This window comes from Helicoverpa zea, chromosome 31 (genome assembly GCF_022581195.2).
Source record: "Helicoverpa zea isolate HzStark_Cry1AcR chromosome 31, ilHelZeax1.1, whole genome shotgun sequence".
NCBI lineage: Eukaryota > Metazoa > Arthropoda > Insecta > Lepidoptera > Noctuidae > Helicoverpa > Helicoverpa zea.
The window spans coordinates 8,058,726-8,634,664 of NC_061482.1; the positions used below are offsets into that span (position 1 = coordinate 8,058,726).

The 575,939-nt window shown below is 36.7% G+C and overlaps 22 protein-coding genes and 2 long non-coding RNA genes across 49 annotated transcripts; 13 read left to right on the top strand and 11 right to left on the bottom strand.

The window, feature by feature from the left end:
* Window positions 1-4,056: 4,056 nt before the first annotated feature.
* Window positions 4,057-62,744, bottom strand: LOC124645050 (dendritic arbor reduction protein 1-like). Its single transcript, XM_047184784.1, is given in 8 exon segments — window positions 4,057-5,148; window positions 5,810-6,048; window positions 6,985-7,044; window positions 7,719-7,934; window positions 8,018-8,153; window positions 8,423-8,863; window positions 59,125-59,196; window positions 62,582-62,744. Coding segments are annotated over 7 exon segments (1,167 nt in total). The 5' UTR covers window positions 62,633-62,744; the 3' UTR covers window positions 4,057-5,148; window positions 5,810-5,857.
* A 15,542-nt stretch (window positions 62,745-78,286) lies between these two features.
* On the top strand, window positions 78,287-97,712 carry LOC124644916 (multidrug resistance protein homolog 49-like). Of its 2 annotated transcripts, none has more exons than XM_047184591.1 (26): window positions 78,287-78,483; window positions 81,646-81,685; window positions 82,929-83,125; window positions 83,524-83,668; window positions 89,212-89,312; window positions 89,872-90,043; window positions 90,214-90,338; window positions 90,764-90,959; window positions 91,138-91,362; window positions 91,681-91,867; window positions 92,168-92,310; window positions 92,452-92,660; window positions 92,807-92,901; window positions 93,023-93,196; window positions 93,365-93,480; window positions 93,605-93,745; window positions 93,834-94,016; window positions 94,097-94,300; window positions 94,467-94,596; window positions 94,739-94,934; window positions 95,013-95,175; window positions 95,270-95,464; window positions 96,082-96,291; window positions 96,427-96,573; window positions 96,654-96,762; window positions 96,843-97,712. In XM_047184591.1, exons 3-26 carry the CDS (start codon window positions 83,076-83,078, stop codon window positions 96,929-96,931), a joined length of 3,705 nt encoding a protein of 1,234 aa, XP_047040547.1. In that variant the 5' UTR covers window positions 78,287-78,483; window positions 81,646-81,685; window positions 82,929-83,075; the 3' UTR covers window positions 96,932-97,712. The 2 variants fall into 2 exon arrangements, with proteins under 2 accessions (XP_047040547.1, XP_047040546.1); XM_047184590.1 differs by having other exon boundaries at window positions 78,287-78,479.
* A 6,429-nt stretch (window positions 97,713-104,141) lies between these two features.
* LOC124645440 (multidrug resistance protein homolog 49-like) lies at window positions 104,142-114,967 on the top strand. The gene is made up of 26 exons (XM_047185241.1): window positions 104,142-104,370; window positions 106,886-106,928; window positions 107,014-107,210; window positions 107,300-107,444; window positions 107,715-107,815; window positions 107,971-108,142; window positions 108,591-108,715; window positions 109,046-109,241; window positions 109,356-109,580; window positions 109,863-110,049; window positions 110,240-110,382; window positions 110,470-110,678; window positions 110,855-110,949; window positions 111,030-111,209; window positions 111,405-111,520; window positions 111,600-111,740; window positions 111,835-112,017; window positions 112,132-112,335; window positions 112,414-112,543; window positions 112,670-112,865; window positions 113,064-113,226; window positions 113,314-113,508; window positions 113,596-113,805; window positions 113,887-114,033; window positions 114,114-114,222; window positions 114,303-114,967. The coding sequence occupies exons 1-26, from the start codon at window positions 104,345-104,347 to the stop codon at window positions 114,389-114,391; spliced, it is 3,927 nt and encodes a 1,308-aa protein (XP_047041197.1). The 5' UTR covers window positions 104,142-104,344; the 3' UTR covers window positions 114,392-114,967.
* A 3,818-nt stretch (window positions 114,968-118,785) lies between these two features.
* LOC124645439 (multidrug resistance protein homolog 49-like) lies at window positions 118,786-133,581 on the top strand. 2 transcript variants are annotated; one of them, XM_047185239.1, is made up of 26 exons: window positions 118,788-118,953; window positions 120,085-120,133; window positions 120,398-120,594; window positions 120,955-121,099; window positions 122,070-122,170; window positions 122,615-122,786; window positions 123,427-123,551; window positions 123,780-123,975; window positions 124,096-124,320; window positions 124,468-124,654; window positions 125,025-125,167; window positions 125,255-125,463; window positions 125,946-126,040; window positions 126,114-126,293; window positions 126,400-126,512; window positions 126,604-126,744; window positions 126,827-127,009; window positions 127,234-127,437; window positions 127,516-127,645; window positions 128,104-128,299; window positions 128,375-128,537; window positions 128,629-128,823; window positions 132,054-132,263; window positions 132,345-132,491; window positions 132,572-132,680; window positions 132,862-133,581. In XM_047185239.1, exons 1-26 carry the CDS (start codon window positions 118,925-118,927, stop codon window positions 132,948-132,950), a joined length of 3,933 nt encoding a protein of 1,310 aa, XP_047041195.1. In that variant the 5' UTR covers window positions 118,788-118,924; the 3' UTR covers window positions 132,951-133,581. The 2 variants fall into 2 exon arrangements, with proteins under 2 accessions (XP_047041196.1, XP_047041195.1); XM_047185240.1 differs by lacking the exons at window positions 132,054-132,263; window positions 132,345-132,491; window positions 132,572-132,680; window positions 132,862-133,581 and adding an exon at window positions 130,963-131,145 and having other exon boundaries at window positions 118,786-118,953.
* On the bottom strand, window positions 133,571-155,219 carry LOC124645441 (circadian locomoter output cycles protein kaput). 6 transcript variants are annotated; one of them, XM_047185246.1, is made up of 14 exons: window positions 155,057-155,219; window positions 154,673-154,835; window positions 154,200-154,348; window positions 153,884-154,065; window positions 153,674-153,791; window positions 151,660-151,755; window positions 151,478-151,541; window positions 150,917-151,155; window positions 149,336-149,483; window positions 141,961-142,147; window positions 139,945-140,121; window positions 139,333-139,521; window positions 138,835-138,957; window positions 133,571-137,896 (listed from the first exon to the last, which is right to left on the bottom strand). In XM_047185246.1, the coding sequence occupies exons 2-14, from the start codon at window positions 154,708-154,710 to the stop codon at window positions 137,741-137,743; spliced, it is 1,866 nt and encodes a 621-aa protein (XP_047041202.1). In that variant the 5' UTR covers window positions 154,711-154,835; window positions 155,057-155,219; the 3' UTR covers window positions 133,571-137,740. The 6 variants fall into 6 exon arrangements, with proteins under 6 accessions (XP_047041202.1, XP_047041198.1, XP_047041203.1 ...); XM_047185242.1 differs by having other exon boundaries at window positions 141,955-142,147; XM_047185247.1 differs by having other exon boundaries at window positions 138,835-138,951; window positions 155,057-155,218.
* A 1,636-nt stretch (window positions 155,220-156,855) lies between these two features.
* On the top strand, window positions 156,856-186,679 carry LOC124644955. Of its 3 annotated transcripts, none has more exons than XM_047184648.1 (13): window positions 156,856-157,042; window positions 163,244-163,339; window positions 163,741-163,797; window positions 165,013-165,368; window positions 165,459-165,682; window positions 175,320-175,393; window positions 175,689-175,814; window positions 177,371-177,628; window positions 178,628-178,743; window positions 179,320-179,452; window positions 182,245-182,351; window positions 182,497-182,764; window positions 182,969-186,679. In XM_047184648.1, exons 1-13 carry the CDS (start codon window positions 156,992-156,994, stop codon window positions 183,152-183,154), a joined length of 2,052 nt encoding a protein of 683 aa, XP_047040604.1. In that variant the 5' UTR covers window positions 156,856-156,991; the 3' UTR covers window positions 183,155-186,679. The 3 variants fall into 3 exon arrangements, with proteins under 3 accessions (XP_047040604.1, XP_047040605.1, XP_047040606.1); XM_047184649.1 differs by having other exon boundaries at window positions 165,016-165,368; XM_047184650.1 differs by lacking the exon at window positions 156,856-157,042 and adding an exon at window positions 158,779-158,897.
* A 2,734-nt stretch (window positions 186,680-189,413) lies between these two features.
* Window positions 189,414-190,520, top strand: LOC124645316. Its single transcript, XR_006986206.1, has 2 exons — window positions 189,414-189,607; window positions 190,296-190,520. It is a non-coding gene; the product is annotated as an uncharacterized LOC124645316 (long non-coding RNA).
* A 2,137-nt stretch (window positions 190,521-192,657) lies between these two features.
* LOC124644924 lies at window positions 192,658-264,824 on the bottom strand. Of its 7 annotated transcripts, none has more exons than XM_047184608.1 (23): window positions 263,360-264,824; window positions 260,441-260,627; window positions 254,419-254,527; window positions 249,650-249,893; window positions 230,994-231,150; window positions 217,511-217,605; window positions 213,546-213,709; window positions 213,074-213,247; window positions 212,865-212,985; window positions 210,121-210,228; window positions 209,665-209,808; window positions 208,922-209,010; window positions 208,667-208,838; window positions 208,340-208,498; window positions 208,074-208,206; window positions 207,791-207,890; window positions 207,321-207,421; window positions 205,662-205,984; window positions 203,649-203,851; window positions 202,401-202,556; window positions 196,871-196,991; window positions 195,778-195,848; window positions 192,658-194,716 (listed from the first exon to the last, which is right to left on the bottom strand). In XM_047184608.1, exons 1-23 carry the CDS (start codon window positions 264,236-264,238, stop codon window positions 194,662-194,664), a joined length of 4,065 nt encoding a protein of 1,354 aa, XP_047040564.1. In that variant the 5' UTR covers window positions 264,239-264,824; the 3' UTR covers window positions 192,658-194,661. The 7 variants fall into 7 exon arrangements, with proteins under 7 accessions (XP_047040564.1, XP_047040562.1, XP_047040563.1 ...); XM_047184606.1 differs by having other exon boundaries at window positions 212,865-213,000; XM_047184607.1 differs by having other exon boundaries at window positions 217,511-217,620.
* A 1,352-nt stretch (window positions 264,825-266,176) lies between these two features.
* Window positions 266,177-301,925, bottom strand: LOC124645421. The gene is made up of 11 exons (XM_047185227.1): window positions 301,826-301,925; window positions 301,043-301,242; window positions 299,274-299,378; window positions 298,803-298,973; window positions 297,965-298,213; window positions 295,607-295,752; window positions 295,122-295,268; window positions 274,546-274,697; window positions 271,871-271,969; window positions 270,703-270,870; window positions 266,177-266,408 (listed from the first exon to the last, which is right to left on the bottom strand). Exons 1-11 carry the CDS (start codon window positions 301,923-301,925, stop codon window positions 266,284-266,286), a joined length of 1,662 nt encoding a protein of 553 aa, XP_047041183.1. The 3' UTR covers window positions 266,177-266,283.
* Window positions 296,115-297,886, bottom strand: LOC124645422. Its single transcript, XR_006986220.1, has 2 exons — window positions 297,735-297,886; window positions 296,115-297,205 (listed from the first exon to the last, which is right to left on the bottom strand). It is a non-coding gene; the product is annotated as an uncharacterized LOC124645422 (long non-coding RNA).
* A 1,114-nt stretch (window positions 301,926-303,039) lies between the features above and the next one.
* LOC124645355 lies at window positions 303,040-304,086 on the bottom strand. Its single transcript, XM_047185161.1, has one exon. The coding sequence runs from the start codon at window positions 304,084-304,086 to the stop codon at window positions 303,040-303,042; it is 1,047 nt and encodes a 348-aa protein (XP_047041117.1).
* A 2,531-nt stretch (window positions 304,087-306,617) lies between these two features.
* On the top strand, window positions 306,618-315,471 carry LOC124645479 (TBC1 domain family member 13). The gene is made up of 9 exons (XM_047185294.1): window positions 306,618-306,731; window positions 307,708-307,781; window positions 308,594-308,719; window positions 310,116-310,294; window positions 310,485-310,583; window positions 311,554-311,764; window positions 312,165-312,366; window positions 312,778-312,900; window positions 313,808-315,471. The coding sequence occupies exons 1-9, from the start codon at window positions 306,712-306,714 to the stop codon at window positions 313,929-313,931; spliced, it is 1,158 nt and encodes a 385-aa protein (XP_047041250.1). The 5' UTR covers window positions 306,618-306,711; the 3' UTR covers window positions 313,932-315,471.
* A 1,099-nt stretch (window positions 315,472-316,570) lies between these two features.
* On the bottom strand, window positions 316,571-350,711 carry LOC124645481. Its single transcript, XM_047185299.1, has 7 exons — window positions 350,264-350,711; window positions 340,584-340,656; window positions 335,312-335,755; window positions 327,004-327,138; window positions 321,987-322,157; window positions 320,868-321,048; window positions 316,571-320,196 (listed from the first exon to the last, which is right to left on the bottom strand). Exons 3-7 carry the CDS (start codon window positions 335,575-335,577, stop codon window positions 319,984-319,986), a joined length of 966 nt encoding a protein of 321 aa, XP_047041255.1. The 5' UTR covers window positions 335,578-335,755; window positions 340,584-340,656; window positions 350,264-350,711; the 3' UTR covers window positions 316,571-319,983.
* On the top strand, window positions 331,082-334,511 carry LOC124645482. Its single transcript, XM_047185300.1, has 3 exons — window positions 331,082-331,222; window positions 333,591-333,734; window positions 334,139-334,511. Exons 1-3 carry the CDS (start codon window positions 331,092-331,094, stop codon window positions 334,239-334,241), a joined length of 378 nt encoding a protein of 125 aa, XP_047041256.1. The 5' UTR covers window positions 331,082-331,091; the 3' UTR covers window positions 334,242-334,511.
* A 1,123-nt stretch (window positions 350,712-351,834) lies between the features above and the next one.
* On the bottom strand, window positions 351,835-359,675 carry LOC124645480. Of its 4 annotated transcripts, none has more exons than XM_047185297.1 (8): window positions 359,267-359,675; window positions 357,953-358,132; window positions 357,730-357,815; window positions 357,289-357,459; window positions 356,035-356,178; window positions 355,512-355,652; window positions 353,223-353,345; window positions 351,835-352,892 (listed from the first exon to the last, which is right to left on the bottom strand). In XM_047185297.1, the coding sequence occupies exons 1-8, from the start codon at window positions 359,288-359,290 to the stop codon at window positions 352,790-352,792; spliced, it is 972 nt and encodes a 323-aa protein (XP_047041253.1). In that variant the 5' UTR covers window positions 359,291-359,675; the 3' UTR covers window positions 351,835-352,789. The 4 variants fall into 4 exon arrangements, 3 of the variants coding, with proteins under 3 accessions (XP_047041253.1, XP_047041252.1, XP_047041254.1); XM_047185296.1 differs by lacking the exon at window positions 359,267-359,675 and adding an exon at window positions 358,807-359,064; XR_006986238.1 differs by lacking the exons at window positions 351,835-352,892; window positions 359,267-359,675 and adding exons at window positions 354,138-354,326; window positions 358,807-359,078 and having other exon boundaries at window positions 353,277-353,345.
* A 964-nt stretch (window positions 359,676-360,639) lies between these two features.
* On the top strand, window positions 360,640-379,517 carry LOC124645413 (staphylococcal nuclease domain-containing protein 1). Its single transcript, XM_047185218.1, has 10 exons — window positions 360,640-360,825; window positions 361,146-361,267; window positions 364,118-364,418; window positions 364,511-364,681; window positions 364,807-365,032; window positions 365,413-365,629; window positions 365,704-365,907; window positions 365,994-366,972; window positions 367,062-367,301; window positions 378,335-379,517. The coding sequence occupies exons 1-10, from the start codon at window positions 360,775-360,777 to the stop codon at window positions 378,506-378,508; spliced, it is 2,685 nt and encodes an 894-aa protein (XP_047041174.1). The 5' UTR covers window positions 360,640-360,774; the 3' UTR covers window positions 378,509-379,517.
* Window positions 371,795-375,526, top strand: LOC124645414. The gene is made up of 3 exons (XM_047185219.1): window positions 371,795-372,711; window positions 372,910-373,128; window positions 373,539-375,526. Exons 1-3 carry the CDS (start codon window positions 372,556-372,558, stop codon window positions 375,507-375,509), a joined length of 2,346 nt encoding a protein of 781 aa, XP_047041175.1. The 5' UTR covers window positions 371,795-372,555; the 3' UTR covers window positions 375,510-375,526.
* A 343-nt stretch (window positions 379,518-379,860) lies between the features above and the next one.
* Window positions 379,861-384,674, bottom strand: LOC124645415 (protein ABHD13). Its single transcript, XM_047185220.1, has 5 exons — window positions 384,345-384,674; window positions 383,242-383,470; window positions 382,941-383,134; window positions 382,616-382,776; window positions 379,861-382,514 (listed from the first exon to the last, which is right to left on the bottom strand). The coding sequence occupies exons 1-5, from the start codon at window positions 384,475-384,477 to the stop codon at window positions 382,215-382,217; spliced, it is 1,017 nt and encodes a 338-aa protein (XP_047041176.1). The 5' UTR covers window positions 384,478-384,674; the 3' UTR covers window positions 379,861-382,214.
* A 4,189-nt stretch (window positions 384,675-388,863) lies between these two features.
* LOC124644918 (carnitine O-palmitoyltransferase 1, liver isoform) lies at window positions 388,864-402,986 on the bottom strand. 2 transcript variants are annotated; one of them, XM_047184593.1, is made up of 16 exons: window positions 402,711-402,986; window positions 400,344-400,498; window positions 399,599-399,735; window positions 398,640-398,748; window positions 398,396-398,563; window positions 396,670-396,791; window positions 396,303-396,504; window positions 395,734-395,933; window positions 394,542-394,720; window positions 393,276-393,409; window positions 392,851-392,876; window positions 392,530-392,774; window positions 391,961-392,166; window positions 391,346-391,544; window positions 390,790-390,950; window positions 388,864-390,337 (listed from the first exon to the last, which is right to left on the bottom strand). In XM_047184593.1, exons 2-16 carry the CDS (start codon window positions 400,482-400,484, stop codon window positions 390,233-390,235), a joined length of 2,334 nt encoding a protein of 777 aa, XP_047040549.1. In that variant the 5' UTR covers window positions 400,485-400,498; window positions 402,711-402,986; the 3' UTR covers window positions 388,864-390,232. The 2 variants fall into 2 exon arrangements, with proteins under 2 accessions (XP_047040549.1, XP_047040550.1); XM_047184594.1 differs by lacking the exon at window positions 402,711-402,986 and adding an exon at window positions 402,062-402,291.
* A 1,999-nt stretch (window positions 402,987-404,985) lies between these two features.
* LOC124645327 lies at window positions 404,986-409,152 on the top strand. The gene is made up of 3 exons (XM_047185127.1): window positions 404,986-405,325; window positions 405,716-405,849; window positions 406,913-409,152. The coding sequence occupies exons 1-3, from the start codon at window positions 405,145-405,147 to the stop codon at window positions 407,006-407,008; spliced, it is 411 nt and encodes a 136-aa protein (XP_047041083.1). The 5' UTR covers window positions 404,986-405,144; the 3' UTR covers window positions 407,009-409,152.
* A 31,954-nt stretch (window positions 409,153-441,106) lies between these two features.
* LOC124645416 (fork head domain-containing protein crocodile-like) lies at window positions 441,107-447,141 on the bottom strand. Of its 2 annotated transcripts, XR_006986219.1 has the most exons (3): window positions 446,033-447,141; window positions 445,694-445,864; window positions 441,107-441,893 (listed from the first exon to the last, which is right to left on the bottom strand). XR_006986219.1 is itself a non-coding variant. In XM_047185221.1 (2 exons), exon 1 carries the CDS (start codon window positions 447,055-447,057, stop codon window positions 446,047-446,049), a length of 1,011 nt encoding a protein of 336 aa, XP_047041177.1. In that variant the 5' UTR covers window positions 447,058-447,141; the 3' UTR covers window positions 441,107-441,893; window positions 446,033-446,046. The 2 variants fall into 2 exon arrangements, 1 of the variants encoding a protein (XP_047041177.1); XM_047185221.1 differs by lacking the exon at window positions 445,694-445,864.
* Window positions 447,142-455,965: 8,824 nt separating this feature from the next.
* Window positions 455,966-480,685, top strand: LOC124644770 (probable cytochrome P450 305a1). 5 transcript variants are annotated; one of them, XM_047184303.1, is made up of 10 exons: window positions 455,966-456,007; window positions 456,446-456,541; window positions 457,032-457,250; window positions 476,223-476,480; window positions 476,669-476,887; window positions 477,127-477,308; window positions 477,438-477,537; window positions 477,836-478,013; window positions 479,799-480,058; window positions 480,416-480,685. In XM_047184303.1, exons 4-10 carry the CDS (start codon window positions 476,270-476,272, stop codon window positions 480,592-480,594), a joined length of 1,329 nt encoding a protein of 442 aa, XP_047040259.1. In that variant the 5' UTR covers window positions 455,966-456,007; window positions 456,446-456,541; window positions 457,032-457,250; window positions 476,223-476,269; the 3' UTR covers window positions 480,595-480,685. The 5 variants fall into 5 exon arrangements, with proteins under 5 accessions (XP_047040259.1, XP_047040258.1, XP_047040260.1 ...); XM_047184302.1 differs by having other exon boundaries at window positions 457,032-457,072; XM_047184304.1 differs by having other exon boundaries at window positions 457,147-457,250.
* An 11,556-nt stretch (window positions 480,686-492,241) lies between these two features.
* LOC124645420 (sodium-dependent nutrient amino acid transporter 1-like) lies at window positions 492,242-508,209 on the top strand. 2 transcript variants are annotated; one of them, XM_047185225.1, is made up of 13 exons: window positions 492,242-492,823; window positions 493,068-493,197; window positions 497,783-497,900; window positions 498,359-498,531; window positions 498,655-498,830; window positions 500,098-500,212; window positions 500,398-500,529; window positions 504,851-505,177; window positions 505,517-505,636; window positions 506,400-506,600; window positions 507,126-507,269; window positions 507,745-507,873; window positions 507,964-508,209. In XM_047185225.1, the coding sequence occupies exons 2-13, from the start codon at window positions 493,123-493,125 to the stop codon at window positions 508,129-508,131; spliced, it is 1,878 nt and encodes a 625-aa protein (XP_047041181.1). In that variant the 5' UTR covers window positions 492,242-492,823; window positions 493,068-493,122; the 3' UTR covers window positions 508,132-508,209. The 2 variants fall into 2 exon arrangements, with proteins under 2 accessions (XP_047041181.1, XP_047041182.1); XM_047185226.1 differs by lacking the exons at window positions 504,851-505,177; window positions 505,517-505,636.
* Window positions 508,210-514,876: 6,667 nt separating this feature from the next.
* Window positions 514,877-548,977, top strand: LOC124645029 (gamma-aminobutyric acid receptor subunit beta-like). Its single transcript, XM_047184767.1, has 10 exons — window positions 514,877-514,965; window positions 531,108-531,208; window positions 533,363-533,430; window positions 537,267-537,493; window positions 537,752-537,834; window positions 538,217-538,354; window positions 544,956-545,240; window positions 545,518-545,699; window positions 545,798-545,950; window positions 546,149-548,977. Exons 1-10 carry the CDS (start codon window positions 514,877-514,879, stop codon window positions 546,311-546,313), a joined length of 1,491 nt encoding a protein of 496 aa, XP_047040723.1. The 3' UTR covers window positions 546,314-548,977.
* The last annotated feature ends 26,962 nt before the right edge of the window (window positions 548,978-575,939 follow it).

Here is a 575,939-nt window from a genome sequence, read left to right on the forward strand (position 1 = left end):
AAATTAAGTCATTAAATTTAAGGCCTCATTTAATTTTGTAACGTTTCAAAGGCGTGACGACTGTTGAAGTCATTCTCTAGTCTATTTACATAGTTCCTCGCGAAACATCTACACTTCAGACTAGAGGTAATCCTTAGGGTGCGTCCACATCTGGCGAATGCGCCGCGAATGCGCAGCACGCGAGCCGATCGCGAGCTGTCCGCGAGCTGCGCGCGTGCAGTCACTGCAATAGTTCGGTGCGCCTCTTTAGCGCAACTCACGCAAGGCTCGTATAGAGCGCGCGAGCGGCGCGCGATCTGCGCGCAATCAGTTCTCGCCCTTACAGTTCCGTATATTGGCTCAGTACTATCGAAGATGGCAGACGTCGCGCGCCGCCTTCGCGCTGCTCGCGTGCGGCGCTTAGGTCGCGCGCGAGCTGCGCGCGGGCGGCGCAGAAGCGGCGCACGAACAAAAATGCACGCGCGCAGCTCGCGGACAGCTCGCGATCGGCTCGCGTGCTGCGCATTCGCGGCGCATTCGCCAGATGTGGACGCACCCTCACACAACAATCAGGCTGCTTTGTGAGTTCACAACAAGATTGATGGTCAAAAAATAAATTATAGCACAAAATATACCTTTTGGTTCCATTTTCATCTACACAGAAATAGAGTTTGCGGCTTTGCGCAGGATAGGTACACATAAAACTAAATGCAAGAAACAGTGGCAAGATTACAGTGCGTCTACATTCCTTATGGCTGGGTCGCGTACACGCGCGGATTGCAAGCTCATCTGATGTAATAATTTTGTACATTTAGAATATCTTGGTCATACTGGGGAACTACTGAAAACTGCAAAATTGCTTCCCAGTTTTTTTCCATGAATATGAAAAAGAAAATTAATAATTTTACTGAATTTACGAAAGCATGCAGCTAATTTTTCTCGTAACATAGACCTTTTAGAACTCTAGCGTTCGTTTGCAGTTATCAGTATTCTTGCTAAATTTTGATGCTAAAGCTTACGAGGAAGGGATTAATGTAAACGGCGAATACATTGTATTGTAATAAAAGCATTTCATTCAAGTTAGGGTAGAAACGTTATGAATATTTACAGGCTGGGCTCATACAATACGAACTATAAGTACAGAGGCAAGAAGCGATATTAAAATGAAACTATAGGTATCTCTGCAAATGTTAGACGTTAATATTAATTAAATTCTACATTTGAAAATACGTAATTAGGTAAGTATAACTTACAGTAGCACAAAATACTAGTGACTATTTAAGATGGCAATTGCGTTTATAGTAAATATTTAAAGATATAGATATAAAAGTGTGAACGTGCGGCTCGCGCACTAACTGGACGGAGGCAATAAGGCTGGTTCCAGACATTCCTCACTAGATTGCCTAAAGCACTTCGTAACACATAAGTTAACATTATATTATTCGCTACGTCATTAATTTTCTATAATATTTAACTGTTATTATAATAAAAAAGTACAATAAATATATATTATCGCATGTCTGTACGATGAAACATGTTGGTTCTCTTTGCCGGACAATGTCTGGCAATCTGTTGGTGATATTATGACAATGTGAAAATAAAAACAAACTTTAATAAATCGAGACTAGAAAGTGTAAAATTTGAACGTTTCAATAATACGACCTTAGGTTGTGCGTGAGCCGTCTTCTGCCTTTAACAAATACCTTTTACGAGTATGAACGAGGTTGTTGAAAATACGCAGGTACGTTACCGATATTTAAAATTTTATAGTTGCTTTAAGCCTAATAAGGCAAGGTTTTATTCCTGAATATTATTGCCAGGCGTAACTGAAACTTAGCTCGTACTATTGAAACAAACGTCCGTACATTAATACTAACATACACCTACTTACTGATATTTACGCGACAATAATATTAAAAGATAATATCTTGGATATTCCTTGCTCTCTTATTGATTAACTTACGATAAATTAACTAATCATATCTAATGAATACTTAGAGCTCTTAATTCACGGTGTTTCTATGGACACCATTGCTGTTGTAGTGAGCAACTTTTGAGGAATTTATATTTTCCTTAACATTTGTAACGGATTTAAGATAAAATATTGCCTCAATGGACTATTACAGATAATTTTCAATGTACAGAAAAAATAATTACTGAGTGAAATAAAAATGAAGATAATATTTTTCGAAACACTTAAGGCAAAGGTCCGAACACTAATCAATGATTAAGTACTAAGTTGTAATCCATATAGCCCGGTCAAAATAGACATTTGAAATAACAAAAATTCCTGGAAAGCTGGTTTTTGGTGGAGAGCTAGATTTGATCATTACGAATAAAATACTAAAAGTCCCCATCGATCCCATGTGTGCGTCAAAAGTTATTCGACGTCAAATGTCAACATTTTAGGTTTTTTGTTTTTTTTTTTCGAAAACGGTAAGTTTTATCAAAAAAATACATCAGACTAAAATTGTAGATTATAAAATTTTCTACAAAAATGGCACTAACAGTTTTCTCCTAAATGTTACCATTCCTGAGATATCGCGCTTCAAAGTATATTCCATACATGACATGCACACATTTCCACGCCACCTGTGAGGTAGTGTACTCTGCGCGTGTTTTTTTATCGTGGTTTCCCCTGTAGGCCTACTCCACTAACTGTCATGACAATTTTAGGATAGTTTAAGGGAATAATTGCCGTCAAGTTCTAATATGATGTCATTATTGATATTAACTATTGGGTTAACTATTATTGTGATTGTTTTAGATTTATCAGATTCATACAAAAACTCGTGGTGGCCTAGTGGGTAAAGAACCAACCTCTCAACTACGAGTGGGTTCGATTCCAGGTCAGACAAGTACCAATGCAACTTTTCTAAGTTTGTATGTACTTTCTAAGCATATCTTGGACACCAATGACTGTGTTTCTGATGGCACGTTAAACTGTAGGTTCTGGCTGTCATTGAACATTCTTGGCAGTCGTTATGGGTAGCCAGAAGCCAGTAAGTCTGACACCAGTCTAACCAAGGGGTATTGGGTTGCCCGGGTAACTGGGTTAAGGGGGTCAGATAGGGCAGTCGCTCCTTGTAAAGGACTGGTACTTAGTTACATCCGGTTAAACTGGAAGCCGACCCCAACATAGTTGAGAAAAGGGCTCGGAGGATGATTTGATACTACAATCATTTTTGCAATTGCAAAAAATAATGTCAGGAGTTTTTCTGGAGCAGGTGGGAGTAAAGTTTTAATAGGGTCCAGATATTATGTATCAATTTCCAACCCCAGTCTTCTGGATAAAAATGGATATGTCGAAGGAAATTTAGCGAGCGATAATTTTCTACAACTTTAAAAGCGGATTGTCGCGATTTCAGCGGTTTAAAAAAATTTGTTCTGTGTTTAGTGATGCAGAACCATGCCTTAGGACTGCAGTACGCTGATATTTAGGATTTAAAAGTGGGCAATCTAGCCTTAGCGACAGGCCACGTGAAGGTAATTCAAAACCCGATATGACCCACTATAATATCGAGGCTATGCGGCAGTTAATTGTCGCAGACCAACATGTAACATACCGTGACATGGATCCGTGGGCATTACGATTGTTTTACATTCCCCAAAATTAAGTAAAGTCTTCGTGGTAAACGTTTCAGTTTCAGCACAGCTGTTGACTCATACAAATCGGCCAATTTGACTACCCCCACTTTAGAATGGAATAAATATTTCAAGAACTGGGTTTAATGCATGCAAAAGTGCATTAAATATCGCGGAGAATTCTTTGAAAAACAATAAATGGTATTAGATTGTCTATTAGATTGTCTATACTTATTTCAAACGACACAACTTAAAGGCAGCCGTCGTATATACGTGGCTTATATGTGCATATCATGTGTAGTGTGACTCTTTGGATCGCGATATCTCAGGAATGGTAAGATTTAGGAGAAAACTGTTAATGCCATTTTTGTAGAAAATTTAAAGATCTACAACTTTGGTCTGATGTCTTTTTTGATAAAAATTACCGTTTTCGAAAAAAAAACAAAAAACCTAAAATTTTGACATTTGACCTCGAATAACTTTTGACGCACAGATGGGATCGATGGGGACTTTTAGTATTTTATTTATTTCTTAAATCTAGCTCTCCACCAAAAATCAGCTTTGTGGGAATTTTTGTTATTTGACCACTACTTTTATGTCTATTTTGACCGGGCTAATAAGGAAACTAAAACAATAGCAACCAGATTATGTCAGACTCAAATCATCGATGACGTGCATGGCAGCCGATAGTTACAGCCTTTTCATACTCGCGGGTTTTCAGCACTAGGGATAAACCGAGTTACATCGTATAAACGAACCGAGCGAAAACTTTGTTAGTGGTGTTATAGAGTTTGCACACCTACGGATGTTCAACAAAAATTGTCAGTTACTGGTTTTAGATGAAGTTTAAAACCGTTTTTCGCTACAGTGATTATACACTTGTAACACATTCCGAGGTGCTCGGTTCTGCTACTCGCGACAAATATCCGCCAGTGTGAAAGTGCTACTAAATCCAAACGACTCGAGTTGATACAGTGACGACGCCTTTCCGAATTGATTTGAGAATTAAGTGCTATATCTCTTAACGTGTGACACTATTGGCTTCAGTGTAGAGGATTCATATTATGACTTATTTTTTACAATTCACTTCTGCACCTGAATATAATTAAACAGCACAGTGTAGCAATGGTGTCGCAAAACCTGCCCCATTAAAATATTTGTAATTTTTAATTTACATCATATAGTTATCTATAATATACGGGTGTTTTGGGATCTGTATCATGACTAATCGAGTCATTTACAATTAAAAGGTATATATTATGTAAAGCGATTTCCTTGGTAATGCTGTTGTGTTGTACGTATTGTGACTTTATGACGTGAGAATCGTATGGTTAATTGATGGTTTACGCGGTACTTAATTACTTGCTCAAATTAAGTACCATTTATTAAGTAAATATTTTTGAGAGATTTTTCTACATTCACTGGGAACTTGGTAGTCGTTGAATGTAACACTGGTGATGTTTGTGTTCGCTTTTACAAAATATACAGTAAGCGTGTCGGCGGCGGTCACAGCACGCCGTAGAACGTGTCCATCAGGGTGGCGTCCAGGTCACACTCCAGGAAGATGCTCTCACTGCACTCCTCCTGGAAAGTACAAAACATTATGTTACAAACAAACACTCACAAGTCAAAGAATAGAACAGTTTTTTTTAAGCAAACTCTACCAAAGGCGTATTAAGTTTAAAATGCACCAGTCGTTCTGTATGAATCAGTGTTGGTGTTGAAAAAGAGGGAGCAATAAGAGGGGTTTAGATGGATGTGTGGGGAAACAAGAGTGAACAAAATGAAGAATGACAGGGAGTTTGAAAATAGTAAAGTACTTAGCGTTAGTGACAGAAAAAATGAGAGGCCACCTTTTCTCGTGGTGAGGCCATGAGGCAGGATGAAACACATTTCACTAAAAGTGTATAAAATATGAATTTGCATGGATGGACAGGGAGAGGTAAACCAAAGAAACTATGGTGATTGCCTGATTGATGACATGAGTAAGAAGAGAGTATGGAGGACAATTAAGAGGAACAGACAAGTGTGAAGTATCAGCGATTACTTAATGCATACAGAGGAAAGATTTGATTGCTTAATTGAATCGAATAGGCTCCAGAACGACAGAAACGATTTCAATAATTCGTTCACTGATAGGAAGCTACACTTTCTGCACTGAATATGGGCTAATAAGTCATATGAAATGAATATGTTGTCCCTGGGACGCGGGTGGAACCGCCAGAGTAATATAAGCGAGATATACCTGTGAAGTGTGCGTGGCGGGCGGCTGGTCGCCGCCCCGCCTCGCGTGTCATTTGGACGTCTTGGGTAGGTGGCGCTTCATGTGCAGCGCGAGGTGGTCGGAGCGCGCGAACGAGCGCTCGCAAACGGCGCACTTGAAGGGCTTGGCACCCGTGTGCTTGCGGTAGTGGCGCGTCAGCTCGTCCGAGCGCGCGAACCGCCACTCGCACTCCGGCCACTGACACGTGTACGGCTTCTCACCTGCCGACATACAACGCCCACCTCTACAGTTGCTGCTGCCCACTACACATCGCCAGTTCACTATCAACGAGGTATTAAATACAATCAGACCACAACCTACGGTAATAGCGTGCAGCTTCGCGATGTTGCTGGCCAGGCTAATAAGTCGTCAGCTTCGGTCAGGAAGTTCCTCGACTACCTCACGAATCTTGAGCTCAGACAATACGAGGGTAGTAGGTACCTTATGAAGTTTAGACTGATATTTTTTGTGTGTCATATTGATAATCTATTTAGTTAATGTACTTCCAGCATTGAATACTATTTTTGTTTGTTGTTCAACATATTGATATTTAACATTTATAATGAGCGTTTCCGAAAATGGAGGACACTGTATAAAAGCGACCGTAGATCATGTAAGATTCATGCAGTGACATGCTCATGTTATCGATACAGTACCGCTACTGTAATCCTGTCATAACACCGACTCACGTCTCAAGCTATTTCCAGAAACCGGCCGAAGGTAATTTGCCTAATCGGCAAGCTTTGTTGACTTTCATAATTTCAGTTCAACGTCAATGAACTTTACCACGTGTCCGAGAATTGATTGTTTGACCAGCCTATGCTTAGGTCCAAGTTTAAGAAAGTTCGTTATTTAGGTAAGAAATACGTGCTAAATAAACTGGACAAGTGACAATATGGGCACTGTGGTGAAACTTATACGTTAGGCACGATGTAAGTTGTATCACAGTAGGTACTGAGGTACATTGTTGTCATTAGTTACATCTGTTACTTTCGCTTGGCTCGAGTAGTCCGCGTAAGTATCATGGAGACTGTCGGTTAAATTAAAATGTTTGACTTCATTAACACTTACATGTTGACGTACTGAGTAAATTCGCAATGCCACATTATTTGGGCAAGTATTCGCAGTGGCTACATAACTTAAAAGTAAATCAATACCTGTATGTATTCTCTGGTGTGCTTTTAGATGCGAACTCTTCGTGTAGACCTTGGTACATCCTGTAACAAATCGGGCATCGTTAAAAACATTCCGTTTTGGCGTAGCATAGTTTTGACTCTCTCGGGTAAGCAGAATATTAGTGCATGTGAATAATGTATTCTGAAATATGGGTGATAAGATAAATCGGTGCCTAAAGATGCGCAAAAAACAGAGATGGAGGATACTAATAACACAATAGAAGAAAGTAATATGAGGAAAAAATTAGTTCATAAAATATTTGTTATTGTTGTCATTATTTGCGTGAATGTCAATAGATGTAACAGGATGCAGTCAGGACCGCCTTGAGCACTGCAACTTTTCGTGTGATGGCGTGTTCGTACCATACTTCAGTTCAAGCAGACTAACAGCACTGGCCAGTACGAGAGAGGTTTCACGTCAAAACTGGATGTACATAGGTATGGAATGGATATATACTTTTCATACGACTGTGAGAATGAGGAACCATTTCGGAAAATAGGTGAAACAGCGGGAGCCGGTGCATCGTTATCACTTGATGCGTTTTAAGAAGCATAATTGAGTACTGAGGAGATTAACAGATTTGATGAGTTAAAACGTATCTGCTCAGTGGGTAGGTTATGCAACTCTAAGACTGTCACAGAGATTTAAGAGAAGTAGCTGGTTAACCAGTTGGTGGCTGGTGACCTGACCGTCAGGTATTCTGAATATAAGGTACCTATGAAGTCGCAGTGGTGGACCCTCCTCTTCTCGAGCTCGGGATTGTTCCGGCGGTTGTACTTGACGTGCGGCGGGTGCGCCAGGCGCGCGTGCGGCGGCGGCGCGTGCGGGCCCGCCGGCTGCGGCGCCGGCGCCGGCAGCTGCACGCCCTGCGACATCGCCTGCATCGGAACAAACTACTTTATTCATTTATGATTTGCTACCTGTCCGTAATCTTTCAGATTCCAAGGGTTATGTTGGAGCTTTGGTGTCACTTTCAATTTCTTCAAATTATTTATTTTAACAAATGAGCATCACACTCAGCATGATTTGATGTTGTGGTAGTCACCTGGGGATGGTGGTGCGGGTGCGGGCCGGGATGCGGCGGCACGTGCGGCGCCCGCAGCAGCGGCGGCGGGTGGTAGGGAGGCGGCGGCGTGCGTCGGCCTGCTCCCTGTGAATAACACAACACATGTTGCTGCACTCATACATACTAGCCAATGTCTCCAATCGGCACATATCAAATCAACATAATTAACATACACTGTGCGGGCCTTACCACCGTGCTGATTGCAACTGTTACAACAAATAACATCCGACTGCTCTTGTCATTCATAACTCTACTGCAATTGAATACAAGTCATAAACAGATATCGCTTAGCAATAGATGGTACCATCTGTCGCGTACGCAAGCAACGCTAGCTCACTCGAGTGGCGTGTTACCTGCATGGTGTTCCCGGGACTGCCCTGCTCCGAGCTGGGCGGCGTCAGCGGGGACATGTAGACGAGCCGCGAGGGGGGATACTTGGCGAAGGAGGTGTTCGGCTGGTGCTGCGGCTGATGCTGCGGCGGCTGCGGGTGCGCGTACGTGGGCGGCGCGCACAGCCTCTCCGTCTTGATCTCGAGGGGACTGAGTAGCGGGGTGGCGCACTCTTCCAGTAGTGCGTCGTCAGCTTCGAGCTTGACGTGCGTGGAGCCGAGGGGCGCGAGCATGTTCGCGTTCTCTGGGTCGATGTTCCTGATGGAGGACGCGATGTCCTCCCACAGTGCGGGCCGGAGGAATGCATCGTCGCGTGAAGAGGTTCCGCCGTCGAAAAGGTCCATGTGGGCGGGCGCGAGTGAGGCGCCCTCCTGCTTACACAGCAGCGACTCTAGCTCAGATGTCTGCAACAAAACAAACACACAATGTTTGGTGATTTGCAGATCTTTATCGAAGCAGTATTATGAAAATCCCATTCAAATGCTAATAATACATTAGAAAGTCCTCTTGATTTAATGTGTAAAGCTTTTGACTACAAAGAAGTCCCTGTAGCTTTAAGAGCGATAAACTTATGAATTTATAAACGTCTTTATACCTGTAACACATTATCACGTTGGAATGTCACAGTGCCTTGTTGCCAAATGGTATACTGTCGCGTTAATCAAACATTAAAATTATTGCAGGAGAGATTTCAGAGAAAATCAGTTTCTCTGTGAGTCATAACATCGTAAGGTTTAGTGCTTTTCCCACAACCTACCTAAAATATAACATTCAACACACATTCACCCATGCTTCAGTTTTTTTTTGTCTTTGTAATAATGACACTGAACTGGCTACATAATAATTGGACATTTTTACTTGTTTACTCGAGTGATCTACTGATAATTCTGCTAGTCAACAATGATTTTATCTATAAAAATGAAAAGTTAGTTTCATGTTTCCAGAGAGTGATTGGCTACATCAATCATACTTAAGAGGGTTAAAGTTCCGATTAACATTATGTATTTACACAATTTTGTACAATTTCTCCGTAGTCGATGGGCAAGCATTGGAGCGCTCGCACCGGGCGGCGCGCCGTGCGATATTAGCATACAATGGCGGTGGGCCCACGCTCACGCGCAGGTGACGAGCAAGAGCTTTCATATCGGATCATTTCATACATATACATTTTGGGATGAGAATTAGCTAGCGTTGAAATGAAATCAAATGGCACGGATAAAAACTGAACCATTATTCTTTCAGAAACCGAAACAGGGAAAGCCAAGGAAGTTATTTAATAAGACGCGATCTCACTTAGAAAGTTTTTAATCTCTCAACATCTTTTACTATAAGTACCTACCTTAAATTACGGTACCTACGTCGTTTACGAGAGACAATAAAATGAATGCAGTTACCGTAAAACTTGTATACCTAGTGATTGTTGAGTGTGGTGTGGAGTAAAATGCAAGTGCTATAGATAACGCTAGCTATGTGCGCGTACACCTGCGCTGTTGAGCCGAGCTGTTCCTCAACTTTGAGCAGTGACGGACCAGTTCCTTGAAAGTTCCTAGAAAGGTTTATTCCGGCGGTACTTGAATTACAATAATTGTTTCAGACTATTCGTGTAATAAGTTCTATAAAAGACGACCAATTCTTATGGAATAGTGGCATGTAATAGATCTCGTGGTAAAAGCAGTTTATTAACAATGCCTTGAGGAAAAGACACTTTCACAATCTTTACTTACAAGAGAAGGATTTGCTCGATTGATAAATAGTTTCATGGTGCTAATGCGTTGATGTAAGAATCTATAAAAGTTGAATACGTTTCTCATTTTCAAGAAAAAGCATCAGCCATACAGTGGCACGTGACAACTTCCTTCATTTTTCAAGGATTTTCGCAGTTTCTCTAAAATAACTCCGTTTGCATTTTTACCATTTTGTAAATACTTATTAAGAAAAGGTTCTTCTTTGTTTGAAATCATCTAATAATTTTAAATGTACGTAGATTTCGTAAGTAGATATCCTCTACTCATTACATACATAGATAATTTAGCTTACTAGGTAAATGGTGTGTAGTAAGTTCCTATTAGTTCACACCTTGATTGAATATGTAAATATTGATAAGTTTTACTGTATTATCTGTTTCCTTTTCTATTGTTTATGAATGTTTTAACTTACTATACTTATCTACTAAGTATACGTCGAGATAGGTAATGTTTGAAGCGTTGTTACTTTTTACTGTAAAATAGAACGGAATTCGTGCATGGTCGGTAATTCGATTCGTTTTTATTGGCGAATAGGTGAAATAGAGTTAAAGCAATCGGTGAGCCCGGTCGGCAGCGATCGGAACCTCTTTGGAACAGCGTGGTGTCGCAAGTGCGCCGGACCGCGCGAATTCCTTCCATGACCTTTGCGGATCGAACGATTGCGCAGTGGCTCCTCCACCGCGACTAGACGAGCTTGAGCAACAACACATAGACTATACTGCCACAGAACACCTCTAGCCATCTCACAGCTTTCATACACAAGCGTTACATATTAAGTTCTTTTCACTAGATACTTTTTAGCGGGTTGTGTTTTAAACAAGTCTCATGACTAGAATTAGATACAAACTTTTTATTGTATTTTTTATTAGTGACCTGATTATCTCAATCTTTCAAGTTGTTCCGTTCTAAGTAAATTAGAACATTTGTGAAAAAAATGCCTTCATTGAAAAACTTATATTTTTTACAGTTACAGAAAGAACCTTCTCATGAGTATTTTGCACAAAATAATGGAATTAAGTAATCATCAAAGAGTATTTTTTTCATTCTCAAAATTTTCATAGCGGACTGGATTTTAAAACATTTTGTAGCTTTTATTTGGAACGATCTGTAAAAGCTGCGACATATCTGTGTGCAAAGTAAGTTTTATTCTATGCGTTGGGCGGTTCGCCGGCACCGTATTCGCTTCGGTTTAGCTCATTTACGAAGCCAGCTAAATCAGTCGGCTTATACCGAACAGACAGCTATTGTGAAATGAAAGAACCTCCCGCGGATTTGCACCGGCCAGTGATGAAACACGCACTTGCACCAGATTATATCTCAAATCTAATAGATTGTTGTTGTTATTTATTTCGACCGCTGAATGTGGCAAGTGGCCCAGCGCCAGTCAACTCCTAAAGTTTACTGAGGTCGCTTATATTCATAGTTCATTTCATTGTTCATGTTAGGATTTACCTGCTTATAAAAGATAAGTTCAAAAGAAATGTTGGTTTGTTATGGACACCCAGGGATTTCGGGATCTCTCCAGTGGAAAATCCATCCCATGGTTTTCTATCACCAAGATAGTGAAATGGCGCATCGGAAATCGCCAACTTTTATCAAACCTTGTTAACTAATGTCCATTTTTGAGGTGCTTTCTAGTGGTTCGTCGCCCATGGGACTCATATATACATAAGTCGTCCAGTAAACTGGCAAGTGGCAAAATATAATTCGCAAAAATATGAGATAACATCGTTTGTGGCACTGTATGCCATCTACCTAGTACCTGTACTTACTTTTACTTGTCTCTATTCCGAAAAAAATATATAGATATTTTATCGCGCACCAATTAGGCAATAGGCAATTTGATTATAACCGAAGTGCGGGAGCGGACTAAATCTCTTCGTATCGGTCGTCGATACCTCTATCACTTAATATATACTTTTATAATATGAATAAATAATTTAGGTTTATATCAGCTGTTAGGCTGATACTATCTACTGCGTATGACTGGCTAAAAATGAAGGCAGGCACCTATTCGTATTATTAAATCCATAAAGGTACACACTATCATTGACTTATCACCAACATATTTTATGTACAACCACTTACATTAATATTTCCTATCAATTAAACATGTACATAAATAATGTTATCTGTTGTATATCTTTGACGAATGGTGAGAAAGTGCATGAGTATTTGTGCAATAGGTATAATGAAATGGAATGGCAATAGATAGGAAGTGTGTAAAAAATCTCGTGTTGTGATTGGTGCCTGTGGAGATAATAAGTTTGATCATGAATAGAATGGTTGAGCGTCGCGACGGTGTGCACGTGCTACGCGTTCGCCGACCAATGACGGACGCGCTGACGTCACGTAGGAAATTACACGCCATTATGTTGTTTTGTACGACGCGACGCACTGAGCGCTCTATGCGACTGTAGCGTACGGCCTCCTGCGTGCCTCATCTTCCTCTAAGCAACATTCTTCTTTCCCTGTAAGATGATATGTCCTTGACAGTTCATAATTTAAAAGTATTATGTCCTAGCTAAATTTTATGATATCGACTTAGTTGTTGAAGAAATTGAAATAGGAATTACCGGTTTTGAAACAGGCGAAAAAATTGAACTGTCAGGGAAAATCATATTATCACGAAAGCATTACCCACCTGTAAGCACTAAGTGCTGTTTCCTACAAATCCGCTCGTGCCCTGCGTACGAAGTCAATAATTCCTGGATTTCAATAAAGTGTCCTAATGTTTACCAGCAGATAGAAGGCAACCAGTATGTCCAAAATTAAGTATCTTTGGATTTTTGGCTAAGTTATAATTTAGTAGGTACACTTACCTAGCTAGTGTTTTTTTTATATGCAATATTTAATATATAAGTTTAACCTTTTCGTATAAGTTGTTTGGCGGATAGTATTGCAAGAAATTACCAGGTATTCAATTTTAGTGTTTGTGTAAATAATGTAATACGCTTTTCCTGCCTTTGGAACAGCTATTAGCGAAAGCAAATATATTTTCTCCTACATGGACGTCTACCTGAGTACTCCATAAAAGATAACTTCATAGCGTGTAAAATACATAAGTGTAAAACACCTTAAATTTTAAGTTTGATTAAAAATGCAGTAAAAACGAAAACTATCGACACCAGTTACCACGCCAATGTAATATCAAAAATGAAAGTAGAATAGATCCAAAAATAATAATTAGTAAGTATACCAAGTCAACCTGATATCTATAAAAGTGATAGCAAAACTAGTTTCTAACAAATGAACTTCGAATAAAATATTTAAAACATAAAACGCGTTGCAACATCAAAAAGCTTTTTATTGAAAATAAAATATACTATATTAACAAGCTCCGAGGGAGAGATCCGAGAGTACTCGTTGCAGATTTTGTTATAAGAGGTCAATTTTTTAAACCGTCCTGAATAAAAATTTTCGATCTAAATTAACAGGCAATGGCAGAGGTCAGAGGAGGGCAAAGCACTTTGTGTATATAGGTAGTACTCACGAACCTTCCTGCCGTCCCCCCGGGAGCGTGTGCTAATTAGGGAACGCATATTATGACAATCTACTATTTGATCCGTTTCACCGAACTTATTCATTGGCAGTTTTGATGATCTAATCGTTATTATAATAAACCTGTTTTCAATGGCCGTGCTTTTACTTTGGCAAGTATTTTAATTGAAAACATTTTTATTGGATTTAGAGGTACCTCCGTGTAATCAAGCTCGCATATTCGGTGCGGCGGGCTCACCTCAACTACCCCCGAATAGACAATATGACCTTTTCAATATGTATCCTCGTATGAAAAGAATTGAAATTGCCGTCTCATACCGTTATGGCATTGTTTGAACAGTGCGGCTCGTCGACTGTCATCGCTCTATTTCCATAATTCAACTTACGCCCACGACAGTTCATTCTTCCATACGCACACAATACTATGTAAAACAATTAAAATACACATCACAGACGCTTAATGCAAAGTCGTAAAGTCTATATTACAAACAAAAGTGGTTGGCTAACTGTATATTGGGCTCTGATGTAGGTAATGGGCATAATTCACCAAGTGACGATACTTATTGTTATTTTTGTAACCTCGCCACGATGAAGCTGGGGATCACAGAATGTGCACATCTGGTGGCTAGGTACTTCCGACTTTATAAAACAACGATTGATGGTGCCAACTTGCATGCAATCCATAGAAAAGACGAACTTTACATAACGTAAAACTGATACCTCGGGAATAAATATAAATAGATATACGTTACGTTGCCCCATAAGTTTTCCTGAAAACACTGTAAAAAAAAAGAAAAAGCTCCAAGTCGAAATAAGACGTAATTGTGACAACATTGCCCTGGTATCTTGATAACAACAACGTAGTGCCATTTTGTTGAGGACCGCTAAAAAACTATTATGTCATGTGTTTCAGGAAAATTAGAACTTAGTTTCAACTGTAGCGTTCAAAGTGTGGCTTTTTATCATTCACTAGGTACCCCTAAAACTTATGACGACAATAACTAATAGTAATAACATTTTATAGGCAGTGAGCTCACATTGCCTCGGAGTCGGGAGTCGTATTTATCGGTTGGGCGGACTGGGGCGGGCGGCGTTAGGCGGATCGATAAGAACCGCCCACCGGAGTGGGGACCACACTAGCTTAGAATACATTTTAATAAAATTCTACCATTCATTCGATCCAGTGCCAGTTTTAATGTCATTAAAGATTTTTTGGAAGCTTTTATAGTTCACATAAGCCAGAGGGAAACTAAGATTTAAATACATTATCTACATTATAGTATAGTAACAAATAATAAATAGGAAATCTTGATAATTAGGACAGGCAATCAAAATATTACAACACGAATACAAAGTTAATAAATACATGTACCATACAGTTAGTCATTTTTATTGGCATCAAAGTTAATTCAAAGCGAATTGTAGATATACTTACACGAACTTTCGTCTTGAATATAGTGAATTCATACTCCGCATTGCCGAAATAGGTATATGAATTTATGTTAGTAAGGGGGATCTGGATACTCAGTTTGTTTAAAAAGCAACACGTGCCTCCCAGCGGAGCATAGAAGAATAAAAAATGTGTAATTTGAGTAATGTTTGCAGTTCCCATCATTTTACCTGACTGTGGGGATCGGGGCCCTGCTAAGGGCTTCCGATACCAAATAAACCTTGTACATGCTGTTTTTATGAGCGATCTATATAAAACTTAAACCAGTAGTGTTACTTTACTTATGCCTAGAAAATATACCTTAGTAAAATAGATTTTGGGGCTTGGAACTGTATAAGAAATGTGTCATGAATCATTATTTTTTGTTAAATAACAAGCAATTGAAAAACAAAGTGTGTTTTTATAATCGGTATTCAATTTCTTTAATAGTAGGTATTTATTCAACCGCTACAGCGAAGCGTTGAACGTCCTTTTTTTTAAAAAGAAAGAAGTAGGTTCCTAAGTAACACTAACTTCTTAGAAGTAGCTACAAAAGTGAGAACATACATGTAAGCAACCATAAAAGGAATGTGAGTACTAACATACATTATGCGTGTAAAAACCGCCAGTGTTCGCGGAGCGCGTGTTACCCGACCGAGTGGGTACGCGCGCCGACAGCGCGTGCCATTTCATGTAAAAACCACATTACTATTATAAACTAGTATTAAATAATATATGTCGCTATATAAACCACATACCTACCTCGTTTGCACATAAAAATATCCATCTAAATAATGTTAGAGTCAAAGTATTTCCTGCATACTTTCATTTCCTTCCTTGAACATTTCTTAATGTTGCGAAAGCAGTGAAGCACGTCGCAATATTTGCAGCCAACAAGCAGGTAAAGTCATATTACATGTGACTGCTAACTTAATGAAAATTTGATTCCCACGACAGCATGTACTGAACACAATGTTTATAGGTGTGTTGCACAAGCTGGCTGCGTACCTGACGCGCGTTGTAGCCTATCTTTCATACAATCAGTTCCTAATCAGATTCTGCGGTGGAGCAAGCGGGAGCTCTGGCACAGATAACGCACAGCTCCACACATTAGGACGACACTAAAGTTGACATTACTCGGTACACGTTTTCCTGCATTACTCATGCCACTTAGCTTTCTTGTTATTACTAAGGGAATTCTTCGAGAAAGCTCTTGAATCATATGGCAACCTTTACAAACAAAAAGGTACTATTTTTATTTTCGCTTGGGATCTGTTCAAATGTTCTAGTGCATTTTTTGTTTACTGTGTAAGTAACGCACCATGACAATACGGTGATGTCGGACTATTAACAAATCACCGTATAAATATTCATGCTTGATCCCCTCGTCCGCCCGAGGGATGAGCAATACGTATAGTTTTTAATAATAAAAACATATTAGCCGCATCGCATGTCTGTCTTTCCGTGACCGGGCAGTTTTACACCTGGCCAAATGGGGAGACAGGGAGATGGTAGGAGGAATATGGGAGGGTAGACAGGGGTTTGTGGGGGTGATGGGGTAAAGAGGAGGGGGCGGCAGAGGCACCGTTTGTCAGCGGTCAGCTATTAATGAATGTGCCCATAATGTTTATTGTGCCCGCTGAGCAGTTTTTGGGCAATGCTTGTAACTCATCGTTTTATAAATAAACTATCATGACTATCGGCTATAGAGCAGTACGCAACGGGTTCTATTGTTGCAGTATTGTGACTTTTCGGCAGCACGTGTATAGGATCCTTTATTATAGTAAATCTTTCTCTATGCGTAGTAACGAAACCGTTTCATGAGATTGAATGTTAGACTTTAAATAAGGGATATTATAAATTGCATATCAAATAAATAATCGCCTATCAATTAATACTCATCATTTATATTCTTTTTTACATCAAATAACTTAGTTCACTACAAATAAACTAAATGTTTAACAACACTCAAACTGCAGATAATTCGAAATTATACATCAATATGACATTGCTTTTTTTATTATAATGCAATACACTTAAATTTATTCTTGTACAAAAATACTACATACATAGCATTAATACTGACTGCACAGCAAATTTTCCATATTTCATAGCAAAATAACTATCCCAGTCGCATATTAACCAGTAAGTACAACAAAACCTGTTCATCATATTTGTCTTAATTTTCAAGAAGCCATGCTCGACAAATTAAATGATTATTATAACAAAAAAATCCTGTCACATTGCATTATTTCTAAAAACAGAACAAATTAACTGAAAAAGGTTCGCGGCTTCGCGCGCTTTTTCGTCACTGGAGTGCAGAGTGGCGCGAGTGAGTAAGATAGAGTTCAATTAAAAAATATTGTATTAAAAATTGAAGCTAGTAACGAAAACAAATCGCTGCAAAACCGACTCCACGTAGTCTTGTCTGCCCTACCCCTAGAGTGCAATTCAAAACCGCGTAGGCGCGGAGGGGCGAGGCGGCCTGCGAGCTGAGGAGCAGGTAATTTTAACGCTCGCCAACGCGGTTGAGGCTGGCCGGCTCGGCCGGCCAGTAAGCCGAAGCTGCGGTGGTGAGCGTGAAAATCATCTGCGACGATAAGCTCGCATTTGACCGCCGGAGCCACGAAGCGCCGGAGCCGTGACAGAAGTGATGCTTGCTGCATGTTGCATGCTTACTTCCATGTTGCATGCCTGGTTACATGCTGCATGCCTGCTTTCATGCTTCAGGCTTGTTTGCATGCTTCTTACAGGAAAATAAAAATTCCAAAACTATGCCAAAAGATGATTCTGACTATAAACATTCTGAAATATGATATTATAGTAGTAGCCTTTTAATGACTACTTATATGAAATGTATGCCAAAAGGAAATACTGACAATGACTGACAATGCACCAGCCCTATTTTTTTAAAGAACTATAGTATGTATATGCAAGCATATCATCGGACTTGCGATCCGACTCAAGTACGTGGCGCCAGCTGCAGAAGCTAAAAATGTTGCCTATTATTATTAGGGCAAAAAAGGAAACGTGTACGCCCCGCGAAAGCAAGACGCGCTTTAATAATTCAATAAATTACAATTTTGTATTTAATTTTATATTTTTTTGCTGGTCTCATTATGCCGTAATTAATAAATAATAAGATGACTGAGACAAATAAAATGCTGTTTCATTCTGAAAAACTGCTGTAAATAATATAAAATAGAAGCTATATTTAAAAGAAAAAGAGTTAACATGTATAATGTGCATTAAGATTATTAGCTGTGCATTGATGAAAAAGCTTTTGCTTTAGGAAAAATCGCTGTACGCTGCGAAAATAAATTGTAGTGTGTTTAGTGATATTTTGAGTTGAATATTTTGCTGTGCAATCAGTAATTTTGATGGGAATTCGGAATCTTATTGCATAGAAAAAGGATATTTTTTGATTTGCGTTTAAATACTACCCTTTAAATAATTACCGATTAATTTCTCTATTTTTTATAGTTTAACATAATTTAACTTTGTTTGGTAAAATTCACAAATAATGACCTATAAACGTATTATTATACGAAATATTCACGGTTGAAAGCGCGAACTGTCACAGTAATCAGTAGTTAGAGGGTCACAATAATCACGTGCCCTCGTTTACACGTTTGACTCCGTTTTATTATTATAATGAAATTATTAGAGAGCGAGGGTAGTTCGCGTGCAGGCCACGTGCGGATAGCCATTACCTCATTAAAAGATAGTCTGACTGTGATGCTACGACTGCGGGGGTAGTTTAACTTTTTAATTTAATGTATTGTGCTTGCGGTTAAATACTTTCGTATTGTAAAAAGGTGTGATTTCATGAGGGGTCTGCTGATATTGATTATTCATTTATGGCGCAAGGGTGTTTTTAGTGTTGGACATTGTTACTTAGCTGATATACCTGCCTTTTTGGAATGCGCAATCTCGTTGAGAGAGATGACAAGTATCTAATTTGGTTTTTAGATCATTATTTCCAAATACTGTCAAAATATATTTGGCTGAAAAACATATAATTAGTGAATTATTACATGATGTACAGAAGTACAGAATATGTCATATGATACAGCTGAAAAGCTGATTGAATGCGTTTATCACTAGTCCGATTTCAAGAATACTTTAGTATTAAATAACCAATATAACATATTTTTTATGTGGGTTCAGGAAGTACTTTCCTATTCCCTCGGGATGATAGCGAAAGTGTGGGAAACAGATATTAGTTTTAATAGTCATAAACAGAGCTCTTGTAAACTGAAAAGCACGCTATGCTTGTTTTCAGAAATGTGGTAGTTAAGCTTTGAGCTCTAGGTACAATAATCGCGTGTATATTCCTAAATAATGATAATAATAATTACGTATAACTTCACAGTTCATACGTAATTTTCAATCCAAAACTCATCACGTATTGACTCCCTCTAAAAGACACTGGTTGCTAAAAGTCAATACCGATATGTTCAGGTCGCGAAACTGATATTTAAATTGAATGTTAAAAAGTCGGGTGTTCATTATGGAAGTCAATTAGCGACGAAGAAGGTAACAATCTGGCAAGAAGGGGGTTACTGGTGGGACCGAGCAACTAATTAGCTAATGGATGGACTCCCCTGCCCCGTGCCTACTGCGCTCGGCACGCCGTAATGGATTGCGGCACGCTCGCCACCTCGCTGTGGTCACATCTCGAATTTCGTCCTTCCCGTTATGGAAAAATATGGATTTTTAATAATTGTAAAAGCAACACGCGCACATTCAATACAGTTCAGGAGATTCTAACTTCAGTGTAAAAGCTCGGGATTAAGTGTATTCTCAACATTTGTCATCTCACCTCGATAAATGGAAACTTTCGCTGCTAAAACCAACTTTAATGAGCGATGAACATAAACCATATTTTATAGCTTCTTTATGTTCGAACGATAGTTGAAATTGTTGAGTTGTTGGTACTCTCTATATACCCGTTTGTATATAGATCGTGACTATTGTAATAACATTGTTTTACCTAGATTATCTAGGAAAAATAAGGTTCTAGGAGGTATCTATTTCTTTAGAGACATTAGTATTGCATATTTTGAAGATACATGAGGGGCAAGGGTTAAATGGTAGGTTCTTAGTACTTATTCAAACATACAGTCTAGAATTTCACCAAGACTTTCCAAATCTATCGTGAAAACAATTACGATGTTGTAAATTAAAGTTTATTGTCAACAAACAATCATTATCTTCTTCAATGAAATGATGTGGGATACAATATCCCAATACCTTTAATTACTGCTCAGGCTATAATATGCTTCCCCTTACTTCTGGTTATTTAAACACACATACAAATAATTTCAGATAACAATCTACAAAAAGTGATTATAGTAAAAAATGATGTTTATTAGTGCCCTTTTGCGGTAATTAGCGGCAGTATAAAATATGACACATAACGTCTGATTATTATTGCATCAACATAGGTATCTGTTCTATAGCGCAATTCCGTGTAAAGTGGCGACTACTTCACATCATCTTATTGTGCATCTCTTCACGATACATATTTATATAAAATAGCCGTTTCGAATACAATTAATTGAGATGTTGTTATGTTACTTAATTACTATTTTAACATTCACATTAAAGACTGATAGTCGTTAAAATGGTGTTAAAATTACTGCACCCGTTGACATTTTAACAAACTCACGGATATTGTATTGCTGAATTTCGGTGAGTATCTAGGCATGGCATTTAAAGGTATGTGAGTGCGCTTATTTTAAACACAGATTTTTTCCGCGTTTTTATTAAACTACTCTTAAAAGTCAGCAGTACATTCATACTCCATTTTCTAAGTAGAACATTAACTAAAAATAATTCTTCATAATAATCGAAACGACAGTTTTATATTGGCTGTAATAAAAAACGCATAACTCGTGTTCTGACGCAAATTGAATAGACTCAAGGAGGTGAGAGGTGGGAGCTTATTACCAAGATAAAATGTACCTAAAAGCTGTGGCATTTGGCTCAAATTCCATTGGCCTGTACGTAGCCACAAAACAGTATGGGGTAGTTGAAATTATTGTAGAGTATATAGTAGATGGAGGCGAATAGCAGTAATGCAGCGATATCAGATATGGACGTGACAGTAAACACTGGACGTGGAAGTAAGCCGGAGTAGTAGAGTTGTTAGTTTACTGCATCATCTTAAATAAGTTAAACTGTTTTAAATTAATTCAAGTGACTCCGACATCCATAAATATGCCAGTTGGTTTTCTTCCTCAGTAAATATGTAAATGTTACGGTCAATGTTCTAAATGCGCAGAGTGTTGCCACTGTTCAGTATTATAGGTATCTATAGATACAAAATAAGAAAAAGCTGGGTCGGATGGTTGACGGCATCATAGAAGTTTAAGTAGATAGGAGAAGATATATAGAGATTAATCGTCACGAACTCTACTAAACTATTATAACCATCTGCTAAGTAATATTCATATGCTATTGAGCGACGTTTAATCCAGGGAAAGGTTGAGGGAACCAGGTCACGAGGAAGATGGCCTGTGCAATAGAGTGGCTATATAAAAGCTACAATAAATGCCCATTATCACTGCAGGAATGCTCGAGGACAGCGGGGATTAGCGGCGGAGTGTTGTAAAGCTTGCGAACTGAAGTGATGGCCACGACGATTGTTAATTTAAAAAATATTTGAACATTAATTAACCTCGGCCTTTATGTGTCTTGTAGACTAAATTAAATGTACCTGTATCTGTATCTGTATATTATTTAATAAATAATAACTATCTGATAACTAAGTTTGTCACACAGAATTTAAAGTTGTACCAACGACCGTTACGTTTAGATGTTTTAATCTGCGCAACAGACAACAGATTTTCACCACTGGACCGATTCATAAGCGGAGGCTACTTAGCACAGCAGAGTACACCCGTGCAAGGCCAACATGGGTTAACTAATTCTTCAGTCATTATTAAATTAATTGTGTAGAACAAGTTTTTATACATTAAGTTATGATGTGACATCACCAGTGAGTCATTGTCAGTAGACGGTCTGTCTGATTAGTATAATTATTTGATAATAAAGGGCCATCTTTAAAATAGCATTTTGTGATTCGACATGAATCACTAAATGCTATTTTAAAGGTTGTGCGATCATATCAATAACGTAATACAGGTAACAAAGTTGTTTACATAATGAGTATGGATGATATTCTGCGCCAGATATGAGAGTACGGTTCAAACTGTATTATAGAGAAATTAAATACACCCGGACTGATAAGTCGTGTATTATTATATGGATACATAACCAAGTCCAAAAGAAAGCACATAGGTAGCAAAATGTTATTGCAGGAAGTTCTTATTCGTTGCTAGATCTCGACGTGATAGTATCAGTTAGGATAACTTAAAAGCGTTAGGAGAAAAGAGTACAACCTATGAACCGTATAATATAACAATAGTTTGAGTTTACTCTTAGATACCTAGATGCTGAATTGTAATTACAATAACAGAAAACAATACACTGAAATCTTTCTTCACGTTCACGATGTTCACAATGTGCATGACTTTCGGAACACTGTTCCCGTACTTCCCGACTGTAGTCCCGTAGCGCCGTCTGAAACATTATGCGAACTTACGAAGGGCCTATTTACGATTTAGCATATTCATGCGGAGCCCTGAAACACAGTGCCGTCAAGAATGTCATTTGCATGTAAATGACATTCCTGGCGGAGGTTGCGCGCGCAGTTATCGATGTGTCATTGCATACACCCCCGCCCTAGCTGGCCGCCCTACGCCGTGATTGGGCCGCCAGCCGGAAATCGTCTAGCGTACGCTTCCAAGTGAATAATTATGAATACATTATGTAAGCACATAATGTGCCGCTAGTTACACGCGAACACTGTAAGCTTAGGAGCGCACGCTCTTATATTTACGCAATGACCAGAAGGAATGATTTTAGCAACTATCACAAGTGAAATATAATGTACCCAGCTTGTTGAGCGCACAATACAATTCTAATACTGTTAATTGTAATTAATACTTAAAAAGGTACTTATAAGTATGTCTTTAAATTAAACACCAAAAAATTGCTGAGCTAAAGCATACTGTAAACAGTATTGATTATCTAAAACAAATCTTCGAAAAAATACCTATTTTTTACTTGATTTTAGAAACAATATAGGTAGGACAGGTAGGAATGCCACACGTCTAAAAAACATAAAATCAAAAGATTGATGATTATGGCTTTTGAAAGCCATTAGTAATGATATGAGTGAATTAATTCTAAGATTAGTCATACGTATGATGATGATATCTAAATAATCTAATAAATTGATTCTAATCCGTACTATTATTATTTTAATTTAAATAATGTTTATACGCATTTTGTTGATTTCAAAGAGTAAAGGTAAAAGTATTGAATTGCCAGTGAAAGTATTAGCGAGTTGCAAAGAACAATGAAGTGGACATGCATGTCGCTCCGACATTACATTGTCATCGAATTCACTAACGTACGACTCATTTAATACTCAAACGACTTTATTACGTGTTAATCAAATGTAAACGTATAATTTTCTATTCGTATGCGGATAAAACACAACAAAGTAAGACAAAAAGATATAGGTAGACAAATAAACGGCTCGAACTCTTTGAGTATGTATGAATGACTACGCGAAGGAATGCGGCGCACGCGACTCACACACACAAACCCGATCACGTCATTTACATACACAAACTAAGCATAAAACAAGATTTACCACACACAAACGTTTACTGTCAGAAAGTCTTCATATACTCACACAAGCACACAATGTATAATCGCTACCAAATTCTTTTTTAAGTAGGTGTATTTTTTTAATTACCTACCTACTTTAGTACCTAGTAGTTTACTACTTATTTATAAAGTTTCATTGTTTGAGTCAACAATTTTATTTAAAAGAAAATAATATGTTTTCTTTGTATGTTACAGATTGTTCTGATTTTTTTTTTTATTTTGATAGTTATATGAATGTTGATAATAAATGTGTTAAATGTTACATTACTTGACAATAACATTAAGTACCTACCCCATATGTTTGCAGTAAAGAAGACCCGCAAAAGATCACAAAATTACTTTGGTTTAAAATTATAAAAGCTTAATTTATGTATAAAGATTTTCGTCTCGATGATACCGTCTTCTCTTGAATGGCGTTGCCAAGACGCGAGATTACTATTAGCCCGTTACTTGTCTCAATGAATGGTGTCTCTCGTAATAGCGCCCAAAAAGACTTAAATATTCTTTACGTAATGCACGAAAGTATACCTAATCACAGACAACATAAAGTTTAGAATCGTAAAAAGTTTACATCTAAAAGCCTCATTCTATGTAGGTTTTAAGATAATGATCCCATGTTGAGAGGAAGTGAAGTGAGGTGCGTAAGAGTGTGCGAAGTTATTTTTTCGTCAAATTTTGGCTCGGGAACAAACCTGTGACGCCCACGCAACGCCGGAAATATCGTACAGATCCTATCGAGGTCTTAACTCAGTATGCTGCGCACGATTCCGTCATTAGTAGGAATTGTGCATTTTTGCCTTTCAAGAAAGGAAGTTGAGATTTGATAAGGTCAAAAAGTTTTGAACATGTCGTTGACCTCCGGATTAATTTAATTTAAGTTTAACTGTCGTCTTCAGTTTTCTTTTCATGTAGCAATTCTCATTCACATAACGTGCAAAGCGCGCGTACCTTTGAAAAACTTAGTACCTAGTAAATGCTCGTAAGTAATTAACATTATGCAAAACAGTATTTCTATAAAGTTGTCATGTCTTCCATCTGAACATTTGTAATCTCCTAGGGATCTGCTAATGATTGGTAAACAATTCCTTCTTAGGAATAATATACATAAATCTCAGATAGGTGCTATCTCGGAAAATATGTAAATGAACACGTACCATTACAATCAACCGTTTTAATATGAACTCAGTGGAGACAAAGTATTCAATTTACTGTATTAGACGTGTGAGATAAGGAATTGAAGGGTCTCTAACAATATTGTCAGCAGGTAGACAATGGGTCCGCGACGTGACAGGCGCGGGGCCGACCTGTCCGTCTGTCTGTCTGTCACGATACCTACTCTGCTGATCGCTTAATCACGAGAATGAATTTCATTTAGATATCGTTTAATTATTTGATAGTGGCTTTATTACACTAACAGTATCACCCAAAATCTGAAACCAGTGAACTGGAAGAAAACCTTCAGGTGTGAAGCCTACACTGCCAGAATAGCGCAACATAAATTGAGTAGCTACAAAAAGTAAGTTTAAGCGGTAAGTTAACATAAAGTATTTTTCGCTTGGAGCTGCATTAAAATTCATAAGTTTTGATTCGAGTCATAATGGATCGTAACTTGAAGTCGGCACAACCCACGTCGGATATTGTCAGGTGACTTTATCAATCACTACCAGAATACTGTTTGATTTAGGGCGCGCAGGTTTAAGGTTCCTATTCAGTGGGTCAATTTCGCAGTTTAATTGTCAAAATATGTTTAATTGGACAAGTTAACGAAGTCATCAAATATAACTGGTTATAACATACATAAAGTTTCTCGTTTTAGGCGTTGACACACGGGAGATGAAACTGTGGAGCACACACCTGTTTCATTGGTTACCTTCAGAGGAACAAATAACGGAATCCATGTTGTTTCTATTATTTTTAAAGTTGAAGTAAGGTATAGGTAGATACAGGTCTAATATGTGGATCTTCTATGATTTTCGTACAGGTAAGTCTTATGCATAACTGAATTACTTCATGTTAACTATATTATTTATGCTGTCGTATGATTTGAACTGAAAATTTCTAAGTTAGTTAGGCTTTAGGGCTTTAGGCACACTTATCACGTACTTAAAAGCTATAAATGGTAAAAGGAATAGTTTCATTATAAACCTAACAAACCATAGCGTAAAACCATAGGTTGTAAACGTCGCGGCTTACATTTTAGTTGGACAGTCAGCTAGAGAGATTGCGCGCCCGCGAAATTTTTATGAATGGACATAACGGTACCACCGCTATTGATACCTCATTAGCATGGGGTCATAAATTACAAGAAATTTAAATTCGGAGGCTTGTTGGGTACTTCAACGGATTAGAAGAATTGATGTGATTGGTCGAAAGAACTCTTCTATTGTGTCTACCTACAATAAATTGTTGTTTATACTTGCTGATTACTCCGTCATCTATGTTAGATGTTCTTAGAACGTTTTAAAGCTAGGTTTGTAAATAATACAATTATTCTCTTGACAATAAAATAACGATAGTTGAATTGCAAACTGCAAACTGAATTGGTAATCACAACAACGGATGTACGAAAAGCACAATACGAAGTGTGTGCACATTCCAACGTGAGCGGAAACGACAATAGTTACCCCACTTCCACGACTAGGGTTTATAGCTGTAGCGGGATGCGCCAATATCTTTAACTGCTTATTCTCCATACAATTCGTAGTTTTAATGACAATAACACGGCATGTATGTAGGTATTGTCGAGTTCAGTATTAACGTGGCTGAGCGATGATGTCACCGCTTGAGGTAACGGACAAACGCGACTGTCAGGACCAGGTACGCATGTCCATTTCGACTCACAGGACAGTTTTTCGACCAATAGGTTTTAGTTTTTATAACCAAAATTATTGAACATTATCAAGAATGTATGTATTGAAATGGGTAACAAGTATGTGACTATGTTAATTAATGTAGTTCACAGTACTTAAATCATTAAAAAAAATTCTCTGAATATAGTAATGTAGTGTTATTACGGAAAGGTCTATATGGAACGATTTTAACACACACTTTTTAGGTTATTATTTTTTTGCTCCGTTCAGATACCGGGCATACTGCGTTTGTAGTGGCCTGCTGTATACGGCTTTATGGAAAAACGCAGCTTACTAAGTGAACGCAAGATCCGCATAAGTCATTGAAATAATTTCTGTATAACTATCATGCCTCATAATTTGCATATATGAACCCACTTATTAAGATTAATTTAGTAAATATTGATTGTGCATTCTATTGGCTTAAGCACATAATTCACTTCGGAATATCGGATTGAGATACGATTACGTCTCAGATTTAGGTTTTGGGATATCTGAGTAACTATTCATAGTTGCAAACGTGATCATTAAGGCCAGAGTGCACAATGAGATAACAAGAACTATTGTCACTAGATATAGTGTGAAAACGCAGTCTATGGGCTCTGTGTAACTTACCATCGTATTTAAGCTTTTCGGTAAATAGGCTCAATTAAATCATTCCACTTTATAAATCAGGGTAACACCATCTATCTGAGAGACCGAGGATATGAAACTACTGGTTATACTTAGGTACGTAAGCAGATATTAATAGCTTGTTATAAGTAATGGATTGCTATAATAGTTGATGATTGTTTAACATGGGATCTTACTGAACTGGCACTACGTGAAAAGAACTTGAATTTTTGCCGATTTTCATATTTTAGGATCTCTCTTTTAGGATACGTATTTTCAGGCACTGTTGCTAAAAAAGCTGGCTATATTAGTAGTTATATTTATAAATATACTAAGGCATGGTAATAGTACCTAACCTGCGCGATTGTAAATGTAAAAGAGGAGTATGAAAATCAGATAATAGAAATAAAAAAATATAATTATTTAAAGCTTAACGTAGGTGGATCCAGAGAACCTATATTATTTTCCACAAACGGAAAAGAGCTAAGCTGACCTCGGGGCCAAGCCTCTTTACAATACTCTACTAGTGTAGTTAACTATTTGTATTAGCATGCATTAAACGCAGAACAGTGACAGTGACTTTTAGCCTATAGAAGTTAATAGATGCAATAATTTAATTTAAATTATCCTGTGGCCTGCAATCGACCCACTCGGAGCTAAAGGATTTCTCACGAACCGAACAATATTGCGTAGGACAAGTGGCCGGCACCACGAACTTCGAACTATTGCCTAATAAAACCTATGCTTAGGTGTTTTGTTCAAATTATTTAAATATTTTTGAAACTCAACATCAAATTATAAATATGCTATAGGTACATAGGTACTCACAGGATATCCTGATGAAGCACATTTTCTAATATTACGGGTTACCTAGGTACTTAAGAACACAATTGGTATTAAAAAGCTCAATATTTTCAAATAAGTATGGAATTTTCTAAATGAATATCGAAGCCCATTTAATAGCTATTCATGTTATTATAAGTCTTTCTTGGTAAATATTTGAGTTACAATTGAAGAACACTTAAGCCTCTTCGCTGTCAAGTGGAAATCCGAACTGATTCACATGGATCGCCATGTCACAGGGTTGCCACTCTGTAAATTTATCTAGTGTTAGTGGCTAACTATGTATCTGCAGAGGTTAGTCATTTAGAAAACATTATAAGAAGGTTTTGGTCAGCGTAGAGAAATTATTCAATTCAAATGTGCTCTTTGATACTTCGAAATATTTAAAAAAACTATGATAACCTTTGTGTCTATTTACTGCTCTAATATATTAGCCCGTAACGTAAACGAGACGAAGACGAAACTAGAAAAAGTGAAATTTTTATTCTAGTTTTTATATGTTCACTTCTAGCAACCCTAAGAAACCACATTCCCAATTTAGCATTAATTAATAGATGGTTTTTGTAACATTGCGCAAATGCGGCCTGTGAGGGAAGAAGCCGGGATCAGAATTGCTAATGTGCAACTGTTTAAATGGCTATATATGCTACGATTTCTATAATGCCGGCAGAAGTTTCCAGACCCAGACTAGATTGAACATAGGTTCGTTTTCCGCTAGACTAAATATTTTGAAAATATTTAAAAAAGCATAAATATTTTGAAAACTGGTCAGCTTTATCTTATTGATATTAACTGGTAATGTATAAGCAAAATATCACACACAGACGTTTCGTCATTTTTTTTATTAAATATTTATTTTAGTGATATCTGCGAGTAGCATGTAAGTAGCGTTCGATATGTAAGCCATCGGTCTGTATTATTGGTATAACTGTTTGGGTCGCGGGACATGGGAAAACGATGCTGCCCACGCGCCTCCAACCGGTGCCGCGGACAGTCGCGGCCAGCGTTGCGACACCCGTCAACTGTCTCAAGCGATGTGATCAATGCTCATCTGATCGATGCCTTTGTCGGAATACAAGAAGTCTCAGGTAAATTAAACTAAACTTACAAAAATATTTAAGGAAATCATTTTTGATTGTAATTAATACAATTAGTATAATAATTTAAGTTTTAATAAGTTTAACAGAGTTTTCAATTCACTTTAAAGATGCCTGGCTTAAGTTCAAATCACAGGTACGTAGTCTTGGAATAATAATGCAATTTGTTCAGCCATTTTTACCCGAAAACCTGTAAGGGTCATATTTTTCGCACTATACTCGTCAGATCCTTGGCTTACTTTTATATGAATGAGGAGAGAGCTTCATAACCAATAAGTAGTTAAATGGAAAGTGTCTAATGTTCACAACACCTGAGTGATTCAGTCATTCGGCTTTTGTGAGCGTCTATACATGACATCATCTGGGGTATAAGCGCAAATTAAAATGCTAGTTTCCTGTTTATGTCTTTTCATTTTGTATTTATTTTATGATTAGTCAAATGGTAAAATTGGTTGAATCAAATTACGCACTCAATTTAATCACGAAAAGGAATAATTTTAAATTATTATTAATTAACACAAGCTAATTTAGGCTTAGGTATTTAACTTTTGTTTTAAAAATCAAGCGCCGCACACTGGGGCAAGATTATTAAAATATGTCGTTAATTCAGAATGATGATTTGGAGACGATATTTCGATGGTGACATAATAAGGTTGGTGAAATAAAATTAGTCTTAAAATAAAAATTAATAAATAAATAAAAAATAAATAATTAAAATAAATAAAATTATTAATTTCATTATTTTTGAAGCTACACCTTGTCCTGAAGCTTTCAGTTTCATTTGCGTAGCATAAACCAGCTCTGATAAAGGTGTATCTTTTCTCAAATCTTGAGTCTTTTGTCGCTTCATCCTGTTTGTGCTTTCCTCAAAAGATATTGTTGGACGACCTGGAATATTTCGTTTTATTGTATTTTTAGGAAAAGAAATTGATGTATCTAATCAAGTATTATTTTGATTGGAAAATCTATCCTCCATGCGGTGCGCTGCTTCCCATCGTGATTTGTATTCAGTTTTAAAACGATTTATCGTTTTCACAATAACTTTCCGTTGTTCATCGTCACATTTTGTTTTTTTTTTCAATTTCCTTCTGAAGTGACTCTATCTGATCTTCAAGTTTATTCTGACCAGAGTTCCTCATAATCATAAGTAGCTCTCGCCTTGTTACAAACAAGGTATTGGAACTTGTACCTGGGTAAAAAAGTAACAAAGGAATTTAATAAAAAAAAGGAGTACACTACTAATATTATTTATTTAAAATCGGGCAATTATGTGCAGAAAATTAAGAAATAATCTTAAATTATAATAGTTACTGGTACTAAAAACATCTAAACGTAACCCCGTTCAGCTCCGGAACATAATTAATTATCTAATTGAATTATTACTTTTTAATTCTGACTTCTTCTATTTTTATGCAATCTTTGACTCACAATTTTACCCATAACAAAAATGATTAAAATATAAATATATTGTGAAATCATAAGATACATACCTGAACTTGACCCTTCCATAATAGCTTTTGGTGATTTTGTCAGAAGAATTAAAAAAATCGAATGTACACTTCGTTATTGCGCAAACGCACGAATTCACTTGTTTTCTCCACGAGTGTTCGCCTTGCTCTTGAGGGCGTGATAAGGAGCGGGGGTTAGGTGAATTGCGTCCGTTTAACTTCGCTGTTATTCCACAAGTACTTGACTATGTCACAGCATACACAGTAATATGGTAAAGCAAAAAAAAAATTTTCATTTAATGTATCAATTTGAGTAATTTTGCCCCAGTGTGCGCCGGTAAATAAATTGTTGTATGTAGGTGGTTAAATTAAAGGCTATATTATAAAATATAAAACAATAGTAAATATTATAATTTGAGACAAGATACTCGAAACAGTCGACTTTCGATACCGAACTGACAGTCGAGACCAAATATTCATGGAAATACACAGTGTTTATAACGTGTCTCAAAGTTTACTTTAAGAAAACAAAGTGTAGTAAGCACTACTACTTCTAAATGTTCATCTGTTATCTAATAGGAGAGTCTGACATAGTCGTTTTGAAGCATTTTAGGTTAGCATCGATTTTTTCTTATTACTTTTATATGTAGTTACAAATTTATGTAGTTACTAAATTATCAGTTTAATTAGTTATTTTGCACCTAAAAATTGGACGTTAAATATCAGAGACACTTGAGATAAACGAGATAAATCTGTAGTTTGATTGGAATGTAATAAAGTTGGAGCAAACATTTCAAATGATAGGCAATGCTAATAGAAAATTACGATATTGCCTGATAATAAAATTTGATTCGTTTCATTAAAAACCTATTACATAAAGAACCTACATTTATAATGTTGATAAACTACAAGTAAGGGCAATTGAGTAATACATAGATTTACAGTTTTCTCGTCTCTGTGATTAGTTCTGTAGATCTGGTGCACAAAACATACAGTTGCTATCCATCAAACTGGTTGGCCGTAGACTGACTGGTACGTCATTAAATGTGACCGAAAAGGATTTAGTCGGCTCTTAATAAGGAAGGCTTTAGTCGAGCGCGGTAAAAGTGGCCGACAGTAAGTATTCGTACTGTTATGTACAGTTTCGGTTATTGTTATCGTCGTCATAATGTGCATCTAGTTACCTGACTTACTCAACGTATGCCTATTAAAGCCAGATTATTCATATTTATTATCTACTAAGAATATTAGTTATACACATAGGAAATTACCAGACCGCCATCCCAGAGTTCAGTGTCCAACTAACATAATTTCAAGCTTTATTTCTTAAGTTTAAATCTACACATGGCAATATGTTATAATAAAAATCATCTATAAAAGTAACAGCCGTGCGGCGGGGCCTAAGAAACATCGATACATCATAATTACATCGGTTTGTAATCGTTTCTACAAGAAGATCGATTTCAAGCTCGCAGCTATATACCTACTCTGCGTGTAACAGTAAATTGGTAAAAAAACATACAATAATGAAGATTTACTAGTAAGCGAGCAGGTGGCGAGATTGATCGACAGATAACGCAGTTATTCCGATCAGCGGTCTCGTCTACTTTTTTCATTAAATATTGTGCCTAAATGAATCGGCTGATGACCCTAGAATTAATCATGTAAATTCGAGCATGTTGTTAAATAATTACTCCTAATTAATTTAATTTGTTTTAAATATCTGACTGTGTATCAGTAAACTAATTTGTAGGACGAGCTTATTATGCGCAATCATACATAGTGTTGCTAGTTTGTAAACAAAACCAGTTTTTCTTAGTATTACTTAGTTAAAATTAGTTAGGTATAGGTCACAGGAGTATATTTATAAAGACAGCTTGCACTTAGAGCTTTAGTTTTATTTGATAAAGGTTATTAGAAATCTTATCCATTAAGGCTTTGAATCTAGAGGTATACAAGTTGGTGCGAAGGGTCAAACCAACAACTTCAAAATAACCTAACATAAATAATAACAGAGATTACATAAATATTGAAGCCTGACAGGATAATTGGAGGCATGACTCGTAAGCTCTCGCCCGCACTCATTGATACCATTCAAGTCTGATACTGAATTGTTTCTAATGCTTATTTCTATTGCTATTAACTAATTAGTTTATGAGCATACAATTACGCTGAAACAAACACTTAATTCCTAATAATACTTGAACCAAAAACCTTATTAATTACACAAAAAATAATAATACTTCTGCCGATTTTTGCTTCACAATACCTATACCTATATATAAAAGAAGGTCGTGTTAGTTACACATTTTACATAACTCAAGAATGGCTGAACCGTTTAAGCTGAAAATTTAAGGGGGGACAGCTTAGGACATAGGATATTTTTTGTCAGCTAAGTACGGGAAGCAGTTACCTCGGGATGCGGGTGAAACCTCGCGCGGAAAGCTAGTACTACATATTATGTAAGTACCTTCTGCTACATTCCAGGGCAGGGAGAAAACTTCTTCCCGTACCCGCATAAAATATAGACGGGGATAATCTAGCTTCCCAACACTTAGAATTTTGCAAAGTAAAAATGAAACAATATGAGCTACGATCAGTGTTTTAAAGTATTTATTCGCGAGTTGAAGACCGCACACTCGCGTAAAAGTCTTGTGTGGCCTCTCACCTTCCGAAGCCTGGCATGCCTGTAAACGTTCGGCCCACGCGTACGTAATTACGGTGAAAACTCCGATGATTTCCTGTCTCAGTCACTTCTCAACTAATTTTATTTATGCTGCAATTACTATTGTTCAAGCCACTTCTGTGTGAAGGGTAGGTAGTTTTTCACGAATTATTTACGCATCTTAAGATTGATTTCAGACTTTGAAAGTTTGGATAAATTGCCGTAGGTAACATACTTAGTGAGGTATAGTTTTTTTTTGACTGCAAAACTGATAACAGTAATCATTAAATAATTGGGTATAACTATCGTTTACATAGTCAGTAGTATTTACTAAAATCATAATTATAAAGCGTGTCTGAAAAATACAACTTCACACCACGAAGTTTTGAAGATAATATTCAGCGGTCCGTTTGTGTGTGAAACGACGTAAAAATGAAATAAAAGTCGTTCGAAGTATCAAATTATGTTCTACGGCGTACTTTAAATACTTATCAAAGCATAAAATAATTTACTTCATTTGCCGATGGTATTCTAACTGATCGAAGGTGCTCTGTTTAGCAACACTTCGAAAAAAGATCAGTCTTATGTTTTAAGATTTACTACATAGAGTGTGAGTAAATATTTCTATGAAGAATACACCGTAGCGTAGGTAGCTTAACTTCAACCAAGCATTCGTCATGTATGACAAGTTATCTGTCAACTTAAGTTTCATTCTTTTGGAATTCGAATTGTAAGCGCACGAGCACAAATTTAAATTTTGAATTAGCATCACGCATGTTATTCTATCTGTCCGATCTAAATCGGCTTTACCCTCTACTTTAACAATCGACGTACCGATTCAAATCCTACTATTTACATCGTCGTGTATTCCATGCGACTTCTTTCACCTTTGTTCAGAAAAACGGTAATGTATAATGCGCTTATTTGAAGTAACGTATGAGTAGTGCCACAAGAGCGTTGTGTAGAATGATACGCAGAGTTTTGAGCTCATTTGTCATCGAAAAGATAATAGTCAAGGTTTGTTGAATCCACAATGGGTAATATTTTCTTTTTGTCATTTATATTGTGTGCACATTTTTTTGGGGTCTGGAGGATAGTGAGGCAGGTAGGCGCTTAAATGTCTTAAAGGTTAAGTGACTGCCTTCCTCAACGACGCTATAAAAAATAATTAATTGTATATTACCAAAAGCAGTATTTGCCGTGCCATCCAATTGATATAAAATAATTCTATCGCTATTGAATGCAAGGCCTGCGAACGACTTACACCGTTGGATTGACGATTTGCAATACTCGTATGTCATTGTTATGGGATATAAAAGCATCGTGACTACCAGTGTTTAGCGGGAGCTATAAAATCACTTTTAGTGGCCCATCCTGAATATCCAGCGTTTATCAGAAGCGAGTCGTAAAATTTTAAATTTTTTCAATTTCAATAACGTTGATTCGGGATGTTCTTTGCAAGCAACATAAGTTGTGAATGATTTATGAACAAAATTGATAAATCTATTCTTCTTGTTCATTTGACAAATATTGCGATGCGTCATAAAATACTAGCTTCCCATCGCGTTTTCGGCCGGGGAACTAGGTACTCCCATGGCTCGGATATAGGCTGGATTGCAATCTATATAGATTGCACTTACATGAGTGCCAAGCTCATTTCGTTCTGCCGTTAAAGCGTGATTGAGGTACAGACATTAAACCCATTAAAATTAGTATGATTTATAATATTAAGAGGGCAGGGACATATGAACGGAACTAAGAAGAGGTAGTCAGTTGATATTTAGTATCGAAAATTGTTCGGTCATATTTGAGGTGTTCTGTATATACATATCTGAAAAAAATCAGCTTATCATGATGAAGGTGCGCGAAAACCAACAAATATTATTCGGTAATGTTAGAGAAGAAGCAAACAAAGCTTACCTACTTGTGACATGTATTTTCCATGCAAAATATAAACAGATAGCAATTTTGAAGATTTAAGTCAGAAGCAGATACACGTAGGTACAACCAGTTGCAGTTTCGAGCTCGAAGTACATTTTGCTGGTAATGTATGTTTCACCTGATAGAGTGAAATGCTTTGAATTATCTAGGGTTGTCTATCTGTAGACTGTGATTATAATCTAATCACTGCTTGCTGGTGGCATTAACAACGCAAAACTTAGAATTTTGGGTACCTTATCACTCAATATCCACAAAGATAAATGAGAGAATTTCGTTGTGACACGGTCCAGCTCTATTTGTTAAACAAAATTATCGCTTTCAAAAAATGCGTGCTTTGTCGATGCTGCAAGAATTTAAAGCCTTTTAACATATTTTATATTTTGGTCCACTATCGGCCTAGTTATTGACCTGCAATTTACCATCTGTAATTGTAAAACTCTTTTTATGCAGAAAAAAGTGAGCAATAATATCTAACTTTGAAAATCATAGTTTCCCCGTGCAGTTTTCACTATGACTCAATCATCATTTACTTCTTCTTACAGGTTTTATGTGACTTTTACGTTACGTTGCGTGGTCGGGCTGTGGATGCCTAATGTTTTAAGGGAATTCTTGCGTACATCGGAAGGATTCTTGTTTTACTTGTTAATTTTTCGCGGTCAATAGTAAGTTGTCAGAAACCAAAAAAGTTTTACCTAATCTAATCAATCAGCGTCGGCAACTGGGCTGATCAATTAATATAGATAGTCAATCCATGACAACGGTTTAAAGCTGCGTCAAGCGACTCGGGTAACCGACCCGAACGAAATTATAATAATAGGGAAATTAATTGATTGAAAAGTCATGTAAGATTAGGTAATAATCGAAATCTGCACGTCTTTTTAGAATTTATATTGGGAAACTCACGTAGGTAACACGTAGGTAACTCACGTATTATTTAATTTACTTCATATTATTATCAAGCTTGCCTTTCCAGTACGTTTATGTGTTAATCCTGGGCTGGCGGTTTGTCCGGCGGGCGTTTTCACACCAAACTGTGATAGCGAATATCTAACCCAGCGTGGTTCCGTACTTTATAAATCTTACTTTCGAATAAGTAACGAGCTAGGAGCTACCCCAGAGAGCCTATTTACTACTGCTATTCAAATATTCAAAGTGTTTCCACTTTGAATGGAGATATCTTGATAACCGCATTAAAGTTCACTGTTCAGCTACGATTCTATACAAACACAGCCGCCATTAATTTAGTAGGTACTGAATACACCTGAAACTTATATTTTAAAAGTCATCAGTAAACGTTAGCGCTCTTAAGATTTTGTATTTTGCCTCCAGTCTATACTCAAAATTTTTATTCTGGGATTATAGTAAAAAATAAGATATATGTCTTTCGTAAAAGAGAAAAAATAGCATAGCAAACTTCATATCCTACTTATATTACAAATGTGAAAGTTTGTGAGAATGTATGGATGTATGTTTGTTATTCAATCACGCAAAAACGGCTGGACCGATTTGATTGAAATTTGGTATGTAGATGGGTGATACCCTGGAATAACACATAGGCTACTTTTTATCAACACACCACGCGGGCGAAGCCGCTGGCGGAAGCTAGTTGTTCAATAAAAGTCAAATTATTCCACAGAAACCATTATTTTAAAAAAATAAGGAAATAGTTTGGGTTCAGGTTCTATTCAAACATTACGCGGAAAATGAAACGAAATCGTTCCGTTCAATATAAATCGGTGAACTGAGATTAGCTAATCGGTCCAGCTACTTCGGATAATTAATCGATTTACCGTGGTGGCCACATTCACCACAACCGTCACATTAGGTCATAGGTCGGCGCTATGCTAAACAAGGACAGCTATCGATCCCTCAGTTGCACTGCGTTATTCGGCTTGAAATAGCAAATCACGCCTCCCACGTCAGAGCAGGATAGCATTATCGATAGTGAAATGTTAAAATGATAAACGTGCAATGCAAATGTAACTTTATACTCTTCAGTTAGGGCTCTTAGTAGTGCATTCGGTGTACAGTCACGATTCCAATATTCTGCTCAGAGGCATTCGGTATTTCACTACATTGTGTTTGTTATTATCATTTATACCTCTAAAACGTATTATATGATAATGAAATAGTTTCCTAGACTATTAGCACAGCTGTTGACTAACTATTGAGATTTAATGGCGAACGAGAATGACAAAATAAAAACGATTTCGTTACTTAATAATCAAGATCAGGTACCTAATTTGAATTTCAGGTCTAAACTTAAAAATCGTTATCCATTTTATTCATTTTATGAATTCTGATTGGGTTTTCTATTCAACAACTGGAAATAAGCGTACAAAATATGTATGTCATCAATTTAAACATTTGCATATATTTTTTTACTAAAAACATGAAACACTTATGTTATATTTAGCTTATGCTATTTTTTAAAAAACTACCCAACTTTCTTAAGAAATGTGAACCATTAAGTCAGAGAGTTAAGAGGTAACCCATTTCCTTCCAGTAAAAACTAACTTGAGCTCGTTCTTCGTATCTACGAAAGGTTTGTTTGCCAGCACTATAAGTTGGAGTTGCGATTGTATCACTCAAAATCAATAGCGGGCCGCGTCATCGACTTAGCGTACACTGTTTATTTAAGATACTCGCTATGATAACGCCATACGACTCTACTTATAAGAAGGATTTGTAAACGGTCATGAAATATATGTCCCCTTGTAAGAAATTGGCTCGTTTTCAAGAACTTTGCGACTTTGTGATGTTCAAAGTTCATACAAAGATGGACACAGGTAATGTATAGTACGGTAGCTCTTACAGGAGATATACGTATGTAATCCTGAATCCGAAAGGACCAGACTAGACGTATAGTTTCTGCCAGTTTCATGAAAAAGTAGACTGTGTGGTTATTCATAAGCAGTAATATACAAACACAACAAACTTTTTCCTTTATAATATTATAGCGTGATTACTGATTAGAGTGATATATAATATGATAATATATGGCAATAGCTAAATTATTGATATAGGAATAGGTATAAGACTCGACATTTCACTTTCAATATTATTGTAAATGGAACATATACACACATACGTAGGTCTAATAAAGGAATGTAAAACTGCTATTTATTTGGTATCGTAAACCAAAAGGTTTTAGATTAGAGATTTATCTTTCTAGCGTTTTTCCCGCACGAGTTAAACGATCTCCTATAAAGATAGGGTCGCGAGCGATTGATTTAAAAATTGCAATACTGCAGAAGCACGAAGATGACCTAGATTAGCTTAACAATGAACTGTTTTTACGAGACACCAATACTTGATAGATAGGTACCTAATTCGTGGGTGATAAGCAGTCAACAGTTAAACCGTTATTTTAATGCTACTATATTAGTTTGTGTGGGTGTTAAGGTCAGATAGCCGACGAATTCACCTGTGCCTTTTAGAATATTAAAAGGTTGTATGTACCTATGTTCCAAGAATAAATTATACCTAAAACCAAAAATAAACTTTTATTTATAAACTGTAACTGTAACTCGTAGAGTGGTTTGTTACCTAAAATAAAGCAGTAATTTGTGTCTATGAAACTTACTATTAAAATACATGAACATCATTTGTGCGTTTCAGGGGACATGGACAAACACATTTACGAGAAATTTGTGTATCATATACATATCGAGAGCACAGGAGTCGACAGATATCATTGAGCCTGAGCTCGCGACTGATAGTTGGAGCTTCAGTCAGGATATTGAGAATTCACTCTTCTGCAAGGGAACTGTAAGACCATGTAAATACTCAACTAGCTACTTACAATGTATTCAACTGGTATCGAAGAACCATAAAAGCTCAATCCTGACAAGAATTACAAAACGATAATTTTACTGATTTTCCATTTCAGTTTCAATGAATTCAGGTTCCGATGAAAGCATTAACATGATGATGTAAGTACATTTCATATAAATCATCTGACGATTTCTAGCCTAGAAAAGATGTACTTAGCTAGGAACACAGAATGGAGCTACCCAGTGAAGCTGTGTGATCCCCTGCGTGGTCGAGTATTAATTCTGCTAGAGAAACTAAAAATCTATCAATTTTACAATTGTGTACCACAGCAGTTTGTATCATATTGGTGCCAATTATAGTAGGGTAGTAAACATTTTGTGCAGAATTATAATATGCAAGGTCTGGTTCAGATGAAGTCGCGGAAAAATGCTAGTACGTATTGAAATATAGGATGAAAACCAAGAAATGTCGCGTGATAGCAATGAAATCTGGTTGATACTACGTAGGCATGGACCTAATCATATCAACAATCAGATATAGTACGATATGTACCTACCCAGTCATTGCTACTTTTACACAAATTGACAAAAAATTGCGCCTTGCTGAAATCCTAATCATTCATGTTTACGCGCAAGTATATTATATACGCTTACTGCGTTATCTACAAATATTTATCTTTAAATACGAACAGTATAGACACTTAGACAGTGAATATGAAATGCACTAATAAAATAAAACTACATTATATCAAAAGTATCAGGTGGTAATCTGACGGGCGGTCTGAAGCCGTGTCGTCACTCAGATAGCGCTTGATAATACTGCATTTACTGTAAAACACATAATATTTGTTATTTAACCAATATTACCTACTCGTTAATCACTTAGGTTTCCTACACTACTTTTAATAATTTCGAAGATTTGTGATTAAGGAGTCCTAAGCTGGCAAAGTCTGCATGTAAACATTTTTTATTCCAATCGTGTCGTTAGAGTTTTGAAACTCAATTAAAAAAAATAATAACTTCGTAAACTAAGGCTACACTGAACTAAGTGGTATGTTTGATTTATTGAAGAAATGCGGATCAAGCCAATTAATTTGAAAACTTGTAACCATAAAAGTAACCACTCTCAAACTTGAAACTGAAACTTCCCTAATCTAAAAGCTCAGGTTTCAGCATTGAAAATATTTCAATATAGCTAAAGAAAAATCATCATAAGTGCTCAGTTTATCACATTTTTAAACGAATGTAATAAAGAAGGGATTTCTCAATTTGTTGTGGCTATTTTCATATGTGAACACTACATCAAGAACGGAAATGTAGGTATAAATATACCTACCTAATGGTGGTTTATCTGTAATCTGTAGATACATCGAGTTTAACAACGTGGCTCCGTGTGTAAGTAACGTTAAAAATAATTAACTAAACCGAATGTGGGTCATCAAACAAAGGTGGGGTTCGCAAAATAGTTGATTTTAACCATTTTATCTACGTTCGGGACATTGCAGAAACATTGATAAGATACGTTGACAGATAAAATTGTTTGTGTAAATAAAAGATGCATATTTTTCACTGATATCGTCTTTAAGCCACTTGTTAGAACGGCTTTTGCATTTCCTAGCTGACAGAATATTATTACTGCTACTTTTTTATACTGCATTTGATATAGCAAATGTTACTTCTTACGGCGTCTATTCTAGGCGATGTGACATCCTGAACTATGTTAAATAACGGTGTGTTTTTATTAAAGAGTCCGATATTGCTACAGTTTTAAAATGCGTATAAAAAACGTGAAATACTATTACTTTATGAGTGTTTTGGTAAAGCTTTTGTTTTCAACTGTCTCAGAAACATCAAACACCTCTAAATATCCCCAGTTTGACTGTCCCTTTCACAAGCATTTGCAACAGGTACCCACAGAAGAAATCGAACTAATATATTGCAAATACTTATCTGACGCAATCAAAACACTATTTCTTATTTACATATTATATCGTAGTAAATAGAGTCATCTAAGCGTAAAATGTGTCGTTAAAGCATAAAATAGGATAGGCTGTGGTTATGATCGCACCAGTCTAGTGTGAAACAAGAAAGCCTTGTGGAAACATTAGCTACAAGTGGAACGAGTCCTAGTCTCGTATCGCAGCATAAGTGAAACTGCAGCAAGTTTATCAAATGCAATTTCATTATCTCGCAGACACCTGCCTGCCGAGCTATTCTCCACACTAGGAAGAACATTACTCTATGATAAAATAATATCACTTGTAATTTTCACTGATACTTTAGGTATGAAATTACATAAACACAATGTATCCCCGCAGTGTCGTAAGATTTGTCTTTATTTCGGTGTTTGTTGCTTGGTTAAAGAAATATTTTAGCAGCTTTCATTACCCATAGAATCCGTAACAATAAGGGGTAACTTTGAAATAGTAAAAGAGTCAGCAGTTTTATTAAAGCCACATTGCATAATGAAGAGTATTTAGGACAGATTAGTTTACGTTTATTACACACGATGAAAAGTTGAATTTAATATAATAAGAAAACTATTAACTTTTCTTAAACAATGTAGTTGATTTGGGCTGGTATTCTGAAAGAAATAAAAAATATTCTTCAATTTCCTTTTTCCTCCGAAAATAATTTGTAAAGTTATAAGTCTGTTGTTAATATAACTAGCTGTACAGTTAGTAGCTGGATGGACCTAAGTAACACATTCCAGAACTCAAATATATTTGAGTTCTATATAGCAATGATTGACAGTGTTCGACGACACTATTCCATTTTAGATAAAATATCTCGCAAATAAAAGATTTATTTTAACACTTACTAAATTGGAAAACCGAATACACATTTTAGGCTGGCTATAATAGGAAAAGTTTCAGTTCTTATAATTATCTTCAAAGTATAACAGTTTATCAAAATGCTTCACTGGTCAAAAAAGGATTCGGCTTGATGGCGGTACGCGGATAACTTCACACTATTTTGTTTGTATATTACGTACCACTGATACTATAATATAAAATAAACTGTATACCTATACAGTCATTTTTAAAAAGGACTATTAATAAAAAGCCCATAAGTATATTAATACCAGCTTCGTATTGATGCGAGTGATATAGAAGAATATATTGTTTTATTCAGATACTCGTACCTATGTCCTTTTAACATGCTTTTGCTATGGCGACCTGTGAACTATGTAATAGAAACTAATTTAATAATCTTCAAAGGATCGTACTGTCATGAAAATTGGCAGCTGCATAACAATAATATGCTGTGAAACTGAGCTGATGATGGAGCCGGAAGATATGACATGGAACTTCATTATGGAATATTGTATCATAGCTGTTTCTGGACTTTTTAGAAAACTCTTGCGATTTATTTTGACCACGATTAGGTTTTAAGGTCTCGTGATGTAGATGGTTTTTTTTCAATCGTGTTTTTCTCGTGATTTTGATCTAAAATTTATTTAGTATTCAAGCAGGCTATGACAATGACGTAATATAAATGAAAATTTGAACACAAACAAATTACAAAAATATATCGAAAATGTGGCCCCATGGTGATAAGAATGGAAGTATCTGGTGTTCAAGGACGATGTCAATAGTAGCCTTGCTCTCTCAAACTTTAGGAATTCATACGATGGTATTTTTGCCACATACAGCCGTGACCGCGGGAGCGGCAGGTCATGCTATAGTCTACTCTCTTATTTTCATGATGATTGGGATTCCACTCTTGTATATGGAAAGTGTAGTGAGCCAGTTTACTGGACGCGACTGCCTCGAAATATGGCAAGCTCGACCCTGCTTTTCACACGTCGGATATATGTATATTGTCTGGCAGGTAGTGTTTGGGACTTATCTTCACATTGTGAATTCATTTATAGTGCATTTTTTCCTGGTAAGCTTCGAAAATCCGATACCATTCCACATTTGCGGATCTTGGAGCAAGAATAATTGCAATATTATGAACTATAATTACACGGTCAATCAAGATTGCTTGAAGCAAATAAATGCGAAACCTTACTGTAATAACCTCTGTGAAACATTCCCAGAATACCAATATTGGAGATATTGTGTACTAGGACTGGATAAAGATTATTACTACTTGCCCTGGCGCATTGGTCTTGGTTCTGGCTTGATTGTTATAATATTGTTCCTTGGGTGCTTTAAGGGCGTTCACTCTTTGAAATGGCTGTTGTTGATAGTTACTATATTTCCTGTCGTCAGTCGCTTTCTTTTCATGATCGGATCAATGTTGCAAAAGGGTGTAGTGGTTAAATATGAAGCCGCAATTGACAGTGATTTTACTGATTTTAACCACCATTTCAGTTTGTCGAATTCAGTGGCTCAGGTATTATACTCTATTAATGTAGGCACTGGCCTCGCGATGAGTACCGCCTCTAGGACTTCATTCAGAGCTCCCTGTTACTCGAATACTGTTATAGTGGTTATTATCACGTGGTGTCTTGCAATTCTTGGGATTTGCAGTACTGCCATGATGATCTGCCCATATGCATTCAAATATGATATTGAGCCAGGAACCATAATGAGATACTCAATGGCAAATGTATTTGAAAAAATACCCCGACTATTACATTCTTACGAGCAGCCAATGTTTTGGTTGATACTTTTATTTGGTTGTCTATCTTTAACCACTCTGTGTTTAGGTGTATGTATCACCTCAGGATTAATACAAATGACAGCGAAGAGATACGCTAGAATTAGTAGGAATCCAGGTTTAGTTGCGCTTACTGTGAGTATTTTTATTTATGTTGGGACAGCTCCTTTTCTAAGTAATACGAGTTTATATTTTCTTGTTGATACTAAACGAACATTGAACGTCCTTACTCTATTCTTAGTTTTGCTTGAGAATATCGTTTTAATCCTTTGGTATGGTGTAGACAAGTTCTCTGAAGATGTACATTTTATGCAGGGCATTCAGCCGAGTATCTTTATGAAATCCTGTTGGATGATCTCCCCTGCCATACTCGCGTATGTGTTCGTTACCCAGTTTATAATGTTATTCTATGATAAACATCGTTCAATTGGGTCACTAGTAAGCTGGTATGTGATTCTTGCTATAATTCTAATTTCAATATTATGGACCCTTATTAAAATATTCATAGCTATATTTAATAATACATTGTACGAACAAGTGGGTTTAGACGCCTCCTGGGGGCCAAAAAGTGACTTATTGAAACGAAGTAGAGCCATGTTTTCTGCGCAGGCAATGACTAAGGAGTACATGTACCGGCAGTATCACTTGCAAGCGGGAATCCTGAAGCGTCAGAGAGCATCTAACGTACGATGCAGTTTTCTAGGTTTTTCTCTAAGGTCGGAAACCTTGAAACAAGAAGTTGAAAACATTGAAAAGTTTAATTAAATTTTGCAATTTTATTGTTCGTGTTATATTTCATGTTATTATAAATATATTTTATTATTGTATTAAAAACTTGATGACTGGCTTATTGTCCCTAGTTGACTCATTGTATGTTATAATCTAAGGCTAGTATTGTAGAACAAGTATTGGACATTGCGTAATACGTTAAGATCGTAGTGAGTCATCGCCAAAAATATTTAAATACATGTACCAAATAGTATAAAATAAATTATTACTTTTATAGGTACCTATACATAATTAATTTATTCCGGAGAGCATATTATTTAGTGACTCACTGATTTTCGATACATGCGTCTATATCTCATGAACAAGCTATATGAACGATATGCTCGCAACAATTTTGTTTAGTGTAACAATTATAATGAATAAATAAGTAGATATCTATAAATAAAAAAATATAAGTAGTGGCTGTGGTAGTGGGTTGTGATAATCATTTTAAATTTAGCTGAAAACTGTAATTTACTATTTTTTACACAAAGTTGATAATGTGTGGGATGACATAAATATGTGCTCGTACAAACTTAACAGTGTAATTCTAAACCTTTTACACCTCTAACAGTCATCCAATTTATTACATTCTCGGAGGCTATAAAAAAGAAAGTCAACGGTTTCCTCTTCAGCCCCCGCCTCTCATGTCCGACTTTTGTCAAGAAAAAAGGTATTACTTACTTAAAAAAAGTGGCGCGCCAAGCTGTCTGCTACCCGTAGTGTTGCAATCGTTAACGCGGCCACGGCTACTTCATAATGCTACATGTCCAAGCATTCTCTAGCACAGAACCACTCGCCAGTGATTAGTGTTCAGCTAGCAATCGACGTCAAACTATACCAATAATCTTACATTGACGACCGACGAGTGTCGGTCAATCTTGTTTAAAGTTATGAATGAAAATATGTCAGTTAATTACTAGGAATGTATAAATCACTAATCACGAAAATGCTAGAAGAGTTGGAAAAGAATTAGTTCTTTTTTTAGCTCGGTAGTTCTACGTTTCAAGATTTATGATTTAGATTCTATTGTTTTACCGAGATTTTAAATCAATTGATGTAATTTGAATGGAAAAGCTACATCGTTTTATAGCTTTAGAGAATTAGAATCAGCAAATTACTTAGAAGGGGAACTAGGGTAAAGCACGTCCTTATTTATATAGCAGTTAGTACGTATATAATGTACGAGTGTTGGTAAGACGAGTGCAAATCCAGTCCGAGGCACATTGCGTCATACAAATGGAACATTTAGAATGTTTGACCCGACGTCAAGACCGACCAGTGGCGGCGCGCACCGGCGACGAGTCTCGCGAATTCCGACCATTGTCACGACATTACACCTATCTACTCAGCTACCAAATACATTAAGCACAAAAGCTGCATAACCACTTGCTTGTCATTTTGTTTCAGTATTGCGAAACTCCATTTTGATTTTGTTTGTGACCCAAAATCTACATAAACTATTAATTTGCTTTTTTCTTGCCTTTTGCTTTACTAACTTTGTTAGCGTCAAGATTTTGCTTATAAGACTGACATTTGCAGATTTGTACTGAAGCTTTGACATTATCGAAACGTTTGTGCAATTACTAAAAATGTGAAGTCAAAGACTGTGCAATCAAAGAGCTTTTTAATTAACAACAAAGATAAGTATTTATTAGCTCTTTCAGTGTAAACTGATTGCTGAGGACGTTATTGATAGCAAAACCACTTAGACTTCTAATTTAAAATACAGGCATAACTCGTTCGCTTGTTTGTTTGAAGTGGATTTAGCAGTTTAAATTCTTCAGCAGTTGAAGTTTTCATAAATAAGTCGGTGATGTGTTTCGTAATCGCACGTATTTAAGTTTAGAAGTGGAATACCATCAGCTTACGTCTGCCGCTATCTGCCGACGACACCTACACTTTCCTTTACTTTGCGGCCACTTTAGAGTACCGTTCGCAATTGCACAACATTGTTTAGGAGCTTTTCGAAAAAGACAAAGTAGGTATCGGCGTTTAAGTTATTGGTTGCACGCTGTCTAAAAGGCTGTTAAGTCTTGAAAGGCGTCACGGTGGAGTTTCTGTTTATCAGGCACGTTAACCTGTCGTGTGCAGTCCTGCTGACCAACATAGGAGCCGCGGTGTTGGGGGCGGCACTTGCGCATCCACAGATACGTCACTGCTTCTTAGGAAGGAATAGAAGAGGGTGGGTGTCAAAAAATCATCACTGACCATCACGTCATCTGCAACATTTTTGTGCATTTTAGGCACTTTTTTTCTTCTAACGAGCTTCTCACTTTTCTTTTTATGAGAAAATGAGCTGTGAAAAATATCAGTCAAAAATACTGTTTTACAGTAGTGGTAGGAAAAAGTATATTTATTTTATATATATTATATTATAGAAATGTAAAAAAAAAATTCAATGTAGAAAATCTTGTTGATGTATGAATGGTGGAAATAATTTGAAAATTTTAGACACTAGAGAGTAATAGAGACGCACGAGTTTTGACTACCTACCTACTTAAATTATTTCACAAAAAATTCTCACTTGTTGCTTCGGTGTTAATTAGAGACCAAAATCTTTGAGTATCGAAGATTTCGGTAACTTCGAGTTAGATTAAGAAGTGCCTTTATGTAAAACAAATCCCCAACAATAACGAATGTTATGTCTTTTGTTCAGTATATCCTACTTAATAGATACAAGCGTAACAATTATTAAACATGATGTCTGTCATATCTGACAGGTGACTAGTCTATAAAAGTAGCTGCTTGATCGGTTTGGTGGAGGCGCGCGCGCATGTTGCGGCGGGCGGGCGCGCACGCGACGCGGCAGCCGCGGCGATGTCTCGCGTAACGGTGCGTATTGTCCAAGAAAAGTCAACACCACACCCGTATGCTGCTTACGATTCTAATGTACTTAATTAAAGTTTAAACAACGGAAGTAGCGAGTAAATTACGTTTATCGTTTTATGATACATTTTAGTACCTAGTTTTGTTTTAAGACCAATTCTTTTGGCGTTGAAAGGAACAGCACCTACTCTGAAACTCTAAATGAGAACTACAAAGTTTATAGACAAAACGCTTATTTGGATGTCATTAAAGAGTAGCGTTTAAATAATGACCTAATGCATTATGCAGGTTGGTCTCATAATTCAGCAAAATCTATGGAGAAATATTTTAATTTGAACATGTTGAAAATATAATCAATGACTGCGTGCAAAAGGAGACACGTCGTGGCTTGTGAAACGGCATTTTGGAGACCTGACTCGACCGATAAGTCGTTTGAATGTGTCAATAAGAGATAACCAAAGCAAATAATAGAGTAAAGGCGCAAAGTCGATGACACTGTCGTAACTGTGACGAAGAAGGAAACTTGTCCACTATCACTGGCACTAAAACAATGTTAATTTCAATAAAGACGTACTTACCAAAAGAAAAATTTTACCTCTAAAACAGTACAGCTTTTCAGGGCTATTTAGGGCGGAGTAAAGGGGAAGACCCTTGAATAAATATGTTACCAAAACTAGGCATATACATAGGTTTATTTCCGATGTTGTGCTTTTTTTCTGTTTTATCGGAATGTGTGCTACATTGCACAAGAATCAAAATTAAACATTTTGAATTACTCTCATGCAGAAAAACATGATGATGATGTTCATGTACATGAACAAACAAAGCAGAAACACTACTGTCTGATTTCAAGTTGACTTTGATGCTCACTTTATTAGAGACTGATCGTTTACAAAAATCGATAATATATTTATTACGATTAATTCCCCAAATAAAAATTAGGGCCGTTAATTGCTGCAGTAAAAAAATCTTAACTGTGTCCGGTGGAGTAGTATCACAAAACCACAAGTCCCATTCTGCTTCATTCCACAAGTTGTGATCGACAAAAAACTGACACGTGCTCCACATTACGATAACTTAAGCCCAGCCTCCATTAATATACAACAGAATAGATCATAATTCACTGCGCACATTATGTCTAAGTGTGCTGACTTGGGTATTTTTTTTGCCACCTTTTTGATATCAACAATTTATTTACCACGGGACACGTGCCTCATGAACATTAAGTATTAGCTGTTTAATTATTTTTTAATACCTATATCGTCGAATTAATAGTCTTCATAACTTTACTGTTTTGTTGACACTGTCATTAGATATGGTAGTTTAGTGCAAGAAGGTGCGATTTGTGTGCGGTGCATCGCTCGTATGACGGTGGTCGATGGTCGGCGGTGGTCATGCGCGTGTGAGGCTGCCGCGGGCGCGGAATGTGGCAAGTACTACCGCCGCCAGCGCCGCGGGGTAGAAAGCGGCCGACTCCCCGGCCCTTATCAACACTTCGACAACGCTAAATTGTTATGTTACACGCTTATTTAGGACGAGACGCGTCTACATGTGCTTTAACGGATTCTGCGCCTATTCAGACAGGCAGCAGATAGACGGCAGTTTTCTTTAAACAATTGTTTAGTATTAATTTTCACGTTGAATTTTTACGGATTTTTATATTGTCTGTGAAAATGGGCCGTAATCTCCCATTATTTTCAAATGTATATTATGAAACTGTAATTGCAGGCGAGATGAAATCTCGGAATACAGAGCGCGTTGTGATCTTTTGTTGCGCAGACACGAAAAAAATATTTTCGAATTGCAATCCTTTCATTAATAAAAGATTAGCTTTTCCAACGATCTATGTAGCAAATAAGTGCTGTTTCTAAGCATAATTTCAGTAATTGATGCATTTTTTGGTGTTAAAATAGTCTATTGCTTCAAAAAAATAATGCTCTCTAAATCGAGTTAATTCTATACAAACTTTAATCATAAAGAACATGGACCTGTTAGATGTACTCTTTTTACATATTGAGGCACTTCTAGAACAAGAAAATGCAGTCATTGATGCTACCTAATTCTCTAAGGTAACCTAAAATATTTTGGTTTTTATTAAGCGACCGTTTAATTTGGCCCAAATAATTTGCGTACGGGGCGCGTGCGGTCAGTACGGGGCCCGCTGGCAGTCTGTCAGTATTGTCGCTGGTTGTGAAAACAGTTTGTTTCGATTTCGCACGGGTACTCTACTGTGTTGTCTGCCTCCTGAATTACTCCAGGTTTTGCTAAAAAACTATCCCGTAGTATACTTGAAAAGATACCGGAGAAAGTTTGTATTGGACATGTAAATTGTTTGACCAGAAGCCGACCCCAACATAGTGGGAAAAAGGCTCGGAGGAGGATGATGATGTAATTTTTTTACAGTAGTTGGGTATTTACAATTTGTCAACTGAAAGACTCATCGATTCGTAAACGAAAATGCGTTATACTTTTGTTTTTCTCTCACGTGTGTCATATAAGTTAAACTTCCTACACTATTTAGCACGCAGTAGAAGAAACAATCCTTATGAATATTTTAAGTAATTAAGGTAGCATTATTATAATTTTAATAATTTATTAGGAAGCGGCGAATTTAACAGGTAGACTCCGATTAGTAGACAGGCGGCTTCCGCAGACCAATAATTGTTCAATAATTATTAATTACACTTGTTAATGTTTAATGTTAAAACAGCTTCTAGCAGAACATCAATATTTAGACTTTAGGACTTGCTTATCTACCTTAATACAATTAATATTTTGTTAATCGTATGCTATTTATGAACTGTGAAATTATAAATACTTAATGGACTTCGATATCAACAAGATGCTTGCTTGCTATTTACAAAAACGTGTCAACAAGAAAGTGCTCTTAAATTTTGAAAGACAATTGCAATTATTTAGCTACTGACGTATTTGATGCAATATGTGCAATCTTTTTTTAATCGATCGAATCATCAGGCAAGAAAATTATAAAATTCGAAAAAAAAAAACAACCGTTTGGTGAAGTATACGTAGAGCTTTCCATTGAATGGAAAAATGCACCGTGAAGCCGGTTTCTTCATACCTTCCGGATTCCCAACCTGCTACTCTAGGTCAGCATGCGGCGTCTCGCTCGCTCCCACGAGCCTCGCCTCAGATTGCAAGATCGATTTGGGGTCGCGTCGCGTCGCCCTAACCTAGATTGTCTGCACTCGGTAGACTTTGTAATAAAGCCTGCCTCGACTCCGCATCTGTTCCTTATTAGCTATGCGAACTTTTATTTTCATGGCTAAAAATCAGGACGCTGTCCACCTGTACTTAAATATATTTTTGTCCGAAGATTATTTTAGTTTATGCAAAAATGAACTTTTATTATTTAAGTTGCTTGTAGTAAAATGTTGCTTGTAATTTGTAAGTCGGCAAGTGTCCTAGTAGAGGTAAATACTTGTCACCTAATGTGTTATGTGTAAATGTAGACTATGTTATGGACGAGCGGCTAGACTGAGCAAGTAGATGTTTGTTGCTATTGGTCAGCTAGTGATGTTATGTAGAGATCTCTTTTACTGCTTTTTCTACGTGTGACGTCACAATCTAGACTGTATGACTGTCATTGCTAAGTATTTTAAATGAGGTTACTATAATAATATAAGTCACATTTGAATACAAGTTAATAATGTCCATAGATATTCATGAACTGTAAGTAGTTGTGAGATGGGGTCCTAATAAGGCTATGCACCTGTGCGGCCGGGCCCCAACGGGGACAAGCGGCGCGCTCGGGCTTTGTAATCATTCAAGTGTTCCGACAAAACCGACACCATCCCGTACTTTGGTAATAAATACTTACAAAACGGTATTTACAAAAAGATGCTACAAGAAATAATTCGCCTTTTTTGGGTAATTGACTTCAGAAATGGGCATATACCGCGAAGAATTCGATTATTGTAGTTAATCATTGTTGATAGATTAATCGCTTATATGTTTACATTTTATAATTTTATAGGTAGTTATAACTTTGTTTTAATGCAGTTATTTTTAAATTAGCACAGCTCTATATCTAATACTTTTCAGAATTTTCGTTTCTTGCTGATTATTATATCATTTGGATTCAATTATTTTAATTGAAAACTTATTTAATATAACTGTCTGGATTTGCTCAAAAATACATAATGGCTAAGTGTTAGTCGGACTTTGCAATTCGGTAAGTTATTAGGTTCGGTAAATTAACACATTTCAATAGTTTTTTTCAGAATAATTTTGCTCTTACAGTTTGTTTCACAATCTTCAATTCAGACAAAGTTAACTATAACTATCGCATGTGACAGAAGGACAAAAAAGTCACACTTCGTGGGTTTATTTAGCATTTGAACCCCTGGAGCCAAACGAACGTAGCGTTGAATAGTAATAAAGAATGAAGTCCAAACGTAGTGACTCAGGCATGATGTAAGTTAATGTCGTACATTCAGATGACATTTGAAGTTGCTGTCTCGTTAGTGAACAGTTATACAAAGATATTCTTTTTTTAATGAGCCACTGGACATATTTAGCAATTAAGTAATATATTACTTCTCAGTGAAAGCAGTCTGTACAACTTTTACTAAATAAATTCCAATTTGATAATATGCATTGTTTATTGTCCCATTCGTCTTGTTTTATAGTTTCTTCGTTAAATAATTAGACATATCTATGTTTATTTTATGTTTTGTTTAAAAGCGAAGTTGTTTAAACATACGTTGTTTTTGTTACTTCTCGTAAGTTTAGTAGTCACAAACGCAAGTGACGTACATTATACAGGAAAAACTACTTTATGACTGGAAAACTGTGTAGATACAAACATATCGTAGTTTTCTTTTGAAGTTAAGCAATAGCATTCTTTAAAGCATGAATCAATCTGTAAATACGGCACACTTATAGTTGTAACAACTACATGTATTTACTGCGATAAATATTCTAAGTAACCGAGGCTAACTTGAGTTTACTTTTTGATATAGCGATATCTACCATACCTTCATATCGCTTAATATGGTGTACGCTATGGCATGTTTTCGCGGATTTTATCTATTTATGAATTGGTTTATACTTGTAGGTTTAGTGTGTACCTTGGAGCATGGAGCAATAACAAATATGGAAAATGCACGTGAAAAATAAATCGTCATCTTGGCGCCAACTTTATAGGAAAATTAAATAAATCGTTTATTGCTTCACTTTGTACAATACTTTTGCTTAATTCTTAATAAGTGCTGATGCATGATTTGCCTGAATTAGTTAAAAACCTGTGTCTTAGGCGTAGAAAGTGCTTATTATAATATTTATAGCGAATTAAAAATAAATTGCTATAGTAACTAAAAACTAGGTCACTGTGACAAATAAAGTGTTATTATACATATTTATTATAATGCTTACATACTAATTTATTTCGATTATCACTAGGTAATTCTGATTTACTACGATCGGCAAATTCTTTGGTCTGTCAAAGATGGTAGTTTGTCGACAATCCCCCGCACTCATAGACATTTATGGCCTTACTACAAAAACTTTAACCACTGTTTTACACTTGTCTAAAAAAAATGTGGCTCCAAAATGAACCGTATGTCAACGTCATAATTTGACATTTTTTTAAACAAGTCTTAAACTGACGTTAAAAAGTTTTTGTGGTAAGACGGTTAATGATTACTTTAGTCACTCCTTAGTGATTCTTATAGAAATTCTGTACTAAGGAACGGCTTAAGTAATCATTAAACGTCTCTGAGTGTGTTCAAATGTTTTGTTCATAAATACATTTGAAAACTTCTTTCTCTGCCATGTCGGTAGGGACCCCAGTAATTACGATACGGGCCTTCCGCCTACGAGGCTCGTCAACAGTAAGTCCAGATGTAGAACGCTCGACAGTCTGCTTCTATTTTACCACCGTTTCTTATTTTTCGTAGTCCACGTACCTTCAATTTCATTTCTTCAGGACAAACATATTTTTGTACTAAATTTTTGGTCTCTTCACTGCTCTTGGTGTTATCTCTAGGATATATAGCGACTGAGCTAGTTGTATGAGGCCGTATAAAGGATTTTGTACCCTTCACCATGTCTGCAAAGGAAGTCCTTTCCTGTTTTTGTTTGATCAGGTTCTCTTCCAGCTTTTGCTTGCTTTCAGTCAAGCTACTAGCAAGGTCTTCATTTTCCTTAAACATTTGCAGGGTGGCGTAGTTTTGGAGGGCTATACGTTTCAATGACTGGTATTGCACAGCCATTTGAGAGACTCCGCGTCCGACTTTACTACATAGGCAACTCTTAGTTTTTGTTCGGAGTTCATCTTGCCTTCCGAAACCATGGTCGTCACGTCATTCAGGCAATGCTGCTCAATGCTAAATATCCAGGACTGAATTTCAGGAGTTGACGAAACCTCAATTTTTTCATCTTGTACGTGACTTCTGGGTGTTATTGCTGGTGATGTAGAGCAATGTGGCAGTCCGCCACGACGAGAGGGGCTGCTATTCATAATTGTTTACTTTTTGTCCATATTTGCAATTAAACTGTATATTTCAGAACAATAACACTATGTCTCTAAAACAAGGTCAAAATAAAAATTGATAATTTATGCTATTAAATTGCACGTCACAATGACTGTTCATAGAACTACCGGTGTAATTTTTTTAGTTGGACCTATCAATAATAACTCTAGAGTTTATGGTTAGTGATGAATGGGAATATCTTTTGATTGTTGATACAAGTGTTGCTGACAGTGTTTCATTCGTAATATACTGAATTCAGTATACATATACCTAATATACAAGAGAATAATACGCGTTGGTCGCTGTATGTGCACTCGTAGCTACACATAATGGCATAATCGATCACGTATTGAGCGCGATCATTGTGCTCGTCAGTTGGACCGTGAATCCTGTCACAACCCCCCTCCCCCCCTACAGGTCGCGTCCCGCTGGACCCCTCGTCCCTATCATATGAATCTCATTTACGTTTGCGCTTACGCAACTGAGTAAAACCGCTGAAGCGTTTAATGTTATTAATATGTAAGAGATATTCTAATACTATCGGAATGGGGGAAATAATGGAACCCAATAATTTTGTGCATTTGAAGAAAGATGATTGGATTTCGAAATGCCTCCGTTTATTCCCAAAACCTTTTAAAAGTCTCCCGCAATTAGTTCGCTTAAGTATCTTTCGCTCTGAATGCTACTGTCATGCGGTTTCACAATGTGAATTCAAGAAGAAGGGTATATGTAGAGTTGGGCATAATACGGCAAAATACGTGCGTGTGTAACGGGCTTGCTAGTTTGCAATTAAGTTGATAAATATTCTATAATTTATTATATGTATAGATTTATGAATCTCGCACTCAACTTTTGTAATAGGCCAAGATTTAAAACTTTGTCTTACAGTTATTAAACAATTTGATTAATATATGTAAGTATTTTTCTGCACTATTGCGTCCACAATAAATGTTACCCTGTCAAATATTAAGACTTGCTTATTTTCAATTTACTCATACATACCTATAATGACTAATGAGGTAAAATAATAGCATGTTCACCTTACAATCACAAAAGTACAAAGTTTTGAAATCCTCTTATAAAAAATAAAATGAAGCGTCTAATGAGCACAATTACGTTTTGAAATAGAAAAATCATAGAGTTGCGCCGCGGAACTGAACAATGGGCGATGTCACAGTATGCGCAGCTCTAATGGTGCGTTTAATATTATTTTATACGCGGTACCGACTACAAAAACGGAAAAAGGATTTTTTTTACAAATAAGTCGTTGTAGGTTAATAAAGGAGTATGTGTTTTGATGTAAGTATTTAAATGTAACTCGCAGGAAAATGTGTGAAGATAAGTAGCTTCGTTTGAAATTATTTAGAAATGGGAAATATTTAAATAATCGTCATTTAAGAAGTTATTAATTGTTTGCTTAATTTAATGCTAACGTTCAGATGATAAAATATAGGTAATTAATAAACTACTTACATTTTACAAAAAAGTAGGCTAGGAAGCAATTTAGTTTTAATTTTTTGTTTTTTTATGTGTACATGAAAGTTTTATTTAACGATTTATAAATAAAATATGTAACTTATGGTGTAACTGTGGTAACTTTTGATGAATTTACCTTCATAAAAGTAGATAAAAATGAACGCTAGCAATTGGACGTATACATATTTTTTTGTTTGTGCATGTGTATTTGTGTAATCTACTTGGCGTCTGCGCATGAGTGCTCTCGGACGAATAACGACAAACTTGCGACTTCCTCTACACACTCCACTGGACTTTAATATCCCATAGTACGGATTTTATAAAACAATCTTATTCACCCATCATGCATAATAACGTATTTTTGTAGGTACCTAACATACATCTATTTAAAGAAAAATACTACACATACATGTTTACATTGTGAAGAGGTACCTTTCTACAAAATGAAAGTTGTAATTGAATGGCTAATGGCTTTGTGGATCGATTTACAAATATCTGTAAGCAAGTTTTTTTCTGGTTTCGTGGATTACAGTTCCGGGGAAACGCGCGCAGGCGTAAACTAAAATTTTAATATTTTATGTTATTTGTGAGAAAACTAGCATTGCCTAGAATTATGGTACTTATTAATTAGTAAAATGATATTTTATTTATTAAAAACTAAACAAACTTAAGAAAGTAAAACACCCGAGGCGTTAAATGTTTCTTAACGAAAAAAGAAGCCTAAGAATTACCAATCAATTAAACATTGAGTTAATAACACTATAATAGCTATAATGTTCTATTGTTACTAATCAAATAACAAACATGCGTTGCGCTAAGCGTTGTAGGAAACACTAACTTTCCATTTTACGTTTACTTATAGTCAGGCGTTTAAAAAAACTGCGATTACTCAGTCTGTAATCAATACTATTAATAAAAATGCTACCGCACATTACAATGTAGTAACTATTCCCTTGTCATTAAACTAAATGGTAGGATTCAAAGTTGCAGTTTGAGGGTTTTTTTTTTCTGAAAATAATAACGATATTGATTTTAATTCCATAAAGGACTATCTTTGTAGTTAAGTATAGAAAAGTGATTTAGGTGAGGTACAATTATGAGAATTCAAGCATCTACATAGACATACCTCCGACTTCAGTCAGACTTGTATTCTTTGTAGGAAATGTATTCCTTATACTTTAACAGACCCTAAATTCGGAGGCACGAATATACTATATTTTGCATTTACTGCATAATAATATCGACTATAAAAAAGTGACCATTAAATTAATTAGAAGCTTATTTGCTCACAAAGTAAGCCGAGTTGATAGATTTGACCTTAAACATAAGGGGATGTATCAATGATGAGCTAACACACTCTTCGCACACAAAAGGGACGTTCGCCCCTCAAACACACGACTCATTTTTAAAGGTCGCATTTGTGTGACCGACGATAATTGGGGTTTACACCCTTTGTATAGACCGACTGGGAATACGACAATTTTCTATTTTTTGTGGCGTTTATTTACACTATGAGTATACAACGCTTGTTTGAATTCAAAATGTAGGGGCTATATTATAAGCTACCCGTAATAACTTTATTTAATTTAGTAAACATTAGTAATTATGACTTTTCCCAGCAAATTGGGGAATATCGTCGTCTTGTAGTGCAAATGAGCAAAATGATCAACGGTTCAGTTTTTTGGATTGGTAAATATAATACCAATATTGGATTAAAAATTCCTGACTAATATTCACTTACAGTTGCAGACTGAACTGTCGCCCGCTTGGTCCGATAGTTAGCCGACAGTTTATTTTGAAGTTAATAAAGTTTTATTCGGTTTCACATCTAGAATTCATCTCCATACTGATTCATGAGCCCAATCCAACTATCGGCCGTGTATATTTAATGTTTTTATAATTACATGCTGGATAAAATGATGTCTAAGTATAAAACTTGACATCATTCATTCAGCATGTAATTATGACATAAATAGGAATAGAACATGGAATCGGAGAGATTGTGTGAAGTTAAATGTGACAAAGACTTATCTACATAGTCATCAATCAATTATATATTTAATTTTAGGCTTAAAATCCGAAATTGCCATGCTCTATTAGCCGCTGCGTTACACAATACAGATTCCCATAGTTGCCACGGTGCCTGCTCCCTGACAATGGTCCCTCCACACGTTATGTCCCGTGTAAATTGGTGTAATCTACCATTAAACTGCTTTCGATTCTACAGGATTCATTCAACTCTTTATTCCAACTAAAACTATGTCTGTCTATTGATTAACCCAATTACGTTGTACCACAAGACTCGTTTTAACAAACTTATATGCGGAAATTAAGTCATGTCAAAGTAATTGATGGTTTTTTTGGTATAACATTTAATTTCTACAGAAAAATAATAAAGTTCAAACTAAAATGGCATTGTAATAAAAGTTGTTCGTACGTACACAGTTATTAATTAGCTCCCAAAGTTTATGGCGTCCCTAGACAATATATGACGTACATGAACATTAGTGGGTAACAAGCCAATACGCAGTACCGAGTAACCGCGAATTGAATTCAAAGATTTGATGAATAGCCGTTTATGGCCCTACAATTAGCTGTAAGTTAACTAAATTACATGTAAAGTCAATTTTATGCATATACGTACACATATTGTATTTACAATTATTATATTTGATAACGTATTTTAGCTAACCAAATAAAAGTAAACAGTGAAATTACAAAAAAAAAATAAAAAATAACAGGCGCCTGTTTCAAAAAGTACTCCTTAAACGAATATTACGTCTTCCCCTAGAAATTCTTCTGTTGCTCCTTTATACCTATCACGCTATCATTCAATTAATATCTTACATTAAAAGGCCAATCAATAAATTCTGCATAGATCAGATAAAGCAGTTGCATTTTACAAGCCTTACAAGCGATGACCGCAAACCTGGGAAGATATACTTCCTTTGAATTGTTTAGACGACACAGAAAATTCCGGGACATTATCAATATCAGCCGATCGGCGTAAGCTTAGAGTAAACTTATATTAGTTATCTACGTAGAGCGCAAAGCTCCTCAGCTGACAAAGGCCGTCGTTAGTTAAACCGCAGTGACGCATCCTTGTGATACAAACACATTTATTATTATTAGATCTACGTAAATAGATATACATACATGTAGTTTATACGTGACAATGTCAGTGCCGTGTGCCGCATTAAAATTAGTCCGCACTATTACCGATTACTGAAGCGACACTTAAAAAATAGCCTTAAATTTAACACTATAGGGTATAGAATCCTAATTTAGTTGTTTATATTATAAAGGTATAGCTGTGCTTATTTATTGCGTTTCCATTCCATTGGCGTATTTCTGTCGGTTCTTCTGTGATCGCCTGTTGAATTCTTGTATGGATTACTTTTTTAAATCAATAGATATGGTAAATGCAAATGGAACATGCCTTCGAGTAATTAGGAAATAAATCACTATAGCATTTGAATTCACACTTAATATTAATTTTATTTGCTTCCAATGGGGTTGGGAATCCCCTCTGCCTAAAAAATACTACATAAACTTAATTTACGTTAACATTAAGTAGATAAATAACTACCTACATAGTTAAGATAATTTTACTATTGAGTGTTTAATTAAATAAACTTTGTGTATTAAATTAACGTATTTAATTTAAACCTATAAAAATAACTATATTCTTTGCTAGACAACGGGACTCTCGGTTCTCCATATAAATAATTATTTCCTTTAATTAATTCATCATAAGGTACAAGAGCAAACTCAAATATATTTTTGGTATGTCTTCTGTAAATTGTTTGAGTGTAGATATTTTTACTAACCTGCATCTGAAACCAAGAGTCGAGAAGGCCGGCGGCGTGTGGAGCACCCCAACGACCGCCGCCTGGGACAATCTGTAAACATACATAGCTTTTATTACATTGATAATATATTTAACAGAAAACAAGTAACTGGCAGTCATTATGTATAGGTTAGGTTTTATACCACGTAACCAAATTACGGAATATTTGTAGCAGCTAAATGTAAAAGATTCTTATGCGTATCTGATACAGTGTACAGAAGTATAAATTATTGGAACAAAATTAAGAAAAAAAAAACATAAAACAGGAGATCAGTGGGAATACAGCCATCAAACTCGCGGCATCTCAGCAGTATAATTTCAGTTATTGCTCTAAACTTATTGGTTATAAAGTACGTGCAGTTAAATCTATAACGATTATTAATTTTTCAATCGTATAGAGGAGAAAACTAGAGGTCCTATATAAAAGCGGTTATAAGTCTTTGCAAGTTCGAAGTTGTTATTGGCTTGGGCTGGAGGGTCATCGTGATAGCGAGTTAGTCATATTATGAATGCGGGACAAATCCCTAAAGAACCACAAACAGCGATAAAATACTATTCTGTAAATGAACATGTATTCAGCTTTTTGTGTTGGAACTCTCGTAATTTATGAAAGTTATTCGAAACGATAATTAATATACAACCAGCAGAGAAATGCAAGGGTTAACTTGCTTTAACTTAAACTCCATTAAACGTTCAAATATAACGTTAATAAGATATCATAGACATAAACTTGGAATACATAGTTTATTAATTACTACAAGTTCTTATGTTCATTAACTCATTATTTGATGTACATGTTTAATAGGATGCACTAAGCGGACTATCTTGAGGGGTAATAAGTATTAATATACTGGGTTTAACATAATATTACTGCGGTAATCCTCCGAGATTAACGAGAGAGAGAGAGTTATAAGAAACATGTTATTCGGGATAAGGTTTCAATGCATATAGAGCAGTTTCTGCACCAGTTCAGTACGTATGTGGAAGGAATACGTATTTTTACGGCTATCGAGAAAGATTCCGTTTATACAATATAAAAGATCATTGTGAACAGATTAAGAGAAATATGGGATATGCTATGCATCTATAACATAGACTCCGTGTTAATCCACACTGACATTATAAATATGAAATTAACTGTCTGACTGTCGTTTTAATAGCTAGGAACAGTGTAATGTTGGGATGGCTGAGATCCATAAGGTAGTATGAATATACAACTAGTTAGATGTTTGCTTGAAAATAGGCCCTGGAATGACGTTGCAAATAAAAATATTATTGAAGAATGTTGTGTGCAGCTTAAAACAATTATGTTGTAGGCAGCAGTGCTCCTCTCTTAATTAATTCAAGCTTGCTTGTGTAGTGTCATATCCTTTTAACCTATATTCATTATTAGCAGTGCCGCGCAGTTCCAACCGAATGTCGAGGGAACTATTTCCCGCATCCGTATAAACAGCCTACCTTTTTACAGGTTCTGGACTATTCGTGTCCTAGATTTCAGGAGTTTCACCATGAAAGCGCGACCGGCGAAATAGACAAAGTTACTTAGTTTCGCATTTATAACTTTAGTAGAGATGATGGGGTAAGAAGACACTAAGTTTATCTTAAAGTGCAGGTTTGGGAGAACTTAAAATGTGGCTAAGCAAGGCGTTATGTTAATGAGAGACTTCGGAGCCCATTGACAGTCGCACACAAGTCACAACAGACGACGCTAACTGTATTTTTAATCTATAGAAAAATCGGATGTTCCGTTTGCTACAAGTACTTAAGTTCTGTTTGAAAAGTTGTGCGGCGAGTGTCTGCGCCGGCCGCGGCCTATCAATAAACTCTTTGTTCCGACATAAACATGGACATTTTGAATATTGCTTTTTGTAGCCAATTTATACTGACATATTATTTTGACAAATGACATGATTTTTATAAAACACCTTCACATTCTTTTGTTGATATCGAGAATGCTATAATATCTATACAGATTGTAGGCGATAAATCGTTGTATTGTTTAGCTTCATAACTTTAGAGCTCCGTTTTGACAAATGTAACACAATTTTAAGTACTACTAATAGTAGTGGTAGTTTACTGCGTGCCTGCAGAATTATGGCATTCAATATACAAGACATGACTCTGAGAGCGGTGCGCGAAAATTAATTCTAAATACCATATATAATTAAGATAAATAGTTACATTATAAATCAGGGTGTCGGTTTTATTTTATAAATCAATCATGCTAAAATATTATATTTTACCAAATTTTCCGGATTATGTTTTTTACAGTATGCATATATTATATATTGTTTATTATATTAAATAATTAATGTTAAAATTATAATTCTAGTGTTAGAATAATAAGTAAAAGTGATGTGACAGTTTAACGTTTTCCGTCGGTCGGCGTTGATGTCTTTTGTAAGCAGCCCGTTAAAACTATTGTGTGGTAGTTCAAAACGCATACAAACACATTTACACATAATTGTAATTTCCCTACATGTGTTAGTTAATATTCTTATTTAAAGTTAAATATAATTAAACTACACTAATTAAAAAAACTTTGCTCTTAATATTATTTTCCTATAGGCTTATTTAATTGCAAGGCGTTTAGGCATATTCATGTATTTTTTTACATAGTTGTTGACTGGGTGTAAAACTATATTCATTTATTAAGGTACATAATTTGTAGTATTATCTACATAGCTTGATGATCTTCTAGTTTAAAATCATATGAAATATTACAGGTTCCGTCCGCGAAGAGGTTGACAATTATTTACGACGCGAAGTGAAATAGCTTCTAATGTATTTACATACTATTAATGAATAAACAATATATTTTTTTGGTTCTGCGAGCTAAAATGAATAAGATTTAAGAATAATTCAAGATTAACAAAATTATTTGATTATTATATTCATTAGGATCCGTTATTCAAAAACGTTTTTGTTTTTTTATAAGAAGTAAGTATGATGATATATTACGTATTGGTTTAACACAACGATTGTGTACATATTGCATAGGTATATCACTCTCAAAGCTAATATAAATGATTAGTGTAGGTAATTCTATTCATTACATTAAAGTAAAGGTTTACATTGAGTACCGGCGCGCAGCAGCCTCGCTTCAAACTTTATTTAATCCATAAACTGAAATACAAGTTTAATGAATTCATTTATTATTTTGCACAATTGATTCAGTCCTCGCCTATTTTCTAAACTCTCACTAGTTGTTTGAGAATTGATAAATAAAATAGACGAAATGACAAATGGACTTCAGAAAATTTATTGTCACGTTTAATTAACTAGCGCTAATGAAAGTTATAGTTGTTTAAGATGAGTTTTTCTACAAACCAAGTCGGATCGCATAAGGAGCGGGCAACACGGCGGCACAGTAATCTGGTATCAGAGAAGCACTAGAACTAGGGTACACTGGAGCACTGTGGTCACGGGCGGCGTACCTGGTCGCCCACAAGGTCCTCGGCAGCTGTGATCGCGCAGCAGGCCTCCATTCCCGGCTGCTGCCGGGTCGCGCAGTCGCGGAGTCGCCTGGGCTCGGTCACGGCGCGGGGTCGTCTCGGAGCCGGCGCGAGCTGGTCATGGCGCACGCCTGCGCGCACCCACTGCGCGGGACGAACTGCGTGTGTGATAGCGCGCGGCCCGCGACCTCCTTCGCGGGGTTGCAATGAAAGTGATTAGGTTCTTGCGCTACTGATAACGAGGGCTAGTTGGCTAGTTCCCTTGCCAAATCATTTCAACTGCTATTAAACTACGTATATTATTCATGTGATCGAGATCTTGTAAATCGTACTACGTCGGGAATATACAAATTTTACGTTTAACACAGTCGCGGGGTCAACACAGGACTTTTAGAAGAATGGTAATGTACCTACATTTTATTTCGGTTTTCTTAATAATATTCTTTGCAGCATTGGGGCAATGCTTTTTTAAACAATTAACGGTAAATTTGATTCTGTAAGCATCACAAAATTAAGTGTAATGAAAGCAGTATTTATTCGTGACGCGTGCCAGACCACACACACAGACGGACACAATCCCACAACAGAGTTATTTATATCTTAGAGACAATATCTAAATCACTTTCGAGTTGGAAGTACGGCGGTTATCAGCGCACGTTCGACGAACAGGTCGATGCGCGCACGCAGGGCCCAGGTGCCTCGGCTCAGCTTTCACCGGCAATACGCGGTTTTTCTTCATATCACATATTAATAGGTTCACTTTGAATATGTTATCGGGTACCTAGTGCAATTTTCTCGCTGGTATGTGTAGCAATATCATTTTGTTACATACTTATATAAAACTTAACTTAGATTAGTAAATAGTATTTAAGTATATACATTAATCTTGTTTCTTAATGTCCACACTTGTTTGTCAAAAAAGATTCTATGAAATTGTTCTAGTTTTATAAATTTGGAATTACTTGATTAGCTGAGAATGTCGTTTTTATGTTGCCTAGGCTCACGGTACAACATGCTAGTAAGTAGGTTTCGGACGTCAACGTGCTAATGGACGCCGTGAGTTAGATAAGGCTTGAAACTCAATTTTAACTTAATCAAAGTGTTATGTACCTGACCTTCACTTAATGATATACTATAAGTCACGGATAGATCGCTAACTATGAAGTTGAAAGCAAATGGGACTTAAAGGTCGCAATCAAAGAAATCTATCTACTAAAACTTATTTTCTAAATTTACACAAGAAAATAATCGATCGACCTCGATGGCGCAATCGTCACCATGCCGGACTGCCGAACCTGAGGTCCCGGGTTCGATTCCTGGTTCGGTCGACATTTGTGTGATGAGCATGCTTGTGGTGGTCTGGGTGTTACAATATGTATTTATAAATATGTATATGTGTAGCTATATGTAGTTTATCAGTTGTGTTAGCACCCATAACACAAGTTAATTAATAACTTACCATGGAGCTAACCGACCGTGTGTGAAAAAGGTGTCCCGACATTATTTATTTATTTATTATTTAATCAACAAAGTAAGGAAATGACTTGTTTTTGCAACGAGGAAAATGTTTAATAATGTAGACAAAACGTCTGCTTACTGATACTAATCAACATTTTTCGATCAAATAAATATGAATAAGTAAATACACTTTTGATTAAACTGAAATACTCAATTGATTATATCTAAATTCATTGTTATAATTCAATATTTTTGTACTGTTTTATGCATGTTGATAAATGTAAGTATTTGTACCTACTTAAAAAAATAATTGTATGCATGTTGTGTCCTCCTGTTATTAAAGGAATACGACATGCTAGATTAAGCTATGTCTTAGTTTTAAGATTGCGCTGTGTATATATATTCTTTGTTGGAGGTCCAATATAAATAATATCAATATGTTTCACATCGCACAAAGAAACGGATAGTGATTTAAATACTGAGCTCTGAAAATGGAAAATTTGTATTTTTTTAATGTATATTTTGATTGTGTAAAAAAACATTTAGTAGATGATTGAGATTCCCAGTATTGTAGTGAGGAATTTTCTACACTACCTATTGAAAATATGAAATGGAACTTACAGGGCTTGCCATGACGATTGAGGCTTCGACAGCTTCACCGGTATACGTAAAGTGGAGCAGCCAATAGGAGTGGCTGGAGTGATGTGGCGAGCCGAAACAATGTGTCATACTGCATGCCGCTGTCTCTCAAGAGATCGCTATTGGAAACGCTCAATCCATCACAGCACTGTGGATTGGTAAGGCACTTTCAGTAAGTTAAAGCAAGTATCCTGAAAACAATCAAGGAAAAAATAATAATTCTATGCGAGTAGGTATAATTGGTACCAACGTATTAGGAGAATTTGGCTAGTAAACGTATGTAATGTGGTATTAATATAAGTAACTTATAATAACTAATGACGAATTATACGCATTAAAAGTATGTCACAGTTTTGTGTTATTATTTTTTGCTTGTAACAATAGTCATTAATGTAATTGTAATGCACGAATATTCGTATTTAATCTAGAAATTACCAATTAAATACTTTCCCTCAATACCAGACGAAAAACATCATTTCTTAATAGTACTTGCGTGGAAGCTACCTACAAAATGTCGTCAGCACAGCTACCTATCTGCTTTTCTTTACAGAAACTCAGCACATTGCAAACTTTTAGTTAGAATGGTATTACGCACATAACAAAGATCAGGTATTTAGCCGGTATCAGACCCGACCAAAAACATTGATTTGACTAAAGATTTTCTTAAAAAAAGTAACAACCATCGGGACAACTGTCGGCCAACTGTTTAGTCTGCATTGCGTTCTGAGAGAACTACTCTAATGAGTCCGATATGCAAAAGCAGTCAAGTCAATTTAGAAGAAAATAGTCACTTACAAACACTAGTGGGAATGCACTTAAGTTACGAACCTACTCGTAAGTTTTGTAAATTGACTTGGCTACCTGTTTATACATTTTACGACACAACTCTGCAATTTGTTCTGTTTATAACAGCTTCGGTGCATATACTCACGAAACTTATAACTTTTGTGTCAATTGTCGTCAGTTGTTCTAACACAAATATTTTCCACTTACTTGACCGTTACCCGAGAGAACTATTTTTTCCGAAATGTTTTCCAGTCACAATAAATGTTAAATTAGTCTGAAAAGTAATGACTTTTATTTAATTTGAAATAAACATTTTGCTATAAAAAAAAACAATTGACAAGCAAATTCCCGCCCTTTCTTTGTTTAATTTTAAAACGGCATTCGCGCCGGCCAGTATTCAAAAATGGAAGACTAATAATTCCGTGCAAATAATGTTTTTTTTTGAACCTTCATGGTCTTCATAGATTATTATTTGTATGTCTCTTTCTGACCTCGGGACTACAGAGTCCCGGATTTTTGGAAGGCGAACGTGGGGCCGAAGCCAACACGCTGAAGCCCTTTTGAGACAACTTTAATGAAATGGTAACACAAAACCGACGATTATCCCTGTATACACTATAGAAATGTACCCAAGGACAATCCCCGGTTCTGTGCTAAACTATTGCTAACTATGGATGAAAACTACTTAGGCTATTGTGATGGGATGCTAATGGACTAGGAATGGGGAAACTACGGGAACTATGGCACCTGCCGATGACAATGTATTAAATACATGTTAAAATGGCAGGTGGAGACTCGCCAACTCACTTACTGGGCCCCCGGGAATCAGTCACTGAAAAGCAACAAGAGGGCAACAGGGAAGATTATTATTATTTATGTTTTTTTTTATTATTATTCATAGTTTCGTGTCACACTGCTGTGCGTATAGTATACAGCATACAGCAGCGGTCCGATGACAAACCCCTAAATTGAAGACGCATCTGATCGCCGTGCGTTTGTATACGTTTGACCCATATTTAACATCAGCTGTGAGCTTTAGACTCTGCCAAAGAAACCCTACTATTGTTCTTATTGAAAAACATCAAACGAAAACTAAAATGACGATCTCGAAAAAGAGCATCAATGACGTTTAGGATATTTTTGGCGATTTCTATAATCCTTACTCTACATGGAAATAATCAATCAATCAAGCAATTATTTTAATTACAGTAAAATGCCTAGCGAATGTTGCTTCGGATTACTTTAATTAGTTAGAAGTAAAACTTTGCAGCAAGAAACGGTTTCTTTTTTAAATTAGAATGTAAATCGGAATAAGTATATGTATGAGACGATCAATAGTACGGACACTAAACGAGACGCAAGCGCGCCATCTGGTGGCGCTTTTAGTGAAACAACATTTTGGCGCGCTTGGCAGAGTCGTGGTGGTCAGCGTGGCGTCGACGGAGCTCAGTCTTCGTTGAGTCGTCGTGTTGCACACATCTCGAAACTGCCCTACGTCACGTCTAGTGTACCTAGTGTTATTGCCTAGTGTTGTAGTACCGTTCGACACATCCTACGTATAAGTCCGTATCGGGTAGATACGTAGTTATACGACTATATCATTTTCGTAATCTACGTATCCGAATCTATAACTTGGCAAAAATTTTTTTTTCAAAAGTTTATCTCCGACCGATCTATGCGAGGCGTATAACTCAATAACTGCAAAATAGGAAAAAGAAGTCCGACGTAAAAGTACCTATCCGTCACTTACGCACTATTACGCGGCAACGGAGAAATGTCTACCACGCGCATATGACAGTTGCTTAGTTGTACGCGGGAACTGGACAAAGGACAAATCAAATGCACAGCCGTATGTAGCTAGTTACGGAGTTTTACACCGAAAATCAAACTAGGAGTTCAACTTGTATCTGCCACTTTCGTAGTTATTTGAAGAAAAATATTTTGTCGTATCTATACTTTGTTACTAGTCACATTACAAAAACTATTTATAGACGTGGTTAAATTGAAAATAAGAGTACCTGAATAGAGTACCTATGTTATGGGTGTTAATATTGTTAGTCTTATAACATTTACTACCTTGTTTTGTTGCGTTGTGGGTGGCTATGTAATTATTATTGTAATATAGGATGTCTCAAAAACTTTACTAAAAAACCTTTCCGTTTTAAGAGTGCTTAGTGGGTAAAGGCAATGGCTAAGTTTTCATAGTAAAAAAAACAGAATCAACAGCAATGAAATACTTACCAATGGGTTAATTATGATAGTGTAGGAGCTTTATCATATTATCTCAAAAATAGGTTATGTTGAATTTATTTTGATTTTAAAGATTATGTACATCAAGGAACATAAAAAACCAAGGAACACTAACATTCTACAAGCCAATAGAAATATCCCCATAGTTACAGAGTTTGCATGGTGATTGAAAGGTCTTGAATTTGATCCCTACCCATTGCATTATTGACATGAACCCCTCCAGATATGATTAAGCACCGACCTTATCTACTAGTTCTAAACCTCCAATTTTGTATAGTGCTAGCAGACATATACCTAAGTGTCAAGTTTTTACGCTATGACGCCTACAACTTTCTTAAGTTGCCATCGATCAGGGTTTCCATCATCAGATTCTGAACTGATAACTATGGGACCACCTGGGAACCCTATCCAACAAAAAAATAATTTTGCAAATCGCAAACTTCTAATGAACAGATGAAATGAAACTGTAAAGGTAAACTTCTTCGTGACCTAAATTCTTCATCAAAAAACCGTTATAAAAAGAGAACCCCATGGTTTTTAGATGATATGAAATACTTTGTTTAATCCACACATTATACTGAATCCAATCATACATACGAAGTTTCTGTCGACTCTGGGTGTTATTTTAGCCATCTCACATGATGGGCACATTCCACTTTGAAAATTAAAAATTCCTTGCGAAAATCCCAGCTTTAGCATTTATGTTACTTATTAGAAAAAAATATTAGGAATATTAGTATACTGATACCGAATAGTTTACTGATTACCTGATTATTTCGTTAGGTAAGCCAAGCCAAACAATATTTTGATATTTACTGATAATAATATACAGAGTGTGGTGTCGTCAAGTCGTGGTGGCCTAGTGGGTAAAGAGCCAACCTCTCAAGTATGAACGCGTGGGTTCGATTCCAGGTCAGGCCACCAATGCCACTTTTCTATGTTTGTATGTACTTTCTAAGTATATATTAGACACCAATGACTGTGTTTCGGATGGCACGTTAAACTGTAGGTCCCAGCTGTCATTTAACGTCCTTGGCAGTCGTTACGGGTAGTCAGAAGCCGGTAAGTCGGACACCATTCTAACCATAACCAAGGGGTATTGGGTAACTTTGTTGAGGAGGTCAGATAGGCAGGCGCTTCTTGTAAAACACTGGTACTCAGCTGAATCCGGTTAGACTGGAAGCCAACCCCAACATAGTTGGGAAAAGGCTCGGCAGATGATGAGATGAATAGACAGAGTGTGGTGTAATGTAGACTGAAGAGCATTGGCTTTAAGCATCTTTTCTATCTTAAAGTTAGTCTAAGTCAGTTTTTTTTTTATGGAGTTTTGTTATTTTTTTAATGCTAACTATTGTAAATGAATAACCTTTTTATAATATTATAAATGAATAAGCTTTTTTGAAAGTTGACTTATAAATGAATAAGCTCCTGTCAGGGTTTTTGTACTGGTAGGTATGTTATTTCAGTTACACCCTGTATATTTCACAACTTTTTAATAGGTAATGGCTGAAGAAAAAATTAAGTGCCTTATTCTTAATGTTCCTTTCTAATTGTTTTGATATAACTATTAATAAATAACAATTCCTTTATGAAATGACAATGTTTTATTTGTAGTTACGTGCTAATACTCCCAAACAATTTTTATGTAAAACTACGTAATCGGTATATACTGATTTCGGCACTTAAACATTTAACCATGTAAAAAGACGAAACTGGTATATACGCTTAAATAAAGAACAGCAACTTCCTTTGTCAAACATCGTATCTGCCACTTACAAAAAATCACTTGACTAAAACATTTTGTATAAGTCCGTAACTACCAGTTACGTAAATGGTAAGTTATAAATTCCAAGCGTATCTGCAATAATTCTTTATTTAAGAAATATTAAAAAGAAATAAAAATTGAATTATAAAATTTGACTTACAATTATCATAATTTATCAGTTTCAAAACAATCGCTTCAGTAGTTTTAGAGTAATAACTTGACCAACTTAAGATAACTTTGTAATTGCTCTCCTGTAAAATTGACTTTTTTCACATACGGACTTATGCGTAGGACGTGTCGCGTTGTAGATCCATATTGTAAAGTGTGTAAAGTGTCTTTTGAAATTAAAGTGTAAAGGTTCTTCTAACCTAACAGACAGACATGAGTTGCTGGGGAGTTTGTTCCGCCACTTCTTCTCCCCAGCTAAAACAACATAGGAAGTGGCGAAAGGCGGGCGTTTTTGGGGCTGTCTTTTGTTCTGACTAATTTGAATAAACGTTTTTGAGTTTAGAGTGTTTTTAGATATCTCTTTGTGCGATTACCCTAGCTGGTGTCGGACAATAGTGCCATCCTGATGTTTCGCTTATTCCGACATATAGATAATATAAATAATATTTCAGTCTAGCCTGGATTCAGACTGCCCTGAGTTAGGACCTACATAATTATACTTAGGTAATGGCGTACCAGGGGTGCGCCATTAGTTTATTCTACGCACCAATACAAGACAGACCTCAAACTTGTGTAAGCCTCGTTGCAGGAATAAATTATACCTATTCCGCAGTTAGGGGACCTACTAGTCAGATAGGCATGATGTTTCTCCAACTGATTGTGAATGTTTTTTCTGTCTGTTACTTGACTTTTCAGACAGACGAATACTTCCTCACTTCCTTTTTTCTTTCTCACACTTTTTTTTTTCTTTACTTTATTTTGATATTTACTGATAATAATATACAGAGTGTGGTGTCGTCAAGTCGTGGTGGCCTAGTGGGTAAAGAGCCAACCTCTCAAGTATGAACGCGTGGGTTCGATTCCAGGTCAGGCCACCAATGCCACTTTTCTATGTTTGTATGTACTTTCTAAGTATATATTAGACACCAATGACTGTGTTTCGGATGGCACGTTAAACTGTAGGTCCCAGCTGTCATTTAACGTCCTTGGCAGTCGTTACGGGTAGTCAGAAGCCGGTAAGTCGGACACCATTCTAACCATAACCAAGGGGTATTGGGTAACTTTGTTGAGGAGGTCAGATAGGCAGGCGCTTCTTGTAAAACACTGGTACTCAGCTGAATCCGGTTAGACTGGAAGCCAACCCCAACATAGTTGGGAAAAGGCTCGGCAGATGATGAGATGAATAGACAGAGTGTGGTGTAATGTAGACTGAAGAGCATTGGCTTTAAGCATCTTTTCTATCTTAAAGTTAGTCTAAGTCAGTTTTTTTTTTATGGAGTTTTGTTATTTTTTTAATGCTAACTATTGTAAATGAATAACCTTTTTATAATATTATAAATGAATAAGCTTTTTTGAAAGTTGACTTATAAATGAATAAGCTCCTGTCAGGGTTTTTGTACTGGTAGGTATGTTATTTCAGTTACACCCTGTATATTTCACAACTTTTTAATAGGTAATGGCTGAAGAAAAAATTAAGTGCCTTATTCTTAATGTTCCTTTCTAATTGTTTTGATATAACTATAGTTCGGCCATTCAGAGAATGCGTTCCTGACACGTCGCGATTGAACTGACGACGTAACTTTGCAATGGCGTTGCAGTTACGATAAAAATATTTTTGCTGGTTGTTTACCGTTTTAACAATTGAGGAGCATTAAAACAACATTATTATATCAATAATCAATGAATGTTATTACGTCGTCAGTTCAATCGCGACGTGTCAGGAACGCATTCTCTGAATGGCCGAACTATATTAATAAATAACAATTCCTTTATGAAATGACAATGTTTTATTTGTAGTTACGTGCTAATACTCCCAAACAATTTTTATGTAAAACTACGTAATCGGTATATACTGATTTCGGCACTTAAACATTTAACCATGTAAAAAGACGAAACTGGTATATACGCTTAAATAAAGAACAGCAACTTCCTTTGTCAAACATCGTATCTGCCACTTACAAAAAATCACTTGACTAAAACATTTTGTATAAGTCCGTAACTACCAGTTACGTAAATGGTAAGTTATAAATTCCAAGCGTATCTGCAATAATTCTTTATTTAAGAAATATTAAAAAGAAATAAAAATTGAATTATAAAATTTGACTTACAATTATCATAATTTATCAGTTTCAAAACAATCGCTTCAGTAGTTTTAGAGTAATAACTTGACCAACTTAAGATAACTTTGTAATTGCTCTCCTGTAAAATTGACTTTTTTCACATACGGACTTATGCGTAGGACGTGTCGCGTTGTAGATCCATATTGTAAAGTGTGTAAAGTGTCTTTTGAAATTAAAGTGTAAAGGTTCTTCTAACCTAACAGACAGACATGAGTTGCTGGGGAGTTTGTTCCGCCACTTCTTCTCCCCAGCTAAAACAACATAGGAAGTGGCGAAAGGCGGGCGTTTTTGGGGCTGTCTTTTGTTCTGACTAATTTGAATAAACGTTTTTGAGTTTAGAGTGTTTTTAGATATCTCTTTGTGCGATTACCCTAGCTGGTGTCGGACAATAGTGCCATCCTGATGTTTCGCTTATTCCGACATATAGATAATATAAATAATATTTCAGTCTAGCCTGGATTCAGACTGCCCTGAGTTAGGACCTACATAATTATACTTAGGTAATGGCGTACCAGGGGTGCGCCATTAGTTTATTCTACGCACCAATACAAGACAGACCTCAAACTTGTGTAAGCCTCGTTGCAGGAATAAATTATACCTATTCCGCAGTTAGGGGACCTACTAGTCAGATAGGCATGATGTTTCTCCAACTGATTGTGAATGTTTTTTCTGTCTGTTACTTGACTTTTCAGACAGACGAATACTTAGTTTTTTAATGATTTTATATTTTAATTCGATGGCGTATACACTTGGGCCACAACTGTGGAGCTTCAGTAGTAACGTCAACGTTACTGTTACAGAACTAACCTTTGGTATTCATAACAATCAAAGCCTGCAGTATACTGATCAAAAATTATGAATGAGTCATCTTTCAATATATCTATATTGAAGTTAAAATACGTTGTTGACCCATTCATTTAAAGCAATAATAAAAACTTTGGGCACAAAATGACAATAGAAATAAATATTTTAAAATCTCTTGTGAGGAGAGTCATTGATATAAATAACACGTTATTTATTTAAATTAGAAATATGTAATTGCGTTATTATGTTAATATCGTTATAGGAAGATTAACATATCTCCTATTATTATTTTTTGCCCAATGGTGACTCATTTTCTATGTTTATATCTTGGTCGAATCTTTTACCTATTATTATTCTAAATTCATCGAACAGCACAATGTTTTTTTAAAATAATTGTATCAGTAGTAAATTCTTATTTATGCAGATTTAACCAAAAGTATGTAATATTTCATTTTAATTTAATGGGGAAAACACTAACATTATATAAAGATCATATTGTGCTAAAATTGTAAATATTATAATTACCTAATAGATACTCGTGACATAAAGTAAAGGATTGCCGTTCCGTGTGTAAGTTTCTAAAACCCACAAAGCGATTTTGAGCCAACCCGGTAATCGAACTTAGGGCCTTGTGCACAGCAGACCAACGAGGCGGTAAAAACTAATAAAATACTGAATACCTACTGTGTGGAGTAGTGCGAATAACAGGACCCAAAGCGCCTGAGATAAAATGTTGAGCAATCATTGTCTCTCTTGCCTCTTGCTGCATATTTCTCAGTAGAATCACACTATAACGTTAGCAAGCCATTACCATTAAAAACATCTTGGATTACTTCGACGCTTAATCAATGTTCTTTTATTTATGTTTATGTATGTTTTGAATATAGTATTTTATTTTAGTTTTGTATAAAGATAAGTAGTTAAGTTTGTATATACTAATAGTATGTACATTTTTACTCGTCATTAACAATAATATGTAGCTTAACTGATTTGAAAAGTTTTCAAGGATCTTAGTTTGTACGAAAATGAAGAATATCTTGCATTATATAGATGAGTGCATAGAGATGGTTGTAATTGCAACTGAAAACGCTGATTGAAGGCGGCTGTTTGCTTTTTATCAGTACTAGCTTCTGGGAAAAGACGAATAAGCTAGTTCATGTACCTATATGTTGTATAATGTTTTCCTTGCCTTGTTAGCCTGGTGACCTTGTTGTCTTAGTGTAAAGACTTTTTTATAAGCAACCAGAGTGAAGCGAAAATGCGAAGCTGATGCTTGTGTTAATCGACGCGCGTATCTGTGAGAGAACATAGTTCAAGTAGGCGTTACAAACATGTAAGAACGCTACTCGCCAGTAAATTGATGAATAAAAATTATAATAAGGAATCTATTAAAATATTTGAATAATATAAAACAACTAAAATATTTGAATAATAATATGGATCACGGAAAAGATTATATGCATCTTTTCTATGCTTGTATGTACTTTCTAAGTATATCTTGGACACATAACTGTGTTTCGGGGGGCACGTTAAACTGTGGGTCCCGGCAGTCGTTACGGGTAGTCAGAAGCCACGTAAGTCTAACACCAGTCTAACCAAGGGGTATTGCCCGGGTAACTGGGTTGAGGAGGTCAGATAGGCAGTCGCTCCTTGTAAAAACACTGGTGATCAGCCGTATCCAATTAGACTGGAAGCCAACTCCAATATAGTTGGGAAAAGGCTAGCTAGATGATGATGGTAAATATTTTATTCGAATTTATGAAGGACTAGCGACTCTGCGGTTTCACCTATGTCCTGGTAAAACCTCAACCTCTTAAAATACTACTTTTCAGGCTTTGTACATATATTTGTGTGCAAAGTTTCACTTAAATCTTATCAGCAATTTGATGTTGAAATATGCACGGAGATAGCTACACTTTCTATAGACGGACAGAGTTTCTTCCAAAAGCACAATATTATTAAATACAACAGGGGTTCTTCTCAAGAATCTCAAAAGAATTTAGTTAAATGAGTAAAAAAATAATCAACGTAATATTAAAAATCTGTTTGGTAATATTTAAATTTAAAATATATGTAATACAATAATACAAAATTACGTAGTTTTGTACCGTATCGTCAGATGAGTCGTAAGTAACTTCAATAAGCATGGTCAGTAACTACTCAATCTTTTGATTGAGCAAAGCGGAGATGACCGTCAAAGACCGTCATGTCCGATTGTATTTAAACAGCACGCAAATAAATATATTTTCAGTAGCCGTCATTTGTTAAAAGATAAAATTAATCACAATAATCGGGGTCCTGACTAAGTAACAGTACTTTTTGCCATTTAAAGCTTAAGTCTAACAAGTTTTTTTTTTAAATTAACTGTCTGTAGTTATAATTACCGTTACAGCAACGTTTAGATGTTCTTATGAATCTGCTATAAGTAGAAGATTACAAAAAAAACTGAAGAGAAAAGGTCCGTAAGATTTAGCTCATCTCCGGTTTAGTATGGCAATCACGAATCTAGTCACGTTAGTAGGTACCTACTCATGCATTTTTTGATTACGTCAAAACTTGAGATGTTATAAAACGATTTACATCAATGGTATTTATACAAACATAACAATCATTGGAGTCAGTGAGTACAATGTCAGTTCCTAAGTACTTGACGTTATATCAACAAGCCATTCGCTGTTCATATGGCGACAATATAGGGATGTCCGTCATACCGAGGTATTTTTTACAGACAGTCACTCGTCGGTGTGATTTTCAGTGTCTAGCTTATTGTTGCGTATGTAGCAAGTCATCTAAACCACCACGACTCAGCAGCGTGCATGGCCTTCTTAATAATTCCCAGCATTGAACTACAAAATTTAAAACTATAATTTCGTCCTATCAAAGCAGTTGCTAGAACAAATGGCCGACCCCGACGATGGTTCTGACGTCTTGCAATTTATTGTGCACACATACCATCATGGACAATTACTTATGGCTCTGTATTGAAAGCGCTTGTAATTGAAGCGGGCGTGAGGTTGTCGCCACACAATTGATTGTAAATTAACAGGCACACACACAGACTCGAGACATTACGTGCGACGCTGAAGTAACAGTGATTTTTAGGAACCAGGCAATATAATTGAAGCTGAACATTGTCATCACGGAAGACAATAGCAAATCAGTTTCATTACCATCTCAATTCGTACTTTAGATACTGAGATACTTCTTAATATGAAATGTTGTAAACAATAAGATGATCCCTACTCACGCTTTTGTTCCTACATGGATTATACCTAAGTCTAAGTACTTAACTTATATACAACATGTAACTTAATTAACGCACATCTTGAAATTAGTTTGTTCAGAATCATTTACTGAATCGATTTATATCATTTTTAATATAGGTAATTTTTTATCCCAAAAATAATTAAAACTACGGAAATTATTGTCATATTAACCCTGTACAGTCAAAACAAATTCAAATAGACCGTAACTCAAAGTAATAAGACTTCGTGTATTGTCGGCTTTTTCCGTAGTTTCGTTATGTTGTGTCGGGTCGAGGGGCGCGCGGCGCGATATTTGCGTGCGTAGTAGTATGACCAAAAAGTTCTCCAAGAATTGGTATAACTAATTTAGTAAATAACAATGCATATACATGTTAAATTAAAAATTCAGTGTATGTATTATGATTATAACATAATATTCTAATTGGGATGTTTGACGGTTTGCGTTAATTACGTTACATGTTGTATATTCAAGCAAAGTCCTACTATATGACGTTTATTATAAGATATCCTGTATGTCTTATAATATAAAGCCATACTGTAACTTTTAGAGAATATCTTATAATAAACGTCGTATCAACGCCGCGGTTACAAACGCATTGGGGATGTCCTTTTAAATGTGGGTAACTAAATGTAAATCTGTTTATGACTTTCAAATCTTTTCTTTATCTATACTATCTTCATGAGAATTCCCGCAGTTAAAGCGCTAATATCCGTATACTATTATGCTACGTTCACACGCGCGCCGCGCAGCCCGTCGCGGGCAGGCGGACATTCAAGCTGTTCACACGCGCGCCGTCGTGTCAGTCAGTGCAAGAATGGCGAGCAGCGAGGATTTCGGTGTTGTTGCTGTCATAGCCTTTGGCTTAACTTATTTTTATTGGAAAAAGTAACAAAATGATGAACGACGTTAACCATTCCGCCATGCTGTAATCTCCGATCGTAGCGACTTTCTTAGAACGTTTAATAGTCACGAAAGCGCAGGAGAGACTGACTGCCCGCGCGCGTGTAAACAGTCGCCGGGCGCCCGCACATTCATCCTTTGAAAAAAACCCACACTCGCCCGATTCGTGGCATTCACGGGCACGGGCGCGTTCACGGGCTCGGGCGTACCGTTTACACGCTCGTGAACGTGACTGTGCCCGTTGAATGTCGATTTGAACGCGCGCGTGTGAACGTACCATTACATTGAGTTTCTGTGCTTCTTCAGTCAAATAAAAAACGTGTCTCAGCTTGTTGTTTTACTGTTTACTTTGATATAAAATGAAGCAATATTTTGTTCCATTTCACAACTTGCTCAGATAATTAATCAGTGTTTAACAACTGATCCACTTCATAAAACATACCTACCACAATAAGCTGAGGTTTTACCAATGCTACGTCACTAAGACACAGCGTCTAAAGTATCATTGCGTCATATCATTTTTCTTTTGTTATGAAAAGCGTGCTATTTGTGTTACATGAACATACATAGATCTTTCCCATTTATTTGTAAGAGGACAGACGGAGTGTTTGGAAAAGATGGATGGATTGCCTGAAAGATGACATGAATAGGAAGGGACTGAGTGTCAGTATGTCGACCCCAAATAATAGGAAGAAGAAGAAATACGGAGTGTTTTATCAAACACTCCGCTTCCGCAGTCTGTGCGTTCAGCACCAACCTTCGTTCGATCTTCATCAGGTCGTTTGACAGCCTTGGCAGCCTCAGTGCTTTTGGCTTGCTATGTTGCTTGTCAGGCTATGTTCTCCATTCCAGAAAGTCAGAGCCCACACATAGATTTTTCGTGGTATATGGCTGTCCGGATAAATATACAAAACCCAAAATCAATTAAGTATTCTCGGCTATATATTTTTACATACATCCTACAAATAATTTGACTGTCTGCAATAAAACAAAAATAACTAAAAGCAATTTAGGGGCATGCCAGAACAGGACTAGAAAGATAAAAGGCTATTAATATTGTAGAAACTAAGCCATTGAATACATCTACATAAGTTGGGAGTTCGTAAGATAAGCGTCATTTAAATTATATAAAACTTTAAATTGAGTTTCAAGGTGACAGAATACAATAAAACGGGTACACATGTGTAACTACGCTATTCTATATTATATCTGAAAACCCCCATATTTTCTCAAAAAAGTAGTTTTAGATCTCAGAAGCGTAATAAAATCCGGAAAAATAAATAGCCATTAAAAGTGGCCAAGTCATCATTTAATGTCCATCTCTTTGTATAGTCTTGTATATCTTTCTGTTTGATGAAGATATCAAAGATACGTATGTATTACGTATATATTCAGTATTTACACTTGTTGTACCCAGTTTAATTTGTAGCTAAAGATGAAGTTTAAATCCTTTTACTAGCAGTGTAAATACTATCTCATTAAGGTATTAAACTGACACCATACATTGCAATACATACTCGTATTGGCGCGGAGTCATGATCATATTCGCCTAATAGACGTAAATAAGATGATTCCCGAGACAACGTAAGTACTGAAAGATTCAGGAGCACGCTTCATTCTATGCGGGCTTTCGTGCAAAGCGGACGCATCCCGGCTTATTCACGCTCGCAACCCTGTGTTAAAGAAACTTAAACAAAATGGGAACCAAGAAGAAAAAGGAACAGTAAGTCTTTTAAAAGTATTTTATATGGATACCCAGCTAACGCGACTATATTTTCCGTTATTTTTTATGTTTATAAATAGGCATTTCATATGTAATAAGCCTAGCGAATGTTAATTAGCAATTACTCTGAATTTGATAAAAATCGGTTGCGGTTTAAGAATTAGTTCCAATTCTATACTACAGTCTAATAAAAAGTGTTTGAAGTTTACTCGACTGTACTAACAATTAAACCTTTGCCCAAGTAGGTATAACTTACCTTTTATTGCTCAAGAAATATTATGAAGGTTCCGATTATTAAAATTAATATGTATGTATTACATAAAAATATAACGGACTTTAAAATACATATAAGTCATTCATTTTTTTCATGACAACGTTATTTCATTTGAAATTACAGTGTAATTGCATCCTTAGCCTAAAGTTTCTTATCAATGTTTCAGTCAAATAGGTAATGTATAATTTTAATCCTTGATCCTTAACGTACTTCCGTAGTTAAGTTTGGTGGAGCAACAACGTGTAACATTCGGTAGTAATCTATAACAATTGTGGCAGCATATTACTTATCAACATGTTTGAAAAAAGATTTTTACTGCTTTCGGAAGAGGCTTAGTAACTTAACGTTGATCTACGAAACTGCGAGTGTCTGCATCGTTATAATTAATATTAAAAAATCGGAGACATATGTACGTAACAGAAACTGATCATCATCCTCCGAGCCTTTTCCCCAACTATGTTGGGGTCGGGTTCCTGTCGGCTTCCATGTACGTAACAGAAACTACGTTATAAAAAAACGAATCCTCTAAATTCCTCCTTGGTCAAAGTAAATTCTATTTTCGCAAGGGCTGGTAGTAGGCTGGGTAACTTTCAGCCGTCACAAAAATAATTTAGTGAAAACGAGATAATTAAAATATAATCAGCGGTGTCGAGTAGGTCCAGGCCACTTCTCATACAGAGAAGGAGTTATTCCCAATTTGTCATTAGTACCGATTGGTCACCAACTATTTTTTCCATACACCAAATCCCGATTGGTCATTCGAGCAAAATAAATAATATAATATTTAAATTTTGAGTTCCGATTCGTCCCCCGCATAAAATTTCACGTATCAGAGTACCGTCAAAAATAAAAGTGTTAGAAGAAATTTTAAATGATAAACTTCAATGTAGGTAAAGGTTTTAATAGTTCTCATATACAACATATAATAAAGTTTACATTAAAACACAGGTGAAGACAACATGGGCATTTTATAAACCCGAAAATGTGACTCGATACTTTTTGTACCGGTAACAAAAGTACCAGGGGCCCATAACTAGCAAAGAGATTGTATACATAAAAATATTCATAAATATAAAATTTAATTAACAAAAATAATTTGAATGTAGTCAGCAGTTGTGTTGTACATACTGCAGTTTTTCTTTTAAATTGGTCCTTGTTCGGTTAAACAGAACGTTTCAGTTCAATTATCTTCTTAAACATCTTGCTCTTACTATCCATACACTTCTTCCTCCGAGCCTTTTTCCCAAAATGTGTTGGGGTCGGCTTCCAGTCTAACCGGATGTAGCTGAGTACCAGTGCTTTACTATCCATACACAATTGAGAAAATATGTTTATTTTATTTATGTATACCTATGTGCTTAAGTTTTGGTCACAAGTCACATACACTTCCAGGGCACTCAATAACCAACTAATAATGCATTTACACCACATGTTTTTTTGCTAATACCGATAATAGTAAATAGTTACTTACACAAAACAATAGAAACCGGACCATACTTTGCCCCTTCTATATATTGTCTCTTTCTAGAAAATAAAAGGCTTCTGTTTTATTACCTGATTTTATATATAAATAAGTTATACCGGGATTTTCAAAAAATTGGTTCACATACATAAAATACAATTCATCGACATGGTGTAAATTGGTATGTTTATCTACAATTAGGAAAAAAACGTAAAATCCTGACACTCTTGACTGCTATACTCCTGTAAGTTATGCGGTCCTAGTACATGGTGGGCAGTTCCATGGACACTCGTTGATTGGTATATTACTCATCTGATTTATGCGATCCTGGTATTTTGGTTTTGGCCGTGCGTTGTGTGACGCCGTTGAAATCGCGATTTTATTAATAGCGTCTTGCCATAATCGGAAAAAACATAACCAACATAAATAAAAAAAAAACGTAATACAATATTGTACAGCTTATCTTGTTGACAGTACTTTTTACAAAATAAAGTACGGATGACCAATTGGGACTAAGCAAAATAAAATATTTTATTGAATGACAAACTGGGACACGTTTTTTATGGATGCCAAATCACTAAAATGACGAATCGGGCATAACTCCAGAGAAGTATAGTGAACGTGAATCACAATCACAGTCACACAATGTAACAACTTCAGAATTTTAAGTCCTTGTTTTTTCACGAAGTTTAAGTTCTAAGAGTCACCCGAAAGCGCTTGACTTTAATCACTTCGACTTATTTTCTGTTTGAATTTGGCCACTAAATTCTGACCTCAAAAACAAAATTCATGTTCAGTATAAAATACAATCTCTAACAGTTTAATAGTAGTTTCAGTTCAATTACCGTTTGCTTTATAATGATCATAATAATAATAAATAACAATCTCAATGTTTGTCCTCTCAGTTGTAAATTTCACCCATCCATTAACAATCCTATCTGCTGCACACTAATAAACGACAGACACGATTAATATAATGCAAATGTTTAAACTTAACATTTACTTTCTGTTTTAATGTTGAGTCAAACTAACAAAGCATTAAAATTTATCGTGGAAAACATTAATGAAACGTACAAAACAAAGGATTGAGTCGATTTTTGGTACAACCTACAACATATTTTTATCATAAACCTTAGTAGAATAACTTTTGAACCAGACCGATATAAGCAATGTATTTTTTTTCATGTAGGTGACACCTACTACGAAGCCAATTAGAAAATTTTAAATCAAATGTTTAATTCGCTTTTTGATGTTTATATTTGGCTACCTGATATAAAAAATGTGAAAGCAAATGTAAATTTATGCGTCTGATAGTATTATGCTATAGATAGCAATGTAGGCGTAGCGAATTTTTATCCGGTGATTTGTGCAAGTTTAAATTTTTTTAACTGATTGAAGGCTATTTTACTAACTGATTTTGTAATTTTCAGAAAAAAGGAGCCGGAGAAGACTCTATCGTATTACCAAATAGTAAGTACTGTGTTATAGAATTACAAGTATATGTTGACTTTAATGAATTGACTCTAGTTTATGAGGCAAACGCGACATGATAAATCAATGAAAATATTGAAACTGCCTTTTTCAATGTGTAAAAAAAATGTATTTACGTGTTTACTTGACAGCAATTACCTATATAACTTATTTCACCGTGAATTTATGAATTCCTATCGTATTGTAAATATAAAAGTTCTTTATGTGTTTAAAAATAATAAGCACATCAAATTTTATTGTTGGGTTCAGTTTATGTACATATTTACATGACGTAAAAAAAAGCCTTATTTATACATATATACAACTAAAAAATGGCATCAAAAACCACCGGGAGTGTACCCAAGAGGCTGGCAGCATTGCCACGTTGGATGGCAATGCTTAATTTTTGACCAAAATAAAAACCAGCCTTTGGGTCACTTGAAGTGTCAGCAAGTCGCTTTGCCAGATCTTTAAAAAGCAGATGAGCACTTGGACCCCACGGCCCGAGGGTTTCAACCCCAAACGGCTCAAAGGTATAGTTACCAACCAGGGTGCTATATTTGCGCCGTTTGAGGTTCTCTGCAGCCGCAGCAGCGGAACCAGCACATCGCGCCGAGCTAGGAAGGTGAGATGGTGCAAGAGTATCGACACAAGTCGCGTCCCATACTAAAGACCTACCCATCTTCCACGGGAACAACGACATACCGTCTGGTCTCTTGCCATCGTCGCGTGCCAGTTCTGTTCCAGTAATTAATTAATAAGCACATCTCACAAAATCTTGTCATAACCATCCCAATAGTTTTTACCAGTGACTGAATGTTCTCAAAAGTACTTAATATCTACCAAGTATACTTTTATGACATTTGTATAAAATAATATTGGTTACCACACATCAATCAACGTATCAACCGGTATTACAAGTAAAATAATTATTATACTTAGTGTTTATCTGAAAAACTAGAGCCAATTTGACAAATCTGTCATTCTTGTAGTATTCAACACTCTAGACCAGTATATTATTAACTCTAATCTTCCCGGCCACAATTAATTACTGTTCCAGTGTTATTAATGATTAAAGTTTCATCATCATTTGCTGTGAATTGAGACTATGTGCCATGTGAACACTCAAAATTCTTTGATTTAGTAAAGTAATAAATAATATCTAGACGTTCCTCCTACGAGCTATGTAAAGAACACCCAAAATTATTTGGTTTATTAAGTTAATATCTTCATTGTTCCTCAGTTTCGGTACGCAACATGTACGGAGTTATGCGCAACTATCTTGGGCATCATCTTCGGGCTAGCCAGCGGCGGAGGCGTCTGCTACAACCTGGTGCAGATTGGGGAGCTCAGCACAGCCTTTGTGGAAAGGACCACTTATAGAGAGCGCATGACCAGCTACCTGCCGCTTACCGTCGCCTTTGGAGGAGGAAAGAGGCTGTGAGTATGAGTATTTAAATATGTTTTTTTAAGCGTAGATAGTGCCTTGATAACTTAGTCGCAACGCCACTTTAGACTTATCAAGTGTCCGCCAACTACCGTCTGGCCTTATGGATACTTAAATCATCAAATAACTCCCACTGTGGGTTAGCGGCGGGGAGGGAGTGTCAGCCTTTTATGTAAAAGGGGCGTGGTAACTCTTTCGAACAGTCTCGCATCCCTGGCAGGCCTTGGCCCTGCTGAGCCCCGCTGAGTGTGCTGACTCTTAAAGATAGTTATATTTTCACATGACGAAGCATACCTATATATATTATAAATACATAGGTACTAGATATTCCAATTACATCATGTTAATGTTTACTTCTAATGTGTATTTAAACGAGCCATTTTTTGTACAGAGCGAACGCGTCGTACGAAGAGAACATGTTAGCTCTGATAGATGACGCCAAAGCGATGGCGATCGGTCTGTTCCTGAGTATCGGCGTGTCACTCATTTTCTGCATGCTCTCCGTCGGCCTGATCGGGTGGAGCGCGTTACGCCAGGTATCTATTTTAGTTTCGTTGAAAAGAAACAGTACGATAGGTATGCGCGTTCCGTGTTGTTGTATGTTATTCATGGCGGATATTTGTTGCACTTTAGAAGAATCTTAAATGATTATATATTTTTTCTATCATATCAATATACTCACAAATGTAATATAATACGATGGTTTAAGGTGACGTGAGTTGGGTGAGGTCCTGTACTACCGAGCCCGAGTATCAATGGTTATGTCATATATTTCCGAGCTATTAAGTCATTTTGATTACGATACAAAGTGTTACGTAGATTCCTACTATCCGACCGTCGCGTCTTACTTAAGTAATTGTCAATCAATACTATTTATTTGAATTCAATACCTATGAATAAAACAAAACATTTTGTAACCGAAAGAAATAAAACGTGCAGGTGTTCTAGTTATTTGTTGTCTCGATTCGTTCAGTTGAGTTTTTATTCTGTTTATTAGACATCAGACAATTTGCTGCGTCATAATGTAGACTTCATTGCGAAACGTCAATAACATTGACCCATTTATGGGACATATTTATTTTATTAATTTATAATCACAGATTTTATTGCAAGTCAAGTACGTTTCAACTACAGTCAAAACAAATTAATACTGTGATTTGTATGAAGTATAAACAAGCAATGTTCGCGCCAACTAACTTTGCATTTCTTAAGTTAGCAGTTAGCTATTTGACTCCCTACGTACTTGCTCGTACAGACATTGTCGAGATTTGCTAATGCAAAGCGTGCTACCATTGACTTTACAACAGTCAAAAACTTCAGAAAAGACAACACTACGAGGAACTTATAACTGTTCATATTGCAAAGATTTAGCGAACATATCAGTAACGTCTGCTTACCGATGATGAACACGATTTATTCGACTGAGGAGCGTTAACTCAATCAGCAGTAATCAAGAGTTGGACTCCGAGCAATACGCTGTTCGCTTTAGTGCTGTTTACATTCCTACTTAAAGTGCCGTCATCTGCATCAAGTCCTGCTCAATCAAAATTATCTATTACAATGTGCTGTTACAAAGCTTTAATAATGTATGTCCTTCAATTTTTAAGCACCATATATTCTTGAGTAATACTTGCCAAAATTAATGTCATTTAAAATATAACAATTTATTTAATTGATTGTTTCCTCATTTAAATCATAAGCTAATTTATTTATATGGAACTAGCCGTTCTCCACCGTTCCACCGCGTCCTAAGGAACTCTTTCTAGCACCATAAAAAGTAGACTTTGTCCGTTTTCAGGGTCTAGACTTTCAAGACTGGCGTGAAAGCCTGATAAACAGGATTTACCTTCGCACTTATAGTATTTGCAAGGATTAAGAGACAGCTTTAAGCCACAGCTAGTCTCTGTATTTATTTATGAATATAAGCTATATTGCTGTCCCGTGTTCCCGAATGAAACACTACGAGATTGAAATTAAGTAGGTGCCTTATTCTTCTCACTCACCTTGAACTTGTTTATATTTTGTGTTCAAGTTGAGTCGTGTCACATGTGTTATCTTGTTTAACTGTAGAGGTAATCGCAATATTATAAACTTCCTCTAAAGTAGGTACCTACTTAGATAAAGTATTAATAAAGATTATACGAATATTTCAGTAAGTAAGTCAGTCTCGTACTAGCTGTGAATCGATGCAGTCGTGCTGCTGACGCGTATATTTGTTTATTACAAATTAGAATTTAGCGCGGCGCAAGCCGTTGCTAGTTGTTTTTTAATCGCTATGAGTGAACAACTCGTGGCGAATGAGCTGCTGGCGTTCCTGCAGCAGAAGCTGGACGTGATGGACGAGGTGTCCGCTGTCCAGATCTGCGCGACGAACTTCAGCGAGGATGACGTCGCTGCTGCAAAGCAGCTGCTGTACCGGTTGCTCAACAAGAGCGACCAGATGGTGTCCCGACGGCGTGACGGGACAAAGAAGAGCATTCAAGATGTCATCACGCTGCTAAAGGAGACCGATCCAGACGACGTGCCGACGTTTGTGGCCAAGGATCTGAATAAGCTTCCGCCCGTCACCTTCGACCACGTCGACGTTACGAGCCTGCTGAAAGACATCGTCTTTCTAAAGGCAAGTCTTGCAGATGTACAGAAGAAGTTAGATGCATCCCAAATTACAGTCGCCGATTTGCGCAGCGAACTTAACGAGTTGCGTAAATCGGTGACTGTAACTGGGTCACCTGTGGGTGCATCGAACGTAAACATGCGGCGCGGAGCGTGCCTCGATGTATCGGGTGCAAGTTTCGCGTCAGCAGTTTTGTCACCATCGCCGCTGTCACCGCCGAATGCTGAGTCGGCACAGTGCGCGCCTCGTGCGCCCCGCTACCCCGCTCCCGTCCCTGCGGCTCCTCCGCTCGCCGCCGCGACACCGCTCGATCAGCTGCTCGTTTCTGCAGCGTCGACGAAACATCAAAATGTACGTCGAGACTACGCTAGCGTCACCGGTAGCAAAATTGATGCTACGAAGAAACCCGTGCCCGTAAAGGGACAGAATCGGGCTGACGATGAGGAGTTCGTTACGGTGCAAAGGAGGAAGCGCCGTCAGCGAAACAACAAGAATCGTTGCGGCACGGCTCCTATTGAGCCAAACATCAAAATTCGTGCCGCCAAGCCGAACACCCCGGTGTACATCTCCCGCCTACACTACACCACTAAGGCGGAGGACATCGTGGAGTACGTGCGTCAGAAGCTGAAGTACGCCCCGAGAGTGCAGCTGCTGGAGTCGCGCCATAACGCCAACTTCAAGGCGTTCGTGGTGCGAGTGCCGACGTGTTTCCTGCACCTCGTCTTGGACGAAAACTTCTGGCCACAGGACGTGGTGTTCCGTCGCTTCCGCGGACAAGTGCCACAGGACCGCACAGTGACTTAGTGCATAAGTGAAGTGCTACTAACATAGTTTTAAGTTTTTATTTACTAACAATTTTGTATATCATATTATGTATGCTAGTTTTAAGGTATTTATCTATGGGCCTTTGATGCCTGAGAATAAAGATGATTTGATTTGATTTGATTTGATTTGATTAAATACCTATGTAGCTATGAATGTCTCGGTTCGCGCTTGTGGATTTATTGAAGACTGGATTATCGCTGACTTGACGGATATAAGTTCTGAAAAATCCCTAATTAGTATCTTACAATATTCTTCAAATTGCTCGTAATTATGTCATTAGAGGAAAGGTATACAAGTATTCATATACCTACATCTATGTAGAGTCCTATCCAAACACCGATAGTTTTATTGAAACCAAATCTAAACAATAGTGCTTGGTGCTGGGTACGCCATTTATTTTTCTGCTGATATAACATAGGTACCGAATACGTCTGTTATAGGCTACAGCTACAGCCCATAGCTGCGATTGTAGGTAGGTAGTTAGGTTCCTACTCGACTTTTATCATACTGGGTTTCATATTGCGCGTAAGCAATAATTTGATCCTTGGCTATGAAATAATAACTTCAAAACACGTGCTACAAATTAAAGTTAAGAAGGTTTTCCTGTGATTGAATGTTTATGTATGTTCCTATATTAGGTAACGGATTGCCTACAATGGTAACAGTCCTAAATTGTCCCAACGTGAGTTGCACAGGTGCAGTATTAGTATGAAATCTATAACAAACATGTCCTATATTTTTATGTGATATAACAATTAAATAACTAGAACAAATTTTACACTAGCGCAAACGAAATCAATTGCTTTAAATTGATGACCTTACTGCTGATTGACTCGCTGAGCTTCACATTGTGAATGAAAACGAAATAATGCTGCTTACTGATAAATGTGGTCTTGGCGAATCAATGATGAAGTTCGGAACATTTATAATTTAAAGAACGTCACAGATTTGTGGCTTATCAGCCGCATCTGTAACACATACGCCTCATTTAACATTACGACTGTTAAATTATGAAAATAATAATATGTTTGTGATCTAAACAGGCTTTCCGTATGCTGGCAGTAATTTTTTAATTGAACTTCAGCTGTACACATTCGCTGCCTCAACAAAAATTGATTATTTCTTCTCACAAAAGATACATATAACTTAGAAGCTATTAACATATAGTAACTTTGTAAGTATCCATTTACTTCATGATTTCACGACAAAATGGAATGGTCACTTATATATAGATATACATACGAGTATATCATGCTGTAATCTAATGTTCAAAATAGCGAGATAATTAGTAGACAGAATAACGTACTAAACACAGGCGTGTTTGGAATTCCTAGAAAACATCCCGTAGACCAGTTAAGGTTTGTCCTTGTTCATAAATGAAGCAAGGTTGTTATACGTGTGAAGGTCTTTGTAAGGCTTACAGGGAAATAGGGAAGCGCCTTGATACGTCAGCAAGCATAATATACCTACTTAGTTCTAAGAACCACGTTTTCATACGTAAGTGTGACAATTGGCATTTACCCAGATGTGGTTGCAGTCTGAAGATCCCGCGTAATCCATAGGAAATGGATTTTCCTTTCTGAGCCTAACTGAATCATTTCATTTTAATTTCGTTATTGTAAAGAAAGCGGCGAAAGCGCTAGGATTCATAATTAGAAACACAGCAGACTTCCGTACTCTTAAACCTGTTAAAATCTTATACTGTTCCTTTGTACGCAGCCACCTGGAGTATGCCTCACAGGTTTGGAACCCTCAATACGGGATCTACACGTCTCGTATTGAGGGTATCCAAAAGAAATTCTTACGATATCTGGACTTCAAGGCAAAACAATGGTCTGAAAATTACACACATCGCTGTAAAAGGTATCATTTTCTTCCGCTGGAAACTAGACGTTATATTAATGACATATGTATGTTATTGAATATCGCTAATAGTACAGTTGATTGTCCTGAACTTTTAGCGAACTTATCGTTAAAAACAAACATGGGTGGACTCCGTCAGCGGCCACTGTTACAGGCACCTTTTGCAACGACAAACTACAGACGTAATAATTTTCTACTAAGGGCAGCTCGGAGCTTTAACGCAATACCACTAGATTTGAATATAGATCTGTTTTGCACAAGTGCAGGCACAGCAAGGCGTTTGCTAGCCAAATCTTTTTTCGATGCGTAAAATATTATGTTATTATCTATTGTATGCGATTGTATGCCATTGAGTCTTCAGTGTACTTATTGTATGTTAGCTTACCTATATGTGGGGGCTTGTTATTAGCAATGTGTTAAACTATTGTTACCATCTTGTCGTGTTATTAGCCTGTAAGCCTTCCTAGAATAAATAAATAAATAAATAAATAAATAAATAAATAATAAGGACATTGTATTGTCACTAAAAGTTATGCAGATTTGGAGGATTAGATAGTTTATATTTTTAATCATGCGCAGCTACTGTATTTTTCACCAGTTAATTATGTTTTAATTCTTTAAATTCCTTCTCTGACCATTTGTCTTACGTAAGTTAAGGTATACCTTGTGCAAGTAAATGTTTCCTGACTCAGCGTCGATTGATCAATGCGTCAGTTCTTAGTGTTTTTGTAGATGGATAAATTATTAATAAGTATCTTATAAATCCCCATTTCACAGATAACGCGGATACGAATGAAATTCTTGAGGGCGGTGCTGCGACAGGACATGTCGTGGTTCGATACAGATTCCGAATTCAACTTAGCTTCAAAAATGTCTGAGTAAGTAACACTGTAACATCAACTTCATTAACTTTCATACAACAGCTGAAGTTTGTAGGCACTTGAATTACATTAGTCAACGATTACCTAGGTAATATTGCTAGGCCAAATGAGAATTTCGATTTCCAAAATACAATAAAAGAGTGAATACGTTTTTGTAAAACCCATCACGAATATTTTTTTATTATTGCATTCATATTTGAATTTCCGTTCAAAATCACATAGCCTTGTTGCCGTCTTGGACTTGACAGGTGATTAAACTTCCAACCCGTAAGATAAGAAAGAGCACACCATTGCACATTGATGTAATACTCAAAGGAACATTGTTCGATAAGGAATATTAACAATCGCGGCCAATGCACGCGTTGTATCAGTTTATAGGCTCATGTCTGCTAAGTCATCAATTACTCAAAGTACTTAAATTTAATCATTATCTCCTCAATTCGCAGTAGATATCTTTGCAGTTAGGATGATATAGATATAACATACTTTCGAAAACAGAGGACACTATATAGATGTACAGTTCATATTTTTAATCGATGCGTTTTCTCCTTTTCAGAAATCTGATGGCCTTGAAGGAAGGTATGGGTGACAAGGTGGCCGTGGTGTCCAATTTGGTGGGCACTGCCATCATCTGCCTCTGTACAGCTTTCCCTCTCGGCTGGGAGTTGACCCTGGCTTGTGTCTCCGTCATGCCTTTCTCCATAGCTGTGTCTATTCTTCTAACTAATGTAAGTATTTATAAAAAAAAACCTTGTTTACGCAAGATATTAGATATTTATCGTGCTAATAAATAATATTCACAGATAAAACTGCAACAATTAATTTGCTCTTACCTTCTATCTGTTCTTTCGTAAATGCTCGAAGTTATATTGACATACTTCAACTTTTTTATTTCAAGTATCAAACAAAATCGTCTATATTAGAAATGGAATCGTACAGTCAAGCTGGCAAACAAGCAGAAGAAGTACTGAAATCAGTTCGAACTATAGTAGCCTTCAACGGAGAGAGTAAGGAAGTTGACAGGTGAGGGAAATCTTACTTATTTTCATGATACACGGTACCAATGAAACCCAAATTTTTAGTATCTATACTTGATGGAATAAATATTTATATAATAAAATGTAACAACTAGGTAAAAACTTCACATTTTATAAGAAAGTCTTGTTATGTATTAATAGTAGTTGATCCGAAGATAATTGCTCTCGAGAGTTTGTTTATTTGCGGAGGCATTAGTCATAATCGTAAGGTATTGCACAATATTGTGCTGTTTCGGTGCAGAAAATCGGCGTGCTGTTTACTAAGTTCGTAGCTTCAATACTGCTATCTCGAATTCAATCTTATGATTATCAACAAATTTTAAACATTTCACCTGAAACACTTCATCCAATCGTTTATATTTTTCTACCATACCTGTAGTCTTAATTTTAAATGTCTACTCCTACTTTCAGGTACACGAAACTATTACAACCTGCAGAAAAACAAGGTCGAAAACGTGGTCTGTACACCGGCCTTGGTAACGGGTTCAACTGGGTTCTCACGTACTCCCTAAATGCTATCGGTTTCACGTACGGCACCAGACTCGTGTTCTTAGACTGGGACAAGCCCGATGACGACCGCAAATATTTAGTCGGAGTCGTTTATAGTGTGAGTGATAAATATTTACTTATCTACACAGGTAATAGATAAAAAAGTTACGAATGCTTGTGTCCGGAAGAACATTTTAATCTGTTTCAAATTGCTCAACAACACCGAATGTTGTGAAACACATTTGGTGCACACAACAACAGATTGAAAGTTCAAACTGGTATGATGTAATTTGCAGATACTTTTCGGCGTATACATGGCGACTCAGTCGATGACGTTCTGCGTGCCGCATGCGGAGGTGTTCGCGGCGGCGCGCGGGGCTGCCTCCACTATATTCCAGCTGATCGACCGCGAGCCGCTCATCGATAGCTTGCAGCAGGGAGGGCTGTCCCCCAGGAGAGTCATTGGCGATATTTCCCTAGAAGACGTTCACTTTAGCTATCCATCACGACCTGAAGTCAAGGTGATTTTCTCATCACATACCCTCATTAATAAAATCCCTATTTTTGCTCTCCGTCTAGATCATTATTTGAACAAGTGTCATTCACATTAGGCTAAGCCCGCTAGGTATTATTACATTGTCAAATAAAGGTTGATTATGATAATTATTGTCACAACATTTTCATGATAACTGTATATCAAGATCTCTATTTTTAAAGCTAATTTATCATTATTGTCAATGTTTACATAATGAATTACATACTGGAAGACTCGTAGCCGATTCATCACAACACACGCTACTTGGGCTATAGTGCATTTACAGAATCAAAATATTTCACAGGTCCTCAATGGGTTTTCCATTAAAATCAAAGCTGGTGAATGTGTGGCTTTAGTCGGCTCTTCTGGCTGCGGCAAGACAACTATATTACAATTACTTCAACGGCTTTACGATCCTCACTCGGGGTCAGTGAAGTTGGATGGCAAAGATGTCAAAAATCTCAATTTAGGCTGGCTTCGCTCCTGCTTAGGTAAATAATCTTAATCCTAGTTTAAAATATAGTATGACAACAGTTAGCTTTATACTAGAATACCACAAATATCTTAATGTTAGGAAATTTCAGAGGGAATTTGAGAGGCTTGCTGTCCCATTTGATTCGATCCGAACATCATTCGCCTATCAGAATATAGGTAGATTTATGCGACGAGTCTCACATAATCAGAACAATTCCCTACAACGCGACAGGCTGACGCAAACATTTTATATTTTACTTACATTATAGACTAAAAGATGATGTCACCTAATGCAATTTCGAATTTAATGTTTTCAGGAGTGGTCGGTCAAGAACCTGTGCTGTTCCGAGGCACAATTTTCGAGAACATCTCTATTGGTTTTCCTGAAGCCACTAGGGAAGAAGTTCAGACTGTGGCTGAAATGGCATACGCGCATGACTTTATCACCAATTTGCCTAATGTAAGTGTGGAAAACTGATCTGAACTTCTAATTCTTCCTTATATACTCTTCACATACTCAAACTCTTTCTCTCTCTCTCTCTCTCTCGATTATTTGTCTCGTTATGTTATGCTATAATGAAGCTATTGTGTCTGACTTTAGGGCTACGACACAGTGATAGGCGAGCGCGGCGCGTCGCTGTCGGGCGGACAGAAGCAGCGCATCGCGATCGCGCGCTCGCTGCTGCGCGAGCCGGCCGTGCTGCTGCTAGACGAGGCCACCTCCGCGCTCGACCCGCACTCCGAGCGCCAGGTGCAGGCCGCGCTCGACCGCGCCAGCCTCGGCAGGACTACCATCATGGTCTCACACAGGTACAAGCTTACCTATACATACTATACATCGCGATCGCGCGATCGCGCGCTCGCATGGGTACAGACATACCTAAACACATCGCGATTGTAAGCCTGCCTTATACTGTCTACTTATGGCACAAGTAAATATCCTTTGTTTTTGACAGGCTATCCACCATAACAAACGCCAACCGTATTATCTGTATGGACCAAGGAGCTATCGTTGAAGAAGGAACACATGAAGAGTTGATGAAAACGAAAGGTATCTCTTTATTTTTTATATTAATTAACATAAATGTGCTCACAACACTATAGGAAACACGCCAGTGAATAACGTCAAGACTTCTTGGGTCATCTAATAATACTTTATTGCATCATTGTAGGTTTCTACTACAAACTAGTAACCACAGGAAATGAAAATAAGGAGCCTGAAGAAATAGAGACAGTGGCAGAAGAAGGAGATGGTGAAGAAAACGGTGAACCCGTGCTAGCTCCTCGCGCTGATGTCAAGAGGAAATCTAATAGACGCGTGCACAGGCACCATTCAATTAAGAGAGGTTCGAAATATACAAAGAATACAATACTTTTATTCAAACTGTTTGCTTGAAAGAATTATAATTATTGAAAGCTTGAAAGAATTATAATTATTGAAAGCTCTTTTAGTAGATGATTTAATAAGTGGTTGACCTAATGCGTATCCCTACATTATCATTGTATTTTCACAGATTCACATGACTGGATGACTCCTCGTGGATCGATATGTTCAGTGGTCTCAACTGGTTTGCAGAACTTTGTATATAATGCGGACTATGAGTCTGATGAAGAAAAGGATGAGGAGGAGGTAAGTTTTCTTATATTTTCTTATATAATTTAGGAAATCACTGTTTTAAACTTCCTTTGTTGTAAAGGGGCAGAAAACCTCTGCAAAATATTAATTCCAAAACTTTTGGTGTGTATATTTTCAGGAAGTAAAACCAGTTAGCGACTGGCAAATCTTGAAACTAAACGCCCCAGAGTGGCCGCTCATCACAATAGGATCAGTAGCAGCATTTATTCAAGGAGCTTGTTTCCCCGTTTTTGCGTTGCTTTTTGGATTTTCAAGTGGAGTGAGTAATTTTATGAAGACAATAAGTAAGCTACTTCTTAACCAATGAATTTGAAATCAATTTTGCTTAATTTTCCCCCCATTTTCAGATTTTCATTCTAGACGATAGAAACGAGATCCTCTACCTAGCGGATCTGTATTCGGGTATGTTCATTGTGGTGGCTGCCGTGGCTGGCGTGTCCATGTGTCTCCAGAGTACTACCTTCACCACAGCAGGCTTAAAGATGACCACGAGGTTACGCCAACAGTACTTTACTTCTCTACTCAAACAGGTAACTTAACATTCCTTTAATTCTCATCTTTATTTTAAAATCAAGAGAACACAATAATAAAATATCTTGATTTATTTAAGGAAATCGGATACTTTGATAAAGAATGCAACACAGTTGGTGCGATGTGTGCTAGGCTGAGTGGAGACACGGCAGAAGTGCAAGGTGCCACCGGCCTGAGAATAGGCCTCATACTGCAAGGAATAAGCTCAGTGCTCGTTGGCTTCCTCATGGCAATCTGTTATAACTGGAAACTCACTCTAGTCGGAACAGTTTTCTTGCCTTTGGTCAGTATAATAATATTTACTCCCTGATCCTGAGTTTACTATTTGTTCGTTGCACTTGGCATACGAATTCTATGCAATACATATTTTCATACTTCTGGATTTTTCATGAATCTATTGAGTCCATTTTGCACTGTTCTCTTCTGACACTAATCTAATTTATCTGCAGATGGTTGGCAGCATATGGCTAGAAGGAATTGTCTCCCAGCAGTCTCAGGTCGACGAACGTACCGCAATGGAATCCGCCACAGCTATTGCAACCGAAGCAGTTGTCAGTATCAAGACAGTTCAGAGCTTAGGTAAGTAATGTACATATTAATGTATACATACCTTGCTTTTATGAATAAGAAAACTTTTAATTCAGATCTACTTTTATTGACATTCAAACAATAAAACTTCAAAAAGCAACCAAATAATCTTTTGACGACGACTTTTATTCAGGTGTCGAGCCAATTTTCCTGAAGAGGTTCGAAGAAGCCTTAGAAGTGGCTTGTGTAGCTGTTGCCAAGAAAACTCGCTGGAGAGGCCTGGTCCTTGGCTTAGGAGTCTACGTGCCATTCATGGCTTATTGCAGCGCAACCGTCTATGGTGCCGTCTTGGTGGCCTATGGAGAAATAGAATATAAAATTGTTTTGCTGTAAGTGCTATCAAATACTACTTTTTTCAAATAATATTATTTTACAAATAGCATCACCAAACCGATTATTTTCTTTAGGGTGAACGAAGCCATTATGTATGGGGCATACATGTTAGGCCAGTCTTTGGTGTACGTTCCGAGCTTCAACTCAGCCAAGACCTGTGGTGCGAGAATCCTTTCAGTCATCAGAAGAACTCCGAGAGTAAAAACAGAAGATGGAATACGAGACAAAAAAGACTGGGTAAGCATTATAAAAACAAACATTGTTTACCCCATTATGATCAGTACTTCAATGACTTTCCCTTATAATGTATCTTTATGTGTTTCATATGTAGGCAGCGACAGGAAACTTCAGTGTACGAGACGTAGAGTTTAGTTACCCGACTCGCCCGCACCAGAGAATTCTGAAAGGCATTGATCTAAAAGTGGAGGCCGGCAAGACCGTGGCCTTAGTGGGCTCCTCGGGCTGCGGCAAGTCCACCGTACTGCAGCTCATCCAAAGATTCTACGACCCGGATTCCGGTAACATTGTACGTATCATGTGTATTGAAATAAGCGCTTCAAGAACAATGTATTCTATCAAAGTAAAAACCTTCAAACTGATTATCAATGATTACCGTTTAGGGGTTTTGTTATTATTAACATTTTTAGAAATAAATTCAAAACCTCAGCAATATAGCACACACCTTGCTTGCTGCAGCTGTCATGGTATTATTCACTGTTATCTTAACGAGTCTGCGACGATAACTATAGATAACCGCAAGGTCATAATTAAATACTAGGTAATCTAATTAGTTTACAGCCGGATTTCAGAGTCGCATAGTTTTTTTTTGCAAATCATGGATCGAAAAATTTTGGATGTCATCAAGGAAGCTATACCAGTATCTTATCATAAAAACTGCATATTTGCTATGTCACTATATTTTTCAAAATTGACATGTAGAAAAACATTTCATGGTTTTTTCCATTTTCGAAATCGGAATTAGCTTAAATTAAACCAAATAAACAGCGTTAACAAGCTCCCAGTCTGAGCTGTATCTAATAAAATACCACGTCCAACATTTTTCACCACTAAAAGACAAACAGATTTCCTTGATTCTTTTCAACATTTCTATTGAAACAGTTGTAATTTTGTAATGTATTGCAGGAACTCGACAGTCGCGACATCAGGTCGTCGCTGACACTGCCGCGGCTGCGGCGCCAGCTGGGCGTGGTGCAACAGGAGCCCGTGCTGTTCGACCGCACGCTCGCAGAGAACATCGCCTACGGAGACAACCATAGAAAAGTCACCATGCATGAGATTGTGGCTGCCGCTAAGGCTGCCAATATACACAGTTTTATTGTCTCCTTGCCTAAAGTAAGTTGATTCGATTTGCTTGAAGTATCTGATATGCCAACAAGCTGTTATATAAATTTTTGTTACATATTTTGGAATAGATCTTGAAATGGTTGCATCGTCTCTATGGCTAAGCTATTCCATCCTTGAATTTAGGGCTACGAGACGAACCTGGGGTCTGGCGGCGCGCAGCTGTCGGGCGGGCAGAAGCAGCGCGTGTGCATCGCGCGCGCACTCATCAGGTCGCCGCGCCTGCTGCTGCTCGACGAGGCCACCTCCGCGCTCGACGCCAACAGCGAGCGGGTAACACATTGCTACCGACCCTCTACCAAATAACTCTCCTTCCATTCTGACCTCATTCAATCATATTGATTACCTTTCAGGCGGTCTCGGAAGCGCTAGAGAAGGCAGCCAAGGGCCGCACGTGTATCACAATCGCACATCGACTCTCCACCATCAAAGACGCGGACCTCATCTGTGTGCTGGACAAAGGTACAATCAAAGTTCTGATGGCTGTGACATTCGTTATCGTCATCTATGATATGGGGATCTCAAAAACTGTTTGTTTTCAGGTAAAATCGTGGAACGTGGTTCTCACTCGGAACTAATCAGCCAGCGAGGCTATTATTGGAAAATGTGCAAAGGACAAAACATGGTTTAATTATTGTAAGAACTTCAAAAATCTGTCTTCAACTACTCAATTTTTTTGCAACAGAAAATAGTTCTAACCCGATCAGTATTTCTTATAAGTACATCTCAGTGATGAAGATCTCCAATGACAATAAATTATAATATAGCCTTACTTGTACAAATCTACACAGATTATTATAACTTCAGTTGTTCCATGGCGTCAGTATTAAAACCAAGCCATATTGCATTTGTATCATAATTTAATTTAACCATCTCTCGAATATATTCTCATAAATAACTAACATACCTTTTGGGAGTCTAATAAGGTATTTAACTACTACAATAGCATATTAAATCATTTTAGATTGAATGTAATTTTGTTTCACGTGCTTTAGTTATCTTGGTAGCCCAATCGGTATAAATAATTTAGAATATGAATACCTTTACTGTTTACTTCGTTTTTTTTATGTTCTCTCATTTCAAACAAGCGTGTTTCTTGTTAATGAGAAGTAATGAAAATTTTATATTAAGTCAAGTTTATCACTGCGCTATTTTTGTAAGATTTTTAGTATTAGTGGGTAAGATGAGTTGTCAATAACGCTATAAAAGTTAGTCGTATTGTTACGATGTAACGATCTATAAGCATCTTTCTTCATGAATCTTTTCAGTATCTTGAGTCTCGAGTGTCCAGTGTATAAAAATTATCTACACGAGCATAAGGCTCATAAGGAGTGTCTAATTGTATACGGGATGTAACTTCAAATAGAATGTAAGTGTTCTTTTTACGTTAAATATAAAAATCTGTTATGAAATCTTATTTGTTTTTATGAACCGTACTATGTTTGATTTCACCTGATAGACCCGAAGAGTACCTAATAAAGTCTAATATTTTAGAAGAAGCGCAGATCCCAACTATTAACTTTAAAACCTACAGAACGATACGCTTACGTGATATCTAGCACTTTATAGTATTTTGGACTTTTAAAAGTTAGCTTTCCTTTTCTAGTTTTGTAGCGAGGATTTTTTGATCACTACACATCTTTGAACTTAAAAAAAAATACGATTCAGACGATTTAAATATTCCGAGACCGCTTTAAAAAATAAATTGTCTGTGTCAGGGATCAATTTTTTAGTCTTGTAATTTGGTCTACCAATCTAGGTTGGTGAGATTCAATTGAAAGCCATGGCGGTCAATCGTCAGGAAGGACATCTTCTGTTGATAAAGCGCTGTAGGCACCAGTGGGATCTAAGGATATCAAAAACTTTATTATTTATTTATTAAATTACAAGGCACACCAACAACTTATTTACAAATGCTACGCAGATATTAGTATAGAATTGTTAGTTCTGTGTAAATAAATCACTTACAGGCGTGCACAGCGCTCACAGATAATAGCGTGGTCGGCTGTAAATAACTTAAATCAATAAAATTAAATTAAAAGTAACTAAAACATAAACTATACAATTAAGAAATTAAAATAAAATAATACAAAATTTGATAAATTAGACAATTAAATTAAACAAAATTAAATCAAGTAATAAATCAATAAAATTAACGAGATCCAACCGTAAAAAAACTTAATTAAAAATATTCATTGATGGGAGATCAGTGAGAACTACGAATCAATCCTTCTTTTATAATTTTAGAGCGAAATTGAGAGAGAGCATCCGAAAAGATATCAATGTCAGCATCTTGATTACTGGCACTGATCTTATTGTAAGTGTCCATCATCCTATTAAGGGGAGCGGAGCGTCCCAGGTTTGTACGACAGCTTCTACTCACAAATGTACTACGTGCCCTAACCGATCTCACCCGACACCCGCGAGGAACGTCTAATTTGATCTGTTCAAGCAGTTCGGGAGTGCATGTTTGACCGTTCACTATCTTGAAAAGCAGAACCATATCCGCCAGAATTCTACGATCTTGCAGAGAAGACAGTCCAAAATGATTCATACGAAGCGTGTAGTCAGCTCTGTTGGGGCAGCTATTATCCCTGAACCGTAAGTAACGTGTAAAGCTTCGTTGAATCCGTTCGATTCTGTCCGAGTGAACGCTGTACATTGGATTCCAGACCGAGGAAGCATATTCCAACGTGCTACGAACAAGGCTATTAAACAGAGTTTTTAACGCTGCAGTGCCTTTAAACTCTTTGCACGCTCTTTTAATAAAACCTGCCATTTTAGCAGCTTTCACGGTAATGCTGTCAAAGTGAGAAGTAAAAGACAGGTTATAGCTAAGATGCACGCCTAAGTCCCGAATAGTCTCAACTCTCTCCAAAGGAGCACCTGCAAGTGAATAGGATGTTGGAATCGAGCGTTTTTTACGTGTAAACGTGATGTGATGACACTTGCTTACATTTAACATCATGCCGTTGGCGACGCACCAAGACTGCAACGAGTTGAGGTCCCTTTGAAGTAGTGCAGCGTCCTCTAGTGACCCAACAACCCGGTAGATTTTCAGGTCGTCAGCAAAAAGTGAACACCGACTATGACGAAAGCTATCTGGTAGGTCATTTATAAAAATTATGAATAATATTGGGCCAGCATGTGAACCCTGTGGCACACCGGATGTTGCAGTATATTCCGAAGAGTGGTACCCTTCCATTACTACTCTCTGTCGGCGCTTATCCAAATATGAACAAAACCATTCCAAGAGACTCCCATGAACACCAATGTTTTCAAGTTTTAATAATAACGTCCGATGGTCGACTTTGTCAAAAGCACTGCTAAAGTCAGTGTAAATGGCATCTATTTGTTGAAAACTTGTTCAAACCTGTAGATAACTGTCCTGACTGTACCAGACTTATCACAAATCTAGTAAGTACCTAATTATTCATGACTGCTATTCGTCGTGGGGTTACGCAACAGATTATAGATAGCATTGATTCCGTCAGCAGAACGTCACCACTGCAGCTAATATTATCTTGATACTTGGCAATGGCAGTGATCAGGGTTATGTTTACAGACTTACATGTGTTTCACAGTGAAATGAGGGATCTTCTTTTAAATCAGCACGGTGATAGTAAGTAGTCGTACTACGGCCAACAAATGCTTCATTTAAATCTTAGAAGATAAGAAGATACCCAAAACAAATATATTGTATCAGAATATATATATCAGGATAACCCAAAAGAATAGATCGAAACAAGGAAATCGGTTCTTTGCGCTTTCGCGGTAAAAGGGTTGACTTGCTTGTTAAGACATATGGTATTGAGACAAGTAGTACCTACCGACTACAGAAACAGTATAAAGCTTAAAATCTAGAATAAGTTTAAAGGGGTGTGGGCGTGACCTTGGTTGACAGGTAATATCTACAGAATAAATGAAATCAACCAAACAACAAAGGGTACAAGAAATATTAACCGTAAAGTAATCCATAAAGAACGTGGTGCACAGTCTCTTACGAATGCATTTTTGCCTATGGTCGGGCTATCCAGACATTAGATGTGACGGCCAACACTGCCCGTCTTATTCGCAATGCAACAGATGAAACGAGAACAAGCTGCTCCATTCACATCAATTGTATTATGATTACGGCCTTAGCTATTTAAAAGAATAAATTGTTACGTATAAATAGATGACAGTAAGGAATGCTTCATTTATATTGCTTCTGATATCGTGATACTATTTACTACATTTATGCATTATTAAAGGGATTCATCTAAAACCGGCTGTAATTAGATGATTACCGAGATTAGCCATTCATGACAACACGAAGTTTTCATGCCAGTCACTGTAGTCTTACCACAGATTACTTAACAGTAAAGGTCATGGCACACGTTCACGACACGGCATACAGTACGGCGCAGTTCCAGACACTAACTTATCATTTGGATTTGACCCTTAACGGCCAGTTTCTTCATCAAAAGTTAAAGTTAAAGTAATGTCTAAAGTAAAAGTTACGGTCAAATACGTTTTTTCAAGGCTAAAGTGACAGCAAAACTAATAGAAAAATTGAATTTGACCGTTACTTTTACTTTAAACATTACTTTGACTTTTACTTTGGCTTTAACTTTTGATGAAGAAACTGGCTGTAAATCGCGTCTCAGAAAATCGCAGGTAATCGATTGTTTTAACTTCAGATGTAAGTAGAAGTTTTTCTGGCGTGGGAGACGTTGGTCTATCTGTCGCAAGCGCGGCTGCTGAGCACGAGGTCTCTAGTTCGATTCCCGAGTCGGGCCGAAATCGCTTTGTGGGTTTTAAAAGACTTTCACAAAGCAGCACAGAGCCTGGAAGATGGTTATTGATACACCCGTGGTTCGGAGAGCACGTAAATGTCGGTCCTGTGCCTGATCTCTCTCCGGTCGTGTCGGATTGCCGTCCCATCGCGTTATGAGAGTGAAGGAATAGTGAGTGCACCTGTGTCTGCGCAAATGCTTGTGCACTATAATATGTCCTGCGTAGTTGGCTAATCTCCTTACATGAGAACACCCGCCGTAGCCGATAATCGACTAGGAGGTCATCATCGGTTTTTTTACTTCTCTCCTTATAAAATGTGTAAATAACAAATGTAAAAGGGTAAATGGTGATCTGTAACACAGGGATCACCTTATTCAGACACCATTCTCTAAAAATATAACATAAGGCTACAAATATTATTATGTATTACGTAACATATTGCACCTACTTAATTCAAGAGAAAATAAAGATTATTATTTTATATTGCATTCTTTTAAAACGTCAGTATAAAAAGCCGAAAGGCGAAAGGCGGGATGACAGCGATCTTGCAGCTACCTAACAACAGCTGCGCCGTGCCATCATGTGTGCCATGACCTTTATGGTTATACCAACAACATGTGTTCAGTGGATGTAGATAATTCGAGTTTTACAAGTAGACGTTATCGACTTTATTCGTCAGCTAAGATTAACACATGTTAATTTATAACCCATATCCTCGGTTTACGCGGCCGAAGACGCGGGCAAAAGTTTAAAATCAAAATGTTCCAGTAATGAACCTTAACTCGATATTGAGCCTATAGAGTAGGGTCAGTATCGAGACCAGTTTTTGGGTATAGGAATTAGTTGTCTCTTTATTAGTTTATAGTCTCTATTAGTTAATAGGTATAGGGATATAGGAATAGTAGCTCCCTAAGTGAATGTTTTCTTTCTGACTGGTACTGCCATTAGTTTTCACGAAGATCAATACAAGTTATGGAGTGTTTATATTGGAATATGACGTAGTTGTTTGTTACGTCCTAATCTGCTTATCTGTTAGTGTGTAATAAATTACAAAAAGCCGATATCTCAATCATTCTAACAGGTTTAAACTAGATATTCGTGTTATGACGATTTCATAGTCTAAACTTGCTAAGGCTTCCCTGTCTCATTGAGAAATGCTCACAATGCAATGCTAATTTTAAACCCTCTCCTAGATACCCTTGGAGTAAGCTCTATGCAACTGTATATATTTGTGGCGTATGGAGTTTTTACGTTTAGGTACAGTTTTATATTTACTCTTAACACTAGTATTAGAAGTCAATGTAGTCTAGTGGGTATAGAGCCAATCTCTCAAGTATGAGTGTGCGGGTTCGATTCCAAATCAAACGCAATTTCAGTTCTGTCAACAAAAATGTTCAAAAACACGCATTCATTCATGCGCCCGCGCCGCCACTAAACTGGCTCATGCCGATGCCGCCAGACGACGTTGCTTTCATAGTACATGCTCCTAATATGTAAATATTTTGGAAACACATGCCTATGTTTGTAAACTATTGTACCTAACGTAGGCAGCGCTCACTGCTACCAGTAACCTAGAAAGCTTCTACATGAGAGCTAATGTGACTGATTTCTGCTGTTGGCAGCGTCTTTGTAACGAATACATGACTGTTACCATGGAGGACAGACAAGTGTAACGTATGAAATAAGTGCGCTTAGAAATAATTGAGTTTTACTTAAATACAAAAATAAACATTCTTCCTGGTAAGGTTGCTTCAGTAGAAATTGGCGTGAGCCTTTGTGAAACTTGTCTTAAGTTTTGATTTGTATTGAATTATGAAGCTAAAGATTTTTGTTGCTAGAATTCGCTCAGGAACCACTCGCTGGACTGATTAGAACATTTCTTACAATGATTCTTCTTTGAAGAGCGTCACTAGAACTGATAAAACGGTTAGAAACTTATTGTTGATAACAAGTTCAGGTATTTCAGTAGATTATTATTATTAGTCAGTTTATTAATCATTCACAAAGTTTACATTCAAGTCTAAACATGAATTAATATCCTCGATATCATTTCACCATAATTATATTTGTTTCTTGCACAAAGTCCTGCATTTTTACAGGCTCTTGCATTTTATACTTTGGTTAGAAAGATTTTTTTATATTTTTCGGTCGTGTTACAATGTGAAAAAATACTATATATATATTTTTTTAATTTAGGAAATTATGCGCGCGAATTATGTTACATAGACATAAGTGTAGTAGATAAATATATAAAAAGAAGAATACAAAAACATCTCGTCTATCATATCACAAAAAATATTTTTCAAAAATGTTCCTCTGATGTCAAAATCTACAGTAAATTCACAGGACTCACAAACCTCAAGCACAACGGACAAATTTGTATGGGTCATTTCAAAAAATCTGACCCCAACAAGACCATAAACTAACATAGGTACCTGATTTAAAGAATCAAAAGGTGACCCGTACATCGATTGGAATAGTAACCAGAGGCAAGTGATTATATGAAAATGAATAACTCAGAATGAAACAATCATTTTGGGCACTCACTTGGAGCTTACGTTACATTTTCGACCAATTCCAAAACAGTATGAAATATTTTTTTATTGACAATAAAATATAGCTACACACTTATTTACAAGGTTATAAAAAAATATATAAAAGAAGTTGGCTGGCTTATTCTTCGGACAAAGAATTAGCATTGCCATTCAACGTGGCAATGCAGCCAGTCTTCTGGGCACCTTTCCGGAGGACAGTGATGCGGAGGAATACTTCGACGCCTGATCGATGCTCTTTTATATTTTATGTTTATATATATTTTGTATATAGTATTTTATTTTTAGTTTTGTTTAAAGATAAGTAGTTTAAGTTTGTATATATGTATAGTGTGTACATTGTAGAAATAGATTATAAAAATAAATCCATCTTACAAATATTAAAAAAAAAAATAAAAGAAGCGGACATTAAAACCAAAAAAATACTAGGTACTAGAAAGCATAAAAATCAAATACTAGAAAGTATAATCAATCATTTTGTGATAGTACTAGATTGAACCAAATCTGTATATCAAATTCAAGGTCATCGTGTGCCTGTAAAAATATGTGAAGTGCTTTCAGCGGTGCAATTGTCGAAGATAACGGCAGCGTTTGGTTTTCATGTATAAATACAATGCCGATGATACGTCGCGCGAATAGTTGTTGCGATCCACGCGCTAGTCAACACGCAAAACATACGCACGGTTCTTCAACTGACAAAAAACGAACACAATATGGGATTTAAAAAAGAGAAAATACAGTAAGTTTTGTTATTATTTATATCTTGCAAGGCTGAGCGAGCTTATATTTAGTATTTTAGTATTTATTAATTTCTAAGTTATTTATAGTTTTTATGTTATTTTTTATAAACACTGATAATTGTAATTGCATTTTAATACAATAAGTGATTAATAATTATGAAAACTAAAACACTACTGTGTTATTCCCCGAAGGCGTAATTCACACTATAAAAAGTAAAAAAATAAAGTAAGTAAGTAAAAAAAATAAAGTAAGTAAAAGTGAAATTTTTTTTTAAATGTGTTTTTTTTAAGTTTTAAATTTTTGTAAATGTGTTTTTTTTTTAAGTTTAACGATTTTTTAATCTTACTCAGATACTATATGTATAAAGCAAAAACTTAATTTTCATATTACGAAACTTTTTCTGATCATATTTATCTAATAAAATCTGTTGATCCAATGAGCATATCGCAAGCTAATGTTATAAAACTACTTGCTGACCCAGCGAGCATCACACTTGTATTTAGATAATTAAATTTTGAAGTATAATAATGAATGCTCCAAAATTATATTACGAGTGTGAGATATTAGAAAATATCCATAAATTCATATTAAGAATAAAATTATCATCATCACATGCCTAGCCTTTTCCCAACGATATCGGGGTCGACTTCCAGTCTAACCGGATAGCAGCGTTTTACAAGGAGTGACTGCCTATCTGACCTCCTCAACCGAGTTACCTGGGCAACCCAATTCTCCTAGGTAAGACTGGTTGTCAGACTTACTGGCTTTTGACAGCCCATAACAACTGTCAAAAATGTTCAAATGACAGCCAGGACCTTTAGTTTATCGTGCCTACCACAACTCGTAAGAACTCGTTATGATAGGATGCCTCCCGCTCCCCCCTCCAACATCCATCCACGGTCCGACCGCGCCAAGCGTTGCTTAAGCTTATGGTCGGTCAATCCTCGTGAATTTGACTTAACCACGAGCTCTCGAATACGAATATCATATTAATATTACTACGATTTTTATATTAGTTTGCTAAAAATCGCTAGGTAAAAAAAGTGGCAAATCGATATTTTTCGTGCATCATACACATAGGTTTGTGTGTGGAACAAGCGAACAAAACACACAAAAATTAACCTGCACAGTATTAGAGCGACGAGGATAGTTAGTTCAAGCATTTATTTATTGACAATGTTGCGATACCAATTCCATATTATCATGTCACGTTTGGGTTGGATGTCTATTCAAAATTAAAAGTCATTTTATCTTCAGACTAAATTGAATTAAGTTCCGTCTATCGTAATTATCTTGTTATCTCTGTTTGTAATGGTGTTACTATCATAATATAGCCCAGTTTTTTTTTAAATAAGATACTGGAACTATGACTCTGGATCGATTGCAAATAATTACACAATATAAATAAAGGACAATGGGCACTTTGTATGGGATTTGGTACCCGCTCCAACAGCAACGTATTATATATCATTAGAAAGGTATTTACGTGAAGAATAATAAAAACTATGGAGCTTGCCTCAATTAGCTGTCCGATCCAAGAACGATAAAAATTGAATCGACATAGAAACAAATATGTCATCCATATATGCAAATTCATTAAGAGGCATTTATGTCGTCAGTTTAATAATTTTAAACTCAGTTAACAGACATCTTACATTGATTGATACACTCTATTATAATCTAAAGGTTATAATAGTCTATGGAGTCATACTACGGAAACACAATCGTCATCTGATTTGACAAAAGTTCAAAACATTTCTATTCATCTTTTTTTAAGAAGAAATTCACCATTATCTCAGCACCTCTTGAGGAGCAAAGTCTTGAGTCGTAATATGGACTATATAAACATCGTCTCCTGACTTTTTAACCTCAATTGATTGTAAATACTGAAAGACTTTCATCAAATACATAAGCTGGTTCTGCGTGAACTGCAAAGGTTTGCACAGTCTTTTTTTAAATCAATCGGCAGGCAAACATTCTAAAAAGGCCAAATTCCTGTTTTTTTCTTACTTTACCAGTTTTTATTCAAAACAGTTGGATTTAAGAACTTCATCTACGTTGATGATTTATGAACATTACACATTCTATTAGTCGATGTCACGGGAAATGGACAAGGATTTCGGACTAGTCGTCATAGTAAACATTTTTTGCCTTGCCAAGACCTACGCAATGGTACTAGATTCAACACTGTTGGACTGGGTACCAAAACGCCCATCGTCCTTTGAAGCAATATAAAAATGATACAAAAAAATCTATACGTTTTCTACTCTTTCACGTTTAAACTACAGGATGGATTCACATGATACTTGGTGGTAATATTAGCAAGATTATATGACGTGTCAGAATAACATAGGATAGGTACCTTGTTTTATGCCAGGGTGACGTAGTTCACTTGGGACGCAGGTGGAATCGCGGGCGGAAGCTAGTTCATAATATAACATTCCGATATATACCTTCTTTCAGTAGTTTAATTTAAATGCTAGGAATTGTATCATGTAATTTTTTATTTTCAGTTTACAAGAACACACTGAACCAAAAATACATTTCGTTCAAATAGTAAGTACCTTTTCTTCTTTTGTAACATATGCATAAAGTTGTTGTATTTCTGTCATGATGAGTTCATTTTCTTTCTCTTCTTTAGTTTCGATATGGGACAGCCCTGGAGATCACAGCCACAGTTGTGGGCATCCTGGTGAGTATGGCCAGCGGGCTGGGTATGGCCTACAACCTCTTGCAAATTGGAGAACTGAGCACGGCCTATGTGGAACGGACTAGCTTCCAGGATCAGCTTAGTTCTAGATTACCACTCTTGTCTTTATTTGGAGGAGGGAGAATACTGTAAGTATTGAATACAAGAATACTAAGCTTTCTTGATTGTCTTGAAAAAAGCTTGATCGACATTGTAAGGTGCTATACTGCCCATACAGCAATAACGCGAGTCATGAGGAGAACATGAAGGCTCTGGTGGAGGACGCCACGGCGCTGGTGATCGGCGTGTTCATCACCGTGGGCTTCTCGATGGCGTGCTGCGCCGTCTCCGTCGCGCTCATCGGCTGGAGCGCGCTCAGGCAGGTATGACCCTATAACACACTAGTTGGTCGCGCGTCAAACGTGGAAACTATCCCCAAGAATATATGATTTCAAATCGGTTTAGTTTATAGTAAAGTTTACATTTAAGTCACAAGCATGATCATATAGCAAGTTATTCAAGGACGGACTAAGAAGTTGGTGGCGCTGGGGTTATTACCCAAAGATGAACTTTGAAGTCCTCAATTTTTTATAAGCCATTGCTTACATTTAATTTATGTATCTTATTCATGCCTTTCTTTACTATTTCCAAAGATCACAACGATACGAATGCGGTTTCTGAAGGCAGTGCTTCGTCAGGACATGTCCTGGTTCGATACTGATAACGAGTTCAACTTGGCGTCTAAGATGTCAGAGTGAGTATTCAGTTTTTACACGCTTCACTAGTTTATTTGCCCCCCCTAAATTATATTTTATAATTATGGCATTTGAAAATTCTTAAGGATATTTTCTTAGGCAGGTCCTGTTTGTGTTCATTGAATATGGGTGCAATATGAGAATTGTTCCGCAGGAACTTGATGAAGCTCAAGGAGGGAATGAGCGAGAAGTTGGCGGTGGTAGGTAACCTGTTGGGCACGTCCATCATTTGTATCGCGGTGGCGATCCCACTGGGCTGGGAGCTGGCGCTCGCCTGCATCACTGTCATGCCCTTCTCCGTCGCCGCCTCCGTCTATCTCTCCAATGTGAGTAGCTTGCACCTCGTGCGTGTTACCTATAAAGTAGCCATAACCAGATACTTATGCTCATACAAATTATTCAATGTAAATATATTCCTTACAATACTTAATTCAAAGAATTTCAATTCATTTGATATTTTCCAACTGTATACAGAGCGGATGTTGACTGCATTGATTTTTAAATACTATGCAAAGGATTTCGACCAAACAATTGTAGTCACGTGCGACTGATAGTACTTATGTAGATTAGATAAAACTGTTCAGGAAACCCATGAGAGCACTACCTGTCGTAATTAAAATACAATTTAATTACGACAGGTATTAATAAACTCTTCTTTAATTGCATTGGCAATTGTTTAGTTTATCTGCCACGAGACACTTTACGGATTATGTTGGATTATGTTAATATTTGATATGACATTGTAATTAATTACATGAGATCGTTTTGTTCTAGTACCAAACAAAATCATCAGCACGTGAGATGGAATCTTACAGTCAAGCTGGAAAACACGCTGAGGAGATTCTAAAGTCAGTGAAGACAGTAGCAGCGTTCGGCGGAGAGGAAAAAGAAGTTAAAAAGTAGGCAAAAACTCAAAGTTTACTAATTTACAAGATAAATCCGAAGTAACAAATTACCGTTGAACAGGAAACCAAACAATTCATTAATATTCAATCTTATTTCACTAAAATTTAAAATGTACCCAACCAAACCTATCAAAAATAATTACCTACTCCTGAAAAGCTAATAACCTCATTTTCTTCAGCTTATCATCCTCTAAATTGCCAACCAGGAACAGCTGGTTGTCAGCAGAGACAATTTTAGGTCTATATAAAATAAGGCCATTGGATCTCGCAATATATAGGGCAAAGACTGACGAATCTGTGTTAAAACCTGGACCGTTACAACAGGTACAGGTCTTTACTGGACCCAGCTGAGAAGTACGGACGCAAGCGAGGCTTGTACACAGGCATCGGCAATGGCTTCAACTGGGTCCTCACCTACTGCCTCAACTCCATCGGTCTCGTCTACGGGATCCGACTGGTGCTAGACGATCGCGAGAGGCCAGACGAAGAACGGAGATATGTAGTTGGTGTTGTCTTTAGCGTAAGTATTCTTTGAACGTCGTGTACCGTCAAAAAAATTGTACATTTTAAAAACTTGACATAGATAGCACCTTTTAATTTGTGAACATTATTAAAAGGAATAAATATACTTTAGATACTGTTCAACGTGTACATGGCGACTCAATCAATCACACTATGTGTGCCCCACGTGGAGGCATTCGCGGCAGCCAGAGGCGCAGCAGCCAGTATATTCCACCTGATAGAGCGAGAGCCCAAGATAGACAGCCTGAGCACGCAGGGAGTGTCCCCACGCAGAGTCGTGGGAAACATATCTTTCGAAAATGTTGACTTTAACTACCCATCAAGACCGGATGTTAAGGTATGTCGTAACATAACCGAAAACTGATTCTACAAAGTAGGGGGGAGTGGATGGGGTCCTGTGACTTCAGTTCATTCAAGGCTCCCCGCTTTAGAAGTACAATATTTTCTTAGAAGGGTGAAGGTATCGTTATTTCCTAGCTAGGAGGCTTTCACCGTGTAGGTTTATATTTAATTTTGGTTGGATTTCCAAAAGGCAGATCTATGTTTAAACCCAATTATTTTATATTATACAGTTTGTATAGGTATACTTTTGTTAAATAATACGATATATATTTGTCAGGTTCTGAAAGGTTTCTCGCTGCACATAAAAGCCGGTGAATGTGTTGCTCTGGTTGGATCTTCTGGCTGTGGAAAGTCCACCATTTTGCAACTGTTACAACGCATGTATGATCCCCACTTCGGCTCCGTGAAGCTAGATGGCAGAGAGATAAGAAATCTTAACATAGGATGGCTCCGGTCATCGTTAGGTTTGTACCTGATATTGCACATTAATATCACAAGTTAATTACAGCATTTTTGTCCCCATGGATGTACAATTTCTTGAAGATTATTTGATAAGTACAGAACATAAAGTTGCACTTAAAAAACACATTATCATCATACATTAATTCATTTATAAGACTTACACTTACCTAATATATATTTGGTATTTTTTAGGCGTTGTGGGCCAGGAGCCCGTGTTGTTCCATGGAACCATTTTCGAGAACATTGCCATCGCTTGTCCGGAGGCAACTTTGCCAGAAGTTCAGAGAGTTGCTACTATGGCTTACGCGCATGACTTCATTATGAAATTGCCTAAGGTTTGTAAAATTTTTTGAGCTTCTGGGACAAATGTCCTATCAAAGCAACATAACTGTATGATGTTATGAATGAACAATTTGCAACAGGGCTACGACACAGTGATAGGCGAGCGGGGCGCGTCGCTGTCGGGCGGACAGAAGCAGCGCATCGCGATCGCGCGCTCGCTGCTGCGCGAGCCGGCCGTGCTGCTGCTAGACGAGGCCACCTCCGCGCTCGACCCGCACTCCGAGCGCCAGGTGCAGGCCGCGCTCGACCGCGCCAGCCTCGGCAGGACTACCATCATGGTCTCACACAGGTACAAGCATACTTATACATACTATACATCGCGATCGCGCGCTCGCTGCTGCGCGAGCCGGCCGTGCTGCTGCTAGGTACAAGCATACTTATACATACTACATCGCGATCGCAAGCCTGCCTTATACTATAATTATCATCTATCTACTATTTTGTACATTTTCTATTAAATTACAGGTTGTCCACGATATTAAATGCGAATCGTATAATTTGCATGGATCAGGGAGTCATTGTAGAACAGGGGACACACGATGAACTTATGAAATCTAAAGGTAAGTCACATTTTCATCCCGAGAAATCGTAGTCTTATTAGGTTCGTCTTGTACTAACATGAATATTTTTACAAATATAGGTTTCTACTATAACCTGGTAACAACAAATAAAGAACAAAGTGAGCCGGAAGAACCAGAACCATTACCAGAATTACTAGAAAATGAGTTAGAAGCTGCAGTGAACATGGCAGTGGTACGGCCTGAAGTGAAGAAGCGGGATGTCCAAAAACGGCGACTTAGTAAACAGACCTCTGTCATAGGTAAATATGATACAATCGAATCTACCCAAACTTCTTCTTCTTCTTCTTTCGTGTCGATGACATGTCTTGTAGTGAGACTACACTTTGTCAGCCCAATATGCCGCCACAACGAGAGCACGGCCGTATGCGCTCATGAAGTACCCAAACTTCTTTATTACCTTTTATCGCTTAGTTTAACATTTTCAATTTCTGCAGAGTCTTACGAATGGATGCAAACACCGCGGGGATCTGTTACATCGGCTTTGTCACTTGGTTATCAAGGCTACATTTTTAATCCAGACAAAGAAAAAAAAGAGAATGATGAAGTTGAAGTAAGTTTTACATTTCCATAAATTTTCTTTATGTTTGGTAAATCTGAGAATTCGTTTTACAATACTGATGTTTTTTTAGGAAATCATACCGGTCACAGGATGGGATATATTGAAATTAAATTCACCGGAGTGGATTTACATTACTGTAGGCTCTATCGCAGCGTTTCTCCAGGGTGCATGCTTTCCAACCTTCGCTCTTCTGTTTGGATTTACGAGCGGTGTAAGTTAATTTTCAAATCTTAACATTTAAAATTTAAGAACTATACCTAGTTCTGAGTAAGTAACACACTGAGCAAACAATTTATGCTTCCCAGATATTCGTTCTAACTGATCGTGACGAGTTATTACACCTGGGCGATTTATACGCGGGTCTGTTCGTATTGGTAGCAGCGGTTGCGGGCACATCCATGTGCCTCCAGAGCAGCACCTTCACCTCGGCTGGTTTGAAAATGACTACCAGACTTCGAGAGGCGTATTTTAACGCTTTATTGAGACAGGTAAATGATTTGTAGCTGCACAAGCTTACATATAAAAGATCCACACGATATCTAACAGATATTAAAAACAAATATTAAACTGATATTAAAAACGATGTATTCGTATTTTTTCAGGAAATAGGATATTACGATAAAGAAAGCAACACAGTCGGAGCGATTTGTGCGAGATTGAGTGGAGACGCAGCAGAAGTTCAAGGCGCCACCGGCATTAGAATTGGTCTCATTCTTCAGGGAGTCAGTTCCGTTGCTATCGGAGTTATAATGGGATTAGCTTTTAACGTTAAACTCACACTTGTCGCCACTGCGTTTCTACCAATTGTGAGTCACGTTACTATATTGACTGGGTATTAATTAGGTCACATTTGTTACAACTAAAACTTTAAATATATTCTACAGATGATCGGCAGCATTTACCTGGAAGGTAAAATGTCACAAAAATCTCAATCTGATGAGCGAGACGCTATGGAGTCAGCTACTGGAGTCGCGACAGAAGCCATCGTAAGCATCAAAACTGTACAGAGCTTAGGTGAGTTCCCCGTAAACTTTGTAAGTGTTTTGGAAGCAAAACAAAATCATATGAGTATTTTTTCGATATGCATAAATACCTCCTGTAAACTAACCTAAGCGAAATTGGTTATTCATCCCTTTTCAGGTATAGAAACACTTTTTCTGGAGAAGTTTCGCGATTCATTGACGCTCGCCTGTGATGCTGTGGCGAAGAAGTCGCGGTGGCGTGGTGTGGTGCTGGGCTTGGGTTTATACGTACCTCTGATAGCCTTTTGCTGCGCCGCTGTATACGGAACTATTCTTATTTCAACGGGAGAGTTAGAATACAGAATTGTACTCTTGTAAGTTCTAGTGACAATAATACACATATTTTGTTACACATAAAAGCATAGTATATTATTATAACACACAAGCTTTTAAAATGGCACAGTTACCATGAACCACTAACATGACTTAGAGCAATTTGCCAACCTAGAACTTCTATTATGATTTCAATCAAAACAGAAGAACGTATTTTTAAATTAAAATTGTTTTCACAGGGTGACTCAATGTGTAATGTACGGAGCATATATGCTCGGTCATACGTTAGTATACGCGCCAAGTTTCAGCGCAGCGAAAACCTCTGCATCAAGAATATTGGGACTGATCTACAGAGAACCTTTGGTTAAAACACTTGACGGGGTTTATGATAATAATCATTGGGCAAGTATTTTTTGTTATAGAATACTGAATACTTGAGTACCTATGTTTCGTTTAAACGATTACTAATATATTATGCACACTTGGCAGGTTGCCAGCGGTAACTTCACTATAAAGAACCTCGAATTCAGCTATCCAACACGAAAACACCAGAAGGTACTGAAAGGAATAGACCTACACGTGGATGCCGGCAAGACTGTGGCTCTAGTGGGTCCGTCTGGCTGCGGCAAGTCCACCGTGCTGCAACTACTCCAGAGATTCTATGACCCTGACTCAGGAACAATTGTGCGTGAAAGAACAATTACTATCCGTCGTGATTTAAGTATAACATTTGATTAATTTGAATAATAACTTATCTCTTTACCTGAGCAGGAGTTAGACGGTCTGGACAACCGCAGCGGCATGACTCTGCCGCGGCTGCGGCGCCAGCTGGGCGTGGTGCAACAGGAGCCCGTGCTGTTCGATCGCACGCTCGCTGAGAACATCGCCTACGGAGACAACTCCCGAAGCGTCTCCATGCACGAGATCATTGAAGCTGCCAAAGCGGCAAACATACACACCTTTATCTCCTCCCTGCCTCAGGTAATTTATTGTGTTGTATGCTTTGTGATCCGCTTTGATCAAGTGAGGTTGAATAAACTTGCGAGTTGTGGCGCTGTGCAGGGCTACGAGACGAACCTGGGGTCTGGCGGCGCGCAACTGTCGGGCGGGCAGAAGCAGCGCGTGTGCATCGCGCGCGCACTCATCAGGTCGCCGCGCCTGCTGCTGCTCGACGAGGCCACCTCCGCGCTCGACGCCAACAGCGAGCGGGTAATACATTGCTACCGACCCTCTACCAAATAACTCTCCTTCCATTCTGACCTCATTCAATCATATTGATTACCTTTCAGGCGGTCTCGGAAGCGCTAGAAAAGGCAGCCAAGGGCCGCACGTGTATCACAATCGCACATCGACTCTCCACCATTAAAGACGCGGACCTCATCTGTGTGCTGGACAAAGGTACAATCAAAGTTCTGATGGCTGTGACATTCATTGTCGTCATCTATGATATGGGGATCTCAAAAACTGATTGTTTTCAGGTAAAATCGTGGAACGTGGTTCTCACTCGGAACTAATCAGCCAGCGAGGATATTATTGGAAAATGTGCAAAGGACAAAACATGGTTTAATTAGGTATTGTAAGAACTTCAAATCTCACACTAGTCTCATTCAAATAATTTTGTTTTTAAAACATACGTATTATTTATTTATAAGATAGTGATTTGAATTAAATTAGCATTACTGATGGTGGTATCAGTTATCTCCAATAACATTCTCACATGAATATTTGTTCTTTGTAAATGTCGTAAATTTTACCATTGTAAATAATGTTTTAGCCATTTGTGATATTTTCGTTGATTGTTTTTAAGGAAAAATAATATTTTTTATAAAAAATGGTATTTAATAGGAATTATTTAATACTTAATTTTATGTATAGGATAGGATAAATTTAGGTAAGAGTGCTCCAATCGACATTGTATTTGGCTTATTCCCAAGAAACTTTAGTCTTGGGACATAATACATCCACAGTAGGTAACGAAGAATCTATAACAAACGATTTGTACCAATTTTACATGCTATGCATGCTTATGCTTTCTAGAAATTAATGCATTGTTGTAGATAAAATCTTCGTTAAATTCAAAATCTCAACTGTATGGAGTTTAAGTATTTAATTAGTCAAGTTGCGAATTAAATTATGTTCTAGAGACTTGTTTTTTTATTTTTATGATCCCTTGTATCCTTTGTACCATTACCTGTACCCAAAACCGGCTCTGGCTATGTCAGCCAGTGGCCATTCGTTCGTTCGTTACAGCCTTTTTTATCGTCCCACTGCAGGGCACAGGCCTCCTCTCACACGGAGAAGGATTGAGCGTTAATCACCATGCTTGCTCATAGCAGATTGGAATTGGAGATTTCAGACTTTATAGTCCAGGTTTCCTCGAGATGTTTTCCTTCACCATTTTATGAGCCATTGGTGTCCAAGATATACTTAGAAAGTAAGTACATACAAACTTAGATAACTTGCGTTGGTACTTGCCTGACCTGGAATCGAACCCACACTCTCATACTTGAGGGGTTGGTTCTTTACCCGCTAGGCCACCACGACTTACTTACTTTCTGACTTACCTACTCACTAATTAATTTGTGACGTCGCATTTGTTTTTTCTGTGTGTACACCCACTGTTCTAATTTCCCTTACATACTTCGGCTAAACATTTAAGGTCAAAAAAAGTGGTAGGTACACTGTATTTTATAGGTCACTAGCTGTTCTCCCACGGTTTCACCCGCGTTCCGGTGGAACTTTCCATACCGGGATAAAATATAGCCTATGTTACTGTGGGAACAGTAATTTTACCAACAGTGTTAGAATTTTTTAAATCGGTTCAGTAATTCAAAAGCCATTCAAAATACCTAGGTCATATTTTTTTTTGTTTTTTTGTGCCTTATAAGTATGACCCATTTTGTATTATTGTATGTCTATGCATTAGCAAAACATGGAAACACACAATCTCCTATCATGGGAAAGTTTAAAATAAAAAATACTGCATATTTTACCGACGATTAAAAAATAAATAAGTCATAAATTATTTTCCTTCTAACAAGACATCATAAATAAAAAATCTTATAAGGACACCGGCACACTCTCAAGCCTTTTAATATGCACAATATATTTATTAAATCTGAAATTCATGAGTAGTGACACTTGTAGGTACAACTACTTATTTCCATACTAGCTGGTGCCCGCGACTTCGTCTGCGCAGGTTTAGTATTTCGAACAATATGTTTACAAATTGTAACCTATGTATTATTCTGATGTATAAGCTATATTATTGTAAAGTTTCATTAAAATCCATTCAGTAGTTTTTGCGTGAAAGAGTAACAAACATCCATACATCCATACATACAAACTTTCGCGTTTATAATATTAGTAGGATTCGAACATGGATACGAAATATTCATTTCTTATTTATTATTCTACCCTCAAATAGAAATAAAAGAAACTTCTAAACTCTCGTCGTCCTGACAATAATATAAACAGGAATGAAAAGTATTTTTATTATGATTAAAATTACAAAACATGGAACATCAATTAATAATGGTCGACATCGTGGCCGAAACGTAAACGCTCATCGAGACAGGCCACGTTTACATGAAAATACGAGTATAAATAGAAATCGTATAAACTACTTACAAAATTTAAGTTAATTTCATTAATAACATCATAAGTAATTCCTAAATGCCAGGTCAGGCAAGTACCAATGCAACTTTTCTAAGTTTGTATGTACTTGGCAGTCGTTACGGGTAGTCAGAAGCCAGTAAGTCTGACACTCGTCTAACCAAGGGGTATCGGGTTGCCCGGGTAACTGGGTTGAGGAGGTCAGATAGGCAGTCGCTTCTTGTAAAGCACTGGTACTCAGCTGAATCCGGTTAGACTGGAAGCCGACCCCAACATGATTGGGAAAAGGCTCGGAGGATGAGGATGATGAAGTAATTCCTAAATGATTTTAAAAATCATACCATGTTTATTTCACTATGTACATACTTTTGCCTTCTACTACAAACCGTGGCATGTTGGTAGCACTGTCGATATGCATGTAGGTATTTCCCGCTAACAGATTCCCGTTGGCATTTTTGGACAAAAAGTTATGGATCCCATTGCTTGTATCAGGCTATTTCTATAAGCAATATTTTAAACTGATATCGCTGGAAAAACGCCGTCGCCTTATTGACGTACTGCTTGTGGGTGAAGCAATGGCTAATAGAATTGATTGCCCTCAGATACTTTGGACTTTTAGATTTCGTGTACCTTCGAGGATTCCTTTTAGGCCTACAACCACTCTGTCCACCGCTCCCACGAACGGTCGGTGTTTTGAATATCAAACTTTATCTTACCTAAGTAATGTTGCAAACAATATTCAATAGGCTCGTAATTGACAACCCTTAATGTCAAATATACTAAACAAAAGTCTCAAGGCTGTGCGTTGATACATCAGTCAGTCAGGACAAAAGATTAAGCAGTTAATTAAGCATGTTTTGGTTACATTCGGGTAATCTCCTGTATCATAAACATAATAAAGATTAGGTATGTACCACAACATACATTTTATTATGTTTAACATCTGTGATTAATTAAATGATACACACACATGTGAATTTTAAGTTCATTAAGAATTTTTACTTATCAGCGTAGATCCCTACAAAAGGTATCTAGCTCCTACTATCTAATTGGGATTTCTGCTGGACGTAAGCACAACTAAAATTTAAAATGTAACTAACGAGGAAATCATTCAAATGGCAATTATCGATTTTTTACTACTATATTACTACCATCAACAAGGACTCAAATTACGAAAAAAAAACATTTATTAACAAAGCTTCTGAACTTTATTGAACTTCATTACATTTAGTTGGTTCATTATGGTAATGGTTTATGCTGCCGAATTCGGTCATGGCGGCTGTTCTCATGTAAGGAGACCAGCCAGCTGCGTAGGACATATTATAGTGCTCGAGCATTTGCGCAGACATAAATGCACTCACTATTCTGTTACTCTCATAGCCCTAGCGGACGGTAATCCGATACGACCGGAGAGAGATCAGGCGCAGGACCCACATTAACCTGCTTTCCGAGGCACGGGTGTATCAATCACCAACATCCAGACTACGGGCTGCTTTGTGAAAGTTTCTAATTTCGGCCCGACCAGGGATTTGAACCCGAGACCTCGTGCACAGCAGTCGCTAGACCAACGAGGCAGTAATTATGTTAAGTGTTTATTCAATGATTCAACACGTAATTTGTTGTCACTAGCAACTAGGCTCTAGAACTATGTCAATTTGAAGCCCAAACATGTCATAGCACTTTACTTTGGGACAGTCGTGCTCATGTTGCAAGATCTAGGCGTGATACACTAGCCCCTTCATCGTCGCCCTTGTTAAACGACCAATGAAGTAGAAAATTTACGCTGAATATGATAACTCCAGATCCGGAGTGGTCCTCACGAATATAGCATTTGTGCCTTATTTGGTTTTCATGCATATTGGAATGTAGGAACGATAACTGGAAGAGGAAGAGAGCAGATATCTTTCAACATCTGCTCTCTTCCTCTTCAGCAGAGAATAAACGTAAGGTTTTGGGCATGAAAGTAGATGGATAAAGTGGAAGAGGACGACCAAAGAAACGATGGACGGATTGTGTGAAACTCGATATGGTTAGAAATAATGTTACTTGTCGGATCGGATGGAGGCGACTTTAAATTACTTTATTACCAAAGATGATAAGAACTATACTACAAGCATCTTCTTGAAGCAAAGTGCAGACAGATTAGTACAGTTATCAGGGAAATCCACTACACCCGCCACGTCGGCGTCGGTCGCCAGGAAATTCCTAGTGGTGTGTTACCATAAAATGTTTAAGACTTAACAAACACTTAATATAATCATGTAAGTATACAAATACAATTGAAGTGCTTTCAGTATTGTAATTGTCGCAGATAACGGGATTGTAAAAGGTGTGTATAAATATAATGTGGGTGTTGTGCCGACACTAGTTATCGCGACGTGAGATGCGTGATTATTCGCCGCTGTTCACGCACCAAATATTAATTCGTAACTTTTTAATTTATAAAGTGAAGTTAAATTAAATAGCCTTACGGACTTCAACCAAAATGGGATTCAAGAAAAAACATCAATCACAGTGAGTTTTGATAGTATAAGTTGTAAGCTGAGCGTAATCTTGTTGTTATTCTGAGTTTTCTTATTGTACCTACATATGTTGAGCAATTTGTATTTAACTATTTTGGTTGAACCTCTTTTTTATTGAACGCTGACCTATCAAGAATAACAAAAAGTAAAATTTGTCTTTAAGTTGTTTCTATTTACAAGATTTTATTTTTACGCAACCACCAAATGACGGTAGTAATGTAATGTTTTTACTTGATCTTTTTGTTATTTTTGGTCATAGCGTACAACATACTTAATTAACGATATATATGGAGGTACCTATAAATGTGAATTTACACTTCAATATACCTACGATTTTACAAAATTCGCCTAAAATGAGCTATGTTATGCAAAAATATGTACATACTGTGCTAATTAATTAATTTTGAACACTAATATCTGCATCTTTCTTATCTTTAAACTACATGTAATGTATGTGTAGTTAAATCATATGTAGGTACTTTAATTTAACATAATCCAAACGTCGTGTACACAAGGATTGCGTAGGTGCTTCAAGCGGTTTCATTTATGCTATGCGTTGATCAATATAGTAGTCTACTAGCAGATACCTACACAGCTAACATTATAAATATATATTCTTAATTATTCGATTAGGGGAAGTTTACCTACTGGAAATGTTTTATTGTGTCTATTTTATACTTAATGTCGTGATAATCACATTGCATATCTTTACGTTTAGATTGCGAACTGCGCAACCTGAAGAAATTAATTACTGCACTCATCTATACTAATATTATAAAGCTGAAGAGTTTGTTTGTTTGCTTGAACGCGCTAATCTCAGGAAGTACTAGTCCGATTTTAAAAATTCTTTCAGTATAAGATAGCCCATTTATCGAGGAAGGCTATAATCTACTTTTTATCCGGGTTCGTGTAGAGGTTCCCACGGGATGCGGGTGAAACCGCTGGCAGAAGCTAGTATATAATATAGCATAATAATATGATACCTAAAAACTCTATTAGTAAAAGCATTTTTCAATCCAAAGATTACCCCTGCGTCGTGAACTCTCAAACTCACTAACTTTATTAAGAATTTTCTTAAATGTATGATTTGCAAGTTTTACAAAAAATCCATTTTTATTTTCAGGCCCGAAAATACCGAAGAAACAGAACCTAAAATATCTTTCATACAAATAGTGAGTATTATTTATGTAAGCAGGTACGGAGGTACCTATCCACTTAGTTACTTTTTTACTTTTTTCTTAATACGCAGGAATAGTTTGAGCAATGTTTGAAGAAAGTAGGTTTTTTTTGTTTAATGAATAAGTAAGAATGTATTGTTTTTTATTATGACAATAGTGCTCTAGTGCGCCACATGACTGTTAAGCTACGTATGATCAAAATACCTGCCTAGCGTTTTCCCAAAAGCTAAAAGATTTTTATAAAACTGTATTTTACAGTTTCGATATGGGACAGCCCTGGAGATCACAGCAACAGTTGTGGGCGTCCTGGTGAGCATGGCCAGCGGGCTGGGTATGGCCTACAACCTCTTGCAAATTGGAGAACTGAGCACGGCCTTTGTGGAACGGACTAGCTTCCAGGACCAGCTTAGTTCTGAAATGCCTCTATTATCTTTGTTCGGAGGAGGAAGAAGACTGTAAGTAACTAGTAAATAGATGAAGGTACACCTACAGAATAAAATTCAGTCTAATCGGAGGTGGCATGTGAATGTTGTTCGAGTTAAAGTACTATGTCCTAATATCATTAACGCTATCTTAGGTTATAAATGACTTAAAGCAAAACGTAAACGTAAATAATATTCTAGATCGGAAACCGGCACGGGTTAATTTTGGGGAACGAATGACAAAGGAGTGCTTTTGAGTATCGAGGTTTTTAATTAAATCGGATAGCAATACGAGTGCGTACCTACTCATAAGAGATACAAACATTAGAACTACCCGAGGAAATTCAGATGAAAATACAGACCAGCTTGTAGAACATTTAAATTCTTGTACAGCAATAACGCGAGTCATGAGGAGAACATGAAGGCTCTGGTGGAGGACGCCACGGCGCTGGTGATCGGCGTGTTCATCACCGTGGGCTTGTCGATGGCGTGCTGCGCCGTCTCCGTCGCGCTCATCGGCTGGAGCGCACTCAGGCAGGTATGAGGAACTCAGAAACCTTGTTCCCTTTCTGACGATTTTAATATTCATTCCGCTATTTGAGAAAAACCTAGAGGAATCCAACAAATCATGGAAATAGGCCCCGTTGTCCTCGCGTTCCCTGTGTGCAATTAAAACGATTTTTATTTAAGTATATACAACTAGCTTCCGCCCGCGGCTTCGCTCGCATGGTGCGTTGATAAATAAAAGTAGCCAAATTTCAACCAAGTCCAGCTGTTTTTGCGTGAAAGAATGACAAACATACATCCATACATTCTCACAAACTTTTACATTTATAATATTAGTGGGAAGTAGGATAGGAATGATAGGATATTCGTAGGATAGTAGGATTAGCATCTGAAAGCGGTTCCACCGGCTTCCTGAAAGAACTATTCCCGGCACCCGGACAAAACACAGTCTATTTATATTAATTGTTTAAGTTATTATTTAATTTTAGATAGTAGGTGTAAATATTTTTTAAATTAAATTGAAGTTATTATATATTTATTTAATAATAATAATGAATATGTTATTTACATCGTGTAATAACATGAGTACTTGGAAGAACAATTTTTCCTAGGTTTAGATAACCGGGCTAGACATGCATTAATTTGAAAGCTTCCACTTATAGATAGATAAAAACAATAGATACACGACGATGATACGTAGATATCTTTAGCGTAGATCCATTCAAGTGGAGAAAGGTAGAAGCTGAAATTTTTTATATTGTTAGTTATTGGCCTGAAGTTTTCATAGTTTACAGGTAATTTACTTACCTACTATTAACAAAATGTCGTCATTGTCAAGTTTAAGAGTGCACTTAATTTCACTTAAGATCACCCAAGGAATCGCCGTCGTAACGAGACATAAGAGAATCTCGCTAGAATAAGATAAGAAAATAGAATAAATATTCTCATTCTCATCGCGATTCTAAAAAATAAGTCTGTATGATGGATTTTTCTATTCACAGATCACAACAATACGAATGCGGTTTCTAAAGGCAGTGCTTCGTCAGGATATGTCCTGGTTCGATACTGATAACGAGTTCAACTTGGCGTCCAAGATGTCAGAGTGAGTTGCCTCACGCTCCACTGGTTTCATGATTAAGCTAAGCGTCCACTTGTCGGTATCGTACGCAACGGACGCAACGCACGCAACGGATCGTAGTATTATTTATATAGAAACTCAAACAAGATGTGCGATGCGTACGATGCGGACAGGTGGACGCACTTGTTTGAGTTTCTATGTAAATAAAACTACGATCCGTTGCGTGCGATACGTCCGTTGCGTACGATACCGACAAGTGGACGCTTAGCTTTATAATATATAATACTAATAAATTGTTTATTTCGAATAACTAAACGATCCATAAATTGATATTAAAACAGGTTTTCACTTAAACATTTTTGTAAGTAACTTAATTATCCTCACTTATGCCATTTAAGACTTTCTGAGGGATATTTTGAGGTCTAGTTCACGGTTACATAGAGGTTTAATAAGAGCGTCGTCCCACAGGAACCTAATGAAGATTAAAGAGGGAATGAGCGAGAAGCTGGCCGTAGTGGGCAACCTGCTGGGCACGTCGATCATCTCTATCGCGTCGGCCGTCCCACTGGGCTGGGAGCTGGCGCTCGCTTGCATCACCGTCATGCCCTTCTCCGTCGCCGCCTCCGTCTATCTCTCCAACGTGAGTCTTCCTACCATACGAAATATTTGCTTTTGGGCCAGGACTACCCTAAGCTAATAGAACCACATCTAATTCATAAGATATACATTCTATTTAAAATTATTTAGCATCGGGCTGTGCTGAGCTAAATAATTTTATCATACGTACGTATGTTACATTCTTCCTATTTCTAGCCACTTAACTTAAATTGCAAGGTTTCTTGCTCCACTCTTGTGCTGAAGTCATTCCCTTATTCTCAGCACCTTTCCTATCATAAATATTCGTTCTATAAACTACAAACCACTATGTCATTCCTTACAATGCAAATTGTGTCTTATCTCAGCTATGTCAACATTCATAAAGTTTCTGATGATAGAGGCAATTCAATTTCATGACGAGTATTAATAAACATTTCCTTAATAGGCAGGTGAGTGCCTGAGCAGATATAACATACATGTTTCCTGAAATGTTTTATCTTATCTAAGTAAAAGCATGTGACCAATATAATTGTCAGATCTATACCCTCTCTAGACTACGTTTACAAATCAATATACTTGAAGTGATCTGTAAAAACTCATATCTGTAAGAGGAAGACACTCCATATGGTAACAATAGGATTAAGCTATTTGCAATTTACTTAAGAGCGGCTATTTTGTTCTAGTACCAAACAAAATCGTCAGCACGTGAGATGGAGTCTTACAGTCAAGCTGGAAAACACGCTGAGGAGATACTAAAGTCAGTGAAGACTGTGACAGCCTTTGGCGGAGAGGAAAAAGAAGTTAAAATGTAAGTGACTTCAAAGAATTCATATATTTATTTATTTACATAGGATAACAACATCTTTTTGGTATGAACTTTATTGACCGAAAGTTAATTTTAACATTTTTCAAAGCACCTATGAAAAGCTTTTCCGAAACTGTCACTTACTGCTGTACGGCTGTACCTACTTGGTTACCATTTCTAAAAAATCGTTCCAAAATAAAAATAGCTAAAAAGCACTGAATGTCTTTACAGGTACAGGTCTTTACTGGACCCAGCTGAGAAGTACGGACGCAGGCGAGGCTTGTACACAGGCATCGGTAATGGCTTCAACTGGGTCCTCACCTACTGCCTCAACGCGATTGGTCTCGTGTACGGGATCCGACTGGTGCTGGACGATCGCGAGAAACCAGAAGAAGAACGGAGATACGTTGTCGGGGTTGTTTTCAGTGTAAGTAGAGAGAATTCGTGAGAATTATTCTTACAACCATACACTACTGCTTTGATTTTGCTCCAAAATGTAATTTCCAAAGACCAAAACATGTCGTTAAAAATGGTAAATGTACTACAGGTACTGTTCAGCATATACATGGCCACTCAATCGATCACGCTATGTGTGCCCCACGTGGAGGCGTTCGCGGCAGCCAGAGGCGCTGCAGCTAGCATTTTCTACCTGATGGAGCGAGAGCCCAAGATAGATAGCCTGAGCAAGCAAGGAATCAAACCGCGCAAAGTTGTGGGAAACATATCTCTGGAAAACGTAGACTTCAGCTACCCTTCGAGACCGAACGTACAGGTAGATACGTTTTTTAAGACAACGATGATTTTGAGAATAGTATGTAAATTCTCAAAAGCATTTTTTTATTATTTTTCTTTTCTAATTCGTAATACCTACTAGTGTTTCGAGTATCTAGCTGGTTTAATACGGTTTTGGTTTTATCAGGTACTGAAAGGGTTTTCTCTTAACATAAAAGCCGGGGAATGTGTGGCTTTGGTGGGATCATCCGGCTGCGGGAAGTCGACGATATTACAACTATTACAACGCCTATATGATCCTCACTCCGGCTCCGTGAAGCTGGACGGCAGAGAGATAAGAAATCTTAACCTAGGATGGCTGCGATCATCGTTAGGTTTGTAAAAATAGTTTTATCTACATAAGAAAAGGAATTCAACAAAGCTTCTTAAAATCGAGAGCAGAATGAGCGGAGAATATGAAAGAAAATACATGTACACGGTCGAATTGAGAAGCCTCTTCTGTTTTGACGTTGGTTTAAAATAGTGGGTACGTAGTAAAATTTGAAGTTAATCTTCCATAAAATATTATTTTAACAATTTGCTGACTCAGCAGTTATAATAATTTAAGCTGGTAGGTAGAGTTGTGCATGAGCTTCTCAATATCTCTGGCGTGTCATGCAACTTGATTCGAATGTCAAAACTTGCTCCAAATCGAGACTTTATTTATGACTTTCTCTTGCCTAACATATATCTGGTAACTTTCAGGTGTTGTAGGTCAGGAACCAGTGTTGTTTCGTGGAACAATTTTTGAAAACATTGCCATCGCTTGCCCGGAGGCAACATTGCCAGAAGTTCAGAGAGTTGCAACTATGGCTTACGCGCATGATTTCATCACGAAATTGCCTAAGGTTTGAAAATTTTTTAAAGCTTCTGGGACAAATGTACTATCAAAGCAACATAAATGTACGATGTTATGAATGAACAATTTGCAACAGGGCTACGACACAGTGATAGGCGAGCGCGGCGCGTCGCTGTCGGGCGGACAGAAGCAGCGCATCGCGATCGCGCGCTCGCTGCTGCGCGAGCCGGCCGTGCTGCTGCTAGACGAGGCCACCTCCGCGCTCGACCCGCACTCCGAGCGCCAGGTGCAGGCCGCGCTCGACCGCGCCAGCCTCGGCAGGACTACCATCATGGTCTCACACAGGTACAAGCATACTTATACATACTAAACATCGCGATCGCGCGCTCGCTGCTGCGCGAGCCGGCCGTGCTGATAATGGTCTCACACAGGTACTTAATAAAAAATAAATAGCCTTTATTCAGACCTTGATTACAGTATACAATCTTAATCTAACAATTCTGAGGAGTTGATGACACCAACAACCCGGTCTGTTTGCCCAATTTTGGCAAAGGCCTCCTCCATTTCCTTCCGCTCTGCTCTGTTTTGAGCTCTTCTAGTCCATATATTCCCTTTTATGCTTTTAATTTCGTTCTCCCATCTTCGGTACTGTCGTCCTCGATTTCTTTTCTTGTCCCTAGGGTACCAAGATATTGTTTTTATTCCACTTGTCAAGCCTCTGACTATGTACACCGATACATACCTAAATTCATCGCGATCATAAACCCGACTTGTGTACTGTAATTATCATTTATCTACTATTTTGTACCTTTTCTGTCATATTACAGAATGTCCACAATATTAAATGCAAATCGTATAATTTGCATGGATCAAGGTGCTATTGTAGAACAAGGAACTCACGAAGAACTAATGAAAGCTAAAGGTAGGGCGGTGTCTTGAAATAGTAAGTACCTAAGTAAGTAATTTTACCTACTAATATAGACATCTTAATGCAGGTTTTTACTATAAGCTGGTCACAACAAATAAACAAAAAGGTGAACCCGAATCACCTGAACATTTACCGGAATTACCAGAAAATGAGCCAGAAGGCGTTATAAACAACCCTGTGGCACGCTCCGATACTAAGAAGCGGGAAGCCCAAAGAAGACGACTAAGTAAACAAAACTCTGTTATAGGTAAATAATGCCTTCTTATTTAATGCAAGATAACCTAACAACTTTACCTACAAGTTATGGTGAAGAATTCCTGACCTCACTCAGAGTTTGCATCTTCATTTGACAGAATCTCACGAATGGATGCAAACGCCACGAGGGTCAATAACATCGGCCTTGTCAATAGGATACCAGGGCTTCTTGTTTAGTTCGGATAAAGATAAACAAGAAGATGATGTCGAGGTACGTACCTACTTTTTAAATCAGATTTCATCTTTCTTGCCGAATCTTACGGATTGTTATATTAATATATACCTAATTTGTTTTTATGCAGGAAGCCGTACCAATGAGTGGATGGAAAATATTGAAATTAAACTCACCGGAGTGGGTTTACATTACTATTGGTTCCATCGCAGCGTTTCTCCAAGGTGCTTGCTTTCCAGCTTTCGCACTACTCTTTGGATTCACCAGTGGCGTAAGAAAATTAACAATGTAGTATGGAATAAAGTATAGCCAACCACTATGAAATTGAATTGATTTATTATTATTTTAATTAGATATTCGCACTAACTAATCGTGAAGAATTAATACATCTGGGCGACTTATATGCGGGTCTGTTCGTATTGGTGGCTGCAATTGCGGGCGTGTCCATGTGTCTTCAGAGCAGCACCTTTACCACGGCTGGTTTGAAAATGACTACCAGGCTTCGAGAGGCGTATTTCAAAGCTTTGCTTAGACAGGTAATTATTGCTATATCGATACAATTGCATCTATTTCTTCCTATCTTGTTTTTTTAACACTTTTCAACATCATATTTCTTTTTGAGTGATATAGCTATATCTAGATAGAGCAACCTCTCTAAAACTCAACGTTTTTGATAAATTCAGACAGATACGGTGTCTGATCAAGACAGTAAACTTTTCAGTTACTTAATTGAGTTTCTACTGTTTTTATTTTTGTACAGGAAATAGGATATTACGATAAAGAAAGTAACACAGTCGGAGCTATTTGTGCGAGATTGAGTGGAGACGCAGCAGAAGTTCAAGGCGCGACCGGCATGAGAATTGGTCTCATTCTTCAGGGAGTCAGTTCCGTAGCTATCGGAGTTATAATGGGATTAGCTTTTAACGTTAAACTCACACTTGTCGCCACTGCGTTTCTACCAATTGTGAGTCACGTTACTATATTGACTGGGTATTAATTAGGTCACATTTGTTACAACTAAAACGTTAAATATATTCTACAGATGATCGGCAGCATTTACCTGGAAGGTAAAATGTCACAAAAATCTCAATCTGATGAGCGAGACGCTATGGAGTCAGCTACTGGAGTCGCGACAGAAGCCATCGTAAGCATCAAAACTGTACAGAGCTTAGGTGAGTTTACTAATTACTCATGTATAACATTATTATATGCCTGCTAAGTAAAAGATCGCACGTTCTTTCGCCGACAAAACGAAGTGATTAAGAGAAGAACACCTCCACCTACGAATAACCCTACGACAGTAAGACACACGGCTCACTGTAACTGGTAAAGGCAAATCATCCACTTCATACGTTCACCTTACTGCGTACGTCGTAACCTTAATGCTGACCATGATCCTCAAACAAGAAGTACAGACCAAGAGAAGCATAACCAAGCATGGAGTCAATAGTTTACTATTTTATAGTTTATCATCATCATTATTACCCGCATAGTATATTGGATAAATGTTTTCGGCAATGCTTGTTTGTACGGCACTAACAAGTGCTGTAAGTATTTCTTTTTGTGGCAGCATAAACCAATAGCTTCGCGGCATTTTTTAAACTGCTAATACTCTACGATGCTGTTTCAGGTATAGAGACAGTTTTCCTAGAAAAGTTTCGCGATTCATTGACACTCGCCTGTGATGCTGTGGCGAAGAAGTCGCGATGGCGTGGCCTGGTGCTGGGCTTGGGTTTATACGTGCCCATGATAGCCTTCTGTAGCGCCATAGTGTATGGGACCATACTGATATCTACTGGAGAGATGGAATACAAAATTGTTCTTTTGTAAGGGTTGCATTAACTTCTTAACCATCAACACTTCTACAACCAACAATTCACAAAAAAAAAAAATTTTCCCAGAGTAACTGAATGTGTCATGTTTGGAGCTTACATGCTTGGTCATACGCTGGTATACGCAACGAGTTTCAACGCAGCGAAAACCTCAGCATCAAGGATATTGGGACTGATCAACAGAGAACCACTGGTTAAAACACATGACGGGGTTTCCGATAAAAGTGATTGGGCAAGTATATTTTAGCGCGATTTTTGCACTCTGAGTGGTTATAATTCAGTCTAGCCTCATTTCAATAATGTTCTATCTCTTGATGCCATAGATTGCCACCGGCAACTTTACCCTCAAGGACATAGAATTCAGCTATCCAACACGAAAACACCAGAAGGTACTAAAAGGAGTAGACCTGCACGTGGATGCCGGCAAGACTGTGGCTCTAGTGGGTCCGTCTGGCTGCGGCAAGTCCACCGTGCTGCAACTACTCCAGAGATTCTATGACCCTGACTCAGGAACAATTGTAAGTTGTGCAATAATTTTCTAAACCTTTTTTATAGCGTTTATCTGTAGTGTATATCGTTTTGATATCGAACGTGCGATTAATTTTACGCACGACGCCTAGTGTGTGTACCTCTATAGTCACATTTTCTCTCCCATGTGACAGGTGGTCCTGAACAAAGATTATTTATTATTAAGATCGAATTTAAGTCACCCGTCATCCTTGAATATTGAATTAAAAATTCGGCTATGCCAGGGTGCCAGGAGCTCAATGTGAGATTCTAATTCACATTCACATATCGGCGGATTGAGACATCTCTTATAGGGATACTGAATGTGTTTTGTAGTTAACTGCTGTCAGTTTTCAAGGAAAAATATCTATCAAATGCACCAAAAAATGGTCGGAGTATAGGGTACTTATTGTTGCATCAGCACAACAGGCAATGTGGTACATTTAATACTTCCTGAAATGAACTATAAAATGAGGCAAAATTTAAAAATCTCAAAGAGTATATTCTAGCAATATTACTTTGTTAAATATATACGGTTTTATAGATGGTCCAAAGAGTGAAGCCACCAGTTTAATGAGGTAATTAATGAAAGGGCCTGATATGCACATTACAGTAGGTATATATTCTATCATTCTATTCCGGGGCATTATTAATAATAACAATTATCAAAAATGCAAAAACTGGAAACTTAAAAAAAATATGATCCTAGGCAGGTTCGGCACCCCTGAAACACTCCGGCTTAAACTTTTCTGATCTTATTGATTTCTGACACTTACGCGAATATTAGACATTTAAATAAAACTACTTTTACGGATTTTATCGCGTTATATTAATATTATTTAATCCCGACGTTTCGGATCCTTTACAGCATCCATGGTCACGGGCAGACTTACAGTCGGGATTAGTCGGGAAAGTAGTTTTATTTAAAGGAGATGGCCAAAAAAAAACCCAGAGTCGACAGAAACTTCGTATATAAGGTTGGATTCAGTATAATTTGTAGATTACAAAAAGTATTTCATATCATCTAAAAACCATGGGGTTCTCTTTTTACAAGGTTTTTTCGATTAAGATTTTAGGACATAAAAAAGCTTAACTTTTCTGTTTACTGTTCATAAGAAGTTGTGCATAGGGTAAAAACTTTACACTCAGGTGTATGTCTGTTAGCACTATACACGAGTGAAGGTTTAGAGCTGACCTGATCATGGAGAAGAGAGAAGGTCAAAGGAACTCGGCAATGGTAAATATTAACTACCTCGTGTTTGGGCTCATATTATTCGCATTGACAAGAACTTTTCACTTAGGGCTGATTTTTCAATCACCAGATAACTTTTATCTGACGAATAAGTTTGAAGTTTTGACAGCTTTTGTATAGAAGATATGTCAAACCGCCATATTTATTCCTCAGATAGAGGTTAACTGATGATTGAACAATCAGCCCTTATACGAATAGTGACTAAAAATCTAAAAATAATTTTAACTTTTTTTTACTTTTAATTTTTCTTTTTTATCAACCTTTGCCAGTTCAGAAGTTTACACATAACAAACCTCTTCAAGTAGGTAAGGTTGGTACTTAATCGTATCTGGAGTGGTTCATGTGAATAGTGCAATGGGTGGGGGTCAAACTCAAGACCTTTACATTACTAGGCAAACTCTATAGGTAACTATGGGGATATTACTATTCGCATGTATAATGTTTGTATACCTTGTTTTTTATGGTCCTTTATGTAAATAATCTTTAAAATCAACAGAAATTCAACATAACCTATTTTTGTGAAAATATGATATAGCTCCTATACCCCATGGATTTCAGGCTTGACTTTTTGACACCATCAAAGGTCTATCATAATGAACCCATTGGTACCCATTTCGTTGCTGTCGATTCTGGGTTTTTTTACTGTGAAAATTTGGCCATCTCCTTTTCTGATCTTATTTCAACAAAAACCTCTTTTTAGTCATTATAATGCCTATTCTTTCCGAGTCTATATTTTTTGACGTAATCATTTTGACAACTATTGATTTTTTTGACATATCAACTCAACTATTGAAAATATAGATCGATTCGATTGAAACTTTCTATACATTAGACTATTGTCATACATATTATCCTGATTTATTGACATGGGGAACTTCATCGGCACGCTGCGGACTAGACATCTGGGTTTACAAGCGGACCAGCTGCCTACTTTTAACCCAAACGCTGGCTTCGCAAACAAAAGAGCACAGAGGGCTGTGGTCGCTACCCCGGAAGCTATGAGTTCGGCCAAGATCCCAGTCAACAAACGAGACTACTGTATCGACCCATTGCTGGAGTACCAAGTCTGTCGTTATAAAAATATGCCTCTCTTGTTCCTTTGTTCACACGAGAGACATGCTTATCTAACATGCGAACAAGAAGATTACGTGATAAGGATGAAAGAGTTTGAAAGGGAACGCAGACTGCGAGAGAGAGAATTGAGAGTCAAAAAAGACGACGAACCACCACCACCGCCCCCTCCCCCAAAAGAATGTGTAGAAGAAGAAGAAGAAGAAGAAGAGTAAACAATTTTCAATCGCTTTGAAGTAAAGTTATATTTATTAAACACTTAGAATAATTTGACTTTTATTTTAAAGTAAGATTTTGTTTTTAATTAGGCACGTAATATTAGTCTCAAAATGTTCAATACAATAGAAGCTATTCAATTGAAGGATAAACCTAGACAAGTACGCTGCACCTATGAAGAGTTCATCCTGGCGATATAAAAATTATCCATATGATAGCACGATATTCTTGAGCTTAGGTATATTAGGGTGAGTATAGACTCCAACATTTACTTGTATCAGAACAACGAGCCGCTCCATGATATGTTCTAGTGTATCATCCTTTTACGAACTAAACGTCGAGCACGCTCGCCTCTTTGTTACAAACCAACGAGTATAGGTATAACATTTCGTCGAGCGTGTTGGTGTAACATTTCGTCGAGCCACGACGCTAAACCCAGCACACTCAACTTGTAGGTCCAACATTTCAAAAAAGAATGCACGCTCGCTGTTAGCATTTACCCGTAACATAACTCCGAGGATTCGCAAGAACGTTACATTACTTGGAAATGCTTTGAAAACCGAGCATTTGTCTGTATTGTACCATATGTTACATTAGGTACATAGAAATGCTCCAGAAAATGTTTTAGTCTATACTCACCTTTATAATCAATGAGGCCAATATTATTACTATATAACATCTTTTATCGCCTTACCTGAGCAGAAGTTAGACGGTCTGGACAACCGCAGCGGCATGACGCTGCCGCGACTGCGACGCCAGCTGGGCGTGGTGCAACAGGAGCCCGTGCTGTTCGATCGCACGCTCGCTGAGAACATCGCCTACGGAGACAACTCCCGAAGCGTCTCCATGCACGAGATCATTGAAGCTGCCAAAGCGGCAAACATACACACCTTTATCTCCTCCCTGCCTCAGGTAATTTATTGTGTTGTATGCTTTGTGATCCGCTTTGATCAAGTGAGGTTGAATAAACTTGCGAGTTGTGGCGCTGCGCAGGGCTACGAGACGAACCTGGGGTCTGGCGGCGCGCAGCTGTCGGGCGGGCAGAAGCAGCGCGTGTGCATCGCGCGCGCACTCATCAGGTCGCCGCGCCTGCTGCTGCTCGACGAGGCCACCTCCGCGCTCGACGCCAACAGCGAGCGGGTAATACATTGCTACCGACCCTCTACCAAATAACTCTCCTTCCATTCTGACCTCATTCAATCATATTGATAACCTTTCAGGCGGTCTCGGAAGCGCTAGAGAAGGCAGCGAAGGGCCGCACGTGCATCACAATCGCACATCGACTTTCCACCATCAAAGACGCGGACCTCATCTGTGTGCTGGACAAAGGTATATACGCAGGCCAATAAAATTGCAATACCATAATATCTGTAAGAACAGATATTCAAAATAATGTGATTAAATTTATATTTCAAGTACATTTAAAAACACCGCTAGGAGGCAGCTTGAGATATTTATCAATGTGAATTAACTTCTATTTCTACCTATTTGTAATTATTATTGCCCTCAGGTAAAATAGTGGAACGGGGAACTCATGCTGAACTATTACAGCTAAAAGGCAACTACTGGAGGATGTGTAAAGGACAGGAGAGCCCGTGAATACGATAAGAGAAATGTAGGTTTTACAACGGTGTTTGACAGTTTGGATAATTCATATTCTCTTCGATCTTTCTGATACGTTACGAAAATTCACTTCGGCTACGATATTCCCATCACCCTCGTGGTACCTCAAGATCCACACGTTTGAATTGTGGATGATCTTGGTAACTTGATTTATGTGTATGTATATGTATTTACTTTATATATACACTCGCCCATAGCCCATAAATAACAGCAACTAGATATGATATACCTAAATGTCTGAAAGACTCACGAATCACACAGACGGTTCACATGGCCCGTTTTTCATCTCCATTGGTAACAACTTAATATAATGTTATCGAAATTCCTGAGTTATTTGGGAATGTATTTTATTTATGTGTGAATAAGGCGTGTTCCAGGCGTTTGTAATTGATTACATTGTTTCCTGTCAGAGGTGACCTTGGTGGGAACTTTAGATTCCATTCGCGGATTTTGTTCCAACCTTGGATCTTAGTGTAGTATGATGGTTACGCGCAAGAGATCTACAAATTCATATATCAGCAATATAAGAGTTTGTGTAGATAGTCTACTTGTTATTTATTTTGATTGACTGTTAGAAATAAAATAAAAAATAAATATTTGTATTACATATTTTGTTTTATTTTGAATATCTTCAATTAATCGTCTCTCACAATAATAATGGGCTACTTATCTAACTCACAATATCACTTCACGATGCTTTCCCTTTTTGGCAATACCCTGTAACTTTTTAAATGTAGTACAATTGTATCGATGTTAGATAAAGCTTAAGCAACAAAAACAGCCGCTGACGAGGAACGAGCAGTGTTGAGGCATTCTGTTGGCAAATTCCAGAGCTCCCAGACATTGGTTTCTCTTTCAAAAATATGTTTTGGTGCTCTGGGATCTTGCTCTAACGGTTGCAGTCAGTTAAATACACAGATGTACCAACTCCATCAACTCTTTAACTTGCATAACATACTTCTGTTAAAACGTTGCGCTTACTACTAACTGCTATTGTTCGTGTACCACAACACTGCGCTCTTCTCAATCGTAAGCAATGTTATAAAAACATTTAACACTGCGAACAATATTAGCTAATAGAAAAGTATATACATCTATGTTTATTTTATACAATAATGGGAAATAATATCAAAGACATTAGGTCATAAAATGAGAGACACGTAAAAAAACAATTATGTTACATAAAGTGTGTGTATTGTATTTAATGCACATTCTTAAAAATCGTTTAAATTTTGGTTATATTTATTCCCTTGCTTAACCACTAGGTGATAAGGATAAGAACATGAACTTGGAACAACATCTGCATAACATGACTTGGTATGCAAATACAACGGCAGCGGGCGAGCAGAGGGAGCAGACACAGTGGTCACTGTGTTCGTGTCTCTCGTCAGCGGACTCCGCTGCCGTAGTCATTGCTCACCAAGGGTGGACGAACCCAACATTGAATTTCAACGACTAGTGTCAATTATCCACTATGCATTTGTGATAAGATTTTAACAAAATAATTGTACTTTAACAAATATGAAAATAAAAGCTAAGACAGCGAAAGGAAACAATAAATGGGTGTTGCATATTACCTTGCCATCACTACCTGCGCGACGCTGTAACATACCCTCGGTTAGGTAATCACTTTCATTCGTTTAGTAGACTTTTAATCTATAATACCTCTTAGGTGTTCTTGCTATGTAAATTGGATAGACGACATTTTAATTTACAAAGAATCAAATTAATTATGCTATTCTTAACACACCTCTACAAGTATAACTATGTTGCAATGGGTTTCTCATTCAATATATAACAAATTATATAATGAATATTTCAACCGGACCAATAAGACCCAAAACTAAAAATAAATTGATGAAACATCTCTTGTCACTTAAAAGTAAACTAAAATTGCGACGCGCTCAACAGTTCGGAAATATTCATGGCAGCTGCATATTTTATAATTGACCAATGGTATCCGAACACAGTTGCTTAATTTTGCTGCATAAACTAAATTAACCACTATGAAATATATATAATGTTAAATGGGAACTTAAGAACGTAAATTTAATGCGTCTATGCTCACTACATAGTATAATCGCGGGTTAACAAAACCTTATAAATTGAACCACCTTCATGCTACAGCAATGTTTCTACCTTGCTTCTGTAGTCAATGGTATTTTGAATCATACACCCATAATGTACACTACTGACATATACTTACACTAGCTAACTTATATTCTTTTTCTAACTATATTTACATCAATTACAACAATTTTAGTCATTTTCAGCCGATTGCATTAAAATATCATGTTACAAGTTCGTAATTGTTGATTTTTCCTTTACGTCTTACTATTAACGACTTACGTTTACTTCACCACTACATTGAATAAAAGGTAACAGGTACACATTGTTTGATGATTTTGTTAATTTTAAATATCAAGCGTGAGTAATATGTGAAAGTATTTAGTAAAAATCGCATGAATTTTGACGCAACCCGCCGTTATGTATGACGAAGAACAGTTCCACATGCCGAACAAGATTGGTCTGACAAAATATAAGAAAATTAAGGATCCACTGCACGAAAAACTACTATCTTGTTGTTGACACTAGGCAAAAGAAAACAAGAGACTACCTAAAGCCATACATTCATTATCATGGAATACCTGTAGCTGTAATCGCATAAGTTAAGAGTACTTGGGTTTGTATAAATGCAAATTTTCTTTTTCAATCATGGAGTGCAGTAATGTCGATGCATGATGATAAAGTCAGTTAATTTTATTTCTAGTAATAAAAATCTTTTAGCCGGTAACCGCTGGAGGTACACAAAGGCCTACAACTGGTAACCACGCCACAATTCCGGATAAAATTCAGCATGTGAAGCTCTTCAATTTGCACGACTTTGTACGAATCCCACGCCCGCCTAATTGGCCACTTGATTAATTTAGAATCAACATCACATCTCATATAAATACATGAAAAATTTAATACACATGCTAACGCATTTTGGCGATCTACAATCTAGAATTTACACTATTACAACTTGTTTAAATTAAATCGATGTCCCGACAAAAGAAATGTGGGAGCCATCACGACAGAGTGCTCTAATTAAATGAAATGTAGCAGCGCATGAGTTTCAGGAGTTGTCCATTCCTACATTTTATAATACAACTATTTTCATTAATTGCGCGCTTTTTGGCCACTATGGTAACTTCTCACGGCTTCTTCTCAGTACCGTGCTTACTGTGCGCACGGCTGTCGAGAACGCATTCTACTAACGCCAAAGAAGGAAAAATAATATATTTGCTTTTCGATAAACTCTGTGGATACATTAATCAAATGTGATAATATAAACCGACATGGCTATTTCTTCTATACAACTTGGAGGTTTGCAGGTTATCATTGACCCAACTACTTCACGGACGAAATCCTGGGTAATAAAACAAGGTCACATTTATGATTATATACTTTCAAATTACATTTTACATTCCTAAATAGCCATGCTGTCAACCGTTTTCATAAATAGCCATGTCGGTTTAAATAATACAGAACAATTACTAAACATAACAATAACAAATTGAAAGCGCAAGTGCGCTTAAAAATATATTTTATTCTATAAAATGTAACAAAACGTGAATAATATAAAGAGAAAGCCAAAGAACATAATGTGAATACGTTAAAGTTTTAATATATAGCAATAGATACCGCAAACATTAATTGTAAGTAAGGTATGAGAAACCACCAACTGATAATAATAAAATTCGTAGATCGTGAGCACAATAGCGCAAAAACGTAACGTAAAAAATTACCTATATAGTCACTAAATTCAGCAACGAGATCAAAAAGTGTAAAATTATATTTTACAAAAACATGTTCTGAGAAACGCCTGAAATATACGCGAAAAATGGCACGTACCGAATCAAATAACGTGTAGATATTAAAACATAATAACACTTTGGTTTATTGATTCTGTAATAGAGCTAAAATACAATAAAATTGTTTTAAACAATATGTACTGAATATAGTGTCTACTAATAATGTATTTCTTTAAAATAATAACTTAATCTTCAATTCATATAACCTTGTACATTTTCTACATAAAGTTAAATAGTTTGTTAGATATTGCACAGCCTTTTAACACAAGAAACAAGAAAATATATAAATCAATAAACACGTTTCCATTGAAACTTACCATGCGCCTGAGCATGTATGATGCATACGTTTGTATGTAAATATTTTAGGTTTTGGTATAAAAAGTTATAACGTTTTGCTGCAAACGAGCATATCTAATACAATAAAGAACATGGCGTCAGCTGCGCTTTCCTTACATTTATGGCCAATTTCACTGATTACTCATGTCGCGGTCAGCTTATCAAGAATAAGGAGGAAGTATCTGACAGATAAACTATAACTTTTGGTTTTACAGGATAGCATTATCTGACAACTAAGCAGCCATCATCTGACAGATAGCATACATTATATATAGGAGAACTGTGACTATCGGTAACCAGTGAAACTGTCCTTATACTAGTAAATATAGTAAACAAATTGGCAAGTTAGTGTACGTATGGTACGCTTGAACTACACTTCGCTTGACCAGGCACTTAACTAAAGGTGAGCCATCTTGAAATTACTTTTTATTTAGAAACTCGGTTTTAGAATAAAATGCAGCCATTTTGCGAATTAGGCGATAATATGATATTTAGGAAAAAAGTGCTTTACCTTTAGTTGAGTACGTATTCAAACGGAGTATAGGTTATAAATAAGGTCGTGGGTCGGTCAGCTCACTGTGGCATGTGTTGGTGGTGAGCGCCCGAGTGCGGCGGCAGCTGCTGCGGGTAGCCGGTAATGGCGCGTGAACTGCCGCCCTCGTAAACTATTTGTGCCGGAATACGCTGGTTCTGCTGAATATCCTCCGGGTGCACGTATGGCCCCTGAACCTATATCGTCAATATAATATCATTATGTTAAATTTCCTTTGTTGTGAAAATTGTACTCCATTTGAGTAGGCGGTAAAATAAACAACCTTGATATGACTTTAAACAAATAGTAATACTATAACAATTACTTGTTGATTTATTTGAATAAATAATTGTTATAATAAATTGCAGTTTAAATATTTAATTTGTATTTTGTTTAAAAAATTCCATCAAGATTATTTACCCTTACGCCTATTCTAATGGAGTAGGGATTGTGATTTATGTAGGTGAAATGGAAGTAAAGTATTCGCTTTGTTAATAAGTAATGCCATTTGAGAAACAATTACCGTGACCTGTTTCACAAAAATATTGTTGATACTCAATCATTATGGCAGTTTTTTTTAGATGCCTTTAGTTGTAATATGTTCAATTAATGATATAGAAAGAAGGTCGAATTTGTTTTCTTTATAACCAATTTTTATGAAAATTTACCCTCTTATTAGAAATGGTATTATAAATATAGATAACGAAATGATCATGAAAAAAGGCGTTTCTATTCTACAAAGATAACTTCAGCAGATTTAATAAAACACTAATGCATTCCATTTTAATGAAAAATAAGTAATTTATATAATTTCTAAAAACCTTTCAAACAATTTCTAAATGCAGCATGCTAACTTTTGTAATTCTGTATTAAAAACCACTTTATATACCACAATGTCTCTGAAATAATGGCATATGATAATCTTACATAAAGTTATAAACGTGACCTCATTCATATTTAGAATAGGATCACAATCAACATGAATAAATGGTATACGTGGGGAGTTTTCAGCATATACGTAACGTCTACTTAGTTGTTGATCAAAAATAAGTGACAAACAAAGCGCACGATTGCAGAACATGAAGAGATATAAAAGCACAAAATATGTATAAGGTACTGGTATCGGCATACTCACGTTTATAAGCGGCTGGAGGATGCCAAGCCTGGCTAGCAACAGTTGCTCCTTTACCTGGCGCAGCTCTTCCTGTTGCCTGACTATCATTTGTTGCAGCTCCTCGTGTTTTCGTTGCAACTGCTCCTGCCACAGCCACTAACTTGTATCATGCAATACGGTGCATTGGGATGCCTAACTACTTTATTGATTCAAAGCAAAATCAATACACATTGATATTGTAACCATGCGTACTTGAATCTTTATAATAATTGTGGGAGATATAAAGGCTTACGCACATCGGGGCGACATGACAGAGGATAATGTCACCGATTAGCTTCTCTAGACAAGGCTTGGGATCGCATAGCGCGTTCAATGCCGCATCATACGTCCATGTCGTATTCGTGTAATATAAGTATGAATGTACTTTGGGTATGATTATATTCCTCTGCTATGCCTTCCCAAACGCAGTTATACTATTACATTATAATAATGTAGGTTGTTGCACAGAGCGACGCTCACCTGCATCTGCGCCTGGTCGGGCGACACAATGACGGGCAGCGGCGGTATGGAGAGCGGCAGTACTCCGGGCACGCCCACGGCGCCCACCGCGCCCACAGCGCCCGCTGCGCCCACGTACGGCGCCGGATCTAAGTACTGCGCGCCGATACCGTGCTGCGGCGCCGGGGCCGAGTCACTGCTCTTGTGCGTCTGCAACATGGAGGAAGGAAACATGAGCGGAGAAACAATAAGCCAACCGTCAACCGTCAACCGTCCCCCGAACAACGGCATTTTGGCACGCTACTTTCTTAGGAGATTTTCCGTTATGCCATCTCCGCTGGTCATTTTGGTCTCCATGGCAAGGTAATTGCATCTCATTGCACAGTTCGCTTCAAAAATAACATTGCTTCTTAGAAGTTAGCCATTCGATACCTCGCGCATGCTCATCGGTGTTTTGTAAATACATAGACGAAACAAAACGAGCATATGAAAACCAAGTCCCAACTTGTAGAATACAAAAAACAAAAACAATATTAATTGTTTCTTATGTACATATTTATTTTGGTCAGCCAACAATTAACAAAAGCAGCTATAAAGAAACATATTAGATAGTCAATTAGGCGTTCTACTTACCTCTCGCATGGAATTTCTCTGTGAAGAGCGTGAGTCGCCGGATAGTGAGGCGGTATCAGATCCGGTGAACCGGACGTGAGAGGCGCGGGTCCACGACGCGCCGGCCGTCGCCACCGTGCCAGCCGTCGCAACTGTGCCCGTTGTACTGCCGGCCGATGCTGACTTCACCGAAGCCGGCTGTACCAGTCAATAATAAATATCCGGACACCTTTTCACACACGGTCAGTTAGCCTCATGGTAAGTTATTAATTAATTTGTGCTTTATGCTCTGTACTAATAAGCTATATGTAGCTACGTATAGCCTTCTTTTGCTGTGCCCTAACAGGGTCCATAATATGTACCTAGCTTTAAGCCCCTTGTAACATCATTGTAACATTATGGTATGCAAATAAATATAGCATGCTACATGCTCATCACGTAGCTGTCGACCGTGCCGATAATAATCGAATCCAGAACTTCAGGTTTGGCTGTCCGGCAACGTGGCCATTGCGTCATCGGGGTCGTCAAATTATTTATTTACTAGCTTCCGCCCGCGGTTTCACCCGCATCCCGAGAGACCTGCTGCCCGAAGCCGGATGGTGAAAAAATCCTACATTCTTCTCCCGGGTCTAAGCTATCTCCCCTCTAATTTTTAGCTTGAACGGTTCAGCCATTCTTGAGTTATAAAATGAGTAACTAACACGACTTTCTTTTATATACATACAGATTTGGGATAAAAAAACAGGAACACAATTACATGGATAAGTGTGATAAATGCTAAATAGTTCCTAATGTTTCCAAACCATAAAATTCTGACCATAAATATTTTTCTCCTGGGTTTCTTTCGGTCCTGACAGTCGTGGTGGCCTAGTGGGCAAAGAACCAACCTCTCGAGTATGAGGGCGCGGGTTCGATTCCAGGTCAGGCAAGTACCAATGCAACTTTTCTAAGTTTGTATGTACTTTCTAAGTATATCTTAGACACCAATGACTGTGTTTCGGATGGCACGTTAAACTGTAGGTCCCGGCTGTCATAGAACATCCTTGGCAGTCGTTACGGGTAGTCAGAAGCCAGTAAGTCTGACACCAGTCTAACCAAGGGGTATTGGGTTGCCCGGGTAACTGGGTTGAGGAGGTCAGGCAGGGCAGTCGCTCCTTGTAAAGCACTAGTATTCAGCTACATCCGGTTAGACTGGAAGCCGACCCCAACATAGTTTGGGAAAAAGGCTCGGAGGATGATGTTTCTTTCGGTCCTGCTACTTACTACTTAGGAACTGCACAAAATGAGTAGTAGAGAGCTGTAGGTGCAGAGAGTAGCTGTACCTAAGTATTCTGATAAGTCGGTAATACCTACGCTCTATCTAAGCACCTTTCAAAACTGTTGGTTGACCTTGGAAAGAGGATAAGTATTGCCAGTGCAGTCAATAGCGATGAGGAGGAATTTTATGACGCTTTTTATTTTTAATGTTAATACCTGTGTTATTATCATATTTTTTTGTGTACATAACTATGTACATATAAGTCTCTGTTATACATAATACCTTTTTTAATTGTAAGTAAAGGCAAACAATCGCATTAGGGTTGAATTACGGTAAGAAAATGCTATTTTTTGACATACAAGAGAAACTTTAAAACCCATCGCTCATTAGGTGCATTGCAGTTTATTTGCAAGTATAATAGGAACTGTGATGGTTAAAACATTTACTATAATAACTTAGTTTAAGTCGATTTATGTATTTTTTGACAACCGCGACAGCTTTTTTTAACAGATAATTATGCAATACTAGCTTTCCGCCCGCGGTTTCACCCGCGTCCCGAGGTAACTGCTTCCCGTAGGCGGATGGTGACAAAAACTATTCTATGTCCTTCTCCTGGCTCTAAACTACCTCCCTGCCAATTTTCAGCTCAATCGGTTCAGCCGTTCTTGAATTATAAGTGGTGTAACTAACACGACTTTCTTTTATATATATATATATATATATATAATATATATAGATAGATTGGCTCGATTAAAGCTATAATATAAACTTACACTAACTTGTGACAGCGGTTGATATGAAGAGTTGCCGAAAGCATCGCTCGCCTCGGACATGTATGAGGGTGACATGGACACCATAGCGTCATCAGACGGAGCCTCCTTCATCACTCCTCGATTTACCTCCGCTTCACTCACGGTGTCCGCCTCGGCACCTTCCTGCTTCATGCTCTTTGCAATATCCGCGTAACTGAAACAAAAACGATACATATACATTTTAATTTAGTTCATCACCATGCTTTGAATCAAAATTACAAACGAGCGCACCTCATGATAACCGATAATTCAAAGTAACGAGGAGAGAAGTTATTTCTATGTGACTTGCAAGTGTGATCTGACCCAGAGAGTCTCGTCGAGTGATGCACATCGAGCGCAAGCATTTACCAATTAAAGGCCAGATTCGACGCAATTTATAAACGCGTTCGTGAAGAACGATTTCAATATAGAATACAACAGGATAATAGACTACATCGGGAGGAGGACCTTTGAACGGTATTATATTATTTTCTGCATATGTCTTTGTATGCACAAATACGCAGGCCTACATATATCGTTATTTGACGTCGACGTACTTGCACACAATCAAAAGATTCCATTCCAAGATTAAATCCTCGGTTTTACTTTTGTACCGCGATATTGCCCATATTATTGATGTGTAATATGTACTCCTACTAAGCCCGCACACAAATAAAAATTGGTAAAGAGGAATTTATAATTTAAAGATTGTCACCGTTTCACAGACTGATCGCGGCAAGCGTTGCTTAACCTTATGATCGATAAACTCGGACACCAGTTCTAAGCCACTAAGGCAACATAAAAAAAAACGTACGCAAAATTGCGTAATATTCTTTTACTAGAAGATCGCACTCGAAAAAGTACAAAGTGATCCTACTAATATTATAAACGCGAAAGTTTGTATGTATGGATGTATGGATGTTTGTTACTCTTTCACGCAAAAACTACTGAATGGATTTTAATGAAACTTTACAATAATATAGCTTATACATCAGAATAACACATAGGCTACAATTTGTAAACATATTGTTCGAAATACTAAACCTGCGCAGACGAAGTCGCCAGCTAGTATAAAATATGATTTTCAAGGGAAATGCGCAACGAGTTTTTAACTTTTAATGGCATTTATTTTGCAAATAAACTCTTTTACAAAAAAGAGGGCACCTATGCGAGATCTTGGTTTTAAGGACTGTACGTGTATTTCAAAGGGTTTAAATAGCTGTAGTATGTTACTAGCATCAAAAAGTCAGCCAAGTATGCGTGAGAGTATATTCTAAATTTGAATTTTGTAGAATTTCTAAGAAACTGTTTTAACCTTGTTTTGGACTAATTCCTGGTAAAAAGTTCGTGGGCGTTTTGAAAAGTTTTTGACGTGATTTTCAGAAAACTGGTAATGCAGTTTAAATTAATGATTAATGTACTTTTCTGTTACAATGAAATCATCATGTATCACACATCCATCCTCCGAAAAAGGCTCGGAGAATGGATGTACTTTTCTGTTACATCAGAGCATTTTTGAAAAACTGTGCGTATTTGATAAAATTTTCACCTGCTCAAAATGCTCTATGCTGATGATTGATGGCAAGTTTTCATTTTTTTTGTATCAAAAAAACTTCTCGAGAACGTGTTTTGAAATTAACAGGGTTCTCAGAAATATGTTCAAGATTTTTTTTTTTCGCCAAAAACAGTATAGATTTGGCGAACAAATTGTTTAAGACAAGCCAATTTGGGCATTCAGTGCCTGAATAAGCAATGCAGGATCGGGTCTGAAATGACCTTTTGAAGAAAATGTCACACAAGTTTGAGTGGACCTGTCTGATAATGAGGCAAGCATTTGTCGGTCTTCGTTGAATTCAACAGAAACATTGGAGCTCAACAATGCAACGAACATACCATAGGAAGAAGCATTTGTATGCGTAACAATATCGCACAGGGAGGAGGTTATATATTTTAAGATGTTATAGGAACTACTAGCGGCGTTGATCTAGATTTTTTTTAAGTAGCTTTAAGCACTTATTACAAAATTTTATTAAAATTTTAGCTTCTGCCAGTGGTTTCACCCGCATCCCGTGGAAACCTCTGCACGAACCCGGATAAAAAGTAGCCTACAGCCTTCCTCGATAAATGGGCTATCTAACACTGAATTTTTCAAATCGGACCAGTAGTTCCTGAGATTAGCGCGTTCAAACAAACAAACAAACTCGTCAGCTTTATAATATTAGTATAGATTATAGTAGTATGTAATATAAAATCAAAGTTTTATTCCCTTCAAAATAATTGAGAGTGGCATAAACCATACACACGTCTGTTCACCTTTATTCACTTACTAAATATAAACCAATTAATAAATTATAGAAATAACAACAATCCAAAAAAAATGGAATTACCAAAGTGGAATTAACGATCATAAGTAAATTTTTATTTGTCAACTACAACATGAAAACATGTTTATATAATTTGTGATACGTAATACCGACTTAAATTTCAGTATTGATATAAAAGTGATCGCTACTCACCGAAACGAAGGTAACGATATTCAGCGATTTTTGATATTGTGCTGCTTTATTTGATTTTTAACACACAGGTAGTAATTATATGAAACACATACGTATATCAGGATTGAATTACTGACGCATGTTATTGTTCTAAAAGTGATCAATCAGCACCCACACTTATTAACTGCACTCTGGTGGGAAAGGTTATTGTTTGCAAATATATATTTACATATTTCACCTGTTTAGACATGTGCTTAATTACATTCACATCTAGCAGTAGTAGATGCCGTGTAAGTGTACCGTAATGTACAAGCTTATCATCATCCTCCGAGCCTTTTCCCAATCATGTTGGGGTCGGCTTCCAGTCTAACCGGATTCAGCTGAGTACCAGTGCTTTACAAGAAGCGACTGCCTAATGTACAAGCTTATATAAATGGAAATAAGTATAGTTTTATAGTATATTAGTAATAGTATAGTATTAATAAAGGGTATGATTTAAGCTGTCACCAATTTAATTCATTTTGTGTTTCTTAAATAATAGGGTTTGCCCTCAAAATAGTAGATTTGTCACCAAATGTAGTCACCAAACAATATAAAATCATTTCCACAATAAATTACCGAAAATCATGGAGATATGGGGTCAAGTACCAAATAAATGATTTTGTATGTATTATAATAGGTTTGTCCTAATAGTATTTAAGCAAACTAATTTAAAGAGATCACCAATAAATCATATATTATATCACTAGAAAATTTCATGAAGGTCTAAAAATGTAGGGTGGTCGTCATCATCATTTCAACCAAAAGAGTCTACTACTTAACTGGCCATGTGCCTCCCCCCAAGGGCTTTAGTTTCCACAGGTAGTATAAATATATTTAAATTAAATTTCTAGCTGAATAGTAAATAAAACAATTAATCAAAGTCAAAATAATCAATATTTATTGTTAAAAATCTCACTGCCCGCGCCCCGCATCGTATGATCGTACCTACAACCAACCTACAACCCATTCGTTGAGGCCCGAAAGCGCGCCAATTTGTCTCCCTTCCCTTCCTCTTCCCTTTGAACATATTTTTATTAAAATTATAAACTGATGTATTAAATTGGTAACGAATACATTATTTTAATAACTGAACGAAATAAAATGTAACTACTGTATTGGTGACAAAATAACAAATAAAAAGGAGTCGCAGTCAGGGATCGATTAATCGATTTATTTGGTGACAGATCTACCATTTTGAGCACCAAGCTATTATTTAAGTAATAAAACTATTATTATAAGAACGAAGTTTATATTCATGTAATGCACTACAATTTTATTGGTAATCCATCTCATATTTTACACATTATATTAACAATAATTTGCTAATTCATACCTGGGAACACTCTTTGTTTATCTGAGAACGAAAATATTTCGTGGCGATAGATCTATTTATTAGGTGATACAACTTGATGACAAATATAAATTTTGGTGACAAAAAATATAGTTCCCATTAATAAATAATGTCGTGGTGGCCTACTAGGTAAAGAACCAACCCCTCAATTAGTGTGTGGGTTCGATTCCAGGTCAGGCAAATACCAATGCAACGTTTCTAAGTTTGTATGTACTTTCTAAGGTATCTTGGACACCAATGACTATGTTTCGGAGGGCACGTTAAACTGTAGGTCCCGGCTAAAATCGAATATCTTTGGCCGTCATTAAGGGAAGTTAGACGCTAATAAGTCTGGCAACTAGTACTAAGGTGTATTGGGTTGCCCGGGTAATTCGGTTGATGAGGTCAGACGCGCAATCGCTCCTTGTTAAACACTAGTAGTTATCTGCATCCGGTGAGACTGGAAACCAGCCCCAATGTAGTTGGAAAAAGGCTCGGGAGATGATATAGTCTTATAGTATTCACACAATTATGTGACTTGGAGTTAAATCATCAATGATAATACGAAAAACATTCATTTTAATTACATAGTTCGTTTATTTTACGTTTAAGCCGGCTTTTCACTATGGGATATAATATATACCTAGGTATTACAACCTGAGATATAATGTTTTATCACTCGTCATACATCTTGAAAAATATGTATAGTTTGGGATTAATATACAGGGTGTGTCGTTCACAATCACATTAAATCCTAGCGCATATACTTTATGATATTCTGTGGCGAATTGTAAAAAAATAACCTAATCTATTCAGTGGTGTAACCACAGGAGTCATTTTTCGTTTTCATTTCATAATTTACAACATCATGTGTAAAGCAGATATAAAGTTAAGAGTGTCGAATGTTTTGATCAGTTGACGGCTGTCAGTTTTCAAGGGAGAATTTTAGCTGTTTGTAATGACTGACTTTTATATGGTGTACACATTTTTATCCTATTTACTTTGTTTGAAAAAAACTTGTTTATTCTTTTTTCTTTGTGTTAATCGACATATATTAACCAGTATATTAACGCATTTAATTTAATGTGATTGTGAACAACACACCCGATATATTATAGCACAGGGAGAAATGTATGACGAGCGATAAAATATTATATCTCAGGATGTAATATATATGTAAATATAAATTATACCCGATGTAAATATATATTATACCCGATAGTGAAAAGCTGGCTTTATTTGACAATGTATCGTATGTCGACCTAATTGTGCAGATTTAATAAACTTTTGTTGAACAAGTCGACGTTACAAGCAATAAAGCCGGTTTTTCACTATGGGATGTAATATGATATATATTATATCCTGAGATATAATATCGCTCGTCATACATTTCACACTGTGCTGTAATATATATTACATCTCATAGTGAAAAGCCGGCTTAAACTCTCTTTCTACCAACGTCGTTCAAAAAGCAGTCCGTGAATAGGCATCAGAATTCATATTTATGACGTCGTTCTTACAAAGTATGCATAATGTATGGGAAAATACTAACAAAAAGACGATTTGATGTCCAAAGGCACATATGATTTTCACATACTTATAGTAATATGTAATAGCAGTCGCCCGCTACTTCGTATGCTTACATTTTTTTATCGTTAACGGGCTAACTGACAACTTTAAATCCCTCACTTCAACAACAATAAATTACCAACCACCGTTTAACCCATTATAAATGGGCTATCTAACACTGGAAGAATTTAAAAAATTGGACCAGTAGTTCCTGAGAGTAGCGCGTTCAAAGAAACAAACTCTTCAGCCGTGTAATCTATACTAATATTATAATGCTGAAGAGTTTGTTTGTTTGAACGAGCAATCTCAGGACAACGAAACTATTTTTTACTTTGTTCGATTTAAATGACTATTTTAGGAGATAGAGCAGTTTTAAAATAACAACACAGTATAGTATATTCCTCTGATTTCAAACGAGCCAGTTTACTGCGCAGAAAAATCACACACAGTTACATTACAATGAGTTACATTGTACCTGCACACAGTCAGTAACTGCTAGGCTAAGGGTAAGGCTGCAGTCGCCATTAACGCAATTTTGAGGGACAAGTTCAAAAATTCATCAAGCCAACTCACCCTTAAGAGATGCAACTACTATTCGCCAGGCAAAATTGAGGAAAGCTGATACTAATGTATGGTTGTAACTTGAGAGACATAAAAATCGCAGTGGGCTTTATAACCCACACAATTTAGACATTTGAAGTAGTTATAAATAAATAAACGTTTACCGTCTTACCACAAAAACTTTTTAACGTCAGTTTAAGGCTTGTCTAAAAAAATGTCAAATTATGACGTTGACATATGGTTCATTTTGGAGCCACATTTTTTTTAGACAAGTGTAAAACAGTGGTTAAAGTTTTTGTAGTAAGGCCATTATTGTTCAAGCATTTGTGATTACAAGTTAGTAACACTGTCACTTAAACTAGGTAACGCCTGTGCTATAGGTAACAGTACATTTGTTTGTAGTCTATGGATATTTCTGCTTATTGTCTTATTTATTACGTTGGAAATTAAAACTATCTTAAAGTTAAATTTATACTAAAAATTGGTCAAAATAATAAATGCTCTTATCCTTAAATTTAGGTATTTGTTGGTCAAAATAGGCTTAAGTCTTTACGTCTATTAATTCTTTTCTGGGGGATTGCTTTTTAGAAGAACTTTATGTGCATATATGAGATTACGTAGTATAATATTATTGACGAATTGTGAGGACTTTAAGCTCTTTGTGCAGATTAGCGGTGGGATACAACCTAGGGCTCGGTGTGGGTACTTTGAGTGCATCTCTCTGTGCTCCTTCAAGTTTGATAACCGATGTTTTGTGGGAGCCTCCCCATACCGATAGACAATACTTTATAATAGACTGACACAGTGAATAATAAATCATGTTTAATATACTTGGATCTTTAATATGTCTTAACTTTTTGAATATAGGCATATTTTTTTAGCTTTTTTGGATAAGAGCTCAATGTGCTTGTGCCAGTTCAGATTTTCGTCTAACAAAACTCCGAGGTACTTGATTTCCGAGACTGTATCCAGTGAGGTGCAAATACGTATGTTGGATTTATTGTCTGTCCAGGTATTGTGTACTAGCTGGCAGCTATCTAGTATCATCATAATCTCCCGAGACTTTCACAACTATGTTGGGAGTGTAACCGGATGCAGCTGAGTGCCAGTGCTTACAAGGAGCGACTGAAGTAATTAAAATATTAAAAGTCCACATTGGTCCAAAGCAATCTTCCGAAGATCTACGAGATCAAAGGTCGAGGTTTTGGGATTTTCACAATTTTTTTTGAAAGGTTAGTTTAATGTGAGTTTTATCACAAATTTTGAAGAGACTTAAATTCTTGATCTTAAAATTATGTACAAAATGAATAATATATGTTCTTTTCTATAAGAATATTCCAAAGTGACCATATCAAATAATACTAACCTTACAACTCGATGAGTGCAAACTACAAACTCCGGTTTTGAATTCCATTGATGATACGTGATGTAGAACCGAGTCTGTAACCATATCCACTGCTGCCCTTTTGTAAGGAATCGGTAGTAACACGATGTTAATTCACCTTTCTGCATCACTGAAATACAAGGAGTTCATCATATTATTCTAAGTTTTAACGTATGGCTTCCTGGACAATAAAAAATAAAATGTGTTATACTTCGGCCGTTCAGAGAATGCGTTCCTGACACCTATCAGTTAGTCACGACTAGTGATGGGCACAACATAACACTGAGTTCGTTACCGTTCCTTCAAAATGAACCGCCGCATTATTTTAAGATTATTTTCGTTTTAAATTGGCGGAATCATTTGTTTTATATTTTAGTTATTTAAGTGGAAACCAAAAAAAGGTAATATTCATATAATAAAATTGTTTTATTTATTCTTTGTTACAAGTACATTGAATTGAATGTGCGAACAGAATATTAATCAGACTCCGATTTGCTTGAGGAGGTGGTGTCTTCATCATCATCTTCGCCTACATGTATAATTATATTATTATCAATAACAGAATCAATCCTGATATCTCGGTCTAACAAAAGCCGGGTAATCAAATAAAAACAGATCGAAAACACTTGAAAAACGTGGTCTATGCGCACGAAACGACAACGGACGACTGTTTTAGCGTCACAAAATGGCGGCCCATAACGCCATTTGGGGTTACCATTTTTAATCTAAGTATAAAAATGCGGTTTGGTCATAGTTTTATTTTTATATTTCATAAACGTTATAATTAAGTCTTATAGTCCATTATTTTCCAATTCTTAAAAAGAAAATCAAAACGTATTATTTTATATTATAACTGTATAAGAACAGATTACGATACTTGCCTGTTATTTTTAGCACAGCACTACAAAATATAAACCGCTGACATAACCTTGTAATAGCGCAGTATAGATTTAGAAAAATATTGTTTACCAAGTTATTTGACACTCAGTTTGGCACAAAATTATAACATTCATTGATTATTGATATAATAATGTTGTTTTAATGCTCCTCAATTGTTAAAACGGTAAACAACCAGCAAAAATATTTTTATCGTAACTGCAACGCCATTGCAAAGTTACGTCGTCAGTTCAATCGCGACGTGTCAGGAACGCATTCTCTGAATGGCCGAACTATATAAACGCGAAAGTTTGTATGCAAAGATCAATGGATGTTTGTTTTTCTTTCACGCAAAGACTATAGTTTGGATGTTGATGAAAATTATCAGTAATATAGCTTATACATAAGAATAAAATTACTCTACCTACAGAAGGATATCAAGAGTAATGGTATTTTTTATATTCCCGGGTTACTGAGTTGTGGCGGTCAGATTGCCAGTCGCTCCAAGTAAAACACTAGTTCTGAGCTAAATCCGGTTAAACTGGAGGCTGGCCCCAACATAACAAAGTAAGTGTGATAAATGGCTAGGCAGATGATGGGTATTTTCTACTGTAAGTCGATAGCTTAAGGTTTTATCATTTTATTCGATTCAGGTAATGAAAACAATAAGAAACTAGATATACTTACAAGCTTCGTGGCACGTTACGACTTTTTCTAAATCGTCAAAGTGGTAGTAATCGTATCCCGAGGTGCCGAGTACTTCGAATGGCAAGTAGCCAATGATAGGCGGAGCACGATGGTCCAGAAACAGGAATTTCCATTCTAGACTATGTCGCGAAGTGAACTCACTGCGACTCGAGTCAACTAGTGACACGTCTCGTATCAGTTGCGGAGTGTATAGGCGGCCCGTACATACGAACAGTAACCTGACAAACATAGACATTTTAAAAAACCTGTGTAACGAAAGAAAACAATTCCACTTACAAAGTAAATTTTAAGCATTTATATCCTATTTTTTTATAAACAAACGAGTACTGCAGATTTTGACATTGTTTCTATTGGTCCACGTAAACAGCACAAACTTTATTGATATTGATCGTCGATGCCAATATCGACTATTCTGCTAAGTATCCGAATAAAATACAGCCTAGATCACCCAGGGATAGGTTTCCAATCGGGCCAGTAGTTTGACGGCCATTACCGTACAAACAAAAAGAAATATCCTTTAGATTGATCAAACTTTCTTACCTGGACTCATGGTCTGTTGTATAATTTGGCAAGTCATCATTATCAAGCGATTCCATGTTAGTTCCTAAAAAAGAAAACAGATTTTTTCTTATTTGAATCAAGTACGTAATAAGGAATAAATAGCCGTTCAGTTTATTCTGGACGAGCCAGTTTAAACCAATACTGTATAATGATAAACTTACGAAAATGACCGTTAAATTGTACAAGTTCATATGTGGTTTCATCTCTAAAATCCAATGATCCCCTTTTCAGATGACACTGGAAACGTATTTCGTTATCTAAAACAGATAAAACATTGATTGCAACATTCGTCTCACTTTATTTTCGATAAATTCTTATATATTGATTGTTGTAAACATAGTACTATGAACACATAATGAATATAAATAAATATATATCAGGTACAAAGCGCTCTGGTTCATTGTCATTCAAGAGATTTGCTTATTGAGTGAAATTTAATCCTGATTAGTTGGTAATTTTTCTAATGGTTACTCAGCAATACATTGTTGTGAAGGGAAAAATTCACAAATCCGTAATAAGACCTGTCGTCCTGCATGGTTCGGAGTATTGGGCATTGAAAAAGAAGGATGAGAAGAGAGTGCATGTAGCAGGAATGAGAATGCTGAGTTGGATGTGTGGTGTTACAAAAGTGGATAAAGTGAAGAATGATTACTTTAACTTTAGACGAAGTCTGAAAGTATCACCAATTACAGAAAAGATGAGAAGTAGAAGATTGTAATGGTATGGGCATGTATTGAGGAGGGATGATACGTATGCAACAAAGTGTGTGCTAAGTGTGAATGTAGTTGGATGGAGAGGAAGAGGAAGACCTAAGAAAAGATGGATGGATTGCTTGAAAGATGACATGAATAGGAATGGAGTGAGTGTCAGTATGACGAGAGACAGGGAAAATTGGAAGAGGATGAGATATTGCGCGGGCCCAAAATAAAATTGGGAACAGGGCAGGAGGAAGAAGAAGAAGGAACGACACACCCGATATAATATTATGACTAAGTAACGCAGGCAAAAGCGCAAGTTGGATAAACACAATCCCACAGAAATTCAGTCGCAATGCAATTTCGCTATCTTGCAAATAAAAACGCAACACAATAACACGCTCAGAGTAGGTACTTATATTCATAATTATGAAAAACTCTATACAATTGTGTTGGTAGGTAGTAGCAGTACTTAATACTTATTTGAACATGTTGAATTAGAAAATGGTTCTGAGAGTACTTCTTATGCTCAGGCACTTCGCAGTGAAAACATGAGAAACAGACAAACCCACTTTCGTATTTATGCTTTTAGTAAAGATATTTAAAACTATTATTAAATATTTCATTATTCTGACCCTAGACCAGGGACTGGTAAATGGATAGTGTGGCTTCCGTAAAGTACTATCGATAAAGAACTTTTCCAATGGGTGCAGTAGTTTCAGAGCTTAAGGGTGCAAACCAACAAACAAAAAAATTTCTGTCTTTATTATATTAGTATGTTTCTTTATTATATCAGTATTTTGTGCATGAGAGGTTTCTGGGGTTGCAGGGTTGGGATTGGTGATGTTTTGAATCAATTTGACTTCAATTTAACATAAGGAGAGCGCTCAGCAAAAACATTAATTTTAAAATTCATAGCAAAACGCACAGGACTTTTGTTCATTCATTGTATTTGAAGAGTATGTGTAAAAAGTAAGATCATAGATGCAACAGATATAATTTAATACTCTCTATTCTATCAGCATAAAAAGTCTTAGCAAAAGCGCTTTTTCTTAAAAGTAAGCTTAATGCTATAGAGTAGGCAATATATAGTGTATTTTTTAATTAAATAACCAGAACTGACAAGTAGTATCACTTTTTTTCGCTGCCAGCTGAATTTTTAATCACCTTTGCTTTGGCTTTACAAAATACTTTGCACGTGCTTAAAGTTCATTTTAACGCATAATGTTTATGCAATAAATATACAATTAATGATTGAATGGTTGATATATTTTAAATTAATAATCAACGCAAGCAAGCATAGCAATGTCATAAATTTGATAATCCAACATTCAAAGAGTACAAAATTATGAAAAATCAATTTGCAATACAGTTTCAGTACATATTTATGTTTTGTCAGTTTAGTTCATTATTTAGTTATAGAATAGTAACATATAAATATATGGATAATATTTATAATAGATTGACTATAGATGCTCACCTTTACCCACGGTGTGCATTGGATCCGTTGCTGTCCGAGGATTCTGCAGTAGATTGTATAAGCTTGGCCGGTCATCTTCACAAGCTAAGTCAAATATGCTTTTATTTACCACATCAGCCTGCAAATATTGAAATATAATAATTTTATTTCAATACATTATGTACAATCTTGGCTACAAAGAAATTGATATTAGTGTTCTTATGAACTTACAGGATTGTGACCCAGCAATGATGTTATGCTTTCTGATACATAGTAAATTTGACCAGTAGCAGAGAACACCATTACAAAACCTTCAAGGGCTTCCAACACTAAATATGTAAATTCTTCATTAGACAAGAATGCCGGTTTCCAATCTTCTTGTACATCATGAGCTCTTGATCTAACAGTAATTTCTGAAACAATGTTGACATTATTATTTGAAGAGGGAAACAATTACATACAAATTTAGGATTTTACAAAACCTCTTAAGTATTTTTATTACTTTTCTTATTCATTTAAAAACATTAAAAAATATGTTAATTCTTACCATTATGATTCTTCAAAAATGATATAGTGGACTTGAGAACAGTTGATTTGTCCATCTTCCTATTGTTAGTGGAAACCATAGCACTAAGCTCATTAACCAGCATATTGAATTGGTCTCTCCGCTTCTTCTCGCTTAAGTTGCGAGTCCTCCTAGGAGAGAGAGTTCAATTAATACTTGAGGCAGTATGAATCAACTTATCAACATACTGATTAAAGTGGCTATATTTGAAAATGTTTTATGGGACAATAACTGAAACTGCAAGTTTAAAACAGAAGTATATTATGCATTTTCCTCAAGGCAGACTGGTCTAGGCTACAACATGGTAATTTGAAAGTAAGAATAGTCAGATGTGAAATTTTGACACAACAGAAACAAGTTTGGAAAAAAAATTACAAAATAGGGTCCTTATTTACGATTGAACTTGCTGATGTCTATTATGGTATACATACCTACACACATATTTATGTACATACCTCTTCGTATCATCTTTATCATCTCCGTCGTCGTCCATGGTGCTGGTACTTATGTACGGAGTCAGCACTCGGATTGAAATCACTCTTTATGTATTTTACATCGCAAATATTACAATGGCGAAATCATCCACCTGACACAGCAGGCGCTCGGGTGTTGTACGAGCTGAAATCACATACAACTCCCCAGTTATTATAAGTACAATACACGTCTCTATAAGGATACTAACACAACATTTCGATTGATGCTTGAAACGCTGTCTATGTAAGATGCATTTACTTGAATGTGTAATTGGAAAATGAGCTCTGTGTACCAAGCACTGCGTCAATTTGTTGTCGATCAACTCTTATGAACTCTTGCTCATGCAAAACAATGTCACTACGCACCCGAAATGAATGTGTTATAAATATTTATTCCGAACACTGATTAGTAATAAAAACCAGCATTTGTTAGTCACTTTTTGGTAAAACTAAAGACCTCACACAACACTGTGAATGAGTTCGCTTTGGATTCGCACTCGATGACTCGAACGAGCGAGTCGTACGCACGACATAAGCTGCCATAGACAAAAAAGTATGGTTTTTATGACATAAAGTCTAATTAGAGGACAAGCTAAACGAGACCAAACGCAATAAAAATTATATACTTGTATTATATTATTTAACCTGTTTTTTATATATAGTAAATAGTTTAATATTATCACATTTTTTAAAACTAGCAAGTAAGCAAAATATGACGAATGAATTAATGAATGAGCTATGAATGACAGTGTAAAGACGAAACCACATTTTCAAAACGCCACGCGACGCGAAGCAAATAAAATTTAAAAAATCGTTAACAGTCAGTCTTCCAATGAGGGATTTTCTTTTTATTCTAAGGCTCACTAACGTAATAGGCAACGCCATCTGTTACTTTCTTGGGAACTATTTATTTATTTAAACTTTATGCTACAAAACATTTTTTCTAGTCAACATGGTGCATTGGTTAATAAGACAAAAATACAATATCTCAATACTGAATATGTAATAATTATATCAACATTAACGCAAATACACACACTAAAGAGAAATGTATATATAAATACATACATACATAATAAATTATTATAATGACTTCTTTTTTTTTACTTCCACACAGCATTTTTAAAAGATTGCTTGCTGGTGGACTTCCTGATTTCTAAAGGTAGTGCATTCCACAGAAGAATAGCTTGAATGTGAAAAAAGTATGAGTAGGACAGTGAAGAAGAAAGGCGTGAGAAGAGCGTAGATTTTTGGAATGTTGAATCAGCTCCGGGCTGATACAACGGTACTGAAAATGAGGAATTAGATACGAGGGGGGAGCAGGAGAGTTAAATAAAGAGTAAAGGCTCGTCAATGCAAACAAAGATCTTCTCTAACGAATGGACACCCATTTCAATTGCGTCCTGCACTCAGAAACATGCTCGTACTTCCGCAGGTTGAAGACAAATCTTATGCAATTGTTGATAAGCCAATCAAGTTTGTTGAGAAAGTCCGCATTGAGATAATAGTAACACATGTCACCTCAGTCAATTATAGGAAATATTAGAGACTGCACAAGTATTACATAGATCTTCGGCGTCAAACTTAACCGATTTAGATAACGTAAGGTTCCAGTTACAGGCTTACTCACACTAGAGTCTAGACCAAATACAAAACAAGGTTATTGACATTAAGGCTAAGCGGAACAACAACATCGTTTAGGATAATCTCATCACTAACAATCGCATACACAAGCACTACCACAATCATCTGATGATGATGTATATGTTTGTCCGTGTTGTTGATTTGCACGGTACACATCGGCTTCCGACACGTTGCGTCGGGTTTTAAGAATGTGTTTCTGGCAAATACATTTAAATAGAGGGTAGAGATACGGAGATATATTTTTATATGAACGGACATTGAAAATATGTCAAAATAAAAGTGTGACTTGTTCGTTGATCAGAGTGATTAACTCCTAACAGAATTTTCTAATTTACGTTTAGGGTTCAATCATCGCTAAATATGTATAAATTAAATTGGTTCAATCGTTTTTTATAAGGTAATGGGTCTACGTACATCTACACTCCATACTAAGAGTGATGATATTGCCAAAACGATTCTCGGTTCAACTCGGTCTCGCTCTGTTTAACTCATATCATTCATTCAGTCAGTTTTGAAACATCATTTCGCAGCGTTAGTTCGTGGACTCCGGTTGGTGCTTGGTGCGGAATATAGAAATTGAACGTCGAAAGAGAGCGTCTTAATTCTATTTGTTGTAAAATTTTAAAAATATCATTACAGTTTAAAAGTAGTATAGAAATGTGGCCAGCTCGTCCACGTCCTAGTAGACCAGCCCTCCGAGATATGCAGGTAAGAAAAATAATTTTTAGTTTGCCCTCTTACACCGACCGGCATATAAGTGAATAGATTAGCCCTTTGTTACAAAGAAAAATTAACTGCTATTACGGTTAAGTAATTCCATGTAACTATGTTTTTCGAATTCAATGTTCCTAGAATTGTGCGGGACACATATTATCCTCGCCACGCGGGTGTTACGTAAGGAAATTATATTAGGTAAGGCTGAAAATTAAAGGGTAACGACAAGAAGGGGACTGCTCTGAAAAATCTGAACGATTGTGTTAGCGCGCGCATTGCAAAGCCGCTGGCGTGTAAACAAGATAAACATAAACACGAAGGCGCGGGCGCGGCGCCGCGGTGTCCGACCGACCCAGCCACCCAACACCGCCAACCTTCATTCGCAAAAAAATATGTCCTACTTTATCTATTTGATACAGTTCTTGCAAATTCAGATTGACACATTCATGCCACTGTTTTATATAACTTGTTAATTTACGTAATACGTATACTAACATCGCTTTAAGTTTAGGTACTCAAAGGTGATTTTCATCCCACCATCTCGAAAGAGTAGTTTTGCACTTCGACATCTGAGTGCAAAAGCCGTTTTTATCTCTAGAGCGACAAAGTGATTTGAAATTAGAACATAGTGTGCAATACTCCATTTGTGACAATCTTGATAGGTAAGAAGAATTTTGAAATAAATACGTATTGTATTTATTACATAAAAATGAAACCCTCTTTCCGTTATCACGACATAACATGAAAACGGCTTGACCGATTTGGCTGAAAATTAGAGGGGAGGTAACTTAGACCCGGGAGAAGGTTTGAGGATAGTTTTTGTCACCATCCGGCTACGGGACGCGGGTGAAACCGCGGGCTGGGACCGCGGGTGAAAGCTAGTAAACAATAAAACAATGATTCAATTAAGTAATTTTTACTATAGTTTGTAGATCAAAAAATTAATAGGTATATACATCTTTTTAATTAGTCACGTTCGCGCCATTTTCTTTATTTGCATTTAGTGATTTCCTCGATGAGGTGGGATGGAATGTTACGTGTTGCACTCGAGTGAAAAGATTTTTACCTTGCGCTCTCTTGGTTTCCTCGCTATCGCTCAGGATTCAAATTTTTTAATCAATCAATTTTAGAATCCTTCGCTTGCTCAGTCGTCAAAATTGAGCACACGGTTAAATTTTGAAGCTTAATTTTTCAAAGCTTAGTCTTAACGCCGATTTACGTGATAAGCGCCGCGCTAACCCGAACCGGTATACTTTGTTTTATTGCCGTACTTAACTTTTTTATACTTCATCCCAGATTTATATCCGCCCTAAGATAACCCTCTGACCTTAGTGATGGTTACTGCTTTTTTGTACTAATACAATAGGTAGGTACGTACTTCGGCTACGGCTGCGGTGGCTGTCTAGACACAATGAAACCTACATTCACATGTAATTATAACAACATAAAAACATGTAATAACATTTAAAAAGTGTTTCTAGTCAAATATTATGATGTTATTAGGTAAATGAACATAATATTTAACTAGTGAAGGATTATTATTATTCACCTGTGGAATATCATTGTTATAATAAGTCGTGCATGTTGTGATCTATAATTAGAGGTGTAGATGATTTTGAATTAGCAAAACATTAAATAACATTAATATTTGTATTGACAACACTAAGGAGCAGTGTGAATTTTTGACAGATGAAGATGACAACCGCTAGTTTATATCTGTCGCGTACGCATGAAAAGTGGTTGTAATTTGCGTTAAATTGTAAGATATATAAATTCACGAAGTTTTTGTAAAACATATTGACGTTTTATTCGATAAAGGCTGGGAAGTATTACCCCCAGCTAACACTAGGTAGGTGTAACTTTGTTTACTTGTTGCTCCGCTCGTCTTCGGCGCCCGGTTTTATCTCGGTAGGAAGGTATACGTATACTATGGCAATTTTATGCTTTCGCTTTTTGAATTTATCTAGAGGCAAATGTAGGGAAGGACCAACCCACGTTTTTAATTTTGCTATAATGCGGTATCTATCTGTTGTTTTCTTCTAAGAGGTAGGGATCAATTCGTATAAGAAAACCTCATAAAGTTTAACAAACAGTTCTACAATAACATTCACTTGAACAACTTGATCAGAGTAAGTTGCAACCCCATCAGGGGGCAAGTGATTACAAGTATAAAAAATTACTACAGTAATAGAGGGACATAGTCCGTGCATAGTATCTTAGGACCGATTTGTATAATCGAAATACTTGTAATTATTTACATTTACTTTAAAATTGCATTATAAAATTCTAACTCTAGTTAGCAATTCAACTGATAGATAGAATATCAGGAACGGTTATTAGAAAATCACACCAGCACGTACCTACTGAAATAATATTTATAGACATAACATGACATCACCGTCTACCTACCCACATATCAACGTTAATGGTCCTTGCAGTGACTACTTCAATGAACTGTCACAGGGGTTATTGCCATATTCAACCCATGCGTAATTTCCAAACTCATATTAGCATAAGCACTGTGGTGTATGTCTTTGTTTGTTTTGTGAATATGGCCCACGTGGTATGGGGTGAGTGTATACGTTGTCATCGAAAATAAACAGTCTGTACACAGGAATCTCTCATTATCTGGAAATTCAGTTTACAAGTTGGTGTAGGAACTAACAACTGATACCACTATTATCAATATCACATTCCCATCTCTTCAATAATGATTATCCCACAAATTGTTACATTAACAAATTTTAATCTTATCTATACAAACCTTATAAAGAGGACAAATTTGTTTGTTTGTTAGTAATGGATAAACTCAGAAACCACTATTCTGATTTAAAAAAATAAGTCACTTTTGGAAAGTTACACTCTTCCCAAGTAACATTGGCTATATTTTATCTATACTAATATTATAAAGAGGAAAAATGAACCAAAGTAATGGAAATTAATTATTCAGTTTTAATTTTAGGATTTTCCACCATGTTTAGTATTGTTCTATTTTCAACATAAAATGTACCGGTTGACCGTCCTTTAATAGAACAATAACCTACCCTTGATGACCACTTCGATCATATATTTTTATTTTTAGAAGAAACGAATTTTTGAATGACGAAAAGTAGCTTATGAAAAAAAAAATTTGGCACACAATACTAGTATCTAATATAATCTCGACACCTTCCAAAAGACAGCTAATTACCAAAAATAAATAACAACACATTATAAGTGATGTCAGTCAGTATTTATTTGTTGTTTATAAACCAACAACGTTCCCACGCATCTTTTTGTAGCTCTTGCCGCGCATTTAACTACCTAACGAACTATAGACTTTTATAACATTGACATATTAGGTATCAAGATATCCATAGATATTGATGGGGTGTATACGAGGGCTGCCTTTTAAGTTGTGTCGTTTGAAATAAGTATAGACAATCCAATAGTTTATTACTGTTTATTGTTTTTTTAAGAATACTTAGGGATATTTCATGTACTTTTGCATACGTTCAAACAAGTTTTTGAAATATTTATTCCATTCCAAAGTAGGGGTAGTCAAAACGGCCTATTTGCAAGCGTCAACAGCTTCTTCAGGTGTGCAGAAAGGTAGACCACGAAGAATTTGCTTAATTTTGGGGAATGTAATAAAATAGTTAGTGCTTAAGTAAGGCCTGTCAGGTGGATAATCCAAAATTTCAACATTTTTGGAATTCGAAAACGTATTTGTTTGGCGGGCGGTGTGCGAACTTACACTGTCATGGTGCAGGATCATTCGACGTCTTGAATTTTTTTTTCTAAATTCGGTGATGACTTGTGGCCAACAAATAGTGGTATACTAGTCAGCGGTAACCGTTTTGCAATATTCTAGTACAATAGTGGCGAGGTGGCCACCCTTTGCCACAAACGAGGCAACCATTTTTTTTAAAGTGATTCTTGAAGGAATGACTCCGGTCGGTTTTGGCTCGTCTTGGAAGACCCAGACAGTTGACTGCTGCTTGGAATATGGATCGCAAGCATATATCCAAGACTCGTCACCCCTGACTATATCACAGACATGCTTTGACTCTCCTCCGTTAAATCGCTGCGGAGTTTTGTGACACCAACTTACTCGGGCTGTTTGTTGGTCGTCGCTAAGCAAATGGGGTATTCAACGAGAGATCAACTTTTTTACGCCAAGTTCTTCGTGCAGAATTTTTTGGATAGTGGTCCCTGAAATGCCCATGGATGCCTCTATTTCACAGTATGTTACATATCGGTCTGCGAGAATTAGCTGCCGCACGACGTCGATATTATCTTCTGTCATGGCGTTTTTTGGGCGACCTTCACGTGGCTTGTCACTGAGGCTAGAGTGGCCACATTGAAATCCTAAATATTTGCTTTCTACGGTCCTAAGGCATGGTGCTACATTATTAAATACAGAACTAATCTCTTCAAAGCACTAAAGTCGCGACAACCCCTTTTTAAAATTCTAGAAAATTATCGCACGCAAATTTTCTTTAGACATTTCCATTTTTACAACCGACCTGCCACGTTTGAATGGACGATACAATAAAACTATTCGACCAATTTAAAAACATTCTTTTGTTTTAAAATTCTAAATTCAGGAAGATAAAAGTGGCATATATATATTTTTTTAATAATCGCGCGAAGTTAGCAAACGACAGAACTTAAAAGGCAGCCTTACGTATTAATACACTCATCTGTACTTAGTTTACAATCGTGCTTTAATTCCAAAGACATGGCTCATTTTTGTTTATAAAATTCACTTATTGATCGCATTGACCATAAATGCATTACCTATTACTACTTCTCTTAAACCTATCTTGATTTATAAGAATGAATGTGAAAGATGTTGTATTAGTATTAACTGCTCTGCTTAATTACAAATAAGTACACACATAGCGGTTGTTTTTCCCGCTGCGGTACGTTGCTACTGAATAGTTTTATCATGAACGTTTGCAAATGGTTAAGTTACGATAAGTAGGCAGTACACAGCGAGTGCAAGCGAGGCATGCGCCGCGGTACAGAGTCAGTGTGCCAGTAGGTCACGTTATGTAAGCCCACCGCTTACTTCGTTTTGCGTAAGAATCGTTGTAGGCAATACTATACAACGGACGATGATTAATTTATGTATTCCAAAGAGTCATTACGGTATCTCACTGATAAGATTCGAGTAGCAGATCAATTTTATTTATAGAAATAAAGTTGTGTATGATTCATTGAACTTCTTAGAAGGTCCTGGAGCAGTGATTTTTGGTGCTTTGTTTGTACCTATATGTTTTCTCGGTAAAATTGCTGAACAAATCCAAATGAAATTTCGTATGGGTTGGGTAATACCAAGAAGATCGTTACAGGCTGATGTTAATCAGGTTGCGGAAAGTAGTACGGACGGGGCATGGGTAAAAAAACCTGGAGAAAAAGCATAGTTTTGAAATATTGCTTACAATACCTATTATAGAGTTTAGGTAGAGAAGCTGGATGTTTACGGGTAATAAATTATAATGAAGTTGCGCCTTATCGGTCAATGACCTTGTTGCTTGTAGGAGTAATTACACTAACTTAAAGCTTAGATAATAATTATTATGAGTAAATATTGTCGGAATTGGTTATCGTGATGTAAGCTACGCTGTTCTCGATGTTGTCATTTTTTCTAAATAAATAAAACCTTTTTAAAATAACGATTTAACACTTAGGTATATGTACAATACCAGTATAGCCATTGTTATAGTCATTCGGCATTTGTGATATAGTTATCGGCACAGATAATGAGCTCTCGGCGAAAGAGTGGGGATCGCTTTGCGGACTGTACACTTAAGGCAATAAACCAATAAATCACTTCTGCGCAGGTGAAGGTCAGGGCTCAATATCCTTGCCGATGATTATAAAAGTAATTTGAGATGAAGATTCTTATAAATCCCAATAATTAGGGCCGTGGTTTGAAAATGTTCAAAATAATGCCCACAATTAGTTTCCTTAATTTTTTATAATACTATCCCACTTTTTGGATTAAAACATGTGTTAAAAATATAGTTCTTAATTTATTATTTATTAAATTTTATGAGCGGACACCATTCGGTTACGAGTATTTCACGCATCCCTAATGACTAGAATAGCTTTATTGATGAAGAAATTATACCTGTTATTTTACTGTTCAAAATATTGAATAAGATTGTGTGACGTTTTAGAGAGGAAAAAAATTACTTGTTACAGGAATCGGATGAAGAACCCTTTGAGCCGGACTCGCCGCGCCGGACCCGAGCCGGCATAATGTCGCTTACATCTTTATCATCTTTACAGGAGGCCAATGTAAGTTTTATTCAGTGTTCATCGCGTAGTCGACTTAACAGCATGAAAATAATACCCTCGCGTTTAGAAAGCGATTTTAAAATGTAATGATTTTTATTTAATATGCTGTGTGTCTTGTGTACCTATTCCGATTAACTTAGGTGTCCCTTCTCAAAAGTATTATTGACCTATGAATGCAGTTGTAATAGGAATGGTGGACGTTTTACTGCAGTCGTCGTCCTGTTACAATTTACTCTGTGATATTTACTTGTATTTGAGTACTTATAAACTTTCACAATTTAAAAGAGTTGTTCTGCAGATTGAGAAACGTTATAGTAGAGGAGCAATATCTGTGTTTAGTGCTCCGAACTTATGCTAAATGTTATCAAGTGTCTCATGGTGTATGAAATCAAAACTTCTAGGCCGCCGGCGCTGTCCAGAGCAGCTCCGTGATGCGGCCGCCGTGTGACTGTACAGAGGTGAGCGATGTACTTTCGGTGCTTCATTATGCATGTAGCTTCACTCAGATAGATCACGGCTGCCATTCAGCATTGTCATTTTGCATTTACCTACTTCTTGAAACGCCTCAATGTTACTTTGCGTTCTTTCTCAATTCTGAAATCGTTTGCCAGTGTAATAGCAACCTACAAGGTTTGAGTACCTACCTCTCCTTCGCTCATTGTATGTAACTTTTTGCTATCTATTTTCTTTCACTTTTGGGATCAGCACGTAAACTTAACTTGTTAATTTTTTAAACTCTTTTTTTGCTTTTTATTGTTTTTGGGAATTGGTTTTATTATTATTCATAAAAAAAAATAGTTTGCTACGCTACAAGATATACGTAGGTACGGGTGTTGTCGAGATTCTTGTACTCGAACCCTTAATTTAAATCGGACTCCGCTGACGGTGAAGAAAAAAGTTAAAGTCAAAAGGATTCCATTATGAAGTTTAAATATTGCAATGTACGTAGTGACCTAAATATTTCATTGAAGTAACGAACGGAACGGATGGGCACAGTACAGTAATCGCTCGCCACCACCCACCGCCGCCACCACGTAATGGCTCGCTGCCACCGCGCAACCGGTTCCATTCTTCTGGGCCAAGTTCACCATTTTGCATCGCACTACTCGTTCATATAAACTTTTTACAAGAACTGGCTGTCAACATTGATAATTCGATTAGTACGCATTTTAAATTATAATATGTATACCTAACCTATTTATCACATTTTTCGTCCATAGTAACATTTGTGTACCTACATAATTATATTTTTAATTACAGTATACGTATTTCATAATATTATAAAACATAAACATCATTATATAATATTTATAATGAGAACAGCTTTGCAGGGTTCTGTACCCAAAAGGTAAAACGGGACCCTATTGACCTGTCACCAGGCTGTATCTCGTGAACGGTGATAGGTAGAGGCTGTAGAGAGTTGAAATTTTCACACATGATGTATTTCTGTTGCCGCAATAACAACAAATACTGAAAACTAGAATAAAATAAATATTTTGGGGGGCTCCCATGCAACAAACGTTGTTTGCTCATTTTTGCTCGATATCGATAATGGCAACGGGTAGATGCTTAAAATATTCACAGAATATTTTAAGCATCTACCCGTTGCGCGAGTCCGTCTCGCACTTGTTATAATTTGTTATTTATGTTGAGATGCAATGATATTTTGTTAGCAGGAGTTGGCGGAGGAACAAATTGTTGTACGCGGCGTCACGGATGAGAGTATGGACGGTGATGGTACACCAAACGTATCAGGAGTCACAAATACTAAGAAACGAAAACGAAGGGTGCCTAAAAGACCCAGAAACTTTGGGGCCATACCTGAACCGCCATTGCTGAGACGGCGTCTAATAAAATCTCTCATAAAACCAAAAATCACAAGCACAGTCGGAAGATTGTTTGCAAGAAGAATAATAAGGCAAGCACGCTGTGTGAGAAATATCTTTGAAAAGGAGATGTGCTGTGTCAGCTGTGGTTTACTTCCCACGAATCCCGTGACGGGAAAGTGTGGTCACACCCGATGCGCAAAGTATGTTTCATCATTCAATATTTCGACGATTTTTTTTTATCTTTTGGGAAATGCTATGGTTACTTGTTTTACATTATGGGTTTGTTGCAGATGCGTTAGAGCAGCGAAAATGTGTCCGTGCGGCACAGATTTTCCTGAAAAACTACAGTCTAATATATTAATAAGAGACATAGTATTTAAATTGTCTAACGACAGACCAAGGACTCATGAGTTGACTAGTGGCAACGCCCAGGGTCTTGGCGTGCACAGCAGCACAGACAATAGTGCTAGGATGCTGATCGAAAGCTCCTCTAATGAAGCCCAAATTCATGAGGGTGAGTAGTTTTTTTATGTTTAAGCGAATGTTTGTACTTCAAAGCAAAAAGTTTGATTGCGCACGTTTTGACTCTTCGATGTTTCGATGTATGTATTTCCATTCTGTTAGGTTTACTAAGCGCTAGAGTCCATCTAGCTTTGTACTCATTCATGCTTGAGCGAATCTATTTTGTGTTTTTCTTGTGTATAAATGTATTTTACCTAAGATTAATTAACTGAATACTTAGTGGCAGGAGATCGAAATGAACGATCATCACGGAACTGTTCGGACTTTTACCACAAAGACATGTTTTTTTTTTTACTGGAAAGTCTTTGGTTTTCCGGAGTTCGGAGTAACATGTTGCATTATTTTGTAAAACGACGCGCTGAGCGATTTCGTTAAGTATATATTTCGCACTCGTCCTTGTAAAACTATGGCATCATATTGACTGGCGCTTATTTGAGCTTAAAGTGTAGAAACGATCGTATACTTACTTATACCTTTTGCGCTAATAACAAATCTGGTTTACATGCAAGCAGTAACCGCTTTAAGATCTCGGCATAATAGAGAATTAAAAAAAACATACTAATTAAATGACAGATACACAATGGTCGTCACAATGAAAATTTATAAGTATTTACGCAAAATACGACCTTATTGCATCTGAACGCCAGTATTTGGGAAAGCGAATTTGCGCCTACCTAGTATTTGGGAAAGCGAATTTTACAGAAATGTACGGAATCTTAAATGCAACCTATACTAATGTAATAAATAGGAAATATTTTTTAGTTAATTTGTTTGGCTCCGAAACTACTGAACTGATTTGAAAATTCTTTCACTATTGAAAAGCTACACTGTTCCCGAGTAACATAGGCATAATTTATCACGGCCACAAAAATATATTTCAACCTCCAGTACTTAACGTTGAGATTAAAAAGTTTATGGTTATTATTGTGTCCTACATATAACGTTTCAACAAAGTCTTATGTTGTGCCAAATTTCAAACGTTTCAATAGCATTCTAAGATTGAGTTGCATCATTTAACTAAAACTCACCTTCGCGAGTACATTCGCCTGGCTCGGTAAAATAAGTCATATTCATATATTTATGATATTTCTCCAAATAATATTAGTTATTTCTTGGTATCGTAACTCTAACCCAAAAAAGACTTATCATTGTGGAATGGAAACTCACCAATTTTTATTTGAAAAGCTTATGAAGACTCAAAAGATTTTAAAACAAAAAAGGTACAACGACAGTTTCCTGTTTATAAACCCTATTAATTTCTTAACAGAAAGGGTAATTGTTTTGCAAAGTTTTTACAAAAGAGGAAAAACGTGTATCAAGCGCTTATCGCGTCGAACAGGTAATGAAAGTCACTCGAGGGGAGCTGGTTACGTAATGGCAATTGTAGGTTTTGATTTCCCAAACAAAATAGATATTATTATAAACATAATATTTATTACCTAATTTTTAAATTTTCTACTGTGTCTAATTAAAAAAGGGTATGATTTAAGCTGTCACCAATTTAATTCATTTTGTGTTTCTTAAATAATAGGGTTTGCCCTCAAAATAGTAGATTTGTCACCAAAATGTATCACCAAACAATATAAAATCAATTCCACAATAAATTACCGAAAATCATGGAGATATGGGGTCAAGTACCAAATAAATGGTTTTGTATGTATTATAATAGGTTTGTCCTAATAGTATTTAGGCAAACTAATTTAAAGAGATCACCAATAAATCATATATTATATCACTAGAAAATTTCATGAATTGTATTAAAATGTAGGGTGGTCGTCATCATCCTTTCAACCAAAAGAGTCTACTACTTCACTGGCCATGTGCCTCCCCCAAGGGTCTTAATTTCCACATGTAGTATAAATATATTTAAATTAAATTTCTAGCTGAATAGTAAATAAAACACTTAATTAAAGTCAAAATAAGCATCGTATGATCGTACCTACAACCAACCTACAACCCATTCGTTGAGGCCCGAAAGCGCGCCAATTTGTCTCCCTTCCCTTCCTCTTCCCTTTGAACATAATTTCATTAAAAATAAACTGATGTATTAAATTGGTAACGAATACATTATTTTAATAACTGAACATAATAAAATGTAACTACTGTATTGGTGACAAAATAACAAATAAAAAGCAGTCGCAGTCAGGGATCGATTAATCGATTTATTTGGTGACAGATCTACCATTTTGAGCACCAAGCTATTATTTAAGTAATAAAACTATTATTACAAGAACGAAGTTTATATTCATGTAATGCACTACAATTTTATTGGTGATCCATCTCATATTTTATACATTATATTGACAATAATTTGGTAATTCATACATGGGAACACTCTTTGTTTATCTGAGAACGAAAATATTTCGTGGCGATAAATCTATTTATTAGGTGATACAACTTGATGACAAAAATAAATTTTGGTGACAAAAAATATAGTTCCCATTAAAAAATATATTTTCATGTTGAACCCAACTGAGTTGGCTCGTCGTGTTATAATAACATGTCGTGTCGTACATAACTGTGGAGTTGACGAATTTGAACTAGCAGGAAATTTTTACAAATAGAAAAAAAAGACTCTATAATCGCGTTTTATAATAATTTTGTCCTTTATTGAAGTAGGCGTTACATGTATGTCTGGAGGCGCTAAAACATCAACAACATCTGTATTCTTACCATCGTTGAGCTAAATGTAGACCGTCTTACCACAAAAACTTTTAAACGTCAGTTTATGCCTTGTCTAAAAAAATGTCAAATTATGACGTTGACATATGGTTCATTTTGCAGCCAAAATTTTATTAGACAAGTGTAAAACAGGGTTTAAAGTTTTTGTAGTAAGGCCATAAGTCACTAATGCATTGTAGTTCCTCTTCATTTCTGCTGCCCTAGTCATTCTTTAGCCTTTGCCCTAGTCTTTTTAGAATTTGTGACAAAAAATTCTGAGTAAAAAAAAAACAAAACTTCTGAGCTAAATTAATAAAAGGTAGTTTTGTAGGATTTTATCAGGACTGGATATGTATGACAAAAGAATATTGAAAAACTACAGAAACGCCAAAATACCTGTAGTTTTTTTGATCAATTTTGTTGTCGAATGAACATCCAATCTCAGTTTTTTAATCACATTCGGGATGCAACGGGAATAGTTTAATCTTTAAAGCGCCCATTTTTGAAGCTCTACGTTATGGTTTTATTGATAAGTTGTTCGGAAGTTCTCTACAGTAAATAGAAGTACACGATATGAATACGGCCTTAACTTACTTAACTTTTGGCCTCGCTCCGACTAATGAATGACCCATCTCACTTTGTAAATACCGGAAATGTGCTAGAGATTTATTCCACCCTCGGTTGTTAAAAAAAATACTATATTAATTTTCACGTTCAATATTTAAAGTAAACAGATCTTTCAAGGAAACTAGACTTTTATGTTTTCGGTGAACTTGGGCCATATTTATTTAAAGCTTACCAGCAACTGTTTACACCTAAATTTGAATACATAAAAATTCTATATACATAAAAATAATTTAATTAAAAATATTAAGTACCTTTTATATTTGGTTTGTACTTTTGTTTTAGAAAGTCTATGTTTTTGCTATACCTAACAGTTGCGTCAGTTCGACCATAACTTTGAAACAATTACATAACCCAATCAATTTATAGATAACCTTGAAATATTCTTCGTTAGCTTACGATAGGAGCTCCAATAAGAGGTTGTTTTACTGAAAAATTAACAGCCTTTCCCCACAAACCTTTTTAACATAGAACATCTTCAAGAACGTCAGCACGCAATAGCATTGATTATGATAATGATCAAATACAATGACGCATGAGATCAGTCGCAATACAAAAAAATACGAGAAAAGGTTATACAAGAAAGTAGTAGACTTGTTAAAAGTTCTCTAACAATTGTTCAGTTATTGTAATTAAGTAACCTTGTTAAGTACTTGTAAGTATCCTTTATTACGGATAAATTATAAAAAATATATTAATATAAAGCCGCGTAACAGCGCCACGTCTGTATCGCGTGGGCGTTTACGACGATAATCGCGCACCGACAAGGCTATTATGTAAATCGGCCATTTGTTTGTTACATTGCTGTTATGTAACAACATTGTCGACGATGCAATGGAGAACGCTGGGTCGCAGGTTACGTTACGTCCGTTATATAGGTCTCAAGAATTCGCTAGACGGCCGCGCTTGCTCACTACTTAGTACGAATGTGAAACACGGATCTTAATGATTCCCTTGCGACTGCTTATCTTCTATTGGTACCTATACGAGATTCTGAATGTAGTGTTCACAAAACAAAAAGAAAAATATTATTTATTTACTTTTTAACATGTGAAGTCTAGGTTTTTCATTTGCTGGTAAAACTCGTCTTACGGTAACTCAATGATTTCAACCGATTTTTAATTTATTCTGTTTTGTCAATTTATTATTACATATTTTGTATTTTTTTTCGAGTTGTCAGGTGTCTAATTTATGTAGGTTGGAACTTTAAAGTGTTATTAAGTCGCTGCCTACAGCAAAATTGGCTTGTCTCAAAGAGTTTTTGACGGCGAAAAAAATAGGCATTGATCTTGAACATATTTCTGAGAACCCTGTAATAATCAAAACACGTTCTTGAAAAGTTTTCTCGATACTAAAAATGAAAATTAACCTCTTAAAATGATCTTTCAATACGTAAAATATATGTTCTCATCAACGTATATTGATAAAATTTATAACATTAACTTATCCGTATGTAAATACAGACAGAATTTGGTTGATTTTTGACTACTTAACTTATTTAAAGTTATTAATTTATATTATGGTTTGTAAAACGTTACGAACGGCCTGTCATCAGGCTTCTCTGTCTTACGTATATTGTTTTGGCTGTTGTTATCGTCGTAAGCCATTGTTACACTGGATTTAATCTGTTTATTTACCTCTTATTAATTGCTTCAGACGTAAACCAACACAAACAGTGCATAGGTAAACAGAACATTTGATTGGTTGATTAGTAATTAATGGATCGAAACGAACTCAATTTTAATTTCTCCGTAAATTATTTATACGCTCTCACCTAATCTCCTTCTGTACTAAGGGCTCATCATCCTCCGAGCCTTTTTCCCAACTATGTTGGGGTCGGCTTCCAGTCTTACCGGATGTAGCTGAGTACCAGTGTTTCACAAGGAGCGACTGCGCCCTAACTGACCTCAACCCAGTTACCCAGGCAACCCCTTGGTAAGACTGGTGTCAGATCTGCTGGCTTCTGACTACCCGTAACGACTGCCAAGGATGTTCAATGACAGCTGTTAATGGTGAACAGTTTCGTCTCGGATCCGCTATCTAGGCACGGTGCTTAAGAACATTATGTTTCTGATACGCCGCTTACGGAGCATATTCAAATTATTTTGTACCTATTTCGTAGCATAATCAATTTTTTAAACAGTTCTGGACCCTATTCGACCCAAAAAACTTAAATTTTCCACAATGTCATGTCGTAAAGGTTTTTGTTTACGAGGTCAACTAGGCAATCGCTTCATGAAAAATGCTGACACTCAGCTGCATCCGATGATATTGGAAGCGTAGTTGGTAGGCTAGACAGATAATTAACTTTACTATACTTCGGCCGTTCAGAGAATGCGTTCCTGACACCTATCAGTTAGTCACGACTAGTGATGGGCACAACATAACACTGAGTTCGTTACCGTTCCTTCAAAATGAACCGCCGCATTATTTTAAGATTATTTTCGTTTTAAATTGGCGGAATCATTTGTTTTATATTTTAGTTATTTAAGTGGAAACCAAAAAAAGGTAATATTCATATAATAAAATTGTTTTATTTATTCTTTGTTACAAGTACATTGAATTGAATGTGCGAACAGAATATTAATCAGACTCCGATTTGCTTGAGGAGGTGGTGTCTTCATCATCATCTTCGCCTACATGTATAATTATATTATTATCAATAACAGAATCAATCCTGATATCTCGGTCTAACAAAAGCCGGGTAATCAAATAAAAACAGATCGAAAACACTTGAAAAACGTGGTCTATGCGCACGAAACGACAACGGACGACTGTTTTAGCGTCACAAAATGGCGGCCCATAACGCCATTTGGGGTTACCATTTTTAATCTAAGTATAAAAATGCGGTTTGGTCATAGTTTTATTTTTATATTTCATAAAAGTAAAAAGAAAATCAAAAGGTATTATTTTATATTATAACTGTATAAGAACAGATTACGATACTTGCCTGTTATTTTTAGCACAGCACTACAAAATATAAACCGCTGACATAACCTTGTAATAGCGCAGTATAGATTTAGAAAAATATTGTTTACCAAGTTATTTGACACTCAGTTTGGCACAAAATTATAACATTCATTGATTATTGATATAATAATGTTGTTTTAATGCTCCTCAATTGTTAAAACGGTAAACAACCAGCAAAAATATTTTTATCGTAACTGCAACGCCATTGCAAAGTTACGTCGTCAGTTCAATCGCGACGTGTCAGGAACGCATTCTCTGAATGGCCGAACTATAACAACTTTATCATTTAATGAGTGCTACCCAAACCCTATTTAAATAATACGGATTACTCAGCAATTGGGGGGAAATATTCGCTAAACAAACTTTTCTTTCTTTTTCATCAAGATTAAACAATTATGTTGGTGAGGACTATCGTGAAATTACGTCATGTAATAAGGGTCGGTTTAAGTTAGTTGGTAATTTTGGCAATGCCCCGCGGTCACGTGACCGCAGCGTCTCCGGTCACGTGACCGCTGCCCTGGCTACCAGATGGAGCGCACAAAGTATTAAGTCGCGCGACTCGTCTAATATTAAATCTTTTTGTCGAAGTTAGGCAATGTTTGGAGAGGAGTTCTTTCCGGTATTTGCGTGACTTTTGTCAAACTTAATAAAGTAAGCCTTAGAAGATAGTGATATGCACTCTTTTGCAAAAAAACTGGGACCTACATATGTGAAATCGTGGTTTTAACGACTTAATGTATGTTTCAAAAGGTTCACAGCCTTAAGAGTTCCTAAATAACAATAAGTTTATCACTCATGATAGTGCATGTCACTGAGACATTTGTACTTAGATGTCATCCATGAAGTAAGTGATACTAATTTCCCGACCCCTAGCTCCAAGAGTGTAAGTTAACTATAGTTCATTCTGAACTTGAATGAGAGTTATGAAAGAAACAATGAACTTACGAACTCATAGTACCCACTTAGTCATCTTACTTACACTCGGATATAGAAATTGAGACAGACAGAGATATGATTAGGCTTCTTGGGTTAATTAATAGGTATATCGTGTGTTTCGTACCTAATCACATTAAATCCTATCACATATTATACTTTATGATATTCTATGGCGAATTGTAAAAAAATTAACCTAATTAATTCAGTGCTTCGGCCACAGGAGTCCTTTTTCGTGTTCATAATTTACAACATCATGTGTAAAGCAGAGATAAAGTTAGGAGTATCGAACGTTTTGCCCAGTTGACAGCTGACAGTTTTCAAGGAAGAATTTCCGTTGTTTGTAATGACTGACTCACAAATGGTGTTCTAATTCTCGCATATTTTAATTATATTTACTTTGTTGCAAAATTATTTTTTTCTTTGTGCTAGCCGACATATATTATCCAGTACATTAATGTGTTTGATTTAATGTGATTATAAAAGAAAATCTTGATGCAATGTCTCAATTTTGAAATGTGATGTCACAAAACTTGCCCCCCGCCCCCTCGTCACCATGTCACAGTTTGTCTCCCTCTTTGGCCTTTAAGTGACCTCATTAGATCTGGTGCAGGGTAGATACCTACGTAACATAAGGACAAACCTACTTGACGTGGAGTCGGTTCAGTTTGCTTTCGAGCTGATCTGGACATGATGCAAGAGCTCGTGGTCTTATCAATTATCTTTATTGTAGTTAATAACCAAAGATGCAATAGCTTTTGCATTATCTCTTCATCTTAAAAGCTTTGCAGCTATTGTCGGGTTGTTTTAATTTCGGTTATGATATATTAGAAAAAATTCCTTCCTTCCAAATCCTTGATTAAAATGTTTTATATATTTTCTTCTATCCAACTATAATATTATAAATGCGAAACTCCGTTTGTTTGTAACGCTTTCACGCAAAAACTACTTAACCGATTGTCTTTCTTAACCTTAACCTTCGTCCGAAACTTTGTACACAAATACTTGGTGGTACTAGAATGAACATAGGATACTTTTTATCCCGGTCAACAGAAGTGAAACCACGCGGGCGAAGCCGCAGGCGGATGCTAGTACTTAATACTCGTATGTTATTTATGAACCAGAAATAAGTTATGAAATTACCTATTTCAAAATTTTTATGTAGTTTACCTTGAATGAGAGAGAGGTTGCTGGTGTACATAACTCGACAATAGTTGTGATTCATTTGAATTTCAATCATTTTCTTTCTAAAAATTTCCCCAGGTCCAAAGCCTGTTGGGGCTGCGGAATTGTGCGAAAAGTTACCACGGCCCTGGTACATAAAAGGATTAAGAAGGAACATGGCGGGTTTTTGTCAGTAAGATGATGATTTTCTATTAAAGTGCAATAAAATAAATAAAGGGGATATCTACCAGTCTACTTTAATTTTTCAATTTGCGCAAGGTGACAAGATAACGATAGTTTGTTTTTATTTAATTCCAATTTCAATAAATAATTTTAATTACTTATCACACACATATCCAGTATCCAGTAGCATTATCCAGTTTTGCAACATGGTACTTAGACGCAATTAGTTACTTAATGTCTCAAAACTATACCTGAAGCCATTTCTGATAATTCCTATTATATAATTTGTAAAATAAAATACGTAACAATCGGCTGCGTAATATAGGATTGATCATGAAAGACTTAGGTCGTTGTCAACTGAGGCAGCGGCGAACTTGAATGATTTCATTGTGAACAACAAGATTTCTGCAATGCATGCGCCATTAGCGATTTTTATTTAAATGTAATTCAATTCAAAACGATGCTTGCGTCCATTTAATTGCAAGAATAGCTCCCGTTCCATCAAAAATATTTGAAGATTTTCCTCGTAACAAAGATACGCGCTAATAAATCATTCAAAAACAAATTTCAATAAAAAATTACAATAAAGTCGTTATTATTGCTCTACCGTTAAAAACTGTTTAAACTCAATATCATATCTCTACGATTTATATGTACTAAAATCGCAATAACGGGTTTGGCAACAAAGTGTTATTTGACATAACATAACTGTCACCGGTTGCATTGATCGCGACCTTGGCTTGCTTCAGATGTGGAGTCGTAGCAACACGCTGCGCGCTCGTAACTCACGCCGGCCTTACGTAACGTAACACAAACTCTGACTCCATTGCTGGTTATATAACAGCGTATTATGTAGCGGTGTGGACAACATGTCACAAGACGTATGGGGCTTCTTTGTTAAGTTTGGTTCTGTAGGCAGCATAAGCGTTCTTTTGAAACATATTTCTTAACGGCGTCTGTTGAAAAGACTCGTTGCATTAATGTTAAAGCGGCGAATGAAATGTGTTCGATATCGTTATTCATAAAATATTCGACAATGTTTACCATACACAACTACCCATGTCGTTATAATTGATGTTTGGTTATTGTTACAGCACTCTGCCAAGTTGCACTGAAACGCAACGCCCGTGTCAGGGCTTTCCTACCGCCTGTTCCTGTATCGCCTCGGGTAAACAATATGTATTATTAAAATAGTTATATAATTCATTTATGGCTCTGTATGGACTTAACTTCCACTAACTGATAAGTCGTTTGCGTTTCGTCATCCATATCATACCAAATCAAACAACATAATGACAGCTATTGGCACGATATGTTTGAAGAACATGAACGATCTGGTTCATTGAACTGTGCCGCCAGTTCATAAAAGTAAAGATATTGTGTGCTTAGTTAAATATCATGAGATAAATTTTATTATCTTACGTAAGTTGGGCTGTTTTTTAGTGCATATTATATTTCTTCAGGCGCGGTACAATCGCGCGGTGCAACTGCTGCAGGACGGCAGACACCTCGAGGCGGCGCCTTATCTCGCCCTCGTGGTCGCCTCCAACCACATGGATTTCAGAAGCGCACGCAAACTACTAATTGAGGTATGTTTTTCACTAACCTATGTTACCTGATACCCTGCGAAACAATTACTTCATTGTGTGGACGGGTACGACTAAGGAGCGATTAATCTGTTACAAATATGTCATATTTATCAACTGCAACAATGCATTGAGAGATTTTATAGATATTCAAGGGTCTTTAAAGGACTTTACAACATTAAATGAAACTCTGATTCAGTTTTTAGACTTTTTTAGACTTAACATTAAATGAAACTCTGATTCAGTTTTTTCGCTTAACTTTTTTGCACGGATCGTAAGGTTTCACGTAAGAAAATTTATCAAACATTTTAATAACAAATGTAAATAATTGTTGAAATCCTGCTAGTTTCTTAGATAAGCGAGTGTAAGTAAACATCACCATCATGAAATAATAATGCGATTGCTCAGTTATTAGTAGCAACTAATGGTAGCTAGTAGCAATTAGGTAGCAACTCTCTTTATGTATTTCGAGAGGATCGGTGAGGATCGACAGCGGTCCTGACTCAGATAAATCAACGGAGCGGTGGTCAATTGATGTAATCACTTGAGTCTTTGAATGACTAATCTTATGCAAGAATGATCTGTGCGTTGTTCTCTACTTGGTACGAAACGAATTAACAGTTGCTAACAAATTAATAGCATCTAAGTCTCCTTGACAACTAAGGCAGAATAAAATAGTTCCAACTGCATAACTTTCCTGTAATACAAAAAACGGAACGATTGCAATGAACTGTTGAGTTACTCGGCATAGAACGGCTCAATAGACTATGATGAAATCGGCCTCAATCAGATACCTCGTCAAACTTCAATTAAACATAATGAAGTAGGTACACCTATCTGGTAAATTACAACTAAATCATCTGGCGATAAAACTTTAGGTTTATCAATTTAGATCATCCTTATTCATGTGTCATCCTTAAATGTATGAAGCTCAAAGTAAACATTACCTCCTGTATAAATCGATTCTTGAAAAATAGTCTGGGAGGGGGGAGGGAATCTATGGCGTCCAGTCCCCCACCGGCGACTTGCCGCCTAACGGCAGGCCCATCATACCTCCCCCCAGTGGGGAGGGGTCCTTATAACGGCCGGAGCACAAGGGGTGATCCTTGTGATGCAGGCGGTGGCGCCCCCGCACCTGTCGCCCGCTGATCACCCCCCAGGGCGGATGGGGACGGACGTTGTGTTCGCCGTCTTCTACCCCTTCTTCGTCTGCGGAGCGGCGCCGCGAGAGGGTCGCTCTCCCGTACGCGCTCCGCCGCCTCCTTCTGTGACAAGATGTCCTCACAGAAGGAGGCAATGACAGCCGGGACCTACAGTAACGTGCCATCCGAAACAGTCATTGGTGTCCAAGATATACTTAGAAAGTACATACAAACTTAGAACACTCACATGGAACAAGATTTTTCTAGACATTTTTGACATTTATGAATAGCACTCGTTACTAAGAAACCAAGTTCTTGTAACATACCTCTAGAAGCTATTGCGTTTCTTTGATTCTGAAGCTCAAGGCTGTTACCGAGTCTAATTGATAACTGATCGTTTTATATTTTTTATTGCAGGTGATGTCTCTCTTAACGAAGAAATGGAACGCTAAAGCCTTAATGACGGAGCTGCGTCGAACAGTACGTAACTTGTGTTCGACGACATGGGTGGATCTGTCAGACATGGAGTGCATAGTGTGCTGCGAGAAATTCAGGCAGCCCGTGACCACACCGTGTGGGCACATGTTCTGCAGGGCGTGTCTCGATCGCTGCTTCAACTACAAGAAACGATGCCCGCTGTGCCGCCGCTCTCTAAAAACATTCAGCCTCGTAGCAGTAAGCATACCACGTTGAAATTTATCAAGTTTTCCCAAATAAACCATTTATACTTATTGAAAATCTTACACAATATATTAAAGGAACAATTTTTGTTTTGTTCTAATTTGAAACCGCGGGAAACAATTGTTTTGTATAAAAAATAATAATTTGGTTATGTATATGAAGAATTAAAAATACAAATGAAACTACGAAAGTTGATTTGATAACATCTACCCAATGGCTATTATAACACGATTTAGCAGTTTCCCAATCAAAAGTGCCGGTAAACGAGCCGTGCGCATGTTTCACAATTTAATTGGCAGTCCATGGCTAGTTTGGATGTTCTGAACATGGATTTCGTAGCTATGTGTTAAAATTCACAGTTTGTATTAAGTACTACGAGCATAATAGAATGCTATTGTTTACGTAGGACGTAATAAGTAGGTTACACGCTTAGTGTTCGAACATAATCATGACTAACGTTATTGCAAGTTCATGTGATATCCTTACTCGTTACAGTTTCCAAAAAGTTTGTCAAACTAACGGCCGGGTTACTACTAACTAGGGGCCCAAAATCGATAAAATAATTATGTATATGACTACGCCTTTCGTAGCTTCAGCCAGTTACGTTGAATCCTTGGTTTCGATTTAATATATACTACTCAGAGTTTCTTCACGTCCAATCGCTCCAGCAAGTCTTAATTTTAAAACCGAACTTTTATTTTTGTATCGTAGGTCAACAAAATATGTGTCGTTATCAATGTCTTTTGAGCTATACTAAAAAGAAAATATGGCTTTAATTAAATTCCTTCTATTGTAATCAGTTAATGTGGTGGAAACTCGGAAATCTAGTAGTCAGTTATGAGAACAATTATATCCTGAAATCTGAAAGTTATTACGCTAGAAAATTATTTTTATGCCTGATATGAATGACTAAATAATCGATATGTCTGTTTTCTGGTAACAAACGTTTCTTGTGTGACCAGTCAGTACAGTAATTTTTTTCCTTTGTTTTAGACACCAACTACAAGTTTCGTTGAAGGGGCACTGAAAAGCAAAACCGCTGCCGACGCACAATCGTCTTCAGGATCCTATCTCATTCCCATAATCGCGTGCACAGTCGGATATCCATCGTAAGTAGGAATATTTTGTAATTTGCTGATTCAAACTTTTAAATAGGTAATGTGTGCTTGTTTGTTTGTCATTACGTAGTATAAAACAGTCTCTTTTTCTGTCCCTGTATCCCTACTCCCCTTGTACGTTTAAATCTTCAAAACTACGCAACCGATTTTCATGCGGTATTTTTAAATAAATAGAGTGATTAAAGAGGAAGATTTATATGTATTACATACATTGAATAGTAGGAAATACTGTTATCCCGTGCTAGAAGAAACAAGTATTGATCGGCAGAGAAGAAAGTGTTATCCTTAGGTCTAAAGGTTTTCAAAATTGACAGACAGTGTTGCTGTGGAACTTGCTACGCCACTTCTCACGGAATACAAAGGAAGACAGGCGTTTTTGTGGCTGGCCTTATATAATTTTTAAACGTTCAAAAGTGCTTTTTTTAGCCGACTTTGAGTAATTCTTTTATATAAAATTAATAATCTGTTTTATTCCTGGAATTTCTATAAAAAGATAATAAGATTCTAGATAATAATTATGCGTAAGAATATGTTATAAAAATATGGCCGACTTTTTTGCGTATTCAGAATCCCATGCCCGCTGTTCATATATGAGGCTCGCTACTGGCCGATGCTCCGCCGCGTGCTGGACTCGGGCTCACGAAAGTTCGGCATGGTGGCCTGCGACAGAGGAGGACCAGACTGTGTGGGCTACGGCACGGTCAGTATATAGCAACCGATTCAACTTACCTCACTATACTAACCTACATATACAAGCTGTTAATAAACTAAATAAGGTTAAATGACCTCTAGAGAGTCGATTAATCCTATTTTTAAATCGTATAGATTTTTGACACAAATATAGATCTTTGACATACCGCGAAAAAAAAACTTTTTACAAAAAAATAATAATATGTACTGAATTCTAAAACACTAAACAGCATTAAAAAACTTACACAACAACACTGTATTTACAGTTAAATGTGTGTAGATACACACATTTATCTCGTTAATTACGTGTAAAACCTTGTTAAAAGAAACAAAGATTTTGTAGGCAATAAAGTGTTTTGTGTTACCCCACTGATTCAATAATTAATCAATCTGCTCTATATTTGAATGATATCAAATTTTGTACGGGTTGGCGCTGTTTTGGCTACGATATAATAATGTTTTTATTTTGTAACACATTGTATATGTATATGTTAAAAATTGAAATATTGGTTAATATAAGAGTGAATTAAAAATAAAAACTAACTTTAAAGAATTTCTTAAAATTTGATATGGTAACTATAAAAACATAAACAGATACATACTCTTTATAATACACCGCACCGTAACAAAAATGTATGAAAATTATTTGTAATTATATGGAACCAACTGAAACAGAATCGAAAAATATTTGTATATGAGTTTTAAGAGTTTATTACTGAAACAGTATGTATACGCATGAACTATATTAATAAATAATGGGACATTTCACGTGAAGCGGACAAGGAAAAAAAAGTGAGGTTCTGAAAATCGACCACATTCGGCCCATTTGTACTTCTAGTAGGTATGAATGTGTACGCAAAATATTTTTTTTGTATAGTGTATATTTACCAAGTTATAGGTTTCAAAAGAATTGTCGTTGATTGGTACTACAATTTTTCGAAAGTAATTTTTCGAATATAACAAATCTACTAAAAAATATTTTACATAGCGATACATATTAAAAATATACTGTTCTTTTCGACAGTAAAAAAAACTTCAAAAATTAAAAAAAAATTGATGGCCAAAACCGGAAGTAAACTTTTCAAACCAGAATTACAGTCACTTCGACCAATTAAAAAAAAAAAAAAAAATTTCAAAATATAGCTTAAACGATAATGAAAGTACACTAGAAAATTTAAAATGGGATCTCTATTAGTTTAGGCGGTACGTTGAATAATATACACCCGCGTCGCAAGGGGCGTCATATGTAGCACTTGCAAGGTTGAGCAGTTTGCGCGATATTGCAACTTTATTAATATTCTATATCGTTTTAGCGTATATTTAACCTCATTTAATGATATGAAATAAGTTTTATTAACATAATATAAAAATATAACTACATAAAGGTGGGTGCAGACTATGTAACATAACATGTTATACGACATTGCTATATAACATGTTTCGAAGAAACATGAAAGAAACAAGAAAAAACGTTTTTGGAGCAGTAGAAAAGTTTTATTATTTGCGAAACGTGACTGGGGCTATTAGTCACGTTTCGCAAATAATAAAACTTTTCTACTGCTCCAAAAACGTTTTTTCTTGTTAGTATATCATTAATTTGTATTTGTATAAAGGTGAGTACAGACTATGTAATGGTGCTCCCACATTGCCGTTATAAAAGGTTTGTAAACATTTTATAACACCAAAACATTTACTAACAAATGTTAACAATTGTTGCACTTTGTTAGAAACTGTTACATGTTATAAGTGCTCCTACATTGATGGAAAATGTTTAAACATTTTATAACATCTAATATTGGCTCGCAGTTTGGTTTCGCCTTCTGAGGGCCGAGGACGTCTACACGAAAATGGAAGATTTCATCTAACCCTCACCGCACCGCACTGCCTATCCAAAAACGTTTTTTCTTGTTAATATATCATTAATTTGTATTTGACACAAGAAAGAAACAAACAAGAAAAAACGTTTTTGGAGCAGTAGAAAAGTTTTATTATTTGCGAAACGTGACTGGGGCTATTAGTTACGTTCCGCAAATAATAAAACTTTTCTACTGCTCCAAAAACGTTTTTTCTTGTTTCTTTCATGTTTCTTCGAAACATGTTATATAGCAATGTCGTATAACATGTTATGTTACATAGTCTGCACCCACCTTTATGTAGTTATATTTTTATATTATATTAATAAAACTTATTTCATATCATTAAATGAGGTTAAATATACGCTAAAACGATATAGAATATTAATAAAGTTGCAATATCGCGCAAACTGCTCAACCTTGCAAGTGCTACATATGACGCCCCTTGCGACGCGGGTGTATATTATTCAACGTACCGCCTAAACTAATAGAGATCCCATTTTAAATTTTCTAGTGTACTTTCATTATCGTTTAAGCTATATTTTGAATTTTTTTTTTTTTTTTTTAATTGGTCGAAGTGACTGTAATTCTGGTTTGAAAAGTTTACTTCCGGTTTTGGCCATCAATTTTTTTTTAATTTTTGAAGTTTTTTTTACTGTCAAAAAGAACAGTATATTTTTAATATGTATCGCTATGTAAAATATTTTTTAGTAGATTTGTTATATTCGAAAAATTACTTTCGAAAAATTGTAGTACCAATCAACGACAATTCTTTTGAAACCTATAACTTGGTAAATATACACTATACAAAAAAAATATTTTGCGTACACATTCATACCTACTAGAAGTACAAATGGGCCGAATGTGGTCGATTTTCAGAACCTCACTTTTTTTTCCTTGTCCGCTTCACGTGAAATGTCCCTAATGTTAGTTGCATAATACTTTGCAGGTAATGGAAGTGCGCGACTGCGTCCTCTTTGAGGATGGCCGGACCATCCTCTCCACCATAGGCCTGTCTCGGTTTAAAATTATGGAAAGATATTATGTTGAAGATGGGTGAGCATTATTTCTGTAAAAAATGTTATATGTTACGCAGAAAGTAGTCAGTCAAGTAGTAGTTACTGCAATAAATCAGATGTGTAATTTTTAAAGAAATTAATGTATTATGAATACTACAAAATTACTAATTATTAATTTACAGTTTCGAAGTAGCCCGCGTTCTGCCAATTGCGGATGTGCACCCGTTGGATTTACTGCAGCTGTGGGATGTTAAACAGTTGGCACGTCAGATAACCCTGAGAGTGTTCGTCTGGCTGAGACGCCTGGGAGCTAGTATGCTCAATGATATGGAACTGGCGTTCGGAAGCATGCCGCTGGAGGAAGACCCTCACCTTTTGGGAGAAACCGAAGATGGACCTGCGTGGGTGTGGTGGCTCATAGCTGTCTTGCCATTAAGATCCGAAATAAAGGTACGCAATTTGCAAACATGCCATCAGATTCAAACAATTTATATTGCGTCCACGATTTTATGGTATTATTTTATGTTATTATGTGTAATCTCAAAAAATTGTTGAATGACGATAACGATCTTTTAATCCGCAAGCACTCATGACAATGTTTGAAATATGTGGAGTAATAATGTTAATAATTGTTTTTGTGTTACCACCCAACAGGTGCTCATCCTTGCCACGAACTCGCTCCTCAAGAGGATGAGGGCAGTGAGCTGTACGCTCGAGGCGCTGTGCCAAGACCCAGTCGTGCGAGCTGCGCCCCTCACGCCTGCTGTCGAGCCTGTCGAGCGAGCCGCGCCCGGTGACGTGGTTGCAGCGTTCCCTGAGGGTGCCGATCTCTTATTTTAAAATTACCTAACAGTCTTTTGCAATACTATTACTATTGTTACACTCTCACCCAATCGGAGTGTAAACACAGTTATTCTATTACTATTATTACACTACATACATTATTATTATAATTCAAACCAAAATTTCGGCCGCTTTTATTTGCAAATACTGTTACTATTATTACACTATTTACTATTATTTGATCTCAATAGTTTTAAGATTTAATTTCGGCAGATGTATTTTGACGATGAGAAATAAATAATAATAAATACCTAGATACTATTTAGTTATACAAGATTCCGCCATATTGAATAGTTTATAAGTTTTTGATAACATTTTACTGGTTCACATTTTTTAATATTAACAACAGGGTATATTATAGTACCGGTTCTGCGTTTACTAATCGTAGTTCTTAGTGACTTTAGACTTTACTCAAATATTATAAATACCTGTCAAATTAACTTTAAAGATCCTGACTAACGATCGGAAAATAAATAGCCCAAGAGCGAGTTCGTTATTTTATAATGGCTGAAACTTTGTTGTTGCTACTACCACACTAAATGTACACTGTTTGTAGGTATGATAGACTATATAGTACCAAATTTGACTGACGTATGCTTTGGAAAATATTAAAAAAAAAATACCTAAGTCAATATTTTTTTTAGTCCGTCAAACTTACTAACCGTCAGTCAAACTTGGTAGTAGTCTATCACAAAGTTTCAGCCTTTATAAAATAACGTAGGTTTGGCAGTCGCTGGCTCTCGATCTATAATGGAATTGGCCTTGTCAAGACCAATCTCAAGCAGTAGGAGGTGATTGAACCTCAAATCTTATTCATTGCAGGGTCAGTAATGTGATTAAAACAATGTAGCGTAACGTTCCTCAGATAGCTAGATAGATACATTTATTTATATTCTTAAATTACAAAATTTTTCATTTAACAGAAGTGAACCTTTACAAGTTAAGCTTTAAATATATGTAATTATATTCCGAGATCCCGTTGCAAGATCCCGACGGCATAAACTGGATTATGTCGGATGTCGAGCTAAGCTATTAATACATTTTGGAGTAAAGTTTCGTTCAGTCTAAATAATATAGCCCAAGAGCCATACAGACACAAAGTTTCAGCCCTTATAAAATAACGAAAGTCTGGCAATCGCTGGCTCTCAATCTAATAAGTTGCCCTTTCCACAAATATAAGTCTAAATAAGCATTTGATCATTAAGCTTACGCTCGAAGAGCTCATAACTAAGTGAAAGCCGCGCGGATCGATCGATCATAAAAATAAGTAACGCTTGGCGCGGTCGATCCGTCTTGACCATCTTGTTATGATGAGTTCTTCCGTGTTTCGGAATGCACAATAAACCGATGGGTCCTGGTTGCCGTCTGCAGCAGTTGATCTTGGAGAGGGTGCTCGGAATATAATAAGTCGTGTGTTGTGACATTAGATTGTAATACATTCCGTATTTCCGTTTAGCATACGTATATTGTTTCTGTAAACATGGTTTTGGAATTCTCGTTATTATGATAAAGACTAAATCTATACTTCTATACTAATATTATGAAGAGGAAAACTTTGATTGTTTGGTTGTAATGGATAAACTCAAAAACTACTGGACCGATTTTAAATATTCTTTCACCATTAGAAAGCTATATTATCTGCGAGTAACATAGGCTATATTTCATCCCGGTGCGGGCAGTAGCTCCCACGGGACGCGGGTGAAACCGCGGGAAAACGGCTAGTATATAATAAATTCATGATATGAATAGAAGTAAAAACATGGTTTAAAAAACAATAGAAATGACTATGTAAAATTTCTTTTTTTTTATGTAAATGCTGTAACACTTCCTTGATTCTCCTGCCCTGTTTTCCGCTTTCAATCCTCTCTGGCAGCCGTTATATCTATTAGCATCCAGTCTTTTCTTATTTTCCTCGACAGTCATACCAAACATACAAATAATATTAAAACAAAAAAAAAAAAAAAAAAAAAACAATCTGACTTGCATGTATTCCAAAAGTATTCATAAGTTTTAATTTTTTGTTGTTGCGTTGCTCATTCCAAAGTTCATTCCTTATTTCAGTCTATAATGTTCGTTTTTAGTTTATGCTTTTTCGTAACGATTTAGTTGTAAGTTAGATACTTATTAAATTATGTTTTGTTATCGTCAGATGGATTGTAATTTTGTGTTTGATTAGAAAACGGACCTTTTTCATATATTCCTATTTTATAGTCTAGCCTTGATAACCACCAATCTGAAGTAAAATTAGACTAATTATGTAATATATAAAACGCAAAGTTAAGATCTCATCGAAATATTTAAAATTAGCGTTAAGTTAAAGTAAGGGTTAAGTTTAATAGGAATATTTTATAAACAACCATTTGTTCAGCCATTGTAAAGGAGACGAAACTGAATTTGCTCGCGTCATGAAGAACCTGATATTTCGTGCATGCACTATTAACTTTTTTATTCAGAAAGTGTGGCAAAACAATTTATCTATATACAACAAGATAAATAAAATTAAATATCCATTTTGTTTATACTGTTGGCATATTTGTTAAAAATACAAAAGTAGTTCTGTTATTTATTTTTCTATAAGTATAAAAGTCAGATTCGTCATCACGTACCTTATAACATACACTCTTTTGCAATAAAAGCGGGCACCTATGCGAAATCTTGGTTTTAAGGACTTTACGTGTATTGCAAAGGGTTTTAATGACTGTAGTATGTTACTAGCATCAATAGGGTTAGCCAAGGATGTGTGAGAGTATATTCTAAATTTGAATTTTGAAGAATTGCTAAGAAATTGGTTAAATCTTGATTTGGACTAATTTCTGGTAGAAAGTTCGTCGGCGTTTTGAAAAGTTTTTGAAGTGATTTTCAGAAAACTGATAATGCAGTTTTAATTAATGATTAATGTACCTTTCTGTTAGATCAAATCATTTTTGATAAAATTTTGACCTGCTTTAAATGGTCTATACTGATGATTGATGGCAATGTTAAGAGTTTCGGTATTTTTGTGTAAAGCGTTCTATTGTTTGATATTGTACCCAGGTGGTCTAAAATATCCATTTTTCATAAATAAACACATTAGAGGATTATCAGTACTTTGGGCTGCGACAAAACCAAGTTAAGGTAAGCAGTGCCGATCACAACTCGTCTCCTACACGTAAAGTCCTTAAAACCAAGATTTCGCATAGGTGCCCGCTTTTTTTGCAAAAGAGTATTTGTATAATACGTAAGCGTGGTCCCACACATTTTCTGTCTCCTTTTGTACTTATGCACGTCATTCCCCGGATTGATGTAAAAAAATGATCTCATTATCGTTAGATCATTGTATTATATGATTAATCTCACACATTGATAGTTCGTTAAAATAGTTTAGTGAACAAACATTACGTTCAACAAAGCTGAAGTGATTGCTGTGATTGAAATTAAACTTAATACATTATAAATAATAAATTCATACGTTTTCTAAATCATGTCTTTAGTTAAGTTTGTTATAATATAGGTACTTGTTTTCTAATAAACTCTTTGAAACTACCTTCTTTTTTTAAGCATCCTAATGTATGATGAATTTCCCTGTGAATTTCCACGTACCAGAGCAAATCGACGATTATACACGATAACTCGTTTTCCTTCACCTCGCCTCGTCCACACCTCAGCGTTAGTTGAGCTGAACACTGGTAGCGCAGTCTGGGCTCAGCAGTCACCACTCCATGCCCCATGCCGAGGTACATATACGCCTGTCACATCCGTCTCCAGAACTTCTGGCAAGGTTAAGTGACGACCGTTATGCCGAAGTCCTAGGTAACGAAATGTTCACTTTGTTCTAGCTATATTTCAGCCCCGGATCTAGGGGGGGGGGCAAACCGGGGCCTGTGCCCCGGGCGGCAAATTTAGGGGGCGGCAAAACTCACACTTCACAGACCAATGGATAACTAATTTTGACCACGGAAAAATTAACGGTTAAATAAAAATAGCACAAGTACAGCCATTTCATGGCCATATCAACTTGACCGATACCCTGAGCGCCGAGTGAGACATGCTGCATGACTGCACGAACATTTATTATTCACGAGGCGAAGTTTTAAAGCAAACTAAAAAATTATTTGCGATCATCTATGAGCCAGGAATATCGCATATTTATTTTTATTTTAAATCCTACATTACAGATTACTGTAATAGTTACCTACAGCGCCATATTAACCTATGGTGCAAGGTGTGCGAATAACCCGGGCGCCTCGGTCTCAGGGGCGCCCCGGGACGCCCCACCACCAGGAATTTTGGATGAAATTACACCCGTTTGATAAGGAAGTTCCACATTGTATCACGATACTGACAAGCGAAGTTCCTAAAAAAGTCGCCTTCGCTTTGTTTGATTGATCATTTTGATTATTTTTTACTTTTAACATCCTCCAACTAAGTAAAAAAATTCTCGCTCGCTACGCTCGCGGTTAAATGACAATGTATGTCCTGTTTTTCTGATTGTTTATTATTTTTATTGACTCGGTCGTCGCTCATTGATTCGGTCTCTAATCACGTTTTCTTTTTATTTGTACGTAATTCCCAGTTTAATTTGTGAGTCTTGTCAGTGTACTTGATCAGGTAATTTTGTGTCATAGGTCAATAGTCGAAAAATTTCGCGCTCGCTTCGCTCGCGAAATGTTATACATAAATTACCTTGATAACTTCGTAAGTTAAGTCCACGCTGTCTTACCTTTTATAAGTCAAATGTAGAAAGGATGTTTTTTTATGGAGTCCTCAAAACCACAAAAAGTTTGCGCTTCCGACTACTTGTTACTTTACAGCGCTTTTGAAAAATTTATTAACTTTTTGTGTCCCAAAATTGAAAAATTTGTGCGCTCGCTTCGCTCGCGCTACTTTTCACAATTGTATTGATCTGTCTCGACTTTCATAACTTAAACCTGGCCAACAGTTTGAGCCTACAATGAATTGGACACATTTTTTAAGTCCTTTACCTACCAAAAAAGTGCACTTTATTCGAACGTTCTTATTTATATTCCTTGTAACTACTGTAAGTACTTCAATACATAGTTGGCGCTCGGGTGATGATTGCACCCGAGCGCTACATGAGCTAGAGACGGCCCTGCCTGCCTACATATTGATAGCTAATATTATATAGATGATAAAGGTGAAAATAAACATAAGTAGGTAGGCGGGGCGGCATTTTTCAGTTTTTGCCCCGCCTAATAAAAATTGAAGATCCGGGGCTGCTATATTTAGTAGATGATGAAGCGTAGTACTTTGTTATTACGACATGTGCAAAAATAATCCCCAAACAAAATCTCATTATCTAGTACTAGGGACCCGCCCCCGCTTCGCACGGGACAACAGTATTTCCAGTATTTATTGCACTATTTAACGTATGTTATTATACATAGAAACCTTCCTCTTTAATATATATTTAAAAACACCGCATGAAAATCGGTTGCGTAGTTTTTTAAGTATACAAAGGGTATACTTTTCCGAAATTGTAGTACGACGATTAATCCTTACAGACAAATGACTACATATCTCTATGGCTACATGGTACGTACCCCTACAATAAAGTTAATGACCATAGACTTTATTTAAGGGATTGGTACGCTGTCTTAAGCAAAACATACACATGTTATAATTTCTTAAGCAAAACAAAACATTTCGTCAGTCTGATTCTTTTGACATTTACACACTTATGATGTCCTCCTGGCCGATTAGCGGCTACGGCGGCTGTTCTCATGTAAGGAGATTAGCCAACTGCGCAGGATATATAGTGCACAAGCAATTGTGCAGACACAGGTGCACTCACTATTCCTTCACTCTCATAGCCCGATGGGACGGCAAGAGAGATTAGGCGCAGGACCGACATTAACGAGCTCTCCGATTCACGGGTGTATAAATCACCAACTTCCAGGCTCCGGGCTACCTCGTGATAGTTTTGTAAACCCACGAAGCGATTTCGGCCCGCTGCGGGAATCAACCCCGAGACCTAGTTCTCAGCAGCCGCGCTTGCGAATACTAGACCAACGAGGCAGTTATGTACTAATGTACCGATTTTAAAATTATTTCATTATTGGCAAGCTACATTACTTCTTCCGGAACTCGGGTGAAACCGCGGGAAGACAGTTAGTTTAGTATAATTATCTATAGGTAATATCACTTTTTCTTAATTGGAGTTCAAACTAGAGACACCTTATGAGTGCAAAGATCTAACAGCTGTCATTATTTGAATACTCTTTGATGTCCCTGACTTCATACGTTAGGTATAGATCCTGTGGCTTTTGGCAACTGTCAAAATTGAAAGATTGTATCGCTCGTGATGTCCGTTTACTTTAGACTGTCATGGCATTAAAATAGTACTTTTGTGGATGTGTTAATAAAAGTGTCGCGTGTCAGGTACGTTCGTACATTTTATACATGTACGTATATTTAATTAAGTCCATGGCTCCCCACCGTCCAGCTTGGAAGGTAAGTTGTACCTACTCTGGTAATTTAAGTAAGCTGGTAATGCTGGTATACATATTTTAGTAATACGAGCTGTATTGAACACTAACCTTTGGTGAATGTGTACTTTTTATGTTCAGCTCCTAATTTACAGTAAAAATAGCCAATGTTATTCTGATGTAAAGGAGCAGTCAACCCCAACACTTCCAGACATCCGAAACTGCTGACCAACATGCATAGTCGTCTACAAAGAAAGTAGTTGAAAACCAGTCAATCCATGATTTTGTTAGGTACCTAACCCAAAATTATAAGAAATCGTATATTACGATTTTAGAAGTCGTGGTGGCCTAGTGGGTAAAGAACCAACCTCTCGAGTATGAGGGTGTGGGTTCGATTTCAGGTCAGGCAAGTACCAATGCAAGTTTTCTAAGTTTGTATGTACTTTCTAAGTAGGTATATCTTAGACACCAATGGCTGATAAAAAGGTGAAGGAAAACATCTTGAAGAAACCTGGACTTTAAAGTCTGAAATCACCAACACCGCATTGATCAAGCACGGTGATAAACGCTCCATCCTACTCCGTGTGAGAGGAAGCCTGTGCCCAGCAGTGGGACTATAAAAAGGCTGTAACTAATCCAAAAATATTGCAAAGTTTCGAAAGTCCGTTAAGTTTCGTTTCATAAAGTAACACCTATTAATTATCATTTTACAGATTCAACAAATGTATGGATAAAACATGGTATATAGTATAATACTAATGTCGCTTGTATTAGTCATGTGGCTACCGTGCATCAAGGAGGGAATGTGGGCGAAGCCAGGACCAGTGTTTGCGAGGGACCGCAAGAATCGAATATTTCAAATAACTCCTACAGGAAAGTGTTGCGAGAACCAGTGCATGCAACGCAAATGTTAAAAAATTATACATATTGTTTTCGTTTCCTTGACTTTTCTTGAACATTGTGTTAGTAAACATCTACACAAATACATTTTTTCTGTAGCACTGAGCACCTAGGTCTAATCATCATGGACATCCTCTGCGTGGGGAGGCGGAGTGGTGTGCAGGACTCTTACCGGCTAAAACCACCCCGGTGTGTCTCCTTGCACGTACACGCGGGATTTCAAATTCTTTCACAGTCCCACACACTAGTGCTGGCCCGCCTCACTCGGACGTGTTGACCTACCCCGTGCATCGCCTCAGGGGCAACCGACACCACTCGCTCGCGCCACCGCATCAGGTCTTGATGGTATAGGGAGCGGGGGCTACCCCAAGTCTGCCACCCCCCACGACGGGTATAGACCCGTTCTGCGGCCGAGGGAGTCAAGGAGTCAAGATCCTTCCTTCTGCGACATCACGTCCTCGCAGAAGGAAGCTGTGGAGCGGGAGAGGGAAATCTTGACATCACGTCCTCATAAAAGGACATGACCACGTCCCACTGCCTTCGTGTGCGCTGCTGACCATCCTCCGTACCGCAGCCGGCAGCGACAGATTGCCTCCTAGGTACCTTTTTTATCAATAATCATCAACTGACCTTTCCCGATGTGGGTTAGCAGCGGTGAGAGAGTGTCAGACTTTTACTCACTAAAAATGTATCATGTTCTGTCATAGACCTTTTATGTACCAGGGCCGCGGTAACTCAACTTTCGAATAATCCCGGAGCCCCCGCGGGCCTTGGCCCTGTTGGGCCCCACTGGGGTTGCTGACATCTTGTTGATATAGCCTCCTACCTAACTACTCAAACAGCAGTGGGAAATTTATGTAAATAGATGAAACAGTTTTGATTTTGTTGGTAAGTTACAGAACTGAAAGTAAGGAAGGTGAGACATATGTAGTTTTGGGAAAAGATCAAGGACTAGGGGAGCAAGTGGTCAACATAGAGCTTATGGTAGAGAAAAGCTAAGAGTACTATGTTCCAATGTTTCTTTGCTTCATTGATTGCTTGATTGATATTTGATTATAAGGTGGCGCTGGATGTGGAAAATTCTCTGAGAAATGGGCGTATCACCGTACTTAGTTTCGTTGATCGCGCACGCGATACTTAGCGACCGCGCTCGCAAAATGAGGGAATGGATTCAAGAGCCAGAGTGAAAAATGTGGCATCAGGTCCGTTTAAGCCTTATAAGGGATTACGATAGGGACGAATTTTATCTCAGTTTCTATTTAATACACATACTTGTATGGCATAATGAAAACAGTCTTAGAAGACTGGGATGGAGGCATTTCAATTAAGCGTAAGAAGATCAGCAACATACGATATGTGGATGATACTCCATTGCTTGCCTCCTCTAAACTGGAACTGGCGGAACTGTTTCGGTGAGTAGTGCGATTGATATGGTGGGTCTCTCATTGAATAAGTTCAAGTCCAAAATAAAACTGATTAATCGTACGGAAGAACTCTCAAACTTGGAATTTGTAAGAATTGTAAGAGAATTCGTGTATTCGTGTACTTCCGACCGAGGAGGATGTGGCAGAGAAATTCGGAGACGAGCACTGAAGTCCGAGAGTCCAGTCTAAGAGTAAAATGACAAGAATTTAACAGAACAGGGAAGTCTAACAAGACTCAGACTAGACATGTGTGGACATTGGTCTTCTCCATATACATATTTACGGCTCCACGTCATGATCTATTCGTGCAGTTGACCGAAAAACGTTCAAAGCCTTTAAGATTTGGTGCTAGAGAATATTGTTGCGTACACCGTGGACTTCAAAAAACCCACAAATCTTTTCTCGAGCAATTGAACATCAAAACCAGATTGTCCACTATCTGTTACCCATGAGTATCTACTACTTAGGTTACAGTGGTCATGTTGCCTAGTGAGAATCCTACAACTTACCTAGATAAATTAGATTTTGTGGGTAGCATTTAGGGTACCTAAAAGACGACGCCTACAGGTAGGTAGGTCGTTTATTAAATAAAAGACGTGGCCAAACTCACTAAACCGACTTCCCGGTTTCTTCATAAAGGATGAAAGAAATTGTCACCGTATCGGTTGGTATTGGCGTACCTTGAAAAGCACTACCTGAAGTAATGTTAAGTAGGATTACGAGATCAAACGTTTCAAAATAAAACCAGCGGTTTTGGTTGTACGACATTTAATTTCAAAACTACTTAAACACTTCGGATAACATTAAATATGAAATAGAACCTAATAAGTATTTATATGAATTACCTACCTACCATTATCACTATTTATTATAGCACCTTTCAAAAATTTCCATCTACATTATAATCACAAAACAGAGTGGAAAGTAATTCATATAAATACTGTTTTTGTAAATTTTATATCTAATTCTAACAGAGTCAGAGGCAAGGCGAGCAAGTTATGTGGCAGACATTCTGAAATATTCATAGGTAGTAGGATTAATAGTGATCAGCAGCTTCTAATATTTTGGCTGTCCAGTGCCCACTTTTGTGTGGTGACTGTATTATATTTGGTAATCCTCATTCCTTGCAAGCCTTGTTGGACCAGAGACAAAAATTACTATTATTATAATAGTAATACAAGCATATAACTTTAAATAACATGTTTTTCTTTAAATTATATTTAGTTAAACATTCAGATTTTAAAATGCTACTGATACTGGGATTCCTCGAATTCGGGATATATAACGCGGAATACCTACTTTTTAATAAAAGTAATGATTTTAATAAGATACCTTAATTTTACTATTTTTAACTTACTTTTGATTTAACGTCTTCTGCTAATAAACCATTCATTTACTGCAGAATATGCACGATAAATATCCAATTTTAATGAATTATTAATATGTCGACAAATTGCGAAAAATTTAATATAGACGTTAAATCTAATGTAGACATACATTTAGTAATTATTAATTTACCTATACTTAGCGTTTATTATAATTTCATTATCACTGCACTATTAAACGTCTTTATTCATCGCCTTAAGCGTGGAATATCTTCCGCTTCTTTCCTTTCGATTAAACTTCATCATTTTACTATTTCAATTGCCACCTCTACATAAATTTTATCGAATAATAAGGTTATTTTTAAAACATGAGATAATCATTACTACTATAATAATTTCATTATTACAGTTTTATATAGATAAATACCTTTGAATATTTTTTTTCTTAGATAATTTTATTTTGAGTAGCTACTGAAAAAATCGCCTTAGATGGTATGACCATATTATGAGACGAGACGAAGACCATATAGTGAAAATCGCACTAAACTTGCCAGAACAAAAGAGAGGTAGAGGCCGCCCGCCATTGACCTGGTGGTCAAACATCGAAAGAGACCTTAAGAAAGCCCAATTGCCAAAAATGACAACCCAGGATAGACCAACCTGGCGCCGTAGTGTGAGGAGACCCGACCCCAGATAACGGGAACAGGGACGGAAGAAGAAGAAGAAGAAGAGTAGCTACTGAAAAATCTGCCCAAAATGTACCTAATACCTACATCACTACCGTATTGAATAAAAATCTTATTAAAATCACTAGACATTTCTGTCAGAAATATTAAGTAGCTATTTACAAAAAAACTATTACTATTATGAAGTTAAATGTACATAAAGTAACCGTAAGTTGGCTACCAAAATTCTCTACGATATACTATTATGTCTCCAATTTCAATTATATTATGTCTCCAATTTCAATTATACGAATGATGAGAAAGATGTTCTAAGTCCTACTTTGACATGCATATATGAAACGATTAATTAATAAACAAGTAGTTTCAGAAGATTTTTTTTTATGTAAAGGTACCTTTACATGGAAAAATTCAATTTACCTAATTAGGTAGTCAAGATACAATATACAATGAAATCCTACACAAAAGGTATATTTGTTAATATTTATTTTAATTTAAGACTGAAATATGCATATAAATTAGCTATCAACAAAATGTACTACATTATGAAGTACCGTACCGCATTAGTACGTAAAATAAGTATCATGGTTAAAACCACTACTGAAAAAATGTTTGCTTCACTTCAAGCGGAAAATTTCACTTGAATATTTGGTGACCACATAGGAAACTACGAGCACCATTCGTAAGCCATTTGAGATGTAGTTCAATGGGCTGCATTCAGTCACGTGCTCTGCGCCAGCGTTGTAGTCAGTCACCCTTGTCTTCCTTCTGCGAGCCCGGGCTCACCGATCCACCCTTGTTCCTGTACAAACAACACATGTCACAATGCCAACAAATAATAATTAAATAGATATATCTTACCAAATAAACCTTCAAAATATCAAAGCAAAATTATTTTTGTCATTTCACTGAACCAGTTTAGGGATTTGTTCAATTCACTAGATTTGTTTAGGGAAAAGATAAAATCGTGTTGTTATTTTAACATCCTCCGTGATTTGATCAAACCCTTAGGGAATTGATCAAATCCCCGTTTTATCATATCCCTGCGACATATCTACTGACTACACTATTATTTTGCAATATGTAGCCTCCTAGATGTAATGCCTTTCAAGCACTGAGTTTAATAGAGTGATTTTCTATTTTTCAACAACTTTTGGTTGCTAATAATATAATTGCTGGGTTTAGTAAGTGGTTGCTGAAATAAACTAACGTAGTGTGTGCAGTCAGTGAGTTGCAAATAATTCGCAAAAAAGTTCTTGTGTATTATCTTGTGAGGCCTGTCTGTGAGCCTGAGTCCTTTCATTTTAAATGTTTCAGTACCTAGTTTTGGCATGAAAGCTCGACAGACAGCCTAAGTAACTCTTGTATTTGTAATATTAGTGCCTAAGGATTATTTTAACACAGTAGTTACTTACCTATTATGTTTTGCTGCTATTTCAAAAAGTTGATCAGATAACTTGATTATGTACCTAAGATGAATTAGGTGAACACACTAGAAACTTATAATCTAAAAAGGCAGGTGTATGCCATTTACAAAGCCCTGCGATGGAGTAAGCTGCCTCTAGTGAAGGAAAGGCAGTGAAGGCTATAGCTACGATCTAATATATCTTGCCTTGTAAACGTCATCACCCGCCAGCACCTTATATGTCATCCCTCGCTTTTGGACTGCCAACTGCCCGGACTGAAGAATGAACTGACAGAACATATAAGCCCTTTATGACCATCGTTACAAATATTTCCTTCATTATCATAGTTCCAACTCATGAACTGCTATTGTTATCCAAAACATAATTATCTAAGTATGTCAACTTGAAGTGATATAGTCTCTAGTAAAAATTGTATTATTGGTGTTTGTTCCCTTACCTGGTATTTACTGTTTTGGACTTTTTGTCCGCTTTTTCCATGCTCGCTCCAGGGGATTCTCCCGTGTCGACCTGTACAAATAAAATAGCGTTAATTTACAATTTGTCTTAGTTGCAACATAATCAGGTGCGGATCCCAATGTGATTAAGTTATCAAAATAACAAAATTAAAATAGTAGGTAATTCACTGAATGGAACTATGTAATTCGATTGTTAAAAATTACATACTGCTATATTTACAAGAGGATTGATTGGGGTGTTCGTTGTTTGCGGAAATATTTACATCATGACCATTTGATATTGTACAATGATTTTTGTTGAAACAATTTCATTAGATAATTATATTATTATATATTTAGTAGAATAAGTAAAAAATATCCCACATTCTCTTGACAACGTATAACAAACATTTAAGAAACCAAATTAATTATAACTCATGAATCCAATTTAAGGTTACTAATTATAATTTGTAACCTAAAATGTTTTAAACATTTTTACAATTTTATTTATTTATTACATTTTTTTTAAATATAGTAGGTAATCATGCCCAACTAAGTTGACATGCTTACAGACAATTTTACGTAGGTAACTGGGCTGATTCTTTATTCTGAAATGACAATAAACACCCTGCCTAAAAGTCAGACTCATATAGTTCCTACACCCAATAAAATAATAATGATGCGATTAATTATACCTAAAAGAGGCCTTCGTGAAATGATTTATTTTATATATAATAAAATATGCGTACTATTGTTTCACCAAACTTACCTACATAATAATACATTAAATAATATCAACTGATAGGTATTAATACAAAATAAGCTTGCTAGATGTTTGTAGACTTTAATATGATTTTTGTAAGCATATGTAATTCTTTATCCGCATCTAATAATGTAACCAATGTTTAAACTATAAAAGGGCTAAAACTATTAATATATATATATATATGTATATATATATACATACTTACGTTACTTACAGTACCTATAGTGTGTAAAACTACAAAACATTTTTTATGCTCTAAAACTCAACGTGCTATATTTTGAGAAGCGTACATAAGCTGCACCTACGTAAATGTTTTAGTTTCACATCACCTTAGATCCTTGACTTGTCGAAGGCACAGCTTCAGCTTGCTGGCTATTCACGTGGCCCATTTTCAATAATGGTGGGTTCTTGAATGAATACGAGAACGCCAGTCCGCGTTTCAATGAAGCTCTACAACACATTACATGTTGTACATACTTTTTATCATTCGCTCCGCTTATACCTCCTTTGTGTTAAAAAAAATACAATCAAAAGTGAAATTGGTTAACAATATGTCATTGTATTTCTTTTGTTTCTTAAGATACTTATGTATATAATATAATATTTTCAACAGTGGTGGCCATAATTTTCAAAAAATACAAGTTTCAAAAGCCTGTTTGGCATATTAATGTTAAGAACCTGTTGTCAATCATAACGAATCCTGCAGTTACATTAGCGGGTAATCTGGTTGCAGGTGTTATAGGTATATTGATTTACATTATTATTTTTTATGTACAATTATTTTATTTAAGAAAAAACTTTTTATCGCTGTTGAACTATTTTTGAGTTCTAGTTCCGTGCAGCCAGTGCGAGTACCCTTATGCTCTTATCTCAGTTTTGTTTAGGGTCGGCACAGCTTATTTTTTTATTCATCCTTTCCAGATATTTTATCTTTCACACGATTTGGAGGTCCCGTTCCTCGGCATCCATGGTTATATAGAAAGATACAAACATAGTATTGTGTGATGTTACATTTGTACTTAAATACTCGTAAGTGGGTATTTTACACGTGTATGCAGTTTCGTTTTGATTGACGAACAGAATTGAATACTTATTTAATAAAAAGTGAGCCTAAGAATGGCAACTGATAACTTTCAAATATGCCATTGAGCTAAGAATTAGACTACGACACTATTCCAATCAAAATATCAGATCTATGTTTAGTTATAAGTTCAAGTCATCATCATGTTTGGATATAGTTGTTTTCAAACATTGTTAATGTACTGACTGCATTATATAAATTCGTAGTCTAAACGAAGCTATGTATATGATCACCATAACATTATACTCTTTTATTTTGCAACTACATATATACATTGTAGGTATAGTTCATTTTGGAGAAGCCTGGAGAAAAGACCGAGCAATAAGTATTTCGCTAGCTAGTCCGTGGTCTCCACTCCAGAACTTTTCAACCCCATCGGCCATCTGCTCTGCGAGCAATATGGCTTGCCCATTGCCACTTCAACTTGCTAATCCGGTGGGTATCGGTGATTTTAGTTCGTCTACGGATCTCCTCATTTCGGATTCGATCACGTAGAGAAACACCGAGCATAGCCCTCTCCATAGCTCGTTCAGCGACTTTGAGCTTTGGGATGAGGCCACATTGAGCATTGAGCTTTGATTTGAGCTTTTGCTTTCGTCATACATTTTACCATGTGCTGTAATATATATTACATCCTAAACTATAAATATTTTTTTCAAAATGTATGATTAGCGATAAAATATTATATCTCAGGATGTAATATATATTATATTGTATCCCATAGTGAAAAGCTGGCTTTACAGTTTTGGTTTCACGCTTGAAACTAGGTATATTGTTTTTATGAAGCATCCTTCAGTTTGTCGTAATGGAAGAAGCAGTTTTGCGATGGAGAGCATATTCCGACCTACGTGGCTTCCCTTCGCGCCACGGAGGAAGTAACAATTGGAGGGCTTAGCAATTGTATGTTCAGACATTGTAGACTTCGAGAAGAGCCGTTTCTTCACCTCAGCTTTATTTTCTGTTACTCCATTGGGAGCGAGAACTTTAATGTTCCAAAAAGGGTTCATTCACTTACTAATTATGAATATTGATCAACCTCTTCATCAGAATGTATTACAGTTAATGTGAAACTTTTGTTTCCCGTCACAAACTGGATTTTGCGTATAAAATGCGCGATGCTTGGGCTTCTATCAGCGATGATGATGATATCGTAAGAAATATTAAAAAAAAATCCAATCAAATAGTGGGTTAAGCACCAACCTCTCAAGTATGAGAGTGTGGCTTCGATTCCAGGTCGGGCAAGTACCCATGCAACTTTTCTAAGTTCGTATGTGCTTTCTAAGTAGGTACATCTAAGACACCAATTACTGTGTTTCGGATGGCACGTTAAACTGTAGGTCACGGCTGTCATTGAACATCTTTGGCATTCGTTGCGGGTAATCAGAAGCTAGTAAGTGTAACACTAGGCAGTCGCTCCTTGCAAAACACTGGTACTCAGCTACATCCGGTAAGACTGAAAGCCGACACCAACATAGTTGGGAAAAGTCTCGGGAGATGATGATATCGGCTAAAATATTATCGACTTGATTATTATGGTTATTGGCTGAAATGGAGTTAAGTGAAGATCATAGTTAATAAGTTCTAGATTTTAATACATTATGTACACTTACATATTGTGAGAATAGTGTAGGTTTAAGTGGAACAAATAAATACTAACATGTTTCGTTTGATTCATTGGTGTTGTTGTCATAATGTCACCTTCGCATTTTGCATTTGGTGACTTATTCCAACTAAAACCGCATCATTGGGTCCACTTGTTCTGTAGACGCTGTAGTGTATGACAAGTTGTTTTGACTGGTGGATATTGTGAAAAAAGGTATAAATAAATAATTCAACGATCACCAGAAGAGACGAGCAAGATATCACAGTGGACGCAAAGTGTAGTTAGATTGATTCCGCTTTAGCATGGTGACAATATCGATAATAGCTACATTATTCTCACATTTTACATAGGTTAATATTACTTAAACCCTTGTATGCCGGTGCGCAGATCTACGCGAGACACAATGGATTTTCTATTGTTCTCTAATTAGCGGCATTCAAGAGGTTGATCTAATATTAATATATCTTTCACAATTGCTCCCACTCATTACAAAGTTATAGTTGTTTTTAATTGTATTAGTAATGGAATTTTAGCTACCTATGGGATAAGCATGTCTAATAATGAAATAAGCAGGTAAGTATAGTTCGGCCATTCAGAGAATGCGTTCCTGACACGTCGCGATTGAACTGACGACGTAACTTTGCAATGGCGTTGCAGTTACGATAAAAATATTTTTGCTGGTTGTTTACCGTTTTAACAATTGAGGAGCATTAAAACAACATTATTATATCAATAATCAATGAATGTTATAATTTTGTGCCAAACTGAGTGTCAAATAACTTGGTAAACAATATTTTTCTAAATCTATACTGCGCTATTACAAGGTTATGTCAGCGGTTTATATTTTGTAGTGCTGTGCTAAAAATAACAGGCAAGTATCGTAATCTGTTCTTATACAGTTATAATATAAAATAATACGTTTTGATTTTCTTTTTAAGAATTGGAAAATAATGGACTATAAGACTTAATTATAACTTTTATGAAAAATAAAAATAAAACTATGACCAAACCGCATTTTTATACTTAGATTAAAAATGGTAACCCCAAATGGCGTTATGGGCCGCCATTTTGTGACGCTAAAACAGTCGTCCGTTGTCGTTTCGTGCGCATAGACCACGTTTTTCAAGTGTTTTCGATCTGTTTTTATTTGATTACCCGGCTTTTGTTAGACCGAGATATCAGGATTGATTCTGTTATTGATAATAATATAATTATACATGTAGGCGAAGATGATGATGAAGACACCACCTCCTCAAGCAAATCGGAGTCTGATTAATATTCTGTTCGCACATTCAATTCAATGTACTTGTAACAAAGAATAAATAAAACAATTTTATTATATGAATATTACCTTTTTTTGGTTTCCACTTAAATAACTAAAATATAAAACAAATGATTCCGCCAATTTAAAACGAAAATAATCTTAAAATAATGCGGCGGTTCATTTTGAAGGAACGGTAACGAACTCAGTGTTATGTTGTGCCCATCACTAGTCGTGACTAACTGATAGGTGTCAGGAACGCATTCTCTGAACGGCCGAAGTATAATGTCTAACATTACAGCTTTTCTTTTTAAATAATCACATGAACAACATGTAAGAGTTTGCACAAAAATAAGTTCCTTTTTTAATTTCATTGAGAGTGCTACGTCTACTTAGCCCAATAAAATTAAAACAAAATCTCGGAATTAAAGGTAGTAGCTGTAAATTGAATCGATACAAGTATTTTGTGAGAAACCGATTTTTGGGAACTTGGCATGAGCCTTTTGACGAAACCTTCAGAATTTCAAGACTCAGGTTTCATGATAATTGAAAGACGAACGAGGTTATGAATTCCATGCTGAAGTATTTTTACATGACTGTAAAAATACCTCAAAGGTACCGTTAGCAAAAGTTCCATCACTAATATTTAGAAAAATACACTTTTAGTCTAAAAATATAACTAAGAATATTTATTATTTTTGAGAGAGGTAAGTTTCTTACATCGGTACCTATTTTATAACTTACAATTGAAACTGAAACTACGGCGAACATAAAAAATGTAGGCATGATTTTTCTAGAAGCCCAGCTATTATGTTAATTTGTAAGATCTAATGTTCACTGTAGACTTGTTTCATGAATGACGGCGACATTCCACTGAAACTGTAAGCGCATAATTGTCCGCGAATGCCATTACTAGCATAGTATCCGCAGACAAAGGTTTCAGTTTCGCGGATATTTTAAAAATATTCATAAGCTGTTTGTTACTATTGCTAGATCAGAAGAAACATTTTTGTTCACACTGGTGGAATCTCGCCGACTCTTGTCACAATGTTGCGATATTTGATACATTGTCCACTGTTTATGTCATCATCGACTTAACAACAATGCAATGTATGACATTTGAAAGTTATCAATATTTGCCAGTCGATAGGATATTTTCCTTTTAAGCCCTAATAATTTTGTTTCCAAACAATTAAACAGATCAGAGATTACTAGGTAAACCGCCTTTTGAGATCCGAAGTGCTCGATAGAAAAATGCTAATTTAAAAGTTAAAAGTGCAGTAAAGTAAATTGAGCCTCCAGCCTGTAAGATACTTTAATTAGGTTTGGTATGCTGAACAACATGACTGACTCGCATATATTTCAATTCTTATTTAGAAATAGGTACTGTAAAACAGAGTTATTCTTTGAAAAAATTAAACATATTTTTTAGCATGCTCTTCCAACCACCGAAATAACTTAGCATGACGCCATAGTAATATTCTGATCATTTAATATATTACTAAAATTAAAAAAAAATATGACCAGTTAAATGCCAATTATGCTCGTAATTCTTAATTTTTTATGGCCACAACCGTTTTTATAGCGCTGCTTATGAGAAATACGGGTACCGGGCCATCTTCAGGGCTTAGGTGGTCATATCAGATGACTTAGGTCATCGCCCAATAAGACGCTCGTGATGCCCGTTACAACATATGTGAACAATTTGTGTTGTCGTTGGTTTTCCCACTCTGTACAGTTAAGTATCTAAAGGAACGAGTACTTATAAAACGTAAGCTTTTCAAGTAAGCTTCAAAAGATTTTGTAGTATTTTCAAGGAATACGCCTACCTAGCTATATTTTATTAAAAACTCGGTACGCACTTGCTATGTTTTGGCATGATATGCGCTTTCGCGCAATAGAACAGGAATATACCTGGATGGGCTGGGCGGCGGGTAGCTGGTGCCGCGTTGGTCTGGGCTGAGATAATGCTGTTGCTGTTGCTGCTGCTGCTGCGCGGCCAGGCGGTTCCTCGTCAGCTGCTCCTGGTGTGACTGGTACAGCCTGTCGGACGCCGTCTGTGGGCCGGAGCTGTACAACACAAAACTCTTGAATACTCCGTTCCTTTTTGTAGTAACATGCTCATGAAAGTTGTCATTTCATTAGTCTCAACAAATTACAAACTTGCGATACCTGCCTACTTACAGAAACGAATCGATTAAATATGATACTCAAGTAATTTATTGATTTGATGGTAAGGTACTCTACATATTGCGTAACTCATTGCCGTGTTAAGGTTGATGTCCCAAGTATTCTTTTACTTTTTGGTTCCAATCCTGTGAACTATTGTTTGTCTGTAAACATCACATAATTTGTAGGTTCTGAATGCACGACTGAAGCCAGCGCGACTTTTTCTAAGTTCAAGACTAAAACAGAAAGCGCTTGTGTAATTTTTAGTAAAAAAAAAACTCTTAATGGTCTAAGCAATTGCTTAGTTTGGGGCTAAAGGGCTTGAGGGCTAATCCAGGACAGCTTAGATAACTTCAAGTACCCATGTGCCTTTTAATAAAAAGTTATATGTAATGTACATATGTTACGTATTCCAATATTTTTTCAAAATTAAATTCTACCATATTATTTAGGGTTTGTTTCCGCATCGCCGCGGTGCATGTATTTATTTCTGTCATCTGATGATTTCCCACCAAAAAACACCTATAGGTACACTCGTATTACGGGGGTTTCGTACCTAATCACATTACATCAAACACGTTAATATACTGGTTAATATATGTCGACTAACACAAAGAAAAAAAAAATAAGCAAAAACACATATTTTTTCTAATTAAATAGAATTAAAGTATGCGAGAATTAGAACAACATTTATGAGTCAGTCATTAGTCATTACAAACAACGGAAATTCTCCCTTGAAAACCGATAACTGTCAACTGGTCAAAACATTCAATACTCTTAAGTTTACCTCTGCTTTACACATGATGTTGTAAATTATGAAAACGAAAAATGACTCCTGTGGCTAAACCACTGAATGGATCAGGTTATTTTTTTTTATAATCCGCCATAGAATATCATAAAGTATATGTGGTAGGATTCAATGTGATTTGGTAAGAAACACCCGATATACCTTCCCGTAAGTCGTTCTTTAGATTTTGGCTGTAAGTATTTTACCTTTGCGGTAGTCTGGGTGGGGATGCGGCGGCAGCAGCGGCGGCGGCGGCTGCGGCGGGGTCGACGGTGAGGTCAGGCAGGCTGTGCACGAGCGCCATCATCGAGGCCTGCGGCAGCACGCGCAGCATGTTGCGCCCGGGGAACACGGGCCGCCCGAACTGCGACCCCTTCGTCGTCGGCGAGTGCTGCAGGACCACCAGCGGCTGTAACCGCGTCATTCCCTTTTATAATTAACTTTGACGAAAACCACAACTTGTTCATTGGCCCTGTATCGAAAATATTTTCAGTGAATTTTGATACCTGAATTTTTACTACACAACATTCAGACTAATGGGGGAGTGGAGTTTCATTAGTAGTTTGCTAGTTAATGTAGCGGTCACTAAATCAACGAACTTCACAATTGATCTATTTAAGGCACTGTCGCTTACAAATTCGTCTAGATGACATCACACCCTGACGTAAACATGCAATCTATTACCTACTAGCTTCCGCCAGCGGCTTCGCCCGCGTGGTGTATTGATAAAAAGTAGCCTATGTGTTAATCCAGGCTATCACCTATCTACATACCAAATTTCAATCAAATCGGTCCAGCCGTTTTTGCGTGATTGAATAACAAACATACATCCATACATTCTCACAAACTTTCACATTTATAATATAAGTAGGAAGTAGGATATGGGGGCAATAATTTAATTTCATCGATAATTCCATCATTGTAGTATAATAGTAACGTAGTTAACATAGGTAACTGTTAGGGGGACGGTTTTTATTAAATATCAACAATGTGATATGATAAACTGTCACAACAAAAGTTATACTAAGTCCGAAAATGTCGGTAAAGCTGTTCGACCCGAGTTCATTCATTGAAATTCATCTGGAAGGTGAATATAATATTGTTTGCTCTCGATGTTTGATATTTTTTAACCAACACAACGGATTTTCATGTGCTACTAATAGACAGACTAAATCAAGATTACAAGGGCGGATCCAGGGGGTAGGTCACAAGGTCATGACCCCCCCTGGGCCAGGTCCAGGACCTAGCTGGACTACTAATTGAAATGGTTAAACACGATGTTTTATGTTTTTGTTCCATTAGATATACATATACGGCCTTACTTATAAACGTTAATTAAATAATAAGTAATACTTAAGGGCTGTTAAAGAAAATTCTTACTTATAAACGTTGCTTAAGTATGTCTTAATCTTAACTAACATTTAATCACTACTTAAGACTTTAAGTAGTAATTAGTTAAAATGTTGCTTAGCAGGTGATTAGAGATTTTTATAAGTGAGGCTGTTAGTAAGTATAAGATAATTTTTATTTCGAGTGAATAGGTATATAAGTCAGATAGAGGTAGAGTAGTTTTGCTGAAGAGAATTCGTGCTTGCGGCGCTCGCTCTCTATTATTTACCCAAAAGGAGGAAACGGGACCCTGTTACTAAGACTTCGCTTACGCTGTCCAGGTTGTCTACTTGCTGTATCTCATGAACCCTTACCTATATAGTAAGCCAATTGAAATTTATTCTCAGGAAATTTTTTACTGTTGCCGCAAGAAAAAAAACATACAAATTACGCGCCCTTTTCTGCGTACACAATACTTTTCAAAAGTTTAGGCTTCAATCTGAAAAAATCTCGATCTTTCTTTTTTCTACTTTTAGTCCTCGAACTGAATACAAATTTTCGCGCTCGCTTCGCTCGCGCTATTTTCTTTTTCCCATGTGTATACTATAAATACAAGAAATTGCGTTCACTCTGCGCGGGCCATTTTCTACACGAAAACACTTTTCTTAACTTTATATACATGTTACAAGTATACGCTAAAATATAATATTATTTATTTTAAACCATATGACGGCAACTTTTGCTTTATAAATAAATGCCCCCCCCCCCCCGGCGCCGATGCTGGATCCGCCCTTGCAAGATTATATCTATATAGAGCGAGAGTAGAGTAAACCCGTGCGGAGAAGGGACTGGTTGCTAATAATACACCTAATGCAAGTGAGGAATCTCACCGGTGGTTGAGGAGACGTCGAAGGCGATGGTGGCGGTGCTGAGGCTGCCGCTGGCGCAATGGCCTTTCCTGATGTTGATGGCTCCGCCACAGGTGCCGGGGGCCCACTCGTCTTGACAACTACGGCTGGTGCTGCCGCGGCCTTGGCAGCAGCGGCTGCCATTGCGGCTGTGACTGGCATTACCGCGGCAGCAGCTATTGTTGCCGCTGTCCCGGACCCTTGTCTAACCATCACAGGGACACCCTGTGAGCCCACAGGACGCGGTGCCGGCACGAGGGTCGTCTCACTGTCGCTGACCACGTTTACAGTGATTGATGTTCCAGCTGCGAAAATAAATACTTACACTGTATAATGTACATTGTACAATTTTTAGATTTTAGATATTTCGTGTTGACCTAGTGAAGTCGTGGTGGCCTAGTGGGTAAAAGACCAACCTCTCAAGTATGAGGGCGCGGGTTCGATCCCAGGTCAGGCAAGTACCAATGCAACTTTTCTAAGTTTGTATGTACTTTCTAAGTATATCTTAGACACCATTGGCTGTGTTTCGGATGGTACGTTAAACTGTAGGTCCCAGCTGTCATTGAACATCCTTGGCAGTCGTTACGGGTAGTCAGAAGCCAGTAAGTCTGACACCAGTCTAACCAAGGGGTATCGGGTTGCCCGGGTAACTGGGTTGAGGAGGTCAGATAGGCAGTCGCTTCTTGTAAAGCACTGGTACTCAGCTGAATCCGGTTAGACTGGAAGCCGACCCCAACGTGATTGGGAAAAGGCTAGGAGGATGAGACTGTATAATGTACATTATCACCTACGTGAGTGTATGCTCATCTTAGTTTTGAAACTTAAATTTTGTAAAGTAGGTACCTATTTAAGATTGCTGTCCAACTGACTGATTTCTAATGGAAATATCACTAGGTACTACATAGTATGTTATGTATAAAACAAGGTCGCTTTCTCTATCCCTAACCTATCCCTATGTATGCTTGAATCTTTAAAACTGCCGATCGGATTTTGATGCGGTTTTTTTTGTATAGATGGAGTGATTGAAGAGGAAGGTTTATATTCATAACTAGCGACCCACTCCGGCTTGAACTCTGGGTGCAATTCTGATATGCACCTGTGTGAAGCCGGGGCGGGTCGCTAATTAAATAATAAACGAACTGTTTTCCTTGTATTCTGCTTTTTTAATGTACCAAAATTGTGCCCGCGGTTTTACCTGCTTCCTGAGGGGATTACTTCGTGCACGCGAATAGCCTAGTCTGGCCCATAACTGTCAGTTTTCATCATCTCTCCACTATTTTTATCTCAATCGCTTCAGCAGTTTTATCGTAAGTAGTTGTATTTAACAACTTAAAAACTAACGCATTTGTATTTATAGCTTTGGTACATGCAATCTATTTTTAATCAATAGTTCCTTTAATTAAATGATGAAAGCAATGCTAGTCCTTGCAAAATGGTTATCATCTTAAGTAAAACTCTTTCGGTTCATATCATTCAAGAAATGAAAAATCATCCTACGCAATTTGATTATATAGTGATCTAATTCATGTGTTGTGCAGTTATAAAGTGTGGTTAAGTGAAGGACGTCCTTCTCCGTGTGGGAGGAGGCCTGTGCCCAGCAGTGGGACGACAAAAGGCTGTAACAGTAAGTAAAGGACGTACCATCATCTGGGTGCAAAGGCGGTATGATGTGCTCAACAGAAGTGCCGGCTTCGTACTCCTGGCGGCTAGGCCCCGGCTCCGAGTCATCGTTAGACGCAGCACTGCATTCAAATTATGCGATGTTATGTTTATTTAACTGGTCAGTCCAAACTTAAGGCACCATGGTTAATATTTCTGGGGGTAGCTCAACGGGAAATCACGAAAATAAAGTTGATTGTTCTTGAAGTAGTGTAAATTACCTATATTTTTAATCCTTTAAAATTCTAGATTCCTGATTTTTTAAGCGAATATTTAATAAATTCACTAAGAAAAGTTTGAAAATGGCACTGTAGAGTAGTTAATACTTTTTAGTCCAAATATTTTAATCGTTATATTTTGTTCCCAGCTGGACAAAGATTTAAACATTGTTCTAAGTTATTTTGATGTTTTAATTGAAATATCCCGAGATCTCGGTCCCTAGCGTATAGTACCTTGATTGTTGAAAACTGGACAGTCTTGAACTGCCTCCAGTGGATGTGCGTTGAATTTGGTTACGCGAGCTGCTCCTGCCTGGAGTTGTATTCCCTTCGGCTACAAAATCATCATTATTTCACATAAATATTTAAAAAACATGAATGTCAGTGTGACCAAGAAGTTATGTTCTGGCAGACAAGATGAGAAAAATTTGAGTGCAATAATTAATATTGCGAAAACCAGTTATATATAATATGTAGGTCGAAACACCTCTACAAATAGTATTTAAGCAAAACGTACCGTCGGATGATTCGGTTTGCGTGGAAACTGTCATTTCTGCCTCAGCAGGGACATAGCTGCGGTGGAGCATGGCAGCAACGCGCTCGCGAGCTTCGCGGTCAATACTGGCTTCATCCGGGGTCTGCTTGGCACCCTGAACAAGTAGCTTACATTATTTACTGTATGAAAAAACATCAAATACTTTTATTAATGCACGGTAAAAAATATTTCTAGTACTGTAATATCTATTATGTTATGTATGTACGCATGATAGTTGTTACACTTACCGGGCGAGATGCGCTGGGCATTCCATCGGTGCTCCCGCTTTCGGATGATGTCGTGTCGGGGGCGGCGTCTATTTCGCTGAGATCGCGATTCGGGTCCTTGTTGAACCACATAGCAAGTTCATATGTGATTCTCGCTTCACGCAGTTTATGCTCCCAATACTAAAAGAAAATATAGTTTTAAATGTAGTTTCAATAGACTATTTCTTCGATACACAATTTCATACACTAATAGGTTTTCTTAAGTTGTTCCTGTCACTGACATGATCGCATGTGCACGTAACGCAGTTGTCTTTATAAGCTTAGTTAGACAAAAAAAAATATTTATACCTTGAGGCAATTCTGTGCGTTCGAATCCTTGGATGTTGTTTCGCTCAAGGTGAAAGCCATGCATGATGAACCGACATCATCCAGGACCACGCAGACCAGCGACCCTATTTCCTTAATGTTCCGAGGGCTGCTCCTCGGGTAAACAATCAGACGTTCGATGAAAAACTTTGGCCTGTGAACGACATTATTAAAAAGTAGTTCGCAGAGCAATTTATGGCAAACGCTGTAGTGCAAAAGTGCAAAAGTGATATTTACCTTACAAGCTTGTACGGGTGGTTGTTGCCCTTAGATTGCTTCTTGCAGATTAGCAGCATGTCGGTCAAAAGGAACACGCGTACTTCCATCTGTTGAAAATCAATGTTTAACACATCTCTGTCCTGTTTCAACTACCAAAAAGTTACAAAGACTGTTGTTTGATTTTACAATGTTACTTTAACGCTTAGTGTTTTTTTTTTCAAGTTTACTGGGAAAACTTTTTTAACCCAAATGTAGATTTCCAAAATTGAGTTCAATATTCGGACAAAACGTTCGCAACGCTTGTAAAAGGTACCTACATCATTACAGTCGCATTTGCTCGCAACAAGAAGAGCGCAATGCATAAACTTACATAAACATACATTTCTATTCTATGATCATGGAAGATAAACCAAACTGGATGCATCCGTAATTAACAGCGTTTTCACACAAGCGGATTTTCCAGTCCATTTTTTCGATAATCTGCTCGGTTCGTTAAGGAGGTGTGGTGTGTACTCGTATATGCACAATAGTAAACAATTGTGGCATCACTGGCAAGATGACCTGAGCGATTTTTGCTGCTCGGAATGTGTCGCGTGCTTATGCTCGGTTATGATACGCGTCCGTAATCCGTTATGGTGAAAGTGCTGTTAGGCACAGCTCGTTAAGAAAAAAAATAATAATATAAAAGCGTGTTTGCGTAGGTTACCGTCCAGGAGATATTTGTAGGGAATACAAAGATGTTAATTAATTGTTAATCTTGCCTCCTTAATGTTATCCTTGTAACGCAAGTCACCCTGGTGAACCAAGGAGCGGCTGTGATTGGGTGCGCAGTTGACCATCGGCGCCTTCAGATTCAACTGAGCGAATACTCGATAGCATCTATCCAACTCTTCATCGCGGAAGTCCTGATAAAGGAATGTTCACATAACATTTGACTGAACCAGGTTTTGAAAAGGCACTGGAGAACTTGCATGCTTTATTTAAAAACCTGGACTTGGATTTTTAACACAATAGAGAAGCTACTCGGAAAAAATACGTGATTATAGTTTTAGCCAAATAAGTACAAAACGGGGTGTAAGGGAGGGCCAAACAATTAAATATGTAGATACTTAATTTTGACAATAACATACGAATGCAAAAAAATGTAATAAGTCATGAATTTCGGCTACATAAGTAGGTAACTGGAAGATACATTTGAGGGCAAGGTTATAACTTACAATTTCGTAGGTCTCGATGGATGAGCACAGCCAGTCCAACATTTGCAACTCCTCTTTTTGTCGTATTGATCTATTTATATCCGTTACGTAGCTTCTGGCACATGCTTCCTGAATAACAAACCAATTGATATTTTAATACCGTTTTTGTCCTCTCTATGGAGTCAAGGGATAGGTTTTACTCACGGAGGACAAAATTACTAGCAGAGACAGCCATACTTTCACGTACTTTTTACTTTAATAGTTACTTTATTAGTTTATACAAGAGTGCAAAGTTGCTTTTTACCGCGGGCTCAATTTTGATGACCGAGCAGGCGAAGGATTCTAAAATTGAAACAATAATTAGAATTTCAATAATTAGAATCCTGAGCGATAGCGAGGGAACCAAAAGAGAACAAGGTGAAAAATCTTTGCACTCGAGTGCAACACGTAACTTTTCATCCCACCTCATCGAGGAAATTTCTATACTCAAAAAAAGAAAATGGCACGCACGTCACACATGGCAAATTAAAAAGATGTACCTATTAAAATTTATTTATGCAAAAACTCAGTTTAACAATGTAATGAGGTTTAAAATCGACCTCAAAACAATAAAAAATAATAATTTCATCCCACTTCATCGGGGAAATTACTAAATGCAAAATACCAAAATGGCGCGCACATACATATGAGTATCAGATCAAATTAAAAAGAAGTACCTATTAAAGTTCATTCATTTGAAATTTAAAACTCAGTTTAAAAATGAAACGAGGTTAAAAATGTATGTAAAAACAATAATCAAAATTACTTAATTAATTGAATAATTATTTTAAGCAGTATTATATTTGTTTAATATGTATTTGTTTGAAGTCTTATCAAGATTGTCACAAATGGTGACAATGACAAACAAAACACGATGTTCTAAATTCAAATCACTTTGCCGCTCTAGAGGATAAAAACGGCTTTCGTGCTCGGATATCAAAGGGTAAAACTGCTCTTTCCGAGATGGTGGGATGAAATAGTTATTTGTTATACAAGAGTGCAAAGTTGCTTTTTAACCGCGGGCTCAATTTTGATGACTGAGCAAGCGAAGGATTCTAAAATTGAAACACGAGCGTAGCGAGTGTTTCAATAATTAGAATCCTGAGCGATAGCGAGGGAATCAAAAGAGCACAAGGTGAAAAATCTTTGCACTCGAGTGCAACACGTAACTTTTCATCCCACCTCATCGAGGAAATTCCTAAATGCAAAATACAAAATGGCGCGCACATACGAGTATCAAATTAAAAAGATGTACCTATTAAAGTTAACATATTTGAAAACTCACTTTAAAAATGAAACGACGTTAAAAATCTGTGTAAAAACAATAATAAAAATACTTAATTAATTGAATAATTATTTTAAGCAGTATTTTATTTATTTAATATGTATTTGTTTGAAAAGTCTTATCAAGATTGTCACAAATGGAGTATTGCACACGATGTTCTAAATTCAAATCACTTTGCCGCTCTAGAGGATAAAAACGACTTTTGCGCTCAGATATCAAAGGGTAAAACTACTCTTTCTTGAAAAACATATTTTTGCTAGAGACATCTGTCGTCAAATAGCTGCCTTTCTAGAACTTCTAAGTGAATTACTTAAATTGTATTACTTTCAATCACGGTATCAATCTTGTATCAATGTATGTATATTATTGGTATCAATTTTTGCCTTAAAAAGCAGCTTTATTTTTGCTTGCATGCTACAAGCTTTTATATAGATTATTTTCCAACCAAAACATATGATATTATGAAAATAATTAAAAAAAGGAACACCATATTGCAACATCGAAAATAGCTTGACAGCCATTTTCAGCACGGTTCTAGAACAAATAGAACACATTTTCGTGCTTGAAACACTTGAAACGCAATGGGGGTATTTTAGACCCGTGGTGAATAAAAAATATTTTTATCCGAGTCTCCATTTAATGATTCCTAGTAGAATATACCTATTTCATTTCTGGGGGAGTAAATAAATTGTTGTGGGGCAAGTTTTCTGAACACACTTTTTTATGTCTCTCTTATTCTTCGCTTATTTCAAATAAATGCTTCTTCAAACTTTCGTAGTCAATTATCATTTTTAAAGAATTATTAAGTTTGAGTATTTACGTAACTATTTAGTAAGTCACTAGTGATCAATGTTAGTTTAGGGTTAGATTTCAATTATCCTATTCCACGCTAGACAGATTTACAAAAAAAATGGGTGTCTTCCCATAAAAGGTGTATGAGGGTGGAGCACGGGTGGAGACAGTTACGTTCCTCGTTCCCCGAACACGCGTATTTTGGCACGCTACTTTCTTAGGAGATTTCAAGTTAGGGCACCTCCGTTAGTTATTTTCTCCTTCGTGGTTATAGTACTATACCACACAAAAGTGCAAAGCTTCTTTACTTTTTGACGAACCTAAAAGTACCGTTATATAATGGGCAACAGCTAGTTACGTATGCTGGTGTAATCTATACTAATGTACCTATCTAGCTTTTTCCCGCAGTTTCACCCGCGTCCCGTGGGGACTACTGCCCGTACCGGGATAAAATAAAGTCTATGCTACTCGCAGATAATACAGCTTTACAGAAGTGTTTTTTTTAATCGGTCCTGTAGTTTTCGAGTATATTCATTACAAACAACCAAACAAAAAAAGAACCCTGATAATGATATTAGTATAGATTCGTTTTATTCATAATTTAGCACTGGCGCTTAAATAAAGACCAACTTATTATAGCCAACATTACCATAGCCTTCAGAGAGGAGGATTCTGGTTCAGTAAGGGTGTAACTGAGCATACGTTGCAAAAGCAAACTGTATTTCGTCAGGCGCTGCATTGGTTTTACCATAATGTCTGCTAGCTGGAGTCTGAAAGAAAACGGACTATTTTCACCTCGCGTCGACACACAGTCCTTCCGAAATACATAGAGATTTTGAAGAACAATATTAAACTAACCTGCTACACGCTAAACGACGGTAACACCATGACAAGTAGTACATGAAATCTGAGTTGCTAGTTAGGGAGCGTAAGTAGTCCAAAGCACTTTTTTGGGAATTGACGTATTTTTCATATGGCAAGAACATTTCCCGGAAATGCAAAAACCCGGGAGCCATGATTTCCGTGTTGAATCTGAAAATTTACAAATACGTGTCACTGGTAATTCTGTGTGGTAATATTGTGCGAAGGCTAGTTCTAGGTGATTATTAAAGCAAGACAAAGGCAGGGCCGTTCATACTAACATTGTTTGATAGAATGCAAATTATGTCATCTAGGCCGCAACGAATCAGATTAAATATTAATTTAACTAAAATATCACATGACAGAAAGGTAGTTGCTACGTTTTCAAACATTTTCATATTTGTTTCGACTCAAACCTACCACTAGTTGCTTTTTGGATGCTAAAAATTATTAAACTTAAATAACTTACGGGGATTTGCTTTCGTTGGCCACTGCAATCATTGGATATAAAGAGTTCTCCCAAAAGCAGAGGCTGGCATTTAAGATATCGGGTATGTTGGTGAACAGCTTCGCAGTATCTATGTCCAGCAATCTGCCGCGTTCTTGCAGGGCGTGAGCAGTAGCTATAAATAACTAAGACAAAGGAAACCAGACATTATAATATGGTAAAGTACCGCCCATTCAGCCCACTTTATACCCAACATGAAGTAAGCGAGAGGTTGACAGAATTATAATAAATCAATCAGAAGACCAGCTTTTATCCACATTATTTATGTGGATAAAAGCTGACGAATTGAAAATAAAGAAGTAAGCTAGTATATTTTCTTTTCAGTTCGCCTGGCTGTTGCATATTATTTTACCTTACCTCGCCGATGGTCACCATTACTGAGGATCTATGTATATGAGGATCTATGTGTGTATAGAGCTGGCTTTTATTTCCGCCAACGCTAAATGCATTGTCTTCCAACGTGTCAATACCGCCTATTTGATATACCACTTGGTGACAGACTCATTAAAAAAATTATTAATGTTTATATGGAAATAAAAAAAGTCCTCAAATTAAAACAGAATTGGCTATGCTAATTAAATTCCTAATTGAAGATCCATTACAACCGCTTGTTAGCCCAAATGAGTTCTATAAAGTTGGCTGCGCATTCGTTCGGATTATATCAAGTTAGAAATTTTCAGGATACCAAGTTGGTAGCTTATATTTTTACTGACCTCAATTAATTTCTCCGGAATGACGTTCAGATGTGCTTTACATAAAGTTACGTTATCTTATTACTTACTGTCTGTGCTTTAACTAAGTCCTTGATATTAAAAGCTAGTGAATGCTTAAAATGATGAAACTGCGTACATTTTATGTAAAACGATGTATTTATGGACATATTCGTCGTCTACTAAATAAAGAGCACCTTAGGTAACAACGACGTGTGTTTCCGCCTATAGTATTCGTGTTCGTTATAAAACTGACCCGCATCTTGTGCAAATAAACTGGGAACTTAAACAGGGTAGTTGCGTCTCCATTTCACGGGACGTTACACAATCACGGATCGGATTTCTTCGTTAAAAGCGAATGTGGTTAAGGTGGTGCCAGAATGCTGAACTTGTAATCCTACTTTCGAAATACATTACGTTTTTGGATTGTTCAATATCTCATAATGCCTCTGGCGAGCACGCAGGCTATTACCGCGGCCGACTAATCCTCATGATAGGGATCGTCGATTCCATCCGTGATGCTTCAATTTTGTAAGAGATCCTATTATTTTTTGCCTAAACGATTTTCAGGGTGCGTATTGTAAATAACTCGTTTCTAAATTTAAGATATATAAACAAACTGGGATCTTATTCAGACAAGCTTTCATTTTTCAGTGTTAAAAGGAATGAAACGTCTTGAATAATTTTTCACAATTTCTCAACACGGAAATAAAGAAGTGCGTGCATAGGTGCGGTACACATTGTCGGAAATCCTCGAAAACCATAAAGTCAAATAAGTCATTAGGTATGTGATTGTGTCGGGCCCCGGGTTTGTCCTTTATTGTCGTCGTGAAAGGCACGGGCAGGCCAGGGAAGTGACCGCTTTTCATTATTCCGTGGATTATACAAAATTATATTCGTTTCATATTAATCTTGATTTCATATAAATAAGTGGCGTGAAATAGCTGGCCTATACATCATTCAGAGTAAACAAGGTTTTTACTGCAATTAAGAGTTTAATCGCTCATTATAGGCAAAAAATAAGCATACCTATATGCACTAAATAAGCATTTTAATATGCTGTACAGCTTAAAAGTGCTTTGTTAATTTTGTTTTACGTTTATATGCTTATATGTACAGTCACATATACTCTAAGTAGAGTATTCAGAGCAAGAAAAATAAGAACTTTGACAATGCTTCCTATTTATTTATGCCTTTTCTTTTGAACATTATTTGTTATTTACATACAAGAATAACAACAACGAAAAACACACATCCGTGTAATGACAATTTAATGATTTTTGCCGCTCTAGTGAAGCAAAGCATAGGTGCCTTTTAGAAATGGGTTTTTAAAATACAATAAGGGAATAATATGAGAACTCGCGATGTGCAGTCAAATGGAGAAACAATGAGTGCCTGACGGATAAATCTTCTGTAACTTCCTAAAGTAGGAACTGATAATATTATATGCTGGGGTTAGGAGAATGTTATTTGAATGACCTGAATGATTTACGAAGATATGTAAAATAGCATTAGGCATTTCTTATTTCAGTTATCATGTTCTTCTCAATTATTATTATGAATCAACTTTCTGGGAGAACCGTAACGTGTCATTTAGGACACGCGTCACGGTCAGGGAGAGCTCCAACCAGACCACAGAGATCTTTGACGAAAGGAATGTTGTTCTGAATGATGAATGCCGCTTCTAATATGACTGGCCTTAGGATTACAAGCGGGCAGTCTTAACAAATCTATACTAATATATAAACAGAAAAGAAAAAATAATTGCTTGTTTGTATGTTTGACGCAAACAGGTTCCGGAACTGCTAAACCGATTTGAATGATTCTTTCAATGTTAGGAAGCTACAGTCTCTGCGCTGAATATGGGCTGTTTCTTACCCAGAAAGAAATTTCCCCGGGACGGTGATTATTAATTATTCGTCAAAAACCAACTTACAGGATGAATAACCAGCGTAGGTCTATCGGGTGTTTCGTACCTAATCACATTGAATCAAACACGTTAATATACTGGATAAAATATATATCGATTAGCACAAAGAATTTATTTTTTTCAAAGTATAAGAATAAAAATAATTATGCGAGAATTATAGAACACCATTTATGAGTCAGTCATTACAAATAACTGCATTATCCCTTGAAAACTGACAGCTCTCAAATGGTCAAAACATTCGATACTCCTAACTTTATCTCTGCTTTACACATGGTGTTGTAATTTATGTAAACGAAAAATGACTCTTGTGGCCAAACCACTGAATGAATTAGGTTATTTTTTTTACAATTCGGCATAGAATATCTATCATAAAGTATATGTGGATTTAATGTGATTAGTATTATATTAGTACGAAACACCCGATAATCACGGAATTCCGATACACCTTCTACCTACTTCATGTACCAGGACAGCATAACTTACCTAAGTATTCCAATCTCCCGACGCAACTGTTCATCTAGTACCTACCATAACCATAGTATAACTTGCATGAGAATACTCAAGTGTCGACGCTATTGCTCACTATGTACCAGAGCATAAAATACACTAACCGGGACGCGGGTGAAACTGCATGGAACAGCTAATCATATATGTACCTATTTACATGGTGGAAAATAGCCCAGAATGTTACTCGCCTTACCCAGTTATTAAATGTTGAACAGATGAGTACAATTCAAACATTTTTTCTACTCACTAAAACCTATATTTTCGTGTGGACAATACAAATATGTACACAGGTTTGGCTTCGCAGCCGCGAAAAGCAGTGTACCTGCACATATTACTATATAGTCATCCGTTGTGTAAACCTCCCCCGGCGTGAAATCTGTTCGGCTAACGACTTCTGACAGCCCAAATAGGTACTGATTGACTTTTCGGATGGTTTCCCTCTACATTGTCTAAGTAATTTAAATTATATTTTCGTACTACGTGGGACAGTAGCTAACGGTAATGACAAGAAGGTACAAAGACATACCTTAGGTATTATGATAAAACAGTGACGAAACTAACTTCAATATTAACCTTAACCAGTACAATACAGTAGGAAATTTAAATATTCCAGTAATTAAGCATTGGTAACTAAGCACTGTGGAAATGCAAGGAATGTAGGTTAGTTAAGTACATAAAATGAACATAATGCAATCTTACAGCTTCAGAATTACAGTGTGGACTGAGATGTTGGGCGATTGTTCAATGAGTTTTTTTAGATATTAAATAAAAGGACTCACCCGGACAATGGTCAGCAAATGGTGGATGTAAACAGCTTCAGTATGGATCAACTCTTTGATCACGGCCTGCCTGGCCTCCTCCTCAGGCGGCAAGTCTGGGCATAGAGCGACTATGTATACATATTAATATCCCAACACTTCGAGCAAGAGCTATATTGAACATTCAAATATGATATGCAAACAACAAAAATCAATAACACATATGCCCCTTTTCACCAACAATCTCTTAACGTTACCCTGACAAAGTGTCACTTAGAATAAAGGCTCCCCCAAAAATAAAGGTTATAAGGGACACTTAAACATTGCTGAAAAAGAAATTCTTATTAAGTGTGCTCCCTAAATGCTCTTAGGGGATCCCTAAATTTAGGTATCTGTTGGTGAAAATGGGCATTAGTTTAAGAACAGCTACATAGCTGAGAATAGTATGGTGGGATTAATCTTTAATAAAGATACCTAATAATCATACACTATACATACAATATACATACAATCAGCATGCAAGACATTAGTTAAAAAAATGAAAAAACCGTGCTACAAAAACAATTTCCAAAAAGCACTCAATAAGTAGGTACTTTTAATAGGTATTTATATGTATATCCGCTCACGCTGCAAATTATGAAAACAAACTCAAGCTTTTTTATAACGTTATTCTGTGTTCAAAGATGAAAATTAAGCGGTAAGCTTCAAAATATAGGTACTAAATTTACTAATTAATTAAGAATAATGACACAGAAACAGAACCCACCACATGCGGAAAATACAAAAAGGAAAATCGAATTTCATGAACGATCATCAAATAGGTTGAACAATTCAAGTACTTAGCTATTCAATTAATTTTGATCAGATAGGTCATAATGCAGTATAGATAAATGAATGCTCCATACTGCACAAAATTCATTAAATTTAGCCTATACCGTACCGTTGTAAAGTCAATCATTTTAGTGATGTTATAATTGATTGATTTCTGACACTTACGCGAATATTAGACATTTAAATAAAACTACTTTTACGGATTTTATCGCGTTATACTAATATATCAAGACGACCAACACCTTAGTCTGCCCGTGACCATGGATGCTGTAAAGGATCCGAAACGTCGGGATTAAATAATATTAATATAACGCGATAAAATCCGTAAAAGTAGTTTTATTTAGATGTTATAATTTATTCTATTGTTCTTCTTGCCTTGTATCCATAGCTTTAGGGTCGGCCTATCCTTAGCCTATCTATCTGTCTATATTCATACTTATCACACTTTTTGTAACATGCGTTTCACACACGCTTAACAAGGGCGCGGTGGATCGTTCAGTCAGTGTTAAGTAGGTAGTGCTTGTAGTTCTTTCATCAATTGTTTCCATCGATTTTAATGCCTACGACGGTCTCTGAAGAATGTGTTAACCTAATTGGCACTATTAATATCGATTGCGTCGTAAAATCTTAATTGGTCAACAAGAAGTAAATGTTTGGTCGAAACAACACGACCAATGTTTGAACACCATCTTTCTATTCTCTATTTATAACAGGCTATGGCACTTTTTCCACAGCCCGACTTCTTCCGCTTTTTATGAAGTTTCCCAATCTATGTAATAGATAGGTATACCTAGGACTTATTTTTTCAGAATTAACTTAGTCGATAATTCTTATTAATGAGAAGTCGTCGTCGACATCGCTGCTTGCTGATAAATCTTACAGAAAAGTATTTAGCTAATTAAAAATGTTTACTTATTGACTTTTGTTTGATTACATTTTCACTGTGAATATTATTCAACAGGGATGTTAAAATGTCAATCAACATCGATAGCCTGTACCTACAATACGTCCACGAAAAACGTAGGTAACTAATTAAATTCGTGCGGCAATTTAACATCAAAGAGTACTTTTATATTGAATAAATTGTCATTAACTTACGTTGCAATTTCGAATGCAAAATATCTGATATTTTACCATCGTTATACATATAAAAAATTAAGAATCTTCCAGTACACTATTTCAATTGTGACACATCCTGTAGCCTACATACAGGAATTAATTTTAAGCAGTTCATTCATCAAGTTGTACATACATACATTAACAGATAAACATTGTAAGCTACTATATGTAAAACTCTTGAAAAATAAAAAATCTCCTTGCTAAGAGTACCTACAAGTTTTATTTTAATATAACCAAAATGAGATGAATACGCTGGTCAAGTATCATTGACAATTGTAAACGGAATCCAAAGTCTCGAATACTAATCGCATCATAATTTAAATATTTAAAAATATATTATCATTTGCTTTTAACAACAGACAAGGTTGGTAAACAACCTGTACTTGAGGCATGTTTTCTGATTTATTTTTATTATTTATTTATTATTTCAAAAATGTACAGTTTTAAAATAAACATTTCCCCACAAAACCGGTTTATCGGTTTGACTGTGGGTGTTGAGCCGCATTGTCTTACATAAACTTATATAAATATACATTTATATTTTTTTTTTTAAATACTACAATATATATTATAATGGTATTACGCTACTCAATTATTTTATGAAAATACTTTTTTAACTTAACTTTAAAGAGTTTTCTATTATTTTCTTGTCTGATGTCTGCCGGTAAACTGTTGAGCACATATGGTACACGCTTCTTTAGAGTTCTATCACCAAAATAATTATGAACCCTTGGAACATTATATTTACCGGCAGGCATAGACCGTGTATTGTATGTATTTGATACAATAGATAAGTCATGCTCTTTCCTGCCGTGCTGATTTATGGCTAAGAGATATCTATGTTTTAAGTGAACCGGTAGGATGTTACATATTTTAAATAACTTCTTGTAATCACCTTTGCAATTTAATTTGGTCTTTTTTGTAACTAGTAACTTGAGAAATCTTATTTGTAATGACTCTATTTTATTAATGTAAGTTTTAAAGGTTAGGCCATAGCTGTCAAGAGCATAACTTATTATTGATTCAACTAAGGATAAATACAGACTTCTTAAAATATTTATAGGAACTTTGTAACTTAAATGATAAAACTTACTAAGCAATATTCTTAACTTATTACAAATATAATCTATATGACAAGACCATGAAAAACTTTCATCAATTTTAACACCGAGATATGTAACAGAATTAACAGCTTCAATAGGCTTGCATTTACAGTTTTTCAAATCATTATGAAAGCATGAGTATTCATGAGTTATTAGTGTAGGAGTAGAAATAGACAGGTGTGTGTATGGTGATCTAATGACAAGAAGTTTGGTTTTATCAGCGTTTAAAATGATCCCATTGTCATGTGACCATTTGACTACCGCATCTACGTCTTGTTGGATTAGCTGACAAGTTTCTTGGATGTCGGTTCCGGCGCGGAGTATGCAAAGATCGTCTGCGTACATGTATGACGAGCAATGACGCAGCACTCCGCATAGGCTGTTGACATGCATGAGGTAACAAATAGGACCACATCCAGATCCTTGAGGTACCCCGCTACGTACCTTCACACTGTCACTCAAAGTATCACTCACCTTTACACGGTAGGAGCGCGCTGTGAGGTAATCACTAAACCATTTGTTCAGTGGTTGTCTCACACCGCACTCCTCCATCGCGTTAATAAGGGTATCTTTTTGTAAAGTATCAAACGCTTTCTTATAGTCGAAAAATATAGCTATTACAATTTTTTTATCTTCTAAATAATTATTTATTTCATCAGTAAATTCAGATAACAGTGTACTTGTACTTCTGCCTTTTAGAAATCCGTGTTGACATTTGTTAATAATATTATTCTGTTGTAAATATTTTCCTAGTTGATTGACTATGCATTTTTCCATGATTTTATCTATGCTTGACAATATAGCTATGGGTCGATAATTGGTTATGTCTTTGAAGTTTCCTTTTTTGTGTATCGGGCGTACTATAGCCTCTTTTAATTTGTCTGGGAAAGTATATCTAGCAACCGACAGGTTTACGAGTTTGGCCAACACAGGACACACTTTATTCACAATTAGTTTTATATCAGACATACGCACGGTATCAGTTCCCGGTGATTTATTAGTATTCATTTTATTTATAACAGCTTTTATATCACTGGCAGTCACGGGTTGCCATCTCATAGACCTGTCCGTCAGCGACACATATTCTGTTCTGTCTAGCCATTTTTCATTACATTGATGCTTGATTTTTTCAATATCTTCTGTAAAAGTTAGTGCAAATTTATTACATATTTGTGTATTCGATACTGAACTGTCCATATTGGACATAATTACACTATCCAACGAAGGTTTGGTATTTCCTATTAAATTATTAATTATTTCCCATAGTTTCTTAATATTATTTTTACAATTTATTATACTATTTTTATCATATGTATTTCTACTTTTATTTATAGCTTTTTGGCATTTGTTTCTATATCTAGTATAATTATTCTATATCTAGTATAATTATAATATATGATGAATCCGTATTATGTAAAGCGGTTTGAAGTGTTTCTTCAATGTGGATCTCATTATGAATGTTTGATCTCTATAAAGATGCGTAGCGATCCGCAACAACACAACACAACCTTATATGAGCGAGAATCTTGATAATACCTACTATATTTGTTGCCATTTTACGAGAATATTTTAGACAAATACAGGCAACTTTATCATAACGAAAAATCTTTTTAATGTATGTTTCGGTAATCTCTAACATTCTTTGGGTTATTTATTGCAACTGCAGGTCATTCGTATTCATTTCCCATTCAAAGATTTTCTTAAATTACATAGTTACAAGTGAAGCTAATATAAGCGTGTTAAAAATAAGTCCCGTCCAATTGAGAAGCACTTGTATCTGGAATGTCATTTATATTCGTGACTTTAAAAATAAATTATATTTTTTGACCGACGTTCTGTACGAAGCTTAATCAATTTTACTACTAAGCTTCCTAAAGTGTACTTACATACATTTTGTATGCGGCGCGAGATAAGTATCGACGACATGCGCGACTATAGGTAATTCTTGTGTACCGAACTATTTGGACATAGGAACGCCAAGTCTGTATGAAGCTTAACAATTTTGGGGTGCACGCCCGGTACATAGACGTGTAAAAACGAACGCGACAGCTGTTCCGGCCGAAGAGCGGATTTCCGCTACCTTTTAGGGTTCCCTATCTAAAAAATTAAATACGGAACGACGTAAACTTTGTTGTTCGTTTGCCGTAACCCTTTATTTCGGTGATACGTTCAGGTTTCGAGAAAGAAAAAACGATTGCATTTTGTGCACTGGTTAATGTTTTTATGATGATTTTAAAAATATTAATTCACAAAAAAAACAGCCAATAGATCGTCCTTATTACTTTTTATAATGGTTTTAAAAATTTCCATAATAATATGATGCTTACTTAAAACTTACGTAATATGTGCACCGAGCAAAGAGAGAGAGAGAGAGAGACAGAGGAAATAAACTGCTATCTGATCCGTATTTTAAATAAAGTCGGAAATTACACTAAGGTAGGATTATGTAGCACCTGGGGCGAGGAAGTCGCCTGAATTTAAGCTGAATACAACACTACCGGCCGACTCGGCCGGGATATGAAGTTCGCCTCCAAGATATTCGCTATTTGTGTAGGCCTCCTCGCACCTCAACTATGTAGGTATAGTCACTTAACTATTGTAAGTGTTACTTAAATATGGAACATTGTAATTTATAAATGGGTAGAAGAAAAGATAGGTACAATCTATCATATTACAATAAGGAAACATAGTAAACGAATACAGTGAAATACAAGTTTCAAGAACTACATCGTCCATGCAAATAAAGAGAGGGTCTAGAGAGAGAACCTCACTATATGACGTTCTCAGCAGTCGTACATTTGAATTTGTATCGCAATAACCTTGAAAATGTTTCTCAGAAAAGTCCTACGGAATAGCGGTAGATACGCCAGGAGGGACTTGATTAGTACAGGTAATAACTTACCAGAAGTGAGTTTGGGTAAAATGGGAAAATAAATTGCGCAGGCTCTGTTCCCGTTGCTTATAAAATGTGATGATTGATGGGAAGAGCCCAATGGAGGCGGCGGACAGATTGCGCTAGGCAGCTGTGGCCCGGGACCCTACCGGCATTATTTTAGTATTTAGATGATTATAGGTATTTATTGCGTTAAATATATAGGGGAGGGGGAACGGGCCAGCTCGCTAATATTTGCCGACGTGAAAGGTGGTAGTGGCGCGAGTTAGGCGTCTTTGGCGGCGCGGCGTCGCGTCGCGTGCCGATAGCTTCGCGTGTTACTAATCAGCATGATCGAGCCAACGCACAAATATTGCTCATTCCATTACACATGAAATCGCCCGTTATATTTTAAGCCTTCGAACTTTTGTTTTGCTGAGATCTTAATTTGATCTCGTCTTACAAGGTACGGGTACGGTTATAAAACTCTTAATTATACCCAATTTGAAAAAGGAGGTTTTAATTTTTCGGTATGTACGTACATAAGTAACCCGAGAATAATATTATGAAGATTTCCAGATTTTTATTTCAGCCCTCTAAGCATATATCATTAGGGCATTATGAATCACATACAAAGTATACAGAAAAACTTATATATATATAGTTTAGTTAATCTGTGATCAAATGCTCTGTATTCGAGAAAGTCCATCATATAACTGCAGGAGGTCATACATTTATTGTAAAGGGCTCTCCTGATTATTCATCACCGACCTATTAGCAAGCAAGGGCAAGTAGGTCATATGCTAAAGTATCTACCTTCATACTACCGCGTGAACCGTATCTAGGATACTAGATGTAATCAAACGTGCTAGGGAGCATAATCATATGTACGCTTATGTTCGCTACAGCTAAATTATCAAGTACATAATCATTGTATATGTTATGGACCAAGTGATAAATTGAGCAGTATACATAATGCCCGGTCATTATGAAAAATGCCCAATATGAGAGCGCAATTTGATAATAATTATTCAAATAATCAAATTGACCGGGCACTATACATATTGCCCGTGACCTTTTGGGCAAAGTAATACAAGCAAAGTAATAACATATTTATATTCAATTTTTTATTGTTATTGCCATTTAATTTAAAATAAACTAAATATTAAACCACTTAAATAATCAGCCTCATGATTTGGATTAATTATGAAGGACTTCTGCCTTAAAAATCCACTAGTTTTTGCATTTAAAAGTTAAGGAAAGTCATATTTAAAGGGTGCTTATTAAACAGGCTCCTTTTTAATATAATTATTCGCCCCGAATAATGTATGTTGCCTTCTAAATTACTATGTCAGCCACAATTAACGAGCATCTAAATAATACTATCTCAGCCACTCGTTATCTTCTAAGTAAACCGCTCTAAATACAACTCCGCATGATGGTTATTTTTTAGCATCTAAATTTGTAGCATGCGTTCTAACAGTAAACTTCTAAAATACTATTAAATGACATCATAAAATTTATTTATTTAGCTTCTAATTTTTTAACTCAGTACGTTTAAAATGTAAGCAAGCAACATGCAGCAAGCATGGCTTCTGTCACGGCTCCGGTGCTGCGGGGCTCCGGCGGTCCCATGCGAGCTTATCGTCGCAGATGGTTTTCACGCTCACCGCCGCAGCTTCGGCTTGCTGGCCGGCTCAGCCGGCCAGCCTCAGCCGCGTCGGCGAGCGTTAAAACTACCTGCGCCTCAGCTCGCAGGCCGCCTCGCCCCTCCACACTTACGCGGTTTTGAATTGCACTCTAGGGGTAGGACAGACAAGACTACGTGGAGTCGGTTTTGCAGCGATACGTTTTCGTCACATCATCCTCCGAGCCTTTTTCCCAAACTATGTTGGGGTCGGCTTCCAGTCTAACCGGATGTAGCTGAGTACCAGTCCTTTACAAGGAGCGACTGCCCTATCTGACCTCCTCAACCCAGTTACCCGGGCAACTGTTACGTGGGATACGTTTTCGTCACTAACTTCAATTTTTTGCTTTATTATCAAATTGCCCAACTGTCATGTAGCAATATAATAATGCCCGTGCAATGTGATAAATAATGAAGTTAAGATAGTTATTAATCACTTGGCCCGATAAAGCTAGACATTATTCATAATGCTCGGGCATTATTAATAATGCCCGAATTAATCACATGGTCCATAACATATAGATTCACAAAAGATGATAAATGTATATTATAATAAATCATTCGTCATTTTTTTTTGTTCAGCATGTTTATTATGATTTCTTCATGTAAAGCCTCTACTAATTTGCCATAATATTTTATAAAGCTTATTTATAGGTTCTTCTATAACAACACTATCTGCATTTGGCCTCGACCAGAAAGCATCTTACTTTAATGTTGAAAACTTATTGTTGTACAGATTAACGGTTGAGTAGGTAATATAATAAATCTACCAATAAATAGTCATGAAACATAAGTTGATTTTAATGGAAAATTTATATCGATTTACTAAATGATATAAGTTTTTATACTTTGTCTTAAGATAGAGGTAGTCTTTTTTCTGAAAGTTAAAATTTCTTTAAATTTATAAGTTTATAAGTGAAGCATGTTGGTTTATGGCAGCTTGTTTCTTGGGTAACTTACACGCAAATAAAGCTGGAACGAGACATTACAGCTATTTGCTTCATTTTGTGCAGCTCGAAACATTGTTCCGTGTTGTACGCCTATTACATGCAACTTAGGTAAGTACCTCTAGTGCAATGATAAACTGTTACTGTTGAGGCTTTTCGCATACAAAGTTGTATCGTAAAACTCTCGTAGGAAGGGAGGAATACGAGTACGTAGCTACATCATCAAAAAATAAAAATTGACTAAGTAATTAAAGTATTTCAGTGCGTAGGTCACAACAAAATTAACAAGTGCCTTGTAATCTTCTAACATTAGTGTTATTATGATAATTTTCTTATCACACACAAAACTAATAGTTAAGCTAGTAGAGTGGACGATTCATTACAAAAATCACATCGGTATTTGCCCTAGTCACGCAAGCCGTCGACACTAAAATATTGCATGCTTGGTCCTATATCTACCGCCGTTTAGCCGCATCGGGCTCATTTATCGATAGTATTAAACCCTTCTGATTGATAAGAAAAACGGATAAAATCTTTATTATAAATCTTGTTGATCGTATTATTATTTATTAATTTGAGCTTCAATTTCTTCTTCTCAGTTACAAAGTTCTACAGTAATCGACATGTGGTCAACTTTTCTCTTTCTTTGTTTAGCTTTAACCAAATTGTCTTTGTGAAATCTAGGGAACAAAGATAGGCGATAAAAGATGTCCCACCGTGTGAAAGATCAAAACTTGTTAAACTTTCTATTGCAGTTGTTTACAAGAATGAGATAGTTTGTGCGGCTACCGGGACTGCGCTCGCTTGAGGCTGCGAGCTGGCCCCGGGCCGGCTGTGCCGCGTCCAGTGGGACTATAGCGTCCAGCACACATATGGCGGAGCGCATCCAAGAGGATTCTGCACTGACAAACTATTATCGATATTGTTTCCAAACAATACAAGCTAAAATCGATTTATACAACTTCGGCTTGGAGTCGTTGGTACTCCTCGTGTCACAGCGCTCAGTGTTATTAATTTTAGCTCTACTTTGACAACAAAGACTATACCGGACAGTGACAATTGTTTAATGCAGCGCTCCGCCACTATGTGCGTCATTTTGAAAAACTTCGAATATATTTCGCTAGAAGCCAAAAAAATTTGAGCACCTACTCAATAATATTTTTCTAAAAATAATACAACTACCTATACTTCAATACATAACAAGCAAAATAAGTTAATTTGAATGAAATAATTTTAAAGCTTATAGTATTTTCAAAAAGGTACATTGACATTTTTCGTGGAACAACTCGTTTTTTGTGGAAGCTCAAATATTTTATAACTTTTTACTTCGCACACTAATAAAATGACGGAAAACTTCGTATTTCACCTCAGTAGGATATTTCGTATTTTTCGATATTATAGTACCTATTGGAAAATATCAGTGCAGCAATTTTTCATTTGATCTCACATATATTGGAACGTGGCGTCAGATTACATATACAGGGTTACTGGTAAGTAGACCGCATCCTTTCAGGAGGTGATAGTATAGGTCAATACGGACAAATTTGACCCTGGGATACACTGGGCAAAAGTTAACCCGTTTCAAGATAATCGAATTTTAAGATCTTTTCTTTACAAGTCGTCTAGGTACACGTATACATTTTTATTACTAGTTAAAAGTCTCGTTTTTGCGGATTTTTGTGTGTTTTGTGGCTTTTTGGATAGCCATATAAATGTAGATGTTTTTTAAGTATTCTGCACAAAAAAATGAAAAGTAATATTTTTGAGAAAATATCTACTAAAAAAGTAATTTCTGTTCGCTATAATTTCCTCTGAGATTTGTACAGTTTTATGGTTTGTTATTATGAAATGATTCATCTTCTATCCAAAAACAAACAAAAATCCACAAAAATGAGACTTTTAACTAATAATGAAAAGTTATACGTGTACCTAGACGACTGATCTTGAAATTCGATTATCTTGAAACGGGTTAACTTTTGCCCAGTGTATCCCAGGGTCAAATTTGTCCGTATTGACCTATACTATCACCTCCTGAAAGGATGCGGTCTACTTACCAGTAACCCTGTATATGTTACAGCCAAAGTAATAAGTCTAAATATTATATATATTATCTAGCTATTATTTATAATATTTACTCAATTTGGATAAAGTGATAATTGATACAGAATTAATCACATTAACTAGCAATTTTATATATATTTTATTTTATATAATGTAATAAAACAATTATTTTTTCATGTTAACTAACTAAAGTGTCTGGTAGCTGACTTTAATATAATTCGAAAAAGGCTGGTTAGCCCAGAGCAGGGCACGCCATAATAGTAGCGAAAAGTCCTCTCTTTGAGGTGTTGGCTCGGGCCACTATTGAGACGGCCCGGAGGACACGGTGAACCTCACAGTTCAGGTGTGCCCTGCTTGGGAAGGGCACCGCCGTGTCCTCGTCGAGGCAATAGGCAGCGGCGACCTCTCGTGCCCGGCCCTGTTTCAAGCCATGGTCCTGGGTGAGAGGTAATGGGATGCCGTCATCTCATGCAGATGCTAGAGAAGTTCACACCTCTCATCCCAGCTGCTGCCAAGGACGTGGAAGACACCACGGGCGCCCGGTGTCAAGGGACGTCTCCCGGCCATCGTAGGCGTGGGTCTGTGGGCGGTTTGTGCGGGTGGCTCATCGTCCTTCCGTCTCTTAGAAGACACGGGCCCGTCAAGCGTTGTTCCACGCGCTCCTCGAAAAGATTCAGCAAACCCCAGTGGGTTTAAGTCACTAACAGTCTGACACTCCTTCACGCTGCTAAACCCCAGCGGGAGGAATCATTTGATGATTTATCATAAAAAAAGTCGGCAATAACTTGAGCCGTTTTTTAAGAATTAGTCAGTACCAAGTTGGTAACACCTACCATATTTATTACTTTGGCTAACTTTGACCTCTGACTTTATAAATAATATCCAGATAAAGTAATTAATTTATCACATTGTCAGATCAATTTGAGAATTACATATAATGACCAGTGATTATGTATAATATATATTTAATCACTTTGGCTGTAACATATATACAATATTTCGTAATGCACCGTTTCACACACAAAGGTGATTTTCAAGAATGTTAAAATGAAATTCTTTAACTGCTTAGATTACATAGGAAAATCTCAGAAAATTATTGGTGTATTTCAATCTGCCCTATAAAGTAACGGGTTGTAGCATTAAAAGTACCGGATAGAATAGTCTACTGCATATTGCATAGGTAATGCTAGCGGGTTAGGCGCTCACTTCGTCCCATTAATCGCGGTCGGACCACTCCACGCGCGCAACAAGATCTATCGATACTTTTTTAAGAATTATTGTTGTGTGTTCTGATGGGAATATTTGCGAGTTCTTCTTTTACTAACATACAGACAGACAGGTATATTAATTTTTTAAATTTAATTTCTTGAATATATTCTTGGTATAAAGTTTTTTACTATATAATGCTAAACGTGTTTGCAATACATACACCTTTTTATTATACTACTTGTTAAGATTCAAAATAAAACAAAAATTATATTGTGATAAATTGGCGTGCAATTTGACCTAAATCTCCTATAAGACCGGGTTTTATTTTGTAATAAGTACCAAACTTAAAATTTGTCTTGTCCGACGAATAATACTTATATGGCATCTAGCGACTACTTAATAGATAAGTTCGTAAGTCGCAAATGGTATTAATCAGTTGCTGTAGAGGTAGTTGCCAGATCCAGATAGTGATCAATGCGAACATAAACCCCTCAACTGCATGGTGGGCACTACTCGTAGTGTCACACCTCGTGAAATCCTACCGCATTCGAGAGGAATTTGTTCAAGCCACTACAACCCTAAAGTGGGTTTTTCATGCTATCAAGTATTGCTTTTCCAATGAATGAATCTATTTAATGTATTTTTAATATATTGAACTAATGAAACGAACTCCTTAAATCATCGTCACTCATCCTTTTTTTTTTTTTTTTTTTTGGTATGGCATCTCGCAGTTCAGCCTAGGAGGCCGTGTACTGCTTAACCGGACTTTTCCCTGTGGATGCCTAGAATTTAAGGCCTCCAGCCAGGGGCCGTCACTCATCCATCTCACGTTACGTTTTTATACTAGAATCTTGTTTTGTTTTGTTGACTGCGCCGGATCTAAGCGGATTGATTTTAGTTACATTTTAATTCATTTTCACGCATGACTAAAGCAATTTTCTGATAAGTGACTGTCACACATACCAATTTTTTTATAGGGTTTTTTGCTCGAAAAGTGAACGTTGTTAATGATAATGATCTAAGTATATGAATATTATAAAGCTGAATAGTTTGTTTGTTTGAACGCGCTAATCTCAGGAACTACTGGTTTGATTTGAAAAATTATTTCAGTGTTAGATAGTTCATTTATCGAGGAAGGCTATAGATTATATTTTATCACACTAAGACCAAAAGGAGCGAAGCACCAATGAAGAATGTTTCAAAATCGGGTGATACTTTCACGTAAACGGTTAAAGTTTCGCAAAAATTATGTAGGACAGAATTGTTTCCCTTTAAAAGTTCTAAAAAAAAGTCCGCGATAGCATACGTCTATCTTTTAAGGTTAGCTCACTATAACCTTTTTTATGCTAACCAAATTTGTTCTAAAATAATGCATTATTTGCGAAGGTGTTTTTATAAATATGATATTAATCCTTATCCAAATAAATACATTATCCATAACAAGTAATTCATTCAAAACAAAATTGCCCTTTACATCATTCGATTTAAATGAGTGTCTTAGGAAATATTGCAATTTTAAAATAACAACTCAAAGTATATGAATGGGTTAGCCCAAAGTAACTATTCCACGCGGACGAAGTCGCGGGCGGAAGCTAGTAAATAAATAAATGAACTAGATACAAAAATGTCTACTTACACCAGGGATGCAAAAAAGTCTACTTATACCGGTACTTACTTCTATATGCTATAAATTCTTCCAAATTCGAAGGAGTTTCTGCCCAGCGAAGATATTCTAAAGCTTCGTCAGGGATTTCAGTGAGAGTAAACCCTTCCAGCTCTGGTATCCCGTTCAGTTCGAAATCTGCTAGTATTGCCACCAGGTTTGGAATACTCTACAAAACAAAAACAATAGATTAGGATATTGAAGGAATCATTAGGTTTTTTGTGCTACATACATTGAGTGTACGACTACATACAATTTAGTTTTATTCGTATCTAAGTTGAAGCGTACGTGTAATTTGTAGCGTCATTAGTTTCTGTAGCTGAACAGTATCGGGGTCACGTAGCCAGGTGGAAGAGGAAGCCAGGCTCGCTAATGCTAACGTCGAATTACTGAAAGCATCAGTCACTGTTCATGCTACGCTTAATGCAATATCCATGTAATACTACAGAGTACTATTATTGCAGTAATAAGTAATAAAGAAAGCTCAGAAGCAGAGTCCGAGAGATTTACAAACGATTATATTATTGCCCCCAGTTGCCGACTCGCCGCTGTGTTATTTCTGTCTACGTGAAATAATATTACTTACATTAAACCGCAAAATTATATTTCGATATCAATTGCGTTGCTATTTATTGGAGAACTTACTCGAGCAGAAAAATCGTTGCCAGTCCACGAAACCAAGGTATGAGCTATCCATCTGTGCAAGCTTAATATTATTGAAAAACTTGGCATATTGATGTTAGCATTTACTAAGACATGACCTTCCCGAAAATCTAAGGTTTATCCTATTTTATTCAAAAATTAATGAACGATATATAGTTGCACTTAAATAAAGTGGCTCTTTAAAATGAGGTCGCCCCATTTTTCTGTAAGGACTTCCCATTCCATTTCGTTACATTTTTTATCATTCATAGGATTACAGCAAAATAGTCTGCAGTAGTTATAATCGTTTGCAGCTCCCCATCTTTCTCTAAATAAACTTTTGAAACAATCGAGCAGTTTCATTATACAGAGCAAGCTTACAAAAAAAACATCTATTCGCATTCACTCAAAATTTATGTTGGTAAATGTAAATGCAGACATATAGCATTCAGTACAAACATTAACTTATATATTATCTACAAATAGCAAAGGACATGCACAAATCTAAATAAGCACATACAAGGGTAACTTACAGTGCAAAGGTACAGTGTAATTAAGTTTAATTACGATCTTAGATTTATATTTAAAAAAATGAAGTTAAAATAAGTAAAATTCCTTGGGGAATAATTTCACCAACTACAAGGACCCATATTTTTTTTTACAAACGAATTATAACGAATTATAGTTAACATAGCAAGAAAACAACAGCACTATTTGGATACATTCGTGTTGCCTATTAAACAATGTTGCTCAAAATTGTAAAGGTCGTGGTGTCATTTATCAAGGAGTGACGAAATAGCCCTTGCCCTCAAACAAAAAGAGCCCTCCCTTTCTGTAAAATAATTGAAAAATCCGCGCTGTGTGACACTTTGGTCCGCGTAACCTCTCAACATTTCCCTTTCTTCAAGGTTAATGCGAGGGTGATCCTTCGAAAGTTATTTAATATCGAGTGCCTTTGCCAAATAAGCCCTCGGCTCCACCGACGTGCTGAAGCGTGAGTTATATTTAGCCACTGATATTTACTTGCCGTCAAAAATAATTTTATAGAAATGCACTTGTTCTGAGTTTAAGTCAACACGCTCATTGTTTCCACATTAATGAACGAACCTGCATTGATAGATAGTAAACTTATACTAGGATCATGCACAAACCCCTTTCATAAGGAACTCTTTAGGTGTGGGTGGTGATTAATAAGTAGTTGAGGGCTACCTATCGACCAAAGTTGTACATGAGGCATCAGAAATGCACGTTACCTTAATGTCAGACCGAACAGAGCGAAACTCGTGTGGGAGTAGATCCTCTTATAATAGAGACATATTCATGAATTATAATTCACATTTTTAAATTTATAAATGATACGAAATTTATATTTCTTAATTGGGCACATGACAATAAAACTCCTGTAAAATGGGGTATGTGTGCACCACATCTACTTAAAACCAATAAAGTGTTATTACACTTTAACGGGGGATAGTCAGGACGTAGCGCCAACATTGAGACGTTAATGGTTTCACGTTCAAACGGCATTCAAGTTCACAAACAATATAGAACATTTCCGTAGTTCTGGTTACCTATTAGTAACTAGTATAGTGATCGAAGTTAGCCGTCACTAAACTGACGGAGATTGGATAACTGTCTAAGCAAATACTATTAATGTGCTGGCTTGGACGTGTTATCAGCCTGCATGTGATGAATGAGGAATAGGCCGAGTGATTGAAGCACCGCGTGACGTAATGGACGTCTTTAGGCTTTTGATGTCAGTTTGGACATGTATTCTAGTACATCTATGAAGGACATCATTTGATGTCCGTGTGGTGTGTGACGTTGCTACTGCCCTAAGTTTGTCCACTGTTTACACTAAAGTGTGTGCTCTTGCTACGACACTTTGTACCTGTATCCATATGCATATTATGTGATATTTTACCATTTCTTTAGAATGACATACACCATCATATTGTTTCATTAAAAATACATAGAGAGAACGACGATCGATTTTTCTTGTCTTTAAAATAGATGCATAAATCAATCATTTTATTCAGTGCATTCAAGGCTTTACCGAACAATATTCGGTTCATTTATGAGAATCAAATAATTTAGTATTTATTACAAAGATAAAATAATAAGTTACTCGTAACTTTTAGAAATAAGGTTCTAAAACGATCCTCGAGCATATTCGTATAGCCACTAAATGGTTGATAAAATTTTAAGTAGCCAGTAATTGAGTCTGTCAGATTGCAACACGAACAAGGAATGTAGAACGTCCATTATAAAATCAAGTAAAAGGTTAAGAAGTTCTATACAATTATAAGTATTACTACATAAATCAAGTCGGTACTTTATTTTGGCCACTCAACCAATGCGTAGCGGATGACGTAGCACTAGCTACGGCGTAGCAGACTAAAAATTTGATTTAATGCCTTCATATTTCCTTCCTTGTTTTTTTTATCTTTTGAATAACCCTATAATGAAGATCACCTTGATTTATTTTAAGGAATCCTACATTTCAAAATTAAAGATACATATGATTAGTAGGTATATTTATAATCTAGTGAACTGTCCCACTTAAGTTTTTGTAAAGTAAAATATCTCAAAATCAAATCAAAATCAAAAATATTTATTTTTCAGAATATGGTACAATAGATGGTGCAAATTTCTGGTTCCAACATATCCTGCCATACTATGGCGTACAAAATATTTATAATAAAATTACATTATTTTGTATGTCTCTACCAGACCTCGGGACTATAGAGTCTTTTTGGAAGGCGAACGTGGGGCCGAAGCCAACACGCTGAAGCCCTTTTGAGACAACTTTAATGAAATGGTGTATTGTAATTATGTCATTTTATAATAATAGTATTGGCGGAAGGTTTCCAAGATAGCAATATCAATTCTTGGGAATTATCTGCAAGAATTCAATAAATCTCGAACAATTTAATCTCACTCAAAAAGATAAGTAAAATAAAGACATGCAAACCGTATAATATGTTTATTTTAATAATTATTGTGCAATGTTTTGCGTACGTAAGTGTTTTAATTTTTTTCGTCTTTTTTTCGCATTTTAAATGAACTTTTTTATGATTTAGGGTCTATGACGATTCACATACGACTCCGCGTATTCCGGATTCTGGATTCCACAGAGCCCAGCGGTGTTCGTGTACAAGGTTTGAGTAGATTTCATAGGAGTTAGAATATCAAGCTTCACCGTCAACCGCGGTGGAGCGCGGTGCTTTGTGTCAATCACCAATATCTTTTGCAATTATCTTTTAATGTTATCCACGAAAATTATTATTAGATAAGTTTATATTTTATATATTCCTACCACTAGATGACGTAACTGTGCCAATTGCAGCAAAAAATATATACGATAATGGTTATGCAATCCAATCAAATATTTCAACCGCCAAAGAACACGTTTCCAATTCGAAATATGACGGTAGATTTTTTTACATGTTCTTTTCGGTCTGTGTCAACACAAAGCTTGAATTTCGTCACGAATTATCCAGAAAAAAAACTTTTTATTTGGAAATCGAAAAGATACCCGTGTACTAAGTTTTCTATGGAGCTGCTTTCACTGTGCTTAGTTCATGGGAAGGTTCTGTATTGCATAAGGTCAAGGTTACTTTTGATTCAGGAGATTGTGTACTAATTAATAATTAGTGTGCAACCTTGGCGCAAAACCATTTTTCCAATAAGGCATTTAGATTATGTTTCATCGACTTTATATCGCTAAAGCGTTATAAATATTCGTTGCTAGGACAGAATTGAGGAGCCAGCAATTTCCTGGAACTTTTGTCAGCGCTATTTTTATATACTCGTGAAATGAAACATAATGCTTATTTTGTGCTTGAGATGAAAAGTGATGAAGTTATATGTTACTGTTATTCTGATGCGCGAAGTAGTTCCATCTATACTCAAATTTAAAATGCTTGATTAACATTTTTCATTTTGATTGACGATTACCGTCTGATTGCTTGCTAACACAATCGTCTAAAACAATAAACTTTTCACAAATAAAATTTATAGTTCCTTTAACAAAAGAGTCCTCACTTTGCAAGGCCTTCATTAATCATTCTATGAATCGCATGAAAATCTGTTCGGAAGTTTTCATAGAGACACACATGCGAGAGGTATGTAATTATAATCCATATTTAGTGATTTGATAGATTAGTTTTAGAGCTCGCGTCGTGAAGCTATGACCTTAAGGCGCTGGCCTTTGTTTGTGACATTTGGCTCGTAAACGCACTGAACAGCTATATCCCCGATAGCTAAGAATGCAGTAAACAAAAGACAGGTGAGAACAATACCCGTACAGTACAATAGTTTCTTACTAAATATTACAATGAGAACAGGAGTTGGGTAGGAAACGGCTGAACCGATTGTAATGATTTGTTGGGCAAATAGGTGGAAGATAGAAGACTTTATCTATACATACATTATAAAGCTGTAGATTATTTGTTTGTTTGATGGTGCTAATCTCAGGATTGTTTCTATCAATAAAATGTTATCCCGTATAAAATAAAGTGTCAAGTAAGTACATATATTCGTAACTCGTGCTCAATTAATCGGTACACAAAACTTCACATGACTGTACAACTGAGTATTATTCATTACTCCATATTAGTGAGCGGCCTGTTTGTTATGTAATTAAATATTCATTTTTCACGAATATTTACCAGCAACCCGGGAACATCTTCGCGCACATGAATACAAAGGTTTTCCATAACCTTCTATGTATGTACATATACATCAGGTATTTTTTGTCGAACGAGGTTCTGCCTTTGAAATGTAAAAACCAAACAAATTCGCTTTCACATTGTTGTATTGTTCATCATTATCATTATTATGATTACAGCTCAGCAAAACTGTTATTTAGGTAACATCGGTATTTTATACTTTGTAATAATAATGAATTCAAATAATGCTTTATGTACACATATTATGAACCAAAAATTCCATGACGAACTAATTAATGACTGTCGAATTATATGCTATCACTAATTATATTAATGTGGTTAATTTTACCACATAAACCTACAGCTATGCGTATCATTTATATAAAAACGAATTGCTAACATTTTTGCGCCTATTAACATTTGGAATAATGTCTGATAAACGACATTAACGAAATGCTTAACAGTTATTTATGCTAATAATATTTGCACTGTTCGCGGGGACTACTGCCTTGATAGCTTTCAGCTTAAACAACCATATCGGAGCAGAGAAGTCATTAAACGACAAATTGTTTTTTTACGCTTAGTGAATAATCGGCAAGTGGGCAAAGAGAAGATGTTTGAATATCGAAATTCTATTAATTGTTTAAGAAGTTCGTCGGCATTCGCTCGTATTTAGTGGAGTCTGGGCCTTAAACTCATGAGCTAGCAGGAAGTGCGATCTATCAAAACTTAAAGCTACACGAAACTGACTTGCGTACGTCAATTGAATTTAGTTCAAGATTGAGTGTGCAGGCTGGAAACTACAGCTACAAGTTGTTAACGAACATGCCTGGGTGCGTTCGTTAAGCATCGTATAATGTATGAAAGAACTATTTCTATTCTAAATACATTTCCAAAATAAATTAATCAATATGTTCATAAATTACAAAAGTTAGACTGTAGGACAAGTCTCATTTCAACAAAACAAGTCCTGCTTGGAAACCGAGGATTTTTTTACTAGCTTGTTTGTACATTAATTTTTTGCAGTTAGGTTCCTGTGTTGGATGTCATTGTTATATAGAATACTTTTACTCTTTCGGGAGTACCTTTCCAGATTAAAAAAAAAATATAAACTTAAACTTCGATTTTTTCAAAAGACAAAATTACCTTTCCATATAATTCGATCCCTAACCTTCTGTTTTAAAAGAGATTGAGCAATTAAAAGCCTATTCGCTCGGGCTTTCCTCGAAACCTTTGTTTGCCAGCTCATTGTTCAGATCACATCCCTATTCTTAATGTGAACTCCCAAACTGTCCCAAAGCGAACCGTTTATACCGGTACAAATATCAAACCACGAGCATGCTTGTTCGCCATTCTTTGTTATTCGCCTACCTAACAAATAACTAGCACGCACAGGTCTCGCTATATCTAACACGTCAAGAAATGACAAAAACCACAGTATCTTACTGTCGAACTTAAGTTTGTTAGGTCTGCGAACGTCGACAATTATTAGCGTGCCGTAAATAACTAATTTGATAATAAAGCTGTTGATGGAGCTACATATTATGAGACTCTTCACAACAAAACTGAAGTATTGTTGGGTCGCGTATTCCGAGGAGCTCTGCAGTACGCCCCCGCTGTATGGAGAAGGCTACGAGGTGGCACCGAGCCAGCTATCACACATGTAAAAGCCAGGCACGGCACGACCGTAGTTTACCTTCCGTTGGGTTAGTTTACCTTACGCGGTAGCCGACTATTACATCTTCGACAAATTAATTTCCGTAAATCTCGTGAGCTTATTTGCTGAATATAAATGTTTGTGTTTTTATTTTTGGAATTGCAAGAATTAAGAATAAATCTACTGGTTCTAACATAAATCATTCTGAACGAAAAAAACATGCTGCAACGAAAAAAAGTTTTCAACACTAAATTTTTGACACATTTAGGCTGAGCTGATTACAACAAACAGAAACGATACCTATTAATTATTTGTGGCACACTTAGTACAAATCCGTGCGGCATAACAGTTGTTTAATATTCGGGACCAGTGCTGCATAAGTGCTACAAGCGACATACGAACGGAGTTACGTGGAGGCCAACAGACTCACATGGGCCGGGTACGAGTAGCTAGGTCGTCTAGGAGCACGCGAGCCGCTAGATTTGTAGATGAACCCGCCACCATGAATACCCCGTGCGGGTTCAGAATTGAGAATGATCTCGCCGTTGGGACCAACCCCCGGCGCTTTAATTTTTCTGCTGTTCCTGCCACTGAGGCCGCTCGGCCCCGCGCCCCCAAAAGAGCCGCGGCCACTCGGCCCCGCCCCCTCAGACGCGCTGCGGCCACTCGGACCCACGCCACCAGAAGCGCCACGGCCGCTCGGTCCCGCGCCTCCAGAAGTGCCGCGGCCGCTCGGTCCCGAACTCCCAGACCCGACGCGGACGCTCGGTACCGCGCCCCCAGAAGCACCACGGCCGTTCGGCCCCGCGTCTTCAGACGCGCCACGCCCGTTCGGTCCCGCACTCCCAGACACGCCGCGGCCGCTTGGTCCCGCACTCCCAGTCGCGCTGCGGTCGCTCGGTCCCGCACTCCCAGACGCGCCGCGGCCGCTTGGTCCCGCACTCTCAGACGCGCTGCGGTCGCTCGGTCCCTCACTCACAGACGCGCCGTGGCCGTTTGGCCCCGCGCCTTTTCGCCCCCCGAACGGCATAACGTCGGGGTCGGGTTGGCGGCTAGCGTGGGTTGTGTTTGGCTCTGTCTAAATAAACACCAGAATAACGCTATTTTCGTACCCCCTTCCTTCAGTTGTACTTGAGCACAGCAGAAAAGTATGTAGCTGACCGCAAACATTGGTGGTCGCTTCTAACAGAGTTAATGCACATGATCCCGGAAAAATTATGATTACATTTTAATACAAATACACAATAGCTATCTTTACTAATTTATGTCTAAGTTGTTTCTGTTTTGTACTTTCGACGTGTTAAGTTCCATTGCTGTTGTACTATAATGTAATCTGACCACGGTCATTAAAAAGTGTTTGAAAAATTTGGATTACACATTCTATATCGTGTGTGTCATACCCAATCACATTAAATCCTATCACATATGCTTTATGACATTCTATGGCGAATTGTAAAAAAAATAACCTAATCCATTCAGTGGTTTAGCCACAGGAGTCAGTTTTCATTTTCATAATTTACAATATCATATGTAAAACAGAGTTAAAGTTAGGAGTAATAATAATGGCGTCCACGGCCGATTTCGGCCACGGCGGCTATTCTCATTTAAGGAGATCAGCCAGCTGCGCAGGACATATTATAGTGCACAAGCATTTGCGCAGACACAGGCGCACTCCCTATTCCTTCACTCTCATAACCCGATGGGACGGCAATCCGACACGACCGGAGAGAGATCAGGCGCAGGACCGACATTTACGTGCTCTCCGATGCACGGGTGAATCAATCACCAACTTCCAGACTAGGGGCTGCTTTGTGAAAGCTTAAGAAAACCCACAAAGCGATTTCGGCCCGACTCGGGAATCGAACCCGAGACCTCGAGCACAGCAGCCGCGCTTGCGACCACTAGACCAACGAGGCAGTTAGGAGTATCGAATATTTTGACAAGTTGACAGCTGTCAGTTTTCAAGAGAGAATTTCAGTTGTTTGTAATGACTGGCTCTTATCATTATCCCAACTATGTTGGGGTCGGCTTCCAGTCTAACCGGATTCAGCTGAGTACCAGTGCTTTACAATGACTGACTCTTATATGGTGTTCTAATTCTCGCACATTTTTATTCTATTTACTTTGTTTGAAAAAATCATTTTACGTATTTTTTTTTCTTTGTGCGAATCGGCATATATTTACCAGTACATTAACGTATTTAGTTTAATGTACTTAGGTACGACACACTCTGTATGTGAAATGGGGTATATCTGAATTTCGGTATACAAGTTGATTCGTTATGTCTTTCGTGTTCGCTATGGAAAAAGTCGAAGAAAGTAGCTATAATCCTTTTGCAGTATTGCGATAATTACGTGAAATGCTCAAAGCAATTCCTACTAAAACGTAATCCTGCTTAGATTAGCTTTATGGAAAATATATTGTTTATATATATTATACGATTCGCCGGGGTACTTTGTAGTATTAAGCCTGTGTATACGTGTATACGTCCACAATAGAAGAAATTCAACTCAGTATTTGCTTATCAAAATTATTTTGAATTTTCATCTTTAATGAGAGATGATAAATGAAGACTTAAGCTCTTAAAAAAGTCTTTTGTCATAATAAATATCAGTGCTGAATCGGAGCTACATCATAGTGAACCGTTCTTACAGCTAATTCAAATCATTTCATTAATCAGACTAAATGTGATGCAGCAATGTAAGCCTGATGAGCACTGAAATGAGATCACAGTTTCAAAGCGGCTACCGGCCGTGAAATTAATACGGCTGTAAATCGGCATCTACGAATCAAAGTGCACGTGGCATGATTAGATTGAAGGCTCACATGAATTGCACAGAATCTAATACAGATAGACTACAGTTTAGGAACGTTCCAGGAACTGTCAGCTTTCACGACTCGGAGAAGCCTGCATTCTAGAATTGGAAAGCTATAAACAGATTACTAGAATAATATGATTAGGTTTCAATAGTACAAGCTCTTTATGCCGTAATGGAGAAATAACTACAATACTTTTATTTATTTACAATACTATTGACAAATGTGGCTCAAATATTATGGAGTTGGCATTGATTTCATTCATGTATTAAAATATACATGCATTACATACTGGGGGTGGGTATTATATTTGTCGTCGGAAGTAAGTAAATGAATCGGTAACCTTGATGTTCGACCCAAACATGGTAATGGTCGCCTACCCCGTTTGTATTGACAGCGATAAGTGTGGGCCATTTTGCCATCGCTAGGTAATATTGATAGCTTTTTGTTTGCGAAAAACCTAAATATTAAAAGACGATATCTAAAGTTCAGTCTCTGTAGACATGCTTGACGTGAGAAACGAGGGTTATGTAGTGTCAATTATTATGAATATTAAATTATAACACGCTAACTTTTCCAAAAATCGGACAAGCTCTCAATCTTCTTTTGAGCACTGTTCAAAACATTGTGGCTCTCAGCCTAACAAACGATCCTTTCACAATGTAAACAAACGGAACTATTTTCTATACACGCCTTGTTTAGTAAAGAAAGAAGTGTCAGCTGAGACTGAATTTATAAATCCTCAATTATTACAAATTTTCACGTAGTCCATATCAATGTCATCATCCCATAAAACGTACACCAGTAGAAATGAATTTCGAGTGTACCTTTATAAGCTACAATCGAACGATTGGATTTCACTAATTTACCTAATGGATTGATGCCCATGCTGGACATCCGATAAGGCGACTCTTTATTATGATTGAGGTAGGTATGCGACATGCGAGCCCTACGCATGTTTATCAACCGGCCTACTGCTATTGTAATATTCTATTAAGTACCTGCAATCTTTGAAAACTATTTTCGTAAGTTTATTTTTAGATTTCGTTCATCCATTTAGCGGTAACAGTAAAGACTTTTCGCAATAAACTACTTCGTATCAAAGGACGCTGGTATTTGAAATCTTGAATATGATTAATCTCAATGTATTACGGTGGCATTTAATATTCGAAATCTGTATTTGTTATTGTATTTGCTAACAATAGCTGTTGAGCAGCGGCCGCATCATTTGTAACTGTCGCAAGAATTCATCTTAGTGTAAACCACCCCTGTCCAAAACAATGAGGATTGTAGGAAACTCGCAACCTAGTTATCATGAATAGATTCCTTTGTTTTTGTTTACAAAATATTTTCAGTAGTTTTAATCAAGAGTTGGATACGCCTAGCCAGCTTTTCACTATGGGATATAATATAATACCTATATATTGCATGCTGAGACATAATATTTTATCTCTCATCGTACATTTCTCAATGTGCATTATATACTTATTACATTCCAAATTATAAATATTTTTTCAAAATGTATAACGAGCGATAAAATATTACATCTCAGGATGTAATAATAACTATCCCATAGTGAAAAGCAGGCTTTACGCTGATAAGTTCGTTGCATGCCTACTATCCATAAAACATTGCGGCTCAGATATTGCGCTAATGTTTCACAAGCTGTACCCACTTCTGTAAGCTAGTATGTTGAGCTAAAGGACAATGAGCGTTTTGGTCTACCTCTCCTCTAGCATTAAGTGATATCAATAGAAAGCTTGTGTTATGTAGAGTATTTTCTTGTATGGCGGCGATTGTCATTTGTTAGTATTTAGGGAGTTAGAACGTGTTTAGTGAAATATTAACTATGTCTAAAATCTGCTGTAGCTTCTAAAGTACTGACAATTTGTTAGAGGTATTTTAGTACGAAATGTTCTATTTAAAAAGGCCTTTCCAGTGAAATATAATTAATTACTAGAGAAGAAATCTCAGATTTTGAAACTAACTATCGATAATATAATCTAAAGTAAGCTCTAACTTCTAAAGTACTAAGAATTGGTAAGTAGTAAGTTAGTACAAATGGAACGCTTGAAAAGACCTTTCAAATGATGTATGACTCATTACTAGAGCATCTCGATTTGAAAGCCTTAGTGAAGTTACAAACACCCATTTAAGGATTTCAACAGATCTGCTGAGCAATTCACGTGAGCATGCACATTAGTTAATTACAAACTAAATCGAACTCCCACGTTTTGCTGTCAAGCTAATTATCTATTAAACCACCGTATTGTATGGATATAAAGAGAACAATAGCTGCTTACAGAATGCGGTGTGTAGATATCGAACGCGCTCAGTCAAACCAAGCTTCAAAAACAAGTCATGTGATGTCGGTACACCGTGTTGGCAAAGGCGATGGATAAACTTTAACTGGCGGCTAAGTTTCATTGACCCACTTACGTCGATATCTTTGCAGTTTGGCGGACGAAGAGTTCCAGGTGATTTATGAATAAATTCTCATCGGCCCAGAACATGACAGGAACATGAACGCCTGTGCCTATGTAAGAAATAGTTTCATAGTATAAATTTGGAAATTTCATAATATTTTACAGTTTATTTTTTGTGGAATCCTTTAAAGTTATTTAAGCGTCCGTTTAGCTTGACGTTCTTCCTTATTTTGTATGCTTAATAAACTTAAGAAGCAGTTTAGATACTTGACTTAATAATTTTATTGTTATGTTTAGAGTTTTCTCTAGTTAAATCTGACCTATCATGTAGGTGAAACATTACGAATATAGTTTTATATTTCTAATTTTCGTTTAAGTTATTTTAAACATAACGTTTAATATTTTTAAACACCGAGGATTGAAAACAATGAAGCATTAAAAGTGAAGGAAATCAACCTCGAGGAAACTTGGACTACAAAGTCTGAAATCACCAAACTTGAGTGCGAGTGAGAGTATTAATCACCACGCATGCTCAACATGCGTGGTGATTAATACTCAATCCTTCTATGTATAAGAGAAGTTCCGTGCCTAGCAGTGGGACGATAAAAAGGCTGATAATGATGAAACCCCGACGTAAAACCGACGGAGTGTCATTAGACTACGAATATCTACACCTCCTAAATCACCCGATGAGGACAATTGTAAGAACAAGCGACAATATCTGAACTCGTCACTGTTAGGAAAATTTGAGCGTATAATTGTTGCCCATAAGAGTCACCACCACCAGTTTATCACGTCCTAATAGCTAGTGGACGCAATACCAAATAGACCATCGGCACGCGCGGAACAAGGCGCAAATGTCTAAAATTACTCCTACGATCCTCCTTCCTCTTTGACCCAACTGCCTCCAGTAATGTTTATGAACTTGCACTTCTCTCGAAAACTTTGTTTTCGGAAACAATGTCTGAGATAGTCAACTTTTATAGCCTCCTTAGTCTGCTTAACTATCTCTTAAAACATTCATGCCTTTGAAATGCTAACTCTTGAAACGCTCAAAAATACCCAGAACAGTATTTTTGTCAGATTTGTAGCGAAGGAGAACGACAATACGGTATATTAATTGGCTGCATGTCATTCATCCTACGACGCGATAATCGCGAAGTATGTACGTGTTAAGAGGAAAGTTTTGACTGAAAATTCTGGAGAAACAAATGACGACGTAGAAATTCAATATAATCCATCATTTGACCAAAAAAGGTGTTAAGAAGTGTTTCATAATGAGAGGAGAATGAGCGTTTTGGGCTACCTCTCCATTATTAATCTCCATAGCATTAAATAATATATCAATAGAAAGCTTATTTTATGTAGAGTATTTTCTTGTATTGGAGCTTCTGACATTTGTTAGTATTAAGGGAGTTATAACGTGTTTAATTAAATAATAATTACGTAAAAAATCTGCTCTAATTTAAAAGTATTGACAATCAGTGGTAAGTATATTGCTAAGAAATATTGCATTCGGAAAGTCCTTTCGAATTATATGACTATTTCTACAGAAGTGATTTTTTAACTTGAAAACACCTATCGATAAATAATCTTATTTAAGCTCCAGCTTCTAAAATAATAACAATTTGTCGACGGTTTGTGTTTGTTAATATGAAATGTTGCATATAGAAAGGCATTTTGAATGATATATAACTCATAAATAATAACCAGAGAAAAACTAATTACCAGAGAAGGGATTTATTTACATGAAAACACCTATCGACAATTCTTCTAAAGTATTACTAACAATTCGTTAAATGTATGTTACCTTGTAAGAAATGTTGTAATTAGGAAAGTCTTTCGAATTAAATATAATTTATTACTAGAGAGAGAGTAGACCAACATCAAACATTTAGCCCATTCTCCTTTGAATCAAAACATAATAAAATACTTGGAGTTATTTGAATAAAACTACTTTTATTTTATCGCGATTTTATTACTGATTTTATAGTGGTTATATTAATTTTATTTAATCCCGACATTTCGGATCCTTTACAGCATCCATGGTCACTTATTGACGGACCGACGCCGATAGCACAAAGTTTAGTTTAAGTTGCTTATCTTAGTGACCGATAATTCCGCGGCTTTGACTAAACCATGAGCTCTTCGAAGGCAGGATTCAAAAACCGCTGTAAATCTCTTACAAAGGTACTTTCTAGGTGCATCTTCGTTCCGTCTAATGCGGAACTAGGAAGCTGCATGTTATGGAGCGTAGTGCTCGGTTCCAGGTCGGATTAAAAATTGTTTTGTGAATTTTGAGAAACTTTAGTATCTCAATGTATGAAAATGTTGAGGCAATACTCCTGATTGTGAAAGTCAGCGCCAAAAAACAGCGATGATGAAGCGTACAGACTTTTCCACACAAAATTGCTAGCTCTATCCTACCCTAATTGAGTATATCAAAACAGATCAACTGTTTAAGAAACCTTGTGAATACCAGACATTATTAAAGTTTCCAGGCGACCAAAGAGCGTGAGACCTGATAATCAGTAAAATCCATCATCTGGCGAAGCTTTTCCCAACTATATTGGGGTCGGCTTCCAGTTCTAACCGGATGCGGCTGATCACCAGAGCTTTACAAGGAGTACCTATTAGACCTCCTCAACCGAGTAAGACGGGCAACCCAATACTCCTTAGTTAGACTGGTGTCAGACTTCCTGGCTTCTGACTACCCGTAACGACTGCCAAAGATGTTCAATGCCAGCCGGGACCTACAGTTTAATTTACCCTCCACAACACAGTCATTGATGTCCAAGATATTCTAAGAAAGTACATACAAACTTAAAAAAGTTGCATTGGTACTTGTCTGTCCTGGAATCGAGCCCAAGCACTCTTACTTGAGAGGTTGGTCTTTATCCATCAGGCCACCACGACTTAATGAAATCCGGTTTTTCATATTTGAAAATCTTAATCCGACCCTGATTGCTTTACTGAAGGTATGCAACCTTTTATTAAGCTCTACGGGTTCATTTTGTTATGGTTAAAGAGCTTACTGTCATCTAAACAAAGAAGGGGAGGTATTACTTGACCTCCTATGTTCTTAACCAGCTTAGTTATAATCTCTCTAACAGGGCGCTCGGAGGGATTTGAGCTCAACAAAACTATTGTGACTATCACGCTCGAATGAACCAAGCTCTTTCTTAATCAGTTTATAGTTCTCTTGAATCAGTCTGCATCCTGAATATTGCAGGAGTCTCATCTATTATCAAATACGTGACCCCAGAAGCATAAAAAACTTTTTTACAAAAAAATTAAACCGACTTCCAAAAATACTAAAAAGCAAAAAAAAAACTAATTGTAGGTGCATCAGCCTAGAAGTCGGTGTCTAATGGATGTTACTAAGTTAATTTTGCCACCGACTTCTAGGCCGATGCACCTAAAATTAGTTTTTTTTTTGCTTTTAGTGTTTTTGGAAGTCAGTTTAATTTTTTTGTAAAAAAGTTTTTTATTTACAGCTTTTCAGTGATACAAATACTTGTCACTATCCATATAAGTGGAAAGTTCTCATCAATACAAAGAATATAAGCCCAAATACGAGGTATTTTACATATTCAGTTGTCGAGTTCCCTCGACCCTCTCTGGTCTCCATCATCAGGTCAGCTCCAAACCTTCACTGTTGAATAGTGCTTTCAGGCATACGCCTGAGTGTCAAGTTTTTACCTTATATATGCCTACAACTTTCGAAGGTTGCCCTCGATTTCTCAGGGTTTCCATCATCAGACCCTGACCTGATGACTATAGGACCAACTGGCAGCTATTCCGCGTCGAACAAAAAAAGAATCACGTAAATCGGTCCATAAACCTCGGAGTAATCGATGTACATACATAAAAAAAAATAAAAAAACATACCGGCCGAATTGAGAACCTCCTCCTTTTTGGGAAGTCGGTTAAAAATAACATTTGTATAAGTCTAACAGTCGTGGTAGCCTAGTAGATAAAGAACCAACATTAAAAGTATGAGTGAGGGTTCGATTCGAGGTCAAGCAAGGACCAATGCGACTTAACTAAGTTTATATGTATTTTCTAAGCATATTTTGGACAACAAACCAATTAAAGGTAATGGAAGAAACATCTCGAGGATACCTGAACTACTATAATGTCTGAAATCACCAACCCGCATTGAGCAAGCGCGGTGATTAACGCTCTAACTAACAATCTTTCTTCGTGTGAGAGGCGGCCTATCCCCACCATTAGAGCGATGTGTCTCAAGTGTATAAATATCTCTTTTTTGTATATAAATTGATTATTTTAAATCGTTTTTTGTATGTAAACAATATATTTTCCAATAAAGGTGCAGGAATACAATAAAAAAGTTTTAGTTATAAACTTCATCAATACCCTGTTAGATAGACGTATAAATAATAACTCGAGAAATTGCGTGTCTAGAATCGTGCGTAAAATTGTTCTTGATGAAGAAACACCTTGGCCCGAATCAATATAAAGCCAGATTTTATCGCTCCCCACAAAACTTAATTTCATGACCCCTGGCCGAATCTGCTGTTACAAAATGTTATAACATTAAAACGCTGAAATTAAAAAGTTATAGTTCTAAATATTTACAAACTTTTGAGTAAACTTATTAAACTTTATACGAAGTTTCAACAAATTCTGGTAAGATAGTATTTACTTTAGAAACTTTAAAATAAACCAAGTTTTTAAAAAGTTTACTCATTTTTAACAATTTTAGGTACTTACCAATTCCTAAGAAGATCGGCAGTTGACTCGAAAAAAGTTCTCAAGGATATTTCAAAGTCACGGCACAATCAAAAGAAATAGTGAGTTCTTATAAATGATTAAAAAAATAATTTAGTTATTAAAATTAAGATAAAACACGACATTGAAACTAGTAAGATGGAGCATAAAGTTAGTATTTGAGTGTGCGCGTATCGCTAGGGCTGCGTTGGGGCAGCGGTTGCCCCAAGCGCTGCTCGTGGAACACTGACGCGGGGGCTCACCGGCACGGGGTCGGCTACAGCGAGTCACACCTGCGCACTACACCGCCTAACTTTACCCACCTACTTATTATACATTAAACATGTTTTTCGGCATGGGATTCCATATTTCTCCAAACTTTTATCTTCATTAAAAATCGCTTAAGACTGTACTAACCCCTTTTTTGCGGGATACTTGTGCATTACTATTTATCAAATACTACTAGTAACGTGGAAGGTACTTAATTCAAACTATACAATATTTTTTATTGACTTATAATCTCATAGAATATGAGGATTTCTACACACTACAATATAGTTTTTGACTAAAAATATTAAATTGGTTATTTAAAAAGTCCACTGTTTTTTTTATCAAAGTGACGGAGTATTATGGATAAAAGCGTTAAGGAGTGTGTTACATGAATGCTATAAATATATGAATATATTTAGTCCTGTCTAACTATAATAATACAAGGGCGGCGCGTGGCGGGCGGCGCGGCAGCCGACGGTCCGCGGCTACGAAATGCTACGAAACGCTACGAGCCGCTACATTAGGAAAAACGGTTACCTTATGAATTTTAAGTAAGTACAGCACTTGGCTAGCATTCATATATTGTCTGTCTCTGTTTGTTTATCCGAACTAGCTTTAATTGTTGCCTAAAACATTTCATAAAGCTTAATAGCTACGTTGGAATTCATAAGAATAATGTATGGAGATACGAAGTAACATTTTTATTACTTACATTGCTCAATGTAATGATTTCTATTGATCTAGATCATTTTGTTTGTGTCCCCAGCCAAGATCGAACAGTTCTATGAAACATAGAATCCAGCCTAGCCGAGCTTAGTTCGTGCTTCACGCGATTACAACATAAACTAACTTCGATTTGACGTCAGCAAATAGAACTGATCTATTTAAGCAAAGTCTGTAAATAGCCCAAAGAAAAGAAAATGGCCCCATGATGTTCTAGTTCTTTAGCTTCACCAGAAACCTTACGACTTAACCAAGCTGGTTTGCGCATTATAAAGCAAGTTTATTTCAGTTGTCCAATCAGCACGTAGTTACAGAAATCTTTTGATAGAGGTAATGTTTATTTTAATTGCAGAAAAAAGTTATATTAACTCTTTTTCCTAGAATACTCTCAAAGGAATCAAAAGGAAAAAATATCTGATTGCAGCGCGTTTGAGTTCTGTGCGGAATGTATTTATTAATTTTATTATGTAAATAAATGTATAACGAACGAAGAATTAATTGCTTGGTAAATATAAGTCAGCAAATATCTATCATAAGCTGAAAAAAGTTAAATATGAGAATTTTGCATTTCATTTTATGTACTTCCTTTTTGTGTCTGTACTGAAAGATTTTCCTGCATCGCTAATTAAAAAAAAAATAGATCTTAGCGAGCCGGCAAAGGGTAGGCATTCCTGACTGAGTGCATCAGTCACTCGTAGGTACAATATTAATATTAGAATCACTTACCTCGGAGTTATCAGATGTGAGCTTCTTTTTAATCGCAGATTCATGATAGCGAGGGTCCTCGCCCGACACCGCGCGCTGGTATGAGAGCCTCCGGCCCTTCGAGTCGGTCTTCGTTTCCAAGTTGTTCTCAGGAATTGTGGAGAAGTCTGGGTACGAATAACCAGGATTCAGTTCCTTACTCTTTTCGTCTTGGGTCAGTCGCCGAAAGTAGTTCGTTACCCCTTCACTGGCTAACCATGTGACCCTGAAATAAGAAACAAAAAAAAATTTGACGACGTTCTCCGGCTGGCATTCTCGTGGATAAGTTACAGACTTCTAAATGAGATTTTAATACTTCTCAATAATAAAATGGCACAACCACAGAAAAAGTAGTCCATTTTTATAAATTTTGGTCCTACAATCATTTTGTTTAGGAATACCAAGCAACTTAATCTTGGTTGCTTCTTGGTTCGTTTAAAATAACTCTATTTTTCACCAATTGTGTATGGAGTAAGGACTTTATTCCAATTTTATCATAATCTTCATGGTCGTCGAAATTACCTCCTCTCTTACATTATTTGAATATTTTATCATACAATTCATTTCCAAAAAACGTATTTGATCTTCTAAACGAAACAAGGAATATCATAATTCTATCAATTAATACACGAGTTATTCTGACTTTAACGGTACATTAGCTAGAACAAACGATATATTATTGCAAATTATCGACATTCACTTTCCCGAGAGGATTTTAGCTAGAAAACATATTCACACTTCCAATAAGAGTAAATAAACCATTAAAATAATAATAAGAAACAACAGTATCGGGAACTGTTTGCTATCCTGATTAAGTCGTGTCATAAGTTGATTCTTGGGAGAATACAAATGAGACTTTATTTTAAAATACTAAGCATAAATAAAAGATTGGCAGATTTCATTAAAGCACCTCTTAATCGGATGAGGGCGGCGTTCAATACTGCTTAACTGACAAGATAACGGGGACCCATTTCTGAAAGGTAAGCAATCTTCTTACATATTTAGATATTTTTCATGAAGGGCGATGAAGAAAACAAACAAAATAAGCATATTATGACAAACGCGACTTCATAACTCTTTGGGAATATGTTTCAGACTGGTGGATTAGAATGAATTATCTAATTGTGTATTTGGTTGTGTACCCGAATTTAAACACTGTTACTCAGCTGAATCCATTTAGACTTTAAGCCGGCACCAACATAGTTCGGTAAAGGCAGAATCTTCACCCCAATCTATGCTTTTTACCTAGAAAAGCAAGATCCAGACGTCATGTATTGCACTGTTTACGACACGGACGCACATTAAACAATCAATAATGCTTAAAATATAATTTAAGTAGGTAGGTACTTAAGTAGTACATAAGCTAGATAGGTACCTAAGTAGTACATAGTGGATTTACTTCTGGTTATACATATTATCAAGTTTATTAACCATTGATACTTATAAAGAAAAAAAAATATAAAATGTAATTACTAGGTACTTCTCCGAAACATGTTTAAGTCGAAATATTTTTAAGGTGAATTCGTAGCTCAATATCTGAAGTAGGTTTCTCCACATGTTGGTGAAAATATGGAAGTAACCTTTCGAGAAAAAAGGTGTTTCTATTTCGAAAGATTTACGTAAGCTAAATAGTGTTGTTTCGGGAAAGATTTGAAGTACAAGTGAATTTCTACAGCAAATGGTTTTTAAAAGATAATATTACTGAGCTTCCACACTAGCGAATTTTCTGCTCCGTTGGTTCGTGAGGAGCGGTGTCGCGCATACAAGAGCGACAGCGAACAATTGACTACTGTGAAAGGTATGAAAGATACCACCTGGACTCGAGTGCCAGATTTTTTTATGTTTGGAATGAGTCACGAGTATACACCCACTATATGTATCTTCCACGATAAACTGGGTGAAAATGTGTAAGTGCAAAATTAAACACTTTTAGAAGAAAGACAAAACAACATTCATTGTACGAGGACCATTTATCGTGAGAGCTCTGTGTCATGTTCATTTTATAGATAGATTGATTCACAGAAACTCAGCAGTTGTTAACACATGTTATTTAAATTAATACCCGTATTACTACAGGTCACGTTCTTTGTCAACATACTGAACAACTTTCTAACTCAACGTAATTACTTTATAGATGAAATGTAATTAAATTTCATGAATGCAGAAATATTTTCCCCCAACTGAGTTTCTGTGAACCTAAATAATACCTATTCCTATCACATGATATTTTAATAACTTCATACAGACATTCAATACCCGATACTTTGTTGCGTCCCATTATGTAATGTACATAAGGCATTTTTTTACTTTATAAAGGCTCTGAGCCAACAGAACTGATTTTGAAAAATATTTCACTTTTAGGAAGATACAGCATTCAGGGGTGACTACGGCTATACTTTATCACGCCACAAAAAGTAACAAGTTTCTGTTCAAGGGACCTGAGTAAAACCGCAGAAAATAGCTAAATTAAAAAGCATTTAATTTCGATTTAAAATCTGAATCCCACGTTCGTTATTGTTTTCCCGAATTAAAACGGTCAACACTGTAATTGCACACCTACGTTTTGCACCTACTATAAAATGGAGTACTGTCACCTACTAATTGAACGCAGGCTACTACATTGTGCTTCAAATTTAATTGTTATTAGAATAAACATACGTAGGATGTGCAAATTTGAGTATGGAAGTTGCATGCTCCAAAACTCCTAGAAGTTGCCATCGTCTATGTTTTCTTCCGTACGCAATGAATTTAGACTTTGTCATTGTCATCACCAGAGTAGAAAAAAATATGTTTAAGCTCTAACAGTAACCAGAGACACACCTTTCACCTTTGTTTTAATCCTTTAAGAGCTTACTCCAGATTTTGAAGCTGCAGCAATTAGCGAAATTAAATTTATTTGTACAACTGTTGAATATTGAATATTACAATATTTTCCGAGAAAAGTAATAAAGTGGAGTATAAGATTAAATCGTTATTTTTTAAACGGAATATTAATAAAACAAGTGCAGCTTAATTGAAATTGCAATTAATTTTTTACCTTTAGGTACTTTGTTTAACATAGACTTTCAAAAGCCTTACTGCGAAGGCTATTCAAATAGCTAAAGTTTACGTTAAAAGAATACCACAATAAAGGGGGATTCTTTCTTACAAAGTCAATTCTTTTCACGTGAAATAAGGTCTATTTTCACCCACAATACAAACGCCCGTTTTTCATAAAGCAACAGTTTACTTTAAAAATTGAACGCGAAAATTCACAGTAACCAGTTTTATTAAGAAAAACGTCAGTTTTTTGCTGTCAGTGAACTTGGGCCTAAGCGGTATGGTAAGTTGGTACTTTTATAATACCTATTCAGTTTTATTTCCCAGAACAACACCGTTGAAGAACCAGCGAATTCTTACAATATTTTTATTTTGAAGAGTTCCAACAATCACCTTTTACACAAGTTATTATGTTTAAATATAAATTAACCTTCTTTTATTACATTGTTCTAACAGTAAGGTAAGGATTGCGTAGCATAAAATGTCGCGTAGAGTCGTAATGATTATGGACTTGATTAGTTTTTCCAATAAATCAATATGCTTATAGAATCGGCTACCGCGTATAAAATGCGGTCTTCACTAAAACCAAACTTAGCTTCACCATGACTTTTAAACGGTATGAGAAGTTGATAGAGAATATAGAGGTACTTATCTGTTTCTACGAACAATGATTCTTTAAACACTTGTAAATAATAATATTGCGACACTGATAGTCAAGTACGTCGGGTGGTACTTTTAACTACTTAGATATAAAGAGCGACAAAAATTTTTGGCCCTTAAAAATCCTTCACATTCTCAGGTCAAAAAGTTGGCAAATAATTCTGTCCATGCTTATATACGATTCGATTCATACTTCGAGGGATACACGTATAAAAAGTTTCTCTCACTAATTAAATTCGACGGAAAAACCAAAGTTGTTTTCTACTGTAGATAAAAATAAGTTTTTCACGTGAATACTCTGTAGGCAGAGGCACGAATGTGTAGGATTTAATTAAAAGTGATAATACACTGAATACAGCGCCGGACGTTGATGTAATTTCTCGCTTCGATTCCATCCTCTGCATACTGCATACACTGAACGGATTTCCTACCGTTGAAAACCACGCGCGTGTGCCGAGAATTTCAGGGAAATGTAAGATAAGTTTATGCAACCAAAGCATTTTCTTTATTTAATGGACTGGTATAATGTTCTCAAATTCATGCTACAATTCGTTTGAAGTCTTAGTTGCACACAAAATACGATTACATTTCATCTTTTTCATCATTGAGCATTCATTGGGGAACAAAAGTACAGGAACACTTTTGTTGAAGAATTGTTTCGTAGTTTGCCCGAAGGGTGTCGATATGGTGCCAAAAGGGTGTGAAGTCAAAAGGGACAACCCTTTTCTCAACAATTTAGGACAATAGCCTGATATATGAACTGATCTACGACCATCACACGACACGATTGGGTCCTGGGATTGGGTCTTTTCAGCTTTGAACTTTCTATTTGTTGTACTGGACTGCAATATCTACAATAATCTACATATATCTTCTCATCGTTTTTCGCAGTTACGTTATAATCAGTCAAGTCAGTGGCTCTGTATTACTGTATTATAATGGTACTATCAGGGTGTAATAGTGGCGCAATTTTTTCTTAACAAATTTTTAGAATTCCATACTTCAGAAGAAAAGGAAAGTCCTTATGACTTTGTTAATAAAGAAGTAGTTACCTGTTAGATCTGGACTTTCTTCGGTTCTGCCCGGTCGCTGAATCCAGTCCCGAACTCATAGATATGGCGCGGTTCAGCATGGCTTCACTCAGGTAAGATTCGTTTAGACCTATAAAAAGGCAACATTGAGTTTTAAACAATTTGTATGTACAGGATATGTAGAAGGAATACCTGGTATGGAGCTTCCAAGTTATTGGGTTTTTTTACAGTTATAATTTCTTTCTGTGCCAAATCCTTACGAAGAATTTGCAGACAAGATTCTAGCTTATCATATTAGTAAAAAGTAACATTTTCACGTAACCATAAAGCACCATATGTTACCATACCTAATTCAACCACGTTCCACGCTTTAGGATAGCAAGCTCTCCGAATATCTATTATGGGGTATATACAGTTATGTTTGCTATCAATGTATTTCAATGTATATTCTGTAGACCAGATTTATGCACGTGTAACGTTTTACAATACCTCTCTGATTCAAAGTCCTACCAAGAAGGGGCACGTGTAAACCGTGTATGTAGGTAGACTGAACTATCCTGTTAACTAACATTTCTGAAAATCTATTTGTTTTGTATTAGGGATAATACTGAATAATTTTTATTCTTCACGATAGTTATAATAAAAATATTCTTCACCAAATAATGCGCATCTAGACACACGGCAGTATGTCCGCCAAGTTCGAGCAAAATAAAGCGACACAACGGCGATTAACTGAGGTATGTGTATGGAACTTGGTACTTATTCAGATCTCACTTCTTTTATAGGCGAAGCATTCCCATATTATCGAACTTGGCAGCCTTTCACATTTTTGTTTTGGGTGGGATTACGTGGCACCTGCACGCAAAGGGGATTGTATGTTCATCGATCCCGGGATATGCAATTTTTGCTTCAATTGTGCCTGCAAAGAACTTGCTAATAATTCGTAGAATTCACGCTATGGAACAAGAAAAAAATGCAGATTATTTACTGCAATATTCATCGTTTATTATCAAGTCGCCTTTGTACCTCATAACCATGGCAAACATGGCGATGGCATTTGTGACCACAACCGCAAGCATCGTCTGCTGTTGGAGCGACAGGAACGTTCGTCACTCTATTCTATTTTACGTTGCAAACTATCATCTACCAAATTATCGTTTATTACCATACAACAATATATTCACTAAAATACGCGGAAATATAGTTCGCTGTAACCTCGTAACTTGATCAAGGCAAATGCATCAAAAGGATTCTCCGAAAACCGAACTGACCGATCCCTACGAGCATACAAATAAAGTAAAAAAATAAAAAACAACACCCCTTCACACAAAACCAACAAATGAATGGTAAAAATAATACAAACGCATTTTTTTTACGGGGTGGTACCGCTTCAGTACTCACCTATTGAAATATTGCTAAGACATGATGGTACCACCATAGCCATAGCCTTGGATTATTTTAAACCCCTACGCAAAAATTAGGATGTTTAGCTGTGAGTATGTGAGTTTGTCCGTGGCCGAAGTTTCTAAACGAATGAACCGGTTTCGATCCAGTTTTTTTTAGATATAGTTCAGATGCTTAGAAGGTGTTCAAATAGTTCAGATGTTATTATTGTCTGTGATAAACTACCGTGGAATTACAAGTATTTTGATTGACATACCAAACTATGCACATATTGGTGTCCCTCAGTGCGATTACAGACTATCGATATGAATATCGACTACGGCATGGAATCGTGAGAATCTGCTGTAAGGCATCACTTTAAAAGCAAGACGTGTGCATCGCGCAGCCGCGTAGTCCTGTAGGTACCGCGAAGTATAGCGTTAGAGCCGCTCACGGCTGCACTGGCCATTCGGTCTCCGTCGACGAGTGCGATCACATTCGTCCATGGTGACTGACCTTAAAGGAAATCTGAATAGATTGCACTGAGCTGTGTGGCGACGCGATTGGACCAATTCAGTTTACAAACTACGACAATATCTTGATATGTATGGTTCCTTGATCATAGGTATCCAAATAGACAAAGGAAACTTCCTGGTAGGTTTTGTATGTGCAAGAAATAATGTGGCAAATATCATCAGCAAGAAGCTGAAGCAGTTGATACAAAATACTGGTACTTTTTCCACTAAAGAAAAAGTAACACACCTAAACAAACACCATCTCGAGATACCTGCATGCAAACAAGCCTTTATGATAAAGTTTATAGGATTGTGACCGTGAAAATCAAACTTTGAATTTTACATGGAATTGAAAGCGACCGCGAATTTCTTAATAATTTATAAAGCCGAGTAAATAGCATTTCCGACGTCTCTTTAGGAAATCTTAGCACAAAGCAAACTAGTGCAAACGATAACTTGTGAACTTGAAAACTTTACTGCAAACTTCATCTTGTAAAGCAAACAAAATACGAGTAAGAAGACCCAGTGCTCCGGAATACAATACACAGTGGCGGCCCTAGGGGTGTGCGAACTGTGCCATCGCACAGGGCCTCGCGCTTGGAGGGGCCTCGCGCTACAACCCACACTAATATAAAAAAAATATAATTAGAAGATATTATATCTGGTCTGGTTCAAGAAAAAAAATGTTCATTTTTTCTATATTTCTAATTCATCCTGCGTTTACTTTTTGAGTCCTCAATTTAACAAAAAGTTGGAACACCAAAATAACAAAGCAACTGGCTCTCGATCCAGTCACGGATTCTTTTTATTTGTGCTTGCTTTTAAAAAATGTCCCAAAACTCAAAAACTTTCGCGCTCGCTACGCTCGCGACTTGACATTGCACTGTTATTTGTTATACAAATTTAGGTGCTTCAGTGACCTAAAGCTCAAAATTTTTTGCGCTCGCTACGCTCGCGGGTGCTTGACTTTACACTTGTTTTATTTTTTCATCCTTTTTTAGCCGAACCTAGAAGGTAGCGCCGCTTTAAGTCCTTTTATTAACAAGAAAATAACTCCTAGTTTTCGTATGAACTTTCTTATTTACGACGTGCGAACTACTCAAGTTACAATCTTTCAATACATAGGGAACGCTTGGGTCCTGATTGCACCCGGGCGCTACATGAGCCAGAGACGGCCCTGAATCAGTTATACGAAGAGCTGAATATTATCTCGGTGCTGAAATGTATATTAGAAAATAATTTAACTGAAATTTATCCCACTACCGAAATAGTCTTGGGAATTCGAATAATAAAATAATAATATCGAAAAAGCAGTTTTCGAGGCTTAAAATTATTAAAACATGTTTAAGGAATTCGATGATACAAGATCGACTTTCAGCCCTTGCTATTCTTTCGATCGAAAATGACGTTGCTCATTCATTCGATTATTCTGAATTAATTAAAGATTTTAGTTTAATATTTGTTAATTTTGTGATTCTTTAAATATAAACTGTAGTAAAAATAAAATTTTAATAATTAGTTTAACTTGAGCATTTCTCCTCAAACATGACGGTTAGCTAAATCAAAACGCCAGCTTACTCTCGCAACACATACTTTTCACTTTAGACAAAGGGCCTTTTTTTCCGACCTCAAAAATCATCAAATGACCCCTCCCGCTGTGGGTTGGCAGCGGTGAGGGACTGTTAGACTCTTACTGACTAAAAACCGTCGTGTTCCGTCATAGGCCTTTTATGTAACAGGGCCGCGGTATCTCTTTCGAACAACCCGCAGCCCCGGCAGGCCTTGGCCCTGCTGGGCCCCGCTGGGGTGGTTGACATCTCTTTGAGGAGCGCGTGGAACAACGCGCGCCGTCGATACGGGTCTGTCGTCTAAGCAGACAGAGGGACGATGAGCCACCCAAACTCACCGCCCACAGACCCACGCCTACGGTGGCTGGGAGTCATCACGCGACACCCGGCGCCCATGGTGTCTACCTGGTCCAGCGCGGCGGCCGGGATGAGAGGTGCGTACTCTCTGGCGTTCCGCCTCCTCCTTCTCGAGCATGACCGCTTCGCAGAAGGAGGCGACGGCATCCCATTCCCTCTCGCCCCGGACCATGGCCTGAACCAGGACCGGACGCGAGAGGTCGCCGCCGCCCAAAGCCTCGACGAGGACCCGGCGGTGCCCCTCCCATGCGGGGCACACCTGGACTGTGTGGTCCACCGTGTCCTCGGGGCTGTCCGCACAATGGTGACACCCGGGCGCCTCCTCACGACCGATTCGGTGCAGGTACCTCCCGAAACAACCGTGTCCGGTGAGGACCTGCGTCATGCGGTACGTGAGGGCGCCATGACTCCTCCCGAGCCACTCCTCAAAGAGGGACTTACCGCCACGATGGTGGCGTGCCCTGCACTGGGTTGCGACAGTCGCTCCCTCCAGGCCACCATGAGATCGCGCCGGAGCTCTGCCCACTGCGCGACAACTTGCCGCGGCAACGGGGTTTCCCCCCGGCGCTGAGCCTCCTCGCGCCAGTCGTACAGGCGCAAGAAGACTCTCGCCTCCAGATCCCACGGTGGCAGTCCGGCTAGTAGGCCAGCTGCTTCGCGGGAGATCGTGCGGTACCCCCGGATTAGCCTGATGGCTATCACCCTTTGGGGCATGTTCAGATAGTGTACGGCCCGCTTCCGTACCGAACGTGCCCATACCGGGGCCCCGTAAAGGGCCATGGACCGTAAGACTCCCGCATAGAGTTTACGGCAGGGGGCGTTTGGGCCTCCCAGGTTGGGCAGGACGCGCCTGAATGCAGCACCTGCCTTCTCCAGTTTGGGGCCCAAACGTCGGAAATGCTCGACGAAGTTCCACCGGCTGTCGAGGACGAGTCCCAGGTATTTCATCGCCCTCTCGACGCCGATGGGAACCCCCCCCCCCCCCCACCGTGACTTGGGAGCCTGAAGGTGGCGCGTTCCGAAGCCCATGAAAGCACATGAGAGTACCATTTAATTGTTACTCTAAAGTTTTATTTCATGTTTTTATTTCTAATTTTAAGTTTTTCTCTGCAAGGAATGTAATTACCTACTCTGATTTAAATATTATTTACCTAATTTTTACTTAATTTTTTTTTGTAACGTTTTATGTTGTTTCTAATTTCTTTTTTTTTGTTGTTGTTATCTTTCTTTTTCAAATTTCTTTATTTTTTAAGTTTCCTTTGTTAGAAATTGACTTATCTAGGTACTCTGATTTATGTAAGTGACTTTTGAAGTCGTGTAAATCAAATAAATAAATAAATAAACATGGCCTCGGATTTGTGCAAAGCCACCTCCAGGCCCAGCAGCTGGATCCTCTCGATTACTGTCGCAACCCCGCGTGTCATTATGTCGGCCGCCTCCTGGTGCGACCTCAACTGTGCCAGAACCAGCGTGTCGTCAGCGTAGCAGACCACGCTGACGCCGCTAGGGAGGTCGGCGCGCAGCACCCAGTCGTAGCCGATGTTCCACAAGAGCGGCCCCAGAACCGACTCCTGCGGAACACCGCACGACATCTCTCGCCGGTTCTAGACAAAGGGCCTCGCATAGACCTGCCGCACGTAGCCTCGCAATGGCTAGGGCCGCCGCTGACAATACAAGATGAACAGAATGCAGTGACACGCTCTCCAATGTTTGCGCACGTGTACCTGCGACAACATTCCACAATAAAATTGTCGGAAATCTAATTTACAACTCCAAAACTAAATTAAAACTGCATTGCAATTACTACTTTCAACAGCTTCTGTCAATTTACAGAGAACTTTGAAAGCACCTGGACCTTGACAGGTTTCCAGTGTTCTAGAACTCGCATCGAAAATGTACTGCATTTATTCTACGTATTTCGCTTTAAACTTTTTTACGTAGGATTGGAATCGGATGGCGTCGTGCTCGTTGATATTTTGATATAGGTATGGACACATTGCAAACGCGTGTATGGACTAGAGCATTTCCGTGTAAAGGCACTCTCGCGTGAATCAAATAATATTATGACTTTGTGAGTTTTTGATAAACCGTTTTTAATATTTACCATGGAACTGTAGTCTATATTTTTGAGACTCAGGTACGGAAGTGTTATGGAATTAATTTTGAACTTATTCATTGATGTTGATATAAAAAAGTAGACGTTGACAATGAGTGAGTTACTTTGTATACTAGGTGAGATGTCTGGGAGAGGCTGACTGCCGGCGAGCGCGGGGCGGCTGCCGGCCAGGCTGTCGCCCTCGCTGAGCGGGTCCATGGGCAGCTCGCCTTGTGACGTGGACCGGCTGGAGCCGGCGCGCGCGGCTGTCGGCGATAACTGCAGGCTCGACACGCTCCTCTGCAACTCCTCCTGCATAACACCACTTCGTTACAATCTCAACATTGTGCTTTTTTAAGCATATTTTCTAGCTAGACAAATTTCCTTATGTAGGATTTGGACTTTACTTATTTAGGGCTACTGTAAATGCAAATGAATACAGTGCAGTACAAACATGTATAAAAAATTTGATATATTATATTATTATATAATTATTATAAAATAATTTGATATAATTCGAGTGATGCTGTACAGTTTTGGAAGATGAATATCACAAAAAAGATGGTGTAAAGTTTACGCAGCTGGTACTACCATATTTTACAACTATGAACTACATACTACATGTACCAGTATATCGACACTTTCTTACCCTTGTATACAAATAAATTGAAAGGTAGCAAAAGGCTTTCATAAATGGACCAATCATAAAAGCGGCCGCGGGAGGTTTAACTATTCGTAGAACGCCCGTCTAAACAGACACATCTTACAGACTCGCCGATACTTTTGTCAAAGCTGTTTATACGTGGATTGCTTTTTGAGTTATGTCATTAAGAAAACTGTGCACAAACTGAAAATTATTCGAATTCATTCATTCATCTAGCATTCTATTCTATGTTATTAATGCACATTGCACACATACATTTTAAATGTAGTAGATAAACACATCCTGAAATAGAATATTTGACATCGAAGACTAAAATATCTTCAATCCAGATCCAATGCGGAATAAATTAAAATACGAATGTGTATCTGTATGTCTACGGGTACCTGTAGTAGTTTATATTTTACGCTTTCAATGGAAAGTTCAGTATCATAATCCTCGAAAACGCGCATATCATAGATATTAGACACCTATTTATTTACGAATCCACGTGAAAACTTTGAAAATGTCAACTTTATTTATAGATGTTTTATCGTATTTCCTTCTTCGTTACACAGTTCCTTCAAGTAAGTGACAAATAATTGCTCCATTAATTAGTCGTCATACAGGATATTATTTTATTCACTTCAGTGCGAATTGAATAACATCCTGTGTGTAACGCGGTGTCCTGCGTGAGCGACGAACGCGACGCGACGCGACGCAACACGACGCGACGTAATGCGACGCGATGCTATACGCGACAGATGTCCTACGTGATTTTGGTCATTACTTCTCAAATCATGGAGAAGTTGTGTTACAATTTTGCTTGAAAGTTCATATTTAAAGTACAGACAGCAACAATCTTCCAACTTGTTTGTACTAATAAACGATTTCTTTAATATTTATGTTTTTTTTGTCCCACAACAATCAACGCTTCTGAATAGTTCGCGGTGTCGCGTCTGGTCGCCCTCAAAACAAGTACGCGTTACGTCGCGTCTCGCCGCAGACTGTCACATAGGCCGCATGTAGGGAATTCCTTTGAGTTGATCGCGTTCGTCGCGTTCGCAGCGTCGCGTCGCGTCGCGTTCGTCGCTCACGCAGGACACCGCGTAATTATCAAAAGACAATTATTTTCTTTTTTTGAACTAGCAACTACTAACTACTACAACCAGCGTTACATTGACATCGGTTTAAGATGTTCATAAAAACCACATTCAGAAAAGTGCATAAATGCGGTCAACTGTCACACCGTTAAATGACATGTAGGAAGACAGACACGTCTTTTAATGATTAATCCTCTTTCAAACGGTTTATTTTTTGCGACGACTTGAAAAAAATGTATTTATTTATATGCAATTTGCTTTTTAAATGAACTCAGGACTTTACCTCCAATATTTTTCCTACACAAAGTAAGCTATAGGATATGAGGTATAAATTACCTATCACCGCTGGACATTTACTTATTCACGTGTCTGACGCCGTGACTCAAGTGTCCACCTATTTACTCGTATGTGTTTAGCGTTAACACTTCAAGCCCATGAGAAGATACTCATGAGCGATTGGGCTGAGATTTACCTGTAATTAGTGTTATCTTGTTCAATTAACAATACCTCGCGCTTTTTATTTTTATTTACTTACAAAATGAAGTTAAAATCGATTTAAAAATATGAGTCACTTGCGTTATTTACGAAACTAGAAGCTATCACATAGATACGTACGTAATGATAAATTGGCTCAATTAATTTAATATCAAATCGGCAAATGCCAAACTATGATAGAAAAGTGCTTGTAGGGATACAACAAGTACCTACATATAATACGTGCTCATAATTTTGTCAAAAATCAGTATTGATTTATATTTTCTAGGAACGTAGTGATTAAAGAACTTGAATATTTTAAATTGTTGAAACTGTGGTGTTAATCTTTTATGGAGGTCTCAGTAGATTAGGTCCTTGGTGTTGTTTTCAAGCAATGAACGTATGTGTATATTAGACCTCGCCTCAGTGACAGTTCACATGTGGTGGCCAGAACATACAGGGAATGCAGGGCTATCTGTGCTGGAGGGAGTTTTTCCCAGTGACACGTCACTAGCAGACATACAGTATTTACGCTAAGAATATTGGTGGCAATGCACCAAAACGTGGCAGTTCTGTATTTTGAACATGTGTGTTTTGAAATACATCAGCTACAACATCCTTACATTGGTTATTTGTTTTAAGTATTCGCAATATAACTGTGCCGCACAGCTGTGCGGCGATGAGACAAACATGATTGTCTATTCTGGCTGTCCGGGAAATCGCTACCCTTGTACGCTTTGCGTATGCATTATATTGAATCTCGCCATTACGTTACTATGGCTTGTGCCTTACTTACTTAAAAATATGTGAAGCTGTAAAATACTTACTTGATGATTGTGCAGAGGCGCGCCATAATCACCATTGTATGCAGCATTCTCGGTCAGTGACTGAAGGGATACTGACATGGAACCTCTTCTCTGAATAGACTGGCTTCTACTAATTGATTGACGCTTAAATATTTCAGTCGTGTTTCTCAAGAAGCTATCCATTTTTTTTCGGAAAAATGATGATTTCCTCTCCAACGGAGATTTACCAATGGAATTAAGATCTAATTCTGATTGCGACAAACCTCCGCGTCTAGATAGCATAGTCTGGTCCAGAGAAAGTTTTCTGTCACGAGCCTTGACATGTGAACTCTCCCCCAGGGGCGGCAACATTATCTTCACGTCCGAGATATCTTGTATGTTTTGTTTGTTTTCATCATCATTAATTAGCACGAAATCCGATAATGCTTCTGGAACGCTAACGGACTCGTGTATCTGCGTATTGATGGAACCGTTGTTTTCATTAACATCGACAGTGGATTCTCCATCCGACTCATCTGTTTTATCTGAAGGTACTTCTTCTTCTGGTTTAGCTTCACTAGCCTCTTCGCTAGTCTCTTCGTTAGTTTCTTCACCATTAGTGTTCGTTACGATAACATCAGGGTTTGTTGCGCTGGGTGGTTCCGTGTTGATGGGAACTTCAGTACTTTGTTCCCCGCCAAAAATATCTTCATTATCGTTAAAATCTTTATTTTGCATCACTTTACTGCCCTTAGGTGCTTTTATTCGCATACTACTATTCATTTTGACAGTCCTTAGAATCTCTTTTATTTTCAGGTTTTCCTTTATCGCCTTCACATCAGTGATAAATAAGGGAGATTGATCTTTCTCAACATACTTCAAAGGCTTTTCCTTTTTAGACTTTTGCCTAAATCTATCCATGTTGTCACACTTTACAAAACTCACTAGTATCACATAATAACACTTTGCTGCTAGCGCAATCACAGTCACTGCATTTAATTGAGAGAAACAGTTATCAAGACGTAACTAGCGCACAACGTTACACCTGTACAAACCGTTTAATCATGGCAATGGCAGTAACGATAACAATTTGTCGACGAAATCGAACGACGGCGACGCTCGAACTAATAAAAGTGTTCCCAGGGCCGCCACACGGCAAGTGTAACTCACTACAATGTTAAATATATTGATCACATTATTCTTTTGTTATTAGATCGTTCCCATCGGCGTAATCACTTTCTCGAGTGGACATTGTAGGTAACCACGAACAGATGTACGTCACAAAAATTAAATAAAAGTAAACACGTTTCGTCCGGCCTTTGGTCTGATTAGTTACATGTATGTCTTAAACTCCAACACTATCTCGTGGCTTGCGATAATCTTTGATAATGTGATAATATATCGCCTAATCTGTATACAGTTTTTTCCTTTATCTTCAGTCAACGTGAAACTATTTCCACTAGAGTGGTGTGCGCTAAAGACGTGGTGACCGCTTGATTAACAAAAAAACACTATGGCACTAACGCATTATCTTATCTGTATAGAACTAGTTAATATTTATTTTATGTGTTACGATAGTAATGTGAGGTATTCAGTTTTCAAACACTTGTTGTAATATCTATTACCTACTTATAATTTCGATAAAAGAGTACGACAAACAGTTGATAAGACTATTGCCTATGATTAATAAATAGATTTTATTGTATGCAAGGAGTTAATACAAGAACTGTAATGTTCTTTCCTATATTATTAGATTATTTTTTTAAAGGGTCAGTAAGTACTTACTACGATTTTCTCGTGTGACCTTTTAAAACTTTACCTGTTTCTATCTATGTTTTTCATTTAGATTTTATGCATTGATCAGATTGTAACAAAAATATAACACATGGTTACATAATTGTGTAGAGATTGTTCATAAAATTAAACTACGCTTGTCGCGGCCAGCCTGTGGATGGGTAACCATCTTGTCAAACGCGTTCTTCCGTGTTTTGGAAGGCGCGATAAACTGGTGGATTCCGACTGTCATTTGAACGTCTTTGGCAGTCGATACGGGTAGTTAGGACAAGGAAGTCTGACAACCAGTCTTATTAGGGGGTAACGTACAAAGTAGAGGAAACCACGGTCAGGCTTTTTAAGAACGAGTGCAATTCTATTCTTAAACAAATAACGAGACCGTTAGCCTCTGAAGCTACTTCGCAATGCTCAGTATCAATATTTTAGCGTAGTTTTAAATATTAAAATATCGACCGTGCCCATCAAGTATACGTAACTTTCATACGTCGGCGTCGTGTAGAAGCGTCCAGTTAACATTTTATACGAAAGGTTCGAACTGGGGCCGAGCTCATTCCGCCATTATTTAAAATTTTAAGGAAGCACTTATAAAATTCCACTTTGATCTAAACTATTACCGTCTTACCACAAAAACTTTTAAACTTCAGTTTAAGCCTTGTCTAAAAAAATTACAAATTATGACGTTGACATATGGTTCATTTTGGAGCCACAATTTTTTTAGACAGTTGTAAAACAGGCGTTAAAGTTTTTGTAGTAAGGCCATTTATGTTCCCATATTTTTCAAGCCATTCTTATATTACTGAGCTATACAAATATTTTAAATTGCTAGTTTATATCAGGCATTCCAACGGCTCGTTTTTCAAATATTGTCCAATAGTGCAAACCATAACCCAACTTACACATTTTCCGCGTAAAAACAACAGCATTTATATAAAATAATTGCTATTTGCGTCGATATTCCAATCAACGTCGAAAAATATTAATTAGAGACCATCAAAATATATATTTCCAATAACACTACTACATATCTGGCTAATTTAATTACAGACACAAATTGAAACAAATAACTTTCGTAATAACTGGAATTTAATCACACAAAATTTGAACATTGCAGTTATTATTAGGTAATCAAACGCAGTTATAACATTTAACTTTTGATGACAAAGTCACAAAGTTCACTTTTTGCCGCCGTCTGCAACATCGAACTCACTGACTTGAGCGTCCACAAGCTGCTTACTGCGCAGCTTTATCACGGCACGATTCGGCACGTTCGGATCCTCCATCTCGAACTCGATCAGCCCTGTTAACACATATTAGTCATGAAAATGTATCTCAGTTCACTAGAAGAATCCGCTCAGTCAATTCGCGCATCAAGAACCATTCTAAAGAAAAGCATAAACGTAACTAATTATTTGAACTGTCGATGTCGTTAATGTTATGTCAGTGCTGAAAAGACATAATTTATTGATGCCTATTAAATAATCCTAAGCGCTACTTTAAGTAAAAATGACGATTACGACCGTCGCCTGCAAACAAAGCAAGCATTTTATTTTAAACGGTATAACATCGTATTTTTCTAGAAGGAACCGGGAGAATGATTCAATTTGTCAAACATTTAAGAGTCATGTTTGAGATGGATTGTAATAAAGCGGCGTGAAAATGTCGGAGAGATAAATTGAGAACATTAGCGATAAGTGGCCGAGGAAGAACTCGGCCCGTGGTCTTATATTGGCACATGACAGGCCTCGTGACGCAGCAAATTTGCTAAATTAACAAGATTAATGATACCATGATGAACGAAAAATATTCTATGCATCAATTTAGTCCGTATACTTATACGTTACAATAGTCACATTCAGAAAGGTAGATAAACAGTAGGTAACACGGAGATTGCATTACATACAGAAAATAATTCCAAGAAGTAAGTATGTATTGAAAAAATAACGAAGGTACTATCCTATTCATTAAAAGTGAAATATTGTGCGAAACTACTTAGCCCTTGTAGAAGATGATTAGATAAGAGCATACACGTCAAAGAAACAATACCTCGTGCCTGTAAACTCAAGAACAATAAATGATGTTCTTCTAAAAGGAGTGTATACGTAAACAGCTATAACGATTTCAATGGAACTCGAAGGTCAAGATCTTGTGAAGAGGTTTACTTAGAGGCAACTTGATACCGCATTCAAGTTACAGAAGACGTCGCGACGTGTGCATCAGCGCCGACGGTGACAACAAAGGGAGGGTGTTAGATCATTACACAACGCGACGGTGAAAAATAATGCCTTTGTCGAAGATAAAGGGCGCACGTCTCGATTAATTATAGATCACAAATAGGTGGCGAGACTTGGAAGTAGGCACTTTTATTATGTCCATTTAATCACTAGCCAAACAAAAATAAATGTTAGTATTTTCTATCATAAATAAGTATATAGTAATATTACACAACGTTATAGCGATTCGATGATACAGTTTAATTTTGCAAGAGCTCTTTGAATATTCGTAGAATACGTAAATACTTCGTTATATGAAAACGTTTCCACAAAAACTCTTTATTCGTATAAAACGTAGGTATGGGGTAGTAAGTCAAAAACGTTGTTTGGAAACTTAAATATGGATACAATAAAACCATGCCAAAAATGGTGAAGAGTTTTGCTTGCGTGTTTTGTTCAGGCGTGGTCTTTATTTTTGTCGATTTTACAGAAATATGGCTGTACAAAGGGATGGCAAGCGCAGTCAAATGAACAAAGCAGGCAATGGCGTATCCTAGGCTGCTATGTTCATTTGTTTTACGTATAAAACCACTGCCCACTGTGCAGTATTGCAAAAGCAATAAGGGATTGCGCCCGCCGGGTGTCTATCTAATCAAATTCGTAGCGTACGGCTATTTTATTCGTTTGTAGCTATCTATTTTTCTTTAGTATATGCACAACATTTGAAACGAGTATGCCCAGCAAACAAAAAATCCTCTCATAGTGGCTAAAAATGGCAAAAATAAATTTCTTATAAGAGCCGTATTAACGCTAATAAGGGTGCGTTTGGGCACAAATTACAAGAACAATAACCTCAAACCCCCCTTATATTTGCTTTATTGTCAGCTTATTTTTCTTATATATACTTTATTATAGCAAGCGATAAGGGAGTCGAACTAATAAAAGCTAAAGGATTTGCTCTTAAAAAGCCAACCAACCTTATACATGTTTTATAATGGCGAGCAACAAGGGGGTAAAACTTATAGCAGCAAGACAAATTCTATTTTAAAGCTATTCGCCTTAAAATCAGTGTTTGGATTCTGCAACAAGTGTTTTGTTGAGTGATTTTTCACAGTTTGGCAGCGTCAACGAATATTTTAAAGAAAACAAGAACCATGATTAATTTCATTTATTTTTCTTAAAGTACCTGAATCCGAGAGTATATTGTGCTTGTTTATTGAGAAAACTTTGTGGGAATTCAAACGTATGATAAAATGTGGTACAAAAAGTGTAATTATATCAACGCGCCCTTGAATTTGAGTAGTTTTGACGTAAAAATGGGAATAATTATTACGGCATGTTTTTTATAACGCTTTTACAAGGGTAATATCATTCTCACAACGTCTATTAGAAGTCTATAAGGTTATAAGCTCTGTAATGGCAACATTTATTCCATCTGCTATCGCCATTTTATCTACCGTTAGGGTTCCTTTCATCATTCCGTAGCTGTATTAATATTAGCTATATTACATTTTAGGTATTATCACAAATTGTTGTCACAATGGTCGTATTTACGGAGATTTCACTGTTCAAAACAAGAGATGGCCATGGAATTTGACACATTTTATCGTACGAAGAAAATGTTTTCATTGCAAATATCAGACTTTGTCAAACATACCTTCACACTAAACTTTGTGATTGGTCGTGAAAAAATAGAAGTTTTGCTACTATTCACCTTCTTGTTTTGTCAAAATTGTAAAGAGTATTTGATTTATGATCTTTATTGAAGATGAATGTGAAAATTGTAATCCATAATTTTATTACACATTTCTCAGTAGTAATAAAAAATTTCAATACCAAGCAATGGAAAATAATTATTACTAGGTAAATGTAAATAAATAGATATTTTAATAAATAGATTAATAAATAGATTGTAATATTTTTAATAGATCACTCAAAGCCATTGTGAAATATTATTTTTTACTGCCCAGTTTTTGACATCACCACCGATATCCATCGTATTCAACTCAAATTTAGTTGAAAATGTATGTCTTCTTCACTACCACTACCGTTATATTCTTCTTGATTGGTTTCCTGTACTTCATTGTCATCTTCCATATAATCATTGACGGAACCCTCAAGTGATTTGTTGGCATCGGGTTGTCATTTTGTAGTATTATTCTCGAAGCAGTAGAAGTGGTATAAGAATATTTTAATATGACCATCTAGAGAATAAGACCTTTTTAATGACTATGTAAGAGATTATGGATTGCGTTCATTCTTGTAAAGACCATATAAAATGCAGAATATTGTTTGTTGGGTAGACATCTTATGAAATTCTCCTATGAGTTTAAAAGTATCATAGTTAGCTTATGCATTACTATTATAAGAACAGTTAGCCAAATGAAAAGCTTTTATAAGGTTTTGAATATTATAAGGCTTAAAAGCATTGTAAATGCGCTTATTAACACATTTTCAATCCTTATTATAATCATGTAATTTGGACTTGTTATGGTTAACCCAACCAAATTATAAGAGTAAAGGTAATATTAGCCAAATCTTCTTATATTGTGCCATAATAAGGAACATTGACATAATGAAAGCGATTTTAAAGCAACTATAAGAAATTAGACCTTAAACATATAATTTTATAAGAGTAGTTTGTTTGTTGGGTGACCACCCTTGCGATTAAAACCACCGCCAATAGTAAACCAACCGCCGAACGAGTAGAACAAGATACTTATTATAAAATTGGCGATCAGTCTGAAGCTATTGTGTACGTTCGATAGTGTTGTTGCTGGCCTATACCTAAACGAATCTGTAATAAGCAATAAGAATCCGCGACCGCTCACAGCTGTGATGAAAACCTTAGCGCGCGAGGCAAAATGTTCTATCGAGCGATACATCAGCGAGAAAACTAGTAAAGCGATTCGTCGTCGGTATTGTGAACAGTCAGAGATCAACTTCATTTACATCGAATGTATATTTATTGTGTTTTTTTTTTTAAGGTAAAATCCCTGATAGTCAGTCGAGTCAGTTAAAATTGACGTCAATAAGAAGGAATTGCTTATTCTACAAGGCCCAAGTTCACCTCCTAAAGCTAAGCCTCCACTTGTCGGTATCGTACGCAACGGACGTATCGCACGCAACGGATCGTAGTATTATTTATATAGAAACTCAAACAAGTGCGTCCACCTGTCCGCATCGTACGCATCGCACATCTTGTTTGAGTTTCTATATAAATAATACTACGAACCGTTGCGTGCGTTGCGTCCGTTGCGTACGATACCGACAAGTGGACGCTTAGCTTTAATAAACACTGAAACTTGAACTTAAAAATCATATACATATCATACAAGTTATTTCAAGAAAACTAACGCTTATGACTAATAATAAACATACCTCCTTCATGGACGACATCCTCAATAAAGTTCTCTCTCATTTCTCTCGCCACTATCTGGTGGTAGAACTGGAATGCACAGTCCCTTATCTCTGGCGTGACTTCCATCTTGGCCACAGCTTGGATTAGCACGGTCAGCTTCTGCTTAGCATTTGCTAATAGCTTGTCGACTGAGAACAATAGGAACTCGTCAATAAATCGTACCAAGAACCCTGGTCGAAATGGGTGCAACCCCAATACAGCAGAATTGGAAGTATTGGAACCTACCTCTATTTACTATTAACTAGTTTTATTTCTCTTCCTCTTAAAACTTCAAAGCAATAGAAAAGCGCTTTGGCATCAATAAAAAATGTACGACAGCATTAAATGCCACCATTTAATGGAGAACAAAATTACAAGCGGATATGTCACAGCGGAAAATCTCCTAAAAAGTCACCAAAACGGAGATGTTCGGGAGATGAAGAACGTTGCTGGCAACGTCCTCATACACTTTTTTTTGGAAAGCGTTCATTTTTTGCAAAACCAAAAATCGGATGTCTCAAGGAACCCGAACGCTTCATAAAACATATGTTATTTATCGTTTTGGTCACAACCACCGTATGACGGATCTACCTGTCTTACGGTGTCTCTGCTCATCTTTTCTTACGCGGTGTCCTGCGTGAGCGACGAACGCGACGCGACGCGACGCTGCGAACGCGACGAACGCGATCAACTCAAAGGAATTCCCTACATGCGGCCTATGTGACAGTCTGCGGCGAGACGCGACGTAACGCGTACTTGTTTTGAGGGCGACCAGACGCGACACCGCGAACTATTCAGAAGCGTTGATTGTTGTGGGACAAAAAAAACATAAATATTAAAGAAATCGTTTATTATATAGTACAAACAAGTTGGAAGATTGTTGCTGTCTGTACTTTAAATATGAACTTTCAAGCAAAATTGTAACACAACTTCTCCATGATTTGAGAAGTAATGACCAAAATCACGTAGGACATCTGTCGCGTATAGCATCGCGTCGCATTACGTCGCGTCGTGTTGCGTCGCGTCGCGTCGCGTTCGTCGCTCACGCAGGACACCGCGTTACTTCGTGGTCATTCATTCTGAGGAGCACTAAGTATTGGAAATGGAATTTATCAATAGCGTGCTCCCTTTTAATAAATAAATACTTACAATCGGACTCTAATTGAGGCACTTCCTGAAGCATATCTTCCAAAGCATACTGAACCGCAGGTGGAACGTCTGTAAACGGCCTGGGCGCATTAGGTGCACCTGCAAATCATTCATGTTTATTCTATGATTATTAGAACTTGTTAAACCCTATAACCTTTGTTTCTATCGCTTCTCTGAAGCTGTATTAACTCTGTCTAATATAAGTTTACATTTTATAGACAGGCATTCAGCCGGTACCGAGTTTTGTAAAGGCGAAATACATTTATCAAACAGCCATCAACAGAAGCCTCACTAAGAGAAAATATACATAGCAGGATGAAATGGGGCTACACTAAAGAAACGCATTTGTATGCTATTCACGCTTTCACGGTAAAACAACTGATCTAATTGAGTTCAAATGGAGACAGTAGTGGTTCTAGGCTTGGACGGTTATAAAATACTTTCTTATTAGTGGTGCATGTTAGATTTCTCAAGACGCGAAATAATGTATCTGTCTAAAATTTACAATCATCTTATTTACATCAGAAGTATTATTTGGTTTCAATAAATAAACCAGAAACAGCTCCAGTTACAACGAAATGCAGCAAATGAATGTGTCAAATAGCGCAATGTTATTCACGTGAAAGCAACGCAAACTGAAACTCGTATTCATCGAATCCACATTTCCTCTCGTTGATTAAATTAAACAGACAGTTATTTAGCATTTCTAGCAAGTACATACGAGTATATTCAAATTGGACATTCTCAAAGACGATGCAAGTCATATTAATTTGTGAAATGGAACTTATGTATTGTATAGTATTGCATAACTGAGGGTATGGGAGTAATAATAAAAATAATAAATCGGTGTCGTTGACAGATTTTTTTTTTCATGACATGTAAGAATTACTGATGGCTTCAAAAATATTATACTTAATTATGAAGTACTAGATAAAAAGCCTATGTCAGGATATGCATACCCCAAATCGGTCCAGCCGTTTTTACGTGAAAGAATAACAAACATACATTCTCGCAAACTTTAACATTTATAAAATTAGTAGGATAGGATAGTACAATGGTAGAATGAAAGTACTAGCAGTTAATACAATACCACCTGTCATTAAATCCATCAATTCATCACATCGTTATTTAATACGAACACGGTAGTGATGGAGTACGTGATCCATTTGAGACTTCGCCCTTAGGCCGCGTTTCCATTGACGTGGAGCTGGGCGGAGAGGGGCGGAGAAGGGCGGTGAAAAGTGGCCAGTGTTTCCACTGAAGCGGAGCTGGGCGGAGAGGGGCGGAGAGGAGCGCAGCTGGGCGGAGAAGAGCGATGAAGATTTTGAATGCACCTAGTGACGTAACGAAGACAACTGACACACTGCACGCGAGTCACGCACCGCCCCGCTCCGCACCTCTCCGTGCCGCCCCGCTGTCCTCCGCTCTGCACCCCAATGCTCGCTGTCCTCCGCACTGCACCGCCTCGATGTATGAATATTCGCTCAGCTCTTCTCCACCCGCTCGTACTGTTTCCATTGAAGCGGAGCGGAGATTTCAAGCATAGTCATTGGTCAATTTGTGCACCGCTAAACTCCTCTCCGCCCCGCTCCGCGTCAATGGAAACGCGGCCTAACGCGGTGTCCTGCGTGAGCGACGAACGCGACGCGACGCGACGCTGCGAACGCGACGAACGCGATCAACTCAACGGCATTCCCTACATGTGGCCTATGTGACAGTCTGCTGCGAGACGCGACGTAACGCGTACTTGTTTTGAGGGCGACCAGTTGCGACACCACGAACTATTCAGAAGCGTTGATCGCCGCAGTTCGTGAATAAAGATTGTTGTGGGTCAAAAAACATAAACATTATAGAAATCGTTTATTAGTACAAAGAACTTGAAAGAATGTTGCTGTCTGTACTTTAAATATGAACTTTCAAGTAAAATTGTACTATACTTCTCCATGATTTGAGAAGTAATGACCAAAATCACGTAGGACATTTGTCGGGTATAGCATCGCGTCGCATTACGTCCCGTCGTGTTGCGTCGCGTCGCGTCGCGTTCGTCGCTCACGCAGGACACCGCGTTAGGGGACGAACACGACCCTCTTGCCAATGACCTGACTTTGAACTTGTGACGCCAATTACCAGTGTCACAAAGATAGACGCTGCGCCGTGTACCATTTATTTACTAGAGATACTTTTTCTTCTCAATAAATGCTGCCAAAATACGTATTTTTATATGTTTTAACAAGATTTTGCTCGCGGCTAAGTAACTAACAGCTAGATCGGCCGATCATAAAGTAAACAACGCTTGGCGACATTACATTGAGTACATCTTTAGCCGTTGTTACGGCTACTCTGAAGCCAGAAAGTCTGACAACCAGTCTTAGCAGGACGTCTCGAGTTGATCGAGAAACTCAGTCGAGGAGGCCCATGTAAAAACTAATAAGTACTCAACTGCATACGGTTAGACCAACACAGTTGGAAAAAAAATAAGCAGTTAATGACCAGATTGCAATAATTATCTTAAATATTCTCAAAAATCTAAGTAAAATGAAAAATATGCGCAATTGAAGGCTGAGTGATAAATTTTTGTGAGAGGTTTTTAACAGTTCGAATGCTTTTCCTAACTCGATGATTGATATGTGTTATGGAAACACATATCTTTGTCATAAAATCATTCATATACTAACCAACACAAGACAAGAGCTCGTTGATTTGCTGCAAAGACGTTTTCATTTGTATGATGACTCTGCCCTTCTCGTCCAGTGACTTTGATAGTTCTTGCTCGGCGCGGCTTTCGGCGTCCATTTGCGATTGCAGTTGTTTCTTTTCCATCAAAAAACTAAACGAAGTAAACAAGGCATTTATTAAAATATCATTTAAAAACTATGTTATAGCAGTAGTATATTTTTTAATGGAGACACTAAACATAATTTATTTGTTCTTTCATACGTATTTGTGGCAAATTCCTTTCAAAATTGTTTACGTCTAGTAAAATGCCTAACCAAATGGAACAGGTATTCTGTTTAATATAGAGGGATGAATTAGTGACGCAAATGTAAACATCGTGTTCGCGATCCTGTCACATCGGATTCATTACAGAAAGCTTAAACATATACGAAGATCGAGTCTAGACTCAATATTCCATGGCCGAGCGCACCCATCTAATTAACGAACAAAAGGATTATTTGATCAATTATCCATAGAGGAAATTGAAATTAACTTTTTATAGTCCTGTACTGCTAAGACATTTTTCCAGTACATTATTATTTATCATTATATCCATTCAAGGTCATTAAAATAGTGCGCAATAAATAAACTATGCATTATGTACTTTCTATATTATATCGAAATTACACACATCAAAAGTGTCTAGGGATCAAGCATTTTTATGCGGATTTCTTGAGATTGAGATGTGGCTTTGTAATAAATTTATGATTTTATAAATTTATATGGATCCTTTTTGGTGCATTTCATAATTTGAATCAGGAACTGTGAATCAAATTCGAGTAAAAGATGAAAATCAGCTGTCAATATTTTCCCTATAAACACATACAACGCATTGAAGACATTATTAGTGCTACTGTTTCCCTACTACTGATTAAAACCAACGTTATTATGGAGCGGCGACGTCATTTAAGCAGGGAAGAAATGCTCAGAGCCGTGGGAATGATAGAAGCTGGTTCCCGGCAACGTACTGTGGCTTTAGCTCTGAATACAAGTCAGAGTGTTATCAGTCGACTTTGGACACGTTACCGAAGCACTGGTACCGTAGCTGAGCGCCATGGAGGACGGTATCGCTGCACCACACGGAGACAAGACCGATACATTCAAATCTTAACTCGAAGAGCTCCAACAATAACCGCCATGATGTTAGCCGTGAGGCTTCATCACTCTTCAGGGAACTTAATTAGCGACCAAACAGTCAGAAACCGCTTGCATGAAGTGAACCTTCATTCCCGAAGACCGCTACGGGTACCACCTATAGCAATGCACAATCGTAGGATTCGATATCAATGGGCTCTTGAACACAGAAATTGGGCAGAAGAACAATGGCGTTTCGTGTGCTTTTCTGATGAGTCTCGTTTTGGTATGAGACCGGATACAAGACGTATACGACACTGGAGAACCCCTGGACGCCAACAGCGATTAAAATCCTGCCAGGAAGTCCATCCTTATAGTGGTGGAACCATCATGGTATGGGCGGGTATTTGGATCGGCGGAAGAACTGAGTTGATTTGGATCAGAAGCAACCTCAACGCTCAAATTTATGCTGAGACGATTGTATCAGACGTCATCGTTCCTCTACAAGTGCAAATCGGTCCCTTATTTCAGTTAATGCATGATAATGCACGACCGCACACCGCAAGAGTTGTAAGACAGACTCTCGCGGCAGCTAACATCAATGTCCTGCCCTGGCCTGCTCAGTCGCCAGACTTGAACCCGATTGAGCATGCATGGGATATGCTACAGAGAAGAGCTCTGCCGAATATGGAGGGTATCCAGTCGCAAGAAGACCTTTTTTTGTTGTTGCAACGAACATGGGCGGCCATTCCACATCGTGATTTGGATGAACTCATTTTGAGTATGCCAAACCGATGTTCTTGTGTTGTTAGTGTTCGCGGTAGAAACACGGATTATTAATTGTTTAAGTTACCCAATAAACTTTTAAAGAAAACTGTTATTTCAGTCTTTTTTTTCGAACTTTTGTGTTAGTGTTTCAAATGTCAAAAATCCCTTTATTAGGAAAATGGCAAATTTCTTTATTAGTGCAAAGGTGACTTGGTTTATCGTTACTGTGACAAACGAAAACACTTTATTTGATGAATCCTTAAAGAAAATTTTAATTAATATCAATCAGGAGAAAAGTTATTGCAAAAATATATGTTGATCCCTAGACACTTTTGATGTGTGTATTTTCGTTCCGATAACTAAGCTAAACATACTTAATCTATGATCTTTTTTACGCTTTAGGCTCTAGCTAAGATTATCCGGTTCAGTAGTTTAGACGTAAAAGCTCGACAGAGTTACATTCGCACTCTTAATGTATGGATTTCTACGGATGGTATATATTTCCAACTTAACTGACTATGAATCATTTGAAAATTTGTAAGTTTGTTAGCAGAACTATAAACCAAAAATACTCGTAAGTACATGGATATGTACTTTTCTAATGGGAAAATATCATGTATATCATATATAGGAGATATATCCCGCCGTGGAAGTAGCGTAAGGCACAGACCCAGCCTACGGTGGCCGGGAGTCGTCTCTCGACACCCGGCACCCGTGGTGTCTTCTAAGTCAAGTGACACAACAACCGGGATGAGAAATGCGAATTCTCAGTCGCTCCACCGCCTCCTTCTCTAGCACAACTGCTCAGCAGTAGGAGACGGCATTCCATTCTCTCTCGCCCCGGACCCAGCTTGAACCAGGGCCGGTCGCGAGAGGTCGCTGCCGCCAATTACTTCCATAAGGACACGGCGGCGCCCTTCTTTTCCAGGCAGGGTACACCTGGACTGTGTGCTCTACCATGTCCTCAGGGCCGTCCGCACAGTAGTTCTGCTGTAAAAGGAGAAAAACCGTTAAAACAGCCACATCAATTTGTAGCGTGGTTGTACGTACCCACAGAAGGTATCAATGATAACGCAGTTTTACTAAATACCATCGATTGTGGAACAGCTAGCTGACTCGGATCATTTATTGGCTTTTACAAAACAATACATATAGGTTAATTTGTTTTCTAGTATAAAACCTATTGTTACATAATATCTCTTTTAACATTCATATACCGTCATTTTTTCCGAACTGATATCGACTGATGAATTATTTATAAAGTAATTTTATAACATTCCACAGTGAAATTATTTTATAATTATTACAAAAACCAAGTCCAAAGTGCTATTCTTATAATTAAAACGATATAAATATCTATTGAAGTGCAAACGGGCGAACGAAATAAACACAATTACATAATATTTGGCCGATACTAGGAAACAGCTATGGATGTAAAATATTTGAAAGGTATTTATTTTTATTGCATCCAATCTATTGACAGTCAGCTTCAGTTTCCAGAATTCCCTGCAAAATACATATAACAACTACATATTTCAAACAAATAAACTACGTTGACCAAATACAGTACCATTTTTCCTAACGCGGTGTCCTGCGTGAGCGACGAACGCGACGCGACGCGACGCTGCGAACGCGACGAACGCGATCAACTCAAAGGAATTCCCTACATGCGGCCTATGTGACAGTCTGCGGCGAGACGCGACGTAACGCGTACTTGTTTTGAGGGCGACCAGACGCGACACCGCGAACTATTCAGAAGCGTTGATTGTTGTGGGACAAAAAAAACATAAATATTAAAGAAATCGTTTATTAGTACAAACAAGTTGGAAGATTGTTGCTGTCTGTACTTTAAATATGAACTTTCAAGCAAAATTGTAACACAACTTCTCCATGATTTGAGAAGTAATGACCAAAATCACGTAGGACATCTGTCGCGTATAGCATCGCGTCGCATTACGTCGCGTCGTGTTGCGTCGCGTCGCGTCGCGTTCGTCGCTCACGCAGGACACCGCGTAAAACTCGCTTGATGAATGTTGAATATGTCGACAGCGCTTTATTGGGAAACTAAAAAGCTTTTGTGTTTTGTTTGTGAACGAAAAACTCGTGTAGCAAATTACGGTCGCAGTTTTCATATCAGAGAAGTCCTTTGCAGAGCGAAGACAAATATTTATCCAAGTATCATTTTACATCACTTTATTTCAAAACACAGCATCCATAGTACCAAAGTCTCATAAGAGATACATAGATTGAAGACCTGAAATAAAGACTTTTTTATCACTTCGAATGGACCATAGCACGTTGAATAAGAGAGAGATAAATAAAATAAATCTCACGAACAAAGCGTACCTGGTATCAACTGGTCCGACATTTCATTTACGAGTTTGCTCGGCTCATTACCTCTGTTTGTTTCGGAAAGCTACGTACATTAAGTTTGTGTTAAAAGCGATGTACGATAAAATACTAAATTATAATACCAGTTATATAATACTCACATTCCGTAACCGTTATGCAATATTTTAATGAACATCAATAATCATTATTTTGTCTACAACTTGGTACCAGACTATTTAGGCGTAGGTATACCTTTATATTCTTGCTATAAAGTATGGGTACTTGCTAAGAGAACTCCTTTTATTCTAAGACATTCCTACGGCGAGCACAGATATTATGCATTTTGTGTATCATCGGGGAAACTAATTGAACCGGAATAATTAGCAACTCAACGTAAAACTTTCATGTATTCATCAACAACATATACATATGTATCTAGGCAAGAATTTATAAGATCTACGAACTACAACAGGAAATTTCTTCATTAACTAAAGAATTTAAAACCTGGTTAAAGACATCTACACGTATTTCACTAATATCAACTTAAAACAAAGAACTTTCTCCTATCGAACTGCGTATAAACTTTTTTTACAAAAATATAGAAACCGACTTCACAAAACACTAAAAGGAAGAAAATAAAACTTTTGACATGGTTCTTGAAGTCGGTGTCTGCAGATCTGCTGACTGTATTTATTTTTATGTAAATAAATCAATCTAAATCTAAAAAAAGCGGATGAATTGAGAACCTTCTTCTTTTTCGGCCATAGGTAAGTCGGTTAAAAAACCGTCAAGACATGAGGCGACAAAATGTAAAATCTTAAAACTATTGAGACGCATAAGGCTTATACCGTGTTTTAGAAATAAAACAAAATACATTCGTGTACACTGTACCTAATAGTCAACACTAAAACACAAAATACAAAATCAAACTGCATTTACCTAATCAAAATTTCATGAAACAAGCCGCAAGTGCGCTTTACGCTGTACCAGTCGTATTTATCGCAACCAATATCAAACGGAACATTAATAACCACAATGCACGTGTCGCGAATTATATCACAAATATCAGTGCTGTGGACGAACAGCCTACTGGTGGCATTTAATCCAATCCATCATTTGATGACAAGCTGCATACACGTGTCATTGTGAATGCATACTTTGTATACAACGAAAGAGTGGTTGATACCGCAAGTAAAAAACACACTTGCACATGTAGTACCCGTTTTTTTAATTACGTCAATAAAATATCTTACACAGTGATTCTTAGATGGCATTATAAAAAAGAATATTAAAATGAATAAACATTTTAGTTACGTAAGACGACGAGTACTTCCTATTGCAAATAAGTTTTAGACCCGCAGAATAAATAATATAAATTCTAGTTAACGTTTGCAAATAGAAATTGCCCTTCCCGAGAATATGGCATGCTATTTACTTGGTGCTCACTGTTTTGAGGGAAGGTACACGTGGAAGCGCTTACGGCGTAGTCTAGTTGAATACTTGAATACTGTGTGCTTTACGTACGTAGGTGAGGTACTTACATTACACGGTTGTGTCGTACCTAATCACATTAAATCCTATCACATATACTTTATGATATTCTATGGCGTATTGTAAAAGCAATAACCAAATCCATTCAGTGGTTTAGCCACAGGAGTCAATTTTCGTTTTCATAATTTACATCATGTGTAAAGCAGAGATGATTTTTATTGTATTTATGTTGTTCAAAAAAAAAATTTTTTATCGTCGTATATTTTTATTTTTCCTTGTGTTATTCGACATATATGTATTAACCAATACATTAACGTATTTAATTTAATGTGGTTAGGTACGACACACTTCGTATGTATATGTATGTTCAGAAAGATTTAAACATAATTATAAACGACACGGAATATGGATTCAAGTGCTTCAACAACAATAGTTTTCTTTTAAAATCATTTTACAGATATTTAAGACCTCTAGTTTGCAGCTTGTCTTTCATTACGCGGTGCAATATTAATTTTACAGGGCTATCAAAGAAAGTGTCGCGTTCCAATGCTATCAAATGTTTTTTTCACTTAACTTCATCTTCAGTTCTCGTATTTTCTAGATTTCTCTGCATCCATCCTAACTTTATTCTATTCCTCGTAAAAATCTTCTTTGCTTTTAAAGGAATTCCTAACAACATGCTACGAGGAATACTCCCTTTCTTTTGTAAATTAAATTCTCACGTCGCCCGTTATTAAAGTTCAGTTTACTGAGATTGAAGTTGTTTCGCGTTTTCGCGTTTCAAAGTCAAAGTGAAGTGAAGTGCGAGTGAGACCTGGAATCTGCTCGTTTAGAAATGACGCAGCGCGTGGAGTTACGATGACGGGCTTTTGAAGAATTCATCAGTAGGTAATAAAAAGTTTCTAATTACGTCTATAGCTTCTAGTATTTATTTTTTTTATTCATATAACAATTCTAGGACTGTTTTTGTTGACTTTTTAAGTAATCATGTTTATTTTAACTGTTTACAACTACAAAATCAATAGAAATGCAATATTCTGTAATTAAGTTTTGGAGTGGAATAGACGTTGTTTTCACTGGGGCTTACAGAGAACTATTGATTTGTGAGAACCGAAGCTGTTCTCGGAATCGCAACAGTCCCAGCGATTCAATTAAACCAAGTAAAATAGAGAGAACAACATTGTTTTCAGAATGGCCATTTTTACTATGAAAATCTGGATTCATTTGTGTCTGACAGATATATTTTTTCGAATTCTCGCAACGAGTCGCATTTGATGCCATCCCATCCCATATTTTGATCCCATATTGCACAAAACTTTTTCTTTTCTATTTCAGTCTATGGTGCCTCATAGTAGCCATGTATTTTTTTTTCAACTGTGCTTATCAAATTACAATTAGGTAATCGAGAAAATCCAAGAAAGCCCCGACTTTCATAATTCATTCGACAATTTCGAAGATATGAGGTAATAAAGAATACATGCATACAAACCGATGTGCCTTCTTGAAAAGTCGGGTAAAAATAAACGAAATCGAAACCAATGATGCTTGTTCGAACGGTACACAGGCATATACCTAATGGATCAATTGTCATTAATATGCGAGTAGCTTATAGGTAAGCCTGAACGAGCTTTCTTCGCATGCACCATATTCCCACGGTACACAATACAAATTACACTTTGTGGGGTATAATTTTACTAACTGCTTCGTCGATTATCCACCATCCACCGTTGATAACATTAGTAAGGGTTTTTTTATCTGAGATAAAGTGACAAGAAAGAAAAGAAATCAAGACTTTTCTTTTGTAATGCCATGACATTACAGTGCACACTGTGTTCGGAAGATGTGCAGTTTCCAAAAGACGTATTTGATTCGTGAGATTTGAAACCAGCCAGTAGAAAACCACCCGTTAATGCTGTGTAGAGCGCCTTTCGCGTCACTTTCCGGTTCGCCTCCGTAAGACCCTTGAAACAGTGCAACGCGTTGATGTTTCATAAAAGCTTTTAAAGGCTTATTCGAAAAATAAATCGTTTTCAGTTTATTTCTACGTACTTCGAATCGTTAATTCAATTTATGTAGGTAGATAATCTCTATTACGTTATTTTTCATTTTAAAAGTTTAATAACCAGAAATATCTACGTTCGTTTGAAAATGTTCCCGCGCTATATCGGAAATTCTATTAAAACGCTTGCGTTTGAAAGAGCTTTCAATTAAATCTTTATATAAATACCTGTATATCACAAATAAATGCTCTCATACTGAATCTGATCAGTGAAATAATTGCATTTTTAAACGGTTTTATTTAAACGGTTTTATTTAGCTTACCCCGTTTGTTTTATTTATTCATTCTTGGGTCAAATTTAGTAATTCAAATTTCACCCTCTTCCTGTCAACCGATTAATCTGAAATTTTGTATACACCTTTAATTCCGATGACAATACAATATAGTAATATCAATAACATTGTAAATCCAATATGGCCGCCGGCACAAAATGGCGGATAACGTAGATTTTATCAATCCCATCAATATGGGTATCAAATGAAAGGGCTCAATAAGCAGAATACAATATACTATAAAAAATTGAAATCCAAGATGGCGGCCGCTACAAAATGGCGGATAACGTAGGTTTTATCAATCCCATCAATATGGGTATCAAATGAAAGTTCTCAACCAGTAGAATACAATGTACTATATAAAATTAAAATCCAAGATGGCGGCCTCTACAAAATGGCGGATAACTTAGGTTTTATAAATCCCATCAACATGGGTATCAAATGAAAGTTCTCAACCAGTAGAATACAATGTACTATATAAAATTAAAATCCAAGATGGCGGCCTCTACAAAATGGCGGATAACTTAAGTTTTATAAATCCCATCAACATGGGTATCAAATGAAAGGTCTCAACAAGTAGAATACAATTTACTATGCAAAATTGAAATCTAAGATGGCGGATAACGTAGGTTTTATCAATCCCATCAATATGGGTATCAAATGAAAGGGCTCAACAAACAGAATACAATATACTATAAAAAATTAAATCCAAGATGGCGGCCGCTATAAAATGGCGGATAACGTAGGTTTTATCAATCCCATCAACATGGGTATCAAATGAAAGGTCTCAACAAGTAGAATACAATTTACTATGCAAAATTGAAATCTAAGATGGCCGCCGCTACCAAATGGCTGATAACAATTTTTTATCAATCCCACCAATACGGGTATCAAATGAAAGGGCTTCACAAGTAGAAAACTGTCAGTAACTCCAGCGGGGCCCAACAGGGCCAAGGCCTGCCTGGGCTGCGAGATTGTTCGAAAGAGTTACCGCGGCCCTGGTACATAAAAGGCCTACGACGGAACAAAACGGTTTCTAGTCAAGAGTCTGACACTCCCTCACCGCTGCTGACCCACAGCAGGAGAGGTCATGTGATGATTTTTGGGGTTGTTAAAAAAAAAAGTATCTGGAAGGGCTATGTATTGAGGAATTAGATTGTAATAAATTGTCAGGTAAGAGACCGTGTAATAATGATACACTAAATGAATTAGATAGAATGAGGAATATTCGGTACGCATTTTCATTAAATACTAAAAACTAGAAAATAAAAAATCGGTAAAAAAACTTTTAAGTTAAACGGTTTTATCTTATGTGCACTGAAAACTAGAAAATAAAAAAATAGTTTCTTACCTGTCAACCTACGTAGGTGGTCCCGGTCATATTAAACTAAAATAAAAACGTGGGGCCCCTGTGAAATCCTACCTATGGCAAAGCATATCTTTATACTTTGGTAGATCATGAGCTCGGCGTTCGCTGGTGAAGCCGCTACGGCTGATTATTGATTGTCAAAATCTCCAGTTACGATTATAGTAAGTCGATGCAATCCACACCTATTATACCTCTAGAAGAAAGTACTACAGCAATAGTTAATGGGCCCCACGTTTTTATTTTAGTTTAATATGACCGGGACCACCTACGTAGGTTGACAGGTAAGAAACTATTTTTTTATTTTCTATTTTTCAGTGCACATAAGATAAAACCGTTTAACTTAAAAGTTTTTTTACCGATTTTTTTTTCATAAAACTTTTATCCCTGTATTGTAAACGTGCTGCTTTCCAATACACGTGCCGACTGTTTTTTTTCAATGACAAAAAAGTTTAGTTTGTGCAGGAAATGTAAGGGTGCGTCCACATCTGGCGAATGCGCCGCGAATGCGCAGCACGCGAGCCGATCGCGAGCTGTTCGCGAGCTGCGCGCGTGCATTTTTGTTCGTGCGCCGCTTCTGCGCCGCCCGCGCGCAGCTCGCGCGCGACCTAAGCGCCGCACGCGAGCAGCGCGCAGGCGGCGCGCGACGTCTGCCATCTTCGATAGTACTGAGCCAATATACGGAACTGTAAGGGCGAGAACTGATTGCGCGCAGATCGCGCGCCGCTCGCGCGCTCTATACGAGCCTTGCGTGAGTTGCGCTAAAGAGGCGCACCGAACTATTGCAGTGACTGCACGCGCGCAGCTCGCGGACAGCTCGCGATCGGCTCGCGCATTCGCGGCGCATTCGCCAGATGTGGACGCACCCTTACATTTCCTGCACAAACTAAACTTTTTTGTCATTGAAAAAAAACAGTCGGCACGTGTATTGGAAAGCAGCACGTTTACAATACAGGGATAAAAGTTTGATGAAAAAAAAATCGGTAAAAAAACTTTTAAGTTAAACGGTTTTATCTTATGTGCACTGAAAACTAGAAAATAAAAAAATAGTTTCTTACCTGTCAACCTACGTAGGTGGTCCCGGTCATATTAAACTAAAATAAAAACGTGGGGCCCATTAACTATTGCTGTAGTACTTTCTTCTAGAGGTATAATAGGTGTGGATTGCATCGACTTACTATAATCGTAACTGGAGATTTTGACAATCAATAATCAGCCGTAGCGGCTTCACCAGCGAACGCCGAGCTCATGATCTACCAAAGTATAAAGATATGCTTTGCCATAGGTAGGATTTCACAGGGGCCCCACGTTTTTATTTTAGTTTAATATGACCGGGACCACCTACGTAGGTTGACAGGTAAGAAACTATTTTTTTATTTTCTAGTTTTCAGTGCACATAAGATAAAACCGTTTAACTTAAAAGTTTTTTTACCGATTTTTTTTTCATAAAACTTTTATCCCTGTATTGTAAACGTGCTGCTTTCCAATACACGTGCCGACTGTTTTTTTTCAATGACAAAAAAGTTTAGTTTGTGCAGGAAATGTAAGGGTGCGTCCACATCTGGCGAATGCGCCGCGAATGCGCAGCACGCGAGCCGATCGCGAGCTGTTCGCGAGCTGCGCGCGTGCATTTTTGTTCGTGCGCCGCTTCTGCGCCGCCCGCGCGCAGCTCGCGCGCGACCTAAGCGCCGCACGCGAGCGGCGCGCAGGCGGCGCGCGACGTCTGCCATCTTCGATAGTACTGAGCCAATATACGGAACTGTAAGGGCGAGAACTGATTGCGCGCAGATCGCGCGCCGCTCGCGCGCTCTATACGAGCCTTGCGTGAGTTGCGCTAAAGAGGCGCACCGAACTATTGCAGTGACTGCACGCGCGCAGCTCGCGGACAGCTCGCGATCGGCTCGCGTGCTGCGCATTCGCGGCGCATTCGCCAGATGTGGACGCACCCTAAAGGTGAAAATGTGTAGTCAGAAAAGTTGTTAATTGGTTGTACTGTGTAGTGGCTTGTGTTTCGATTACTATTTAATTTTGAGGGATGTTCGAGACTAATTTCAATTTAACAATAAGGTGTTTGTATAAAGCTAATCAAAAAAATAAAGAGATGGGGGTGCATCTTCAAAAAAAACAGGGATTTGTTGTTGTTGTTTTTATTCAAAATTGATCAAGATACAAATATATGCATTATTTTGTCATTATTTTTGTTACAGTGGCAGCGGGCTGTCAGCGGGAGCGTTTGCGGGTAACGCAAGCATTAGGTTTCACTGCCATTCCCGGTCCCTCGCCCCTTCACTCACACCAATGGATTGTACGCTTTGTTTTTTTATACGGATGGCGTCGCGTTTATTCGAGCCGCAACAAAGAATTTAAGTTACCGGAACAAACAGTGAGACCGAAAAGCACGCAGCATGTTTTTGTAGCCCGTAGAAAACATTGCGTATGCGCGCAACAAAATCCGTTAGTGCGAAAGCGCTGTTACGTTATTGAAGGTAAAACAGTGTTGATCGTTTCTTTAGAGAGAACACCGCCCACGTCTCCTCATCAAGCTTTTTAATATTACTAATTGCTCCTACAAATAGTACCAAGCTGCTTATCGTATGCTTGAAATAACTACTTAATTATAATAACGGCCTTCAAACCGATTACCGGCGTCTATTCTCTCTAAGGAGATCTGCCAGATGTGCAGGACGTAGGTAATATAACTACGTAGGTATAAGGTATTATAAATATTAGGTGCACAAACTTTTGCGTAGTTGCATAGCCGGTGGAACGGCAATCCGACAACATCGGTGAGAGATCAGACGTAGGACAAACCTATTCTGCGTGCTTTCTGATGCAAAGGTGTTTCACCCACCAACCAACTTCCAGCTGATTAATGCAAACTACTGCTATGCAGCCCTATTTTTAATACCTCAACTTCTTATCCACCTTCTTTTTTAAGGTCGTCAGTCAACAGAATAAGTCCACCGTTTAAAAAATGCTTCATACCTGTCAAAGGTCAAAAGGTACACAAATGTGGGGCCACGAAGTCTACGGAAATGCTAAAAAAAGCTTTGTGTAGTTCCAGCTGCCGTCGTCACCGGGCCATCATGGCGCCGATTTAGCGATACAGACATTTACTATGGCCATGTGTCCACCGCACGCGCCGAGCGCCGTCATCCCGGCCGCCGATGTTTCAAGTAATTCGGCGTGATCGCTAGAACTCACGGCATGCGGCACGGTTTTCTGACGGACGGATGTGCCGGCAATACAAAACACGGTTGTTCTTGTCCACTCACTACCGCCGGACCGCGCCGCATTCGCCCGGTTTCCGGTTTTTGTTTTGTCCATCATAAAATTTGAAAAAAAAGAATGGCAAAGTTTTATCTTTCATTGTAATTGCGTTAATAATAAACGTGTAATAGCCAAGAGCCTCGACGAACACCTCAGGAGGCTCTCGTTGGACGGCTGGATCAAGGGACTGATTCAGAAGGCAGTACTCCTGGATACGGCACGTATTGTGAGGAGGTTTCTGTCTCTGGGACCCTAACCACCGGTACCTTGGACCCTGTGCCCGATATCGGTGGCAACCTATTTTTTATATTCTTAAATGTTTTTTATTTTTCTATTTAATATTTTAAAATGTAATAAATATGTGCAAGAATAAATAAATAAATCAAAAAAACGTGTAAACGTATTAAAACATTATTGATGATTTCCTAAACCAGCACTATACATATTCATTTCCACACACACGCAAAAATATAGATATTATTCAAAATTTTAGTATCGAGACCATTTCGGATCATGTGAAAAAAGTATGTGCAGAGATGTTCAAATTAAAATTGATAAGGCCCAACACAAAATCAAGACAATAATCACCGTTTGTTATTAGACCTGAAAAGGGTTTCGAAAAGTTGTACCAAACCAAAATCCTGGCCAATGAATGCAGAGTGGAGTTGGGTTCGGAGCCCCAACATAACAAAACCAAACATATCATAGACATTACGTGGAAATTCTATCAAAATGTACGAGAGTGAATTCCAAACCAATACTGAGGGAATCCATTTTGATTTATTGGCAGTAACGGAATCTGGTTGCAATAATTCCATAGAAGAATTCCTTTGAGATATCAAATACTACGTTGCGATCGAGCGGATGATAGTAGGAACCAGGGTGGGGCGTTTTTAGTGGCCACTCATCGATATGAGTTGCGAAAACTACAAATCGCAGACGCTTCGAAAAACATTTTACCCTCAATTTTAGTTACAGATACATTTATCATTAATAAATAAAATATAAATACTTAAACTTAACGAAGCAGGCCCAAACTGATAATCATACCTGAGACCCCGTGGACAGCAGTCGCGTAGCTGACCAATCAAAGAGATGGAACAAATTATAGAGTTCGATTATGACTGCAAAATTAACATTTCAAATAGGCACCTTAATGCAAAGAAAATTCAAGTTCAGACTTCCCACAACCTCGGAATTTTATAGCTGCAGGTTTTTACACCAATTAGGTACTTTGCTTTTGCCGTGAACTTGGAACAGCAATTATTTGTAAAAACAACAAATAGGTACTAACCGAATTATTTTGCGAAATTGACACAGCCGTGAGAGTTTGTTTATACTGAAGAAAAGTGAAACAAAGCTTACTTTTCACGTTTTTATGAAAAATGCAATGGAATAAAAACTTAAAAAGTGCTTCTATATATTATTCTAAAAATAATTGTACATGATTATCCATATCCTTAAAATGCCTTTACAGGTACAGGCCCATTACATTTAATCCATAAGCTTGATTGCAGACCCTTTTCAGAATATAAAAATGTACATAATTATAAAAACGTTCACCGTCGCGACCTTATACTTCTATTGTTACTATGGAAGTCAATCTGAATTCCTTTCTCTGTCGTTTGATCCTTAAACAAAACGGAAACAATTCAGATTGGCGTACCTATGTTTGTAAAACATAAAATGGAAAATGAATTCCATTCTTTTGCGTAAATTAATGTACCCATTGTCAATGGCTACGGTTACATTTAAATTTTATACAAAACAAATTACAATGTAACAGAATATTAGCTGTTCGCTGTAGTCCAGTTATTTTGTAAATAAAATATGATAGGTAGTGTTTAAGCAAAATAGCCTCAACCGAATTAAATACTTTATTTCTTACGAATAAAAGGTAATGCTATGGCTATAGTCCGGTCAAAACAGGCATTTGAAATAACAAAAAATCCCCGAAAGCCAAATTTTGGTGGAGAGCTTAGTTTTACCATTACAAATAAAATATCAAAAGTCCCCATCGATCTCATAAATGCGTCAAAAGTTGTTCGAGGTCAAAAGTCAAAATTTAAGGTTTTTTGGCTTTTTTTTTCGAAAACGGTCTTTTTTTTATTTCAAAAAAAAACACACAACGGACTAAAATTGTAGATCTAAAAATTCTCTACAAAATGGATCTTTGGTTTTTTTTCTAAGAGTTAAGGCGCGGCTCCACCGCAGTGCACGCTGCGCACGGACACGCGGCGCATTTTAGCTGCGTGTATTCATTTGTTTGACAACGTGGGTCTACGTTTCCACTGAAGTACACGAATATGACCCACGACTATGTATAGCGTGGCACGGCGCACGGGTAGACCCGCTCTGACAGCGTTGAGCTACGTAACCGCTTACAACAACTGCTCTGCGATAACCGAGCTGTACATAGTCGTGGGTCTTATTCGTGTACTCCAGTGGAAACGTAGACCCACGTTGACAGTGTTGAGCTATGTAACCGCCTATTCGAGCAAGCCACGCGTGTATCAATGACGTCAATTCATGCGTAGCCTCTCCGTGGGTTGCAGTGGACACAACCACATACATTTTCTTACAAAGCGAAGCTTAATACACGTGCGTAGCCTCTCCGTGCACCGCTGTGGAGCCGCGCCTTTAGCATTCGTGAGAAACCGCGATTCTAAGAGTCACATTATACATGACATGCAAATTGCACAATTGCACACATTCCACGCTACCTGTAAGGATTTTCATAATTTATAACATCATGTGTAAATCGAATGTTATAACCAATTGACAGCTGTCAGTTTTCAAGGGAGAATTTCCGTTGTTTGTAATGACTTTTATTTTTTTATTTTATTTTTACGTTTTTTTTTGTGTTAATCGACATATTTTAACCAGTTTATTAACGTATTTAATTTAATGTCATCAGGTACGACACACTCTGTATAGTAAGCTGTGATGGCTATATCTCAGATTATGTATATAGTTCGGCCATTCAGAGAATGCGTTCCTGACACGTCGCGATTGAACTGACGACGTAACTTTGCAATGGCGTTGCAGTTACGATAAAAATATTTTTGCTGGTTGTTTACCGTTTTAACAATTGAGGAGCATTAAAACAACATTATTATATCAATAATCAATGAATGTTATAATTTTGTGCCAAACTGAGTGTCAAATAACTTGGTAAACAATATTTTTCTAAATCTATACTGCGCTATTACAAGGTTATGTCAGCGGTTTATATTTTGTAGTGCTGTGCTAAAAATAACAGGCAAGTATCGTAATCTGTTCTTATACAGTTATAATATAAAATAATACGTTTTGATTTTCTTTTTAAGAATTGGAAAATAATGGACTATAAGACTTAATTATAACTTTTATGAAATATAAAAATAAAACTATGACCAAACCGCATTTTTATACTTAGATTAAAAATGGTAACCCCAAATGGCGTTATGGGCCGCCATTTTGTGACGCTAAAACAGTCGTCCGTTGTCGTTTCGTGCGCATAGACCACGTTTTTCAAGTGTTTTCGATCTGTTTTTATTTGATTACCCGGCTTTCGTTAGACCGAGATATCAGGATTGATTCTGTTATTGATAATAATATAATTATACATGTAGGCGAAGATGATGATGAAGACACCACCTCCTCAAGCAAATCGGAGTCTGATTAATATTCTGTTCGCACATTCAATTCAATGTACTTGTAACAAAGAATAAATAAAACAATTTTATTATATGAATATTACCTTTTTTTGGTTTCCACTTAAATAACTAAAATATAAAACAAATGATTCCGCCAATTTAAAACGAAAATAATCTTAAAATAATGCGGCGGTTCATTTTGAAGGAACGGTAACGAACTCAGTGTTATGTTGTGCCCATCACTAGTCGTGACTAACTGATAGGTGTCAGGAACGCATTCTCTGAACGGCCGAAGTATAATGCACGGAACATATGGTCTCAAGTGGATAGAAATACATGTGCACAGGTATATTCAAAAAAGTTTCAAACGGACAGAACATACATTTAGGTACATTCAAAAAAGTTCCAATTATTCCTTTCAACGCAAAATGTATATAGCTTACATAAGTTTTCTAACTTGTTAAAATCATATAGATATTATATAGTTCGGCCATTCAGAGAATGCGTTCCTGACACGTCGCGATTGAACTGACGACGTAACTACATTCATTGATTATTGATATAATAATGTTGTTTTAATGCTCCTCAATTGTTAAAACGGTAAACAACCAGCAAAAATATTTTTATCGTAACTGCAACGCCATTGCAAAGTTACGTCGTCAGTTCAATCGCGACGTGTCAGGAACGCATTCTCTGAATGGCCGAACTATAGTAAGCTGTGATGGCTTTATTTTAGATGTGTGTGGTATTTTTCCACGGTGTGTAAATAATAGGTTGTACATAAAAGGAAAGGAAGGAAGGGAAAAAGAACAAACATAATTTACATACACAAAAACATTCGACAAATCTGATCCACTAGCAATTATTGCGTTCTACTTGAAAAAATACGGGTTTGAATTGTACGAACTGTTATAAAATGTATACTTGATTTAACAACAAAAGCTCTGGAAACGTACTCAACAGGAACGCGGACGACGAAATTACTGAGCCAACGACTACTACCCTAGTACCTACTATAGGTATTGCTACAAAAATTCAAGAGGAGATTTGATCTGACCACCTAAATGTGTAGTCAAAGTAAAGCTACTGAAAAGGTTTTTAACTGATAAAATTTTAAAGGTAGGCGGCCAGTTCCTGGGCTGTAAATATCGGGTGTGTCGTTCACAATCACATTAAATGAAATGCGTAAATGTACTGGTTAATATATATCGTTTAACACAAAGAAAAAAAAATACGTAAAAACAAAGTAAATAGAATAAAAATGTGCGAAAATTAGAACACCATATAAAAGTCATTACAAACAACTGAAATTCTCCCTTGAAAACTGACAGCTGTCAACTGATCAAAACATTCGATACTCCTAACTTTATCTCTGCTTTACACATGATGTTGTAAATTATAAAAACGAAAAATGACTCCTGTGGCTAAACCAGTGAATAGATTAGGTATTTTTTTTTCAATTCGCCTTAGAAAATCATTAAGTACTTATATGCGATAGGACTTAAGGTGATTGTGAACGACACAGCCTGTATATGTTTTAATTATGAAAATAATAAACCAAGTCTTTTTAACGCACGTAGTATCAAACGTTTTTCACAACCCTGTGGAGCATTTCAGTCATCATATCTCTTAATACGAATTCACTATTTGACAAAACAGGTGAATCAACCCCCGACAACCTGCAAGAACACATTCTGCCTTACTTGTTTTATATTTATAGTATGTTAAAGTTCTTTTTACATAAATATATATGTTTACTAGCTGTTTTCCCGTGGTTTCACCCGCGTCCCGTGGTAACTACTGCCGTACCGGGATAAAATATAGCCTATGTTACTCGTGGATAATGTAGCTTTCGAATGGTGAAAGAATTTTTAAAAACGGTCCAGTAGTTTTTGAGCCTATTCATTACAACCAAACAAACAAACAAAGTTTTCCTCTTTATAATATTAGTATAGATACAGCCCTTGATACCTGAAATAAATTTATAAATAAATAAGTCGGCTTTTACGTGATAGTAATAGACAATAATGGCTTCCAGTTGAACATATAATAAACTGGTAACCACCGATATCGGGCACAGCATCCGAGGTTTTAATTTAATAATATAAAAGATGTGTAATATAATTAATAAATGGCTTCCATATTGCAGCGAATAATCTGAAATATTGGTGATAAGTATTTGTTTTAAACTGGTTTTTTAGGGTTCCGTAGCCAAAATGGCAAAAACGGAACCCTTATAGTTTCGTCATGTCCGTCTGTCCGTCTGTCCGTCTGTCCGTCTGTCACAGCCGATTTACTCGGAAACTATAAGTACTACAGTGATGAAATTTGATGGGAATATGTGTTGTATGAACCGCTACAAAAATATGACACTAAATAGTAAAAAAAAGAATTGGGGGTGGGGCCCCCCATACATGTAACTGAGGGATGAAATTTTTTTTTTCGATGTACATACCCGTGTGGGGTATCAATGGAAAGGTCTTTTAAAATGATATAAAGTTTTCTAAAAAACATTTTTCTTAAAGTGAACGGTTTTTGAGATATCAGCTCTCAAAGTCGTAAAAAGTATGTCCCCCCCCCTCTATTTTTATAACTACGGGGTATAAAATTCTAAAAAAAATAGAGGTGATGCATGCTAATTAACTCTTTCAACGATTTTTGGTTTGATCAAAGTATCTCTTATAGTTTTTGAGATAGGTTGATTTAACTGTAATTTACGGAACCCTTCGTGCACGAGTCCGACTCGCACTTGTTTTTTGTTAAATTATTTTTCTGAGGACTCGACAAATTGCACCATAAAATACAAAATAAAGTTCATCTAACGTTAAATAAGTTGCTTTCTGATAATTAAGTGCTCGACTATAAAGGAAACTACTTCTTGAACTCAAGTTTTTACAGTGAACAGCATTAGGTACCTACAGCTCGGAATTCAATTGCGCTCCATTGGAAGCCTGTCTAATTGGATTTCCTCCACTGCGTTGCAAAAACAACAATATTCATGATTTTTGTTTTTCAAAATGAAAGATCACAACAGTTAGTGGAAAACATTTTCGTTTCATCGAGCTCATAATATGATGTATTTCTGTAACAACAAGTACTGAAAACTAGAATAATACGTGACTTTTTTGCTCATTTATGCTCGATACCGATAACGGCAACAGGTATATGCTAGAAATATTCACAGAATATGGAATGTATTATAATTATGGAACGTTTTATAAATGATAGTACGCGGAACCCGTCGTGCGCCAGTGTGACTCGCACTTGTCCGGTTTTTTCAACACATGATCCCTAGAGAAGGCCAGAGTAGTTCAACACCAAACATTCAACATATTCCAAAGTTGGCATCATTAAACAGTGAAAAGTATAAAACTCGTGAAATCCGAGTGGAAAATCGACCATTGTGAAAGTACTGAACAACTCTTAAGAAAAAAACCGCATTACAATCGGATCATCCGTTTGGGAGCTACGATGCCACATAGACACACACACAGACACGTCAAACTTATAACACCCCGTCGTTTTTGCGTCGGGGGTTAAAAAACACCAATTCTCTTTCACATAAACCTACATAGTTCATAATTCATCAAAGAGCAATAAAATTACCAGATCATGGAGTGGTTAGCGCCCCGCAGCTACTACATTTTATTATAACTCATCTAGATAAAGTAGGTACGAACTACCACCTCAAAACATTGCCATTACGAAACTTTAAGTGCTCTTACTCAATAGATAGTTAAATCTGAAACTACTTACAAATGACATCTCGAAAATACCTGTACCATATAGGTCCTCCAATGACATCTCAAAGTACCTACTACTTTAATGTGCGGGTCCACTTGCGCGCGGATAATTATGCGCATAGTTTTAAAATAAAAAAAAACGACAGTATTCTGAGTATTTAAAGCCAAATAAGCAAGTGTGATGCTAAGTGGGGTCATGCAGGGCTCATCACAATTTTTGTGATGGGTAATGCACGGGGTTGCGAGACTCGCCTCGTTCTTGCCACGAGAATTAAAAAATCTCGTTTCGTATTACAATTGTCAGAGTCACTACTGAACTTAAAAATGATCATTTTTCCGTGCGATGATGTAAATGATTAAACACACTTCAAAGTAGTTTGATTTCTTTGTCCTTGCGTGGTGGTTCAGAGCCTGTAATATAAGAACGGCCTGACCAGACACGATCCACGGGCAATAATTGAACTTCTAATTGAAAGTCTAGTACAAAAGTTACACGTTATATAATTTGCCTACTGCGTACTCACTGGCTGGTTCGTTCTTGTCCAACGTTCTTCAGCGTATCGAGCATCAACATGGCGTGTTTGCGGTCCTCTATGAGCGTGTCTCGTTTCTCATTGTTCAGCGACAGCGACGTCAGCAGCCTTGCAGTCTGATAGCGTTGTTCTTTCAACCTTTACATCGCGATACATTTGTTATTGGAGTCCGTAGTCAAACAAAATAACCGTATTAAGTGTAATGGCACAGATTACCTTAATAGTTACTTCGTAATGAGTAGAAAATAGCTAATGAACTGATTGGGACATTTTACGAGTATTAGTAGCAATTCCTCCTCTTACTCTTACTATGATAATTTTTTATCGAGGTAATCTTCTTCTAACTTAGCTATGTACCTATAATTGCACTTTCAACTTTAGATTTAATCTATGGTAAAAAAATCAATTGAAATCTACTTCTTTTTTCAGACTAACTACTGAAAAAAAATATATACTTATTGACTTATTTTATTTACCTTAGAAGAATTTGATCAAAAGAGGAAACCAGAGTTGCTTTTTGTAGGCGTTTGCATGTCCGCAGTACTTCTTCCAGTTCCCAGTGCGTGGAATGGCTGCTTCCGTTGTCCTCATCTTCGTACAAATCGTCCAAATTTGTGGCTTCCTAATTAATTGATATTTATCATTATTCAGCTCGTATATGATGATACAATTAAAAATCGTTACTGAAACTAAAAAAGCTGAAGGCTTTTGGTTTTTTTTGCAGTATCCTTTAACCCTTTAAAGCTCAAAAAAAATATTGAATATATTTATTATTATTTTTTCATTTATTGTTTATTTAGATCTTACAAGTGCTCAAAAAAATGAAAATAAAAATCTGGTATACATATATATCCAAATATAGTATGTTGTAAATGTGCTACATTGCGAGACACAAGAACATGTACAGGTTGAAATCAGTGTTGTATTTTTACAACAGTGCCCACGTTACAGAATAAAATATAGTTATAAATGAAAAACAAAATATATTAAAAAACATATTTATTATAACAGTTTATTTTGGGAACTAAACACAAACGTTGTTCACATTTTGAACAGGGGTATTTGAATACCCAGTTTTGCAGTATTTGCACCTACCTCGCTGTACAAAAACTGGAAAATGGCCAATTTTATCAAATCTTACAGCATCTGTAGGTCTAGACACAGTAGGCCCCATTTCTTGGGTTTTTTTGGCAAGTACTGTCGTCTATTTCCTGCTCTAGTGCCTTTGTAAGGGACCATAATTTCATCTATGCTGTAGCTTCCTTCTTCTTCTAGTCGTAAACAATATTAGTCCTTACTTTTTCTAATATCGACCGAACCTTAAAATAACGATCGTTATTCAGGTCCGAATTATCCACGAAATGCAAATATTTTCTCATTAGCTTATACTTTTTTAGACTCATCACATCAGCGACAGGAGGGTATCTGAAATCATTACCTACTCCAGTAGTCTCGATATGACGGCATTCTTACAATACCCATCATAATTGTGATAGCTAGAAAATCACGCACATCATGTCTGTAACGTTTATAGATTTACCTTCTTTGCTTTGCACAGAATATAAATTGGTGTGCTCCGTAATATAATCTATTATATCTTCAGAAAAAAAAAATAAGAAAATAGTCTAACGGAGATTCTGTTGCGGTACTACTAGTGCTAAGATCAGGCATATCAAACTCTGCTGAGTATTTGAATTTCCCACGCTGCCACTTGAAACTAAGAAGAGGTCTCTTGTACTATTTTACTCTTTTAGCTACAACTCTTGGTTAATGGAGTATTAAGTGGTGATAAAATTGACGAAACTAAATTTAAATTTGGGAGCGGATTGGGTGGTGTGTCCGAAGGAAAAATACTACGTATTACTGGAGTCAGTGGAACCGTATCTTCATCAGATAATGTCGTAAAGGTTTCTTCTTGCACTGGACTATCAAGAATAAGATCCAAGTTTTCTAAAGACGAATGAAGGGACCTTGGTTCGAGCTGAAGTCAGAAGATACATCGTCTTGACGTTCGGTGATGTTTTGAATAATAACTTCGTCTTCAAACGAAGAGCTATCAGCAGACGAGGCCGCTTCTGGAACCAAAGCTAAAATTTGTCTTGCTCTCTGCCATTTTAAGCCTCCCTGGTACTAAACAAAAAGAAAAACAAACATGCAGCAATCACCAACACCATACATAAGTTAACACAAGTTTTAGTAAAAAACGAGCATATTAGTAATAGCGATATTCATTCATTATTTAGTAATCTAGCTTAGTCGTACATTAGCAAACTTTCAGAACAGTCAATATAAAAACATAATACCGTCAACTCCCATAAATGTAAAAAAAAACACAAAACCCATACAAAGAAAATTATAATTATTCAGTGTTAGTAAAAGCGCGACGTGGCACCCGTGCAACGTACGAAATTAAAAGTACTTATGCTAAAGCTTCGCAGTGTCGCAAATGTGCAACGTCGGTAAATACGTGCTTATATTTCATAGTAGAATATGAATTTGACTTTGGTGTTATATGACACAATTGTAAACACTCATAAACAATAATATTTCAAATAATAGTTGTCAATAAATGCATAAAAACTATTTATATTTATTAAAACTCACCGGTCGTCCACGAGCGCAATGTCGACGCGATGCCATTTTGGTCACAACTACGTAATGATGCGCGTGAGTTGGTTCAATATTTTTTTTCATAGAAGGCAGCAGTATATCCATTATTAAAATTTATGTAGATAAGATAAAATGATGATGGTTCTTGCAATATATTTTTTTGTTTGGATAGTTGCATTTTACGTTGCGAATTAAAGGGTTAAAAAGTACGTTTAGCAAAGTACCTCTTTCCGTATGAGATGTGGAAACGAATCAGTCAAATAAGCGACCTCACGGCGAGCTAACTTTAGTGTTCTCTCTCTTTCTTTCATGTTTTCTTTTATCTCTCCTTCTAGTTTATTGTATTCAAATTTTCGGTCATCAAGGTACTCCATAGCGAGTTGGCCCATCTCGGTAGCACCCATCAAGCATTTGCCCTGCGCTCGGCAGTCCAGTTTCAATGCCTCCAGTACAACGGTGAAGTATGACGAATCCTATAAAATCATTATGATTTTACACTACTTATTGCTAAACACTACACATGTACCTATACTGTATAGTTAAACCATCTTTTAGAGGAAATTCAACAGTATTTTTTACGCTACTGCATGAACAAATACAAAAGAAATGTGGGGAATACAATGTAAGAGAGATAACATAAATCTTTACTTCTTTTTACAATCGGTACTTCTAGAGGATTAAACGGATCAATTAAAGCAATTAGATAACTAATTTCTGGAAAATAAAAAGCTCTGTGTTACAAAGTCACGCAGACCGCTTAATCCCGAGCTTATAAATGCTTATAAGTTACGAGGCTACACGAGTTTGATTTGAAAAATATAACACAGGTGATACTACCACAAATATACTTCAAACATTTTCCTACGTTTCGATTAAGGATAAATTAGATATTCATGTTTTTGTTGCATGTTAACGTTCTTATAGTTTTATTTCGAAACGAGTTATTACTGCTGCACTGAATTTAAATAAGTAGGTACACTGAATACCTGAAATTATTTTCCTCAGACGAACTTATATACCTAATACCTACATAATGTAATTCGAGTTTACAAGTATAAATACCTTTTTAAGAATGTCTAATATTTTCTTATACATGACTTTGATTGCGAGTGCAGCGTTTTTCTTGATATTTGCTCGCTGCACATAGTTCGCCACGGCTTGCTCCTTCTTTTCGGGGGGTAACTTGCCCCCCACTTCATAGATGACGCGGTCACGCATCTCCGCCGCTTCCAACTGTCGAATATTAAACAATAAATTCAGCTCACATAATACAAAAACCACCAGAACCCCAACGCTCACTTTTAGGCAAGGTTTCTATAAAATTCGTTGTAACTAAGTAGGTGTTTTACCCTTTGGTTACGGAACCCTAAAAATGACTGAAAAGTTTCGATGGCATAACTACGAGTTCTCTCTATCTGATAAAACTTGAAACTAATTAATTTTGATACTTTGTACTGAATTTTAAGCTTTTAGTTTTTAAATATACCTATGGATTTTTGGTTTGCATCGATAAAGAAAGTACGAAATAAGTACCTGTGCCATACGAAATTGTTCCATTTTCTTCTTTTTTGTATATCTGATTCTGTCAAGTTGCTTCCGCTTGTTGAAGTTTTCTTGATGGATGCTTTCCAAAACTTTCTGAAAAAAGATTTTCAAAATATGATGTTTCAGGCTATTGCAGTAATCAATTCAAAATATTTTTTTAACATTGAATTTTGTATTGTGTGTGTGGCAAATGAATCCCGAAACAACGGTATGGTTTGTAACGCTGTCATTTCTATTGTGATTATGCTGAACTAGCCATTTTCCCGCAGTTTCACCCGCGCTACTGGGGAGAGAGTAACGGGAAAGATTTTTTTGCGTCGGTTGAGTAGTTTCGGAGCCTTTAGGATACAAACAAACAAAAAATGTTCCCTCTTTATTATATTCGTCTAGAACACATTGGCTGATGAAACTTGAAGTTGCCATAGCACTAAACGCTATACTGTAAAGATGTCTTCACTTCCAAAAAAATACATGTACAGATGAAAATGGCATAATCTTATTTATAGATGTCATCTTCACCTGCTTGACCTTTTCCCAAATATGTAGGAATTAGGTTTCAGTTTTACCCGAGGCAGCCAAGAACTGTTATTTACATGAAGCGACTACCTGTCTTACCCCCACAGTCTAGATACCCTTGTTAAGATAAGCTATCAAATTTTCTGGATTTTGACTACTATACAACTATACAGTCTTTATGACTGTTATTAAAAAATGACACAAATAAAAAATTGTTATTTTATATTATTTATCTCAGAAATATTTCAGCATTACAACATGAAATCTTCATCATTATTGCCCCAAAGATTTCGATGACGACGTTAGCACCTAAAATAGAAAATTGGGTGGCCGTCACAACAAAACGAACAATCCCAGACTAGCCTTGACTGACGTCAGTCACTGTCGCCAGACAGCGACAGACTGGCTAATGGCTCGAACCAACTCTCTCTCTCAGAGTCAGACTCAGACTGGTGGGCAGTCTCACAGTCCTCAACCTGTTAGTAGGCTCGAGTATTTGCACTTTTATTGCGACCTACATTCGCGAATACTTATTAATTAGGAGTTAGCAAGTTATTAGGTACTATGTAGGATTTATCAAATAATCTAAACGATAACATTGCACCTTTAATGTATTCATAACCATGTCTACATTTTTATTATCACTCCGGGCGTTGTGACTCAAGTCTTTATAGTTACTTCGTACTACTACTTGTTAATAAGGACTATGATTTAGTTTGTTACATCGATAAAAGGAATCACTAATACTCTCTAGTATCCAATAAGTTATTATTGAGATTTGTGGTTTGCGCACTTACCACATACAGCATTGTTGATTTGACAACTGCAAATACTTGGTAGGTACCGGTAAAAATAGGAAATTAGGGTAGGAAACTTATGCCCGTTTTCACACAATAAAAATTTAATTTTCACCAAAGCTTAGGTGTCCCTTATAACCTTAAAATTTCACTTAAACTTGGGGGCCCGATTGATGCCTGCCTACATTATAATGACAGAATACAAACATATTTCGAATCGTATCTAGCGATGGATAGTGAATTAACGATTTTTTTTAAAGTTCAGAACCTGTGGAAGTTGTGGATATGATGTTAAATAATAATTATTAGAAAACCACGTATCTAACGTGAAAGAGCAAATGACTGAGAAATACGACGATCATGACTTTTTCATATAATATAGGCTATATTTGAAATTTTCCTCCTTTTGCAAGTATTACACATAAATAATTTGAGAGCACTTACATCGGCTTTACTATTCATGTAAGTAAGCTGCAGTCTTCTATGATCCTGGAAGGCATTTCTGAGGAACTGCCTGTCACCATAGACGGCGACTCCCAGCTCCTCCCGCTTCGCAGCTATCTCTTTACGAAGCTGGCGTATGTCACGCGAGTACCTCTTCTTCTGCTTAGCCAAGTCGCCCTCATGGATCTTCCGATCACGCTCTAATTAAACAAAAGCGCTGATGAAAGTAGGCTCGTGGTGAAAGCTACAGTGTGGTACAGTAAGTCATTAAAAAAAATTGCAATATAGGCAATGTACTTAGATATTTGACAAACCAGATCGATCACCAATGTTGAAGCAGGTAATATTGTAATTAGTTCTACACACAATAGCGCAAAGTTGAAGCTCTTTTAGTTTCTATATAACACATTCCTATTTTCAGACCATTAAGGTAGGTAAGGTATTATGTAAAAGTGGTGGTTTTATTTATGCGGTTTCATGACAGTTTGCCATTGCACTTTTCTTATACACCCAACATAAGATACTGTGGAGGACCAATATTATGATTTTTTATTTCAAATATGGGTTGGATGTTTTCAAACTCATCTCAGATATTTTTCCGTACCTAGGTAATACGTAGGCACTACGCCTACTAGGTTTTCAAACCCGGTATTGTACTGAGTATGTTCTTATCCTTCAGTAACATCAAAATGGGGAATAGTGGGAGCTAAAGCTGAAGAGATTCTTTGCTTTGAACCAGTTTGTCTTAGAACTGCTGGTTAATTAAAAAAATATATTACTTACCATACAATTTTATAAGTCCCCGATACTGGTTGATTTTGTCCTTGATAACCCAGTTATCATCTTGCATCCCATGGATGCGCACTTTCGCTGCGGACAACATCCTGTTTATATCTAATAAACTCCCTAAAAATAGATATTTTTATACTCACGATTATACTATAGAAAAATCATGACATACGAAATGTTTTTTATTGCGTAATGTTTACAAAACACTTTGACAAGAGGTTTTCCTAATGAGGTCGTATATGCGTGCCGTCCGAGCAGCTGTGGTAAGGAGGTAGGTAAGTAAGGGCTATCGAATATAAGGCCACGCATTAAGGCGCCTGGCGATTGGCTCGTTGCTGCAAAAAAAAATTGTATTTACAACCAAATAAAAAACTAAAAGCATTGAAACACTGGATGGCAATGCTTATTATGCTTATCCTTTGTCCAAGATAATTCAGTCCAGCATTTTGGTCACGCCAACTAGCTGATGAGTTCTGTAAATAAAGTGTGGGCATTCCGATCCCATGACTAAACGACGCGACGCTAACCAAGGGAGGGAACCCAAACGATTTGAAAATATACTTAGTTGCCGACAAGGCCACTATCTTTCCGCCGCTTGAGGCTGTCTGCAGCCGCAGAAACCTGGTTAATGGCTGGTTTTACTGTCGGTTTGTAAGTTGAATGTTCTATAATCGTTTTTGGTTATGTAATAACTAACAGGACCATACCCATATTGCAATTATTAAATTAATCTTATTTCAAAATAATTCTCAAAATAACGGTAATATACTTACAAAGTCAAACTGAGCAATCTTCAGTAAATTATTATGTAAGTAAGCTCCAACTGTTAGAACTCTTAACAAACTATTTGCTTGCAAGATGCTGTCATCGGCCCATTCTTATGAAGCGAAGAGCAAACTATGCAACTACCTAATAAGTTTCAAATGCTTGTTCAGATTATTTGAAAACTGCATCTTAAGTTGAGAAGCTCGGAATTCCATCAGCTTAAATAATACTTATAGTTTCCTGGTTAAGTTACGAAAACCTGGTATTATCTTAAGTAGGTAACAAAACCAATTCGGCTTTGGAAGTTATGGATAGCCTTTTTTGAAGTCACAGATTTTGCAGAGTTGAAAAAGCGACATAGCATGAATAACAGTTAAACAATGTGTTTTGTCAAACTCTTATATTAGATAGATATTGATGATACTCGTATTTTAAAGATAAAATTATTCTCTACAATCTGGATCCCCAGTGACGGCGCACAGGGCCCTGTGAGTCCGGTCCCCGCACTGTGAGCCCTGGGGACAGTTAGAGCAAGTAGATCCCGGTTCATAAATAGGAAAGCCGTCGATATTTCCTGCAGGTCCATAATTGCAAAATGTATATGCCAAAATTTTTGATTCCTTTCGTCTTTTTTCTTTATTTTCGTCATTTAAAATCCCACGGTGCAGTGGAGACTCTTTCGATTTTCGATAACTTATGCCATCAGTGGTAGCAAAATCTTCAAAATTTACAGATTTAGCTTGAGTCATGTACCTAGTACGCCGAAGGATATTTTGACTCGGCATGAAGGTTCGTGTAGCATTAGCTATTGAATATTCCGGAGTTTCCTCAGTTACTGTGCGCCGTTTACGGAAGAGAGCGCATGAAGGCTTTTTAGCGGTACAAAGTGATTGGGAGCAACCTAGGCGCCATGTGGATGCCCACGCTGCTGCTGAATACCAATGAGCGTTACAACCTCCAGGCGCACTACAGTTACTTTGCCTGAAAGACCACACATGCTCAGGTGGCAGGGCGCGGGAACCAGAAAACCAAGCGCCCACAGCGTCCGCCAGTAATTGAGCTTCAGTAACCCTACTAACGACAGCCCGAACGTCCATATTTTGGAGAACATTAAATCTGATAGTATTCCTGCACTCGTCATGTCGTTTCTGACACTGTCGTGCCCATACCTCTGCCATATGTTCAAGTTCATAGTCCCAGTACATCTTCCGCATGTTCGTAGCAGGTGGCTGACCTGGTTCTAAGCCCATAGCTATATTGTCCCTGTGCCTATTGTGCAGTAATAGAATCTGGTAGCGCATCCATGTTGTCATACCGGAGGCGTAGAGTCTCGAGCTCTGTTTATTAGCTGCCACACACATTGTGTGCTGATTTTCCATCGAACAATCTGGATGATTGCAGAAATTGAATACCGAATTCCTGTTTGTTTCATTCTCGCAGACCGCGTATCCTAACATAAAACTACTACAAAACAGGTAAATAACATTCATGTCGAAATTATATTTTATAATTGTGTATCAAAAAATGTGTATGGAGACGTGAAAAAGAATCGAATGACGTCCAATATTCTTACATTAGGAAAAAAAAATTTGGTTACAGACCTGCTTATAGACACACATTACTCTGTAAATAATGTAACCAATGAGTTTGCCTTACGTTCCGAAATGCTATTAACTATTATAATAAACTACTTTGCCTCACTAGACACGCGAAAATGAAATGAACGCAAAGATGTTCAAATGACAGCCGGGGGCCGTGACCAAGAATTTTGGAGTGATGGGGCTGGTTCCATGCCGAGACCCACCACTCCAAAATTCTTGCTGGTTTCGTGCCTCCCGAAAACGGAGGAACCTAAACTCCGGTTAAGCAGAGGCTGGATTCTGCAAATACTTAAGCTACATAGGTACGATTGATATCCAACTACAAATCAATCACGACTCAATTACGATTGAAGCGTATGTGATAAACTTTAAAAACAAACATTTTATCCTCTTCTGTGCTCCAATAATGTCTTCAAATGATTTACGATTACATAGACCAAATGGCAGGCCAATATCAAACCAATGACATGTCAATGGAATACGATCGGTCTTATTATTAGTAGCAGATGCCCAAAGAAGGTAGGTAAGTAGAAAGTAGGGTCCGCCGAGAGAGTAGCAAATTCTTAACACGAGCAAATTCTTAGCCGACAGGCTCCGATCGCGTACTTTTTCTCGGCCTTGCTGACGTTTGGCTCCGATTGCATCTCACGCAGCCGATCGGAGCCAATTCCGGTCTGTGTGAAAAGAAAAATGCGCGCCGATGCTCTCCGAGCCGGTCTATCTGAACAGACCCTAAAACTGCTATTGAGATTAGACTGTTATTCAAATGTCACATTATAACATTAGCTGAATCGGGCCAAAGTACTGGGCCTCCCAGGCTGAACTGCGAGATGCCATACCTACTTAAAAAAAAACGTAGGTACGGACCCGTACACGGTTCCGTGTAACACAGATCGAACGCTTGAAGCCTACATGATATAAAGTTAATGTCAAAATCGAATCTCTAATCGCACAACCACGGATACATTGGTTTCCTATTGAAATCTGCGGATTATTCGTAGCGGGTTCCGGATAGTATAATTTTAATTTTTAACCTCTTTTTTAATATGGCTAATGGCTGATTGCATCTTTCATATCTGGCAATAGCATGGCAATAGTGACCAATAGTGCTGTCATTTTATTATGAAATTTACAAAAATAACAACACTTCGCAATAGTTTATATTTCGGTTTTATATATTTTACAACTATAATCATGACTTTCAAAGTGGTTCAGATGGTTATGCGAGGTTTCTTGTTAATGTTCATGACCCTTGGCATGTTTTATACGTCAGAATGTGACGATTTAGTTTCGTTAAATCATTTCGTAATGACCGGCGTGTATGGGTCTTTCACAATTATAACATTAGGCCTTCTCATAGAAGCAGGGATGAACCTCTACAGTGACAAATTCGTAGAATGTTCCTTCATTGTACTGGGTTGTTTATTGAACATTTTAGTAACAATACTTTCGTTTTATGAATATTACTCGGAAATATTGCAAAGTCAAGAGACTATGAACAAAGGTTTTGTGTCGATAGCTGGTTCCTTCATTTTTGTGGTTGATTTCATTTTTGTGTATTTTAGACGCTAAATAAACCCGTGTAAAGTGTTGGTGAATACACATGACTTAAATAATTATTTCTAGGTAAGTACAATGTCCGCCAAATTATTAGTTTTGCTTGTTAGCTTGGCTTTCCCCTGTTATTACCGAGTATTTGTAATCACGGAACATAAACTAGAGGCGGATCCAGCCTTCAAAAGGGTTTTAGGCATATCCATCCTATTCAAATTTTTTATTTATTTTTTTATTAAATTAAAAACAACTACAATTTAAATTTTCACCTATGGTGAAAATTTACATAGGTACCTACAGTAGATAAGGAAGTATAAGGAGAAACATTTCAAGAGCATTCATACGTATGGGAATATAATGGGGGCAGAGGGCAGTTTATAGGGAGTACATACAAAAGAGGGATTAAGTGTGACGTTAAACGTAAATTAGTATGCCTGCAGTGTCCACTACGGTAGATTCACGACTGCATTTATCCCATGGTAAATTTCCACATCGACGTACTCAATGTGTACGGAAATGTAAAATTGAATCGTCTTCTCATTACCTAAAAACAAATCGCAGTCAAAGTTAGCGTCCGAGAGCGCATTGGGCGCGCGCGCATTTTAAGTACTATCATTATATTTTGCATTAAAAAGTGTATGGCTTATAATCTTATTGTAAGAACTTTGATGAACTCTGATTACTCATCACACCTCATATCCACTGTTATTATAACATAGGTAAAGGTATCAAAAAGGTATTTTATTTTGAATTTCCCGCTACCAGTTGTCGTACTCCATGTTAACTAACTGGCAACATCGAACATGACATTTAGATTATGACGTCTGCCATCAAGAGTGTCGCGTTCGGGTTTGTATTATATTGTATCTGTAACATTTGCTGTCAGACATTTGTTAACAAACAAGAGTTTTTCGCTGAGTTTTTTCCGATTTTTACTTTTTTCTCTAGATGTAAATAAAAATGAGTTTACACAAAGCCAGGTAAGTTTAATTGATCTTATACAATGTACTACATACACTGTTTATTTTGTTTGGTTGATATTTACTTTTAAGTTAAAACTTTGCTGAACCTGCTGACACATAAAAAAGGCGTATTCACCCCACGAGATAGTTTAATTAACTCTTCGTGAAGTTCACCAATATTTCTCAAATAAAAGACATCTATTTATTCGTAAACTTTTCATGTAATGAATTAAGTGATTATCGGTTTTCTTTATTTGGTAATTTTTAATTCATTCTTCAATTTATCAATAACGCAGTTTACCAGTATTTTCTTTACATTTATTAAACCCGAGCCTTACGAATCGTATTTTAGTAAATGTAGACCGCTGTTTCATTAATTATTAAGTAACTGTGAATAACATCAAGTTATTTAGAACAAATTGTTGATATCCTTGATCATTCCAGTGTTTCATGTATGCTAATTCCAAAATTAATGTTTTTTAGATAATTTTATGCTGATATTGGCCTTTAGAAAATGGCAACCTTTATAAACACAAGAAATATTTACAAACTTGTCACATTTTTGTTTGATTTGGGTGCACCGTGCATTGTTCAACTTATGCATAATTTACATTGCACTATGAAACTATGTTACCTGACTAGCAATAATGTCTTTTAATTGTTTGGTGGAATGCACCAAATACAACATGCTGACAAAAGTCTAATAACAGATTTGTCTCAACCCCAGCTATTCCCCACAGAGTCACCTATTTTCTGAGAAAACTACTTTCTAGAAGAATATCTCTGTATTAAATATGGTAACTTCATGACCTAGGTACGTGTTAGGTGGTCTCATATAGACAGGGATTTGAAATAGAATTAATATTGAGGAGTAAACTATCACCTCACTATTACTTCTGAGTATCAACATTAAAAGTTCTATGACTTTTAATGTTGTTTGTAATAGATTTTTATTAGCACGTAATCAACAGAGTCAAATTGTATCTTTTTACAGGATAATAGCATTTGAAGAAGTTTTGGAGGAAGATGTTGTTGACATTGAAAAGTTGAGAAAACTAGCATTTAATGGTAAGTAAATATTATAAGTAGTATTACAATTTAAGCAAGGTATGGCAATTGAAAATTGTTCAGTTATAGTGCAATAGTTAAAATAGCATGTTTGCTTTGTAAGACTATCATTGAAATCATGTGTCATTTGATCTGCCTTTATGTAATTGTGGTTAGGTTGATGCCTATTATTGAGAGTGTCATATTATATGTCCTGTTAAGTTAAAATTCTATCTCATGTGTCAGACGTGTGTGGCAGTTTGTGTCTAAATGCACTATGTTGTCACATCAGAGAGAATACAATAGGTCCTTGATTCCAAGTCAGGCAGGTACCTGGACAGCTCATATCAAATAACTTGGTCCTTTAATGCACTTTAAACTACATAATACCTACATTTTGATATCAATAACCAATGGTGTAGTCCATAGTGCTTAAAAATGTCTGAAATCATCAAGTGTGGCATTGAGCAGTCACTCTTTCGTGAGAAATTATAAAAGAAGTGCAGTAATGAGACTGGTTATGATTACCCTGATTATTATTTTATTGGCGCATTGGCCGCACGTGACGAATTAGACGAGAATTCCTATTTAATATTAGGAGTACAAAGAAGGATTAGTAACTACTACCCGTTTCCCTTGGTTTCACTAAATCCTGTGGAAACGACTTGCCAAACAAAAAATTAAGTCACCCAGGCACAATGTAGCTCCTCAATTAGTTCAGTAGTTCTGGAGTCTTTATAGATAAAGAAACAAAAACAAATCCTCTTTATTGTATTAGTTTAGTCAACACTTCCAAAAAATAAAGCAAGTGACTGTATTGAACTTTTTTTTAGGAATACCTGATGAAAAAGGCTTGAGGTCACTTGTGTGGAAAATATTACTGCTGTACCTCCCTCATCAAAAGAGCTCATGGAGAACAACCCTCATTGAAAAAAGGCAACACTACAACCATTACATAAGTGAGTACTGAAACAAAAATTTTATGCAAATGTAAGGGATTGTTCACACCAAACGTATTGTCCGCCGCTGACTGTGAGTATACTCACAGTCGGCCTCAGTGTGAACGTCGACTCAATCTGCAGTACGCGTACTCACCAAGCCGACAATAGGCTATAGCGTACGATGCGCTACATGTGTGAACAAAAGAATACGCTCGTGTAGGTTCACACTAGATGCGTACGCTGAGCGGCCGACTATTCTACACATAAAAGAGCTCAGTATTTGAAGTTGCTCGTAGTATTTTATAAACGATCTCTGAGATCACTCGTGGTTCCCATACGATAAAACTAGTGTATTTTTAAAAAAAATCGGACGTTTACTGATATTTCAATTAAATGATGCGCATTCAGATAGTTGCCATTTGCGAAGCTCTAGAGGAAGACGAAAATAATAAAAAGAAGAGATTGTGGGTACATCCCTTAAATTTGAAGAGATGTTTTCTTGATCAATTTCATACTTTATATTTCGAATATAGACTTTATCCAAATAAGTTCAAGAAATATTTTCGTATGACAGTAAAAACATTCGATGAGTTACTATCTTTAATACGTATAAGTTTATATAAAAGGGACACTAATTATCGACGTGCTATTCAGCCAGAAGAAAGATTGACAATTACTTTAAGGTAAGAGGAAAACAACTTGTACTGTAATCAACACTTATTTATTATAATCAAATCAATCACGTTTAAACAATTGCGAAAAGAACAATGTCAGACGTCCATAGTAACTTAGGCTCAATAAAAATATTTCATGTACAGTGAAAATTCTTACAGTTTCTTGTGTAGTTTCCCGCTGATCCCCCCAAAGGATTGTTCCCCCCAAAAAATCACCCGTGGGCAGAAAATACCCCCAAATTTGGGGGGAATCCCCCCAATCTGGCATCACTGCGCGGCGGTGCGGACGCGGCGGAGCGGCGGTGCGTACGCGGCGGAGCGGCGCTATTCGGCAACTGCGTCCGCGTAGCCAATCCGCGTCCGCCGTGCATAGTCGCGTAGTAAAATAATCGGCTACTGAGAGTCAGCTACAACAGACGACGTAACAGCGTATAGTCGGTTCGGTGTGAACGACAATTTCAATATATATGGAAAAGCAATAAACTGCGTAACGCGCGCTCACAGTCAGCGGCGGACAATACGTTTGGTGTGAACGATGCCTAAAACTTGACCTACAATGGCGGCTCTATTACGGCGGCCCGTTCTCATTCGTAAATGCCGGTGGTATAGCCAGACTGTTACCGGTTGTGTGTGCATTTTTGTGTCTACTCAAGTGCTTGACGCTAATGGTGCCTTAAAATTTTCTAGCAAGGTGTATATACATCATATATCTGTAACAAAATATTAATTTGTAATTTCAGATGAAATAATAGTCTCACCAGGAGGTCCAACCGACCATCCACTAAACATCAGCCCGGATAGCTCGTGGAGTACCTACTTCAAGGATAACGAAGTTCTGCTACAGATTGACAAAGATGTGCGGAGACTATGTCCCGATATATCATTTTTCCAATCCGCCACAGAATTTCCATGTGAAGAAGTAAGTATTTCTTATTAATTGACATTACATAAAATAATTGATGATGTTCATTAGGTTCTAATTTGACAAATTTTGTTTTTAATCGTGATAATCATGGCAAACTTACGCTAAAGAAAAATTAAATTTTTTGCAGCACGAATTTTGAGAGATCAAATGGAAATAACATAGTTCTGTGTGTTATGATTTTCAGATAGTGAACAGTAACGGCGTCAAAAGATTACATAAAAGAGTTGAGCAGTCTGTCCTAAAGTACTCAACTTTAGAAAGACGAGGCCTCGGAGTTGCTAAGGTATGTTGTTCTTAAGTTGTATAAAATAATAAATAATTATTAATAATCAATAAGATAAATTCTTGTTGAAACGATTGTGTCTATACGACATATTTCCAGTTTATTAGGCAGATAATTACATTTCGTCGTGTACCAACTAAAATCGCAAGGGCGAGCCGTTTGTACCATTATTTCCAGCCATATCAACCATTATCGCACAATCTATCCATCGTTTTTGGTCGTCCCTTTTCTCTATATCCATCCACATCGAGCGTGGATCAACACCTATTATGTTACCTACAGCCAGGAGTGTCTTCATATTTAGGGTACCTATTCTTCGGTAGCAAGCATTTTAAGGGGAAAACTTTGTTTATTTATTTAGTTCTGTAGATAATAATACTAATATGAATTGAAGATACTTCTATAAAAAGCCAGTTTTTTTTCTAATATCAGTATGGTATGATGTATGTTTAAACATCACATGATATCACATGATGTTGTAACATCGTCGATCCCACAGTGCCTAAAGACAAAAGTCTTCAATCAGTGCGTCCTACCTGTCATGACTTACGGAGCCGAAACGTGGACACTGACGGTACGGCTGGTCCACAAGTTCAAAGTCGCTCAGCGGGCTATGGAAAGAGCTATGCTCGACGTTTCTCTGAGGGATCGCATCAGAAATGAGGTAATCCGTCAGAGAACCAAGGTCATCGACATAGCCTACCGAATCAGCAAGCTGAAGTGGCAGTGGGCTGGCCATATTAGCCGAAGAACCGATAACCGTTGGGGTAAACGAGTTCTAGAGTGGAGACCACGCCTCGGCAAACGTAGTGTAGGACGTCCTCAGGCACGGTGGAGTGATGACTTGCGCAAGACGGCTGGCAGGAGCTGGATGCGAGAAGCCGAAAATAGATCTCAGTGGCGTGCACTTGGAGAGGCCGATGTCCAGCAGTGGACTGCGATAGGCTGATGATGATGATGTATGTTTTAGTTAAGCAACGAAATCCGTCGGTCGGACAGCGTGCACAGCGGTGATTACGCGCCTCTGAATGAGGGCTGCGAGGCTCACTGGGAGGTGGTCGAGCGAATGCTGTTCCTTTACGCCAAGCTCAACCCCGGCCAGGGGTACGTGCAAGGAATGAACGAAATTATCGGACCCATTTACCATACCTTCGCCATAGACCCCGATAAGGAATTTAGAAGTAAGTGTGATAATTGTTGCTTCTTCTTCATTGTTCATTGCTGTCCGTGCCTTTCTTGATATGCTTTAACCGAGACCGGTGACAATGTTTTCCATCCAGCTCCATTTTTTACTTATCTTAGGACAGTCGGTATAGTGAGAGCAGTCATCTCTATCTTTCTTTTATAAACAGAGAGCGAACATAAAATTCTCATCATACCACCAAAAATGCACTAACGATCATAAGCAATTTAATGATCACCACCGTCCCAAGTCAGTCTTCTCTCAGACATAGCTTTATAAATCAAGCGTAGATATAAAATCTCTTTAACTAAAATGGAAAGTAATATCCCACGCCTATCCACAAATGCGTCCGACTATCTAACAAAGCTTATGAGAGTTATATTGTTTTAATTTTCAAGAACATGCTGAAGCGGACTGTTTCTTCTGCTTCACGAACTTGATGGCGGAGATCCGGGACTTCTTCATACGCACCCTGGATGAGTCCACCAGCGGCATCAACTATGTCATGACAAAACTCGCCGATTGTGTGAAGAAAAACGATCCTGCCGTCTGGAGTTTGCTAGAGTCGCAGGAATTAAGACCTCAATATTACAGTTTTAGGTAAAATTCTAACGATTTAGGATCCCACTGCCATTGATAGATTGGCAATACGTGACAGATAACTACTAACACTAATACGTGAAATGGTTAACACGGATGTTAGGGAACCTATCGTGGCCCTGTACTTATCGAGCGCAAATATTCACAACTGCTTTTAATGTTCTATGATCAAAATCAAGAAACACCACACTGATTTTCTACTTCACCAAAAGCAGCACATATTTACTATCACAAGAAAAAGCCACTCAACTGATGTATTTAAATGTTGGCTTCGCTAAAATCATCGTTTGCCAATCTGTCTACTATTCTGTATCCATGGTTTCGTTAACGCCTATTATTGTAGTGATTTTCATAATTGCATTATATGTATACTTGGAATAACATTTTTAGAAAGAATTCTATATTTCTCAGGTGGCTGACGCTGTTGCTCTCCCAAGAGTTTTCATTACCAGATGTGGAAAGAATTTGGGATTCCATGTTTGCTGACGCACAAAGATTTGATTTTCTAATATATATTTGCTGTGCCATGATTTTGTGAGTACCTTTAGTATTTGTCATAATAATAAAATTACCTATTTTGATTATATTTGTGTCCCTGTGTGTATATGTCACCGGAAAATAACAAGATCTGTAAATTTATCAATTTACTAGGAAGTTTATAAACTTTCGTAAGATTCTAAACGGGAGATAAATTGTAATATTTTACGTCCACATTTTCGTAAATTGATAAACTTACTGAACTCACTCGTAAAATAATAAGTAAGCAGTAACCAAACGCTACGCGCGATCTGATTGGTTGGCTGTCACGTGTCACTTCTCATTCCTCGCGGCCGCCATTGCCGGCCACGGAACATAAACAAACCGGTTTGCTCGTGCGTTTTTATTAGTTTTGAATGTTGAACTGTGTTGCAACTGTGAAAAATAGCTTTATTTTGTTAAGATTATCTAGCAGTACCCATAATGAGTGGCTTACAAGCTGCGGACACCCAAAATGAAGGAGATAGTGTGGTGAATGCTAATGGACACAAGCATTGCCACTATGAACATTGACCAATCAGAGAGCAGTGTGTTATTTTACGTATTTCAAAGATCGTATATTTAAAAGAGTTTATGTGATTAGTCGAACCATATAAAATCTTACGAATAGATATTCGTCAGTTTATAAATTTACCGTATGACGTCGGAAATTGATAAATTTACGAAAATGTGAACGTAAAATATTAAAATTTATCTCCCGTTTAGAATCTTACGAAAGTTTATAAACTTCCTAGTAAATTGATAAACTTACGGATCTTGTTATTTTCCGGTGACATATATATTAGTGTACAGTTTTGTCTCAAGTTTGCTACGTACCTAATCGTGACCTCACGCTTGTACAAATATTATACATCTAACTACACTATATAGTAATTACATAATATTTTGTTTTGTCTCATTACAGGTTGGTAAGAAACGACTTGCTTAGTGGAGATTTTGCTTCTAATGTGAAACTGCTTCAAAACTTCCCACCGATGGATGTATCTTTGATTTTAAACAAAGCTGTTGAAATATCAAATAATCGATAAATATTACTTTGATTATTCTTTACTAACTTTTTATATCCAAATCTTTTATATTCAAGACTTAGAATATACTTTTATTATGCATTTTATACCTATGGTGTTGTTATTATAAAAAGACATTTGGATGTAACTTTTGGATCGAATATTTTTTTATTTATTATGTAGAATTGTTGTACTGTAAGGCCTAATGTTCGTTGTAAACCAATTTACTCCCGAATTACTGAAAATCAATTATTAGGATAAGTATAATAATCGATTATGTAATTATAATTTTTTGTACAGTCGTTGCGATGAAATATGACCTTCCAGCCTAATGTAACGAGGAGATGTACAGGTCAGCATGAGCAATGTACATTTGGTCACGGTGACAATAAATACAGTTTCGTGACGTTACCAGAGAGCTCATGGACAAAATACTGACAATACTTTTGTTAGCCGGCCATTATGTTCAACATCACGTAATCAAAAGGTAACATACTTGTTCATAGCTATATGTATATATATATAGCCGGCTTACCCAGCTACTTTTACAGATTGTACTTAATATGAGTGATAGAACAATCATGGTGAAAATCGTGAGCATACCGTGTTTGAAGATGTTACGTCGCAAGGACTGTTATCGTAGGTTTTAAATTTTATGCCATAATTATGTAGTTACCCCATCCGTTTGCAAGAGTTAGTAGTTAGAGCCTTGATTCATGATCTATTCCTTTTTATATATTTACGGGTAATCACAAAACAGTACCTATTTCAAATAACTGCTTACTCAATGGAAGACAGTGGCTATTTGAATGTATTGATGTATGTAGATGCATTTAAAAATATAATTGTCTTGTTATTCATACGATCTTCGTGTTTATCAAGAAAATATTTAATATGTAAAAATAATGCCTATTCTTCATCATGACGCTGCCATTTCTCCGAAACTTGACTCCCCACGGTTGTCACGAAAAGCTATTGAATGACAATTCAAATTAAAATGTAGTATGTAATCAAAATTTTCCTTGCTATACATATTAAATACTAATTGTATGTTTTATTAGCTGTATGTGAATATTATATAATTATAATATCGAATAGTTTGTCTGAATGGTACGCTTGCGTATTGCGAGTACCATTATAATATACATTAAACCTATGGGAGTAAAATATGTACGTATATTTTTTGTTGTCGTTGACATTTAACAGAATCACTTACAAAACATCATAATTTTCATGATTACCTGCAACTACTGATCTGGAGTTTTTCATCTATAGTAGTATTACCAGGTGAAAAGTTTGTTTGAATTTGCAATTGTCAGGAACTATTGGGCCTACTCTTTTTCCAGGTTCCGCGAAGTAGGTCCCTCGTGACGCGGATGAAGCCGCTGGCGGAAGCTAGTATCTATATGTTAAATAATTGTGGATAGTAATAAATGCAAAGATTGTTGTTATCGCTTAGTTACCGTCCGAGGTGACAAGAAGTAACAGTTCTCTAGATGCGCCATTATAAAACATGAAGCATATTGCAAGATTCATTAAAAGACATTTCTTTGACTTTGAATTCCCTATTTTTCTTGGTAAATGTCCTATGACAATGTCAAATAAAAGCTAATGTTTCAGTATTAGTGTTGTTTTAACTGCCTCGTTGGTCTAGCTGTCGCAAGTGCGGCTGCTGAGCACGAAGTCTCGGGTTCGATTCCCGAGTCGGGCCGAAATCGCTTTGTGGGTTTTAGAAGACTTTCACAAAGCAGCCCGGAGCCTGGAAGCTGGTGATTGATTCACCCGTGCATCGGAGAGCACGTAAATGTCGGTCCTGCGCTTGATCTCTCTCCGGTCGTGTCGGATTACCGTCCCATCGGGCTATGAGAGTTAAGGAATAGTGAGTGCACCTGTGTCTGCGCAAATGCTCGTGCACTATAATATGTCCTGCGTAGTTGGCTAATCTCCTTACATGAGAACAGCCGCCGTAGCCGATAATCGGCTAGGAGGACATCATCATTAGTGTTGCAGCACTAATACTATTAGATGTGTGAATGCGCTGGCATGATATAAGGACACCTCATTTGAAACAAAATGCCTTGATATTCTTCAAATTGGAGGCACATCAAAACTAGCGGCTGTCATGAATACTGGTTGGTTCTATCCATAATTAGAAATACGTTACAAGCGTTGATTCACCCTTTTTTTACGCGTTATTTCACCTGTTTTCTGACAATATCAGCTGTAAAATATGGTCTCGAAATAGGAACTCATTTCAGGATAGCTGTTATTATGTGGATATTGATTGTAGTCAACATTGTACGTAGGTATAATGCAATTTGTACGTGTGAAACGCTCAAACATGCTCATCATAATCATATATCCTTCACCTGGATAAACTTCGACCATACTCAAATGAGCATGTGTACGCTAATTAGGTACTCATTCCACTTAACTTTTTTCTACTTACATCGTAATTACGGGTTAGTTAATAGCAGGGAATATTCCCTTACCTTTGACTAACCACATATTTGTGAATTTTCTGTATGTACATCTATAATGATTGATCTAATCACTGTATCTCTTTTGTTGTCATTAAGAAACATTAAAAGTAAGGGTTCAAAATTGATTTTTATTTTCCTGACTGCTCCTTGTGGATAAATAATAGAAATAAACTCGAGTCCGCCTTTAAAGATTTAATATAAATAATTACAATGTAATCAATTTGTACAATATCCATTGACAATAATAAATAGAAAGTAAAGATTTTATACAAATATAATGTCATTTTAGGTCTGTACTATAGATAACGGCTAGGTTACATAGTAAAACATTGGATAATAAGAACATACACCACATTTAAAATATAATATAGAATCGTATAATTTTTATATCGCATAAGGAGATATTCAATATATTTTATATGAATTTTGTTGGTCGCCGTTCGGAACAGTAAGATATGAAACCTTAATGCCAGTATTTTACTTACAAATAAAAAACTTTATTAAGGAACATATTTTCATCAATTGGAATCGTAAAGAGTGATGAAAAAGGTACGATTTTTTATTTAATTACTAATACATACATATAATTACACGAAGTTTTTATGAGAGTCATAACATTTATAGATACAGAACATAATACTTAATACTGCTTTCCGACTTCAGTACTACTTCGATTCAACAATCAGACGCGCTATTCTGCTTGAATCTGATGTATGATTTTCTATTGGACCTTATTATTTCCAATGAAAAAATATGAAATGATGCGCGTCACGTAATTAACAATCTAAATCTCAGCTATATAGATCAGGTATTAGCGTCGGAAAGATTTTAATTGACAAACTTTTACAATCAAAACCAGCATACCACTATTTCTACAATGTTATCACTCCCCTACTTGTAAAAATACAGGAATTATTATGAACATAATTTTGTGCCCGAATAAACGCACTTAAAAGTATGACGTAATAAAAATAAAAAATAACAAGATGTTAACAAGCACTTACAGAAATATATGAGATTTAAAATTTGGGGCTGATTAGGAAAGCCTCCTCATTTTAAATAACTACTGTTATGGAAATCTCGTCAGTAAAGTCTAGAATAGGATGAACCACCTGCAGCTTGGCGATAGAGGATATAAGTAAGACACCTAACATTCTAGTGCATATAGATTTACATACAGTCTGATTATTTACTATGGAAACATTTAACTATAGGTTAACAATTAACACCAATACATCATGTACTTGCAATGACAAAGCTATTTGCGATAATAAGTTAAGGGTGATGTTTGCCAAGCTATGCTTAGGTGGACATTTAGATGGTATATCGACATTATTGTTTTTTCATTGTAATCCATCATTGATCCGCATAAGGATGCATTCAGTTTTCTAGTCGGAGTTAGTTGATGTGCTTTGCATTGAGTGAGATCTACGGTGGCTGATACCAGTTGTGGCGGGGCCACACTGAACAGCTGCCGTCCCACGAATTCACCGGCAGCGCCTATCGTCCGTCTCTACAAAAATCACGCATTGATGTTCTACAATCGCACCCTAAGCTTCATCTACTAAATACGAAAACCTAAACAAAATCAAAAATAAATTTATCTGTTTAATAACGAAGTGTATAACGCTATTTCCTTCCTAATTACTTCTAGCTACCTTAAAAACTCTATCCTTTTGGAACCTATCGATTTTATACACATTACTAACTATAACCATTTTGCAACAGTTGTCCAGCCGTTTTATTTATTCGTAATTTATATTACAAGTCGTTTGCAGTTCGTTATTATTTTTATTTTATGGAAAATAGCCCATCAATGTTATAAATTATTTTAAAAATCTATTTCTCAGCAGAAACTACCTTATATAATCAAATTCGTCATGTATTCTAAAATGACTCTATTCCTTCTGCAAACACTACACTCATAGGCACAATAAACCGTCCTCCTTAATAATGGTGGGACAATATACCCCAGTGAGATCCAGGATATCGTGGATAGATTGCCAAGCCCACTCCAAGAAGACCTCAGAGCCTGAAGCAACAACACCTCTTACAAAAGTTTTAATGAAAAAAATCTAGACTGTTCGTTTTGTTATCTAAAATTATAACTTTTTATCGACCTTTTTTTACAAGATCGTTTTTGTTTGTGATTCCATTCATAAACAAGTTGTCTTAAGGGTGGCTTTCGTCAAAATATAATCCTTGTTTGGCAACTTTTCCAAAATCAATGAATAACAAGGAGGAGGATCAATCGTGCCTGTTAGTGTATGTAATATTTGCAATAAGCTATTCGTTAGCCTATAATTTCGTACAATATTATTGGCTAGTTTTCCCTCTCACTAACCAGTTATCCAATATGCTGCCAAGTATAATAATTAGCAAATAAACAGTCTTGTTGTTTCTGTCGAACAAATATGTAATTTAAGTAGGCTTGTTTAAATTATCTCAACAACTGCTCAGTAACCACAATATCATCAAATTCAAAAAAGGTGTCGATACTACTGGATGGACGCGTGGAGTTATGAAGGAGGCTACTTTAATAATATAACAGTAAGTAATAACATTTACCTACACATAGGCATCTACGTACAGCTTTACACGAATTCTATTGACAAATATGTAAATAACTTTAAAACACGGTTTAGAAATATGAAAGAAACAGCTAAAACAATACGAATGTATAGACATTCTGTTTTAATTACCAATAGTATTCGTGGATAGCACAGAAACATGGCAGAATACATCCGTCGAAATATCTATAATCTTTAATGATATCGCCGATACTTGGTTACCCACTTTGTATGGATTATAATACTTTTTATAAATAAAGATATAAAAATATACATTTAAATTATGTATTTTAATATTATTCAACACATAGTCAACTCTTAAAGTAACAGTTTTAAATAAATGATTACTTTCAAAGTTATGATTACATTCCTCTATATGTCAATTGATTCAAATGAGCAAAAGTGGAAATAGTAATTTATAGCAGATTTAAGTTTGATATAAATAGAGCTTTTTGTGACCACTATTAAGCTCCGTTAAAATTCTGTGAGATTCTCTAAAACGATATTAAAAATGAAATACCTATTATTTTGTGTATCGTGCATAGGATGCAGACACAATAAAATTGTCTTTGAAGAAACAATAATTTAAATAGCCTGGAAACTAATCAACGTCACAATCTAAAATTTTCATCCGACTAGCTAATAAACGAAATAAATACTTTCATGTTTGTACCCTAAAAAGTTTGATAAAAACTAACTACGTAAAATTATATCAAAAACATTAAGATAACAGATACAATAAAACTGCTACCTACAAAGGTATTCAAGCACTGAAACTAACTTCAGTAATGTATAGATTACACAAAAATAGCTGCCATACTCGCAATGAATTTTGTAAATAGTAGGTACATGGAACCTATATTTTTGTAAATAGTACCTATAGTAGAAATATTTCAATGTCGAACATAAGGTATGTTTAAACTGAAATACTTAGCACCGAGTAAACACAAGGTTGGCAGTACGCCGTAATAAAGCATAGCGTGTTACCGGTGTGAAGCGAGTCGGTGGCGCGCCGGGGCGTTACTGGATGGCGCAGCACTTGCACTTGGGCTTCTTGCGGATGGTGACGTGCTCGGGCTGCTGCGGCTCCTGCGGCGGCTGGCGCTGCACCTCCACCTGGCCGGCGCGCACCTCCGGCACGGCCGCGCCGTTCTTAGTACCGTTCATCACCTTCGGAGTGCTCTGCTGCTCGGGACTTGCCAGTTTGGTCTGCGGTGACGACGGAGGGCTAGCCTGAAATTGTTTACAACATTCTATATTAAATCATCATCGACATTCTATACTACTTAATTGTAAATTGTCATAATGCGCATCGGTAAAGAATCACACTATTTTGATATCTGAACCTTTGTTACTTTTGACCCTAATGGTTCAGTAGAAATACGGGTGAAACCGTGGGCTTCAAGCAAATTCTACACTAAATCAGATGCGTGTGACATTGTTTGTATTTTTGTAAGAGCCCTCTATATTTTAGATTAACGTAATATAAGCTTGTACATCTTGCTACGCTGTCGACGCTATATAAAATACATGATCATTAAAATGAGAACAATTAAAGGGTGGGATCCTGGTGTCCTGAAACACAGGCCTAGAGCCTAGCTTAGGCACCAGTCTCCTACAATATATAAGTAAGTAAAAATAATTAACAAATAGATTCAGTAGGCGGCGTCAAACAGGATCTGCTGAATCTGACATATTGAAGATACCTAACAGATCGTGTTCGATGACATGGTATTTTCCTGGCTGTTACTAAACTTAAATTCAACAATTACGAACCTCTACAGAACTACAATAATAGTCGTGATCGACTTAATGATTATGCCCTCTACTACTACGATAACAACAAGCAAACTTTCTCTAACGGATTGTTTTTGAAACATTCGATAGTATAATAAAAGTATTACGTTAACATTATTCGCTTGCACTTTCTCCTCCTTTTCGTCGCAGGCGGCCAGTTGCGGCACGGCAACGGGCGGCGGCGTCGGAGTAATCGGTTTGCCGCCCTTGATCAGGGACACTATCTCGTCGGCCTCGCGGCTCAGGTCGCCGTCTGGACGGAACGGGTTGTCCCACCCGCTCTCCGTGCTGTAAGCAACAAACTTACTATAAAACAACTATTACTAATCCATACTGTTGAACATACAAATGAACATACAAATGTGAATAATATGTCCGCATGATTACGTTCGAACAATGCGTTGGGCAGCTCAAGTTGATGCATTCTAATTCAGATTAACTAGACAAATTGCACATGAATACTGCAATGGAGTCAATAATACGCCCTGCACTGACCCGTGAAAACTGGAAATTGGTTCTGAGGGATTGAAATCCTTTTTCGTAATTAGATTTCTATTATGAGTTTCGAAGTGTAATCAACTTAAACAGATTTTCAATCCTATACAAGCATACTCGAAACTATAGCGGTCAAAGTATGTATACTATTATAGTTGGAAAAAATACATTATGGTTCGTCTATTGTGAGCCTAAACATCAGCATGATGTTGGATGCTTGCATGAACATGTGTGTTGCAGGATGACATCATCATGTATTACACATACTCTATTATGTATACTCAACAATATTGTGTGAATAAATTACTTCTTGGTGGACCGCTTATATCGAGTGCTTATTTGCATTTAACGTCGCAATATCCTCTAATATCTGATAATGACTGATATGGATTTGAAAGATATTCTTGAAATAGAATTCTTGCGAATGTCAAGTGCACTGGTACGAAGAAATGGCGGGGTTTCAAGAAGTGTCCGGGGAAAACCCGGACACTTTTCATGTAAGGAAGCACCTCATTGAATTTAAGTAAATGTTAATATTAAATGGATTACAAATTAGGTATTACTTTGTTTAAAAAAAATCGTACTCGTTCGGGAAAAAATGCGATTTACGCCAAATGTCCGGATATTTTTAATGTTTGTCCGGGTTTGGCGAAATTCGAGATGGCAGCCCTATGCTTAGAGAAAACGAATACTGAAGTAGAGTAACTAACTATAACAAGATATTAGTTCACCTGATCTGTCTGTTGTACATTGTGTGGTCCACCATGTCGGCGTTAGCGGCAGCCGAGAGCAGGGCCGCGTAAAGAACGTGGGAATCTGTCTGCGGCACCGGCGGAGGTGGGGACAAGCACTGCGGCCGCGCCCCTTGGTAGAACGACACGCGAACTTTAGAACGCTCCGAACTGTAAACATAGTTTATTGCTTTAAATTTATTGTAAAATAATACAATGGTGACAGGAAACGCGAGCAACGAATCATTTTCAATTGCGATATGCAGTAAATAATTGCCTGTCATTTGGCTTATTTTCCTTGATTGGATACTTTTCTAAATTATTCATGGTAACGTAAAAGCACTTAATTCTAAAAATTAAACATAACGTTAAACCCTACAATATCTAACCACCATAAAAACGCCAGCTAGTAGATAGTAGTCATTTAAGAGGAATGCCTATGTATTAATAAAATACACGCATAACTCATGAACCGATAATTATCGGTTTATGAGTCATGGATGGTATTTACTTATAAGTAATAAAAAATAACCCAATTTTTTTTTAAATACTACATGTATTCTAAAATTCTACAATTAGGGCCATCAGTATTCATGAAAATTTTCAGTTCTATGGATTTTTATGGAAATCTATTGAATTTATTTTTTTATTTTTGTTAAGTTACAATCAAAATTAATAGTCCTTGGCTGGATCTTAATATCAAACAAATACAACACGGAATCGCAAGCAATATTTCCTCTCTATTCATGTAACTTGGCTCAAAATAGTGTTCGTTTAGTTTTAAGATCGAATTATTTTAAAATATAACAAGTAGTCACAAATTACATTGTTATGTAACTATAAGATAACCATATTTCATATTTATAACACATTTATCAATTCGCAAGGCATGTGATTGTAATAATCTGTGTAATTAAGTAAATGACAGCCATCGATTTTAAGTCATTCATCTTGTACAATTTTGATGAATTAAAAATAATGGTATATACAAAATTAAACCCACTTACTCAATTACTTCATCCATTTTTTAAAAATACACAATTTGCAAAAATATATTTTCTATAATAATTATTCACTTTTTATATTAAAAGTCACAAATTACCAGTAAAATTGCAAAGCAAAAGGAATATTTAGAATATTTCAATAGTAACATGTTGTTATCAAGCTACTTTTTTTCATAATGCTAAGCAATACTCGCCTTGCAAGTAGTCATGAAATTATTCGCATGGCCGGGACGCTAGCGCCGCGCTTATTAACATTGAAGGTGACTCAATTATGGAACCTCTTTTATTAGTAGATGACTATATTTATCGCCCACGCAGTATTTAGCTCCAATCTTGAGCTCATACTTAACATTTTGACTTGTTATATGAGTATTTGTTCAGTTTTGCCTAATAACATTTAATAAGGTCTCATTTACATAATGTGAATTGTGACATCATTTAGTTTTGCTGTATACTTTGTCCAACCTATATTATATGTTATAACCAAGTTATAACATTAAAAATAACAAAGATAAAATATGAAGGTTGGTTACATCATAAGACAACCACAGTCACACCCAAATAAACTATCTCCCACCACAAAGATATGACATAATTTACTTTCAATTTTGATAAGGTTTCAATAAGGCCTTAGAATGTTAAGTGTCACATTTTTATATTCATGTTGTATTCTTAGACAGAGCATCATGTAACTGGAGATAAATTAGCGAGACACCCACACTTGCATTTCTGTAGCAAATGGATATGAATGATACAAAAATCTGACATCATCAAATTCTTTAACAACACATGAATCAACAGATGGTAAAAATAGAGAAATATCATCACTCTGGTTAATTGACATAGTCCCAAGGTCACATACAATGTTAACTCGGCTCACACTACTATAATATTTTGTGTCCTCAAAGCTTTTAAAAAATGTTCAACTATTTTATGAGAAATAGGCATATTCACATTAAAATCAATCATAGTTCTGATAAGCATTTCAGCTACTGTGCTGCATTTTTAATGAATTAATTGATGTTGGTATTAATTGATGTATTTTTCCCATTTTACTTATTTTGAACCTCAACTATTTTGTGGATCATATATCTTGATGTAGTTTGTATAACATGACCTGACCATAATGACAAAAAATCTAACTCAGCCCTGCAGTTTAAACAAAACCAACAATCAAAAGGGCAAAACAGCGATCCTACCCTTTGGCTTTGCCAGCCAAGTTACAATTTCTCACATGACAATCATCCTTCATGATATATGATGCAACTAAACACAGCCCGTGCATAAACAGGAAAATAAAACATCATATTGTATTGAACAATCCTTTTAACAACATCCAACCATTGTTATATAGGTAGTTCAGTACAAACAAAATTTGATGAATATAAGCAGTAAATGATTAGCAGAACAATATTACATTTTGCTTTGTCTCCACTAACAGGTTTCTATTCACTTGGCAAACATGTATCAATAGGTAGCCACTTAATTGGACACATATGTAGGTCACTAGCAATGCAGCCCTACATGAAGGTATGTAACATACTTTCTGGAATATAAAGTGAATACATTGAGGTAAATATATATGCCATACATTTTTGCAAGACCAGATACTCAGAGTTAAATGGTTTAGGCACGCCTTGTTCATTGTTTATAATTTCATCCTGGTCCATACTATAAACACAGAAATAGTGTAAAGTTCCTATTACATGAGTAATAATGAGACAAATAAACCATTTCTGAAATATTTAGGTAGTGTATTGTTGTGCACGAGATTCGGCTCACTATGGCCTCGAGTGAGCACAGGGCGGGCCCTCAATGAATGGAGCCGGCCACTGATGGTGTCATTAAAAATAGAGCTTTTAAAACGATTGCCAATGCATGTTTACTACTTGTAGGTACGTGCTGAGAAATGACCTTGTGTTCCCGACTGCTGGATGGAACCGAAAGGCGTTTTATGTTTATAAATCAGTACTCGTGACGTCATTGTGACCAAATTATCCGCACAAAACTCGAGATATGAGAAGACAAATCAACTGAAATACAGATTATTTCGCGGCGCTGATATTCAGAAAGAGAACATGTATGTTACAATAATTAACGCTTTTGTTTTATGCGCAATCTTTATTCTGGAAACCATCGGCGAGTGAACACCCAGTTTGCAACACAACAAATATGACGTGATTAATGTAAATAACATACCTTAAAAGTATCCACACACAATGTTAACACTATTCACGATTCAATAATAATTTAATCACTGATTTTTGTAAGTTAATACTTTGAAACAATTTGTTAAAAAACATCAGCACATTTGACGCTCTAGGGTTTGGTCCATTCGACGCTTCACAAAAATGTTTCTCTCTCGCTACATCGATCTCGGAAGTCGCGCGCGGCTCCGTGGCGAATGGAATGGAACGGAACGAAGCGAGTGGAGCACGCAGCTCGCCCCAGTGACGTAATGTTAGCGTTCGCGATAACGTTTTTTTTAACGAGACATCATATTAAAACTGTTACTTTTCCTGCACAGTATTTCTAATATTTTGAGCACAGATTATGATACATATCATTAATTGATAATTGTTAAATCTGAAGCCTCTGTCTGTATGTTGACTATGTTGCACCTAACGTAATGATTGGTTGTAGTATGTAGCTCAGTAGATGGCGCTGAAGGTTCATGAAACTACGATGAAACAGTTCCACAGTTTTATTTCCCTCGATAACCCTGACGTAACATTATAAAGGCCAGCCCAGCCGGCAGCCAGTCGACATCAAATGAATTAAGTACATCATACATAGTCACACTACAGTTTCAGATTTTTATAACTGTCGATTCCTATCAATATGCATTTGAAGCAATTTTATAACTTATTTTTTTTAGTTAGGTAGTCACCGGTTATCTATACTTATCTTAGCAACTTTGTGAGATTCTTAATTGGAATATTTGTCAATATACCTAAGTAGGTAGCTAGACAAATACCCACCTACCTATATCTAAGAGGAGAGTCGCATCTTTGCAATTCCTTTGCTAAATGATGTTTAGGTACCAGCATAGGATACTCTTACAGCCCCGTTTCAAACACATTGTTAAATTACTTATTAATAAAAATGGCTGTAAATAATTAATAGTTAATTTTTTGTTGCTTAGTTTATGGTTCGTCATTTGTTTATGAGCGATAAAAAGGATAGTCTACAAAAAAATACTGTGAAAGTTATTGAAGCTGCCCAAGGTGCCTAAAAATTGATCCCCTTTACCGATAACGTCTGCTCAAGAGATCGTTCACACATAGATAGCCTGTTAGCTTTTAGTTACGTAAAGAAAAAAAAAGGGGCGATGTTCTCTATGCCGTTTATTGATTGCGGAAGGCAGGGGGAGCTCTAAATTACTTGCAGGTGAGGAATCACGTGCCTCGCCAATGGTTTTATTATAGAGTATATAGATCACCCACATAAAATGTTGATTTATTTATGCCTAGCCTACATAGGTACTTATCTTTTTTTTGGTGTATGTAGACTTCATAAACTTAAATAGGATTCAAATATCTGCTAAGGTAGTATTCAATTAGCATTATAATTAGAACTAATGAAGTCGGTTGAAATGGCCAAATTCCTTACAAAGTTCATGCATTTCGGTCAATTGGTGTGTCCTTAATTAGTGCACGCCCATTCGAATTTGTCAGGCCCGAGCGTTTGCGAGTCAAGCGACTGCAGATACCTACTTTTACCTACAGGGCAATTCGATGTCTTATGAAATTGCCATTCTACTGCATACATAAGTGCTTACACCAAATCCCATTAACATATGCCTATGATCTAAACCTATATTACATAAACGAACTGTGTAGCAGACGAAAAATAGGCTTTTTTAAGTAGGTACTCAGGTATTTTCATGGTTAGTTTGATACTATAAAAAATTTAGTAAATTATAATGCTATGAAAATTCACATCGCAAAAAGCTTCCGCGTAAATTCGAAACAAGAATGAATAATTAACATACTCAAATGAACAAAACGTACTCGTCTTCAACGGGTGTGTAGGGGAACGATGTCTCCTGCACTTTGGGCGGCGGACTGCTCTCCGGCTCCTCTTGGAGGGGACTCTCGTAGATTAGGGTCTCTACCATCGACCCCTTCGAACTGCCAAACGACACCCTACAAAAATAAAACAACGTTATAATACATTTTGTAAACGGAACATACCTACAAGTTGGATCAAAATTCAAAACATGAAGCAGTTTTAAATATACAGAAGTAGATATATTTTTACGTTAGCCTATAATGATCTGAGATTTTTATAGTGTAGATGCCGACTATGAAGACATTTGCAATGACTAATTATCGCAGAGCAGACGCATATTTAAACAATCGGCTGGTTAAGATGATAACTATAAGTTATTATCTATCTAAGTACACCGATAATTGCGTCTTTAACAATTGAACAACCAAGTAGGTAGCTCGGTTCTTACATAAGTAGATATAGGCACTAGGTAGGTACGACAAGTTATAGTGTTACAAGCTTATACCTAAATGCCTTAGTGTTTTTTTTTTTACAGCGAAGCAATGTAGGTGAAGTTCTAGGACCGAGATATTTTATTTCTTACAGTGTACCTATTCCCCTATCTTACTCTCAGACATTTTTAAATAATATATATATATTATGTTTTTATCCATAAGTGGGTAGGTTTTAACACTACAAACCGATTAGTTCTGTAAGTTGACTGTGGAAGATAGTGTCAAAATTACCTTAATAGTTACTTCGTAATGGTATTTAATAGTTAATCAGATAGGCATGATAAAATATTATTTTCATCCCACCATCTCGGAAAGAGTAGTTTTACCCTTTGATATCTGAGCGCAAAAGTCGTTTTTATCCTCTAGAGCGGCAAAGTGATTTGAATTTAGAACATCGTGTGCAATACTCCATTTGTGACAATCTTGATACCTAAGACTTTTCAAACAAATACTTATTAAACAAATAAAATACTGCTTAAAATAATTATTCAATTAATTAAGTATTTTTTGTTATTGTTTTTACACCGATTTTTACCGTCGTTTCATTTTTAAAGTAAGTTTTCAAATATATGAACTTTAATAGGTACATCTTTTTAATTTGATACTCGTATGTGTGCGCCATTTTGTTTTTTTGGATTTAGTAATTTCCTCGATGAGGTGGGATGAAAAGTTACGTGTTGCACTCGAGTGCAAAGATTTTTCACCTTGTGCTCTTTTGATTCCCTCGCTATCGCTCAGGATTCTAATTATTGAAACACTCGCTACGCTCGTGTTTCAATTTTAGAATCCTTCGCTTGCTCGGTCATCAAAATTGAGCCCGCGGTTAAAAAGCAACTTTGCACTCTTGTATAACAAATAACTATTAGTCAACCCCTTCTCCCTAGGAATATAGGAGGACCAGTAGCAAGTCTGATTTTTATTAAGTTTGGAGATGCATGAGGGGTCTCATTCTCTTATACATTACATATTAATATAACATAAATGATTAAGCTTTGAAGCTTATTCCACTTGACCTGGTACAACTACGGTCACAAAATCTTCTACTGCATTTTATTTTCTAATGAAAAGTATGAAATGGTTAAACCACACATGTGGTTTACCCATTTCGCTGTCATAAAACTACTCCGTTTGTAGATATCCATTTTTTTATAGCTTTATGGCTCTATTACTTTGCCAATCTTGTTTCCTTTTCTGTACGTGTGACTAATGCTTTATATTAAGCTTTCCATTTGTTATGGCAACCTCTTTTACAAGTTGCTAATGGTTCTATTTCCGATTTATTGTTAGCGGTTCCTAACAACCGTTCAATCTCGACATTACAAAGCAATGTATGCAACCAAATGCTGTTCGGTCAATGATATTAAAATCAATTGTTATTTCGGTAGACAGTGCCCAAATACTTTTACGCGATACTTGAGTATAAACAGCAGGAAAGGTGGGAGAGGGTTATTCCAAATCTAGTCTATTCTATTGTAGCACTATATAAAATATTCAGTGATGTGCTATCACGGTCTCAGAAAATTCAGTCTTGCTTTGTCTTAACCTTCGATACCTATGTATAGTAAGATATCGAGATAAAAAGCGATATCAGATTTTCCTCTATCTACTGCAATACATGCCCTGACTGTAACTGTCGCTATCTAATATTTCCTTGACAGTGACATTGTTTTGTATATTTTGGAGAAAAAAATGTTAATGGAGGTCGTTACTCCTACGACATCGAGCGAAATGGCGAGAGACGGTGTGTAACTGAACTAAAAATTTTAATCTACAGTTAGTTACCTACTTGGAATGTGCAGCAGTACGTTAACTGATGGTAAGCGTATGCAATGTATACGTACCTACTTACAAATTAGTAAAAACCTCCATAAAAACCTTTTTGATAAAAATAAAAAAGGTTATTGGCATGGCTATGTCTGAGTTTTTGACGGATAACGATTGACTGTTCTGTCAAAACCTATCATTGAAGAGTTTTGTGAACACGTTTTGTGGAAGTTTGTGCTTTTACTACCATACACCATATTTTGAACTCACTTGAAATTGCAGTTACCTGCCTATTGTACTTACTACAATTAATAAAAGGTACCGTTATGATTATAATCACGATAATGATCATGAATATGTACCTAGGTATATTTGTAAACGCATTGTGTACCTAAGTCATAAGTGAAATAACATCTTAGGCAAAGCAAAGGCAGCAAAAACAGAGATAATACGTATTAAGTTCTATGTAGATTAGTCAACAACAGACAGTCAAAATATACTTTCCACAACTTCCTTTCTCATAAATGGAGGGACGCAATAGTCACGTAATTTTTACGTTCAATATGTAGTTCCGGATTCGCGGCTTAGAACTACTTAACATTCTAGGTGAAGTCTGGCCCACTTTAGCTATAACTGACACCAGCCTTTGGCCTCTAGCCTAGCATTCCTTTACTTTAGTGGATTGCATACAATTAAGTTAGTAAGTATAGCTGTTATTAATTGGATTAGTTCATTAAGCTTCTTCCTATAAAAAAACTTAGTAGGTACCACCCCATGAACAGATGATAGCGAGTCTCTAGTTAATGCAACTCTGGAGTTGGACTAACTAATGAACTAACCTGTTATTTTTCTCATTTAAATCGGTCGACATATACAGACAAATAACAATATCAGTAATATAAATATAGTAGGTACCGGCTTTCTTATACAAACAGGTAAAATGTTACTGGTTTTTTTTTTCACTCTGATATGACATTCGGTAAGATAAGCAGAAATAACTCGCCTAGTAAATAGATATATCACAGTTGTGCAACGGATGGTATTGGATGATCTAACTATACCCTATTTGGTGAGGCAGTTAACCAAAGGTTAATAATATTGATATTATGACATGTTATTTAAAACTCAGTTTAAACATAAAATGCAGCTAAAATCAATGTAATCAAATACGATGATAATTAGCACCCATATTGAACAGTACCTATTTGTATTAAAAGTCCAATTAACAGACCTAACCAAACGAGGTAGGTGTATAAATTTACAAAAAATCTTAATAGTCTGTTGTATTCATTATAAACAATCTACAAAACCAGTCGGAAATAAAGCAGTTAGTTGTTGCTAGCCAATAACTGCATAACTTGCGTAACTAATTGTTCACCAAATTTACTAGCGCAGGAACCAGTTAATATTTATCAGTTAAACATTTTTATTAACCTTATCACATTCCAAATGGTTTATTTAATCAACTTATCTAAATTGAAACGGAAAACATTTATTTTTAGATACAATGGTAACTGAAAATCTTGTAGGGAGTATCTATTATGGTTAGGGAGACAGTAGAGTGAAATTCATAAGGTATCTTAAGACACAATCTGATGTGGGTCTTTACGCAATCTTGGTTCAAAACCCCTGAAGTACTCCTGTACAAGCTACTCTCCTTTACGTTCCAATAAAATCAAACGTCATTACTTGAACAAAGACGTCGTGTTGGCATCGTGCCGAACTCCATCTGATTAATACCTTGTTTTGCTCCTATGGTGAGATCATATGTTCTTTTCCTTTTATAGAACCTCGTTTTAACAAATATGATTATAGATTATTGGTGAACAATGACGGAGCAGAGAGCGCTGAAGTTCGACGCGAACACAGAGGCCTTTCAGATGAGAGCGCAGTGGAAGAAACAAGACATATGTAAGCAGCAATGGGCCGAGAGATGGTCCTGGCTCCTGGACGAATGGAAGTGAGAGCGTCAACAATTCTTTACAGACTTCTAGAAACTTATTTGTCTACTCCACACTGAACAAGGGTTTAGTATTTGTTTCTTTTTATAAACTTCCCAAGTTCTTCTTAATCTTATAACTATGAAGAATTTTATAAATTAATTTTAGTCCTTGAAAAATACATTTTTCAATGTTATGACCAGGTAGTTGATGGTTATTTACAGCGTAATCATAAAGTTTGCGTGAAACATATGACTTTATGCAGGCTATAGAGCTTAGAACTTCCAAGGACGGCAACTGTAGTTAGTTCTGCTGGTAGTTCTCAATTACGTAGCGGCAACATGGCCACTCTTGATAAGTGTTCCACTGCACAAACTTAGCTACTGTTCCTCCGTCAAACAAATAATCATGTTTACCTTTGAATGTTTCAAATGTCACAGTTCATGTTTCAAGAGTAAAGTAAATTAAAATAGCTTGTCAGTGTTTTACTAACAAACTAAAGTTTAATAAATGTTATATTGAATCCCTATAATGTAGGCGGTATCATTCCGTGAAGTAATTTGATAGATTATGTATAAAGTGCAAAACGAAGCCTCCTTATGAAATACCTTGCGGATAATTTCAATTGAATTGTTATAAAACACCACAAGCATTCCGCCAACCAGCGTAATAATTGAACTTATTTAAAACCTTTAACCCTTTGATGGCTGCACTGTGCCTACGTAGGTACTGAACGAACTGATCGAAACCAGATGGGATTATGCTGGATTCAATTTGTATCTCTGCAGTACTTATTGTACCCATTCGTCCATCATAAGTTAAAATCAACTCTGAATAGTCCAGAATTTGTTTAAAATAATTGAGATTTTGGTACTTAATCATATATGTAGAAAATCATCCAACTAATATTAAATAAGTCTTTCTAACCAGTACGACGTACAGGAACAGGATACGTCTATGAAATAGTGATAGCACTGGGCTACGCAGTTTCAACATGGCATAGATCTACGCATTGACTTCTACAGCTACGACGGGTCTACGCAGCCTCTACGTGACGACTACGCGGCTCGGCGCGGCACCTTTGCAATTACTACGCGGCATGACTTCGATGCTATTCAATTGCGGGATCTTAGACTATGGATACATTTTAAAAGTCAACTTTTACTGACGTCCAGTGAAGACATACTGATGTCCTCCTAGCCGATTATCGGCTATAGCATGCTCTCTGCACGGGTGTATCAATCACCAACTTCCAGGCTCCGGGCTGCTTTGTGAAAGTCTTCTAAAACCCACGAAGCGACTTCGGCCCGACTCGAGAATCGAACCCGAGACCTCGTGCTCAGCATTAGCACTTGCGACAGCTAGACCAACGAGGCAGTAAACAAATACTAATAGCACACAATACTAATACAATTCAATTTAATAGGCACACTCGTCCAATGAAAGTAGACACTTATTTCATAATAATATGTTCGAATCTTACAGAAAAAGGTCGTTTGACAATGGAGCCCAATAAGTTATTGTCACATTTTTAACGTGGATTACCGTGTTCACCCAGTAGAAAATTATGTTCATTTGCAAATTACGTGGCTCGTAAACTAATATGGTGCTCATATACAAGAGTGCAAAATGTCGTGCGACTGGCAGTGCAGCATCACGACTGACGCCAATACTGCATCAAAGCGAAGGATTCGCCACGGAGATCAAATTTATCGTGCAGAGCACTGCTGTTTCATGCGAAACAAATGTTCGACACGACCATTCCCAGTTCACGAACGGTGCTCTAACAGACAAAATTCACATAAAAACTGTTTGAATACTTTAGAAAATGTTCACCTTTCAGTATTTTTTGAAAAGAATATTTTTTGTTGCTCCAATTAGATTTATGTGGATCTGACATGCTTGCGGGATCCCTATTTTATTTAGCTTTGTAAGTTGATTGATTTTATGTTTGAAATGGTAATTCCCTGAAAAATATATTATTGTGCAACTTTAAAACGAAGGTCGGTTTAGATGACGACTGACACTCGGTGATGAACATAATAGGTTGCGTAATCAATCAATATCATATTTAAGTATTTATGGCGTGGACGTCTGTACGTTAGGTAGACAATCATAATGAACTTACTAGTAGCTGGTAGCTATCGACCGCCTCTATTGCGTAACCTTGAAAAGAAAATATTGACTGATCGCTGAATAACACCAAGAAAAACCGGAACTCATCATACTGGTCATCAGGTTACTGGAGTGATCTTTTTAGTATTTAGGGGTTATCGTTAAAAATAACAGAAATAATACCGTAAAATTTAAGTTTCATTCTTACATTTCATAGTTTGTTGAGAGGTGATTAAGGTACCATTCTTGCAATTAAACATGACTGTTTCTCAGGGATGTTGCGGCCCAATCAGAAGCTATTCGCCAAGAGGCTTCTGCTGTGACTCGTTCTCAAGTAACTGTCAAGACGGATGAAGTCAAATCCTTAAAACCAGTACCTGTTACGTCTACTGGATTTATTGGATGGCTCGCCAGAAGGTATGCTTTCATTTAAATACGTGCATCTACGTTCTTGAATTCGCAGCATGCACCTCGTAGATAGATATAATGTGGTATCGTGAAACTAAATCCTAAGCTCCATTAAAATGTTAAATTAATTAGCTCTTATCAAAGTTATAGTTGACTTTTAGAAGTAATGAACAAATCAACTAATTGTAAAAGACCGAAAATAGCTCTTTTGAGAGGAGCATGGCTATAAAGTCTAACGAGTTGCACGCTCGCAATCCACGTGAAAGCTTGCCGTGGAAATAACCGCTATCGCGCCGAGCGGCCGGCCCTACTGAGTATTCCTCATATAAAGGATATGTGGAGCATGTTATGAAAAGGACACTTTACGTAGATCCATGTTTATTTCTTTTTCATTTAGCGACTCTTTTCCACAGGCCTGATTGCGCTCTTGAAATTTACTCCTCGTGGATTTTCAAACCTCCGGTACGGCTGCCTGACGCCTGGGACAACCCCAACTATAGCGGTCCAAAAAAATAGAAGTAACTTTTAATTGAAAACAGCAATCTTTTTTTAGATTATTTACCTGCCTTTTTGTGTAATGCATCTTCGTTCAGACATTCGAATTTTACAATTGTGCAAACGAAGGCGTTCGTGGCTTACTGTGAATGTGTAAACCGTTTTGTAACAATTCACACAGTCACACTACGTGGTAATTGAATTCGGCGGTTAATTGGAGCAATAAAAAATCTCAACTTCAATATTATTAGCATATTCGCGATTTAATGTTTACATTTGTTTTATAAGACACGAATAAATAAAGTTGATATAAAGTACTTTTGTGCATTTATATTCTGTTTCTGGCTAAGTAGGTAGCGCTGTATACAGTATACCTAACTGTAACTCCAGAATGGCCGAAAATAAATTTCCTTGGAAAGAGCATTGATCTTGTGGATTTGATGTTATAATAGGTTTATTTATCATTCAGAACACATAACATTCTTGTAAGTACTTGCGTGTTACATACAATGTTGTTCTGATTACAACTCACACATTTTTGGCTTAACTTCATTTGGCAAAATTTTATAAACATAAGTATCTATCAATTGAATGCTAGTTGAATGTAATAAGACCAAAAGAGCTATTTCGTTTTGATTACACATCAGAAAATCATCTTCCCATGACTGTCCAGCAATTTAACTCGCGCGCTCTAATTTTACGCAACGATTTTAGATTACCGTTGCTTTTACATTGTTATCCATTATATTCGGTGTTCAATTCATAACTAAATGGATACCTATATAGATTCATGTTACATAAAATATGAACCCAAATCAAATAACCAGATTTATTTCGATAGGAGCACTTTCCCAAATGGAAAGATACAGAAGAGTCTTTTGGATTCAGTTCAATATCGCTTTGACTGATATCCATGTGAAAAGACCCGAGTTTGTAGTGGTCGAGCATTGCTTCCGCAAAAAAATCTAGGACTCTCATCTGTTCATCTAACCATGCTTAAGTGTTATAGCTAGTTACCCATGTTTTTTTCTTTAATATTATAGGTTGGCTGCTTATCTACATAATTTAGAAACAGTAAAAAAAATGCTTACCTCTTGAGCGTGGTGTGTTTCGTTCCATTTCCGAGTAGTTTATGCTTTGGTTTATCGTGCGCGCCAGTAGGCGTCGACGAGGATATGGTGAGATCGCTGGCAAAAGAGCTGGTCGAGGACTCCTTTGAGATGTTAGTAATGGCGGAGCGGGCACGGCGTGCGGCCGACTCGGGGCTGCCAGGGCTGCCTACCAGCTCCAGCGCCAGCCGGCCCTTGCCCGGCACCGGCGGCGGCTTCTCCTCTACCGGCACCATGTACGACAGCATCGCTGCCTACGCTCTATCCCTTGACCACATGAAATTTTCCTCAGCTCACAGTTCACGCGTCAGTGTCAATTATGTAACCGTATTAAAACACCGTCCATATTTACAAAATTAATTCCCAAGGCTTATTCTTATTTCACTCACAATGTTGTTTATGTCTTGCTTGACACTACGTAGAGATCTGAAAGATAGATGTTATGATAATAATAGTGTTGTTTGGAAGCTATTTGTGTTATTTATGAATAGGTACATGCAATGACAATCATTTTCGGAGAACGAGTTGCATTTTGATTAGACACAAAAATATTTAAAATCTTGAAAATGGTGTTCAGAACCTGAGTAGACTGTAGGATCTGCAATAGAGTTTTTTTTTTGTCAAATTAATTTCAGCTCTGACTGGTTTTTAAGTTTAAAGCTCAAGCTAGCCTGTAAGCGTGAATAGAATTAAATATCCATCTCAATTTTGGAGTTGTACCGTTATCCCTGTCGACGAGCCACTGTTGAATTTAGATAGATCAAGTAAAGCTGCAGACTGTTGTAGAAGCTAACATGACCATGCTCTTTAGTTTTCAATATTTAATGGACTTTATTTTTATTTCGGCGTTTAAAACTAATCCCAATGTGCCTGTTATCTATATTAGGATATTCTATTTAAAAAATCTGCCATTATGAGGTTATATGAATTAATTAAAACGCTAAATTCGGGTGGAAACATTTTTATATTGTACGAGCCGTTTTCCCGCGGTTTCACCCGCGTCCCGTGGGAGCTACGTGGGATAAAATATAGCCTATGTTACTCGCATATAATATAGCTTTCTAATGGTGAAAGAATATTTAAAATCGGTCCAGTAGTTTTTGAGTTTATCCATTACAACCAAACAAACAAACAAAGTTTTCCTCTTTATAATATTAGATTAGTATAGAAAATCACTACTTATAAATTGCTTTAATAAAATCTAAAACATGTTTGGTACAAATACTTTTTTAAAAAACCTACCGTATAAGGTTATGATACAATACAACCGGTTGAGCTTTTAAAGAAATATCAATGCGATCAGTTACAACTTACAAATAAAAACCTATACATATTATTGATAGAATATAATTTATGTAGGTATACCTAGTGCTCAATGACTGTCAATTGCGTCGCAGTCGGAGACTTTAATTGATCGTAAAACTATTCCGTGCGTTTCACAGATTCCAACCTTGATCTTGAATGAGCGCGGAGATTCGCGCGTTACGTAGGTACGTGCCTACGTAAGCTCTGCCTAGTTCCAATCTATTTTTATAACTGCAGATAAATACATCCAATCCTATAGACTAACTGTTTTAGAATTTGGATGAGGCGTTGCTTTTGGGAAACATCATTTCATATTCAATAAGATTTTATAGATTTAAAGAAGAATCCTTTAGTGGGAATATTACCTAAGTGCTTGTGGCTCAGGTTTTTTGTCCATTTTTGGAACAATTGTCGGTGTGAATTAATGTCTGTTTACACTAAAGTAAGCAGTAGTTGATGTTTCAATTTAGCCATTACGACATGCAGCCGTAAGGTGTGCACCAATGAGCGCACATCACTATTGTTCCACATCTTGCCTTTGCCAAGGTCAAAGAATAATTACGCACGCATGATTTTATATAATTATCTAAATATAGTATGTTATCATCGCGCTGTTATTCATTAATTTGCTTAGTACACAAAATGTGTCTAATTTCCTTTTGATGTAATGTTGCTGTGCAATGTGCAACAATGAAATGTACCTACCTACTTACATACAGCAGCAGCAGAAGCATTCGGAAATACAAACTAGGGATTTGTCGATAATTCTATATTTCTATCGTAATATAATAAGTAGAGATAAGATTAGGTTTGCCTAATACGGCTTACTATCGCGGAGTGCCACGCGACAATAGAGTTTAAGGACAACATTCTAAATAGACTCTTCGCTACTGAATTTAAAATAAATAATAGTTTAAAAAAAACTAAAAAACACGCTTTTTATAGAAAACCGAACTAAAAAATAGCAAATAAATTTTAATGAATTTAAATTAAGAAAATAGTGTTCAAAATTTCAATGAATATAAATTAATAATAGTGTGAATACAAAAAAAAATATTTAAAAAAGCGTGGGGTGCTTTTTAAGGTCATATCGAAATGAAAATCACTCTACTCATATCTGTCAATAAAATATTTATAACTATTGACACCATGCACCCCACGCTTTTTTAAATATTTTTTTTGTATTCACACTATTATTAATTTATATTCATTGAAATTTTGAACACTATTTTCTTAATTTAAATTCATTAAAATTTATTTGCTATTTTTTAGTTCGGTTTTCTATAAAAAGCGTGTTTTTTAGTTTTTTTTAAACTATTATTTATTTTCTACTTTTTAGTTTGGATTATTTATAATAGCTTTTTAATTTTAAACTATTGCACGACTCGTGATGCGAAGCATCAGAGAGTGCTTTACGATCGAAAAAAATTTTTCGCCTTATTTTGGCAACTATTTTTAGTATTATAGCCTTGTTAGTTAAAGGAATCAAGATATTTTGCATTTTCTGTTTTTTAGTTTGTTTTTTTTTTTAAAGTAGATTTAGTTTTTTTTAAACTATTATTTGTTTTGTAGAATTAAAATTCTCTTTAGTATACAAAAATTTGACAATATTAGAGAAAACGGCTAAAGATAATTATTGGAAATAAAAATTAACAACGAGTCCTGCCTTATCGACTGTTGTTTCCTAGCTAAGCTACTAGGTGATCTGCTGACCTACTAGTACACAAGATGGGGTGATGATAAATAAAACCTCATCTGTGCACTGTTCTAAGCTGGTATATTAAAATCTTACAAAAACATATTTTGGATGTTGGTCTCTTGATGGTTGAGGATTTGGTGCGTGACGTGACGACACGGGTGATATTACGAATAGTTGTCACTATCCATACAAGTGGGAAGTTCTCATCAATACAAAGAATATAAGTCCAAACGAGGTATTTTACATATTCAGTTTATTTGTTTATTTACTCAGTTGTCGAGTTCCCTCGACTTTCTCTGGTCTCCATCATCAGGTCAGCTCCCAACCTTCACTGTTGCATAGGTTTTGTCAATACAAATAATTTAAGCCCAAACACGAGGTTTACATATTCAGTTATCGAGTTCCCTCGACTTTCTCTGGTCTCCATCATCAGGTCAGCTCCAAACCTTCACTGTTGCAAAGGTCTTGTCAATACAAATAATTTAAGCCCAAACACGAGGTAGTTTACATATTCAGTTGTCGAGTTCCCTGGACCCTCTCTGGTCTCCATCATCAAGTCAGCTCCAAATCTTCACAGTTGAATAGTGCTTTTAGGCGTACACCTGAGTGTCAAGTTTTTACCCTATATATGCCTACAACTTTCGAAGGTTGCCCTCGATTTCTCAGGGTTTCCATCATCAGATCCTGACCTGATGACTATGGGACCAACTGGCAGCTATTCCGAGTCGAACAAAAAAAGAATCACGTAGATCGGTCTATAAACCTCGGAGTAATCGATGTGTATGTGTAACCTCCTCCTTTTTGGGAAGTCGGTTAAAAATGGAATAATTTTATCAAATTAGTGTATTGTCATCGGTCCTCAATAAATCTACAAAGTTTGAACGAAATCTGGCCGTTTAAAGTGGGTCAAAATCGCGCCCAAAGAAGTCGGTTACAAACATACAAACATACAGGTGAAGCTAATAAAAAGCGTGTAATAAAATTAGTTTCTCTCACTTTTAAAAGTTAACTTATTTAGAAGAAATTAAAAAAAAAATCGGTAAAAAAACTTTTAAGTTAAACGGTTTTATATCTTATGTGCACTGAAAAATAAAAAATAAAAAAACAGTTACTTACCTATAAACCTACGTAGGTGGTCCCGGTCATATTAGACTAAAATAAAAACGTGGGGCCCATTCCGTAACTATTGTTGTAATACTTTCTTCTAGCTAGAGGTATAATAGGTGTGGATTGCATCGACTTACTATAATCATAACTGGAGATTTTGACAATCAATTATCAGCCGTAGCGGCTTCATCAGCGAACGCCGAGCTCACGATCTACCAAAGTATAAAGATATGCTTTGCCATAAGTAGGATTTCAGAGGGCCCCACGTTTTTATTTTAGTCTTATATGACCGGGACCACCTACGTAGGTTTATAGGTAAGTAACTGTTTTTTTATTTTTTATTTTTCAGTGCACATAAGATATAAAACCGTTTAACTTAAAAGTTTTTTTACCGATTTTTTATTATCTAGTTTTTAGTATTTAATGAAAATGCCTACCGAATATTCTTCATTCTATACATGGGTCAGCAGCGGTGAGGGAGTGCTAGACTCTTACTGACTAAAAACCGTTGTTTTTCGTCGTAGGCCTTTTATGTACCACGACCACGGTAACTCTTTAGGACAATCCCGCAGCCCAGGCAGGCCTTGGCCCTGTTGGGCCCCGTTGGGGTTGCTGACAGTATTCTACTTGAGTAGCCCTTTCATTTGATACCCATATTGAGGGGGTTGTGGAAAAATATGTAATCCGCCATTTTGTACCGGCGGCCATCTTGGATTTACAATGTTATTGACATTACTATATTGTATTGTCATCGGAATTAAAGGTGTGTACCAAATTTCAGATCAATCTGACAACAGGAAGGCACTGAAATTTTAATTTCTAAATTTGACCCAAGAATGAATAAATAATAAATAAAACAAACGGGGTGAGCTAAATAAAACCGTTTAAAAAAACAGGAACATAGATGGAACAATTTCAATACTTTGCGTTGTTGATTCGGGCATATTGCATTACATAAGTAGCGTATTTTCGTCTATTTGAGTACAAAAATGTCTTTACAATTCAAGGTTTTGGCTGGATGCCCACGTATATTTTCTAAGTTGATAAGCTTATAATTGGACAAGCCCTTAAATACATATATATGTCGGTGTATTTTATATGAAAACTAAACTAATGATTTCAACATAGCGTTGTGCTACTTACCTAATTTGTGTTCTCTTCCTGATGTTGTACCACGAACCGAGCTGAGTTATTTCCTTTTATTGATTTTTGGCGGCTGCAACAATACCATGATATTAATATTTACATAATACCTACATAGTGTCCTACTGTTTAAGACAAAAGGCCTAACACATGCCGTGAGAAAAAAAGACACAAAGAAGACATGCATGCGTGAATTACTTTCATCGAAAAGAGGCTAACATTGAGATAACAAATGCAAGAAGAAGTTATGTTTTATGTTTGTTAGGTCTCAGCCACAATTAGCTCAGAACAGTCAGCTGTATGTGGGTTTACGATTTGAACTATGATGCAGCTCTCAGCAGATCGTGACCTAGCTGTGGCCTTCCCAACTTTATGACCGTCTCTTATCCTTGACAGTCGTTCGGATGCAAGCTTTTGTTTAAATTACACTGTGGGCAGGGAATTCGAAGAAATTTGTTGACTAGGTACACATAATAAAAATTATCGGATTCGTTTACTATAGTTCGGCCATTCAGAGAATGCGTTCCTGACACGTCGCGATTGAACTGACGACGTAACTTTGCAATGGCGTTGCAGTTACGATAAAAATATTTTTGCTGGTTCTTTACCGTTTTAACAATTGAGGAGCATTAAAACAACATTATTATATCAATAATCAATGAATGTTATTACGTCGTCAGTTCAATCGCGACGTGTCAGGAACGCATTCTCTGAATGGCCGAACTATAATTATTATTACCATGACCATAAGCTACCCAGCAAGCTTAAACAACTTGCTGGGTGGCTGGTGAAGCTGAAGCAACTAACAACTAGATTCAAGTAATTCATGCCTAAGTATGTTAGACACCCAGTTCGTGCCGAGGGTAGGTTGTTGCTGGCCGCGCATCCTATAAGAAGGCGCTAGTCAAGGACTTGAGACAAGAGGCTAGACATGACATAATAGAGGCTGAAAGAAAGCCCGCGTGGCGCTCTGTGAAACATCTTGCTATTTCCTGTGATTTCATAAGAAACCTCAATAATCCATAGTAAAGATAGTTTCACAACGTAGTAGACCGATTCCGAATAACATCCTCAATTACAGCCTGCAAATAAACGTTGCTGTGGTAACGAGAAAACTTCTAAAGGAAGTTTTATGTTTTCCCTTTCCTCCTGACGCAAGTAAGTCACCGTCACCAGTCGTCGTCAAGGCTCTATCACAAACAGATTATAATTAGTTAGATATCTATCAGTCTTTACCGCGGTTTCACTCGTGTGCTGGGGTATTTTGGATTGAAACGAGGTAAGAACCTACTTCCAAATTAAGATACCAAGATCTGAAGCCAATAAGTACAATATACTGAAGCCAGGCCAAATTAAACAATCATGATCCAAATCGCATATAATGCAGCTTATACGACTTTTATATTTATTTGATATGTTTTATGATTTAGACATCGTGTTTATTCTTAGGTATCAACTTGCAACCGTTAGTAATATCAGAGCAGTCCAAAATTCTTAGAATATAAAATCAAGTTTAATTTTAAGACGAGATTTTGAAATCCTTGCGCCGCATCATACAACGCGCACAGTTTTTGATGATATCAAGATTAAATGTGTGGGAATGTCAGTGAAATAATATACCACGGTGAGGGAAAGGTCAGTCCCCTCCAGTGAACCCGGGACGAGACTCGTCACAGAAGCACACGGTGGCTCTCTGTACACATGATTGCAATCGTTACTGAACTAATTAGAACATGTGCCATACCGATTCTCACACGTGCCATCTAGGAAGTAGCCGCATTTTATTCAATCTCGCGGTAGTGTGGTGCACTATGTTACATGCGCAGTACTGCTAGGTACGGATATCCTCGTGAAATATAAATAAAAATGACTTGCATTATAGCGTTCTATAAAGTAGTAGGTTATTTATAGGTCCATACATGTCTACCATTATTGAGAAGCTGAGTTATCATTTTTACAAACCGATATGTGTTAATTAATTTCGCCGCTCCATTGTAGTAAGTATAAACATTTAGTATGGTATGGGTGAGCGCGTGCAAATCAATTGAAAGGTGTCAACCTATTTATAAGCCTGTAAAATTAATATCAATAGTAGCGTTTTTTTTTTAAATAAACAATAACATTATTGATTTTTATAAAAATTTAAGGTTACAAGAGGTTTACAATTTTGTCACGAATAATGGAAATGCTGATTGAATAATGCCATTCAGCGTTTCAGGGCATGCGACTGTATAACGCAGTTATCGAAAGTGCAATATTAATGGCGTGATAAGTTTTACTGCTTGCAATCTATGATAACAAATCCAAGTATGAAATGAAATATGTGCCGCTACCAAGTAAAAAAACGGTTCTATAAAAAGCCTTAAAAAAGAACTCAAATGACCTCACTACCATTGTCGTACCCACTACTCTAGATGGTATGCTCAGTCCATCCATGCTTATGCTAGAAGAATACTTTTGTTCCTGTATCGAACATAAATATGCTTCAGATAAGAGTATTCGAGCTAGTGAGCCACCTTACTCACTCTTAAATAATTTTGCGTTGCTTTATTTTTCAAAGAAAAATGGATGGGTGCATTCAAGAATTTCAAACGAACACTATTCAAAACATTAATATTCATGAAAGATACGAAAATGTAACAATAAGCTCCCGAGTGAGGCTCAGGTGCATGCAGGCCAACCGTCTACCGTCGTTCTAAGTAGGTGATTATTTATGAAATTGTATATTTACTCTATTTATTTACTCGTCGATGAATTTTTATGTGTACAAAATAAAGATTTGAGGGGGAGGGGGGGGGCTCATTTAATTGCTCGCACGGGTGCAATGCTGATACACTACCTACATCTATACTTATAATAAATCTGTAGAGAGGTCAATTCTGTATATTGAATTTATTTCCAAAATAACTATTAGGGGGTGATTAGTGATCGATACTGATGCCAAAAATGCAATCAGTAAAATTTTTCTCTCTGTATGTTCGTTATGAAAACGAAAACTACTTGACGGATTTCAACGAAACTTGGTACAATGATTCTTCGTACTCCTGGGCGGGTTATAGGATACTTTTCATTACGCTACAATTAATAGGAGCAGAGCAGTGAAGGTAAATGTTGGGAAAACGGGAGAAGTTACTCAATTTTTTATGCTTTCGTCGCGTGTGCAGCCTTAATGGTTAACGCTACACAGAAATAAGGTATAACGGAAATGTTCTCCTTAAAATAATGTAAAAAATATACCATGACAGTATATGTCTATCTTTTATGGTTGACTCACAATAACACGTTTAACTCTCGAAAGCCTCTCTTTGCACAAAGTCCAAATCTAACGCGGACGAAGTCGCTGGCAGAAGCTAGTTATACATATAATACATATAAACCCTCCTTTTCAATCACTCTATCTATCAAAATCTGTTGTGTAGTTTTAAAGATTTTAGCATGCCTACATAGTGATATAGGGACAGAAAAAGCGACTTTGTTTTATAGTATGTAGTGATGAGTCCGTGAAGGTTATCTGATGATGGAGATGAAGCAAGGGAACTTATTTCATTTATATTGACGAGATCTTGACACCAAAAAATGTCATGATAGGTCCAGACTTGACACTAAAGGCAAAGTGCAGTTTAGGGAACTCCCATTTTGTTACAACTCTTACAATGAATTATGAGTTACGACTCCCACTGTGGGTATTAAAAATATTATCGGATCCAAAAACTAAAATGCATGAACTGAAAAACTTCATAAACCTTTAAACCGACTTCATAAAACACTGACAGGGACAATAAAACTTTTGACACGGCTCTAGAAGTCCTCGGTTTCAAAATAAACACAGTAAGTAGGTACATGCACCGACTTCTAGAGCATTGTCAATGTTTTATTTTGTCACTTTCAGTGTGTTGTGAAGTCGGTTTTTTTTTTGTATTTTTTTTTTTATAGAATATTATAAACTGAAAAACTTCATAAACCTTTAAACCGACTTCATAAAACACTGACAGGGACAATAAAACTTTTGACACGGCTCTAGAAGTCCTCGGTTTCAAAATAAACACAGTAAATAGGTACATGCACCGACTTCTAGAGCATTGTCAAAGTTTTATTTTGTCCCTTTCAGTGTGTTGTGAAGTCGGTTTTTTTGTATTTTTTTTTATAATATTCTATAAAAAAATACAAAAAAAACGACTTCACACTTTTTCTTTTTTTTTTTTCACAACTTTGACAATGCTTTAGAAGTCGGTGCATGTACTTACTGTGTTTATTTTGAAACCGAGGACTTCTAGAGCCGTGTCAAAAGTTTTATTGTCCCTGTCAGTGTTTTATGAAGTCGGTTTAAAGGTTTATGAAGTTTTTCAGTTTTTAATATTCTATAAAAAAAAATACAAAAAAAAACCGACTTCACAACACAATGAAAGTGACAAAATAAAACATTGACAATGCTCTAGAAGTCGGTGCATGTACTTACTGTGTTTATTTTGAAACCGAGGACTTCTAGAGCCGTGTCAAAAGTTTTATTGTCCCTGTCAGTGTTTGAATTGTATGAACCCTTCGTGATTGTTCACGTCTTTATTAGTGGTAAATTTTGTTACTTTTTGTGTCGATTTTATTAATCTATAAAAGTTCTTAGCTTAAAATGACATGCGTAAACGTCATCATTATTTAAATTAAGGTCAGTGCTGTGAGTTTATTTATGAGAGCGACTGTACAGGGAAGTGTTAGCAACACCTAGGGAGAAAGACGTTTGTTAAATAGACCATGTCGAGCAGAGGTATAAACCTGCCTACTCGCGTGTAATTGTAGATGTGTCGTAGGACTACCTACATACCGCTTTGTGAATAGGAATTTATACACTAAGGATTGTCATTTATTTTTTAACCCGTACATATGGCAGCTATTCGTGAGTATCAATTGTGATTTTATAGATAGAGCAGTCATAAGATCTTAATTTCCTTTTTATTCTATGTCTATTGTTTGGACTGTCTTTGTTTGTTTGTTTATACAATACCGCAACAGTAGTTAATACGGTAGCCTTCAACTAATCAATAAAAAGCTAAGTAAAAAGACGATCATGGTAGGAAGGTAACTATTTACATTATCTAGTAAGCATCTCCGTAAACTAGTACAATGCGCCATGAAGAATGTAATCAATTCATTTTTATGAATAGTGTGCAACACAATGCATCCTCTCATACAGGACTCGCAAATGAAATATTATAAACGTAAAGTGGTTGCTTGATTCATTACGATTTATTTCCGGTGGGATCGAATATGTTTGTTGTTGTTCTGCTTCCGTGATTACTTTACCCACTGGTGCATGTGTGCATAACATCAAGACGACAGGAAAAATACCACTTGATTGAATTAAATCATTAACGCACATTATTCGTGCACTGTAGGCACATACATTGCGACTGTTTCGCTATTTTAATGACATAAGCAAAAGCAGGTTTGTAATGCAACGTACACACCACAGATTTCGCAACTAAAATAAAGTCAAGTCGATGAACTCTGCGAAAGATATTTTTTTCGCAATAATTTGTAGTCCTGGCACATGGCATTTATATCATATCAACATAAAATATTGCTTCGAACACACATTAAAAGAGTCCGATTGTGTAAAACATTTCTTGTTGTAATGGTTTGGTAAAACACATATTATAAAATCAGCACAACGTGCACATAATGTTAGTATCAGTATATTGCACAGTCTGTTGTCTATATTCTGATCTAGAGCATAAGGGTGCATGTTATCTAACCGACATAAAAATAAACTATGAACAAAAACGAACGCTAACAACGTTATGACGCGAGGGGGAAACTGCGCGAGTGTTCTACTCAAGTTGTCAACACAATACACAATTTTAACAAAGCAAACATTGTAGACTTTTAATTACTCCAACGACACTGAAGCCATTTAAACTTTTCCTTTCTTTTCTATAAAAAGCACCCAATTTACAAGACTGGCGGCAAGTCGGCAACGCATTTAATGAGAAGTTATTGACTTCTCATTAAAATTACAAATAGTCGTTTGGGATTCGATCAGTCTGTTTTTTACTGAATAAAGTCCCCAAGATTCTCCAGTTTTTGGAACTCAAGCTATGGCTATTAGTTATCAAATAACATAGCCGTTAAGAGTGGTGAGTAGGAAGGTACCCACCTATGTGCCTATTGCAGTGGCGCACCCCAAACATTCAGCTTCGGTGTCACCTTTTCACAATGCAGCAGCATTCCTTTGCAGGTGCTATTTTGGCTATGGCATGACCTAATCTAATTTAGAGCATAAAAAAGGTTATTTATTTCTATTCAGTGTCCGTAAATTTCTCAAATTCATCTTCGTTAATGGTGATAAACAAGCCAAGGAATTATGGGAACATGTTTATTGAATTGATAATGATGTAGAGAACATAGCCACCACGTTAACAGTGTAGCTGCCGTGTAATGAAGTTGGACAGTGGACATAGATTCGGCGCACCCAGGTGACGTGGGCAGGGAGAGGGACGCTATTGTACGACATTCAATGTTTGTTTGTTCGTATGACATCACCCGACATGGAGCGATGCATTTACCTAAGTAGCATCTAATAATACCCAACGTGACCAAGCGAGTTTTGTAAATAAAGCTGTTTGTCAATGCTGGCCAAAATGTTCCAATCACGCGTAGGTATATACTACTTATACAAGTCCAGATTTAATGTCCTTTGTTTCACGACTTTTCTGCCAATAAACAGTCCGAAATAAAATATCAGATGCGTTATGCGATGAGATAAGACTAGACAACCACAGACAGAGAACATTAGTTACCCGCTGAAATAGATATTGTCTAGTTTTTGATAAATATACCGATAGATAATGATAAAGATTGATAATGACATCCTACATTCTTCTACGTTAATTTAATCAAACCGACTTAATGTGCGTAAATCGTTGTATTTTAGGCTATTACGTTGCCTTCAATGCATCACACACTATGTGCCTACATGACCTATATCCCTCAAGTAGTTCTCCTATCCTTATAATGTTGATGATGTACTAGCTGCTATTCTTTTATTTCTCTATATGTTAGACCATACATCTGGTTGGCCAGCTATTAATAAGTATAGTCTCCCAACCGATCACCTGCAAGTGGTACAAGGTCGCCGGGCCTTCCCTAGCCATATGCTTGCTACTTAAAACCTTGTCTTCAGATGGTTGTCAAACTTTATACGAAAGTCTTCCTTAACGACGCTTGTATAAAGCGTCGCTCGCGTATTTTCCCAGTAGATATCAAAATTGTAGCAGCAAATTCACACAAGGTCTCGTATATCATGTCTCTCGGTCAGGTAAATCCAGACTGTGAGGTCACATTCAAAAACCTTTAAAAGGTCAATTTTACGTTCGAAAATCTCATCTAATACCTATATAGAGTGGATATAGACATGGGTGTGATAAAAGCATGCACAGTGCATGTATAGTGCCAATGTACACAAGTAAATAAACATGACACAGTACAGTTAGGTACTTCAGATAAGGCAATGAATACATTAATATCAGATTTGCAAACTATAGCTAGTACCTACGTTTGACTATAAAAACCGACTCCCAAAAACACTGAAAAGCAAAAAAAAACTATTCTTAGGTGCATCGGCCTAGAAGTCGGTGTCTAATGGATGTAACTAAGTTTATAACGCCACCGACTTCTAGGCCGATGCACCTAAGAATAGTTTTTTTTTGCTTTTCAGTGTTTTTGGGAGTCGGTTTTATTTTTTTGTAAAAAGTTTTTTATTTTTAGCTTTTCAGTGACAAGCATAGTTGTCACTATCCGCATGTCATATCCGCAGTGGAAAGTTCTCATCAATACGAACAATATAAGCCCAAGCACGAGGTAGTTTACATATTCAATTGTCGAGTTCCCTGGACCTTCGCTGGTCTCCATCATCAGGTCAGCTTCAAACCTTCACTGTTGCAAAGGTCTCGTCAATACGAACAAAATAAGCCCAAACACGAGGTAGTTTTTTACACATTCATTGTTCAAGTTCCCTCGACCTTCTCTGGTCTTCATCATCAGGTCAGCTCCAAGCCTTCACCATTGCATAGTGTTATCAGACATGCGCCTTAGTGTCAAGTTTTTACCCTACGTATGCCTACGATTTTCGAAAGTTGCCCTCGATTTCTCAGGGTTTCCATCATCAGATCCTGACCTGGTGACTATGGGACCACCTGGGAGGTAAACCCTATCAAACAAAAAAAAAATTTTGCAAATCGGTCGAAGCGTCTCTGAGTAATCGGTGAACATACATAAAAAATAAAAAAAAAAAAAAAGATCCCGACGAATTGAGAACCTCCTCCTTTTTGGGAAGTCGGTTAAAAATAAGTTATAGTTCGGCCATTCAGAGAATGCGTTCCTGACACGTCGCGATTGAACTGACGACGTAATAACATTCATTGATTATTGATATAATAATGTTGTTTTAATGCTCCTCAATTGTTAAAACGGTAAACAACCAGCAAAAATATTTTTATCGTAACTGCAACGCCATTGCAAAGTTACGTCGTCAGTTCAATCGCGACGTGTCAGGAACGCATTCTCTGAATGGCCGAACTATAATAGGTTAGAGGTCGACCCACAAGGCAAGTTTGAAGTTTCAGCCGGCGCAGCGGCGTCGCTGTCCACTTTCATCGTTTCCGTCATGATGACTCGCAAACTCAACAACTACAGGATGTCCTACGTTTAGGAGACCGAAGTCGCGAATGTAAGAAAATGTACATTTCCTGCTATCATGCAGAGCTCGAATTTGAGATATGACCTCACTTAATCATCTACCAAAACCATGTCGTACTGATTTATTAGGTAGGTATAATGTAAAGCATTAAGACCCAAATCCGATAAATGTGAAGGTTTTCGAATTTTATAATCTTCTGAATTCGTAAATATATTAGCATGAACTCTTTATGTAAATCGTAGGAGTCATAATTAAAATATATCAAGTAGGTACCCAGGTAATTAAACAAACCTGAAATAATCATAATGGTTACAACAACTTCTATTTACGTTTGTTTCTTACACAGTAAACTATGAAAAACAAACCCATGCCCTTAGTTTTTATTACAAAATGATGGTACAAAATTAGTCCACCAAACAACTTTTTTAGCGGTGTAGTTTCGCGATGGGGTCAACGTCTACGAAAAAGCTATGCCAAGTAGGTTAACGCGTGAAGGAATCGCGCTTATTGCGATTACAGGAGTAAGCAAATTCACTTAACCAATTTAAATTTGTAATATTGCTATCAAAAATTACAAATAACATGCACATTCAATCCGTGTGTCACTAGGATATACTTCGTACTTAATTTTTAAACTGAAATTATTAGGCATTTCTTCCATCCCTCCCACATGAGTGTATTCAATGAAGCTATGAAATTGAGATACCTGCATCATTTGACTCTTGTAGTGGACCGACCGGACGACCATCATTCTAATTCTGAAGAGTGGGAATACTATGTAATATGCTTCCAAACCTATTAAGATTATTACGCCAAAATATATTTGGGGGTTCGAATCGATGTCCGCATTTTGAATTCGGCATAATGTTTATGTTTACTTGCATGTATCGAGAACACCTAGTATTAATAGTTTGCCGTGGCTGCGTAAATGCGTTGTTGTCAGAGTAGGATAGGAAATAAATTTGGGATAAACAAGTGCAAGCGTACATACGTGCACTGAATCCGAGCGGTGCGTCGCTGCCGCCGGTGCGGCCGGTGCATTCAGGATCAGCCGTCCGGATCGCGCGCTGTCAGGCGGACGTATCAAAAACAAGAGGGAGCGAATGGATGCGGCCGGCTGTTTATAAACATTGAAATAGGCAGACGAGATGCGATCAATAGCGAGCCGGGTACACTCAAACGGCCGGGGCCACGCCGGCCCCAACCTCACCTGCCTCGCGAAATCAACGGCGTAGATAACACAGTGCACTGGACCGCAGACGCAAGGCGTCGAGTGCAACACGGCGGGAGCAATCACGGACGTACTGAACGGGCAGCTGACGGCGGCCGTGTGCGCGCCGCCCTAGCGGTTACGTCACTTGGATTTGACAGCTACAGCACGAGGTAAGAGCGCGACGCTGGCAGGGGCCGCGCCGCGGCGCCACCGGCGTGTCTACCGATCAATACAAAGTACGCGCCGCGTTCCACGCTGCGCACAGCGCTACCGCGCAGCCACACGAGACCGCACGAAGACGCCCGCCGCCCTCCACCCACTCTCAAACCGCTTCGCTCGATTCGATGCAACAGCTAGTGCATAAGATCTATTAGCTCTACCTATAAATGAATGCTACTACATACCTTCCTACCTACGTATAGTTGAGTATCATGGAGGAGGTAATACACAATATAAAAATACATACTTTACATAAAATTCGACAACATAGAAATAACGTCAATTATAATTACAATCGTTGTAAATGCACCAACACGTATTAAAATTAGTTTCGTGAGGCGGTGCTCAGGAATAGCAAGATCTGAACAAAGAGAAGCGCTCTTCTGCGAAAGAATGTCATGAAAGAGACCTTAGACCTACACACAGGGTCAACATTGAAAAAAATAATATAACATTTCAATTTATTATTGATTAGGTAAATAAAGAGCGCGAGACTTTCGGGCAAGTTTTACTAAAATAAGTGCCTATACCTAAAAACTTTATAGAACGCAAAAGTGTTTAAATGCCCCAGGGTTCTATATTAGGTCTGTACCTTATAACGAGCTGAGCTAAACGACATGACATACTATAGGTATTCCTCCGAACCAGTGGTGGCACGAGTTAGTGGATATGACGAGTAAGCAAGCCTGACATCGCCTGTACGGCTTATCTCCATCAAAGCGGACACAGATGAGCAGACCAGATGGAGTTCGCGGTGCAGAGATGCGATTCGTGTGGCGCGATGGAAGCGGAGATGTGAGCTGTGCGCGATCGTAGCGCAGCGAAGACGAGAGATTACGACACATCTCCGCTTTGGTGGAGTCCCGGCCTTGGAATGTATCACACCACCGGTAAGAAAGGACCGCCTGTACCGGCGTGTGAAACAGTAGAAAAAACTCTGTCTCGGGTCAACCCGTCGCGTCGGTGGCAATCTAATGTCAATCAAGTCCTGCTGGCTCTCCTACCTAGGGGAGGACAACAGATTCAAATAACGTTAGCTCCAAAAGGGGCAATGGAGAAACATCGTGCAGATCAGCACCTCCCGAAAGAACTTTAGGTAGGATACAATTTAAATAAAAATCAAAGACAAGTTTGAAGCATTCATTGCTTTATTACTTCATATCAAAGTATTACTTGAAGCTTTATACACAAAGAAACAAATGAGGACAAGTCGTATTTTCCAAAACAACAATGTTTTTATGAACACTGCCAAGCTCAAGACTCGACCAGACGTTACTTCATTAAACTATTAATATCTTCAAAAAGCGATAATAAATAATAAAACCTACTGACGTTGCGGAAACGCTATGTTCATTGTGCTCATATACACCGTCGTCGCAACTGCTCATACTAAGTAATGATTGCGTTGAAAATATGTAACCTAGTTTAACAATCTGATTTATTTGCTTTTTGATGTTTATGATAAATCGGATTGTTTTTGTTTCTCAAACAACGCAAGCTCGTAAATACGATAAAATATGTTTTACAAAAAAATATTGCATCTTAATAGATGTATATGAAAATATAAACAGTTGAAAGATTAACACTGCTTTTGCTCGTTGTCACTATTGTAAAGTTGGTAACACTATAAAAAATGAATTACAAAATGCTCAATGTGTTACGGCATAACATTATGGCACTTTGATGATCTAACACTTATTCATGAAACTGTAATCTTAATCACTATGACACCGCGGGCGCTAGTCGAAGTTCAACAAAATAAAAAACAGCAGCTTGGCAGCTATAAACATGTGGGCGATAGAAATTAAAAATCTCAAAAACTTTCACAAGCTTTACACACTGGCATCAATAAAAAAAGAAAAGCAGGTACACCGTCAACTTTATACACGACTTGTCCACGTGTTTCAAACAAATCTAGACAGAATAGAGGAAACATTTGTCAGTGTTTATAAAATGGCACTACATAAGACAATCGGCTGTGGTCTATAGTGTTCTGTACAACATTCGACGGTGATCATACCGGTTCGAAGAGTCAGGTCTAGAGTCGGAGTTCTTAACTAAATATTGTTAGTCGAGGGAGGCGTTTCAGTACACTTTCAGTTGATTCTTGTCGTCGAAGCCGGCCGAGTGGCCCGCGTTGCGCACTATGAACGAGTTGCCGTCGAAGTGCATCCGCCTCTCTCCGCGACTGTCAACCAATACGTATTGTTTATAGCTAACTTGTACTTCACAAGCCTATCGGGTGGAAATTGACAGTCTAAATATAAGTACTCAATACAGAACCATTATGTCTTTGGATAACCAACACCACTTCATGTTTAAATTGAATTCAAATTCAAAAATGTTCAGGAAGACTTGTGTTGAGCCATCTGCTATTTTTAAGTACTCTGATGAATGAAACTCTGCTGAATTCTACTGCTAGATAGCAAAATATTTTTTGATTTATTAAACTAGGAAGAATTTAGCCAATCACTATTTAACTAATTATAAACTTCGTTAATCAACTAAGTATTCTTACCGTACGAACAGATGTTGTGTCTGGCCCAGCGATGCGGTACAGTGCAGGAAGGGGCTCGTGATGGACGCCGACCCGTTGGTAGGACTCGTGCGTAACTGGTACTTGTGGCTGCAACGGTGGATCCTGCAACAAATGCAATCCAAAAAATATTCCCAGGAAAACTTATACATAATTTTAACGAAGTTGTTTCAACTGGATAAACATCTTGTAATGATGTGGGATGTCGTGGTGGAATAGAGGGTAAAGCATCAACCTGACCTGTCATCTTGTAATGATGTGGGATGTCGTGGTGGAATAGAGGGTAAAGCATCAACCTGACCTGTCAAGTATTAAGTATGTGGGTTCGATGTAGGGTTAGGCAAGTACCAAAGCAAATGTACATCATGGACACCAGTGGCTGATTAAAAGCGAAGGAAAAAATCTAAAACATGGACAATGAAGTTTACAATCACCAAGCCGCTCCAATCCCAGCACCAGCTACAGCGCGCAATCCATCTGTGTGTGTGAGTCCTAAGCCTAGCAATGGAACGATAAAAAGAATGTCGATGATGAAAATGTCTATTGATCCACAATTCAAACAGGGAAATTATAATGCATAAACAAGCAAATTAATAGACGCTGCGTGCTCAATGCGTGCTAGGTAGGCTAGGTAGGTATCTAAACGGAAAAGGAAGATCAGGAACGCTGTGTGGGATATCTAGCCGTAGGTGAAGAACAAAGATTATATTATCAGTATTATCACACACTGATAACTAATAAGATAAGACAGTGACTTTGTAAGTATAGTTAAAAAGTGGTAGTAGTAAAAGCTCGCAGATCTCAATCAATCCTAAAAAAATAAAAGTTAAGCTTTTTCGTACTACTTTCAGGACAGGTACCTAAATAACAATATGTAATAAGAAAAATCAAGAATACCCAGATCTTGTGCCGCAAATTCGCAACAAGCGGGGCGTCGCTTTGAACTTGCACGCTGAACTACTTATGCATTTTCCTATGAAAACTAGCTGCGCACACGCTGCACGCTACAACTACAAGCTGCGCTGAAACGCTCCACATTGCACTCTCCGCTGCACGCCGTGATGTTCCGAATTTGCGCCTATTGAACTACAAATTGAAATAGGGTTTTTTATCTAGTACACAAAAATAAGCTGATTCGCGGACTTGGTTGGAATAAGACTTCACATCACTGGTAGAGTTCCTCAAAAGCATTCACTAAGAGCATATGAATTATTTAGGTTCTGTAACAAACAACTTAGATTCTATTTTGGGTATGGGTATCCAACCTAAGTAAGCAGTAATATGCTGTGGGCAAATTGCATCTGAACAAACTGCGCACAATATTCTTACATTGGGCAGCCGGCAGGTAGCAACACTAAACCAGAGCTACACAGACTACGTGGAAGCGAATTTGCTTTCGGGGAGGGACAGTCCCGTCTATCGTTTAAATGGAAACGCGGTTTATTTACGTACCTACATGTAACTGACACCTATTACCCATTTTGTTCACCTATTAATTACGTAAGTCGAATCGGTCACGATATTTTTTAACTTCCAAGAAAATCTAGCAAACTTTTTGTTGCACACAACTGCAGAATATTGCATCTGTTAAGTAACATGCACTAAAATATTAGTTGGTAAACTGGTACATTTATAAGCACGAAGTTGTAATCATATGTTCCAGATTTAGGCCCAACTTCAAGTTCACTGACAGACGTCCGTATCTCTTAAAAAAACTATTTACTTTCAAAATGAAAATTGAACGTGGAAATTCATAGTAAACAGTTGTTTTAATAATAGTGACTGTTAATGTTGCATAAAAAATTAACATTAAATATTCTGAGTAAACCAAATTATCTAGACAAGTAGGTAAAGCCTTTCCGTGAAACTGAAGACCTATTTAGAAGCTACGATAAGCGCAGACTAAGTTTTATCGCAAAGCTTCGCGGTAAATAAACCTACAGAACGTAGTTCCTATAAGCAACTGACGCCGCTGCTGGGCTTTTGAATTTATGTAAGTATACCTACTTAGTAGTACCTACTTAGTGTAGTTTGTGTGCATATGCCTAAGCTGACGGAGACCACAGATGGCTTATAAAATGAGATCGTTAGAAGTTTGTAATGGACTTCAAATCGAAATATGAAATAGGACTACCTACCATGAAAATAAAAAGCCATTTTCTAAAGATGACGCTTTACGAGTATAATACGATAATACGAAGCAAGTTTTGCAATCTGACAAAATTCTAGTCCCGCGGTAACGAGCTAGAGCTACACCAATTTGGTATTTACCTGACAAGTCCATCGGCGGTCTGACTGACGCGCACGTTGTTGATAATCCAGTTGTCGATACCATCGTCGGTGAGCCAGTACTGCGCCGCCTGCAGTAGAGACAGCGCCTCATTCACGTACGAAGGTCCGTGGCGGGACTCACTGCACAATTATTGCTGTATTTAATGCTTAATACATTTTGGGTGGATTTACCTACTTCCAAATCTGACCTTAGAATCCAGAAACTAAAATGACTTAGTTATGCTGCTCATGCTGAAAAATCTATTAGCTTGGAGTTTGAGTATAATGATTTCCACTATCCGCCATAGTCATTCAGTTCCTTCTAGATAATGCCATCTTTCAAGCAATCAATCAATCTCTTCAACGAATGCTTAATAGTGATGATCCACAAGAATGGTCATCAATCAGGTCAGACAGGCAGTCGTTCTTTGTAAAATACTAGTACTCAGGTACATCGGGTTAAGCAGAAAGACCTGATGATGAGTGCGATGATCAACTAGTAGCTATATTAAAAGGCAATTACTTGTAAAAGACATTGAGAGTGAAGTCCTGGCTCATGTCGAGGAAAGTATCTGTGGTAGTGCGCGTGCCGGCCGCATCTACCAAGTAGACCAGCGCGCACTGCTCCGCCGTGAACGACACGCCCTTGTACCACATCTTCGCGTACCTATACATCATTATACTTTGTACTACAAAATTCTAGAGAACTGTAGGCGTAATAATATGAGTGACATCTAATAATTAAAAATTCTTAAGATATAATCTGCAGGCCACAGCTTCTATCATCACTTCAGCCGTAAATCTTCACCATATATTATATCAGACTTACACCTGGGTTTTCAGTGTTTTAAACGTTGCATGCCTAGAATTACGCAGAAATTTTCCTTGGTACCTACCTCGTCATCGTCATTAAATCCTGGACAATCAATTATTTTTAGACCACAAAAGAAATGTTCAAATCGGTTTGTAAATGACGGAGTTACGCGCAAACATAAAAAACTAACTGAAACATCCAATTTGAAGACTTTCTTTTCTGGAAACCTTAAAAATAAAGAACATTTCATATTTCCTCGAATTTACCTAGCATGTGGTTTTTGAGAACTAGTTATCTACAGAGGCATTTTATATTTTTATTCAAGTATTTTTGACTACAATTGCGAACCGTTCCGATTTCAATCTTTTTTCTTAGAAAGCTCATAGGATCAAGACAAATTTGTAGAATGATAAGCCGGCCGGGTATTGCAACAGTGCAACTTAAAATACTACCGCGCAACGCATATTTATGATATTGATTATCGAGCCTGTGCTATCCCTGCCGTCCAGGCTCCAAGAGAGAACTAGGTCAGGCCAGCTACGTAAATACTAGGTACGAGGCTATACGAGTATAATGCTCCCTTTATATGTAGTGATACACTACACGCGGCCACGATGTTTGGATTTAAACTTTAAACATTCACTTGCCGCCAGCAAGCAACAATCAACCAGATAAAAGTTTGTCTGTAATAATCTCACCTCAGAATCAGAAAGTACGTTTTTCAAGTCAAACTAAGTATATGGAATTTAGGCTATGGCACTACTAGATGTGCTACATAAAATGAAATCTGATGTTGAATATTGTTCAAAAATTTTTGTAGCAAAGTTTTTGCATGTCAAAATTCTTAACATGTTTTGTGCCAGTAGTTTTACCTAATTTCATTAAAGTTTGCTATTATTCCTAAAGCAAAGTTTATTAATGACGCGTGTCCTCGATTTGTATAAGCGAAACATGATAACTAACTTGTTATTGCCCTGCTGATGGCGAGCCTGTATCTCGACCCTCGACCCGTAGTGGTAGACCCGGCCGTTAGGGTGGATCAGCGCTGCAGCCGCACCCGAACGCGACAGCGCCAGGATTATGTTGTTCTTAGCGTTGGTCACACGAACCGCTCCGTCGATCGTCATGTCCACTCTAAATCGTTTTTAAGTACATGTTAAAGATCTATAATACTTTATTTGCTGCAAAATTATTCTTAAACTTAAAAACTGTCACATGCAGTCTCTCTCAAAACGACCCACATATCTTTTTTTTATTAGATAAGTTTGTTTTCTTAGACTTCCAGTTAAGAAATACAACCCGCAGCTTTAGCCTTCACTTTAAAATTTAGATATTTCTGTATAAATGAGTTAAAAAGTCTATAAAGTATTATAAAATACATTTATGAATTCCACTAGCACTTACTTGACTCTGTCTCTCAGGCGGAGGCAGACGGTGCCATGAGGAGTCACCGAGGCGTTGTATCCAGCACCACCCACAACATCAGTCATCTTAATGAAAAAAAATATTAGGAGAAAGCTAGGTACAGAGATATTGATTTGAAAGCCTAGCAAGAGAAGAGACACGTTCTTATTTATAGGACTAATTCTTAAGGATAGCGACAGTAAAAAATATAGTAATGAAGAACCTCAAGCTCTCGCCATGTATCAGCATGGTAGATGTCATCTCCTGGGTAGAAGGGAGCCTTGCGCTGCAGAGGAGCGCGCCATGGAGGTTGCCATCCCGCCGCGCCCACGAGCTCGGCTTGCCCCAGGCCACCTTCGAGGAACTTGCTGTAGTCTTGGAAGGCGGACAAGTTCGACTCTTCCTACATTACACAAGAAAATCAAAACAAATAAGCTCTAAAATTGCTAGAAACTTTAGAAACAAAACTCCAACGAAGATCTAATGGTTGAACCTACAATCATCATTCTATGGTTTCACTTTTCAGGCATTTTCTGATTATCTACGCGATAAACGGATAATCCGTACGCGCTGACTAGCTCGCAAAGCACCCGTTGCGCATGCATCAACGATTACGCCAGTAGACAATCTATAGCTAGTGACGGCATGTAAATAAACACCCAAGGCATGTGGTGTACGTAAAGAGTGAAGGGTCCTGTGTAAAACACAATTGACCACACTTGGGAGACCAAAAGAATGCTGGAAGATGCTGCCCTAGAGAAGATATTTACGTACAAAAACAAAATAGCGTAGGGTCAGTGGGTCGTCTTAGGGGCAGAATTGTTATTGCAAATCACCAGTGCAATTACTGCCCTGGGTGACTTTATCAGCCGTAGGAATACCTATTAGGTACTACTGGTATTGCAATACAAGTAGCTCCATCCATGGCGTTCTTTAAAAGTAGGACTAGCCAATCTTTGGTCAGTGGGTCGTCTTTTCTCAAATAACTTCTTAGATCTAAAAATATTCTTAAACTAATTAACTGGATTATCCACTACCTGTATATCATGATAATATGGAGGTATAAGATCAGATCACCTGATTGTAGGAGTGCGCTGTATAGACACTTCTCGGTCGGACAGGCATAGTCACATCCTTTCTAAAATCTGCATTTGCCATTTTAATACTTCTTCAACTTATAACTGTTAAGGTTTATACACTATTTTAAAAAATACATGAACAACAGTGACTATCGACACTGGAAAATGCTACATAATATAAATCATACTTCACGGTAGGAAAGTAATGGAAGAAGTCATTTGTCATTTATTTCCTTCCTAATTTGAACATTAATTTGTTTCTCTATGGCGATGGATTAATATTCAAATAAGTTACTGGCCATAACATAACAACCTTTTTTCTACTTTTCAACAAATAAATTGAAGCGATTTTTATAGGTTTTAACCATTGTCTAAAATAGGCGGATAAATATTTTGTGTAAAATAATATTACGCTGTCGTGAAAGGTATCTGTAGGTTGCAGTTTCTTGCGGTCTCACCCGTGTTAGAGGAAACTTCTTCATGGATCCGCATAAAACCCGTAGCCTTACTATTTAATTACCAAATCTAATCATAGTTATCAAAATCTGTTGGGTGTTTTTGCGTAAAGATGCAGCAAACACACACTCACAGACTTCAACCAACACCAGTGTGCAGTGCCATCTTAACAACCCTGGCGGTTGTGTAAGTCCTCCTCGCTACTTTGGCTTGGCTTTGCTAGAGACACTCCTTTGATCATCGCGGGTTTGCGAGGGATGTAACTGCACAGATGGTGGCTGCCGGTGCCTCCAATAAATATTTTCTATGTGAATCCCATATTTCCCATTAAAGTTTGTCGTATTACAATTGAATTAATTTTAAGAACTTTCCTAGGTAAATCAGAACATTTAGAAATTACTTTGAGGTAGGGGTATCTACGTACGTACATTGTCAACGCGATGATGTACAACATTAAAAAAAAGAACATTGATTTGAATTTCCCGCTACCAATTGAAACGCACTCGTAGCGCATCATTTTATGCATTCGTTATGATTTTCGGTGCATCTTAACAGTATTTCAATAAGGGGCAAATACGGGAATTATTTTGGATGAATATTTTCTTTTCTGTCCATTTTACCCGGCATGGATAGGTAATGACGATTTTACCAAAATTATAAAACCTAAACTTTCTTTTGAAGTGATTTTCTTTTTTGAACGTATAAATAATATTTTTTTATGTGTTAGTGAAATATTTTTTAATAAGAGCATTTAATCTTATTCATTCTTAAGATTAGTTTATGGTAAATTAGTTAACTCAAGTCTGATTACGCGTTCCACGTTGTGTATTACGTGTGCATTTCTTTAATTCAGTGGCGTCGTCTCAACCGATTATTTTAGTCGATTTTCATTTTGAGAAATTTTTGTCGAATCACATCTTATAAACGATTTTCTCTGTAAATCTTTAAAACAACATTATAATATTTATTAGTATGAATATGATCTTATCAAAACCTTAATATTTGGGTAAAAGATATAGATTGGTTATCGTATACAAATTAGAAAATGCCAAGAGGACAGATTACTTTTGTTATTATAGTCACTGTAAAATGGCATCTATGAAAGATTATATTCAGGACTATCCAACAGATAATCATGGTGAAAACTTGTAAAAATACATGCCATTAGAAAATTTGATTTTTCTTTATTATTTTTGTCATTATTTGCTTAGTTTTTTTTTTATTTATTCTTGTTATTTGCTTAGTCGACATTTGGTGTTGCCATTCTCATACTATTTTTATTCACATGTTAGTCGATACACCTTTGTAAAATCGATACTTTGTTGACGAGAATATCAGTCACACGTATTGTGGAGAAAGTATCACCGATAACATCACTTTATTTTAAACTTTGAATAGTGGAAACACTAGCTGCGGCCACGTTTCGCCAATCTTGTTAGTTCTTCGCTCATCAGTCATTTTATAACATTATAATTCTTTTGCCGGATTTCACAAAAGAAATACATTAAAAATGAGTGCTCCAGCACCGACGCCTGCTTACAAAATTGGAATCGTGAAGCAGGTAATACAACAATTTCGGGTTTTCTGTATTTCTTATAAACAGTAGATAGGCCAAGATGCCTCGTGCCGATCTCGTTTAATTTGCCCCGTTGGCATCCCGTCGTGCACATGCTAAAGAGAGAATCCTGTTCAAAAAATACCTGTATGCTCCAACTGTTCACGATAATAATTCAATGGCTTGCTTTTACTGCTACCTATATGTTCATTTTGTGCCAGCTGGAAAGTCGAATCTAAAGGGTCCTATGTAGTTAAAGTGTATATCATGTATATATTTGTGTGTAATCATGCGAAATACAATTAGCAACTATCTTTACCACACAGGTACTATCGGGAGATACGATAGTAATAAGGCGACAGCCTCAAGGCGGGCCGCCTCCAGAGAAAGTGATCGCGCTCTCCGGCATCACGGCACCCAAGCTTGCGCGCCAGAGAACCGCCAACAAGTGAGTCTCATTTATCGGATTCTTGTACTTCACCTTCATTGTACTATGTTTTATGTCATGAAATTGATTTTACATTGTTAAGAAAATCATTTTTCCTTATACTAGTACTGCATACTTTTAGTTGACCAGGAGTTTGCTTGGGCTCATAGCTCAATATGGAGATGGAGATTAGAAAGCAATTACAACGAGCAGATGTTTAGTTGGCTTCAGATAAACTGATAAGTTGATTGGTTTCAAGATATATATTTTTTTTAAAGTTGGTAACCATCAGGTTGACTGTGCGGTTACCCATAGTATATACTGCTTAAAAGTACCTTAGTAAATTAGCTATACATAATATACCAGAGTATTTTGTGACTGTCTATGATATCTTATGATGACAATCTTAATATTTATGTTTTTAACTCCCCATATGTGTTCAGTTTCTTACTCCATAATACCTATCAATCCAAGGTAGACACACATTCTCCTCTTCTAGCAGTAGTAGCTATGCGTGGCAGATCTGATTAACTAGATTGCTAAGAAACACTTTTTTGAGGGGAATAGCTTGCCTTCATATTTACTTACAAATTTTAAACTGTTGTAGTTCTTAGTTTCTAAGTTACAGTTTCCTACACCATTTTATTTGTGCCTTGCTTGCGTTTAACTTGCGAATACTTTGTACATTATACTTGTGACCTACCAATTTATTAGGTTTGAGTTTATTTTTATGTTAGGCTTCCACAGAACTAACCAAAGCTGAAATATAGAAGATATACTCAATAACATATAGTCGACTGTTCTGTTCCATTTGTACCATATGGCAAGGATTGTAACATATGGTAATCTATTATTGTGGTGGGACTATTCAAATAGCTGTAGCTGCATTATTAAAATTGTTTACCCTTTCCGGTGCCACTTGCATAGGGAAATTATACAAAGAGTAATATATTCACAACTTAACAAACTCATATTTGAAAATCGACAACATTTTAAGTTGTGGTTGACCCACTGCTGATTTCACCGAGCATTAGTTGTTGTTGATAATATCAGCAAAATAATCACTTTAACAGTGATCTTATTACTCTTTGTGAAGTGTGTACTTCATCATCTGCCTAGCCTTTTCCTTTTGGCAGCATCATTACATATACTTCTATTATTTCTATGGCAAAAGTGTTGGTTATGTACTGAAGGTTAGTGAGGAAATTGCTTGGCTATTGATTTTCTTAACATAAGAAAACTACCAATTGACTTGATATGAGGCAATTTCAGCAAATAAAGGTCTTATTGATTTCTCATGATTGACCTTCAATAGCATTCATTTGTACGAGCTTTTCTGAAAAATATTTGCAACACAGTATCTTTAAGTTGTAGTCAATGCATTTGTATCATGCATAATTAAAATGTAGCTCCAAGATATCTAATGAACAAAGTTACGAAATTATGTTGAACAGCTTCAAATAACACCACTCAACAAAAAAGATGTAATTATAACAAGAAAGATGCTTGTTAATTTTAATTCAATCAGGTCTAGTTTTCGTGTTTCAGCTAATACCAACAAAATTAAAAATGAACCGTTTTGGTTTCACTTTCGCATTTGATTAGAGTTTAGTGATTCTTAGAGAATGACAAGAAATTGTACTTTCAAAAGACAGAAAATTAATTTGACACCATTAGTGAATATGGACTGCTTTTTCAATCATCAGTCACATCCTATCTGAAGAATAAACATAGCGCTTTGAAATTTTTTCTATACAAAAGCTGCCAAAACTTCGAACATATTTTTCTCATAAAAGTTATCTGGTAATTGAAAAATCACCTCTAAGTCATTGCCTTTGCCTTTGGACAACAAGACAGCGTTCCACACATCTGTTGTGTTACATTGTGGTTCTTCTCACTGGATGGGCTTAAAGATTTCGATCTCTACTACTTTTGCAATCCCTATGTTTTGGACATGGAAAAAATATTTGTTGGTCCTCAAATCTGGTAGTTATTGAAAAATGTTCTATTTTTAAGCAACTTCCCATAAAAAGAGAAGGTTCTCAATTCATATTTTTATATCATCTACTTATAAGGCTTTGAGCTGTAATGTGTCGTTGAAAATACATTTCCTTTATTCAAACGTAGACTCCTTTCCGGAAAATTTCGGCGCCGTCAACGTACCTAATTACCTACACAAAACTTTCAATTCTTCCAAAACTTCTGTGTAATAAGTATGTGTGTGTCACACTAATTGTCCTACATATAATATCTGTCTAAAGCTCTAACAGACATGTTTCACTACACTTTATATTTTCTTGTGTTGCACAATTTAGGTTTTACTTTTATTAACACAGTACAGTCTCATGTCCAAAAGAAGTATGCAAATTATTCCAATATCATTACCTCTTTCACTCTTCTCATAGCAATTTCGTCACACATTAAAATAGAAATTTTAATACATGTTGTTTTATGGTTCCACCTACTGTAAAGGTATTCAGTTTATAGTAGGTACATAAACAATATTATGCAAAAAACTTTTTTTTTTCGTAATAATAGTTTGAAAGAGTTTGTATTTCTTTTAGAATAGTTTAATTAACAAAATATTTTTTTTAATGATGATCCATTAAAAAAAAACTTACAATTATTTTGTATTTGCATTGGCTATTGTTCATAAATGTGCTTATTTATAATTTTATACATAACCTGTGCATTGCGAAACATAAGAATGGAGTTTTGACTCATCAAACTGTTAGTAAACCTACATCACTGCTAACCATGCCTTCAAAATAAGAATTTCTTTTTATTTAACTACAAAGCTTGCTGAGCTATTTAATCTACCCTCTGAAGTTACTTTTGAAAACAAAATTAATATGAATTCCTTGTTAACAGTGATACGGAGTCAAAGGACGAGCCCTACGCGTGGGAAGCTCGTGAGTTCCTCAGGAAACTAGTGGGTCGGGAAGTCATCTTCACCGCCGAGAAACCACCAAATTCGGCGACCAGAGAGTACGGAAGCGTGTGGGCTGGCAAGGACCCCACTAAAGATGAAAATCTGACTGAAGCCCTTCTTGCTGAAGGCTTGGCAAAGGTTAGAGATGGTGGCAGAAACATACCCCAACTGAAAAGACTGGTTGAGATCGAGGATATTGCCAAGTCGCAAAACAAGGGCATTTGGGGAACTGATCTACAGGTAAGTTACATGTGTTAATATGACATTTCTAGCACAGAAGATTTGTATTACGTTGTCAATTGTTTGACTTTTTTTATTATTATTTTAAACAGGATCATGTGAGAGACATCAAAGTTTGGACTGACAGCCCAAAGAGCTTTGTCAACAAATTCAATAATCAGCCAACCAAGGCGATTATCGAGTATGTACGCGATGGATCAACTGTCCGACTTTGCTTGCTTCCGGACTACTACCAGATCACCCTTATGCTGTCGGGAATTAGAGTAAGTAAATGGATAAAAAGTTTAAAATCTATGTTTATTCTATTGACTGACTTATACCCTTACGCATTGAGGATAATCAATGTTCTACTATTTACTAATAACAATTACGTTGGATTAATTTTTAGTGCCCTCCCGTGAGACAAGATGGAGAATCAGAGCCATATGCTGAAGAGGCTCGTTTCTTCCTGGAGTCCAAACTGCTGCAAAGAGACGTGGAAGTAATTCTTGAGTCTGTCAATAACAACAACTATGTGGGAACTATCTTGCACCCTCAGGGCAACATTGCTGAGGCTCTCCTGAGACAGGGCTTTGCCCGATGCGTAGACTGGTCTCTGGCTGTCATGAAATCTGGTAATTAAAATCACTATGTATGCGTATTTGCAGTTAATTTAGGAAAACCTTTTAGCATTGTTAAAAAATATATATTTGGCACTTGCTTTGAATGTTTAGTGCCAAGTATGTACTAAGTTTCATTGCTATACTAAACAAAAACAACAAGTACATATTACATAAATAAATAAAAAAAAATACATTTAAGTGGAAGAATTTTTTAATCATTTTTTATTTAATCTACTGAATAAAGCACACACTAATATTGATTTCTTTTTGCACACGCTTTCAAAAGCCGTAAACGGAGTTGGAGGTAATCAAATTGCTAAAGGATTAAGATAAATACCTGATTGGTTAATTATGATTGTTTTTGGAAGACTTATGTATGTGATCATTTATAGGTGCCGCTGCATTGAGGAATGCTGAAAAAGCCGCCAAAGATGCTAAGCTTCGTATTTGGACGAACTACGTAAGCAATGCTCCCATCATTGCTGCCAAGGACAAAGAATTTACTGCCCATGTCTTGGAAGTTGTCAACGGTGATGCACTTGTAGTCAAGATGCCCAACAACACTCAGAAGAAAATATTCTTAGCCAGCATAAGACCGCCACGTGAAAAGTAGGTTCCCTCATACATGCTGCAAATATGTACATAATTACATTGCGCTTTTCTAAAACAATTTAAATTTACAGGAACAGTCCAGATGAGGAAGGCAAGAACTCTCCGAGGCCAAAGGGTTTCAAGCCCCTCTATGATATCCCGTGGATGTACGAAGCCCGCGAATTCTTGAGAAAAAAAGTCATTGGAAAGAAGGTTAACGTGACTGTCGATTACATTCAGCCTGCTAAAGACAACTTCCCTGAAAAGAGCTGCTGCACTGTTATCTCAGGAGGAGTGTAAGTATCTATTACGTGTTTGTGTACAGCTTTCAAATGATTTCACTTTTTGAAGATGCCTTAATATGCTTTTGTTTGTCATGCAGTAATCTGGCGGAAGCATTAGTGTCAAAGGGCTATGCCACCGTGGTCCGGTACAGAAACGACAATGATCAAAGAAGTTCTCACTATGACAAGCTTCTGGAAGCAGAACTTAAGGCGCAGAAAGCTGGCATTGGTGTTCACGCTAAAAAGGACATACCCACTCACCGCATCCAGGACACCAGTGGGGACTCTGCCAAAGCCAAGAAATTCTTCCCATTCCTAAAGAGAGCTCAAAAGACTGAAGCCACAGTTGAATTTGTTGCCAGTGGATCTCGTATGAGGATATATATTCCGAAAGAATCTGTGTTGGTGACCTTCCTCCTGGCTGGCATCAACTGTCCGAGAGCATCGCGGCCAGCTATCGGGGGCGGTGGCATGCAGAATGCCGAGCCATTTGGCGAAGAAGCCTTGCAGTTCACCAAGGAAAGATGCCTTCAGCGTGACGTAGTAGTGAGTATTGAAGAGATGGACAAAGCTGGCAACTTCATTGGTTGGTTGTGGAACGAAAACGAGAACTTATCGGTCGCCTTGGTCGAAAATGGACTCGCCTCAATGCACCACACGGCTGAAACGTCGGAATTCGCGCGTCAAATCAAAACCGCTGAAGAAAACGCTATTAAGAAACGCCTGGGCGTATGGAAGGATTATGTAGAAGTTGAAAAAGAAACTGAGGAAAAAAGAAATGCTCCTATTCAAGATCGTACCGTAAAATACGAGAAAGTTGTGATTACCGAAATAACACCTGAAGGCAACTTTTATGCTCAGAACGTTGATTTGGGCACTAAGCTTGAGAATCTTATGGAGAAAATTCATCAAGAATTCAAGAACAATGCTCCCTTGCCTGGATCTTACGTCCCTAGACGGGGCGCCATCTGTGCAGCTCGTTTCACATTAGACGATCAATGGTACAGAGCTAAAGTTGAGAAAATTACTGAAGATAAAATGGCCCACATTTTCTACATTGACTATGGAAACCGTGAGGTAAGTAAACGTCGTGTTTAGTTTGGTACATTCTGTTTCATGTGAAATGGTATATTAAGTGTACAATAATACAAATAACCCTTTCATAGGTCGTGAGCATCACGCGACTGTCTACGCTGCCCGCCGGCACGGAGACTGAGCCAGCATACGCTAGCGAGTTCTCGCTGTGCTGTGTGAAGTTCCCCTCGGACCCTGACGACCGGTCGGAGGCCGTGGCCGCCTTCTCTGCCGATACCCTCAACAGGAAGCTGCTGCTCAACGTGGAGACCCGAGGCCCACCCCCCTGCGTAACCCTCGTTGATCCCAACACTAACGTTGATGTCGGCAAGGTAATCAACAAAACACTTATTTTTCATTGTATATTCACTTTTATGAGCTTTTTTTTCACATTCTGAGGACAATGACATGCACCTTCTTGCAATGGGAAAGAATGAGTTTTTATTACCACACATGCTTTTTTATTAGCTTTTAAGTCTAGGGTTCCTCATTATGTAGTGATTTCTGGAATTTGGCGATTGATACGCCCGTGCATCGGAGAGTACGTTAATGTCGGTCCTGCTGCTGATTTCTTTCCGGTCGTGTCGGATTACCGTCCCATCGGGCTATCAGAGTGAAGGCATAGTGAGTGCCTGCGCAAATGCTTGTGTACTATAATATGTCCTGCGCAGTTGGCTAATCTCCCTATATGAGAAAAGTCGTAGCCGGTAATCGGCTAGGAGGATATCATCAGTTAGGAAAAGGCTAGCAGATAATCTAATTGGTTACTTTCATTTTGTGCTGTAACCTGTAAGAAAACTCACTAACAGTAATGTTCAATCTGTTGATTTCCTTACTAGAGATAGGAAAAAACAAAAAATACAAGTACATACAAAGAAGACGGATCACAATCCATACAAAATTGCCCCACGTCCTATAACAATGTGACGTATCTCAAAAAAAAGATAAAAATGTTAAAAAAAATATGGCATACTCTCTAATTCTTTTTTTTTACACCTTTATACGAAAAAAATGCTTTAAAAATTGTTCAGGCCCTGTTATGAAAACATCGTTCATAGGACTATTTATGGACTATTTTATTAAATTGTTTTTTTATTTGATAGGGTATACCTCACAGGTGGTCCCATAATCATCAGGTCAGGATCTGATGATGGAAACCCTGAGAAATTCAGGGCAACTTTTGAAAGTTGTAGCCATGCGCAGGATAAAAACTTGACTATAAGGTGTATGTCTTATAACACTATGCAACAGTGAAGATTTGGAGCTGACCTGATGATGGAGACGAAAGAAGGTCGACGGAACTCGACAACTGAATATGTAAACTACCTCAAGTTAATTTCCCCACCGACTTCTAGGCCGATGCTCCTAAGAATAGTTTTTTTTTTGCCTTTCAGTATTTTTGGGAGTCGGTTTTATTGTATTGTAAAAAGTTTTTTTTTTATTTTTGGCTTTTCAGTGACAAGCACAGTTGTCACTATCCGCATAAGTGGAAAGTTCTCATCAATACAAATAATATAAGCCCAAACACGAGATAGTTTACATATTCAGTTATCGAGTTCCCTCGCCCTTCTCTGGTCTCCATCATCAAGTCAGCTGTAAACCTTCACTGTTGCAAAGGTCTATTCAATACAAATAATATAAGCCCAAACACGAGGTAGTTTACTTATTCAGTTGTCGAGTTCCCTCGACCTTCTTTCGTCTCCATCATCAGGTCAGCTCCAAATCTTCACTGTTGCATAGTGTTATAAGACATACACCTTATAGTCAAGTTTTTATCCTGCGCATGGCTACAACTTTCAAAAGTTGCCCTGAATTTCTCAGGGTTTCCATCATCAGATCCTGACCTGATGATTATGGGACCACCTGTGAGGTATACCCTATCAAACAAAAAAACAATTTATAGCCCGGTCAAAATAGACATTTGAAATAACAAAAATTCCCACAGAGCTGATTTTTGGTGGAGAGCTAGATTTGATCATTATAAATAAAATACTAAAAGTCCCCATCGATCCCATGTGTGCGTCAAAAGTTATTCGAGGTCAAATGTCAAAATTTTAGGTTTTTTTTATTTTTTTTCGAAAACGGTAAGTTTTATCAAAAAAAGACATCAGACCAAAATTGTAGATCTTTAAATTTTCTACAAAAATTACATCAACAGTTTTCTCCTAAATCTTACCATTCCTGAGATATCGCGCTTCAAAGTATATTCCATACATGACATGCACACATTTCCACGCCACCTGTGAGGTAGTGTACTCGGCGCGTTTTTTTTACCGTAGTTTCTCTTGTAGGCCTACTCCACTAACTGTCATGACAATTTTAGGATAGTTTAAGGGAATAATTGCCGTCATGTTCTAATATGATGTCATTATTGATATTAACTATTGGGTTAACTATTATTGTGATTGTTTTAGATTTATCAGATTCATACAAAAACTCGTGGTGGCCTAGTGGGTAAAGAACCAACCTCTCGAGTATGAGTGGGTTCGATTCCATGTCAGACAAGTACCAATGCAACTTTTCTAAGTTTGTATGTACTTTCTAAGCATATTTTGGACACCAACGACTGTTTCTGATGGCACGTTAAACTGTAGGTTCTGGATGTCATTGAACATCCTTGGCAGTCGTAATGGGTAGTTAGAAGCCAGTAGGTCTGACAGCAGTCTAACCAAGCGGTATTGGGTTGCCCAGGTAACTGGGTTGAGGGGGTCAGATAGGGCAGTCGCTCCTTGTAAAGGACTGGTACTTAGCTACATCCGGTTAAACTAGAAGCCGACTCCAACATAGTTGGGAAAAGGGCTCGGAGGATGATTTGATACTACAATCTTTTTTGCAATTGCAAAAAATTATGTCAGGAGTATTCCTGGACCAGGTGGGAGTAAAGTTTTAATAGGTTCCAGATATTATGTATCAATTTCCAACCCCAGTCTTCTGGATAAAAATGGAAATGTCGAAGGAAAATAAGCGTGCGATAATTTTCTACAACTTTAAAAGAGGATTGTCGCGACTTCAGCGCTTTAAAAAAATTGTTCTGTGTTTAGTGATGCAGAACCATGCCTTAGGACTGCAGTACGCTGATATTTAGGATTTAAAAGTGGGCAATCTAGCCTTAGAGACAAGCCACGTGAAGGTAGTTCAAAACCCGATATGACCCAAGATAATAAATTGTCGCAGACCAACATGTAACATACCGTGACAAAGATCCGTGGGCATAACGATTGTTTTACATTCCACAAAATTAAGTAAAGTCTTCATGGTAAACGTTTCAGCACACCTGAAAAAGCTGTTGACTCATAGAAATCGGCCAATTTGACTACCCCCACTTTAGAATGGAATAAATGTTTCTAGCACTGGGTTTAATGCGTGCAAAAGTGCATTAAATATTGCAGAGAATTCTTTGAAAAACAATAAATGGTATTAACCTATTAGATTGTCTGTACTTATTTCAAACGATACAACTTAAAGGCAGCCCTCGTATGTACATGGCTTATATGTGCATATCATGTACAGTGTGACTCTTTGAATCGCGATATCTCAGGAATGGTAAGATTTAGGAGAAAACTGTTAATGCCATTTTTGTAGAAAATTGAAAGATCTACAATTTTGGTCTGATGTATTTTTTTGATAAAACTTACCGTTTTCGAAAAAAAAACAAAAAACCTAAAATTTTGACATTTGACCTCGAATAACTTTTGACGCACACATGGGATCGATGGGGACTTTTAGTATTTTATTTATAATGATCAAATCTAGCTCTCCACCAAAAATCAGCTCTGTGGGAATTTTTGTTATTTGACCACTTCTTTTATGTCTATTTTGACCGGGCTATTAATAAAATAGTCCATAAATAGTCCTATGAACGATGTTTTCATAACAGGGCCTGAACAATTTTTAAAGCATTTTTTTCGTATGAAGGTGTAAAAAAAAAGAATTAGAGAGTATGCCATTTTTTTTTAAACATTTTTATCTTTTTTTTGAGATACGTCACATTGTTATAGGACGTGGGGCAATTTTGATCCATCTTCTTTATATCTCTGGTAAGCAAAACAACAGGAAGATAGAATATTGGGAACGGTCGGAGGAGAAAGTGTTTCGATCTCATTACGACACGGTCTTAATGTCGGTATCAAGGTCTTCCATGGTTACGTTGTTCTATAAGTAATCGTTCGATGTATAAAGTGATTGCATATTGAATTATGCAACCACTTGAGTGGTTCCATTTAATTCAATTTTATTGAGACTGTATCATGTACAGTCAGCACCAAAAGTCGATGAACAGAATCAACATGACAAAACACCTGTTCACAATAAAATGCCATAAGTTATAGTCGCAACTAGGAAACAAAATAGACTGTACACCAGAAACTTACAAAAGTCGTTAAACACGAGTATTTCAAAAGTATCTGTGCACCAGTATTCCTAAAGTCGCTGTACACCATCAATCCAAATGTCGCTGAACATCATTGTATCAAAAGTCACTAAACAGCAGTAAATACAAAATTAGGTTAACAAAGTATATTTTTAATGTTGCCGTGTGTTAATGTACTTTTGACGCTTATGTTGTTCAGCTACTTTTGGGACAGTACTTGCTTGACCTTAATAATGTATGTTAACACGTTAGTATCTATTTCAATAATTTTAATAATTATTTTGGAAATACACTCTTTTGCAAAAAAAGCGGGCACCTATGCGAAATCTTAGTTTTAAGGACTTTACGTGTATTTCAAAGGGTTTTAATGATTGTAGTATGTTTCTAGCATCAAAAGGGTTAGCCAAGCATGCGTGAGAGTGTATTCTAAAGGAGATTGCCACGGGGCAGGTCCCTTTTGTGGTATCGTGTGCCTGAATGGAATAATAACCTAAAAATATTGTTTATTTTTTTGTTTCCAAATTATTTTTTATACAATTTCTTTCACCCTGGGAATAAAGTTAAAATTAATTAATAGTTAAACATTACGTCGACATCCGTTTGATTGGTAAACAAAAAAAAGTTGCCAGATATCAAATAACTATTGAAAATTACGTATTTTAATCAATAGAGTAATCGATATCAAAACAAAACAGTTATTAAAAATAAAAAAATACAATTATTTTTAATTATTATTCTAACTATATTCATGATAAGTCTATATTGTTGAACAGATAAGATAAGATAGATAAGATAAGAGCGATTTTAAATTAAAATAAAAGCCTTACGTAATTTAAAAACTTAAATCGATTTATTAATGATTAAATATAATTGCTCTGGCAACATTTACTTGCGCATGTCACATCACTTTGACGTTCGTTCGTTGTGTGTTCGTGATTGCTTTGTATAATACGTTGAGTTTTGAATTCCGTATTTACTTAGTTATTATTTACGATACGTGCCTTTCTGCTACCACCGAGTTGAGCTAATAAGTTCCTCGCGTACTTACTTTATGTTTTGTGAGATAATTGACTCCTCTTTGTGAGATATTGACTCTAAGTGCTTGACTCTTGTTTGTGCTGTTCTTTGTGAGATAAAGTGCTATTCTTGGAGAACAATTTGACTCTTAGTGAAATCCTTGTGTGATATTGAACTCCCGAACTGTTTTTGTCAGAACTATGTCTACCCCAGCCAGAAGTCGGGCACACCGCCTGTCTTACCGACGCTGTATTAACTGTTCCCTTTTACTAGCGTCTAATTTACGCCGGTATACAGTTGAGGAGTTGAACGAGCAAATGACAGTTCTTCTACGAACTTGGACAACGCCTACACCTGTAAGTTATCGTGTGCATAAACAATAATAATTATTGTGGACAATATAAATATAGTGGTTAAATGCATTATGCAAACTCAAAATAACATTTGATTAGAGTAAACTTAGCACTGTAAACTTAGTTCTTTATGAGAGTTTATGTATTTACAAGTTTAAGCAGTTATAAATATAGAATAGTATAGAATATAATCTTTTCCAGGTAACGTCAGATGATATCCTATGTATTGAATGTTATTTGCTGTTGCAAGAAAGGATATTGTCAAATATAACTGGATCCCACGAGGATATATCACCTGCATATGGTCACTTAAATGTTTGTTATGGATGTGGTATCTCTGTTGCAAGTCGGAGAACCCACAGAGTTGAGTTAGACTGTCCACAACGTAGCATGATTTTAAGATGGACTTTAGCACATCTGGTGAGTATTATTTAATAACATTCTGTATCATCACGCCTATAATCCCCAATCACAAGCGTGACGACGATTAGGCAGAGGTGTACCTAACAGTACACAATACATTTTGTCAGTTATGTTCTAAGTAATAACGGTGAGACCATGCAATCAACCAGGCACAAACCCAGTATTCCAGGCTCTTCTGGTTACTACTCATGAAATCTTAATGGAAATACCCAGAAACCCAATCCTGGAACTGAACCTGAGATCTCATACCCTGCAATTGTGTTTAACATTTTCTAAATAATGTTTCAGAAAAAATGCTGCATAGTTTATTTCTAATTGATGCTATTTTTATTCATATGCTTGCACAATAACAATATAGGGTTTGGTACCTATTCTGATATTCACTAATACCAACTATTTCATTTTAGGTTCCACATTTACAAAAAGTGTGCATTCCTTGCTGGTTAGCAGCAACTCGGGAGACGAGACGTTTGGAGGTTCAAGATTCAAACAGACCTGCAAGGGTCATGGATGCAGCTCTATCTTCATTAGAAGACCCCGAGATACCTGAACCACCTCCAATGCCAGCTCCAACATCTCAACCACAACAAGCATTACGAGTTCAATCTAAGATTAACTCACAAAAGTATAAACGAGTTGCTGCAGCTTCTCGTCACTGTATGTTTGTAGGCTGTGATAATGATGAACGTCTTTTAGTACCTATGACTATAAAGGAACTGTTGTTATTGCAGTACAATATATATATACCTTTAAATGCTAGAATCTGTCATCACCATTTATATAGCAATCAGTGGGATGAACTGACTACCAACCTAAATGACTTTACTAGCTTTCAAGTTGATGATATATTTTCCATACTGGAAAGAGCTTCTCAAAGAAGTTTAGATTTTAATAATATTGCAGCAATGGATGCACATTTACGCCATTATTGGCTGGGACTTACAGAGATGCAGTTTAATGAAATATTAAATAGCCTTCCTACTTTACATAATAAGGTTAGAAATCCTAGCCTTGCATTAAGCACATTTCTTGTTAAACTTAGGACAGGGGACAGCAACCAAAGACTGGCAACTCTTTTTCAATTGCCACGATCTACATTAGAAAAAAAAATGAACATTGTTAGGGAATGTTTAAAAGAACATTTTGTACCAATGCATTTGGGAGTTAATCACACTAATATACAAAATGTGGCCTCACGTAACAGGACTATTCCTGAAGGTCTATTCGGAGACAGTAGCATGGCTCCAGATTCTAAACCTGCTATTGTCATATGTGATGGTACATATGTTTATGTACAGAGTAGTAGTAACTACAAATATCAGAAACAGACATATAGTCTACACAAATATAATAATTTGGTTAAACCCTTTTTAATCACATGTTGTGATGGATATATTTTAGAGTGCATTGGACCATATGAAGCAACAAAAAATGACTCGACAATCATGAGTGATCTATTTCGTAATGAAAGTGGTCCAATGCGCTCATTTTTTAGACAGGGGGATGTCTTTATATTGGATAGGGGATTTAGAGACGTGATCCCTGAACTCCAAAGCTATAATTATAAAACATACATGCCTGAGTCATTATTGGAAGGTGAATTTCAATTGACCACTGACCAAGCAAACAAGTCTAGGTGTGTGACTATGTGTAGATGGGTAGTTGAAATTGTAAATGGTCGCATCAAAAGAGACTACAAACTGTTTCGACAAGAATATTTTAACAGAGCATCAACACACCTTATGGATGATTTTAAAATTGTTTGTGCCCTTTTGAATAAATTCCACCCAACAATTGAAGATAGACCTGACGCTGCAGAGTATGTGCAAATTGCTCAGGCGAGATTAAACAGTAGTAATTATTTGGGGGAATTTATTCGAAGGGATAACATCAATAGGAGACGTACGGTTTTCCAAAACATAGACAGCAATGCTCCCCATTTAGATCATTTTCCAAGATTAACTTTAGATGATTTAAGAAGATTTGCATTGGGATCTTACCAATTAAAACAGGCTAGATCCTATTATGGGGAGCACATAAGAAGTAATGGTACTTATAATGTTGAAGTAAGCAATGATGTCTTGGAAGAGGATTTGCCCTTAATATTGGGTCAAAATAATTATTTAATTAGGACTAGAATTAAGTCCCGCCATGTGAGCCATAAAACATATTACTCTTATTTGTTGATAAGTAGAGATGAAGATCGGGCAAATTCTTTAGAAAGTATCATTGCTTACTATTGTAACTGTCTAGTGGGTAACCGTACGGTAGGGTGTTGTGCTCATACTATGACAGTATTGTGGTATTTAAGCTGGGGCCGCTTCAACAATGTGAGTGCTCCAGCTCAATCTTTGGACGAAATATTTTATGAAGAATAAATAGTTTATTCATGTTTTGTTTTTTTTTTATTTCCCTTGCTATTACTAAAATAATAATAACTATCAATAACGGTAATTATGAGTCTATACTAATATTATAAAGAGGAAAGATTTGATTAGGTAGGCTATAATTTATCCGGGTATGGAAAGGTGTTCCCGGGGACGCGGGTGTAACCGCGGGAAACACATAATAACAATTCCATTACTTTATGCATAAATAGAGACATAATTCCATGGTACTGCTATTTACAGTACATATTTCTATGCTCATAGTGATCTATAGTCCATGTCAATTTCTAATTATAACCTATATTCTTAAAACAGAAAAATAATGATATCTCTTGAACCAGGGTGAATAAATGAAAAAAGGTTTCTGATTATGAAAATGCAATGTTTTTCCTATTAGTTAAAATAAAAATCTTCAGGGCACAAACATTTTTCACTGGGACCCAACTTCCCTTACAAAACGGGCAATCTCCTTTGAATTTTGTACAATTGCTAAGAAATTGGTTAAACCTTGTTTTGGACTAATTGCTGGCAGAAAGTTCGTCGGTGCTTTGAAAAGTTTTTGAAGTGATTTTCAGAAAACTGGTAATGCAGGCTTAATTAATGTACCTTTTTGTTAGATCAAAACATTTTTGAAAAACTATGCGTATTTGATAAAATTTTCACCTGCTCTAAATGGGCTATACTGATGATTGATGGCAAAGTTAAGAGTTTCGGTATTTTAGTGTAAAGCGTTCTTCTGTTTAGATGTTATACCCACGTGTTTTAAAATATCGCTTTTTCATAATTAAACACTATTTAGAGGAGTATCAGTACATTGGGCTGCGACAAAACCAATTTAAAGTAAGCAGTGCCGATCACAACTCGTCTCCTTTCGGACTTTAACATTTTTAAAAATCTTGAAATTCTACAAAATACAGAAAATAGCGCATAGACTGTGAGCACGAGGTCTTTAGGTCTCGTAATCACTGTTTTTCAAACAACCTCGTCTCTTGGGAAACTCCGTAGACCTCCGAAGATCTATGATTCTGAGCGTTCAAATAGCGTGTTTTCATCCCACTGACATTTTATTAAATAAACTTGCCTGCACCGAGATTTCCTAGCATCTACAGCACTTTCCTGCTTAAATCATAACAATAATTGGCTATCTGCTCATTTCTTGAGAAACATACGTTTGAATTCTTGACTCCCTTTCAGCGAAATCATCGTTTAGTAACCCGATACCTATGGAGATAGAGAGCTTCAACGCGGCAATAATTAGACTTTTTAGATAGCTTAAACCCTCCTCATCATTTTTCATGTGGTTAATTTTAACATTTATCACAAAATTTGGTATTTTTTAATGTCAAAGTACGATAGGAGACGAGTTGCGATCGGCACTGCTTACTTTAAATTGGTTTTGTCGCGGCCCAATGTACTGATACTCCTCTAAATAGTGTTTAATTATGAAAAAGCGATATTTTAAAACACGTGGGTATAATATCTAAACAGAAGAACGCTTTACACTAAAATACCAAAACTCTTAACATTGCCATCAATCATCAGTATAGTCCATTTAGAGCAGGTGAAAATTTTATCAAATACGCATAGTTTTTAAAAAATGTTTTGATCTAACAAAAAGGTACATTAATTAAGCCTGCATTATCAGTTTTCTGAAAATCACTTCAAAAACTTTTCAAAGCACCGACGAACTTTCTGCCAGCAATTAGTCCAAAACAAGGTTTAACCAATTTCTTAGCAATTGTACAAAATTCAAATTTAGAATACACTCTCACGCATGCTTGGCTAACCCTTTTGATGCTAGAAACATACTACAATCATTAAAACCCTTTGAAATACACGTAAAGTCCTTAAAACTAAGATTTCGCATAGGTGCCCGCTTTTTTTGCAAAAGAGTGTATTTCCAAAATAATTATTAAAATTATTGAAATAGATACTAACGTGTTAACATACATTATTAAGGTCAAGCAAGTACTGTCCCAAAAGTAGCTGAACAACATAAGCGTCAAAAGTACATTAACACACGGCAACATTAAAAATATACTTTGTTAACCTAATTTTGTATTTACTGCTGTTTAGTGACTTTTGATACAATGATGTTCAGCGACATTTGGATTGATGGTGTACAGCGACTTTAGGAATACTGGTGCACAGATACTTTTGAAATACTCGTGTTTAACGACTTTTGTAAGTTTCTGGTGTACAGTCTATTTTGTTTCCTAGTTGCGACTATAACTTATGGCATTTTATTGTGAACAGGTGTTTTGTCATGTTGATTCTGTTCATCGACTTTTGGTGCTGACTGTACCTAATGGTCGCAGTACACAAATCATTCTGGATTTATTTACAGTTTTACTGTCCAACTAAATATGCCTTTTTCAATCCACATGCTTACTAGCTTCTCTCTTCTCATATATCCGTCCCATGTCTCCTATCTCTGTCGCATCATTCATCTTAATTAGACCAGCTTTTATAGCGTTAAAGCATCATTGACGGTCAGACAGAAGTATAAAATGTACTTAACAATAATTTATTCTCGATTTGATCCATTGTCACTTAGTTTATTTTTCGACCTACATACTGTACCTGAAATGTTTATGATAAACACAGTAACGGTGTAACAGAGTAGGCACAATGATTTTTATTCATATTTTATTTTTAACTGAATTTTATAAGTAAAAAGTCATATCAAGATTGTTAAACTTTTGGGAACTGCCTCTTATAAATTTTGACAATCAAAAAGTGTTGTTTTTTGGCTGCAAAGTTTGAAGTATGATTTTGAGATTGACTTTAGCCGTGTGTTATGTTATGTTGCACAGAATCTGATCAAGGAGGGTCTGGTGCTGCTGGAGACGGTGCGCGAGCACCGGCTGGCGGCGCTGATGGCGGAGTACCGCGCGGCGCAGGAGCACGCCAAGAGCTCGCGCCTTAACCTGTGGCGCCACGGAGACATCACCGACGACGACGCCGTCGAGTTCGGCGCGCGCCGCTAGCAACACGCCACGGACTCGCCCACGCACACGCTGCACTGCGACACCTGCACTCCGATACACATACAGACCATCGTGTACAGAGTCATACATCCATTCCTCTGAACGATTCTATAATAATCAACCGATTTCTAATACGTAATTCCGACTATCTCATTGTTGTCTTCCTTGGTGTATTTTAACATTATTTCCTTAGGAAATAGTCCTTTAAAACCCACTACTTTTTTAGAAATCGTGAAATATAATATTATGGAGTTTAACACGTAATAATATTGACTTAAATCGTTTAATGTGTAATGCGTTGTCGTGCGGTAGTGTGGGGAGTAGACGTCGAACATTCAAATGAACACTTCACGTAATATGATACTCGTGGCATTATGTGCCTCTAAATTCGTATCTCTGAAAATATTGTAATAGTATCTGGTATTAAGCGACATATAATAACTATACATAATGTAGTATCTTTTATATGTTTATGTTACTACAATAATTTAATATAGTTGATTGAGTACGACAGATACAAATTGTTGATTTATTTACTTTTTTACTTTTTTGTATATCTGAAAACAAAATTAACATTATATTTTGTTGTTAATTTCATTATTTATTATCGATGATTTCATTCAGACCTTTGCTTTATATCGTTGTTATATTCCATTTCCTTTCTTTTACACTTCTATTTACAATTATATACACAACTTATCTTTGGATGTTGATTGATGTTTAATTGATATTCATAAAAGTACTAGTGAGGAGTTTGATTATTCATGATCGAAAATGAGTTGATTCTTTTGTATCTTTATTTAATGGATAATTGTACGAGTGTCTTTCCGATTTCGATAACTTTAGCTTCGTATTTCGTGCTTATAAGAATACATATTGTATGAACCTACCTCTCTCCTGGAGATGTTTATAGAATTTAATTTTACATACATTCATATTCATTAGGGTACCATACGTGGAGGATTGTTAAAGAAACTTCGTATATTAAAATAAATATTTTAGGAATTTACTGCTGTTTGTAATTTGTAACCATTCTCATCCTGGACGAATTTGCACAAAACGAACAACACGCATTTAATGATATTTGCTGCCGAAATCGCAATAGACTCATCATAGTTTAAAGATACTCTTCCTGCAGTCCTGTGTAGATGGATGCCGATAATTTTCGTGTGCTCAAGTTGACGACACTTCCACATAGTCGGTATGTGTAGAGGTGGTCAAGGTCAAGCAGTCCCTCCATGCATGCTGAACATGGTATGTTTCTCCAACAGTGTACACTAGAATTAGAACCCGAGTAATAAAACTAAATAGCGAAAAAAGCTGCTCAAGTAAAGGATAATAATAGGAACCAATAAGAACGGATTCAATTTATTACCAGATAAACGCAAGACATGCTTCAATTTGCTAATTATAATATCGTATTACACATCAAACAATGAAACAGAATATAATTTTATAAAATAAAATTTGGCACCACAACAGCCAAACATTATAAGCAGCTAAACATTAAAATAGCATTAGGTACCGCAATAAGGTACGTTACATTTTTATGTTAGACATGTCGTTTTATTGCTTGACTTATTTTATTGCGCTTATTTTTTCTTAAAGGCAATCCTGATTTTAATTTATCTTCGTGTTAATTGCTTTCCTCTTAATTAGCATCTGATAAAAATTTGATACAACGATTTATAATAATGTAGATATGGAACATTATAAAAATAGCTGATCGCTTTGGACAATTCGTCAATATAATACTGATTGACGGATTTGTTAATAAGTAGAGATTCTTATTCTCATTTGGTTAGGGAGTTAGCGCCATTGTACGTATGTAATTGAGAACTTATTTATTAGCTAGGTAATGTAAACTATATACATAGTAGGTACTTATTGGGAAGACTTGTGACTTCGGTGCAATATAGAGCACGACATTAAGCATTTACTTAAGGAAAACCCTCTAAACTGCTGTTACGGGAGGCGCTATCTAACCAATGAGCTAAGATCTAACATAAACTTTAGCCCTGCCCTTATAGGACGCAGGATTGTACATGTGACAACAATACCACATCGTTTGAACAGGAAATCGTTTTCAGGCGAATGCGGGTACGGTTTACGTCCTTTAACATACATACCGGTACTTTCGTTGAATTGTGCGGTACGTATACATGTCGCTTAAATGAGCGCGAGTAATTTGGATGTCAATAGGGCATAATATTTGGAGCGGCCATATGCGGACGAAATCCGCACCAGCACACGTCGTTCACAGATACAGACTTTCTAATTTACCTTACACAGTAGGTACAACTTAGTGCCTACAACTATTAAAGTTCAGTTTTCTTGTACCATGACTTTATTAGGGTTTTGTAGCTATTTCGATTAATAATTTCAGTCGGTAACCTTTATATTTTAGGTTAATTTTAGTTCTGAAGTATTTGTGAGAGCCCAAGATTTGCAAGGCTGAAGGTAAGATAAGGAAACAGCTTCTTCCACGTTAACAAGGCGGATGAAGTTTGACGGATAGGATAGTTCAAAATATTAGGTGAATGGATTTATAGCAGAATTACATTAAAGAAACAATAATATGGTTACAGACATTTTATGGTGTCTATCTATTGTAATAGGTATGCTATCCCAGAAGTACAAGGAAGTTATATTTTAACCATCACTAATATAAAAATCAAGCCTGCCGTGTAAGTAAATCGCAAATATGGAGCCGCTACAAAACCCTTAAGTAGCACTGAGCTACAATATCAGCTAGATGATAGTCACATAACTACTTCAGGAATAGTGTGGTCAGTAGTAAAGCGAAGTAGTCTGGACGAGAAATCTCCGCTTGCTACACATGTCACACTGTGACTCACACAAAACTTTATAACAAATAGGTATAATGCTTACTGATCTTGTGCTAGATTTATACACTAAAGCTTTGTATCGAATTCATATCAACAAAATAATTGCTTTGACTATAAAAATATTTTAATTCTATAACGAATTGATTTAACTAAAGCTCCTCTCTTACTAAGGCAGTTCTTAGTTAAACATTGCTTATAAATACTGGCGACGAAACTCAATCAGTCGAACACATGGCAACGGGTATTAAATACTTGTGACCACTAGGATATGCATACACGCACCATCGATTTTGGAGATATTTGAATTCTCCGCGACAGATTACTTGACTTGCCAACCACTATAATCTAAAGTGTCACATAATCGGGCTTTCAGTCTTATAGCTTAATACACGGGTGCATTCGAAACATTCAGACTGAGCACTATTGAACTAGCAGTCTGAAACATTCGAGTGCCTTCAAGGAGGAGCAGGTACATGGTTGATCCCTCCTTTTGTCCCTTGACCATGTTCGACGGTGCTGCAAACATTTTCGTAGGTAGCAATATCTTAACAGGTACTATCGAAATACACATTTGTGCGATTTTAGAAAAATATTGAAGTGGCATGGTATAAATTCAAATAATTCGGTTATTTTTAAAAATAACACAAAGCTGTGGTGGAAGGTAATATTACTGAGAAAATTTAATTACTATGTATCGCCATTTTGTACCAAATTTTTATAATGGAAAACTTGAAGTATTATATCTACACAATAAGCTACAGGAATTTAAAAACTATTAAAAATATTTCTCTATATAAACTTTATAAAATCATAATAAGGTAAAATCATATTTTATCTAAATGTGTACCCAGTCCGCACTATACTGTATGCACAATTGTATGTCTTTTAGTGGAATTTGTATCATCATCAAAGAATGGACCAATTTCACCAGGCAAGGGTGGGACATTCACCAAGAATTGTTGCACCGAGGAGTAGTAGTCTCTGCAAGTCCAAGTGTCATCGTGTCCACCCCCAGGCATCACCACTAGCTTCTTGCACACAGCTCCACACCGCAGGTACAGCTCTTTTGCCATTGCAGGTGGAACAAGAGCATCATTTGAACCGCATATCACTAGAGTTGGTGTCATTACATGCGCCATTTTCTTCAAGGAGAAGTACTAAAAAAATATAATTTATTAATATACTATACTATGTGGCATATTCGTGCATAGATCCGATAAATAGCAAACTTATTAGAGCTAGCTAATTGATTAAATACCTTGTTCTTATGACAGCAAGGTGGAAGCCAATTCAAACATTTCCATTTCAGTATAACTTGTGCCATATCAGGAATGCTGGTGAAAGTATTCTCTACCACCAATGCCCATATTTTATTCCTATATTCCAACCTAGATGCTAAATCGATGGCTATCGCCCCACCTGTAAAAAGTACATTGCCCATACATAACGGAGAAATTATTTGGTAACAAAACAATTGAAGTATAATAATTTCTTAGCATGTAACAAACATATCCTAAGGCTGACAAACTAATGTCTTTTAATGTTTTGCTCAGTAGTATGGTTTGATTTATGTGGCCACTAACCTAATGATCTTCCAAATATCATGATTTTACTGACATCTATATCAGTTCTGTGCATTATGTAGTCAAGTGCAGACTGTGCATCAACATACAGTCCTCTCTCAGATGGAGAGCCTTCTGACAAACCATATCCTCTGTACTCCACCATGAGTATATTGATGTTTAGCTTGTGATAGAAGCCAGACACATTTGAAAGTCTGAAAAAAAAAAACAAATAACATTAATGTAATTCTATATAACGGCATGCAGTTCCAAAGAATATAAAATTACATAGGTAAATATTTAAGGAAAAAATTTTACTAACCTCTGACCCATGTTGCCAGCATTGCCATGAAAAAATATCATGGTGGGTTTATGATTGCTATTAACAGGTTGTTTGATAAGAAACAAATGAATTTTGAAGCCATCTTTGTTGATTATTTTGATGCTTTCATAGGGCAGCTTGTAGTTACTGGGTTGAAGGACAAATACCCTGGAGTCTGGTGGATCATTGGGATAATACAGCAACAGATCTTGAGCATTATACAGTATACCTGTTGACAATCATGAATATATATAAAACAAGTATTTTATTCAAACTGCACCAGAGAGAGTTATTTTTGATTAGGTTTTTAAGTGTCATCTTCAAATAAAAAGTCTATCCTATCTCTATGTAGTAGTTTCATAGTTTTTGAACAACGTTCAGTTAGTTGTTGGATAAGGGAATAAAATGGTGAAATCTATTGTTACTTTACTATCTTTTCCTCAAATAAAGTATATATGTCTTGAATCTTCAGTTCATATGCTGAGATTTTATTTACATGTTTAGGTAAACAGTGAATCTTGATTAGGCATTTTTATCTATTGATATCCTACTATATTTATTAGAATCCTCAATGATGACCTTATAGGTTCAGATAGAATTAGGTTAGGTTAGGTTAGTAGGTAAGTACACATTTAAAATAGAAATGAAAGTTAATTATAAACTTGTTGCAGTCAACATAGAGTCAAATTCAAGGCAGGTTTGAACATTATTTCATTTTCAAATAGTATATACAATATTGTTACTGTGGATCACACAAACATTGGTTAACTTTCAAAATAGGTACTTATATAAAAGTAGATTTACTTTGAAGCAGATATGCTATATCTTATCCATCAAGTATCTTATCTTAAAATATTTGTTTTGCTATAAGTATGTCATCATTAGTTCCCACCTCAAATTACAAGGTAGGTATGCAACTACAGGCGCTCCCCTGCAATAACTGGAACTTACCTCTGCATGACTGATGTTATTTAGGGGAATGTAGAAATTCACCTTAGTCGAAGTTTTCTCTTGTAGTGTTAATATTAAGTGCTTCAGTTGTTCAGCTTTATTAGTTACGTGTGTATATATTAAACCGATGAAGTTATAAATGAAAAACTTACCTGAAATGCCCAAAGTGAAAACAACCAATGCTGTTAGAAATCCATAAAACCAAAACACAACTACACCAAAAAATAGGGTTAACGTCGAGACAACCCACAGTCTGTATAGAATGATTCTAAGTATATGATACATCTTTTTACTTTTATTTTTTGTAATCTAACCACATAATTATTCTTTTGCTTAAGCAAGAAGGAAAAAAGAGGTACAACTTCCTTAATGCTAAAAGTTTTATTGCTGTATAAATTTAATAAGTATATGAGAATTGATTACATGTTAGGTATTAAGAAAAAATAATGAAACGAGATTTATTTAACGGAATCGTTGGAAACATTGGAAATAATAAATACAATTTGACATGTAGTGAATTGCAGTGTTGCCAACACTCATCCTCCGAGCCTTTTTCCCAATCATGTTGGGGTCGGCTTCCAGTCTAACCGGATTCAGCTGAGTACCAGTGCTTTACAAGAAGCGACTGCCTATCTGACCTCCTCAACCCAGTTACCCGGGCAACCCGATACCCCTTGGTTAGACTGGTGTCAGACTTACTGGCATCTGACTACCCGTAACGACTGCCAAGGATGTTCAATGACAGCCGGGACCTACAGTTTAACGTGCCATCCGAAACACAGCCAATGGTGTCTAAGATATACTTAGAAAGTGTGCAGTGTTGCCAACACAATTTCTTTAAATAGGAGTCTTAGTTATCCCTATTTAACCGTCAAATCCGTAGCGGACCCCGATTGGGGTCTGAACATCAATGTCACCGTAAGCTCGGTTTAGACCCCAATCGGGGTCTGCGAATGAGTCATACACTTTCCTAATTATTTACGCTCATATTTATTTTCTTTCCAATCAAACCGTATTTGTGAGTACTAAATAAAATAACTAAATAAATTTAAACTATTTTGACGCATTCAAACCTTTCATATTTAGCATCCCTTTAGTAATATACCTTTTGAAAATCCAATCGTAATTACCGGGAATTCTGATCGAACTCGCCATGTTTGTTTACATTTGTTGTTTTTTTAAAATTTGAAGACGCATAGACAAGATGGCGACGGTGATAGAAGTTTTGCATTGAATGATCCGATTCGTTAAAATAAAGAATCGATTTAATAATTTTATATTATTTAATATTATAATATTACTAAATTGCACTTTTGTATACTATAATCTGAAAATAAATTAGGAAAAGTAAAATGACTTAATTTATTTTGAAAAAATGCTAGAAAATCAGTGGTAGAAAATACGTTGTAGCCGGAATATTTTTTTTTTCGGTTTTTAGGATTTCTGAAGACCGCAAATTTTGAAGACTTATTTATTTTTTCGGGTGTTTTATGTACAGAATTCCTGTAGTCCTGCCAAACTTAATGGCGGTTCTTTACTTCCGACTTTTTAACTGAGCGGCAAAGCTATTTGACGAGAGCTGTAGTTAGGTGTAGTTATCGCAAAATTTTATGACGATTTTATTGTTTGAAAGGGCAAATAGGTAGTCGGAACTGCTACTCGCTGTTCATCGAAAGCTGGTCCAAGATGGAAGAAAGATGGCCGCCGCCGACTTATTTTTCTTTTCACAAATCTGTCAATACGGGTATAAAATAAATTGCATTGACTAGTAGAACAAGAAAGATTATTTTTGACCGACAAGCTATAAAGAAGCGCGGGGTCGCTACTCCCCGTCATCCGCCTCAGATCCTCAGAAGTCCTGCGGGATCATTAGGATCAAAAATATTAAGTCGATGCCTAGAGGAATGAAGCAATTTTTTTTCGCCACCAAAGGACAATGAGCGTTTTGATCTACCTCTCCTCTAGCATTAAGTAATACATCAATAGAAAGCTTGTGTTATATAGAGTATTTTCTTGTACGGCGGCGATTGTCATTTGTTAGTATTTAGGGAGTTGGACCATGTTTAGTGAAATAATAACTATGTCTAAAATCTACTGTAGCTTCTTAGGTACTGACAATTTGTTAGAGGTATTTAAGTACGAAATGTTCTATTTAAAAAGGCCTTTCCAATGATATATAATTAATTACTAGAGAAGGAATCTAAGGACTTGAAACTAACTATCGATAAAAAACCTTAAACATGTTCTAACATCTAAAGTACTAAGAATTGGTAAGTAGTATGTAAGTACAAAATGTAACGCTTAAAAAGACCTTTCAAATGATGTATGACTCATTACTAGAGGGGGAGTAGACCAACATTCAAACATCTCGCCCAATGTCCTTTACGCCGCGCAATGGTGGCCGAATCATTGTTGTGACTCACGCACACAAAAACCACGGTCTGCTCCGATAAAACTTTCCTGAAAGACCGTTGATGCTATCCCCGCAACCCGCGCGCCATTCCGGCGCGCCATCTGAATTTTATTCGAAATTTAAAATTCAAAGGACTTATGGGACACCCAGTATAAAAATTTTACCTATGCTAAAAACTTTCATAAAACTTTAATATTTTTTCTTCACAAAAAAAAACAAATTGAACCTATAATTTAAAATTAAGAAATAAAATTGAAATAAGTTTCCATTAAAAAATATATATAAAATTGGTATTCGATTATTTATAATAAACATCCGATTTAGGTATCGAATGCACACCGCTGATTGAAAAAAAAATGTACTCTGTTCCAAACTCTACTTCTTGTCTGTGACTTTGATCTTGTAAATTGTTCATTTTTATTGTGTATTTTATGTGCTGATTTTTTAGTTATGAATCATAAATAAGTGCACGAAATGTATTGCAACGGATTGAAAATGTTATAAATATGACGTTTGTGTTGTGTTTGAGAAAGTGATGCGATTATTTATTGGTAAGTTTTCACCAAATTTGAAATGCCTAACTTTTCGATAGACTTAGAAACACCGTAATTATTATCTATTATTGAATTAACTGACCCCATTTGACCTTCGCACGTTGTTGTCAAATAAGTGAGCTCTAAAGTTATAGTTAAAATACTTCTGATCAGGCATTACGGAATTTATGTGTTGAAAGTTAGTACAAATTTTTGCGTTCCATGTCGCGATTCAAAATATCCCGCCGAATCAACGGTAAAGTCATATGTCAAAACCTTGTCGAGCAGAGGGGTTAAGAAAAAAAAGAGCCATAAACCTTCATTACATAAAAAAAACAACTTCCAAAAAGACTAAAAAGCCAAAAAAGCCGACGCAGAAGCCGGTATAATGGATGATCCTAACTAAATTTTGCCACCGACCTCTAGGCCGATGCTCCTAAATTTTTTTTTGGCTTTTTAGTGTTCTTGGAAGTCGGTTTAATTTTTTTTGTATAACAGTTTTTTATTTACAGTTTTTCAGTGATACGAACAGTTGTCACTATCCGTATAAGTGGAAAATTCTCATCAATACAAATTATATAAACCCAAACACGAGATAGTTTACATATTCAGTTGTCGAGTTCACCCGACCCTCTCTGGTCTCCATCATCAGGTCATCTCCAAACCTTCACTGTTAAATAGTGCTTTCAGGTATACACCGGAGTGTCAAATTTTTACCCTATGTATGTCTACAACTTTCGAAGGTTGCCCTCGATTTCTCAGGGTTTCCATCATCAGATCCTGACCTGATGATAATGGGACCACCTCGGAAGTTTACCCTATCAAACAAAAAAGAATCATCAAAATCGATTAATATGGCGTAGTAATCGCGTAACAAACATCCAAAAAAAATACGGTCGAATTGAGAACCTCCGCTTTTTTGGGGAGTCGGTTATAAATAAATAATGTTATGAAATCAAACTTTGGATTATTGATACAGAAAAACGTAACATACCTGCTCAAACTATTTATAGATTCAGGCGATTAAGATTTTGGAAAAAGAAAATCTTTATTAACATGTATAATCATCGGCAAGGATATTGTGCCCTGACCTTCACCTGAGCAGAAAAAATTTTTTAACTGGCTGACTTTTTGAATACAGCTACGTTTAGCTCTAAAAGAGCTTAGGTCTTTGGCATTTGACTCTGGTGACATGAAAGATTTACAAACCGACTAACCAAACTGTGTTTAAGGTCGGCCGTGTTTAGTGCAGTTGGCAATTTTGTCAGTTCAATAATAAAAGCGAGTGGTAAAGTGCCATTTTGACTTGAAAATTAAATGCACAATACATTCGGTACCCCCAAGAATTTTGGAGTGGTTCCATGGATGGTAACCCTATAAAATATTGCCAAATAGATAACTGCTATCAATCAACTCCATTGACATAATAATTCTAAGCTCGATGATCAACTCTCGTACAATATAACAATTTGACATACAGGAGCATTGACTACAGGAGTTAAGACATTGACAATAAAAATTGACACTATCGTAGAAGGAGGTGGCCTAGTGGGTAAAGAACCAACCTTTCAAGAATGAGTGTGTAGGTTCGATTCCAGGTCAAGCAAGAACACATGTAACTTTCTTAAGGTTGTGGGGCCGCATCTCTATGGTAAATCTCTTCCAACCTTCTGAATAACACTTGGTAACCAATGATATGTATGAAATGCAAGTAATAAAACCAACTTTCAATATTCAATCTTTATTTACAATAATTCGATAAAGATTTGTAAGTAGCTTATTTAAATGTGGTTAATATTAGGTTAATTTAAAATAAAGAGGACCAAGTTTGCATTGTAGATTTATCTATAAAATATACATGATATAATTGCAATCCCCTCGTTTTTTGTACCATAATATCAAAAGGCACGTGAAAGATGTTACTGATAAGTCATTTATATACATAATGTGTTACATAAACCCCTTATTTTCTAATAATTTTATTGACATGCAGAACGTGCTTCAGAGTACAAACATTGCTTCTGGGTGGTTGACAAATCGGTAATTGTATTCCTGTCACTCATGTACATAATTAAATCTAGATAATAAATAAAATGCATTTAAAAGCAACCGTGATGTAGGTATGTACATAGTAAATATTAAAAAAATTTGATCATTGTTTAACATTTTCACTTATACAATTGTTAAGAGCATAATCTACAGATACATTCTTAATAGAAAAAAGTAAATAAATTCAAAACACATGTCTTATATTCAATGGATAATACAAGTACACGTCAGTATTTGATTGATTGATTAATTAGACTATATATTCGTAGGGCAAAAAAAATACAATTGACAAAGTTGGGTTATAATTGATAAATCTAAAAACATGAAGGTATCTTGTGCATTATCTTCAACCCCTTATTCTAGGAAATCAATATAATGGTAAATATATATTTAGTTATCAGTATCGACGACTTTAATTTTGAGGGGTTAGGATAATTTTAGTATCAAAAACTGCGGGATCGCAACACTATAAACATTCGTAAGCAGTCAGTTTACGCGTATAACACGACATTATTGACACTATCACTAAGAGCCCCCACAGTATTCACCTGGGCACCAAAACTACAGGTACTTATTGTGTGCCTTCAGTGAGTTTCTATAGTATTACTTAATATTCATACAATCTTATGGTTTGCGAGTTTCTAACTCGCTGTCCGACGTCCCCAATTTGTACAACTAACACACTTTTACCTAAAATAAACTTAAACTTATCAAAAAAATATTCAAAAGCAGCATTACTGTTAAATTAATATAATATAAACTCTATTCAAAAAAGAAAAGCATTTCAACTCTCAAGTGTGCAGCACCAGACAATTTGTATAAATATTTCATATTTCACTATTATAAATAACAATTAATATTGAATACTACCTCCCAGTGAGAGGAGATACATTTTTGGATATTAAAAAATATTGTACACAAAGATTTATTATGAAGAATACTTCTGTTTGATTTGAGTGTCAACTTATTAAAAATAAAATTATAAACTACACATTACAACAACAACAAAACTAAAACAATACAAAGAGCATGTCATAAGATTGATCTACTTGTTATTCTTGACCCCATTTTTCAGTTTTTTGTAATCATTGAATAGGTCTTGCACGTCTTTCAGAGACCTCTCGATTTGTTTCACGAAGTTCGAAGAGCTCTGTAATATGAATAATTATTCAGAATTAAAAAATGTGCAACATTTCTAGACTGGGTAGCAGCTTGGATCAGGTCTTCATTTATATTTAGAGATAAATCACCAGTATATTTCCAAGCGGAATTCATTACATATGTGTACAGTATATAGCTATAAATGTCATAAATTTATGTTTCTACACAAGGCCCGGTTTCTGTGTTACGGATAAAGTGTCAGTTAATTATCTGACAGTTAATGATTTCTGCCAGATAAAGGCTACTTATAATTTCTGCCAGACATTGCTATCTGAGACCTGTGAAACCAAAAGTAACAGTTTGTATGTCAGATAAGTTCCTGAGAGGCTATCAGAAACCAGTGGAACTTGCCATAAATGGGACACCATTTCTTAATCTTATGTGATAGTGGCCCTGAATTAGTTTAACTAAGGTATGCTGAGTAAAAAGTTAAAATCTTACCGTGATTGGGCAACTCTTTTTGCTGGAGACGTGGAAAAACAAGAGGTCTTCTCCGACGATAATGTAGGACACTCCGTAGCCGTCATCAGCCACAGGTCCGAAGCCACCGCCGGCGCTCACGCACTTCGGGTGTTTCTTTAGATCCAACATTGAGGTTTGACCTAGCAATGTAAGGCAAGAGTAATGTTATTAGACCATTTACGGTACGGCAGCTAAACTACCTATATCTATTAGTACGACGAGTTCGATAGATGTTTTCTGTTAATTTTTGTGTGAAAAAGTTACAAACTAATTTGTCATGAAGACAAATGATATACATCCATAAATTATTATTGCGTTCATTATACTAACTTTCACCAGCGGTTTCAATCGCCTCCTGAGTCCTAGCCCATAATAATATGATATTCTGATGTATAAGCTATATTTCATCAATTTACATCAAAATCCATTCCTTTAAGTAGTTTTCCTTGTACTACAGATAGTACTATGGTAGATAGTATTTACTTTTTATAATATTTCTAAGGAGTAGAATAGTAGAAGTGAATTCAGTACTGACCGTGAGGGGTCTGGCTAGTCGACAGTCTCCAAGGCTCGTTGAACACCTCTTGTAGGAAAGGCGACTCTAATTCGAGGTACTTAGAGACGACGTACAAACAGAAGAGGTGACGGTCTATGCCTCTCCCGGCCATGGCGTCCTGGTACCCCAACTGGTGACGGTGACTGGCTTTCACGAACAAATCCATTCGCTCTTGAATCTGGACAAATACATACAAAATTATGTTGTTATTATAATAAGTTTATTGCACAAGGCACAGAAGATAAACATACAGTTTTAATACACACACAAAATCAGAAGGGCTGAGACACTAAGCGATTGATCAATATGTCAATCATAGATATATTACGAAAAAAGCTGAAAATTATGATGGAGACGACAAAAAGGCTGACATGGTGATGGTCATTTATAAGTAGCTAATATAATATTACAAAATTGCCAAGACGCCTACAAACTAAACTTGTGGTATATTCTAGTAAGTTGAGAAGTTCAAAGACGCAACATATAAGTTCTTAGCTCAGTCTCGAGCCTCTCACTTTCTTTTACCCAATATTGCCGTAGAAAACTATTAGTGCATAAGCCATTTACAGAAATAATCATAGTTTTGTAACTTACCGTGGCATTAGGGTTTTCCATAGATTTGACCCACGCTGAGCTTTCGTTGGTACAAGATCGCACGGTTTCAGTGCGGCCCTCGCGGAACAAACGCGTCATAGACGCTTCGTAAGTCAAGCAGAACCGACCGGCGTCGCGGTAATACGAAAGCTGGAGAATCAACTGGATGAAGGCATCGGGAGAAATCCGACAGCTCTTCATGAAACCTGACAAATAGAACACATGTTAGAGTTTTTTATGTTTAAGTTTATAAGTATTGTTATCTACATCTATACTAATACATAAACTGGAAAGATTTGATTGTTTGTTTGAATGGAATAGGCTTTGGAACTGCTGAACAGATTTAAATAATTAGTTCCTTGCTAGGAAGCTACACTATCTGCGCTGAACATGGGTTATTTAAGCCATATTTGACATAGAATCTGTGAAAAAAGTTTTGCGCTCAACTATCACTTTACTATTAGTGTGAAATGTTGTGCTTATTTATAGGTACTTTTTAAAGAGTTGTCCTCGACTCCTTTATGAGTGATATAAGATCAAAATTAACTTCTGACGTGAAAGTTACAAACCTTTCCCATATTTGGTGTACATCAGTATTCTGAGGTCAACGTCATTCATAAGCTTTTGGGCGATGCTGTATGAAACGTCAATGGCCTTTAGAAGATCTTCGTGTCCGAGGTCCCATTGTAAGCGTATGGGAGCTGGAGGCGGTATGTCAACCGTACCGAGTGTGTTACCGTCGTGGCCGTATCCGACTTCCAATTCGCACCAGATCACATATTCCCAAAGATGACCCATAACAGGTGCGTCAGCCCTGAAAATAGTTGGTGTTACAACTAGTTTTGTCAGTGTTTCATTGGGAATTTACCTATTACAAAATTTTTACTCACCATGTGTGTTCTGAGTTAAAACCAACCTGCGAAAAATAACGGCATCTCATTAATTATAGTGTTGCTTGGTTACTAAAAACGTGGAGCGTTTAAAACCCGATTCTTTTACATAATTAAAAAAAATACTATTTTCCTTTAAAGGAGCTAATGTATTCTGTATTGATTCAATATCATTATAATGCTATGCTTAACTCACGTACCTATTTATATTGTTGTAGTCTTGTATGCGCAATTGTCATTTACATAAACGTTACAGTCATTTTAATTAACTCTAATTATATTAAATAAGTGAAGTTCAACATTGAACATTGCAACATTTTCTTGTTTGTTTAACTATCTGTAATTATAATTTAATGTATCATTGCTACTTATTATAAAAAAATCCGCTAACTAGGAAGGACAAAAATGAAATTGATGATACTTACAAATCCATTCTTGCTGAAGCATAAATTGAATGACTTATCAAACCAGCGATCGTGCGCTTTGCCGTGCAGCAGAACTCGGCCGAACTCGTCCAATTTCGATAAGTCCTTTTCATCGTATCCGTATTCAAAGTCATCTACAATATAAGAATATAATCTTTTAGATCCTGGCCAAAGTGCAAAAACATCCTGTTTAATATTTAGGTGCCAAAAGATAGTTCGAAGACAAAACAATCGTCCAGATAATAGAGATATGACGTCAATCCTACTGGCTACTCGTGGTATTATCGGGCCTACATGTCTGGTCGCGATTGGAAACTTAATACATAATATTGCCGAGTGGTACAAGAAGAGACCGCAATCTCTGTCACTGGGGAGATTGTGAATTAGTGTGGGACTGTCGATATCCTATAAGACACAAGCAAACTTTAAATTTAGGTATCTGGACTTACACAGCGCCAGTGAACTTTACAAAATATTGTAATTTGACTACAATACGTAAACTTTGATAGTAATATTGGGGTCAATGGGATCCACAATCTGTAATGAAGGTCATCCTCTTATCTCAGTAGGTATGGATGTCGGAATTGATTTACGGTTCCGCGTTTACAGTTTAAGTGTGAGTCAAAAAAATATCTTGAGGGACCTTTGTACATGTTTATTTAGAGGTTCGCTGAAATAAAATTTGTCAAGTGTCTTATTACGAGAGGAGGTAAAAGACATTCTGCTTCCGAAGATGAGTTGAAAAAACATGTGAAGACATGAGTTAAAAAAAAAGTCGCCCATACGTAAATCACTTACTTACTGACCGTTTTTTGGACGTCACTGATTTACGATTACAAAACATTTTAAGGAAATATGAAACTTGTAAAAATAATAGTAACGATAACATTCTGAAATCTGTCAGAAAAATTACAAAGTTTTCAATGGCAGCATGCTGTTGTTAAGCCGGCAACAAGGACTTTAGGTATTAATTTGAGTGGCACGTGTAAACGACGTAAGTAGACTAACACCGACTATTTTAACAAGCTATAAAACTCATGACCTTTCAGTATTATAATAGTGTAAGACTGTAAGACCATAATTTGTGTAATCATAACATCTCTACTATTATAAGTGCAATCGTTTGACTATTTGTAGCTATACCATTTTTTTTTTCTTCTATAGAAATAGATTCTTCCTAGTTTTTTTTTTCTCAGGCAAAAGTTAAACAGCCTTAGAAGCCCTATTAATCTTTCAGGCAGCCTCTGAAAAGTGTAATTCTCTTACCAAGGCATACATTGAAGGCAGCTCGTTCGATACAGTGCAGGGAGGTACGGTTGTGTCCTCGGTTGAACATAGTCTGACGAATGTGCGCCCAGTGGGAGCGTTCGCCTGCTGTCAGAGCGGCCACGCGTTCCTCTCCCACCACAGGCTCCGACTTGTCGTCAAGAATTTGTTGAATTTGTCTGAAGGAAAAATGGTGATCATACTTATAATATGTAAATCTTTAATTCTCTCTCGGGTATCTTATAATTCAACATAAGAAATTGTGATTATATGCTTGGTTACTGGAGTACTAATGCATTTAACATTATACTTAGGTGCTAACAGATTTGTTTAATCAAGTCTAAGCACTAACGCAGGTATGTACTTAAGGATTTTGAATATAAAACAAATAGGACTGTAATATTTTTTTCATCATTTGAGTATACAGAGTGATTTAAGAGGAAGATCTATGTCACATAGTCAATGAGTTCTTTGCTTATATCTCGATATAAACCATGTTTAAAATAAAAACAAGTAATTCACTTTCCAATATTGTTCAGCCGGTATCGTCTTGTTTGAACGCTACTAAGTTTACATATACATATATTATGCATATAGGTTGGAAAACAGCAGCAGTGCACCGCGACCTAAATTAGCTTGATTGGTAAGCAGTTGGTGCTTGACACTATTAATAGTCGTATCCCACTAACGTAGAGGATTACAATTGCATTACGCCATTAATTGACTTAAGCTATAATTTATTTAATTTCGTTTTTAAGACAGAAAGAATGCAGTAAAAATAGTTGTAATAAGAAAAACTATTTAGATTCCGGTTTAATTAATGCAAGGACCATACATAACGCAATGCCATTACTAGTGCGACTATTTGTAAATATTCTGACCGCTCTTGCGCTACTTCAGCAATTATACTGCTGCAATAAAATACTTCTTTCCCTAAAAATAGATGTGTTAAATGCATCCAGTAACACTTCAGATGGAGTACAACATATTTACATTAGTAAGTAGGTTATATTTAATACTAACTTCCACTTTTCAAGTAACATAATATACACCGATAAAATTGGCTAACAAAACTCAAACATTTGGTTCAGTATTTCCTGGTACGCAGCCAGACAAACAAATTCTACATCATTAAAATTTTAGTACTTATAGATTGACATTTTTTTAATGAAATAAGTAAAATGTAACTTACACTTGAATTTCACAAGGTTTCAGCAGTCGTCCCCTCGAGTATACGAGCACTTTGAAGTATCTTCCCTTATGGTAGACGGTGATGTGCGACGAGTCCTGGTAGTGAACGATCTTGTCGCGTTCGATGCCTGGCACGCGCACTGTGTTGAACAGCCTCTCGTATTGCCACGAGCAAAGGGGCACCATGTTTTGTAGCATGATCTACAAGATAATATTTTAATCAGTATCTAACACACAATAATTATTGCATTCCATCACGAAGTGTACAACAGCTGGTTGTTTTAAATATAAAGAAACAAGTATGAACCCTTTCCAACATACATCCCGAGAGAGCAAGTTCTCGCATCCGGATAAAAGGTGTCCCCTCTCAGGCTCTAGACTAGACTCTAATTTAAAATTGCTTCGATAACTACGACGTGTGAGCGCAACAGACTAATAATATTTATTTATATTATTAGGAAGGATGCTACTGCCAAGTTTCACCAAAATTAGTTTTTTGCGTTTACATCGGTTTGACTGGGAAATAACCTAGTTAAACTATGCCCAGTGAAAATACGATAAGTTACGAACCGGTTCAAGTTCCTGTCTGTCGATGAGTCTCCTGAACTTAAGGCACAAGTGTATGATGACGCCAGCACGGGCAGCCTGTATGTTGGTGGGTCTCAGTAAAATGGCGTCTGTCCCATAGAAGTTCGAGTTGACCATCAGAGGTGAACGACCTCTTAAGTAGACATACTCCTCCCACCAGTCGGACACGTAGTTGCTGGACCACCTAAAACCAAGATACACCATGAAATGGGTGACTTAAGTGTTAAATACGAATAAAGGTAATTCACAAAACTTTTTTGTTTTTCTTCGTACGATCGACTTATTCATAGTTAGCCAGGGAAAGTGTTGCTGTTCCATTTAAATTATAACATATAAGTAGAATAGTTACCATGACTTTAGAACAAGGTATCTCTGTAGCTTCACAGCAATGGTTTCTTCGAATTCCTTAGCTAATCCTTCTACTCTCTTATAATTTTCGTCGTCCAATAGGGGACGAACACTAGTCAGGTACTGGAACAAAATTTTAATTGATTTTATTTTATTTTATTCAAAAGGAACTCCAAGTTATTAGATTTGTGCTCCTTCAGTTATAGCAGAACACATCATGCATATATATATGTCACCGGAAAATAACAAGATCCGTAAGTTTATCAATTTACTAGGAAGTTTATAAACTTTCGTAAGATTCTAAACGGGAGATAAATTGTAATATTTTACGTCCACATTTTCGTAAATTTATCAATTTCCGACGTCATACGGTAAATTTATAAACTAACGAATCTATTCGTAAGATTTTATATGGTTCGATCAATCACAGAAATTCTTTTAAATATACGATCTTTGAAATACGTAAAATAACACACTGCTCTCTGATTGGTCAATGTTCATAGTGGCAATGCTTAGGAAGGAGAAGTGACACGTGACAGCCAACCAATCAGATCGCGCGTAGCGTTTGGTTGCTGCTTACTTATTATTTTACGAGTGAGTTCAGTAAATTTATCAATTTACGAAAATGTGGACGTAAAATATTACAATTTATCTACCGTTTAGAATCTTACGAAAGTTTATAAACTTCCTAGTAAATTGATAAACTTACGGATCTTGTTGTTTTCCAGTGACATATACATCATCTTCAAAATTAAAATCCAAGAAAATTAAACAATATTATAGTTCGGCCATTCAGAGAATGCGTTCCTGACACGTCGCGATTGAACTGACGACGTAACTTTGCAATGGCGTTGCAGTTACGATAAAAATATTTTTGCTGGTTGTTTACCGTTTTAACAATTGAGGAGCATTAAAACAACATTATTATATCAATAATCAATGAATGTAGTTACGTCGTCAGTTCAATCGCGACGTGTCAGGAACGCATTCTCTGAATGGCCGAACTATAAATTAAACAACACATGAACTTACAAATTAAATTAAACATTTGAAATTGGAACACGGGTTAAATAGTAAATAATTAAAGAGAAAAATTAAAAAAAATAATAAAACATTAAAATATTCTAAAACACAAATAATACAATGAAAAAGGTAACAATGAATAGGAACTATATAGATCAATTATTAACAATATATGGTAATTGTGTGTGACCTGTTGATACGTCAACATAAAACAATCAAAATCGTGCCCGAATTAAACGTTTGAATTTAGCAAGATTGTTAGAAAAGATATCTATGTCTCCCGAAGAACTCGAAACAATATTGTATTCGTAGGTCATCCTTGCAATGGGTGCATGTTTTGCTAAATTGGTGCGGCAGCGGGGAACCCTGAACAACGGGCGAGGGTAAAGTGGAATTCTAACAGGAACATTGATGTCATACTTAGGAGATCTGGACAGTTCGTTTAAGACCATAAGTCGTTGCTGGAAGCGAGGAGAGCTCCAATTACGACACAACTGCCGTAAAGTTGATTTAATAATACCATTAATTATTTTTTTCTGCATTGAAAAAAGTTTTCTAAATAAGGCACAGTAATGTTACGTACAAGATTGATTACAATACTGTTTTATCTTTTGACTTAGATATTTATTCAATGATAAGATTCGATATTTTGTGTCTGTAAATAAGTTGCTTGTTGACATAAGACTGTCTGGAAGTTAACTCACCCGTCTCATAGTATCTTTGACAGCAGGCAGAGGGAGTCTTGGCAGCGATCCTTGAAAGCTGTACAACTTGGGTTTGTTCCACCCGGATAATACTTTAACAACACTTATCCACAACATTGTTTTCAGAGATATCTTCGAGCCTGGAGCGCGTGATTCGTACATCCATCCCTAAAAATCATTACACATTTAAGATAAAATTTTACTTGTTCGTGTGTTAAGAATGGTTAATTTGTATAATGTTTACCTTGTACATTAATAGCAGTTTGAGAAGGTATCTCATGAGAAATATCACACTAAGCCACATGGTGAGAGCGGCCAATAAACAAGCGATGACCTGCCACATCGTGGAGTTGCTGAACAAAACATAATTTGATTTTAAAATAAATAAAATGCTATGGCGGCTGTCGACTGCGGCTACGTCCTTGTGAGACTATATGGATGTGAAGGTGCTGGGTGCCATCATGATCTATGAAGCCCAATCTTAGTTCCTAGCTCTAGAAGCACAATTAGCTTAAAATTTTCCTAGGATGATTTTTGAAGACTATTAAAGAAGGTAGTCCGCGTTATTCTCAGGAAGTGCTGGGTACACCTTGATAAAGCAGAGCAGTTCCAAGTTTGTAACGCAATCTAATCTAAAATAAGGCTGAACATGTAGATAGCATAATTTTTGCGTTCATATTGTAAATTAGGATATTAATCCAGCCACGACAGTTACGTAATTATATAACACTAGACTATAGATCCTATCTATTGGAATATAGTGTCTGATAAATATTCGATAAGCCGATATTAAAATTACTGTTGTCATTGATTTTCCGTGGATGTGTTTAGTACATGTTAACTTTGTCTTTCTTTAATTATTTATTTATTTTCATCATCATCACAAGGAACCGGTACATTTATGCTAACAAATAATAACACATTTCATCATTTAACTGCCCTGGTATCTTGGTGTCTAGACAAGAGCTCAAAGAATATGATTAAATGGCTCACTTTGTACTAATTTTGAACTAAAACTTTAATTCTTATATTTTACAGGGACAGCCTCAACAAAAAAAAAGCAAGTTAAAACTACAGCTGGCCTATACGTTGGCCAAATAATTTGTATTGCCATCTTAGCATACACGATACCCGCTGACAGTGATGCGGAGGCGAAAAACTCATCATAGCATATTTTTTCCATAAATAAAAGAATAAACTTACCTAGGTAATATAGTAAGTGTTTTTTGTACTAATCCAAACGGTATGCTAAATCCGGCAAAGTGCGCCGCAACCAGCAGTGTCCACAACACATACAGAGACTGCAGGTGACCTGGGTACACGCCATTATGGACGCTGTTCTGTGAAACATAACGATCAAATTGATACACCTATCACTGGTAGGTACTTTCAGAGCAGGTATGTCGATCTATTCGTAAAACAACTGAAGAAAGTTAGATCTATAAAATGAGCCAAAATGAATTTGATAATCATTAACATGACTGCATCCCAAATCGCTGCAATATCTATTTCTTAATTATCAATTATAATCAGAATCACACAGTATACTGTAATCAAGTCACATTTATTTATAATCATTGAAAGTAGACTCCAACAATGGCCTTTAAAATATTTACAATTAACTGAATGATTACATAATGATTAGATTTAGCTTCTGTTTAGCATAGAGGAAAATTACATAGAATTTACATAGTGTAATATATTGTACAAGAACAGTGATACATTTTTTTTTAGAGGGTAGATCAGTTATACCAGAAATTGGTATATTGTAATATGTAGATAAATAATAACCTTAACGTGGACTTTTAATTACTGTCCGAAGTGTATCCAACAAACGACTTGCTATTGTATAGATTAGTTGACCTCTGCTAGACCTACGTGTATGTATGTGCGTATAGTCAAACATCTTACACATTATACATGTAGTTTGTACATATGAAGTACTTACTCTGAAACGCGCTAGACGTTTCTTCCACGAGCGTATTCCTGACTCCCAGACCAGGTAGAGTACTTCGCGGTCAAAGTTCACGTCCCATCCGTCGTGAGTGATCGCGAAGGAAAACGCAACGGCTGAGTGCGCTTCTGCCATCTTGCACTACCAACCTAAAACAACGTATACTACTAAGTTTTTGTTTAGACAAAATTTTATGCATCAGGCAGAATTGTGTTACTGGAGAATTTGTTCCACCATTTCTTCTTCCCAGCAAAAATACATAGGAAATGCAGCGGAATTTTTGGTTTACATTACTCTCCATTATGCACACAAACAGTCAGAAGTCAAAACTTGTAACTGTCCAAGTTTAAACTGAACAAACTTATGATGCTAGTTCTACTTTAGCTCTATTTAACTATCACATCATACTTTGCACTATGAATTAAATAATAGCATTGCGCATAGCTGCTTAATATTTTATATTAGTAGTAGCACATATTTTTATTCTAGTTAACATACATATACTTATAAAATACTCGATTTTGCTGATACTTTATCTGCAACCTTCGTTCAAATAAAAATCTGTATCCATGTCTATGGCATCATCTAACTGCAAGGCAAAAATTAATTCTATTAGTTCAGTCTTAGTGTCAGAACAGTTAATGCATACACACCATCTTTCAGCTGTTTTGCCTTGTGCATAATAAAAAAATACTGGTATGTTTACAGATTAGTAAAACCTCAAGTAACACTGTTATCCCCTTATTAATAAACCCAAAGTAAAGTTATTCAAAGTTAAAACAAATGAGTATTGTTATTCCTTTTTAACAGACTTGAATCCATATTTATTAATAACTGCCAGTTTCTTCATCTAAAGTAAAAGTCAAAGTAATGTCGAAAGTAAAAGTAACGGTCAAATTCGTTTTTTCAAGGCTAAAGTGACAGCAAAACTAATAGAAAAAACGAATTTGAACGTTACTTTTACTTTAGACATTACTTTGACTTTTACTTTGGCTTTTACTTTTGATGAAGAAACTGGCTGTAAAAGGTTAAAAGTTATGGTAACTATTGAGCTTTTTTTTTTGTTTTTTTTAATGACGTCAAAAATCATCAAATGACCTGTCCCGCTGTGGGTTAGCAGCAAGTGAGGGAGTGTCAGACTCTTAATGACTAAAAACCGTCATGCTCCGTCATAGGCCTTTTATGTACCAGGGCAGCTGGGGTGTAACTATTGAGCTCAGCTATTCTTTTTATATTTCATGATCTATATTGTACCATTCATCTTTTTAATGATTAATTACAATAACCAGTTATAAGCAAATTATCGCAGTTTCGCCAAGCAAGCACATAATCAGCATTTAAGAAACATGGGCTAAATTAATGCAGAATTGCCTGAGTTGAACTGCATTCACTGTCCATAAGTTTTTTTTTTTGGTATCAAGATAACTCTCCCTAGACTGATATGGCTATCAAGAAGAGACATTTCTTACTAACTAATATTAAAGTTTAACGTGAGGGTATACCACAAGTTATAGAATTATACAAATTGTCATTGGCATCATGTAACATATTTTTTTGCTATTTAGCAATTTAGCATAAAATAGAATATTAACATCATACTCTTTATTCTTCTTTGATTAACACACTTAAGTAGGTATATACATTTTTTTTTTCACTGACCAACTTCAAAGTGTGTTGTGCAAAAAGCCTTGGATGAAAGTATACCCACTTACCTACTTAAAATTCTTCAGAAGTTTTTTCTTTGAATTTTATTTATATTATATTTTGTTCTTTTCTATTTCAAACTTTTCCAACATTTGAAAGTGGAACATTAAACTTCTGTCACACTTGCTAAGCAACCATACATTTTACTTCAACATTAGAACATAATTTATTTTCCGACCTACTTTTATTATAGAATGTAAAAAAGTTATTCCAGAATATTAGGCAGAACTACAACGCACTACACGAGAGAAATCTGTACACACATTCGCAACACACAGGATATTAATACGCGCTCGCTTCGGTGCACGCACACACGCTCAGCAGGTGTCAAAGTCTAATCTGAGGAACGCGACGGTTTTACGTAAATTCGCAACAATCGCAACACGACTAAACCTTCATTTTTTTACATTACGCTTCAATTGTGCACAGTATTATCAATGATTAAGACCATTTACTAATATTAATGATTAAATAAAAATTATATATGGTCAAGTCACATGCTGACAACGCATAATGTTAGTTAGAAATTACAACAACGTAAACGTACTCAATATTTCCAAAATTCTTTACTGAAATTGATTATAAATCAAAACAATAAAGAAGACTTGATACCGTATTCGATTAAGATTACAAAATTATTTGACATAAACTTCTTACCTTGAATATTTCAACAATTTACGAGCACCAATAAGTAGTACGCAGACAGGTACTGGTACAGTTTAATAACCGTACCTTGCTTGTTACTTTATTTACACACCACCTTTTAACATTTTGCTGAATAAATGTTTTTTGTATTCAATATATCGTCTACAAATAATAAAACGAGGCCAAGAAAAGTAAGTATTAAAATATATTTACATTCGAAATAAATACCACAAACTTCAAATTCGTACAATACGTGCCATATGACCAAAGAGTAAGCATAGAACTGGAATGGAACGGTACAAAATGAATTCAAGCAAAGCAACTAGGTACATACATAGCTACAGCGAGTCCGCGACACGTACTGGTACGTTCACACGCGCGCGTTCAAATCGACATTCAACGGGCACAGTCACGTTCACGAGCGTGTAAACGGTACGCCCGAGCCCGTGAACGCGCCCGTGCCCGTGAATGCCGCGAATCGGTCGAGTGTCGGTTTTTTGGCAAAGTTCAAAGGATGAATGTGCGGGCGCCCGGCGACTGTTTACACGCGCGCGGGCAGTCAGTCTCTCCTGCGCTTTCGTGACGATTAAACGTTCTAAGAAAGTCGCTACGATCGGAGATTACAACATGGCGGAATGGTTAACGTCGTTCATCATTTTGATTCTTTTTCCAATAAAAATAAGTTAAGGCAAAGGCTATGACAGCAACAACACCGAGATCCTCGCTGCTCGCCATTCTTGCACTGACTGACACGACGGCGCGCGTGTGAACAGCTTGAATGTCCGCCTGCCCGCGACGGGCTGCACGCCGCGCAGCCCGCCAGGCAGCCCGCCGGGCTGCGCGGCGCGCGTGTGAACGTAGCATACGACTCGTCAAAACTAGTGTTGTGAAACGAACTGCGAATTTACACCGTCGGAATTTTCCAGATTAATTTACTGATTACTTTACTTCAATTATAATTTTCTTAAAACTGGATTATAATTTTTACTACAGTATCTTCAAAGAAAGTCGCCAGTTAAGTCAAAGTTTACCTAGCTAGTTATGGTACTTCTTTACATTAATACTAATGTAATAAATAAGATTTTTTATCTATTTGTTTGTATCCTAAGTGCTCTGAAACTACTGAACAAACTTGAAAAATCCTTTCTGAGTAACATATGCTATATTTTATCCCGGTACGGGCAAACAAACTTGAAAACTGCTTATAGTTAATATACTCAACAGGTACACTTAAAAAAGAGGGAAGACAGCCAAGGTAATATTCCATTATAATACGAGTGACGGTGGAATAACGTATAAATATTTAAGTTTGTTTGTCTTATCAGACGATGGAGATTTTACATAGTTTAAAAAAATTATCCTACTTTCTACTTATATCCTACTTCCTACTTATATTATAAATCCTATTTATATCCTACTTTTATATTATAAATCTGAAAGTTTGTGAGAATGTATGGATGTATATTTGTTATTCAATCAAGCAAAAACAGCTGGACCGATTTGATTGAAATTTGGTATGTAGATAGGTGATACCCTGGATTAACACATAGGCTACTTATTATCAACACACCACGCGGGCGAAGCCGCTGGCTAAAGCTATATAGTATATAATATGTAATGGGCACTTCGTGGGCTGCAGGCATTTAAAATTTCCCAAAAAAATGGGACAAAAAAAAAAAACTTTTTGTATATTGTAATGGTGGTTTAACATTAATGTAATCATTTTTTTTAATGGATCAGCTCAAAAAATAGTCACCGGTTTGACGTTATTAGTTTGATTAAATTGGCATTGCTACTTTTAACTACTTGAGAAAATAAAAAATATCGACCTAGGATAAAATAATATACAGCAGTCTACAACGTTTCTCGCGCCCTTCTACATTAACAATGATTCCTTCTACATAAGATTTTGCGCTTAATATAGTGGGCACATCCATTTTATATGGCTGAAAATACAAATAAACATGTGGGAGTCATTGGGAGTACATAGCGCTAGAATGGCAGGAAGTAAATGGGGGAAGGAAATAAAGGAGAACATAGGGTAGTATAGGGAATTGCTTATTATTACCGTAAACTGCTTAATTGAAGTAATATTAAGATCGACTCTATCTAATTTGCAACTTGTTATTAGTTTTTATGTAATGGTAAATTGGTAATGGATTTTAATGAAATTGTAACCCATGCGGTAGATATGTCACAATGTCAGTTTAACTTTTGACGTTGTCAAACTTAAAAGTGACTTCGACGTGTGTTGGATGCATGCATTGACATAATTATAACTATAGTTGGATGGAGTGTCCGTCTGTCTGATGTCGAGTGCGCGGGCTCATGTCATATTTGTGAATTGAATTCTATAGTTTTGTTTCTCTTGTAGAACATTAAATCATGGTTATTACTTAATTTAAGTGTTCTCTAATTTGTACACTTCAACTTTCAATTAAAAAAAATGCTATTAAATATTCCCATGTTAAAACTCAAAGAGAAAGTAACTATATTTTTTGTTATATTATTTATATTTGCGGGGATATATTTTTACTTGAATCACTTGCAACAAAACTACGACAGTGCTCAATGGTCTGGTGAGCGCTGCTTATCCGAACTGACATCCATCAAGTATCAACTAAATGGTAAAATTATAAATAATTTTGGAAAACACCAAGTGTTTTGACCTTTTACAGCCCTAAAAATACCGGTACCGGTGTTACTCAGGGATAATGTAGCTTTCCACCAGTGAATTTTTCAAATCGGTTCCAATGAACCCCTAAGATAACCCACTGAAAATAGTTTCTGAGTAAATTGTTTCCTCTTTATTATATTAGTATAGATGAAAGTATACATCACAATGCCAAATTTCATCAAAACAAGTTTGTTTGACAAACAATTTTTTTCTTCAGTGAAGATAGAATGAGTGCCACTCTGTTACTGTGTTGCCTATCTTGACGTTTGTAAAATCATGGAAATATTATATTGAGGACATTAAGTCTACAAACTAAGATTGTATCATATACATGTTACAGTTGTTACGGAGTACAAAAACCGCATTGACAAGCTGCTGACAGAGACGCAGAAAGCTCACGATGCTGAGAAGGAGAGGTACAAAGATGTCATGGACAGTTGTGTGGCCATGAAACAGCAAACTGCCATATGTCAGGTAAAATATATAATATATCCATCATCTGCTTGTGTTTTTTTCCCTCAGTATGTTGGGGTTAGCTTCTGGGTACCAGTTTTACATGAAACAACCACCTATCTGAAATAACAACATTTAGAGGAGCAGGTTTCAGGGCTAACTGGATATCTCACTATAAAGTGCTAGTGGCTCGCGGTAAACATGCTTTGCTACATATAAAGTCCACCATCTTGTTACAAAAAATGTGATAAATGAGGAACAATTTATTTATAATATTGTATGTATATTAGTAATATAACAAGCTGTTTTTTTTTTATTACATCAACCATATCATGGCATTATTTATAAAGGTTATCCTTTACTTTTAATTAATAAATTAGCTTGACCCAACAATTTCAAACCCATTTGCATTGTAGCATATAAACCTTGTTGAATCTGCACAGCTGAGCTTAGGAAGCCTGAAAAGAAGAAACAGCTATTCCACCTGTGTTCTAATGCCCATTTTCACCAACAAATACTTAAATTAAGGGATCCCCTAAGAGCATTTACGGAACACTTAATAAGAATTTCGTTTTCACCAAAGTTTAGGTATCCCTTATCCATAGTCATTTATGTCAAAATTGGGAGAGCCCTTATTCTAAGTGGCACTTAGATTAAGAGATTGTTGGTGAAAATGGGCATAAGGGTATTTCTGTGCACCCAGTAATAAACGGTTGTCAAACACAAATGTTGATAGAAAAGAAAAGTGTTGTTCAGATTTGTGTGTTCAATCAAACAAACTCTGAAGAGTTTTTTAATATTGGTACATAATAATAATATAGTTACAGGTTCGATTACGTAAAATAAAACACCCAGATTAAATATCCTAAACTGTTACTATTTTAAAAGTCTAATCTTATCATGCTTGTTAAATTTCATTGTTTTGATAAGATTAATAAATTTTAATGAGCTAATTATAACTACAAATGGATTTTCAATATATTTGAGTAAAAAACAGTCCTTTTATGTACACTTTTTATGTAGTACAGTTCATATGTTACATTATAATGCAAAATAACATCATTTTCTATCTATTATGTTTCAGAGTCAATTTGAAGATCTACAAATTGAATGCAAGAAAGTTAGAGAAGATTACAACAAGGCAGTAAAGGATATAGAGAAACTTAAGGCTCCAGGTTAAAATTTATTTCTCGCAGCAAATATATACAGACTTAAGGAAAATTTAGCTTATAATAGTGGGGATTGTAAATATTACACAATTTAACTATCATAAAAATATTGTCTGCAACAAACTATACATTTGTACAAAGCAAATGAGGGCTTACAAGTACTTGTGCAATCGTCCAACTGCTAGGGAGTTGTAATAACTGAGTGATACAATTCTCCAAAATATTTTAAATATGACTATTGTATTTGCGTTTGTTTGTCCATTCCGCACGCTATATCCTAAATAACTTGGCGAATCCATAGGTAATTATCTGTTTAGCTGTGCAGTATTTCTTAAATACTGGCTCCTACTTAGAATGACTAAACAGTGGTGTGGGGTGTATAAACGTGAGCTGATGACGACATTTTATTTTTGGAATATCTGCAGTAGACTCGTCACGATTTTGATATTCCTTTTTGTTTACCAATTTGGTCGGTACGGTCATTCAGAATAACTTAGCAATTAAATACGTATTGATTGAAATGGATGATTGTTTACTAACAGAAAAGCATTTAGGTATACATATTTTCGACCGTTACGAAAGCGAAGCCGAAGATTTTGTTACAATAATGTGTTTTATGTTAAAAAAGATGCACGTACTACGTACCTACTTATAGTTTTAATAATACAATGTATTGTATATTTTGTGCTACTGTTGTCTGTGCGTACCTATAAATATTTTAATGATAGACTAACGACATTTCCATGTTTTGGCTATTATATGGTTTATATTTATAACTTAAGAAGTATGAACAAGTATCTGCTTAGAAGTGTCCCCTAACACAGTAGATATTACATATTATACATATTATTACATATATGGTTTTTGTCAAATAATTTGCGAATTATTCCTCTTCTACATTTCATAAACTCTATTTTTCTTGTATTTGATAGAAATTATTACTTTTTTTCTAGGTCTTTGGCCATATAACATTTGAACGCCTTTTTAAGATGAATGCTTTGACTGGTGGTGGGAAACTCCGATGTGTTATAGTTACATTTAAATTTTAATTACTTTCGGAGTAAAACAAACACATCAAAGATTACCTTGACGTATATTACCGTGGTTGATAAGATCATGCCGCACATCGGATGTTAACTTAGGTAAAACATTAAAAAAAAAACTATTTGAATTTCCCACTACCAGTGGAACTAGTGGAAGCGTTCACCTTAGCAAAAGTCATAATATATTTTGTACCTAAAAGTAAGATAATAGAATGTCTATGACTATATACATAAGCGTTGTATAGACCAAAGAAAATTCTGCTGTAAGGTATTTTGTAATTTTGAACTTATTAATTCTTTAATGTATAATTTAATATGTATTTTACGTTTAAGAAAACTGGAACATCTTCTTTTTCTCTTAATTTTTTACATTTTTGAAGGGTTAAACGATGCTTTGAATATTTTTCTAAATCTGTGATCTTTCAATAGAGATAGCTAATAAAAAAGCTAAGTTACTAATGTGGAGATTATCCGTACTCCATGTGTTTAATCAACTATGTAAAGATATAATTTGTACAATTCTTTGGCGACATCCGATACCATAAACAGTATGAGGTAGGCAATTATCTTGTCTATGCAAAATAGCCAAAGAATTGGGAGGAAAAAAAGAGGATCGTAGTTAGCTAGGTACCACTCTATATTTTTTTTCATTTACATAAAGGAAATGAAACCGTTGTTACGATACGAAAGTAATATTTTTTGTTTTAAATTATTTGTGAATGTTAAATTTGTTAAACTTACATGACACTAACGGCCAGTTTCTTCATCAAAAGTTAAAGTAATGTCTAAAGTAAAAGTAACGGTCAAATACGTTTTTTCAAGGCTAAAGTGACAGCAAAACTAATAGAAAAATTGAATTTGACCGTTACTTTTACTTTAGACATTACTTTGACTTTTACTTTGGTTTTAACTTTTGATGAAGAAACTGGCTGTTATAGTTGTTTTAATCTTAAGTATGACTGATAGGTTGTTGTATATGATGCACGATGATTCTTCTATTTGTACTTTTTATAATAATTAATAATAATGTATCTGTAGGTAATTATAATTACAACTAATGTATAAAAATGCATATAATATTTTATCAATTTTAATACAATTTGTCCAAATTATTATATTTGTTTTATTTTATTCAACTTATTCATTGTTGGGTACCTAACACAGAGTACATTTGGTACCTATGTGCTGCTTTTGAAGTAAACTGTAGCTATTATTAGGCGCACTGGCATGCTCTATACTTACAGTACATGCTCTTTACAGTACATGATCTATACTTACAGTACATGCTCTATACTTTGATAAGTTATATAGTGTAATTTCTCTATTGCCACGAGCATTAAGAATCTAGATTTTGCTTCAGCGAGACTTCAGCACATTTAGCACCACCAGCACTACGGTTTACAATACAATAAATGACCTCTAGATGGCGTTGTTGTCACTGAGTACAATACAACCTCTCGCTCATAGGTCACGTCAAACTCGTACCTATCTCCATTATAAAACGTTCATTATAAGTAACACATAGATGGCGCTGCGATATAAATAGTCGTGGTCGCATGCCACCTACTATAAGTTAAAGTGAGTTGTATTAAATTAACATTGGTAACCATTGGTAACTGTGCAGTTGTCCAGAGCTACATTTACTTAGGCTCTACCATCAACAACACCGGAAGTTGTGAGGAAGAGATACGAAGGCGATGTGCTGTGACGCGTTCAGCTGTGGAAAAGCTCAAGAAGATCTGGAGAGACAGGCGCATAACTAAAAATACCAAGGTCCGACTGATGCGGTGCTTAGTCTTTCCTATCTTTCTATATGGAGCTGAAACGTGGACTATTCGTCAAAAAGATCGCAGCAGAATAGATGCGTTGGAGATGTGGTGCTGGAGGCGGCTACTGAGAATAAGCTGGACTGAACACCGCACTAATGTATCCATATTAAAAGAGCTTCACATCAAACAAAGACTTTCTTCGATTGTGCAACTAAGAACACTTAAAATGTTTGGCCATATCATCCGCAATGAAGACTCAATGGAACGATTAGTTGTGCAAGGGAGAATAGAAGGACAGCGTTCTCGTGGACGATCGCCAACCAGATGGACAGACCTCATAAAAACTGTAACATCAAGCTCAATTGTGGAGTGCGCACGGAACGCCACCAGCAGGGAGAAGTGGAGAGAAATCGCAAGGGCAGCCGCCAGAGACAATCCATGATCACGACCACTCTGCCAAGAGTGTCCGATTAAGAAGAAGATTAAATTAACATTAAGGTAGTTACCTATTTTTGTATCATCGTTTATGTAGGTTGGAAAATGATTAAGGGAAGAGGCAGAACTTTACGAGGCCTACAGGGAGGCAAAGAGTGCTCCTCAGCTGGCCATCATGAAGGCTAAAGCAGAGGCTCAAAGGGAACTGCTGGCGACCCTTAACCGCGATCCGTAGGGTCGCCCCTATCGGATGGTTAGGGGCAAGCTGCGCCAGTGGGCTCCCCCACTGTCCCAGAGTATGCAGCCTCAACTTTTAGAAGATGTAGTCAGCGCTCTTTTCCCCCTGAGGCCGGAGCATGCTCCACCTGCCATGGTTCCGACTCGGAGCGTGCCTAACGCCGAGTTCAACGACGACGACGTGCCCGAAGTGACTCGAGTAGACCTTAGTGTGGCGGTCACTCGCATTAAAAACACCGCTCCATAGCCCGATGGCATTCTAAGCCGAGCATGGGCTCTGGCTATTGAGACTCCCGGGTCCCGACTAGCAGGACTCCTGAGCGCATGTTCTGGAGCAGAGTCAATTTCGGACGATATTCCGAAGACCGAAAAGCTGATCCTGCTCAATAAGGAGAGACGCCCCGCAAATTCACCATCTGCCTATAGGCCCATTGTGTTACTGGAAGAGGTGGGCAAGATCTTCGAGCGAATCATCGCCGACCGCCTTGTTCAGTACATGTCTATTATTGTGTTATTATATTTGACGTTTAACAGTCAATGCGATCATGCGAGGTGGTCTTGGCAATGTCACTGGAAATCACCAACGCGTTCAGCACACGACAAGTTGAGGCGCCTAGGGCAGAGCTCCACCTAGACCTAATGGCGGAATGGGAGCAAATGCTTGCGCGAATCACGGCAGGGCACGTCGCTATCGTGACGGTTAGGCCCGTAATGAAGGAATGGCTGGAGAAAAGTCACGGCGCCCTCAGCTTCGGACATGGGTGTTTCGGAAAGTTCCTGTGTCGCATACGCCGGGAGCCCAACATTGTGGCCTGATACTAGTTATAATACAAGGTATTGATTTGCATTTGTGCAATATTTCAGGAGGTTGACATAAAAAACGTAAATAATCGATTGGAATTACAGTAGACGGGAAATAGTTAATATGCGTTGCTTTTTTTGTCATTGTAATGTCATAGTATTTCAGTAGTAACTCAATTTCATGAATGTTTATGAGTGATCTTTGCGTTTGTGTGAGGCCGGAGCACGGTTTTAAGGCCAGTAATACACGCGCCGAGTTGAAATACGGGTAGGCGACAATGAGAGATTTCCGAAAAAAAAAAAAACGTACCAATTTACGTCCTTGAATATTGCACGGATGCAAATCAACAGCTTATATATTTCGGTGTAAAGATCTCGTTAATACAAATTAAACGAGTACAAATACTTGATAGTGGTTATAGACCTATCCGATGTCGAGTTCCCTTGATTTTCGGTCGTCCCTATCTATAGGTTAGGTCGAAACTTTCACGGTCAAATAGACTCGGCGGATATACACTCGAATATCAAATTTCCAAGAGTTGGCCTCGATTTCCCAGGGGTTTTCATCATTTAGATCCTGACCTGCTGATAAAAGGACCAACTGCGAGCGATATACCTACTCTTTTAAATAAAAACAAATCAAATTTGTCCAGGCATTTTCGTGGGAACGTCATCTTTTTTAGAAATCAGTTAAAAAGCGTAAAAATTGAGAATAAGGATGTTTTGTGAGGAAGTTGAAGATCCTAAGGGGGTCTAAGAAACTTTCAGTATCTAAGAAAAATATTGGGAAAACCGCGTTTTCCAAGGCCTGTAACTCCATTAGGTAAGTACCTATACTTGGTGAGCAACGTAGAAAAAAACTATCATATTTAGATAATATAAGAAATCCTTTGTTGTAGGTCTGAAGCATTGTATAATAAGAAGTCTGAGGTTCGAAACACATACTTAGGTACCTGTAGGTATATTTACACACTAGCCGTTTTCCCGCGGTTTCACCCGCGTCCCGTGGGAGCTACTACCCGTTCCGGGATAAAATATAGCCTATGTTACTCGCAGATAATATAGCTTTCTAGTGGTGAAAGAATATTTAAAATCGGTCCAGTAGTTTTCAAGTTCATCCATTACCTACAACCAAACAAACAAACAAACAAAGTTTTCCTCTTTTTAATATTAGTATTGACATTTTTCATCAAATCGCTTTGACTCCACGCGCATGTGCATCTGTGTGTTTGCCTAGCCTGTTCCTAATAATAAAAATGTTAGAAAAAAATCAAGACGAAAATTGTGTTTGGTAAAACATTACTAACACAATAAAGTGAAAAAAAATGCAAAACGGAACGACAACATAGCTCACAGTAAAAAAAAAAGTCCGTTGAAGGGACTTAAGTAATTAATTATGTGTGTCATATGAAACGCTACCGTCTGTCCTTACTACAAACTCCATAAATTATAGATGGAACAATCTTTTCCTGCATTCCGAAAGTTCTTCGGGCCTGTCGTTAGAGTATCTTTTGCAACATCGATCTTTCAGAGGCGGTGATTAGTGATTTGGATGACATTAGTAGCTCGATAGATATTTTTTTATCAGCAGAAATGGCAGACAGCCTGTCGCCTGCACCGGATGCATGGATAGCTTTGGGTATAAACACTTCTGTTTCAGCAGGGGTCGGCCGTATTGCTCCTATGAAAAAGTGTATTAAACGTTTTTCTAATGAAAGTCACAAAAAAAAATACTGTTTTGGCACTGTCTTCCGCAATCCCGCGTAGGTAGGTACCTACTTATTAATTAAGGACTAAGGTACTCATGTATAGGACCCAGGACGCGCTTAGTTTAATACATAAAGTGCACCTGCCTAAGTTTCTGAACACAACAGGTATTTCTATCTTCCTACTACCAATATTCATATAAGGCACTCGTGCTAAATAAATACCAACCAATACTACAAGCCCAGATTTCTTAGCTAATAGGTATTCCTAGGTCAATGGGAAGTACCTACTTTATTGATTCCCTTGTTATCTACTTACTTATAATTTTTATAGCAAAAAATCAAAGTGTAGGTAGCACTAGGTAGCATAGTGGAATAAAGCGGGATTTTTACTAGTCGTTTCTTATTCTATTGTTATCGAATGTAGTGTATAATGTTCCTCAATGTTTTATCGCATTAAAATTACTATTAACGTCACGGGTTGGGCGTAGGATGAAAACATCGTGAAACACAATTAATCCATTTGGAATTTATCCGGTGCAGTTACCCTCGAGGTTCAATTAAAATGTAAATGGGTGTCGCCGGGCCGGGCCGTGGTGGGCTGGGAACGCGCGCCTTATCGTAACATACCAGCCACCGCTACAGTCACCCTATAAATACGAACAAAACCTATCAATTAATTGAACCTTTTCTTATGATAAAAATAATTTCAAACAGTTTTTGAACATAGTGAATTGTGGTTGCATAAGCCGAAGGTGGATGTTGTATTGAAATACTAGCTTCCGCCCGCGTCTTCGCCCGCGTAGAGTTCGGTTATATCGCGTTGCCAAGAGAATTCTTCAAAAGTTCGGGATAAAAACTACCCTATGTTCTTTCCCAAGGTCAACTCTATCTCTGTGCCAAATTTAATTAAAATCAGCTCAGTGGTTAAGACGTGAAAGCGTAACAGACAGACAGAGTTGCTTTCGCATTTATAATATTAGTAGGGATTTGTAGCGAGAAGGAGCAAATAGGTACTTTTTCCACCCAAGAAGTAGACGTATATTCCCATCAATTACTGCTCACGGTTTTACCGACGTCCCGAGGAAACTACTTCCCAAACCCGAATAAAAAGTTGCCTATGACACAGTTTGGTAGAAAAATATAATGATAAATAGAGTTACCTAAGGTACGTACGTACCTACCTATATTGAAACACATCAAAGGTTTTTTGCTGATATTACGCAATTACAAATCGCAACTCACGTCGCCGCGTCGATAGAAACTCAATAGTTATTAGGTAGATACTTACTCAAGTCTAGATGGGTTCAAAATAAAAATGATTTCTATCTGCAGCGGCACTTATCTAAGTTTTTTAGAATGTAAAAAATCTGGATGAAAAATTCTTACTTTTCTGTATACCTATATCTACTTGTTTTTTAATGTGAAAGTGCTACTTACCACAGATTACCTACTTAATAGTTATGATGCTATGATTTTATTAAACAAATAAACTGTAGGTACGTTATTTTAAAATAAACTAAATCTATATTTACCTAAAAAGATTCTTTTTTATATTATTGTAAGTAGGTAAGTATTTAAGTAATTCCGGCTTGTATAGATAAAGGTTTTGTTGTGAAACCAATAAGTTTCTTTTTGTATCGTATCTCTGGGCCATCAAATTGTGCACAATGCCGGAAGTCAGGCCAAAATCAATAATGTTGGCGTGAGTGGGATAGCGAATAAGATAGAGCTAAAAGGGGCGCGGTCGCCCCGCCTCCCCATCCCCATAAGCATTTGAAGCAACCCCTATAGCCTCGCACCACAATGTATTGTTCTCGAAAACTCAATTTAATACAAGTTGAGTAATACCTACATCTTCATATTGAAGCTTCATGAACTTAGGTAGATATACGTGTGTACAAAATCAGTAAGTTACCTATCTACCTATCTATATCTCTTGGTTACCCACATGAGAGAGTTTTTTTTTACTTCGCTAAAGGCTTGGGTAAAAATACGCAGTTACCCCGTAGTTTTGTTTTTTGCAAAGGTTTTTTGAGAAGGCAGGTTTAAGGTTGGGTTGAGGAGGCCAGATCGCTCGCTCCATGTAAAACACTGGTACTTAGTTGCATCCTGTTAAACTGGAAGCCAATTCCAACATATTTGGGAAAAGACTAGGCAGACTGATTAGTGCGAGAATCGACAAAATCATTCTTAGGAGCCACCTCTTAGAGCAGAGAGAGTCTTAAAATTCCTATTTCATTCAATTTGAACTCAATCTTAGGGTTAATTAAATTATTTTTAATTTTAATAACCCATAACCTAAAGCCGGCTTTTCACTATGGGATATAATAGGTATATACTATAATGTATCGCTCGTCATACATTTTACCCTGTGCTATAATATAATAATAGGTATATTACATCCCAAACAATAAATAATCTTTTCAAAATGTATGACGAGCTTTAAATTAAAGTTCAACAGTTTGTACCTTAGCAAAATTATTTTTCATCCCACCATCTCGGAAAGAGTAGTTTTACCCTTTGGTATCTGAGCGCAAAAGCCGTTTTTATCCTCTAGAGCGGCAAAGTGATTTGAATTTAGAAAATCGTGTGCAATACTCCATTTGTGACAATCTTGATAAGACTTTTTAAACAAATACATATTAAACAAATAAAATACTGCTTAAAATAATTATTCAATTAATTAAGTATTTTTTATTATTGTTTTTACACAGATTTTTAACGTCGTTTCATTTTTAAACTGAGTTTTCAAATAAATTAACTTTAATAGGTACTTCCTTTTAATTTGATACCTTTGATACTCATATGTGCGCGCCATTTTGTTTTTTTTTGCATTTAGTAATTTCCTCGATGAAGTGGGATGAAATTATTATTTTTTATTGTTTTGAGATCGATTTCAAACCTCATTACATTTTTAAACTGAGTTTTTGCATAAATAAATTTTAATAGGTAAGTAAGTACATCTTTTTAATTTGCCATGTGTGACGTGCGTGTCATTTTCCTTTTATGAGTTTAGAAATTTCTGATGAGGTGGGATGAAAAGTTACGTGTTGTATTCGAGTAAAAAGATTTTTCACCTTGTGCTCTTTTGATTCCCTCGCTATCGCTCAGGATTCAAATTATTGAAAATTTAAATTTCAATTTCAATTTTAGAATCCTTCGCTTGCTCGGTCATCAAAATTGAGCCCGCGCCGCGGTTAAAAAGCAACTTTGCACTCTTGTTCAAATAACTATTGTTCGATCGGCTACGTTCAATTTTGTTGTTCTTGATGGTAGCTACTATGATATCTACCTATTCATTTAGATATATCATTCTTTAATGAGACACATTGGATTCAGTTTTATTTTCTTACCTATTGATGTCTGAGAAAAGAACCTGTGATTAGGTATCTACTTAATCTAAAGAATGGAAATCTGTTGAATTTTTCATGATCAAAAGTGTGAAATACAAATGAATGTACCTATGTGAGTAGTGTGTAATGTTATTAATTGATAAGTGTTAATTGAGCTATATTTCACTTAAGAATTGCCGATAGTGTTGTGATTTATTTAATCTAATGTGAGAAACATTTTTTGTCAAGAAAGCATGTAGGTGTATTAATATTTAATTGTATCGCTAAGAAATATTTATTAGTACCCTAAAGTCTTCAAAACTACGATTTGATAAATTATTTAACTGCTATTGCTCTATTCCCGAGTAACATAGGCAATATTTTTTCCAGGAACGGAAAGAAGTTTCCCGGGACGCGGGTTAAATATAGGGATACGAGCATTAAACCTGTGGAAGGGGTAAATTCTGTTTGTAATGGCAATTTATACGTAAGTAGTTGTGAATTTATAATAGATACATATTCGCGAAAAAATCTTTTTCGAAGCATATAGTTTATTAGCCCATAATATATAACTAACCTAACTACAGAAATCAAAACACATATAAAATCTAGATCACAGCTGAAACCCATGTTTTTCCGAAAGCACTTATTTAAACTGAACGTAGCCGAAGCCGAACGCTAGCCCCACACTAATTTATGAGATGTAAAGTATATAAATAAGCCGTGATGTTTTGTTATCGAATTAGTGGACGATAGCACTTGAAATGTTTCTGTTGTTAAACGTTTTTCTGTTTTACAGTTTTAGTAAGTATTATTGAATAAGTATTACAGGAGAATATTAGCTTGATTTGCTTGAAATTATTCTTGATTTGGGCTGTCAGTGGTGCGGTGCCGCAGCTGGTGAAGTTTATTATAAAATAATGATCGTCGGTCGAGAGTCGTGTTCACCTCATCATCATCATCATCATCATCATCATCATCAGTGGCCTTTTACATCTTATAAAAGATGACTTAAGCTGCATCCGAGTCAAGTTGCTTGGTTTTGGCACTTGCGCTGATGACTTACATGGCATATGCGGGAGCTAGAGCGCCGATCGCATTGTCCACAATTAAGGTCCACAAAAGTTGATATCCAATTCTCCCACCACCTGAGATAACCAATTTTTCCCTTTATTAAAGTGTTATGGAAACCTTGCAATTCTCAATACCGCAAAGAGACGACTTCAAGGGCACTGGCAGGGAAGACTAATAAATTGACTAGAGAACTTCTGCTGGATGCTGAAATGAAAGTTTATTCCATAGATCACTTTAAAAGTTCCTACGAATCATCTAAAGCCTTCCAATACGGTACAATTGTGTACAAAATTAGAACAAGATTTAGAAGAATGATTATTATATACAATGAAACGTTACATACAGTAGATGTTGAAGATACGGACAAAGTAAGACTACTATTTTGATTTAATTACTTATAAGTATTTATAACCAATATGAAAACAAAGTGATTTCAATACCTAGTCACTTTCTCGGTGGGTGTGCATAGAGTTGAGAAAGTCTTAGGTATTAGGAAGTAAGAAACAAAGCTTTATAAGCTAAATACATTATAATTAAGTACTGAAATTCAAAATGATTTCAGTTTCAGTTTGATTTAACTTTAATTCGCTAAATAGTGTTTCTGCTAATTTGTGAAAAAAATATGAAATGATGATCATATAGGAAATTGTTTATTCACAAAATATTTACATTAATTGAAAAAAAAAAACTTATATATACAACTTAAATATGTAGGTAAATAAGTATGTTATATAAGGACTGAATGAACATCAAATTTTAAAGTTTAGGAATATACTTACTTTAAAATAAACCAAATCCATTAGAGTACCTACACCAATCACGCAGATCTAATAGTATCTATTTAAATAACTAGATATATTTTTTTCAGAACGTTGACAAAGTAGCTGAAATGGACAACTTGAAACATGAAATCATGGTTTTCGTTGAAATGATACAGTTGCGGGAAAGTAGACGAGATGGAAAAGGCGCACAAATGAAATCGCTGCGACAAGATGAAGCGAAGATATGGGAAAATTTAGCAGAAAGTGAAGATAATAATGTTCCACCCCTACTTCAGCCTACTGTGAACAATGAGACATCGAAAGCCAAAAGGAAAAATGGCGTGTGGCATGCTGCTGTGCCAAGCGACTTTAACAAGTGAAAATATGTTTCAGCCCATTATAACATTAGATTGAAATAAGTACTTAGGAAAATAACTTCTGAGGTTGTGGTACAAACATAGGTATCAACGCAAGCCGCTATGAAGCTAAAAGACTAAACACCGAAACCAGTGCATGTAGGCTCATAGGGCAAATAGAATAGGTACCTATTCACTCAAAGAAGGATTTTTGACACGTTATAGAGGAGACTTTGATGTTTTATCAGTTGTTGAAGAATAGTAGGTTTCAGTCTGTTGATTAATAAAGCATTTTTTTAAATCATGATTTTACTTTCTTTGGTTTCATATTTTAAAAGTACCTGCACTTTAATATAAATGTGGTAAGTCTGTAATTACTTTAATTACAGGGAATATCCACAAATATGCAGAACGAATATCTATGCTGAACGACGCTTTTTTTGTACACTTATGAAGAAATAAACCAATTCCTTTTTACACTAATCTAATTAAGCTAATATTTATAAAGAATTTTCCGGATATCCGGGATCGCGGTTGAAACCACGAGAAACAGCTAGTCAACAATTAAAACATTACAACATTTTAACTATTTTAATTTTTATTACATAAGTACCTACAATTTATCTACATAGACATTTACACATTTATAAAAAATAACAATATGAATTAAAAACTATCCTAGTAAAAAAAACTAAAGCTGAAACTAAAAGGCGACAAAAAAGTGTGGTTGAATTTTGTTTAATTTAAATGCTCGTTGATCGGTATCTACTTAAAAGATTTTTTAATGAAATCAATCTTTTAGTAAGTAGCCGTTCATAATAAAAAAAATATGTGTAAAGATCTCCGGGGTAATACATATATGTAAGTTAAATAAAGATTAAAATACTATAAATATCCTATCCTACTAACATTATAAATGTGAAAGTTTGTGAGAATGTATGGATGCATGTTTGTTATTCTTTCACGCAGAAACGGCTGGATCGTTTTGGTTGAATTTTGATATGTAGATAGGTGATACTCGGGATTAACACATAGGCTACTTTTTATCAACACACCACGCGGGCAAAGCCGCGAGCGGAAGCTAGTGTGTAATAAAAAATGTTATAAGAATTTATGATATTTTTATTAAATTAATCAAAATGCGTGTAAGTATGCTTGAAAATATGTAATTAAATGGTTTTTGCACCTAAGTGTCAGTTTTCAAGTTTATTGAAAATGTAGTTAAATAGGGATTCAACTTGACTCGTAATGTAAAAACTTCTTGTTACCTACACAGTTGAAATGTGTAAAAATTCTGAAAAGCTTTAATGGCAAATTGAACATATAGGATTCCAGGCAGTGATTTCACAATAGTTGAAGTATTTAATATGAAAACTCTCAATCGATTATGTCAGTTGGTTTACATAAAGATTGTTTACTCAGAGCTCGATCGAGCACTTCAAGGCTGAAGGAAACAAAAGCACTCAAACGGCTTTATACCATTTTCGCCTGCATGCTGCGGACTAACTAAAAACGGAACACGAGGATACATCAGTTTACTTTTGGTTAAGAATTTGTTATCGTAAGCCATATGGGCACAGAGCGGCGCGGCGGGGTATTTTTTCTGTTACGACGAATCTGAGGCCATCGTTAAACAATGGGACACATGCTTGCTTGTACGTTCATACATCTGTGACGTATACCCTTCGAGTTAGCCTCTGACAACGATGGACTAAACTTCACGTGCCTTATAGAGATGGATATCGAAGTCTACTTTTAATCAAATCCAAAATTATTCAAAAACACACACACACAAACATATCAATGTTTTATTAAATGGCTCATATTTTCCACCTGGCTAATGTTATAAGGCTAGGTTATAAGTACCTTCAGATGAACATCAAGACAAGCTCGAGTCAATCTCTTCTAGAGTAAAGACAGTCGTTATTTTTTTAAAGGTATCACTATTTCTTTAAAAAGTATAAGACGCTGTAGAAAATGTTTGATCTCATTGTAAGATATGTAAGTATATTATATTATGGTCCTATGCCCCGCTATCGCTTGCCAGTGTGGAGAGCGCGCCTTTCAAATAAAATAACTCGAAAAAATGACTGTCATCGATTCCACTGGATATTGTCTTATTTATGGAATATCCTGTTTATAATCTTCTTTCAGTGGAGGCAAAGTAGATATAATCCTTACCAAGCTGTGTAATACCAGCAAGTTGAAACGCCGATGAATATCAAATTAATATCGGGAGGCAAGTTAGCGCAGCCCGGGGTCATCTCAGCTTAAGTGCAAGTTTTCCAATCCACTTACCTACTTATCAATCGGTGATTAAAATCTTGTGGACTGCCTTCAGTGTGCTTTTAGTTTTCTCTCTCAATACCTTCAATATAATATGTAGAACGTGGTTAAAAGAAAGGTTTCATCTTATATGATCAGCAAATTTTTCGTTTGTAGAGCGATTTCAAGATTTTTTATTGCTTGTTACTAAAGTTAGGCCTATTTAAATATGATTATTTATTTTATTGTGTTAGAGCATTATATAGGTTCAAAATATAAATACAGTTTATAGAAGCAGGAAAAACACAATTAAATAATGGATTTTAGAATAAATTATACACTAACACCTAAGTAAATGGATAACGTCACGCAATACCATGCTCCAATAAAACTTACGATAACTCTTGTTATAAATAAGGCTTTGACGCATAAATCGTGTAAAATATAATTTGCTTTGACTGGTCGCACCAACTGAAATCCAACGCTAACACTTTAACAATTTTACAAGTCTAGCAGTTGTTAAAATTCAAACCTTTCTGTATATTCAGCTTAAATTCAAAATAAATTCCATTGAACATATTCAGACACTACAAAAATGTGAGGGCAGTGTGGGCTGAATTTGAGTGACAAAGCTACATCCAAGACGTGAGAAATGCAACGCTCGCTCAAACACACACGGTTGAAATTAGCTTGCCACTGAGCAGGCGTATCCTAAAGCCACTTCACCACGAATGTCACGGATCAAATCGACAATAAATGTTAAGTATTTACTTTACATTTACTCTTTAATTGTACGTTCATAATGACGGGCCGAGTGCTCGCTCGAATTCTGTCGATGACAATGCACGTTCGTCAGTAGGCAGTGTTATTTTATAAAACTAACCGGAGGTGTCATGTGCCAGCGTTTTCATAATAGGTTTATGTGGAAATAGTGCATAGTCATAAGACGACGGCACTACTACGCTGTTTATTACTTACTTCCTACGCAATATTAGTATTGCATGTAATAACAAAAAAAAAATGATCGTGATTAGTAGTATAAGATTTTTTTTCAGTCCCTGTCTATGCGAATATCTCGCCATTTTTAAAAGTTCCCATCAGTCAACTAAAAATAATGGAAATAGGTAATAACTATTTACCAAAGAACTAAGGGAACCGGTCATAAATACCTGAATATAATGGTGATGTTTTTACATAGATATTAAATGGTATGCCAAGATATAAGGTGGGGAAGAGTAGGGCCGCTCGATAATACAAAGCTGAGGACGCATGCGTCGTGTCCTGGCCACCGACCTGAAACCGGTCGAACCACGCTCTCCCCATATGTACTTTTCAGAAACCTATGATGTTATTGTGTAGAACTTATAACAAATACCTATAGCATAAAATTATTCAACGAGTCTTTTATTCTGAAAACCTCATAGTGAAAATTACTACATACAGTACAGTCAAAGGAATTCGTTTCTCCATCTGTTTGGTGTATGAAAAGTCGTGGAAAGCACCGATAATTTGGATCTCACTTCGTGAGAAGTCTTGCTCACAGCAAAGTTTTCCAATTAACTGAATGAATGGTTTCTCCGTATTTGTTCCCGTGGGTCAATTTGTTTTCCTTGTTGTAGACTAGCTTTCGCCCGCAGTTTCAGCCCCGTCCCGAGGAAATGACTTCGTTATTTATTAATGTGTACATGATAAAAGATTTTTCAGAAATACACAAAGAAACGCGTGAAACCGCTGGAAAAGCTTGTCAATTTATTTTGTCATAATTTATTAAACATATTATTAATATCAAGTCCCGACTTACTGGGGGGTCTGACCACAGACAGAGATGTTAAAGTAACACCCCATTTTCACACAAAATCAATTCGTACAAAGGGATGACGTCCCTTGCATTCCGAAACGAAGAATTTTAAATCGTATTGCAATGCAACAAGAATTATAATTAAGTAATATCGCGTAAAATAGATCAGAATAGAGGTACTTCAACACATTATTTTATATTTTTATAAGGAACAACAATAGAGGGTTTTATTGGCCTCTTTGTAGATCAGCAACTGTCACAAAGCGTTAAGTCATCGCCCTATCGGCTGTGTAAACATTACAAATTCAAAATCTCGAGTTGAAGCATGCCGTCGGAAAATGATTTTACGTTGTCTCCTCTTATCAACCAAGAAATAAACTTTTTTTTTTACTTTCATTCTATTTGCTAATTATAATAAATACTTTTCAGGATAATATTTTTTCGACTTTTTAATTACTTAGGTGTGATGTATTACTTACGTAGCATAAAATATATTTCTTTTAAAGATTCTGTTGTGTGTGCAAAGAGTTTGTTGAAGCAGTTCTTTATTAGGTAGACAAGTTTCGTTAAAAACATAAAAGAATTCGAATAAAAATGAAAAGTGCCTTTGAAATCCATGAAAATAGGAATAGAAACATTTGACATTATATATTTTGATACTGTTAGAAACAAAAAAAAAAAACATATTTCATGTCAATGATTATTTCACTGATAAGCAGCTCTGAAGTGGACGACCAATTAAAAAATAAACGTATTTAAATATGTAAAATAATAAAAATTGCATATTAAATTATACTAGGCGGCTGTGTTGATGGGAAGCTTGTTCATCACCTTTTCTACGCTAAGTTTTTGAGGTGCAGCGTGCTAATTTAATTAGAAAAAATTAAATAACTTATTGACTTTGATTTTATTGTTACCTAAGTACTTGTACAATTCTTTCATCCATATTATAACTAAATATAATTAGTAATCCATTTGTGCCCTAGCTGGATTAACAAAATATGTAAACTTCAACAAATGAAATAATTACTTAATTATATCGCTAAATAAGAGCTGATAAGCCAATTATACAATATAGTGTAAAGTCACACGAAACAGGATGAGCAAATATAATCTCTTCCCGTCACAACGAGAAGCAAAAACTAAAGTCATTTGAACAAATAAAGCTTAATCCTCATTGTGAGTCCCGTCGCAATAACATGGAGACGTGAATTCGTAATCTTCACAATCGGAATTAGAAGTGTAGACCATTGTGGCAAATTGGGCAGCGCTTCGAGGCCGACCGTAAAATCGTCGAGGAAGCATTGACAGCGGCCGTATATAAAAACATGACAACATGTCAAAACTGACCAGATTTGGTAGGCGACAAGTGACGCGCATTGTTACGACTCCATTGAAATTTGTGTGGGCCATAGTAACACCTACGTGGCGTAGACGAGATGTCGGGAATGCGCCTGACAGTGTTTACCCATCGGATTGTTCTGGCGGATAATCGTCCAGTCACAAAATGAAGCACGCCTTCCATTCATGAAAAATTCTAAATTCATAAACGTAACATTTTATAGTGAGGTAATTATTTGTCGAGTCACGTTTTTAATTAAAGTGCACATGACCGTCGGTGACAGAATTTTTATTATAGGTTGTGAAATAGCAATTCACGTGAACTTAGCGAACCGTGTAACCGCACGTTCACATACTGAAATATGTGTGTGCAGAATCTGGAGTTTTACTCCGTAGTCCGGAACATTTATTCCTAATTATTATGATGTTATGAGATGCTTGTCTAAGTATATACAGTGAGGAAACCTAATCCTTGAAAAGTGGATTAACTATTCATTTGATCCTGAATGGATAGCTTTAATTTGATTAAAGAAAAACAAAAAACAGTTTCTACAGAGAGAATTAGGTACCTACCTACGCGTGATAAGGGTAAGCGCACAGTGCTGTTCCTCACCTGAATATTGAGCACTGTCGTGCACACCAGTAGTAGGTATCAAATAAGACGACAGATGAAATGATTGAAGATGACTTTAAAAAAATATTCAGAAGATAAGAAAAATTCATAAGGCTTCAAAAATAATCTTCCTAATCTTAGGTCGTAGACTGGAAGTACAGGCATCAGAAAACTTTGCCACATTGGATGGCAGTTGATTTTATTTTACCAGCCAGCTAGCATATACTTTTTAATTTCCCATCCTATCTCATATTTCTTATTTTGACACCTCAATTGGCATTTGAATTTTCATAATATTCAGAGTCTTATCACTGAAGACAACTCTAAAGTTAAGTATTTTCTCCATGCACCTTCTGAAATATGCGGCAACGTCCGTGGCTACCATCCTCGTAAGTATCTGGTCATGATTTCAGGCCAGCGGGGAAATTAAAGACTTATCACTAATTATGTAAACCGGTCTATAAGAAGCCAAAGAACGAAGCTTTAATGAGGTTTCCATGTCCAATAATATGTTTAGGTATTATAGAAAACATTTTAGTTTGTGGTGGTATTAATTCCGCTGTGTGTATCCGCTGCACCTCGCCCGCAGCGGTCGTCAGCGTCGCAAGCGCTTGGCTTATCTAAACAAACGGCACTAAGTTTAACCGCGGCTTAGTCCCGCCACCACTTTAACTTTCTACTAACTTTTATTAAAACTCGCCTTTATAAATAGCCCTTTACGCCGGGTGCCTGAAGGGTTAATGCAATAAAATTCCGACTGTTTGAAATATCGGACGCCAGTTTGGAAAAAGTCACAGTTAATTTTTACAAACATTTTGGTTTATAATTTTTAGGATTTACTCAAGTATCTCATGTCATGAATACTGCACTCTGACTTTCGTTGTCAGAATCATCCTGGGTGATTGCTTTGATAGTGCCTTAAATTATGTCTCTTGAGAAGTTATACTTACAGTTTTGTTTCAGTAATTAATAATTTACATATTTTTCAAAGGAGTTATTTTGTACTATGGTTTTCACGGCTTCATCCACGTCCCGTGGAAACTAGGTCCAGTACCCGGATGAAATATAGCCAGTGCTACCCGGGTTTAGTGTAGCTTCCCTACATTATGCTCTTTTTAAGAAACTTCTAAAAGTTCAAGAGAGATCTCAAACCGAAGAATTGTTATGTTTTGAGTGTTGTTATAATTTATTTCTTTTGATACAAGTTATTTTTTTTTAGCGATGCGGATAATTTTTTTGATACTTAGTTTTTATATTTCCCCCTTTATTATTTTTACCTGGTAGACATTAAATTAGAACTAGTTTTCTAAACAAAAGTACTATATCAAATACTAAAAATAAAATACTATATACAAAACAAAAAAAGATACTTTATTTGTATGTGCCATTTTGTGTGATAATATATGTAATTTTTCCAAGCCTCCTGAAAAATGGCCTGAAACTTTATTTCTGCAGGTAGCATTAAAACAGCAGAAAAAATTACATTTAGTGGGGAGGGACCATAAGCAGAGACCATAGATTATAAAATTCCAGGAATGGTATTTCTGACCGATTGTCTTAACTTACTTTAATTATAACTCACTAGCTGACCCGGCAAACTTCGTACCGCCTAATTATTGGAGGCATATTTAGTAAGTCACAAACACACGACACAATACTTTTTTATTTTTTTCCTTATTTGCTCACCGTTTAGACCCACCCTGGACTACGACAAACATTTTAAAACCAAAATCAGCTCAATCGGCCCAGCCGTTCTCGAGTTTTAATCAGACTAACGAACAACAATTCATTTTTATTTATATAGATAGAAGATATGAGTATTGAGATATACGTAATGCGTAGAGAACTATTTAAACGTCTTGGTATTCATTTTCATAGATTTAAATTTTCAGCAGTTACAGTAACAGATAGGTACCGAAAGCGATATCAGCAACAGGCAGAAGATATTAAATAAATAAAATGTTATTTATCTAAAAACTTAGACCAATAAATACGATTCGAGGGCCGAGAGTACCGACACCATTTTGTTTATGTTATATTTTAACCACAACCACAACGCTTGCCGGGACAACAACACGAGTTTTAAAACATTATCTAAGTTTTTTTTAAATCTTATGTGCAGTCAACGTTAATCGCTGAATGACGCAATTAAGGCAATTACCTCTCTTCCGTTTTACAGGATTTCAAACAGTTTTTAAACTTGTGAATTTTAGAATAATCTTTTTAATTAATTAACAGCTGAAAGATACATTTTCATCACAATAGAATACTTTGCAATCACATGCTTGCAGCTGTGCAAAAACATATTTTTTATTCCTAGTGTGAAATACACTATTGTTTGTGACTTTGTGGCGGACGGTCTCACGGCGGATTTAGTTTTTACCTCAAAATTGTTTATCCCACAACAAAGACATTAGGGGTAAAGTTAATAAGCTCGTTAATACTCTGGTAAAGAGTTATGAGGGCGCGGACACACCGCGGTGTGCGGTGCAGCCGATACGGCTCACCGTTGTCTTCACTGAAGTACGTAGGGCTACCACGCATACATATTTAGTGAGACAAGTCCTATTCCAAACATACATCGTAACAAAAATAAACAGGTAAGTGATTTGGTTAGTTCAAAAAGATAAAGGGCACACCTACTAATCATTTTAGATAGCAAAACAATAATAAGCAAATATTTTTATAGGTTCGTAATATCTAAAGAGGAAATTATTGATTGCTTTTTTGTTTGAATCGAATAGGCTTCGGAAGACATTAATGAAACCATTTGAATAATTCTTTCACTGTTAGGAAGCTGCACTATCTGCGCTGAACATGGGCTGTATTTTATCCAGGTACGGGAAGAAGTTTCCTCGGGACGCGGGTGGAACAGAATGGAACAGCTGGTTTTATATTTATCATCAGTATTTTTATCAAAGATTTTAGTACTTCTTTGTTTCTTTAGTAAATAGGGGCACCGACTATAATACCTAAAAATGGTTTCCGATTCACGCAATTTTTCTGACGACAAAAAGTTTGGCGAGAACTACAACCGTTTAAAATTTCAATATTACCGTAGGTTAAGTTTGTTTGTTCGTTGGACGTTCCCGGGTTGGTGATGACAATCATGGCGACCGTGCATCACGCCCATGTGTTCGCCACATTGCACGCCGGCCGCGTTAACGGCCAACGTATTGAAAGGTAAAACCAAATACTGTCCGTCATTTGTTTATTAAGATCGGCCTCGCGGGAAAGGATTGAATACACTTCAAGTAGGGAATATATTCATTAATTTTGCTTTATAAGTATTAATTAACATATAACTTCGATATTTTTTTAAAATATTAATTTGCTAAGTAAGTATGGGTACTTGTATTTTTTCTGAGCAATGTCTTTGCATTTCTTTCAAATAGTATTGTGCGTTCAATTACTTTCCTAATAATTAATATATTTCCTGAAAAGCGAGTGTAAGGAATGGTTGTAAAATAAATAAATAACAAATAAAAATATAAAACTCCTTTAGAACCTTAGGCTTGTCCGCATGAATGATTGACCTCAAACACAAATTCTCTCACAGAAAAACTCATTAAAAGAGTTTTCTGACTCATCAAGTAAATGAATTTCTAGACGCACATACACATATCCTTATGGCTATATACTAAAATGGATAAATACTTTCTTAGCATAAATACAATAAGAAATTCAAAAACAATTTGTGTGTAAGCTAAATAATACAAATACTTTAGCTAAGGCAATCATACCTGCCTTTTGTGGTTGTAATAAAGGTGAAATTGGAAAAGCAAAGTTAATTGAATTTAAGCTGTTTCCTTTGCGAGATGCCAATATTAGGGGCGATGTGTTTATACAAGGGATATTTGTGTGTGTATTTAATGTTAAAATAAGTCTACCAACCGAAATTAGGCGTGGAGGCTAAATCCAAATTGCAGCTGTTTGCTTTTGGAGCCGTTTGCGGTTGTTACTCACTTTATCGATAACTTGGTGATCTTCTATTGAGATATCAATACAAGTAGATACATACTTTCTGTTAATTTCATGGAAAACGTTACAACATGTCGCTAGGGCTCTTGAAGTCAAACGTTTTTGTAATGTAAAATGCCCTCTAGTCTCACAGTTTCAATTAGGTACCTATGCACAAACAATTCTTGTTGGAAAAGTATCCGTCACTAGTGTCCATAGATCTACCTAAGCCAATAAGACTTTTTTCCCACTGACATTAAGAAATACCTTTGATTAAATTCTTGGGCAGAATTTGACAACTGAAAAGGTAAAAATCGACAGACGATTATGTAGTGTAACACCACAAGATTGACACAAATATAGCGTACGTTACAGAGAGAAGTGGAAACAAAAGCAAAACGCACGTGTCGCTGTAAATTGACCGTGATGACGTCATGACGCATGAAGAGGGAGCTTTGACGCGTTTTTCCCCTCGATGATTGCTCAATTAATCGCGTCCCCTTTGATGTATATTATAAATCTAGAAGGAAGTGCTTGTCTACGTTAAATATTTCCCAGTATCGGTAAACTTCGCAGTATTAATACCTCTCTTGCTCAAAATTCACTAATAGGTTTATATTCAGGCACATCCGTTCAGGTGAAGATGATTCGCAATAAAAACTCTTTGAAGCACTAAGTGATATTGTGTCATATGTCATCGAGCGCTGTGGCCGAAGCCGATTCGCGACAAACGTTTGATCAGGCCGTCCAGATGATAGATTCATGAGCGGTCCCAGTCCAGAAATCGATCTCCCATTTCCGTCCGAGATTATTTATGCGTTCAGTTTGGCAGACGCCGATATAGCATCCGGATTAGCTGAAAATAAAAAAAAACTAAAATGACTTCTGGTAGGTATTGTTGGTATGATGACAAATAGCTGGCATACTAACGAGGTAATTTTCAATAATTTAATTAATAACCAACTACGTGACCGGTGGAACAGATAAAATGTTTACGTATTATTATTATAATTCAACAAAACGCTCATCCCCGTCTCATTAATTGATAGCAGACTGAATGGAACTTCACTACAGAAACGCCGCAAGTAAAATATGCTGATCCGCAAACAGTTTCAAATTGAAACCGCATCTAAAATAGAGTTAAAAGGGGTGGTGGACGTGTAGCGGCGTGATAACGCGAAGCGGCGCCAGCGGTGCGTGAGCGCTGATCCGTAGTTGCATGTGCTGTATAAACCGTGGACAGGGAACAATGTGAACAAAAATGAACAAACGCGCACTAATCCCGGCATTGTTCGCATCCGCAGCCCGCCCACGACACGTCATCATGCACCTACCGCTACCACTTGCTCGCATGAGAATTTTTTAACATTGTTTAATTGCTACCTGCTGTTAAACAAGATTCCTTTCCATAAGTTCGGTTAGGTATATCATTTCATTCTCAATAATATTTATGTCACTTTTGTGCCTCTAGCTGAGACGAAATAAGCAAATTATTATTTTTTATTAAGTTAACCGTTCTTAAAAACTCGTTGCCAGTTCATTCGTTGAAATTCAGGATTCAGTTATGGTTATTAGTTATTAGAAACCTCAATTTGCTACTTAAATTGAACCGTTTTATCCCTTTAAGATGAGTCTAATAAACGTAAGAGTGGGTAAGTTTTAGTGGTTCTTCTGCCAAGGGCCAGCAAGATGTGTCATTTTAATGACGAGCACTGATATAGAATCCTTTATTTCCTTTCAAAACTATCGCCGAAAATTTAATAACATTTGAAAAGGTCTGTGTTTACTCAGCAAGTGACATGAATGGTCGCTCAAGGAATTCATTAAGACATATTGCTGCGAAAAAACAGCTTAGGTACGCTTTAGGTGACCATTTTGGTTAAGTAATTTGAACCTTAAGTCTTTGATATAAGGGTCGTGCCATATTGACAAGATGATAGTGTTTTAAAGCCAAGCGCAAAAAATAGGGTCCGGACGGGCTGGATGAATGGTGTCAAAATGACAAGCAAGTTTAGTTTTTTTGCAAAGTTTATGATAGACCCGGTGACTGGACTTTTATCCCCTTGTCAGTAATTTGCTCATCAACTAAACGTAAACGGTAAAATTACAATTATTACATTTTCGTGGGAAAATATAACAATCATCAACAATTTGTTGACCATTTATGTATGTACCAGAGTTTCTATGCGGAAATCGCATTTCTGAACTCGCTGATAAATCATTAAAAAAAAAAATATGCTCAAGAATAATGCATAAAAAGAAACGTAAAAAACTTCCTATACCTGTGTCAATCCTGATAACTTTATACACTACCATCACTACACAACAAAACGAAATTGGCACAAAATATCTAGTAAAAAATGAGGGAAAAGAACCTTCTATAATAAAACCGAGACCACCTATAATGGGGGTATAATGTAAGTAGTAGTATTGTTAGTAAATTGAATTAAATCGGCTGCGAAAAATGTTGCGTGTAGTTGTGTAAATAAAACGATAAGTTAAAAAAAGGTCATTCAGAAATATTGTGCTGGCGCTCATGTTAATACAGAGCGTTTCAGAAACGACAGAAGGTTGAAAATTGGCGTTATTTTAGTTTGATAGATATTAAAGATTATTTGGTTGTCGGTATAATGTAAGTTTTTGCGGATTATAGCTATCCGGGTATTGTATGAGTCGGAGCCCGGGGCACGGTGGCGCGCGAGGTGGATTATTCGCCACATTACCCCGCGGGTGCGCATTTTAAGCAATGCGGGCACGAACTCGAAATTGTTGCGCATTTAGATAAGCGTCAGCTTTGGATGTGCACAAAGAAGTTTATTGTGTCGCCAATTATTTGGTTGTTAGTGTTACCCATCCTTTGTTACTTGCGCTACTTTTTACTCTATTATCTAACTTAGATTAATTGAGTGCAGGAATTTTTACCTACCGTAGGAGCTTCTCCTGATTGCGATTGATTTATAAAAATAGAACACTGGGGGTAAAGACAACGTTGTAATAAAAACAATGTTCCAAAGTATCTGCCATCACAAAATTATGAATTTTAGAAATATACCTCATAATTACCTAAAGGTAGGTATTGTACCTATATCTCCTTAATAATGACAAGGTACTTTTACTGTAGGTACACTTTTCTCTATTATTTTTGTATTATTAGGACATTGTAAGGGACGGTCTATTTTATACTGCACATAAAGGTAAAACATGGTTAAAGAAAACTCAAAACGTGGAAACGTAACCTCACTCTAGTGAACGACATAATTTGGTGTTCACGATTTACGACTTCCAGATTGCGTAAAAACACATCTATAACAAACTAAACAAACACAGGCGCGCGCAGCCGTCTATAAAGCGCAAGTTATCCACATTTAATTACATTCTGGTATTTTTGTAAGTACGCCCGGACCGCCGGCGGCGACTATCGCCATGGTGGTCACCTTACCACTATCTACGGCACACGGATTTAAATTAAATTAACCTTCCTACCGTAGCACTTTCTTAATGTTTGCGATCATGTTTTTACGTACCTGTATAACGTACATCTTATACAATAGTTTACGCAATTAATTGTACTGAAAAGTTACTTTCAGCTTAAACTTAATTTTCCGAGAAGTAAAAAAATGATTTCTATTAATTTAAACACAAGTGTTTTCAAATTAAATAACAATTATGGTTGTTTAACTGTTGTAAGAAGATAAGTAATTCAAAATGTCACACAATTTAATCTATACCTCTAAACTGTGCAGTGTGTCGCGGTCGAATGTTTTACGAGATGTTATTTTCAAAGAAATCAAAACAATGTCGGCATTTAATCTTCTGTAAAACAGCATTAAAGTTCTACAGGCCAACACGAATCCCCACTAATCTTGATGTCATAATATCGTGTAGGTGTACTACGATTTACTTATATCTTAGTTGTTTTAACGGTCACCTATTATATTTGAGTTAATTCTAATAATGGATGTAAGTAGTTAGTGATTGGGCAGTTAGACGAAGAATATATTTTTTTCATTAACTGCTCGTTAGTGTGGTTTCAAATATTCTTAAATACTGGTGGTTATATGGATACGAAATCGATCATTAGCAACCTATTTAGGCTTAGGCTTGCACGTTAAGCTGCCTGAATCGATTTCAAAAACTACTTCGTATACCTAGGCACCTAGTAGAGCCTACTTCGGACTTTATCAGGTACAGGAAAATATTTATGTTACGTGCATAAAGAAGATAGGTCGTTCGGTACGTGGCGTGGGTGAATCCGCGAGATTCCGCGAGTGAAGCATGAGTTATTAATAAACAATTGGAAAACTACCAAGTTATTAACTTTCTTAACATAAACAAAAACAACTTTGCTGAAAATGAAGCCTTATTGGATGTTATTGTTAAAGTATAATCAAAAAGTATAAATCATCAAAGCTTTATTGATCTGATATCCTGAGCTTTCACAACCCTGACCAGAATTTAAATTATGATCACCGGGGCTGTTAGGAGGGGAACTTTACCTATAGCTAAGTATATAGGGGAAGAGCAGGCAAACATTTAGCTATAAACCGTTTCCAACAACGCCCGAGGCGGCATTGGCCCAAACGAGGGTTGGCGGGAATAGGCAAATATTTGCCCTTAGGGCTGGGAAGCAGCCGACTAATTGTTCTTTAAATACCCCAGGCCCACCCTTCAGCAAACAATTTCCAAATCGATTTATTGGTGCCGACTCCCTGCTTTTTATTTTTTTACAGAAGAACATCTCTGCATATTTGTCCATTGTGCATTGGATAGGTTACCGGGCAAACATTTCGGAACTCGAACAATATTTGGTCATTTAAAATTCAACTGATAGGAAGAAAACCGAGGCGTTTAGATACGACCGAATATCTATACAACCTGTTATAAAAGTATTAAAAAAATAAAATAAGTTACCATAGCCAATATCGCCAATCCGTGCAAAACGATATATCATTTAAATATTTTCTTTAAAATTCGCGGTAAGTTTTCAGTTGCTTATTGAATTGAGTTTTTTCAGTAGGTGCACTGATAAATAGCTAGCCAGAGTAGGTATCATCTATCTCTAGACCAAAAATCATCTCAATCGGGTAATTTTATCGACAAAGCAAAACAAATGAAGTTACGTCTTTTTACTTTAATAATAATTATGAAGTTAGGATGTTCTACTAATTCTACTCTTCCTGTAGTGTTCCCATCAACCTAATGTGCATACATATTATTTACAAGCAGAAAGAAAGTTCCAACTATTTCAAATTTAACATGAAAAATGGAATAGGAAGCCGGCATTAGCACGCGAACAGATCAACGTTGTGTTCTACTGTCAGCGTTTCTATTTTCATCACATCTATTTGTCAAGTTGTCTAATTTGTGTTAATTTTGATGTAAAGATTAATAGTCACTATACGAGTATATCTATTGTGAAGCTTTCCATCAATGTGTGTAGTAGAAATCTCGATTGCACATATAATATACTTACCAAACTTTGGCTAGACAGTAACAGTTACACGGTCGGTCCAAAAGGGATATTGTGCGTTATTTTACAAGTGCTGAAACATATAGTATGATTGAATTCTAAAATATTGTAATAATTCTAAGTACCTAATAGTGCCTAAAATTGATAGAAAAACTGACCCCACTGCTGCGGAACCGTTGGATGAATGGGATACTTACATACGCAACAATGATTTTAAAAGTCTTCATGAACTACATATAAATATTAAGATCTAAGAGGAAAAAATCATTAGGAACAATAAAAATACCGCGCTCGCGTTATAAAAAAAAATATGGTGAATTTGTTCCATGACACGAACGTTTAATATAAACGGGGATGTTAAAAACAAGCATACCGTTAAACAAAAGTATGTGCGAAGTGATCAAAGTGATCGCAATCCTAACGTATGCTGGAGATCGCTGCCGGTAACATACACTTTTTGTTTAAACACTTACTCGACAGTTGGCTGACCGACATGTTGCGTACGTAAATTAAATAGCTTTTGACACAATTCTCTGCGTTTCGAAAAGTACTAAGACATTAATTGTTTTATGCTGATACCACCGAAAAATATTTTTATCCATAAAAGATTCCCTAGACCGCCTACAGATAGTCTCGTCAGCAAAATGCGTAGGTAAATATTTGATTTTGTGTTCATAAGTTAAATGTAATGAGTAATTGAGTATTGCAATAAAAATTATACCTATTCTATTCTAAATGTGACCAAAAATACAAAAACTTTGAAAAATTAAAAACTGATATTAAAGTTTATTATAAACATAATACATTTTAGTTTAAAACAAGAGATGTACAGCTTCAATGAAAGAAGTTAAAATAACTTGCGGCATTGCACTCGGGTCCATATGGGACATGTCCCGGACTACCCTTTCTGGGGCCACTATTTTTGTAATGACAGTTCGCAGGCGGCCGAGCGACCGACGCCGACGAACGCTGCGATCGCTTCAGGGAAACACCTAATTGTGTTGTAGCTTGTAGACGCCACGCTCTTGATGAATGACCAGATACTTACTTTTTGTTTTATTTTAGATAGCATCCATCGTAGCTTGTAATTGTGCATGTTTTCTAATTTGTTCTCGTTGGTGTCATGTAGGTAAACGTCAGCTGTGGTTTTGTAGACGTTGATGAGGTAAGCTTCATTATATAAAGTAAATATATTTAAAAGCGTGAATGCTTTTTCGGAATAGAAGATTTGATATTGATATTGATTTGATTGTGTTTAAAATATTCTGATAATTTAGCAACAAGATAAGTTGGTTTTATAGCCAGGTATAACTAATAGTTGAAAACTCATTACTTTGGAACAAATACTAGGTACATAATATGCAAACCTGCAAAATATTGGTGACGAATTATGGCAGATAACCATCTTTATACCGTGTTGTGTGTCTGTCCATACCCATCACCGATCTCACGGTTATGTAAACGTTACTAAGTCAAGGATTAATAGTAAAGTTTATTTTAAAACGTCTTTATTTATTTACTCAACAAGTGCTTAGTAATGTAAACGTAAACTAAAACGTGTATACGGCACGATACCCGAGCCGAGAGCCGAACCCGGTGGCATGCAGGCGCGCCCGCCGCACGCCGCCGCCCGAGCTAACGGCTGCGCCCTGTCATTTCCGACATGTGTTATACTTTTTAACGTTCTAAATATCATTTGTACAAAAGTCCCAATACAACAGTCCATCACATTCTGGAACGACTTTTACTCGTGTAAAATTAGGTGGAACAGATTTATTAAACATCAATATACAATTCATATGTGCTATGAGAATTCATACTTATTACGAATTCATATCTTTTTGTAGCTAGTTAACTTTCCCTTATTTAATTTAAATCAGAAACTTGTTGTCTAAAAGGGCGTAGATCTGGGGCCAGTTTCGTGCCAAATTAGATTCGATAAAATAAATATTTATCTAGCTTTCGATATAAACGTAGTAGGAGGTGAGATAGCCGTCAGGCGTCAAATCAAATTGCTTTTCGACTAGACTGCGGGTGGTTGCGGCCCGCGTTTCTCGGATTTCCAATGTTGAGATTTTAATGCGATTAGAAATAGGAAATCTATCGGGAAACTGCCACTGACCAAGATTCAATTAAAACTTTAATTTCAGACGGCGTGTGTTTCGGGGAGAATTTTAGTTCGTGTACTAAGTAAATAGTGTACTTATTTTGCATAAGTAGACGATTTTCACATTGCTCTTTTTTGTTCTCCTCGTGATCGAGTAATTCGAATGACGATTTATTTATGAATTCTATATTCTGAAATCGTTTTCGTAGTGTTTGCTTCATTCTGAAATATTATGATCTTATGTCCTATCCTACTGAGCAAAAAGTGTACAAAATACTTAGTCATTACAACGAAGAATAATCTTTTGGTTTTTGCAAAATACTGAGTAAGACAAACTGGCTGCCTACATTACATTTTGTAAGCTTAGGGGAAAAGTAACGTTGAAGTCAAATGGATGGGCTGACTGTTGTGACAAGGGGGCGTGCTCGGGAGGGGATCCATGCCAACGGGCGGGACGCCATTTTACAAGCGCAACATTTTCTTTATTGGTTGGTGAAATTGTACATTTATCATCATAATTATTTGTATCGAATTTTGACGTTTTTAGGGTTCAAAATTACGGACAGCAATTACGAGCTTAGCTTTATACACACACAAAAGTAAGATTATCTAGGAATAATCTAAATTTAGAATTTTTATGCTTCATGAACAACATACACACTTCCAAAAGCAATAATTTATTCTCTAATTGAGACTTTCTTGAAACGTCGAAGCTTGTTGAAATATCAACCCCCGGTCGTAATTCAAGCGGGCGGATTATTTTCTTATATGTTGGAGTATGATACATGACTGTGCTCAGATGCTTACCGTTCCGGTGCATCGGGACTATTAGAGGCATTGGATAAACAAAGGATTAAATTATCGCGTTAAGACAGAGATAATCCATACAGATGAGTTGGTTGTTGACCTCCGATCTCCGGGAAAGTAATGCTCTGACTCATTTCGATTTATTTTAAAGTTTGGATATTTGAAAATGTGTTCGCGACGTATAAATGAAAAGATTGGAACTTTGCACATGATTTTAATGAAACTTTATTCGGGAATCTATCGGATTTCTGCAGAAGAAAATTTTCTTTTTAACATTAATGTCAATTATTTCGCATTCTTTACTGTTTATTATATTGAATATCATTCAAGATTAGATATGACCGCCCGCTTTGAATTTGATCAAGTATAAGTAGATACTACTAGTACTAGATACTTACCTACTTAGAAATTGACGCAGAACCGTCTAAATTAAAATAACTCCTCCAGAAGTATTTTCTTTTTCTATATTTTTATCATATACAATTTTTTAACAACAACAACAATTTTTTAATTTTTTACCTACTTACTTATTTACAAACGGCTGACTTTCAGCGCACATTTTCAGTCATAAGCCCCTAAATGATAATATTAAAAACAATTTCTCACTTTATACGCATAGGTATCAAGGCCTAGTGTACTTAGTGGCGCATCGCTCCTCGCGTTTGTATTGTGTTATTATAAGATAAGGTCATGGTTACGTAAATCTACCTGTTTGTACGAGACTTACCATTTTAAACAAATAGAATTTGTGCCAATATCAACACTGCTGTTGTAGAAAAACAATAAACAATTGGTTCATTGACCTATCCAGTGGATGTTCTGCCAAAGTAAGCACCCCTTACCTTACACAATGTCTGCAGACATGTGATGTTAATTTGCTTGAATGTTTGTAAACAGTATTTTAAATTAATTATTCACAGAAGAACTGAAAATTAATTAAATGTCTCTCTTGAAATAGATAGCGAGGAGGGAACGACTGGATGTTCATGATGTAACTATTTATTACCTATTTATTTAAAAATTGAATTTATTTGCACATTTATTCTACATCTGCAGTGATTGTAGGTCTATACACAGGAACCCTAATGAAGTTAATAATAAACCCAACTGCAATAAGGCAGGCCATCCTTATCAATCACTGTTCCGATTCATCATCTGCCTATCCTTTTCCCAAGTATTTTGGGGTCAGTTTCCAAAGTACCTAACCGAATGCATCTGAGTACCAGCGTTTTACACAAGGAGCGAATGCATATCTGACCTCCTCAACCCAAACACTGGGCAAACCAATACCCCTTAGTAAGACTGGACCACCCACCAGACCCACCAGACCCAGGAGACCATACCTACATGTTTCGGTATTTTCGTGTAAACGTTTTTAGCAACACACATAAAACGATTTAATTCAAAAAAGATGGTTGAGATGACATCTACGCGGGCGGTGGCACGTCAAATTGAAGAATCCGCCACTAAATGACGCAGCCTCTTATCACGGCCCACGATGCAGTTGACCAATTTAATAAGAACTTTCTACTCAATATATAAAAAGGATCAACGTGTCATCCGAACCGGTGGATGTATTCTCATTGTTGTGACCAAGCTCGGCTTCTTGTATCGACACTTGATATTTTTTATGCATCATTGGAATGTCATCGACGGATGAGTACTTATCCTGAACTTGAAATTATATTTAGAAATACTATAAAGGCGCATATCATGTAAATGGCTATTTTTCTATTTTGAACGACTGCAGCAGGGCGTCACGAGTAGGTGATGAGAACTGCCAAACCGCAGATTTCTATGGTCACGACATTTCTTTTTGCTTAAATATTTTGGGTAGGTAAACAGTTCCAATCGTAAAGGCTTCGACTCCGAGCCAGGTTTAATAAAGCACATCTTATTTACTGATCCTTCCCATGTGGCAAAACTTATAAGGGACTATTGCTCACTCTCAAATGGCATACTAATATTTTCTGGAGAGCTAGTGCTTCTGATGACCTTGGTGTAGGTATGTATTTTGTTTACAAAAGCTCATCTCAATAACTCAAGAAAGAGTGCGCAACAACTGTAGCAATTTTAACTGCTTTTCAGAATTAATTGAAGCACCTGATCCTAGTCAGTTCGAGCTTACCACATAAAAACGCGAACTTTATATGGTTACGTTTTATTATCTTTGTGAAATAGTTAATTTACAAACATCGGGATACCTAGTTACATAATTAGAATACTATGAAATCGAATCAGGCTCAATATTTAATTATTGAAATAGAAATTAGCTTTCTTTAAACTGCATTTTTCTGTATAATCACTACGATCCCATTCAGCTGCATTAATAAACGCCTACTCGAACTACCTACTTGCCAGCCTAATTTTATTGACATGTTATTTCAATGGCTCGGCTTCAACCTCTAAAAAATGTGTGTACCGATGTTTGATTGAGTGATGATTCGATAAAATCAGGCTCGTATCCAATCGGTTGAGTGGCCACTTGTACGTTTCATTTCATTCACACTACAAACAAGCTAAAATTATTATTCACTAACGAATGGACTGAAGTTGACACACGTATTTAACTTTTTTTACCCTGCCGGAGATATTTTAAGATTTTCGGATTTTGAATGGATCCCATTTTTTTAACAGAAAATTCCCCACATCACTAAGTAGGTATAGCCTAAGAAGGATCATATTAGTTGAATGTTCAAAAATTTATTGCCACAAATAAAAATGTTCTTACAAAGAAGATTGACTAAACCATTTTTTTTCATGTGAAGATTAAAAAAAAAAAACATTTTTATACTTACATTTTATTAGTCCCGTACGTTCCTACTCACTTTCCAAATGGTCACCTATTTATGAAAATCTGAACCTGTTTCTGCATTCTTGTGCAATATGGTAGGTTTAGGTAGATTATCATTAAAATAGAGACAAACAAAGTCGATATGCTAAATACAAATAAACATTTATTATTAAATACATTTATGTACACACGATTACAATAATTATCACAAATTTATCTGCTAATAGGTAGGTCATCGAATATTTAACTATGCGAAACTGGAGCATGATATATAAACAACAATAAAATGTGACTAAGTAATTAAATCTCAGATAGGGGATTACAATTAGATACCTCAAGTCTGCTATTTTCTTGCAAAAATTTGCTTGAATTGAAATTTAGAAAGTGATATAATTTACTGGCATGGCATGGTACCTACGAAAACAACAATACACTAAGGCTACGTATGTTCAACTATCATCGTTTAGACTCTTATATTTAACTAATAACCTGATTGTGTTAAATCTCTTGTTCAAATACGAAATGTTGACATACAGTATCCATTAGTAGCGATCAGTTTATATAAAAATATATTAAACATTGAACATTATTAGAACATTGAAAATGTTCCGAATTAGCATATATTGTAATTCCATTAATTAACTAGGTACATATCGTGGTAAATTGCCATGAAATATACGTATTATGAATGCTATGCATGATAATATGAAGAATAAGAAATCTTGCGATTCGGATGCGACATTGGTAAAGATTTGCGTCTTACTGGATAGCTTACAAAATATTTTCCCGAAACAAATGGTCCGAGTTGCCGCTGCAACATCACTAAACGCATAAGCTAGTGATTGTTTATTTAGACTTATCTGTGTTGCCAGGGGAACCGATAAAATAAAATGGTAAGTTTTGAGTACTTATCTCCTAGTCAGTTATTTCTCTGAAATCTACTTTTGACTCAGTTTTATTTACACTTTATTTCTAATGTTTTGTGATAAAATAATATTTTAAAGCCTAAATGAAATGGTCTATTGAATTTCCAACTACGCAGTACTTGTAATAACTAATTGTCTTAGTACAATGAGATGGGATTTATGTTAATATACGTATATTAAGTAAGTAGGTTATCTAATTTAGGTCCGTGAAGAAACATCGATACTCGCCTCTTGTCTCTTAATACAAAACTATTGGCTAAGCTTAATAATATCCATTATAGTTTGGCCATTCAGAGAATGCGTTCCTGACACGTCGCGATTGAACTGACGACGTAACTACATTCATTGATTATTGATATAATAATGTTGTTTTAATGCTCCTCAATTGTTAAAACGGTAAACAACCAGCAAAAATATTTTTATCGTAACTGCAACGCCATTGCAAAGTTACGTCGTCAGTTCAATCGCGACGTGTCAGGAACGCATTCTCTGAATGGCCGAACTATAGCGTACGTATCTACATAATATACCTACTCAAGAAGTTGATACATTAACTGCAACTTTCTGCACGATTGCAATGTCAAGCTGAGTAAAAATCGTCGTTTTGCGACTAATGAGAACAAGACAAATCATTCAAAATAAGTGTCATCTTCTATCGCCGGTATCGCCCAACATACATAAAACGTAATCAATATTATTTTCCAGTTAAGGTGTCTATTTTACAAATATTTTGCTTAACGTAGCAGACTAGAATAACAGCACATCCCCTGTACTTATTTTCACAAACACTTTATTTCTTGACAGGGGAAATCTACGCTTTATAGAACAATTAAGTATTATACTTACTTAAAACTAAATATTTACATTTTCATCTAACAATATTTTCTGGAGACCGAGTGATACGTACATGCATGCAGGTACATAATACTGATTTAGTGAATAATACTGAAATTTTGTTGTGCCTTGGCCTACGCACCTATATCAATTTATTGAACGCTACATTATTTCGGAATTATCGGATTTCGTCTTAACTATTTATTATATTAAGTTCATAGGTAAACGAATACGAATATACATACTAAATTAAGTCTTCGGACACTATCATTTGATGATATCTCCTGCGGAGATACATAGACGATAGCTTGAACAATATAAATTATAAACATTTGCTAAAAGTTGTGCACCACGCTTAATACATCATAGTTCTTACGACACTAAGTGGCCATATCTTCCAGACACGTTAAATATTTGCGTCACCCCTGCACTCAGCCTCCCGCTGTATTCTGGTTCCGCTAAACCTGAGACAAAAACAATTCATCATTATTTTTTCAATTATTTTACATCAATACCACAGAGGCAAAAAATGTTTTCAATAGTATTCAAATCTAGCTTCCCTGTCCAAAATAAGTTAACATAATGCGCAAAACCTCAGACATTTCAAACGATTTTTCATTGACGTGACCAAATTCTGAGAGAAAAAACATTTAAAATGTACAATGTTTCGCAGTGTCAGCAGCAGTGATAAAAAAATCATTTCTTGATTAAAAATTACAGGTATTTAAGTATAATGTGAAAACAATGTTTTTCACGAACAGATTTTTTTTATTAGCAATTATGATAATAATTTTCAGATTATCTTTTACTGTCAGAATTGTTTCTATGAAATTTTTATTCTCCGATGATCTTACAAACATAGAAAACAAAAACCGATAACATGCCTTCTTCATCCCTATTCCATTCCTCTCCTCTCTTTTACGAATTCTATCCATTTAAAAAGAAAACGGTTTGATTGAGTCTGTTCATTTGTCTGATCAAATTATTTTCAGGTTTAGCGCTTATCATTACACGTAGGTACTTATATAAATTTTGGTTGTTAAGAAAATACCTATAAAGCCGAAAGGGGTGAAATTAGCCCTCGTAGAGCGTTAATTACATTATTTTTCAATCGGAATAGTAACTGCATGATTTACCGCCAACTAAAAAATTCTTAAAATCTTTCAATGTCGTGCAAGCTCTAGCTAGTTCAATGAAAGCATAGAAAAGACAAACTCGCGGACACTGCTTACTAAATTTTCGACTAAACTGACCGTGACTGGGCAAAGAGCATAAAACCAAATAAAGTTTTTACGATTTTAACGATGATAAGTAATGTTTATTAGTTAGAACTTCAAATTACAATAGGTACCTACATTCATTCATTATCTCTGCGTGTCATATTAGTCGTGTTTTTTTGGCAAAGCTTAAGCTTCTCAGATTGGCTTTAGCACAGAACTTCCTACCCTAATTCCGGAAGTCCTTATGAGATTATCATATTGTTTGCAGCCCTGGTTATCTTTGCAAATTCCTCAGTGAAATTAGTTTTGTATTTAAGCAATTTCATCATAGGTCGAAAAAGTACGCTAGGGACTTTGAGATGAATCTGAAGACAGAGTCGTTAAACCTAGGAGCGCCAGAGTCACGAGATAATGAATAGCAGTAGTACTTGGTAATGCATTCATATGCTTATCAGATTGCAAAAATATTTTATACTTAACTGGCGGAACTACTGCCCGTTAGCCTTTGTTAATCGGGCATAATTTAGCTTTCAAACGGTATAATAATTTTTAGAATCGGTTCAACGATCGAATTGATCCTGAAAAAGATTCTTAAATATCTTTTATTAAAACCTTAGTTCCATATTGTTACGTAGTTTATATAGGCATTTATTTGTATAAATATTATACTTATCTAGTACCTACTTAAATTCCTAATTTCCTAAATTGATTCAAGCTTTTCCGTTTTTTCAAAACTAAGTGTATAGGTATTTTATATTTTTAGTTGTAATAACAACAATAAAACACGAATTGCTTACAGAATAAACCAGCGGTCGATAAGTATTGACCGACACGTAATAAATAATACTTTATGTACATATCTATGTTTTATGGAATATAGTGGGGCGTTAAGACGTTAACGTATTTATGGCTTTCAATCGTAAGGTTTTACGACACTAATGTTTTATGAGGTAAGTACCTACTTCGTTCCTCCTATAGAGGATCAAACTCTCCGCCCACAATCGCACCTACTTTATAATTAAAGAAGCCGTTTCCCGCGGTTTTACCCGCGACCTGTGGGAATTACTGCCCCTAAAGGGATAAAACTACCTATATAGGGAGGCTATCTACTCGGGTAGAGTGTAGCTTTTTAACAGTGAAAGAATTTTTCAAAGCGGATGCGTAACAAAGTAACATAGGCAACAGAGAAACACAGGCAAATATTATCGAGGTGCGGACATCGTCTCAACGATAATACTCATTCTCTTAAGGCGCATCATACTTCACATCACACATCACATCATCAGCCTATCGCAGTCCACTGCTGGACATAGGCCTCTCCAAGTGCACGCCACTGAGATCTATTTTCGGCTTCCTCATACTTCAGGTGGGTGACAACTGAAAGACATCATTACACAATACAAGCTGTTGATTTGCATCCGTGCCATAGTCAAGGACGTAATTATACTAATGATTCTCAACCCAAATCAACAAAAAAATCGGCAGGAAAATTTTTGATTTTATTTTTTTTTTCGGAAATCCGTCAATGTTATCTAGCCGTATTTAAACTTGGCGCGTGTGTTACTGGCCTTAAAACCGTGCTGCGCCCTCACACAAACCCAAACAGAAAGCATACGTAACGATCATTCATAAATTTCATTCATAAAATTGGATTACTTCTGAAATGCTACGACTTTACAATGACAAAAAAAGCCGTGCGTATTAGCTATTTCCCGTCTACTGTAATTACAATCGATTATTTACGTATTTCATGTCCTCCTCCTGACGTATGGCACAAATGCAAATCAACACCTTGTATAACAATGCCATAAAGTAAGATGTAGCAGTACGTTAATCAAAAGATAAAAATTACATTATTGATATATTTTCTCAAAACAGATTTATAATTAATCGATAAATTGTCCGCTTCTTTTGGTAAAATTTTCAGGAAAGTACCTACTTTATGAACCCTTTGTGAGAGGTTGAGCTATAGCTGATGAGTGTAATAGAACAGTTGATAGAAAAACAAGTGATAATGATGATGATGAATAATAGATTTTCATATTATTTTTCTGGTGGAAAAATTTGAAAGACTTGCACATTTACGACCTTTTACTGTCAGATCCGAATAAGATGGGTAAATCATTATGTCAAATGAAATGGGTGCCTATAATCATATAGCTAAGTAGCTCGGGCCAAGTAGCCATGTAACCACGCAGGTACGTGGTAAAACTGGTAAGTTATTTTACTTATAAAATTTTGTGATGTGTTTAGATTACTCCTTTTAGTATAGTATGCTGTCGCATTATAAGCAGCAAGTTCCCAAGCACACGCTTTTGTTATTTTTTGTGGTCGAGCACTTGGTCACCAGATGGTCAGTTGTTTTACACAAAAAATTAAACAACTTAAATTGTTTTAACAAATCTAAGAATTTGCATTTAAAATAATGGTTTGTTGCGACCATGATGAACGTGGTTGCGCCTCTGTCGAAGAAGTAGGTAGGTACCTAATGAATTTCCGTTGTAATTTCTCTTATTTATTATGTAGTTAGTGACTGAAGAAACTTGTAACTGTCGTAGTATGTGTAAAATCACCGCATACGTAAATTTATCTATAAAAATGCATCCCATCTACTTTCATTCGGATCGTGCACCTAATTTCTGGAGAGGATGCGATCCGCACCGTAACAACTTTTTTAACATTGAAATTGTGTCTATGAATTTGGTGCGTTTAGCGGTAACAACATAGTTACACAATTACACATACGAAATACTTGCATGTATTACGGTCACCTACCTATCTGTTAAAGATATTGTGTACCTACCTATTGTCGAATACCAAATTAAGCTCCATTATGCTGCACATTCTTTGGATAATGTATGTCCAAAACAAATCAAAACAAATGAACTGTGAGACTTCCGTAAGGCATCACACCGCGAGCGGCGTGCGGCGGCTGCGGCGACGGGCTGCGCCCGCACTCACACCGGCTTGCACACGCACACCCTGCCAGTTTCACCACTTATTGTTACGTCTAGTATTCTAACACATGCAGAGTTTCGACATACCTATAGGTGTTAACGGAGCGGGAGGCGGCAGGGTCGGCCGCCGATCTGAACAGTGGTTATCGACGCGCCGCCACTTGCCTCCACGGCATCTCCGGCAACTGCGCTATATTTATCCGCTCTGGAACTGACGCGTGCGGCTAAATCCGTTCGGCGCCGAGCGATGCCGGCCTCCTGCAACCACAACCACGTCACGAAGTGTCTCGGTGCACACCGGCGCTCCCTCGATGGACCGACGGAGCGGCGGACCGGCACGCACAGCTGAATTCGCAGACGCTTTTACACCTAAAATAAAATCGCAGGGCGCAAGCTTTGAAGTAGTAAAGTAACTATGGAGCTCACCTGAGGGCATGGTCTCAGTAGGACTTGTGTGCTGGCGCAGGAGCGGCGGCGACGCACGCTTGATGATGATAGTATGAGGGTGCGGGCGTGCGGTAGTGGTGATGTGGCGGTGGCGACGCCCGGTATGCGTCTGGTACGGGAGAACCGCTGCGGAAGCCGGCCAACTGACAGCTTGGCGGCTCGAACAGATCGCGGAATGCTGGCGGTAGTTGCTCGGTTGGAGGTTCGGGTGCTGCGTACCATCCGGACGTGGCGGCACGAAATTCTTCAGCTACCAGTGAGTACGGTTGCGGCGAACAGTAGACGGCTGAAGCTGGAAGTCGCGGTTCACTGAAGTCGTCAAGAGTATCCACTGGTTTGTCATATCGCGCACAATCTGCGCCCGGTTCTCGTTTCGGCCGACACTCGAAAATGCGAGGTTTAACGTCAGGCTTTACGTCACGTTGTGGTCCAAGCGCATCCGCAGCACTAAGCGCTTCCTGTGCGCTCAGTGCTTCTTGAGCTTGATGCATTTGCTGCTGTCTCTTTAGTGCTTCTTCTTTCTCTCTAAGCGCATCTTTCTTTTTGAAGCGACGCCGCCGGCGCAAGTATGAACCGTTATCAAACATATTATATGAATCGGGATCTAGTGTCCAGTAACTTCCTTTACCGGGTTTTTTATCGTCTCTTGCCACTTTCACGAAGCACTCATTGAGACTTAGATTATGTCGTATGGAGTTCTGCCAACCTTGTTTGTTTTCTCTGTAGTAGGGAAAGCGTTCCATTATAAATTGATAAATACCGTTTAGTGTTATGCGTCTTTCAGGAGCGTTTTGTATGGCCATCGCTATCAAGGCGATATAGGAGTAGGGTGGCTTTACCATATCTTTTGGGGCGCCAACATGTTGTTGATGAGGATGAAGGTAGGGGGCTCCATATCCGTAGCGATATTGTTCATAAGCATATGGCGTCACACCTGCTGAGTAGCCTCCAGCGGCTCCTCCGCGGTACGCATAGGGGCTCTGTTCACCGAACAACGCGTGCATTTTGCCGGCTACGTTCACTGTCGCAACATGCTCAACCGAAAGCGCGGAACCTTCAACGCGTTGCTCTTACGGCAACAAAACGACGACTGACCAATTTTGTTTAGATTCACAACAAGGCCGGTTTACATAGCGGAGGCTAAGCGAGAGACGAATGAGCGGTGGTGTGGGCACAGCCGTACGACATACTTGTGCCCCGCCTTCTGGCATGTATCTCGCTCGCGCCTGCTGATCCGTGCCACATTCGTCTCCGTCGCACCGCGAACGTGGGGTGATGTACGCCCAGGGTACAGTAATGGGCGGCGCTTGCGCTACCGTGACTGCACTGCCCCTATAGTGACATTCCTCACCCTAGTTCTATATCCTGACCCATTGTCCATTTGTCAACCTTTCTCGCATATTACAAGCGTTGTTTCACTGGTCCAGTAATTTTAGAGAAATTTTAACTGAAATACCTGCCTTTCTAATTAGATTTTTCCTTGTCATTTAATCATTTAGTCTTAATTTGGTGTTTAATTTCAGTGTGTTTAGGTTTAGGTTAGGCACATAGACAAGGCATAACTAAGAAGTAGAGTTACGCCCAATGTGTTCCATGCTTTAGAGTTCAGAGGTTACGTTTTAAATGGACTATGCATAAGCTGAAAATTGGGTTTTCAGTAGGAAGGTATATAGAAACCGCTGTTGAGTAGGTAATGTTGAGTATAGGTACGGTATTATGCAGGTATTTTTGACCTTTGACGTTGAAATGAGTGATGTGAACGCGAGAGTTTACGTTTAGACAATCAGTAAGTATTATTCTACGAAATAATTTCCCAAATGTGAGTTACTCAATTAAAAATATCAATTTAACGTAATTGGCAACAAACTTACCTATTTAGGACTCTGAAATTTTGTATTGGGGTTCTTTTGAAGACGAGCTCGTGGTTAGGTGATTCAAAATTTTGTTTGAGCGATCAATCATAATAAGTATAAGCAAAGCTTGTCGCGGTTGGTCCATAGACGAGTGACTTGCGTCTTGTGATGACGAGTACGTCCGTGTCCATCCGATTTGAACATCTTCGGCAGTCGTTACTGGTATTCAAAAGCCAGAAAGTCTCACTACTAGTGTAGGCAACATTTGAAACTATTACTAGGTAGAATTCATTAGGAATTATTTAGGTAGACTTTGAAACTAATATTTTTTTAATCTCAACGAATTATGGAGTTTATATTAGTTTAAGTAGTTATTATATTAAATAAGAATGTGGGTATGTTTATTATGTACACATTTACCATTTTTACACAATAATTAGTAATGAAGTTTATTTTCAAAAACAATCTTTCGTCGATTATCGTTTTGCACGAGCTTATACTTATTGTTCTTCTTTTTCTTGTTTTTGCCCTATTCCAAAGGTATTTTCTCTCATTACCATTGATCATATTTCAGGCTTCCGTACCCTAAGGGAAAAACGTGGCCGTCTTCCACCAGATTGTATTTATCTTATAAACTGTGACAGTTAGACAACTGAAATCTGTCTATAATAAAATACAGCCGGTACGGCTCACCTGTTTTTTTGCCAATTAATAGATCACTAGATGCTGCCTGACGTTCACCGGGTTCTTGAAGTTACTATATGCTTAGTGCGCGAGATAAGTTGCGCAGACGCAGGTGCATACGTACCTATACTCTCTTAGCCCGTTCGGGCGGCAATCCGACAAAACAGGAGGGATCAGGCGCAGGTCCGACACTTAAGTGCTCCCAACGTGCGTGCGTGCACTAATGACTCACTAGCAACTTTCGCATTCTGAGCAGCTCCAAGTAAGTTACTTAAACCCCACATACCCATTCGGGTCTTAAGGTCGAGAATCCGCCGATACTTATTTGTAGCTTAGGACAGTGGTAGCTTGACAAACTCACCGACAGCCTATCTACCTAAAGTAAAAACAGCTAGGTAGGTATTTTGGATGGAAAAGTGTAGTGTGGATGTAGGTACTCGTGTTAATGCTAATAAATCAATGATTGACAATGGTATATTTACTTTATTGAATACCTACTTATTAAAGTTATTATCTCTCGGCCATTGTACTTAGTCAAACATCCTATTACAACATAGCTTAGAAGATTAGAATGGCTTCGTTCAAAAGTATTTTAGAAATTGGCGTTTCTTTATCAGTTCTTACGTAAAATCAGTTAAAAGTTTTTGATGGAAGAAATCTTTCAGGTAGGTAGTGAGAAATCAGAGAGCTTGTCTTGAATAAATTCTGCGTGTAAGAAAAATAAATAAGGATTTTTACCTTGCCTTGGCCATCTACAAATGTACGCTACGCGTAGAGCTACGGGCGGCGTAGCGCTCTATGGCCCTGCAGTTACTTATATTTTTTCGTTCTTTACCTATACTAATATAATCTATCTATACCTATAGACCTACCTATATATCTATACCTATACTAATATAATAAAGACGAAAGTTTTTTATTTGTTTGTACCCTAAAGGCTCCAAAACTACTGAACCGATTTGTAAAATTCGTTCACTATTTGAAGCTACAGGCTATTTTATGTCTGTCTACTGCCTGTTAGTTTAATGCTACCCTACACTTACCTACTAGAATTGGGCGCAGTTATACTTTCTGCACATACTTCTCTGTAAAAATCAAATCTACGATAGAAGAGTTCATCCTATGGTGAAGTTTAGTCAACTTACAACTTCGGTAATTATCTCAAGTGTGATACCAACATAATAGGTAAAACTGTTTTGAATGGGTACCTACCTACATGTACATCTATAAATATTTATATTAATACAAAACAAATAGACACTATTACTTCACAATCTTTGCCATTTACCATTTGGGATCCGCTCTCCTCGTTCTGCAGCATCAGGTCAGTTCTAGGTTGAATCTTAGTTTGGGCTACCTCTAAGACCAAAGTTCCAGACAGAAACTGTTCTACCCGTGGCCCAGGGACCGCAGGGAGAAAAATGTCTTTGCGAGTTGATTTAGGGGCCCTTGGCTGCTAAGCTATTCTCCAAGTATCGTTCAAATTTCTGAAATATCATCATCTTTACTTGACTTTTTCGTAATTATCTATGTCAGCTTCTATTCTAACTGGATACAGTAGTACCAGTGTTTTAAATGGAGCTTCTGCGTATCTGACCTCGTCAACCCAATTAAGTAATTGAGCAACACACTAGGTACCAACGTCAGTTGTCAGACTTTCGGGCTTCAACTATAGCCACTGCCACGATGTTCAAATAACAGCCGTGACTTACCAGTTTAACGTGCTTTCTGAAATGGGCCGAATATGAATAAACTCGTTTTATTATTATGTGGTACGGTAGTATCAATCGGTCTATCACCACTATACCAGGTTATTGTTCAGGTGTTAGCCCTGATAGTCAGATCAGTGATGATAGATCGATCCTCGTATGATGTGATGTGATATGAATATTTTAGCGAACTATGAAGGTTGGGTAAATATGTATCACCTACTTATACATACAAAGTTAACGGAGCATAAGTCAAAACTTAGTCATAGTTGACTATCCCCGATCCTCTATTATTCTGGCTCAAGATTATGTCTATTGTCTATGCAAGTGCCAGACATGATATTTCGGTTAGGTTCACTGGAACGGCGACATGCCTGAAATAAATATAGTTACACCATAGGAATAGAAATAGATTTTTTTTAAATTTATTTATTTATTTATACACACAACCTTACATAATGAAAAAAAGTAATTAGTTAGTAATTAGTACTTTTCGATAACCCTCAAATAATGGACACATATTTTTTCTTTTCTCTTACAAACAAATAACAACGAAGTAAACTCGATTGATTTTTTTTTCAAAAATGCGATTCGATGAGATACTGTGCCGCATCGCGGGAACCTGCGATGCGAATTTCTGCGATACGTTTGGTATCACAAGCATTCCTTCAAGTGCAGTCAGCCGTTTTAGCAGTGTTTTTAGGAAGCATAAGATAGATCGCAACATGATTATTGCACTGCTGTTATTGTTGAATAGATACAAAAGAAAAAAAGAAGATTCTGGGTTCATCCATTTATTACTATTACCTATGAACTCTGACGGGAACTATTTTTCTAGCAAGTATTATGGGTTGAGAACTGAAGAAGATACAATTTTTACATTTTAATAAAACAAACTATTCTATTATTTTAGAATGATATACCTTCATTTGACGAGTTTTTGAGTTTATTATTGTTACGGACAATTTAATAAGTCCGGGCACTATTAATAATGTAAGTATTCATAATGCCCGACGCAAATGTGCAATGTGATCAATACAGAAAGATTAATCACTTTTGCCGGCCATTATGAATAATGCCCACCCTTCTTGGGCAAAGTAATCTAATAGGTGAACTGTACCTAGTGTTTTTGTTTATTAAATGATATTATACAAAATTTCAAATCATGAAAAGTTAACCAAAAATAAACTATATAATGTCATAACATCATTAGTTACCTACTCTACTTTTATTTCTATAAAAAAATATTACCTACTTAAGAACAATACTTTCAATATTAAAAATCGAGTTCCAAAAACGTTAAATTAAAAAAAAATACACGAGGATTGAGCCCCTGTTGTTCATAGACATAATATTAGTAAACAGGACTGCGCACCTTTATCCAAAAAACGAGCCGAGTGAAATAGTTAGTACGGAGGCTGTCTGTCCCTTTCTAATAGGGTGACTATGAGATTAAGCTATGTGAGACAAATCCGAATTTGCTAAGATTATTAAACGCAGATTGGTACTGAAGATTTAACTTACGCAGTTTGTGACCTTAAGATACTTATAAAGGCTTTTAATAATTAGCGGGAATTAGCAGTATAAAAGCAGGAAGATTCGAAGTGAAGACTGTTTTTTTTTATTTCTACTTCATATACAACATGTAACTTAATTAACGCACATCCTGAAATTAGTTTGTTCAGAATCGTTTACTGAATCGATTTATATCATTTTTAATATAGGTAATTTTTTATCCCAAAAATAATTAAAACTACGGAAATTATTGTCATATTCCCTGTACAGTCAAAACAAATTCAAATAGACCGTAACTCAAAGTAATAAGACTTCGTGTATTGTCGGCTTTTTCCGTAGTTTCGTTATGTTGTGTCGAGTCGAGCGGCGCGCGGCGCTTTATTGCGTGCGTAGTAGTAAGACCAAAAAGTTCTCCAAGAATTGGTATAACTAATTTAGTAAATAACAATGCATATACATGTTAAATTAAAAATTCAGTCTATGTATTATGATTATCACATAATATTCTAATTGGGGTGTTTGAGGGTGTGCGTTAATTACGTTACATGTTGTATAGACTGGTGAGCCATTTATGTCGCCTTTCTTCATTTTTTGGGAAGCTATAACAATAGTACAACAGTTTTAAAATCCATCACCCATATTTTCACTCATTACAAGAATTCATGGGCACCCTAGTTGTTTGGTTAACGAAAATGTTATTATTAGCTAACCTGTGGAACGATATATTGCAACCACCATAGGATTCACTTTTACAAGTATAAACGCAACAGTTTTTCACCATTTAAATAGTTTAAATTGATTTAATACAAAAAATATAAAGAAAATTTTTAATAAAGCATTTAAAAATTGTAAGTCAACAAATTAATAAAAATCGCATTAATTTATTATACGAATAAATTATTTATATAAATTATTATTCTTAAAACATAAACAACATTTTTTTTTTTTTTTTTTTTTTTTTTTTTTTTCTAGCGGTAACCCTGAACATTCTTGGCGCGTAATCAGCATTTAAAATTTTATTTATATTTTTTGTATTAAATCAATTTAAACTATTAAAATGGTGAAAAAGTGTTGCGTTTATACTTGTAAAACTGAATCCTATGGTGGTTGCAATATATCGTTCCACAGGTTAGCTAATAATAACATTTTCGTAAATCAAACAACTAGGGTGCCCATGAATTCTTGTAATGAGTGAAAATATGGGTGATGGATATTAAAACTGTTGAACTATTGTTATAGCTTCCCAAAAAATGAAGAAAGGCGACATAAACGGCTCAGCAGTCTATATGTTAAGCAAAAAAAAAAACAGTCTTCACTTCGAATCTCCCTGCTTTTATACTGCTAATTCCCGCTAATTATTAAAAGCCTATATTAGTACTTTAAGGTCACAAACTGCGTAAGTTAAAATTTCAATACCAATCTGTGTTTAATAATCTTAGCAAATTCGGATTTGTCTCACAAAGCTTAATCTCATAGTCACCCTATTAGAAAGGGACAGACGGCCTCCGTACTATCTGCTTCACTCGGCTCGTTTTTTGGGGTATAAGGCGATTATCATACTGCCCCGCATGATGCAGCGTAGCGCGTGGATGCGTTTTTTTCCGTTGCTTGTAAATATCTCCGTTTGTATGGAAAACACACATAGTCCAACACACTGAAAATGCATCTACGCGCGTTCATGCGGATCACGCGCATACACGCGGAGAAACATGCACCCCCGCGCGTAGGTGCGGGGCGAAACGCAAGGTATGGCACACTGAATCCCGCAGTGCCGCGAGTGATTTTGAATGGGCGTGACGTGTATATTTGAAAATGGAACTCGAGAGCCGCCATGCGTGAATCTACAAAACGCACCTACGCGCGTGAGTGCGCAAAAAACCCGCACGATGATGCAGATCTGCACTCCCGCAGGAACGCGCGTAGGTGCGTCGACACGCAAGATGGAGCGTGATGCGGGGCAGTGTGAAGATCACCTAAGTGCGCAGTCCTGTGTAGTATATTACGTCTATGTGATCATTTAACAACCAACGCCATCTACATGTTACTTTGTTAAATTACTTATTGTCACCCCTACTTTCAAGCTTTCAGGGGTGACAATCTCAAGCAAACAAGAAAACGTTTTATTATAAGTCTAATGAACATGGCTATTATAGATTTTCTTTTTTTTTCAGTTTTCAGAGTGACATTTTGATTTTACGTTGCTGTGTGTAAGGTAGGTATTTAAGAAACTAACTTATAGATGGCGTAATTTATGAAAATGATGATGTGTGACTACGTGGCTAGTAGTAAAGCTAGCTAACATGCGTAAGAGGGCGCCAGCACATCATGTGTTGTGTGACTTGCCTTTTTTATTTTAATTTTCAGCTAAAATCTTCAATCCAACTTTTTTTGCAAATTGCAGCAATTAGGTACTGAAAAATATATTTTTTATTGATTTTTTTGTCCTATAAAATATTTTCTACATGCAACATCATGCAACAAATGTCATGTCAATATTGTCAATCAAACAAAAGTGATGCCGGTTGGCGCCATCGAGCTTAGAATTATAAGGAGACGCCGTGTTGTTATAGACGTATCTATAGTTATATAAATATGAAACAAACTATGCAACATAGTTCTGTCTCACTCTTTCTAAGCAGATAAGTGTATTTGAAAACAGGGACAACAATATTTTTGTGATTGCGTAAAATGATGACATTTTACTTTTGAATTCCTCCGGTTTGTAGGTGCGTGCCATATCTGGCCATATGTCATGGTAGTTGTGCTGTCAAATAGGTGCTCTTCGTGACTTATTTTTGCTATTTTATAGAAAATCACTCGTGTTTACTTTTAAGACTTTACTATTTCAATAGTGAAATAATCAACGAATATGCCTATGTGTTGTATTGTGAAGTGTGGTGCTAGGAAGCACCAAAATGAAGCTGGATTGTCGTTACACAGGTTAGGAACCTATTTTTGCTAGAAACTACATAAAATAATTCACATTGGATAAAAAATATGTTACGGGAACATGAATTGATGGTGAAAGTACTTATATTTTGGTTTATTTCTGTATAAAAACCTATATTTAGAAATAAATGTTGTTTACAATAACATGTCATATTGGCATAGTGCTGTGCAGTTGTCATAATAGTATCGATATATTATCCACTTAATAAGTCTGCTTTTACAAATTTTAACATCAGAACTTACTGTCCCTAAGACACTGAGCCCTCAGAGTTGTGTATTATTTTCAATAAAACATCTTTATTTTGTTCTTTAGTTAAATACTAGCTTTTCCTCGCGGTTTTAGTTGCGTTCCGAATATATGTGTATATTTTTAGGGTTTTATGTTTTTATATATATATCCTTCATTTTACAGATAAAAAGTTTTAAAATGCAGTTAAAAACATTTTGATTAAAAAGGCGTATTATAAAATTCAGGATTTTAAAGACATATTTTATTGAAAATAATATGTTTTGCCTTTTTATCTTCACATGATGCTTCTACGGCGACCACGGGCACGGCAGTGCTTCCGCACAGACGAGCAAATCGGAATGCAAGTTGCAATATTTGCTTCAGAACTTAGTTACCGAATATAGGTTTCGAATTGTATAAATATTTTTTTCTTAGCACTAAAATTGTTTTGTACAATCGATTAATACATAATTAGCTCCATTTGCATTATATAACTTTCTCATGAATAGCTTGAAAACGATTTTAAATTATTGTATTTTTTTTTAAGAGAGTATCTACTTATGGCGTTTCTTGCGGATTCTTCTTCATAAGACCGAATCTTTGGCACCCTGCAACTAGTCTGTCGTGAAAGAACTTTCATAGGGCTATTTGAAATAATAAATAATTACTTTGCCTGTGTTTTTTTTTTAAAGGTATCACCCTACTGAAATGACTCCTCCCATTTGGTTGATGTTGTTGAAGTTATTAGTATCAGTAAAGTTAATGTGATAGTTAGTTCTATGACGAAGGAATTATTTATACTCGGTTATTTTTATGCACCCAGTAAGACTCGTACGTACTTCTAACTAGAATACAATATCGATATTTGTTGAATCCGGTAGCGGTACAACCCTAGTAATGGCAGCCATTTTAGTTTCTGCAGGTATCACGTTTTTTTCATAGACATTTCCTGTCCCTATAGTTATATGTCAATGGTTGGCGCGGGAGCCCCTTGAAAAAATATTGTTTTCGAATGGTAAGTATTCTTAAATAAAACTACACTATATAATGACAAAACATACTTTTTTATTATTTTAAGCTTGTTAGAAATTCAAATAAACCCATGTGATACAGTAGCGTCATGGGCGTGTCTTCTGGTCTCCGTCGTAACATGCATGACTCTACTATTTAAAACTTCAGACATCTCATCAACAGACAACATAATCGGTTTGCAAAATCTGTTTGCCATGAATATTCATGTTCAAATTTCAAACTGACTTTTGTTTTTATAAAATGGATGTTTATGATGGCTAAGTGAAAATGAACCTAAGTAGTGCTATGATAAAAGAGGGGTGTTATGAACTAATAGAATGCAAGGCTCAGGAAGCAGTGTTCAATTCAAATAAATTGGTGTTACTAAGAGTGATAAGTTGAGATTTCATCCTATTTAATATAATTTTGTTTGATTTTGCAGATGCCTGTGGACCCTACATCTTTTGTGTCTCTATGTAAATATCTTCATTGTTACCGTGGAACATATGAATGCAATCTGGACAGTGATCAATTGAAGGTAGGTAGCACCTATTTTCATTAAATATTAATATTGCAACTGGATATTGTGATGTAAATTAGAACTCTATCATTATGGCAATTTAAAGGCATGTCTAGACAGACTGCATTTTTGTGGCAAATGTGGATGCTACACAGTGGCTGACAACATTCCCAACAATACCAGACGATGCAGTATTGCAGTGTTGTATTGGCAACATTAGCCAAATATTTTCATATATGGCCGATGTGATTTAACAAATAATATTAGCATCAGCTACCCAATTACAGAATACAGCCCTATTGCAATACATGGCTCAGTCATAGATTGCTATGATGTCAGTGTGCACTAAATAATAATTTATAAGCCTTAACATAAAACTGAGACATAAAGTCTACATTTTTATATTTGTAGTCCATAATGCCTTACATAATGGTGTATGAATGTAGGATACTAGTATTATCCAATTTATAGACATGCCACATTATTACAAATTTTTTATTTGTTTCAGGTGTGGTCATTTGGCATAGAAAATGGCTGAAGAAATCTTAGGTTTGATGTCATATATGAGTGAAAATTATATACACATGACAATTCATTCTACCTCATTTTTGTTTATTGTACAGTGTTGACATTGTTGATGAACCAAATAAGAAAAATAATGTAGAATGAAAGCTACATTCTCTTGTATTGTGCCCCTAGTTTCAAGAAAAGTGGCTCGCACCTTTTGGTTGGTAGTTCCTTTTATTCTGGTAACTCGTTGGAATAGGTTTACTAACTCTAACTAAATTTTGTGATTTGATCAAAAGTTTTGCATGGATTTATTTTGCATGTTGTACTTCAAATTATGACTTGTCACATGTCATGTGTTGTTTGTAATAGAAAGAATGCTTGAGAATCTCCTCACTGTCTCTCCCTGATAAGTAATATCAAAACAAACTCATAAATTGTGGTTAATTTTCAAGTTCTCAGATATAATAAATATGAGTCGGCAGGTCATTCTGATGGTGTGGCATGGGTATAGCTTACAGGCTCCGCTAAAATGCAGTGTCATGAAAATGTTGTAGATTTCTGTCTTGGATTGGTGGCTTATGATTATTTTGAAATTTTTGTTGATGTCGCTGATGGCAGTAGTAATCTAGATGTGTTATTGTGGATTTCTAATCTATTCACTGTAAAAGTGCATTGTTTTCTGTTATTTTTTCATTTCTGTTGTTTGTTCATTCTGTTGGGCTTGCGAAATGTCATCATTAATGTTGGTTTTTGAGCTTCTTTTCTAACTCTATGTATTTTTCTAATATGCAAGTAAGTCATTGCATGTTGTATTAACAGATAAATATTGATCAATCTCTAATATGATATAGTTTTCCAATATTTCATATGAAGTTTCTGTCTGCTCAATACTAAAAAAGACTATGCCTAAGATTTGGGCAATTGAAGCGAAAAGGCAAATCCACCTGATGTGATAGCATGTTTTTCATAGAACATTCACAGCATTTTTTTTAAATCACAATTCTTATTTAAACTAATTATTGCACTAATTAATTGTTTGCTTTAAAAACAACATTGTACAAGAGTGGTTATGTTTGTTTTAATAAATTAAGCAAATAAAAACCCATAACCTTTTTATTAATGTCCAGGCTCCAAGGTTTACAAAAAAAATGTATCTAATTTTATTGTAGTACTTACTTGACTATTTATTTTGAAACTATATATTAGCTTGAATACGTCATTTCATCATTTTCTTTGTTATTTTATTATGATTTTATTGTTATTTTATTTATGATCCTTCCAATATAAAAAATTAAGTAGTAAAAACGTTGAAAAATAAATGAGTAATGAAATAAGATATCTCTTAACACACACGTATCCATAAAATACACAAATATTTATGTACTAGCTTCTGCCCGCGACTTCGTACGCGGATCCTGTCCCTTATGCCAGCGACTACGGGGTCAGCAAAATCAAAGATCTGAATAGTCGCAATAGACGTGACCATAGGGATAAAAGTAGTGATTCTAATTAGTCCGCATTTAAGTTGTGTGTGGCAAAAATATTACACGTATTATTATATACGTAAAAAAACATTAAATAGATGACAAAGTCGTGGTGACTTAGTGGAATTCGTGGTGGTTTAGTGGGTAGAGAACCAATCTCTCAAGTATGAGCGTGCGTCTTTGATGCCAGGTCTGGCAAGTGCCTGCCAATGCAACTTTTCTAAGTTCGTATGTACTTTCTACGTATATTTTGGATACCAATGACCGTTATTTGTGTTAAAGTTTCAATTATTACTACTTGTCGGCCTACTGGCCTATTAACCAATTTAAAAAAAATTTGGAGTACTTAAAAAGAAGCATATATAAAAATGTGTTGTCTGTGATGTGTCATGTCATTGTGCTTTCATGAAAATGTATTTATAATTTTCTCCTAAATAAATATTATTGTGGATTCTATTGTGTGTTACTCTCTGAGGTGGGAAGAAGCTCCCACCAATAGGTTATGGCCCAGACGACGTTTACATCGAAAATTGAGAATTTGAATGGTACAAATTATGAAACCTGGAAGGTTCAAGTGCAGGCGTTGCTCACGAGAAATCAGGTATGGAAATACGTAAATGAAACTATACCTAAGCCGGACTCAGCAGTGGAGTCGTGCGCATGGTCTGATAAAGACGATATGGCAAAGGCTGATTTGATAATGGCAATGTGTCCAAGTGAGCTTAAACACATAAGAGGGTGTGAAACGTCGCACGAGATATGGAGAAAATTGGAGAAAACGTATGCATCTAAAGGTCCCGTAAGAAAGGCAAGTCTGTTAAAGAAGTTAACGTTGAGCCGCATGAAGGAAGGAGATGACGTACAGAGTCACCTGAATAATTTCTTCGAAGCTGCGAATATGTTAAGTGATATGGGTGTAGAAATACACGAAGACTTGATGTCTATCTTATTACTGTATAGCTTGCCAGAGAGTTACGAAAATTTTAGATGTTCTATGGAGAGCAGAGACGAACTACCAAACATAGAGGTACTAAAGATTAAGATCTTGGAGAAGGCAAATAGCTCGACTTGTACTGAAATGAAAAGTATTGAAGGAGCCATGTATGCGAAGAATAAAGGATTTAAAAAGAACTCGAACCGTAAAGAACAAAATACAAAGAGTAAATTTATATACAAATGTTATAAGTGTCATGAAGTTGGACATAAATATTCAGAATGTAAAATGAATCAAAAGAATGATGACGCGAGATGTGCAACAGAATACAACAAGGAGGACAGTATTTTTGATATTCTTTTTAATTATACGAACTTTTCTAATAATTTACAAATTAAAAAGAATGACTGGATCCTTGATAGTGGCTGTACATCGCATTTATGTAACGATTTATATAAATTTACAGATAATTTTTGTATTTTACAGGATAAACTGAACTTAGCATCAAATCTGTCGACGGATGTAAAGGGCAAAGGTGACGTAAGGTTGTCAGCATCAGGCAGGAGGCTTACTTTGAAGAATACCCTGTATGTACCAGATCTTCGTAGTAATTTATTATCTGTAGCGAGGATTGCAGACAATGGGTATGAAGTACAATTTCATAAAGATAGGGCCTGTATTAATTCGTCAAACGGAAATACTGTAATGACAGCCGAACGTGTAGGAAATCTTTACGTTTTTAAGAGATTGGATGAACAAGCATATTTTATTGCTGATCCAATCGACATAGTAGAGTGGCATAGTCGCATAGGTCACTTAAATGGTAAAGATCTCTTAAAGTTGTTGAACCATTGCGGATATAATACTAGGGACGCAGATTTACGTAAAATATCGAATTGTGATGTTTGTGCTAAGGGAAAAATGAGTTCGTTACCTTTTTCGAGATCGGGAGGTCCATGTAATGAATTATTACGTATTGTTCATTCCGATATAGTAGGTCCTTTAAAAACACAGTCAATTGGCGGAGCGAAATATTTTGTAACTTTTATTGACGACAGTACCCGTTGGTGTGAAGTATATTTACTTGGAAAGAAGAGTGCAGTGTTTAGCGCATTTAAGCTATACAAAAGTCATGCTGAAAGACTCACAGGAAAGAAAATTAAATTCCTTCAATCTGACAACGGCGGTGAATACTGCAGTCGTGAATTTGATGAATTTTTAAATCAAGAAGGCATTCAAAGAAGGCTGAGTATTTCGCGATCACCTCAAATGAACGGAGTCAGTGAACGAATGAACAGAACTTTACTTGAAATGGCTAGATGCATGTTATTATCTTCTGGTTTGTCCGTAGGATTTTGGGCGGATGCTGTTTTGACTGCGTGCTACATACGCAATCGTTGTCCAACGAGTAGTCTAAATGGTGGTATTCCATTTGAAAAATGGACTGGAACTAAAGTCGACTTATCCAACATAAGAAGTTTTGGAGCAAAAGCCTATATTTTAGACAAGACACTAACGAAAGACAAATTCGATGCTCGTGCTAAGGAGGGAGTTTTTGTCGGGTATCCGAGATGTACGAAAGGATACCGAATTTGGATACCAGGTGAACATAAAGTCGTTGAAGCTCGTGATGTTAAATTTGTTCCCAAAGAGGAACCAAAACAGTTTCATCAGAAGGTTGAACTGGAAGTTGAAGATACACATTCAAATGCGAAAAGTCCAGTTACTACTGAATTCTATACTTATTTACCTGCCACGCATGAGACATTGACAGGCGCTGGTGATCAATCCAATGAAAGAATTCATACGGATGTTGTACGTTGTGCCCCTGAGATTGATTGTCACGGCAATGGAGATAGTTGTCCTGGTGATGTACATTCAGAGGTCGAGCCAGCTAATGAGGGAAATAATACGCAACAAGTTATCCTGAAAAGAGCCGCTGGAAGACCGAAACTTGTAAAAGGAGAACGTGGTCGCCCAAGAAAAGTATATAATATGGTAGAAGTTCAAGAACAAGAAACTGAACAGCATGAAGAAATGCACCCGGACTCAGTGGAACCTGTAGAAGGTATACAGGGTGATATTAATCAAAATGTAGATGATGAAGAGTTTTTCTCAGCGATGGCTGAAATATCACTTGAACAGGCTTTATCAAGCGATGAGAGTGAAAAATGGCAAGAAGCAATTTTATCTGAGATCAAAAGTTTAGTGAAGAACGAAACCTGGGATATTGTTAAGAAACCAAAAGATCGAGAGATTGTGGGCTGTCGCTATATCTTGACAACTAAACTGAATGTCGATATGACAACAAAGAAGAAAGCTCGTCTAGTAGCAAGGGGTTATAGTCAACGTTATGGTGTAGATTATCACCAAACTTATGCCCCAGTAGCGAGACTTGAAACTATCAGACTTTTAATGGCACTAGCGGTAGAATTGAATTTAGAAGTCCATCAACTAGATATCAATACTGCTTATTTAAACGGCAAAATCGACGAAAAGGTGTATATGCAGATACCAAAGATGTTAGAAGAAAACCTTCATACGCTGATCCAGAGAGAGGGAGAGGGCTCAGAAATTGGAAAGCGTGCTAATAAAATGTTAGTGGATCTTCAAGCTGGAGGAGATGCCTGTCTCTTAAAGCGTTCATTGTATGGTTTAAAGCAAGCGGGACGACAGTGGTGTATTAGATTAGATGAAACACTTCGTCGAATGAATCTGAAACCAAGCAAAAATGAACCGTGTCTATATTATCAGCGGAGGAAGGATGGAACAGTTTTGATAGTTGTTATATATGTTGATGACATTTTAGTTGCTTGTGATGATCTTACTTTGATACAAGAATTTAAGAAGAAATTAGCTGATGATTTTGAGTTAAAGGATTTTGGACCAGCCAAATATTGTTTGGGTATAGAGATAGTGAAGGAAAACGGTGTAATAAGTCTATCACAGCGTAAATATATCCAAGACACATTAAAGAAGTTTGGAATGACGGACTGCAAAACCGTATCGACACCTTTTGAGGTGGGACTAAATTTTGCAGCTCCAAAGCGTCACGAAGAATACAAGGAAAAGGAACCGTGGCCATATCGCGAACTTTTAGGAACATTGATGTATTTGAGTGTTGCCACAAGGCCTGACATTGCTAATACAGTTTCAAAGTTAGCTCAATTTGCAACTTGTCCAAATCATACTCATTGGATTTCCGCTAAACGAGTTCTTCGATATCTAAAGAAGACTATTGACTACCGATTAACATTTAGAAAAACAGGAAAGTCGTTAACGGGTTACTCAGACGCTGATTGGGGTAACTCATTAATTGATCGGAAATCATACTTTGGTTACGCTTTTATATTAGGAGGAGCTACAATTTCATGGCGATCGCAAAAGCAAAGATCAGTGGCTACATCCTCAACCGAGGCTGAGTATATAAGTCTTAGCGAAGCTATGAAAGAGGTTCTTTACCTCAGTAGTTTGTTGAAAGAAATAGGTCTGTTAAACTTATCAAAAACTACGATGTATGCTGACAACCAGGGGGCGATATATATTGCAAACGATACCGGCTACCATGCCCGTAGCAAACATATAGATATAAGGTATCATTTTATTAGGGATGTATTGAAGGGTGATGTTGTAGAGTTGAAGCATCTGCCGACAGATTTGATGTTAGCCGATGTATTAACTAAAGCTTTACCCGCGATTAAACACTATAAGTGTACTTCAGGCTTGGGGCTAGTATAGTAAAATTGAGGGGGCGTGTTAAAGTTTCAATTATTACTACTTGTCGGCCTACTGGCCTATTAACCAATTTGAATTTGGAGTACTTAAAAAGAAGCATATATAAAAATGTGTTGTCTGTGATGTGTCATGTCATTGTGCTTTCATGAAAATGTATTTATAATTTTCTCCTAAATAAATATTATTGTGGATTCTATTGTGTGTTACTCTCTGAGGTGGGAAGAAGCTCCCACCAATAATTTGGAGGGGATGTTAAACTGTAGGTTCCGACTGTCATTGAAAATTCTTGGCAGTCGTTATGGGTAGTCAGAAGCCAGTAAGTCTTACCAAGGGGTGTTGGGTTGAGCGGGTAACCGGGTTGTGGAGGTCAGATAGGCAGTCGCTCCTTGTAAAACACTGGTACTCAGTTGCATCGTGACCGAAAGTCGACCCTAACATAATTGGGACAAAGGCTCTTGAGATAATAACGACAATAATAATGAGATATAGGCACCGCAATACATCTGAGGCTGATGACGGGGAGTAGCGACCCCGTGGGGCTATATATACTGAGTTCTCCAGGGAGTGTATACTGTCCCCCATCTCCGGCCGGTCTGAGTGAACCATGACGGGGGTAGGTCTCACGCCTCTGGCTTGGCTTGGCCGTCCAGAGTGGAGTTGCTAGAGCAGGATTAGTAGCCCTGCTCGGAGGGTAGGTGCCTCAAGGTAAGCACAGGGAGCGCGTAATCTGCGTTTAAAGTCCGCCGAGGTATCCTCACCCTTCAGCCGCTGATGCCCCTGTTGCCCTCTTGTTGCTATTCAGTGACTGGTTCCCGGGGGCCCAGTAAGTGAGGCGGCGAGTCTCCACCTGCCGTTTTTACATGTACCTAATACATTGTCATCCACTAACATCCGATCACTATAGCCCAAGTAGTTTTCCTCCATAGTTAGCAATAGTTTAGCACAGAACTGGGGATTTTTTTTAATTTTAACGACGTCCACCGGGGATTGTCCTTGGGTTCATTTCTATAGTGTATAAAGGGATGATCGTCGGTTTTGTGTCACCATTTCATTAAAGTTGTCTCAAAAGGGCTTCAGCGTGTTGGCTTCGGCCCCACGTTTGCCTCCCAAAAAATCGGAACTCTGTAGTCCCGAGGTCTGGAAGAGACATACAAAATAATAATGAGATATAACGCAACAAAGTTAGAGAGTGGGGGCTCGTGACGCCACGTCTAGGTATGTAAAATTTGTACTAAGCAGTGACTTAACACGAAATTCAAGCGTTGTTGTATCTTCGTTATTATTTGTTTGTGAGAGAGAGAAAAGAAAAATACTTGTCTATTATTTTAGGGTTATCTAAAAGACGGACTTTTTTTACGGATTACTTTTTTTGATTCACCATACCTATTTCATAACATTCATTTCTATACATTTCAAGTGTAGTATTGCTCTTGAAGTTCCACATCAGGTGTTCCAGTTCATCGATGTTACGTTGTATACGTCAACAGAGAGTGGTTATCAGATTGAACAACTATATGCTATAGTCTAGCTGGGCCCCTGGAGTTCCACATCAGGTGTTTTAGATCTTCAATTTGTATAAGTCAATAGAAAGTGCTTATCAAATTGAACAACTTTTGCTAAAAAGTCATACTTGTATATGGTACAGAGAAGCTGGGCTCTTGGGGTTCCACATCAGGTGTTCCAGATCTTAAAATTTATTATCTCAGCTGAAAATGCTCATCAAATGGAACAATTTTTGCCACGGCACCATATTTGTATCTCTTATAGTTTTATTGGTCTGTTGGAGTTCTGCATCAGGTCTTCAAGTTTCGAAGATAAATTATAGCCTATATGTTGACCAGGCCTAATACTGATACAACAAAGAAAAAATCATTGAAATCCGTTCAGTAGTTCGGAAGATTAGCGTGTACAAACAAACAGACATACAGACATACAGACATACAGACAGAATTTTTTTTTTGGATTTGTGTTCCATTACTGTTTCTAAACCCCACCCAATTATTATTTTTTTAATATATTCAATGTACAGACACACTTTTTTTACAGATTTATTATATGTATAGATTTGTATAATTACGTACCTACATATTTTGCAAATTAGATAATAAATGGATTATGATGATGGTTCTGCTAACCATTTTTCGAAGATAAACTTCCTAACTGCAGTTTTAAAACATTGCCTATCTGGTGGACTTCCGATCTTTTCACAAAAAAGACAATGTAAAACGAAGGCAGAATAGTGTCAGCGATATGGGAAGGGCACTAATCATATACATATTGCCAGTTAAAAAGAACATTGCTGAGGTGGAACTGTATTGAAATTGATGAGATAGGTACACACACATGAGGAGAGTTGAAGAGTCTTGACGAGAGTTTTAATAGTGATAGGTAGTTTGCTTTGTCGTGGTGGCCTAGTGGGTAAAGGACCAATCTCTCAAGTATGAGGGCGCGGGTTCGATCCCAGGTCAGGCAAGTACCAATGCAACTTTTCTAAGTCTGTATGTACTTTCTAAGTATATTTTAGACACCATTGGCTGTGTTTCGGATGGCACGTTAAACTGTAGGTCCCGACTGTCATTGAACATCCTTGGCAGTCGTTACGGGTAGTCAGAAGCCAGTAAGTCTGACACCAGTCTAACCAAGGGGTATCGGGTTGCCCGGGTAACTGGGTTGAGGAGGTCAGATAGGCAGTCGCTTCTTGTAAAGCACTGGTACTCAGCTGAATCCGGTTAGACTGGAAGCCGACTCCAACATGATTGGGAAAAAGGCTCGGAGGATGATGAGGTAGTTTGCTTTAAAATAATGCTTGTTTGTTTCCTAGTTGTGATCTACTTAGAACAGTCGTTTTAGGTTTTATTTGTGCATAAAACACCTTTATTACGGCGTAGTCATAAAAAATCAACGTAGGTTAAAAAAACCCGAAAACAATCATCATCATCATCTCAGCCATAGGACGTCCACTGCTGAACATAGGCCGAAAACAATATTTCGCCAAAAATGCCTCTCGGCTTATTTATTGCTCAGAAGTCAATAGAGATTAGATGGGAATTGTTTGCTTTCAGTGTTTTTAAAAGTTGGTTTTTGTTTGGTTTCTTGTCTGTAAAATATTTAGCTTTTCACTATCTTGGTCCTTAATCGTGTATTGTCATCGTCATTTGCCTACACCCGCAATAGCTGTCATTAGAAAACCGGGCTAAATATTGACATGGCTTCTACTATATTATTATTTAATCTTAACTGTTCAATTTTCCGTCTAATATGTATACGATTTATATTATTTCCATACCTTGGTTACGCAAATAAATAAAAATAAGTATTTTTATTGACATTGGCATTAACACATTGACATTGTTTAATTTTAGACAGTGTCTAAGGAGTGCAACAAACTATTACCCTAATATTAATGTTTGTGTTAAGTTTTTTTTTCATACGAATGACAACCCAACTAGCAAAATTCTCCTATAGCAATTGACTAATAAGATTACACGTCTTATAGAAATCTAGTAGACGCATTAACTTAGGTCACTGATCCTGCTAAAGCATCTTCTAAGATGATTGCAAAGTGTGACTTTTGATCCGATAATCGCATTTAGTAAGATTGTTTTATCTTGTTAACGTCTTATTTCATTCTTCTCTAAGACATGCACTTCCTATAAATGCCACAGATAAAGCTGCTAGAGGTAAAGATATTATAGAACAATTTTATCTTAGTCGTGACCCTTAACGGACTTTTAGCAGCAAGCTAGCATAGCCTCTGATTTTTATAAGTAAGGAACCTTGAAACTTAAATATGGTGGCGTAGGTATGTCATGTAGGCGTCTTAACTTAGATTAAAAAGTCATATAAAGGTTCTGATAAATGCAATGTAATGGGATGTGTTTCAACCCTATGTCGGACAGGTATTTATTAATTTATTACTGAATTAACAAATAATGAAAATGTTAAATTTTGAAGGCGTATGAAGATATGTTTATTATCGTCTAAAATTTCATCAATAAAATTATTTTCGCAAGTTGTGTAGGCACTCTTTACGAAACCGGCACACGGCAAATGTTACATAATGACAAACATTATTATAATGTGACTTTACTTATTTTTTGAAAATAAAAGAGGATTCAATGTCATGCACAAGGTTAGTACAATGAATTAACGAAAAAAGAACGAATGATCGACGGAATGAATCTACTAATGATATTACGCTGATCACTGTAGGACCAATTACTCTAATAGCGGCACGCGCCAGATCATAAGAGGACCAATCGCTCTTTTTGGATGCATTTACCGGATTTTTATAGGAAAAATATATTTTGTTAAAGCACTTGATAAGGTAATTATAAAATGAAATAGCACTTTACCGGATTATAACAAAGCGACTATATGGCGAAATAGTCCAATAAACTGCGCCCAAATGCGGCTATATTATCGTTTACAGGATTTCTATAGGATTAAAAAATACGTGCTCCTAGGATAATTACAGGGCTACATTTTGCTACTTGGGAAAATTATGTTTGTTGTGTACTATGGACTTAGAACATTTTATTTGTATATCGTCAATAGTTTTTCAGCCAAATAATGATATTTTTATCAGTCTCTGAGACCACTAACACTTACGTACTTGTGAAAAAAAAATGCCTATGATACTCTCAGATAACGTGATTTTTTAAAAGGTACAGACCCTTTTTAAAAAATCGCGTTAAGTAAGTCACCATTCACAAACTGCCTCTGTGTATAATACCTATTGGTAGGTGCTTATAGATTTCGTTGTACCGCTGGTGGTAAGCTTAGAGCAGATATTGCCGCCAATTTGGTCAATCAGAGGTGGGAGTAAATCGGACTGTGACCATGTATTTTTGTCACAGCTGGTTAGTTTTCAAACTTCAGTACCAATTCACCTCTGGCTGATATAGGCATACTTGTTTTCAATATAGTTAACCATAAGAACGGTTGCTCAGCCATATACTGGGTGCCCAATGGGATAGTTCAATTTTCAACAACAATAAAAAACAAGTCACCTTTCTACTGTGTGACTGACTGTCTTAGATGAAAAAAAAAAAAAAAAAATGAAAAATATTTATTAGAAGTAACAAAGTGTAATGTACAAGAATTGTGTTTGGAGCCTCCTTTTAGACAAACAATGCCTGTGTTAGGAGACTCCGCTCTTCCATATCATAGATAAGGTTACATCATGTTACTTAAAAAAAAAAAACAATAAAATAAGAATAAGTACATGCATGTTTTGAAGAAACTTGATGTATTGTTTTGGTTTGTATGTACGGTATGTGTGTGAAATGTAGTGTGGTTCAATATGATAAGATAAGATAATGTGTGGTGTGACGAGTGGAGTGTTGTGATGTGGTGTGGTGTTATGTAGTGTGAAGAGTGGTGTGGTGTTATGTGGTGTGACGAGTGGAGTGTTGTGATGTGGTGTGGTGTTATGTAGTGTGAGGAGTCGTGTGGTGTTATGTGGTGTGACGAGTGGAGTGTTGTGATGTGGTGTGGTGTTATGTAGTGTGAGGAGTGGTGTGGTGTTATGTGGTGTGACGAGTGGAGTGTTGTGATGTGGTGTGGTGTTATGTAGTGTGAGGAGTGGTGTGGTGTTATGTGGTGCGACGAGTGGAGTGTTGTGATGTGGTGAGGTGTTATGTAGTGTGAGGAGTGGTGTGGTGTTATGTGGTGTGAAGAGTGGTGTGGTTTGGAGTGGTGTAGAGAGTGATGTGGTATGGTGATTTGTATAGCTATAGCGTGTGGTTACATTACTCATGAAAAACCAGAAGAGCTTCCGTATCCTCGTAAGAGAGAGACTTAATCCAGTTCACTATCATTTTTTTACAGACATAATAGTTGTGATTGTGTATGTAGATTTTTTTATTAATCCTGTTATATAGCTGAGCTGAGAGATAGTAATATTGTCTACTACTAAATATGGTTTTACATTGGGGAACTATTGCAATTTTATCTTTTCTCCTTTTAGGTTTCGTGAGATGCTTCCGTTTCTGCTTATCCGTAGCCCAATATCTGCAATTTTGTTTGTAAGCGTAACCTTCCAAATGAAAATGGTCTTCATCACTATAAGAAATGTTGCTATGCCGATGTAACGTAATTTCCCACGTTTAAGCAGAAACGGAAGCATCTAAGACAGTCACACAGTAGAAAGGTGACTGTATAGTGCGCGGTAAGATAGCAGCAAACCTAATTGTAAGAGAGTAAGCATTTTTTCATCCACTTTTTTTTGTAAAAGCTTGGATTACTATTATCTTGTAAGGGAGGAAACACATTTTTCATTTTGATAGCTGCTTCAATTTATTGATAACTGTGACTCTACATGATCTACGCATGTTATTATTGTAGGTATATACCAATACATACAAACTGTAATGCCTATTATTTTTTAAAAGAGTAACCGTGGAGTTTTTTGCTCGTTCTTCTCCATATGAAGCTATTTTCGGAATGGGCAACTAGAATCAAACCTATTTATAATTTTTGACGTTCATAAGTGTTTGTAAAGGCTTAAATGAAAAAAATGATTTGACTTTGATCTCTTTTTGGGCGAAAAATAGTGGAACATTAAGTCGACCTCAAAAAATCGAAATGTCACTGAGACAAGAACAGCATTGGCCAAACCATTATTTGGCTATAAATCTATTGCACAATATCGGCTAATGTTACACAATATATAATAACGTTGTTAGTCTTGCTGCCTTTAATTATACAGATAATTTAAAATTCTTACTAACCAGTTATGATAAACAAATGAATAACTAGTAACTACCAAAAAAAAAAAAAACTAATCGGGGTTTGACCCGTTAAACTTCAATCAGGTATTAGAGTGACTTGTTTAATTACATGCATGTAAAAGGTTTTCATTTTGTCTTAATTCCAAGAATAAAAAATCATAGTTATTATTTGTTCATCGGGAAACATTATTCTGAGGTAATGAGTAATGATCAGTACCTACATATTTCATATCTCTTACATTTAGGTTGCAATGACATTTCACAAAGCCTCAAAACAATCCTTTGCAATTTTTCACTGAGAGACAAACTACCATCGACTACTATTTTTTATTCTAAAGATGAGTTCGACGACTAGTCTGGAATACAGTCGGAGTTTGACTGAGCTTAACAGTCGCTTATGAGACCAAGTAGGTAAAGCCATCGACCGTTTCACAGATAATTTGACAGAAAAATTATGAATTTCTGATTGACGACGGCGCTTGCTCAAACTTGCTTTGGTCAAACATTTTTGGTCAGGCTTCACATACATAGATTGAAGGTAGGCGTTTAACTATGCGCTGCCAGCTGACGTATTGGGGTTCTTCCCGTGTATATGTGTTTTTAATAGATTACATAGAGACCTCCAAAACGAAAAATAATATTATTTATTACTAGCTTTCGCCCGCGGTTTCACCCGCGTCCCGTAGCCGGAAGGTGACAAAAACTATCCTTAAACCTTCTCCCGGGTCTAAGTTACCTCCCCTCTAGTTTTCAGCCAAATCAGTCAAGCCGTTTTCATGTTATGTCGTGACAACGAAAAGCGGGTTTCATTTTCTATATTAATAGTATAAAGAGGAAAACTTTGTTTGTTTGTTTGGTTGTAATGAATAGGCTCAAAAACTACTGGACCGTTTTTAAAAATTCTTTCACCATTCGAAAGCTACATTATCCACGAGTAGCATAGGCTATATTTTATCCCGGTACGGGCAGTAGTTGCCACGGTACGCAGTAAAACCACGGGAAAACGGCTAGTTTGATTAATAAAAAAAAAAATCTATAATAGAAAAGTTTTCTAACTCAATCCAAGGATATTTCGAAAAAGAAAGGTAAAAATTACAAAATAATAATTACTCCCGCATGAAAAAAACAAGCATCATGCTTGTTAACATCTAGTTTGTACTGACACCTACCTATTAATGTTTCTGTAACTATCAGTCTGAGTTCTTAATTAAATGAGACTAGTAATAAATATAAAAGTTTGTACATCCCTACTAAGCCTAAATAAGTTAATAGAAATTATAATTAGTATTTACGTATAAACTATAATTAATGGTGAGCTAAGAACATCTGTTATACCTTTACAACTGAAGAAATATTATGAGTTTCAGTTACATATACAGGACAGATTGATAGGTACATGACCAAATAAAAATATTTTACAGAAAAAAAAACGACTTTTAAAAACACTAAAACGCAACATAAATCTGTTAGGGGCATCGGTCTAGAATTCGGTGACTGGAGTATAAGTTAATTCCCTATCATTGAATCGTTATTCCTCCACATATTCCCACTTAACTATGTAGAGAAATTGTACGCATGTTGGACTATAACTAACATAGTCTTGTTTTATTAATATCGGTTCCACTCTATGAAATGATTAATTAATTTAATGAATTCTAGTAGTAAAATATCACAACAACACACGCAAGTCAGTTGCTCACGCTAATTACGTTGTCTGAATGGCGCGATAGATAGTGAAGATGTTTTTTGTTCAGCATGCATGTAGGTACTGTGAGACGATGATGGTGGTGATGAGCTGGTGATGACGTTGTGGTGGTGTTGATAGTAATGTAGATTCTGGTTAAAGTGAGGCTAGTGAATATGATAATGATAAGGGTGATGATTACTATGGCGATGATGATGGTGATGATAACGAAATAAAGGCGACGATGTTAATAGAGATGGTGATGTTGATGAGGGTGATGATTATAAAGGTACGTCTTGAGTTCTTAGTGATAAAATCAATTTCATAGTGAGGGGAGATGTTCCTAAAACGGGTAAGCTAAGGGAGATGTTAAATAAAATAACCAAGAACATTACATACGACTTGTATTTGTGCTCATAGGGTGGTTTATATAATAAACTTTGGAAAAAATAAAACAGTCTTAGTAATCTTCTTCAATATTCGGAAAAAAAATAAACTCCTTCGAAATACCCGCTTTGCCCTCGGGGGGTCATCTTATTTTAATCAGTCTTCTTATTTTAATCTGTCTAAATCACCTTTTTTACTCAATTAAATGCTTTTCTTCTCTTTGCTGTTGGTTTTAGTAGTTGCCTCTTTTTTTCATTTCTTATTACGCTGTTCCTGTTTTACTGGCGTGCTTGTCAATACTTTAGCTCTCTGTGGCTTTTTTTGTCTTCGATTCCGTGGGATCAACTAAGGAAGTGACCCTATTTCTATTGGTGTTATATGATGATCCTCAGGTTGAAGGACTGTACTTTGTGATGGAGTCTTGCATGGTGTTATAAAATCCTTAAGAATTTGTGCTTCTGTCGTTATAGTCTTGCATGGTGTTAAAAGTTCTTCAATATACTGGCCTACTGGTGTTGGAGCATGAGGTGGACTATAGCTTCGTCAAGAGGTTGCGGCCCAATTTCATAACTTCCACATCCCACGAAGCATTTAAAGTTTTTCTTTTATATTTATTCACCATCTTGATTAAAAAACCAAAAAAATCTAATTAGGTATTTTTTACATTTTAGTCAGATACATAACGGCACTGGTCAGCTATACATACAAAAATTGTTCCCGGGCAAATCGGGTAGTCACCCGTTATGCCCCTACCCGTTTTGCCGAAAAGCACGTTTTAAATTACAACTACCTTAACCTTAAAATAGTAAATAAGGAGACCACTAAATATTCACAATTAATAAGCATATAACATGAAAAATTACAAAACTACGAAAACCATATCTTGCACCATATTTTTTTAAATTAAATTCAGCAAAAAACTTTTTTTTATAATAATCAGGGTGGTGATTACATTGGCGACGATGAGGGTGATGATTGCTATGGTGACGATGATGATTATACTGATGGTGATGATGAGGGTGATACACCTAATATGATGCAAAATTGTGATCTTGATGATGAAAATAAATATCTTTATTAAGTAAAACCTATCCAAACAATCGATATTCATTAGAAGAAATTGATTTACAACAAAATTGACTTGTACATCTACATGATAGTTTTAAAAGAATAGAGTACTGCAAAATATTATCATTCAGCAGCATTTTTGTTTCCTTTTTTTTATTCGTCTTTGCACGAAATCGTAATTGTACTCGTACGAAGCCGCCGGCAGAAGCTATTGACAAATGCATTTAAAATATTAAAAAATAGGTAGCTATTAATTGTCCCATTCTCGCGTAACGCTCCCTATGCTATGAATGGAATGAAATTGTGATCCCGCTTAAAGGACATAGTCTATCGTAAATCCTTCGAACGAAAATTGACACTCATCGACGGCGTTGTACAGTTGCGTTTCGGCTGCCGAGTAGGCCAGTGGATATTTATACCACGAGCGTTTTGTACATTGTGTTCACTAAAAATATAGATCATTCAAAATGATCCCCACGTTTTTACTACTGTTCTTGGTCACCCTGATTTTATATGCGTTTATATCCACCATAAAGCCAAAGAAGTTTCCGCCTGGTAAGTTTTGGTGTTGTTTTATTTTTCATTAACTAGTATGATGTTTTTATGTATTTTTTTATAATGGTCGTTCGGAATTTATAGCCGTAAAAAATATTATTTACATTTTTGTCGATTGCTTATTCATATACATGTTAACATCCAACATAAACATCTGTGAAACTACTTGTATGAGAACTGGATTTAGTAAATAGTTTAGTCAAGTTTAAACTTAATAAATGGTACATATAAAACCCCAATTTGAAATGGGGTGAAATCTATTAGCACAGACTCACTTATTAGTATTTTATTTCTAGATAGTATAGAATACCACAAGCTTGATAAAAAAATGGCATTTAGGTTTTGTTAATGGGTAAACTTGTAATGCTTCCAGTACAGAGAGGGAAATTAAATAAGGAATAACCTTGCAACATAGTTGAGAAACGAAAAGAAAAAAAGGATGATTTAAAAACCCCTGTATATTGTTAATTGTTGATTGTAATTGGCTAAAGTAATCAGTCTAATCTGTCAACAAAATGTTTTAAATTATAGCTGACGTTTTAGCCTCTGGGTGCGACAAACTAGAAGCAGTTAGTTTTTACTTGGTGTTATCACTAAGCATAGCTTTAACATCAGCTGAAGGTGCAGATCGCATTTTGAATGTTATCTCTTTATGAGTCACGCCTGTCTCTATTTCATTTGTAAAAATAATTTGACACTCTTTGTTAGAAGACCATATAAAAATAGTTATCTATTTTTGTATTGACTGTTTCACGATAACATACTTCTTTAGGTTTGAAGAGTATTCAGTCAGCAGAATGACTATATGCAACTTTTAAATAGTTCATGGTACATTTGCTCTTTTTAATCTTATTTTCACTTTAATCATTGAAATAAACCTTGTTTTCCTGCTGTATAACGTGTTACAAAAGTATCAAAAAACAAAAACATTTAATAAATTATATCCAAAAACATAGCCAACACATGCAAAATATCAAATGTATGTATGTATATTATATGCATGTTTATTGCCTAATTTTATATCCATGTCTATAAAAATGTACCTATCACTTATAGTTGTAACTTATAAGTCAAGAACGGGCACATCTATCCAAACCAAATGTTTAGCCTTTGTTCCTACTATTCTTGTGATGATCTTTGTGGGGTTTGCACAAAATCGGTCGAGCAGTTCTTTATTTTTACTTCCTACTAATAGGTACTTATTTTAAATGTACTTACCACCAAAAGGTACGCCTTAGGTGGTTAAATTCACCGTTGTACAATGTGTAATTGTACGTGTATTTAATAAATTAATATCATTCTAATATATAAAAAAATATTATAATTGTTACAAAAGAGTAGGCTATACAACCGGCATTCCATCATGTCTCTTGCCACTACATCTCTCCACGTTGTTTTGAAGTTAACTAACTACTAAAGTAGTTTTAACTAAACTACTAAACTAGTTGTGGGCTTATTTAAAATTATTATTTGTAATTGTGTGAATTAAAAATAATTATTTAAATTAGTACCTGTCGCCATATGAATAAAGTTATCATCGGACGTTTGATTGACACTAAACAATTCATAAACTCAGGTTTCTCATCAGTATTCAGCATGCAATCGCAATCAAACATCAGTAACTTGACGCTATCATTCATGGAAGGACACTATTAAATAGGCACGAGTAGGTATTGTGCATTTGTAACACTACCTTAATGTACCATTGTGATCCCGATGACGTTACACTTCCACTGGTTTCATTGTAATTTACTTAGAAATAACAGTATCTCATTGCGCTTTAATATTTTAACTAACAAATAAAAATATAAAGTTTGTTGGGTTTCTGTCCCAACATGACCATGTGATTCCGCATCTGTATAAAAGGCTGCCATAGAAACCAATTGTAAAATTTGTGTTCTTTGACTCTATCACTGACAGTTAGGTACCCATGCCATATATTTTACTTATAAATTACCACGGACGTATTAATGTGACTACGGTTCTGGTTCTGCTATGTTTGTTCTTATTATTTACAACACTTGTCACGCCTCGGTTGAAGTAGTCAGTCAATTGATCTCATTGATAGAAACTGGCACTGTTTGATGAGGCGTAAAAACAATTGTTGCTTTTATGTTATTGCCACAATGTTCAATAGTTTAAAGTAAACTGACATAAGTGAACATAAACCCAGGTAGTTAAATAATAGGAAAAAGTATACCTAACTTTTTATATTTACAAATACCCTTCTGTAAAATTACTTATTATTTACATTTTTCCGGTGTCCTTTAAGAAGTTGAAATTCTTTGAAGTTTCGTTATCCCCGGTAACTTGGTTGATATGGTTTCACTTTATCCAGTCTGTGTCAGGCTATATTTTATCCGGTTACGCGAAGAAAATCTCCCGAGATGAGTAATTAAATATTATCACGCGACGAAAATCAAAAGTAAAAGTGCCGTGCGGAACGACTTGTGTGTATAAATGAATGAATAATTTATCTTCGGCAAAAATATACTCACCATATGTATTTTTTTACGGAATCAATAACAATATGTTTGTATTCGACCCGCCTTAATAAACTAAAATATTATTATGAAATGCATTCGGAATTATGTACTTTGATTTTCAGGTCCAGCATGGTATCCATTCATTGGTAGCAGCGGAATTTTGCGAAGGATGTCAAAAACGTATGGATCTGAATGGAGAGCATGGTTAGAACTATCTAGACAGTACTCCACTAGTGTCTTGGGCATGAAGACGAGCACAGAACTGGTAATAGTTGTGTTTGGCGAGAAGAATGTTCGTCAAGTGTTTAATGACAAAGAGTTTGATGCTAGACCACATAATTTCTTTTCACAATTAAGATGCCTTGGAAATAAGAATATGGGTAAGATTAACTTAGAATTAACTTAGTGATGTTTGAGACGATAGTTCTTATTTTGTACAGTTTACACATACTTTATTTATTTATTATTCGGAGGACCAACAGCAGTAACATTTAATAATTATAAAACAATCCATGTAACGTATTCACATACGTACGTGTATGTTAATGTGTACGGTCAAATGTTCCAGGTATAACTTTTGCTAATGGTGAAATATGGAAGCAACACAGACAGTTTGCTGTGAAAAACTTGAAACACGTCGGTTATGGTAAAACAGTAATGGAAAGGGAAATACAAAATGAACTCTCTCGCATACTGAAATATATAGAAGAATATAATAGCAAACCAATAAATTTAGTTAATTTGCTCAGTGAATCTGTTGTAAATGTTTTATGGAAATATGTGGCAGGTAAGAAAAAAATAGTTTCGTTTATAATTTATTATCCTTATCCTCCCCAATTTCACACAACAACCATTTCACATTCTTTCTGAATTTGACTGAATATGTTGTCTATGTATGTACTGATTGCGAAAGTTTAAAATCCTTTAATAAACCTACAACAACAGTCTTGATTTGTATAGGTAATGTTACGGCTGACCGTTTATATATTTTGATCACTATTTAAATAAAATGTTAAAACTTTTCAGGGGAACGGATAGAAGAAGAAAAACTGAAGCGTTTATTAGATCTGTTTCGGCAACGAGGAAAAGTTTTTTCAGTTGCTGGAGGCATGTTAAATCAAATACCTTGGTGCAGATTTTTTGTACCTAAATTAAGTGGATATTCACTTATAATTAAGTTAAATCAAGATATCTCAGAGATTATTGAGGTAATCATATTATTATTTTTGATGGATAATTTATTATTCTTTCAACTATAGATAGTAAAATATTATTTTGTCTGACCTATGGGCCGCGTTTACTGTCTGGAAATTTCTTTTTTATCTCATCTTTTTCAGGAGGCTATTGAAAAACATAAAAATAATAAAGTGGAAGGCAAAGATTTTATTTATACGTTCTTGGATGAGATGAACGCAAATAAAAACCCGACCTTTACAGGCAAGTTACTTTGTCTTTAACTTTGATTTTGAAAAAATAGCGTCTTTTCGCCACAGACACCGGTGAATCAATTCCATTTAAAACGGATCTAAAGTTTCTGGGCTGTAGCCATTGCGCGACGAGCCAAATAACTCTATCTTTCAATTTTTTTACATCTCGCAGTTTAACTCATGTCCCGTTATCTTCTTATACCCGACCGTATGGGTCAAAATATAGCCTGCATATAATATGTATATGAACTTGTAGTTTGGGACACAATTTTTAACTGAAATAAATGATTTCATTTGTTTTTTTTCAGAGCAACAATTGAAAATAGTATGTTTGGATTTTCTTATTGCGGGTTCACAAACAAGTAGTAACGTTCTCGGTTTCGCTCTTCTCAGGGCCATAAAATCCCAGGAAATACAACAGAAGATTTTTGAAGAAATAGACACTGTTATAGGTGACAGGACACCTTGCTGGAGTGATAGTGAAAGGCAAGTGTTCTGAATCTGTACTACATCGGGAACCCAAAGTACCTAATCACATTAAATCCAATCACATACAATTTATGATATTCTATGGCGAATTGTAAAAAAAATAACCTGATCCATTCACTGGTTTAGCCACCGAAGTCATTTTTCGTTTCGAAGTTAGGAGTATATAATGTTGTGACCAGTTCACAGCTGCCAGTTTTCAAGGGAGAATTTCAGTTGTTTGTAATGACTGACTGTTATTGGCTATGTGCAAAGCGAGTAGTGGCGGACAGATAACGACCGCAGCTCACAACACGGCAGAAATTGGAAACAAATGCGGATGATCAGCTGTCAAATGTGTTGATTGCAGTACAAAATCAAAGCAAAGAAATGGGCCATGACTGTTGTTGAGTTGTTAACTGCAAAAATAATGGCCTCAATAGCAAATGTAAATTTTATATATTTGTACTAGAAGACATTTCTTTTTTGCAACTGGTAGGGACATATCTTCGAAGTATCTTCCTTTAGAATATTTATTTTGAACAAATTGCCGAATACTAGGTTTGCCCCACTGTTGTTCATTACTGGTCTTTGACAAGCTGGTGGTGTTGTTAACATAGGATATTAAAGCACTGACATGCTTGCACTTGCCGCTCTGATTATATAGACACAGTCACATTTTACATCAGTGAAGACACGAGCACCATTGATCTAGAAAAAATAATAAGAAAGCTTCTTATAAGCTTACAATTAGTAAATTGGAAATGACTTACATGTAATAGCATTCTGGCATCACATAAACGTTACTTACGTTTAAACTGGTTTTGTATGGTGTTTGTGTCACAGATGTCTGACGAATTACGTGGGCTCTTATTAAGTAGCTCTGGCCGTTATGTCGCAGTTCTTCCACATTTCTTACATGCTCGGTTAATACTAATTTATTGCCTTTTGTGTCAGTTTGTGGTTGGAAACTAATATTAGGTATGTGTAACAGTTTCAAACCCGGTTTTTATTATTATATTCATTTTACAGTAAAACTATAGAATAAATTGCACTTAAATAATGTCAACAATACTATTTTAATTTTTGGTTATATTTATATTTGCAAAGAAAATTATAATGTTTACATTGTTATTATTTGACAGCTTCTGCAAATGTTGTAAACGCTACACGTCGCCAATATCGCGTACATAGCCAATACGGTGTTCTAATTTTCCCACATTTTTATTCTATTTACTTTGTTTGAAAAATTCTTTTTTTTTACGTATTTTATTATTTTCTTTGTTTTTAACGACATATACATATATACCAATTATTTAATGTGATTAGGTACGACACACCCGATATAAGTAGATAGTGACTAAAAATAGGTATCCATTTAGGTCAGCAATAACTTTTCAGTGTATTTTTTTTATATCCAATGATTCTAACTGCTAATCCAAAGTTAGAAGCGCAGACGTAAACAACTTGAATTCGGGAAGTAGTAACCAACTTGACTCCTCTTCTGGACAGATGCCTCCCAAGCTGAATTTGCCTATCACCGCGCTGGGCACGCCTGTTGGTGAGCTCAGTGTGGAATATTTTTAGCATAATTACGTAACTTGAAAGTTAATATTATTTTTTGGTAATCTATTGTTAACGAAATTAAAAAAAAAAAACTTTTACATCATTTTTATATAAATTCTATTGGTAATCTGCAACGTGACTTGTACGTTCAACTAGTGTAAAGGCGCTCTATTGACAAATTACTGAATAATTAATCTTCTATTTCATCAGTATTTCATAAATAAACATAATCTGTTTCAGGCTTATTTACACGTCTGCGTTTCTTCAAGAAGTACAGAGATATTATCCAGTAGTTCCTATGGCTGGACCGAGATTGCTACAACAGGATACCTCGATAGATGGCTACCTAATACCGAAAGGTTCTACAGTACTCATGTCACTGGGAGATATTTATTTTGATCCTGAGTTGTGGGACGAACCGCATGAATTCAAACCTGAAAGGTTCATTGACGAGAGCGGAATGCTGAAAAATTCTGAACACATATACACTTTTGGCTTGGGTAGGTTTATAAATATTTAGTATTTACTTGTCTTTTTTTTATAAATTAGCTTTAAAGGTAATGCTGCATGAGTTAACATCAGCAGTTTGCGAATTAGAAAAATGAAATGCTACTATTTTATCACGAGTTATCTGACATAAATAGTTGATTTGTTGTAGAAAAATCATTTTGCATTGTTGGCTATCCTTCATATTCAAAAGATTCGGACGAAAAATTCTAGACAGAACGACCTATAAAAAGGGGACTGGTTGTCTGAACTACAAAAACTCTGACGTGTGCGATCTTATAGAGTTCCTATATCAATTTATATTTTGGGATCATAGTTTATTAATTTGTACCAATAATAAAATGTTTCAGGTCGTAGACGCTGCCCTGGGGACTCCTTAGCAAAGTCATTCATATTCATTACCTTCGTCGGTATACTTCAGAAATACAGGATTTACGTCAGCAACGGCACCGTTCCGTCGGATGTGCCGTTGATTGGTATATTGGCTACACCAAAACCTTACACAGCTGAGTTCATGTTAAGAAAATGAAAATACTTATTCATTTTTTATCAACTCAGCTTAAACTATGTTATTAATAATGGATATTTAATAAAGAATAATAAATAAATACCACTAATATTAGCTGTATAACTTAAATTATTCAAAAAGTAATAATTTAAAATAATAAGCTGGCAACCCCAAGAGAGAGCGGGGGTGAAGGGGCGCGGAGGCGGCCATTCGAAGAGGCATGGCGGTTGCGATATTGTTAAAATTGATTAAACTCGTATTATATATAATATATCATTGAATTCGTAAGTGTTTTTCTAATATTTCAGAAGTGACAAGTACACATCGCTCCACGAACTTGGTATGTTATTGAACACATTTTATAAGTAGTATAATCGACAAAACAAAACTTGTTTTCTTTCTTCTAAGTATCGAATAATTAGTTAACTGCATTACTCCGTGTACACATTTACTTGTGTACGTAGAGGATTGAATATAGCAATAATATAATTACATCGATGTTCAGTAAATGGATCGACAACATTTGACTATCATATATTCCGAATTCCGAGAAGCCATCATAGAATAACATGTTGCATTCAAACGATTTAAGAAATACCACACAAATAGTACACAATTAGTAACGAAACATATAACCCAAGTAATTATTCGTAATCATAGAAAATCGACGCGTCAAGTATGCATTTCGGTCAGTGGGTCGTCTTAGGGGCGGAGTTTCCTCTAGATTAGTACCAAGTAAAAATAAAATTAAAAATAAATAGGTAATAGATAGAATCACAAAATATACGAAGTACTTACTTATTGAACTGTTTGTTTCGACTAGTATCTATGAAATTATAGTAATAGTTATAAAACAAGCTCCCACGGTCAAGCTCCTCTATGTTGCCGTGCCCTACAAGGTCCATAGTGTACCAAAACAACCTTCATGAAACTTATGGAGTGCAATAAAATATTGAATTGAATTGAAATAGCAACACAAGTGTTTTACAGCATGTATGTATCATCGTCATCTCCCTAGACCTTTATTTTTAACTACGTTGGGCTCGTCTTCCAGTCTAATGGGATTCACCTGGGTTATACCAATGTTTTACAAGGATCAACTGCTCTATCTGACCTTCTAAAACCTGTTACTAGGGGTACCCAATACCGCTTGCAGACCCGATGTCAGACTTACTGAATTCTAACTACCCGTAACAACAAGGATGTTCGATGACAGCTGAGACTTACAGTTAACACTTCCTCCAAAACTCAGTAATCCTGGTGCAAGATATACTAAGATAGTACATTTAGATTTACAAAAAAAAAAAAAAAGAGTTGGAATAGAGTAAACATTTTAGGTTAAACAAATAAAAAGTATTTACAAAATAATTAATAATAAAATAGCAATGGTACTCTCCTGACCTGGAATTGAACCCACACATTCATACCTGATAAGTTGGTTCTTTACCCACTAGGGCACCACAACTATTTAGTAGTATGTGTCTAAAAATAAATACTAATTTATAGAAAGGATATTCCTTGATATTGATATGATATTTCTTCTATTATTTTATTGATAATAATTAATCATACTATGTTCACCGTAAAATTACATAGGCATGCTTGTTTACTTTCCTTAACCCAGTCTTCAAAGCAAAGTTTATTCAAAGCTACTTAAGCTAACTTTATTAACATATTGATTTGATCTCAAGTGTGGCAACTAATTAGCTGAACCTTGACTAAATCATTGTTATAAATTTGAGCTTGAGTTTAATAAATTTGTAGCATAAACATTAACATCTGAAATTATTGTTCCTACTTAAATTTATAGGGTATTTGAGCTATAATGCAAAAACTTTTGTCTCCATTTTTCCTTTAAGAATAAAAACAAAAACAATAAATAACTAAATTTCTGAACAAATTTAGAACGATAAATGGTGATCTATAACACAGAGGAGGTTTAATTCAGATACCTTTCTTTAGATGCAACATACAATAATGTATTTAGCATATAATAATTTAAAGAAAATAAAGATTTCCTTTATTGTATTGTATAACTTTAGTATGGTTTCTCTTACTGCTTCTACCCCATTTGTCTCAGACATGTAAAGATGACTTGACTGATAAATGATGACCGACTTTTCATGAGAGGCTCTCATGCAGGCCTATTTAAAATAAAAAACTTTTGATTAACTTTTGACTGAATTATCTAAATATAGTTATTTATGTTTGACCTTATAGTGACTTATATTTTAGCTATTGGGTTTTCTATTATTGTTTGCTTTTGCTAACAATCAATTTACTAATCGCACCAATTTATTTCCACCTTCCGCCTTCCACCTTTCTCTTCTTGATAATTATTTTACAAATATATATTTACGTTTCATTTTATACAATCCATATCACTTAACCATCAATTAATCTTACAAACTTATCCACTTAACGAATTGAACTTGGAATTTGCATTAAAAAAATATAGAGAGAAAGTAAATATATATATTTATCGCTAAGCCGATGGAGAATTACGCACGTGACGGTCTCACGCCGCCGTTACCTACGGGTAAAACATGTTCAAGGTCAACCAAGAGAAAAGATGATAGTTACATGTACTCTCGAAAGAAGCGTTGTAGGTCACGCAGCCCAAGTCGCGGACGACCACGTCGCAAAAGCGGTCATCATGAACGTCGCAGGCATCGACGTTCCGGATCTAGGCTGAGAACCACTAAAAGGAAAAGCAGGAGTAGGTCACGATCCACTTCAAGAAACCGCCGTTCGCGGTACCGTCGTGACTCATCTCACAGCCGCCGGCGTAATAATAGTTATTTATCAGACTCCACTAGTAACCGATCAGACAGCCTACAGTCTAAGACTACTCATAGCTCAGACGAATGGAGCACCAGCTCGTCTACGTCGTCAGCTGAACGCGAATCACGATCGAGGTCAAGGGATAGCAGAACATACGACTCTCGGCGCCGTCATCGCGACCGTCGTACTAAACCAAGGCGATCCAGTCACTCAGAAATGGAAAGACTCGTTAGTGCGATTAGTAACCACAGCCGCAATACGTTTGTAGGAGCGCACGATATAATACCTAAATTCGATCCAGGACTGAAAACGCAAACTTCAAAATCGTGGATCAAAAAGGTTAACGAGACTGCTGATATGTACAACTGGAGTGATAAGCAGATTATCTTTCACGCATTGCCCAAACTCGACGGTCTAGCACGACGGTGGTATGAAGGTTTATCGTCAGTGAACCTTAGTTGGAGGGAATGGCAGCGGAAGATTCTAGAAAATTTTCCGGATGACAGGAATTACGCCGACCGTTTAGTAGAAATGCTGGATAGGAGGAGCAAGCGCGAAGAAACTCTCGAAGAATATTTTTACGACAAAATTAAACTGATAAGCCACTGCAATATAAAGGGAAAGGACGCAGTAGACTGCGTTATACATGGGATTTATGATAGTAATATTAGATTAAACGCGCAGGGTGCGAATTTTAGAAGCCCAAACAAGCTCCTAAGATATCTGCGCAGTATTACTGCTAAAACGTTTAAAGATAATCGGAAGACTCTAACGCAACCAAACAATAGAATAAATAAATCCAATTTTAACGGAAAAGGGCCGGATACAAGCAAAAATAGTAGAATTTCGGGTATTAAATGCTTTAACTGCTCCGAAAATGGGCATACTGCACCAAGATGCACAAAAGAATGGCAAAGATGCGTAAAGTGTAATCGTTTGGGCCATTTAGCAGAACACTGTAGGCGAGATCAAGCCAATAAGATTACTAAAACAACCACCGACGATAAGAAAGGAAGTTCAGAAAATAAAGTACTACATATTACCGGTAACAATGAAAAAACAAACATATATAACAAGATGGTGACCATCAACGGTCACCAGAAACATGCCTTCCTTGATTTTGGCAGCCAATGTACAATCGGCAAACAAAGTTTGGCTGACGAATTGTCCCTAAAACTAGATTCTAAGGATCTATTACACATTAGAGGTTTCGCATTTGGAACAACTCAGCCTATTGGGAAAGCAAAGGCTGAGATAGTACTGGATTTTGTGAAGGCTGAGGTAGACATATACATAGTGCCAGATGAGTATTTAAGTACAGATATACTAATTGGCCAAAATTTTACGGAAAGACCAGGTGTGGTAGTATACAAAACTAGCACAAGCCTAACTCTATATTCCGATTTCCCCGAAAAGGTTGATTTGTTAATCGCGGAAGATACTACGGTTGGTAAAATGACTAACATCAAAATCCGCTACGCAAACCAACACACTGGATATATATACATACCTGGGAATATATCTTACAAGATGGACGAGGAAATTATTACAATTCCTGGCATATATCAGGTTGGTGATGGTGTAGGGATGTTGCCAGTAATTAATTACTCCGGAAAAGAAGTCCTTATGCGAAAAGACAAAGTTATAGCTCGTGCATTACCTATACCTAATATACCTACGCTTTTGCATACACCAGTTTTAGAGGTAAATAACATAATAGAGTCTGACAGTACTAATTCTTATAGTTATAAACCTTTGACTATGGACATGTTAAATATAGGTGCCGACGCTACGCATGACCAACGTGATAGACTACTAACACTACTGAACGACTATAGGGACTGTTTCGCGTTAGAATTAGACGAACTCGGTAGGACCTCTATTTCTGAAATGCATATCAAATTACAGGACGATGTACCTATATCCTATAAGCCTTACCGCTTACCCTATACAGAGAAACTGGTAGTTCGAAATTTGGTGAACGAGCTCCTTGATTCTGGCATTGTGAGGGAATCCAATTCAGCGTATGCGAGCCCCATAGTCCTTGTTAAAAAGAAAAACGGCGAGTATCGTTTATGTGTGGACTACAGAGCCCTGAATAAGAAAACTATCAAGGATTCTTACCCAATGCCGGTCATAGATGACCAGTTAGATCGTCTGAGCGGTAAAAACTATTTTACCAGTCTCGACCTTAAGTCTGGGTACTATCAGATTCCCGTCGCGGAAGATTCCAAGCATTTAACCGCATTTATTACACCAGACGGACATTATGAGTACACCAGGATGCCGTTTGGCCTCGTGAACGCTCCTGCTGTATTCCAACATATGATCAACAAGGCTCTGGGTAAGGATAGATACGATCTGGCAATGCCTTACATGGATGATTTGTTATCCCCAGCCACGACGATAGATGACGGGCTGGACAAACTCAGGAAAATATTGGAGTCGTTACGCAAAGCAAGTTTGACACTCAATGTTAAGAAATGCTATTTCTTTCAAACATCTTTAGACTATCTGGGGTATGAGGTATCCAAAGACGGCCTAAGGCCTGGAAGCAAGAAAATCGACGCCGTCGCGTCTTTTCCGGTCCCAACAAATATACATCATGTGAGACAATTTGTCGGTTTGGCAAGCTTCTTCCGAAGATTTATTCCGAACTTCGGTGCTATCGCCAAGCCGTTGACTAGTCTTACGAAGGCCAACGTGCCCTGGTCATGGGAACAACCTCAAGAAGAAGCGTTTAATACAATTAAAGCCAAATTGATTCAGCGGCCTTTATTGGCCCTTTATGACCCTAGCTTCATTACAGAAGTACACTGCGATGCAAGTAAGCACGGAGTAGGAGGCATTCTACTTCAAAAACCCGATGAAAAGTCACCCCTGAGACCGGTAGCTTATTTCAGTAAGCAGACTACTAAGGAAGAGGAGTTTTTGCACTCCTATGAGTTAGAAACTCTAGCCGTAGTTCTATCGTTGAAGAAGTTTCGCATATATCTCATCGGTATTAACTTTAAGGTATACACCGACTGTAATGCCCTTAGAACGACACTAACAAAGAGGGACTTAGTTCCTCGAATTGCACGGTGGTGGCTTCTGCTTCAGGAGTATAACTTTACAATAGACTACAGACCTGGAGAGAGTATGAGACACGTGGACGCTTTAAGCCGCAATCCCATAACATCGGTAGATGACCCCGGATTGTTGGACGGGGACGAATTGGCGATCATGAATATTGGGACCACTGACTGGTTGCAGTCGGTACAATTGGCGGATCCACATCTGAAACTAGTCAGATCGATACTAAACACCGATAAGAGGGACATAAAGGATATTATGGAAAATTATGTTTTACGGAATGATAAGATATACCGAAAAATTGGAGATCAACTTAAATGGGTTGTCCCTAACGGGGCTAGGTGGCGCATCTGCCAGATGGGCCATGACGAATCTGGGCATTTCTCTGTAGATAAAACCCTCGACAAGATACAAAAAGATTTCTGGTTCCCCAAAATGACGAAATTCATCAAAAAGTACGTGTCGTCGTGCCTCAACTGCGCTTATAACAAAGCGTCGACTGGCAAAAGCAGCGGCTACCTGCACCCTATCCCCAAAGGGCGCACCCCCTTTCATACCTTACATATGGACCACTTAGGTCCATTTGTAAGAAGCAAAAATGGAAACGAATACATTTTAGGGATTATTGACGGATATAGTAAATTTATATTCATTAAACCGGTACGAAATCTCAAAAGCAAAACGACTATAAAAGTTTTAAAGGACATTTTCTGTGTGGTAGGTGTCCCAAAAATCATAATCAGCGATAGGGGAACAAGTTTCACATCCCTACTGTTTAAACGATACGTCCAGTCTATAGGTGTAAAACATGTTCAAAACTCCGTGGCAACCCCGCGAGCAAATGGGCAGATCGAGAGATATAACCGGACCATACTGGAGTCTCTAGCCGCATCCAACCACGGTCAGGATGAACGAGATTGGGACATGCACATAGAAAATGTGCAGTGGAGTCTGAACAATACCCGAAACAAAACTACTGGAGTCTCTCCGTCCGAAATCGTGTTTGGTAAAAGAACGACTGGACCCAACGAAGGGAACATTCTTAACGCCTTACGGGAAGACGACAGCGTAAACACTGACAATGACGAGGAACCGAATACGGAAGAATCAACTGATAAAGAACCGAATGGAAACGAACCGAGTAGATACGAACTTGACAGAGAAAAACAAAGATCTATAATTCGCGAGCTAGCCAATAAAAATATAGAAGATAGTCAGAAACAGATGAAGTTAAGATATGACAGCAACAAGGCACCTACCAAGATGTTTAATTTAGGGGACTTAGTCATGATCCCCAACCATCATCTCCCCGCAACCGGAAAAAGTAAGAAGCTTCTTCCTAAATTTAGAGGACCATATAAAATATCGGCGGTACTCAAAAATGATCGGTATGAAATTTCCAGTATTGACGGTCTGTCAAAACGGAAATATAAAAGCATATATCCTGCTGATCAACTAAAGAAGTGGATCACGTTTAATACTGACAACAATAGTGACGCACACGACCTAACCGACAGCGACTCCGACATTAACTGAATAGTGATTTCTGACACTTACTCGTTTACTGTATCAAACACTTAAATAAAACTACTCTTACAGATTTTATCGAGGTTTTATTATATTATTAGCTGAAACTAATACTTATAAGTATCACTAGCTTATGATATCTTTCCCACCAGTTTACTCCTTTACCTAATATTTTACAGGCATCACACATCTACATACATGTGTGTGTATTAATAATATGTACATACAACACTCACTATTATAATATAGTAGATATTACCTAGATAACTTCCCCCTTCCTCTAAGGCTACATTCCAGGATATACCGGAGTCAAGGGAGGAATAAAATCTGCCACTACGTTTACTTTGTTGGTGGAAATGGATACAAACCATGTACGTATAAATTGGTGGTGAAGGTCACCAACCGACATTTATAACACCTAATTGTCTGAGTGATGATGACTGAAGGATACCGTAGCGTAAGGTGCTCACTGAGACTAGTGAAGGATACCGAAACGCGCGGTGCTCGTCACATTACAAAGCAAACATTGGAGAAGGATGCTCATTTATTGTGGCGCTCTCCTATGACGTTCAACTCGTTAAAGAATACTGTGGCGTAAGGTGCTCACTGAAACTAGTGAAGGATACCGAAACACGCGATGCTCGTCACACTACAAAGAAAACGTTGGAGAAGGATGCTTATTTATCGGGGCGCTCTCCTAAGACGTTCAATTCGTCAAACTACAAGACGGCACTAATCGATGCAGATTTGTATCTTACTTACTAGTTGGCCTCTCTAATAATACGTTAGAGAACCATTAATTGTTATTGTAACTAACTAATCTAATAAATTAAATATTAGAGATAACACTACAAATCAACCTCAAGTATTTTACAATAATTGTAAAGATAATAATATATTATATTTTACTTCTGGAAATCATAAAATTCACTGAATTAGTGGCCAGACATTAACTTAAACTTGTTTGACTGACACCAAAACCTAACTAATGAATTTAATTCTCATATCCACAGACCCTTTACTGGATTAAACCAACCGAATCTCTGGATGACTACAAAAGGCGGATGGAGAAATAAACTTCAAAAGAGCGGAAGAAAATAGACAAAATTATTATAGGAGTAAAGCAGTTAACTTGAAGAAATTATGGAAACTGATTTACTTCACAATCATTATCATGAAACTGTATGAGGACATACCACGTACAGCTCGAATGGCCGACACGGAATAGGGTCATTCCGTTAACAGGACGGCCGTCTATTAGCTGTATAACTTAAATTATTCAAAAAGTAATAATTTAAAATAATAAGCTGGCAACCCCAAGAGAGAGCGGGGGTGAAGGGGCGCGGAGGCGGCCATTCGAAGAGGCATGGCGGTTGCGATATTGTTAAAATTGATTAAACTCGTATTATATATAATATATCATTGAATTCGTAAGTGTTTTTCTAATACTAATATGAAAGCATTATCTTGCTTCAGTCGTCACCCAGGCAGAAGCTAGAAAGTCCAACAAACAGTCTAATCAGGCTGCCAGAGTGAGTTGAGGTGGTCAGATAGAAAGTAGCTCTCTGCAAAATGAGGTTCCAAGCTGCACCGGGAAAGCAACCTCAAACACACTTCGCAAAAGGTTAAGTTGAAGATGAGTAAATCAACTATTTGGTCCCTACTGTCTGTGGATTGAGATGAAGGGTTGGTCAGACTTTTGGGCGTTGAACGGAACTTGACCATTCTGTGCTGAATATTATGAATGTTCGGTTAAGGTGCATGCCCGAAGCCATACCTTAAACCAAACGGTTTTAAAATATAGTTGCCGGTGAGGACACTTAGGGCCAACGCCCACTACCGGCGTGGCACAGCATGGCACGGCAGGTTATGCAGTGGCATGCCGTGGCATCCAGCTGAAAGCCCAGCCACTCTAACATTCATCAGTTTTGCGCCCTGCGCCTCACCGAAATGCTGTACAAGTTTCAACCTTATTTCAACTAGCTAGCAATCATAATTCCTCGACCCCTAAGTGTCCCATATGTCTCGCGGCATGCAGTGGCGCGCCGCAGCATCCCGTGGAATGAAAAAGCAAGACACGTCCTGCCACCGCATCCTGCGGCACGTCTCGTCATGCCGTCGCATTCTGCGGCACGTCGCAGCATCGTGGTATACAAATAAATTAACATAAATTCTAAACTCATTGAAATAAGATTCAAAATAACTTAATTAGTATTAAAATCCTTTGCCGTGCCACGCCGGCAGTGGGCACTGGCCCTTACAGTTCAGCTGGCGCGCACAATGTGCATGATAGGGATGGCGCAACATGTTGTCTGTCTAGTATCTTTCAAAACCACACTTTCAGGTTTTTTTCAAGTGTGGTAAGCAAGGGCAGTAAGTAGCCAAGCGTTTTTCCTTAGTATCTTACCGACCATTTCATAGACACTAGGGATTGACTCCTCTGCTCAATTTTTAGTTGCTCATAAAAATGCTTTCAAAAACTGTCAGTGAGTTAGGTATATTTTAACATAAGTTAGTTTTATTTATTTATTTACACCACTGATCTACCATTACAGGTTTATCTTAACCTAATGCGATAGATAGGACATAATAAAAAATGAAAACAACTCCAAAGCACAAAAACATAACTGAAAACAACATCTATAAAATTAAAAGGTACAATTGAACATAGGTACAAATAAAAAACGCAAAACAAAATAAAACATTAACCTAGTCATAAAAATACAACCATCTTAATCGTTTTAACATATGCAATAGTACTCTTGCGAATTCACTAAATTGACATGTGAACATATCGACTTTTGTATGGAGCAAGTTTATGGTGACTATCGCTCTGGTAAGAGGCGTCTTAGCCATAAGGTTAGTCCTGGCTGTTACAGTTACCAGAAGTGGTGGGCTCCGGCGACGCCACACATAACGGTCGAGAACACGTATGTTCATGCTACCCGATATCCCAGGGTTATGTACCTGGCCCTGCACCCTTTACTCATTATACCCGACCATGCCTATCACAAAAAACGTGGGGTACATTAGCGGATAGAACGGGTAAACCCCGCAACTTTAGGTATAAATATCGCGTGAACTTGACAGAATATTTCGCCTCATGTGGAGACCATAGGACTGCATTGTATTCTGACTCGTAACTAGCTCTTCATATAGGACTTTGATCGCTGTGATTTTGGTGAAATGGCGCGTCTGCCTCAGGACAAATCGTAAATTTCTGTAGGCTTTTTTACATATTTTGGTAATATGCTCTCGAAACGATAGGTCAGGAGTAAGTGAGACACCTCAATCACGTACCTGAGTGACGCACCGCATCGGAGTATTTTCTATTTCATACGCATAGTTCAGCGGTGAACTCGATCGAGTAAAACTAATCACTAAACGCTAGTCACTAGATGGAGCCTAATCCAACTTCTAAAGTATATGTTTCGCTATTGCTATCGCTTAATAAGGTTTTTGTTAGTAACAATAGTTATCCGAGGAAAAAGTCATGTCTGAATTTGGTTTAGTCGAACAATATTCTTTAAAATCAATTGTACAAACAAGAACCTATTTCATTGGCTCTTCGTTTTCCCAGACCCTTATACCAAAAGTAACTGAATGTTTTATCATCCTTTATATTGATACAGTGAATTTATAATAATTACGTTTGCTGAAAATTGACCTATGTATAAATATGATAAAGCAATATAGCTTGGAGCTAAAGGCGAAGGATGCTGCGCTGGAACAAAGTGGCGGGTGCGTGCGCGGCTTGTGCGGCTTACGCCTCTCTAGCGCCTTGACCGTAAGCTTGACCGCTGCTGCCGCACCTGTTCTACCAAATTCATCAACATGCCCCATGGCCACAAAAACGATACACTTGAAGGTATGGTTTGCCGGACAAAATCACATCGCAGAAATTTGCTTGGCAAGCACACAAAACTGCGATGCTGTGCGCAGTTTTGTGTGGATGACGACACATCATAAAACACGGAGTCTGTGAGTATGTCCATGCCGGTGGCGATTTGCTGGATGAGGAAGCCATTGTCACTCGACGTACGCACTCGCTGCGTGTTGTATCAGAACTGAGCAAAGCGCCAACGTGTGGACAGATCGCGAACGTTGGCGCGCAGATTCCTTTGATGAAACCGACACGAGACGGCAAACTACCAAAGCTCGTCCCAACGTTGGGACCAATGCCATTTTCTAGATCTACACGTTGGACGAATAGCGTTGGGGCCGATATTGGGGCCAACGTGTGGAGCCGGCGTTAGTTCCATTCGGTCAGTCATAGATTTTCTCTAAATTTCCGTGGCTTACATTAATGAGAATAGCCATCTTGATTCTGTGCTACATTTTGTTCGTCTTCGCCGTTTGTATGATTTATTTTATTTATTTATTTTGGTTCACAAACGATTGTTTACACATATACGGTGCACCATACACCGGTGCACGGAAACTTAAATAGTGTAATAACTGGGGACTATCAACTGGGCACTATGATGCCATACATAGGTGCTCTAATGGTGCCCGACGACCTTTTTTCTTTTTTCCTAAACTTATTTAGCCTGTTGGTAATCTGGCAATAGATCACGGTTAAAATGACATTGGCGCCTCTTTAAAAGACGACTATAGACAATACGCAAGACTTTACTGTCAGGTCTCATACTAGACTTTTTTGCCAATTGACATGATACAGATGTCAGGATACACAAAAACTTTGACATGGTTTTGACAGACACATAGCATGCAGCCGTGGGCAATAAATATTTTTGTAATTATTCAATATCGATACAACTTGAACGGCGATATTCAAGAATTAAGCTATATACTTATTATGTGCATTTTTAGTCGTAGGCAAAAACTTAGAAAAGTGTTAGAAGTAAGTCTATACTGTGTATTTTATTTATAAGTGAAGTTTTATTGTAATAGAATTTTCTTGATTTAAGGTACATGTACCTAAAAGTTTCTCATTTGCCGCGGTTGTATTTATTGCAATACATACATCCATCAAAACAGATTCATTGGTTTTATAACGAAAACATGAGAACGATCGAATGAATTGCCAGCCCCACTTGTAGCATTAGCTCATCTGTATTTTCTAATTTGGGTTCAATTATTTTCAGTTTACCTAGGCCATACAATTCTAAAGTGCAAGTGTAAGAATCAAAATCCGCAAAAATGAGTCAAACAAATGCTATGCTCGAATTATCATCGAGCTTAATACAATCCTCCTCTACCATGTTACAAACTAAAGTAAGTTGATTTCAACTAATTGATATTTTAATTAGTAATTATATATCAATTTGTACCTAGTTCATATTGATTGCTGGATTTATAGTCAGCATGCGTGCTTTATTGTTTTCTGTCCTCTGCGCAAAAAGTCTATATGTATGGTGTCCCTCGAAGAGTGCATCAAATCGAACAGGAGCATGGCCATTGTCACTGAAAATCTTTTAGTCTGAAAATGCAGATAAAACTTTTATGATTCAGAAATAAATATGTGTAAAGTGAATTCTTTTAAATAATTTCACGTAGTTTGACAAAGTATCAGTTAATAAAAAAATTCTTAAGAGCTATCTATTTACTATTTTTTTCAGGCCCTTGTAGAACATTAGTCTTGATATGGTGATACAAAACATGTGTGATTTCATTAATAATTAGAAGTTAAACTAAATTCTCATTTTGCGTAAGTTGAAACAGAGTTGGCGTAAAAAATATAATATAAACGAAAACAGGCGGATGCCGTTTGTTGCCCGTGGTACTACCAATAGTACTACCAGTAGTACCACGGGCAAATTTTTCTTCCCGTAGTACTACCAAGCGGTCTGGTAGTACCACGGGCAAGAAAAAACTACCCGTGGTACTACTGTCAATATTTTAGGTTTTTTTCAACCCTTTTGTTGTCACAGTTGATATTGTCATCCTAGAAAGAGAATTGAAATATATATTTTTTTAATGTGGATATATTTTGGTACTATTTCGTAAATAGATCTGGTAGTTGTGAAATTTTTCATTGCTCAAAATCGACAAGAGTCAAAAACACTTAGTTTTTTTTTTCACAAATCAGAATTGAATACCTTGATCTCGTGGGATTTACTTGATGTATTTTATGCTATCCTGGTACTTGGTCAGCATTTCCGTCTGGACATTGGAATACTCAGGTAAGTTATGCTGTCTTGGTACACGGGGAGAGCAGTTGCATCGAAATTCCGAGATTGGTAGGTTTACTTTTTAACTCCGGTGATTGATAAAAAGTTACGTGTTGCACTCGAGTGCAAAGATTTTTCACCTTGTGCTCTTTTGATTCTTTCGCTATCGCTCAGGATTCTAAGTTTTGAAACACTCGCTACGCTGCTGTAGCGAGTAGGCAAACAGTCAAAGTCCGAACTTATTTCAAATATTTTTATATACATCATCATCCCCCTGCCCTTATCCCATACAAATATTTATTTTAGGCTCATGATTTTTCAAAATTAAAAAATCGAAAAATTTTAAAAGTAATATAAAAAGTCATACAAAAATAACAAAAAAAAAAATATGTAAGAAAGAGTCACCTACTCCAAAATAAATTATAACAAAGAAAGGAGATGGCCAAAAAAACACCCAGAGTCGACAGGAACTTCATATGTATGATTGGATTCAGTATAATTTGTGGATTTTAAAAAGTATTTCAAATCATCTAAAAACCATGGGGTTCTCTTTTTATAACGTTTTTTCGATCAAGATTTTAGTTCACAAAAAAGTTTACTTTTACTGTTTGATGTTCGTTAGAAGTTGAATGCAGACTCGTGATTGGACCGTTTTACATTGCTAATTTTTTTTTTTTTTTTTTTTTTGCCCATAGGGCAGGCTAAAGTCTTTCGACCATACTGCCTAGTCTTTCGTAGATTACATTGCTAAGTCATTTGTTATATTTGACAATGTCACATGGCGCGATTTTCAAAGACAATTTCTCCAAAAACATTTCATAGCCAGTTGTGAAGGTTGCATGGAACTGCGAAACCTCTCCAAGTAGGTAAGGTCGGTGCTTAATCGTATCTGGAGTGGTTAAATGCAAGACCTTTTAATCACCAGGCCAACTCTGAAACTATGGGGTTATTACTAGTGGCTTGTATAATGTTAGTTTACTTTGCTTTTTTATGTCCCTTGATGTTAATAATCTTTAAAATCAACATATATTCAACATAATCTATTTTTGCGATAATATGAAATAGCTCCTATACCCCATGGATTTCAGTCTGGATTTTTTGGCACCATCAAAGGTCTATCATAAAGAACCTATTGGTAACCATTTCATTGCTGTCGATTCTGGGTTTTTTTTCTATGAAAATTTGGCCATCTCCTTTATTTGAGAAGAGCACCAGTTGCGAAGTGCACCATTTGAGCATGATGTATAATTTGAGAAGTGCACCTAATGCGTCAAATCAACTGTGACAACAAAAGGGTTGAAAAAAAACTAAAATATTGACAGTAGTACCACGGGTAGTTTTTTCTTGCCCGTGGTACTACCAGACCGCTTGGTAGTACTACGGGAAGAAAAATTTGCCCGTGGTACTACTGGTAGTACTATTGGTAGTACCACGGGCAACAAACGGCGGATGCATAGACAAACCATATTCTCTGCTCGAGGCGCGATTTGAATCTCGATTCAGCTGAGTGCAGTTTAATTACACCGGTCTACAGCATTTTTGCGCACGGGATATACATACCTTATTTTTATTGCTAATGCACCTAGAAATAAGAATAAGAACAAAAAAATGCTTTGAATTTGCTTTTATGTGTAAAAAATTGAAAAAATCACATTAATGAAAATACGTAAAAAATTGACATAGAGATAATTTATTAAAGCATACAGAACATTTATTTATGAATAATTCTTACAATATGGGTCTTACTACAAAAACTTTAAACCCTGTTTTACACTTGTCTAATAAAATTTTGGCTGCAAAATGAACCATATGTCAACGTCATAATTTGTCATTTTTTTAGACAAGGCATAAACTGACGTTTAAAAGTTTTTGTGGTAAGACGGTATGAGTTTTAAAATGGAGTAAATGGAAAAGTAAAACTGTTCTTTTTTAAATATTTAATTTAAAAATGAACAGATTTACTTTTCCTGGCATGTTCAAAAGAATTTTCTCTTGTTAACCCCTAAATATAGTTACATGACACATGTGGGGCCCATTTCTTGTCTTGATTTTTAACAGGTAGATGGAAGTAAGCTTGATATGCCTCGCAAATCTTTAAATTTGTACTTAAATCGTATTTTTTCTCCCTTACTTTAATAAATTCGCCACAAATATAGCAAAACGAGTCAGCGTCTCGTCTACAAGTTGTCGAAGCCATTTTGTACAGGTTAATACAGCGAAAACAAATATGAAACACGTTATTCCTCTGTAATATGCAAGCACATACTGTCGTGCACGATGAGCGACGCAAGAAACACTACCCCCCCCCCGCCCTCTTACCTCTCCTTCGACAGCGGTAGCGTGCGTGAAAATCAAAAATGATCAAATCGCTATAACATCTTAAAAAGCAAATATTTTCGATTTGTAATCGCACTTTTTTATATATCTTGGCTTATATAATCAGAGTAAATGAAGTAAAAGCCATGCGCAAAAAAAAAAAAAATTGTTGACCGGTGTTATTGTTCTGAAATAAGAACATTCCTCAAGTGCAGATTCTTTATTTAAACTACGATCAGGTGATTCAAGATCAAACTCATAGACATAATATTAGTAAACAGGACTGCGCATTTTTAACCAAAAAACGAGCCGAGTGAAACAGTTAGTACGGAGGCCGTCTGTCCCTTTCTAATAGGGTGACTATGAGATTAAGCTATGTGAGACCAATCCGAGTTTGCTAAGATTATTAAACACAGATTGGTATTGAAGTTTTAACTTACGCAGTTTGTGACCTTAAACTACTTATATAGGCTTTTAATAATTAGCGGGAATTAGCAGTAATAAAAACGGAAAGATTCGAAGTGCAGACTGATTTTTTTGTATTTTTGCTTCACATATAGACTGCTCAGCCATTTATATCGCCTTTCTACATTTTTTTTGGGAAACTATAACAATAGTACAACAGTTTTAAAATCCATCACCCATATTTTGACTCATAACAAGAATTCATGGGCACCCTAGTTGTTTGATTTACGAAAATGTTATTATTAGCTTACCGGTGGAACGATATATTGCAACCACCATAGGATTCACTTTCACAAGTATAAAAGCAACACTTTTTCACCATTTTAATAGTTTGAATTGATTAAATACAAAAAAATATAAACAAAATTTTAAATGCTGATTACGCGCCAAGAATGTTCAGGGTTACCGCTAGAAAATAAAAAAAAAGCAAAATAAAAATTTATGTTGTTTAATGTTTTAATAATAAATACGAATAAATTAATGCGATTGTTATTAATTTGTTGACTTACAATTGTTAAAATAAGATAAAAATATAAGTGATTCAATTGTTTTTTGGGAAGACAAAACTTTTGATCACAACATTTTTTTATGCTGGCAAGGTGTTAGAAAGAGACAAACAGCCTCCGTTCGAACTATCCCTCTCGGCTCGGATTTGCCTCTGTGTATTATGCAACCAATTTAGTACCTTATTGCGTTAGAATAGAGTTCATTTTCGTAAATATATATTTTGAGCGTGCGCAATCTTGTTTAGTAATATTATATCTATGATCAAACTGGACTTGAGTAGCCTTCTGTAATACGGACCTAAGTGTACCATGTATTGTAAATGCACTGTTTTGAAGGACTACGGACAAAGTTTTCATAATGTTATTGTGGGGTGAGGTTTTTATTCTTATAATTCTTTCCAGGACACTCTCGGCGAGGGGCATTTCCGATGGAGCAGTATAAAGCAATTTGTATATTTTGCATGCACATTCGCTGCCTCGGCTTACAATTTTGATATATTTTCAAAGGTGTGCGAAAACGGTACCTAGATGCGTTTTATTATAAAACTTGTTTACATTATAATATAATAATTATGTCAGGGAAACGATATTTTCGTTGATATTACTTTAGTGGTTATGGCTTTAATGGGCGTCATGAGGTTAACGTAAACTGCGAGCACAAATACAAGCCCACCTTTATACTCAGGTCTTTAGAAAAATTTACATTACACCGAGCAGTAGGTTCCAACACGCCACCAATCTTATTCTTAATCTATTTTCTGCACAACGATTCAACTTTCTCAATGATCCTCGTTCGGCTGTTCCCGCTTAAAACAATGTCACCAAAAAACTAGAGGTGCATATACTGCTCTGATTGGTCGTTTATTTATTAACTAAGTAGCAACATTCGTAACGCTAATTACATTATTGGAGCTTTTAATAAAAAAAATAAACAAACCTTCTTAGTAATGTTGTTAACATTTGATTATTTATTTTCAGTTAGGCTTGTTGATTTTATCTTATCCGAAATGACGCTTGGAATAGCGTACATGTGCATGGATAGTTTTATTAAACTGTACACTAAAAGATTTGACTGCAATAAATTTATGAATCCACTTCTCAGAGGAATATCTTATGGACGATTTTTACAGACCTCTTTGTTTGTAGTACTAGTAAGTATAAATAAATGGGTACTTATCTTGAATCCAGTAGGTATTCAAGCTATCGGCCCCCCCGGAGGGCCACGGAGAAATGCTTCATGCGAGCGATTGCAATGTATATATTTTTTCTTTCAGCATTCTTCTTATTTAGCTGACAGCTTAAAATTCTTGCTCGCAAGTTTTCAAGACGTTCCCCCGTGGTCGATATGTCAGAAGGAAAATGGTTGTATATCAGCTAAGGATATAATGGTGCGCTGTAATAGAAACTTAACTACAAATTTCACCTTGACGTCAGCTTACTTTCATTATCAGTAAGTCCCAACGTTTCTATTTAGTAGCAATACTACATACAGGCTGTGTCGTTCACAATCACATTAAATCCTATCGCATATAGGTACTTTATGATATTCTATGGCGAATTGTAAAAAAATAACCTAATTCATTCAGTGGTTTAACCACAGAAGTAATTTTTCATTTTTATAATTTACAAGATCAGGTGTAAAGCAGAGATAAAGTTAGGAGTATCGAATGTTTTGATCAGATGACAGCTGTCAGTTTCCAAGGGAGAATTTCAGTTGTTTGTAATGACTGATTTTTATATGGTGTTTTAATTTTCGCACATTTTTATTATATTTTCTTTGTCTTGATCGACATATATTAACCAGTATATAAATATATTATATGTCATTTCATTACTTTTAACCGACTTCCCAAAAAGGAGGAGGTTCTCAATTCGTCGGGATCTTTTTTTTTTTTTTTTGTATCTGTTCACGGATTACTCGAAGACGCCTGGCCAACCGATTTGCCAAATTCTTTTTTTGTTTAATAGGGTATACCTCACAGGTGGTCCCATAATCATCAGGTCAGGATCTGATGATGGAAACCCTGAGAAATCAAGAGCAACTTTCGAAAATTGTAGGCATGCATAGGTTAAAAACTTGACAATGAGGTGTACGTCTGATAAGGTTTGGAGCTGACCTGATGATGGAGACGATAGAAGGTCGAGGGAACTCGACAACTGAATATGTAAACTACCTCGTGTTTGTGCTTATATTCTTTGTATTGACGAGACCTTTGTAACAGTGAAGGTTTGGAGCTGACCTGATAATGGAGACCAGAGAAGGTCGAGGGAACTCGTCAACCAAATATGTAAACTACCTTGTGTTTGGGCTTATATTATTCGTATCAAATTGATAAGAACTTTCCACTAATGCGGATAGTGACAACTATACTTGTCACTGAAAAGCCAAAAATAAGAAAAACTTTTTACAAAAAAATAAAACCGACTCCCAAAAACACTGAAAAGCACCAAATTTTAGGCCGATGCACCTAAGAATAGTTTTTTTTTGCTTTTCAGTGTTTTTGGGAGTCGGTTTTATTTTTTTGTAAAAAGGTTTTTTTTTCTTATTATATTTAATCACTATGGCTGTAACATAAATACAGAACTTAGTTAATTTTTATTTTTGATTACTCAACTCATTTTGCGAGAGAAAGAAAGTGTTTTGGGTGCATCCAGGCTCTTAATATATAATTAAAAAAAGAATAATTGAATAGTAACCAATAATGTTTATATTCCAGAGCCACCTTCGGTGCTTTAGATAGAAATACTTTGACAACGAGGGTTTTTGTTCTCGGCCTGGTGTGGATGTTAGTTTTCTTTTTTGCGACTGTCACAGAAGAAACAGTTGTAAAGGTACTACACAATACACAGCCTAAATACAGTAATACCAAATTTAATAATGAACAACCCTCTTAACAATGGTAGACCACTACAAGGTTGTCTTTCTTTTGTATTGTTTTCTGGGAATCTCCGATGTAATGGAAAATTTTACCAATGAAAGTTTGGGTTGTAAGTTAATATCAGTATGTACTTTTCAGATATTTAGATTAGCGTTTCTATGTACATCCATTTCTACACTTGTCGTAATAGGGTTTATATTTGTTTCGACGAATAATATTGCTACCGAGGCTTTTTCTCAAATAGTTGACGTCTCAACGCCTAGTGAATTGGTAAGTTATTTTTATTACTTATTTCCTTTAATCATTAAGTAGTTTAAGAGTGTAAACGAGTATGTCGTAGCAATGACGTAGATTCACTCTCTGAGTTATCCAAATATGTAACTTTATCGTCTAAGCCTTCTAAGGTACTCAGTATTATTCCTGGTATAATGTCTTCGTTAAGTTACCTTCACAATTCATTTACACGTTTGTTGGACAATAAAGGAATTTAAATAAATAATAAAAAAGCTTCCAAAAATTGGTCCTCATCGCTGTCACCCGGCAGCGTACGCAATAAATATGCTGGCGGCATTGCCACGTTGGATGGCAATGCTTAAAGTTAGGTGAAATGAAAGCCAGCCTTTGTAAATTTCATGTTAGATTGTAATATTCAAAAAGGTATACATCTATTTACGTCCATTTTTAGGGTTCCGTACCTCGAAAGGAAAAAACGGAACCCTTATAGGATCACTTTGTTGTCCGTCTGTCTGTCTGTCTGTCTGTCTGTCTGTCTGTCTGTCTGTCAAGACCCTTTATCTTAAGAACGCGTGAACGTATCAAGCTGAAATTCACATGAAATACTCGGGTCTATTGTCCCTTTAAGCTGTGAAAATATCAAACTTCTAAGCCAAGCCAATCAAAAGATACAACCGATTATGTCGATATTTTCAACAAATTTTCGACACTCGCAAAGGAATCAAAACCTACAGGGTACTTCCCGTAAACTCAGAATCTTGAAATTTGGCATGAAGCATTGTCATATAATGCAAATATAGGAAAAATTGCGAAAATCACATTTTTTTTTGTTATAGAATATAATAAAAATATTTTAATAAAATGAAACTTACTACCTTATTTCTCACGAACGAATAAAGGTACCAAATTGAAATTTATACCAAATACCTAGGTCTATTGTCCCTTTAAGCAATGAAAAAATCAAACTTCTAAGTTAACGCGATCAAAAGATACAGCAGTTTTACCGACACCTTAGACGAATTTCCGTCACACGCTAGGGAATCAAAACCTACGAGGTACTTCCCGTGAACTCAGAATCTTGAAATTCGGCACGAAGCAACGTTATATAGTACAGATAAAGGAAAAATTACGAAAATGATAAATTTGAAGTTATATAAAATATTAAAATAATATTATTTTTGCTTACATGACATAAAATATTTTTTTATGTCATGTAAGCAAAAAAAGTCTAAAAAGTCGTGGTGGCCTAGTGGGTAAAGGACCAATCTCTCAAGTATGAGGGCGCGGGTTCGATCCCAGGTCAGGCAAGTACCAATGCAACTTTTCTAAGTCTGTATGTACTTTCTAAGTATATCTTAGACACCATTGGCTGTGTTTCGGATGGCACGTTCAACTGTAGGTCCCGGCTGTCATTGAACATCCTTGGCAGTCGTTACGGGTAGTCAGAAGCCAGTAAGTCTGACACCAGTCTAACCAAGGGGTATCGGGTTGCCCGGGTAACTGGGTTGAGGAGGTCAGATAGGCAGTCGCTTCTTGTAAAGCACTGGTACTCAGCTGAATCCGGTTAGACTGGAAGCCGACCCCAACATGATTGGGAAAAAGGCTCGGAGGATGATGACATAAAATATTTTTTTAATAATTATAAACTTACTACTTAAACTTTATCACATGAACGCGTAGAGATATTAAAGTTTTGATAAAAAGTGAAATTCATATCAAACACTTCTTAAATATAATGGCCTCTAAACTGTGAAAAATTTTAAATCATTCAAAGGTCATTGGGCACCTTAGTATGGAAACCATACCCACGGCGGATACGAACGAAATATAGCACAGTATAATGATAAAGGCTCTGATTTACTACGGCATTAGTCGCATCAATGTGAACCATAGGAATCTAGAGAAAATCAGGTGTAAACATCAAATATTTTCCTCATTTCAATGGGGAATTTAAACGACCACGTTTGACGGATTTGAGAAATCATTTCTTTGTAGTGAAAGAGTATACTCGCCGTTTATTTCCATTGTCATCAGGTCAGGATCTGATGATGGAAATCCTGAGAAATCGAGGGCAACTATCAGAAATTGTAGGCATGCATAGGATTTAAACTTGATTCTCAGATGTATGTCTGGTGATACTATCAAACAGTGAAGGTTTAGAGCTTACCTGATGATGGAGACGTGAGAAAGTCGAGAGAACTCCTTAACGGTATGTTTTTAGTTACGTCGTGTTTATATTATTCGTATTGACGAGAACTTTTCACAAAAGTTAAAAATAAAAACTTTTTACAAAAAAAAAAAACAACTTCTAAAAACAACAAGAAAACTGTTTATATGCATCGGTCTAGATCTCGGTGGTTAAATAAATATAGATGCATCCTCTAGACACCGACTTCTAGACCGATGCACCTAACATCTTTTTAATTTCTTTCTTGCTTTTCTTTTCTTGTTGCTTTTTTATATGTTTGAAGTTGGATTTGTTTGTAAAATGCTACAAAATAAAGCCCACTTTATAAAACAAAGAAAGGGACAGAATACTTTTGTCAAGGCTCTAGAAACGTAAAGCCAGCAGCCCCGAATCCTACTCTCTAGAGGTCGTTGTTACAATTCGTCAGCTACAAGTCGTCAGGCGGTTTCGAAAAAAACCTGAAACTGGGGCTCGTTAGGTGATTAATCCCTCAAAAATAAAAGATCCCATTCCTGCAATGGCTGCTTTAACCCAAGTTAGTAGTGAATTCTCGTCACCTAAAATAAAATAAGCTCCAACACAAGGTTACGTTATAAATTGTAAAGGAGTTCCCATAACTATATCTGATCTTTGCTATCGATCCCACAATGGCAGTCAAACCTATCTATGTGGAAAGTCTTCGCCAATACGAATAAAATAAACCCAAACACGTGGTAGTTGCAACATACCGTTCAGGAGTTCCCTCGACTCTCTGTAGTCTCCATAATCAAATCAGCTCCAAACCTTCACTGTTTACCAGTACCCTCAAAAATACACTCACATGTCTGGTTATGACTCGATGCGTGCCTACAATATTCAAGAGTTGCCCTCGATTTCTCAGGGTTTCCAGATCCTCATCAGATCCTGGTCATCCGAATTGGCATCTTCCTTCTTTATGAAAATTCTTTAACAATAAAAACTAGCATTGCAACCTGTACAATCCTCTGAAACTGCTTGTCTTTTATATTTTTCAAACGATCCTGGACATTCGTCTCCATGGAATTTTAATAAAATATTATATTCAAAGAAACGTCATACCATTCTCCACGATTTAAAACTACTTTGATTCATGTCCGCCACTTTTTAGAAAGCGGGTCAGATATGCCCAATGACCTTTAAGACATAATTAGTTATTAAAGTTATTTATATATGTCACCGTAAGATTACAAACATCGTTAGATTACAATCTATCTCGAGAGATTGTAAACTGTCGAATTATTGTAAACCGTAACACCTGATTATTTATAAGACACTGACACAAACACACACACAACAGTTCATAGTGGTTTTGGAATGCAGCAGTTCCATAAATAACGAAGTGGTAGAAAATAATCAATGGTCAATTAAAGTACATATCTCAGAAAAACATCTCACAATCACAATACATCACCTCAGAACGGCAAGATACAGTTGGCTTGACTTCTGTCACGGCTTCGGTGCTGCTTGTCTCGGCTCTTCGGCTCGGTCTCACGCGACCTTATCACAGTTGGCTTAACATGTACGACCGCAGCTTCAGCCTCAGCCGCGTCAGCCAGCATGCAAAAACACCTGGTCCTCAGCTCGAGGGCCGTTTCACCCCTACGGGCTACTCGACTGATTTCTACGTGCTGTCGGATTTATAACGATTCGTTTCTGACACTATCAGTCTAACTTCACGCACCTAGCGCGCCTTCATTGTCAACTATGATAAATAATGATATTTAGAAAGTAGTCAATCACTTGGTCCATAACATATAGATATAAAAATATTTTTTTACGGGACTACGCAAACTTATTCAGCTCGATTCAGCTTATAAAACAGCAAAGAAAACGAAGATTTTGCATGGCTTTCTGTGTTTATAAATCTTTCGTGGCAAATGAGTTTTTAATGTGAGATTAGTACTGGAGTCAACCTATCCAATTACCACATCAATATTATGCATTCATTATCGACGCCGTACGCGTAAAATAGGAGCATGAGTGTGGTGGAAAACTATCAGGAAGTCGCGACTAGGGCTGATTAGGGGAGCGTAGATCTTTAATGTTAGTATCGTGTAATGGTATCTACTTTCATGTACATGTAGTAAAAAACAAACAAACAGACAGTTGAATTTTATTTATTTGTATAGATACAAAAATATATTGTTACAGATGCTATCCGTCAAATATGTGGCCTATACTTTCGGCATCGGATTTTTAGGTCTCTACGATTTTGGGGCCATGTCTGCTTACACCATGGTAGATACTGCATCTGTAATTTACGTGGCAGTGTTTACATCGTTAGCTTTCATGAGATCATGGATAGTAAAAATACTATATTTAGTGACTTTAAAATGTGTTAACATACCTCTAGGAAAATATGGCACACATATATTATTCTACGCTATATTGCCGTTGACCACGGAATTTTTGTATGCTCACAAGTTGTATTTATTTTATTTTTATGGAAATGTGGTGTTTGGCACGTTAGTTTACATGGTGAGTTCCTCATGCTTTTAGTTTATTATCAATCTTTCCATAATGAACAGGATTACTACATTAAAATTATATTCATGTTAATGTTTAAGAAGATTATACAATTACAGTAACCCTTTCTAAACAAGTGGATAAAATTGGTTTAGTGGCACAACTATAATCAGCATTTGCCTTTTTGAAACATCATTATCAACCTCTTGTTTCCCCTACCAGCTGGGCACAGGCCTAAGCTAACCGTCAACCCGAAAGGGCGTTAAATTATCCCAAAGTCAAATAACCTTATTTTTAAATCGTCATATCGATTTTTGACTCACTCATAAAAAGCTTTTTTTTTTGTTACAGACTAATCTAATGATTATATTAGCGAAGTTTTTAAGTTATGAGTTCCGTGCAATCAAAAACATTTATGTGATTGGTCTCTTATGTTCCATAGGTTTTGCGGGTTCAATACCTTTACTTGCAGTAAGTATTTATTTTTGTATTATACCTGTGTCCTATATCCAATAGGCATCCATGACGATGAACAGAAACAAGCCTCGAGACAGTGGAGTTGTGTTGAGCGCGCCTCTCCAATGGAGTTTACTGTGTTTACTCCAATGGATTTCTTCCTTGGAGAAACACATCCATATTAATTATCAAAAAAGTATCTGGTATACCTTTTGCAGTAAAATATATTGGAAACCAAACCCACGATCTCTGATAATACTGACTCCTCTCTCACACTTACCAAGTAACAACTGCATTTCACAATTTGCCCATCACTTGAACTACTATCAAATGCTTAAGAGCAGTGACTCAATAACACATCCATCTTCGTTCCTGCATTTGCACGTCACGGATGCATTGTTTCTTCACAAGACATAGAAATGGATACCTAATTATAAACAAAAAATTGGTATGATAACAGGATGCTGTTAGAAATATTAGCAAACTACAAAAGAGAAACGTCGAACAGTCATCAAATGCAATCTTTTTGTTTACGTCATAATATAATTTTCCCGTTATATTGTTAGCGGCGCACGCCTTGCAATGTTTGGATCCGCCTTTAGGACGCACCGTCACATAAGGAGCTTCACATAAGTTTTTGAGGCTTCGGACAATATCGGCAAAGTCGAAATAAATGACAACATCATTACATAATTAAGCCCCTTTTCTTTGAACTCTGATAGGCTTGTTTTATATCTAGATATGTGTTTTATTTTCAACAATATTATTATATTTTCAGTTAATGACAACAATGCATAGAGCGAGAGCATTTACTGCTGGTTTGGACGTCCTTGTACCATACCTTGGTGGCGCTTATGTGGCTATAGTGATGTGGTTGTATGGATTGAAAAAGTTTTGTACTGATGTACAATTTTGGCTAGGGTTCAGACCAACCAGGTTTTGGACGATAACTTGGGCAATAGTTCCTGTCGCGCTTTTCGTTAGTACCTACATTGACATTATTTTCATAAATTGAACGATTTTTATTACTATGAAGAACCCAGTTTTGAGGAGGCTATATATTCGCATGTTTGCTTTTACCTCGCAGTAATTTGATTACTTTGTTTAACCCCAAAAGTTCTTAAAATTCAAATGCATTGTAAGAACTTTTATACAAGACAAAAACCTATAATATTCTAATCCGGGCCATGTACATCATCTGGATATGTACAGTACCTTGCAAAAAACTAAGGAATCCGGGAAAAATACAGATAAATTGTTGTTTAAACAAAACCCAATTAAATTAATTGGATCAATTAATAAATTAAATTAATTGGATCAATTAATAAATTAAATTAATTGGATCAATTAATTTAATTGAGTACATATTGAACGCAATATAAAAGTTTTACCCTGCAATACAACAAAAAAAAATGGATAATTGAAAACGGTTTTAATTCTTTTCTCTCCATATACATTTTGAAACATCTTCCTTTATTAATTTAATATTATAATATTGTTTCAGCTTTGCTCGATACGAAATGCCTATTTGTTAGCGCAATGGGATCGTAACTTAATGTGGTGGTGTGCTGTGGGTTGGATAGGATTTACAATGTTTATTGTTGCTGCAATACAGATCAAAACGATGTCTGGGTTTCTAATGCGAAATGTTAGTATTTTTTGTCTATTTTTCGTTTTGCAAGTTCTACCAGAAAATACAAGGTGTGTCGTTCACAATTACATTAAATCCTATCGCATATACTTTATGGTATTCTATGGCGAATTGTTACAAAAATAACCTAATCCATGTGTGGTTCAACCACAGGAGTCATTTTACGTTTTTATAATTTAGGTACAACATCATGTGTAAAGGAGAGATAAAGTTAGGAGTATCGAATGTTTTGATCAGTTGACAGCTGTCGGTTTTCAAGGGAAAATTTCAATTGCGTGTAACAACTGACCCTTATATTGTGTCCTAATGTGCTTTTTCACCAACAAATACCTAAATTTCGTTTAAATACGAATTTTGTTTTCACCAAAATTGTTTAGGGGAGCCCTTATTCTAACTGATATTTAGTTAGGGAAACGTTAAGAGATTGTTGGTGTAAACTAATATATATAATTACTAACATAATCTTTTTCAGAATTTAGCCGGTATTTTCAAATCACATAGAAATTATGGTCCTCCGGAGGTCGAAGATCGACGAAGGAGACTTTACTACAGTGAATTTACGCGTCAAAGAAAATGTAAACACAACTGTTTGGTTATAGATGTAAGTTCAACTGTAAAATTTATCTATTAACTTACTTTAAACTAGTATTTATCCATGTAACAGTACCGACTAAATCTATTAAATTTTCAGGAATGGTTCGAATGTAATCATCAAACATTAATCATAGATCCTGACAGCATTGGATTGTCGTCATCTAGTTCGGATACATCACTAATGAACATTTACGATGCGAAGACTACGAGCCGGTTACGGAGCGTAGGCGTGTTAAGTCAAAACCTGGCTTCTACTCATCGTTAGCGTTGAGTGTGTCTGTTGTTTTTAAGCGTTTGTTTTAGGCCAAGTTTGTTATTAATATATATTATATTATATATCTTTTTTACATTTTTTTAATTGTCTGAACTCCTGTTATTGTTGTTACCTACTAAATAACATTCACATATCTTCTGATACTGCTACGATATCTACGAGCAAAGCTTTGTCTTAGCAATTAGATCAATCTTTGAAAGATTGGTTTTGATCTGACAAGGACGCCGAACGCCTCGGTGGTTCTAGTGCCTACAAGAAGGCTGACCTACCTTCCTTATAGCATCTCCGCTATTTTGACTATTTTGAGACTCCATTTAATTCAACAATAAATCTACAACAAGAGCTTAACTATCCAATCTATCACTATCCACTACTATCCAATAATCATGCCTTCAGGAAGGACATTTGAGTAGGATGCACGCTTACAAAATTCATATTGTTAGAGAAATCTACAGCAAACAATTGTAGTTTATATAAAATAATACATACATGGTAATCCATTTTTAAAAGTTATAAAAGATAAAAAAAGAATTTCAACATAGACGGACGACCAGTTGAATTATTGGATGGTTTAGTTCTTACTTTGCATGTTCTTAAACACAACGATATGTACAATGTACATGTGTAGATAAATCATTTGAAACTCTATGGCGTGCCTTTTAATTCACAATGGCGCCCGCATCCTAGAACGAGAAAGTACTAATTGGACGTGGGAAAATCATAAACGGTAACTCTAGTTAAGGTCAAGAGCAATTTCATTATTACTGGTTAAATGTATTGTTTAAACACTCAGCTGAGGTAAACGCCGACATATGTTTACTTAATGTGTTGGCCATTAAAATTGCAATTAATTAATTTTGTTTGGCGCAGTACGGTTTGGACAAACAAAATTGGCCTTGGACAGAAAATTTTTGGTTGACATAATGATAAATGACACGATACTTTTCAGTCTATCTACGATAGATTCGCGGCTGAAATAGGAATCTGGCGAGTGTTGATTATACCTTTAAACTACTTGCGCTCAGAAATTGATTTCATGGAACAAAACATTTAAACAATGGTTTAAAATATTGTTTTGCTGTTTGTCGAAAAGGGCTATTGGCTATAGCACTGTAATAAAACTAAAACTTTCGCAAAAGCAGCCCGGAATCGGGAAGGTGGCGGGAACCTTCTCGGAGAGCACGTCAAGCTGTAGGTCCTGAACCTGAACTTCGGTTGCGTCAGATTGTCGTACCATCGGACTATGACATCAAGGGAATAGAGAGTGTGCGCCTCAACATCTACGCACTGCACCGTTATAATGTCACGCGCAGCTGTGTGAACTTCTACCAGAACAACAACCGGTTATAGGCATGGACTCTTAAGGTCATGGCACATTATACCGGCACCGCAATAGCACAGCTGCAGCTTTGTCGCCTCGAATTTAGACTACGGCCAGCGCGCTAACTACGCGTTGTGCGCAAGGTGCAAGCACGCAGTCCGCGCGGTAGCCGCGAGGTGTAAGCCTGCTGTCACCGCAAACTCATATTGTTTTAAGACAGTTACGCTTGAACACGCCTAGGACTTGCAGATAGAACACCAGCAATATTCTTCCATGCTTGATCTTTTTTTATTGTGTCGCTGTACTTTGCATCACCAAGATCGTAAAAAAATGGGTATCTTCGTACTTCCTCTATTAGTTTTTCTTTATTCATATTATGTACAGGGTTACTTGTAAGTAGTGCGCATCCTTTCATGAGGTGATAGTATAAGTCAATACGGACAAATTTTACCATGGGATACACTGGGCAAAAGTTAATCCGTTTCAAGATAGTCGAATTTCGAGATCAATTCAAGATATTTTCTTAACAAGTCGTCTAGGTAGACGTATACATTTTTATTATTAGTTAAAAGTCTAGTTTTTGCGGATTTTTGTGTGTTTTTGGATAGAAGATGAATACTCACTTCATAATAACAAACCATAAAACTGTACAAATCACAGAGGAAATTATAGCGAACAGCAATTGCTTTTTTAGTAGTTATTTTCTCAAAAATCATACAAAACATCTACATTTATCTAGTTATCTAAAAAGGCACAAAACACAAAAATCCGCAAAAATGGGACTTTTAGCAAGCGACAAGCTAAAATAGCAAAACTGATTTATTTCTTTTTTTTATGATTTCCATTTTTAATTTGATTTTTGCTTCATGTTATCATAAAGTGTCTGTAAATGTTCAGCCTTTCTAACGCCTCTAGCGCATTATATCTACAACTAGCTTCTGTCAGGCATCCCGTAGGAACCACGGCACGAACCCAGATAAAAGGTAGCCTATAGCCTTCCTCGATAAATGGGCTATCTAACACTGAAAGAATTTTTCAAATCGGTCCAGTAGTTCTTGAGATTAGCGCGTTCAAACAAACAAACAAACAAACTCTTCAGCTTTATAATATTAGTATAAACTAGCTTCTGCCAGCGGTTTCACCCGCATCCCGTGGGAACTACTTCCCGTACCGGGATAAAAAGTAGCCTATAGCCTTCCTCGATAAATGGGCTATCTAACACTGAAAGAAATTTTCAAATCGGATCAGTAGTTCCTGAGATTAGCGCGTTCAAACCAACAAACAAACAAACTCTTCAGCTTTATAATATTAGTATAGATTACATTTGTATTAATTAGTCACAATTCTCCAGGCCTGTTTAAATTCCTCCTATTCTCTTGTCAATAATATGCTTGTATCTGAAAAATAAATAATTTTGAAACAGCTTGCAGAAGAGCTTACAGAAGTGCTGGATTACGGGGGAAGGAATTGTAATAAAAATTCTAAAAGAAATTCGTATATTATGTTGTTCCATACAAAAGTATTGCAGCTTAGGAAGTTGGTCACTTTTTTATGTTGTTGGTTAGGAGGATCCGTGGACAAAACCTGTATTATCTTTCATTGTATGAAAAAAAAACAGCGAAGACTTACTTCGTCGCGAGTTCTGCCAATAATGTTTTTTCATCCGCGGTATAGTTCGCTCGACGTACTTTACCTCTTCTTCTTTTCCATTTTTTCCAACAAATCTACGAAAAATCCGCAAATTCCTTTGTAAACACAATATCAATCAAACATTCATTTCCTAACATTACTATTTGGTCACTGGCAATATTGTTGTTATGATTTCATTAGCTAAAGGCACATTAACTGTCACTAAAAGAGTTTTGTGCAACATCATTAAGTTAAGGAATTCATTATTTATAATAAATTGTTGTTTATTACTTCACTTTGTACATATTTTTTTTTACATTTTTTTTGCTTAATTCTAAAAAAAAGTGCTAATGTATGACAATTATTTATAATGAACCATTAGTAAAATCAAAAAATCAAAATCAAAAGTAATTTATTCAAATTAGGGTGCAAAACAGCACTACTTGAACGTCAGAAATCTTCAAAAGACAGCCCCCAAAACGCCCACCCTTCACCAGAAGAAGTGGCGCAACAAACTCCCCAGCAACACATGTCTGTCTGTAGGTTAGAATAACCTATTACCAATTTATAATACATAAATTTGTATACTGCAGTATAGGTACAATATGCAACCACCCCATGCTTGCTAGCACTCATCCTTCATACTTAAGTAACTCAAGCATATATGGCCTTACTACAAAAACTTTAACCCCTGTTTTACACTTGTCTAATAAAATTTTGGCTGCAAAATGAACCGTATGTCAACGTCATAATTTGACATTTTTTTAGACAAGGCATAAACTGACGTTTAAAAGTTTTTGTGGTAAGACGGTTATGGCCTTACTACAAAAACTTTAACCACTGTTTTACATTTGTCTAAAAAAAATGTGGCTCCAAAATGAACCATATGTCAACGTCATAATTTGTCATTTTTTTAGACAAGTCTTAAACTGACGTTAAAAAGTTTTTGTGGTAAGACGGTTAATGTTTATTTAGAAGTTTATTTAATGGTGAGCTTTGTGCAACTGGGTGTATGTCAATCTTAAAACTAATAAATTATGATCAGCGACGTTTCCCGGTAATTTTCTGCGACATTTTGTCAAGTGAATAAGTGTTCGGTAAAATTTTGATGTTACGCTTTAACCAGCATAAGTGGCACATCCTTTCGCGAATAATCTGTTTATTGTGTACTGATCAACGTGTTATAAATGGGTGTAAAGCTTGGCCCTGAGTATATTGTGAGCTCAATAGGTTTTGATTACCGACTGGCTCAATAGCTCCTATATTCACGAGTGACCATTGGGTACTATATGGATGGGTGCATGTGTGTTTAGTTCTTAAGTGCAGGCCACACCGCCAGCTAGCGGGCGGGCTAAGCGGGTGAACATCGTGTCACCTCTTTACATACTTCGGTTCACACCGCGAGCTACCGACTAACCTAACGACTTAAGCTAACGAAATATCCGACGATTCTAGCAAAGTTCCTCGTTCACCTCGTTGGCGCGCCCGGTTCGTTCGCTAGTCCTCCCCGTTTCGAGTAGACTGGTCGACGCTCGTCTTTCGAATTAATTATTATTTATTTATTTATCTATCTTATATCACAAAGGTAGCCATCTTATGTGCTAAGCCCCACAAAACCGTTGTAATGGTTTGAATGGCAGTGTAGTGTTCGTCTGTCCGTAGTTTTAGGTGTGAACCCCATAGTTTAGCTCGCCAATATTTCGCGTAGTTTGTATAGTTTCCTTCGCTCGCTTCGCCCACCCGCCTCGCCCGCCCGCCCGCAAGCTGGCGGTGTGGCCTGCGCTTTTATTTGGTCCCTTGTACTGATTGTTCAGTAGGTCTTTATGATCATTTTTGGCAGGTTATCACATGATGATGATTATGACATTCTTTTACCTCTTATCATAGACAGGGCTCGCAGATGATTTTTCTATTCCATTCCATTTTGAGCAGCAAGTTTAATACGCATGTATTACATAAAATTGCTAATACCTAAAAACTAATTTTAGGTGCATCGCCCTAGAAGTCGGTGTCTTATGGATGTTCCTAAGTAAATTTTGCCACCGACTTCTAGGCCGATGCACTTAAAATTAGTTTTATTTGACTTTTTAGTGTTTTTGTAAGTCGTTTAATTTTTTTGTAAAAAAGTTTGGCAGCATGTGGAAGATTTATGTTATAAAATGTTAAGTAAAATATGTAGCGTTAATTCCGAGAGAAAATTAATTGCTCTTGTACTTACATGCACATGCACAAAGAAGACAGTTGCTAAGCAACCGAACTCATACTCGACACATTATCATCATCCTCCGAGCCTTTTTCCAACTATGTTGGGGTCGGCTTCTAGTCTAACCGGATTCAGCCGAGAACCAGTGTTTAACAAGGAGCGACTGCTTATCTGATTTTCTCAACCCAGTTACCCCATGGTTAGACTGGCGTCAGATTTACTTGCTTCTGACTACCCATAGTGACTGCCAAGGATCTTCGATGACAGCCGGGACCTACAGTTTAACGTGCCATCCCTTATACCCGTCACGTGTTTTCGAATTGTCATCACACGACTCCTCTCGCGGCAGTGACCTGGAATCAAATGGCGGAGGCGCCCCGAGCCAACCATGTCTTTCGAAAGAGGAAGAGCCTGGATGAGAATAAATATGAAAGAAGTTCTCTGTGTATCCCTATGTATCTTCTCCATTATGTACACCTTACGTACTCCGTTATATAATACCCTACGTATTCTATTATGTACTACCCCCATGTATTTCCTTAAGTACTCCATTACGTGCTTCGTCCAAGATTTTGTACTTCCCCATGTACATAACTACTTCCTTACTTAAAAATAAACATATCTATATTTTTATAATTTCTTTTTATTTAATGGTTCAAATTCGACATCAAGAGCACATTTCAAAATATATTTTATTCATTAACTCCGATACATTTTTTTTATTAAGAAAATTATCAAAGCTCTACGTATCCGTGGGTGAATCTAAATCGTACTGGTTCGATATTTATATTTGTGTGTCTATATTAAATTTGACAAACAACTGTGTTCAATTGTTTAGATAGCGGTTAAAAATCTAATATATATATAAATGAAACCCGCTTTCCGTTGTCACCACATAACATGAAAACGGCTTGACCGATTTGGCTGAAAATTAGAGGGGAGGTAACTTAGACCCGGGAGAAGGTTTTGTCACCATCCGGCTACGGGATGCGGGTAAAACCGCGGGCGAAAGCTAGTACTATATATCTACGATCACCCTTCCGAAACACAACTGTATTTATTTGAAACCAGCTGATCTCGCGAACTTCGTATCATTTTAAGTTTCCCTGGACTTTTACATACCTACATGTTAAAACCAAAAAAAGCCAAATTAGACCAGCATACTCGAGTTTTAGTCAAACTAACGAACAGCAATTCATTTTTATATACAAGATAATGTTTTTTGTACTTATTTGAAATACAAATATATATACATTTTTAAATGAGCTATATTTTTAGCTGGAAGTAAAAAAAGATAAATTATTAAAGTTTTAATAAAACATGTGCGGTGGCATAGAGTCATATCATGCCAGTGTCAAGATAGAGCGTTTAGAGCGTTTGTCGCTCAATAAGGCTCCCAGTGAGGATCTGAGCGTAGTCGTAGCGAGCGGAAGGAGGCGGCCGGGCTGCGGTCGATAGTTGCTGGGGCGCAGGCGCGGGGTCTTGACGCCTGAGGGGCTATAAGAACACGCCAGTCCGCCGGCAGGCTGATACGCGGCTGCCGGCAGCCAGCGTCCGCAAGGGCGCACGCGGACCCGCAAAACATGCATACGAGCCGTCCGCGCGGCGTGCACAGCATCGCGCTAGTGCTGTCTCTTGCGATTGCCTGGTTGCCTCATGCCGACCATGCCGCGTGAGTATCTTCAGCTCTATCACCAGGTTCGAGCCGTGATATTTGATCTCATCGCATGATATCGCGCACACCCTGCACGCACTTGAGAAGCCATAGCGTGCGTGTAAATCTCTGAAAGCCGAGAGTTCACATTGCTCGACGCGCGTCTGATTTGTTTATAACATGACCTCGATGTTAATCCCTCGCTAATAAGCTAATAAGGAAAAGGGTTGTAGGCCAAGGTTTTATAAGCTTAGTATCTTGTTTATTAATATAATTCAAGCGAGAAAAAGTGTATTTTCAGCCCACCTTAATATTCGTTGGGAGATGAGAATCTACTTATATGTACCGTATTTTATTGACAAATTAAATTATGTTTCTGTCGTTGATTGTAAAATCAGTTTTGTATATTTTCAATTAGGTATTTACAAATCAAACCGGACAATAAGAGAACAATATTGGAGAAATTGAGACCGCCATTAGGCCCACATTGTAATCGTTTTTTGTCGTTGCGTTATTGTTTAAAATAGACTTTTCTTTAGAAAAATAAAATGAAAGTGTTAAATAGTGAGTGAATAGTGTCATGCCTCATCTGACTACGAAGTGCAATAAACAACAAAAAATGAGTCTGTAAGCGTTAAGAGGAGAGAGAGGGAGAGAGTACCTTTATCAATGTGACAAACAGATCAAATCTTTTTCGTTCGTGAAACGTTATAATATTTGGTCAGTAATAATATTGTTGATTATATCTTTTGCAATGTTAAGCGGATATTTGTTTAAATAAGCAATTGATAAATTAATTAGAATAGCTATTATTTACACTGGGCGATTCTATTCCGTCATTTTATATGTAGTTCGTCAATAAATACGAATACCTACCTGAGTTTAGGAATATTTGCAGCGATACTAGGTCGATGAGTGCCATTAGATATTTTGTAATATTTGAGAATAAACTCTTGAAAAAGTAGGAAACTATGAGTATTCAAATGGCTTCATGAAGAATGTATGCAAACTACAGTTTTGATCTTCCCGACCTTGACAGTTGCAATACCATAAAAAACTTATTTACAAAAAAATTAAACCGACTTCCCAAAACACTAAAAAGCAAAAAAAAAACTAATTTTAGGTGCATCGGCCTAGAAGTCGGTGTCCAATGGATGTTACTAAGCTAATTTTGCCACCGACTTCTAGGCCGATGCCGATTTTATTTACAGCTTTTCAGTGAAACGAATAGTTGTCACTATCCATATAAGTGGGAAGTTCTTATCAATACAAAGAATATAAGTCCAAATACGAGGTATTTTACTATATTCAGTAGTCGAGTTCCCTCGACTTTCTCTGGTCTCCATCATCAGGTCAGCTCCAAACCTTCACTGTTGCAAAGGTCGACAAATAATTTAAGCCCAAACACGAGGTAGTTTACATATTCAGTTGTCGAGTTCCCTCGGCCCTCTCTGGGCTCCATCATCAGGTCAGCTCCAAATCTTCACTGTTGAATAGTGCTTTTAGGCGTACACCTGAGTGTCAAGTTTTTACCCTATGTATGCCTACAACTTTCGAAGGTTGCCCTCGATTTCTCAGGGTTTCCATCATCAGATCCTGACCTGATACTATGGGACCAACTGGCAGCTATTCTGAGTCGAACAAAAAAAGAATCACGTAAATCGGTCTATAAACCTCGGAGTAATCGATGTACATACATAGAAAAAAAAAAAACATACCGGCCGAATTGAGAACCTCCTCCTTTTTGGGAAGTCGGTTAAAAATACCATCACTTTCAGGCTACACTGACCCACAAATATGTACCGTATAGACTAACATATATATTATTAAATACAAAACTTGTTAGTATATAGGAACTTTATTCTATGTTAGTATCACTAATAGCTTGATTGATATTTTAAGTTTCGGTCGATGTCTTTTTAATCGAAAGTAGACGCTGCTTTGGCATAAGGCATCTTAGCGTAGAATACTTTATAATGAAGTTTCTGTTACCGGTGGCTTTCCACCGATAGCTTGGACCTTTTCCCGGTTGATGAGATACTACCACATAATACAACACATACGTAACATTTAAATAAATGTAGAAACAGGCCAGTTTCGCAGGAAATCTGTCGGTACCTTTATAATTGTTCTTTAACAAACATTAGCTATAATGAAAACAATGTAGGTACCTAGGTACTGGATACTGTAGATATGTATAATATTTTCGCTCTCAGTGTTATCAGTTGTCTGTTTAAACATAATTGTAACTCTGTTGATAGTTCCTACATAGCCAATTGGAACAACAATGGTAAATGTTGAAAAATATAACTGTTCGTTACATTTTGAAATAAAGCGCGAAAAAGCGGCGTGCAAATTAAGTAACAATCAGTAGTCGTACAATCGTCGTCGTCTACGATAAACTATTTTCGTGTGTATCTTCAATCCTTTATTGTTTTGGATGTCCTTTTGCATTTATTTCATGAACACGGGAATTCCTGATTCGGGCTTAGAATAGCTTACTCGAGCGACACATGAGACTATTTACAGCCGTCTATTTCGGTGCCCCTAAACAGAACCGCCCACGGCCATTCAGATCAGCTTGATTCTGCGTACAGTCTAATTTGATTCTATTTCTACTTACTTCCATGTTCTATATGCCTGCGTCATCAGTAATCGTGACTTGCACTTAAAACTAAGGTTTACATTCTTATTACACTTCATATATTGGAAGTAAGTCGTGCTGGCGACAACACTGCTTTCGAAACTACTGTTGATTTTATTTGATTTTTTTTTATAACTACCTTAGTTAAAATTATTTCCTCTTTTGTTTGTAAATATAGAAAATAGCTATCCTCTGTGGTTTCAGCCGCGTCCGAGTAAACTGCTTTCAGCACCCAGATAAAAATTTGAAAGTCAAATGATATTAATAATTTTATTATTAAATAATAGTTTATATACATTTAAAATATATAATTTGAAATAAGTTGTTAGTATTAATTAATGAACTTAAGATTGTCTGATTAACTTACACGAAATATCGGGCAGTAGGTACTTTATTTTTACGTCTACAAAATAAACAGGCTTCTGTGAAAACCAAAAGATTACCCAAATTATCCATATACATAATTTATACAATTGTTCTAAATTCGGTTATTTCCTAGTATTTACTTACGCAGTTCAGTACGCATATTTACATAAATCTCTCTACAAAAGTTCTTCTGGGGTCAGTATCACAAACCGTGTCTGCGGTGTCTCACTCGCCCAACCGACAGACAACTTTTTCCATGTTGGCTTCGAAACCTAACTCGGTTCGCCTCTGTAGAAATAAAGTGGTGAAAAAAGTTCCTGAATTGCGACGAATACTTGATGGAACTAATAAAGGGAAGTTAGGTGCGAGCCGGAGTGCAGCGTCTGTTAAATCCTTTATATCATACCTATATCACTTTTATATTATCGACACTTTTCGTTGTAATTTTATAACTTGAGAACGGGTTCACCTATTCGAACCAAATATTTCGGCTTTGCTTCGGACATTTAGTGGATGGTTTATATGAAGTGTGCACAAAATCGGTCCGGTGGTTCTTCATTTATCACATGTTTAATCGACTTCCCAAAAAGGAGGAGGTTCTCAATTCGTCGGGATCTTTTTTTTATGTATGCTTACCGATTATTCGAAGACGCCTGGACCGATTTGCAAAATTTTTTTTTGTTTGATAGGGTATACCTTCCAGGTGGTCCCACAATCACCAGGTCAGGATCTGATGATGGAAACCCTGAGAAATCGAGGGCAACTTTCGAAAATTGTTGGCGTGCATAGGTTAAAAACTTGACAATGAGGTGTACGTCTGATTACACAATGCAACAGTGAAGGTTTGGAGCTGACCTGATGATGGAGACGAGAGAAGGTCGAGGGAACTCGACAACTGAATATGTAAACTACCTCGTGTTTGGGCTTATATTATATGTATTGACGAGACCTTTGCAACTGTGAAGGTTTGGAGCTGACCTGATGATGGAGACCGGAGAAGGTCGAGGGAACTCGACGACTAAATTTGTAAACTACCTCGTGTTTGGACTTATATTACTCGTATTGATGAGAACTTTTCACAAATGCGGATAGTGACAACTATGCTTGTCACTGAAAAGCCAAAAATAAAAAACTTTTTACAAAAAAATAAAACCATCGGTGGCGTGTAAACTCAGGAACATCCATTAGACACTGACTTCTAGGCCGATGCACCTAAGAATAGTTATTTTTTTTTGCTTTTCAGTGTTTTTGGGAGTCGGTTTTATTTTTTTGTAAAAAGTTTTCTGTAAATAAATGGTGGACTTACCTACACATAGCGTAGCACGAGCCGCAGGCCACTAGTTTTATATAAAAACTAAGTTGTGCCAGCGGTTTCATCCGTGTCCCGTGGGAAATTCTGCACGAACCCGGATAAAAAGTCTATAGCGTTCCTCGTTAAGTGGTCTATCTAACAATAAAAGATTTTTCAAATCGGACCCGGAATTTGTGAGATTAGCAAGTTCAAGCAAACAAACAGACAAACTCCTCAGCTTTATAATATTAGTATAGATTACTTTTCGTTGTAAGTAATTGTATAATTCAAGAACGGTCGCACTTGAGAACGGTTTCACCAATCCAAACCAAATGTTTAGGTTTTGTTCTGACTAACTAGTAGATGACTTATATGAAGTTTGCACAAAATCGGTCGAGTGGTTCTTCATTTATATATTGTTTTGTAAATAAAAAGGTGGACTTTATACGTAGCCTGCGGTACGTACTGCGGCCCCTAGTAGCGTATAAGAATTTTGTGGACAGTTCCAGTGGTTTGCATACCAGTATCTTTTCAGTTGAATTACGCGTTTGGTCCGGGCCGTATGAAAACTTGATAAAAATAAGATTATGTGTGTTTTATTCATTTTTATTTGGGAAACAAACAGATATTATACAATAATAATTACAATCAAATAAACAACACTTAATCCAAAACAGTTCCCACACTTTATCTATGTATAGATTCGCGCCAAGAACAATGTTTAAACAGATATGAGAAAAAAAAAACAATATTTGCCTCCACGGCCTTTTTCGGCCACGGCGGCTGTTCTCATTTTAAGGAGATCAGCCAGCTGCGCAGGACATGTTATAGTGCACAAGCATTTGCGCAGACACAGGTGCACTCCCTGTTCCTTCACTCTCATAACCCGATGGGACGAACAATATTTAACAATACTTACTTAACAATATTTAAATAAGTATCAAAAACAAAACAGTTATATCAAACTAAAACAGTTAGGTACAACAAACTAAAACTTCTCAAATGTTGAGAGAAACCAAATAATCGTGTATGTTTTTTTTTCAATTTAATAAAAAGAAAGATTAAAAATATCTATAAGGGTATTACTATTACCATTATGACAAACTGAAGTTATTGAAGTCAGATTTTTTCTACGCAGGAGACGTTCAGTATTTATGCAAACAATTTTTTTTTTAAGTTACCTACGAAGAATAGTTAATACTACCAATTGGCTTTGAAAACAATTACATTTTAGGCAGTCACTTATACAAATTGTGACCCTAAATTATTTCATTTTGGAATACGTTGTTTTAAGGGATAACAATATGTTATCAATTTTACTATTTCTCATCAATGTTAAGATACATTTTGCAGAACTCAATTACTAAACATCGTATTATTTTGTATGCAGCCGCTTCCTATTTTTATCTGCGGAAGTTTACTACTCGTTAATTTATAATAAGATAGATATATCTATATCGCTAACAGGTTCTCGGTTTATGCGCTACGATGCACTTTCTTGATTAGATGTCGAGGGTCTCTCCACCTCCCCTTTAATCTTGCAAATGTCACGGGGGTGTTGGCTCGGCTAATTTCTACGCTGTATTATGTTGTTATGATTTCGAGGAAATGGAGCAATTCATCCGAAAATGCACCTTTCAAAACGTAGCTGCCATACGTGGAATTAACTTTGATGTATCTACAAAGGCTTTCGTAGACGGAACTGCGGCAGAGTTACGATAAGAGACATCTGACAATTTCGATCGCTATACTCTTTTTTATGCAGGTTAAATAATAAACATTGGTCAGTTTTGTTGTCCTATGCGTTGCCTCGAAACTGACATATTTGTCTGTGAATTATTGGTGTCATGAAGCTGGGTACCTATGCATTAGTATCGGTTTCTGAATTGGTTATGATAAAGTAGTTTAGCCAAGTGAATTCGTTCATTTTATACTGATTCTGATATCGAGAACAGGTTCTGAGATACCGGTGCTTAGGGCTCCAGATACAGAAATCTCCTGACAATACGAGTCGTTTCAAGGAGTACCGCCATCTGATTCGGTCCCTTACTGAGGCACCTAACGAGAGCCTCATGAGATGTTGTTCGACGCTCTTGGTCATTAGACCATTGACCGTCACGAATATCGGCACATCGATAGCCTTGTCGACATTTTACATGGTTTTTTACATGGTGTCAACCTCGTGCGTTAGGTCGAGGTCACAGTCGATATACGTAATAACAGGTAAAGCTTTTCAGCTTCCACTTATTGAACTATGAGCCTTAGGCCTCAGTTGTGAATTTGCTTCCGAACGTATCATACTATACTTACAAACTTAATTGATATTATGGTGAAATTCTAGATATCGATATTTTTATACTTGTGTGAGTAGCCAACATAGAAACAAAAATAGATACAGATATTGAATAGACCAGCAGTTGGCCAGCAGTTGGCAACTTTATCTCTAAGCGGGCGGTGTCTGTCTACCATTCACTTCCGATGGAACTGGTTAAGGTTAGGCACACTTAGATTAGGTTAAGCCTCTCGTTGTTCGGAAGACATAAGCCTTGCACTGCACAGGTTTGCGTATAACGAAAAAATAATTATTATTTTACTTATTCCCTCTTTTCTCCGCCTAATAATAGTTTGTGTGTACAAACTCATATTGAATAATCGGCCTAGAGAGTATTTTTACATGCAACAAGCCTTTTGAGTTTTTTACAATGTCGGTCACGGTTACAGGATTACGGTCTTTTTGCAATGGAATTACAGAATGCAATATGGAAAATATTTTTAAGAAAGGTACTATTAACAAATACGCATAAATATTTACTGTTTTTCAGTAATCGGATTAATCGCAGAAGCAAAGTGAATATAAAGAGAAAACAAAAGTGCCATACATGCTGTATCCAAGTTTGCAATTGTAATGTTAAATGGAAAAACCTTTATATCATTCCTATTTAATATTTTATCATAAAAATAAAATAGAAAGGAAAGATTTAGGCTTAATAATAAAGAACTGGCCCTCGATTTAATTTTAGCGAGTGGGTACAGAAACCCAGTTAGTGACCTGTCGATCCTCGACCTGATCTTTCATCATTCATGGAGACAGTCTTTCATGATATATCCTAATCAAATTGTACTATAGTGTACTAACTGCTGAGACAACCAATTTCCGTCCCAGGAGAGCATTGGTCACATGAAACTGGAAATCATTTTTTAAAATCGTATAACCCTTCTCTTAAATACAACGAACACAACTATCTATGGACCTATATTATAATAATTATAGTCTATATATATTATAATCTATTTGACTTTTACTTTGAAAGATCTTCCGCTTGGTGGATTTTGTCTCACGTTTGCCTTTATTGACTCTGTGTATAGTGTCGTGGTCTTGTGTATGAAAAGAATATAATTATTTAAAAGAAAGTGACAAAAATAAAATCTGAATATTTGAGTCCTGTTTACTCAATGTTCAACGGTTATTGTACTAAAGTACCTTTATTTAAATGAACATAATCATAGAAATACCTTTAGACATCATGTCCCATTTATTCAAAAGTAGTTCAACCTTGCTCACCTACAACCACGTTGGACCGATTAAGTGTTTATATTGTAACAAAATGTATGTAACTGTACAAATGTTTAGGTAATATTTTTCTAAGTTTTACGCTACTCTCCGTAGAAATCGGGAAACATTTAAAAAATAATAAAAAAAATGGTATATAGGCCACTTTGCTTGACAATATCCTTAATATTCTAGAAAGGTGAAACAGGTGAAATTAAAATATAGCGCATGAAGATCACATGGTTACAAGCAAAGCACTGTAAAAGACTGATTTTTTATCATCCCTTTTATTTCAATTCTTATATGTTTTTAAGGAAATTAAACCAACAGTTTTCAAGTGGCAATTAAGAGGAGCGGTGTCGAGCATTTAGAATGGCCCATTGACGAAGGGTGCTTGTATCGAGAGCCTCTTTCTTTGACTTGCCATTAACACTTGGTCTGAGTCTAATGACGTAAAATATTGACACTCGATATTGAATAACAAAGTTATTGAGATTCTTTCAGTAGTTTGAAGCAGTAAAGGAAACGCAACGTTACCCGGTTGTTTTTTTGGTAGGTAAGTTTAACCGCTAAGTCGTATTAGTCAGTGTCATCGTAGCTCTTAAAAGCCACCAATCCTCGAAAATTCCGTGACAGTGCAATAAATTTATGTGAAGCTCCTCTGTCAGTGAATTTCTCAATCGTTCTGTCATTGTTCATTCCTCTGGATTCATTGGCGTCCTGTTATCTACATAGTTTATCAAAGTTGAAAAAGTGCTCACTATCTCAATAAGCATCTGACCATTATATACGTACCCTCTCATGTCATTGTACTTAAAATTAACGACCTCTCTTCCTTCTCTAGGGTTTGGACAAATTGTCATTGGGCCACGGTTATGTTCCAAAGTGGTAGGTTTTGCATGTATTTTATTCTTCCATTCACCAGTCGGCCTTGTAATATTGCTCAAACATACTGTCCAAAGTTTAAAAGAATATACCAGCCAGTCTCTTTAAATTCTCATCAGGTTCATCACGGTGTTCAATCCACCAATCCAGAACGTCATATATTACCAGTAGGTACTCGATTGTACACATGTGAATCTTCAATACTGTTATTTGTGTTCCTCCCTTACAGGTGTCCAGGTACCCCATGACTTTTGCTCTCTGTCGGAGTTGGTATATCTAGAGTATTATAGAGTTTCTTTCTGTCTAGGTGTGATACATTTTTCTCTTTTTTATAATGTTCAGGCTTTTTGTACATACGTGAATCTTCAATATAACTGTAATTTGTGTTCCTCCCTAACAGAAGTCCAGGTACCCCATGACTTTTGCTCTCTGTCGGAGTTGGTGTATCTAGAGTATTATACAGTTTCTTTCTGTCTAGGTGTAATACATTTGTCTCTTTTTTATAATGTTCAGGCTTCTTGGATTTAATTTTAAAATCATGTTGGCTGCTTAAAACCGGATTAGTTTGTTTGATTTGATGATACTTTTGTCTGTACGGACAGCAAAGTATCGGTAAAAGGATTCCGTTTTACCTATTGAATACTGAACCATAGAAAAATATCCCCGATTCATGTAAATTACAATTATCAGTTCCAGTAAATTTTCAATTGAATCTGCATATTTATATGAATTCGTAATACAAACAATGAACTGTGTTCGAAAGAGTACCTATATTCCGAATTATTTTTTATTATGTAAGCCGATATTGGCATGGCCGATACGAAAGGCAAATAGTTCATGGTTAAACTAGTAGGAAGTCATGTTCTACCGTTGCCTGCCAGAAGGTATCTGAAGATACAAGTAGTATGTCTATTTCTGACGTTTTTATTATATTTATCTCAAAAGTATCAATTTTATTAAAATACGCGAAAATAGCTTTGACAGGGATTCACGATATCATTAATGTTGGAGTTAACTTATTTGTTTATAATAAAGATAATATAATTATAGGCCATCATATTGTAGGTAGTTCATAAGAATAAATGCCAGTGGCGAAGGGTAGTTTATTGAAATAGGGAAGCCGCAGCAAAAAAATACTGGGGGTGGGGTTCTCAGGGACGGGGGGGAGAGGTAATGGAGGTAATTTCTCAGTCCACCTTTTAGCACTGACTGAGAGACTGATAGTTTGAACATGTTTTCTCGAGGAATTCTGCAGATTATTAATATCTATAAAACTTTATTCCATAAACTACTAGAATCTGAGAAAAGTTGGCACTAGAAACAATACATTTTATTTAATTTACAACGGCCTGTTAGCCGTTGATATTTATCGTATAGGAATACATTTCATGTTTCATAAATCCATCACGACGTTAGTAATTTTAATATTGACGTAATCTTTCTTCTTTCTCCTGCCCTGTTCCCAAATATTACTTGGGGTCGGCGCAATATGTCATTTTCTTCCATTTTCCCCTGTCACTCGTCATACTGACACTCACTCCCTTCCTATTCATATCATCTTTCAGGCAATCCATCCATCTTTTCTTAGGTCTTCCTCTTCCTCTCCATCCATCTACATTCATACTTAGCACACACTTTGTTGCATGCGTATCATCCCTCCTCATTACATGTCCATACCACGACAATCTTTATTGATAGGTAATTCACCCGTGCGACGTGCCCGAGTTTTATAACACGTTTTTATTCTCAAAACATATCCTTGAAAAACAAGTTTCTTCCTAAAGTAAATAATCTGTCAGAAAACAGTCTAATGCGACCAATGCTATCCTAGTTAAGTTTTTAAAGTAGGCACACTAAAAAGAAACCTGATGCAAACTGTCTACTTACCAAAATAACTCATTTCAACGTAGGTCTCTCTATTTTCACAACACAATACACACACGAACTACCTATGTTATTTCCAAATGATACACACACTAATAAATTCAATTAAATAACACAACGAACAAATTGTTAATGATATTACCTATCTAAAACAAAATAAGAACAATGAGAGCGAATTTGTCTGATTTGTTTGTTTACATATTTGAGAGCTCTAAGCGCTGTCACTCGCGCGTAGACAGATATAGCTACTCTATTCTTGACGCGTTCTTTCTCGTTCACTCGCGAGTTTTGATTGGCTGGAAGCCGCTCCGTGAGCCGGCTTACCGCTCGCCCATATTTTGCGAACATCGCGCGGCGCGGCGTGGATGACGTCACGCAAGCGTAGTTTTGTATGGAGGAGGAAGCCGAGACGCTTACCGGCTTGTTTAGTAGGAGCAAAATCTTTCAAGTAATTTATAGACAATTTTTTTACGGTGGTTGGCGTATTGTTATACCTACATATTTAAATTGTGTGGTTTAAATGATAATATTAATTATACCTATATTATAACTTATACCTATGCTTCTTTCTTGCAATTCGAAAGGGAAGCCGATGGGAATCGGCTTATAAGGACGCCTCGCCACTGATAAATGCATATGTTACGTATTTTACTTTTTGCGTGTTACTTGCCTGGGTGTTACAGGAATGTGAGCCCGTTTCTGAGAACCCAGTGACCCGCTTCTCCTGTAGTTGCATAGAATTCCTCGGCAAACCCGCTGCCAATCTATTTCCTCGGCTCCGTGACAGCCAAGAGATATCGTTTTCCATGTTCGTTTTTGGTCACGGATTTTTCTGAAATTTGGATAGGTTAATGAATTCGTTCACTTATTATTCATTATTTCCCTAATATGCATTCAGTTTTGCATTTTATAGTAAACAATAATATTCACACGTTCATATCTGCAAGTTTATAATAAAATACAACACATCTTTTCTATGGTGACAAGTGCCATGCGTCTGTTATCTGTGCCTTTGTTCTATAAAACGACTCGATAAAAACTGCAACGGTGAGGCAACTATATACACAGACACCCGCTAATATTTATAGTTGAGTATATCGGGTGTGTCGTTCACAATCACATTAAATGAAATGCGTTAATATACTGGTTAACATATATGTCAATTAAAAATAAAAATACGTAAAAAAAAGAATTTTTCAAACAAAGTAAATAGAATAAAAATGTCCGAAAATTAGAACACCATATAAAAGTCAGTCATTACAAAGAACTGAAAGTCTCCCTTGAAAACTGACAGCTGTCAACTGATCAAAACATTCGATACTCCTAACTTTATCTCTGCTTTAGATACACATGATGTTGTAAATTACAAAAACGAGAACTGACTCCTGTGGTGAAACCACTGAATGGATTAGGTTATTTTTTTTTTACAATTCGCCATAGAATATCATAAAGTATTTGCGATGGGATTTAATGTGATTATGAACGACACACCCTGTATAGCATGGACTAATAACGTACTAGCACAGAGCCTTGATGCGGTGTCGGATAATTACAGAAAGGTCTTTCAATGCAGTAATTTATTTGCGTTTAATGTTAACATGTTGAATGGACTTTTTAAAATTCAGCTTCTTTAGCTAAGGACACGAAACAAATGACCGGGTGGTGGCGGGGCGATGTCTACATACAAAAGCATTGCACTAATGCACATAAACTGGCGACGGCGACGGTGGGGCGAGGCCATCAAGCGATGGACGGGCGACGCGACGTTGTGTAGCGAGTTTGGTTTTGTCGCTTGCGCGGGCACGCAGTATTGTACCTCCTGCCAGTTTATTTTGTGTCACCACGAGTCGCGTCGACCTGTGTTGCCAGCACGGCCCTGCCGTTGTAAGCTTCGTGCCTTGTGCGTCTTAAGTGAGCGTTCTGGGTGCGAACGCGAAGCGCGATGTGGAGTTGCTACCTGATTGCTGCCCTCGAGCATTAACTTGCCATGTGAATTTCTGCTATGCGGTTTGTTCAGCAAACCGTTTAATACCCATACACCAACCTAACCATACCCATACCTTAAAGTGCATCGTTTTGGTGGGCATCGGGCATGGTTATAATAAATTCAAAAGCTCTTCAAATGAAGATTTGCTCATTCTAAAATAATAAAAAAATATTTTCTTCAATTCCCACCAACCCATAATACCTACTTTCGAGTACAATAGTGAGAATAAATGGATGAACCCAGAATCTTTTTTTTCTTTTATCTATTTAACAATAAAGCACTGGTACTCTGCTACATCCGGTTAGACTGGAAACCGACCCCAACATAGTTGGGAAAAAGGCTCGGAGGATGATGATGAGGATGATTTAACAATAACAGCAGTGTATTAGATAGTTCAACTCAGATTTGCGCGCGGCCCTATGTGTGCGTCGGCTTGTAAATATACAACTTTCATTCGTGTGACAGTGACGTCGTCCGAGCATGACGTGTTCTCATCGCTTTTTGTTATGGGTACAGTCGTTTACGAAAATGTCTAGTTCTTCACGGAGAAAATGTTTTAAGGAGTCAGGTAGCGTTTCAAAAAAATGAAACAACATTCAAAGCTTTTTATTATTACATTTTACAGTTTATCATTATTTTCTCATACGGCTTTTCAAATTGACATTGACAGTATCTAAGAAATAAATGAAGTGAAATATCTAAGATGAATTAAATACTCCTTACATATTTTCTAGCTCGGGGTACGCGGACAATAAATAAATGTGTGGACTAAGAATGTAAAAGACCTATAATTTAGTATAATAATGGAAACAAAATGTGTGGGGAATTTTAAAAAATTATATTGCTTCGCATAATGTCGACCAAAATAAGACGGAAATAATGAAACTCATAAATGAACGTTTAAGTCAAATTGATGAAGGGATGTTGGGTAATACTTGTCGACATGTACAAAAGAAAAAAGAAGAATACTATAGCCATTTTGACATGGAGTCAGAATTTATAATTAACATTGGTGAAAGTAGCGAATCCGAAAATTCATCATTTGATTTTTCAAGTAGCGATACAGAATCATTATAAATAAATAAACTTAATTACGTAATAACTGTACTTTAAACAGCCGTATACAACCCCTAAATAACTGTATTTGTACCCGACTGTACCTCTTGTCACGCACACAAAGTCACTGTATATGTACAAGGGTTACCCACACATAGGGCCGCGCGCACGACTGAGTTGAACTTACTATAATACCACTGACTACACTTGAAAGTATGGTTGCTGTGCCAAACGGGCTGCCGAACAAAATAGCATCGCATCGCATCGCAAGTTTTTGGGAATTCGCATCGCATCGCAGTTTTGTGTGGGCGCCTTAAATTTTGGATCCCATCGATTATAATAAAATAAATAAGCAAGTTGCATGCGTTAGCTGCATAAAAATTAAGAATATTACAAAGCCACTTAGTAAATGCTTATATAAATACTGGTATTTATTACCTCATGCATTAAATATAAGTCCGTACATAAAATTCTTTCTAGAAAATTCTAAAGTATGTAGGTACCTACTCATATCTGAATCCAGGTCTCTGTTTCGCTTAAAAATAGATAAAATACGTAAAAGAGAATTGCTCTAGCACAAGTACAGTAAAATGAGCATTTAAAACAGGTATGTACGTACTATTTTTATTTACATGACTTCTGTTGATGCAGTAATGCAAACACAGCACAGGCTTATCACAGAGAGTTTTCATAATTTTATGAAAACGTTTCAGGAATTTCTCTTTTCATATGAATCGTATCATAAACCGTGAAGCCCGTTGGAGCTAAAACGGTTTTTATAAAAAGATTTTCTTTTAATTGCACCAACATACGGCAGTTTAAATCTATCCAAGCGTAATTAACATGAGGTAGACCTCAAAGTCATTTCATTTGACTTTATCAATGTGTCGTTAACAGAGTGCACCTTGTTCATTTACTAATATCTCTAACTGTATACATAATTTAAGGTGTGTATTATGACGTTGGACGTTGGGGTGTCCACATGCGATACTGAAGTAATCGATTTCGATTAAATTATAAATGCCTCTTTTAACTGTTATGGTGATACTTTTAAATAATTTCAATAATAGATGCTTCAATTTGGGGCAAGTACCAGGCAAGTTTCAATGTAGTTTTCCGAAGTCATAGGTACTTTCTAAACACATCTTGGATAACTTTGACTGGGTAAATGTGAAGGAAAAAAAATATTTGAGCAAATTCGGATTTGAAATCCGCCTTAAGGCTGGAAGCAGTGCTCGACCGACGTAGCTATATTTGTGCAAGTCTATAAACGCGCACACAGCTACGCTGACGGTACGCGCGTGATTTTCTATGTGATTCGGTCGGGACGTGCGGTCAGCACGGACCGGCCGAGCACTGTTTCCAGCCTTAACAAGCGCGGTGATTAGCGCTCATTCCCTTTTGGGATGCGAAGATAACTTATGCCTTGCAATGGGACATTAAAATACACTACAATATGTTAGTGATTCTACGTGTACACTTACCTAAGTTTGTCCAATATTTGTTTACACTAAATAACAAATACAATAAAACCTGGCTAAAAATAGTATCGCGTCATAATTTTTAATAGGTAAGCACAACATGCGAAAGTTGTTAGGATGAAAAGATTTGAAAAACCGTCAAAGCGGCACAATTTGCGGTGGTAGGTATGCCACAGCTTAACTAGTGGTGTCAGGCGTGGACGTATTTCATCATAGGTAGGCAGCCCACACCTAGTGGACAACTGGACATGTTTTATAAAAGACATACTAGTAACATAGAGATATAATTTATGAATGGCTACTAGCAGAAGATTTTTAACAAGTTTCCGAGCGAGTCTTAGGTGCGTTTTGAATGCTAGCTGCTGACTGCAACTGCCGACAGCACTTGCAGCGTTTGTATGAAATTGGTTGATATCTGAGGGCGAATGCATGTGGTGCTGCCGCTTCGATCCAAAACGGTTTTATGTAAATACATACATACAAACCAATAGTGCAGATGCGGCCGATTTCACGCAGTCGCGGCACGTACGGCAAGCAGTTATGCAGTCGGCAGCTAGCTTCAAAGTGCTACAACTTTTTTGTTCTAATCATCATTGGTCTCTAAATGATAACTCAACCGAACTTAATATCACACAAAATTTTAAAGTTCAGGAACAAAACTGCATTTTTTAGGTTTTGAAGTACACACAATTACAAAACAGTAATTAAAGAACCATATGATATACTTACCACAGATAGCCCAGGGCCCATACTATTCTTTCCTTTTTGTAAAGGTATCTATATTCATTACTATAAAAACCACCCTTATAAAGATGATCATCGTCATATGATACATGTACTTGACTATACACAATTATCTATACAACATCGAGTGAAATAAATAAAACATTACAAAATAAATTATATTTTTTTCTATTGTGCTAATTGTAAATCACAAAATGTGTCTCAACGGTCTATAAATATTTTGTTAATATAACTATTAAGAATATGCCGTTCAATTGATATTTGCGTTTCAGGGGAGCGGGAGGAGGGGGGATGTTTGGTGACGTCAATATCTCAGCCATTTTGGATTCGCTAAGTGTAAGCTACGACAAAAGAGTGAGGCCGAACTATGGAGGTTTGTATAATTGGATTTATTTTCGGTGTACCTACATTCAATTTTCCACTAGCATAGCTGGCGGTTTGATTTTTTGAATGTCCTACGTTTTTTTTGACAACTCTTTTTTTACACTACATCACCACATGGTACAAAACAAAGTCGCTTTTTCTGTACCTTTTTACGCTTAAATCTTCAAAACTACGCAACCAACTTTCATGCGGTTTTTTAAATAGATAGAACGATTGAGGAGGAAGATGTATATCTATAATAACATCCATTAAATAACATTGCATCCGTGCGAAGCCGGGGCGGGTCGTTAGTATAATAATATAGAAAAAGACAGATTCCTGTCACGCTTACGGCGATTAGTATACCTACCAGTTAGGAGTGATTAATAGCATAAAATTATATTCTTAATAGGTAAACGTGGATCCACTGATCCATTTTGTCTGGAATGTTGCCAATGGTGGTTCTTAACAGACTCACCTTGGTGACCAGATTGGTTTCTCCATTGAATTTTGTAATGAAATCTGGACGAGTGATCAAACAGTAAAGTAGAAGAGTATGGCCTTGGTTCAGTATGTTGATCAGTGTTTTGGATTTAACTGTGCTAATGGTTTGGACCTGATTGATGTTGGATCCGCCACACTCTTTGTGAATGAGTTCAATTGCGTCGTGATGGTCGTGATGGCAATTCTTTACCCATAGTCATTTTTCGTTTTTGTTGATGGGTTAATAATTTAAGTTGATCTGATATTTGGCCCAACAACTGAATATTATTATTAAAAGCTTTGGCTTGTTGGACTTGATAGACAGATAGCATTAAGAGACCAATAGAAGGAATAGTATCTAAAAAGGCAGGCCTGAGCGACCACAGGTCTTATCACTATCCAGTCCATTCCAACAATGCGGGTTAATAAGCGGAATTGATGCTGTAGCTCGTCTATGTCCATCTCATTGATAGCACTTACACGACCAACTAACGCTGAAATGTCAGAGCCTGAGACAAGGCGTGACTGTCTAGTGGCAAATCATAGGTTCGCAGACCTATGATTTGCCACTAGATGATGGTCTGTGATCTGGGATCTTTGGCAGGGTCGTATACCACCTACATAGTAGTCCTCCTCACCACTTGTAGCATAGGCCTGTTGAGGTGGAGGAGCTGTCCCCAGCCGTTGCACCTCCTTCATGTGGTCGGCTGCATCACGAGAGCACGAGGCTGATAGGTACCTGTAAGGCTTACAGTGTAAGGTCAGGCATCTCATGATCTATTGTTTTGCCCGGTCCTCTGACGAAAATTTTTACCCTAAATTCTGTCATGATTGTAAATAGCAATAAATACAGGATATGAAGATATAATACAGGATAAGAATAGATACACATACGAGCTGATATTAGTCACAATAGAATCCGAAACATGTTTCTGAGATCATTATTATTGCAAGCGTGCCTATCAATGCGTTTACCTTGTGAATAGATGACATACTTTTATAGGATCTAGCTTGCATATAGTATTTTAACGGTAATACTTAGTTGACTATGCTTCGCATCCGAATACAATGTTCTTTAGATGTAGATTTGAATTTGTAACTTCTATTTAACATTTCGATAGTACCGACTATAGTAACGATCCCGATTTTTGAGTTTATAAAATAATTTTGAGATTCTTGAACGTGTAATATTAAATATTACATGTCTTATCATAATTCACAGGTGATTATGAGCAGAGGGTCTTATGCGAGTTTGCAAGTTAAACGTTGTCGATACGTATATAATCATTAATCACGTAGCTTTTACTTTTAGAAAGAACTGTTTATTTACTGAAACTGTCATCTGCTTTTGATCGTTATTGTAAACGCTGTCTCTCACGAGATATTAAACGTTATTTAATATCCGGCAAAACCATACAACTCTTTAATTCAGCCGAGCATAAGCAAGTCTTGCAAAACTCGCACTTGACACTCAGAAAAAAGTTAAATCAGCGATCAAGGCATTCTATAGTAACGTAGGAGCTAAACGGATTTAATTTGACACACATTGCCTAGAATTAATGAACATATATTTGTCTACGCTAGCGTTAGGATGCATTAGTATGTTTAACTAACAATAAAGGGCGAATGGAATTATTTTAACAGGATAGCTTCTGGTAATGTAACTAATGTACTATTTCAGGACCGCCAGTGGATGTGGGAGTCACCATGTACGTGCTATCCATCAGCTCCTTATCTGAAGTGAAAATGGTATTTAATGCTGCAAACCTACTTTTATATAGATTGTCATTTTCAGAACGAAAAATGACAACTGCGTTTAGATTAGTACTCTCGGTCGAACTAAGGATTTTCATTATTAAATGATCTCATTAAGTGTGCGGTTCAAGTTCGATCTAGGGTCTCAGGGCGTCACGTACCGTCCCCTGGTTTGGTTTTCACGGCGCGAGGCGCGCGCGCGCCACTCACGATTGGGCTTGATTGCAGGTCCGCCAGTGGAGGTGGGCGTCACCATGTATGTGCTCTCTATCAGCTCCGTCTCCGAAGTGCTCATGGTACTCGCCACTGTCAGCTCACGCTTGTCTCGGTCGCTCCGGCCACCGCGCCGCCGCGACCGAGCAGCCCCAGACACGAGGCTGCGAGCATGCCGGCGTAATGGAGCTGACCACCCGGAAGGCGGCACACCTCTCACTTTTAGTCCGAGATCCCAGCGTTCCAAGAAATACTACCTATATTTTTTAAGGCAAAATGTGTGGCGTCGCCTAAGGGTGCGTCCACATCTGGCGAATGCGCCGCGAATGCGCAGCACGCGAGCCGATCGCGAGCTGTCCGCGAGCTGCGCGCGTGCATTTTTGTTCGTGCGCCGCTTCTGCGCCGCACGCGCGCAGCTCGCGCGCGACCTAAGCGCCGCACGCGAGCGGCGCGCAGGCGGCGCGCGACGTCTGCCATCTTCGATAGTACTGAGCCAATATACGGAACTGTAAGGGCGAGAACTGATTGCGCGCAGATCGCGCGCTCTATACGAGCCTTGCGTGAGTTGCGCTAAAGAGGCGCACCGAACTATTGCAGTGACTGCACGCGCGCAGCTCGCGGACAGCTCGCGATCGGCTCGCGTGCTGCGCATTCGCGGCGCATTCGCCAGATGTGGACGCACCCTTATATTTTCATTATTAAATGGCTTCAAATGCTAGCATAGTTGATGGCTAGACAGTGGGCGTTTACATGTGTGATGAGAAAATGGGATTACCTTGCATTTTAATAACCCAGTCCCATTTAATTTATTCACAGTGCCTACAAACTATTAATAATATTATTATAGCGGTACAAATATTATGGGCATACAACTATTGAATGAAATGTCCAATTGTATCTGTAGTTAATAAGTGACACTCAGTAAGAAGGTGATTACTCCGTCGTCGTAGTGGCAGCCTAGAACCGCCCGTTGCTGGACAAGGAATGGCAAAATGGTCCAATGTCCTCGGTACTATGATATGATCAAATTGAATTGGCTCCATCATGAAACGTGACTATTTCATGAATTAATGTGCGACCGTCACGAAATAGTTAATTTTACATATTGGTACACTAAGTAGTGTCAACACTACTTCATACCTCACATATTGCCTTCCAGAAAATAAGGTGCATTTAGGAACTGATGTTCTATTTCAACTATTAATGAAATACTTTAATGACTATAAACAACACGTACAACCAGTGCGTTTCGGTGCATGGTATAGTGGTGTGCCTCTGTGGGTGCGTCTTCAAAAATACATACTAAAATGTACCTTGCCATTAAGCATCCCTCCAAGCAAGCCACTCCTAAAGTTTGCTCCATTGTTGTTTCTCTAAGCTTTTTATTACATTCTTGATTAGGTGTTTGTTGTGATTGTGGGTTAATACAATTTGTTACTGAGACTGATCTCTTGATCATATCAGGGATGTGCATCATTAACTTCAAGTAGTGTTAATATGTTTGTTTTTATTTGTTTATGCTGTCGTCCATTAATTTCTGGTCTAAAAAGATAATCTGGAACACTGTTCTATACCTTAGGTATTCTCTAAGGAGGGCATTACATCAGAGCTGAGAAGATTTCTGGGATTTACACGAAAACTGTAAACTTGTGGAACAAGATTCCTTCTATCTAGTATTTGCTGAATGGAATTGGCTGAATTATACACCATTTCAGTACAGCAATTTGCAATTTTATGAAATGGTGAATTGATAGCTAAGCCGTCAAATACCTTTACCTACCTACCCTAGAAGTAAGATAAAGATCAGGGTGTATGACCCCAGTGAAAACCAAATCAAGGGACTGTTAAAGTCACTTCAGGACGTGACCCCCACCCGGTTACTATAGATTTCTAGTTATATTTGTAAAACTACATGAATACAGTCCTGTTTATCAAAACTTTCATGTCTACAGTACACAAGATACACTTCTATTTAAAAAAAATATGTAAAAGAAAACAACAAAAATAACGTAGTTTGCAAGATTGAGTTTACATAAAAAAAACAGGTAGGTATGCTAGAATTTAAAGCGCTGACATCACCCAAATTGGCTTGCCTCAAATATTTTTTTTGCCAAATCTATACAGTTTTTGGCGGCGAAAAAAATGTATATAAATCTTGAACATATTTCTGAGAACCCTGTAAAATGTTCAAAACACGTTCTCGAAAAGTTTTGTCTATACAAAAAAATTGGAAACTTACCTCTTAAAATGATCTTCTAACAAAAATATATAAATCTGTATGTATTATTATGAACTTAGTTGATTTTTTATTTTTGATTACTCAACTCATTTTTTATGAACGTTTTGCGAATGTCCCGTCGTCAGGCCTCTCTTTCATACATTTGTTGTCAGCCTCTTAAGGGTATTTGTTTAATTATTTTAACATAATTCGAAACAACGACTTCCAAAATCACAAAAACTAATTTAAGGTGTATTGGCCTATAAGTCGGAATTAAAATAATAAAAAAAAATGATTTGATTCAATTCTTGCAAGTTTTGATAAACAGGAAATTGACCTCCTAATAGCGTAATTTCTTAATTCTTGATAATTGTAATGTACCTAGTGTTTTTCTTACATCTTTTTGTCAAGATAATAAAATAAAATTATATATTTTTCATGTTTGGAAGAAATATGGTAGAGAAAAACACTGTTATTTCAATTGTGAGAATTTTAAATATCTCTGGTCTCCTTTCTTCTGTGTTCTGAGGCTTCTGTGACTCTGACTCTGCCGTCACTGATTTTACCAACCTTATTTTGTCCCATATCGGTGAAAGATATAACTTAACATGTAATGATACCTAATATGGGACACCTTTCACACATGGTCGACTAGCCCCAAAGTACCTAAGCTATTGGCTCGTGTGTTAGATGCTAACATATCTTATAACAATATACAGAATTTACAAGTTAACTTATTGTTAGTTAACAACAAGCCAAATCATCAGGGAATAACATCTATTTCTTAATCCGAAATTCAACTGTAGCAATTATAACAAGCAAGCAAGTGGCTGTATTAGGTACATATTTTATTATTATATTATTGATCAATCTGATATAAAAATGACAAATCTACTACGTTTTGTCCTAAGAAGTGAATTTCGTTTTTTTTACATACATAGTATAATAATTCTGATGCTACAAGCCCTCGGTTAAACTTTTATAAGCATTGACATTATGAATTATGTTCAATGTTCGAAGCTTATAAAAGTTTATAGCACCCTTGACTGAACAACCGTCAGTATTCGCATTCTCATATCTGTTTCTTTATTATATCCGCCACTTTGAACTTGCTTGAAATTTCTTTGTACAAAATTCCGATAATTTAAACCGATGTACGAAGAAATATAAATAAGATGAAAAATATTTACGAAGGAGGCAGTATGTTCAAGTTTGCTTGCATATTCCTCTGACATTACTTCGCACAGACAATGAATGCTTCACGGCGATAACATTCCGTTAAGTCGCAACGTAACATTTGCAGCAGGCGGCAGAGTCGAGTCCGATTGCATCTATCGTTGTGCCAATGTAAGTCAATCAAGTGATGCTTTTATTTTCTACAACAATAGAAATGTTTCAGGATTTCACGCTGGATTTCTACTTCAGACAATTTTGGACAGACCCCAGGCTTGCTTACAAAAAAAGGACGGGTGTGGAGACCCTGTCCGTTGGCTCGGAATTTATTAGAAACATATGGGTACCCGACACCTTCTTCGTTAACGAAAAACAGTCTTATTTCCACATAGCTACTACAAGCAACGAATTCATACGTATTCATCATTCTGGATCTATTACTAGGAGTATAAGGCAAGTATCATAATAACATATTTACTTATCCCACATCATTCCCTTAAGAATCGAAAGAATGCATTTGGGATGTCAGGTTGAACCTTGGAAAATAAGTAAAACAATGTGTTTTCATCTGTGCTTCATGTGTACATAGATTAACCAAATTGTTTGTCGCTTCCTATTATGTCAAAATGAAGTTGCAATAATGGTCTCTTTTTTCCCACTAAAATATGCCATGTATCCTAGTTTACCTAAATTGCTCGCACTTGTTCACAGACTGACTATCACCGCTTCTTGTCCGATGGATTTGCAGTATTTTCCGATGGACCGTCAATTATGCAATATTGAAATCGAAAGTTGTGAGTGTGATACACCCATTTAACAGTGTATTTTGCATCTATAGTTAAATAATCAAAAATTAACTCCTACTTGGGGTGTGTTCTAATGTACTAAATTAAATAATGTACTTTCTTGATATGAGTAATTAACTATTTTATTGAGTTGCAGACTCATGAGTGCTTTCATGTTCGGTAGATAAATATGACGTAATGTTTATAAAACGCTTACGAATTTGCACTACGATCGCAGTTACAGGTATCTGGCGAGCAGTTACCTATTGTAACACATCGTTTCCTCACCCTCGGTAGAAATAGCCTTAAATTCATCCACTTTGTACAAATATTTTGAAACCCCAGTGCAATGGGTGCTTATTTTATCGTTCCATATCTCTGCATGGTACAGTTGGCTACACCATGCGGGACATCCGATACAAGTGGAATGAGGGGCCCAACTCAGTGGGCGTGTCGAGCGAAGTGTCTTTGCCGCAATTCAAGGTGCTGGGCCATCGGCAGCGGGCCATGGAGATTTCTCTTACAACAGGTATACAGCACCGATGAAACAACCAACTATTTGTTCACTAACCATGGTTGGTTCTTTATTCTATTTATTTCCTCTACCCGGACTCGATCACTTGCATGCGACGCCTTTGCCAGAACATTTTCATTTGTGACTTTCCCTGGATGACCTGGTAAAGCAAAATCGATCTTTGACTACGATTTTATGAACTAATTTGTATAGGTATTACATCGATCACTGCACAATTCCATACAACCGGTTCAACATTTCATAAGAGCAGATTTTCAAAAAAGGACAATGCCAGGGTGTGGGCTCAAAGTTTGCCCAGCAGTGGGAGTAGTTTCAGCTGGTTCCATAGTGCACTCTGAACACGAAATCCAAATATTTTTGAAATCGGTCCCAGAGGTCCCGAGAAAAACCGGTTCAAATGGTCTCCATAGATAGTCACTTAACAAAGCCTGAGCCATTTGCCCAGTAGTGAAAGTGGTGGAAATTCGTTCTTTACTGCACTGTTAACACGAAATCCAAATATTTTTGAAATCGGTCCCAGAGGTCCCGAGAAAAACCGGTTCAAATGTTAAACTTGAACAGTCACTTTATAAAGCCCAAGCCATTTGCCCAGTAGTGGGAATGGTTAGAATAGGTTCTTTACTTCACTGTTGTCACGAAATCCAAATATTTTGGAAATCGGTCCCAGAGGTCCCGAGAAAAACCGGTTCAAATGTTAAACTTGATCAGTCACTTTATAAAGTCCAAGCCATTTGCCCAGTAGTGGGAATGGTTAGAATAGGTTCTTTACTTCACTCTTAAGACGGAATCCAAATTTTTTGAAATCGGTCCCAGAGGTCCCGAGAAAAACCGGTTCAAATGTTAAACTTGAACAGTCACTTTATAAAGCCCAAGCCATTTGCCCAGTAGTGGGAATGGTTAGAATAGGTTCTTTACTTCACTGTTATCACGAAATCCAAATATTTTGGAAATCGGTCCCAGAAGTCCCGAGAAAAACTGGTTCAAATGTTAAACTTGAACAGTCACTTTATAAAGCCCAAGCCATTTGCCCAGTAGTGGGAATGGTTAGAATAGGTTCTTTACTTCACTCTTAAGACGGAATCCAAATATTTTTGAAATCGGTCCCAGAGGTCCCGAGTATTAAAACACGTTTGTTTTCCGCAATAGACTAACTTTATTTTTTTTTAATTCACATAGAGAATGAGACACACGTAGATGGCGCCACTAACCTAGGAACCACAGATACTTAACGCATAGGAACTTATTTTGTTACACATACAAACTTATTTTAACACCCCTACTTAACAAAATAAATGTAATTCTAAACAGATTACAAAGTTTTTTTATTTAGCTTTAATTCCCAGCATGTGCATGAACTTATAATGTTTAGTTGACATGAGACCCTTTGTTAACAAGTCAGCAGGCATTTCTTGAGTAGAAATATATTCAATATTAATTAATTTATTTTCAACTGCATCTCTAACATAATGGAAACGAACATCAATATGTTTAGATCGAGTATGTGACTGATGACTTGTTGCTAATTTTAATGCACTTTGATTATCACACTTCAATTTAATTACACATTTTTGACCAGTAAGCTCATACATAAGATTACCTAAGTATACAGCTTCTCTAGACGCCTCTGAAAGGGCAACATATTCTGCCTCAGTACTGGACAAGGAGACAGTCTTTTGTTTTTTACTTTGCCAGGAAATTACAGAGCCACTCATTACAAAACAAAATCCAGTATAAGATTTACGATCTAGACTATCACTAGCCCAGTCTGCATCAACAAAACCAGTCAGCTCTACATTATCCTTATGATACATTAGACAATAATGTTTTGTTTTTTGTAAATATTTCAATATTCGTTTTGCATAATTGAAATGAGTCTCATTATAGCAGTTATTGAACTGGCTGAGGTAACTAAGAGAATATGACAAGTCTGGTCTAGTTAAAACTGCCAGGTACATAAGGCTTCCAATAAGCTTTTGATATGGAATGTTTGCTACAATATTTTCAGCCTTTTCTATGTTTAACTTACTCTCTATGGGTGTATCTACAGTTTTACAATTTGACATATTAAATTTTAACAACAATTGTTCTATATATTCCTGTTGATCTACAGTTATAGTTTTACATTCTTTGTTCACATGAATTCTCATACCTAAATAGCGTCTGACAGGACCTAAATCTTTCAGCTTAAATTCAGAACTTAATACCTTTTTTAATTTATCAGTTTCTGACACACTATTAGAAAAAATCAAAAAATCATCAACATATACAGCAACAATAACTTTAACATTCCCATAAAAATATGTAAACAAGCATGGTTCAAATTTACTTATTTTAAAACCAAAATTTAACAAACAATCTTTCACCTTCTCATACCATATTAAAGAGGATTGTTTCAGCCCATATATGGCTCTTTTTAATTTCAATACCTTTCCAACCTGCTTATTTACAAAACCTTCTGGAATACACATGTAAATATTTTCTTTCAAATGACCATTTAAGAAAGCTGTTGTGACATCTAGATGTGATATATCCATATCCCACTGTACACTCAAAGCAAATAACAGTCTCAATGTGGAATGTTTTACAACAGGGGAAAAAGTGTTCTCATAATCTATACCACGCCGTTGGGTAAAACCTTTAGCCACGAGTCTGGCACGATACCGCACTTTATCACTCACATCTAGTTTTTTATTTAGCACCCACTTGTTTTGCACTATTGATCCACTGCTTGGCATATCAACAATTTCCCACGCATTGTTGTCCTTGAACGACTGTAGCTCCTCCCGCATGGCCTCTCTCCACTGCTCAGCCTCTGGTCCATTCATTGCTTCTGAGAAGTCTACTTGTTCAACATCTGGGCTAGAATTAGAAATACAGATATTACCAAACCCATAACGTTCTGGAGGTCTTCGAGTTCTCTTACTTTGTTCTGATTCTGGAACTGGTTGTAACTCATTTGTTGAGATATCTGCCTCCGTGCTTGTGGTGGTTGTATCATCATTGTTAACACTAGATGGATCAGTGTACATGGATGTATCTGAATCTGAGTCATGGAGAGATTCATTCACTGAAGACTCCCCTACTGAATCTCTGCCATCTTCATTTGTTGCCGGAGATTCCTGCTCTTCAACAACATCCTGAATCCATTCTCCTAAGTCATCCTTAACAATTTCCGGTGATACTGTTTTTTCTTCCATTACTATAATATCTCTCTTTATAGTTACAATATTTTTAATTGGATCATATACACGATATCCCTTTACTGTCTCTGAAAAACCTACTAAAATGTGCATGGTAGCCTTCTTGTCCCATTTCAATCTTCTTTCCTTGGGAACGTGTACCATTACAGGGCTCCCAAACAGACGTATATGACTGAGATCTGGTTTCTTATTATACCACGCTTCATAGGGTGTTTTATTTCCTAAACTTGAAGTTACAGATCTATTTTTTAAATATACCGCTGTATGAGCCGCTTCAGCCCAAAACTTCTTTTCTAAATTGGCATCAAATAGTAAACATCGTGCTTTCTCTACAATGGTTCGGTTGGCCCGTTCACAGACCCCATTTTGTTCTGGCGTGTACGCGTTTGTCTTTTGGTGGATGATACCTTCTTTCAGTAAGTAATTCTCCATCTCACCACTACAAAACTCACCACCATTATCAGTACGCAATGTCTTTATCTTCTTTTTCTGTTGATTCTCAACCATTGCTTTAAAGTCCCTGAATATCTTGAAAACTTCATTCTTATGCTTGTGGAAGTATATGAAAGTCATACGACTGTGATCATCTATGAATAAGACAAAATATTGAGCACCACCTATGGATTTTGTTTCCATTGGACCACATACGTCAGCATGTATTATCTGTAGGGTTTCTGTGCTTATTTGTCCAACATGAGTAAATGGTAGCCTTTTCTGTTTACCTTCGCAACAGGTCACACATTTAGACATTGTCATATCACTAGTATCCGGGTAAGACAATCCATCCACAATACCGTGCTTCATTTTATTTAAATCAGTGCTGTTAATATGTGCTAACCGCCTGTGCCAGAGCTCTGCACTTGCAACAGCTGGTGCAGCCACTGCTGCCAGCATACAATCTGCTATTGTAATGTCTAGCTTGTACACACCATTTGTTGACATTGCTGTAGCCACCAATACATTCTTATTGTTGCGAATATAGCATTTATTTTCTTCAAAAACAACTTTGTTTCCGTTTTTGATTAACTCACTCACTGATAAGAGGTTCGTTGTTAAGCTTGGCACGCATAACACATCTTTAACCATGATGTCGTAGTTATAATTTGTTGTTATCTGTACGTCTCCCGAACATAATACTGGCACTTTCATATTATTAGCAACAGTTATCTCAGATAAATACGGTGTAAAATTCGCATTCTTTATCCACTCTTTGTTGACCGTCATATGAGCACTAGCGCCGCTGTCCACGTACCATTCGTTTGAACTATATTTTCCATTCAAAAATACAACACTAAATGCATTTGATTGTTTCTGTTTTTGTAATAATGGACACTGGTTTCTGTAATGACCCGTTTGTTTGCACTTATAGCAAGTAATGGTCTTGTCACCTGTCACTGTCACTTTAGAGTTTGTCGATGACGAATTCCCGCCATTTTTCTGCTTGTAATGATGCTTTTTGTTTGCAGCGAATGCGGCGCCGGTGTTATCCACATCATTCTTAGAAACCTCCATATCAATCAATTTCGATTTTATTGCATCTGTTGTTATCTGCATACCAGAATGCTCTATAGCCATAATCATGGGCGAGAATCTTTCAGGCAAACCGGCTAATAACAAAGATCCGACCCACTCTTCTGTGATTGTAAATCCTGTGCCTTTTAATCTTTGAGCAGTTTCGACCAATTGCGTTACGTATGAAGTCATTGACTCGCAATTATCTAGTCGTAACGAGATTAAATGTCTTATTAGGGTTATTTTACGGGAAAAACCTGAGTCATCAAACATAGCCCTCAGTTTCGTCCATAACTCCAAAGATGTTTTTGTTTCTTTAATATGCACGTACAATCCCGGGTCAATTGTTAGCACTAACTTCGCCTTGGCTTTTGCGTCATCTGATGTTTTTTTCTCGAAACCGGCATCTGGCTCCGTTTTGATGTAATTCACGAGATTGTCCAGCACCAACAGATTTTCGACGGCAAAACACCACTCATCGTAATTTTCTCGTCCCTTCAATTTTGGAATGCTTTGAATATAGTTCACAGCCATATTTCCACGAAAAACAACTACTTTCGACTGTTTTATACTAAAACTCAGTAAAAAACCGAAAAATTATGGATATTTGCCCATAACCTATTAAAACACGTTTGTTTTCCGCAATAGACTAACTTTATTTTTTTTTAATTCACATAGAGAATGAGACACACGTAGATGGCGCCACTAACCTAGGAACCACAGATACTTAACGCATAGGAACTTATTTTGTTACACATACAAACTTATTTTAACACCGAGAAAACCCGGTTCTAATGTCCAACTTGAACAGTCAGTTTATGAAGCCCAAGCCATTTGCCCAGTAGTGGGAATGATTAAAATAGGTTTTTTACTTCACTCTTAAGACGGAATCCAAATATTTTTGAAATCGGTCCCAGAGGTCCCGAGAAAAACCAGTTCTAATGTTAGCCAGCCATTGTTAGCAAGCCATTTTAACCAGCCACAAACCTAACAACCTCTTTTCTTGATAGATAGAGATATATATATATCAGATAGATAGTGGTTTCACTGTTAACAGGATAAAAAAAAAAAAAAAAAACAGAAATAGACGTTTAAAGGTAATTGTTGTTTCTCTTGCTTTTCAGTCTCTATCTACCACAATCAGTCCTAAGTTCGAGTAGCGTCATGCAATTAATATCCTTAATGGCAATGGAAAAATCTTATCAAGACGAATAAAACAAGCTCAAACACGAGGTAGTAAATAGATACCGTTGAGGAGTTCCCTCGTCTCACTGTCGTCTCCATCGTCAGGTCAGGTCTTAACCTCCACAGTTTTGTGGTGTCGGAGACATATACCCGATTGACAAGTTTTTATTCGATATGTGCTTACAATTTCCGAGAGTTCCATAATGTTTTAAGGTTTCTATCACCAGACCCTGGACCCTGGAACTATTTGGAAAGTAAATCCTTTTAAACAATAAAATGATTGTTTAAATCGGTTGGTAAACGACGGAGTTATGCACGTACTTACGTAAAAAGAATACAAACGAACTGAGAAACTCCTCCATTTTTTGAAGTCGGTAAAAAAAAATCTCGTTCAATACCTCGTATTTGTCGATTAATATTATAATGCATTTCAATTAAGGTAATAAAAGTGGAATAGTTAAGAGTTCGTAAGCATATTTTTCGTAGTATTGAATAAGAGTCAAACCAGTTTTTCTCAGCACTCCTGGGATAGATTTCGAAATATTTCGGTCTGGGACCTATTATAAGCCTATGGAACATAATACACTATGCAGTTACTGTGGGCAACTCTTGAGCCCAACTTCCATACAAAGAATAGCATTGTCCTTTAATTGTGCATGTTAAATTGGTAAGGTCTTAAAATTTAACTTCCATTGCAGGAAACTACTCTCGTCTGGCATGTGAAATTCAATTTGTGCGCTCGATGGGATACTATTTAATTCAGATATATATTCCTTCTGGCCTTATTGTCATTATATCTTGGGTGTCATTTTGGTTGAACCGAAACGCGACACCTGCAAGGGTGTCACTAGGTGTCACCACTGTATTGACTATGACGACGCTCATGTCGTCCACTAATGCTGCTCTGCCCAAGATCTCATATGTCAAATCCATCGATGTCTATCTGGGAACCTGTTTCGTCATGGTCTTCGCCAGTTTACTAGGTAACCATATATGAGGATGGATGCTTGTTACATTGTTGTTTATATAGAAAATATCTTATTACTGAATAACTAAAAAACTAACCTAAACCTATGTAGATGTTTATTACTAAGAATAACATCTGTTGAAATAAAATACTGCTTATTAAATTGTTTATATGGTCCACATAATACCTCTATTCTTTATTAATTGGCTGTGCAATTCAATGATTTTGCTCTGCGATGTTTAAATTAAGGTGCGACAGTGACAATTTACTACAGCATCAATAATTCTTTGCAGAATATGCCACAGTTGGCTATATGGCTAAAAGGATACAGATGAGGAAACAAAGATTTACTGCTGTTCAGAAAATGGCCGCTGAAAAGAAAATGCAAATTGATGGTCCTCCAGGGTCAGCTGAGCCTGTCCCCCCACCGAGGACAAGCACCTTGTCCAGGCCACCACCCCCTAGCCGATTATCGGTGAGATGAAAAAGGATATACTTATATTTACGTATACATATATATTCATTTATAATATATTTTTACTTATTTTATAACCGACATCATACTTTATCCAGGAGGTTCGGTTCAAAGTTCACGATCCGAAGGCATATTCTAAAGGTGGCACCTTAGAAAACACTATCAATGGTGCACGGGGCCCAGCCCCAGGACCTGCCCCACCGGCTGATGAAGAAGCTGGACCACCCCCACATCTCGTTCATGCATCCAAGGTACTATTCTATTAATAACCAATACATTACATACAATACATTTTCAGATGCGATTGATTTTTTGATTTGAGGAAAATGCAAATGCGATTTACCTAATATTCCAATGCATTGCGATTTAACGGCGCTTCTCTCTATCTACAGCGAATTGGTTATAACTGCTTACCAAATTTTAATAGTCAAGGTTAACAATGTTTCCAGGGTATCAACAAATTGCTCGGCACGACTCCCTCGGACATCGACAAGTACTCGCGCATCGTGTTCCCCGTCTGCTTCGTTTGCTTTAACCTTATGTACTGGATCATTTACCTTCACGTATCTGACGTCGTGGCTGATGACTTGGTACTACTAGGCGAAGAAAATTGAATTATCTTTTACTATACCGGACTTGTTTTAACTTAGGGTGCTTATGATCAGCCATCCATCAAGTTTCGGTAAAGTTCTTTAAATCCTAGAAACGCTCAGTAAACTATTAGCGTTCTTTGTATTTATAAATATAATAGTACAGATCACTATGTTTATTATAGATAAGTGTCGTGTATATTGGCACTGGTAATATTAATTCTTTAGAAAATAGAGATAATATAAAGTTCAAATATATGAGTCAATCTGTCTAAGAGACAAAATGTTATACCTTCAATAGTAATCAGTCTATAAATAAAGTTGTATGTATACAGAAAAAACTGTGCGGTTTTAAAGTTATTTACATTTAAATAGATTGCAATACAGCCCTAGTTAGTTTACAAAATACTTACTAAATGCAGTTTTATGCGCTATTTCTTGCTAACTTCAAACGATGGCTGTCTTTACTTCTCGTATTGATTAAGTAGCTGCAGTTATATTGAGTATCTTCACCCATAACATCAAAAAGTACATTGTTTGAGGAGACGTCTCCTAAACTGCTTTCCAACTGTGCCCTTAGAAAACTGACTAATGATTGTAACTTTATCCGCCAAAACTTAAATAGAAGAGGCTAATGCTACTGTAGTTGTAACACATTCAAATGATAACTATTCAGTAATGATATTAAATTAGTAAATTGTAAAACTATTGTATCTACCAAAACAAATCAGTATTACTAGTTTAAGATTCCGTAACATTCATTTAGTTTATTTAGATGCAGATACTTACATCTTAGACAGTCATAGACCCTTGTAATATAGGTACATAGTGCCTCATCCCCCAGTGACACTGTCACTGCTCGTGAATCTACCTTTAGAGTCTGTGAGTAGTTTAGTTAATCTATCAAGGAGTTAATCTAACTAAAACGATGGAATTTTATGAGGACTTGATTGTACAATTACGACCGTGGGTCCTTTCTAGGGCAATGTGTAAATAATTTATACATACTTATATTTATACGACTAGGATATACACGATTGCTCTAGTTAAAAAGTTATTATGTTCAATTTAACATGTATACACCGGTAATACACTTCAAATTAAATCTAGTGCACAGAACACTTTTTCTACGTAGTTTAAAATTTACGTGTATCAATGAATACTTATAATATATTAGATCTGAAGGGGTAACACGACCCAATATATTCAAAAGATTGGCCGGTCATATCGATCTTGGATTCTTATTTTTCCTATCCAAATCAAAAATGGATAGCGATCGAGCGTGTTTCTCCCATGCCATAATGATACGCGGGTGATAGGTCAATAGCACTGTTATACCTAATGTACGTTTAAATTATATTTAGTAAGTATGGTAATCGATAAGAATAAATGAGTAAAGGGAAATGAAGAGTTTCGTAGAGTACCGTTTATAGAGCTGTGACTATTCTAAGTTTTGATCACAGCATTAATTGAAATTATTAATAAACTTAAGAAACTAATAACTAATATTAAAGGGAAGTAATTCTTCGTTTTGTTTTACCTTTAAAGGCTTGTAGATAGTTTGATTGATATTGTTTGAATTGATGTGTTCCAACTTATTTGAAGAAACGTTTGTAACGTTTTATCAAACACTACTTCCTTGTTGTGACTCCAGTTTTTAAATATTTACAATATCATTTTGGAGTATTTTAAGATTTGAGCAGCGTGCCATATCTTGTTAGAATGATCCCAAATTATTTATTTCTGAATTTGCTCAACGTTTTTCAAAGACACTATTTATAAATATATATTTAAGGGAGTGGGAATAGGAATGTAATAAATAGGATAGGGATTAATATTTTAAAGCAATTATAATTTGCCTCCTATTTATATCCACATACTCAGACTGTGCATTAAGACTAGATTTGAATAAATTGTATCATTTAGAAGGTCTGTTTGGGTTCTAAATATATTTAAATTTATTCAGTAATACAATAAAATTAATCCTAACAATTGTATAAAGACTGAGTCAATATTCTTTTAGTTCCTCATATTTACAGCTAAAATGAACTTGACAGCCATCTACGTTTCCTTGATTACGTAAGTTCTTCTGTTTCTATGAACCTACTGTATAAATCAAAAGTATATAACATATAATAAATATTGATATTTAAAAACATTATTACCACGAAAGTGATAAAACCTTTTCTGTTATCAAATAAATGTATGAATTTCTTTATAAATCATTTAGTAGTAGTTACTTACAATCAGCCAAAATGGATAAGTGTGTCTTTAAAGATTAACTATTAGTCGACCTTCAAATGAACTATAAAAATTGTACATGAATATGAAAAAAAAGTAAGATGTGAAATTCGCATTATATTGCACCTAGTTAGTAAGTAAGTAGCGTAGCTTAGCGTACGGGGAAGCGGGCGAGGCGCGCCGTGGGGACAACTGACGTCAGCAATTGGAATTTCGTAGATTCGTTTGAAACGGAAAACTTATCGCTGATCTTTTGCAGGGAGAGAAACCTAATATGCTAGTATCGGTTCTACAATGGCTCGTAATTTGGACGTGAGCTCAAGCGCGCATGGCCCGCAGACCTCTTTCGCGAAACCAAATTCTAAATCACATTTAAATGAATCTAGCGTAATTAAAGAAATTATACTGTGTGAGTAAATCAATTTAGAAATCTAAGATGATGATGATGATAATTTATTAAGATAAGTATCAAAAATAAAATAAAATATTCAATGACATAAAAATATAGGTATATTATCACGTTCCCAGATTAGCATCTACCCCTTCTCTCAAAGAATTCAGACACGATGAAATATTTTTGTTGCACTATCAAAAACTTATTATACCTACACTATTGTTATTACGAATACATTCTTTGTCGAGTTTTTAGGTACGGGCAAGTGACCATCTGTGTACCCACGAAGTAGAGAATGGTGTATTTAAATCATCCATGTACAACAAAGGCTGTCGAAAGTTTATATTCTAAACCAAATTCTAAACTAATACAGATTTTTTAAATTATTGTAAGCTACAAAAATCACTTACCGTCACTTGCACTTACGGCTTTAGGAAGTAGATACCTACCCTCACTGATATTGTTTTGCTGTGCATTAAGTGTCAAGGCACTTGTTTCTTTGAATATACCGGATGATACAAAACATATTTTTGTTACTAAGTATGTAGATATCACTCGCTTTATAAATCTACAACAGTTGTACGCCACAGAAGCGGAACTTACTACATACCTACAAATAAAAGATTGATTGAATATATTAGAAAATACGGACTCGAATAGTGCCAAATGCGAGGCTTTAAACTTTTATTCGCTTTTTATGACAATATTACTACCATATCTGTTTAATTAAATGTAAAATGACTGTCAGTCTCATTAGATATTTCATACTTACGTTCGATTCAAAGATACTCAGACAATAGTTAACTATGTGATGTATATAAATTATACAGTATTTTGAATCCCTTAGACTTTGAGCAATGGTTTGTTGTTGTTGTGCACGAGTTTGTATACCGCTATTGTAAATAAACGTTAAACTGATCTATTCAGCAAAAAATTAACTTCGTCAACAGACAGTGTAATGTAATGCAAATGCATAAAACTAATCTTAATATCATCTTTGTGCTTCACCTTGTTCTCTTGTGTTACGAATGTTATTTCTTTCAATCAAGTGTTTTATTGAAGTCATAGCGTTACAGCGTGGCATGCTATGTACTTTGTTTTACGTTGAGATCGATTCTACTATACGGCTATTTTGGACTAAGTGACTACATGGTGTTTAGTTTTACTTTAATTGTATAAAAAAAAATATTTGTATATTTTTACTTTAAGTAATTTTGGAAACTCAGGGTTCCCCTTTGTTTCGCCACAGAGAGGTTTCAAGTAAAAGTCAATAATTCGTGTAACGGTTTATTACGCTTTGTAAATACATATAGGTGCGGGACAATGATCACTACCAACTGGTCGTTATGGTAAATATATATGCGGAACAATGATCACTACATGTAATCGTCAGTTATTAAAACGACGAACGGAAAAGTATGTCTCCAAGTTTTCGAGAGCTTTCTGTTACCGGAGCGCGGTGTAGAAAAAAAATCGTTCCATAGAAAAACGTCAAAAATTGCTACAGACAAAATTATATAGTTGCCAGCGCACTGGCGTTCGGAAACGCCACATAATGAAATATTGGAACAAGTTTACTTACATGATGATAATGAAAATTAATTTTTCATGTTATCTATAAAAAAACAGCACTGTAAAAACACATTTACCTTAAAAACAATACGACCAAATATATTTATGACAATAATTAATAAACCAAATAAATGTCTTGTAACAACGTCTGATAATTAACATCGAATTAAATTAAATCCTGAATAGTTGAAATAGTTTCCAGTTGCTGTCATAAATGTCGTTGCGTTGTTATTATATGTATTTTTTTTATTCAGTACCTATGACACAACATAAAATTTTTAGTTTAAAGTAAGAGTAATACTGATTCTGCAGTTCTTTAATTAAAAATGTAAGGTTATGAATCTGCAAATACATAAGGATATGTACATCGAGGATGACATTGCAGAGAATTCTACCTCAAGTCAGCGCATACTCGCCACTTAGCTATTGGGTACCAAACCCATGATGCACCACCCGCGGCGTTACGCGTCCGCTAAAAGTCCCTTCCGACATGGGCATAACATACATTCCTATACTGTGACTGTTGACACAATGACAAAGCGCGACCGTCGCGAATGGTCGATTTGGCCTTAGATTCAGGCAACTTTTCGCACCTTCTAGTTATGTTTATGAAGGAAACAAGCATTCTTGAGAACATTCTATTCATTAATTGAGAACGCGGTCAGAACAGCTGCTCAAAAGATGCTCTGTGTCCATTTACATTAAAATAATTGGTCACGGTAGGAATAGAATGAGTATTGGCTGGTTTGATGTAAATGCATAGTAACGCGTTGCAATGAAGCATCGTTCCAATTCATTTCTGAAGAAACACTGCGCGTACTATTACTGACCGCCGATGCTGAATAAATCGTCAGCCCTTATCAAACAGGTTTTTTTAAAAAAAGAGATTCAACTATGTATATGTTTTATATCACCTGCAGATGAGTGTATGGCTCTACATTACACCGTCCGTTTCTTGATATGTCAAACTTATAAAAGAAAGTGGAATGTAATGTACCTTACAGCTTTAACTAGTTGTACCTAATGTATATTTTTGCTCGTTAATTAAACTATCAGAATTTTAGCTTTTAATATTATAAATCATTTAAATGTAAATCGGTAGAAGTGATGAGTACACTTAGTTTACAGATTCACTGTCACCGCTAGCTATAGACAACACGTAAGCAAATACCTGGCACTACTTAAAAGATCTCCAAAAAAAAAACTGTTAAAGTCAGGCTACCACGCGTAATGTAGTTATAACATCCCAAAGAGAGAAAATATGGTCTGAGATAGTTCTTTTTGGATGTAAGAAGTTGAAGTGTTTGCGTATAGCACACGTTTTAAATCCCTGCAAACAATAAATCCGGCTGTTTTGATTAGATTGACAGCTCTGAAAGTTTTGAACAGGCAATATTAAATTATGAATTGTGTTGTACGTAAACGCTCTTGTAATAACGGCTGGAAATCCAATTGGACTTCACACAGGATATTGGTTTGTGGTTAAAACTGATCAAATCATTAAAATTTTCGGTTATGATGCCACGCAATAAAATGTTGCTAGTTCTAAAAATAGTTGTTAATTCTGTTATATACCTATTTTGTGAATCTACGTGAATATGCGTACGCAAACTTCTACTGATTAGTTCATGACGTATTCTAATAAGCATTTGTTGAATGAGTACCTTGATTTCCAAATGTGCTGTTTGCAGTGCGTTACTTATAAAAACCTATTTAATGAAACTGACGTTGTAACTAATTCTAAATTATATAATATATCATTTGTTATTGTTTGAGGCTGAGAAAAATGAAACAATCAAACTATGATCGTCTAAAAGTAAAAGTAAAAGTGTTGTGTTTATGTGGAAGCAAGTTGTGTACTATTTGTTTGATTTATTGAAATGTTTAATAAGAATAATATACTTATATGTTAAATTTGTGACTCAAATATCTTCCTCACTGCAAAACTAAATTTTATGGTACTGGTGTGGTTAATGATGTTGCTCAAACTGAATAACTTTAAAACAAGTAGTTACATTGTACGAAATTTAGTTCTGTGATCCAATAAATTATAATATATGATCTGTATATTTGTTTCATTATATATAAACATAAGATAACAATGCCCTAACTTTGAAGACAAGGTAAATTCGAGGTTAATTGGCCTAGAACAAAATGCCAAAATAATGTCAAACGTTCCTTAACCTTAGCCTTAGGTCAACGCAAAGATTCAACTGTCTAGTGGTCGCACGCGCGACTGCCGTGAACGAGGACTCTGGTGCGATTCCTGGGTTGAGCCAGGATCGCTTGTTGAGTTTTATAAGCTTTTATAAAGCAGCCCGGAGTCTGAAAGTTGGTGATTGGTATATCCGTGCATCAGAGAGCTCGGTAATGACGATCTTGCGCCTCATCTCTCCGGTCGTGTCGGATTTCCGTAACATCGGAGGATATGAGAGTGAAGGCATGGAGAGTGCACCTTGTATCTGCCCAAATGCTTTTGATCTGTAATATGGCTGAACTGAACAATCACTATCAGTTTAGGCTGAACAGTGAAAAATATTTTGATAAACATACACACATCAAAAAAAGTTTGCGATCACTTCGAAAAACTGAAATCTTTTTTGTTACTGTAGGTAGATTATATTATGATTTTTTCTTCTTTTTACCCACGACGGAACGGAGCAGAGATGTGCGTTTGTGTGTTTGTGCAAAATAGTCTGCGTCAGGACCGCCGTCACAACTTATCGATCCTCTTGAAATACATATAGAGAGTTGCTACCTAATTGCTACCAGCTACCATTAGTTGCTACCAACTGCTACCCTCGTGGTTTTGAAGATATTCCGCATCCAAAGGTGATAGCCATTCTGATATCAGGATGGCTGTCACTTTTCCCAGTGTGAAGAAACGGCGCAAAGGTATTGTTTTTTTTTCACCCAGAGTTGCTACCTAATTACTACCCTCCAGAATTAAATTTTGGACCACATCGATTACGTGGATAAAAAGATGAGTTTTTGCGCCTTCTCAGTTTCTCAATCGTTTCTAATTCTTCTAACACTATGCTATTATGTGGATTATTAAAAAGTTTTCTTTGATCTAAGTCAGTTATAACTACGCCGTCTAAAGATCGAACTCTACTAAGTGCAACATAAGCTTGTCCCTTCGCGAACATTTTGGGTCCAAGATGTATAGGTAACCGCCTTATCTACAGTGTCGCTATGTCTACCCAACCATTAATATCCTGACGACTTCTGCCGATAGAACGGTCATCAAATTTAACTAGGACTTTCTTTGGTAGTTCTCCGTCTTCTACTTGGTCTCTTCATAATCCTTCCCACTCGAAACCCCGCACGACCCCCATACTTCCATTAACTAATCCTTCGCTGACCTTAATGTTCATTCTTAACATCACTCGTGTCCTAGTCTTCTTTCGTGTCGATGACATGTCATATATTGAGACTACACTATGTCACAGCGAGAGCACGGCCGGATGCGCTCATTAAGTTCTCCCGCGAGCAAGTTTCAGGGCACAGTGGACATGCGATTACGTGGGACATCGTCTGCACGGCAGCCCCGCACTCGCACCTAAGGTCCACCCCGCCCGCGAAAGCCCACCTGGATCGATTATCTTTGCTCCGGCCGACCTGTGTTCGAAGTCTGTTTAAAGACTGCCAGACTCTTCTCGGAAAATCGTGTCCAGGAGGGAGACTTTCCAAGAGCGGGACAAACGGGGAGGGCAGTGAACTCCTCGATCGCCAAAGATCCCTTCTGGCTCGAGAGGCCTCACCATCGACAGGAGCAACGGTTCTGTAGAAACTCCTGCGGCTTTTAAGCCCTTGTGGCACAAGGGTGTAATAGTGCATGGGGTGTCGTTGGTCTGTTTCGAGTTTTGCTCTCTCGATGATCGATCATCTGGTGGGGCAATGCCCGCCAGTGGGTGCTGCATTTGTAACGGGGTCGGCTTGAGGCAGCCAGTTACACACACACGTTTCGTTCAGTGCTACATCCACCTGCCCAGCGGAACGACTCCACACTGGACACGCATATTCGCCCGCGAAGTAGCAGAGTGCCAGGCCAGTGGCTCGCAGCACCGTAGGTGAGGCTCCCCAGGTTGTTTTCGTCAGCCTTCGCAACAAGTGGTTGCGGGAGGTAACTTTCTGCTTGATATTCTCGCAGTTTTTCCTGAAAGTGAGCGACCTGTCAAGAGTCACACCTAGATATTTTGGTAGCTTGCAATGATTGATAGGTACACCTCGCCACTGGATGTTAAGGGTTCGACTCGCTTCTCTGTTGCGCAGGTGGAATACGCACGACTGAGTTTTTGAGGGGTTTGGTTTTAGGGCGTTCTCCTGGTAATAGGTATCAGGTCTTCGAGTGCCTTATTAAGGACCTGTTATTAGTACCTGATTAACACCTAGTTGTAATTGTGGTACAAGGCCTCCTGTGTTATTTGAGTCGCTGGGACTGCAGCAGGTGTAGGTTTTTGTCCGTAGTTATTGGGATCGCTAGACTCATCTCGTGCATTGATTTTGTACAATCTCGTTGTTAATTTAGACAGCATTGTTTGATTATATGCATTAACAAGTTGTATGGTGGGGTATGTTCGAACAACTTCTCCGTCGGCAAAGCGTCCTTCTAATGGAACACGAGTCCTCTCCAGAAGCAGCTGATGTTGCTCCATAGTTAGCTGTCCCACTCGTAAATTGTTGAGCAAATCTACGAAGTCGCCATCATTTTGTTGATGCATATTGCGTTTCAGCTCACAAAACCCAAAGTACCTCCATAGGTGCATCTCTCCGAGGAAATATGCGGGTAATTTGAAACAATAACTCCCTTTCACAAGTGGTAATTGAATCAAATCCCCAAAAGCTAAGACATTTATACTTCCAAAGAGAGATCCATTGTTTTTTAATTCCTGAAGCCTCAAATGAATGCACCGAATGAGTGTAACATCTCATATGAGACCATAGAAATGTCATCAATGATTAACCAGCGGATAGTTTTCCATTTTCGTCTTAGATCTTCTAAGCGCTGACCTGTCAATTGTCGATGAGTGGTCGCGGAACCTTTTTCGATACCCAGTGATAATGCACTGTGTAGTGTTCGTCCATTTATTAAACGAGCTGCAACTGCAGTAAGAGCAGTGACTTCCACAAAGCACGGCTGTAGTAAAGCAGATACAGTTGGTTTGTAGCATCTTTTAATCTGCTCTAGAATTGCTTTCAGGGTAAATGTTTAACCAGATCCTGCTCCTTCCGTAACAAATAATTTAATAGAATCATCCGATGGCTCCTGGTTTCTAATTCGTAGTTCGTCATTGATCTTCATTGTAATAGTATTAAATAAATTTCTTTGATAAGAATACATAAAAATAAGTTCTTATTTTTACATAAGAATAAGAATTGGAATATAAAGAATTAGAACATAATGTACTCCTCTTATGTACTCTCTTATTTACTTCTCTTATGTAGTCCTCTCAAGAACCCTCTTTTGTATTCCCCTTATGTGCTTCTCTTATGTACTCCTCTTATGAACTCTCTTATGTAGTCCCCTTATGTACTCTCTTATGTAGTCCCCTTATGTACTTCTATCTTACGAACTCTCTTACGTAATCACTTGCACTCATCTTATGTAATCTCTTATGAACTCATGTACTCTCTTATGTAGTCCTCTTATGTATATACTATCTTATATACTCTCTTGTGTGCCCCAACGAACGCTAACTATACTGGTTGTGGGTAGCCCGCATCGATCCAATGCCCGTCACCTTCTCCAATCGTCGGTCCACTGGGCTGCAGAACACATAGCGTTTACCATAATGCAGTTTCCACTCTAAAACTTGTTTGCCAAATTGGTCCTGTCTTGTAGAGGAAAGTGGGGCACCATCATACACTAGTGATATCTGTTAATTGGCGTGTAGAAACTGAATGACTTATGCGTGTGTGCATAGCTTGTATCCGAGTGTGTTGGCTCACGGAGTTTGACAGCAGTCGGTGCAAAACGCGTGTAGAGGAGGCACAGATAGTGATTCGGCCACGTGACAGTAATTTTATGACCTCACTTTGAACAAAGTCAAAGTGTCAAAGTCAAATGTTTTTATTCAAATAGGCCTTTGCAGGCTCCTATGAAACGTCACACTAGTTGCACGGTTCCAAAACCCTCCGTAAACACTCTTTAAAAAGGTAATATGTTCACAAACATTCTGTCATATAACAATAGTTGGCTGATAAAGTTATACAATGCAACTGCAAAAGTCGTTTGCCAGGGAATATATTTTTACTGATGAAAACTGTTTTCGACATTATACAAGTCCATTTTATTTTAAAGATGATACGATCCAGTTTCTTATTTTATATGTGAACTAGCCGTTTTCCCGCGGTTTCACCCGCGTCCCGTGGGAGCTACTGCCCGCACCGGGATAAAATATAGCCTATGTTACTCGCAGATAATATAGCTTTCTAATGGTGAAAGAATGTTTAAAATCGGTCCAGTAGTTTTTGAGTTTATCCATTACAAACAAACAAACAAAGTTTTCCTCTTTATAATATTAGTATAGATAATCATTTAAAAGGTATTTTTTAGGAATATTTTTATTTAATTTATTAGGATGGGGTAGGTTCCTACAGTAATACGCTATAACAAACGATAAAAACGGAGTACATTCATGCAGTATAAATGTACTCCGTTTTTACAACGATAGTTATTGGATGTGTTATGTGGATTGAAATTCATGAATTAATCCGTTTATCACGAAAAACGATTATGGTATGTAAGCTCGCATCTGTATGTTATTCTCTTTCTTATTTATGTAGTACTATTCGGTTATTGTATTAGTATTGTATGTTCATACAGACTCATTGCTTTTGTTTTGAAAATATTGAATTTTAATTCATGTTTAAATTCATCATTGATACATAATAAAACATTCCTCACTTAATTTGATTAATTTTGTCGTGTATTAATATACATTATCCTTTTTTCTTAACCTTCATAGCAAGCTACACAAATGTATTTCACATGTAGGTACACACATCACATATTTTTTTTATGAAGTCAGATAGCAAGACTAATATGGCCTTACTACAAAAACTTAAACCCCTGTTTTACACTTGTCTAAAAAATTTTGGCTGCAAAATGAACCGTATGTCAACGTCATAATTTGTCATTTTTTTAGACAAGGCATAAACTGACGTTTAAAAGTTTTTGTGGTAAGACGGTTAGTTTTTAATAGATAGATTGACAATTGCTAACAGAAAAAAGTCTAGGCTTCCAAATGTAAAAACTGTATGAAGCTGCATGACTGCAAAACTGTATAAGTCGAATGCAAGTCTTAAAATAGTGTATTATAAATAAGCCAGCATAATATTTGGTAAATATGCTGGTTTTAACAAAAATGCTGACTGAAAGCTCTGAATGCTCTGAAATATTTCGTGGTACGGTCATGAGCTTTAAATGTCAGGTGGCCATTTCGCAGAAAGCCTGGTTCGTCAATATTATTTCAATTTTCATGCTGGAATATTCTGAGCGTAATGAAGGCTTTATGATGATTTCATTCGCCGAAAAGTCGGGATTAATTTTTGTTTCCATTTGTTGTAAATGTCAGATATGTGTGTAAGTATGTGCTAGAGCAATAGTACATTAACTAATTTATTTATTTCCGCAAGATAGATCTTCAGTGGATAAGCCACTTCAAAAAGAACAATGTATCACTTATACATTCTTCTATTTATTATTATATACATATTACGCAATCAATCCATATTTTTTGTTTTGATTATAATTAAACAACCTTTGATTACCTCTACAATCAAACATATTTTTTTCGTTCAATACGAGACCAGAGCGATATCAAGCTATCACGGAAATTCCTGCGGTGTAGGTACGTGAGAAGCAGTAGGTACAGGTCATTAGATCGGAAGCAGATAAATCATATCCGCCGCACTAAGAGTTTGTATCTTGCTATATATCGCAGCAGTACCTACTTACAGGTAGAATAAAAATACGAATTTACGTACATACGGCATATCAGCAATAAAACGTACCTATAACACAATAGAGAACTTCTTGTGCTGGAAGGGGAAACGTCATCACGGTATTTTAGTCTCAACGTAAGAATTCTTTTGAATGTTTGCAATATTAGGCATAGACCACAGGCAGCGCGACGTGATGAGATGAGAAAATGCATGCATGCAGTAGATTAAAAATACCTTATAAATGCATGTATTCATAATGTTGTCAGTTCTTTATCATATTCTTGAAATAATATATAGGTATTCTTGATATAATAATAACCTAATCGTTAGTATATTGACCCATAGAATGATGAATTAATGTGAAACTCCGAAACCCATGATTAAATATTCACATACATATTTTGGAACAAAACGAAGTGCACCTGTGTCTGCACGAATTGCTGTTTGTACTTTAATATGTCCTAGCCGATCTCCGGTGAGGAAGCCATTGACGATACGTCTTTCAATCCAAATGGAGTGGACATCTTTCGAAATCGTTTCGGTAATGTGATAAACGTATGCCAATCAAGTGGTCTCCTTCCGGCTTTGGACTTCCAAGCGGATTAAAATCCATGCATCCAATCTAAATGGACTTCATCCGCGGCCGATAATCCTTTGTACTTGTCTATTAAATTGACCTCTGACTTTTATGTCACACCCACATAGTAAAAAAATATAATAAACAATATTTGAAAAATAGTACTGAAATAGAATTAATTCTTCAAATAGGCAGGCACCTGAAATTGAATGGCCGGCTGAAGTTTGAACTTGAACTTTTGCATTTGTTTACTAACCACTGCAATTTTTCCGACTCGCCTGGCAACTAGTTCACGTTTGTTGGTTAACTTTCTATTTCATTCATATTTTATTCGCTATTCGTACGTTTGGGTGGCAATGAATCAAAGGGCAAAGTGCAATTACACAAATTTATATTATTTAAGTAATTTTTGATGAGGATGTTGTTATCGTGTGGTTATAGGAAATGATGTTTTACACCGACAAAAATAAATATTTTTATAGAATTCCGCTTCCGCTCGCGGCTAGCCTATGTGTTAGTCAAGGGTGTCATCTATCTACAATCCTAACTTCAACCAAATCTGTCCAGCTGTTTTCGTGTGAAAGAAAAACAAACATACATCCATACATTCTCACAAACTTTAGCATTTATAATATTAGTAGGATAGTAGGATTAGTAGGAAGTGGGATAATATTGAGTTTCATCAAATTGCGTAAATCTTACAGATAAATATGAATGTTATATCTTGAATTAAATTGCTACGATATGGATGTAGTAATATATTCCGGGTCTTTCGTCATCTCAACACACTTAACTCATCACGAATGTGTTCAGTTGGTGAAACTCAAAATTTTAACATTTATCATGTCGTCAACTCGACACGTCAAGATTTTGATGCGTGTTCAGTTGGTGAAACTTAAATTATACACTTTTATGTTTTCACCAAGTCGACACGTTTTGGAATTTAACCCGATTTCAAGCAAAAAGTACAGTCAACAAATGAATGTATTCATTTTCTGTGTCACAAACATCATCGGCCACTGAGCTTAGTAAACGCTTGAAACGCGACTCCCAAACTACTTACTACAAGTACTAGGAAATCATAAGTGCATTGAAGAAAGATGCATTAATGTTCTACACTAAAATAATGGTATTGAAATCGAATCATTTTTTGTCACAAGTACTAGGGAGACATAACTTAACAGAAGATATTCGCTATCTGATTACTAATGTAATGCACTTTTTCTTCAACTTATCGACAAAAGACTTTTCAAATACCTTCTGTAATATTTATTCATAATACTTTGTTTTTTTTATTAATGTTTTTCTTTGATTGAGGTATATTGAAAATCACCAACTGTTTGATTTCCATTATTCCTTACATACAAATTTTGTTTTCTTTCTCACGACATGATTGTGGTATTACTTAAATATTCTATTTCTAATGTTGATTTTATTGATCTCTGTAGTTATTATTTATCTTAGTCTAAGTAAAATGATTGTGAATGTCTCTTCTTGACCTCGGGACTACAGAGTCCCGGATTTTTGGGAGACGAACGTGGGGCCGAAGCCAACACGCTGAAGCCCTTTTGAGACAACTTTAATGAAATGGTGACACAAATATTATTACGATTACGATTATGAACCTGACAAGCAAACGGAATGGCAGTAGTAGACCATATAGTGAGAAAGAAAACGAACATAGTACTTGAGGAATAATGAAAATCAAACAGTTGGTAATTTTCAGTAAAACAGTAATATAAAAACAAAGTATTATGAATTACAGACAGTACTTGAAAAGTCTTCTGTCGATAAATTGTAGAAAAACAGATATGTGCATTACTTAGCAATCCGATTAATATTGAAGATAGAATATCTTCTGTTCAGTTCTGTTACCTTAGTACTAGTGACAAACAATGATTCGATTTCAATACCATTATTTTATTGTAGAACATTATTAAAAGTTGCTAATGCATCTGGCTTCAATGCATTTATGATTTCATAGTACTTGTACTAAGTAGTTTGGGAGTCCATGTTCGCGTTTGAAGCGTTTGCTTGTTTGAAGCGTTGTGGTTTAGTGGCCGATGATGTTTGTGAGACAGAAAATGAATACATTCATTTGTTGACTGTACTTTTTGCTTAAAATCGGGTTCAATTATAAAACGTGTTGAGTTGGTGAAAACATAAAAGTGTATAATTTAAGTTTCACCAACTGAACACGCATCAAAATCTTGACGTGTCGAGTTGATGACATGATAAATGTTAAAATTTTGAGTTTCACCAACTGAACACATTCGTGATGAGTTAAGTGTGTTGAGATGACGAAAGACCCTATATTCCACACTGCGAAGTCCCTCGATATAGTTAAGTATGTTTAATATTTTTCGAGTATCTATGTATATCAATGATGATGATGATGTCCTCCTAGCCGATTATCGCGTACGGCGGCTGTTCTCAAGCAAGGAGATCAGCCAGCTGCGCAGGACATATTAATAGTGCACAAGCATTTGCGCAGACACAGGTGCACTCACTATTCCTTTATTTTCATAGCCCGATGGGACGGTAATCCAACACGACCGGAGAGAGATCAGGCGCAGGACCAACATTAACGTGCTCTCCGATGCACGGGTGTATTAATCACCAACTTGCAGGATCCGGGCTACTTTGTGAAAGTTTCGAAATCATTTCGATTTCAGCCAGTCCCGGGAATTGAACCCGAAACCTCGTGGTGAGCAGCCGCACTTGCGACAGCTAGACAAACGTAGTAGTTATCAATGCACTGTGTTATTAAACGAATTGCACTGGTTCAAGTTCAAAGTCACAGTCTGGCATTCAATTTCGGATAGTGCTCACTAGAATAAATATTTGTTAGTTCAAAACATTATTTTATGTAAAGTAAAATTAAATTTGTATATAGTATTTTATTTTTAGTTTTGTATAAAGATAAGTAGTTTAAGTTTGTATATATAGTGTATTCGTTTTAATTCAAAATAAACCATGCATTGGTAAAAACTTTTAAAGTGAATCATAGAATTCCGGGTAAGTTTGTTGGGCACAATATAAAATAATGCTAACTATGTGTATGCTAGTGCCCATAACCTTATTTTTCCAGTAAACTAGGAATTAATCGGTGGTTTACCGATATTGTGCAATCTACTCTGATATTACAAAACACACAATTCATGGAATCGTTTGTCACGGGGGCGTATAATGTACTAATGAGTTCCAGTGGTTCATTTTGCGTTACACTGATATAAATAGAATTTTATTATTGATCTGTTTTCATGTTTATTCATATTGAATAACAATTTTTCCCAATATTTTTAGTTCTTAAGCTGATATCAGATGCTTCATTTTTTGTTGGCTTTCGCCTTTCAATCGAAATGAAACGTTTAAAACATAAATGCCTAATGAATCCATTAGTAAACCGATTAGTACATTAGTACACGATTGGCGTCATACCTACGAGAAATCTCCCGAGTGAAAAACAACCAGTTTGAATACAAACGAGATTGTTCTCTCGAATTCAGCCATAAAATAAAAGTTTTAAGGCCCAGCGCACACCGCTTCAAGCGCGTCGGAGCGCATTTGAAGACAGCAATTTAATATTAACCTTAACTTCCTTGACTTACGGTCTACAAAAGAATAAATTCGCATGAGCCGCTCGGGCGCGCGCAAGTGCATCGAAGAGCATGCGCTCCGCCGCGATGCGCCCCGATCCGCCGCGATCCACTTCAATGCGTGCGTGCGCGACCAGTGGAGCCAACTCGACGTCTTTGTGAATTTACATAATTTCTTCAGAAGAACTATAAATCTATAAAACGCAATAAAACTATAGTCCATTTTTTTATACCATGAAGATAGCAGCCACAGTCTATGAATGCTCCCAGGAACTCTATGTGCTAAATAACTATTTTTGACGATCCATAAAAGGTTTTATTGATCATATTTACAATTAAAATTATAGAGTACTAACTTCAGCGCGCGGCTTTGCCCGGGTTGAGTTCAGTTATATTGCGTTTCTAAGACAACTCTTCAAAAGTCCTGGATAAAAACTATCCTATGTTCTTTCTCAAGGTCAACTCTATCTCTGTACCTACCAAATTTTATTAAAATCAGTTCAGTGGTTTAGACGTAAAAGCGTAATAGACAGACAGACAGAGTTTCTTTCACATTATAAAATTAGTAGGGATTTTAGTAAAAAACCTGAAACTAAAACCAAAAAGCGTCAAAACATAGTATTTTGTATGTAAAAATACTCGTTTTCATCACTTTCACTTATCCTAAGTCCATTATTTAACCTCGAAAAAAAAAACGTAGATTTACGAACTTTTCATATATTTTATTTTGTTTTTGTTTATATGATGTGACCTCATACGGTAACATCATAAAAAAATACAATCTAGCTTTAATGCTAATAAGTAATTCAATTCTGTCTTAATTTGCTAGGAAAGTATAACTAAGAATGTGTCCATTAACACTTTTCTTATTGTCTCTATTAAGGGGAAGACACTTTGTTATTGTGTTCTTTGCGGGTAGCACTCACTACTTTACACTAACACTTCACTATGTTAACTCAAAAGGTTTTGTCCTTTTTAGCCTTCTCACTATGTCCGTGTTGTCGAGGAGCTGGATAGCCTCGATGTTCACATGGTGGTGAAGCCTTCGTTCATGGGCTTCTGCGTACTTTTTAATTATATCTATGACGAGGTCTACTTTGAGGTCCCGATGAAGGTCGTCATTTCGAATGTACCAGGGCGCATTGACGATTCCTCTGAGTACTTTGTTTTGAAAACGCTGTATAATTTTGATGTTGCTTTGTTTGGTACAGCCCCAAAGCTGAATACCATAAGTCCATACAGGCATGAGGACTTGTTTATATAAAAGAACTTTGTTGTGCACTGACAGCGAAGAATTTTTTCCTATCAGCCAGTACATCGACTTGTAGCGAAGATCTAGCTCGTCGCGTTTCTTTTTGACATGAGCTTTCCAGCGAAGCTTTACGTCTAATGTCATGCCTAGGTATTTGGCTGTATTTTCGTATGGTATTACATGGCCATTTATGTTTACCGGGTGGTAATTTGTCCTTTTATTTGTGAAGTCTATGTGAACAGATTTTGATTCATTTAGTTTCACACGCCATTTTTTTGTCCAGTCAAAAATGATATTGACGGCTGTTTGAACTTTTTCCACTGCTTCTTCTTGAGTGGCACCTGTGGCCATAATAGCTGTGTCGTCTGCAAATGTGGCAATGGTATTGTTTTCTAATTGAGGAATATCGCAAGTGTACAATAAGTACAAGACGGGACCTAGGACGCTTCCTTGCGGTACTCCAGCTTTTATCGGTTTGAGTCCTGAATATGCATCATCATGTCTTACTCTGAACATACGCTGTGATAGATAAGACTCTAAGATGTCAGCAAATTGCTTAGGGAGCATGTTTTTTAATTTGTAGATAAGGCCTTTGTGCCATACCTTGTCGAATGCTTGCGCTACATCCAGGAAGATCGTGAAGCAAACTTTTTTTTCTTCTAGAGCCTTTTCAATAATGTTGGTAATCCTGTGTACTTGATCTATAGTCGAATGTTTTTCCCTAAAACCAAATTGGTAGTCAGGGATCAAATTTCTTTCATCTATGATGGGTTTTAGTCTTTTTAAAAGAAGCTTTTCAAATAATTTTGACCATATCGGTAGCAGCGAGATCGGCCTATACGATGTTGTTTCGTGAGGTGGTTTACCAGGTTTTGGTATCATTATAACTTCGGCAACTTTCCACTGATCAGGTACATACTTAAGTCTGTACGTTGCATTGATATGAGTCGTAACTTTTACGATGGCTTTACGTGGGAGGTTTTTAAGAACTTCTGCAGTAATAAGATCGTAACCAGGTGATTTCTTTAGTCTAAGGTGCTTGATTTCGTTGTACACTTCTCTAGGTGTTACAAATTTTATTTCTTGCTCATCATTATTTGACGTTTCATTTAATAAGTCGATATCTTCATGCTCTTCATTTGGCTCAAAAATGAGTTCTAGATGTTTTGCAAACCTTATAGCTTTTTGCTCGTTGCTTATTGCCCACCGCTCGTTAGTATCTTTGATAGGGGGAATATGCAGAATTGGCTTTTTTAAGCTTTTTATAGATTTCCACAGAGAGTAATCTGTCGTGCGATGGCTGGTTAGTTGTTGTAGATAACTACTCATTGATTCGTCTTTGTAATTCTGAATTGCTTCACTTAGTTGTTTTGTAAGGTTGTTCAGAATTCTTTTATCTTGTGGATATCTTGTCTGATGCCATATTCGTCTCTGTCTCCTCTTTTCAGCTATAAGTTTTGTGATTTCTGCTGGATAGTAGGTAATTCTGTTTTTTATTTTAAAGGTGGGCGTGTTTTTCCAGGCGCATTTTTGTATTTGTGTTATAAACTCACTGATATCCCAGTCCAGATCTTCTGGTTTCTTGAGTGGGACTCTTAAATCTATCACAGACTGCAAATCTATTTTAAAGCTTTCCCAATCAGTGTTCTTGTTTACCAATGTGGGGTTGTATTCCTTCAGCAAGATAGTCTCACTTAGAGTAAGTAATATAGGTGAGTGGTCTGAACTCATATCATAACCTTCTTCAATGCGAAGAAGACTAGGTGATATATTTTTATATATAAAAAAGTCTATAAGATCAGGAATCTTTTTTGTATCAGTAGGCCAATAAGTGGGCTTGCCTGTTGATAAAATGAAATTTTAATCAATTCTATGTAATTTTCCATCTCGTCTACGCAGTTCCCAAAATCCGAGTTGGCAATTTCTAGAAATGGATGCTCCACGTCCAGCATGTTTGAAAAAGCCTTACAGCTTTGTCTCCGGGTCAACTGATTTTTTTTTTTAATATTTGATCTGATATGGGTATGTCCTCTTAGGGAATGCAATTTCCTGTGAATTTTGATCCAAGTACCAAAAACTTGTTGCAAGTTGCAAAAGTAGTACCAATTCATAAGTCTGGATGTAAACTCGACCCGTGCAATTATCGCCCTATATCAGTCCTCCCGGTGATTTCTAAAGTCTTTGAGAAAATTCTTTATAACCGATTAGATACATTCCTAAATTCTAAAGGCTTCTCTTACAGTAAACGGTATGGATTTAGAGCACAATTAAATACACTTGCGGCTACAATTGACCTCGTTACCAAAATGAAAACTAAAATTGATTAAAAACATGATTTTAAGTCATATATAGAAAACCGTAAACAAATAGTAAAAATTGGTAACTACGAAAGCAATCCATGTGTCCTGAATTTTGGTGTCTCCCAGGGATCAATACTCGGTCTCCTAATGTTCCTTATTTATATTAACAGTATTAGTGAATTGGGTCTCAAAGGAGATATCTCCTTATATGCAGACAATACGAGTCTCTTTTACTTTGGATGCTCAGTCGAAGCCATAATAGTCCCCAGGCCGGCGAACAAATTTTTTTTTGATACATATACATTTAAGACTTTGTGAGTGCCTTCCTTACGATGAGTCCGACAAACTTTTCGAATGCGCAAATTTTGGTGCCGCTGCGTTTTTTAATGCTTGACTCCTGAAATTGTCGATATGACGTCACTATGGCTCTTCGTACATACCTGTTTCATTTTTTGAGATTCGTTTAACAAAGTTAACTAGAAAATGGTAGTCAACTTGTCCGATAAAGATCGTGCTGCGTTTGGAGTGTCCACCATCCTGAAAATGTCGGTATGACGTCACTACGACTCTTCGTACATACCTGTTTCATTTTTAAACGGTTTTATTTAGCTCACCCCGTTTGTTTTATTTATTATTTATTCATTCTTGGGTCAAATTTAGAAATTAAAATTTCAGTGCCTTCCTGTTGTCAGATTGATCTGAAATTTGGTACACACCTTTAATTCCGATGACAATACAATATAGTAATATCAATAACATTGTAAATCCAAGATGGCCGCCGGTACAAAATGGCGGATTACATATTTTTCCACAACCCCCTCAATATGGGTATCAAATGAAAGGGCTACTCAAGTAGAATACTGTCAGCAACCCCAACGGGGCCCAACAGGGCCAAGGCCTGCCTGGGCTGCGGGATTGTCCTAAAGAGTTACCGTGGTCGTGGTACATAAAAGGCCTACGACGAAAAACAACGGTTTTTAGTCAGTAAGAGTCTAGCACTACCTCACCGCTGCTGACCTATGTATAGAATGAAGAATATTCGGTAGGCATTTTCATTAAATACTAAAAACTAGATAATAAAAAATCGGTAAAAAAAACTTTTAAGTTAAACGGTTTTATATCTTATGTGCACTGAAAAATAAAAAATAAAAAAACAGTTACTTACCTATAAACCTACGTAGGTGGTCCCGGTCATATTAGACTAAAATAAAAACGTGGGGCCCTCTGAAATCCTACTTATGGCAAAGCATACCTTTATACTTTGGTAGATCGTGAGCTCGGCGTTCGCTGATGAAGCCGCTACGGCTGATAATTGATTGTCAAAATCTCCAGTTATGATTATAGTAAGTCGATGCAATCCACACCTATTATACCTCTAGCTAGAAGAAAGTATTACAACAATAGTTACGGAATGGGCCCCACGTTTTTATTTTAGTCTAATATGACCGGGACCACCTACGTAGGTTTATAGGTAAGTAACTGTTTTTTTATTTTTTATTTTTCAGTGCACATAAGATATAAAACCGTTTAACTTAAAAGTTTTTTTTACCGATTTTTTGAGATTTGTTTAATAAAGTTAACTAGAAAATTGTGGTAAGCTTGTCCGACAAAGATCATGCTGCATATGGAGTGTCCACTGAAAAAGATATATTTTAAGATTTGGTATAAAGTACTGACAATTGGTGTGAAGTATGTTAATAGTAAATGTTGCATTTAGAAAGTCGTTTCGAATGATATATGTATCATTACTACAGGAGGGATTTATTAACTTGAAAACACCTATCGATAAAATAATCTTATATAAGCTCTAGCTTCTGAAATACTAACAATTCGCCGAAGTTTTTTTAATATGAAATGTTGCATTTAAAACGTCTTTTGAATGATGTATAACTCATTACTAGAGATGGGATTTATTTAATTGAAAACATCTATCAATAATTATAATTTTAAATAAGCTCTAGCTTCTAAACTACTAACAATATGTCGGAAGTATGTTAACACGAAATGTTTTATTTGGAAAGGTTTTTCAAATAATATATAATTTGTTACTAAAGAAGTAATGGATTACCTTGACAGAACCTACCGATAATATATTCTTAGAAAAGCTCTAGCTTTTAAAGTACTAACAATTTGTCGGAGTTATGCTAATACAACCTTACGCTTAAAAAGATCTTTTGATTGAAATATGGCTCATAACTTCAAGTGAGATGTTATTCCTTAACGCAATGTAAAGTATCAATAATATGCCTTAGGTCAGTTATGTCTTCTAAAATATTAAGAATCGGTAAGTGGTATGTTAAGACGGAATATAGCGCTTAAAAAGATCTTTCGATTGACATATGGTTCATACCTAGAGGTGGGACATCATTCCCTAACATAGTAAAACCTATCAATAATACGCCTTATTTGGGCTATATCTTCTAAAATACTCAGAATTGATAAGTGGTATGTTGAGACAAAATGTTGCACGTAAAAAGACCTTTTGATTGATATATAGTCCATTAATAGATGTGGGATATTATTCCTTAACATAATATAAACTATCAACAATACGTCTTAGTCAGGCTACTTTTTCTAAAATAGTAATTAAAATTGGTAAGTAGTATGCCAATTTAATATACTTAAATAATGCACGTGAATATTTAAGTCAGAAATTGACAAAAAGAATAAACTTCTTCCAATTGTAATATTTTTTTCTCATTTTCTTGTCGAACTGACTATTTGCCTCACTACATTTGTCGGACAAGTCGATATTTGCAATAAGAATAGTATTATCTATCATTGTTGTATTTGACCGACATGTATGTATGGGGAGACACAGTGTCGTCATATCGACATGTTTCGGATGGTGGACACTCCAAACGCAGCATGATCTTTATCGGACAAGTTGACCACAATTTTCTAGTTAACTTTATTAAACAAACCTCAAAAAATGAAACGTGTATGTACGAAGAGTCGTAGTGACGTCATACCGACATTTTCAGGATGGTGGACACTCCAAACGCAGCACGATCTTTATCGGACAAGTTGACCACCATTCACTAGTTAACTTTATTAAACGAATCTCAAAAAATGAAACGTGTATGTACGAAGAGCCATAGTGACGTCATATCGACAATTTCAGGAGTCAAGCATTAAAAAACGCAGCGGCACCAAAATTTGCGCATTCGAAAAGTTTGTCGGACTCATCGTAAGGAAGACACTCACAAAGTCTTAAATGTATATGTATCAAAAAAAAAATTGTTCGCCGGCCTGGGGACTATAATAGCCGACGCTCAAAATGATCTTAATCTATTAAATGAGTGGTTTCAGTCAAATCTTTTAACCATTAATATTTCAAAAACTAATTATGTTATCTTTGCAGCAAAAAATAAAAAGATAAATAATAATTTCGAACTTAAAATTGACGACCAACTACTTGAACAAAAACCTAAAGAAAAATATCTTGGACTAATCGTAGATAGTAACCTAACCTGGAAGCCACATCTAGAAAAAAATCAACTGAAACTAAGAACACTAAGAGTGGTACTACACAATATAACAAATTGTCTTCCTCGAAAAGTACGATATCTTATCTATAACTCTCTGGTGAAGCCTCATATCGATTATCTCGTCGAAATTTGGGGTACTGCAACGAAAACTAATTTGGATCCAATTCAACGAGGTCAAAATAAATTGATTAAAATTTTATTCAACTATAAATTTCGGACATCTACTGAAAAGGTATACGAAGAAACAAAAATAATGAATATTAAACAAACGTACATATAGTACACGTGTATTCTAATACGTAAAATATTAAATAAGGAAATCCACTCTAACATAAAATTTGTTACTAAACAACAAACCCGAAAGATCAACCTAAGACCTGCTAGTTGCTTAGTTACCCGTCCTCCTAGAACTAACTATGGAAAAAGGAGTTTGAGGGTGTTACAATTTATAATAAATTACCATCAGAAATAAAAAAAGAAAAAAAAAATATGTCCGATTTAAAAAATTACTAAAAAGTCACATAGTTAATTCATACAAATAATTTACATAAACTAGATAAAAAATGAAACACATACATATATAAATACATAGATTACTTATTAATACATATACAAGCTGTTGATTTGCATGCGTGCCATAGTCAAGGACGTAATATTATACTAATGATTCTCAGCCCAAGTCAACAAAAAAATTGCTCCGAATTTTTTTTTCCGGAAATTCTTCAATGTGTCCTACCCGTTTTCAAACTTGGCGCGTATGTTACTGGCCTCAAAACCGTGCTGCTCCCTCACACAAACGCAAACACAAATCATACGCAACGATTATTCATTAATTTCATTCATAAAATTGGATTACTTCTGAAATACTACGACATTACAGTGACAAAAAAGCAGTGCATATTAGCTATTTCCCGTCTACTGTAATTCCAATCGATTATTTACGTATTTTATGTCCTCCTCCTGAAGTATGGCACAAATGCAAATCAACACCTTGTATACATAAATTTATTATATCACTAAATATTAATTACTTAATTAAACCAATCAAGAAACTAATAACTCAAAAAAAATATATGTATAAATACATAAAATATTAAGTAAACTAAAAAGACTTAATAAAACCATACTATATAAATATAAGAGAAAAATAACTTAATACTTTATACTAGTATGCCATCAATGCCACATCCAGTACAAACCTACTTCATGCATCTATGTTATGATTTGGTTCAAAAAGTTATGTGTTGAGTTTACTATTAATAATCTACCCACATTTTTGTATTTTTTTTTGTTTGTGTAATTTTTTATAGAAGTACCTACCTTTGTGCGCTCGAATCATTTATGTTAGTTTTAAATATTGTTTCTCAGAAAAAAACTTTGAAAACTATGCTGCTATTTCTCGCTGTCGGACACACTTTCTGTTGCGATATAGAAAAAAAAAAAAACAATTGGCTAGTGTCCTAGGCGAGCGTAAAGCTTGGCATTTCTCACCAATCGCTATGCAGTCCTAGTGGTATGACGGAGTTGCGGTCTCTTTTTGTTACTTTTTACTTCTGCACTTTGATGAAATACACAATTTAGCTTTTCGAAGTTTGCATGTACTTTCTAAGTATATCTTGGACACCAATGACTGATAAAAAGGTGAAGGAAAACATCTTGAGGAAACCTGGACTATATCTGAAATCACCGACCCGCATTGAGCAAGCGTGGTGTTTGAAAAGCGAAATTGTTCACAGCTCAATATCATCAGGAGCAAAAAAACTTAGGTCTTTTTCATAACTTCAATTGCAAATATTAAGAGTAAGAACTTATTCATTGTCCTTTAAATCCGACATACATTATTATTTAAATAAAATAGGAACTTTAGTGACATTGTAGGAATCTTAAAATATAACACTCGTAAACTAAAATGTCGTAACCTGTAGGTTCACTGTCTCGTTGGTCGATTCCCGGGTCGGACTGAAATCGCTTCTTGGGTTTTAGAGACTTTCAAGAAACAGCCCGCAGCTTGGAAGTTGGTGATTGTGCATCGGAGAGTACGTAAATGTCGGTCCTGCGCATGATCTCTCTCCGGTCGTGTTGGATTGTCGTCCCATTGGGCTATGAAAGTGAAGAAATAGTGAGTGCACGTTCCACGCAAATTCTTGCGCACATTATATGTCCTGCGCAGTTGGCAGCCGATAATTGGCTAGGAGGACATCATCAGGTTCACCAAAAACGTTGTTGCAGACTGTCGGGGTAGTTGAGTTATCCCCATCTTACCTAGGTCTGCGCTTAGCTGGCTCGTTTGTGGCGCGTTCTGAGATCGGTGGGCTCTTGTATCTGGTGGATGTTACACTCGCTAGAGGTTATAAGGGTTAGATTGCTGGTAAAAAATTTCCGATCATATGATCCAGCCTGTCCCTTTGCTGCCTCCCCAGCGACGCCCTAAGCCGAGGTCCGACCCCACAGGGGGTACCCTTAGCGCAGTCGCTTAGTTTATAAGTTGCTTTACGCCCCTGGCTGGAGGCCTTAAATTCTAGGCATCCACAGGGAAAAGTCCGGTTAAGCAGTACACGGCCTCCTAGGCTGAACTGCGAGATGCCATACCAAAAAAAAAAAAAAAAAAAAATTTCATGGGGTTTGGGATAAGCAAATTAAACAACACAGTATGTTCCTGTCATAATTAATATTATTATTAATAGTCTTCAATTTCAGAGCCCAGGAAGGAGCTGCACCGACAAGAGGTGCAGCTCCTTCCATTTACACCTATCTAGCGCCAACTCCTGAACTTCCTTATACGTCACAACATTCACCTTCCTTTAATTTGCTTCATGTAGCTGTACCTTGGACGACCCCTTCCCCCCTTTCCTTCGACTTTCCCTATTATTAATAACACAATAATATTTTCTTAAATAAAATTTCGCAGTACGCATTTTTTTTTTAATATAAGATATTCCTCGTCTGCAGTTTCCATAAAGTCATATTTTGACAGTCAGTAATATAGTCCATGGACTTCTTTTGCGTGGTCACCCTACTGTTCTTGATTTGTTTTATAACCTTATTATAATTCACCAATGTAGAATTATATCAGTTACATAAAAACACGATGAGTATGGATTTTTAAATATACCATGTAAATGATGATGTTATTTAAAAGTACAGTTCTAACCTGTGAAATACGATCAAAGCTCCACGGTTTTTGATCATTTTTCACGTGACTCGCATAGTACTCGCGAAGTTTTTCGACGTGCACTCTTTTGTCACTTTCTTCCTCAAACGAATTATTCAATTTTTCGCTGCGAGAATTTTCATTGCAGTCAACGGCGCCATCTTCAAACATGGACAAAGCGCTGGCAGCGCCCCTAGGGGCAATTTACATAACTATTTTACGATGTGATCAATTAATTTTGACCTCGTGAAATGCTCGTGCACTATAATATGTCCTGCGCAGCTGGCTGATCTCCTTAAGTGAGAACAGCCGCCGTGGCCGAAATCGGCCGTGGACGCCATTAATAATTTTGACCATTTCATGAAAAAGTCGAGCTTTCAGTTGCACATATCGAGAAATGTTTTCTTATATATATATTAAATTCCTTTATTCAAGTGACCATGACTCATTTTGTTAGTAACAATTTTTACTTAATTACTATGTTAGTAGATTATAAAACAAAGCATCCTAACCTAAGATCAAATCACCACTCTATGTCTATTCTTTCATTGATTTGCCCAAGCCACATCATGATGTGGCCAATAGACAGTGAAACATTTCATGAAATGGTCGAGTCTTTTCATGAAGTGGTCAAGTCTACGCTAAGGTCACTACATACATATTGATATATTGATGATACCAAATTTCAGCTCTCTAGTGTTAACGGTCACTGAGATTAAGCGAGGACGGACGAACGGACGGCGGAACTATAATATAATATAAAAAAAAGGAGTGTCTTGGCGGCTACTTTTTAAAATCTTCAATCGTCAAGAACTAGTAAATGTTCTCTTTTCTTCTTGACTTTATTGGGTTATAAGTTTTACACGAAAAAACATTCTATTGCCTTTTTAATGTTTAGGATACTTACACACATTTTACTACATTTTTAAGCAAAAGGTTTCTGATTCATCAGAAGTAAATTTTTTATCCTTAGATTTATGTTTATTAACTGTCAATTCGATTAAAGGCATACCCGGTAACTGGATTGTGTTACACGGCGTGCCAGAAAAGTTCAAAATTTCAGAAACAAAAATGCATTTTTTTTTTCGGTTTTGAAGTAGATAAAACGGAGGATAAAACTTCGTAACCAAAATCATCGCTTTCCGCTGATAGCCCAGAGTCCATAGAAACTTGCACATCGTCCTTTGTACATGCAAAATAGTCCAACTTTTTTGTAACCACATTACATCCATTTTCGCACTTGCAAAAAATTGTGTGTTTTTCCGGCGCAGCAGGCGAAAGTACAGTTTGAACTACTATAAGAAGGAGATGTTGACAAGCAGCTTCCGAAGTTGGAGGAAGACAAGCTAATTCAGATTATTTTTTACTTTTAACATTTTTGACGAAACCTGCATAGGTGTCTATACTTATCGAAGCAGGTACTTTTTTTAAGAGCTCCGTTCATAAAGAGAAGAAAGCGTTTTCAGTTTGTGAGAACTTCTTGTCGAGTTGAATTATTGTTTTTAAATACTTCAGCACTTATACGATACCTCTTATCACGCATATTATAACGATTACAACTTTTCTAAATTTTTGAATCGTTATATCTTCGAAACAGTGGCTCGCAGGAAAAAAAGTATAGTAATTTTATAATCTTCAGTTTTGGGCTGAAATATTCTTCTATGATAGACTTACCGTTTTGCTGAAAATTAGAAAAAGCTTTACTATATGTATACTCTTCTTGTATCTTTACTTTCAATTTTTGGTCTAATCTATCTTGGTACTGGACTCCTAGACTCACATTCATCTGAATGTTTCTGAATACGTTTGTAAAATAAGCTGCTAGCTGCTGTTATTTCATTAGTTCGACGTGCTCCGTTTATGTCAATAATAAGAACAAATTGTAAAGAATAGAGAATTGTAGTAGATAATAAATAAATCAATATGCATGCATTGCTTTGTTATCAACCAATTCCTCAATCAATTAAATTATCAACCTGTCAAAACCAACTAAGGTGTGTATTTATTGTGTAGTAAGTAGCCTATTAGGGTCCGTTCAGGCAGACTGGCTCGGAGAGGAGAGCAAATTCTTAACACGTTTAAAATCGAGTACCGACTCAGTATTTGTAATAAGGTTTATTTTTGCAAGTGCACTGCTTTTGTCATTAAGATTGTCGAAGGCGCTTGGGGTGAAATAATAAGAGGAGCTGATCGGCTCCGATCGCGTACCTTTTCTTGCAGTTTGGCTCCGATTGCATGCTCTTTCAGCCGATCGGAGCCGATTCCGGTCTGTGTGAAAAGAAAAATGCGTTCCGATGCTCTTAGAGCCGGTCTGTCTGAACGGTCCCTTAGGGCCGGCGCCCACTGCCGGCGTGGTACGGCATGGCACGGCAAAGGATTTTAATACTATTTAACTTATTTTGAATCTTATTTCAATGAGTTCAGAATCTATGTTACTTTAATTGTATACCACGATGCCGCGATGTGCCGCAGGATGCCACGGCATGACGTGGCGTGCCGCAGGATGCAGTGGCATGCCGCCGCGCGCCACTGCATGCCGCGAGACGTATGGGACACTTAGGATCGAGGAATTATGATTGCTAGCTAGTTGAAATAAGGTTGAAACTTGTACACTTGTCACTAATTTTGTTGTAGGTCTCGATGTGATCTTTTTCGTCTTGATTGTTGGCAATGGCACTTTTGGCATTGAATAAGTATCGTATAAATCGTACCTACTGTTTCGAATACTTCGCTCGTGATAGCTGAGAGTTAAGGGGCTGTTGCGCATTATTAAGAGTTTCAGTCAAATCTGTCGGCCTCTAGTAATTGTCGTCGTCATCACTAAAATCACTCATTTTAGGTTTTTCACTATGTATCAACCCTTGTCTAGCTGGCCGGTATAGTAAGTCTGACACCAGCCTAACCAAGGGGTATTGGGTTGCCCGGGTAACTGGGTTGAGGGGGTCAGATAGGGCAGTCGCTCCTTGTAAAGTACTGGTACTCAGCTACATCCGGTTAGACTGGAAGCCGACTCCAACATAGTTGGGAAAAAGGCTCGGCGGATGATGAGTGACATATTTTCAAGATTTCCTCGTTATCTGGACCTTATATCATAATTCGGAATGCTTCCGCCCTAGTCGCGAC

What these genes read in the sequence shown, in the direction of transcription:
- LOC124644916 (XM_047184590.1), top strand. Translation starts at nt 78,454, where the DNA reads ATGGGAACCAAGAAGAAAAAGGAACA. An exon ending in TTTTTGGATTTTCAAGTGGA is followed by an intron (nt 93,746 to 93,833) that starts GTGAGTAATTTT and finishes CCCCATTTTCAG; the next exon opens with ATTTTCATTCTAGACGATAG. An exon ending in CATCTGTGTGCTGGACAAAG is followed by an intron (nt 96,763 to 96,842) that starts GTACAATCAAAG and finishes GTTTGTTTTCAG; the next exon opens with GTAAAATCGTGGAACGTGGT.
- LOC124645440 (XM_047185241.1), top strand. Translation starts at nt 104,345, where the DNA reads ATGGGATTTAAAAAAGAGAAAATACA. An exon ending in TAGTTGGTGTTGTCTTTAGC is followed by an intron (nt 109,242 to 109,355) that starts GTAAGTATTCTT and finishes AATATACTTTAG; the next exon opens with ATACTGTTCAACGTGTACAT. An exon ending in TGAACTTATGAAATCTAAAG is followed by an intron (nt 110,950 to 111,029) that starts GTAAGTCACATT and finishes TTACAAATATAG; the next exon opens with GTTTCTACTATAACCTGGTA.
- LOC124645439 (XM_047185239.1), top strand. Translation starts at nt 118,925, where the DNA reads ATGGGATTCAAGAAAAAACATCAATCACA. An exon ending in CCACTGCGTTTCTACCAATT is followed by an intron (nt 127,438 to 127,515) that starts GTGAGTCACGTT and finishes TATATTCTACAG; the next exon opens with ATGATCGGCAGCATTTACCT. An exon ending in ACCCTGACTCAGGAACAATT is followed by an intron (nt 128,824 to 132,053) that starts GTAAGTTGTGCA and finishes TTACCTGAGCAG; the next exon opens with AAGTTAGACGGTCTGGACAA.
- LOC124645441 (XM_047185242.1), bottom strand. Translation starts at nt 154,710, where the DNA reads ATGGACGACGACGGAGATGATAAAGATGATACGAAGAG. An exon ending in ACAACAGACCATGAGTCCAG is followed by an intron (nt 151,156 to 151,477) that starts GTAAGAAAGTTT and finishes TATGTTTGTCAG; the next exon opens with GTTACTGTTCGTATGTACGG. An exon ending in TCCTCCAGCCGCTTATAAAC is followed by an intron (nt 137,897 to 138,834) that starts GTGAGTATGCCG and finishes TTGACGATATAG; the next exon opens with GTTCAGGGGCCATACGTGCA.
- LOC124644955 (XM_047184648.1), top strand. Translation starts at nt 156,992, where the DNA reads ATGTGGCCAGCTCGTCCACGTCCTAGTAGACCAGCCCTCCGAGATATG. An exon ending in CTGTTCCTGTATCGCCTCGG is followed by an intron (nt 175,394 to 175,688) that starts GTAAACAATATG and finishes ATATTTCTTCAG; the next exon opens with GCGCGGTACAATCGCGCGGT. An exon ending in ACTGTGTGGGCTACGGCACG is followed by an intron (nt 179,453 to 182,244) that starts GTCAGTATATAG and finishes AATACTTTGCAG; the next exon opens with GTAATGGAAGTGCGCGACTG.
- LOC124644924 (XM_047184604.1), bottom strand. Translation starts at nt 264,238, where the DNA reads ATGGATAGATTTAGGCAAAAGTCTAAAAAGGAAAAGCCTTTGAAGTAT. An exon ending in ACAAGGATAACATTAAGGAG is followed by an intron (nt 209,011 to 209,664) that starts GCAAGATTAACA and finishes GATTTTCAACAG; the next exon opens with ATGGAAGTACGCGTGTTCCT. An exon ending in TCCAAAACAGTAAATACCAG is followed by an intron (nt 194,717 to 195,777) that starts GTAAGGGAACAA and finishes TTGTTTGTACAG; the next exon opens with GAACAAGGGTGGATCGGTGA.
- LOC124645421 (XM_047185227.1), bottom strand. Translation starts at nt 301,925, where the DNA reads ATGTTGTCCGCAGCGAAAGTGCGCATCCATGGGATGCAAGATGATAAC. An exon ending in TATTAGACATTCTTAAAAAG is followed by an intron (nt 298,214 to 298,802) that starts GTATTTATACTT and finishes ATGATTTTATAG; the next exon opens with GATTCGTCATACTTCACCGT. An exon ending in CACATCTCATACGGAAAGAG is followed by an intron (nt 295,753 to 297,964) that starts GTACTTTGCTAA and finishes TCAATTAATTAG; the next exon opens with GAAGCCACAAATTTGGACGA.
- LOC124645355 (XM_047185161.1), bottom strand. Translation starts at nt 304,086, where the DNA reads ATGAATGTTATTTACCTGTTTTGTAGTAGTTTTATGTTAGGATACGCG.
- LOC124645479 (XM_047185294.1), top strand. Translation starts at nt 306,712, where the DNA reads ATGAGTTTACACAAAGCCAG. An exon ending in ATGAGTTTACACAAAGCCAG is followed by an intron (nt 306,732 to 307,707) that starts GTAAGTTTAATT and finishes ATCTTTTTACAG; the next exon opens with GATAATAGCATTTGAAGAAG. An exon ending in CCTCAATATTACAGTTTTAG is followed by an intron (nt 312,367 to 312,777) that starts GTAAAATTCTAA and finishes TATATTTCTCAG; the next exon opens with GTGGCTGACGCTGTTGCTCT.
- LOC124645482 (XM_047185300.1), top strand. Translation starts at nt 331,092, where the DNA reads ATGACGGAGCAGAGAGCGCTGAAGTTCGACGCGAACACAGAGGCCTTT. An exon ending in TGGCTCCTGGACGAATGGAA is followed by an intron (nt 331,223 to 333,590) that starts GTGAGAGCGTCA and finishes ACTGTTTCTCAG; the next exon opens with GGATGTTGCGGCCCAATCAG. An exon ending in ATTGGATGGCTCGCCAGAAG is followed by an intron (nt 333,735 to 334,138) that starts GTATGCTTTCAT and finishes TCTTTTCCACAG; the next exon opens with GCCTGATTGCGCTCTTGAAA.
- LOC124645481 (XM_047185299.1), bottom strand. Translation starts at nt 335,577, where the DNA reads ATGCTGTCGTACATGGTGCCGGTAGAGGAGAAGCCGCCGCCGGTGCCG. An exon ending in ATGTACAACAGACAGATCAG is followed by an intron (nt 321,049 to 321,986) that starts GTGAACTAATAT and finishes TGTTGCTTACAG; the next exon opens with CACGGAGAGCGGGTGGGACA. An exon ending in TGCAAGCGAATAATGTTAAC is followed by an intron (nt 320,197 to 320,867) that starts GTAATACTTTTA and finishes AAACAATTTCAG; the next exon opens with GCTAGCCCTCCGTCGTCACC.
- LOC124645480 (XM_047185296.1), bottom strand. Translation starts at nt 358,887, where the DNA reads ATGGCAAATGCAGATTTTAGAAAGGATGTGACTATGCCTGTCCGACCG. An exon ending in CGCCTGAGAGACAGAGTCAA is followed by an intron (nt 357,460 to 357,729) that starts GTAAGTGCTAGT and finishes AAAACGATTTAG; the next exon opens with AGTGGACATGACGATCGACG. An exon ending in ACCGCCGATGGACTTGTCAG is followed by an intron (nt 353,346 to 355,511) that starts GTAAATACCAAA and finishes CATTTGTTGCAG; the next exon opens with GATCCACCGTTGCAGCCACA.
- LOC124645413 (XM_047185218.1), top strand. Translation starts at nt 360,775, where the DNA reads ATGAGTGCTCCAGCACCGACGCCTGCTTACAAAATTGGAATCGTGAAG. An exon ending in TCTGGCTGTCATGAAATCTG is followed by an intron (nt 365,033 to 365,412) that starts GTAATTAAAATC and finishes GATCATTTATAG; the next exon opens with GTGCCGCTGCATTGAGGAAT. An exon ending in TTGACTATGGAAACCGTGAG is followed by an intron (nt 366,973 to 367,061) that starts GTAAGTAAACGT and finishes ACCCTTTCATAG; the next exon opens with GTCGTGAGCATCACGCGACT.
- LOC124645414 (XM_047185219.1), top strand. Translation starts at nt 372,556, where the DNA reads ATGTCTACCCCAGCCAGAAGTCGGGCACACCGCCTGTCTTACCGACGC. An exon ending in CTTGGACAACGCCTACACCT is followed by an intron (nt 372,712 to 372,909) that starts GTAAGTTATCGT and finishes AATCTTTTCCAG; the next exon opens with GTAACGTCAGATGATATCCT. An exon ending in GATGGACTTTAGCACATCTG is followed by an intron (nt 373,129 to 373,538) that starts GTGAGTATTATT and finishes ATTTCATTTTAG; the next exon opens with GTTCCACATTTACAAAAAGT.
- LOC124645415 (XM_047185220.1), bottom strand. Translation starts at nt 384,477, where the DNA reads ATGTATCATATACTTAGAATCATTCTATACAGACTGTGGGTTGTCTCG. An exon ending in GCTGGCAACATGGGTCAGAG is followed by an intron (nt 383,135 to 383,241) that starts GTTAGTAAAATT and finishes TTTTTTTTTCAG; the next exon opens with ACTTTCAAATGTGTCTGGCT. An exon ending in GATATTTGGAAGATCATTAG is followed by an intron (nt 382,777 to 382,940) that starts GTTAGTGGCCAC and finishes TACTTTTTACAG; the next exon opens with GTGGGGCGATAGCCATCGAT.
- LOC124644918 (XM_047184593.1), bottom strand. Translation starts at nt 400,484, where the DNA reads ATGGCAGAAGCGCACTCAGCCGTTGCGTTTTCCTTCGCGATCACTCAC. An exon ending in GTACACCAAATATGGGAAAG is followed by an intron (nt 392,167 to 392,529) that starts GTTTGTAACTTT and finishes TCTATTTGTCAG; the next exon opens with GTTTCATGAAGAGCTGTCGG. An exon ending in GACTAGCCAGACCCCTCACG is followed by an intron (nt 390,951 to 391,345) that starts GTCAGTACTGAA and finishes TTACATTGCTAG; the next exon opens with GTCAAACCTCAATGTTGGAT.
- LOC124645327 (XM_047185127.1), top strand. Translation starts at nt 405,145, where the DNA reads ATGCTATTAAATATTCCCATGTTAAAACTCAAAGAGAAAGTAACTATA. An exon ending in CATCAAGTATCAACTAAATG is followed by an intron (nt 405,326 to 405,715) that starts GTAAAATTATAA and finishes TACATGTTACAG; the next exon opens with TTGTTACGGAGTACAAAAAC. An exon ending in AGCAAACTGCCATATGTCAG is followed by an intron (nt 405,850 to 406,912) that starts GTAAAATATATA and finishes ATTATGTTTCAG; the next exon opens with AGTCAATTTGAAGATCTACA.
- LOC124645416 (XM_047185221.1), bottom strand. Translation starts at nt 447,057, where the DNA reads ATGCACGCGTTGTTCGGTGAACAGAGCCCCTATGCGTACCGCGGAGGA.
- LOC124644770 (XM_047184301.1), top strand. Translation starts at nt 473,527, where the DNA reads ATGATCCCCACGTTTTTACTACTGTTCTTGGTCACCCTGATTTTATAT. An exon ending in GCCAAAGAAGTTTCCGCCTG is followed by an intron (nt 473,615 to 476,222) that starts GTAAGTTTTGGT and finishes TTTGATTTTCAG; the next exon opens with GTCCAGCATGGTATCCATTC. An exon ending in ATATCTCAGAGATTATTGAG is followed by an intron (nt 477,309 to 477,437) that starts GTAATCATATTA and finishes CATCTTTTTCAG; the next exon opens with GAGGCTATTGAAAAACATAA.
- LOC124645420 (XM_047185225.1), top strand. Translation starts at nt 493,123, where the DNA reads ATGAGTCAAACAAATGCTATGCTCGAATTATCATCGAGCTTAATACAA. An exon ending in TTGGCACGTTAGTTTACATG is followed by an intron (nt 505,178 to 505,516) that starts GTGAGTTCCTCA and finishes TTTTTGTTACAG; the next exon opens with ACTAATCTAATGATTATATT. An exon ending in TAGTTCCTGTCGCGCTTTTC is followed by an intron (nt 506,601 to 507,125) that starts GTTAGTACCTAC and finishes ATATTGTTTCAG; the next exon opens with CTTTGCTCGATACGAAATGC.
- LOC124645029 (XM_047184767.1), top strand. Translation starts at nt 514,877, where the DNA reads ATGCATACGAGCCGTCCGCGCGGCGTGCACAGCATCGCGCTAGTGCTG. An exon ending in AGTGAGGCCGAACTATGGAG is followed by an intron (nt 531,209 to 533,362) that starts GTTTGTATAATT and finishes GTACTATTTCAG; the next exon opens with GACCGCCAGTGGATGTGGGA. An exon ending in CAATATTGAAATCGAAAGTT is followed by an intron (nt 537,835 to 538,216) that starts GTGAGTGTGATA and finishes TGCATGGTACAG; the next exon opens with TTGGCTACACCATGCGGGAC.